Source organism: Furipterus horrens, unplaced genomic scaffold (assembly GCF_987537825.1).
Source record: "Furipterus horrens unplaced genomic scaffold, mFurHor1.1.pri manual_scaffold_8, whole genome shotgun sequence".
NCBI lineage: Eukaryota > Metazoa > Chordata > Mammalia > Chiroptera > Furipteridae > Furipterus > Furipterus horrens.
Window position 1 is genome coordinate 37,511,331 of NW_028327178.1, and position 505,754 is coordinate 38,017,084.

A 505,754-nucleotide genomic window follows, 5' to 3' on the forward strand; every position below is an offset into this window, starting at 1 on the left:
CTTGGGCCGGCTGTCCGGGGCAGTGCCTGTGTACGCGTCATAATTCAGCGACCGGCGCCTGTCCGCGACCTATTTCGCAGCCCTGTGGTGCTTTCTTTGGGGGCGGGGGTCCAAGGTGGATTCACACAGTTATTCAGCTAGGAGACCGGGATCCGTCCTCCCGCCCCCCTGGGCCTCACTGTTCAAGGCGATGCGGTGGCTGCTTTCCCCAGTGCTGGGGTCGCGCACTGCCAGGGGCTTGACTGCAGCCGGGATTTTTCGCCGCCCCGCTGCTGACCGCAAACAGCACTGCCCTCTTTAACTCTTACCTGCCCAAATGGCACCGCTGGTTTATAACTTCATATGTTGGGCTTCCGTGTAGTTTTATTTTCTGGAATTTCTAGTTATCCTTTGTTTTGAAGTAGTTGTATTCCTCTCTAGTTGTAGAGGGAGACCTAGCGTGTCCGTCTAAGCCTCCATCTTGGCCGGAAGTCCTTCTCAATCACATTTTATAGATGAGAAAATGAAGGCCCAGAGAAGTTTTAGTAACTCATTCCAGGTCACAAGGCTTAGATAGCTGAGCTAGAATTTGAATGTAAGCTGTTCAGTTCTAAGACAGTGATCTTAACTATACAATGTGCTGTTTCTAGATTTACAATTACATTTGCATATATATATATATATATATATATATATATATATATATATATATATCTTCATCTATAATCACCCAAAAGACTCCTCCTTGAAGAGAATTTCAGAGGATGAGAACAGTATGTAAACTGGCAGGTCATATGTCATTAACCCTGGCCTGGGAAATACATGCCAAACCTTGGAGATTTCCAAGCACAGACTCAAACAATTTATGACAGACTGTTTGATATCCTTTCCAAACTGACTGTTTATTTAAGTCCTTAGTTCAAGGAATAGAGTTTCTATTGTAGAATTTCAGGCAGCATCCAATATACAGGAAAATCTAAGTGGGGAGAGGGATGTTCCAGCCAAGGAAGCTTTACTGGTATCCCAGATTGCTCTGGATAAGCAGCTATCTTTGTTCTGAATGCATTGAGCTGGCCCTACCTGAGATCTCCCCACACTCAAAGCCCCTTTTTCCAGTTATTTTAAAGGGTTTTTTTCTTAAATCAGTTTTATATTTGCCACTTTGTGCCTCAATTTTCTTATCTGTAAAATGGGCTAATTTAAATTACCTACACCATAGGATCATTGTGAGACTTAAATAAGGTAACACATATAAAATTCTTAGAATGGCTGGAATAGAATGTTTGTTGTTATTGTCGCTATTAGCCTTACTGAAGATCTTTTTTCCATTGTTTTGCATTTTATGTGATGGTTCCCTTCCTGTGGACTGTTCTACCCACCTCATGACATTATCATAGATGATTTCGGTTACTGAATGTTTTGGATTGAATTGTGTTTCCCAAAAAGACATGTTGAAGTCCTAACCCTTAGAACCTATGAATGCAGCCTTATTGAAAACAGGGTCTATGCAGGTGTGGTCAAGTTAAGATGAGGTAATACTGGATTACAGTGGACCCTAAACCAATATGACTATTCTTTATAAGAAGAGAACACACACAGAGACAGAGAAAAAGAGAGGAAGACATCACCATGGAGGCAGAGGTTGGAGTGATGTGTCTACAAGCAAAGGAATGCCAGCAACCACCAGAAACTGGGAAAAAGCAAGGAAGGATCCTCCCCTAGAGCCTTCAGAAAGAGCGAGGCCCTGTGAACATCTTGATTTCAGACTTGTAGCCTCCAGAACTGTGAGAGAATAAATTTCTGTTGTTTCAAGCCACTCAATTTGCCTTTCACATTTACTCTATGGGTTTTTCTTCTCAAACCATCCTCACAAAATAGTGTCTCTCGTTCATGTTTTTGTGTATAAACTTCTCTCGTCTTAGGGAATATCTGAGGAAATGTTTACTCACAGTGGTCTGTGTCAGAAATTGCCCTGTTCTCTTGGGTTGTTGGGTTTCTTTTTTTAATTCACTGTTCATTAATTATTTCCCTACCACTAACTAGGATAGTGCAGCAAATTGATATGACACAGAACACTGAATTTCTTTTATTTAATTCTATCATTGTTAGGACGCAATTTGTTATCATTGGAATCAGAAGCCAATCTTGTCCTGCCAGGTTATCGTGAATCCTCATTTGTCTCTGGCAATTCATAACCTTGATGTTCTAATATTCTTTCAACTGAGAGATTGACAAAGAAACCACTCTCATTTTGCTGACTTATTATTCAATTCCATATTCCTAAATCTCATTTTTTCCAGCTTCTCTGAGTTAAACATTACATTTTATTTCAGCTAAATCACCCCTGTAATAAGCTAAATCTTATTCTGTTACAGATTTTGATGACTTCTCCATTGACGGAACATAAAACAGTGTCTAGCATATATACATTTTTACAGTTTAATTCCGTGCTCCCAAAAGATAAATTGTGAACCAAATGGGGAAAGAGACATGAATAAGTAATACCAGCTGAACAGACTAAAATAAGTAGGAAAAGTTAAGCCCCTCTCAGTAAATGTCAAGTATGAAATTGTTTTATATAATTTTATTCATTGGACCTAACCTACTCCCACAAGATTTCATTTGATTTTCAGAGATTGATACTATCACGTTCTGCATTCCAAGTACGAGATCAAAACATTTCCAGTGCCAGAGTATTGCTTATTGCACTGCAATGCAGAACTTGCTCTAACAATGGTGCATCCCCAGAACAGACTGAAGTCAGTAGTTCAGCTAGACCCTACCCAAGCCTACTCACTGGACAGATATGTATGGGTCATCACTGAGTGAAGACAGGGTTGAGTCTCCATTACTACAGCTGATCAGAGCAAGAACGCTTAGCACAAGGGCTGAGGAATCACTCCTAATTTTCAACAGCTTTTGCCAAAGCTGACTGCACATGTAGGCAGATGTGGCAGACTGTTGCCTTTCCTATTAGACACACAGCTAACTATGATACATATCTTGTCCTCCCTTGTGATGAAATGTGGCCAGGTGACTGAGTTCATGGATCCATTGGAATGTGGAGCAAAGTGGTGTACTCTACTTTCAGAACAGGCTACAAAACCTCCTCTGCAGTCCTCCCTGTTTTCTCTTTTTCTTTATCTGCCAGCTAGATTTAGAGGTTACATGGGAAACCTCCAAGGCCCTGGGGCAAAAGCCAACAAGCTTTTTCTGTTAAGAGCCAGAGAGTAAATATTCAACATTTTAGACTTTGAGGGATATAGTCTTGAGTGACTACTCAACTCTACAATTGTAGCAGAAAAGCAGTCATCAACAACATGTAAATGAATGAATGTGCCTGTGTTTCAATAAAACCTTATTTAAAAAAGCAGGTTGGATTTGGCCCTCAGGCCATGGTTTTCCAAACCCTGCCCAGAATGACCACAGGTGGTATTTTTGGGTACCTAAATAATTGTGTATACTAGACCATCCCTTCCCATGTGTTGACCTTAATAGCTAGGACATGACTAATGGATCGGCATGGGGCTCTGCTTATTATAGTCACACAGGAATCCAGGCCAACAGAGGCATCACCCTAGCACACACCTCACAATCACCCGTACTGTTGAAAGGGAGTGAGTACTTGAAATTTTACCTTCTCAAATCTTCCTCCTGGAAGAAGCATGTGTTATTGCCATCCACATTTTATTGGCTAAGTCAAGGCATTTGACTACAACTAACTTCAAAAGGAGAGCAAAAAAGAAAAAAATGGAAAGGTGACCAACAGGAGAAGAGAATTTGATTTATTGTGAATGGCACTAATGATACTGCAGAATGTTAAACAAATCTATCAGTCATTCACATCCTAAGAGAAGAAAAGTTTAATCAGACTGCTATTCTCCCAAGGCTGAAAACTGACCTACCAAGGAGAGGTGAAAGGTGATATCAGAACTCAGGTGTCTATGGGTAGAGCAAGTTTGGATTAGTTGACCAGGTCAGGGTTTTCAGAAAGCAACATTATGGCATAAGGGAAATGGGAACTGGGGGGAGCTATGGATAAAGGAAGGGGACCTAGATTAGCATCATAGATAAAATTTTGCTTCCAATCCATCCTGTTCTTTTCCCTTACAGGAATGGCAGAATTAAACTGGTCCACTTGCAAATGATTCTCTCTTAAGTTGAGACTGTTTTTAAGCTACAAAAACAGTTTTACATGGTCAAACCTAGTATCTTATATTTTAAATATCACTAACATTTACTTTAAAAATAGAATAGCATAAGACAGTTACATTATATTCATATTGGAGGGTCCTATCCAAAAATGTGCTCAGATAATAAAATATTCCCCAAATGGTGTTAGCAGATCTAGTCCTTGAACATACAAATAAAAAGAGCAAGATTGATTTTATTCTTGTCTTGACACTATCTCTTGTAAAGTGGCAATCTCCTCTCCACTAAACCTAAGGAAAACAGGATTAATATACCTTGAGCTCCAACTAATTAAGGGGCTTTCAGTCAAGGTCACAGTTGAGCTGAAGTGGGGAATTAAGTGTCTGGCTGACCCCTAAGCAGCCCCAGGGATCTTTTTGTTTACAGGGATCTTTTGGTGCCTGTAGCCAAGCAGAGGTGGAGAGATGTTTGAGTTAGGGTCAGCTCTGAGCTCAGCCTACAGCACCATGTTTGAGCCCTCACCAAGAAGCTGGGGGCAGAAGTTGGAAGTGATATTTTCATGAGGGACTTTGTGAGATATAAGACTTAAGTGGTGACCCTTCAGGGCCACTGGGGTTTTGTGCCTTCTGGGTAACAAGAACCAGACAAGAGCACCTGCAGCAGGGTCTTGGTTTGCAACAAGTGGGGAGCTGGGAGAAGACCGTTCATAAGCACAGGTGAGATAATCCCACAAGAAGCTCAGAAATAAGGAAGGAAGCCTGAAGAAAAAGGGAAACTGATGTCCTAGAACTATGTAGATGAGGGCAACTGTCTGCAGCACATGGGCATTTCTTACAAAGTGTGTTAATCAGGGTTTTCCACACAAACAGAACCAGAAAGGTGTGTGTGTGTGTGTGCGTGTGTGTGTTTGTGTCTCTGTGTGTGTTCACGTGCACAGAGGTTTATAATAAGGAATTCGTTCATGCTATTATGGAGGCTGGCAAGTCGCAAGATCTTCAGAGTGAGTCAGCAAGTTCAAGACCCAGGAAGATCAGCGGTATAGTTCCAGTCCAAAGGCTGGCAGGCTCAAGACCCAGGAAGAGTCAATGTTTCATTTCAGGTGCAAAGGCATCAAGTAAACAATATCCTAGTTTGTAGGCCATCAGGTAGAAAGAACTCTCTCTTACTCAGGGAAGTTAGCCTTTTTGTTGTATTCAGGCCTTCAACTGATTGGATGAGGCCCACCCACACTAGGGAAGGCAATCTGCTTTACTCAGTCTACTGATTTAAATGTTAATCTCATCCAGAAGCATCCTCTCAGAAATACCTAGAAAAACATTTGACATAATATTTTGGTACTCGGTGGCCCAAACAAGTTGACACATAAAATTAACCATCATACAAAGTAACCTCATTTACTCACATAAAGTATTTTCCATTTTATGGAATCTCCCCAGTAAACTTCTGAATTAGATATTACTGAAGCAAGTGAAGAGGCTAAGTAGACTGTCAGAAGTCACAGCTAGTGGAGGAGCCAGGATTTGATGCCATGACTTCCTGCATTAGTTTTTTTTAACAGGTTCCAGCACAAAGGTTTCTTTTTAATAGCAATAAGATACCAAAACTTTATTTATGTCTTGTGTCAAGAAGATATACTGTTAAGAAAAGATTTTTAAATAAGGGAAAACTGGATATGATCTGGGTTTTAGATGATTTTAAGAAATTATTATAAACATTTTTAAGAGTAAAATGGCAAAGTTATTTAACAATTAAAATCATAGGTAGATCATGACACAACAGTATTTTTGTTCAAGTAAAGCTTTTTTTTTTCCTTTTAAGCTATGAGTTTCTCCACTAAGAGCCCCAGTGTAGCGTACTAGCTGTTGTTCATTCTGACGGGTTAGCTTTTATGGCCCCACTACCAAATATTGAATATTGACCCTGCCTCAATGTGTTTACTTTATTCTGAGCTAGACTCTCCCTACATGATGACAGAATGGCTGCAGAAGCCCCACCCCTCACATTTTCTTAACTTTAACTTCCTTAACTGTTTCCCCAAAGCCCTGGGCCTTGCTCTCATTGACCCTAACTGGTCACTTGTCTTTATCTGAACCAATTAGCTATAACTAGAAGGTTTAAACCTAGAGCTAAAAAATACAGCCAATGCCATGCTATATTACATAGGTTTATATTGGGGAAGATGCATTTGCCTAAATAAATGTGGGGTGCTCTTAGGAGAGTAAAATAGATGAGGAATGGCCAAAACCCAACAATTTTCCCTTCCACATCCTTTCAAATAAGATTGACTCTGGGTATGCTAGTCTTGAATTTTCTGGTGACAAGTACAGTTAGCCCTTCAAGGGGTGTTTCTTAAGGATATGGAGTCCTAGAAACTGGAGCAATATTATATTCCACTACTCTCTTATTCTAGACAAATTAATTTATTGTTCCTTTTACAATCCTAAGACATTCTTGTCTTTGCTCATGTCAACCCATCCATCCAAAATGCCCTCCTGCTTACTTTGGAGGTCCAGCTCAGCTGCCATTTTCTTTACAGTTTTTCTGAGCTCCTCCCATCACAGCACCCGATACAATACAACTCACCTTTTTCTGAACCTCAACAGCACTCATACCTCTCTCATGACACCTCTATCTTCGTGCAAATTCAGGGGATGTAGAGCTAATTGTGTTATCGTTTTATTCTCCCTTCCAAACTCTAAACTCTCTGAGGCAAGCCTGTTTTTATTCATCTTTACAAGGCCTGGCACCAACTCATTGTCAGCACTCAACATTTATTAAATTTCATTCAGCTCAGCAGCCAGAGATTTGTCAACTCCCACAGTGATTTCAAGCACTATTAACACAGATCAATATGTCCTATTTTTAAAATCTGGGTGGTGGCTTCAAGAGCATCATTTTAATAATAATGATTATTGTTATTAATCTGTAATGTGTGATACAACATTTTTTGTAAGCAAACAGGAAAAATGGAGCCTGAGTTCTCATGGATTCTCCATCATCTACATATTGCTTTCATACATGGCAGGCTGTTTAAACTGTAGAGGGCTCTAGCTAGACCATACCCTGGCTCTAATTCTGCTCTGGATCCCTCCTAACTTTTTAGAGCTCAGTCACTGCTACCTTAAGAAAGCACTAGTTGAAACTTGATGCCTATAATTCTTAATTACAATTGCATTGCTGGCTTTATGTGCATCTCTGCTCATTTAAACTCAGTGCTGACTGACAAATTGTGCTCATCTGCCTAGTCGACAGTAATTTAGTCAGGCAACCTGCCGCTTGCACCAGACTGACGAGCAGCTGTTTGATCTGTTTGGGGATGTATTGTTGTTTTCTTGCTGCAGGCAGCTTTGTGCTGCTGCTGAATAGAGAGACGATGTTGTCTCCTCCAGTGACATTGTGGACAGTCTGAATGGCTTCTCCTATAACTCCAAATGCACATTTCAAAAAATTCGATCACCTTCCATCCCAGGCATGGCATCACACAAAAGAGCAGGACAAAATGGTTCATCAGACTCAACTCAAAGTTAAATTTCTGCTGTTCAGGCCAGCCAAAGTCTAGTCTGATACCCCAAAAGTGGCTACCCTTAAATTGCAAACCAAAACCAATTTAATAATTACACATGGTGACTTTTCTCTAAAGAATTTTATGCTAGTAAAGTCGCCTTTCAGTAGTATTACCCTACTCATAACAAGACAAAACACAACGTAATACAGAATAGGATTCGGAACCACCCACTCTTCCTCTCCCGTGCCCATGGTCTTCAGCCTGGTAAGCATGGCAAGTTTCCGAGCTAATTGTCTGAATTTCTTCCAGCTGTGACGTGATCACCCTTCCCCATGACTCATACTTGATTTTTTTTCCAGTTCAGGTTTTTCATGGTCCCTTTGGCCTGAATGCAGAGTTATGGAAAAGTGTCCCTGAGGGACCAGCAACTACTTTATGGAGACATAATTCACATATGATGCAAGTCATCCATATGAAGTGTATGATTTAATGGTTTCTAGTATATGACAGTATTCATTTTTTTAAGTTGTGTTATAATATATAACACAAACTCTGTAACCATTAAGGAACACCCCATCCCCCTCCACCAGCCCCTGGTTACCTCTATTGTACTTTCTGCTTCTATGAATTTGCCCATTCTAGGTACTTCATATAAGTGGAATCATACAATGTCTGTCTTGTGCAACTGGCTTATTTCACTTAACATCATGTTTTCAAGTTTTACCCATATTGTAGCATGTATCAGAATTTCTGAGGCTTAATAGAAATATTCAGCCTTAGACAGGTTATGTATATACCACATTTTACTTATCCGTTCATCTGTTGGTGGACATTTGAGTTGTTCTCATTTTTTGATCCTTGAATAACGCTGCAATGAATATGAGTGTACAAGTATGTATTCGAGTCCCTGCTTTTAATTCCTCCAGATACATACCTAGGAATGAAATTGCTGGGTCATATGTTAATTCTACATTTAGCTTTTTAAGGAACTAAACTGCCAAACTGCTTTCCCTAGCGTCTCTGCACCACTTTTCATTTCTACTATCAATGCACTAGGGCTCCAGTTTCTCCACATCCTCACCAACATTTATTCCCCATTTTTGTTTCTATAGCCATCCTAGTAAGTGTGCCCAGCACCATTTTATTTTTTTAAGTAAGTTTTATTGATTATGTTGTTACAGTAGTTCCAGTTTTTTTCACCTTTGCTCCCCTCTGCCCAGTATCCCCTTTCCCTCCAGCAGTCCCACCTCCCTTAGTTCATGTCCATGGGTCGTGCATATAAGTTCTTTGGTTTCACCCATTCCTATATTATTCTTTTTTTTAAAGTATATTTTATTGATTATATTGTTACAATAGTTCCAGTTTTTTCCCCTTTGCTCCCCTCTGCCCAGCACCCCCCTTCCCCAACAACCCCCCGCCCCCGCCCAGCACCATTTTAATACTTAGAGTCTGGGGTAGCAATTTTTACACGTAGCAGTAGAGGGGAAGAAGGAGATTGCCCAGTGTGGCGCTGGAAGTATATTGACACCACCACATTTTAAGGAACTTAATCTAGGTCAGCTTTAATCACAGAGGTTTTCTGGAGGTCTCATTTTATCTCCTTTCTGTGACATTGAGGGAGGGCACTGGGGACCCTAAGGTCACACAGATCTTCCCCACTTGCAAACATGCTACTTGGTTCCTGTTAAGGGACAACACCAAGCAAACCGGTGAGTCACTCATGGGTGACAATAAATATAGGCACATAACAGTAATGTATTTTATTTTCCACATGTAAGGAAGTCTCCAAAAGTTGAAGACAAATATCGGCAGGGGGGCAGGGGCAGGGCGGATTTCAACTTCTGAAACTGGAGCCAGTAAGAACCAAATATACATGCACTTTTTTCAAACTCTCAACCTGCATATGAACCCATTATCATAGCCAACAAGGCCAATTCCCTCTTCCCTGAGAAAATAAAAGCAATTAATGTGGGATCCTCAAATCTGCTTTCTCCATCGATATGACTTTATCTTCACTTACTATCTCTGAATCCTTTCCTATTGTCTCTTCTTCAAGACTATTTCCCCTCACCACTGACCTCCCTTGCCTATCAGTTTTGCTAGGGTCTTTCCTGATGATGCCCCCATCAGCTTCTTTTTTTCTTTTCTCCCTGTCTCATCCCTCTGAAGTCACAAACATATTTCAGTTCCTTTACTTGGTTTTTCTCCCTCACCCTTCCATCCCACGTCTTCACCACACAACTCCTTGGCCAAGTAGTTTAAATTCACCCTTTTCGATTGCTCATCCCATACAGACCCAGTAAACCCTTGCAGTCCCCTGTTCCACCAGCCACCTCCTGACACAGTGAACAGGAAGCTCAGGGCTGAGTGACATCTAGGATCCAAGAAGGAAGGCCAGTGAAGCAGTAAATTCAGAGCGGGAGGCATAATGACAATGATAGAATTGGAGCCAAAGATGTAACAAAAGGAGAAAGAAATTTTCGTGGGAATACAGAAAACAGAACCTGGAGCTTTGTTCATAATAGAGCCAGGCCCCTTTTGTAGGGCTCTGTCATCCTGCCCATAAGTAAAAAGGGGGCTAAGAGAACTGAGCTCAATGGGACACAAGTCATTCTCAGGTTGTTAAAGTTAGCAAAAAAAGATACAAGATGCCCAGTTAAGTTTAATTTCAGTTAAATGATTTTTATTCAGTATTCTATTTTATTTGTAAGTACTGTGTCCAATGTAATATTTGGATATCCTCAATATAAGTATGTTGAACATTGAACATTCAATGTTCTGAATATTGCATGGAAAACCAAATACAATGTTTTTTATTGTTTACCCGGCACCCCGTATTTTACTGGAAATCCTCAGCATATTTCATCTCTATGGAGGATTTTAACCTACCTCCTCCTGAAACTTCCCCCTCATTTGAGTTCCAGAACATTACTCCCTCTCTGTTTCTGGCAATGGCTTCTCTTCTTCAACTTGACTCTTGAATTTAGAGATTCCCCATGGTTTGAGCTTCAGGACAGTTTCTGCCTCACTCTGGATCTCCCCACAATTAATCTACTCCTCTCCTAGTTGCTTCTCATACTGAATTTATGGATGACAAGTGCCCAATCTACATCTCCAGCCCTCATGCCTCAGAACTCTCTGAATTATTTTTATCTTTCTTTAAACTTCTTCACTTAGAATTTCCATCTATTATCTAAAACTCCATGTGTGTAAAACTGAACTCACCATCTATTTCCAAAACCTGTCGCCAGTTTCGTCATCCAACCGAATGGTGCCAACGTTCTCCCAATCATTTATTCAAGAAACATCAGACCTAAATTTGATGCTTCCTATTCTGTTGCTTATATCCAGTCACTCAATCCTTTCCACCTTTCGATATCTGTCACCATAGCCTCAACTTTGGTGAACAATTACTTTCTTGAACAATTATAATGCCCTCCCAGACACCCATCCCTCATCTCTCTAGCTCTTTCTTCAAACTATTGCCACACAGCCTCCAGGAATACCTTCCAATCACATCATTCCCTTTCTTGAAGGGCTACATGCTTCCCACTGACCAAAAATAAACTTTGTTTAGGCCTTAGATCAACTCCTGAAGAAGCCTTCTCTAGTTTTATGAATGAAGGTCTAAGGACACTATGAGAATCTGCCTTTGTTCAATTACACTGGAAACATACATTTTTCTCTGTATGTGTACATGTGTATGTGAATTGCAGATTATTTGAAAATACAGAAAAGCATAAGAATAGAATTAAACCTTATTTTTAAAAGAATAAACTGTTAACCCCTTAGCAATCTGTTGCAAGTTTCAATGATCTGACCCAAATAATAGCTATACGTCCATCTGAAACTTAGCCTTGGGGGTTAACCATTATTTCTCAAATAATGACATTTACATCATACCCTTTGTTCCTTTTTCCAGCTTGAAATCCCCTTTTGCCCATTCCCCACCTACTCATCTTCCAAAAGCAACTCTTCTCTGAGGCCATCTCCAACTCTTCTCCCTTCCTCCAATCAGAATTCATTTCTTTCTTCTAAATTCTCACAACATTTTACATTTTTATTCAGCAACTATTTGTTCATTTTTCCACTAATCTTCTGAACAAGCATGAATCAATTGGGTCAGTTACTGTGACAAACATGGGAAAGGCAAGATACGGTAAAGAGAGCAAGACAAAGTAGACTTGGAGTGTGTGGTGTGGGTTCAGGAAGTGAGTAACAAAGTCAGAATGCCTGGGCTTATATGGAGCTCCCCACTAACTGACTGAAAGGTGCCCCACCCAGATCCCCTTGGTAAGGGCCCCCACCTGTGGCCTTCCCTGGCTGACTGCTGCTGCCTTGGCCGAAGAGCCTGGATGGTGACACCACCCACTACCCATGGCCCATACCCCTTTGCTAGTGACTAATTCTGGAGTAAAAAGCTCAACTGCCTTGCCTCAGTGGGACAACTTTTCAGTCAGATTTAGGCCCCAGAGGATCTCTCCCAACCCTCCCCCCTCAGCAAGCCAAAGCTAGATTTGACCTGAGACCACACATTGCTCAGCTTCTCCTTTCTCGTTCCTGCTTCACTCACTCCCTTGGGCTTCCCTAAAGAGCACGCCCACATATAATGAGGCACACCTGAAGTCCTGGCTCATAATCAGGCCTTGCACCAAGGATGTGTTCTCTCAAGGAAATCCTCCTCTTTGAAATGCGGATGTGAGGGAGGACCCAGGGCAACACTTAGTGGGCTGTCAGTGAATGAACAGGCACCCATTAACTGTTGCTGCAATCAGAACCTTAGCCCTTAAGGAATGTAGTCCTCAGGGGTGGTCTGCAAACAATCACTGTGCTGAATTCTCTGGTGGAGGGGAGGGCAAGGAGCTCTGCCTGGAAGGGTAGAGAGAGCTCCACAGTGATTGAAATTCAATCTCAGACACCCCTGGGGTCTAATTTCAATAATTATTTCTTGTTATTGCTATGTGACCCCCAAGGACCTAGGACTGCTAAGCACCCCGTGGTTGGTCAGTAAACACTGAAAACCGCCAGTGAGGAAAACACCACCTAGTTTCACCATGCATAATCAAGAGGACAATAAACAGGGTTCAGTCTGACAAAATGGATGCAGGGCAAAGGAGATGGGGTGCTATCCTGGACATTTAGGGTCCAGGAAGAAAGCCAGGAGATGTGTCACCTAAGGCTGGAACACATTTTCCCATTTGTCTCATTCTGTACTAACTGTTCTCCAGCCCCATACATGCAGTGGCAACTGAGGGACCCACCCAGCCTTTGTCTACGTTATACTTTGGTCCTCAAGCACTAAAAATTCCGCTTACTTAGAATTACAAGTCCTGCCCAGAATGTTTCCATTTTCGAGGAGATAAAAGATCTTACAGATCAACCAAGAACATTTCAATATCTTTCTTTCCTATGACTTCCATCCCAAAGTATACAACACAATTCAAGAAACAGACATAAGAGCAGTGAAGTCAAACATAACCAGATGGTTTTCCAGTCCTGGCTATCTAAAGACCATGTCATCTGTGTTACATAATTCTTTCAGAAAACACGCTGCTTTAATTGCACAGCACAGATCATGACAGATTGCTGTTTTTTTGACATTATTTTTTTGGTGTTTTCTCTACTCTGAGCTCAGGGAAACTAATTATGTCCAGGTGGGGTCCAGGTGCAGGTATGTGTGCTAAATCCAGAGGGCCTGCTTATATATAAAACGCTTTTGTTGGAGTGTTCTAGCTTTGAAAACTTGCTCTCTTGGCCTTTTTTAATAAGTGCTCATTTCTCTCTAAATATTCCCCCACCCCCATGCTGACTAATGACTAATTGAAGTTCTGCAGGAATGGGATGGGCTCTGAGAAGAATAAGAGCATTCTCAGGCTCCACTGCAAAGAGTGGGCTGCCATTCCCAACCGTCTCTCCAGAAACCTATCTTTACAGCATGGGGACTCGTTCCTTAAATTATCATCATCACGTACAGTGCTGAGATGATTTAGCTTCACTTCAAATTTAGAATAAAAATTTATACTTGTTCAGAAGATATATTTCCTGTTATCAAAAGTAACTGGAGCTCTGAAGATGGATGGATGGATGGTTGCACCACACTGTGAATGTACTAATGTCACTGAACTGTATACTTTAAAATGGTTAAAATGGTAATTTATGTTATATATATTTTACCACAATGAACAAAAAGTACCTGTTTTTTGTTTCACCTTTGAGAGGTGGGGTCAGTAAAAATTGGAGTAATATGCCAGTAATATTTATAGAATCCTTCCATCCTATTGGTTACTTCAGACTATCACCTTACATTGGCAAAGATTGCTTTATACATTGAAAGCACTTTTATATACCTTATCCTGTCTGTCTCTCTCTGTGTATATGGGTCAAGTAGGTTTATCACCATATTGCAAATGAGGATTGCTGCAATTATTTTTGCTGGTTAACAAAGTACTCCAAAACCTGGTGTCTTAAGAAGAACACACACTTATTTTGCTCACTGATGTGCAGTTATGGGCAGTGGTGGCCAAGATGGCCACCTCTGCTCTATGCAGCATTAATTGGGGTGGATCAGTGAGGACTCGAGGATCCAGTTTCAAGAATGGTTCTCTCATGTGGTGGCAGTTTGGTGCTGGCTGTAAGATGGGAGCTCAATGGGGCATGTCAGTAAAGGGTTCTCCACATGGGCCTCTCCTCAGGGCTGCTTGGGCTTCCTGCAGCATGGTAGCTGCATTTCAAAAGTAGGTGTTCCTGTCCCAAAAGACGGGAAGTGGAAGCTCCCAGTCTGTCAAGGCTTGAATGCAGAAACTTCATCATCACTTCAGCCATATTCTATTAGTCAAAGCAGTCACAGAATCCACAAATATTCCAGGGGAGCAGACATGGACCCAACTTCTTAAAAGGAGAAACATTAACCAATTTGTGGCAATCTTTAATCTGCCATAAGAAGTCAAGGCTTAGAGTGGGTTGGCCATGGTTACTGAACCAATAAGTAAAATTTGACTCTTGGTTTTCTCCACCAAACTATTCTGAATTGATGTGATGATTTTTTTCACCAAAATTGACCTAAGTCACTTGAAATTATTTCTGTCCTTTGAAGCCAGTGGATATTCATGCTTAAAACATTTTTCCTACTCTATGTTAGAATTCAAAAGTGAGTTCTAAAGGGTAATTTTTTAAATTGTTTTTCTATTACAGTTGTTCCACTTTTTCCCCCATTGCTCTCCCTCTCATTCCACAGTCAGTCCCTACCCCGCTGTCCATGTCCATGGGTCATTTATACTAGTTCCTTGACTAGACCCTTCCCCTTCTTTCCCCCCATCTCCCCTCACCCCCACACCCAGTCACTGTCAGTCTGTTCCTTGTTTACATGCCTCTGGTTCTATTTTGCTGATTTGTTTGTGTTGTTCATTAGTTTTCTGCATTAGATGATATCATATGGTATTTTTCTTTTACTGTCTGGCTTATTTTGCTAAGCATAATTCTCTAGTTCCATCCATGTTATCGCAAATGGTAGGAGTTCTTTCTTTCTTTCTGCTGCCTAATATTCCATTGTGTAAATGTACCACAGTTTTTTGATCCACTCATCTACAGATGGGCACTTAGGCTGTTTCCAGCACTTGGCTATTATAAATAGCACTGCTATGAACATGGGGGTGCATAAGTTCTTTTGAATTGGTGTTTTAGGATTCTTCAGGTATAATCCTAGCAATGGAATTGCTGGATCAAAAGGCAGTTCCATTTTTAGTTCTTTGAGGTAATTCCATACTGTTTTCCACAGCAGCTGTACCAGTCTGCATTCCCACCAACAGTGCACTGGGTTCCCTTTTCTTCACATCCTTGCCAGCACTTGTTGTTTGTTGATTTGTTGATTATGGCCATTCTGATAAATTTTTTTTAATTACTAAATACTTTGAAACTTCTGGGCCTGACTAGGATCTAAGTACAGTTGAACCTTGAACAACACAAGGCTTAGGGAAGCCCATCCCCAATGCACTTGAAAATTCACATAAATCTTTGACTCCACAGTGGAAAGACAAAAGGGCTAACTGAACTTATTAGAGAAAAAAAAAATACACATGTAAGTGGGTCCATGCATTTCCAACCTGTGTTGTACAAGAGTTAACTATGTAAACATGAAATTCTTAATTTAGTTTCTGCCAATGAATTAAACACAACCTCCTAAAATATTTATCATCACCAAAATGCATATGAATGCAATATGACATGTCTTGAGTTTAAGCAATTTTAATATTCAAAATTTCATGTTTATCAAATTTCCTCAAGTGGGAAGGGAACTCATTTTGTTACCTAAAAATCTTGAAGATTAGAGTGTTCTATTACAATTAAGAATATTTTTCATGGTATGAAGCTCCCATTTTAGCGAGAAGCTCTATAAGTGAAATAACCATTTTGTTTTGAACAATTTTACCTTGCAGCCAAATTTGCTGGAAAGAAATTATTTCATCAGGTGGGAGATACTGACCTTTGAGTGCTTTGTGTTGACAAACGAGGTTGTTAAGCCATGGAGATGTGGGAAAATGTTCTTTACAATGGAGAGATCTGGCTGTCACCACCTAACAAAGTAATCAAACTCCACATCCACATCACTAATGGTGGAACAACCTGATGTTAAACGCCTCTCCGTGTGATAGAGCAGGAAGTACACAGGACCACCTGTAAAATATTCTTGCCAAAAATGTTTAACTTGACTCTAGTAGGACTTAAAACCTAAGTTTCAGTAATCCTTTCTCAACTGGGGTTCCTTAACTAAACCACAAATCACAGAAAATGAGTTGAGTGATGATTTACTCAATTCTCCCAAGAATGGAACATGACTAATACCATTCTAGATGCACAAGATAAAATTATATTAAATGGGTGCCTTAGGACAATACAGCTCAATTTTTTCACGGATCCCCAGTAGTGAAGGATCAAGTTAAAAGAGGAATTGATCAAACAAATCCAGAATGTGAGAGATTCTGCAAAACAACTCATCTTGTCTTCTCAAAAGAAAATGTCATGTTAAAAATGGAGGTAATTGATAATTAAAGAAGACTAATGACTACTCTTATAATAGCTGGTTTTTGCCTGTTTCTGATCTTCATCAACAAGGATTCACATAGGATGTATTCTCTTTGTCTCTGGCTTGTTTTGTTCAACATAATATCTAAGTTTCTCCTAAGCTATTGCATGAATCAGTATCTATCTCCTTCTTATTGCTGTGTAGTTGTTTTTTTGTATAAGTATTCCACAATTTATTTACCTATTTTATTATAGATGGACATATGAGATAGTTCCAGTTCAGAAAAATTATGAATAAAACTGCTATGAGCATTCTTTCACAGGTCTTTTAGTGGCATATGCAATTATTTCTCTTGAGTATATACTGAAGAATGGAATTGCTGGGTCATAGAGTCAGTATATGTTAAATTTTTTAGATACTGGGAAACAATTTTCCTAAGTAGTTAAACCAATTTTCACTTCTAACCAAAATATCTAGGAGTTCCAATTGTTTCACATCCTTGAGGAGGAGGAAATATTGGGAGGGAATGGGCATAAAGAAACCTGATGAGTGATGCAAATATTCTATTTATCAACTTGCTAAGTTACATAGGGGTGTACTTATATTAAAAAGTCAATAAAGTCTAAAAGTATTATAAAAAATTAAGTCAACAGATTATAAGGGAAATGCAAATCAAAACCACAATGAAATATCTCCTCATGCCTGTTAGAATGGCTATTATCAATAAGACAAGAAACAACAAGTGTTAAAGAGGATGTGGAGAAAAAGAAACCCTCATTCACTGCTGAGGGGAATGTAAATTGGTACAGCTACTTTGGAAAAAAGTAGAGGTACCTCAAAAAATTAAGAATAGAGCTACCATATGACCTAGCTATTTCTCCTGGCATCATCTACCTGAAATTTTTGAAAATGTTTATTCATAAGGATATATGTACCACTGTGTTCATCACAGCATTAAACACAGTAGCCAAGACATGGAAACAATATGTGTCCTTCAGTGAATGATTGAATAAAGAATATGTGGCACATACATACAATGGAATACTACTCAACCATAAGAAAAGATGAAATACTGCTATTTATGACAACATGGGTGGATCTTGAGAGTATCATGCTAAGCGAAATAAGTCAGATGGAAAGGGACAAGAGCCATATGACTTTAGTTATATGTGGGATATAAAACAGAAAGTAACAAATGAATGAACAAAGTCATAGACACAGTAACACAAGGGTGGTTACCAGAGGGAAAAGGGGATAGGGGGAGGATGAAGAGGGTAAAGGGAGGAATATATATGGTGACAGAGGGAGACTAGATTTTAAGTGGTGAGCACACAATGCAATATTCAGAGGATATACTAAAGAATTGTATACTTGAAACTTATATAGTGTTACCAATGTCACCCAATAAGCTGAATAAAAATAAAGACTATAAGTTTTAAATTTTTTTAAATCAATTCCAGTTTTCAAAAATTAATCAAATATACATTTAAGATTTGTACACTTTGAATGTAGGTTCTATCTCAATGAGAGAAGAGACAGCAGGAAGCTAAAAAGACTTAACCAGGAGTTTCAGCAAAGATGGAGGCATAAGTAGACACACTTCACCTCCTTGCACAACCATAAAAAGGATTATATCTACTTCAAAACAAAAAACAATGTGAACTGCCAGAAAATTGAACTGCATGGAAGTCCAACAAACAGAGATTTAAAAAAGTAATATTCATCCAGATGGAAAGGAAGGGAGACAATGGGAACCAGAGGCAGAGAGGATGCAGTGTGATGGCAGGGCAGTGGTGGTAAAGCAGTGGCTGCAGAGGGACACTTGGAGAACAATCTCTGCCCCAGGCCAGACCACACAGCTCACAGTTTCAGTGCCAGGAAAATAAAGCCTCATTGCTTCTGTCTGTGAAAACCAGTGGGAGTTGGGGTAGTGGAAGAAACATCCAGCCTCTCAGGAGAGTCCATTCAGAGGGCCTCCACAGTCCTAGAACATACACAAACCCATCCACTCTGGAAACCATCACCAGGGCAAAAGCTAGAGGGGCGCCATTTGCATACAGGAAGCAGATGAAGTGACTGGAAATGGGGCGAATGCCAAGCAAGTGGCATTGATCCCTTTCTGACCCCTCCCCCACATACAGTGCCACAAGGTGGTGAAACCAGTGACCCAGAACTGACGAATACCTAAGGTTCTGCCCCTTACAATGTAACAGGTGTGATAGCTCTACCTAAGACACAGAGGCAAACACAGAAGGCATCAAGTTGAGGAGACAGAGAAGTATGGCCCAAAATAAGCAGTAGATCAAGGCTCCAGAGAGAGAACTAACTGAGGAGGTAATAGCCAACCTATCAGATGCAGACTTCAAAACACTGGTGATAATGACGTTCAGAGAAATGATTAAATACAGCAAATGCCTAAGGGAAGAAGTGAAGGCTACACTAAGTGAAATTTAAAAATCCACATGAAACCAATAGTGAAGGGAAGGAAACCAGGGTTCAAATCAATGGTTTGGAACATAAAGAAGAAATAAACAGTCAACCAGTAGTACAGAATAAAGAAAAAAACTTCAAAAAAAATGAGGAGAGGCTTAGGAATCTCTGTAACAACTTTAAAAATATAGCAATACCTGAATCCTGGGGGTGCCAGAAGGAGAAGAGGAAGAGCAAGAAATTAAAAACTTATTTGAAAAAATAATGAAGAAAAACTTCCCTAATTTGTCAAAGTAAATAGACATACAAGTCCAGGAAGCACAGAGTCCCAAACAAGCTGGACCCAAAGAGGACCACATCAAGATACATCATAATTAAAATGCTAAAGGTTAAAAATTGAGAGAATTTTAAAGGCAGCAAAAGAAAAGCAGAGAATTACCTACAAAGGAGTTTCCCATATGATTTTCAGTTCTTTTCTCAAAAGAAACTTTACAGGCAAGAAGGGACTGGCAAGAAGTATTCAAAGTGATGAAAAGCAAGGATCTATAACCAAGATTACTCTGTCCAACAAAGCTAGCATTTACAATGGAAGGGCAGATGAAGTGCTTCCCAGACAAGGTAAAGCTAAAGGAGATCACCATCGTCGTCGTCGTCGTCGTCGGCAGCCGTCCGTCTCGAGAGACGATGGTGTAGCTTCTTAAGTGTCTATCTGCACCGCCGAGAATGGCTGTGCAGTCCGACTCGGGAGTGACACGGTATCTGTCTCCTCCCGTGTTGAATAGACATCTTACGATGACGCTGGAGTGTCCTCTCCAGTGAAGCTGAAGCTACAGAGCCTGGGCAGGGTGATATGGAGGGTCTGCTGTTGCCCATGCAGCAGACCCCCCCCTCTCTTCGCAGCTGAAGGGTCCAAGGGAAAGACGGAGTCAATACAGCTTGGCTTCAGGTGCGCCGCAGGAGTTGCCGGTGTTGACTACAACGTCAAACCGCCTTAGGGACTCCGGCTCCGGATTTTCTGTCGGGGTTTACTCCCTTAGCCTTTCCCCTGAAGAGGTATGCCGCAAGGCAGCGGAGGTTTTTTGGAGTCAGAGTTTTCCTTCTCTGATGTGCCCTGACTGGAAGATCGAACCAGCGACACTTAGCTCGCAGGCCGACGCTCAATCCACTGAGCCAAACCAGCCAGATCACCATCACCAAGTCCTTATTATATGAAATGTTAAAGGGACATATTTAAGAAAAATAAGGTCAAAACTATGAACAGTAAAATGACAACAAACTCACAACTATCAACAAATGAATCTAAAAAAAACAAAAACGAATTAAGCAAACAACTAGAACAGGAACAGAACCATAGATATGGGATTATATGGAGGAATATCAGTGGGGAGAATGAAGGGGAAGAATGGGAGAAAAGGTGCAGGGATCAAGAAGCAAAACTGGCAGATATAAAACAGACAGGGGGATGTTAAGAATAGTAAAGTAAATGGAGAAGCCACATAACTTATATGCGTGACCCATGGACATGAATCAAGGAAGGGAGGTTTGCTGGAGGGAAGGGAAGTACTGGGTGGAGAGGGGCAAGGGGGAAAAAAAGAAAATTGGGACAATGGTAATAGTATAATCAATAAAATATACTTAGAGCCCTGGCTGGTGTGGCTCAGTGGATTGAGCACCAACCTGCAAACCAAAGGGTCACCAGTTCGACTCCCAATCAGGGCACATGCCTGGGTTGCAGGCCAGGTCCCCAGGTGCAGGCATACGAGAGGCAACCACACATTCATGTTTCTCTTCCTCTCTTTCTCCCTTACATCCCCTCTCTCTAAAAATAAATAAATAAAATCTTTAATAAGTAAAATAAAATATACTTAAAAAAATATTTAACCAAATTTATGGGTGATTCTTGATTGGTTTCAGGTTCAAAATGAAAACCAGTTATAAAAGATAATTTGAAGTCAATCAGAGAAGCTTTAATATGAACTGAGTGATAAATGTTATGAGGTAATTATTGTCAGTGTTCTTGGTTGTAATGATTGTATTGTAATCATGCAAAGAATGTTCTTATTAGGAAATGCATGCTGGAGTATTTAGGGGTGAAGTGTAATGGTGTCTATAATTTACTTTCAAATAGTTCAGCAAAAATGTGTGTGTGTGTAAATGTATATACATAGAGATAGAACTAAAGATCAAACAAATATGAAAAAATGTTAACCATTGTTGAATCTAGATAATGAATATAAAGGTGTTTTCATATTATTTTTTCAACTTTTCTGAATATTTAAAAACTTCTATAGTAAAAAATTTGTGAGGATGTGGAGGTCAGGGGAGGGTATAGAGAACTGAAGTAATCATCTTGAAATGACAAAGTAACTAAAGAGAAGACCCTAGGAATACATCTAGAATCTTGACTCCTAACTCAGTGCCATCCTCTGTGTTGCTGCTTTCTGTGCTAAAATATGATTGTTAAATTCACTTATGCTTTTTAAAATTAATTTCCCTCTGCAAAGTACCCCCAATAGTCTAATCAGTCAGCACAAAGACACCCCCATATTTCTCTTATAAATAAACTAAACGTGCATTCTGCCTGTAAACTTACACCTCCTTCTCCCCACTCCCCACCCCCCACCCCCCGTTTGCTATCTCGTCACAATCCATCTCTTTCACAGATTACACAGGCACTTTTCAAAATCTCTCCGCAGCCACTTTTCCCATTTCCACATACCCTTTTTCTAATGCAAAAGCTAAGTTGAAAGCTGAGTGGCCCTGGCTGCCCACCAAGCCCCACGATCCCCCTCCCCGGCCCCAGGGTAGGAGGGAGCACAGTAAAAGCAGCACTCCTGTTTGAGGCCTTCTAGCCCAGCTGCAGTGCTCAGTGGAGCTTCTCAGGTGGCAGAGCCGCTTTGAAGGTTTACTTTCAATTAAAAAAAAAAAAAGAAAGAAGCCAAATCAGCAGCTGTCAGGGATGGGATTCAGGGAAGATTTATTCAGGGTGGTCAAAGGGGAGCGTGGCCAGCAATAAAGGCCTGAAGGTAGACAGGAAGGAAATTCAAGCTGGAAAAAGAAATTTCTCCTGGCAAGGTCAGGCCAGCACCGGGCTAGTCCTTCTGAGCAGGGCTGCTGGGAATCCTATTGCTGGGCTCAGTCCCAAGGGGAAAGAAGCCCTGTTTGCAGACACTTGGAGGGTGGTGTAGAGGAAGGGGGCTCCCTAGGGGGAGGAAACAGCTAGAGCCTTGAAAGCATAGCTTATTAATCAGACAAAACCAGGCCCACTGGATCAAAACATGACTGATTTTAAAATTGCTTTCTGATTCAAAAGCTGGTGTTGCTCACCTCCAAATGTGATGAGGGGTGAGGAGGCCGGGTCTGGGGCAGTTCCACAGGCCCAGAGCTTCCCTTGAAGTAGGCCTGCATGCAGAGGCCGCACAGATGTGCAGAGAATAAGCAGCCAGAGTCTGTGGTTTTATCACCTTTTATTTCCAGCCTCTGTTCTTCAGTGGCTTTAGACATTTGACATGCTATTGTGAAAACTAATGTGTGCTTTTCAAAAAGAATGAGCCAAGTCGCCCGTTCACCCTGATCAATGCCCAGGTAACTTCTGGAAGTAGACAGTTAAGCTACAGGCCTAAGTTTGAAAACATTCTCCTCAGCCTCTCTCCCCATGTTTCTACACCTCTTCTCCATCCCACACAACCTTCGGTGAAGTTGGAACACAGAAGCTAGAGTGAGTGCCATGCTCTGCCCCTTCCTGCAGAGGTGGGAATTATCCAGACTGCACCCATTCCACTAGTACTGTGGGTAACAAGGGTTAGTAATAAAGCTGCTGGTTACGCTAGTGGATGTTGCCCAAATATCCCAGACTCATTAGCATGTGACTATTTTAAACACATGTACATATATATCAGTAAACATAGATGCATGTATGTATACACATATATACATATAACCATAATTTTATCATAATACAGTGTGGAAAAAGTGGGTGTACAGTTGTTGGTATAGAAAATAATACAATAATTAATAAATAATAATACAAGAATAGACTGTTTTGAGTACTCATAACTGTCAACCTACTTTTGCCCTACCCTGTATATACAGACAGATTTAATATTTTTTAAACAATCTTGTGATAGATTAAGCCCACATTTTTCTGATTTCCAGACATTGGCCTTTTTGTACCTGTCCTGTCACTGACGTCCCCAAAGAGATGCCTTTGCCCAAGCACACACGCCAATCTCTCACCTACAGGCAGCATGAGGCAATCACCCTCTTTTCCACTTCTAGTTCAACTTTGTCCTTGTCACCACACACAAAGCCCCCTGGATGAGGGAGGCCCAGTGCTGCCTGCACCCATCAGAAGAATCCCATGGACTCCAGACGATGTGCTGTCTCAGGTGAGTCCTGAATGACAGACCTGTAGTCAGAACAATGCAAGGTCCTCACAGTGGGGTACAGAATGGCTTCCTTCCTAGGTCTGTGTCACATTTTGACATCTGGTCACCAAAGCAGCTCTGTTATGCCAAGAGAATCACAAAGTTTCTCTTGAAATGTTTTATCAACTTCTGGGCTCTCCCCTTGCCCAGAAGCTCCAGAGTCCCTTCAGTAAAATAGTCTGTCAGCTCTTGGTCCTCATTCTGCTCTCCAGAGGAGCTCAAATATCAGCCAGGAAAATAAATCTATGTTATTATCCACTTCTTTCTTTTTCTTCCTTTATTTCTAGCTTTTCCTGCCCAAATAAATTTCTATCTCTTCTGCAAGTTGCAAAACAAAACCTCACAGGATTTAAGTAAATAAAACAGATATTGATTGATAGAGATGGGATGACAGTATTATCTGCATCAACAGTGCTGGCGCTCCTTTTTGTTTCAAATTTTTGAATAAATCTACAATTCCCATCATCACTGACAACATTTAGCATTTTTTAACAGCTGAAATTTTCAGAAATAGGTTTATCTTGTGAATCATAAGGCCAACATGAAATTGATTTATCCCTGAAAAGATGATCATAGAGCAATTTCTACCAAAACATACATTATTTCCCCCATTAACAGCCATTAGAATACCAAAGGCAGTCTCAGAGGAGGAAAAAGTTTGGGAATGAAGGATGCCCCATTTAAATGATGTGGAAAATTGGGGGAAGATAAAGATTTTAAATGTGGCCGAACTCCTGGAACATGGTGTAATGTGAAGTTAGAAATTATTTTTTGATTAAAATAATTACCCTTTTACATCCTGATCATGTATTAATATTAATAATTACAAAAGGAGCTCTAATGTTTCTTTGGGGACTGCGCATTAACTAAAACTGAGCTGCAATACAAATTTTAGCCAGTTGGTGGTGCTTTCTTAAACTGAGAAATACTGGAAGATTTGGTTTTTATAAAGATATTTGAAATTAGAGGGTCACGAGTTCACCGATGCCTTTGTTACAAGTTTTGGCTACTTTGGGGCACAACTCCTACAATGATAGACAGCTACTCTGGAGATAACCAATAAATGTAAAGAGTGATGTAAGAAATGCTGGTAAAATAATGGTTTAGAGAAGATGGGCATAGGTTTATGTATGTGTAATATAAATAAAGAATTGCTTCTTTTAATAAATTTTTGGGGATGCAAGTTTTTATAAGCTTTGGAGATTCTGAAATACAATGATTTTTAAGGCAATAATTTGTAATATTTTTACAATGAAAAAATAAGCAAACGACACTAATTAAATAGGCACAGAAAAACTGTTATACTTTCCTTGTAGTTTTAAGAGATTTTAAGGGATTCCTTAAGAAGAGATTCCACATCTTGGAATGTGTGTGTGTGTCTATGTGTATGTGTATGTCTGTGCTTGTGTGTGGCTGTGGGGTAGTAAATGTGTGCAGGGTATGGACATATGTGGGTTGGTGTGAGTGCAGAGATAGGGATGTGTGTAGTGGATTGTGGGAAGATGTGTGTGAAGAGGTGAATTGCATGGGGGGGTGCCCATGTGTGCCCTTATGTGAGCACCTTTAGGCAGCTTTACCTTCTAGAAGGGGAAAAGAAGTCATGTCTTATAGAGCTAATGTAACCTAAACTAATTTTATGAGTTTAATTCAGTATAAAATATTGACAAGTGAGAGGGTTGTTATCAGATTTCTTTAAATGGTAATACAAGACCAATACCAATTTTTTTCAGGGGCTGCTCAAACAAAAATGCGATAAAAACTATGTGGAATCACTGCCACCTGGTGGAGGAAACAGAAACTGCTTTCATGGATAGAAATAAAAGACCCTTAGATTTGGGTTTTGTTGATGTGTATGTTTTGTATAGATTTGATTTGCTCTGGGGGTTTGTTTAGTCCACTTACATTCACCTCCTGACTCTCTAACTTCCCATGTGGAAGAAGTGAGCAGAGATCTCCTAAGTGCTGGGAGGTAGTGTGGGATGGGGCTTAAGTACGTGGGCTCTAGTTTTAGAATCCCCGAGTGCCAAGTTCCAGCTTCATTTCCTGCTGATTGTACCATACGGCACAAGTTACCTACTCTCTTAGATGCTTTAGTTTCCCAATCTGTGGAATGGAATAACAACAGTATCTGTTTTGCACGGGTGTTCTAAAGAATAATGTGAGTAATCCTGTCAGGCACAGGGGAATCCCCATACATAAGTTCCTGCATATAATTATCCATGCAAATCTTATTCAGCCTTCTCCAGTCAAAGCCTTGTCTATACTAGTCTGGGAGGACAGCCACGCAGCTTTGCCATGGAAGGACCACGCTGATTGGAAAGACATAGGGCCAAACAGGGTAGTTCTTGCAGCAGTACTGGTGGAGGAATACTGCCCTCTCTTGTATCCCTACAAGTATTACTATGAAAGAAACAATTCATTAAGCTATGTCACTTCACTGCAGTACACATTTGCGTGTGTGTCCCTGTTGATTCCAAGACAGTTAGTATATAACCTTTTACAGGCAAGGACTCTGCCTAATTTGTCCCCCAGAACTCACTGCATGATAATGAACCCTGTTAGCGCTATTATCTCTAATCAGCAGACATTTTCCTCAATCCCAAGAATAGTGTGTTGGAGGACAGCCTTCAGACTCCAGGCCATCCTTTTCTTGGTCCTCAGGAATGTCTAGAGGGTGAAGAATACTGAGGAGTAGACTATGGTGTCCAATTCCATACCAGAGGAAGGGATTGCAGCCCCTTGGAAGCTATTTTTAGCTCAGTAACAATTAGGACCTTTAGCTCAGCCTGAGGCACATGTAGCGGGAGGAACAAAACCTGAAGACAAGTTAAGTATTGAACTCAAAACAGTTGGATTACAGAAATGGGAAGCCAGAAAAGGAAGAACGTCAAACCCTTTGCCTAACCACCACCTTGGCCATGACCTAGATGTCCTAGATAGGGGCAAGGGCACAGGAAGTGTGGCATAATAATTTTAAAACCATTTGTTTTCCAGTTTCTAAGAAGGAACTGATAAGTGTCTTTCTATGGAATGATAAAGAACAACTGAAACTTTAAGCAATCATAATTAGTTGGGAGGGTCTATGGGAGAAGCTCGGGCTTATGGGAGGATTACATAGTCTACATATTTACAAGAACCCTACAGGAAAAGCTCTATGTTTATAACAAAACTCTAAGATTCTAACTTCCTTTTCCAGTCTACAAATACTCCTCCATCTTGGCAGAGTGGCCAGAGTATGCACGTGGATTGCCACATCTGCATGTCCTAGATTGCAACCCTTTCTTTTTCTCAAATAGATCTTTTTTGGTGACAAAACACTTAATATTATTTTTTCAGTCAACAGGAAGAAAAAAAGACATTTTTATCTTGACTATTAGAAATTTTAGGTAAGAGTGAAAATCAGAAAAATATCTCAACAGGTACCTAAATTTTTCTTAGAATTGCCATCTTTCTTTTAACATGGCCCATCTGTTCTTGCATGCTGCCTACTTTATCCACTTAGAGGCCTTAGCATATTTATCTAAGTTGTTTTAAATTCCAGTTTTGATAATTCCAACATCCCTGCCATGTCTAGTTATGACGCTGACTCTGTCTCTTCAAATTGTGCTGTTGTTTTTGTTGTTTGTTTGTTTGCCTTTTGGTGTGCCTTGTAACTTTTTCTTGATAGCCAGACATGATGTGTTTTATAACAGTAACTGCTGTAAATAAGTCTTTAGTGATGTGGTGGTGAGGTATGAGGGAGAGGGTTGGGTGTTACCTTTCCCCTGGTTAATTAGGATCTGATAAAAAAAAAAAAAAAAACCCCAAGCCCAGTTAACTAACAGTACTCAGTATATCCTGCAGGGTGTTACTGCAGAGATACTTATCATTAATCAAATTGGCTGGTTCTATTCAAGATCCTCTCTCCTCTCTTTTTATTTCATAATAGAAGTTTAAGCATGTAAGGAAATATCTACAGGCAAAGAGAAGAGCATCAGGGAAAAAAGAGAGAGCAAGAGAGACTATTTAATACAAAGTGCATAACCCATCTTAAGGTTGCAGTATCTGAATTAAAAATGGAAACTAGAGAAACCGAAAGAGGCAGATAAAGGAGTGTGCACATAGCTAAGAACAGCTTGTTGCAACCCATGATGCCATTTCTCTTCTATCCCCATGTTGCAACTTTCCACTCATGGGTGCATCTCTCTTACTCTTTTTATGTTGTGTAGTTTATAATAATTCAAAATCAGTTATCTTTGCTATTAAATCATTTTGTTCCTCTAGAGTGGTAGCCATGACCTTTTAAAAAGAGCCTGTCCTATTTCATGATAATGCCTATATCTTCTGTCTCAGCTCCTACAAAAGAACAAATAATGTCAATATCTACATCACTCTTGTACTCAACTTTCAGATGTTATGCTTAATACGCCACTTAGCGATTGCTGAATAACAAAACACCCCCCAAAGGCAGTGTCTTATCATTGCTCTGGAGTCTGTGGGTCTGCTGAGTGGTTCTTCTGGACTGGGCCATGCTAGACTTCTTTCACCTGGCCCTTTTTAGCCTGTGTTTGCCATGCATCTTCAATCAGCTGCTGAGTCAGCTAGAGGTGGGCTGCTCTAAGATGGGCTTAGTTTCCGTGGCTTGATTCTGTTCCATGTGGTCTCTCAGCGTCCAATATACTAGCATGAATGTGCTCACCTTAGCAGCTAAGCAAGGTTCTAAGAGATGGAACAGATGTGCACAATCCTCTTGAGACCTAGGCTTGCCCTGATATGATGTTACTTTCACTGCCTGTTGGTAGCTGTTTATTGGCCCAAGCAAAAAGTTACAAAGCGACATTGCAAAGAGTGAGGATTGTGGCCATTTAGGTAGTCTTACACAATATATGTGGAAGATAATCAGATGTTCATGATGTTCCCAATTTTTGAATACCCCTTGAAGTAGATAGTTATTATCCCTACCCCTTTCTTCTGGTTACCATATCTTCTTTCATTTGAAGAAACCATTCTTCCCTCTTCCGGTCACGTGGTTTGAATGGGGCTGACCCTACCTCCCCTCCACAGACACTAGTTTGCAGTGCATGTGTCCACTCTCCCCTATAGGGATCAATCCTGGGATATCCATCCACACAAGATGCCCACTGGACACTCCGTTTATCTTTTTTATCATTTTTTTCTCATTACTACTAGGAGAAGCTTTTTTTCCCTATCTGCTCAAGAAGGACAAGAGCATTCATTGTGGATTAACCACAATATAAAAAAAGTTGTCACAGAGTCTCTGTTTTAGTCACCCTTGGGGTGCCTCCGACCGTTGTCTTATGGACTTTGGGGTTGGAAACCAATCCGCTCACTTTTGCCCAGGTGGTTCAAATTGTTTCTGTCACTTGTAACCAACTCATCATCATCATCGGCAGCCGTCCGTCTTGAGAGACGATGGCGTAGCTTCCTGAGAGTCTATCTGCACCGCCGAGAATGGCTGTGCAGTCCGACTCGGGAGTGACAATCCCTGCCACACTTGTTACAGGTGAAGGCAGATGGCTGTTGTTGCTGCTGTTGACGCTGCTTCCGCCTCGATCTTTTCTGGACCGCCTCCTCGTTGCGCGCAGCCTCTGCGCGTCACGTACCTTGCCTGACCGCGAGCCTCCAGGCTAGGCGGTCGTCTGCTTGAACTTCCCATGTGTTGAGATTGATGGAGCATTGTGTCATGTCCTTTTTGCAGATGTCCTTGAACCGCAGTTTTGGGCGCCCTGTCATCCTCTGGCCTTCTGCTAGCTCGCCGTAGAGGAGGTCTTTGGGAATATGGCCTGCATCCATTCTTTTGACATGGCCAAGCCACCTGAGGCGTCTCTCACTAAGAACTGCATGCAAACTGCTCATGTTGGCTCGCTTCAGCACCTCGGTGTTGGGGACCTTATCCTGCCAGGCGACATGCAGGACGCGTCGCAGGCACCTCATGTGGAAGCTGTTGAGTTTCCTTTCGTGCCTTGCGTAGGTGGTCCACGTCTCGCTGCCATAGAGGAGAGTGCTGAGTACGCAGGCTTGGTAGATGCGCAGTCTGGTTTTCTCAGTGAGGCTGGAATTGTTCCACGCTCGCCGGTTCAGTTTGGCCATAACTGTGGCTGCCCTGGCGATTCTCTGGTTGACCTCCAAGTCAACTGACAGAGAGCTCAAGATGGTGGACCCGAGGTAAGTGAAGTCGTTGACAACCTCCAGGGTGTATCCGTCGATGGTGATGCATGGGGGAGTCCCCGTGCCTTGAGCCATAACGTTCGTCTTCGTCAGGCTGATGGCTAGTCCGAACTCCTTGCATGCGTGGGAAAGGCAAGTGACTAGCTGCTGGAGTCCCTCTTCGGAGTGTGATGTCAAGGCTATGTCATCGGCGAAGAGCATCTCACGGATGAGCACCTCTTTGACTTTGGTCTTGGCTCGTAGACGGGCCAGGTTGTAGAGCTTGCCATCGGATCTGGTGTGAATGAAGACACCCTCGCTGCAGTCCTTAAAGGAGTATTGGAGGAGCATGGAGAAGAAGATTCCGAACAGCATAGGCGCGAGGACGCAGCCCTGCTTTACTCCGCTGCTGACTGGGAAGGCCTCAGAGGTTGCGCCGTTGTAGGACACCGTGCTGTGCATGTTGTCGTGAAAGGACATGACCACAGCAAGCAGATGTGGTGGACAGCCAATCTTCCGTAGCAAGCTGAAGAGTCCGCTTCGACTGACTAGATCAAACGCCTTCGTGAGGTCGATAAAGGCGAGGTAGAGTGGTTTATGCTGCTCGTGACACTTCTCCTGCAGCTGGCGTAGGGAGAAGATCATGTCCACTGTTGATCGGCCAGCTCTGAAGCCACACTGGGACTCTGGGTAGACGCGGGAAGCAAGGGTCTGCAGGCGGGCAAGAGCGACCCGGGCGAATACTTTGCCGACGACGCTGAGGAGAGAGATGCCCCAGTAGTTGTTGCAGTCGCTGCGGTCTCCTTTGTTCTTGTACATGGTGATAATGTTGGCGTCTCTCATATCCTGGGGGATGTACCCCTCCTTCCAGCAGAGACAGAGTAGATGGTGGAGCGGCTGTAGCAGGACTGGTTTCCCGCTCTTTAGGATTTCTGGAGGGATTCCGTCGCTTCCTGGTGCTTTCCCGCAAGTGAGGCGGTCGATGGCTTTGCCGAGCTCTGCCGCAGTAGGTGGGGTGTCTAGCTCCTCCATGACTGGTAGGTCTGGGATGGCGTTAAGAGCAGTGTCTGTTACGGTGTTCTTCGTTGCGTACAGCTCGAGGTAGTGCTCGGTCCACCACCGCATTTGCTGTTCCTGGTCAGTGATGACCTCACCTGTCTTGGACTTAAGGGGGGCGATCTTGGAGGGGATTGGGCCTGTTGCCTTCTTGATACCCTCATACATTCCTTGTGCGTTGCCTATATCGGCGGCTTCCTGGATGGTTCTGCACAGGTTTAGCCAATAGGTGTTGGCACAGTGGCGGGCGGTCTTCTGGACTTTGTTCCTGGCAGCCTGTAGAGCTTGAAGTGTACTGGGAGTGGGCGTGGCCTTGTAAGCCAGTAGGGCCTTCCTCTTAGCCTCGATCACGGGTTCCATTTCTTCCCAGTGAGCCTCGTACCAGTCAGCGTTCTTCCGCTCTTTCTTCCCGTAAGCAATAATGGCGGAGTTGTATATGGCGTCGCGGGGACGTGGCCAATTGGATTCGATAATGTCATCTGCCGCCATTCCCTCGCCGAGTGCATCTTCCATCCTGTTGATGAATTGCTGGGTCTTAACTGGGTTGCTGGCACAACTGGTGTTGATGCGTGGGCGACCCTTCATCTTGGAGGGTGCAACCTCTTCGGCATTATGCGCACCTTGCTTACCACGAGGGCATGGTCCGTGTCGCAGTCTGCACTGTGGTAGCTGCGGGTGAGGAGGGTGCTGCCAATATCCGTTCTTCTGGTGATGACGAGGTCAAGCTGGTGCCAGTGGCGGGAGCGGGGGTGCCTCCATGACACCTGGTGGATCTCTTTGCACTTGAAGAATGTGTTTGTCACGCACAGGCCGTGGTGACACAAAAGCTCAAGCAGTCGCTGACCATTCTCATTGATCTTTCCTCTCCCAAAGTTTCCGAGGCAGGTGGGCCAGGCCATGTGGTCGGCTCCTACTCTTGCGTTGAAGTCTCCAAGGAGATAAAGAGCGTTACTTCTGGGGATCTTGGATAACGCTTCGTCCAGTGCATGGTAGAACTGTTCTTTCTCTTCGGTGGTGGGGCAGAGGGTTGGAGCGTACGCGCTAAGAATGCAGACTGGGCCGAAAGTTGTTGACAATCGGAGGGTAAGTAATCTCTCTGTGCCTCCTGTGGGTGGCTCTATGGAGTTAACAAGCCTGTTCTTCACAGCGAACCCAACACCGTGCTGTCTTGGTTGGTCCGGAGACTTCCCTTGCCAGTAGAAGGTGTAGTTGGTTTCTCTGATAGTTCCGTTGTCGGCCAACCGGGTCTCCTGTAGAGCCGCAATGTCGATGTTTAGTCATGCCAGTTCCCTGTCGATGACGGCGGTTTTCCTGGCACCATTGATCCACGGAAGGTCTGCAGTAAGTCCGGGACACATGGTCCTGATGTTCCAGCTAGCGAGGCGAAGAGCTGGAGGCTTCTTTCTTGTTGTTTGCTTGGAATTGCCTGGTGCGAGTGTTTTGTGGCCCACTTTTCAAGAGACGCCTCTCTGATCCCCACGCACCCAGTGGGGCAGGTGAGCCATGGCGAGACGGCACCTAATTGGCTGGGGGCTGCCCAGCTTGAGGCGGGCGGTAGCTGTCCAGTGAGGTGCGATGACCTCTCCCACCGTCAGAGGAGACCCCTGGCGCTCGTTTCCTTCGCCAATCGGATGAGCTTATAACCGGTAACTGTCTCCTCCCGTGTTAAGTCGACATCTTGCGATGACGCTGGAGTGTCCTCTCCAGTGAAGCTACAAAGCCTGGGCAGGGTGATATGGAGGGCCAGCTGTTGCCCATGCAGCAGACCCCCCCACTCTTCGCAGCTGAAGGATCCAAGGGGAAAGACAGAGTCAATACAGCTTGGCTTCAGGTGCGCCGCAGGAGTTGCCGACGTCAAACCGCCTTAGGGACTCCGGCTCCGGATTTTCTGTCGGGGTTTACTCCCTTAGCCTTTCCCCTGAGGAGGTATGCCTCGAGGCAGAGGAGGTTTTTTGGAATCAACTAAAGCATTCTAAATGACAGAGTCAAAAGGTAACATTTACAACAGAAAAGGCAATGTTTGTACTTTCTGGGGTATTCACTTTAATCATTTTATGAAACACTTTTTTTTACATATGGAAGAGGGGTTGTAATTCATATGCCTAAAGGGAATAGAAAGGTAAATGAAAGTGACGGAGTGATGGAGAGTGGAAATGAGAAGGACTGAAGGGTATCTCCCTGTCTAAAAGAGGCAGCCACTACTCAGAGTTGGCAAATTATTTTCTTGAGAGAACATGGGCCCCCTATTGCTTGATCTTGCAATTTCTCAAAAAAACCTGAAAGAAAAATCTCAACTTAATGTTAAAGTCCACGAAGTTTAAACAACAACAACAAAATTAACTCACCTTATAGACCAGATACTCCCAGGAACCACCAGCTCAGAATCTCTGGTTTGAGATTATAATGAAACCATCACCTATAGGGCTGATCCACTGATGAGTTCCGTACTTTCTTGGACTTGCTCATTCCTCCTTCAATTCCATCACCAACACAAAGATGTTAAACACTCCATAAGCACTGCAGTACATGTGATCAGTAAGAATAGAGGTCAAGAATGAGATTGCTGGGCTTAGCATCCAAATTACTCAGCATACTAGCCTCAGGGTACATGATTTGAATTTCTGCCTTGAGAAAATTACAAATTACGACATTATGGACCAGCGGGCTGCTTGTATACTGTTAAAACTGGGGATGTTTAAGTCCTTAAAGACAAATCTCTATTTTATTATGCTTAAATATAGGCTAGGATGTGCCAATTATCTGTTGCTTATTAGCTTATTAGCTTCAAGCCTACCTTTTTCTACATGACTCTAAGCTGGGGCTAGGAGTCATATATTTCCCAGACTCCCTTGACAACTGGCTTTCAATTAGGTTCCACTAATGGTAGACACTGGCAAGAGATTGGAAGGCAGAAGGTCCTGAGAAGAAACCCCACTTAGCACTTCTAGGCTGGCTAGGCATCCTTCCAGCATCATTTCCTAATAAGGCTTCTGCATTGTTGTGCCCCATTGGAAGTACCAGCAGCCACTGGGCCTGCACTGACCCACCTCCCAGCACCAGCTGGTCTCACCCCTTTGCTTGCCCAAACCCGAGTAGGGCATCACACATCAATCAGAGCTCCAAGCAGCAGTTCTCCAGGGACTGCCTCAGGATTCCAGATTCTCTTTTACTTCTCTCTATTACTACATATAGGAAGCGCTTTCTTTAGTTAGTAATGTCTGGGTTATGTCAACATCCATTCTTGCTCTCTTAGCTTCTCAATATCCTGTATTATCCCATTCCCTGTGTTAAATTCTTTCCATTTTAAATGATAAACATGGTTTTCTTGACTCAACCCTGACTGCTAACAATTATTAGAACAAAAAATTTACTTTGTATAATAGAATTTCTCTTTTTCCAAAATAATAATGTGAAAAGAATAGTTTCTTCAAATGCCAAGATCCTTGCTTCAAGAAAGTTGTGGTTACCAAAATCCACAAAAGGCACCTCTGTAAAATAGTGATGATTGTACTGTCACTATTATTTAAAGCCCTCAAGACTCATAAAAAGCCTAATCCTAAAGAATGTGTCATAATTGGCATTTATATTCCTAAATCTGTTTTTATTCTCCTTGAATCTATTTCTGTACAGACCAACTGAAGCCAACACTTTCAGAACCAACATTTTAAGGAATTTTCTGCCAATTATGCCAGGGACTTGGGTCTGGATTTTAAATGAGTTAGTAAATATTTTTAAGTATTTATTGAAAATTAAATATTATGTATTAAAGTATTTTAAATCAATTTAAATTCAAGTATTTTTAATATAAAATTGAAAAAGTATTATAAACCAGCTCTGTTTGGGGAAGAGGGTGGTAATTTCTTATACTAAAATAGCAGCCTTCATTTTATGAAAGCATTCACCTGAAGATATCATGAAAAGTTTAGGTAGAAGTTTAGATATACAAACATGTGTTTCTAAAATACAGGATTATATTTTCTTTCCTCTAGAAACATCTATACTGAACTGATAATTATGGTTGTTTCTTGGGTATAGGAATTGTCTTATTGTTGTCTTCTCTTTTTCTAATATGTACATATTACTTTTGTTATAATGAAAAACATTTCAAAGTTCTTCTAGTACAAATTTAAAATATTTGCATTTAAAAACTAGGATTGACATTTCATTTTTAAGAAAAATGCTTTCCGACAGCTATCTACAGAGTACCTATAGTATGCCTAGCACTGTATTAAGAGAACCCCAAAGTCAAATTCCTACCTCAAGGAATCTCAATCATATTGGCAAGGTTCATAGATATGTTTGCAGTAAGTAGTTAACACAAGATAGATTCTTTACAAACATTTATGTAATGACTACATGAATGTACTATCAAAGGCATTTATTTATTAAAACTCTCATTTCATAGAGGATTACCCCTATTCTGTACATTAATTGTACATATATCCTATTTCACTACTTCTAAGATACACATCACACATTTTTCAACAACTCTGAAATCAGAATGGGACTTACTATCAACGTAATTTTTTAAAGTTTTATTTTAGAGACCATTTCACATTTTCTCTTTCATAGTGGTAAATAAAATAACAGTATGTTTTACATTGATGACATCTTACATTGAGCAAAGTACAATATATATTATATTCTCTATATATTAGAAAATACATATAAATATTTAGGCATGTTTCCCCAAGGTTCAACTGTCAAAGGTTTTCAGAGGGCCATTCTATTCGGTAGACATTCAAGTCTCCAATGATTATATGAAATTCATACCTGCTAGTTTATAAATGTTAAAACCAGCAGCTGACAAGTAACAACTTTATCAAAAGTTGTGCATTTACTTTTATTTCTCAAATTTCTAAAATCACTATTGAATTTTAAACATATATCTCCAGTTTTTAACCTACTCAAGTAAGAATGTACTTTAAAATTATGTACATTTCTAAGCAGTTATGTACTTAAAAGATTTTCATAATATAGTGTTTGAAATTAATCAAAAGTTTAAAATATCTGAGAAACATCAAAATGGCTAAACTATATAAGAACTCTGAGAAGTTATAGAAACAACACTGATAAAACCTTTTAGGAGAGATGAAATTAACTACAAAATCAAAAGGACACTGAAAAAATCTTATAGTGACAAGAAGAACAAAATGTTACCAGAATAATTTTGTTCACCAGAATAAAATGTGACTCATCAGTAAGGTATAACCTTCCTTAACTACATAATAAATAAACCAGTCTGAGCACTGCAATGTAAAACAGTAGGCACATGAGTTAAAGACATCAAACAAATACAGAAAGCTATTCTATTAGTAATAATTGACACCTACAAGTTCTGTGCAAATACATCAGGTTTAATCATATAGTCCTTTCATTGTCTCTTAGCATTACTCTTTCTTTCATATTTCCTTACAGGGAAGTTTAACTGATGTGGATGTTTGGAAAAGAGGTCAGGAAAAAATAGGGAAACCCATCCTTTCAATCCATCGGTGACCACTGCCTGCCCCTCACCCTCTCACCCTGATTGCCAGCTTGATTCTTCCAAGATAACTTCACTGAGGACCTCACTGCTTTTCTGGGATTAGGAATATTGAGTTTGGAAGTGCAGGTGCCCCTCGCTCCTCCATCTGGGCCCTCTCTCACTTCCTGCTCCTGCCAACTCAACCCCCAACTCACCTGCCCACTGATCATAACAGAGTAGCCCATCCAGTGGAAAGAACAATACAGCTCCTTTTTCTATTATGTACTTCAGCAAATAGTTTTAAAACTTGACAAATTTTTATCACTATAAAATAAAAAGAGAAATTGCTTAGGACTGTAGCAAACACTGAAAATAGAAAAAAACTCTTGACTTTTACCACCAATGTTACACCAAGATCTAAAAGACAAGAAAGAGGTGATGACTAAGAAAAATACAGTGCCTTTGTGGCTATGTGCTTACAAAAAGATTACTGTCCATTTCTAATTACACTGTTATTGTTCATCTGAATAATTTTCCCTTGACTTCTAGATTATAGTTTTTTTAAAAATTTTCAAGTGTTATAATTATATGACCATTTTTGGTAGAGTGGACAGGGCAAGATAAAAGCCAGATAAAATTCATTTAGGTGCTATTAAGACTCAAATGTAAATAAGCAATAAAATTGTCTTTAAGTGGACACTGTCTAATTGTGTGGTGTTATGGGTTGCTTTTTTGGACAAAATATTTTCAAGAAAGCCTTCTGAAAATGCTTGTGACACAATGGGTACAAAAGAGGATTGACAAAGGAATTACACCACTGAAGCCAGAATGCAATATCATACATAATTGTTTTAGGATGCTGATATGGGCTGTACATTGAATAAACAAATGTGAACAGAGAATAAGGAGCCCAGCAAATGATGAAAACTCCTAAGAGCATGGCCAATAATTTGGCTACTTTATTGGCTCTCAGCAGTTCAAGATGTTCTTTTTGGTGAAGAGTTAGGTTATCTGAGTGAGAGAGGGAATCCATTGTGGAAGCAATTATGTCTCTATTCTTCTGGGCTCTTATAGAAAACAAAAGACTGCTTTTTCTTCGTTGTCTCTCTAAATGATGGGGTGCTGCTGCTTCCTTTGGTTCAGCAAGAGATGGTCTTGAAAACAGTCCACACTTGAATGAGTGTCCAGAGTTACATGAGGAGGCAGAATTGAGTTCAGGAGGGCTTGGCTCCCTATCGAGACAACCACGCTTCTGTAGTCTCCAGTAAATATACATGTTGAAATAAGCCACTAAGAAGATTGGGGCCAGGAAGTCCAGGAATAATGTGATGGCAAGGACATACCATTTTGAAATGAATCCAGGATGACACTGACCCTCTCCTGTCTTCCAAGACTCTGAAATTATAATGATTGGCCCATGCACTAAGAAGGCCAGAACCCAGACGGCCACCATCAGAGCCACGATCTTCCAGATCCCAGTGCGTTGAGCTCGGTAAGAGACCTAAAAGAGGCCAAATAAATTATTTTCAGTATTATGAAGCATAAGTTGATTGCATAAAGCATACCATAGGCCCTTAGGAGTTTCAGGGATGTGCTAGAGGGGAGGACATTAACTAGGCCTGGGTAACACGATGGGGACCAGGACACATGGTTCAATTTCAGGGGAGCCTGCACTAAGATGCAGACTTTCTTAGTGATTTTAAGGAGGAAGAGTGTAACCCTCAAAGTTGAACATCTTGACACTGTAGAACATGTCACAATCTGAACTGAAACTGGGTACATCTTTTCATAGTGCTTCACAATCTGTCAGCCAGGTCATGACCAGGTTTTTGTTGTTTGTTTGTTTTTAATGAAATAGGATTTTTCCACATCAGAATGCATCACACATTGTAAGGGTATTGTTTGACTAAACTTTTGCTTTGGCAATATAAGATATAGGTATGTAGAGAGAAATGCGCATACTGAACCACAGTATAAAATGCATTTCTCACTGTAGTCACAGTCAAAAATGTTTGAAAGCACTGGCTTTCTTGATTCTAATAAAGGAAAAATCTACTGTGCAGTTCATGCTGATTCTTTAAGGTGGGATCAAAAAGAGAAAGAAAAACATCACTTCCAGGAAGGTGACACACAAAAAGAAAGCTGTTTACACCTGCTGTGGGGAGTTACTATGGAGTTATTGAGCATTACCTAATCATTTCGTTCCTTAAAGACTTCCACCTGACAAAAATGGTGCCAAAGCTATGGCTAGCCACATGAATGTGGTGTGTGGCACTGTCTTTTTTAAGGTTGAAGAATGTTCTAGATCTACTTATTCACAACAACGGACTTCTATAGGGGAAAATGAGGTTCTCTGAGTAAGGATTGCTCTTGGATCACAGGCCCCCCTAATCTTTGATAGATCCTGAAATTTTCAAAAATATCTTCTGTAAGATGTCTAAAGATACCCAAGATCAACCACTACTAAACCTAAGGAAGAAAGCATGAACCAAGAATTTTGTGAGGGGACTTGTATTAGATTAGTTAAGATTTTTTTCTAGCTAAAATATTCCACATTTCTCTGATTTCCTCACTTGAAGGGAAATGAAATGACAGCATGCCTCCCTTTCCACCGGCTTTCTTCTACTATTTTACCTGTATATTTTTACGTCTCATCCTACCGTGGTCCCTCATTTGTATTATATAAAAGGGTGCAACACTGCTCAGCACTGGCTTTCTTTGACAGATTGTGCATTCTGGAAAGGGCTCAATGATGACTAGAAATAAGATAAAACTGGTTTGTTTCTTTTTTAAACTGAACTATTTTTAAAAACTGCAGGGAAGTGTTTTTGGAGTGTTTTTTCTAACCAGATTATTGGTATTTCTGAGGCTAAGCTAAAACGCACATGGTGCTGAAAACAAGCTCCCATGTATGACAGGCTTTTTGCCTTCTGCTTCTCAATCACTAATTAATACATCTCTTGCACTAAATATAATGATTATGAAGATGGTAACAATACCCAGATGGTCATAAAACTGCATTTAGTTTTTTAATTGCTCTGTTCAGCCTTTGTAATAATATAATGCAGAATGGTGGAAAGTGATCTCCTTTCTATTATGCACAAGGTCAAATGGGATAATGGACTTCTAAGGGATTTGAGAGCACGGTCCCAATCTCTTTGTCTCTGCGGAGCACTTTTGAGAGATGGACAGCTCAAGCGTTGCTTGAACGCAGACTCGGGACAAGTGAAGTGGCCTCCCTGAAATCAGTCAGAGGCCCACCTCTCACCCACTCCAGAATATGTTCATTACTCAGAATATTGCCTCTTACGCTACATTTTCCATGTTCTTGATTTTACCATCAGGAATCTTTTTTCATTGGCAGATAAAGAAATACTCTCCTCTTACTGTCTTAATCCTGTATGAATTTTAATTTCCGTTCTTCCCAGCTATCCTGTCTACATTCCCCGACCCACTCTTGCTTCCGCCCTGGAATCTGCCCTTCTGGAAAACTTGTCTGGGCACTGGAATCATGCACTTGCCGTCTTCATGGAGCCTTCCTTTTTCAAGTGATTGTCAGATTTCCACTTCCCAGGCTCAGCACAGAGCACTGCCTTATCAGGCTGTCTCCTCTACTTTTGTTTCCCACAAGAGCCCAGCTTTCCCATGACCACTTCCTACCAGCTTCGGTCGGCTTTGAAGGATTGCTTCTAGTTTCACACAGCTGTGTTGAGTTGCAGCCCCATTTCCCCAGCCAAGGGTTCCAGTGCCAGTAAGAGAAATCCCCATAACTTCTAACTGTGAAAACTAGCAGGGACTGTAGCGAAGTAAGACAGAGGATTACTGGAGCTCCAGGTGTTCCTCTCAAAGGCCCACATGGATGCAGTCAAACTCAGCTGAGCTCCAGCACGGGGGCAGCAGCTCAAAAGTCACCTTGGACATATGGGAAGAAACTGAATTGTCTGGCATCAGGGCAGGGGGTGAAGGGATAGCTTTCTCCCCACAGAAGTGCTGGCAAAGATTATTGTTCCTATTCTGAGCAGTACTGGCAGTGGGGCATCATATGTGAGTCTCCATCAACCTGGCTAACACTGTTCACGCTGCCCTGGTGATTCCCTGAAACCCCACCCCATTCAACTAGCAGGCCCACCCAAGCCCTTTGCAGGGGCTTTTGCATACAAATGGCCTGTCTTGGCTCATGCTACTGACCGTCCTAAAATCTCTCAAGCAAGTAGCATCTTGGGATTGTTGTGCCCTGAACCTGTTCCTAAGTGGCCCCAGGACTAGTACTAGCAGAGCAGCCAGCCTTGGTTCACAGGTTGGCCTTTCCCAGGTACCTCCAAGCCCAGCACAAATAGCAGCCATCTGAAGATGGCTTTGTAGTTCATGCCAGGTGGTCCCAGGCAGGGCACAGGTGGTGGCTGACCTTGACCTGCACCTTCCAGGGGGATCCAGAACTAATGCACCCAGTGGACAACTTCAGACCACACCAAAGCACCACCCAACCTCTTCTATAAGCAATACACTAAAAGGATGGACTCACCAGGTATCTGAACCCTGCTGAAGTGAATTGCACTCCCTGGGGTCTGTCCCTACTTAGCAGATCCTCTATGGTAGCTACAGCCCTTTCTCAAAGCTGATCAGCCTGGGGGTAAATCCCTCCTATTCATGTGCCAACAGCAATCAAGTCTCACCTACAATAAGATGGTGCACAGTTGTAACACCAGGTTCAGGTGACTTGAAAGGCTGTGCTACTGGGCCCTACAGGACATCTACTACACAAAGCCACTCTAACCAAAACCATGAGATGTAGCAGCTCTACCTAATGCACAGAAACAAACACATAGAGGCAGCCAAATTGAGAAGACAAATAAAGATGTCCCAAATGACAAAACAAAACTCCAGAAAAAGAACTAAGCAAAATGGAAATGAGCAATTTACCAGTTACAGAGTTCAAAACTCTAGTTATAAAAGTGCTCAATGAATTTAGGGGAAGAGTAGATGAACTTAGTGAGAACTTCAACAAAGAGATAGGACACATAAAAATGGAGATAGAAACATTAAAAAGAAATAGCCATAAATGAAGAATACACTAACTAAAATAAAGAATACATTACAGGGAATAAGCAGTAGAGCAGATTAAGCAGAGGATCAAATCAGCAGTTTAGAAGACAAGGAAGCAGAAAACAAACAATCAGAAGAGTGAAAAGAAAAAAAAGAATCCAAAAATATGATGATAGTGTAAGGAGCCTTTGGGGCTACTTCAAGTGTGCCAACATTCACATCATGGGAGTTGTTGAAAGGAGGAGAGACAGAGCAAGAAACTGAAAACCTAGTTGAAAAAATAGTGACAGAAAACTTTCCTAACCTGGTGAAGGAAATAGACATACAAGTGGAGGAAGCACAGAGAGTCCCGAACAAGATGAACCCAAATAAGTCTACACTAAGATACATCATAATTAAAATGCCAAAAGTTGAAGACCAAAAAAAAAAAAATCTTAAAAGCAACAGAAAAAAGCAGTTAGTTACAAGGGATCTCCCATAAGACTACCAGCTGACTCCTCAACAGAAATATACAGGCCAGAAGTGATTGGCACAAAATATTCAAAATGATATAAAGTCAGTATCTACAACTAAGATTATTCTATCCAGCAAAGCTATCATTTAGAATCAAAGGACAGATGAAGAGCTTCCCAGATAAAAAAAAAAAAAAGCTATAGTTGTCACCACCAAACAAGTATTACAAGAAATGTTGAAGAGTTTTCTTTAAGAAGAAGAAAAAGAAGATAAATAATATGAATAATAAAATGCCAATATCTACATACCAATCAATAATCACTTTAAATTCAGATGGATTAAATGTTCCAATAAAAAGACATATGGTGGCTGAATGGATAATAAAACAAGAGCCTTATACATGCTGTCCACAGGAGACTCACTCAAGATCAAAAGACACACACAGAATGAAAGTAAAGGAATGGAAAAAAATACATCATAAACATTGAAACAAACAAACAAAAGCTAGAGTAGCGATACTCATGCCAGACAAAAGAAACTTTAAAACCAAGGCTATAACAACAGACAAAGAAGGACCCAACAATTCCATTTCTAGGTATTTATCTGAAGAAACCCAACACTAAATTGAAAAGACATATACATCCATATGTTCATTGCAGCATTATTTACAATAGCCAACATAGGTAAGTAACCTAAGTGTCTGAAATAGATGAATGAAAAAGAAGAAATGGTGCGTATATACAATGGAATATGTTTCAGCCATAAAAAGGAATGAAATCTTGCCCTCTGTAACAACATGGATAGATCTAGAGGATATTGTGCCAAGTGAGTTAAGTCAGAAGGAGAAGACAAATGCCAGATGATTTTACTTATATGTAGAATCTAAAAACAAAATAAATGAACAAGCAAAACAGAAACAGACTCATAGATACAAAGAACATTTTGACAGTTGCCAGATGGGAGGAAGTTGGGGGAGTAGGTGTAAAAGGCAAAGGAATTAAGAAGTACAAATTGGTAGTTACAGAATAGTCATGGGGATGTAAAGTACAGTAGCAAATATAGACAATAATATTGTGATAGCTATGTATGGTGTCAGATGGGTACCAGATTCATCAGGGTGATCACTTGGTAAATTATATAAATGCTAATCATATGGTGGTACACCTGAAACTAATATTATATTGTAGGTTCACTGTAATTAAAAAATAAAAATTATTGTCTTTATTGGGTGTTTAAGTTGATTGGAATATCATTCCATACACCAGAAGGTTATGGGTTTCATTCCTGGTCAGGCACATGCCTAGGTTTCAGGTTTGATCCCCAGTCAGAGCAAGTACAGGAGGCAACTTATCAATATTTCCCTCTCACATTAATTTCTCTCTCTCTCTCTCTCTCTCTTTCTCTCTCTCTCTCTCTCTGTCTCTCTCTCTCTCTCCCGCCCCCTCTCTAAAATCAATAAATATATCCTCAGGTGAGGATTTAAACAAACAAACAAACAAATGTTGTTTTTTAAAGACCTGGAACAAACCCACCCATTTCCCCTCTAGACATCACCCACCATCTTTCTAACTTTTAAGCACTTTTTTCTAACTGAGCAAGCTGTCTTTTACTTTCTCATAAATCTAAGGTAGACCCAAGAGTTTGAGAATTCAGTGAAGCAAGTCCTAGAAACACCCAATGATGATTAAAAAGAAATATTAACCCAGAAAGAAAGGAAATAGGAGAAGGTTTTTTGAAACTGTTTTTTAAATGTTTTGACTGTCACTTAAAGTAAGAAATACATTTTATGTCATAACCAAATACACAGATAAAAATATTCATAATATAATATGCTTATAATGTGCAAGGTACTCTGATATTCTATATTCTCAGTTTTATCATACCCTATTCAGCTTCTTTCCATATTTTTCCATTCAAAATAAAGAAACTGGTTTCAACCCACTGAACTGATTTTATGACCTACCATTTGAAAGACGTAAGATTACAGACATCTGAATTGCTTATCCAAACTGCTCTGCACTTCTTCCAGTCTGTCCAGTACGAACCGCAGTGGACTCTTGTGCCAATGAGGTACCCAATGCAAAATATCTGGCTGTCCCGCTGTTCTGTCCTGCCTTTCTTCCTGGCCACATGGCAGCTCAGCTACACTTAGTCCACTGTACTGAACCCATTTGTTTATGAGTCTGTCTCCATGTTAAGATATTATGAGTCTCAAAAATAGAAACTCTGCTGGTTTCATTTCTTCTTTTAAAGTATATTTTATTGATTATGCTATTACAGGTGTCCCAATTATTGCCCTTTGCCCCCACCACCCTGGTACCTCCCTTCCCTCCAGCAATCACCCCCTTTAGTTCATATCCATGGGACATGCATATAAATTATTCAGCTTCTCCATTTCCTATACTATTTTTAACATTCCCTGCCTATTTTGTATCTACCAATTATGCTTCTTGCACCTTTTCCCTATTTCCCCCCTTCCCCTTCCCTGCTGAAAACCCTCCTTATGATCTCCATATCTATGAGTCTGTTGCTGTTGTTTGCTTAGTTTGTTTTTGTTTTTGTTTTTTGATATATTTGTTGATAGCTTTGAGTTTGGTGTCATTTTACTGTTTATAGTTTTGATCTGCTTCTTTTTCTTAAATAAGTCCCTTTAACATTTCATATAATAATAGCTTGGTGATGATGAACTCATTTAGCTTTACCTTGTCTGGGAAGCACTTCAACTGCCCTTCCATTCTAAATGATAGCTTTGTTGCATAGAGTAATCTTGGTTGTAGGTCCTTGCTTTTCATCACTTTGAATACTTCTTGCCAGTCCCTTCTTGCCTGCAAAATTTCTTTGGAGAAACCAGCTGATAGTCTCATGGGAATTCCTTTGTAGGTAACTCTCTGCTTTTGTTTTGCTGCTTTCAAGATTATCTCTTTATCTTTAACCTTTAGTAATTTAATTATGATATATATTGGTGTGGTCCTCTTTGGGGCCAACTTGTTTGGGACTCTGTGCTTCCTGGACTTTTATGTCTATTTCCTTCACCAAATTAGGGAGGGTTTTTTTCATTGTTTTTTCAAATAAGTTTTCAATTTCTTGCTTGCTCTTCCTCTTCTGCTTCTGGTATCCCTATGATTTGGAAGTTGGCACTTTGGGAAATGTTCAAGGGTCTTCTTATTCTCTCCTTTTTTTTTTTTTTTTTTTAATTCTTGTTTCTTCATTGTGTTCTTATCAAATGTTTATTTCTTCCTTATGTTCCAAATCATTGATTTGGACCCCAACTTTCTTCCCTTCACGGTTGGTTCCCTGTGGATTTTTCTTTATTTCACTCAGTGTAGCCTTCATTTCTTCCCTTATGGTTTTGCCATACTCAGTGAGTTCTCTGAGCATTCTTACCACCAGTGTTGTGAACTCTGCATCTGATAGGTTGGCGATCTCTATTTCATTTATTTCTTTTTCTGGGTTTTTTTTTTTTCCTGTCTTTTATTTGAGCCATATTTTTTTATCTCTTCAATTTGGCAGTCTCCTTGTGTTTGTTTCTGTGTATTAGGTAGAGCTGCTTTGACTCCCTGTCTTGGCACACCTGTTTGGATGAATATGGCTTCTTTAAATCCTTGGTTGTCAGACTTCCATACCGTTTAATTTTCTGGCAATTTTAGGTGTTTTTTGCTTTGAGGTTAGTTGTGATTCTTCTTATGGTTGTGCAAGGAAGCAAAGCGTGTCTATCTACACCTCCATCTTGACCAGAAGTTCTGACTTCATTTCCTTAGCCCAGCACTTAGCAAAATCTTTGTCACAGAATAGTGCCCCAAAGACTTGGGTCGCTGGGACTCAAGGGTGCAGGAAGTTTCTCATCTTGGTTTCAAAGATTTCAGATCACTGCTCAATATTTCTATGGCCCCCTCTAACCACTTGTCCTTTATTGTATCAGGTATGAGTTTTCTCCCTTGTTCTATTGTTAACATTGTTCTTTAGCTTTTTAAGACTTATCGCTAACTTGTTAAATGAGACTATTCCAAATCTCAGGTAAGTTCAGGTTTTCTTGGGATGTGTCCTAAACTGGCACCAGGACTTTACCTTTATGATTGGTTCTACTTTATAAACTATAGCTTCTTGTATACTGTCTTTCTTTTGGCCATTAAAAGTTGGTTTTCTCATGACATTCAAAAGTCTGGGAGTCTTTCTACTTGCCCACCAAGTTCCATCCTGAGGAAAATATTCAGGTCTCAATTTTTCTAAGAGCAGAACTGATAAATCCACTGTGAAGCTCATGTATATCTGACTAACTACGGACTCAGTATACCACTTCTGACAACTTGCCTTGGATTTTCTTTGAAGCCTTCCCATTTTAATAGCAGGAAAGGGATTGGCTTAACCAAATCACCTGCAGAAGATGTTCACTAGAGGACAATGAAAACTTATTGCCAGATTACAAAAGGATAATCAGGTTCCTTTAAGTGTGTCAATTAAAGAAAATATTAGATTTTAAAACTTTTTGCTCAGTGTGTAGGCATTGTCCCGCAAATCAAAAGGTCACTGGTTTGATTCCAAGTCAGGGCATATGCCTGGGTTGTGGGCTAGGTCCCTTGTTGGGGGTGCGTGAAAGGCAACCAACCAATGTTTTTCTCACACATCAACGTTTTTCTCCCTCTCTTTCTCCCTCCCTTCTCCTCTCTCCAAAAATAAATACGTAAAAAAAATTTTTTTAATTTTTGCTAGGGACCCAAAATTTACCAGTACATATTCCTCTAAGGAAAACAAATTAATGGTTTCACTTACAGCATTGGAGATTGACTGGTATCGATCATAGCTGATGAGTACGATGTTATACACAGAGGCTGTACATAAAAGATAGTCAACAATGAGCCAAAATGCACAGATTTTATTTTCAGAGTTCCAATTGGACAGCTTCTGAGACATGTACAAAGGAATGGAGATCACACCTATACAGGGAAAAAATAGGGTAAAAAATAGCATATATCTATTTTAACAAAGAGACATTGTACACAACACATTGATGTATCTGAATTGATCAAAAATGGCTTGATTATAGTTTAGAAAGCAATGGTATTTCATCGACAAACTCAGGATTGGTTTCCTACACATTTTTTAATTACCAGTTTTATAATAGCTGTCATAAGCCTCATACTTTCAATGGCTCCTTTTTACTTTCCAAGTTAAGTTTAGGTACCAACCTGTATTTTCAGCCACATGTAACATGAGTCATCTTTATGTTCATGATGCAACCCAAACAGGACAGGCCACTCATCCCTCAAACACATCTCACATTTTCACATCACTTTACCTTTCCCAAAGCATTCTTTCTTCCTAGAATGTCCTCTTCTCTTCTACTGAAAAGTATATTTACTTCCTTTTTGTTCTTCACCGAGTTAAAGAAATGACTTTCGCCTTACCATTTTTCTTGGAACTTCCTTGGCAGAAGTAACTTCTCTGTCACCTGCACTTTCCTAGAACTTTACTTATGACTCCCTCCTTATGTACAAAAATATACTACTTTATATTGTTGTCAGTTTTTAACTTGTTTCTGCTGATGCCTGGGACCATGTTGTAAATCAGTCTTTGTATTTTTCACATTTATAAGACTGATCAAAATGACTTAAATAAATTAATAATACCTAACATCTGTTGTGCAATTGCCATATGCCAGACATTGTGCTATGTGTGTTACACATATCATCTCATTTAACCTTCATGGGAGCTCTGTGAGGTAGGGACTGTGCTAAGCCAACAAATAAAGAACATGAAGTCAAAAAAGGAGACATATTAACCCAAGGTCTACTTAGCTAGTAAGTGAAAGATGGATTTGAAACCAGTCAATGTGACTTTAGAACCGCTAATTTAAGCACTACCCTTCACTGAATGAGCAAATATATAAATGATATGGCTCAGCACCAAACCAGCTGAACTGTGAAAAATGACTAAACTGGGCTCCATTTCCTTTAGCTTTGCAGGGATTTTTAATTGCACTGACATTTCAGACAGGTGGCACTACTCACTAAAAACATAATCTTTTAGGTGGAAGCTCAGTTGAAATCTTATTTTGTTGAGCATCTTTATATTTTATCAGGCATGTCACAGGAATTGTCATTTTTTATATCAGAACCAAGTTAGACTATTATAAAGAACAATAGTAAAGGTAAAAGAAAGAAAAAGGAAAGGGAAGCATGAAGGAAACCTGCAGTTCTCCCCAAACAAGGTGCTGTTGTAACAATGAAACACTCAGTCTCTCTGACTCCATTTGGATCAAGTCCAGTTGTCCCTATGGCCTTTAAACTAATAGTTCCCGCTTTAATCATTAGAGGAATTCCGCTTCAGGCTTGAGTTTTTACTAAAACAGCTCCTCCCATTTTCCCTTCCCTTGACATAAAAGTCTGAACTCTTTACTTTCTAAAGATGAATTTGAAGAACTACTAGGGTTCCCATCTTCTCAGCCAGAGCCTTCTCGGTCAATAAACCTGCCCTTACTCCAAGCTTGGATGCTTTAAGTTTTGGCCTTCTGAAGCATCGGGCACACAGACTTTTGGTCAGTAATGCCACAAGAATATAGTGGTGTGTGTGGTTTCTGAACCAGAGAAAGGAACTACAGAGCTTAGCATTATGTACGTAGGTTCATATACATATACAAGAAACTAGATCCCATGGAGATAAAGAGTTGTGTGTCCAGTTCTTATATGTAGTTCAAGTTGCCTGTTTGTTTGTATTTCAATTACGTTTTTTATGATAACTAAATTTTCTTATGGTGTCTTCCACCTCAGATGTGTGTGTGAGAGTGTGTGTATGCACACATGCACACCTATGGTATAAAATAAGTCACCAGGTTCACCTGAGATAAATTCAAGTATCTTCAAAACAGAGACATGTATTATATTTCAGCCCAGAGTTGTAGCTTCTAATCTTCCACAGACAAGTATTTTTCATACACACACTCATTTCTCCCACAGAGTGAGACAGAAGAGTGCAATCCCAAGAATCATTTGCATCACAGACACCCATTGTCTGATTAAAAGGTTCAAAAAAAGGTGGGAGTTAAATAATCTTTTTCACACTTTGTGATTTACACAAAAGAGGAAGAGTGTTTCTGCAACCTTAGAAGTTATTGGAAATAACAGCTTAAAGCAGGCTCTAGTTTGTCCTTTTGGTTTTAATAAAATCCTGATGCCACCTTGGGTTCTATGTAATGTTTTAGTACAAACATTATGCTCAGTTCTTCTATCTTGTTGAATGATGGAGATATTTGTGACTCATTCCAAAAGTTTCAAAAACTGTGAATCAGAAATATTTCTATGATATATTTTTCCCACAATTCGTACACTGAATTCATGCATCTGGGTCAAATGGACTTGTTAGGTAGAACTAAGAGCCATTTCCTTTAAAAGAACAATAAGCCTTTGGTGGGACAAATTAAGGAAGTGGGGGCAGTTAGAGAAAACAAACTATATTAAAAGATGATGGTAAAGTGATAGGGCAGGCAGGTAGGCATAAGCTGAGCAGGAATGATAGGCCAGGTATGGGATGTCACCAGGGCAGAAAGTCCCAGGTGCCTAGCAACAGGCAAAACTAGAGAAAACAGCTATTATAGGTTAGGGCCTCCCCACAGGGTGACCTTTCTTCCTCTAGCATGTTGTTAGTCATGCAGTTTAGACTCCCTGATCTTTTATATTACAAGTGGTTTAGACCTCCTTGGAGGAGGAACAAGGTGGGGCAGGAGAATAGCCCCATAAGACTCCCACGCAAGCCCTTGCATGACCACTCCCTTAAGCATAAAGGCCTCAGGACAATGAGGTTTTGACCCACCTCAAACATCTTAGAATAGAACCTCAAGTGTGCTGACCACAGAGAGTTTTGGTCAAACTAGAGATAACAATCTAGGCCTCAGTTATATTTCAGCTCCAGGCCCAGAAAAGCAGCAAAACCAGACAAGTGGCACCATATCCGACATCAGGACCAGATGCAATGACTAATGACTGCCTACCCTAGCACCAACCAATCAGTAAAGACCAAGACCCTGAAAGGCCACACCTGCAACGCTGATGAATATTCTATTGAGAACCTCCCCTGAGACCTCCTGGAATCCTCACCTATAGAAAACAGATAAAAACTTTAAGACAAAGGACCGAGCGCACACTCACTCTCTTTCTAGAGCACACCCACACCTTCCCCCACTGCTTTCCTTAGGCATGTATCTTTTGCTTTCTTTCTCCTAAGCAATAGGGCCCTCTTTTTGTTCCTGCAACTTGTTTCCTGGGTCCGCACAGCCCAGCTGGCTCACTTATCCTGCCTCTGTGATTTTCTTTCTAAAAGGGTAAATACACTTCTTGCACTAGTCCTTGACTCTGAATTCTTTCTTTGCCGAACTCAAGAACCAAGGTATAGCACCACCACTAGCAAAGGGTGGGGGTGGGGTGGAGGTGAAGAAAACAGGAGGAGGAGAGATGGAAGGGGAAGAAAGAAAAGAAGAGAAGCCCTGTAAGACCCTAGATGACTTACCCATCCTAGCTGTCCCCGATCTCTTTGGTCTCACCTCCCCCTAATCCCTTCACACACACCCCCCCACACACACACACACTGCCATCATTCCACTCCAGCCCTTCTGGCCTCAGATACACCACACATACACTGCCTCAGATCCTTGCACTTTCTTGGGCATAAAATGCTCTTCCCCCAGAATGCGTCTTCTGTTTGCTCAAATGTTTCTTGATCCGAGAACCCAACTCTGGAAGTTTAAATTGCAACCTCCACCTCAAACACACACTCTCTCTCTCATTCCTGCTGTTTTTCTCAACAGCAATGATCACTCTCTCAAATGCTATGCAATTTTATTTACTTGTTTATATTGTTTATTGTCTATCTCCCCACCTTTGCCCACAGTAGAAATAGAAGCACCATGAGGGAAGCAATTTTTGTCTGTATTTTCACTGCTATATCTCCAGCAGCTCAAAGAGTTCCTGGTTCCCAATAAATGGATACTAGATGAATGAACAGATGAGGTAAGCAAGGCCAGTTTGCTTGAAATTTGCCACCGGTCCAATCTGGTATTGCCCCTTCTTTCTGAAGCCTTCCCAGATACTACATCTTCCATGAAAAAAAATAACAATCAAAAGGTGGCAGGAGCTAAAAGCCCCAGTGAATTCTCTAGGCCAACAGAAGACTGTGGATAACATCGAGTGCATATAGGGTGTTATGACTGAATATTTGTGTCAGCCCCAAATTCATTCACACGTTGAAGCCTTAACCCCCAGGGTGGCTGTATTTGAGACAGAGCCTATACCTAAGTCATTAAAAAGTTAAATGAGGTTGTAAGGGTGAAGCCCTAATCCAACAAAATTAGTGTCCTTATAAGAAGAAACACAAGAGAACTTGCTTGCTCTCTCTCTCTCTTTGTATACTAAGGGGAAAGGCTATATGATGATACATCAAGAAGGCATATACAAAGCAGAATGAGTGCTCCAACCAGGAACCGAATCAGCCGGCACCTTGATCTGGGACTTTCCAGCCTCCAGAAAGTAAATCACTGATGTTTAAGCCCAGACTGTGGTATTTTGTTACAGCAGTCCAAGCTGACTAACTCAGAAGTTTAGAGAACAGAAGAATCCTGAACTCAGGCATGAAGGTACTAAAGATAAACTTTGCCATCCTGAAAATGTGGTTCAGACTCTGTCAGCAGCAAACACCTTTTGCCCTTGAATATCCTGCCTGGGTCATCCAGCACATGGTCATGTAGGCCATAAGTGCCACACGATTGTAGAAGTGAAGAAGTTACCCATAGATGGAAGCATCAGTCATGAAATACCAACTTTACAGATATTGATCTAGATGCAGATAGTATATTATTTCCTAGACTAGTGTACAGGTGGTATATATTTATATCAATGTAGCTGCTACTGAAATTTTCCCTCAACAAATCTTTGCTTCCCAACACTAATTTCAGCCTGGGAAGCTACTCAGGTGCCACAAATTTAGATTCTCTACAGGACACCAGTTCTGCAACAGGTGAGAAGTGAGCATTCAGCCAGAAAGCCTACAATACTGAGCACATGTAATGCTCTCATCTGCCCTCCTGTTACTGCATGGTTTCTGGAGCTCTAGGTCCCATGACCCCAAATAGTAAGATTTGCTGGTTTACAGCTACAGAAAACTTCTCACGGGCTCGCCTCTGGCCCACTACCACCACTACGAGGCTCAGAGCTGAGAGGCACACCTCTAAGCATGGCAAATGAGTAAGAAGAGCATTGACACAAACCCAAACCTGGTTACCAAAAGGTCTCAGAGACTTTCCTAATTCTGGTGTTGTGTGAATACAGGCATACCTTGTTTTATGGCGCTTCGCAGATACCTCAGTTTCATCAACATTGAGGCAAGACCCTCCACCAGCAAAAAAGATTATGACTCACTGAAGGCTCAGATAATTGTTAGCACTTTTTAGCAATAAAGTAATTTTTTAAAGGTTTATTTTATTCTCACTTGAGAGAGCAGGGAAGGGAGAGGGAGAAACATTGATGCAACAGAGAAACACCAATCAGCCACCTCCTGCATGCTCTCCAACCAAGGACTGAGCCTACAACACAGGCATGTGCCCTGACTGGAAATTGAACTAGCAACCCAATGGAGCCATGCAGATCAGGGCAATAAAATAATTCTTAATTAAGGTATATACCTTGTTTTTCATACATAATACTATTACACACTTAATAGATTATCATATAGTAGAAACAAAACTTTCATAGGCACTACGAAATGAAAAAGTTCATGTGCCTCGCTTTACTGCTATATTCACTTTATGGCAGTGATCTGGAATTGAACCCACAGTACCTCTGAGGTGCTGTGTTAAATAAGTGGACCTCTGGAGGAAGCTGGCAGGGTCAGGGACTATGTGAGGGATGAGACCAGTAGATTAAAAGAGACTCTGATCTGTGTCAAACTGCTCTTGTCAAGAGCAAAGCCATCTCTTCTCCCACCCACCTGCTGAATAGAGGGGAACCAACAGGACTAGTGTATCACTACAGCTGCAGGGACATTTCTCAATCAAAGACAGACCACATCTTTGTGTTGCAGTGCTCCAGCCCGTGACGCTGACATTGCACCATACACAGAGACATTCCATTTTTATCTGCACCCATCTTTGCGCAAAAGCTTTAGGCCCCAGGCTCTGTCAGTGAGTATAGTTTATCCTGTTCCTCCCTCCTATCAGGTTCGTAGGTCCTCACTCCTTTTGACTTGGTCAAAATACAGAACTGACTTCAAGTGCTTGGTGTCCTCTAAAAGTTCTACAGCTCTATGAAGAAAGAGGAGAGGCCTATGTATGTTTACAGCAGGATACTCTTTACGTTTACATAAATACACTTTTTACATAAACATACCAACTTGTGTATGTTTGTGCAAGCATGAAGAATGAATGATAACCAAGTTCTTAACACTGGTTACCTGCAGCGGTAGAACTGAGGAGAGAAATGGCAAAATTGCTGCATTCTTTAATTCTTCTATATTGGTTAGCCACTTTATCTGTGACCCTGTCCTTTTTATATCATGGCACCTAAATCAATCTCTCCAGCTAGAAATTTTTTTCAGGAGTTTTATCAATGCAACACCGGAAGCATAAGCATCCCTCCCAAAATGTTCTCTCTTTCTATTAAGAGTTGTATACTTCTCTTAGTCCCCAGAACCCAATCTCTCACGTATCTTTCTCTTTCTCCTGCCTGAGCCCACCCTTGCAGCTCTGTATCTCACGCTTCTTTTCCACCCTCATCCTAGCTCAGAGCCTTACCTACCACATGACTTCTACCTAGATTGCTGCAGGGTCATCTCTGAAACAAAGCTTCCCCCTGCTCCAGCTTCTCCCACCTACACTACATCTCTTCTGATGCCTTCAAGGTAAAGCTTCCATCCATCCAATCACTCATCTGTTTTAAAGTTTTTTGATCTCCACATTGCCTGCTGAATAAACTCCAATCCCAAATCATACTAGTAGTCAAGGGCCTTCACTATATAGATTCTGACCACTCCGCCTTCCTCCCCTGCTGCTCCCACACAGCCATCGCACACCATCCAGTTTGGAGCTCCCACTTGGGAAGATTCACATTGTGTTCGAGGCAATAAACTATGCTATGGGTTTTATTCTTATAAGTGCAAGCATTTGTGCTGCTATAGACAATGATATATTAAATTATGCTAGAAGCTCCTATAAAGCAATATCATCAGCTGATAACTATTGCACATTTACTTTCTATAAGCATTGTTAAAGATTGATGGTCATCAGGAAGAGAAAAATTACAAAGTGCATGTTTTCAAAAAAAGATTGATCTAATTACTACGATCCCTTATAATACTATTTGATATGGTAGGTAGTTTAGTGCCAGGTGTAATTTATGATACTCTATACCATATCATAAAATAATATTAGCCATACTATTTAATTGACCTGAATATCCCATTTCCTGATTGTGCTGGTTACCAGCATATACATTATTTTCTATTACTCCAGCACTCTGATACTAAGGACATTATGCTTAAAGCAAAATAATTATAAACCTAAACATACAAGGAAAATAGATTCAGAAACAAATAGCTCTTAGATTCAATAATTCTTGAAATATTCTGAACTTATTTTATTCTACAAAAAGAAAATAAAAAGTTTTCAGATGAAAATTTCCCTACAAACCTGATTTTCATATATACAATATTCCCCTAAAGTACCATATAGCTTCCTCTGAACTTGAATCCTTAAACTTTGTGTTTTTAATCATTCCCAATTTCATACAGTCCCTTGAAATAGCAAAAACTTATTTTAAGGTTTTAGAAATAAGTTATACAGAAACAATTATCTTAAATAAAGAGATGTAACTTACCAACAAAGAAGTCAGAAATGGCCAAGTTAAGGAAAAAGTAATTACTTCGATGTCTAAGGTTTTTGTCCACCACAAAGGCTAAAATGACAATACTATTTCCTAGCATTATAGCAAAGGCTAGTAAGCCCATTAAAAATACTAAAGCAACGTGTGGTGGTGAAGTGATAGTACTATTAGTAGCTAACATCATATCAAATGATGAAGCTCAATATAGTAAGACGATTCTGACAAGTATGTGTTTAATTGTAAAATTAATATATATAGTCTTCTGCTCATGATGCGCTTTTCAAGATTTAAATACTGATAGCAGTACTTATTTCCTGATTCTTGAAAAGGGAACTTGTGGTAACAGTTCCCCTTTGATACTGAAAAAAAATGTACTTCCAAACATAGTAACATTTTATCTTAAACATTTTAATGTGATTCATCTATCTCCCATGAATGGAGGATAATATTATATATTTAATACATTATATAGGTAATAAATTGGGCTCAAATGAGATGCATGTTTAAAATTAATAAAGATCCAAATAAACAGTCTCATCTGGTCATGATGAAATTAACAGGGGCTAAATTGACCATCCCATCTGACACAGTTAAAAAACTAGACAACGAATATGAAATGATGGTTTTCAAAGCATTGCACATCAGCTGTTGTCCAGATGAGAGAAGGGAAGAAAATTCAGTGAGACCTGCCGTTGCCCCAGCTTACTGTCTTGAGTTTCCAGGGCCCAGAGCTGGAGTGTTACAGGAGAATGAGTAGCAGAGGGGAAATAAAGGCAGGACCCTCACCATTGCAATCTAACAACTTAATAGAGGAGGCTAGAAGCCAAGGGAGACATGTCTCACCAGCTAACTCAGTAGTCCTGGGCCTGGTCTGACAATATTGCCAGGTGTTTCAAAATCACAAGAAAATACCATGTAACACAGGAGGAGGGCTATCCTTGAAATTCTATGTATCCTTTCCACTATCTGAGAAAGAAAGCCTTTGAAACTGTGCTTTCATCCCAAGGCCAGAAAGGCAGGACAGAGTCCACAGTGCCCAAAGAAAAATAGCCCATAAAACAACTTTGGTTAATTGCCTACCTCTGGTCACTGTTTTACAGAGAGTCCCTTATGCTAACAGAAAGAGTCCATAAATGACTTTGGGTAACTGCCCCAACTTTAATGAACTGCCTCCCTTCACTTATGTGTTTTACAACACGATGAACAAATGGAGTCTGGAGCAAGATAAGGATTCAGGCTAACAGACCCCCACACATACCTAAGTTTGAGTAGTTCTGTCCCCCCGAGAAAAGCTGGCTCCACCTTTATCTGTCAATCAATATGCAACTTCTTCATCTCCATCCAGACAACTGTATGGCATTCTTGGCCCTCTGGGCCTCTGGCCACCCTAGGGTGAGCTTGCCACCCCGGCCTTTGGCCACCACTGCGTTTGCTCTCCCATTCACTAATAAGCTTTGTGTGCATGCTAATAGGCTCGCTGAACTGTGATCTTTACTGCATCAACAAGAAGAACCAGGGTTTCTCTGATAACAGGAGGAGCCCAGCAGGCTCCCTGAGATGGGGAGATGGGGCTAAGTGGCTGGGATACCGACAGGACTCAGTGCTGCAGAGGAAGACTAAAAGTGAATTTCCACTAGAGAGACAATTACACTTTTGTGGTAGAAGTAGAGGGAAAGTGATAAGGGATGTAATATACATACAAGTCTTCCTTTACCATAATTTTCTTCTTCAAGCATAGATTCATAGACCCTAAAACCAGAGCTATTATTAGGATTTCAGAATCTAATATTATTCTGAAACAAAGTAATATGTACATTAATTTGAACCTAAATGCAAAAAATGCCAAAGAGCTGATGAAATTAATTATCTATTTCCTTTTACAAATGTTTTTGCCTTGTTGAAGAGATAATCCCATTGGTTAAAACTAGACCAAACTAGGACCCTGGAATATCTCAAATTGCTACCAGCAATATGGACCAGCCCAGTGACTTAACCAGGAGAACCTACGTTAGTGAGAAAGGTTTGAATTTAAATTAATGATAAATGGAACAAAGGTGAAATTATTGCAGGGGGTAGCTAATCAATGGGCGTTACAAAATGGAAAATATAATTTTGGTGCCTGAAGAGAAGCAGAGAGCAGGAGAATATTATTCTCTCTTAGCTTTGACTCAGATGCCTCTTGGATGAAGAACTCTGGTCGCCAAAATCATCTCTTTTGAATAGCCAAGAAGTACACAGGACAACAGTCAGCCAAATGAATATACACATACTCCTAAGAGTGGCCTATTTTCCTAAAATGGGTGAAGAGATGGAAGCTCTGACTATAACTCTACAGAATAAAACTAATGTGACTATGTCTTTTGATTTCAATTTCACAGGATAGAGCTATTTTTAACACCTGTATTAGGAAGAAAACTATGGGAATATACTGTATATACAGTTGAGTCTGGAGAACACTGATTAATAATCTAAATGAACCATTTCAGGCGCTGGCAGGTAGGAGGTCAGTAGGCATGAGTTACGACAATAAGGTCAAAGGAGATTAACCCCTTATTAGAAATATAGTTTATAACTATTTTCTCATATTACATAGGTTGCCTTTTAACTGTTAAGACTGAGTCCTTTGGTGGAAAGAAGTTTTTATTTTATAGTCAAATTTACCTATATTTACTTTCCTTGCCTGTGCTTTTGGTGTCCTATCCAATGAGTCCCGTTAGTTTTTAAACATTCTATTCCTAGAATCAGGATAAAAGAAAAAATTGGAAAGGAATATGGGGTTTAAAGAAGAAAAACGTCCCCCAAAAGAATCAATCAACATTGATGCCTAATTTACCCATACTACGGTCTTATTTTTCTTGGAGTTCTACGCCCTTTCTGTTTCCTTCTCCATGACTGTTTATATATGCAGACCCAGGGAAAAGCTCCAGGACTGAAAATCTACCTCCATATGCAGAAGGCAGGGAAAGACCAAAGAAAGAGGCAGGCCACTCCAGTCTGGCAAATAACAGCATTTAGTAAGGGGAACTTACAAATGAGGTGCATCTCGGGTGTCAGCAAGACACAGTGGCTACCTTTTGCACGTCTGGGCAGGTGCTAAACAATTACAGGAAACAGGGCAAGACGGATTGGGGTACAGGTGCTTAACCTGCCCCAGATAAGGGGGAATGTCTTACATGCTTGCCCAGAGCAGGGCAATGGCCCACCCTAGGAACCAGCATGCTGAGAGGCACAGGGGAGAAGGTGACCAGATATAGCCTCTGAGGGGATTATGGAAAGCAATTTCTGTTCTAGCCCGGACCAAGGTCATGAGTCTGGCAGCAGTGATGTCATAGAACAGTCTCTCTCCTCCAGAACGATGCAATTTAAACATCTAGTCAAAATCTCTAGGCATTTCTCTTTGCTCTAAAGTTAACCTCGGACAAATGATTCAGTTCTGCCAGCATCCTTTCTTTCACTTCTGAAATTACCACTTGGCCTCAAGGTGCGCTGCCGTACTTGACAATACAGTGGGGTTTCTGGCTGAAAGGAGAGAAGGCTCCTCTGAGACTTCGCTTCCCACCCTCCCTTGCCTCCTGAGAATCACAGCCTTGCACAAGCCCATTCTCCCTTCCTGCATTCCACTGCTGCTTTCTTGATATACTTTCCTGTCTGGGCTCCAAAGAGCAGCTGCATCTACTTGGTCACTGCCTTGTTTTTTTCAAGGACGTTTCTGTGGGTTCTTTCCTCAGGAAATTCAATTTCTCTGATATCTGACTTCTCCAAGCTCATGCACCTGGGCCAGTCAGGAGCATAGTATTCTATCCATGTAAATGAAGGCACCATGTAAATGGGTGAGACAGCAGAGCCAAAGAGCAATGAGGGGGCCCAGGGCATCTAAGTGGCAGTGAAACGGCTTCCCAACTAGGAAACTACGTTTGCCTAAAATGGCACCATCGCCTACCAAATTTCTCAGACTGCTCACATCCAATCGTGAAGTTTTCTCAATCTTACCTCCTCACTACATCTTAGATCCACCCACTTCCATCCATTCCTACTATCAGTAACTCAGTTCAGGCCACCATTATTTCTCATTTGGCTTTTCTTTTGACACCTTTTTGTACTGAAAGGGAGGTAAAATAATTTCCCTCTGCCTTTTGAATTCTTGGCTAAGGATCCTAGTACTTTAAAAAAACAAACAACAGATTAACCAAGAGAAAAACAGAAGTTTATTAACATGTATGCCTCATGCACACATGGGAGCTACCCAGGAAAAGTGAGTAAAACTCCAAGCCGCTACCTTAAATACTCTATCTTCAGCTAAAGACAAAAGAGAGCTGCTGGGGTGAGAGAGTGGGAGGAGAGGCAACTGTTTGGTGAGCACAGTTGCCCAGCCTTGTCTAGGGTGAAAAGTTCTATGTGATAATAGCTCTTTCCGTACAGGTCCCCTTTCTAATGTAAATTTCATTTATGAATGTAGATGTCCCTTTCTAAAGGGTAACTTCTACTCTGTTCTCAGAGCTTCCTCTGTGTCTGGAGTTTCTTGAAATAATCACCTCAAAATAATCCTTATGCCAAGAGGCATATTTTATGGTGGTATATTCAGCTACTCTTCAACACCAAGTTTGACCAATCTGATTTCACTTCTGTTACAATGAGAAACATACTAACCATCATCTATTGAGTTCCCATTTTGTGTGAAACTTTAGACTAGTGACATTTCACACATTATCTCTTTCATTCAACCCTCCAAATATTCTATGAGGAAGGATTATTAGCCCCATATTACAGATGAGGAAAATAAGGCTCAAAGCAGGAACTTGTCCAAAATGACTTCCATGTCCAAGGCATGGAATCAAAATTTAAATCCAACTCTGACTTCCAAACACACTTTTCCTTGATTATACATACTTGTGATTTGTTTATCAAATGACACACACACACACACACACACACACACACACAAATACAGTTTGATAATGAGTTTAATGTCCTTTATTCAAGTGAAAACAATCCATGGGTTGGAGGAGTACAGTGCCTCACAAGTAGGGGAGCACTTTTGCCAGGGGATTTTGGACAAGAGTGAGTTTTACAGAATGTTAGAAGAGGCAAGGTGGAAATGAGGCATGACTGGCTAGGAGGTCGGGGATTTCCTTAGCTGGCTAGCAGGTCTTATTTTCTAGGGTAACGTAAGCTAGCAAAAGCTGAGTTGGAAGATTGTGATTGGTGCCAGTTAGATTTCCTTGATAAGTATTTCCCACTGAGTGCAGGCTGATTTAGGTTTAGATTTTTTACGTGGGCCAGACCACTAGAGCAGCCTCCCTTTTGTGGATCCAGGTATACAAATTAACTTTATCATTCCCCTAACAGAATACAACTTAAAACCTGGGCTAAATTGGGAAAAATAAAATAAAAAATAAAAAAACACTTCTTCCCTACGCTTAGAAACCAAAATCCTATGTACTAGCATTACACTTTTTAACTTGCCTCTTTGTACCTGGTCTCTACCAGGGGTTGGCCAACTATGGTTTTCAAACCATAATTGGGTCCCTGAGCTAAGAATGGTTTCTATATGTTGTATTATTGTGATTTATAATTGTAAATAGATATTTGGTCTCTGCCCCCATTTCCAGAACAGAACTCCAAGAACCCTATTAATGTCCTAAGTGATAAGAACACTGGAAGCATTTTTTGTTATAATGTTTGGTCTTTGGTCATTGGATCCTGAAATAGCTACAAGGCCATACAGGTAAAAGGGGTGTCTTGTTCTTCATTACAAGCCTCTTTCAACCACACCTTAGTTTAAGCTAATGAGGTGACTTTTGGAAATGCCCTAAGGATGGCGGCTAGTTGCCAAGGGAACCAAATATGTGATTATTAGATTGAAATTTTCATTCCCACTCCACCTCAGAGGAAGAGAAGGGAGGGGCTGGGGGTTGACTCAATCACCAGTGGCCAACGATTTAAACCATTATGCCTACATATTGTAATAAAGCCTCCACAAAAACCCAAAAGAATGGGGCTTGGAGAGCTTCTGGGTTGGTGAGCACATGAAGACGCAGGGAGGGTGGCAATCCGAGAGCGTGGAAGCTCCATGTCCCTCCCAGTCCTTGTCCTCTGCATCTCTTCTATCAGGCTGTTTCCTTTCATAATAAACCAGTGATCTAGAAAGATGTTTCCCTGAGTTCTTTGAGCCACTATAGCAAATCAATCAACTGGAGGGCAGTCCTGGGCACCTCCAATCTATGACCAGTTGGTCTGTAGCAGGGACAAGAACTGGACTCGCCACTGACATCTGAAACAGGGGCAAGGGGCATTCTTGTAGGACTGAGACCTCAACCTGCGCGTTCAAATGTTATCTCCAAGTGGACAGTGTCAGAACTGAATTGAATTATAAGACACCAAGCTGGTTTCATAAAAATTGCTTGGTGTGTGGAAAACCTACACACCTAGTGTCAGAACTCACATATTCTGTGAGTAGAGTGTTTGAAAGTAGAGATACACAGGAAGAGTGTTTTCACACTACAATGACGTAGCTGTGACAGAGATGGCTCACAAATATAAAATATGTATTATTTGGCTGTTTACAGAAAAAAAGTTTGCCAGCCCTTACTCCATACTTCTTGACTAGATTCAGAGTTCTCTATTGCTAAGCAGTCTTTCCATATTAAGCAACAGACTGCTTAGCTCTTCATAAACTTTTCAAAGCTAAAAACAGAGAAACTAGATAACTTGCCCCAGCTTGCAAAAAGCACACAGAATTCAAACCTGACAGACCTGAAACCCAGCTCTAAGCTGCCAGGCTATTCCATCTCCCTAGAGCCTAAGAACCTGGTAACCTCAATGTCAATGTAAAATTGTAGAGTCTGTTAAAATCCTCAGAAATAGCCTATCTTCAATGAGAGGTGCGAAAGTTCTCCCACACAAGTAAGGAAAAATATTTGATGGCTTTACTGAATGCTTATCACATGGAAGGCACCTCACTTAACCCCTATAACATCTCAGAGAGGGAGAAATTATCCACATTTTTTAGGAAACAAAGAGCGAAGAGCAAAAAAGATTTTTTCCTATAAATTCACATATTAGTATCCAGTGGAGTGGTAATGAAGTGCTGAAATTTACAGAGTAGGTGCTCAGATATGTAAAATTGCAACCTTATTTTTGTGTTTGAATCAAAATCGATCCTGATAAGAAACTTCCTTATTTCCATTCCTGGAAGCAGAGATGGGGGTTAGGGGGGGATGTGTCATTACAAGATTATTCAGACACTTTAGGTATAAAATGTAGTAACCGAACGTGTTCAATTTCATCAGTCACCAGGAAAATGCACCTTGAAACCTCTAAGTGATCCCACTACAAACCACATGGCACCGGTAAAGGAGAGTCAAGTAATACCAAATGTGGACATGCAGCCATGGAACCCTCACTCATTAGGTAGGACTGTAAGTAGTTGTTAACTAGTTTGAAAAACGGCTTGGCAGTAGGACTGATGGGTACTGGAGCACACAAGAAGCACCGTTAAATCTTAAGAAATTTTGTGAGCCAGCTGATTTCACACTGGTAACCTGAAATTGGACAGAATGGGAGTATTTAGACCACAAGAGCTGGAAAATGTTATGTATCAACACACACCCCAGAGCCAGCTGTTTAAAATTTATCAGCACACCACTGGGCAGCATACACTAAAGCTTTACATATACATATCCTGTGACTTAACAAATCCATTTCTAGGTATGTACATGTTAGAGATGTGTGTCTGTTGACCAAAAGCCATATATAAGAATACTCATAGCAGTTCTAATTGTAATAGCCTCAAACTGGAAATCCAAATATTCATGAACAGAATTGATAAACTGTCATGTTTGTTCACCAGAATACGCAGTGATAAGAGAACTGCTACATGCAACAAACCAAATAGATCCCACAAAATGTTGGAACAAAACCCCAAATAAGGATACATACTGTGTTTTTGCATTTATATAAAAGTCAAAACAGACCAAATTAATTCTGGTGTGAGAAATCGGGGAGAGAGAACAGCTAAGAGACTGGGTGAGGCACAAGGGCTGACTGTGGGGTGCTGGTACTGTCTTTTTCTTTTTTTTTCAAACTAAGTGCTGGTTATACAACTATTTCATGAAAATTCATAATAAAAAGTTTGACTGAAAACATCCATATGAAAAAAATGAAGTTCAAATTAAATCTCACACATACAAAAATTAACTGCAAGTAGAGAATAGATCTAAAATAAAAACATAAAGCTCTAAAACTTTAAAAAGAGAAACGGACAAAAATCTTCATGACCTGGTGTTAGGCAGAATCCTTAGACATTACACTAAAAACACGATCCCTCTTCTCCCAAAAAAAGATTAATTACATCTCAACAAAATTAAATACTTCTACTCTGCAAAAAATAAAATAAAAAAGACAATCTACAAACTGGGAGAAAATAATGCAAATCCCAAACCTATTAAGAGACTTTGCATCCAGAATGCATTTCTTGGTTTTGATAAATATGTAAGATGTTACTATTAGGAAAAGCTGAGTATTTCTGTAACATTTGTGAGTCTATAATTAGTTAAAAACAAAAAATGTCAATTAAAGAAATTATTGTTACTCTTACCTACCAGATTGCTCCTTATTTTTCCACATCTTTGATTGGTAGTCTAAGCATATTCTAACACAATTCTAATAGGAGTATAGCTGATAAAACTGTTCTACAGAGTAATCCCATTTCTAGGAATTTTTCCTAAAAAAGTAACTAGAGATAATATATAAACATCTGCACACAATGACTTTTCACAGTTCTTTATAATAGTGAAAAATGGGAAAACACTTAAAAATTGGAGACAAGTAACGATTATTTCATACATTATGATATACCTAGAAGATAGAATATGATGTAGTCATAAGAAATTAAGCCACAGAATAATATTTATTGACATGGGAAAATGTTAACAATATACTTCTATATGAAATATCAAGATACAAAACAGTATATACAGTTTAATACCATTTTATGGAAAGAAAAATAGCATATGTACAAAATCATGCACAGGAAAAAAATAGAAGGATGTACATACCAAATGTTACTAATGGTTATCACTAGGTAGTGGAATTTGAGGCAATTCTACAATTTTCCCGATAAATTTCACCTTCCCTACAAACACTATCTGCTTCATACTGTTCTTTCTCAGCCATGATTAGTTTGATACAATTCTCTTCAAATAAGCTGTTTCATGATATATACCTCCAAATCATACTGCTATTCCCATTTAAAAAGTAGATGCAACCTGCTCTTATACTCTGGCATATGGAGAGTATGTTTAACACAATATACTATAAAATGTGCCACCACATAGATTTGGCTATAAAAAATTATATGGAGAATTTGAAAATCCTCTCATTGAGATAAATTTTAAATAGAGAAAAAAGAGACAACTATTATTAGTTAGGGTCTATATAAATAGAGTGTGAAATAACTCAGGTTCCAGAATTAGAGACTTTTAGACTCTACTTATTAACTGACTGACTTTGGGTGAAGGAGATTAGGTTTTTTTAGTCAGGAAAATGTGGTTAATAATTTTGTAGAAAGAAGCAAAAATAAGGTTTTTAAATAAAGAAAAATGAGATCCCAGGTATAAAGGTTTTCTATAAAAACTTAAATAAATACTAGATAAAACAGCAAGAAAGAAATGCAAATTTGGTGATGCAGAAAAATAAACTCATTTATTTTTCTGCATCACCAAATTCTTACTGTTTTATACCTTCTATCACAGGTTTGATATGCCAAAATTGTACAATTATTTTAATTTTAATTAATAGTTTTTAACTTCAGTTATTTTAAGTTAATACAGGACATAATTTTTCATGGAATCTGAAGTAAGTGTCCTAGATACACATATGCCATCCCTTGATGACATGTAGCAACTGGCAACATTAAACACACTCACAATAAATATAATTTAGATTTCTCAGAATCCATCCTAGTGTAAAAGTACTTACTAGAGTCTTATTAAAAATACCAAGTAACTTTTTTATGGTAAGACATCAGAGAATAGGAAAAGCACACGTGTCTATGGCCACTTTTCTCTGATGCTGCCCATGGACAGCCACACTGCAAGCTGCCTCCTAATTTCTGTTCCCTCTCTTTGGAAGGGAAACCCAGGTAAATCTGTGATCAATTAACTTTTAATAACTGTTTTATATCGCAAAGGTAAATTCACTACCTAGATGCCTAGAGGTAAATCACACAACTTGCAGATGCAAGAAGGAACATAGAACACTCATGGAAAAGTACGTTCAGCAATAACGGGGGAAAGAGGAATTGTCTTTGTTTTTCCAATCTGCACAGTCAGGGAACTAAGGAAGGGCCGGAATGCAGATGGGAAACGTGCACTGCATTGCTAGAACAGCACAACATACCCGTGCCCTACACCACTGCCGCTCTGCCCTCCTCATCCCACTTGTCTCCTCAACCACAGCACAGCTTCTAGCACAGTTCTAATTCCTCAATGAAGATCACCAGAAAGGTACTTCTGGGTTGTTACAAGAAACCAGAACATTACACCAACACATGTCAGGGGAGGGAGGAGACTGCTAACACTCCACATTTACTGCTTTACATTACAAGCATGGAACAAAAAAGGTAGAGGCTGGAAAATCACTGTTTGAAATTTCACAATCACCAATATGCGACAGAAACTGAGGCTAACACTTACGCTAACAAATATGTTAGATGAATTACTTCAGCACAGAGCTACAGATGGATACTCCTGAAACTTCACTCAACCCTTTACTCAATGATGAACACTACAAAATGAAAGGTGACATACTTATGAACTAAAACCACAAGAAACTCCCCAAGATCAATCTTCAGTGAGATCCTATTCCAATAAGCCATAAAGAGCAGTAAAAGGCAATATTCATTTAACAAAATGAGAATCCGATGACAAGAAATCAGAAATTTATATTCCTCCAGAGACATTTCTTCCCCACCTAACAAAGGCACTTGACATGTACTGAAATGGACAGTTAATTCAGGTACTGCCCTGGGCAACTGTTACCTTCCTAAAATTAGGTGAAGTGGTGATTAAGTTCAAATTAAGTCTTCCAAGTCAGCCTGAAACACACATGAATATATCACAAGTTCTCTATTTTTGGCAGATGCTATAACCAAAGAAGAGAAGATAATGTTGGTGTCCATGATGAATTGGCTAACTTCAACAGTCCAGGATCTCCTCTCTGCACAATATATTCTTTGATGAGTGTGGAATATTTATATAATTATAGGCAAATTAACCTTTCATATAGTTTCGTGTATTAATGTTCACTCCTCTTCTTGTCCTTTCTTGCTTTTTTGTTCTTTCCCAAAGCCTTAGATGATTCCACCTGAAAAAAGACAAAAATCAGTGTAGTATTTCCCCATTTATATGAAGATACTAGCTTAAGTACAAACATATAGAATATATATAATAGTGAAAGTATAATTACTTCCATATATACAAGCTTTCTGTTTTATAGGATACTTTCATTTACTGTCTGTCTATATGTTTACAACACAGGCAAGGATAATCCAGGATAACGCTCATTTATCTCATTGATTTATGTTCAAATATTATTATTTAATCTACTGTCCACTTCCTAAAGGCATCAAGGTTTAAATACAATAGAAATGAACATAGTTATAAGTATGAAACAAAAATATCCCTCAAGATATAAAGAAAGAAGGCATCTAGAGGCATGCCAGGGAAAAAGGAGCTGCTTTGACAGTAACAGAAGATGACAGAATTTTATAGCTGTTTAAAGAATATCTAGTTCACTGTAGCATCGGCTGCAACCTCTCTGGGCCTCAATTTCAGGGAATACATAGAAACTAATTGGTCTTTAAGGTTCTTATGGAACTCTATGAATCTCTGAAATTAAGGTTTGAGAAGATAAAGTCATCTGCCCAACGTCACACAACTGGCCAGTCACATGGTTTTGACCAGGACCTGTTTTCTAGTCCAAAGGTTTTTCTAATGCACCACATAAATTCTGATTCAATCTTAATGTTTTTCATTTTCTAATTTCACAGGCAGTGGTGAGAAACTCTCTAAAAACAGTATCAATAACTACTTACCGGTGGATTTGTGTAGTTCTTCTCCACCAGTATGTTTCTGGCACAGTTGTTGATATGTTTAAAGCGATCTGGTCCTAGCAGAATCCCTCCATACCAGCGTGAAACTACCACCATGACATTTCTCACATTCAGAATCTGTTATTTTCAGAAGCATAATCAGATATACATACAGACACGACAAATGTGAGTTTTAAAGGCAAATGAAATAGCTCATATATAAAACTGCACATACAATTTCCTTGTGATCTTATTGGCAGAACCACATGAGTGAGTAGAGTGAGGTTACTAACAGCTCAGGGAACAGAATGTTATAAATGAGAAGGGAATTTGGAAAACAAACACTATGCTCCACAGTGTCCTCAAATTCCAAACTCTGGGGCAACAAGGCAGACTGAAGGGGAGATCATGCAGCTAGGGTTCCAATTCTTGGTGACTTCAACCAGAAAAGCTGTTTAGGTAGCCTTTAACCCTGGACAAACAACAACACAAACCCTGCATCTAGACAAACTACTACAGAGAATTGGGGCTGCTTGAGTAATCGCTACTGCCTACCAGCACGGTCTTTCTCAGTTTGACATTTGTCAAATGTGAAGCCCACCAGTCTACAGACCTGACCTACACAGAATCCCTATCAAGGTTAGCAAACAAACCTCCAAATACAGTAGCAGAAAAAACTACAGCAACTACCTTAGGGGGGAAAAAAAAATCCATTCTTAAAATTAATGGACAACCAATGATCACCAGAGAGATGAAGAAAATCCAGCAGCATGAAAGAGAAAGGACAAGATAAACATAAAATGGATCAGAAAAAAATTTGAGAGAATATCTTAAAAACAAAACACTAATTAGTATATTCAGAAAATCTTAGGAGATATTGCATCCATAAAACCAGAGTAGCCTACTATGAAAAAGAAAAAATAGAAAACAAAACAGAATTCTTGACAATTAAATACATGCTTGTTAAAAAAATTTTTTTAATTCAATAGAAATTTTAGGAGACTCAAGAAAATGTCTCAGAACACAAGGCAATGAAATGGAACACTTAATAAGAAAAGAAACATTCTGAATCTATCCAGAAGGTCCGATATCCAACTAATAGGAATTTCACAAAGCTAGAACGGAGAAAATAAAGGGGAGAAACTTGTCAAAAAAGAAAAAAAAAAAAAAAACCAAAAAGAAGTTTTCCAAAGCAATAGACAATCTTCTATAGTCTATGACTGAAAGAGCTTGAAAGTACATTTGCTTTCTGCCCCATATCCAGTTAAAATTTTCTGTCAGTGTTTAAAAATTTGCTACAAATTAAACCAAATATATCCCATGTTATAGAGTCTAATTGACTTACTTATTCCCAAATGGAGCCCTGTTTTGCTGCAAAATGTTATGGCTCACAGAACAGGATTAACAGGATTTCAGTTACATTTACCTCCATGAGATGGAGAAGACGTCCACCAGCTGCTGTTTCCCCATCATCTTCATAGTCCTGTAAGAAGGTCTGCTTATCCTCACAATATATTCTAGAAATACATATAACAGTGTTACACTTTGAAACCTGAAAATACGGTAATAAAAGTTACTCCTTCATACTAGTTGCAAACAATTTACTTCCAAAATCAGCATTATCTGTTTTGTAAAAATCCTTCTTGAACTATATATTTATTTTACATATTTTCACTGATAATGTACTATCTAGTATGTTTCACTTTTTATATTTGGGAAAGCTAGGAATCAAGGGTGTCACCCTTAAATCAGAAATGGTGTAATTATGGGAAGTTGAGTTCGCACATCCTTGAAGCTTTGAGATTATAGAGAGAAGTCAGTGAAAAACATTTATTGAGATTAAATCATACAGAAGCATTATATATAATAAGCACTATGAAATAATATAAAAGAAATAAGTGGCATACTCCTGTCTTCAAAGACCCTAAGATCTAGTGAAAGAGACAAAATGTATATAAAAAAGATGGAGGTGATAAAACCAGCAAAAATTAACATTTTATACTTTCCTCACATTTTATCCTAGCCATCAAGTATTTTTCTATCTTCCCCATTTTGAGTAAGAATTATAAGTTTGTTTTTCTCCGTAATTTACCCTGGATCAGAGAAGTCATGATACTTTTACCCATTTAAATTACTGAGAAAGTTAGCATTTGGAATAATAATGTAGGGCTACACTATAGTAAAATAAGCTTGACAAATAAATGCAAGTATAAAAAGAAAACAGTGCCAGTTAAGGTATGCCATATAGTGGATTTCTTAGGCCTCTACAAATGGTACCACCTACTAGGACTAGGCAAATGTAACAAAGCTATCTTTATGGCTATGGCCATAAAAAGCCAGATACTACCTTATCTATATAGCTAGTCAATTATATTAATTTTACTATAGCAATCATATTCACGCATTCATTCATTCATCTTTCTATCCAGTAATCCACATATTCATTGACTCACTCAATAAATATTTACCACCCACTTACTATGACCAGAGTCTATTATTGTTTAACGTTTACTTCATTTGAAGAAAATTTATGTGGCAAATAGGAATCAGTGGCTGGTTTATATTAGGCTTTATATAATTTATAAATATATAATTTATATATAAATAATTTACATTATTTATATTATTAAGTATTTATATATAAATAATTGACATTTTTCCTAGAGAATTTTGCTAGATCTTTGTTACTCAAGATATCATCTACTTTATAATTGATACCCATTGAGGATCATTTTTCTAATACTTTTACTATAATGTGGTACCAGTCCTAACCCTGGCTGGTTTGGCTCAGTGGATTGAGCGTCGGCCTGCGAGCTAAGTGTCACTGGTTCGATCTTCCAGTCAGGGCACATCAGAGAAGGAAAACTCTGATTCCAAAAAACCTCCGCTGCCTTGCGGCATACCTCTTCAGGGGAAAGGCTAAGGGAGTAAACCCCGACAGAAAATCCGGAGCCGGAGTCCCTAAGGCGGTTTGACGTTGTAGTCAACACCGGCAACTCCTGCGGCGCACCTGAAGCCAAGCTGTATTGACTCCGTCTTTCCCTTGGACCCTTCAGCTGCGAAGAGAGGGGGGGGTCTGCTGCATGGGCAACAGCAGACCCTCCATATCACCCTGCCCAGGCTCTGTAGCTTCAGCTCCACTGGAGAGGACACTCCAGCGTCATCGCAAGATGTCGATTCAACACGGGAGGAGACATATACTGTGTCACTCCCGAGTCGGACTGCACAACCATTCTTGGCGGTGCAGATAGACTCTTAAGAAGCTACACCATCGTCTCTCGAGACGGACGGCTGCCGACGATATATAATTATAATTTAACACCATAATTCTATGGAACAAGAAAACTTTACTATATAAATCTGTACTGGGTTTTTTTTTTTAAAGAATGAAACACCACAGACGTTTTCACACATGCCAGAAAGATGTGTGAAAAGATGTGCACTGGCACCTGTGTGTACAAGTAGCCTGAAGACGGCCCCAGAACTCTAAAGCAGGAACACTGCCCCCAAACCAGGAAGTAACCTTAAAAGGACCCTAAGCATTCAAAATATATACACAACACAAAATCCATGTACCAAATGAAGGTCATTTACTTAACTCCCAATGGGGTCTTTCAAGCCTCCATTTAGTGCCTTTTTAGTCTTATCTGATACAATTCTGACAAGGTCATCTTTCATTCCCAAGTATCAATCATATAAGCAGTGAGGTGGAGGGACTGCTACACGTAGTCATGCTGACATGTGTGAGGAGTGACAAGGGGTCATCTATTAGTATGCAAGAGGGCAAAAATACTCACAAGAACTTAAAGACCCAAAAATCTTGGGCTTGAAATAGAATATCCGGCACATTATTTAATTTTTTGATAATTTAAAATCGATATTATATACAGCAATTGTTGAAGGTGCAGACTCACAGCCATGTAGGAATAAAATAGAGATAAATGAAATTAGATTATCAAATTCAGCTCTACCACTTAACAACTATGTGATCTTGAAAAAGCTAACCTTTCTATAGTGGCAGAATTGCTGAAATAATGAGAATTAACTTTTATAAAGTGCTTGTCAACTGAGTAGGCACTCAGTAAATCTGTGGGATGAACGGAATGGTAACTATTAATACTTTTACAGCACATTCTAATCACTGACAGCAAGCACAATCTAATTCCTCATTTTTATACTGATGACCCAAACTCATAAGAAAACACCAAAATTCTGTCCAGTGATACTCTGGAATTATATAACAAATTGTTTTGTTTTGTTTTTTAAGTTGTAGCCCTAAAGAGAATGACTTAGTAATTTTAAAAACTCACTTATCCAAAGTGATATTTTTTTTTTAGTTTTCTGTGTTGCAGACAACTTTCAATCACATTTTAAATTTACACAAAATTTCCTGTCTATATTCTGATTTATTTCAGTCTTAAACTATGTTCTTTTAAGTCTATTACTTTGCACATCTAAAAATAGACCCTTTATCTCTTTACTAACAAATCAGCAAAAATTTGTATAAGACCTTAGTACTCAAAAGTAAAAGGCACGTAGTAAAGAAGCACCTTTAGTTAATTGCTAATGGAAGTATAAATTGGTTTAAAAGAATAAATGGAAAAAAATTGGCAATATACATATCAGTTTCAGAAATGTTCATACTTTTTGATAATTTTACTTCTAGGAATCAATTCTTTCTTTGTTTTTAATTATAGCCCCGTTTCATTTCAAATAAGGCTCTGACACAACCAGAACCTATCCTGAGAAAATGATCTAAAAAATAAAGATGTTCACAGAACTATTCTTTATAATAGTGAAAAATTTAAAAAAAACTAAAACAAATAGGAAATGGTTAAAGATGAGTGGATCAAAGAACTGTGGTACATTTACACAATGGAATACTATGTAGCAGAAAGAAAGAAGGAACTCCTGCCATTTGCAACAACATGGATGGAACTAGAGAGAATTATGCTTAGTGAAATAAGCCAGGCAAAGAAAGAAAAATACCATATGATATCACCTAATACAGGAAACTAAAGAACAACACAAACAAAGGAACTAAATAGAACAAAGAGCAGAATAGCAGTCAAAAGGGTGGAGGGGAGAGGGAGAGAAGGGGGATAAGTAAGGGAAGGGTTTAATTAAAGAGCCTGTATGAAAGACTCATGGACATGGACAACGGGGAGGGATATGATTGCGGGAGAGGGGGTGGGTTGGGTGGGGGAGAGAAATTGGGGGAAAAGGGGACAACTGTAATTGAAAAACCAAAAAAAAAAAATTAAAAAAAAAAATTATAGTTTGGAGCCTCAAATATTATACAACCATTAAAATAATCTCTACAAAGTAATTATAGTAACATGGAAAAATGCTTTTTAGTAAATTAAGAAAAAATAGTATACTAGGATAAAGCACTGAAAAGATAAACTTTGCATAGAAAAGACAGAAAATATATCAAAATATTACTGGTTACATTTACAGGTAGAAAATGGCTGGTTTTCCCTCTGATTTTTTTCTCTTTTCTGCAGTTTCCAAATATTTTATAGATAATTACGTTTATAATGGGAAAATACTTGTTATTATTTTTTTAATCATGCATCAGTTTCTCCCATTTTTTTACAAATTGTACATTCCTAAAATTATGATGATCACTCACCGGTACGCATAGATGTTGTGGGTGGCACTAGCTATTTTCTTATTCTCATACAATTTGGCAAGAACCGTTTTCACCTTAAAAACAGCAGTAATATAAATAAATAAATGTATACTTTTTATTTCTCCAAAAATAAATACTAGAAAAATATTTTAAAAGCATAATGATTTAAGTACTGTGGCACTGAAAGGTATTTAAAAACTCTTCTACACTCTGAAAAAGCCATTTCCAAAGTTTTCTCATTTCAGGGGCAAAAACTGATACTCAACAATTGGTATAAAACTAACAAATCTGGTTTTGAAACACCAATTATTAACAAATATTTTAGCACTAACCATGCCTAGAGTACTTGAACATAAGAATTTTTCCCCATGTAGGGAATTTTAAATGTAAATATGAGATTTTCTAAAAATAAGAATTTACCAGATCTATGTATCCAGTATGATAGGTGCACAATAATGCTATATTCTAAGTGTTATAAAATTAAAACTCTCTTTGGGAGTCATGTAAGGTTCACAGAAGAAGTAACATGAGCCAAATCTCGAAAGAGAAGTGGCAATTTTTCTGCATCAAACAGGAAGGGGGTGGGGCAGGAAGAAGCTATTACATTCAGAGGAAAGAGCAGGTACAGATGTACCAGATGTAGCAAATAAAAATAAATGTTTAGTTAAATTGAAATTTCAAACAAATCACAAATAATTTTTCATCATAAGTATGTCCCATGTAATAATGTTCAGCTGAAATTCAATTTAACTAGGTATCTTGTATTTTATCTAGCAACTCTAGCAAGGGCATAAAAGAGAAAGCTTCAGGAAGTGACCATCGAATGAGAAAGCTAGGGTCATATCACAAAGGACTTTGTATAACAAGGTTAGATTTTTTCCTTGTAGACGATGGAAACCTATAAGGATTATGTGAGGGAGACATGGAAGACACATGGTCAGATAATTTAGAAAGGTAATTGGCAAGGAGTATGAAAAATACTGGAGGCAGAGAACACTGAGTTGGAGTCAGGGAGACCAATTTTGATCATAAATTATGAAATTTTATGTTCATCATTTTTTAACCTTTCAGGTGCTCAGATTTCCGATCAATAAAATAGACATTGACCTCTACGATTTATTTCAGCTCTCATGGATTATGATCCTATAAGCCTAAGTAACTATAATTAGAGACAGAAAGAGGATCCAGGCTGAACAGATTCAGAACAGAATGCCTAAGGAGAATCCTGACAACAAGATCATGAGCAAGGGCCAAGAGCAAATAAAGTTCCTGAGAAAAAAGCCCAGAAGTCTGCACCAAAAGTTGGTATCCTGACCACAAGTCAATGAAGAAAAGAAATGCCTCTTCCAGAGACTAGAAGAGTCAGTGAAAGGGAAGCCTGGCACAAAAAACTGTAACTCTATAGAGCAAGGTTTTCAAATAACTTAGAAGATAGAGTAGCTGTAAGACCAAAGGGAAGAGACTAATGCTTAAGGTCTATGTTAAGTTAGTGAAACTTTGTATTTTTGTTAATTTAACTTTATAGGTAGTATTGAAATTGGCCCTTATACCAATGAAGTTTAAACTAGGCTAGACTATAGCAGCAAGAGTGAAGAAAATAATTCCATTCAAAAGAGAGTAAGAAAGACAAAGACCGAAGAATACAGTTTTTAAATGAAAAGTCTCCCATTTGATATCCTTTGGTGGAAGTCAAGTCATGTAAGACCATGAAGCAGAAAGGAAAAGGAATTCAGGTGGGGATGAATGGGCTCAGTCAGTCTGTCCACCATCCCCTTAATTGGGCAACCGTGGAACACACTTGATTTTCTAGAACTCCTGTATGACAGGACAAATAATTCTTTTGAACAACCTATTAAACTATATAATTTTCTGGTCTGAAAATCCATTAGAAGGTTAAGCCCTAATCAGAATTTAGATACAATTTTAAAAGCAGTGGACAGGCAGAAGCAAATCTTCCATGATTCACAGTAATTTGGTGGTAGTAAAATGAGCAAATAGTTTTTATCTTAAATAAAAATTAAACTATTAATAACAGTAAAAACATGTGGATAGTATTGCAAAAACCATTCATTTGAATTACTTCGGTAAAACAACATCAAAGCGAGCTGGACGTAATAAGTTTACCTGTTTGGGACAAACTACTGGAGCCAAATGTGCCTGAAAAGTACTTCGTCGGTCCGTAATAGGAATGCCATGATCAATCGGAGGTAATTCTTCTACTTCTGTAAATTTAAAGAGTTATATTACTTTTATTTTTAAAATTCATACATTCAAATACTAAAACAACTGGCAGTGGTATGTATGGAGGAGGACATTTGGGAAAGAAATGCAAATTATATGGCAAATCAACGCAAATAGCAATTAATAGTTGTCTACTGAAACTGAATTATAATTTTAAGTAAAAATTTCCAAATATATTACACATAAATCTACTTGACTTATAAATGATTTTCACCTGCCAAGGTCACCCAGTGAAAGCGGTGGGCTGCGATTCAAATCTGGGATTGTTGCAGTAGTATAAGTTGGTATGACTAATTTTTAAGAGTATAAAGGGGTCCTGAGACCAAAAAGATTGGCATCTCCTAATATATCATAATTTATTTATCCATTCTATTACTGATGGACCTCAGGGTTGGGAAACCTATGTCTTTATTTTATATAGCCATAATATAATGGATTTTGCTAATAAAACTGTTCCTACTTCATAGGATGCAATTAAATATATCAATAATACACAAAATTGGTATTCCATAGGGCATCATGATTTCCAGTTATTCTGCCTCTTAAGTAAGTTTAAGAACCACTAATTTACCCTTAACTCTAATGAGAAACCTGCCAACCATAAGAAGGTTGGGGGAGGTAGAAGAGGGTAAAAGGGGATAAATAGTGATAGACTTGACTTGGGGTGGTGAACATACAATACAATATACAGATGATATATTATAGGACTGTACACCTGAAACCTATATAATATTAACTAATGTCACCCCAATAAATTCAATAAAAAAAAAAGAAAGAAACTTACCAACAACCATCTTGGCTGCTGCATCTACATCATTTAGGATGAAAAGTTATTCAGGAAAAAAGAACTTAAATTTTTACCTATTTCTATTCAGTGAACTGTTGAATTTTACCAAGTCAGCTTGCCTTACAATTGATGAAATACATCAACTAACACATGAAAAAATATTTCTGGAGAGCTTTAAACAACTTGCCAAAAATCACTGCACTGGTTTGTGGCAGGACTAGCACAAAAACCAGGTTTATGCAGAATGTTTTACCTCCCCCCTGAGAGTGTCCTCTTCTAGAACAGGCTGTGACTACTGTACTAGTACAGTACTAAGGTCACTATGAAGTAGATGCTACTTATTTTGACTGTGATCTTCACTCTTTTAATAGTGGATCCTGTTGCCCAAAAGAAATCTTATGCATAATCTACAAAGATATAAATGAATAAAACGGAAGCCACTTAGATTGAAGCAGGGGTAGGAGCCCTGGATCCTCTCCCTCACTCTTCCACTTCCTCTTCATCCTCTTCCACCAGTTCTGAGACACCATGCCAGAACTTTAAACCTTCATAGTACTGGTTAAAAACTACCATATAATGGCCTAAGAAACTCCTTACCTTCAAAGAGAAAGAACGTTCCCTCTGGCCTATCTTATTTTTGTAACAGACTTGAGGAAACTGATGATATCATTCAAAATTGTAAAATACTAAAATGGAACATATTTTCTGATATTAAATAGAGCTGGTTCACCTTTCATAAGTTAAATACTACTATATTATAAAACAAATTTGCTTAAGCAAAAACTAAAATCTTAAAGGCATTTTATTAGCCTTAATGTAGTGGTTATACTTTCAATTATGGTATTTATTTGGTTAGTATAGACTAAAATTTAACTCTGAGAAATCAAGAGACAGCTGAGAATTTCAAAACATAAATATATGTAAATTAAAATGTGAATTGGAGAGAGAGCTTTTCTTAGTTTCAATTTCTCCCCTCACTAATTCAAAACTCTAGAAAGTAGCAAAAAAACCCTAAAAATAAAAATAAATTTCTATTTTGTCCTCACCATTCTGACAGACCAAGCAAACACCAAAATGGCCAGCAGGGAGAAAAAAAATAACTCAATTTTCTACAAATAACTATTTCCTAACATGTAGGAGTTTACTAAATTGCTAAACCACTCCAAAAACTATTTATAATGCTACCATCCCACTTTCCTCAAAAGAAACTAGTTAGTAACATTATACCTTTTTTCTTTTTACTGACATTCAAATTCAATGCTTTAACTGGCTTCTGTGGTTTACGTGCTAAAAGGATATCATTTTCACATTGAACATCTTCCTCTTCAGTTTTCTTCTTTACATCTGGGCCTATGTAGATATGAGACATTATGAGTGATCTACAAAGAGTAAGAAATTATACTTAAAAATTGTTAATATTGGTCTCTAAATGTCATTCTTCAATAGAAGGAACCAGGACTTCTACAAAAAGTGGTTGATTTCAGCGCTGGAGCAAGGATAATACAAAACAATCCTGGAATATTTGAAATTTCGGATATTTTTTAAAATGTTCAAAAAAAAAGTTTATCAAAAGAATACAGGAGCCTACCTGAAGGAGCTCCTAAAGTCCACACCTAGAACAATTTGAGCAACAAAATAACGATAGTATGAAATTTTAATCCACAGAATAAAATAATACATGAGCTCACTCTGATATAAATAAATAATCAAAAACATACGTTGGGAGAAGAGACATCTCTTCCTCACAAGAGAATTCCAATTAATGAATGTAGAAAGAAAGAAGGAAAATGGGAATCAACATTTAGCAAACATCTAAATACTGTAATAAATATTGTTGACAAGATGCACTAATGAATACTAAAATTAGTGAGTGAAAGCTCAAGAAAGAATAGAATACTAGCACATCCTCAAAGTATCTCTCCCAAGATACTTATGAACTACAAAGGGAAAGATAGTAACTTTGATAATAGATTTTATATGTCAATTTGCCTAGGCCACCGTACCCACATATTTGGTCAAGTATTATTCTATATCTTTCTGTAGAGGTATTTCTTGTATGGAATTCACATTCAAATCATTTGACTTTGAGTAAAGCAGATTGCCCTCCATAATGTGAGTAAGCTTCATCCAGTTAAGGTCTTAATAGAAAAAGGACTGACCTACCCAGAGAAAAAGGAATTCTGCCAGCAGGCAGCCTTCAAACTTGAGCTGCAACATCATTTCTTACCTAGGTCTTCAGCCTGTCCTGCAGATTTTGAACTTGCCAGACTCTATAATCTGATGAGCCAATTCCTTAAAATAAATCAATCTCTCCCTCCTTTCTTCTCTCTCGCTCTATAGCTCTCTCTTTAAACACACACACACACACACACACACACACAAACACACACAAACACTAATGAACACACCCCTATTCTCTGGAAAACCTTGACTACTAGTGACTTGGCAGTGCTGACATCAGACACATACAACATTAATCAAGGGATAAAGGGATCACCAAAAATAAAGCATACTGATTATCATGAGCTCCTTGATATAATGTACTGTGAGGAACACAATATCATTTTTGTAGTATTCTTGCCAAAATGCCTTATCTTATTCCAATCATGAGAAAAGAATGGGCAAATCCAAATTGAAGCCCATTCCACAAAATATTGGATCACTCTCTTCAAAAGTGTCAAGTCATAAAAGGTCACAAAAGTCAAAAAAAGACTGAGGAACTAACTAAGAGACTAGAAGAGAGTAAGAAGAAATAAAAACTAATTGCACCATAGGATCCTATGAAAGTTGAAAGAACATTAATGTAAAAACTCGTGAAATTTGAATAAGCTCTTTAATTAATAACATAGTCCTGATCTTGACAATTACACCATGGTTATGTAAGATGTTATTGGAGAAGCAGGGTGAGATATATAAGCTCTCTGCACCATTTCTGCAACTTTTCTTTAAGTCTAAAATTAGTTCGGAATGTTTATAAGTTGTTATAGTTGTATACAATTATTTCAAAATTTAATGTTTTTAAAGCAGAAAAATATGAAATAACAAAGAATAGATTTCTACTGAAGGTTAACATTATAATCAAAATAAATTACTTATCAACTGGGTGCCCCAGGGAGGAAAATTTTCGTGAGATATCCTGATCACCAGCTTGTATTAGTTCTTTAGAATTACTAATCCTCCTTTTTAATATAAAGTCTACAAAAACAATTTTTTATAAAACATTTCAAACAAAATTTCTAAAAATTATAAATTGTACAAAACAAATCAATAACTCTAAAATTTGATGAATGACTAAACTAAATTATGGATATAGGTGGAAAAGGGAAAATATTTTTAAGATCAGTAATTTTTTAAGTTTCCTAAGAGTTGAGTGATTCCAAAGTTTTTTGGAGACCTAAATTTTTACTGGTATACATTCCATTTTTTCAATTATCTCACACTCTATAATATTGGACTGCTAAAATTCAATTTTGTTTTGAGACTACTTTTCTCATAGATACCCTGAAATACTGTAAAATCATTGATGTATCACAAAAAGTTAAGGAAAATACTTCAAAAAAGATTGTCGCATGGACAAAATATATTAATACCATTTACTCTTTGATTTCAATGGAAGCAGTGAAAACATCTGCTTCTACAGAAAATTGGTAAAATGCTCTGAAAAATTATATATCAATTTTAAATGTATACTGACTTTGCTAAGGGAGTCCTAAATAACTGGCTCTCTAATAACTTTCTAAAACATTTATAAATAAACAAATGGTTTTTTTTAATCCTCGCCTTTTCAAATTGAAAACCATTCTATCAATGATAACAATAAAACTCTTTGGAATAGAGGCCTAGCCAAGACACGCTGCATCTCCCTCCACAACTAAGAAGGAATACAACTACCTCAAAACTAGAGACAACCAGAAGTTCCAGAAAATCGAGCTGCATGGAAGTCCAACAAACAAAGATATAAAGAAGAAATACTCATCCAGACAGGTAGGAGGGGCGGAGCCAGGGCAGAAAGGACACAGTAGCGGCAGGCAGGCCAACGGAAAGTGCAGTAAAACATTTTAAAAAGTCGAGAGGAACACCTGGGGAGCACTCCCAGCACCAGACCAGACCACGCAACTCACGGTTCCAGAGCCTCATTGCTTCTGACTATGCAAACAAGTGGGAGTTGGGGCAGAGGCAGAAACTGCACATCTTTCAGCAGAGTCCGCTTGTTTAAAGTCCCCCATGGTGCTAGGAAGTCCGCAGACCCACCCACTCTGGGAATGATGGCCAGGGCAGCAGCTAGAGGGGCGCCAGTCCAGTGCAGAAGTGGGAGAGGTGCCTGGAAGAGGGGCAAGTGCTGAGGAAGCAGCACTGTTCCCTCTCAGACCCCTCCCACACACACAGCACCACAACATGATGAGATGGGTCGCCCTGTACTGATGAATACCTAAGGCCCCACCCCTTACAATGTAACAGGTATGACAGCTCTACCTAAGACACAGAGGCAAACAAATACAGGAGCCTGTAAAGATGAGGAGACAGAGAAGTATGGCCCAAAAGAGGGAACGGATCAAGGTTCCAGTGGGAGAACTAAGTGACGAGGAGATGGTCAACCTAATAAACGAGGAGATAGCCAACCAACAGATGCAGAGTTCAAAACACTGGTGATAAAGATGCTCACAGACTTGACAGATATGCTTAAGTATAGCAAACACAAAAGGTAAGAAGTGAAGACTATGCTAAATGAAATGAAGGAAAATCGACACAAAACCAATGGTGAAGAGAAGGAAACCAGGGTTCAAATCAATGATTTGGACTATAAGGAAGAAAAAATAGTCAACCAGTACAAAATAAGGAAACAAGAATTGAAAAAAATGAGGAGAGGCTTAGGAACCTCTGGGACAACTTTAAACACTCCAACATCCGAATCATAGGGGTGCCAGAAGGAAAAGAGGAAAAGCAGGAAATTGAAAGCTTATGTGAAAAAATAATGAAGGAAAACTTCCCAAATTTGGCAAAGGAAATAGACATACAAGTCCAGGAAGCACAGAGAGGCCCAAACAAGCTAGACCCAAAGAGGACCACACCAAGACACATCATAATTAAAATGCCAAAGGTGAAAGATAAAGAGAGAATCTTAAAAGCAGCAAGAGAAAAGCAGAGTTACCTACAAAGGGGTGCCTATAAGACTATCAGCTGATTTCTCAAAAGAAACTTTGCAGGCAAGAAGGGACTGGCAAGAAGTAGTCAATGTGATGAAAAGCAAGGACCTACAACCAAGACTACTCTATCCAGCAAAGCTATCATTTAGAATGGAAGGGCAAACCAAGTGCTTCCCAGACAAGGTAAAGCTAAAGGAGTTCATCATCACCAAACCATTTTTACAAGAAATGTTAAAGGGACTTGTTTAAGAAAAAGAGGATCAACACTATGAACATTAAAATGATAACAAACTCACAACTCTCAACACTGAATCTAAAAAATAAAAACAAAAACAAACTAAGGAAACAATAAGAACAGAAACAGAATCATATGTGTGGGCATCATTTGGAGGGTTATCAGCTGGGAGGGGGAAGGGGGAGAAATGGGGAAACGGTACAGGGATTAAGAAGCATAATTGCTTGGTACGAAGTAGACAGGGGAAAGTTAAGAATAATATAGGAAAAGGTGAGGCCAAAGAACATATATGCATAACCCATGGACATGAACTAAGCGGGCATGGGATTGCTGGAGGGAAGAGGGGAGCAAAGGGAAAAGAAATTGGGACTACTATAACAACATAATCAATAAAATATACTTAAAAAAGAACTCTTTGGAAATAAAATTAGTTTATATAGAGTTACTTTCCTCTCTAAAGGGTCTTTGTGGTAAATAAAACAAAAGACTAGCAAAGTAAATAGGAAACATCAGAAATTTCCATGTTGTCATATACTTAATGATTCAATAAAAAAAAAATCATAGAGCAAAACATCAACTTTCAAATGTCCTGAAATTAGATAGTGGTCATGGCTGCACAACTTTGAAATATACTAAAACCACTCAATTATACATTTTTCTGGGCAAATAATTATGGTATGTGAATTATATCTCAATTTTAAAAATAAATTTTCATATCCTGAATATCACTATGTTTTTCAAAGTTCTTTTTTTAAAAGCACTACACTCATTTGAATCTAATTTCTACTTATACAGTCTAGTAATTCATGAAGAATGTTACATGGTACCTATTACCTTAACAATAGTCAAAGAAAGCAGAAATTTTTTGATCTGAGTTCTATAATCTTAAAATTCTATTTCTTACAGAAATATTAAATATTAAAGCAAAGAAGCTAAACCTTATACAAAGAATCATGATTATATGAGTAAATGAACTTTCAAAAACACTTATATTTCATCATATGTAAACCATAAAACAGAACACAGATTTTCCTTAAATATTTCAATTAAAATATCCATGTGAAAATTTAATTATTGTAAGTTAAAATGGCACTGATAATATTTTTCAGTCCTACCTGGTTCTGGCATCTGAGCCTTCTGTATCAGAACATCTCTTATTTTCTCCACCCACAGGTAAAGAATACTTTCACCAACATTCTGTCTAAACAAAATGGAGATAAAATGTTATTTTTAAAAATTTCCTTCTCAAATTCAAAAAAAGATATGTTTACAATAAATTATATGCATCTAGCCATGCCTTTTAAAAAAGGATTTATAAAAATGTGAGATTTACTAACATTTGTGGATGAGTGTTTAATATAGTTTATATCAACATTAAAAATTCTAACTGGCTCTGAAATTAACATTGATTACTTAAAATAAGCAGAAGTATTACAACCAAAGAAGAGAAAAAAAATTTATGAACTTGAAGTGGATGAATTAGATAAATGTAAATAAGATTTAGTTTCTCAGTGTTAATGTCCAATATTGCTTGCTTTCCTAATTTTTTGGACAATTTCAAACCTCTTATTTGGTACACTTATTATTTGGTTTGCTTATTTCAACAAAGAATTCAAAGCATTTGAGGGACTCCCTCAGGGAGCAAATTTACAAGGCAATCAATGCAACAACTTTATATTCTTTTTTTTTTTTTTTTTTTTGACAAAATATTACATTGCCCAAATTGATTCATTTTGGTTCCAAATAATGTCTGGCTGCCTCAGATAATTAAATCCATCTCAAAGGCTCACTGAGAAAAAGAACGCGTCATGGTTCATGTCCACAGAGTTATGTTAGATAATGGCAACAGCAATAAAATAAAGGCCCGAGTATCTACTCTTTAGGGAGTGACACTAACTTTAAATAAGCTGTAAAGGAATCACCACACCACTTCATAACACGTTACCAACTTCCTCTAAAAGCTACCCTTGAAATCATTATTTCTCTTTATCACCACTCATCAGAACCCTCCAAAGGAAACTTTCAAAACACACATATAGAAGAAAACAATACTTTTCAAATCATTCAAATACTCCCTAATACCCATAGCTCCTTACCACTAAAACAGTCCTCGTGTTCTTTGGTTACCTCTTTTTAGAGGAAGGAAAAGTCAATTGGAAATGTTTTTAAAAACTTGAGAACGTTGGCTGAGTTTTTTAAACAATTCCTACTCCCATCCTCTCTTCTCATTAAGATTTAAGAGGGATAGAGACAAGGAAAGGTAAAATGAATTGGGTATGTACTAAGCCCAAAGTACATGATATATATCAACACACTTACCACTCATAACTGTCTAATAAAGGAAGTATTATTTCCCCATTGTACAAATGAGAAAACAGACCTAGAGGGATCGGTTAACTTGCCTAAGACAGTCTTATAAGCAAGAAGAAGCTCATAGCTAGAATGAATACAGACTTACTCCAAAGCTCAGGCTGCCCACTACAGTTAGCTCTCCCATCAGGCAAGTAAGCCACCTGAACTGAGACTCAGTTTCATCATCTAGCTGGGTGGTTTATTTCTATATTTGTTATTTCTGCTATTTTTGAGTTTTCTCTTGTGACAACAGTTTGTTCTTACCTTTTGACTATCCACTAGGATTTCGTTTTCAAATTTTTGCCACTGCTGTAATGAAACCTCTGATAGAATTAGAAACAAATTACAACACACAAAAGCTGGGAGGCCTTCCTCCTAGACAGTTCCTCCACTCCTCCAACAGTCCTAGAGGAAGTCAGCTAAAGCCTAAAGACTCACAGAGTAAAAAGTCTGAGAACTACTCATAATAGAATGAGATGCTATGTTTTTATTGATGAAGTTCAATTATGGTCAAGTAGCTAAATAAAAAAACCTGCTTCAAACTGTTTCAAACTGGATAAAAAACCAAGTTGGATTAAAGACTGATATGTAGTTGAGATATTTTGTAAATAACTATACTGAAAATAACTACTATCCAACTCAGAATGATCAAAACAAAGTTATCTTTGACTCCTTTACATGTGGCCATGGTTTTTGTACCTTTAATTCTCTAATATTTATATTTGCTGATATAAGGGTAAAATGCACTAAGTTGTATGATCTTAAGTAAATGACTCAATATCACTGAGTTTCCATCATCTCATTTTTAAAATGACAAAATTAGAGGAGACAACTCTTTTAATAAGAACAAAAACTAGAGCTGTTATTATATAGTGCTGAAGTACATTACATGAATTATGTCATTTAATCCTCACAATATTATTCTATTGTCTTCATTTTAAAGATGAGAAAACAATCAAAGATATCACACTACTTCAAAGACAAAAACTTCAACTTGACTAAACTTCAGATAGGCAGAACCTGAGTCTAGGCCATGATCTCCCTTTCTTTAGACCATTGCTTTAGAAAACTTGTTATCAATTCTTTGCTCCTTTGGGATATATGTGTATCTTTTTAGAAGACTCTTGTCAGTTTTACAACCTAGGAGTATCTTTCTAAAGGACCTGGGAGCCATCCTTTTGAAATGTAATCAATCATCAAGGAATATCGAGCCCCTATCTCCCAGTCTCTGACAGGATAGAAGCCTAACTTCTGATGAGCAATAATTAGCAAACACAGATGGCCTAATAACAGAAAAACTCATTTGCAAACCCAGAAAATAACCATGTGCTAGACACATCTCACTGATTAAGCTCCTCCCCAATACCTTCCAGTACTTTCCTACTAGCTCATCCCAGTCCTTAAAAATCTTTCTCCCTTTTGTTGCAAGAAGTTCAATTCAGACTAAGTTCTGGCCACTCTCCCCTTCTCCCCTATTAAAATAGTCCTGAAGGGTCTTCTTTGCCTGTTGAACTTTGGTGCAATTTTTGCTTTGACAAGCCTCACTCTGTAACTTTTAAATTTAAGACTCCATGATACATCAAAAGGTGAAGAGCTGTGAGAATTTAAAATAATCATTTTCTTGGATTTTAATTTAAATGTTGTTGAAATGTACCATCATAAATGCAAATACTACAAACAATTCTAATCCCTTTCATTTTCTCTTAACACCAATTGTTCTAAGTATTTTGAAATGTTATTTACCTTTGGTTGTATTAAATTATTTTCATCTATTCAAAATATCCACATGCAAAATATTTAAGCAAAAATAAGATATAAGCAAATTAATCTATACCTAATCAATCACCAAAACCTAGTTTATATTCTTAAATATTTCTTTAACTGACCTTTTTTCTCCATCAGAATTCTTATTGCCTTATTAAGGTCTTCATCATCTCCTGAATTACTGACTGCTCTTCCTATGCTGTTCCTTCCTTCAAACTCTTCACAGCCCATCCTCCACAATGCAATGTAAACCTAACTAAATCATTCCTTTGCCTAATCTCCCAGAGCCAACAAGATAATGCCCAAACTCCTCACTCCAGCTTACAGGTTTTCTTCTTATACCTACCTCAATTTATATACCTGGCATCTTAAACTACTTGCAGAACTCTGAAGATGCTAGGTTGCTTCCCATCTACATGATTTTGCTCATGCAGTTCCTATCAGAAAACCTTTTCCTCTTTGATAAGCTGGCAAACACTATGCTCAACAGTCACCTTCATAAATGAACCCCCCCTTTACAAACTCACCCACATGCCCAGGGAATATTAGTTGCTAAAACCTCTAGAAAAAAGCTATTACAGCACTTGGTCCAAACTTCTCAGTAATTATGTCACAATATTGTATTGGTAGACATATTTCTTTTTTTTTAATTCCAAAGACCTAATAGAGTGTTAGCATATAGGAGATAATCAATAAATATCTATGAAGATACTGAAAAACTGCTCATTTTCTGACTTTTTACCTCCTTACATAAGAACAAACTATAATTCATCTTCCTATCTAGGCAAAAATCAAATTTAGCAGTCAAAATGATACTAAATTAATATTAAAATCTAGATGGTTACACTAATTAGAATATAATTAAAATATAAACATTAAAGAACTATATTCATACATTTATCTTATGTTTAATTTTCCAAGACCAGTATTTTTCACTTGCTGCCCCCTGCTGGAATTTTATGGAAAAATATGATTAAACCTTGTCACAAAATTTAAAAACAGAATATTTATTTCTATTTAGACCACATATGTGAAAATAGTACCACTGGACTTGGGTTATTCAAGCACTTTTAGTAAAGAAGACAGTATGAACCATATTCTATCTTTAGAACAAACTACTTTGTAATTTTCTGATGCTTCCTAATTCTTAAATAACGCAACTGAACTAGATAAGGAGAACAGTAAGTTGTGTTGTATGGGAGCATCTCTCTTAGCAAAGGGGGGACTTTTTGGATAGAGAAAATAGAGAGTGCATGAAATTGTGCATAGGTAACAGAAAAATGTAATTGATGACTATGACTAACATGACAGAAGCCAAGTGTCGGAACAATTTTCAAAAAAGAGGAAGTGTTCAACCCTACCAATTTACAGAGGCCAAGTAAGTACTAAAAAGTGAAAAACAATTACATCCCCGGTGAACAAATTTGCAATACAGCTACCTTACTCTACTTTAATAGGGGAGATAAATTGGTAAATAATCATAAAGGATTACAGAAAGAAGTTTGTCGGGGGCACCAAAGTTGGACTGCCAATAAGGCTAGACACAGGCATCAGGAAACATTTAATTCAGGAAATAAATAATATTTATATGGTGACAATACTGGAAACACTAAAAGGTGGTATCCCCTATTGGGATGCCCAGTTCTTGATTACCTCCAGAGTCAAGTGTAAACCTGGGAACTCCAGGAAGATCACATTTCCTCTAGGAAGATACAAAGAGTATCACATCATTTTTTAATCAAATATTTTGGGAGGAAAAGAAATGTGACCTAGATCCCAGGCATACAATAAAGGTACTTTCAGTGTACCAAAACAGGATAGCCACCTAGAACATACATGACAATCCTTACCAATTTGTGGATTACAATAAAACGGGAATTCCAGAGCATTATTTGTCTTACTAACTTAATATATCTTATTAACATTAATCCAAAATCACAGTCATATCTTCTCTGGACTACTGCATCAGCCTAATTGATGTTTCACATCTATTCTTACTCTCTTTCAATCAATCTCCACACAGAAACAAGTATTTTCAAAATGAAAACCTTATCATGGCATCACACCACTTAAAACCCTTCTCTGTTTTCCTGGGTATTAGGATAAAGACAAAAATCTTCCACATGGCCTACAATACTCCTCTGCATCACATCACTGCCTCCTTTGCCAGGTCATTTCCCCACCATGCTCTTCTCTCCCCTTCCTCCTCTTTCGTCCACTTCATGCGACCATTACTTTGTTTCTTGAAATGTGTCAAGCTCCTTCACATAGAGCCTTTGCACATGCTGTGGCCTTTCACTGGAGTTACCATCACCTAAGTAACTCAGCTGTTAAGTCAAATTAGCTGTCCCTGACTTCCTACAATACGTCAGGTCTTGTTTCAAACTTAATTAGTACTACACATTAATATCCTTCTTTTAGAGAACTTATCACAGCTGCAGTTTTACATTCGTTTTTATAATATTATAAATACTCTCTCTCCTACCAGTAATTCTAAATGCCATAAAAACAGGGACTATTTCTGTCTTTGCTAACTATGTGTATCCAGGATCTACTACAGTGCATGTCATATACTATTTGTTGAATTAAAGGAACAGTAAAAAAAGAGTACATTTAATAGACTCTAAGTATTAAAAGTACATAGTATTTTAATAAATTATGCTTAAGATTCTGGTGTTACCAGTTTCATTCAACATAGCCCCAAATAGCAAAGGTCTATATAAAATTATATAAGTCATCTTTCAAGTACTCTTCAAGTGTATCTTTTTGTTAATGGAAAGGCGGCTTAAAATTTTTTTTAGGAAAGGCACCTACATATAACAGTTCCAACAAAAGCCTAAAACAGAATCACTAATAAAATTTTTTAACCACTTGTCACTTACATATATATTTCCTCAAGGCTATTAGTTAAATCTGTACGTTCTTGTCCTTTAAGCCAAGGAGCACTAAATTTAAAAAAGACAATAAAGAAGATTATTTGAGAATTTGCTTCTATCCCAAATATAAAGTATGGATTACATCACAAATTAGCTTTATTTAACTTTTAAAAATTATCTATTTTCATTAAAATGTTATCTTATAAAATGTTATCTTAAGTCAATTCAGTTCGAAAATGCTTTCATTGGCATTAACCCATTTAGTTCTCCCAGGAAACCACGATGAAGCCAACATCAATATTAGTCAATTAAAATATGGTTTAAAAAAACAGGGGTGAGTTCATAGGATATCACAAAACTGCCCAAGTTTACAGAAGTGGCAGGACAGGTTCCAGAGTCTGAATTTCCAGACTCGCTGTATTTGCCACACTATCAGGAATTCCCAATGTATTCTAACTGGTGTCTCAAAAACAGCTCTAACAAATAAGCTGGTCGCCACAGGACTGTAAAAGTTTTTAACTTTTTCTAAAAAGGATATTTATGCTTACAAGCATTCTATAATCACATCATTTTTAATAAATAAAAATTTTAAATACAGGCCCATTATTAACACCAAATTTTATTGCTATGGTTTTAAAACACTCATATTGAAAACAATCCCGCTGGTAAGTAAAACTTTATTAATTGAGATTCAATGCAATTCTGTTAACACAGGTTTATACATCTTAGTACACTAGGTCAAGCAGGCAATGTAATCAAAGATAACTTGTAATCAACAGGTCATGACTCATTAAGATTAAGCTTTGGCTGCTGAGAAGATGGTTCCTCAACAAGAGTGGGCAGAAAGAAGCACCAGAAGCACCATGGTGATTCCTGGAAGGCAGGCAATCTTAGGCAGAGGCATGCCAGGGAACTGTGGAGACCTGCGGCAGACTGTGGAGACCTGTGGCAGAACCAGGTTAGGAGAAATTCTACAGGCCAGGGTTTCTAGATTACTAGGTTGTCTAAACTTCCTTCCCCATCTCTATAGACAAATACTAAGTGACATATTTCTCTGTGTTTTTATATAATTTAAATTTTCATTTAAATGCTCTATACCAAGTCCAAAAGGTATTTTTAATGTCGACACACATTTTGACAAGAAAGGTATTTTATAAACACAATATACAATAAAGAGAAACAATCCTTGAGAAGTATAACTTTTATAAAAATATACATGTAGAAATCAGAGCTTACATCAGCTTATAAACAGGTGGAGCTGTACCTGGATATTCATTTGGTAGCATCACCTACAAAGCAGTTCAAAAACAAATGTTTACATTTCATGACTCAAAATGATACTATTTATAAATACTAGTCACTGGACAAATTTCTAACCTGCCAAACCAAAAACCAAAACCATTGTTTTATTAAATCTTGAGAGAGAATTCCTCTTAATATTTATGCTTCTATTTTAAATATGTTGCTAATGATGATGCCAAATTTTTAAGAAGGAGCTCATTATTTGCAGAGAAAATATAAAGGCAACAGAAGTTAGAAAATAAGGTTGAGGAAGACAAAGATGAAAGGAAAAGGAAAACTGAAATAGGGTCATTATATTCTAACCCTAAATGAATGGAGTGGCATTATAACATGTTCCAAGGATTTTTCTGAATACTTAAAAAAAAATCCTATTACATACATTATCAGCCAACACTTAGGTAGAGAACCATATAGCTTCTTTTCAAAACAGTACCGTAAAAACAAATACTGACAAAAATTCAATTTAGCATCTCTTATGTTGCAAGTATAGGCAATAATAAAAAAATGAGCATTAAAACAGAAAGTATATTGGTCTTTTCATTTACTTAATCCTAACTACAACCAATTCGCAATTAATAAAGAAATGAGTGTCTACTCTCTGAACCGTCTTAAGTTACTAGCCTATTCTTCCTCTTAAATGTTAGCTATCTTCCAGGTTTAGATCCTCTCCTATTAAATGGACAAGATTATGAAAGGAAGTAAAAGTCAAGCCTGTCAATGGTACATTAATACTTCAATAATTAAAATTGAGAGGAAAAATTGAGACTACCAATTATAGCATGACTTGAAAATTATCTGAGCTTTAATTACTTGTATGTTTAGATAATCAATAGTTAACAAAAGCTAACAAGAACAAAAAAGACAATTTAGAAAAGTCACACAAGAATAGTCATTAGGGAAATACACTAGCAGTCAATCATATAAAGTCAGTGTTGTAACTGGTAAATGACTGTAAAAAAGGGGGAAAAAATACCTGCAAGCAAACTGTCCACTTAGGGTCATCTATATCGTCGCTAATTCTAATACAAAATATTTTGGCGCATTCATCAATGACACACCATTCCTCACCATATATAGCTGCCATTGCTTCAATTTCCTCATTCTGTAAGAAGTTGATAAGGAAGAAAAGTCAGTAAATGTATATATGCTAAAAACCTGAGTTTTATTAATTCTTTATAAGGTATCTGCCTTTAACATTAATAGTCTGGATGAAGGATCCCTGAATGAACACGACCAAACGTTCTTGGCAGCTGGTCACCATGTTCTAGCGGCTGCCAGACACTATTGCAAGGACTGGAACCAGCCTTGCTACTATGCTGTGCTTCTGACCACACCCAGGCAAAATACGTATGTACTCCACTCCTGTGGAACAAGAGTCACAAGAGAAAGGATCAACGTTATCTTTTCTGCTCAGCCTTCTCATTTTAGCAGGTAATCGACACCCCCACTCTAGCCCTATATTTCTACTGGCTATTTCCCTCGATTTTTGTTTTGGATTTGGGCACAAGAGTGGGTAGCTGGTTGGTTTTTTTTTTTTTTTTGGTAATCGAAAGACTTCAGAAATTATTCTTTTGGTTTGGAATTAGAAAAGAAAACTAACCTGACCTGAGGGTGAACTGGAAAGCAAAACATGCATTCAATTTTGTGTCCTCAGTTCCTCCTCATAGCTCAGTAGGAAGAGCTTTAAGGACGCCCACGTGACCCACACACGGGAAAGCTCAATACCAAGAGAAAATGAGTCAGCAGACCCTCGGGGAATGCCAGGATTTGTGTTATTATTGCCCGTTTTGCAAAGGCAAAAATCGGGGTTCTTAACTGGCTTGTCCAAGGTAACCCGACAGCGACAGGGCAGGGAGCACAACCCGGGTTTCTGACTCAGTCGCATGCTGATGGATGACGATGATATCGTCCAGGGCAGGCCTAGCCCGCCAACTAACCGGAGCAGCTGGCATGACCATTTGGCCGATAACAAGAGCCGAAAGAAATGGAACGCGATGCGGCAAACAGCGCAGCTAGCGGCCGAGCAGTGTAGGGGTGACCGCGGACCGCCCTGGGCATAAGGCCCTTCGACTGACGAAACCCGGGACGGAGAGGCGAGGCCAAGCCAAGCCAAGCCAAGCCTGGAGGTCGGTGCCCCGCCGGGGCCTCACCTGCCTTTGGTCGCTCCCAGAATCCCCCTCAGCCATGTGGCCCAGGGAGCAGCCGACCGGCCACCACCTGCCTAGGTCCGGAGCGCAGGGGCGGGGCGCTGCGGCAAGGAGCCGAGAGCTGGCTGCGGCACAGACTGACCCGGAACTGCAACATAGGCCACGATGCGCAGCCCACATCTGCTTCCGGGTCGCGGGCCAGGTGGTGAGAGGGTTTATGGTGGGTTGGGACTACGGGTCCCGGTCTGTCCGCCGCTCTACTCTTCCCTCTTGGTGGGCCGCGGGGAAACTGTTCTTCCCAAGGGGCGGATGGAGGTTTCGGCTCATACTCCTGGAAACTTGCTGGATCTGGGGGCTTCTGCTTGCCCCCTGCAACCTCGGCAGCACCGAACCCCGCAGGAAACGTTGGGGAGTCGGGTTTACCACCACTTTTCTGGAACGGACTCGACCGCAGTCCACTGTACGAGACTCATCTTTGGTCTTAAAGGCAGGAATTTTAAAATGTTTTGTCCGATTTGAACAAAAATAGGCTTGATTTACCAAAACAGGACGGCAGGAGAGGGCAGGTAGTACTTTTGAAAAAGTGTGCGGAGAAGCACAACGTTTGTACAAGACAAAAGTTATTTATACCAATCAACACAGGGACCATTGTTTCGTTATACAAAAAACTTGAATCATTTTGTGTCGTTTTCCCCCGCTCACAATACGTACATTGCAATACATTAGTTGTGAATTATATCAGTCACCTTATAATCAAGCCACTTAATCTCTTACTGGAGAGGTATTCCAACTCCTCTTGTCTCACTCTTCACGGAAACGAATCTCAAAATATTGCATCTTTCCCCTCCCCCGTATTCCTTAATCATGGACATGTTTTCGTTTCTTTTTAAAACTATTCTCTGGGCCAAGGGTGCACGAAGTACCTGTAAAGGATTCCGCCTGCACTATACTGAGGGAATCCAATACCAGCCTTGTGGGTTAATTAATTCATTCAGCAGACATTCATTAGGCTCTTATTGAGCTAAGCTTTGAAGATGCAGGATCGGATGCCATGCATGTCCTTTAAGGAGCTAAGATGTGGGGGAACAAAAGTAAATCAACATTGAAATGGACTAGAATTATGTCATCCATCCAAATTTTATTGGGCTTGTTCAAGGGAATGCTTGAGTTGTTACAGAAGAACAGAGGTTAGCTAATTGAAGAAGGGGAGGGAAGTTGTTCCAGATGTAGAGAAAAATATTGGCAGAAAAATTATGGCCCATTTAAGAAACTGTGCAATTCATTGCCTCTGACATCACAGCTGTCAACTTCCTCTTATCGCATGGCATAACCCCTTCGTAATTATCTCCATAAATCTGCACGTGTGCATTCATTTTGGTTCTAGGAGAGGGTTTGGAGGGCCTTCACTCTCTGTGATGTCAGTCGCATCCCCTCCCTTCCCAACCAAGCTTCCAGCCATGGCATTTCTCCTCCCAGGTGAGGAATTTGGTTGGAAATGCTGAGGAGTTTGGCTACCATGCATCTTCAGGTTGCCTGAAAGCTTCCTCAGTTATCACCCTACTACCTAGATGGCCATCAATTGTTAAACAACTTTCTTTCCTTCCTTCACTCTGACCTTGTCACTGATTTCTTTATATGTCTTACAGCTTCTGTTGCACAACACAGTGGTTGTCACACTTTAAAAAAGCCATGAACCCTTCAATGAAAATTTATGTAAAACAGATTAGGTTGCTCCAGATGAAATAATGATGATGGGCCTTAAGTCCCAACTACTCAGCAATCCTCTTTCCCAGTGGCCTCTCAAAGAGTTCAAACCCATTTTAGTATATAGCTGGAGGATGGGAGAAAGTGAAATTTTTGTGCAGGTTTTTAAAAATTACCTAGTTTTTTCTTTAGCCTACTAGTGAAGTATGAAATGTGAAGGCCTTAGTTTTGTACAATAAACTTACTTGTATTCTATGCATAACACTTCATTTATTGACCCACTCTCCTATCGTCAAATACTTGGTCTAGAACACATGTTAAACTAAATAAAACTGTAATAGGAAAAAGAAAGTTTAAACCCAAATCAAATACTTAGTCTAGAACACATGTTAAAGTAAATAAAACTGTAATGGGGGGAAGGGGGTGTTTAAATCCAAATTTGAAAACTACTCCATTGAAATATAACAGAAAACAACACACAGCACAGCTTAACCTTCCAAACAAAGCACAATATATCCAGTTTACCACACATAGCACCTCTTCTCTTGCCACAAATTCAACCAAGTAAATTTGAAGAATTAATTGACTTTATTAAGTGATTCATGAATTGAGCAGCATCCTAACAACTAGAAGGGTGCTCCAAGGCATTGTACAAAATGGAAAGGTTCTATAGATAGAAAGAGTTAAAAGTGGATTATTTCAGGAAGGCAAGGGGGTCTTATCAGGCAGGTTTTCTCACTAGTGTTGATCAGGAAATTTCTGACTGATTGTGGAAGAGGCTGAAATAGCAATTAGATTAGTTATTAACTTTGTTTTGGTACCATAGCTTAGCGAGAGTGATTCCATTTTGGGCCTGTTACTTTTTTTAAGAATAGCAACCAAGTCTTTTGCAGATTGCACCCATGGTTTTCTATTAATTCCTATTTCCTTTAGCTAGAGCCTCTCAATCTTTTGAGCTCAGATTCTAAACAGAAATGACTCTGCCAAAGGGAACTGAACAACCCGCCCCCCTTTTTTGAGTGCTTAAGCATGTGGCCAATACCCAGAACCCTGAATAAGACCCAAAGCTCAGATATGCAAGAGCACTTTAGAAAGAGAAGGAGAGCATTAATTACTAAAGTAGCAAGTGTAGCAGGCAATCTTCATTTTGCAGAATATATTGGAAGAAAGTAAGACAGACAATTCAGTTGGAAAAGACCATACTTAATACAAACTTTGAGCAGTTGCCTAAACAGATCATGAGAGTGGTCTGTAAATAGTAAGACAGACTTGGAAACATAAGGTGTCTCTAAACCAAACTGGCAATTTCCACATTCGTTTACCCAGATAGTTCTTGGATGTCTCCCTCAAACTCACTATTTCAAAACTGAACTCATTACATTTCTCCCAAAACCTGTTTATCCGCCTGTCTTTCACATTTCAGTATTTGGCAACCCCTGCATTCCTGCATCAATAATTGCCCAAGCTTAAAACCTGGAAGAAGCACTGGTCTTTTTTAATCCCACCATATCCATACAGCAAGTTCTGATGATTCTGATTCCTTATGTCTATGTAAGAAACACCGAAACCTGCGGAGAATTTTTTAAGTTTATTTGAGCCAAACTGACGACATTGCCAGGAACCAAGATCTCAGATGCTTCAGAGAATGTCAGTTTTGCAGTTTCTTTTATACATTTGGAATTATGGAAGGATATTCTCCCTTGGGGTGGTTATGAGGGGATTGGAAAAGAGGATTATTTCCGGCATTTCAAAGGTGTGTTAGCCTAGATGCACAAGAACAATGAACAGGGCTTGCTTAAAAGATTTACTGAAAATGTTATTGGCCTGGGATGTGACTACCCATCATGACATGCCCAGTTAGGAATTTATGATCAGATCACTGTGTAAAGTTACTTTCAGTTCGGTTTATTATAATGCTCCTTTCTTCATCTACCTTTAATATGCCTATATTCCTCATATCTTCTGTCCTAGTCTTTATGATTCCATCTGGGCCCTCTTAGGCTATCTTCCTGTAGGGGAGGGCAATTTTCCCTTCTACCTTCTAGGTTTTTCTGGCTGGTCTAAGAATTAAACTGAAAAGAGACAGCTTAATAGGAGAAAATCAAATTTAATTTCATACATATGGGAGCTCCATAAGAATATGTGACCCACAGGCAGTCAGGCAATTATATGCCATCCTGAGCTAAGGAGAAAGGGGTAGGGATCTGGGACATCAAAGGGAAGGAAGGCAATTCACATAAACAAATGTTTGCCATTCCATGCAGAGACAATGGGGCACAGATAAGACTTTGATCTCTAAACCAGCCCATACCTAGCCAATGTTCTTTGTAGATATATCTGGTGATAGTGTTCTTCCAGGACCAGGCCCTTTATCTAAATTCTTTTAGGCAGTTAAGGGAGAGGTAAAAACTTTTCCCGCTGTTTTGTCTCTTAAAAGTAATCAACCCAAAATCATCCTTATGTTAAAGAGACATCATTTGAGGTGGCAAAATCCTGCTTCCTACATTATTCACCTCTACCAGAGTAATCATTCTAAATGTATAAATCTGTTTGTGTCTTTTCTTCCTCGAAATCCTCACTTGCTCCCCAATGCTTAAACATGGTAAAACACAAGGGATTTTCCTGGCCACTTCTCTAGTCTTATCTCCCACTGTTTCAACCATACCAGCCTAATTTATTTTACTTAAGCTTTCTTTCTGATAAAAGAATTCCATGGCTTTAGGGGGGAAAAGTATGAAAACTACTATTAGGCCCTGTCTGAGTAGCTCAGGGCGTTAGAGCATCATCCTGGTACACCCAGGTTTTGGGCACATACAAGAAGCAACCAATGAATGCTTAAATAAGTAGAATAAATTGATCTCTGTCTGTCCTCACTCTCTCTCTTTCTCATCAATAAATGAAAATAAATAATTTTTTTTAAAGAAACTAGTTATACAATAGATACTGATACTTCCAGCCATGATGGAAGCATAGGTAGACACACTTTGCCTCCTTCCACCACCATAAGAAGGATTATATCTACCTCAAAACTACAAGCAAACACAACTACCAGAAAATTGAATTGCATGAAAGTCCAGCAAACAAAAATATAAAGAAGTAGTACTCACCCAGACAGGTAGGAGGGGTGGAGCAGGGGTGGAGAGGACACGATGTGACAGGGGTGCTGTTGGCAGTGGCGGTGGTGGCAGCAGCAAGGCAGTGTCTGTGGCCAGCCAGTGGAAAGAGCAGTCACACATTATGAAAGTCAGGAGGGACACCTGGGGAGTGATCCCAGCCCCTGACCAGACTGCGCAGCTCATGGTTCCAGTGCCAGGGAAAATAAAGCCTCATTGCTTCTGACTGTGAAAACCAGGGGGTGTTGGGGCAGCAGAAGAAATTGCTGGTCTCTCAGCAGAGTCCATTTGTTTAGAGGGGAAACTCCTGGTCTCTCAGCAGAGTCCATTTGTTTTAGAAGCTCCCATCGTTCTAGAGCATCTACAAACCCACCACCCACTCTGGGAACCACAACCAGGGCAATAGCTAGAGGGGTGACAGTCCCATATGGGAAGCGGGAGAAGTGCCTGTGAAAGGGGCTAGTGCTGAGTAAGCAGCATGGTTCCCTTTCTGACTCCTCCCCCAAATACAGCACCACACGTGATGATATGGGTCACCCTGCACTGATGAACACCTAAGGCTCCACCCCTTACAAGATAACAGGTGCAACAGCTCTACCTAAGACACAGAGGCAAACACTGGAAGCTTTCAAGTTGAGGAGACAGAGAAGTATGGCCCAAAAGAGGGAGCAGATCAAGGTTCCAGAGAGAGAACAAGTGATGAGGAGATAGCCAACCTAACAGACACAGAATTCAAAATACTGGTGATAATGATGCTCACAGACTTGGCAGACATGATTGAGTATGGCAAACACATAAGGGAAGAAGTGAAGGCCATGCTAAGTGAAATGAAGAAAAATTCACATGAAACCAATAGTGAAGGAAAGGAAGCCAGGGTTCAAATCAATGATTTGGAACATAAGGAAGAAATAAACAGTCAACTAGTACAGTATGAAGAAACAAGAATTTTTTAAAACGAGGAGAGGCTTAGGAACCTCTGTGACAACTTTAAACGTACCAACACCTGAATCATAGGGGTGCCAGAAGGAAAAGAAGAGCACAAAATTGAAAATTTATTTGAAAAAACAATGAGAGAAAACTTCCAAATTTGGCAAAGGCAATAGACATAAAAGTCCAGGAAGCACAGAGAGGCCCAAACAAGCTAGACCCAAAGAGTACCACACCAAGACACATCATAATTAAAATGCCAAAGGTTAAAGATGGAGAATCTTAAAAAGAGCAAGAGAAAGAAGAAAGTTACCTACAAAGGGGTGCCTATAAGACTATCAATTGCTTTCTCAAAAAAAACTTTGCAGGCAAGAAGGGCTGGCAAGAAGCATTCAAAGTGATGAAAAGCAAGGACATACAACCAAGATTACTTTATCCAGCAAAGCTATCATTTAGAATGAAAGGGCAGATAAAGTGCTTCCCAGACATGAAAAAGCTAAAGGAGTTCATCATCACCAAGCCATTATTATATGAAATGTTAAAGGGACTTATTTACCAAAAAAAAAAAAGATCAAAACTATGAACACTAAAATGACAACAAACTCACAACTATCAACAACTGAATCTAAAAAATAAAAACAAAAACAAACTAAGCAAGCAACCAGAATAGGAACAGAATCATATGTGTGGGGATCATTTGGAGGGTTATCAGCTGGGAGAGGGAAGGGGGAAAATGGGGGAAAAGGTGTGGGGATTAAGAAGCATAATTGGTAGGAACAAAGTAGACAGAGTGATGTTAAGATTAGTTGAGGAAATGGTGAGTTCAAAGAACTTACATGCATGACCTATGGACATGATTTAAGGCGGGGGGTGTGGGGGAGTTGGTGCTGGATTGCTGGAGGGAAGGGAGGTACTGGGCAGAGAGGAACAAAGGGAAAAAATTGGGACAACTGTAACAGCATAATCAATGAAATATACTTTAAAAATAGATACTGTGTAGAGAATTACATTAAAATATACAAAAATGTCAGTGACTGGAGTGAAGGAAGAGAACAGATCTGTTTAATGATAGATAGATAGCCACATGGTATTAGAATGATGACTACAGAAGTCTTCTGGTAACCTGGAGGAGGTGCAGATGCCTCAGAGCTCTCACATAAAAGAGAATTATGGTAACTGATTACACCAGAATTTCTATGTAGAATGAACTTGAGATGATTGGAAGAAGGCTTTTTAAAACTTTTTGCTTAGGATTTAGAAAAATAAACTGTCCAAACCAAATAATTGGAGAGGAGAACTGATATGTGATTAGATCACAACTGGCCAAAGCCCTCTCTTGTTACTAAAGATGAATGCATATGTTTGTATAGAAAGATGATCATTAAGGCATTGTGTAAGCACTGTGACAAGAGGGGGTTGACAGCTGTGATAGTAGAGGAAAAGGGAATGAAGTATTTGAATGGGGTAAAAAACAAACAAACAAAAAAAAACTATTGTTGTATTAAATGTGGTCGAGGGTGCGGAAGTAATTCCAGCAAGGAGAATGAGTCGGTTGGAGGGCTGCTGCACACTCTGGCAGGTCAGCAGCGAGCGGCCCAAAGACCTCTCCTTTTATTGAGTTTTACAAGTATAGAAATCAATAGGGAGGGTAAGGAATGAGCTCACAGGCACATTCCAATATTGATTACAATATACAATTACTTACTGGGGATTATAACAAAAGGAGGTTAATATATAAACTATAAAGGATGATTCCTATCAAAAACAAAAAACAGGAATTCAATCATCTATTATTTCAAGACTATGGGAACAGCCACACTGTTCCTTAAACATTAACAGAAAGCATGCAGGGTTAAGCACTGCTAGCACTACCTGTGCTTGGCTTTGTTTGGTTTCCTTGTCAACATCAGGGAAGATGGAGTACTCAGCAAGATTCCTTTTAAGTCACAGAATGTCTTGAAACCCTGAGGCCTGATCAGTCAAAGACTGTCGGCGCTAGTGAGTCCAGCTCGCCAGCTCGGGTCATAGAACACCTGGACTGAGAGGCATGAGAACACGCCTCAGTTTAGGAACCTTGATTTCCAGCATCAAACTATCCTGGAAGTGTATACATCTGACTGCAACCAAGGTGGCTCTGCATTAAGGGTGAGGTATTAAGCTTGTGAAGGGTTCTCCATAAATCTACATAGATGGCTTGAATAGGGCTTTTCCAAATACTCTCTAGGACCTTGTTACTCAAAGTGGGGTCTGTGAGCCAGCAGCATCATATTATCTGAGAGCTTGTTAGGAGTACAGAAACTTGGACCCACCCCAGACCCTCTGAATCTGCATTTTAATAAGATGCCTGGGTGATTTGTATGTACATTAAATTTTGAGAATCTTGTAGATGACCATGAGAAGGTGCCTCAAAGATCTTAGAGAACAGGGAGAGTGATTGACTAAGGGCTTTAGTGACTGTGCTCTGATTTCTATTATTCCATTTGCGCTAAGACTATGCTTTCCCTTGAGCTGCTCTTAGCCAGAAGCTATGCAGAGCTACCCAACAGGCCATTCGTAAGAGACAAGACACGCCTCTGCGGGGGGACTTGGGCTCTAGGGCTCCCAAAGTCCTTGCCTAACTTTCCTTAGAACTGCACACAGTCTTTTTTTAGTCCTTTCTTCCTCTCGGCATTCTTTCAGGGTCACAGCATTAGTCTGATGGCTTTCTGAGCCCCTTTGGGCTCCTTTCCTATTTCTGTTGCAAGTATTTGCACCAATAAATTTCTTGTACATGTAACCTCATTTTGGCATGCTTTTCAGAACCCAGACCAGCACAAGCTGCTTTAGGATATCAATGAATTCTGCCTATACAGTGTAGACTTGTTGTAATAGTATCTGTTTCTGAAATATTTTTCTTAGGGAAATGCACTTAAAATACTTAAGAAACAAATCACCTAAGCACGCTATTAATAGTGAGTCTTTCCCCTGTTCTCTGTGTTTATCTTATGCACCCAGCTATTAAAACCCAATTAATGCTGAGGCTATAATTTCTTTTTGTGCCATTTATTGTGTTGTAGCCAATAGTTTGACCGATTCTGGGCAAGAAAAACGATAGAGGTACAAAGGAAGATTAAAATTCCAGATATGAAACTCTAAGTTTTACGGAGAAACTCTGTCAATGACATAGTCCAGGAAACAGAGTCAAGATTAACAAGCAATTTGGGAAAGGAGGAAATCCTTGACTATTATGTCACCATAAATAACATGCAGCCAAGGAAGATTAGCTGGAAGTTGTATAAACAATAGTCAAAAAAAAAAAATGATGGTGTCAGGCATTACCTGACTTGAGGAGATTTGAAGGAAATGAAAGGATGATGTCTAAGGCATAATGCCAGAGCCCACCTACAGCAGAACTGTGCAGTAAGGACCCTGTTACAGCACTGATCCGGCAGAACTAGCCTCCCCCCGACTCCCGCCCCAATCTGCTAGCAAAATGTGCAGCCATGTCAATGACCCCTGGGGCAGTGTTTGATTTCCCAGCACAGTGTCCAAATGTGTATTCCACGGAAATTAATCCCTCAGAGTATAAAGTGACTAAGGGGAGAAGGTGGTTGACCTAGGTTATCATCACTGTGTTAAACACACCTTGTCTGATCATTTTATGCTAAAATTTTAGAGCCCTTAATATAATGTGCACTATAAATCTCCAAGAGAGGACAATAGTGTGTAGCTTTTCATAAAGTATTTGACCAAAGAATTTTCCCCCTTTCCTCCAACTTCCTAAAATCTTGGAGCAGTAGAATTACTATAATACTTTTTGATAAGTATTACCCCGTTTAGTATCATTATACCTCATGTTCCCCTGATGATAGTAGTTCAAGGTCACTATTATATCTATTTCTAGTCTAATATTTAGAAGGACCAGGGTCCCCACTTGCCAAAAGTATCAACTTTGATTTTTTGATTTTCAAGAAGCCTCTTTTTAACATATTTCTAGAAGGGATGGTTACCAGCTTTATTGCTAAAACCTTAGGAATGACTGAGTTCTAGCCAACAGAGAGCAGGATCCTAGATGAGAACAGGAGAAGGATAAGCCTTCCTCAGTGATGCGCACACTTACTCTGCCTTAGAGCAAGTATCATCCACACTCTACTTCCTTACCTCTTTACACGACAACTCAAGTTTGTTTTGCTCTGAAAACCTTTGATTAAAAGTAGATATTAGAATAGGATTAGTTTTCCCCTTACCCCTAAATCAGTGTTCAAAGTAGCTGGTGTATGCGAAATAAAAAAATGTTGGACAGAACATACAAGTTATTTACTTTTTTTTTTTCTGATGGGAATGTTCTCTTGATCTTCAAATGGCTGTCTCCTTCTCAGTTCTCAGCACAATGACATCTCCTCATCAAAGACTTCCCTGACCACCCTGACTAAAGAAGTTCCCCTTCTCCCTCTTGTTTTTTTTTTTAATGTATTTATTGTTTTTCTATTACAGTTGTACCACTTTTTCCCTCATTGCTCTGCCCCCATTCTGCCCACCCCTTTTCCCACTGTCAATCCCCACCCTGTTGTCCATGTGCATAGGTCATTTATACTAGGTCCCTTCCTCTTGTTGATGCCTAATACTCAAAGACCACCAGGAACACACTAATTTAACAGCATTGGGCTTGTCAATGCTCCCAGCAGCAAGTGAAACTGCACACCTTGGTAACACGTGGGATATCTCTTTGAAAAAGTCTTACAAGGGTCTTTTTAAGGGTTTGTGCTTGTGTTCAAGGAAATAGGGTTTACTATGAATTGGGACTGCCAGAAAATGGGAGTAACTCTGTGACTGGGTATCCGTGAATCTTTTTCTGGGAGGCAAGGGGAACAAAGTGGGATTACAGCTGCAGTTGGTGAAGAAGCAGCATTCATTTCATGTTAGCTAGGAATGGGGGCTGTCTGGTCATTTTAGTGGTTTGTGCAGTTTACTTGGTTGTGTCTGTGATCAGACATGGTTATAGAGTAGTCATTTTTCCCTCCATCACTGTCATAGAGTGACCTTATCTCATGGTGGTGTGCCATGAAATTAAGTTTCACAGGAGAATACTTCAGCCTAGCTGTGAGAGCCATGCTACCTCCTAGCAAACAAAGGAAATTTTTTTTTCCACTTTACCCCATTATCCTTTTTAATTTTCATCACAGTTTGGAACAGTATCCAACAATTATCTTACTTATGTATGTTTAATGTGTGTGGCCTACACACACACACACACACACACATGCACACACACTTCCATGAGGGCATGATATTTTCTTTTGTTCACCACTGTGTCTCCAGCATAAAAGCAGCCTCAGCACATGGTAAATACTCAATAAAAATTAGGTTAATGGATGCATCAATAAGATGCTTGGGGAAGGGGCTCATGTGGAGTTGAGAGGTTCACGAAGGTGAGGAAGTGCCTAAACATATGCCTGAGAGTGCAGCCATTTCAAATGATCTCTGAGGTTGCCACGTCATCCTGTGATAGGATGTCTGATCTGGGAAGCTAGGGAACTACTAACACTAGAATGAGGGCCTTTTGAATTCTAACTAGAGAGTCCTGTGAAACTATAAAATGTTAAAATCTGATTTTTTCTGTTTAGGTAGATGCAGAAGATATTCTAGTCTTTGCCAATTTGGATTGTTTTTAACTTCAGGAAATAGAACATGAATAAACAAGGTTTTTCAATCACGTTTATACAATGGCCATCATAAAGTGTCTTCTCAGAGCTTTGTTTTAATGTCCAAGACTAAGAGTCCCCTGAACATGAAAAAAATGTCAAGAATATAGCTCTTTTCCTCTCATTATAATACTATTGTATTTTTGGAAATCATTCTGAAGTTTTGAAAGAAAGTATTTTAGGTAAAAATGTTTTTAACTGTATTCAAAAACTATTAGAGACCATTTTAACCACTGTTCTTAAAATATTCATTGAGCCATTCTCCCAAAGATAGCAAAAAATTGTATCTAGGAGGTAATAATGATGAGTTGTGTTTATATTTTCTATTTGTGTATTTTACTACAACTGTTTTTAATGCCTTCTGATACTTTTCTTACAAAGCTACTAAAAAGTTACTAATTTGGTTGAACTCAATAAATATTTATCAATTCTTATTTTGTGTTACATATTAGGCACTTACACAATTCATTTCAAAGAAGACTAAAGAAAGAAAGAAAAAAAAGAAAGAAAAAAAAAGCCATAACTGCCATTTTCAATGAGACCTATTTTCAATTGTGTAACACACTGAATTAGCCTAACTAATTTGTGATGAAGAGATTGAAAATGGTTAGCCTTACTTAGCCAAGCATTATTTAACATCACCTTGTGAGGCTGACATGGTATACATTTAAGCTGCACTAAATATATAGTCTTTTCACATACTTTGGAAGAACTCCAGAACCAGGATACTTACGTACAAATATTGACTAGCGTGTGACTGAATAGCTCTGCATCTCAGTTCCTTGTCTATAAATGTGAATGATAATAATAGCATCTATTTTCAGAAGGACAGAGAATGGATTGAGAAGGAAATGGATAGTCCAGAGAAACGATCAATCTGGGGTTTTAAGCCAACGAAAGAACAAAAACAGATAGGTAGAGTGATAGCAGCCATTTACAGGCCCATCTGTAAAACCCCTGGTACAATCCTCTACACACTCTATCCTCCCACAGTGCCTCTGGAAGCCGTGCATCAACAGTGGTGATGTTCACAGTGGAAGGACCTGGAGCTCTGAATGACTATGGAGGGCAGAATGTCCATCCTGACCACAGTGCACTATAGTATGAAGCCACTGAGTATACTGCGGTGTTTTTTTCAGATGTCAGACGGTGGTAAAGGGGTGGGAAGGGTGGTGATTAACACTGAGGACTCCCTCATGTGCCTCTCTTCAGGTTGTTCCTCTTACCTGAGCTTCTGAGCACTTCCTCTCTCTGTAAGCATCTATAAGACATTTACAAGTATGTATTTTAGATGTCATCTTAAACTCAACATTTCACAGCCAAATTCAGAAATCTTCCCCAAACTATCTTGTTTCCATATATACTCTGCCCTTCTGACTCATTTATTCATGAAATTGGTCATTTCAGAATGTTCAGTGAGACTTGGTCTATGCCATAATCTAGGCATAGGTATAAAAATAAATAGGACATGGTTTCTGATTTCAAGAAGCCCATAGATTGATAGAGATAAACATATAAACAAAGACAGTCATTTATCACTTAACAGGGATGAGAAGTGCATTGTTGTGTGATTTCTTCACTGTGTGAACATCATAGAGTTCATAGATGGTATAGCCTAGTACACCCCTAGTCTATGTAGTATACCCCAATGCTCTTAGGCTAAAAATCTCTATAGCATGTTACCATACAAAACAACACAAGATTAAATCAAGCACAAGAGAAAATGATGCAATCACGATATGTATAATGCTACTGCCGGCATAACACAGCATGCTGTTTTACAGCAAACATTTTTTTAATAAGTAGAAATGATACACTCTACTTATATAGTACAAAGTATAGTATAGTAAATACATAAACCAGTAACATAGTGGTTTAATATCATTATCAAGTAGTATCTACTATATGTAATTGTATTGCTGTACTTTATATGACGGGCAGTGCAGTAGGTTTGTTTACACCAGCATCACCACAAACCCAAGAGTAATGTTTGTACCATGATGCTATGATGGCTATGATGTCATTAGGTGATAGGAATTTTTAAGCTACATTATAACCCTATGGGACAACTGTTGTATATGTTAATTGAAACCTTGTTATGCATTGCATGACTGTAATTACTAAAAATGTGCTATGTGCCATGGTGTATGTCACTTGCTTCCTCTCCTTTACACCTCAAAGTAAATGAGTCACAAGTGTCTTAAATTCTTCCTCAGTGATACCCCCTTCCTCATGTTGTGTTTGAATGATAACCAGTCTCCTTGCTGCCTCCATTCTTTCCTCACTCTAGTCCTTATTCTATTTCTAGTGTACCATTGTACACTGTTATTAGACTAATATTTTTTAAATGCTGCTTTGTTCATAATATTTTAAAGTTTTATCGTTTCTGACTGAATCAAGTTTCAATTCTGCTGTCTTTCAGAGACCTTTAGATAAGTTCCCTGAATGCACCTATTTAATACTATCCTGCAGGACTCTAGTGTTAATTACCATGCCCTGTGTTATTCACCCTCCCTTCTATTTCCACTGCTCACCTTAGTTCTGGCCCTCTCATGTCACCCTTAGACTACAAGACTACTAGAACTTACTAGAAGTTAGGAGAAATACTAGACTACTTAGACTACTGCAAGTTCTCAGCTCATATTCCTGACTTCAGACATTTCCCTTTCACCCATCCTGCTTCTTGTCAACAGAACTCTCTCATGAAAGCATCATTTTGATAATGTCAGTTCTTTGTTCAAAACCCTTTTCATCTTCTGTACTTCCTATCTCAGTAAAGGCTCCTCTGTAAAGGCCTACACCAGAAACTTGGGTGCCTTCTTTATTCTTCCTTGCCCCTCACTCCACTCATGCAATCAGTCCCTAAGTTTTCTTTTTATTAAAGATTTTATTTATTTTTTATTTTTTAGAGATGGAGGGGAAAGGAGGAAGACAGAGAGGGAGAGAAACACGAATGTGTAAGAAATCTTGATCGGTTGACTCTTTCACGCCACCAACCCAGGACCTGGCCTACCACCTAGGCATGTCCCCTGATGGGAAATCGAACTGGTGACCTTTCCATTTGCAGAACAATGCCCAACCTGCTAAGCCACACCATTCAGGTTCCCAAGTTCTTTCTGTTCTGTCACCTAAATATTTCTTGAATCAGTTTACTACTACTTTTCTCCATCTTCAAAGTTCTTGCTGAAGTTCAGGCCACAACTATCTCCTGAAACAGCCTCTTAACTGGTGTTCTTGACTTTGACATCACCGTCTTTCTGCCCATTCTCTACCTAGTCACCAGACTTGACCTCTTTCTATGATAGAAACCTAGTATCATGACTCTCTTGCTTCAAACTCTGGGGTTTTAACTCCATGGCTTTGAGGATGAATCTCAAACTCTACAACACATTGTAAAGGACCCCTCACGATGTGGTTGCTATTCAGTCTCCCCTCTTGATCCCAGCTCTCCCCAGCTGTGTGTTCTGCAACCTTACTGAACTGTGTTCACTTTCCCCAGTGAGGCACAGGATCGCTCACCTGCACTCCCTCTCCCTTGTTACTCCCTCTACTCTGAATGTCCTTTCCTTCTCCTCCCTCATACTGCACATTGTTTTGGACTCTGCTTCTCTGATGGCAGTTACTCTGTCTTTCTTTATCCTTGCATTGCCAGCACTCAATACAGTGCCTGGCATCTGGTGGGCTCTCTATTCAGAGAAGTTAACATAAATCACTTATGGGAAGACAGCTGATTCGGGGGAAGAGAGCTGGGATAAAATCCAGATTTCTGATTCTAAATGTTGTGTACATTCCTCTTCACCATACTGCCTCTCACCTTGGGTAAAAAATCTTAGACATAATTTAAAGTCCCAGTTCATTCATTAATTCAACAAATATTTATTGGTTTCTGTGGAGGAGAGACTGCTCCATGAAGTGAGTGCTGTCTGTTCTGCAAGCAGGGCCAGAAGGAGGATATTTCTACCGAAAACTCCCCTTAGAAGCTGATCATAATTGATGTTCATTCCAACATAAATCAGCACCCCTCCCATGCCTCTAGCTATGTGCTGACGCCTGAAACAGACTTGTACTGACCTGTTCAAGAATGTAAAGTAATTTCGATACCTGCTAGCATTCACGTACTAGTACCTGTGACTACTCCCCCCCCCATTTTATTCTGTATAATTATCTGACACCTATGAAGTTGCATAGTAGATATCCACTTTGTAGTGTAGCCATTCAAGATGCACTTCTTACCTAAGTTTCCTTTAATAAACTCTGTTAATTGCCATACTGAAGTGGCCTGATTCTTTGTTTGGTCTTTTCCTGCCTGGGGTCTGTTTGTACTACTAACAATTTCCTAATATGTGCCATGCACTGTTAGATAAAGGGAATAAACTGGTGAACAAGGCATTCCCTGCCTCCAGTACACTTCTAATCTATGAAATAAACAGGCATTTGTAGCACAGTGTGGTAAATGTTAGCATAGCAGTCAGTAAAAGGTAAACTGGAAAGTCTATAAGAGGGACACATAACCCAGTCATAGTGGGTCAAGGATGGGCTTTCGAGAGAAATGATTACCAATCTCAGACTGCATGCAGCATAAGCCTCAGCAGGATGAGGAAACCAGGGAAGAAAGTTCGAGACACAAAAGAGCAACACGAGCAAGGTCATGAAGTATCAGAGACTGCGACAATACAGGGTCGATACAGGGAACTGAAAGTTGTCTATAATTGCTGAAGTGTGAACTACTATGGTGATAAGGATGAGAGATGAGTCAAGACATCATGAGGCTTTATGATGCTAAGGAGTTTAGACTACATCCCAAAGCAGTTAAAAGGCAGAGTAGAATTTTAAGCAAGAGAATTATTTGATCAGATTTAAAATTTGGAACCATCCCCTGACTACAAAGTATAGGGGTGGGTGTGGGAGAAGAGTAGGGAAATGGCAGCCTGGGAGAATGGAGGAAAAGAAAGCAGTGCTTGCCACTGAGAACAAGGATAGAAGGAGGGAAGCAGATCACTGGCAGAGGGGGCAGAGACAGCGGGCAGAGGGGAAATCGCCTTTTCAGTTGTATTGAGTTTGATTTATTGGTGTGAGTCAGAAGCTCAGGAGTGATGTTGGGATCCGAGTTACAGATTTGTGAGACATGAGCATACAGAGGGGTAGTAAGCCATGGGAGCACATGACCTTACCCAAAAATGGCATGAGGAGACGGAGAGTCAAAGACAGAACTTGCAGCATGTAAGGCAGTGGCTCTCAACCTTCTTAATGCTGCGACCCTTTGATACAGTTCCTCATGTTGTGGTGACCCCCAACCATAACTAAAGCATAGTGATTAATCACAAATCAATATGTAATTACATATGTGTTTTCCAATGGTCTTAGGCGATCCTATGAAAGGGTCGTTTGACCTCCAAAGGGGTCGTGACCCACAGTTTGAGAACCGCTGATTTAAGGGAAGGCCCAAGGACAAGGAGTTCAGGGACTTAAGGGAAGAGACTATTCCCAGAAGGAGGGAAGAGGTCACTGGCGTTGAATAGAGCCAGAAAGTCAAATCAATTTAGGACTTGGAAGGGTCTGTTAGATTTTGCAATCAGGAGCCCTTTGGTGTCCTCAGCAGGGTTAGTTTTAGTGGAATAGTGGGAGCAGAAGCCCGAGACAGAGTGCAGGAGAGAGTGGAGAGGAAATGGGGAGAGGCGGTGTAGACCATTCTCTCACATAGTTTAATTCTGAAGGCAGAATGAGAGAAAAGGGCACTACTCTATGACAGGAGGGTTTTAAAAACATGGCAGAGATTAGAGAACACTTGTGCAGCAGGTACAGTGAGAGAGCACTGGAAGACCAAGCAGGGAGAGAGTTGGCGGGGCGAGGTGAAGAGGGATCATAAATATGGTTGGAGGCTCTGGCCCTGGATGAGAGGGGTACCTCTTCTATCTTAACAGAAAGGAAAAGTAGGAAAGGGTATGGATACAAGTAAGTCTGTCAGTTTGGTGGTAAGAAGTCGGCGGGCTTCTCATTTAATGGCTTTTGATTTCTGGTAACGTAGGAGGTGAAGTCCTGTGTCGAGAGTGTGCAGGGCAGCTGGTGGGGCTAGGGATTTGAGAAGAGTGAAGGAAGTGCTGTGAAGGGCAGGAATCAAAGCTCAGTCCTAGCCCCTTTTACTCTCGCACTATTCTCTCTCTAGACCACCTCCTGCAAGGCTCATGGCTTCAAATCACCTCTACACAGATGATCACGCATTTATAGCTTGAGTCCCCCCTCACCTCTGAGCTCTCGGCCATCTACCTGGCACCTACACTTGAGTGTCTGAAAGACTCCTTCAACCACCCACCCCTCCAGCTCCAGCTCAGAACTGACACGGAAGGATATGGGCAGTGCTGGGAATTCAGCCGATGTTTGGTTGCATGCATTTGCAGTGTGGTCTACTCTGTGCAAGACCCTATGCTAGCTTTTATGTTCACACCCCGCCCCCATCAGTTTTTCTCATACATTTTCATCTTCTTGACATGTCATTTCTCCAATCATTTCCACATGTTCAAATCCTATCCATTTTAATGCCTTAACTTTAAAAGCCATGTTTTCTGTAAAGCTGGAAAATAAAACAAAACTTTCTTCCTTTTACTCTTTCTTTATATGATCTTTTCTTATGATTCTTATTAGTTTCCATTTCTTAGTATACCTGCAGATTTACAAGTTTTATATTGTCATATCTTCACTACTAGGCTGTTAAGTTCTTGAAGGCAAGGCTGTTATCAGATTCATCCTTTATCTTTCAGCCTAAAACAGCACCTTGAACATGGTTTCCACTAGTAAAATCATGCCATTTACTAAGTTAATACGTATTTACTGACTAAGGAATAAGTTATTAATGATAAATGTAAAATTCTCTGCTCTGGTAAGTCATTATTCCATTCTTTCCACCGGTACTCCTATACAATGAATGCCATAGATATTTTGGAGTGATTCGTGAATCTGTTTCTAGCCCAAAGTTCTTGCCCAGAGTATTCTCCCACATTTTCCTTTTCTTGCTGCATCTTGCAAGTTTACTCTGTTGAAGGTACTCATTTCCAATTTACTGCTGTTTTCTCTCTAAAGCTGAGGCTCAGTGTAAGCACCACCACTTCTAAATGTTTTCTCTATTCTAGCCCTCACTAATCTAGAATCCCCAGGTCCTTTAGAATTTACTTTACCTATCACTCATTATGGCTTGTCTTTGTTGTTAGTTTTTATCATATGCTTTGCCTCACAGTTAGATTATAAACTTCATGGAGCCAAGAATTTGCATATAAACATATCATTTTTTTGCTGCCCTTCCTCTCTCCTTTCTCCAAGCTTTTTGCCTTTTCTTTTAGTTGAAAAATATAGCTACCACTAGAGGGCAGTGGAGAAGTCAGATAATAGGATGGTAAAAAAGCCGTAGGTTAGCAAAATTGATATAATAGGAGTCACATAGATTTTTTCTACTCTCTTTAGCTTCACAGAACGAATGTGATTTGCTTAATTCTGGATGCTGCATTTCAAGAGAGAAAAGTGCACATTGTGTATCAGAATGACATGACCATGAGGACAGGTTGGAGCATCAGGGAATGTAAGCCTAGAAAACAAAAATCAAGGCAGTTCATGTTGGTTGTCTTTAACTTTAGAAGAATGGCCTGTGAAAGGTTAACCAGACTTACTAAGTTTGGCTTCACATTGAGACTTACAGATAAGAGCTGTGTGGAGCCAGCATTTGCCTCAGTTTGAGGAAATTCTAACAGTAATGATGTTGGGGGGAAAGTGGTTTAGTGGTTTGAGTTTATAAGGGCAGAGAACTTTTCCTTTCTTCCCTTCTAGATTCTTTGGCTGATTTAGAAGTTAAATTGACATCAGACAAATTAACAAGAAAAAAACAAATTTTGTACATACTAGAGCCCCATAAAAATATGAGATAATTGAATCTTATATACCACCATGAGCTAAGGAAAAGAGGGTAGGGATCTGGGGCCTCAAAAGAGAGGAAGGTAATTCCCAGGAAAATGAGAGGAGCAAATGTTTACAAATGGTAAACAATTGTCTGCCAGGCCATGCAGATAATAAGTCTTTCTGATATTAAAAAAGTTATCTTTAATTATAGCTTTCTTTTCAGTAGAGGCCCTCTATCTAAATTCTTTTAGGTAGTGAGAGGGGACATAAAAAGCTCTTCCTGAGTCTGCTAGGCACTGATTGTCTCCAACTCAAAATAATTTACCTGCCAAAGTGGCACCGCTCTGGGGTGGATGTACTCTGCTCTCCCTCAAGTTGCACTGTGAAGCAGCAGTCTGCCCGTCTAGGAATTTCCCAGCTCTCAAAAGGAAGCTCTTATAAGGGTGCTGTGGGCAGAGCAGACTTTCTGAGGCTTCCAAGAAAGGGTAGTGTAATTGTCAGGCCCACTGCTTGACCAGATAATTATGGATGGAAAACAGGGAATATTTCATGAATAGAGCTAAGGGCTAAAGGTGGACCTGAAGATATTGCCCAAGATGCTCATTCCTTATGGGAAAAGCTATGAAAGAGAAGAGCTTGACTGAGAAACAAAACGAGAGGCTGTAATGGGCATTTTTGTGATTGTGGCTGCTCATTATTCATTGCCCCTTCTTCTAGCAATATCACTGCAGCAGGATTGTGTGTGTGTGTGTGCGTGTGTGTGTGTGAGTAGGTGCAGAGCTACCTCTCCTATGGAAGGTAGTCTTGTGGGATTATTAGTCAAGCTACCCTGCCCTAGAAGCCAAAATTTTCTTCCGTTCTCCATCCTTCCTTCCTTCCTTCCTTCTTTCCTCTCTCCCTTCCTCCTTTCCTTCCTCCCTCCCTCCCTCCCTTCCTCTCTCTCTCTTTCCTCTTCTCTTTTACCTCTTCTGAAGAAAGACAAAAGAACAGGAAAACAAAAATAACTGGAACTTATTTTTTCCCAGTGCTAGTACCCTGGAAAAACTGTAGACTGCTCCTTCTACCCAGATCCCTGGAAGTGCCCTAGTCCTGCCAGTCAGATTTTCAGCTGTTTCTCTGCTCCTGTGCATTACAGTCCCCGTCTCCTTTGGTGAGCCAGGGTCAGTGCCTGTTGCTTGCAACCCGGAAACTACAGACATAGACCTTTCTAAACATTTTGTGTGGGTACCCGGCATAGTTAGTCATTGGTGGAAGGCTGTTGCTTAGACATCTGTGCATCATACATACCCCTAGTAAAAGAGGGACTGGCACAGAATTAAGTATAGATAAAAATAATTTAATATCTGAAAATACATCAATTCACTTATTTCAGTTATTAAACAAACTGAATTAATGATACAAATGACAAAAATAATTTATACAGCTTTTATGAAAGAAAAAGCCCTGATGACCTCATAGCCTTAATATGGAGTTAATAATAACTACCAAGTTATTATTAACCATATGTAGGTGTAGGGGATGGTTAATTTCCCCCAACTCAACAATTTATCTGGATTTGCCGGGTGACATCTGACCTACTTTTCAGCATTCCAGGCAGTAATTATCCAAAGCCCTCCCCAAAGTCTCAGTCCATAAAATCCTCCTTTTAATAAGATTTAACAAGCCTTTAGTGTGTTCCTGAAGCACTTCAAAGTCACACAGGCACCAGGGGAGTGTTTTTAAAACATGCAACACACAAAATGCATTCTGGGGTGTTGCAGGCTTAATACAAAACAACAGGAACACAAACAGCAGGTACTGTAATCTGGAGGGAATCGTATTCTGGAGATAATTGTTGGGATATGGGGAAAAGAATAGTAGTAGAGAGCTGTGGGCTCCCAAGTTTCCTGAAACAAGCAAATGAAGAGAGAATCAGAGGCGGATCCAGTCTGAACTAGGCAATGGGCAAGTCTGATGAAGTGCCTTGTGGTCTAAAGTTAATTAGACCACAGTTTATTTTTCCAATGGGTTAGTCAGGCATGGGAATGGTGGGGCAAAGGGCTAGTTATCCCCAAATCCCTTTTCCATTCATCCAGAGCTTCCATTTACATTACTACTTACCTGCGTTGTAGATAGGGGTGACATAGTTACTGGAATATGCACCATCTGGAAAGTTAAAATGTCTACTTGCTGATAAGCTCAGAGAAGAGTTTGGGAAAAGTAGAGTATGACATGATTGGGGATAGGTAGCTGTTATCCACTTGTGGCTGTTTTAATTAAAATTAAATAAAATGAAAATTCAAATCTTTAGTCACACTAGCCAAATTTCAAGAGCTCCGTAGGTGCACGTATTGGACAAGACAGAATTGAAGAACATTTTCATCATGGCGGAAAGTTTAATTGGAAAGCAGTGTTCTGCAATATCTGTACTAGTTGTCAATAAAAATGCCAAAGAAATATATTTTCCTAAAGATTGAATATATAAGTACTAAAGAGATTCCTATAAAAATACAGTACACTTGGTTGTTAACCTAAAAACAGAAGGGCCTTTCAAAGTGAAAGGCAGACAAGTGTTTATTTGAGATCAATAAGAATAGTTATTCAGGAATCATTATTTCAGGCAGAAGCCTAAATAATGTTCAGATTAGGAGACAAAGGAAATGGGTATTTATGAGAAAGAGGAGGGGAACAATTACATCAACAGAAGGAAGGCATTTCTACTGGTGCAGATAACATAACATAATGATGTTAATTCTAAACAATGTTTTAACTTTTCAATCCAGTAGCATAAATATCTGCTTTCTTGTTATGTTTGCAACAGCTCTTTAGGACTCAATGTTGCCCTAGGCCCAGTCCAAATGTTATTCCCCCTGCCCCTTTTTAAAAATTAAATAGATGATTGGATGAAAAAGATGTGGTATTTTGCTGTTTTTAACACACCAAGGTTTGAGACACATGATGTGCAAGGCCGTTCCTCTGGCATGACAGCTCCAGCTCCATTTTCAAGTAGCTCTGTTTATCTCATTGTTTACATAGTTGACTGTATAAAGACTGAAATGTCACTCGCTCGTAATCATAATGATTACCTTCTATTACCTTCATCCTCCTGTTGGCTAGGACGTTGTTGTTGTTGTTTTAAAGATTCAAGAGAGAAAACTGAAATATTATAGCAGCGAATTTAGTCAATTAAACCATCATATTCGGAATGAAGGCTTTTGTGGCATCATATGAAAAATTATTTCAATAGTCAATTTTTTCTTTTTGCTGTAAAGATAACTCAGTATCATCAGAAAATACACCCTTAGGTTTCTTCTTTGCAAGGCAAAAATGACTGCTTTAATTACCACACATTTTGCAGTTGAAGCATTGTGCTGGTCAAGTGCCTTTTTATTAATAAAAGATGATGCTGGCCTAGCATATAAAAGTAGGGCTGCTTGAAGACGTTGAAAGACGTCCACAGAGATCTGCCACATGGCCTATCACATGTAATGCAATGACCAACTGGCCTATATGTTCTCAGTATGCTTCTAGACTTAAATTGACTATAAAACGACAGTCCCTTAAAAATGATCCCTATTTATTTTTTCATTACGAAAGAACGTGTTCATTAAAAAACACGAAAATTGTTTATATGCTCAAATTTCCTTTCTTTTCTAGTTATGCATATTTTTTAAAAGTTGTAATTATACTAGAGTTTAAACCGCACATTATAGACTGCGTTAACTCTTTTAGCTAGACCTCTTGTGCATTGAGTCTGAAGAGGTGGACACTTTATGAAAGATTATTTGATGGGGGGAGGAAGCTAAGAAAATTTTGTAAATACATATCTCTTTAAGCATCCCTCACTCATATCTATCTTAAAACGAGGAGAGCTCTATGGCGCTTTAAGTCCATCCTTTGTTGTGTGAGAAGAAAAAGGGGTGTAGCTAATTTACACTGTAATTAAATTCCCATGAGTAAAGTCGCAACCAAAGCAGAAAAGAAAAAATCTGGGCACCTGTGTGATGTATCTGTTTAATAACAAATTTCCAAAGCATTAACCCAGTATTTATATTTACTTCGGCTTGGGGCTTCCTCTCCCTGCTACAGATCCTCCTTGTCCTCAGGGTAGGGTCGGTCTCTTCTTTAGGGTTGGAGTGTGGTGGGAGGAGCGCGAAGTCCTTCCCCTGCCTCTCAGCCTTTAGCAAAGCCTGGAAACGGCCTTTGTGGTCCAGGAGGGACTGGAGCGAACGGGGGGCGGGGTGTGCCGTGTCGGGGGCGGGGCCGTGGGAGCCGAGCGCGCGCCGCGAGGCCCGCGAGCCGGTCACGTGCCGCACAAGCCCGGCGCAAATAACACGGACGCGGTCGCGCGCGCGCTCGTGGAGCTGGCGGCGCGGAGGGGCGGAGCCACTACCTCGCGGAACGATGTTCGGCTACCTCTCGCTCCGCCCGGTGCCCTGCGCCGGGACCCGGGAGAGTGTGTTTCCGCGGGGCCGCGAATCCTAGAGAGTGCGAGCCAGTTGACCTCTGCTTCATAGACGTGCGGCGAGCAAACAGGAAACCTGTGGTCCTGGCTCCCAAACCCGGAGCTCGGAGTCCGGGTGACCGCTTAGGTCAGTTTCCGAGGCCGGTTCCCATGCGGGCGGGTTCCACCGTACCTGGTGCTCCGGGGAGGTCTGTCCGCGCCTAGCGGAGGGTGCGTGCTGGTCTCCCGCGAGTCTCGGAGGATGGTCAGAGCCGTGGCGTAAAGATGCTCGGCTCCAACACAGGATTCGGTTTCCTGGCGGCCGCTGGCTGCTTCAGAGCAGCTAGGAAGTTAGTTGGTAAAAAGTAGTAAGATGTTGGCATTTGTTGCATTTCCACTCGCTGTGCGAAGACTTGGCGCCGGCGCCACATGCGTTCGCTCTCAAGTCATCAGCTGCTTGCTTTTTCTGGCCTAGAATACAAAAGTATGGCTGTGTGCACAGTAACTTTTAGTGTCTTATTAACGTGAGGAGGACTGATACACAGTGGAAGTCACGAGCTGTTCATGTGACCATTCTCACAGTGTACAGCGTGGTTAATTCGACAAGCATGAAAGACTCAAAGGGATTGAGAAACAATATGAAAGATTGCAGACGCACAATAGAAAAGGAGACGTCATTAACTTGGTGGCCCTATTGATTGGCAGGGTTCTGATTTTGTTAGTTTTCAGTTGTCAATATCATCGCTTTATGCAGACTGTATTGTGAAGTGGAACTGTTGGTATTATGATACTAATTTAACTTAAGGCTGATTGAATGTTGTGAATTTAGCTACTAGGCTTTTGTGGATAGTTGGTGATATAATTAAGTCAGCTTTAAAATCAATGATGGGTTTTCCCTGAAAACTTAAGCCTTAGCATTGTACGATAGTTGATGCATTATGAATAGAGTTCGGAATAGCCTCACCTCTTAAGCCATCATTTGGAAAATACTTTGTTGATTTGTTTTGAGGGCTAGCAGTGTTTGCGTTCTAACCATGATACAATAAGTTTTTTTGCAGCCATTGTGGTAGGTTTATTTTCTGAATTTCCCAGTTGAAAATTTAAAGCTCTCCTTATTAATTACAGAATAGTTACAGAATAGCTACAAAATCCACCCTCTTTGCATCTCCTAGTTCTAAATTATGGACTGTATCTATAAGTTACAGGGAAAATGGGAGATAAATATTAGTAACACTCTTTTTTAAAAGTTAACTCATTTTTCATTTTTGTCTTTTCCCAGGCAGAGCAACTCTCTGGCAGCATAGAGCCACTGATAATAAAATTAAGAGTTAACTGCTGCAGCAAGTTGAGTAAATTTGCCTGAAGCGGTTGTTCTATCTTGCTCAGTATAGAGTTTTGCCAAGGTCTGTTGATCAGATGACACTTACTAAATATCTCATTGTTCATCAGCAGAAATTTGTGGTGGTGGCTAATCCTCATCTCTGGAGGCAGCTGTCTTGCAGGTATTATTATTCCAGTAGTATTTACATCTGTAAGTCAGAGCAGGTAAATGTTACTTCTGTAAAAACATTGCTCCCTACTCTTCTCCCTAAAACAATGGGAAATGATAACTTGTTTAGAACCAACAATTAAGTAGTTAGACGAATACAGCCAGTTTCTTTGGTTGATGACTTGGTACAGTGTCTATCAGATTAAATAATTTCTCCTTGTGTCTTTATTTGACTTAGAGATACATCTATGTCAGGGTTATAAGTTGGAACTCTGTTGTGATAATTTCTTACCTCTTGACATTGATAGAAGGTGAGTTTTAAACATTATATGTATTCACTGAGAAAAGTGTTCAGTAGAAAGTAGAAATCAGCTTAACTAATAACACATGGAGGAGAGAGACTAAGGTATCAAGTAAATGTGAGAAATATGAAGTGGCTGGGAACCTTGTCAGTTTTTTCAGGCCAAGCCTGATGGTAATCAGAAATTTATTGATGACTAGTAAATTCTTTCCAGTTCTAGAAAGAGGTCAAGTGTTAGCAGAGTAGGCACCAGCTTATATCAACTCTCCAAAATTCATTAATGAGGTGTCAAAAAAGATACTGTTATGTATTCTGTATGGCATATATTGATGATCATAATGCCATATAACTATAGGATGTTTTTGATTTCTAGAAATGTTGGATTTTTCCTTACTTTACCTGACCTCACCCACTAATAAAGTGGACAAATATAAGAAATAGTTTTAACAACAACAACAAAAAGATAGTTTCAATGCTTTTAGTAAGAGGTTATACTAGGTCACTTACTGTATATGAGTTTTTGGTTTCATCAGCTGGCAAATAGGAAATTACTATATAGTGAAAGCAATCTTTACCTGGACATTTTCATATCATGTGACAGTGGAAAGTAACCACATATTTTTACTTTGCTGTTTAAAGTTTTCCTTTAAAGAGAAACTTCTGGATATATGGTGTGTAACTGGTCAGTATTAGACATTAGTTTGGAAGACAGTTTTCAAATGTGAAATCAAAATGGGAAACATTTAAATACATATTGTCTAAAATTTAGGGAATTTTATCATTAAAATGTAACATTTAACTTTCTTAGTATTTTTATTATTCAACACTGGATTTATGTAATTTGTGGACTTCTCTGCCCTTTGCTTTTATGGATACAACCTGTTTTGAAATAGTAGTTAATGGCTTTCAGAATCAGATTGAAATTCAAATCAGGAGTATATCTAAAGGTTAGTTCTTGGTTGTTGAAGCAGATAAAATGTATAGCAATCTAAGGTTAAAGCATTTCATAAAGCAAAGCCATGAAACTTATTAATTTTCACTAATTTTGATGAATACTAAAATTTTCAACTGAAAAAAGGTAAAAGATAAATGTCTAGCAAGTAGGATTGTTCTTTTATTATGTCTGTATGGCATCCAAGTCAGTGTGGGTGTGTACTGAATATGAATGAGAAGATAATGTAAATATGTCAAATATAAAGTGAATAATAACTTGGTATAAACATTTTACCTTGACTTCAGTGGTTTACAAACTGCAGTATGGAATATTACAATTATAGCCAGTTGGAGATGATGTTCTTTATCTGGGCACAAAGTCTCTTCGAGGAAGCTAGAGTAAAAGTTTCACTGAATTAGAAATTAAATGATTTTTAATTTAATTTTTTTATTTTTAAAAGAAAGAATGAGAGTTTCAGAAAATGGAGTTTATAATTTGGTGTTGTTTTCCTTAAATTGCCGTGTTTTGGATACCTCAGTAAATAAAGCTTCTTAATATGAGTTTGTCATAATTCAGAGTCAACTTCCTCAATGCTCACACATGAACAATAATTAGGATTGGGGCATTTTAGAGGCTGATTTGAGTTTTATGAAATACATAGTATTAATATTTCACCTCGTGATTAAAAGTTCTAGATTCTGGTTGTGGCTTTCCTGTCATACAACACTCAGCAAGTAACTTTACCTTTGTACTTCTCAGTTTCTTCATTTCTAAAATCAGTGTTAAATATGAATCTGTCTACTAATGTAGAATTTCTAAAACAAAAACGCATTAAATTGTGTTATCATAAATGTCCTAGTTTTTTAAGTATATATATACACATATGTGATGTGTGTGTATACACACACATGTATCTATTAGAGAATTTACTGATTGTTTTTTAGGAATGGATATGATTGAGAACAAAATTTATTTTCTTGCTGTTGCCATGTTTTTACATTGTTACTTTAATTTTTAATATTTCTCTCATATTAACAGAATATAATATTAGAAACACCCTACCCAACTGAGCATCTAGGTGCTTTGGAATGCAGCGCTAACCAAACACACTAGAGATTTTTAAAAATGTTTTCAAGTTTAATTTGTAAAATACATGTATTTGTTTATAAACGCATTTCATTTTTCTCGCTATTCAAATTCCCAGTATACAGTGTGTTTTAAATATTATTTTAAAGTAATACCAAGCATAATCCGTATCTGAGAATTAAAAAAATAATCACAACATATAATTGTAACAATTTTTGAATAATTAGGTTCCCTTTGGCTTTGCTAACAGTGCAAAGCTATTTGGCAGTCGTGAGAGCTGTGTTTCCAATGCTTTCTGACTTTTTATTGTGGTAAAATACACATGACATCAAATTACCTTCTCAACCATTTTTAAGTGTTATTCAGCAGCATTAAGTACATTCACATTGTGGTGCAACCATCACCACTGTCCACCTTTTGAACTTTTCATCATGCCAAACAGAAACTCTGCCTCCATGAAACACTTAATTCCCCATCCTGTCCTCCTCCAATTTTTTCTAATAACCATCATCTTTTTTATATGAAGTTTTCTTCTCTACATACCTCATATAAATGGAATAATATGTCCATCTTTTTGGATATGGCTCATTTTACTTAGCAAAATGTGTGTACAAGGTTTATCCATGTTGTAGCATATATCAGAATTTTATTCCTTTTATGGCTGAATAATATTCCATTGTATATATATAGCACATGTTGTTTCTCTCCTCATCCATCACTGGACACTTGGGTTCCTTCTACCTCTTGCCACTTGTGAACAATGCTGCTGTGAACATGGGAGTGTAAATGTCTGAGTCCCTGCTTTCAGTTCTTTGGGTATATACCTAGGGGTGGAATTGTGGGTCATATTTTAATTCTGTTTAATTTTTGAGAAATTGCTATATTTTCCTGATGTTGTATGAAGTCCAGTTAAAAGTAATATGTATTATTTAATAAAGCTAGCCTGAATTTCCTTAAATTTTAACTTTTCAAATTCCTTTAAAAAAATTAATAGAACACATTTAATGTTTTGAATTTAAGGTGCTTTGGTGAAATAGCTCTGATTGTTGAACTTTATTATTGATTTCTGTAGGAATTTTCTAGTTTTGTTCTATAGAAATTAGACTTGAATAGTAAAGAAAAGTAGCGGTTCAAATTATAAATTAATAGACCGCTAACCAAATTTCACAAGTTATGATTGCCCTTTATGGTTTTTCTTTAAAGATTTTATTTATTTATATTTAGAGAGAAGGGAAGGGATGGAGAGAGAAAGAGAGAGAAACATCAATGTGTAGTTGCATCTTGCGCGCCAACTGGGGACTTGGCTAGCATCCCAGGCATGTGCCCTCACTGAGAATCAAGCTGGTGACCATTTGATTCGCAGTCCAGCACTTCATCCGCACCAGCCAGGGCTATACTGTAATTGCCCTTTAAACTTCAAATTTTAGAGTCTGCCAGGATCTCAGAGTTGTTAGGGCCACAGAATTTATCCACTCTGTTGAATAGAGATTTAGTGGCATGCACTATCAAATATGGGTACTACTTCAATTAGGTGAGCTGCAGTATTTGTGAAATAACAAAATATGAATTTGCTTTCCACACAATTTAAAATTAGGAGTCTAGCTTCCTTAGTGGACCTTGGAGGAGAAGAAACACAAGGCAAAATGGTCTCTAGTTTCCCCGTTTTTGAAGCTCAAAATGTTTTTTGCTTAGTTATTTCCTTGGAAACATTCTCTTGGCCATTGAAATCTTATTAATTAATCTAAAAACAGCTTGAAATTGCATGAATGTGAAAAGAGCAGTTAAAAAAATACATAAAGTGATCATGAAAAATACTGTGTGTACTGATAGGGTTTGGCTCAGATCCATTCTGATCAGCAGCATTAAGGAATTGTTTGTCTTTTTCTTTTGGCTTAAACATCAGAGACAAAAGCACTTTTCTGAAATAAGTTCTCATCATTTCAAATAACGTTTTTAAAAATATGTTCAACATGTGAATTTGGATTCTTTTGCATTTTTTTTCTAAGAGTAACTTGTTTAAAGACATTACATAGTTTATTTATAAATTAGGGATACACCAAATTAAAGAAGTGGTGATAATGCTAAATACTCCTCGAGTGTGTATTTATAAAATTTCTCATTTTTTGGTATTTCTTGTGGCATATAAAATTTTTTTTTTTTTTTTTTTTGTCACTAGATAAAGGTTTATCACTCATAACAGATGTGTTGCCTTTAGGCCTTCCTGTAGGGAAGCTTGATTGCTTTGTTCTCGAGGAACTATTGGGTTGGCCAAAAAGTCCATGTAGTTTTTTTCTGTAAAATAAGACACATTTTTCATTTTCACGAGTAACTTTACTGATTTGAATATTTTGAGTATGTTGGCTATCTCCCGCTACTGGCTTCTAGTGGGTAGAGGCCAGGGTGCTGCTAAACATCTTCCAATGCATGACAGCCCCACAGCAAAGAATTATTTGGCCAAGATGTCAATAGAACCAACAAACTTCACAAAACATTTGTGACACGTTCTATCAGTCACAGTAACTTCTAGTCACAGCACCTTCATATGCTCCACAAATCTTTTTTTTTGCATTCAATTGCATTTTTACCTTTCTTGAAATGATGAAGCATAATACACCAAAAATGTTGCGTATTTTCTTTCATTTTCAATATTAAAATGGCTGCATAAAAATTCACCAAATTTGATAAGCGTTATAATGCATGCTGATATGATGGCTGTCATGACACAATCTTAACAAAATTGTTTTGAATGAAGTTAAAGACAACTAAGCCATCGATGGAAAAAACTAAATGAACTTTTTGGCCAACTGAATAAGTCCATTTGTCCATCTGTCCATTTAATATTTGATTTCTTACTGTGTTTTAAGCAGCTTGCTATGTACTAGGAAGGGAGTGAACATAATGGACATGGGACCCATTTTTGAACCCAATTTACAATGTAGTGTAGGCAGAGCCAAAGAAATGACCACATGAATACCTACGGACATGGCAAAAAAAAAAAAAAAAAAAAAAAAAAATGTGGTGAGGTTTATAAAAGGGATCTAATTGAGGGTGGTGGTAAAGAGGGCAAGTCAGACCTTTAGAGAAATGTGGATGGTGATTTATTTGTGCACTTATCTTCCTTACATTGTAAGTTCTCCTAGTGGAAAGGCCTGGTTTTATTTATTAATGTGTTATCAAAGTTTAGGGCAATACCTGGAATGTGGTAAGCACTCAAGTGTTTACGTATTGATTTATCTCCTTGCATGATAGTAGAGATAGGAAGGCAATACAGCAGGTTCTTAAATAACATTTCATTTTAACAATGAGATACCTAGGAACTTAACTCTTGTTTATATCAGTTGTCTTATGGTAAAATTGGTTTTCTTTATATGGCATTTCATTTAAAGTCACAGAACCTATCCATGACGTTGACCTGGTGGTGATGTGGGTACTGCAGCTTCTTGTGGCTTCTTGTGGCTGTCACATTGGAAACCTTCCCAGCTCCTGCTGGTTTCCTAGATGCTCACTGAGGAATAAGGTGCTAGATACTAGTGTATATTCTGAGTATTCAGGTCTGCACAGATAGTAGGGGAACTTTAGTTATGATGGTTCTTGGATAAAGAAAAAAATTATGATGAATGTTCTTATGCCTTGGTTTGGAACACTTTCTTAGTAATTTCTTTGTAGCATAGCTGAAAGGAACATAAAGATCATTTTATCCTACAGGCATCATTTTGGGATATTTACTTGGTTTTTAAATTAAAGGTACTTTTGGAGTTGTGTTATTTTGATGGTGTTTGAGCCACTGGGAAATTAGCTTGCTATAAAAATTATTTTTACTGCTTCTGTTTCAAAAAGATCAGTGTATACATTTAAAACTTAGTTCTTTAATAAACTTGTTGCTAAGCAGAGATGGGAGAAAGTGTCAGTCCCCTTGCACCCCTGTCACTCCTTTCTAAAGTAATAGAAGTTGATAAAGAACAAGAATTGAAAATGCCTGGTTGCGTTTTGAAATTTATTTTCAAGGTATTGCTTGTTTGAATAAGTCCCAAGTTTTATAGTTGGCAAACCTTTAGGGTTGGCTCAGTCTGCAGATAGACTTAGTTGGATAAGGTGTGAAATTGCTTTGAAAAGGAGAGGATATCCAAATTGCTTTAAGAGATTTTGTAATCAAACAGGTATCTGTGTTAAAATGGATACATGTGGGATTTAGGCATAGAACAACAGAAGTTTTATTTTTCTGTCTTGATGAAACTTTTTTTTTAATCCTCAAGGGCATATTTTTCATTGTTTTTTAGAGAGAAGAAAGAGAGAGAAACATCAGTCAGTTGCCACCATACGTGCCCTGACTGGGGATCGAACCCACAACCTAGGTATGTGCCCTGACTGGAAATCGAATCAGCAACCAACCTTTCATGTATGAAACAATGCTCCAACCAACCAAGCCACACTGGCCAGGGCTGTCCTGGTGAAATGTAACTGTGTACCTGGCCTGTTCCTCTCTTAATTTTAAAATAAAAATAGTATTTTATTTCTGTTACTCACACCCCACCCCCCAACCCCCCCAGTCCTGTCTTGTAGTACAGGTCTTCTCTCCTGTAAAGGTACCTAAGAATCTGTTTCTTTTCTTAGGAAGACGGTAGCCATCTTGGGCTTTTCATCCACATACTTAAGTCTCCTCTGGGACCTTGTTTAATCCCTCCCTTATCCATCCTTCCTTTTGTATTTCAAGTGTTTCCTCTCTTTTGGCTCTTGTTCCACAAACTATAAACATGGCCAATTATCTAATTTCCAAAAGTGAAACTATCGCCAGCTCTTCAGAACCAAGTTGCATTAAAGGAGTCTGGTGTATTCTCTGCCTGTTATCCACTTTCACGCCTCAATTTACCCAAATCTTTTTTGTCTCTCTCATATTCACTGGAAGAATTCTGGAGTACCTCAATGGCTTTCTACCTGCCATAGCACTAGGCATTTGCAGATCTTGCTTGTTCCTGCCCATTCCTTGGTATTTCACAGCTCTCTGACCCCCTTGAAACAGTCTCCTCTCTGGGTTACCGTGCTGCTACCCTCTTGTGTTCCACCCTCTACTCTCAGTACTTTCTGCCAGATCTTAAATCACTGGCCTTCCCCTTAAATGTCAGTCTTCTTCTAAGGAGGGGCGATCTGATGGACAACTGATATGCTGATAACTCTCACCTGTTGTGTTCTAGCCCAGATAGGCTTCTGCTGCTCCAGCTGGTATTAGCTAAACATTTACTGGACAGCTCCCAGTGCTTTTGTTGTGTAGCGAAGGAGGGAGCCCTGGTGTTCCCTGTACTGCCACCTTCCTAGACTTTTCCTTCAGTGCTTGTGTATGTATTGTGAAATTTAAAAAATATTCTCAAATAGTTGCCTCTTCCCCTGCAACATAAGAAAAATTGTGTGCATTTACATTTATATGAGCAGTTTATCAGAGTATCAGAGTGCACGTTTCCTGTCCATGCAAGCACTGTGTGCGTTTACTACTTCTTTTCTTTTTTTCTAATCTGGTAGGCAAAAAACATCATTTTTGTTTGATTTACTTCTATTTATTTGACTATTAGAATGAATTAGTATTTCTTTTGGGAATTGCTACTCATAATATTTTGCTATAAATGCTTTATACTTCTTTGTAGTCCTCTATACTTATTTTGGACTTTGTAAGAAAATATGAAGGAGAAAAACCTATTTGTAATGACCATGTCAAAGTGCTTATCAAAATTTATTTTTTCTATTCAGAATTTTTGTGTGTGTGTGCAGGTGTTGAATGTGTTAATTTACATTTCAATCTTTAATATTCTTATTTGGCCATATTTTTATTTTATGTCTAGTAATTGTTGTAATAACAACTATTGTAAAATACCTGTATTTGACAGAATGCTTTTATATACATACTCTTATGACAGCTCATGAAATTGGTTGTATTTTGCAGATGAGGAAACAGGCTTTGAAAGATGAAGAAACTTGCCCAAATGTCTAGTGCACTTCTTCAGTAATAATACAAGAGGGCAAGCTGTCTGTCAAGGTCAGGTTGTGGTCTTGCAACTGATTTATTTAATTAGTTGTTGTGTCTATCTACAAAACAAAGATGGCTCTTTTCCCTTTTTGTTTTAGCATATAATATTTAAAAGTAATTATGTTCTTAGATAAGAGCAATTTTGTTTTGTTTTCTTTTAACGTAGAAATGAGTACAGAAGCAGAACAGCAGCTTCTCCATCATGCCAGAAATGGCAATGCTGAAGAAGTACGACAGCTATTAGAAACCATGAAAAAGAATGAAGTAATTGCTGACATTAATTGCAAAGGTAAGCTTCGAATTGATTTTTAAAAAACATTTATTTATTTTTAGAGAGGGGAAAAGGGAGGGAGAGAGGGAGAGAAACATCGATGTGAGAGAGAAAAACTGCCCCTACTGGGGACCTCTTGCACATATCCTGACTGTGGATCCAACCTGCAACCTGGGTACGTACCCAGACCTGGAATCAAACTGGTGACTTTTCACTTTGCAGGATGATGCCCAACCAACTTAGCCACACTGGTCAGGGCTGAGTGAATTTCTTTCACTTTCTCTTTTACTAGTTATGCACCCTCTCATGTACTTATTCTATCATGTATTTAGCATTAATTTTTCTGATCTTGCCTGCAATAAATTTCCATCTCTTAATCTTAGAAAGCGAAGTACCTTGGAGATGGTGTCAGTCAGCATCCCTTCCCTCACTGAGACTAGTCTAGTAGAGTAATAGATTGTTTGATGTCTACATTGCACACATGTACCAGAATATGGAAGTATAAGGCGTCGTGTGACCTCATAGGCAAGGTATGTGACTGGAACTTGAAGGATTAGTTTTTTGGAGGAAGTGATTCTAAGGTGATATACAAGGGGGGGGGGGGGCAAAAGAACCTGGAATTTATTTATAAAAAATTGTGTCTTTATTCTTACATGTTTAAACTTCAGTCACCTTCAAAGTACTCTCCATTTGATGCAATACACCTATTGAGACGTATTTTCCACTGCTCAGAACAGTTTTTGAACTTGTCAATTTTGATGGCTTTTACTGCTTCTGCCATTTTTTGTTTCACCTCTTCCACATCAGCAAAATGTTTCCCTTTGAGGACTTTTTTTATCTGGGGAAACAAGCAAACAAAAGTCACTTGGGGTGAAATTGGGTGAATAGGGAGAGTGGGTCATGGGGGTCATGCTGTGGGCAGGTGTCCTTATAAATTACCCATCATGAAATGGGCAAATGTGTTGAAAGAGTCTTGAAAAAAAATTCACTGAAGCTGAAAGCAGCCTCTCACACCAGTTAGCACACTGATACAGATGGGTTCTTAGAACACTCACCTAGTGGGGGAAGCCTGTACTACAAGGAGCCTACCCTCCGGAAGATAATTCTGTTTAATTCTGCCCCTCCTCATATTAAGAGTGTGTAGGACTTAACCAGATGAATTTAAGAACAGGGTTCAAGGTGGAACACACAGCATGTGTCAAGGTCCTGAAGTGAAAGGCAGCCTAAATGGCAAAAACCTCAAAGCAGGAGTGGGTGAGGGGTAAGGCTAGGTAAGTTTGTAGCAGCTGAATCATAATGTGCCTTGTGTAGCAAGGTTGCACATATATTTCACTCAAGTATGAAGAGCAATAGAATTTATTTTCTGAAATGGCTCTGATATTTCATCAAGCACCTTCTCATTCCGGGAGTATGGAAACCAAATGTTAGTCTTTGGAAACCTCAGTCTCAGGAGCTTTTCTGGTTAATGATTGGTCTTCCAGAGCCTCTCACCTCTCTCCTCCCCCGAATCTCCCCTGAGATGGCCTTTAGATGTAAAGGTGAGCCTTGCTGTGTGTTTGTATAACCTTTGGTTTCTCAGTGACCCTTGTCTTCCTAGTGCTCCTTAAGCATTTGTAGCTAAAGTAGAACTTGGGGACAAAGTCAAAATCAAGTCTCTCAGTTTATCCTATGATACAGGCTGTCTCAGGAGACTCACCTTGGCTTTTGTTGGCTGTGTGTCACTCTGTGCCTCTGTTATGTCTTTTATCTGGCACATGACTGAGGCCTGCTGATTCAGCTCCAGCCATACAGGAGTGTAGCTGGGCATGGCATGTAGGAATTTAGTGACACATGCGAGCAAAGAACAGGAATGGTTAGCCAAAATTTAACCTTCCCTCTGCCTGTACTACAGAGTTTACCTTTATGTGGCCACCTTGCAGGTGGGTACTGGGATAGGTGGTCAGCTCTGGGGGTCTTTTCCTAGCATCTCAGATGCCACTTGCCTGTGCTCAGTATTCCCCCAATTGATCCTGCCCTGTGGCCTTACAATCAGGAGCCACATGTCTCATGTCATCTCCCACACTCTGTCCTCTGCTGTGTCACATTTTCCTCCTGTCCTGGAGCAGCAAACCTCATGGCCTAGCCCTCAGTGTGGAAGGAATATTATCTTTGCAGTAAGGAAGAAACTATGGTCTTGAGTTGTTTAAAAAGTTCAGTATGAAATGGTTTTTGGTGCTGGAAGAATTCTAAAAATCCTCCTGTCCTTCCGGAAAGACTAATTCTTAATCTTTACCATTCTGAATACCAAAAGATTTCTGATTTGATAATGCTAAGTGACCCTTTTCTTATTATCTTCCCCATTCCCACCTATGGTTGCCTCAGGCCAATTAGTGGAAAGTCATCTACTTGGAAATGTAAAACAAAGAAACAAAAGTTAACACTTTTTTGAAATTTCACCCTCATTCTGGTCAGTCAGACTTTGTCTTAAGGGCTGTTGGATGTGGGTTTATGCAGATGAATGGCACAATCAGGTAATGAGCCGTTCACCCAGTGTAAGTAAGCAGGGAGGGGTGGGACTGGCTGTGAGGAGTGTTTCCAAATGGAAATCACCCTTTCTGGCATTTCTTGGTTTTCTTTTCTGTCTTGTCTTTCCAAATTCTGAGAACTAGAGAAAATGGTAAAATGTGCTGTAATTCTTCTGCAAGAATTAAAGCCGAGCAGTTGTTAACCTAAAAATAAAAGGCCAATGTGAGAGTCAACAGGTGTTTGAGATTCAGAAGAATATCTAATCTGGAAGCTCTGCTTCACCCAGAAACCCAAATAGTGTTTTAATTAGGAAAGGAAGGCAAAGGGATTTAGGAGAAAGGGAAAGGGAATAATTACATGAATTGAAGGAAGGACTTTCTATGGGTGTTAATAAGCTAAGGAATTTCTGTAGGTGCAGATAACCTAACATAGCGATGCTCATTCTAAAGAACGTCTTTAATTTTCATTCCTAGTCATAATGTTACAGAACCCCTGGGCCACTCCAGTTGAAAACAAACCCACGGGCTCTTTAGTTAGGGGCCCGATTGCCCGCCGCCAAAATTATAACTCTCAATACCAGAGTTTAGTGAAAAGAAAAAGAATTGTTTATTTAACAGTTATATAGATTTAGTTATTTGCGGATTTCGGTTGTTAAGTCTTATGTTCTTTAAAACACCCTTAAACACATATCCTTGCCTCCCCCCCTACCAAACCAGGCTAGTTTTAGAAAAGTTAGAGAAACCGCTTCCCTACTTTCCAAACACAGTTCAGCTTTACCAGCAGCTGCCAATCACTCAATTCTGATTGGGGAGGTCCTTTCTGTGCTGTGGTGCCCTCCAGCTCTCAATGCAGGACCGCCTGGATTCTCAGCCTCCTTGTAAACTGCCTTCTTCCTGCAAACCGCATGGATCTCCTCTCCTTCTTAAAACCGCATGGCGAGAGCCTCTTAAAGCAGCCCGGAGACCCCTTCTCCGAGTCACATGGAGAAGGCCTCTTTACCAAGCCACGTGGAGGGAGCACACAAGAGAGCGAGAGAGCGAGAGCCCCAGACCGAGCGCGTGAGCGTGAAAAGAGAGCTAAAATGTCCACAGCTGCTTATATATCCCTGACTGCGTCATCTGACGCAGTGGGCGTTGCAAACCGTTCCGACCATTCACAGACCCTTACGTAGGCTCTGTGTGCTTTCCATACCGTCCCCCGGTTCAAGACTCCTCCCATCTACCTGAGGCTTTGGATGCATTAAAGCCATTTTGCATAAAAAAGACACTAGCCACTGGCCTCAGGCATGTGGAGGCATTCTGAAAAGCTGCTTCCTTCTCCCCATCCCCCAGCTGCAAACTCTGGGGTTTTTTGGAACACCCCTGTTTCTGTAACAGTTTCCCCCCTCTCAGACTTAGACCCTTTATAATCTTATAAAGGACAATGGGCGAAGGTCTCATGCTCCTCTAACTGCTTCCTGCTGGACGTGGTCGTTGTCCTGCCTACCCTTGGGTCTAGAAATCCCTAATAAGAGTGGGGATGTAGGGGAGGGTGGCCTTCCCACATGGGGAAGGATCTTGCAGAGTCCAGGTCAGTTGGCTGTTCCTGGGTAGCAGCATGCTCAGTTTCCAAGGGCTGGCACTGCTGGACAAGCTGGCATCCTTGTCGTATTCTGAGGGCAACAGATTTGGCAACAGGGTTAAAAACACAATTCAACCTACAACCACTATATACAAAAGACAGGAGTTAATTTTTCAATGTCCCACATTAGAAAAAAGAAATGGCTTCTTTGGAGGAAGGTGTGCAGGGCATGTCACACCTGTCCAAAGCCCTTTTGCCCAATTCACTTAGCTTGGGCTGAGGGGTATAAATTTTGGATTTCCCCCCTCTCAGACCTCTGGGCCCTTTCTGTCCAAGCCATTAGGACAGAAAAGAAAGACCAGTTTTAAAGTGAAGCCCGCAGACCACCCCATACTTCACCAACTCAACCACTTAGTTCAGCCAAACCGTTGAGTCTCAGGAGGTGGCGATGCAGATGGGCTTCTTAGGTGAGGCCTATATGTACAGATAATCACTCAGGTAGAGATCATAGGCTTACGCCCTATGAAAACAGAAAGAACATGCATGTTAAATCACACAACACAATTGACAAACCAGTCTTCAAACCTGAGAGACTGTCTTATTGTTAAGACATCCACTTGCAAGGCGCCTGACATTCTTCTTGCCTGTAAATTAAGCATCCTTGATAATGTCACAGACTTGGTTTAACTTTCAAATGAAAAACAAACTTTATAGACAGTTAGCTGCACTGAGCATTGTGATTTTCCTTGAGTCACAATTTTTCTCCTTAAGATCACCCTCCTTGTCAGTAAAGGGACTGCATTAAGTCCAGTTTTTAATTTAGCCTGTTCATTTGCATAAACACAACAAGAGCAGTGATTGATCACATATGATCCTTAAGTCTACTTTGCTGGAACTTATACAAGGAAACTTCATGTTGACTTTAGTCTGCCCATCAGGGCACAGAAGCTGAGCCACACACCTGCCATTCAGCCTTGCCTGCAAACACCTGCTTTCCCAAGTCCTTTGGGTTTTCCATTGTGCCTTAGGTTCTTTCTAGCCATCCTTCAGGAAAGCAACCTTCGTTCCTTCCCTGGAAAGACTGCCATGAACCACACAACCAACCAAGGTGTCAGGCCTTTTTCCTTCTGGGCTTTCCTTAGCTTCAAAAGTCAAGTCCAGTTCCTCAGGGCTTTCTGGTATCAACCAGAGCCTAAGCATGCCACCTTCAGGCATGTCATTCCAGTCAAAGTCTTGGTTAACAATACCTTTATTAACAACTGGTCTTTTTAGTTTTATGCAAAGAAACCTAATGTAATTACTTACTCCTTTAAATTGCCAAATTCTGGAGGGGTCAGGTAGAGAGAAAAATATACAGTGTGAAGGAAAATCCTTGTCTTTCTAATATTCCCTAAAATTGCATTTCCATGCCTTATACTTTCTTTTGTTCATTTTCCTACATGTGAAGTTTTAACTTTCTCTGGGAAACCTTAATTTTCCTTTCAGATTATATGGCCAGTACCAATACAGAGAATTCCAGACCTTCCATAGGTCCCCAAGAATTCTAGACCTTACATAGGTCTCCAATGGCTAATGCCAAACCAACACAGGGAATTCCAAATGACCTTTCATAGGTCCCCAAAGGCTAAATGCCAATCCAGGGAATTCCAGACGACCTTTCCTAGGTCCCAAGGCTAAATGCCAATACAGGGAATTCCAGACGACCTTTCCTAGGTCACCAATGGCTAATGCCAATCCCAACACAGGGAATTCCAAATGACCTTTCATAGGTCCCAAGGCTAAATGCCAACACAGGGAATTCCAGACGACCTTTCCTAGGTCACCAATGGCTACATGCCAATACAGAGGTACAGTAACCATACAATTAGACCACAAGTAGTTGAGGTTTCCCTTTTCCCAGGTTTAAAAAACTTTCACAACCTTTCTACATTTTTTATGACTTTCCACAGACATTCTGCAACATTCACAAACTTTCCATATATTTACCCATTCAGATTTAACCATAACCCATTTCCAATTCTTTTCCACACTGTAAAGGACTCTACCCAAACTCAGTATTTAGCAGCTAAAATTTCCCTAGATTTGTAGATATTCTGCAGTTTTCTGAAGCTTAGACCTTGCAAATACCTCTCATGCAACAATGACTTGAATGTTTAGACATATACCATTTTGCAAACAAAGCACATCACCTTAAGAGCATACCTAACCCACCATTTTGCCCACTTCAAAGATGGTGGCAGCATTACATCCAGCATCTTTAAAGACGGTGGCACCCATAAGTACCACCCACAAGATGGTGGCAAACCCACGTGACTTGTCCACCATGGTGGAGCACTCACGTGGCTTACCCTAAATGGCAGTATACCTATGAGGCTTAGTGTCCAAATCACAACCTTCATGCGGGCTCTGGAGGGAGAGACCCATTTCTCCTCCTGAAGAGGTGGAGTCATTGGCTTTGTAGTCACTTCAGAGGCCATAACCAAAAGGCGTGCTGAGAGGGAAGTCCCTTGAATCTGCAGATGGGTGGGCACTGCAGAAGCCATGCCCACCTGCAGAGAGGGCTGCGCCCCAGGAGCCCTGGATGCTGCCTCGGGAGCTGCCCCTACCTGTGGAAGGGGTGGTGCCATGGGAGGCGCCTTTACCTGGGCGCAGTTTGGCGCCAAAACAGTTCCTTTGTCTCCCGGATTTAGAGAGTTAAAGAGGGCTACTTCTTCATTTTCCTCCTTCTCCGGCGTTTGACTTTCAGGAAAAGGCTTTTTGGCCTCTTCTTCCCTCTGCACCATTATTTGGCCCTCTACCTTCACCAAGGCTTCATTATACAACTTTACAGATGCATCTAGATAATAAACATCTTCCCAATTTCCCGATTGCAAACAGTACTTCTTTAATTGATTAATCATAAGGTAATTCAGAGAACCATTCACAGGCCACCTTTTCTTACCATCCAGAATGTACTCAGGCCAAACAGTGTTACAATAATAAATTAACATTTTCTTAGTCATAGGATAACGACAGTACATATCCCAATTTTCCAAAATTCTCTTCAGTGGGCTGCCATCAGGGACTTGCCCAGAACTGCTTTTATTGACCCAGACATACATGACAATGGCTATAACCAGAAAAACCCCAAAGACCAGAAAGCATATATACCACTCAGGCATCCATAGTTCTATTACTTCCAGGAATTCTCCTAATCGGACAAACAAATCTAGTATCCATGATGCCATTATTTCAGAAATACTTCAGAAATAAGTTTTAGCAAACAATCTTACTTCTCTAATCCCTTCTCAGTTCTATTTTCTTTTCACCACACTGGCGTGCTTAGGCGGTCGGCGTCCTCAGAGGGTGTCTCTCAAGGGGGTCGACCTGCCACGGGCAATTATTAACGTCCCGTCTGCGTCGCCAAATTGTTACAGAACCCCTGGGCCACTCCAGTTGAAAACAAACCCACGGGCTCTTTAGTTAGGGGCCCGATTGCCCGCCGCCAAAATTATAACTCTCAATACCAGAGTTTAGTGAAAAGAAAAAGAATTGTTTATTTAACAGTTATATAGATTTAGTTATTTGCGGATTTCGGTTGTTAAGTCTTATGTTCTTTAAAACACCCTTAAACACATATCCTTGCCTCCCCCCCTACCAAACCAGGCTAGTTTTAGAAAAGTTAGAGAAACCGCTTCCCTACTTTCCAAACACAGTTCAGCTTTACCAGCAGCTGCCAATCACTCAATTCTGATTGGGGAGGTCCTTTCTGTGCTGTGGTGCCCTCCAGCTCTCAATGCAGGACCGCCTGGATTCTCAGCCTCCTTGTAAACTGCCTTCTTCCTGCAAACCGCATGGATCTCCTCTCCTTCTTAAAACCGCATGGCGAGAGCCTCTTAAAGCAGCCCGGAGACCCCTTCTCCGAGTCACATGGAGAAGGCCTCTTTACCAAGCCACGTGGAGGGAGCACACAAGAGAGCGAGAGAGCGAGAGCCCCAGACCGAGCGCGTGAGCGTGAAAAGAGAGCTAAAATGTCCACAGCTGCTTATATATCCCTGACTGCGTCATCTGACGCAGTGGGCGTTGCAAACCGTTCCGACCATTCACAGACCCTTACGTAGGCTCTGTGTGCTTTCCATACCGTCCCCCGGTTCAAGACTCCTCCCATCTACCTGAGGCTTTGGATGCATTAAAGCCATTTTGCATAAAAAAGACACTAGCCACTGGCCTCAGGCATGTGGAGGCATTCTGAAAAGCTGCTTCCTTCTCCCCATCCCCCAGCTGCAAACTCTGGGGCTTTTTGGAACACCCCTGTTTCTGTAACAATAACAAGCATTTGGAATACAGTGCTGTTGTAGGCCCAGTCTAAAAGTTATTTAGCCCAATTTTAACCTTCCAAAGCTTTGAAAGTAAGATGTGCTTCCCAGTTCCTCTGGGATCGAAACTTCAGCTCCATTTTAAAGAGACTCTGTGTGTATTATTTTTTTACATTTCCCCTTTTGATTGAGATCTTTCCTTGAAACTAATCATCAGAACGCAACACTGATGATTGGTTATTAAAAGCATTGGTGGTCCCTTGTCACCAGGGAAGTTCTTTCTGGGTATGTCATGTCTCACCTAGGACTAAAAGTATATATATTTTTGAGCCTTAGGCTGCATTTGAGTAACAAGGATGCCAGAACACAGAAAAGCTTCACTGTCATGTTCCTTTAAAGGTATACATTTTCTATGGTCTCTTGGAGTTACTCATATCAGGTCTCCTAGGCCTTAGTGACTGTCTTACAATGCTGAGTGCCATTATCCTAGGGGTTTCTTTGTAACACTGAGCTATGCAAAATGAAGTTTTAGAATAGAAAAAATTCTTAAAATAACAAACAAAATGTTAAATCCTATTTTAAGAATCAATCAGAATCAGGAGGCAATACCTGAGGAGGGCAGCCAGCTGTAGACACCAAAGAGCCGTGAGGTGTTAGTGGCACTGTATTTAACCATTTGATTTGTACCTGGATTTTATCTAGTTCTGTGTCTACTTCACCAGAGATGTTTTTCCCAAGTACAGTAAGAGGTATTAACAACAGCGCAAACCCTACCTTGTTTAGCTAGGATATGCTCAGGAGCAATTCTATTACCTGACACAACTCATACAAGGGTATTTAAACATTTTTTCTGACTGGTTATTGCTTTGGTAGTAGCTCCCTCGATTTCCCTTAAGATTTTTGATAAGTTTCTAATTATGTATTCATTCATTGCAACACCTGCCCAAGGAAAAAGTATTCTTCGAAATCTGGAACCTTTGTTGGGGTGACATCACCAGGCATTTGATGATTTTGCTTGCAACCAGTTGCACATTTTGACCCATGAAGTAGGTTTAAAGCTGATGTTTTCAATGCTGAATTATCTTTCTAGGCAGAACTCAGGTGGGAAAGGAAACAATAGCTATTATAGTGAGTTGATGGCCTTTCATATTATCTGTGAGGTAGGAAGGAACTAAAGAAAGGAACAAAAGGAAAAATGAGGATGTAGATTATTCAGCCCGGCCGCAGGCTGTCCTAGGGCTTAGCTCACTACAACAGATGCTGTCTGCTTCACTTCCTAGTAATTTTTAACTTCAAATTTTCTGTTACTACACACCTGTTAGTTAAAAGTACGTGATATGGTCCTTTCCATCTTGTTGTAAAGAGTCCTTTCGGTGGTGTCTTTTCCAGTATACATCATGTCCTGGCTGTTAATTAAAGGTGTTTAATTTTTTTCATTTTCTTGAATTAATTGCATAGCAAAAGCAGAGGAATCTAAATGCACAGCTCGTCCCTGTAAGGTGCTGGGAACGCTGTAAACAGCATACCGGACAAGGTTTCCTAAGGAGGCTCCGTATGTTAATCTTTGTTCCTTGAAGCTGTCTGGTCATTCTGAGACTATGCATGTCTTTCTCAAACATGACGTTGTACTCAAGGCCTTGGTAATATAACCATTGTTTCCAACTGAGTTCTATTATAATGGCAAAAGATTCTTATTGAACTTATATGAATAATTATATGGCCATGAGAATAGGAATATTCACTGATTGTTTCCAAATTCTGAAAGGATCAGGTAGGGTGGAAAAGGTAAAATGCTTGAATCTTGCTTTCAAATGTAATTTATTGGACTTCCGGCCAAGATGGAGGCCTAGGCTGACATGCTCCATCTCCCTCCACAACTAAGAAGGAATACAACTACCGCAAAACCAGAAATAACCAGAAATTCCAAAAAATAAAGCTACATGGCAGTCCAACATATGAAGTTATAAAGAAGTGGTGCTCGTCTGGACGGGTAGGAGGGGCGAAGCTGGGGTGGAGAGACCAAGCTGTGCTGGCGGCAGCAGCTGTGGCGAAGGGTGGCAGAACTGCGATAAGCACAGACACCCATATTTAAGGGGAGGTGAGAAATGCCTGAGGAGCATCCCCAGCTGCAGACCAAATCCATCAGCTCATGATTCCAACGCCAGGGAAGGCAGACCTCCATTGCCTTGGACTGTGAGGCCTGGAGGGCATGGAGACAGAGGAAGAGGCTCCTGGTCTCTCACCAGAGAGTAAACAGCAAGAATCCATCTTGGACCCCTGCCCCCACACAAAGTGCCACAGTGGGTGGGAAGGGTCACCCGGTAGTGACGATTGCATGGGGCTCTGCCCTCTATAGCATAGGAGGTGTGACAGCCCTGCCCAGGAAGCAAAGATAAACACAAAACTGTCAGGATGGCACAGATCACGATAGAGATCCCGGTGACGAAACTGACCAGCCAGCAAATATCTAATCTAACGAAGCAGCAGATAGGAAATCTTTCTGAGGCACAGTTCAGAGCTTTGGTTATATGAATGCTAACAGATTTAATAGCAGATCTTAAACATGACAGGGAAGGAATGAAGGCCAGTCCTGTTGAAATGAATGAAAACACATACAAAACTAGTGGTGAGGGTAAGAAAACCAAGGATCAAATCAACAAATCGGAACATAGGGAAGGAACAAACAGTCAACCAATGCAGAAAGAGGTAACAAAAAGTGAAGAAAATGAGGAGGCTCAGAAACCTATGGGACAGCTATAAGCGGGCCAACATCCGAATCATAGGGTTGCCAGAAGGTGAAGAAGAAGAACTAGAAATGGAAAAATTATTTGAAAAAATAATGAAGCAGAACTTCCCTAACTTGGGGAAGGAAATAGACTTATATGTCCAGGAAGCACAGAGTTCCAAAAAACTGCACCCAGGGAGAACCACACCAAGACACATGATAATCAAAATGTCAAAAGTTAAGGATAGAGAGAGAATCTTAAAAGCAGCAAGAGAGAAGAAGAGAATAATGTACAAAGGGGTCCCAATAAGACTGTCAGCTGATGTCTCAAAAGAAACTCTGCAGGCAAGAAGGGACTGGCAAGAAATATTGAAAGTAATGAAAAGCAAAAACCTACAACCACGAATACTCTATCCAGTGAAGCTGTCATTCAGAATAGAAGGGCAGAGAAAGTGCTTCTAGGACAAAGGAAAACTGAAGGAGTTCATCAGATCCAAACCACTGTTATATGAAATGTTAAAGGGACTTATTTAGGAGAAAGAAGATCAAAACTATGAACATTAAAATGAAAACTGTATCACAACAATCAACAACAGAAGCTAGGGAATTGAAACAAAGGCAAACTAAGTAGGCATCGAGAATGGGAAAAGACTTATAGGTATGGGGAACATTTTGAGGGGAGGTCAGCTGCGAGGGTGAAGGGGGGAAAGGGAGGGAGATGATCCAGGAATTAAGAAGCATAGTAGGAGGGAGTGGAGTAGATAGAAAGATGTTGAGAAGAACTATATGCACAACCAATGGGCATAGACTAAGGGAAGGGGACAACTGGAGGGAGGAGGGGTCACCGGGTGGAGGGGAACAAAGGGAAAAGAAATTGGGACAACTTAACAGTATGATCAATAAAACATATTTTTTTAAAAGTATTAATTTGCTGTAGATCATAGCGTCGGAGACAAAAATTTCCTTATATCTGAAAACCAAAGATTAAAAAATGTAATATTTCAAATAAAAAGTCATAAAAATTATAACCACCCTTATCAGTTCATTTATTCCCCTGTTATGGATTTTTGTTGAACTTGATTTATCAGAAACCTGTGTTTTAGAGTAAGTATCAGAAGTCCTTTTTATGAATTTCCCTGAAAATGAAACATATTTGCAAAAAGTATGAGAGTAAGACAGGGACTCTCTGTAAATGACAGACTTAAAATGACATGGTTAAAGATCTGATTACAATGTAATTTCTCTGCAACACTATTTTAACATAGCTAGAATTACAAATTACAAAGAAAACAAAATATCAAGACATTTTAGATTTTCAGAAGTTTTAATAAAACTTTAGCCCTGACTGGTATAGCTCAGTGGCTTGAGCACTGGACTGTGAATCAAAATATCCCCGGTTTGATTCCTGGTTAGGGCACATGCCTGCGATGCGGGCCAGGTCGATAGTTAGGGGCATGTGACAGGCAACTGATTGATACATCTCTCACACATTCATGTTTCTTTCTCCCTTTCTTTCTCTCTCCCTTCCCATCTTGAAAAATAAAATTAAAAAAAAAATTTAGAACATTTTAATAATATATGCATACAAATACAATACAATTATTATTTCTTATTTGCCTACAGGGTTTCCCATGTAATTTTAGCATCTCAAATCGGCCTAATTAGTTTAATTTCCCTCTTTTATAAAGAGAGAGATAGAGATTCCTTGAAATGTTTCTGGGATCCTTCTTAAAAATCTTAGTTCTTTTCAGGTTAAGAAAAGACTATTTTTGGAATTTGTGGAAGCTTGTCAAACATATTTGAACTTTTAAAATCCTTGGTCAATAGGATCACAGGTCACTATGAAACAATACTTAGTTATCCATTTAATCATGGTGACAAAGACTAGGCAGGCAAATAAAGAAAGTTAAATAGTTGTAAGCAAAATTTAACTTAAAACTCAGCTTTCCTAAGCAATCAAAGGCCTCATCTTAAAGAGCACAGAAAATCACAAAATCTTTGTTTTCTCTTTATAATCTCTAATTTAGAGGATACAAATTGTACAGAAAAAGTTCGCCCTTTCAGCAGATGAAAGAACATTGTTTTATTTTTATATAAGTACACTGTTGATATCAAAGTTTATAATAAATTTGTCATTCTCATCCAGCTTGACCATACAGTTTCTTTTCTCAGGATTCCTTTTCACAAACCTTTTACAACTTCCATGCCTTATGCCTTCTTTTACTGAAAACGCATATTCAACTTCCCATGATTCAAAGTTGTTTTCCTTTTTGTTCCTACTCGTTTTAATTGCATATATTTAAAATTTTAACTCTAAACTTAGTAATTCTGAACACTGACATTAGTATTATTTTAGACTGGCAAGTTTATGCATTTTGTAATTTCCAGGAATGTGTTCCCCTTTTAGTAATACAGTCTTTCAATATGACATGAGATGTTTATTAATAAACCCACATTTATCTTTTAGTTCCTCTGCAATAAGTCAAAAGTAGGTAAACTTAGGCATATTTAGCAATTAATGTTTCAATATTTTATCTTATTTGGGAATGATCTAAATATTCAGCAAATTTCCATCATTTCATTTTTCTAGCATAAATTTAAATTTCAAGATACCAAAGATATTAGGAAGTTATTTTAAGTACATAGACGGTATCACATAATTATTGCTAAAAAGTTTCACTGAAAAATCTTTTATTCTATTTATGTCTATTTATTTCTTAACAACTCTTTAGATTTTTAAAATTTTAATGTACCAAATTATTTTTCTTGTTGACAGATTTGTATGCTTAGGTAGAATGAAGGTGTCAAACTTTATTCCGATAACTCTAAAGATACGTCTGTTTTAATTAAACCAACAAACTTAAATTAGCCCTAATACCAGGTATTTTTTCAGAACCTGAAGAATATTTGGGTTAGTTAATATTTAATTAGTGTAAGTGCTTAATTCCTTTAAGACAATTAAACAGAGCTCTTTATTTTTTTAATTTTAAGATTTTTTAATTATGATTCTATTTCAGGTGTACCAGTTTCTCACCCTTTGCCTCTCTCTGCCCATGTTTTCCTCTAGGACTTTTATGATATCATTACTTATGTTTAAATCTTTTATCCATTTCGAGTTTATTCTGGTGTATGGTGTAAGCCGATGGTCTAGTTTCATTTTTTTGCATGTACCAGTCCAGCTCTCCCAACACCATTTATTGAAGAGGCTATTTTTTCTCCATTGTATGCTTCTGTCCCCTTTGTCAAATATTATTTGACCATAGAGACATGGGCTTCTGGGTTCCCTATTCTGTTCCATTAATCTGTGTGTCTGTTCTTATGCCAGTATCAGACTATTTTAATTACAGTGGCCTTGTAGTATAGTTTGATATCAGGTATTGTGATCCCTCCTATTTTGTTCGTCTTTTTCAAGATTGCTGATGCTGTTTGGACTCTTTTTCAGTTCCATATAAATTTCTGAAGTACTCATTCTAGATCTGTGAAATATGTCATTGGCATTTTAATTGGAATTGCATTGAATCTATAGATTGCTTTAGGTAGTATGGCCATTTTAATGATGTTAATTCTTCCAGTCTGGGAACAGGGTATATACTTAACATTTATTTGTATCCTCCTTAATTTCATTCTTCAGTGTTCTATAGTTTTCTGAGTATAGGTCTTTTACCTCCCTTTTTAAATATTACTAGGTACTTTATTCTTCTTGTTGCTACAGTAAATGGGACTTTTTCCTAGTTTCTCTCATATTTAATTGTTGGTACAATAATGCCATTGATTTCTGAATATTGACTTTGTATCCCGCTATTTGGCTGACTTCACTTATTAGGTTGAGTAGTTTTTTGGTGGAGATTACGGTTTTCTATGTACACTCTCATGTTGTTTGTGAATGACAGTTTTACTTCCTCCTTTCCAATTTGGATACTATTTATTTCTTTTTTTGGCTCATTGCTGTGGCTGGAACTTCCAGTACTATGTTGAATAATAGTGGTGTAAGCCTTGTCTTGTTCCTGTTCTTAAGGGGAAAGCTTTTAGTTTTTGCGCAATGAGTATAATGTTGACTATAGGTTTCTTGTATATGGCCTTCATTATATTGAGGTATGCTCCCTCTATACCCAATTTGATGATTGTTTTTATATCATAAATGGGTGCTGGATTTTATCAAATGCTTTATCTGCACTGTTGATATTATCACGTGATTTTTGTCCATTTTGTTTAATATGGTGTATTATGTTTATTGATTTGAAAATATTGTATAATCCTTGGATTCCTGGGATGAATCTCACTTGATCATGGTGTATGATCTTTTTAATGTATTGCATAATCCAGATGCCCAATGTCTTGTTCAGGATTTTAGCATCTATGTTCATCAGAGGTATTGGCCTGTAGTTTTCTTTCTTTCCTGTGTCTTTACCTGGTTTTGGAATTAGGATAATACTGGCCTCGTAAAAAGAATTTCAGAGTCTTCCTTCTTGAGTTTTTTTGGAGTAGATTGAGAAAGATAGGAGTTAGTTCTTCTTGAAATGTTTGGTAAAATTCACCTATGAAGCTGTCTGGTCCAGGGCTTTTGTGTGTTGTGCGTTTTTTTTTTTTTATTACTGCTTCAATTTCAGTAGTTGTTATCAGTCTATTCAGGCTTTCTGCTTCTTCTTGATTCAGTTTTGGAAGACTGTATATTCCTAGGAATTTATTTATTTTTCCCAGGCTGTCCAGTTTCTTAGCATATAGTTGTTCATAGTAATTTCTTACAGTCCTTTGTATTTCTTTGTATTGGTTGTAACTTTTCTTTAATTTCTGATTTTATTTATTTGGGTCCTCTCTCATTTTTTCTTGATAAGTCTTGGTCAATGGTTTGTCAATTTTGTTTATCTTTTCAAAGAACCAGCTCCTGGATTTATCGATCCTTTGAATTTTTTTTTCTTTTAGTCTCCATGTCATTTAATTCTCCTTTGATCTTATTTTCTTTCTTCTACTTGTTCTTGGCTTTGTTTGTTGTTGTTCCTCTAGTTCTTGTAGATGTAGGGTTAGGTTGTTTATTTGAGATTTTTCTATCTTCTTTAGGTAGGCCTATATTGCTATGAACTTCCCTCTCAGGACTGCCTTCGCTGTGTCCCATGGATGTTGGGCTGTTGTGTGTTCACATTTGTTTGTTTCCAGATACTTTTTGATTTCTTCCTTGATCTCATTGTTAACCCATTCATTATTTAGTAATCTGTTATTCTGCCTCTATGTATTTGAATGTTTTTGAGATTTTTTTTTCCCCTTGCGGGTGGTTTCTATGATAGTTTCAAGCCATTGTGATCCAAGAAGATGCTTGATATGATTTCAATTCTCTTGACTTCATTGAGGCTTGTTTTGTGTCCTATCATGTGGCCTGTTTTTGAAAATGTTCCATGTGTGTTTGAAAAGAATATATATTTTGCTTCTCTGGAATGAAAGGTTCTGTATACATCAATTAAGTCCATTTGATCTAGAGTGTTGTTCAGTGCCACAATATACTTGTCAATTCTTCGTTTGGAAGATCTATCCATTGTTGACAGTGGGGTGTTAAAATCCCCTATGATGACTGTGTTTCTGTCAATATCTTTCTTGAAGTCCTCCAAGATTTTCCTTATACATTTAAGTGCTCCTATGTTGGGTACATACATGTTTACATGGGTTATATCCTCTTGATGGATTACTCCCTTAAGTATTATGTAGTGACCTTCTTTGTCTCTTTTTCTGGCCTTTGTTTTGAAGTCTATTTTATCTGATATATATATTACTACCCCTGCTTTTTTTCATGTCCATTCGCATGGGATATTTTTTCCATCCCTTCACTTTCAGCCTGTGTAGGTCTTTTGTTCTGAAATGGGCCTCTTATAGACAGCATATATGCAGGTTTTCTTATCCATTCAGCTACCTTATGTCTTTTGATAGGAGCATTAATCAATTTACACTTAAGGTTATTATTGATAGGTACTTATTCATTGCCATTTATTCCATACCTGTGTGCCTCTCTCTATTTCTTCTTCTTACAGCAGTCCCTTTAGAATCTCTTTTTTTTTTCAGATTTAATGTGTTTTATTGATTAAAATATTACATTTGTGCCAATTTCCCTTCCCTCTGCTCCCCTCCACCCGGTGGCCCCCCTCCCTCCAGTTGTCCCCCCCTTTTAGATTATGTCCATTAGTTGTGCATACAGTTCCTCCCAACCTCTCTCCGTCTATTCCATTCCCTCCTACCATGATCCCCAATTCCTATATCATCTCCCTCCCTCTCCCCACTCCCCCTCCCTGTTGACCTCCCCCCAATATGCTTCCCGTACCCACAGTTCCTTTTCCACTCTCGTTGCCTGTTTAGTTTGCCTTTGTTTCATCTCCCTAGCTTCTGTTTTTTAAACCAGTCACTTTAACATCTCATATAACAGTGGTTTGGATCTAATGAACTCTTTCAGTTTTATTTTGTCCTAGAAACACTTTCTCTGTCCTTCTATTCTGAATGACAATTTCGCTGGATAGAGTATTCATGGTTGTAGGTTTTGGATTTTCATTACTTTGAATATTTCTTGCCAGTCCCTTCTTGCCTGTAGGGTCTCCCTTGAGAAGTCAGCTGATAGTCTAATTGGGACCCCTTTGTACATAATTCTTTTCTTCTCTCTTGCTGCTTTTAAGATTCTCTCTTTATCTTTAATTTTTGACATTTTGATTATAATGTGTCTTGGAGTGGTTCTCCCTGGGTCCAGTTTTTTTGGAATTCTCTGTGCTTCCTGGACCTGCAAGTCTATTCCCTTCCCCAAGTCTGGGAAGTTCTCCTTTATTATATTTTCACTCAATTTTTCAAGTTCTAGTTCATCTTCCTCACTCTCTGGCAAACCAATGATTCTTATGTTGGGCTTTTTATAGCTGTCCCAGAGGTTTCTGATCCTCTCATTGTTGCTTCCCATTTCCTCTCTCTGCATTGGTTGACTGCTTGTTCCTTCTCCATATTCCAGTTTGTTGAAATGAACTCTGGATTTTTTTTCCTCACCATCTATCTCGTATGCGGTTTTGTTCCTTTCGTTATGAATGTTTTTCGCTTCTTTCTTATCTTTTTCCTGCTCTTTTGTGAATTCTGTAAGCCACCTGATAACAATGGCCCTGAACTGAGCCTCTGACAGGTTTCTTATCTGTTCATCTGTCAGGTTCTCTATCTGTTGCCTGGTGAGCTGTGCCACCGGGATTTCTATAGTTGTCTGCCTCATTTTGACAGATGCGTTTTGTTTTCTTGGGCCGGCTGTAGGGGGCAGTGTCTGTGTACGCGTCACACTTCAGCGACCGGCGCCTGTCTGCGACCTATTTCGCAGCCCTGTGGTGCTTTCTTTGGCGGCGGGGGTCCAAGATGGATTCACACAGTTATTCAGCTAGGAGACTGGGACCCGTCCTCCCGCCCCCCTGGGCCTCACTGTTCAAGGCGATGCGGTGGCTGCTTTCCCCAGCGCTGGGGTCGCGCACTGCCAGGGGCTTGACTGCAGCCGGGATTTTTCGCCGCCCCGCCTCTGTCCCAGGTGCAACCGCAAACAGCGCTGCCCTCTTTAACTCTTACCTGCCCAAATGGCACCGCTGGTTTATAACTTCATATGTTGGGCTTCCGTGTAGTTTTATTTTCTGGAATTTCTAGTTGTCCTTTGTTTTGAAGTAGTTGTATTCCTCTCTAGTTGTAGAGGGAGACCTAGCGTGTCCGTCTAAGCCTCCATCTTGGCCGGAAGTCTAAAATCTCTTGCAGTGCTTATTTGGTGTAGATGTACTCTTTCAGCCTTCTTTTGTCTGGAAAGCTCTTTGTGTCACCTTCCATTTTAAATGAGAGCCTTGCTGTTTAGTGTAGTCTTATTGTATGTCTGTGCTTTTCATTACTTGGATTATCCCATGCCAGTCTTTTCTGGATTGTAGTGTTTCTGTTGAAAAAATCAGCCGATAGTCTTATAGAGTTCTTTTGTATATTACTATTTCTCCCTTGCTGCTTCTAAGAGTCTCTCTTTGTCTTTAAATTTTGCCATTTTAATTATGATGTGTCCTGGAGTGGGCCTCTTTTGGTTCATCTTTATTGGGACCCTCCATGCTTCCTGAACTTACTTGACTTTTTCCCTCACCAAGTTAGTGAAGTTTTCTGTCATCCTTTTTTTCAAACAGGTTTTCTATTGCTTGCTTCTTTTCTTTTCCTTCTAATAGTCCTGTGATGCGAATGTAATGTTTCATGTTGTCCTGAAGCTCCCTTAAACTATTCTCATTCTTTTTGTGTCTTTTTTCATTTTGTTGCTCTGACTTGGTTTTTTCTGTTTCTTTTTTTTTTTTTTTTTTTTTTACCTCATCTTCCAGCTTTCTGATTCGGTCCTCTGCTTCATCTAGTCTGCTTATGATTCCTTCTAGTATATTATTCTTTTCAGATGCTGTAATTTTTCTATCGTCCTGGTTTTTATTCACAGTTTCTATGTCCTTTTTCATGCTGCTGTAGTTCCCACTAATTTCCCTGGAGCTCCCATAAAGTTCCTTTTAGTTGTTACCTTATTCCTTGAGCATCCTTATAACCATTATTATGAATTCTATGTCTGAATTCTATGTCTGATAGATTGCTTCCCTCCATTTCATTTAGCTCCTTTTCTGGGGATTCCTTCTTCACTTTAGATTCGGGGTTCTTTGTCTCCCCATTTTAGGTTAATTTTTTTGTTTCTGTGCCTCAGATTGCTCTGCTTTGACTGCCTGTCTTCGTGGGTTAGCCTTCTGTGGTAGTTCTGTGTGACTCAGTGGTGTAGTGTCTTTGATCTCCTTATACGGATGACCTTTATTCAATTTATGTGGGTGCTCTTGTTGTATTTGAGCTTTGATTATTGATGGCTCATTCCTTGGTAGGTTCTCCCCTTCAACTGGCTGACTGGGAGTCACAACCCCTGCCATGTCTTGTATGCGACTGTTGTGAAGCATCTTCTCTACTCCTTGGCTCAAAACTTCATATCAGCTAAGATTCCATTGATTGTTCAGGTTTTTTGTTGGGAGATCAGCCGAGAATCTGACTTGGGTACTAGAGCAAGTGGATTCTGCTTCTGGCTACTTGGCTGCCATCTTCTTCTCTAAAGAGAGCTCTTTAAAAACCAATTTTATTTATATCTTCCTATCTCCAAGAGGTAGATATATATTCACACATATAGACAGATGCAACCAGAGACACGATAGTTTTGGTTTTAAAATTTCACCTGTGAGACAGGTACACCAAGGCAAAAATCCACTTATTTATAACAGTTGAAATTTTTTTTGTTTTGTTTAAATGGCTAAGGCTTTTCCTAGTTTTAGAAAAGACTTTTAAGATGTGTATTTCTTTGACAAACAATTTGGAGGGAGATTGTGTGTGTGTATGTATGTGTATGTGTGTAAACTGCTTACGTAAGGAAACCTTTTCAGCCACTTGTGCTCTTTAAAAGGTTCTCCTTTCCCATATTTACCCCTTAGGTTTGTTTAATCTCAGATATCTGTGGACTCTTTACATTCCTGATTATCCACAGGAAGGCCTGAGGAGTTACTGAGAAAGCTTTTAAAAATTTTTTATCAGGCTTTTAGATTCTGTCAAATCTCTGATCATAATAACTAAATTCTTCAAAATATCTTGCCAGGTTTGAGGCAGGGCAAACAGTAAGACATTTTAAAGCATCTGTTCATATGGCTGAGTCTTTTCAAATCCCTTTAGATTTTTCTTTTTTTTTTGTCTTTTGGAAGTTTCTGCATATCAATCAAAGAATGTATTCCATTGATTCTAAGAAGTTTGAAATCCTTTCTTTTAAAGGGGGAATAGGCTTGAGGTGGACTTTAAAGAAAGCTTCCTCTGAATGGCTAAATTATTTTGACTAAACTGGTCCATTTCCTTAAAAAGGCACAAGAAGAAGAACCAAAATGTTTGTATATACAGTAACTTGAATTCCCAAAGGAGGAACTTTTAATGGGTGAAGTTCTCATGTTAAAGAAAGATTCCCTTGAGAGTTCTCATGGCTGAACAAAAAGACAAAAAATGATATTAATCTAAATCCCCAGATAGTTGGGCTGTCAAATGCCCATTGACACATGCACTTTTGAATGGCAGTGATCAAAAAGCCAACACTCTCAAGATGTGAGAAAAACTTCAGTATTTTAATACATGCACATTAATGGCTTTAGTTAATCCTGAGCCAAACTAATGCCTAAGGGGATGTGCCATCTAACCTGTTCCTTGACCAACTTATCCATGACCACCTTCTTTTTTTAAGGTGGTAAATGTCTTAATGCCTTTTAAATGCTTGGCCTCTGTCCACCAATTTGCAGCATGGTCTTCCAAGATTCTTTTCACAATAGCTTTTACTGCACGTGCATGTAACCCACAGTTAAGTTTGTTTAAGTGATGCCTGTCTGGTGATATCTGTGAAATGTCAGTTTGTGGGGGCCAGCCCGGAGAACAGGTTTATAGGATTTATGCTTGTGTCTTTCCCTATGAGATTCCTTTCTTATGATAACAATACAGTATTCCCTCACTTATGGTGGGTATTACGTTCTAGACCACCCCCTCCCCCGCGACAGATGAAAATCCGCGAAGTAGGAACCTTACATTTATTTTAGTATTTATATATATTTTAAGGCTTTATAAACCATTCCCACACACTTATAAACCATTCCTAGTCCCTTATTAACCTTTCCCACTCTCTTATTAACCTTTTCCACATTTTCATAAACACTATGTTCTTAAACATATTCTACACTCTTAAACCTATGTGACTTTAACAACATACGTATACAGTACTGCAAAATCCCATGATATAGTGAAAAATCTGCGATAAGTAATTAAATATATTTTTAAAAATCCCACAATACAGTGAGGCCGTGATAAGTGAACCGCGATATAGAGAGGGACTGCTGTACAACAGACACTGAGAAGGAAAGGAGAACAGCATTCCAAAGGTTTGAAGGGTAAGATGTGCGAGGCATTTCCTCTGGGATGGCAGCTTCCACTCCATTTTAAGATGGCTCTGTTTATATTACTTCCACACAATCAACATAGAATGTTACTGGTTGGAAGATATCCACTGATGTCAAGTCAAAAGTGAGAAGGGGAAGCACTTGAGCAGTTGAAGCATTAAGGTCGTCATTTCTGAGGACTTCCGGCCAAGATGGAGGCTTAGACGGACTCGCTCGGTCTCCCTCTACAACTAGAGAGGAATACAACTACTTCAAAACAAAAGATAACTAGAAATTCCAGAAAATAAAACTGCACGGAAGCCCAACGTACAAAGTTATAAACCAGCGGCGCTCTTTGGGCAGGTAAGAGCGAAAGGGGGTGGTGCTGTTTGCGGTAGCACCAGGGACAGCGGCAGGGAGAGCAATCCCAGCTGCAGTTGAACCCCAGCAGCTCCCGACCCCAACGCTGGGAAAGCAGCCACCACATCACCGAACGGCGAGGCCCAGAGGGTGGGAGGATGGATCCCGGTCTCCTAGCAGAATAACTGCAGGAATCCATCTTGGACCCCCGCCCCCACACAAAGCGCCACAGCGCTGCGAAATAGGTTGCGGATCACCACTGGTCACTGGGCAGTGACGACAAAGCGCCACAGCGTGGCAAAAAAGGTTGCCGGTCTGCCGCCGGTTACCGGGTAGTGACCACAAAGGGCCGCAGCACAGCGAAAAAGGTTGCGGATCGCCGCCGGTCACTGGGCAGTGACGACAAAGCGCCACAGTGCAGCGAAAAAGGTTGCGGATTGCCGCCGGTTGCTGGGTTGTGACGAGTACACAGGCACTGCCCCCTATAGCCGGCCCAAGAAAACAAAACGCATCTGTCAAAATGAGGCAGACAACTATAGAAATCCCGGTGGTGCAGCTCACCAGGCAACAGATGAAGAACCTGACAGATGAGCAAATAAGAAACCTGTCAGAGGCTCAGTTCAGGGCCATTGTTATCAGGTGGCTTACAGAATTAACAAAAGATCTGGAAAAAGATGAGAAAGAATCGAAAAACACTCATACTGAAAGGAACAAAACCACATACGAGACAGATGGTGAGGAAATAAAATCCAGAGTTCAAATCAACAAACCAGAACATAGAGAAGGAATAAGCAGTCAACCAGTGCAGAGAGAAAAAACGGGAAGCAAGGAAAATGATGAAAGGATCAGAAACCTCTGGGACAGCTATAAAAGACCAAACATAAGAATAATTGGTTTGCCAGAGGGCGAAGAAGAAGAACTAGAAATTGAAAAATTAAGTGAAAATATAATAAAGCAGAACTTCCCAAACTTGGGGAAGGAAATAGACTTACAGGTCCAGGAAGCACAGAGAATTCCAAAAAAACTGGACCCAGGGAGAACCACTCCAAGACACATTATAATCAAAATGTCAAAAGTTAAAGATAAAGAGAAAATCTTAAAAGCAGCAAGAGAGAAGAAAAGATCATGTACAAAGGGGTCCCAATTAGACTATCAGCTGACTTCTCAAGGGAGACACTGCAGGCAAGAAGGGACTGGCAAGAAATATTCAAAGTAATGAAAATCCAAAACCTACAACCACGAATACTTTATCCAGCGAAGCTGTCATTCAGAATAGAAGGGCAGAGAAAGTGTTTACAGGACAAAATAAAACTGAAAGAGTTCATTAGATCCAAACCACTGTTATATGAGATGTTAAAAGGACTGGTTTAGAAAAAGGAGGATCAAAACTATGAAATCTAAAATGAAAACTGCATCACCAGAAACAACAACAGAAGCTAGGGAATTGAAGCAAAGGCAAACTAAATAGGCAATGAGAGTGGAAAAAGAACTATAGATATGGGAAACATATTGGGGGGGAAGTCAGCAGGGAAGGGGAAGGGGGAAAGGGAGGGAGATGGTATAGGAATTAAGAAACATCGTAGGAGGGAATGGAATAGACAGAGAGAGGTTGAGAAGAACTATATGTACAACCAATGGACATGGACTAAAAGGGGGGGACAAGTGGAGGGAGGGGGGCCACCGGGTGGAGGGGAGCAGAGGGAAGGGAAATTGGAACAAATTGGAACAAATGTAACACTGTAATCAATAAAACACATTAAAAAAAAAATGTTGTCATTTCTTGGTGGATCTAATTAGTTAGCTTTGCTTGTAGGTGTTACCCTGGCTGGTTTGGCTCAGTGGATTGAGCGTCGGCCTGCGAGCTAAGTGTCGCTGGTTCGATCTTCCAGTCAGGGCACATCAGAGAAGGAAAACTCTGATTCCAAAAAACCTCCTCTGCCTTGCGGCATACCTCTTCAGGGGAAAGGCTAAGGGAGTAAACCCCGACAGAAAATCCGGAGCCGGAGTCCCTAAGGCGGTTTGACGTTGTAGTCAACACCGGCAACTCCTGCGGCGCACTTGAAGCCAAGCTGTATTGACTCCGTCTTTCCCTTGGACCCTTCAGCTGCGAAGAGAGGGGGGGTCTGCTGCATGGGCAACAGCAGACCCTCCATATCACCCTGCCCAGGCTCTGTAGCTTAAGCTTCACTGGAGAGGACACTCCAGCGTTATCGCAAGATGTCGATTCAACACGGGAGGAGACAGATACCGTGTCACTCCCGAGTCGGACTGCACAACCATTCTCGGCAGTGCAGATAGACTCTTAAGAAGCTACACCATCGTCTCTCGAGACGGACGGCTGCCAAACAAAAACAAACAAACAAAAACCAGAGAAAGGGGAGCTTCCAGAGAACACTGAGAAGAAGTGCCGAGGCAGTGAGAGAAACCCCAGAGAATGCAGGGCTGTGGGTGCCAGAGAGGTTTGCGGCCGAGTTATCCAATCTTGAATATTGTCACAATACAGTGGCAGCTGGAAAGTGCCCCGGGATTTGGTGACAGCATTTATTGGTAAAAATTGAGGACAGTTCTACTGATGTGGCGGGAGGTGAACCGGGTGGCAGCTGACTGGAAGGAAGGAGGTGGGAAGTGTAAGTGAAGACTGGGAGTGGGATGGGAGAGTGAGGAGGGCAGTAGCTGGTAGAGAGCGCAGGATCTGAGAGGGGTTTGTGGCTTTTGCTGGTTGAACTGAACAGATAAGAGTGCCTACTTGTTCCTTTCTGTTTGCAATTGAAGAGAGAGAGGTTGAAGATAAAAGGAGAAAAAGGAGTGCCTGAACAGCAGGAAGGGTGGGGTCCAGGAAACAGGGAGAGTGACTAGTCTTAGACATCCGGAGGAAAGGACCGAAGAATGCCCGACTTAGGAAAGGGGCACCAGAATCTGGGTCTTGCTAGTACAGTACAGCGGTCGATTTGGTGCCCGGGGAGTTCTGTGAAAGCTGCTGCTTATGTGAAGCTAAGAGATGAGATCATTTGTTGAGGGGGAAGTGTTTGGGCTGGAGGCTTGAGGAGAATAGTAAAGGACTGAAATATCTCTTGTGGGATATAGGAGAGACACCTGAATAGGGCATTATAAAAAGAATTGCCAAGCACTGTTGAAGGTACGAGATCCTGAATTTTTGGTGCCACACTCCGCAGGGTTCTGTTATTATTATTATTTTTTTTTTGCCACTGTTTAGCAACCCAGGTGTGGTTATAGAAAAATTGAACTAGTGTATTTATCAGGCATTGGGGTTTTTCTGGGTTGCTGTGACAAAGACAGTGAAGCAATGATATTGCAGATACTGGCAAAGAAATGCTAATATGAGGGATCAAGAAATATGTGCTGGTTTATTGAAGGAGGTGAAGATGTGGGTATTTACATACCTGAAAAGTAGTTGAGAACTGAAAGGCTGATGAAGTTGAGGAACCAAGTCTGGGAATATACCTGTGTGACAAGCTGGAAAGTGGGAAGTTTGGGGAAAAGTAGGCTTTCTGTTCATGAGTTCAGAGATGGTAATGACACCCAGGTTCTGGGACTGGGTACCCAACAGTGAATAGAGCAAAGTTTGTGGGAAGTGACGGAGGCTGAAAAATAGACACCAGGGAACTGAATAGTAGTAGACACCCCTAGGATGGCGGCAGGATTTGCCAGGGGAGTTGGGGAGAAAGACTATGTTGCTCGGTTAGTTGCTGAGGGTTAAACCACTGGGAGTCTGCTAGATGGCAGCAGAGAAGGCGTTCGAGGGAGGTATAGCCAGGGCTTGTTGGCAGAAGTTATAAAGGAGTTGTAATGTGAGTGAAGTCACTGACCAAAGGCAGCGTTGTGTTTGATGGGAGGTTCACGTGACTTCCATTCTGTGAAGACCAGTGCTTGTGCAAATGGGAGAAGGATCTACCTGAGGAGTAAAGGAGAATCACTGTCAGTACAAGCTAGGTTTCAGTTAAAATCAGAAGTTAAAAGCAATGTTCCATGAAATAGACTGAGGCTCCTGGATTTATTTTCTCTGGTTCCAGAGGGCACATATTTAAGAGACAACAGTTGTGCGAATTCGGGTAAAAGGCAAACTATCACAGGGGCAGTTGTTAGAGGCCTGTTTTGGGTCCACTGAGGTTGGTGGCTGAGGTTGGCTCAAATCCAAGAATGAGGGCAGGCATTAAAGCTCCAACTCCTTTTGAGGAGTGCCCCCTGAGACTTTCATAGAGCCTCCAGGTTGGTGGACCTTGGGCATTTGATGGGCTCTATTCTCTCAAGTTTGATTTGGGATTCTGGTTAGCCTTTGGAGCTATCTTGAACTCAAAGCTATAGTGCCCCTCCACCCCATTCTTTTTTTATTTTTTCCCTAAATTGAATTAGTTTTAGTTTTTGTAACATTCGATTGTTTTATACTTTTCTCAGCTCTGCTACTAGGATCTCATGTTTCATTGCCTTTGACTTTGGTTCTTGTTATCTAGTTGGACTCTGGTAACCCAGTATCCTCATTACCTGAGATTTTATCTGAAGTCAAGACTCCATTTTTAGTCACTGTTTTCAGAGCTAACAGCTTTCCAAATGCTGCCCAAAAAATTCTTCATAAGTTTAACACTCTCATGTTACAGGTTTCCAAAGAGAGGTTCTTTTCATGAAAATACTGTGCCAAGAACACTACATCTTGCTAGGTGACAGCAAGATGGTTAGAGACTCAGAACCTTAGAGTCAACAGCCACTTGCGATCATCTGCTTTTACAGTAACCCTTCACGTTGTCTTCCACCCTTTTAGAAATGAGGACATTGACTTAGGAAAGGGGCACCAGAATCTGGGTCTTGCAAGTTCTAATCAATTACATTCATTACCTTTTTACTCAGTCATGTCTCTTGTCTGTCACTCATCAGCAGTGCAGTGCGAAAGAGAGCCATTGTCCAATATATTGAAGTAGACTGTTACAGAGAAGTTAATTTTATTGTAAAGTTACCTAAATTACAGTATTCCCTCACTTATTGAGGGTATTACGTTCTAGATCCCCCCACCCCGCGATAGGTGAAAATCCGCGAAGTAGGAACCTTACATTTATTTTAGTGTTTATATATATTTTAAGGCTTTATAAACCCTTCCCACATACTTATAAACCGTTCCCAGTCCCTTATTAACCTTTCCCATTCCCTTATTAACCTTTCCACACTTTTATAAACACTGCTTATGTTCTTAAACATATTCTACACTCTTAAACCTATGTAACTTTAACAACATACGTGTACAGTACCACAAAATCCCATGATACAGTGGAAAATCCACGATAAATAATTAGATATAATATTTTTAAAAATTGCGGGATATAGCGAGGCCATGATAAGTGAACTGTGATATAGAGAGGGACTACTGTATATCTAAAAATACTTTTTTTTTCTATTTTCAGGAAGAAGTAAATCTAATTTGGGCTGGGCACCTCTTCATCTGGCATGCTATTTTGGACATAGAGAAGTGGTTCAGGATCTCTTAAAGGTATATTTATAAGTTTAATTTTTAAGTGAACATAATATTGTTATGGAAATTACAGAGATATTAGGGTAGTCAACTAAGCCATAATGGGTTTTTTTTAAAGTAATAGTTCACCACTGAAGACACTAATTGTCTTTTTTTTACTAAATACATGGGTTAGGTTAACTTGATTAATTAAAATTATAATTTTTAGTTATTTGATTTGTACAGTATTGGCTTATTTTTTAATTAAGAAAATTATTATTGTTATTCTATTACAGTTGTCCCAGTTTTTCCCCCTTTGCCCTCCTCTGCCTAGCCCACCCCCTGCTCCCACAGTCAATCCCCACACTGTGATTTTTACAGTATTGGCTTTTTAACATTGCAAAACTGGACATGTGAATTATTGAACATATTGTGTATTTACAGTTCTTTTATCATAACGGTTACAAAAATAACTGAAACACATCCTAAGTAATTAAAAAATAATTACAGAATTTCTTAATGAGTACCATATAATTTAAGGCTTCATATTTCTCAATTCTTTGATTCATAATTTTTCACAGATTGATATTTCTGAAATTGGGTTGCCTCTTAAAATTGATGTGTACCTTTAAATGATGCCATTTTTTTCCTGAAAAGTTATTAATTTGGTGGCAAAAATATGGTATTTCACTCAGAGATGGTTTGCCTTTTTTAAAACATGATTATTTCTAAAGTTGCATGAAAGTGTATAGATTTTTAAAGAGAAGTAGATTTTTATTTTTTCTACCTATCAGGTAGATTTTTACCTTTCAGGAAGTTTATTATTTACTTTTATTATAAATGAGTTTATTTTTACTAGTGACAACCAATCAACATTAACAATGACAAGTGTTTTTGAAATATTTAACATTTTAAAGAAATTATTTTCCATATTTTTGTATTAATATGTGAAGGATGCTTACAGTTTTCATATTTACTAGGCTGGTGCAGCAGTGAATGTATTAAATGACATGGGAGACACACCGCTTCATCGAGCTGCTTTCACAGGACGAAAGGTGAAACATCCTGTGTTCTGTATTCAGTATTTGCAAGTGAAATGTTTGGAAGAACAGTCACAAGTGTTCTCTCTTTTATAACTGCATGAATTGCAACTGGGAAAAGGCACAAAAATGTATAAACCAGCACTCTGGGTCAAAAGGCCAGAGCTCTTAGAATCGTACAGTTAGGTCAGGTATGAAGGTCATGGAGACTTCCACGCCAGCATCCCTGCTAGGAGCTCATTCAGTCTCTGCTTGTGTACTGCAGGGCTGGGAAACCCCTAATTGTTCCTTTGTAAAAAAAATACCACTTCTTAGAGAAATAATTTATATTGCATAAAACTCCCCTGCTCTAGTATACATTTCAGTGATTTTTAGTACATTTACACATTTGTGCAACCATCACAACAGCCCACTTTTAGAAATTTCCATCTCCTCCTAAAAGTTTCCTCATGCCTGTTAGCATTCATTCCCTGCATCTAGTCCAGGCTTCAGGCTACCAGTGATTTGCTGTCTCTAGATATTTGCTACTTCTAGAAATTTCGTATAAATGGAATCATGCAAACTTGTATCTGGCTTCTTTTTAGCATAATATTGTTGAAGTTTATCCATGCTGTAACACATATCAGTAATTAGTTCCTCTTATGACCGTGAATATACCACGTTTTAAAAACCTAGTCACTGTTTATTGGAAAGGCTCTGCCCTGTGGATTGCCTTGGCACCTTTGTTGAAATGAATTGACCATAAATTCATTTTATTTTTAGACTTTTATTCTCTGTCTGCCTGTCCTTACACCAGTATCACACTATCTTTATTACAGTAGCATTATAATTAAGTTTTGATATTGAGTAGTAGAAATCCTCCAACTATGATCTTCTTTTAAAAAATTATTTTGGCTATTCTCAGTCAAAAGTTTGTATGTCCACATAAATTTTATGATCATCTTGTCAATTTCTCTCAAGACACCTATTAGAATTTTGATATAAATTGTGTTGTCTTGAATCTGTAGATCAATTTGGGAAGAAATGCCATGTTAAAAATATTGAATCTTTGAGTCCATGAGCATGAAATGCTTCTCCATCTATTTAATTCTTAAATTTCTCTCAGCAATGTTTTGAAGTTTTCAATGTAAGATCTTGTGCTCCTTTTGTTAAATCTTTTCCTGTGCTTTTTATTCATTTTTGATGCTGTTTTAGATGTAATTTTTCTCTTAATTTTCTTTTTTGCTACTATATAGGATGACAATTAATTTTTAATGTTGATCTTATATTCTCTGTCCTTGCTGAAATTATTACTTTTATTAGGTTTTGGTAGATTCTATAGCATTTTCTATATACTTGGTCATATCATCTACAAATAAAGACAAATGCATTTCTTTCATTCCAATCTGGATGTTTTTTCCCTTTTTATTTTACTAGCTAGTTCATTACAGTGTTGAAATATTGAATAAATATGGTAAGAGCAGAAATCTTTGCCTTGTTTTTTGATCTTAGGGGAATAGCATCTAGTCTTTTACCAGTAGGCATGATGTTAGTGATTAAGTTTCTTTTCGAATTTCTTTTATTAGGTTGAGGAAGTTTTCTTCTATTTCTAGTTTGTTGAAAATTTTTGTCACGAATAGGTGTCAAATGTTTTTCCTCTGTCTTTTGAGATGATCATGTGATTTTTGTTCATTAGTCTATTAATATAGTGTATTACATTAATTGATTTGGGGTGTTAAGCCAACCTTACATTCCTATATAAATCCCACTTTGTATTGGTTAATAGTTCTTTTAATATGCTAATGCAATCTGCTTGCTAATATTAAGTGTATTTCTGGTCTGTGTTGAGAAATGTTATTGCTGTGTAGTTTTTCTTGAGGTGTGTTTGTTTAGCTTCATAGAATGAACTGGGAAGTGTTCTTTCCTTCAGTATTTCCTGAAATAGGTCAGGAATAATTGGTATTATTTCTTTATATATTTGATAGAATTTACAAGTTAAGTCATTTATGCTTGGGCTTCCTGTGTAGGAAGATTTTAAATTACTAAATCAATTTAATTATTTTATATAGCTCTCTTCAGATTTTCTATTTTTTCCTGAGTTTTGGTTATTTTGTCTTTCTAGGTATTTTTCCATTTCATCTAAGTTGTCTAATTTGTTGGCATAAAGTTAATAATATTCTCCTATAATTCTTTCTATATCTGTAGGAGTGGTAATGTTTTATTCCTGTTTTTGGTAATTTGTGTATTTTCTTTTTGTCTTGGTTAGTTTGGCTAAAGATCTATCAATTTTATTGATCTTTTCAAAGAACCAACATTTGGTTTCGTTGACTTTCTGTATTGTTTTTGTTTACATCTTTTATTGATTTGTGCTGTAATCATTATTTTTCTCTTTACATTTTCTAGTCTTCCTCTTTTTTATTTAATGCAGATTATTGATTTAAGTTTCTTGTTCTTTTTCAGTAGAGGGATTTTTTAAAAAATAATTTTTCCTTTTAGCTGCATACAGTAAATTTGGACATATGTTTTTTGTTTTCATTCATTTTGAGATATTTTCTAATTCCTTTATGTAGTATAGCATTTGATCTCTCCTTGATAATGTTTCTTGAGTTCTTGAAAAGAATGTATATTCTGCTGTATCAAGGTGGGGTATTCTATAAATGTTCATTAGGTTAAGTTAGTTTATAAGGCTATTAACTGATTTTCAGTTTGGTGTTTTATCAAATATAGAGACTGTGGTATTTATGGGTATGTTAGGTTACATGGTAAGGCAAAACTAAAGTTTCAGGTGGGATTGAGGTTGGTAATCAGTTGACCTTAAAACAGGAAAGTTTATCTGGATTATCTGGGTGAGCCCACTGTAATCACAAAGTTCCTTAAAAGTGTAGGAGGGAGGAAGAAGAGTCAGAGTTGATAGGGAGATGTACCTCTGAGAGAATGGTCAGAGAGATGCAGCATTTCTGGCTTGGAAAAGGGAGGAAGAGCACCATGAGCCAAGGAATTGTGGGCAGCCTCTAGAAGCTGGAAAAAGCAAGGAGATGAATTTTCCTAAAGAGCTTCCAAGAGGAATGGAGCTCTGCTAACTGTTTGATTCTAGCCCAGTGAGACCCGTTTTGGACTTCTGAAATAGGGGACTGTAATATAATAGAGTTGTGATGCCTTAAGCTGCCAAATTTGTGCTAATTCATTACAGCAGCAATAGAAAACTAATACACTTTCATGGGAAAAGCAGCCTTATGCTACCAGACCGGTAGGTTTTCCTATTTCTTTCCTACTGAATTTGCTATTTTACTGACAATGCCTCTTGGCTTTTTGCTCCAAATCAAGTCAGTTCCCTCTGGTAGCAAAGCTACTGGTTTTCACTGTCAGCCCTGGCCTGGTCAAAGTGCTGTGGGGAAGGGTCAGAGGATGGGAATAGCCTGTGACTAGATGGCTAAAGATGCGTTATGCTCTTACCTGACATTCTTGTTTCTGTCAAGTGTGCCTCTCAATTTGTTTTTTGTCTTTAGTGGATATCCAGCACCATGAAATAAGGTTTTGTAATTTTGTCCAGTTTTAAAAATAATTTTTAAGGTGATAATTCTCTGATCTCTTCACCCACCATAGTGAAAAGTTGCTTCACCCCCTTTTTCCTGATAATTTAAAAAAAAATTATTTGTTTGTTTATTTATTTTTAGAGAGAGGGGAAAGGAGAAAGAGAGGGAGAGAAACATCACTGTGTGGTTGCCTCTCACTCATGCCCCCAACTGGGGACCTGATGTGTAACCTAGTCATGTGCCCTGACTGGGAATCGAACCAGCGACACTTGGCTCCCAGGCCAACGCTCAATCCACTGAGCCACAGCAGCCAGGGCTGATAATTTTTGATTATTTGAATTATTTGGTAAATTAACTATGTCATAGGGCATACGAGGTATGTCTGGAAAAGTCCAGCCATTGTTAATATAACGAGAATGGTTTGTGTGACATCGATGTAACCCAGGAGAGTGGACTGGAATACACATGTGTGAACAATGACAACTTCACTGTACTAGTCAGTCAGGGTAGTAGACACTGTTGAGTGAGCATGTGTACTGTGTGGCCATCACATTCAAAATGACTTAGCGAGTAGAGCAATTAATCTGCATTAAGCTTGAACATTCAAACTTGAACAAATTTTGCATTAAGCTTGAATATTCATTCCTCAATGGAAACTATTTGGATGATTCAGAAGGCCACAGCTATGGGCAGCTGGTGATTGGCAGCTTCGTCATGACAACGTGCCTGCTCATACATCACATCTCGTGCAGAGTTCCTTGGTGAAACATCAAATCACCCAGGTGACTCAGCTCCACTATGGCCCAGATTTGGTGCCCTGTGACTTCTGGCTTTTCCTAAAACTAAAATCACCTTTCAAAGGGAAGAGATTTCAGAAAATATGACAGGGCAGCTGATGGCGATTACAACTGTGTGAGGTGCCAAGGTGCGTACTTTGAAGGGGACTGAGGCGTCATTGTCCTGTGTACAATGTTTCTTGTATCTTCTTCAGTAAATGTCTCTCTTTTTCATAGTACATGGATGGATACTTTCCGGACACATCTCGTATTTCTTATGTATTCTGATTATTGACAATCTGATTATTGACCATATTCCAACATGATCCCTAAAGGTTATTTTATTTTATTTTTTATTGTTTATTCTGTTGCAGTTGTTCCACTTTTCCCACCTGTGCCTTCCTATGTCCAGCACCCCACTGCTCCCACAGTCCATCCCACACCATTATCCATGTCCATGAGTCGTTCATAAATGTTCTTTGATTAATCCCTACCCATTTTTTCCTCCATTCCCCCCTTCCCTGCATTCCTCTGGCAGCTCTTCCCTGTTTCCATGTCTCTGGTTCTGTTTTGCTCATTAATTTATTTTGTTCATTCAATTCCTCTTAAAAGTGAGATCATGTGGTATTTTTCTTTCACCGAATTCCTTATTTCACTTAGCATAATAATCTCCAGTGCCATCCATGCTATTGCAAAGGGTAGGAATTCCTTCTTCTTTCTTTGTGCTACATAATATTCCGTCATGTAAATGTAACAGATTTTTAACCCATTCATCTACTAATTGGCACTTAGGCTGTTTCCAGCACTTGGCTATTGTAAATAGCACCGCTATGACCATAGGGGTGCATAGTTCTTCTGAATTGGTGTTTCGGGATTCTTAGAATATATTACAGCAGTGGAATTGCTGGCTCAAAAGGCGGTTACATTTTAAATTTTTTGAGGAAATTTCATACTGTTTTCCATAGTGGCTGCACCAGTCTGCATTCCCACCAACAGTGCACTAGGGTCCCCCTTTCTCCACATCCTCGCCAGCATTTGTTTGTTGATTTATTGATGATGGCCATTCTGACTGATGTGAGGTAATAGCTCATTGTGGTTTTAATTTGCATTTCTCTGATGGCTAGTGATGCTGAGCATCCTTTCATATGTCTATGGGCCCTCTGTATGTCTTCTTTGGAGAAGTGTCTATTCAGGTCCTTTGCCCATTTTTTAAATTGGATTGTTTGTCTTCCTGGTGTTGAGTCATATGAGTTCTTTATATATTTTGGAGATTAAACCCTTGTTCAATGTAGCATTGGCAAATATGTTCTCCCATACAATTGGTTCCCTTTTCATTTTGGTAGTGGTTTCTTTAGCTGTGCAGAAGCTTTTTCATTTGATGTAGTCCCATTTGTTTAATTTTTCCTTTATTTCTCTTGCCCTAGGAGATATATAAGCAAAAATGCTGCTACTTGGGACATCTGAAATTTTACTGCCTGTGTTTTTCTCTAGGACTTTTATGATGTCACAATTTATGTTTAAGTCTTTTATCCATTTTGAGTATATTCTGATGTATGGTGTAAGCTGATGGTCTAGTTTCATTTGTTTTGCATGTACCAACCAGCCCAGCTCTCCCAACACCATTTATTGAAGGGGCTGTTTTTACTCCACTGTATTCTCATGCCCCTTTGTCAAATATTAATTGGCCATATAGATATGGGTTTGTTTCTGGGCTCTCTATTCTGTTCCATTGATCTCTATGCCTGTTCTTATGCCAGTACCAGACTGTCTTGATTACAGTGGCCTTGTAGTATAGTTTGATATGAGGTATTGTGATCTCTCTAACTTTGTTCTTCTTTCTCATGATTGCTGTGGCTATTCAAGGTCTTTTTTGTTTCCATAGAAATTTTTGAAGTATTTTTTCTAGACCTGTGAAATATGCCATTGGTATTTTAATAGGAATTGCATTGAATCTCTAGGTTGCTTTGGGTATTATGAACATTTTAATGACGTTAATTCTTCCAGTCCATGAACACAGTATATGCTTCCATTTATTTGTATACTGTCATGTCATCTGCATATAATGATAGTTTTACTTCTTCTTTCCCAATTTGGATGCCTTTTATTTCTTTTTCTTGTCTGATTGCTGTGGCTAGGACTTCCAACACTATGTTGAATAGGAGTGGAGAGAGTGGACATCCTTGTCTTGTTCCTGATTTCAGGGGGAATGCTTTCAGTTTTTGTCCGTTAAGTATGATGTTGGCTTCAGGTTTCTCATATATATCCTTAATTATGTTAAGATATGCGCCCTCTATTCCCATTTTGCTGAGTGTTTTCATCATAAATGGGCATTGTACTTTATTAAATGCTTTTTCTGCATCTATTGATGTGATCATGTGATTTTTGTCTTTCATTTTGTTTATGTGATGTATCACATATACTGATTTGCAATTATGTACCATCCTTGCATCCTACTTGATCATTGTGAATGATCTTTTTAATGTATTGTTGGATCTGTTTTTTTAGTTTTTTTTAGCATCTATGCTCATCAGAGATATTGGCCTGTAATTTTCTTTCTTTGTTGTGTCTTGACCTGGTTTTGGGGTTAGGATAATACTGGCCTCATAAAAAAACTTTGGGAGTCTTTCCTCTTCCTGAATTTTTTGGAATAATTTTAGAAGTATAGGTGTTAGTTCTTTGAATATTTGGTGAAATTTTCCTGTGACGCCCTGGTCTAGGGATTTTGTGGATAGTTTTTTGATTACTGCCTCAATTTCACTAGCTGTTACTGGTCTATTCAGGTTTTCCACTTATTCTTGATACAGTTTTGGATGATTGTATGTTTCTAGAAATGTGTCCATTTTGCCCAGTTTGTCCAGTTTCTTGGTATGTAGTGGTTCATAGTAATTTCTTACAATCCTTTGTATTTCTGTGGTATGTCATTCCTTCTCCTCTTTCATTTCTGATTTTTTACTAGGATCGTCAGTTTTTTTCTTAATGAGTCTGGTTAAAGGTTTGTCAATTTTGTCTATCTTTTCAAAGACCAGCTCCTGGATTTACTGATCCATTGAATTGTTTTTTTAGTCTCTATGTCATTTAATTCTGCTCTGATATTGATTATTTCCTTCCTTCTGCTTCTCTAGTGTTTGACTGTTGTTGTTCCTCTAGTTCTTCTAGATATAGGGTTAGATGGTTTATTTGAGATTTTTCTGTCTTCTTTAGGTAGACCTGTATTGCTATTAACTTCCCTTTCAGAACTGCCTTCACTGTGTCCTGTAGGTTTTGAGTTGTTATGTGTTCATTTTCATTTGTTTTCAGGTACTTTTTGATTTCTCCCTTGATCTCATTGTTAACCCATTCATTATTTAATAACCTATTACTCAGCTTCCATGTATTTGAATGTTTTTGAGTTTGTTTCTTGTGGTTGGTTTCTAGTTTCAAGCCATTGTAATCCAAGAAGATGCTTTAAGTGATTTCAATTTTCTTGAATATGTTAAGGCTTGTTTTGTGTCCTACCATGTGGTCTGTCCTTGAGAATGATCCATGTGTGTTGGAGAGAATGTGTATTTTGTTTCTTTGGGGTGAAATGTCCTTTAAATATCAGTTGAGTACATTTGATCTAGAGTGTTCAATTCTTCATTATTTTTGTTGATTTTTTTTTTTGGAAGATCTATTCATTGTTGACAATGAAGTGTTAAAATCCCCTACATTGATTGTATCGCTGTCTTCTCTTTTTTAAAGTCCTCCAATATTTTCTTTATATGTTTAGGTGTACCTATATTGGGCTCATATATGTTTACAAGAGTTATATCCTCTTGTTGGGCCTTTTTTTTAAGTATTATGTAGTGACCATCTTTGTCTCTTGTTATGGCCTTTGTTTTGAAATCTTTTTTTTTTCTGGTAAGTGTTGCTACCCTTGCTTTTTTCATGTCTATTTGCATGGAATATTTTCTTCCATCCCTTCACTTTCTGCCTGTGTATATCTTTTGTTCTGAGATGTGTCTCTTGTAGGCAGCATATATGTGGGCTATGTTTTGTTATCCGTTCAGCTACCCTATGTCTTTTGATTGGAGCATTTAATCCATTTGTGTTTAAGGCTATTATTGGTAGGTATTCTTCATAGCCACTTACTCCATGCCTGTGTTCCTTTCTCTCTCTCTCGTTCTCTCTGTTGTTCTTTCTCTCTCTGTTGTTCTTTCTCTCTCTCTCTCTCTCTTTTTCTTCTCCTTCTTATAGCAGTTTCTTTAGCATTTATTGCAATTATAACTTGGTGGAGATGTACTCTTTTAGCCTTCTTTTGTCTGGAAAACTCCTTATTTCGTCTTCCATTTTAATGAGAGCCATGCTGGGTAGAGTAGTCTTGGCTGTAGGTCCGTGCTTTTCATTACTTGGATTATTTCATGCCAGTCCTTTCTGGCTTGTAGTATTTCTGTTGAGAAATCAGCTGATAGCCTTATCAGAGCTCCCTTGTATGTTACTAGCTGCTTCTCACTTGCTCTCTTTAAGATCTCTCTTTATTTAAAATTTTGCCATTTTGATTATACTGTGTCTTGGAGTGGGCCTCTTTGGGTTGATCTTGACTGGGACCCTCTGTGCTTTTTGAACTTCTGTGACTTTTTCCTTCACCAAATTAGAAAAGTTTTCCATCATTTTTTCAAACAAGTTTTCTATCCCTTGCTCCTTTTCTTCTCCTTCTGATATTCCTAGGATGAGAACATTATTATGTTTCATGTTGTCCCAAAGCTCCCTTAGACTATCCTCATTCTTTTTGAGTCTTTTTTCATTTTGTTGCTCTGACTGTGTGTTTTTTCCTACCTTGTCTTCCAGCTTGCTGATTTGACCCACTGCTTAATCTAGCCTGCTCTTAATTCCTTCTAGTGTGTTCTTCATTTCAGATAGGGCATTCTTCGTTTCCATCTGGTTCTTGTTCAAGGTTTCTATGTCCTTTTTCATGCAGATGTAGGTCCCACTAAGTTCCTTGTAGTTCTTACTGTGTTCCTTGAGCATCCTTATAACCGTTACTTTGAACTCTTATGTTTGATAAGTTGCTTGCCTTGATTTTGCTTAGCTCTTTTTATGGATATTCCTTCTTCTTTCATTTGGGGGTTGTTTCTATGTCTCCCCATTTTAGTTGTCTCTTTGTGTTTGTTTCTATGTATTATATTTGCTTTGACTCTTGTGGAATAGCCTTGTGTGTTATGAGTCCTGTGGGACCCAGTGGTGCAGACTCCTGATCTCCTGATCTGGATGCTCTAGAAATGACCTCTGTGTGGGTTGGGTCGATTCTCCTGTTGTTTTTGGGTCCTGATAATTATTGGCCCATTTGTTGTTGGAAACTCCCCTCCATCTGGCTGGCTAAGGGGCTCAGCCTCCACCATGTGTTGTAACTCTGTTGTATAGGTGCTGGCAGACAAAGCAAAATAACAGAAAATAACACCAAAACAAGCCCCTCCCACCCACCCACCCACCTACCACAGCAATATCAACCACAAGAGTACAAGTGGACAGAGCTTCCACCTACTCTGCAGCCATCTGGGAACCCTAGTGAAGAAAATCTGACTCTGTAAGGCTCTACATTGGGCCCAGTGGTGACCCAGCTTTAGAACACAATTCCCCTCATGTGCTAGGCCTGCAGCAGCCTCCCGCCCACCTGTGCCTGCACCTAAGGGTTATTTTATAATCCCATAATTGGAAGGCTTGTATATTTATCATGAGTTGAATACATTTATTACATTTTACACTTTTCCTTATTCTAATGACTAGATTTAACTCATTTTTATATGAATTATCATAAATAAGCCCTTTAAGTATGTGTTAATAAGCATGTGTGAATTAGGACATTTTATATCATTCCAGTTTATTTGTTAATGTGTTGATACTTGTGAGCTAGATATGGAGTCTTATTGATGCTGAGAATAAAGTACCTTTTCTAGTAAAACAGTAAAAAAATAAAGGTAGTGGGTTAATCGCCATGCTGGACTTATGTGGGGTTTCAGACAGTTTAATTTTCCATTAATAAACTGCGTGTTGTTTTCCCTTTGTAGATTCACTTCCCATTCGTTTCTACGTACTTAAGTTCTTTGTTGTCTATTTCTTCATGGCCCAAGTCTACCCATTCTTGAAAGTGCAACTCAAATGCTGTCTCCATAAATTCTTTCCTGACTTTCTGCAGCTGGAAGGAAGCTTTTCTTTTCTAGATTTCCCAAGCGCATTGTTGCGCTTTCACTAGTCTTCTACCTTGTGTTATAGCGATTGTTGTATATGCCTTAGTGCTGCTCCTAGACTGCAGTAATCTTGCTTTCATGGAATTAACAACTCATTTGTTACACCATCCATTAGTACCACCCAAGCCTTACTGCCCATCTCTGTAATCACCTGGATCAAGTCAGTTCACTTATCTATGCTTGATTCTTTCCATGTTTGACACTTCTTCTGTCTTCTTGAGCTCGGAGCATGAGATTGCTAAATTGGGCCTTAGTTTGATTTTAACATTAGCATATATTACGTTATCTCTTGTATTAGAAAATAAAATTTAGCTGAAGCTAACTGATTACATTATATAGGAAACATTAAAAATTTATCTGCTCAATATCCAAGCATGAATGAATTTTGCATAAGGTTTCTAATTGTACTCATGAAAGGAATTAAATTCTTATTTCGATGTAATCTTTTACCATGAAGATAAATTATCTTATGATAATAAGATTCTGTGATTTAATAAATAGCATGATGAGTTGAACAGGGATTTGGTTTATTATAGAGCATTTAAAATTCTTGTCCTTTGGAATATATAAAATACAGCTCCCCAAATTTATGAGAGACCACTAGACTTTTCTTGGTACATTAGCGACCCCTAGTGTTCCTTAATAAAATTAATATACCAGAATTTCAAGGTGTATTTAACAGTTGTTCCTTTATTTTTTTTAATGTAATTTGAGTTCTGAAGTTTTACATCTTTGGTAATCAGTTAAAAATGGTGATACAATCAATATGGTAAATAATTGGATTGTAGTGCTGACCTTTGGTTTGACTTACTATTTTCTAACAGCTGAGAATACATTTAAAACAAGTGCTTCCTATATTCTGTGGCTCAGGAATTGTGTATCTCTCATCTCATATTCAAAATAGATATAATCCTGGGCTTTATATAAGCTTATCTATCTTGTTCCTAGGATACCATTTCTCATGCTTATGCATTAAATACTTACTATGTGTCTGGCACTGTCCAAACAACTGGTCACATTTCATTTAACGGAAAATGACAACCCTGAAATAAAGGTATAAAAATATTTCTTGTAGGCTGGTCTTTCCGTCGTGCTGACAAGATGGAGCTTATTGTGCAGTAGGTGTATCAGAGAGCCATGAGGTCACACCTGGAAGGAGTGGAAGGCAGGGGATGAAGCAGGAGTGGGCATATGCTGGAGTCAAGCTGTGATGTCCTCTCAGAAAATGCCTCCACAGGGAGCTTTGCAGAAGATGCGACCCTTTAAAGCTGTCCTGATTTGGGGTGGGAGGGCTTGACCACTGGGACGGTCTGTCAGTGGATAGAGGCTGCCTGTGAGGGGTGTGACCTTGCAGGGGGCAGCTGTTTTCAGCTGACATCTGAAGTGGTTGACAGCTGACATTATCTGAAGTGGTTCCCAGGCACTCCCAGTGTTTGGGATAGTAACCCCTTTATTCCTCAAGGGGGACCTGGGTGGAGCATCACAGCTTTCATCACAGGCCACACTTTGTTCCATTCAGCTTCACTTTTTCATACATTTCTGGAAGCAGATCCTTCAGGGTTCCAGTGGGTCCCTCCTCTGGGAGAAACTTAAAGGAAGATTGGTGGGACAGACTACAGCCCCTGTTCCCATAATTTGTCTTGGGCAAGGTGGAGATTCACACCGAATCATCTTCACTCTCCTCTACTATCTATTCCAGATTCCTCCTCCCTTGGCTAGCACCTCTGGTCTGCGTGGCTCACCTGGTGGTAGGACTCAGGCCCTCAATCCTGGAGGTCTGAGCCCTTGGTTGCCATGCCCTTCTTAGGCTGGGCTTGCTACACTTGTCCACTTTCTGGCAAAATAGGACAAGGGGATACCAAGAGACACCTAAGTGAATCATCTGTATGCCAAACATATTCCTCCACATCCCCACTGTGATTAGTCCTACTTTCTTCCGATGTTCAAGTTCAGTTACTTCTGCCGAGATGGTGACTTTTCTTGCCTGCTGGTCCTTTGACACATGAGCCCAGTGTTCAGGCAACCTTTTTCATCTCCTTTCAAAAGGACCAGAGGATTATGGAATATGCTGCCCCCGAACCCAAAGAAGCCAGCCAAGCATTGTGCTTCCCTCTCTGTGTTGGGAAGTGCAAGCTGGAATAATTTGTTCTTTACTTTGGAGGCAGTGTCTTAGCATTACCCAGACTACTGAATCCCTAAAAATTTACTGACATGACAAAGCCCCTGAATTTTTCCTAATATCTGTCTTCCACCTTCTGGACCATATGTGTCTTACACCTGCATTCTTAGGTTTCAAAGGGTGGCATTAATTTCTGCCATTCCTCCCCATGGGACATTTTGATTTACCTTGACCAGGGGGTTGGGGAGAGCAATTTTAGAGCCTTCTATTGGCCCTAATTGTGTAGACCAAGGAAGCAACGTAAGAGTTTGCCAACAACTAAATATATCTATTCCAATTACACATTCAGGGACTGGGGGAATGACCACTAAATGTATCTGTGGACCCAGTGCATGCACCATGAGCCAGACCTGGGCCAAGATTTCATTTATTATCTCTATACCCCTTCCCCGCATGCCCCCTTTTTAATGGACTAGATAACAGTTAGGGTCTTTTGGCATCAGTACCAACTCAGACCTTTTACCTAACAATTGGTGAAATATTCCGGTATCTCCCTTTCCCCAGTACAGGTTACTTGAGCAAATGGTCACTGATCCCTTTGGGAATGGTCTGGGACATTCATGCTATGTATACTTGCTTTGCTGTTGCATTATCTTTCCTTCCAGGATCTGGCCTCTCCTTCCGTAAATAGCTCTTAAGTCCAAAATTGACTCAGGTCCAAAAACTGGACATGGTATCATGACTTTTATTGGGGTGACTTGTCTTCAGCTTCTGACCAGTCATCACTGATTTCTTTTGCTGGTACCAACTGAGATGTACTTGCAGCATGGTTTCTAGCAGCATGGACAAAGCAATGGCCCCCATTGTAGATGTCAAAATGCCATAAATGCCATTGCAGGTAGTAGAAGAAGGTTTTAAAAAGCAGGTGTGCTAGACTGAATGTAAGGGCATACTAGATAATTTTGTGCCACAGAGGGCTTAGAGGATATATTGTTTACTGAAGCAGGAAGAAATGGCTGGTGAAAAAGGCAGCAGCATCACCAAGGAACTTGTTAATGATTGTCCTCTGAGGTCTGGTGTTGCCAGTAGGAAAATGCCATGGCAGACCTATACAATGTGGGGACGTGTCAGAACACCTTGAAACACTCATGGCCTAGGAGAGGCATGTAAACATTAGAAGCCGGATGGGTGCAATTAGAGTAATGAGCAGTGAGCACTGACCTACAGAGAGTTATGGAAGTGGTTAGCAGAACACGGCATTCCTAGGGGCTTATTACATGGGTGAATGGTAGCCAATATTGTTTTCATCTTTTTTTCCCGCTTTTCTGTTAGATTGAGAAACCACTGCCTCATATAAATTCTTCAATTACATATCCCACAGCCAGTGACGCTCAGTTCTGTTTTTCTTCATTCGCCACTCCCCTTCTCATCCCGCTCCCTTTTTTATTTTAGTGTTTGGCTAATTTCTATTGTCCTGTCTTCAAGTTCACTGACTCTTTCCTCAGCAGTGCTTTGATGTCTACTGATGAGACCATTGAAGGCATTCTTTATCTCTGTTACTATGATTTTATTTCTAGCATTCTCCTTTGACTCCTTACAGTTTCCACTTCTCCATCTCATCATGTATGTTGTCTACCTTTTCCACTAGACCTTTTTATTTTTTAGACCTTTTTAACATAATAATCAGCTATTTTAAATTCTCTGATTACTTTAACATCTGGGTCATTTCTCTTTCATTCTATAAATCAATTTGTTGACAGTGGGTTGTTTTTCCTGCTTTTTGTGTGTTGAGTAATCATTTATGTTAAACATTGCAAGACAGTGGACACAGAGGTATATAGTATTGGGGCCTGGAAATGGACATACTTCTTAGTGTGGGAGGCGGAGTCAGTCTGGTCTGGAGTAGAGCTGAGGCCGGGTTCTGTTGTTGCTTTAGTAGCTTCAGTGCTACACTGGCTTCAAATTCCTTCTTTCCAAATTCACTATTGCTTCTGCCTAAGGTGCAGGCTGATTTGCTGGAGGATTTTTCTCAATGTTCCTCCTTCACCCTCAGCTTTAGGCCTTCCTTATGTGCCTTGGCCTCAGAGTTTCTCTCCATGCATTTGCTCCTCCCCCATTAATAATCTGCTATTACTTGTTCTCAGTACTTGCTGGTCTTGGGGTGGGACTAGAGGACAAGGGGGATTCTCTGTTGTCTGGGTCCAGTCTTCATCTTAGAGAGGCCTTATGTCCCTGTATAAGGGACAGGGGTCTGGGGGTCCATGAGACGGTTCTTTGTCAGTGTTCTCATAATAGCAGGAGAGCTTGAATGGTATGGGCCCCTGTTTGTTTCCAGTCTTGCTTTGCTGAGAGAATCTTCACTGTGTCCTGTGGATGAAAGGGTTTGCTTCTCATTCCTTAGGGCAGAAAGCCTCAAAGGCAATTCCTCTCCTCCACGCCAGCACCTGCACCGGTGCTGCAGAGGGCTTTCTGTGGTCACCTGCTGTAACCCCAGCCCATTGTGTCAGCACCAGGGGGAGGTTAGTGGCAAAGAGCCTGCAAGTGATCCGGGTACCTAAGTCTCTCAGAGCTTCCATATCGTCGTGCTGCCCAACTTCCAGCCTGTACAATTTGTTTAAAATTTTATCTGCGTGTTTGATAGACCCAGTCTTTTTTTTTTCTTTTAATTTTATTGAGATATAATTGATATACAATACTGTATCGGTTTAAGGTGTACAGCATAATAACTTGACTTACATATATTGTGAAGTGATTGCCACGATAATCCATTATATAGATCCATCTCATATAGATATCCCCCCCAAAAAAGTTTTTCTTTTTGTAATTTTTTCTTTTATCCTCACCTGAGGACATTCCTTCATTGTTTTTAGGGAGAGAGGAGGAGAGAGGGAAACATTGTATTGGAAGCATCGATTGGTTGCCTCCCATACACGCCTGAACTGGGGGATCATATGCTCCCCAGACCAGGGATCGGACACACAACCTAGGCTTATGCCCTCATCGGGGATCAAACCTGCAACCTTTTGATTATGGATGATGCTCCGACCAACTGAGCCACACTGGCCAGGGCAAAAGGTTTTTCTTTTTGATGATAGCTTAGCAATTTTCAGATTTACCATACAGCAATGTTAATTATAGTCATCATGTTGTACATTACATCCCCTAGTACTTATTTACAACTGGAAGTTTATACGCTTTGACCAGCTTCTTCTAATTCTCCGAGCCCCTGGTGACCACAAATCTGGTCTTTTATTCCATGAGTTTGATTCTTCTGTTTTTTTGTTTGTTTGTTTGTTTTAGATTCCACATGGAGTATTTCTTCCTATCTTGTTACACTTAGTATAGTGCCCTCAAGTTCTATCCATGTTGTAAGTTCTATCCATGTTGTTGCAAATGGCAGGATTCCCTTATATTTTTTATGGCCAATTAGTAGTCGTGAGTGCACGTGCGTGTATGCTTGTGTGTGTGACATTTTCTTCATCTGTTTGTCCATTGATAGACACTAAAATTGTTTCCATGCCTTGGCTGTTACAAATAATGTTGTGATGAACATGGAGGTGCAGATATATTTAAGTGTTTTTGTTTCCTTTGGATATATACCCAGAAATGGAATTGCAGGACCATGTAGTAATTATATTGTATTTTTAGTTTTTTGAGGAAACTCCATATTGTTTTGCATAGAGGCTGTAACCAATTTACAATCCCAACAGTGCACAAGCGTTCTCTTTTCTCCACATTTTCACCAGCATTTATTATGTGGTTTCTTTTGTTGTTGTTGTTTGTTTGTTTGTTTTTGTGATAGACATTCTAATAGGCCTGAGGTGATACCTCATTCTGGTTTTGATTTGCAGTTCCCTAATGATTAGTGATGTTGGATACCTTTTCATGTATCTGTTGGCCATTTAAATATCTTCTTTGGAAAAATGTCTATTAGGTTCTTTGCCTGTTTTTATAAATTGGATTGCTTGTTTTTGCTGTTTAGTTGTATGAATTTTGTATATTTTGGATATTAACTCCTTATCAGACACATGCTTTGCAAATATTTCCCCCATTCTCTGGATTGCCTTTTCACTCTCTTCATAATGCCCTTTAATGTACAAAGTTTTTAATTTTGATGTAGTCCAGTTTATTTATTTTGCTTCTGCTTTTGGTGTCCGAAGAAATCACTGCTAAATCTAATGCCATGATGCTTTCTATGTTTTCTTCTGAGATTTTATTGTTTTAGGTCTTACATTTAGGTCTTTTATCCATTTTAGGGTTTTTCTTTTCTTATATGGTGTAAGGTATGGCTTTAGCTTAATTTTTTTTTTTTTCTTAATTATTTTGCATGTGGATATCCAGTTGTCTTGGCATCATCTGTTGAAAAGACTATTTTTTTTAAATGGTCTTGGCAGCCTTGTCAAACATCATTTGATCATATATGTGAGAGTTTATTTCTGGCTTCTCTATTTTATTCTCCTTGTTTATTTTATGCCGTTACCACACTGTTTTGATTACTGTAGCTTTGAGGTACGTTTTGAAATCAGGAAGTTGAAATCTCCAGCTTTGTTCCACTTTTTCAATACCGTTTTGGTTATTCCAGGTCCCTTGAGAATACATATGAATTTAAGGATGAGATTATCTATTTCTGGGGGAAAAAAGTCATTGGTATTTGATAGGGATTGTTCATATCTTAATATTAAGTCTTCCCATCTATAAACACTCGATGCGTTCCCATTTATTTACGCCTTCATTAAATTTTTTAAACTATGTTTGTAATTTTAGTGTACTAATCTTTTGCCTCCATGGTTAGGGTTATTCCTAAGCATTTTATTCTTTTTGATACTTTTGTAAGTGGAGTTATTTTTCTTAATTTTTTTATGATTAGTTCTTCTTTATCTTTGCCTATTTTTAAATTGGGATATTTGTCTTTTTATTATTGAGTTGTAAAAGTTATTTTATATATTCTGGATATAATTTTCTTATATCAGATATATGATTTGTAAGTATTTTCTATCATTCTGTGGGTTGTCCTACTTTTCTTACTAATATGAAGTCTTTATATAAAGTATGAAAATACTTCACCCAAAATGCTACCTTTAAAATGATAGGAAATGCTAAGATATTTTATAGGAATGTACTTTATTAAAATATTAGACTTTTAACCATTTCTTTATAAAAAGTGGTAATTCATTTTAGAGAATAATATTGAGCCATGAAAAGTCTGTTTATAGACCCTATCTAATATCCTGGAAAACATGGTATATTAGATGGAAGGAGTATAGGATACGCAACTATATCATATAAATGAAATTGTTTTTAAAAATCTCAAACTTATGTATAGGAAAAATGATTAGAAAGAAATACACCAAACTGTTTATAGTGATCATAGAATGACAAGGACAATGAGTTTTGTTTTCTGTATTCTGTCTGTATGTTTTAGATTGTATTTAAACACTTTTACTATAATTTTTAAAAAGAATATAGGAAATTTCATGACCCAAAGGAAAAATGAAACTCATGGGAAAATATAACATGTAACGTCATAGGATATACTTCCTATGTATCATTGCACCATCATCGTAGAAGTTAGAATAGCACTGTATTTCATCCTGCCTTAGTGTAGAACTAAAGAGCATGTGTTACCACCATGCTGTCCCAGGGTGCTGCACATCCAGGTGAAACTAAACATCAGATCTCTACTGTTCTGCAAATTACCTGCATTCTTCTCCATTTCTGCTGTCTTGTTAAGTTGTATGACTGAACTGGACCAGGTATATTGGTCTTCTATATAGTATTACCAATATATTTGACATTTCTAGAAGGACACTTACCACTTAGAGTAAATATAAGTTATGTCGCTTTTCCCCATCATTTAATAGTGACTTTAGGAGATCATTTGCTTTATTATAAACCATTGCTTCAATAGTAGTATATCCTATCAGTCTATATCACTTTAGAAAATAATGTTCTATTTCTTATAAGCCTCAAAATTATATTGAAAAAATCTATGTCTGTTGGGGAAATTATTTTTTTCAACAGGCTTTGGAAGGATAACATTAAATGAGTATACTATTTACTGTGATTTAAATACTATCTTTGTTAACATACATTAGTTTTGTCACATGAATCAATTTGGTTATAAAAACATAATTTACTTAAAAATCGGACATTGTCTTTGTTAATTGTGGATTGGCAATTGTTTAGGCAATCAGTTATTACTACAATTAGTTGAATTGCAGTGTTCAGTTTATTGTAGTTACTTACTATTCACTTACTGTAGTCAAAACTGGTATGTTATAAAAATTCCTACATAGAACTTTTGCTATTATAGAAACTCAGCAGTAATTAGTAATTTGTAAAAGAGCTATAATACAATTAAGCCTTGGTTTAATAATAGCTAAAAATAATTTCTCTCTTTTAGGAGTTGGTAATGCTTCTTTTAGAATATAACGCTGATCCTACCGTTGTTAATGGGAGTGGACAGACAGCAAAAGAAGTCACTCATGACAAAGAAATTAGAAACATGCTAGAAGGTAAATATTATGGATCTTAATATAAACACCATTTACTTTAATTATAGTCAAGGTTCAGAATATAAGTAGAAATGCTTCTAACGTGCCAAGACAGATGACACCAAGCTTATGCTCTAAAGATAATGTAATTTGGGAATCAGTGCCTAGACACGAAATTATCTATATGAACGTTTTCTCAAAGTTGTCAAACTCTTAACTTGGTACGACATCATGGCAAGTTTTAAAATCTGTATATCAAATCTCCAACAAAGTTAAAAGTAGACAATTAGAGACAGAAAGGGGTATGGCTGGTAGACTGCAGAAGCATGATAGTGGAAGAGTGCAGGGCAGAGAAACTGAGAGGAGGCATAGCTGTTTTGAGTCATTTAATACTTGGGAAGATAGCTATGGCCATTTCCATTAGCCAGCTACTAGTAAATTCTTGATGGATCAACTTCATTGTTATGAATTTCAAAGATTAAACTGCACTTAAGACATGGCTCTGCAGTAACTAAGAGGAATTTCTCTAATAGTTCGACACAAAAATATTTTGAACCTTACATCGGGAAGCCTTCATGCATTAGGATTATCCTCTGACTGGCCAGGGCTTTGCTATAATTACTTTTTGGTGGTATTTCTGTGGTGGAGAAGACTACCTAATTACTACTTTATGAATAAAGATATTGAATTAGAGTTGCAATTTCTCACACATCCTGTGTTTCTTTCCTTTGCAATTCAGAGAAGGGCAAGAGAATATTATATTTTAAAGGGGACTGATTTCTTAGTTATGAGTATTTTTAGCTATGTAAAAACCAAGCTCTGCTTTTTATTACTTTCCATTTGTCCTTGAGAACTAAAATCTTACTTATCCTCTAGTTGACACAAACAGCTTCTATAAGGCTCTGTATTATGTGATTTTGGGGAGAGGGAACATATTAGATGTGAACCCTGTCCTTTAATAAATTGTGATCTAATTGGGAGGGTGAGGTAATATCTTTGATCTTGTTCTAGCCTTTAATTGTAACAAGATGTGAGCCTAGAACTGAGGTTCTTTCTAACAGTTTAGCCTGACAAGTTGACATTTAATGTGGCCAGTTTTAAAACATGCCCTGAGACCTCCCCAGGGCTTAGCTGACTTCACGGGTACTTTGATTTATCAGCAAATATGGTTCTAGCCTGGAAAACAGAAGTAGAAACTTAATCAAGTGATTCTGCTGATGAGATCATCTTAGCCAGATATAGTATCATTTGTGGATAGCATTTTAAATGGGTCAGACTGCAGGAGTACATCTACACCCCCCTGCTCCAGATCATAGGTAGACCAGAAACCATATCATAGAAGAATGCACGCAGCGCCAAGAAATGTTTCACCCCAGAAATACAGACTTCAGTAAACACAATACAATCATACTCAAGTATCTGAAGAACTGTTTGGAGGAGAGATAGTTTTATAACCTGTGGGAAAATTTTAAGAATAGTACAATGAACACTTGTACGTCCTTCACTTAGATTCACCAATTATTAACATTTTGCCACATCTGGCTTATCCTTTTATATATTAGTTAATGTTGTTTATTTACTTTAGATTTTTTTTGCTGAAATGGGAGTAATTTGCAGACATAGTGATACTTTAGCCCTAAATATGTCAGTATTTAGCTCTTAAGAAAATATTTTCTCACATAATTACAATATAATGATCAATTTCAGGGAATTTAACATTAATATGATGCCATTATATAATATACAGTTTATATTCAGATTTTGCTAGTTGTCCAAATAATATCCTTTGTAGAGTTTTTTTCCCTCAATCCAGGATCCAGTCTAGAATCCCACAATGCATTTAATTTTCACATCACTCCAGTCCCCTTTTATCTGGATTAATTCCTTAGACTTTGTCTTTTATGATCTTGACCTTTTTGAAGAGGAAAGCAATTGTAGAATTGTTTTTAGAATGCCCCTCAATTTGAGTTTTATTCTTTTCATATAATTAAATTCAGGAGCCCTGCCTGGTGTGGCTCAGTGGATGGAGTGCCAGCCTGTGAACTGAAAGGTCACCGGTTTGATTCCCACTCAGGGCACATGCCTGGGTTGCGGGCTAGGTCCCCGGTTGAGGGCATGTAAGAGGCAATCAATGTATCTCTCATACATCAATGTTTCTCTCCCTCTTTTTCTCCCTCCTTTCCCCTCTCTCTAAAAATAAATAAAATCTTTAAGAAAAAAGAAATAAATTCAGGATATGCATTTTTGGGCAGGAATATTACAGAGGTGAGGTTGTGACCTTTACGAGTGCATCACATAGGTGTTACATGATGTTATTTTTGTTCCATTACTGGTACTGTTAACTTTGATCCCTTGGCGGTCTACTGTAAAGGTACCATTCCCCTTTTGTAATAAATAATCTGTTGGGATAAAAATTGAGACCATGTACATATCCTGTACACCAAATAAACTTTTAATCAACTGATTTTAGCATTCATTGACAATTCTTGCCTGAATCATTTATTGCAACAGAGAGAGCAGATGGTGATTTGCTCTTGTCAATGAAGCACAAGCACATTTGCCCAGTTCTCACCTGCATTTTAAGTGCACCACTAATTTAACCTACCCTGTGCGTGTATATAAGTGTCTTGTCGGAGTGACTTAGACCATGATTTCCGCAGTCCCTACTAACTTTGGATTCTGGTTGAAAAGAAAGATAAGGAGTTTATAGTCATTACATTTAAAATTTATAGAGCAAATGATTTTTGGATGGAGTATTTGCTTTTAAAACATTCTGGTATAAAATGTATAAATAAAAATATAACTCTTTAATGTGCAGCTCACTGTTTTCACAAATGGAACACACCCATGTGAACAGCACTTGCATCAAGGAACAGCCGAGCACTCTGGAAGCCTTGCCTCCCACCGCTGAAATTGGAATATTTGCTTTTTATTGGCTGGATCAACAGTCTCGCTGCAGTGTCCTTAGTCAAGAAATGTCCAGGAACACAAGACAGAAGCATATGTAGGGTTTCCAACTCCACATCTCTGTTTTTCTTAATTTATGAGCTTAGACAATCTAGAGAGAAACATTATGGTAGGGTGCCTTTTACTTCCCTTCCCTAAAGTCTAGAATCAGTATTTTAAAGCACTATTTGAATTATTCAGTAAATAGCTGGCAAATATGCATTGTGCCAGATACTATCATAAATGCCTCGAATCCACAGAAGAGTAAGAACAGGTACATGACCTCGAGAGGGACTGAGGGGAAATGTGACAGTCTGGGAAATACATGCAATAGTAGCGGTATGCACTAGAGGGGTAGGGGCGTAACTGTTCTCAAGGAGTTCACAGTCCAGTAGCCATAGAGCCAGCGAGAGGAAAGAGTGAAGAGCTTGAATCGTAGCAAAAGAAGGCGGCGTGGAGAGACTATGTAGAGACTTGGCTGCCTTCCTCTGAGGTAGAGGGGAGTGAGCTGGGTGTGGAAATAAACACACGAGAATGAAAGATGATGGTATGTAGTAATGCTAGTAATTTCTATAGATGAACCTAAACCAGTTCCAGCTATTTCTGTACTCAAGAGATGTGTTCCCTGTAGTTGAAATGCCATGGCATGCATGGTGTCTCATATAACAGCACATAGTAATTAATAATTATTAACAAGTATTCATTATTTCTCAGGAAGACCTGAGAAACCTTTTATAGTTCCTCCTTTCAGCATTTGCATGGGACATTGTACACATTTTATTTTTTATTTATTTTTATTTATTTTTAAAGATTTCATTTACTTTTATAGAGGAAGGAAGGAAGAGAAACATCAATGTGCAAAAGAAACATTGATTGGTTGCCTCTTGCACACCTTGAACCAGGGACCCAGCCCACAACCAGGCACATGCCCTGACCTGGAATGGGTCTGGTTTGCAGGATGATGCCAACCCACTGAGCCATGGAGCAGAGCACCATTGTACGCATTTTAAATGGGATTACTAAGCCTTTCTTTGAAATTGCCTCTTTTCTGTAAACCAGAGCAATTCAAATCTAGCAGAAATGAGACCTTATTACATATTACAGTCTCTTAAATCAGATTGCCGATTGCTCTGATTCCATGCAAGTATAATTTGGGAAGCAGCGTAGGGTAGTGATAAGAGCATAGACTCTGGAACCAGCCTGCCCAAGTTCAAATCCTAGCTGTTCTACTTCTTGGCTGTGTGACTTTGGTTAAGTTCCTTAACCTCTTGGTGCCTCAGTAAGTGCTGTAGTATTTATTAAAGAAATGACTTTGTATTTTTATGTGGGACGATAAATCTAAACACATTTATATGGTTTGTACATTTGCCTACCAATGCTATTTCTTATTATTATTGGGTTGGTGAAAAAGTTCATTTGGTTTTTTTCCATAAGATGACTAACAGCACTTAGTTGTCTTTAACTTCATTCAAAATGATTTTGTTAGATTGTAATTTGACATCTGTCATATTGGCAACATTCTTGGCATATTATGTTTTATTATTTCAAGAAAGGTAAACATTCAACTGAAACACACACAAAAATAATTGTGCAGGAGATAGCTGACATACTCAAAATATTTAAATCAATAAAGTTATTGGTGAAAATGAAAACTGTCTTTTATTTTATGGAAAAACCACATATGGACTCTTGCCAACCCAATACTTTTCACATTATAAGGTTCTGGAAGCTATGAATCCCTCTCCCCACTTATCTACACTTCCAAGGCAGATATGTAATAGTATTTCAGCATAGAAAAGTAATTCATAATTAATTGTGGTAGGTATTGTAGTGAGTAATATACTTAAAGACTTCTGAATTGAAAACAAATTCATTTGAACCTGAAAGAAGTTGAAATCTGAATTTGAAATGTAAGGCAATAAGAATAACAATAAAGTCTAACTGCATTTGAATTTCAGTTCAAAACTTACTTTTCTCATGTGGTCACTTCATTATTTATACATTTTTGTAATGAATTTGCTAATAGGATTCTGACTAGCAGTAGAGTAATACACATAAATATTTATTTTTTCCTTTTGCAGCTGTAGAAAGGACTCAGCAAAGAAAACTTGAGGAATTACTTTTAGCAGCAGCAAGAGAAGGCAAAACAGCAGAACTCATAGCTCTGGTAAAAAAAAAAAATGGCATTATTTCTTTACCCTTCAGGAAAACTTTTACTTAATGTTAACTTTTATAATTTAGGAGAATTGTGGGACCAAAATACTCAAGATCATAATAATAGAACAAAAGTCTTTAAATATCTAAAAACAGCATGGTAATAGTTTACGCAGGCTACATCTTAAATGTTGATGTTTTTCTCTGAATTTCTGATATGTATCCCCACCCCCAACTGAAAACATGATGGATTATGAATCTGATTTTTCAAGGCAAGTGCTTAATGAAAGGACAATTTAAAATTGAAGCATAATGTATAGGATTCTATAAAGGAAGAAAATTCTCTACTTTTGCAATATCTGAAAGGTATGCTATACTTCTAGAAAGTAACACACAAAGAAGGGACAGTAGTTTGGAATATTTATATCATGTTAGAACAGACTGAAAGCTTTACCCATTTTCTTTCCTCTTAAGGAAAGAGACCTACTTTCCAGTTTCCATTTCCTGCATAGTCTCATTAAACATGAAACTCTAAATTGGCTCCAAATTCAAGACTGAAGCGTTGACATTTGCTTTAAAGTTATTTCAGCTCATTTGAAAGTCCTCTTTGGTTTCCAAACATAGGGCCTAAAACACTTTTTAACTTTGCGAAATGGAGACAAAAGAAGTTTTTAAAGCAGTGAGCTGGGAATAAAAAATTCAGTTGAACTTCCAACATTTACACATTTAACATTTATAGTTTTAACTCTTCTCAGTGACTGTCTGCGAGACTGATTTATAATTTTGCTGTCACAGGGCAAATTGCAAGACTGGCGGAAACAAACAATCTTAGTGAAATCTTAATGTGGGTTGGGTGACACTGGTGTGGTGTGTGGTGTCTTGTCAGGGTAGTGTGGGACCTGAGATTTCATGGCACCTTGAGGACAGGCGTGGGGAATGACATGCATCAGCTGGGTTAGTGAGCAAGAAGCCGCTGACAGTTTAGAGCCAAGGAGCCCGCTCTGTGTCCGACTCTGGGGTTTGAGGGCTCACCTGAACAGCATTATGCCTTCATGTGTCTTATGGGAGAAAGTTACCTTTGATGTATAATTCTGCACTGCATTCTTTAATTGTTAGCTCAACAGACCCAATCCTCCTGATGTTAACTGTTCGGATCAGTTAGGAAATACACCCTTGCATTGTGCAGCTTACCGGGCTCATAAGCAGTGTGCCTTGAAGCTTCTAAAAAGTGGAGCAGACCCTAATCTGAAGAACCAAAATGGTAAGCATGCTGATGAAAGCCACTGTTGGTCATTTTGAAGCTGTAGAAAGAAGCCAGTGCCTTATAAAATTAAGTGTTTTGTTTTAGTATCCAGCCTTTGTTACACTGTATGGTTCCTACTTTATTTTGAAGTCATGGCATTCACACAAAAGAAAAAGTAGCCTTACTAATTTACTTCCCAGTTAAGACTTAAATGTTTAATAATGCCTACTTCATAGGAAGCACTGATAATGACCAAGATAGATTTCCACCCTCAAGGAACGGATAAGTACAATTTAGTCTCATTACTTGTACTACTTATGTTCTGTAAAGTCTGAACACTGGAAAAATGAATACTGAACTATTATTTCTAGGGTAGTGTAGAGTTAGGTTCCTGCAAGCCACTGGTCACAATATTTTTGTCTACTGATTAATGCATACCTTGTTTTATGTTTGTTTCTGCTTAAAAACTCCTTATTTCATCTATATTATTGATTCATTACCATTGAACTCACAGCCAACAGCACTGGAACGCATGCTTGAACAGAGTTTATCTAACACGTACATATTTTCCATAAGGCACATCCCAGCCTTCTTGTGCTTAGGAACACTGGACAATACTTCAGTACCTTGCTTGCCAGCTAGTTTCAACAGCAAAATCACTGACAAAAAGCCAAGAATGTGAAAAATGTGGCAGGTGATGGACCCTGATGAGGACTCTTGTTTATACTATGAGGACCGAAATAAGAAAACACAGATCACCTTTTCTGCCTCAGCTGGGAACATGTGCATCAGAAGACAAATTTTTCACCACTTTGAACATGCCTGTGAATGACTGAGAAATTGCCATGAGTATTAATTTTGGGATTACAAAAATTTTTAGCAGTAGGTGAATTTGCAAGTATGGAATCTACAAATAAAGAGTATCAACTGTATATGCATGACAATATGTCGTACATGAATTGGATTATCAGAAGAGAAGGTCCAGAAGGTGTCTCGGGCATTCAAAGGGAGAACATTCCATTAGGGCTTGTACACATCATTTATTAGGATGCTTCCTTCTGTTTATCACCAGCCTGGATTAGGTCTTGTCAGTGGTACTTCAGGACCCTGTGTTTACCTCCATTGTAGCCTAAATCGTACTCCATGGTAATTGTTGGTGAATATAGCCATCTCCCATTAGACTGAACTCTTAAGGGCAGGGCTAGTATTTTACTATTTTACCCAGCACCTAGAGCAATGTACAGCACATGATAACCTTCTACATGTTGCACATTTATTGAAGGTTTGGGTAATTAGAAATAGCTTTACAAGGAATAGATATTTGAAATAGATCCTGAAGTCCTAGTAGGATTTAAAAAAAAAAAAAAATCATCGCTGGTTCAATTCCCAGTCAGGGCACATGTCTAGGTTGCACATCAGGTCCCCAGTTGGGGGCGAGAGTGAGAGGCAACCACACAGTGATGTTTCTCTCCCTCTCTTTCTCCTTTTCCCTCTCTCTAAAAATAAATAAATAAACAAATAAGTAAATAAATAAATTAAAAAATAAAAATAAAATCTAAAAAAAATTTAAAAAGAATCATCTCTGAATACTTCTGTTTGTATCTCTAACCAAAGCCCCCCACTCATGTTTTTTATTTTTTAATATAAGCAATACCATTATAATCTAGTAAAATTTTGATAAGCTGGGAGAGGTTATTGTAGACAGAGGGGAGATTATAAGAAAGGCATTAAGGTGAAAAATGTAAGTCAAATTTAGGTGACATCCTCTGATGGCACATCCAAGTGTATGAAGGGGAGCAGTAGCACAGGTAATCCTATAAATGCAGATTAGGCTTGTACTGGGGTAAGCCTTGAAATGCCAGACTACCCTTTAATTTAAAGGTCAGAGGGACCCTGAAGAAGAAATAGGTGAGCAGTGGGGGGATGAGGTGCTTTAAAAATATGAATATGGTTTCAGTATCTAGGATAGATGGAGACAGGTCCAGGACTATAGGGAGGGTCAGTAGAACCATTGCAGTGGTCTGAGATGAGAGGAGTTAGGACCTGAACTTTACTGACATCAATGAGAGCAGAAGGAGAAAGAAAATTATAGAATTCTCTGCTTCTCCTCTCTTCCTTGACTGGCCCTTATCCTCTGGACTGGCACTATCCAATAGATATATAGTGGGAACCACATATGTAATTTAAAATTTTCTAGTAGTCATAGTAATAAAGTAAAAAAACAGATGAAAGACATTATAATAATGTATTTTATTTAAAGCAGTATATCTAAAATACCATGTTAACATGTAACCGATGGGAAAAAATTATTAGTGAAACATTTCTTTCTTGGTACTGTGTCTTTGAAATCTGTTGTGTATTTTACACTGAACAGTACATCTCAGTTTGGACAAGCCACATTCCAGGTACTGTCACGCAGCTGTTTGAGGCACTTTGGTTACCTGTACTGCCCCAGCCCCGCATGTACTCGTCTCTCTGTCAGAAGTGCCCCTTTCCTGCTTGTCCATCTGGTAAAACCCTAGTCTCACTTTGAGTTAACTCAGACCCTCTTCCCCAAAGAGGCTTTCCTTGTATCTCTTAGACATAGGTTCTTACTGGAATAAAAGTTGGAAGAAAAATTGGAAGATGGAAAAGGGGAAGCACTAAGGAGACACGAGGGAAATACCAGCTCCACAGAAGCCAAAGGAAGAGAGAAATTGCAGAGTAAAGGAATAGGATGGTTTTGTTGTCATGTTCAGCTTAGACTGAAGAAGAGGAACACTGAGCAAAGGCTGTGGGATCCAGTGTGTGACTCGGTGCCCAGTGGTCTTATCTGAAAGAGCAGTTTCCATAGAGTAGTTGAGCAAAAGCTAGGTTAGGGGTTAAGGACTGAATAGGAAATTAAGAGGCTGAGGCAGCACTACTTTCTTCTACTTTGCATATTTAAAAACAGAAGGAATGGCTTCTTGGCCAAGTGGGAGATTTTTTTAGGTAAAGAAAAACTCAAGCAGGTTTGAAGTTAAGGAGGATCAAGGCAATAGAGAAACACCTTGCCCTGTCTGGTGTGGCTCAGTGGATTGAGTGCCGGCCTGTAAACTGAAAGGTTGCTGGTTCAATTCCTGGTTAGGGCACATGCGTAGGTTGTGGGCCAGGTTCCTGGTTGGAGGCATGCAAGAGGCAACTGATCTATGTATTTCTTGCCCATTGATGTTCCTCCCCTCTCTTTCTCCCTCTTTTCCCCCCATCTCTAAAAATAAGTAACTCTTCTTTTAAAAAGAAAAAGAGTTTGATGATTTAATTGTGACAGAAAATGTAATTTTTAAAAAGGTAATGCTTCGATAATAACAAAAAATGTAGAAACATTTAATAAAAGATGCTTCATTTTTAATGGAGACAATTTTAAATGCAACTGAAGGACAAAAAAGAAAACCTGCAAAATGGAGAGACCTACCATGTTGTTGGTGGGAAAAACTCAGCATTGAAAGGCTAACAGTTCTCCCCAAATTAATTTATAAATTCAAAGTAATTCCAGCCAGAATCCTCAAAGGGTTTTCAGAGAACTTGACTCACTGATTCTATATTTATAGGGAAGAGCCCCAGGCAGAGAATTTTAAAGGGAAAGTGAAGCAGCAGGGGCTTGCCCTGCTGGATAAATTAACTAATTATGAACCTATAGTAAGTAAAACATTTATTCAACAAATATTTATTGAGTGTTTATGTGCCAGATACCATTCCAGGAGGGGATCTAGTGCAGCGAAGAAAAAACAGGCAAGTTCCTGCTTTCATGGAGCTTATATCCTAATAGGAGAGGACCAGTTAAAAGCAAATATTTAATATGTCAGATATAATAAGTGCTGTGAGGGGAAAAGAGCTGGGCAAGGGGGTCAGGAGTGTGTTGCTGTATAGAGGGGCCGCTACTTTGTAAAGGGGGACAGGAAAAGCCTGGTAGGATGGTGTTTACAACTTGGAGGGAGGGAGCATGGTGCCAGGCAGGGGAAACCAGTGAGAGTGTGTGGGTGTCGGGAGAAACGAGGAGACCAGTCTGTCCAGAGCAGAGTGAGAGAGGGGGAGAGTGGTTGGAGGAGTGATGGGAGCTGAATCATGAGAGGCTTTTTGGGTTATTGTAAGGATTTTTGGCTTTGACTCTGTGTGAGATGGGAAGACGTAGGAGGGTTTAGAACGGAGTAGTGATATGACCTGACTTACGTAATAAAAATGATCACTCTAGTTGTTATGAGAATAGATTCTAGGAGGGCAAGGAGTAAAAAGGGGTAGCAGCTAAGAGGCTAATGGAGTAATCAGGGTGAAAGATGAATTGGTTTGGATCAGGATATTGGCAAAGTCCCTCTAAACATGAAAAACTTGTTGGTGCTCAAATATACTTTTTACTTTGTAGTTTAATTAGTAACTGGAGTTGAACAGTTAAAAGAGTTCTTGATAAAAGTCTGAAAAACTGTGTGTGTATAAATATTTTATTTTTAAAAAGATGTTATTTAATAATTTTATAGAGAAGGTGGAAGGGAGGGAGAGAAACATTGATATATGAGAGAAACATTGATTGTTGCCTCTTTCTTGCCTGCAACCCAGGCATTGTGCCCCAACTGGGAATTGAACCAGTGGCCTTTTGGTTTGCAGGATGACGCCCAGTTCACTGAGCCATACCAGTCAAGGCAATATATATATTTTTTTAAGTCATAGGAGTAACATCAGCATTATAGAAAGTTTTAAAAATAGGGAAAAAATTATTAAAATACAACCTTTATTACTGACATATGGTATATTCTTCTAATCTATTTTCATACCTATTATAGAGCATTTTTAAGTTGCAGAAGTAATGTTTATTTATGGATGAAGTAAGGAAAATGAATGAACCAAAAAATTGTAATCACCTATGACCCAAACATCCAGAGATTTAGTTTTTAGTTGTTAGTTAACTTTTAAAACCTAGTAGACTAGATTTTTTAAAAAATGGATCTTTCCAGGGCATCTTTTAATTTCTCATTTCTTTTTTTAAAATTGAGGTATAATTGACAAAACGTTAGATTAGTTTCAGTTGTACAGCATAATGATTTGATATTTGTATGTACTGCAAACTGATCATCACAGTAAGCCTACTTAATCTGTCACCATACATAGTTACAGTTTTTTTCTTATAAGAACTTTTAATATTTACTATCCTAGAAGCTTTCAAATATAGTGCAGTATTAACTATAGTCACCATGCTGTACATTATCTCACCAGGACTTATTTTATAACTGGACGATTGTTTTGACCCCCTTCACCCATTTTGCCCATGTAGCCCACTCCCTGCCTCTGGCAACCACCAATCTGTTCTTTGTTAGATTTTTAAGAAAACGTTTGAAATAGTAGATACCAACTCAAGAGTAGAAGCAAAAGAAAGGTCATGTATTATTAATATAAGAATGCAAAGGTATCTCATGGTATTCCAAGGCAGGTCATGCTGTTAGGCATCAGAAGGGACGGAATAGGAACCAGGTGGCTGTTAGGAGCCAAGAAGGTGCCACTCACAAACTGTGCAGCTGTCTCTCATTCTGACGTGCCTGTCAGGTTGGTCTTGCAGCAGATCAGCTCTGCTTGTTTTTCAGTGTACGTGAGGAGGATGGCTGCCCTGTAACGCCATAGATCAGGATCTCCTAGCCTCTGTTTTAAATTTCAGTGGGAGATAATTTGATGGTACCCACTTGTGCTAGGTGTCTGCCTTGGGTGCAGTTTTTTTAAAGACAAGGATGTTTTAAATTTTTAATCAGATTTGTTGACCCTCTTTGTTATTTCTTCTAACCCTTCTGAGCTTAGGAGGAGAGTTGGTAAATATTCCTAGTTTTTCTGTAATCGCATCCATTCTCTCAGCAAACGTTGAGCTCTGCTGTGTGCCAGGAACTGTTGTACGCACTGGAGCTCCAATAGCGAACAGTCTCCATGCTCCTGGAGCTTATATTCTGGTGGGAGGAGATAGACAAAAACGAAAATTTGCACGTAATGCCAGGCAATAAGGTGCAGAAAAATAAAACAGGACCAAGGGGAGGAGCTGTTGTTTTGGAAAGGGGGTTGGGGAAGGCCTCCCTGAGGTGACTAAGCAAAGAGCTGAATTGACGAAGGGATCACTTGAAGCCCAGAGGGCATCTGGCAGAAGAGTGTTGAAAGCGAAGAGCAAGCAAGTGTGAAAGCTCCGGGGTAGGCTCTCCGCCTATTTGAAGAAGAAAGCTGCCAGGTGCCTAGAGCAGGGCGGGTGGCAGGGGAAGGCAGCCTTCGAAAGGGAGCTAGAGGCCCACCTCTGCGGCTGGGCTTGGAGGGTTTTCAGCAGGAAAAGTGACGTGAAAGTGTATGTTAGGATGTGACACATTTGCTAATCACTTTCCCTTTGTTGCACAGTCTTTTCCTTTCTCTCGTTTTGTTAGGCCTTCCTCATACATTTAAAGAATTTACTTTCTTTTTATGTTTTCTGTTCATTCATGGTCACATCTGTTTCTTCCTTTGCTGGTATTGCACTTTTTTTTTTTTTTTAATTCTTATATTATTATTTATTAATTATTGTAGTCTTTTTTTTTATTTTGGTTTTTCAATTACAGTTGTCCCCTTTTCCCCTAATTTCTCTCCCCCACCCAACCCACCCCCTCTCCCGCAATCATATCCCTCCCCGTTGTCCATGTCCATGAGTCTTTTATACGGGTTCTTTGACTAATCCCTTCCCTTACTTATCCCCCTTCTCTCCCTCTCCCCTCCCCGCTATTGACTGCTATTCTGCTCTTTGTTCTATTTAGTTCCTTTGTTTGTGTTGTTCTTTAGTTTCCTGTATTAGGTGATATCATATGGTATTTTTCTGGTATTGCACTTTTAATGATTACTTTTGTAATGTTTTAACATCAGATAAGGTTTCACCCCTTACCACTCTTCTTTTTTGAGGATTTTCTTGGACATTTTTATCTGTTTATTTTTCCAAATGGCATTTAAAACAATTTGCATGGGTTCTTAGTAAAAATACTGTTGGCATTTAATTAAAATTGCATTCTATGTAAATTAATTTGAGGAGGGTTGATATTTTTACTTAGTCTTCCCATTAAGGGAAAAATCTGTCATGCAAAATTTAACTGTAGGATCATTCCTGTTTTTTACTTAATGTTGTTGTGGTGCAATTTTGAAATGACTGATATGGTGCCCATCCATGTAGGGAGGCTATTTCATTCAGTTCAAAGGCATTTTGCTGAATTCTTACTGTATGCCAGGCACTTTTGACATTGCATGCAGAAATGAGGGCTCTCTACTGGGAATTCAGCTTGTTGGCAGGAGCTCAGAGCTCTTTTTTTTTTTTTGGTATTAGGACAGAATTCTATGAAAGAAATCACACTGTTGTCCTCTCTGCCTGAAGGAATAATTTCTCAGATGCCCTGTAGACAGAATGAAAATAACAGAATTGGAAGGCCTTTTTATAAGACATCTTCCTATGTGCTAGCTATTTCTCAGTTACCATTACAAAAAGTTTTTTCCCCACTAAAGAATATATGGTCAGCCCCGGCTTTCCCCATCAGTAGTTCTATAACTCTATCTTAAAAATAAACCTTAAACTCATGAACTTCTCCCCCTTTTAACTTCTGTCTCCATTTTTTTTACTAACTTTCTAGTCCAGACCACCAGTTTCTTTCACCTAGACTGTTATTATTGCATCGTGACTGTTATCCTTGCTTTTCTCTTGCCCACATTTGCAAGCCATTTCCCACACAGCAGCCAGTGATAGTTTTTAAAAAATTATAACAATTATCAAACCCTAAAAAGGAGTGTAATTAATTGATGTACTCATTACCCTCTTTCAGGAATTATCAGTAATGATCACTCTCCTAATGTTATTTTATCTATACATATTTTATATTTATAAAAGATAAGGTCTCCTTTAAAAAGAATGACCATATAATAGGTGCTCAACTCTATGAATATACTAAAAAGTATTGAATGATACACTTCAAATAGGGGGATTGTATGGTATGTGAATTGCATCTTGATAGAGGTATTAAAAAACAGCCATAATAGCATTATCCTATTAGGAATATAATACTTTCTAAGCATCATCAAATGGTGAAAGTTCAAATTTCCCCAGTTACCTTTACAAGTTTTATTTTTTTTTTTTTTTTAAACAATGACAGAGTTTTAAACATAAGTCAGATCACGTCACTCTTATACTTAAAACCCTTCAGTGGCTTTACATTCCATATAGAATAGAACTAAACTCTTTACACTGGCTCACAAAGGCCTGACCTACGAAGCCCTGACATGATGTGGCTCTGTCTGCCTCTCTGACTGTATCTCTTGCCCACTAAATAGTTCCGACCCCAGGGACTTTGCATTAGCTGTTCCCTCTGCTGGAATGCCTTTACCCTGTATTTTCACAAAGCTTGATTCTTCCTTCCAATTTAAACATCCCTTCTTCAGAGGTCTTCCCTGATTAGTCCCCCAATCTCCAATCTAAGCTGGTATCCCAGTCATTCTCTGTTAAATCATTCACTTAAAAAATATTGGCATAGTATGTTTATTATCTGCTATATATATCCTTTTAATTTATTGTCTTTTTTTTTTCCTTTTCCATACCCCACCCCCCATTTTTTCTGTCATGTTCACTGCTAAATACCCAGTGCATAAAGTATTAATCGGTGCATAATAGACTCTTATTAGGAGATATTTATACAGAAAATTGCCCAACACATACCAAGTGTTTGGTACTTATAAAAAAGATTTTGTACATTGAGGCCTGCGCAGGTCCCAACCTATCTGTGGTTTGGGGTTGCTATCTGCCTCATAAAGCAAAGTAGAGGGTTATCTTCTGGGGAGACAAAGTCGTCTTCTCCTATGAGAAAGCCTCCTACATAGATGGCCTTGGCATCTTCCAGGAAAAGAAGGGCAGGGATTGAGGCCTCACGAGTCTGGGTCTTTAGTTGAAGTAGAGAGGAAGGCAGTGGTTATAACCAGAAAGTCTGGGGCATAGTTACCTTCCAAAAATGTCACTGTTAGCCCAGCCTGGGCTCCATGATAGTCAGAGGAGTGGATTCCTTAATAAGAAAATAATAATACAGTTTTTTAAAAAAGGTTATTTGTAGCATAAATCACCTTCCTGCCTAAACAGAATTTGTCTGATATGCTATTTAGGAAGGGCTAGTTCCTGTTTTAAATTGTTATGTTTAGCCTTTGTTTCTCTAGCAGAAGCTCTGAGCTTATGAGAGGATTTGTTTCAGTATGTGTTCTTCATGTAGTGCCCTGCTCACTTCAAAGTGCAGTAAATAACTTTGACAAACAAATTGTTATTTTTGTTGTTTGGCAAAACATAGAGTGCTTGCATGTGTGAGATCGAGAAACCTTAATCTCTTGCTGGTTTCCTTCTCCATTATCATGGTTTCCTTTTGTCCTCAGTTGTGGACCATCACAGCCTTAGCTTGTCAGTTGTCTCTGCTGCCTGTCCCCAGTGAGGTAGCTTTAGAGTGGCTGTGGCAGACTGAATAATGGCCCCACAAAGATGTCATTAGTTAAGTAACTTGAGATAGGGAGAGAATTTGGAATTACTCAGGTGTGCCCAATGTAATCACACAGGTTCTTAAAGGGAGGAGGTAGCAGGATCAGAATATCAAGAGAGAAAAACGTGAGGATAGAAGCAGAGATTAAAATGATGCACTTTGCAGGAGGGCGGGGCCATGAGTCAAGGGGTATGTGTAGATGGCCTTTAGAAGCTGGAGAAGGCAAGGGAACAGATTCTCCCCTAGAGCCTTCAGAAGGCATGCAGCCCTGCCCATGCCTTGATTTTAGCTCGGTGGAATAATTTTGGACTCTGACCTCTTGAACTGTACGAGAGTTAATGTGTGCTGTCTTTAGCCACTAAGGTTGTGGTAATTTGTTACAGCAGCCAGAGGAAAATTAGTACAGTGATTTAAGGCAAGAAAGATTGAATGATCACAGAACTTGTACAGTGTTCTGAGGTTAATCTGATTTGCGGGCTTAATATTAGCGACGAAAAGGAGGCCATGAAGAATTGAGATGGCAACCTCGGGTAGGTAATTTTGAGGGAGAAGAAAAAGATGGAGTTGATGGACAAAGGAAAGAATATTATTATGTGCTGCAATTTCAGCATCAAGTTAGAGTGCAATTAAGCTCTTGACAGCCTTTTTTCTTCTTATATTTAACACAGATCAGAAACCCCTTGACCTTGCCCAGGGTGCTGAAGTGAAACACATTCTTGTTGGTAATAAGGTATGTAATAATGGATTACATTTATACAATGATTTTTTATTAAAAACTTTTGAATTCTTAAAATATATAGGTACATTTTTAATGGAAATATGTTTTGCAATAGGTCCTCTACAAAGCACTGAAACAATATGAAGGCCCTCTCTGGAAGGTAGGTTGGGATGCCTTTTTCACTATAACACTAGAAAGATGAAGAATTCTCAGGTGTTCTGTTTTTGTAAAAAAAAAATTTCAATTATTTCTGAAGGATATGTGATTGAATCATTCTTGGATTTTTATAATGCAGCCATTTTTGTGCTGCTGGACTGCAGTAGGCATTCGTTTGTAGCAATCATTGTCTTTTGTGTTCATGACCTGACACTTCCAGGTGACCAAGTTTGCATGGAACAGAGTGGGGGGAAATACCTTTTTCTTCATCAGATTTATATAGTAGTATTTTTATTATGAACATTGAGCCTTGGAGGACTTAGGAAGAATTTAGTATTTGAACTGTCACAGAGCACACATACAAAATCTTTCTGGTTCTAAAAATTTCTATGCCTTTTAGTAGAGTTCGGTTATTTCCTATAATTAACTGTTTTAGAGCACGTACTTTCTTTGGCACTTGCAAACTCTCCCTCTCTATATTTAAGTACCTGTATCCTTTTATTGCATAAAATAAATTTAGGATAATCTTTTTATTTAGAAGTTCATTATGACTTTGAGGAAATTGTCTTTGAAGCACCCAACTGATGTATGTCCTATAAATATCCCTGAACAGTATCATCAGACTGTAGATTTTGTTCATCATTGATCTTATCACAAGGGCATTTCTACTGTTTCTGTCACCCTGTAGTGGTGGTATGTTTTCATTACTGCACATAGTACCTAAGTTTGTGTTTGGTCACTTCTTAATGTTCAGTAGTGCTTTTTAGTTCAAAGACTCAGATGGAACTTTCATAACTAGCTTACTGTTTAACAGTCAGCTATTTGAATCTAGATGTGTCAGCTTGGAAAATCTTTGTCGTTTTCCCTTAGAGTTCAAGATTTTTTGGCTGGAGATTATTCTGGGTGGTGTTAGAACATGGCGTCCTTTCATGGTATAGGAAGCAGTAAGTATTATGATCATTTTACTTACTAAATTTCAGCATGTACATTTTGAAAGATTCAAAGTTTTCACTTATCTCTTTTCCTTTTACCTTGAATATTTAATATTTATTTTGAAGGCCTGATGCGGTCCGTAAGATTTATCGCCAGGGGTGCAAACACCTAACTCAAGCAGTGTGCACGGTAGGATGACACATACATCTTTTGCTCAAACCATGAAGTCAGTTCTGCAAGTGATCGCCCTGAATCATTTGTATAAGCTGCTTTGTTTAATTTTGGGGTAGAAAGTACTTGAGAACAAGTATTGGGGGGAATCTTCATTTGAAACAAGTCAACTTTTGTGTATCCTCACATATTGTGGGATGAGAGATGAGTGATTCAAAACATTTGTAAGAAATAGATGTGTATGTACAGGGTGGGGCAAAAGTAGGTTTACAGTTGTTCATATGGAAAATAGTATATTAATAAATAATAAGAATAAACTTTCATGTACTTAACAACTGTAAACCTACTTTTGCCTCACCCTCTGTGTGGTCATACATATATATGCATGTACATATGTGTATATATGTATTTGTATGTGGGTAAATCAGGACAATGGGAGATTTTCTGGTGTTAAAATTTAAAGCCTATGTCAAAATCAGGATTCTCCATATTTCCTTCTGTCTGTTTTCCTTTTACCAAGTCAGTGAAAAAGCAAGCTTTTCTTCTTTGGATATTAGTCTAAGACTGGAACCTAGACATAGTCTGTATTTTCATTATCATTTAGTTCAAAATATTCTCTAATCTCTGTTGTGATATCTTCTTTCAACCAATGACTATTTAGATGTATGTTGTTTAATTTCCAAATAACTGGAGTTTTCATTATCTTGTTTTTTATTTATAATTTAATTTCATTTCAGTCATTGAACATACCTTAAATGATTTCTATCTTGTCAAATTTATCGACACTTGCTTGATGGCTCAACTTTTAAACTACCCTAGTAAATGCACTTGAAAATAATGTGTGTTTTGCTATTGTTGATTGTATCGTCCTATAAATATTTGGTTGTAGTGGCTGATAGTATTCAGTCTTCTATGACAGCTGATTTTGGCCAGTTGCTGAGAGAGGGTTGTTAAAATTCTAACCATGATTGTGAGATTGCTTACTTCTTGCTCTGTTATATTGATCACATACTTATGTATGATTATTAACCCATTTATCATTATATGGTACCTCTCTATTTCCTGTAATACATTTTGTTTTGAATTCTATTTTGCCTGATATTACTATAACCACTCAGGCCTTGTTATGCTTACTGTTGACATAGTGTTGCTTTTTTTACTTAATGTACTTTCAACCTAACATTTTTTATTTTCTGTCTTTTGTAAATAGTATGTATTTGAGTCCTTAGTATGCATTTTGACAGTTTTTTGCCTTTTAATTAGATTTCATTTGAGAATGTTTTCCACTTTCTTATTAATGTGTCAGGTAATTTTAGATTGTATCTTTAATATTATGAATGTTAAGTTCTGGAGATTCTGGATTCTTTTGTTTTTCTCCATTAAATTTTAATATTTTTTGTTTTAGCAGGTCATTTTCTTGGATGGGTTTGGATTTTAAAGTGTTTCTTGGACAGCAGCTGTAGTCTGTATTTAGATAGGTTGTATTTAAATGACTGCTTTGGATTTCCTCTGTGTATCACAGATCTGAATAGACAGAGTTAGGGGATCCCTCCTGTCTCTTTCCTTTGGGGATTCTCCTACACTCTTGTATTTGTGGCTCCCAGCTTTGCTTTTCTAATTCCCCAAAACAGAAAAACTGTGGGTTTTCCCACATGTGCCCTTGCTGTTGTTTCACCGTTGGACTGTACTGAGTCGGAGGTGAAAAACCTTGAGGGTGCGAACTTACTTACAAAGCTCCTTGTTTCCTTTCTTCCAAAAAAAATGTGCACTCCTCCCCCTTCGTCCCACCCCCGTCAGTCTGTCAGCTTCTGTTCACTCTCCAGTTCCTTCAGGGAGTTGCTGTTGTTTTGTGTCTAGGTCTTTACAGTTTTCTGCAAAGAGGTGAAGGGGCCCTCTGAGAGGGTCTTGAAGCGGAAGTCTATCTCTTTTCCATTCCTAAATCCCCTCATTTTCCAAATCTATATTTTAAAAAGAAATAATTATTTCTTCTTTTCCTTTTTCCCATCTTTATCAATCTTATCTACTTCTCGTTCTTTTATACTCAGTTAAAGAACTCCTTGTTATAAGAAGTAATGAGCAGGTGTTATTTTAAATGTTACTCTGTTGGGTATAATTAAGTCATGTTCATAATTTAAGATTTATATATAAATAATTTTAAGGTTCTGTTTTATGTGCATGAGTGGTGTAGTCTTACTGATTTCTTTATATTCAAGGTAAAATCCAGTGATAGCTGCCTCTTCTTTATTAAATGCTTTGATGACACTATTCATGGCTTCAAGGTTCCTAAGAATAGTCTTCAGCAGTCAAGAGAGGTAATTTTATGGATTCATTTATCTTTCATAAAACTTAAAGAACATTTAGAAACATAAAGAATTTAAGTTCAATATTAACATCCAAAAATCTTGTTGGTTGTACCTTTTTAATGGGGGCAAGCTTTTTGAAATTTGGCCTATGAATTCTTTATCAACATGTACCTGCAGGTATTTTCTGTACACATATATATATGTTTTTTTCATTTTGATTCTATTAATGTAAGTGAACCTTACTGGTTGTGGAAGAAAGCCTAAATGATTATTTAGTTTGCCCCTAACTTTGTAGGTGAGGAAACAGAACAATACAATTGTTGCAATCTCCCAAGCTCTCCAAGGTCACACAGCTTGTAAAGGACAGAATCTGGACTCCAGTCCAGCTGTTCTGATTTATAACAGTATAAAGTCAGTCTTCTTTTTGATAAATTGAACAATAGCAGCAAGCAAGAAAATTAGGATTCATGGAACAGAAATTCACAGTGCAATTATTTACTGGAGAGTCCATAGTCTTTTAGATCAAAGCAGTATTTGTAGACCTTTTTTGTTTCTTGTAAATTATGCAAGGGGTTGAAAGATGTATCTTCCACAGTGGTTAACTTTGGCCCTGGAAGAACCCTAAACAATTCAAATCATGACTGTCCCAACATTTCATAAAATGGTAAGATTTGACCCTGAGTAAATACTGTAAGAAATGAGGAATAAGTAAGACAGGTATTTTTAGGTCAAATAATTTTTTTCTGAGGTCACTGGTTTTTTAAAAACAGAGTAAAAGTTAAAACATGAAGGCAATTGTTGGCTCTCTTAAAATGATCTGAGCTTCTTATGCTTATAATTTGATTGCAAGTTAGTAAAATTGTTTATGGATACATTATTATTCAATAATTTATTCAACAATTTTTATAACCTAGAATTTTAAGTGAAAAAATCTCCACCTAGTACTTAGTTTTTAAAAAATTAATCATTTTAATCCTCACCCAAGGATGTTTATTGATTTTAGAGAGAGTGGAAGGGGAAGAGAGAGAGAGATAAACATCGATGTGAGAGAGAAGCATCAATTGGTTGCCTCCCATAGGTGCCCCGACTGGGGATTGAGCCTGCAACCTAGGTTTGTGCCCTGACCAGGAATTGAATCCGCAGCCTTTTGGTGTACATACAGGATGATGTGCCAATCAACTGAGCAACCCAGCTATGGCACTCCATTACTTAGTTTTTATAATGTGTTTGAGTATTAATATCAATGAATATATAAACTTACAAATTATATATTTTTAAAGTACTGAGAAATTTTTTAAAAATGTAGACATGTTATGGATAAGAGATGTGTATCATTATTTAATTTTTTTTTTTTAGGCTATATATTTTTTTTCTCAATGTGAACTTTATGCTTTCTAGATTGTTCTCATATTACCTCTTTTGAGTAAAAATGCATTCATTTTAATTTAAATCTTTGGATATTTCAGGACTGGCTAGAAGCAATAGAAGAGCATTCTGCTTATAGCACTCACTACTGTTCCCAGGACCAGTTGACTGATGATGAAGAGGAAGATGCTGTGTCTGCTGTAGACTTAAAGGAATCCTTAGAGGTAAATAGGAAAACTTTACCTGACCTTTATAGCTAACTCTGTCATTCAGGTTTTACCATGAAATTTGAAATTCTTTTTAATGTGAGATTTTGAAATTGATTTCTGACAATGGAAATAATATTGCTCTTTGTCTGGTAATATTCTGTTTCTAATTATAAAGTCTGTTATCGTAATGCTGTCAAATGTTACGTGCTCTAAAGATGTGGGCATGTGCCTATATGTATCTTTTCTTCTTAAAATTTTTCCATTGCTGTAATCAGATGGTGATTCTATTTGAGAACTGCTGCTAGTAGGAAGAGCATCTATAACTTGACTTGCTGCCCTTTATGACTTCACTGCATATTTCAGAGTTTAAGTAATGCAACCATAGTGATACATTTCCTGGTCAATAGTTTTATTTAAACCTCCTTGTAATCTGTAAACTTTGTTGATTAGAGATAAGGTAAAATGTCAGTAATGAATGGAGAAGTCCTCATCTGGAGTGACATCAGTGTCTGATCCACAAAGAAATATCAACAGATGTATTGTAATTGAAATGAAGTAGGTATTTTCTTCTGGGCATAAATTTTTTGGCTGTACCTTTTAAGTGGGAATTGGGTTGGAAGAGTTACAACTAAGAAAGGATGATGAGTTTCAATCCAAATACTTGTTTCAGAATTTGCCTACTAAACTTAATCCTTTAAAAAAAAAAAGAAATGAAATGCTTGTAGGATTTGAGTGTTTTTAAGTCAACAACTTTAATTAAATTGTTTGATAATACTGCCTATAAATTTAAATAAGAAGGAGATTTTGAGTCTTTTGATCCCTAGTCTTAATTTATGATGGAACATTAAAGAATTTGAGCTCTTTCATGTTGTACTGAAGACATTCCCCAGCAGTCCTTAGAAGGACTACTTCTGTTTCAAAGCCTAATGTGATGACCATAAACATAATTTTCAGATCAGTGAACTTTTCAAAAGTTACATCTACCAGAGCACCTAAATTGCTTTGAAACTGTTTTGGTAAATAAAAGAGGCTTAAGTATCTATGGCCAAAATAATGCTTAACAAGTAAAAAGACTTTGCTACATATTTTAACTTTTTGTCGGTATTCCCTAAGTGAGAAGACATCCTTCCCTTTTCATCTATCCTTAATATAAGGTAAATGATAAAACCTGGAAGGACTTACAGAGCATACCAATATCTTTCCGGGATTATGGTACTTTTAAGACCTTTTTAGTAGAACCTACAGATAAAGGAAAAGTATACTAATTTGCATACTAATGTTTCTTCTTTAATGTAGTTTTCAAATATTCATATTCTCAGCCTCAGTTATACCTTTCATTTTACTCATTTGAATATTGTGTTTCTGTGTAACTTTTAAAACCATGAGGTGTTTGCTTTCTGGGTTTTATAACACTTGAAGCCAATGAGAATTTTAGCCAGTATTTCAGGTTTTGCAGGTTATAGACCTATTTCTGAAAAACAGAATTAAAATGCTAATTCTGTGACTCTTGACTCTATCTCAACTTCTGAAGGTTGGTCCAAAATAGGTAAAATCTGAAAGGAACTTTGACGTATGTTGAATTGTAGCTTGTGGGAGCCTGTCTCCAGAATACCCTTGATCTTTGAGTCTTAAGTTCAAGGAAAATCTGGGACCAGTTTTTGAAACAGATCTGTTCTAAATGTCAATAGGCTTATTCTAAAGGAAATTAGGAACTCTAGGACTGGAATTCTCTAAAACCATCTGAGTTAACATAAACTAACTTCAACATACTTTGGACTAGTAAGCAGATCTCTAAGAAATTAGGGGAGAAATATGTTTACAATGAAAAACCTGACCATGCTGTTATATGCTGCTTTTGGTCTCAGTTTACTTCCACCCAAAATCCTCCAAAAACTTAAAACATTTTCTCTTAGCTGCCTGTCTGTCACTGCCTTGAGGTTAGGCCTCCAGGGAGAGAAGTATAAGACAAGTCATAGAAATACTGACCTCATGGCAACTTAAAAATATTTTGGAAATAAAAATTGGAGGAGAAATTCAAACACAGTACTAGTATAGAACTATATAATAGCTACTATGGCCCTGGCTGGTTTGGCTCAGTGGATTGAGCGTCGGCCTGCGAGCTAAGTGTCGCTGGTTCGATCTTCCAGTCAGGGCACATCAGAGAAGGAAAACTCTGACTCCAAAAAACCTCCGCTGCCTTGCGGCATACCTCTTCAGGGGAAAGGCTAAGGGAGTAAACCCCGACAGAAAATCCGGAGCCGGAGTCCCTAAGGCGGTTTGACGTTGTAGTCAACACCGGCAACTCCTGCGGCGCACCTGAAGCCAAGCTGTATTGACTCCGTCTTTCCCTTGGACCCTTCAGCTGCGAAGAGAGGGGGGGTCTGCTGCATGGGCAACAGCAGACCCTCCATATCACCCTGCCCAGTAGCTTCAGCTTCACTGGAGAGGACACTCCAGCGTCATCGCAAGATGTCGATTCAACACGGGAGGAGACAGATACCGTGTCACTCCCGAGTTGGACTGCACAGCCATTCTCGGCGGTGCAGATAGACTCTTAAGAAGCTACACCATCATCTCTCAAGACGGACGGCTGCCGCCGCCGACGAATAGCTACTAGACATGTGTGGCTATTTACATTTAAATAAATTAGAATCAAATTAGAAATTCAGTTTCTCATTTTAACTAGCCATGTTGAAGTGCTCAATTGTCACATGTGGCTTTCACCTTGGTCACTGCAGATATGGAATATTTCCACCATCATAGAAATTTCTGTTGAACACAGCTGGGCTATGCTCTTAGATTTGGGCTGGTTCTAGCAAAGTGGGGTTTTGTTTGTTGAAGATGTCTTTATTCTGAAGGATCTGAACTGCTTGTTATAAGAAGTAATGAGCAGATAATGCTAACCTTTAACCAAATGAGAAAATAATATCAAACTTTCCTGATTTAAGAATAAGTGATGCATTGAAATGAATGTGCAGAAAGATGAATATACATCTAAATAGGGCTGGTAAATTAAGATTGGTGTATCCATACAAGAATGAAGCAGATTTTTATATATTGATATATTTAAGACTTATTGTTAAATGAAAAAGGCAAGGTGTAAAACACTATATCTAAAATGCTGTTACCTGGGAGAAGAAAAGTATGAATTACACACACAAATTTGTGTAGGTTTAGATCATCCCTAGAAAAATGAGAAGTTATTGGCAGTTTTTGCTTTAAGGGTGGGAAAGGGCTGATAGGTATGTGAGGAAAGTTGCCTTTCTTTATATATTCTTTCTTTTACTTTATGTAAATATTTATTCCAAGATAAAACATGAAGAAGATTACAGAGCAGGACCACAATAATCACCAAATACCAGAAAGAATAAGTGTATTATGGATAGATTTAGAATGAGGGAAGATGTATGTACTGTGGGGTTATCCTTGAAGTGGATTTGGCTAAGAAGTTAGGAAGACTTAAGAGATGAGTATGGGGTACCAGTACTTGCAATACTGGCTATTTTCTACAAAAAGGAAAGTTATTAAGGTTCTACAATCTATTTAGTTAAAAGTTTAAATTAATATATCGAGGTACAGTTTTTATACAATCAACTAAATGCATCACCTGTCTTCAGTTTGATGTGTTTTGACAAATGTATATACCCTGCCTAACAACCACCCCTGCCAAGATGTAGTAGAACATTTTTATCACCTTACAGAGTTCCCCTGTGCCGGTTCTCAGATAATGCCCCCCATGAAGGGTGTGCTTTCTGTTTTTATAGGCAAAGTTGACAATGCCTATAAGAATTTCAAGTAAGTGGAATCATGCTGTATGTGCTCTTTGGTGCCTATTTTCTTTCACTCACTAAATGTCAGTAGTTTATTGTTTTTGATTGCTGAGTAGAAGGCAGTCTGCTTCTGTTAATTAACCAAATGTGGATTGGCTGCAGCAAATAGCCTGAAATTAAAGACCTCTCGTCTACTCTGCCCATTCCTCTCTAGATGCTCACTTCCTTGATAAACACTTTTAAGGTGTCCTGCAGGACAGGATTGATAAAGTAGTTTAACATCAACTTAAACAAAACTGACAGCTGACATCTGGGTGGGCAGAGGTAGGAGCAGGAGATCTGGGTTGTGAGTGGTTCAGCTACTCACCTGGGGGCCACTGGGCCCTGGGTCTATGGGCATGATCCTGTTCTTGTGTTCTGTACCGGGAAAATGTGGGTTCAAAATCTGCCACACTTTGGCTATTAGAACATCGCTGATAGTGGGAACCCATTTATGTAGAATAAATAAAAATTAAAACCTAAAAAATGTCCCTTATTCACCATTAGGTTAATGGCATAGAAGTCAAGAATGAGATTCCATGCTGAACTCTGCAAAGCACTCATAAGCATTAACCGTCATAAATAGACTTTTTGGTTTTCATGATATAACCAAAAGCTAAGAGAAAATTACAGCAAATTGGAATGTGTTATATTGTACCCCCTTCTGTTCTTTTTAGTATCAATTAAATACCACTAATTGTTTATAACATTAGACATATCTTGTACCCAACCAAAATAGTATGTGGAAAGTGAACTTCTCCAAGTGACCTATTATGTACCTTTTAAAACTAGTAAATCATTAATTAAGGAAACTTTCTTTAGTAACTGTTGGATAGATAGACTAAGGGAATGTGAATGTGATTCAGGTATTTGAGGATGGTGCTGTGGAGAATGTATCTTCAATTATAACCTCAGGAACTATCATGTTTATTAGAGATTTACCGTCTACAGATGAAGCCAGTTCTTACTTGTATGCATCTAGCTATCACCACAAAAAGGAAAACGGTAGTGTTGACTTGAACATGGGCAGGAGTATTAAATATGAATAGAGAGAAAATGACGATTTTGCATTAATAAGTTATGAGTCTTACATTTGGTTGCAGTGCATGTATTCAGTGCCCCCAGATGGGCTTTTTTCCTGCCTTTAATCAGTACTCAACACTGTGTCTGAAAAAATTATCCAGCACACCATTTTATTCTCTTAAGGGGTTTTAAATGGCATAGTGTAGGTATTCTGTCTCTCAAAAAAAAAAAAATATATATATATGTATATATATATATTTTTTATTGTTAGAGCTCTCAAAACAGTAATGGAGACTCTAAGAGAACATTGCTTGTCACTAATGTGGTACCATGACTAATTCTGCTGTGGCTGAGCTGAGCTTTATAAGCACTAAAATTTTTATAAGGTGAAAAAGGAGAAAATGGTGCTTACCTATGTCACCTGGGCACATAGATCTGATGGGGGGACGGGGATCAAAAATGTTTAGTGATTGGCTAGCTGAGAGTAGGAATACAAAATAGGGAAGATTCATAAAGCTAATATATTATTCTAACTACAAGAGTGTGATTCCAATACTAATAAGGTCAGGTTTCTCAGAATAAATATCTTTTTATGCCATCAACTTTAACCATTTTCTTGCTTATTCTTCCACCTCTTTAAAGGGAAATTATAAGAAAAAGTTAACTCTTAAAAGTTACATTGTTAATATAATAAATGGATTGTCTGATTTTTCATTTTGGACTTCCAAATATGTACTAAGATGGGATACATCTTATATCATGAAACTGTTTTACTTTTAGGGATTTAAGAATGGAGAAATTTCAAATTACAAGAAGGATGCTTCCTGTAATTGATTTTACATTATTTTTATAAGCTTTTTCTTACTAAGAAAATATCCTTATTGTGGTCGCTTTGTGTAGTCAGATTGCTGAATGAAAATCAGCTTGTGATTTCTACATGTAGTACCATCTTAATTTTTAAAATAGTTTTTAAAATACATTAAGGAATGTATTTTATAATTTCTTGATGAATTTAATCAAGCCCATTAAAATGTTAATAAATCAGAGAAATCTAACTCCTAAGATATATATGGTGTATTGAATTATGAGGAGTAATTAATGCAGTTGTATGGTGTCTACACCACAGATGTTGAATGTATTTAGAATTTAGAAATAATGATTTTTAATAATCTGTTGGTGATTAACTAAATGTTATTGGGTTGGCCAAAAAGTCCATCACGTTTTTCCGTAGGATGGCTCTAGTAGCACTTAATTGTCTTTAACTGCATTTGAAACAATTTTGTTAGATTGTGTTGTGGAAGTCGTCATATCGGTGTGCATTTAAAAAAACATTAAAATTGGGGAATTTTTGTGCAGCCATTTTAATATTGAAGATGGGAGAAAATATGCAACAAATGCAGTGTATTATGCTTTTATTATTTTAAGAAAGGTAAAAACACAGCTGAAATTCAAAAATAAGATTTGTGCGGTGTGTGGAGAAGGTGCTGTGACTGACTGAATGTGTCAGAATTGATTTGTGAAGTTTTGTGCTGGAGGTTTCTTGCTGGATGATGCTCGAAGGTCACGTAGACCAGTTGAGGTTGATAGCAATCAATTCGAGACATTAATTGAGAACAATCAGTGTTTATACCAAGCAGGAGATAGTTGACATACTCAAAATATCCAAATCAATAAAGTTACTGGTGAAAATGAAAAATGTCTTGCATATTATGGAATAAACTAAATGGACCTTTTGACCAATCCAATATATTCATTTTTTAAGGAAATCTTTTATCATTTTCTTTCTGTTAGGAATATGTCTCAGTTATTACAGTGTATCCACCTATGAACTAAAAGTTTTGATAGAAACATTAAAGCATGTGTGAAATAAAAATCTTTTATTGTTTTTTTTTAACTTTGTCTTCTTTTTGTTTTTTTCTTTTCCAGAAAGCACAAACATGCCAACAGAGATTAGATAGGGAAATTTCCAGCTTTCTCAAAATGATCAAGGAGTGTGACATGGCTAAAGGTAAAAAAAAAGACAAACACTCCCCCCCAAAACCCCCCAACCCATTATTATAGATGTTTTGTTTGACTATCTGTACATTTTATATAATTCTTGGTTTTGAATTAAGCACTTCATTTGATAAAAGTATTTTGAAATTTTTAAAGGGCTATTTAAAATTTCTACTTATGGAGGAGGCTTGCTTTATAGATTACAATGTTTTTATTCTTTTAAGAAAAAGAAAAATAAAGTCTGAAAGTTAACATTTTGGGGCTGTAAATTCGTGTTGGCTCTGTAATAAGAATTCTGCTTATAAATCACAGAGACTTGGAATTTGGAATCAAACTGTCTTGAATTTGAATCTTTGTTCTGCCATTTAGCAATAGTTTCACTTCTGAGCCTCAGTTTCCTCATCTATAAATGAAAGGGTTAGTTGTTTCCAGGTCTTGACATTTTACGATTCTATCAATATATACATGAACTTGTCTAGCTAATGATTACTCTGCTGTTCAACTGTTTATGTCTTCACTCTCCATTAGTTATAAATTATTATGAGTTGACTATAAATAATTAAAAAATCAAAATACAATCCAATATAAAATCCAATACAAAAATTAAGTATTGAAAAAATTATTACTTTGTAAATTAAAAAGTTGTTTTCTTAGACTAATTGTGATGTCTTTATAAATAACTCTACTAAAATATAATTGATTTAGTTGTCTATTAGTTTATTAACTATCAATTTTGTCATGAACTAGTTACACAGTGAATTCCTAGTTTCAGTTTATATGTGCCCAGAGAATGTGAAGAAATGTAACATTAGAGTAATTGAGCATAAACGTTATGTATCTGTCCAGATGTACCTCACGCATTCCTTTACTTCAGTTTAACAAACATAACAACAATGATAGCTTTGGGAAGGACAGCAGTTAGGTCACTTTGACTATTAATTGTAGGCTGCAATATTGTGTTGGCACTGTTCATCCTCAATGGGCTCTTACAATAATAACAGCTTTATTAGCTATAATTCACATAGACTTATGTGATGTGTACCATACAGTGGTTTTTATTATATATACAGTTATGCAACTAAGACCATTAAAGGACTTTTAAAACACTGTCTTTACCAAGAACCATCAAAGTAAGAAGAGAGATAACATTTAAAAGATGTAGAACCAGAGTGAAATGAAACATAAAAATTTTCTTAACTTGCACCAAAGAAAACAATTATAACTACAATTAAATTAAGTTGTTTTTTTTTTTTAAACCTTGAATCACATCTCTTGGTTCAGATTACCTGTATGCCATGTCACTCATAATGATGGCGTGCTTCATTTTTGCCCTTAGAGATCTGCATAACATTCAGGACCACAAAAGAGATATGTTATTTTGTTAATTTTTTTTTTAGAGAGGGATGAAGGGAGGGAGAAAGAGAGAAACATTAATGTGTTATGGTGAGAGAAACATCATTGCGCCCCAACCAGGGACCAGGCCTGCAACCTAGGCATGTGTCCCCATCAGGAATTGAACCAGTGACCTTTCAGTTCCAGGCCGGTGCTCAACCCACTGAGCAACACCAGCCAGGGCAAGAGATATGTTATTTTGGACAGTGCTATCTGAAAATTTTGAAATGTTTGACTATTTGGCAACCCTGTTTCATATATCTACAATAAAACTCAATCGATTTATACACCAACATTTATAAACATTATTTTTGAAAGACAGGTGTATATAGATAAAACTACATCTTATATAAATAGTAAATAAATAGGGTTAAGATGATTTCATGAATGGAATTGGGGAGTTGAAGTAACAGAGTCACTCTGAATGTCAAGAGATTGTACAGAATAATCTCGTACCATGTGTTTTATTAAAGGAAGCTGATAGATACACATCCTGCTCCAGACTGTGTACATAGTTTGCCAATGATGTCTCAAGATGAAAAACTAAATGTTTGTGGACAGAGTCCAGATCTTGTGGTTGAAATTGTCATACATTTTAGTACAGAATTTGAACTTTAGGACGCAGTTCCCTTCTTTGTCATTCAGACTTCTACCATTATAGTTCAGCTCTTATCACCTCAAATCCTGGTTACGGCAGCAGCTGCCCTTTACTCTCCCTGCCTTTCATCCTTAAAGGGAATGGAATCAGAAGACTTTCAGGAACTTTTCCAGCTCACAATCTGTGAAATACTGCATTATTGCTTGCCAAATTAATTTTAGAAAGGTGCTTTTTAGATCATACATTTTCTGTTGAAAAAATCCTTTATGGGTTCCTGAGATGATAGAATAAAATATAAACTCTTTATGCTGGCATTTAAGAACTTTTATAGCCCAATCACAACCTGATTTTTCAGCTTTATTTGTAATTATTCTCTCCTAAATACCATGTCCTCTACTGAAATATTTCTGTCATTTGCATGAGTAGACCTTAAACCTAATTTCTCTCTGGATGAATGCCAGAATTTATCTATCAGGCAACACATTATTCAAGGTCCGAAGAATGCAATATTGAAATCTCTACTATTTTATCTTTACCAAAAGCCTGGTTGCAAAATCAGTTAAAATTATCCAAACTAATAAAAGTTTTGGAAGACTTCATAAAGACTAGTTAATCTGTTCTTCCATACAACCCTAAATTCACCATTAGGCAGTAACCAGTTTTGGCTGTTATACATAATACTGTATTGTGCCTTTAAATGTGATCACACCACTTCATTTCCATAGGGTTTTTGGAAGTGGGATTTATGGGTGAAAGTGTATTAACATTTTTGAACCTATTACTACATGTTGCTAAATTACTTTCCAGAAAAGATATTTTACTTCACATGCCATCTTTAATGCATATACTTTATTGCATGTTACTAAATGTATATAAGTGAATCCCTGGTTAAAGAAATGAGAATTATTTCAGTTATCTAAAAAAAACAACAACAACAAAAAAAAACCTTAAAGAAAAAGCACTTCAATCTACTTAAAACTCACCAAAATCCTAGGCTTCAAGTAAACACACTTATCACCACTTTCATGTAGATACTATCATCCATATGGACTATTAAAACAACCCCCTAGACTGGCCTTAAAATTCTGCCCTTGCCCCTGCAGTTTCTGCCCAGGCAGCCTTCTACAATGTCAGTGGAGGACGTCCTTTGCTTAAAAAAACCATTAGCTTACAGGTCGGCTCACTTAGAATGAAAGATAGTTATTCTAATGACCTACAAACCCTGCCAGTTCCTTTCCCTCGGTCTGGTCCTCATCTCCTAGTTTTCTCTGCTTGCTCCTCCAGCCTCAATGGCCACCTACTTGTCTCAGGGAATCTGGCAGACTCCTGCCTCAGGCCTGAGTTGTGCTGGTCCCTCTGTATGGAAGGCTTTTGTCTAGCATACTCACTTCGTTACCTTACCAGGTCCTTCCTCAGACAGAATCTTCTGACTTCTCTTCCCACCAGTTATGCTTTGGCGCTTCCGTTTCTATTTTCTGCCCTGCTTGGTGCCCTTGAGCCTCCGATCACTACAGACTTCATTACTGGGGTTTTCTTGGCCTCTGACTGACTTCATAGAGCATTCAGCAAATGGGAGCTCCTATCAGGGGATTGGTGGGAGGGGGTGTGGACAGGGCAGTAGGTCGGGGGACATCCGTGCTCCCTCCAGCTGGACTGTGGTCTTCCTCAGGCTTCCTCCACATGGCCCACAGCTCATTCTAATGATGCCAACTCCTACGGGCTTAGCCACACTGTCCCCTTAATTTGCTCCTTTATCCAGGGTGGTAACTGTCCTGCATGCCAGTCTCTTAGTTCCCTTGCTATCCTTGCCTTTGTGCATAATCTCTTTAAAAATTTTTTCAGGTCCCCTTGGAACTTGCCAGCTCTTCCCCATCAGGAGCCTATGGATAACTTCATTCTGTCTAAACTTTAAGTTCCCCTCAACACTTGCTATCCCCCTACCTTGCTTTATTTTTCTCTTTGTCATTTACTAAATTTCTTATATATGTATGTGCAGTTGATTGTCTGCCTCTCCTATTAGGATAGAAACTCCATGAGGGCAGGAAATTTTTCTGTTTTATTCTCTGATTAACAGTGCCAGCACCCTAAGACTGTATGGCACATATGGGCACGGGTGTGTATGTGTGTGTGTGTTTGCATTTGTGTGTGTGTGTATGTTTTGAGTAAATGAAATGAATGATCTACTTACCTAGTGTATAAATTTATAACTTATTTCCCTCAACTTAGGGAGAAATCGGTACCAAATTTGTTCTGGCAAGTTAGTAGGTATAAAGATCGTACAAGTCAATGAAGCTTTATGGAAAGAAGCAAAACAGGGAAGAAGCCACCAGACAGGGGTGTTCTGCATTCTTTCACCACTAGGGTTCTGCAGTTAGTGCCATTGGTTTTATAGCCTACTCTTCCTCTGGATTCAGTTTATTTTCTGAGGGAAATCTTTGAGTAACTCCCTGAGGGTCTGTGAGGGGTGAAATCTCTGTCTTACAGAAATCTTTATTTCACTCTCACAAGGTTATAGTTTTCTGTTAGCACTTTGCAGATATGATTCCAGCCTCTCTGGCTCCTGATATACTAATAATGATTCTTTGGTAGACAGTCTTGTCTTTTTTTTTTTAAAACTTCTATTGCGTCAGAGATCTTCACTTTGTCTTTGGTGTTTTTGCAGTTTTATCAGTTTTATTCTGTCTCTAGGTTTGACTTTTGTTGTTATGTATATATGCTGCTTGAGAGTCTGTTTTTAATTTAAAGACTGATTCCTTATCTCTTTTAGTCTAGCAAAGTTCTTACCATTACCGTCTCTTCAAATTTTGCTTTCTCATTCTTTCTGCTCTCTTCTGCCAGAACACGTGTTGACTCTTCTTTGACCTGTCACCTCTTAGTTTCTCATTTCTATTTTTTTCTGTGTTAAATACTAATTTATTATATCTGTTTTCTAGTTTTAGTTTTTTTCTCAATTGGGTCTATTTTTCTGTTTACTCTTTTGACTTTCTAATTTCTGTGACTGTATTTTATAATTCTAGAAATTCTGGGTGGTGTTTTTTAAAGTTTTTACTTTTCCTATAGGGACATGGTGTGTTTCGTTTGTTTTTGTTTTTCATATAACACGTATTTCTAACTTTACCGTGAAATTTTAAACATTAATTTAAAGCCTCTTTTGGAATGTTTTTTATGTCTCAAGTAGTCATGGAGCTAATTCTGTTGTTTTGTCTGCTAACTGTCCCTGGGGATGGATTGTGCTCCTCAAAATGGATTATATAACTTTTTAGTGTGAGCTCATCTTCAGGGGGGCTTGTTTTTTCCTCCTCCTGGATTTTGGAAATGTCCCTACGCAATAGTTTTGTGCCTGTTTCTGTTAGGGCTATAAAGGTATTTCTGGCTCTGGGCTAATAGTTTTCAAATTGGATTCCATACATAGGTGGGGCATAAGCTAGGAATTTTTACTTCTCATGATTCCCACCCAGAGCAATAGGCAGCAAGTGCCCTTTTCCACTGCTTCCCTGAGCCCGGGGGCAGTTTTTTCATTCTTGCGTACACTGGGGGTCTGGTCCTACACAAGGCCTTGCCCCTTTGCTCTGTGAGAGCGGAGCCAGTCTCCTGGGTTTGTGTTCTTGTGTGCATCCACCTTTGTTCGGCCTTCCCCACCCGGGCGTCACTTTCAGGTGCTTGTTTTATCAGACTTGACTTTTCTTTTTGTGTCTAGCATTTCTGGGGCTTTGTTCTTTCAAACTCTGCTGTGCATTATTTTATTCAGCATCTTTATGGTCTGGGGTTGAAGGGATGGCTCCCTATCAACTTAGTCTGGTAGATACCACAGGTGTCCCGTTCTCCTTTTAATACAAAACTATCAATAATGCACCAATTGTATTATATAAAATAATAGCAAACACATATAGCCTTTGGTGCATTGTTCTGTGTACTTTATATATATTAACTCATTTATTTCTTCTAACTACCCTGTGCAGCACATATAACTATTGTGTCCATTTTACAGAGAAGCTAAGCAAGGCATAGAGAGTTAGGTAAATTGCTTAAGGTCACACAGCTAGTAAAAACTCAAGTTAGGGTTTGATTCTAGGCAGCCTGGCTCCAGAGTCTGCTCTTAACCAGTAGTCTAGAATAAATCGAGAATTTTGTATTTACCCTAAACATTTGGTCTATGAACGAAAAAAGAGTACAGGTTTATACCTAGGTTGACAGTGAAAGGTATAATTTGTTGAGCATGATCACATTACCTTGGCTCCTGTAGTTGAGGTGTTGTTCAAACCTCCCTAGACTCCTTCTTTTCAGAAGTTCAAAGGTAGGGTGGGATTGATGTAGAGCAGAAGTTTCTAACTCAAAATAAAGAAATATTCTTTTTAATTCCTGTCATTGTTTTTTCTTTTTCCAGTGTTCTTTCTGGTGTTCATCTTAAAGATTGCAGTGCTAATTCACACAATTTCCGAAGCCCAAACCTTGGAGTCATCTTAAATTTTCTTTCTGCTGTACCTATTCTGTCTCTGATGTATCTCTACGTTGTTCTTGTCTATCTCCCTACTAGTATGCTAAAATAGGGCACAGCCATTTTTCCTGTAAGTTACAGCAACAACTTGTCTGGACACACTGCCTCCAGCTTTATGTTCCTCTCTTTCTCTCCGTGGAATGTTCCAGGGTGTAGTTGGAAAGATGTAGTTCAGTGGAGAAACTTCTTAAAATGAATAATTATTATTTCCAATATTCAGGGAAGAAAAAACATCTTGAACAAAGGTTTGGAGGCAGTAAAATCTAAGAATATTTCTAGGGAAAACAAGTATTTCCAGGAAAACAGTATGACTTGAAATTGATTGCGTTTATGAAGTGCCTTAAATGTTAGGCTGTGAGTGGACTTTTTCTATATTAGAAGAACAGTGGAAGCCATCTGTATTAGGGCTTAGTTTGTTAACATAAGACACAAGTATTTCCTTAATAGTCTAAGAACTTACCCAAGTAAAAATTGTAGTGTATCATGAAAACAGATTGTGGAGCTTTTTATACATCTCTAAAGATAAACTTTTCACATATGATCTTCTAGCATCTTTCCTGAGTTCAAAAATAATTTTAGTATAAAAAGGAACATTTTTTTCTTAGAATTAAGTGTCCAGCTTTTGTAGTAGGCCAAATGTGATAACATACTGGCCATTTTGCACTTATTCATCACAGTTTATTAATTGAATAAAGCATATAAATATTTGCAGTGATTCCCAATTGGTAACTTTTCTAGAAGCTTAGCGGTTTCCTTTCTTTTTATACAGCCATATGCAAACATCATTATGTAAGGAACATGCCAGTGTGGTCTACTTCAGCCCCGATGCACTGTGAAGTCTCTTAGTTCTTATGCCATGCAACTGCGCCAGTTAAGATTAATTACAGAATCTTTTCTAAACACTATAGATTCTAAGATAAATTAGATAATTTTTAAATTCTGTTTTGGATAGAAGAATTTGACACTCTCTCACTAATGGATTCTTATAAAAACTTACCTTGATATATTTTCTTGGAGTGTCTTTTGAAAGCTTGCAGAATCATTTTTGTTTAAAAACTTCTATTTCTAAAAAATTATTTTGATATTTAATGTTTGTTATATGCTAATCAATATGTGTTGAGAGTGTGAAATATCTAAAACAAAGACAGAATTGGAGATGATTAAGCATGTGTTGGTATTTAATAAAAAAAATAACATCCATGAATGACTATGCTTCCATCATCCTATCATGTGTACCATGAAAGTGGAAAATTACTAGATTTCCCAGAAGGCAGAGGCTGTGTCTTGTTTTTTCTTGTACATCCCTTCTTAGTACCCAGTCCACAGCTCTGTCAGAGACATCTGTTGAAGTACTATTTAAGTCATATGGCATCAAGCATATGGTATTCTCATTTGCTATTTAGCAACTAAGTACAGAAGAAATCTTCACATTGTGTATCAAAGATGCAAAATGAAAAATAAAGTATGTAAAGTCAAATTTATTTTAGAATATAGTTTTCAGTTGGGTGCTGTTACAAATAGCCAATACTTGGAAACTGTATTCCATAAGATGAAGAATATGATACAATGTCATTTGGTCTTTATATGCGGATATTACGAAAGGTTGCTTATACCTTCATTCACTCTGACCTTTCCTTTTGTTGCCCACTTCAGCCTTAGGAGTTTTGAGAAATAGTTTTTCCAAGAAGAGGACTTTCTTTTGCCAAAATAAATTACATTTATATAGAAAATTTGGAAAATTAAAAATTAAAAAAGAATGCTATTCATAATTTTATCACCCAGAAAATATGTCCAAAAATAATTTGTTATGTGTTCTTATAGATTCTTTTTACTGTATTTCTTATGTGAAATTTTTTGTTTCTTGATGAGACCCACTGCTTTATGACCTAATTGATTGCAAATTGATTGCTTTTATTGGCCTTGTTTACCATGTTTTCAGAACAGTGTTTTAAGTAAGGCTATTTGAAATAAAAAGGATGCTTCTGATTTAATTGTCTTTCTCCTTTTAAGTTATTTTTTGATGAAAAAATTTCTTAACGTTGTGATTTTATTTCATAGAAGAGACACATTTAAAGGATCTTAATGTATGATTAACATAAATTCCAGAACTATTTTAACTAAGTACATTCCCCTTGTATTAATCTGGGCAGGATATGACATTTTATTGTTTTTGTTTTTGTTTTTAAGTAATTTTACATGCATTTTGTAACTTTCTCTTGCCAACTTTTTTTTTTTTCTTTAAATGGTTAAATGGATTAAGGTTTTCTTTGGGGCACCTGGGAAGAAACTAATATAGTAGTCTTTCTATATCTTTGGGGTCCTGATTCCAGGACCACCTTGCATACCAAAATCTGCAGAGGCTCAAGTCCCTTCTATAAAATGGGGTAAAATTTCATATAACCTACACTCATCCATCTGTATACTTTCATCTCTAGATTACTTATGTACCTATTACAATATAAATGCTCTGTAAATAGTTGTTATACTGTATTGTTTAGGGACTAATGAGAAGAAAAAACTCTGTATACATAGGCTTAACTACTTAGTACATGCCAGCAACAATTCCTTTTCTGGATATTTTCTATCTGCAGTTGCTTGACTTCTTGGGTGTGGAACCTGTGACTATGGAGGGCCAACTGTATTACCATTTCTTTGTTCCCAACGTAATCATGTACTAAAGGATACTGAAACTCTACAGGGACAGACATACACTAAGAGATACTGAAACTCTACAGGGACACCTTTTTGAGAGTGAAAAGGCCTATTTATGTAAAACATTTATCCAAATAAGAACTAGAGGAAGTTGAGTTAATGACACCTTCAGAATTATTTTTGTCTTTTTAGCAGTTTTCTTTTGAGTAAAATTACTCATTTGGCATAGAATATCATGAAAGGAAATGTTAATGTTTTATGGCTACTGCTGTCAGTCCTTGTTAGCTTCTTCTTTTAAACATTATATTATTATTTATTCTATAAACTTGTTTTTAGTCTTGGCTCTTCTGCTTGTAGGTATAGGCCTTCCTAGTGTTACAGAGTGAAAGGGGGTTCTTTCACGTGGTGCCTTGGTGTAAAACCCAACGACTAGTGTTGAGGAAAACAGGTCTTTATTTACAGTATTCCAACCTGGGGAGGGCAGTGAGCACTTCAGCTCAGAGCCCTGTTCTCCCACAGGACCCAGCACTTCCCTTGCTCCCCAAAAGGCTAGAAGCTAAAAACATGCCCAGAAGTTCCCCATCCCTTATCTGTCAGCTCTCTCATTCAGGATTTGGGGTACGATGTCATCAGCCTCCATGTAACAGTCTAGGAAAACATGTGCTGTGTTGTACTGGATCACACATAGTTTTCTTTGCCCTTTCAAAGCCACGTGGAGTTCCTCCTCTGCCCTCCTTGCAAACCGCATGGTACACCCTACTCTCTCCAAACCGTGTGGATCTCCTCTCCTTCCTCTAAAATGGTTGCCGCCTTATTTTTAAATCCCTGACCATGGCCTGTGACGCAGTGAACAGGGTAATTAGTTCTGACCATTCACAGAACCTTGTGCAGGCCCTGTGTGTTCTTTCCTCACTATTCCCTGGTCAAAATTCCTCCCATCTCCTTGGGGCCTTGGAAGAACCAAATAATTTGCACAACTAAGACACTAGCTACCAGCCATAGTTATGCAAAGGCATCTTAAAAGCTGTTCCCTTCTCTCCATCCTCCAACCCATGGGCTCTGGGGATTTTTGGGGACCCCCACTCTGTAACACAAGGACAAGGCTTCATCCTTTTCTTTTTTTGTCCCAATTTATATGCTCTGCATGTAGTAGGTGCTTAAAGATGCCCCAGGAGCGTACTGTATGCTTCATTTAGGTGGTTGGAAGAAAAGGTGAAGTTAGTAGCTATAAAAATGTGTTTGTGGTCATAATTTACTCTGATTACTTAAAATCTCACTCATTTGATTTTTTTTTTTTTAATTTCTAGAGATGCTTCCATCATTTCTTCAGAAAGTTGACGTTGTCTCTGAAGCTTCTAGAGAAACTTGTGTAGCTTTGAGCGATTGCCTTAATCTCTTCACTAAACAAGAAGGGGTAGGTAGTGCGGAATTGAAATCTTTAACAGTTGTTTGGGGTCACATACAATGTTCCAATGAGTCACTGCTTTCAAAACGTCCAAAGATAGGAGAAAATAGTGGTAACAAAGGAAATGAAGGCTTCATTCTTCACCAAAACTTAGAACTTATTTATTTGAATTTGTATAATACCTTATTTTAGCCAAACTGATGACATATGCTGAGGAGCAAGATCTCAAATGCTCCTAGACCTTATTTTTTCTTGATTAACAGGTTTATTCTGAAATAATCATATAATTCATTTCTGTAGCCACATTGAACAAGTATGTTTTAAAATTCTACTTATAATGAAATGTTTCAATAAGAGGGTTATCAAAATATCTAGAAACCAAAGGTTTTTATATGAAAACTATATAATACTTTCATTTAGAAAATTGAGTGCTGTTATACTTTCCTATGTGAACTGAACTCAGTGGGTTAAATATTTTTTGTGCTCTTTTTTTACCGCTCTTTTCTGTGCAAAGATTTGCCATTTGCTTTTCAAAAGATGAGTATGAGTAGTATGCTTATTCATTAGTAATTCTTTTCCTAAGAACTCCAAAGTTGTAAAGATGTGTTCTGGTTGCCTGAATGAGATTTTTTCTCATTTTGTTTTTCCCTCATATTTATGATGTTAATGCAAGGCAAGGAGCAGTAGACTTTCTTTTCCATTTTGTTAATTTCTACATATATGTAAAATCTTCAACTTTTTATATCGACACCGGATTTCTTATTCTCATTACAATTTATTTGTACTATTTGATTAGAGTTAGGTTTTGTAAAACAGGATAGATGAGTATGGTTTTATTATGTTCCTCTTCTATGTAAAACTCTAAAATTATATTTTGTCTTGGTGAAAATAGAAGCCTTGTGAATTCATATAAAATTTTTAAATGCTATGTTTGTTAGCCGCAGATTCCATATATTTGGGGAATAAGAAAAAACTATGTAAATAATCAAACCTCAAACTTACAGAAAGTCAATAGAATTCTATTAATGCAGGAAAACACATAATTGTTTAAATATTTTAGAAGGTCGATTCTTCTAATGTTGTTTGAAGACATTCCTTCTTAGCATTGTGTTTTGATGGTTTGCAGACTGCATATTCTAGCTTATTTAAAGGAGGACTGATTAGTCATCTGAATAATCTAAATAGGATGAGAGCATTGTGGTACATCTTCAAAGTGCACAAATTATGATGTCATGGGATTCAGGTACTATTTAGTACATTGTAAAACCAAATTGCATTCACATCTTGTATGTGGTACCTGAACGATGTATTGATAACTTTCTTTTTGTTTTAGAGATGTATAGTTTTAAGGTGAACACTGAATTAGAAATAATTTAATTTCTGGGGAGGCCAACCTATGCTAATTTTTAAACTATTTGTTTAAAAAAGTAGCCTAGAGTAATCATCTCTCTGAAAATTTCTATGTATAAGGATATTAGCCTAACGTTTAGACTGATTAACTTCATTAGCCTTTTAAATTTGTCATGAGGGTTAAAAAGAGATTATAAGTAAAATGTTTAGCACAGTCCTGGCACATAGTCAGCCTGAGTGAAAGTCAGGAGTCTGTCGTAGGATGCTAAGCAACTCTTGTGACCCCTTCTTCTGATGGTATGTTGGAGCTTGTCTTTAACACTGGAGATACATCTTTTGGGGAGGAGGTGGTGGTATCTTAAGAAAACCTGACTATTTATGGAGTGATTGCATTGTTTCTATACTTACTATTTAAGTGATGATGGACTACTTCAAGTCCTTTGAACTTTGACATCTTTTTCTTTCAGCTAAGGGAGACGATATAGAAAGTCAAGAACACTGGTGTGAAAGTCTAATAGACCTCTTTTAAGTGTCGCGCTTTTACCTCTAACCAATTGTGGGACCCTGGGAAAGTTTCTGTAAAATGCAAATATGTAAATACCCTAGAGTTTGTGTGGGAATCAAATGTATATAAATGAATAATATGTCTATAGAGCATATTAGCATATTGCATGGCATGTATTATCATTTTGTAAACGCCATTTATTGCGCCAAACTTTTACAGTATCTTTAAGATTCCTTCTTAGTAATTCTGTGAAATATCAACTCTGTGAGACCCTCAGTGGAATTCGTAGATTTTCCTTTGAGAAATATGAATATAGACAATGAGAAGGTCTTACAAATATTTGAAAGATAAATGGCATCTTTAAAGCTACTCTTTCAAATGACTGAGAATTGCAGCCAAGGAATGTAATAGCTTAATTGAGACCATAGCGAAATAATTATGTACTGTAATCTCTTATTTTCTAGCATCATAAATTGTATTTTTATTATCTGAAAATTTTATTAAAAGAGCAGTCAAACATTTTAAACTCATATAGACCTGGATCTAATTCTTGGTTCTGCTATTTAATCTCTCTTTACCTCAGTCTTTTTTTTTTTTTTTGCACTTGTGAAAATTTAATGAACTCCCCTCCATGTGGCTTCAAGCTACCAGCACACAGGCCCCACCAACACTTTTAATCTTCTCTTCGGCTCTTCTGCTGAAGAATTTGGCCTTCACAATGACAGGCTGCTTTGGGAGCTTTCCCTTCCCCAGAACTTTGTAGTAGCCCGATCGCACCACATCAATGATGGGAGCGACTCCGGTCTTGCTTTTCGCAGCATTTACCCGTGTCTGCTCACTGACCAAGGTCCACAGTTTGTCAAGGTTGACAGTGGGGCAGAAGCTCTGGTTCCTCTTTAAGTGGAAATGCCTCATACCAACTTTCCCAAAGTAGCCTGGGTGATATTTGTCGAAGTTGATCCTGTGATGATGCAAGCCACCAGCATTACCTCGGCCTCCCGGGTGCTTCCTGTGCTTGCTGATAAGGCCATGGCCGTGGCTCACGTGGCCCCTAAGTTTCCGGGTCTTCCTCAGTCTGGATGGCATGTTGATGGCCGAAATGCCTACCTCAGTCTTTAAATACAATCTCCTTTTTAAAGTAATGATCAACCAAAAACAGTGCTTTGTAGAGTAAATAAGATCACATTGGCAAAACACCTTGTGTAGTACCTGGCATAAAGTAGGGACCAATAGGTGTAAATGATCCCAGGCCCCAGGACAGCATAACTGTTTCTATTCTAATCTGTTCTTGATGACAGTTATTCTAAATGTTTCACATTTATTTCTTAAGTTAATTTTTAAAAAACACAGAAATGCCTTCAGAGGATAATGTTTATAGGACTCTGTGTTTTTCGACTAAATGGTCCAGTCTTCCTCATGCTTTTTGAATTCTCTTTTGTTCCTTACAGGTTTTTTTATATGCCAAATTTTTATTATTCTTGAGTTCAAAATATCTCATAGCTATTACTGTGATTTCCTTTTAAAGTTTTTTATTGAATTGTATTTAACATATATTAGTTTCAGGTATACAACATATTAATTCAACATTTATATAACTTATGGTGTGATCATCACAATAAACCATCTGTCACAATACAAAATTAATTATGATATTATTGACTGTTTTCTCTATGGCTCCTTATGGACTTAAAAAAAATTCTCTCTGATTTTTAGATTGACTGTGTGCCTGCCTCTAGCCATGGAATACTGATCCCTTCTGATTTACCCTTTAACTCTCCTGTTTATTAAAACAAAAACTAGCTAAACAAACTTGGGAAAACAGTGTCCACAGTAAGATATTATGGCTCTGTCTGAGAAACTTAAGCATTTACAACAGGCACAGGCCTTCGTGCCTGGACTTGAGACTTTCTATTTCTGTGGCATGTGGGTATTCTTTGCTTATTTGGGAATGCTCTGATATGACCAAGATACTTGAGGTTTTCATATGACTGCTATGTAAATGAGGCATTATGTGGGCATATATTACTTGTAAATAACATGTGTTGAAATAAAGAACTGCAATAAAGTAAGCTGTAAAGTTTGTGACTGATGCACTAAAGGGAAACCTGGATTGTTTTTTTAGGGTGATATACTTGGAAAACATAATATGATACAATGTAAATGCTGTGATTTTTCTGTAACCTTTTTTGAGCGTTCTATTCAAAAGGCTAGAAACTGGTTTCATGACTTATTTTTGTTTCTGTAGTTTTCCTCACCAGAAGGTGGTATCAAAATGGTTAAAATGTCACATGGAAGCCATCATTGGTGCCCTTAGTGTTGTGTGAACTATCAAGCTCCTTTTGATATTAGTCAAACCTGTTTTCCAAGGTAGAAACTTGGCCTACTCAAAGTTAGTGTAGGCTCATTTATAAAATACTTATACTTCTATGTTAAATCTCCTGACTGCTGAAGAGCTGTAACCCAGATGTGTGATCAGAATGCTCGCTCATAATGCTAAATTTGTGATGTAATGGAAAGATTCAGACTCTAAATTGGAGCCAACCAAAAGGTACTGCTACTCTGGACCAGGTGCTAATGTCGTTGGAGATAAATCATGTCCTCATGTGGACTTGTAGCTCTCTAAGATTGTGGTCTGTAATATTAATTTTGCTTCCTGTGCTGTTCAGCGTCTGCTAGTCATTTTATGTCCCCAGTATCTTTTTCATTTCCTAATGTTTATACCTTTCGGGCCTTCAGTTCTCTGTCTCATTTCTATAATTTTGTCATCCCCTTCTACTCTGAGCGAAATTCTTTGTTAAATATTAGGTAATCATTGTACATGCCTGCACCTCAATTTTTATCTTTCTCCTTTTCTTTTATTGGAGGCATCTCTTTTCCTTCCATTCTGCTTCAAAATAACACCTCTCTTCTTCTGAATTTGCTACTCCCTTAGAGTTTTTATTTCTCTGTAACCCTTTTCAATTCCATTTTTGAAAATGTGATACTTTCTGTTCTTACTTTTTTATTCCTCAACTAGTCCACTGAAACCATTTTTGCCAGTATCTCCTTATTGGGAGTCAGAGAACACCCTTAAACTCTCTTGCTTGACCTTGGAAGGATTTGGCATTTGACTCCTGATTGCTTGTTAGAATTCTTCTCTCTGACTTCCATAGTGCCTCCCTCTTAGGATGTCCCTTTTGTTCATAGAAGCTCCTTTTCAATTTTCTTCTCAAGCATCTTTTCTTCTGCCTGAGGCCTCAGTGTTGGTATTCCTTAGTTTCTGTGGGTGGCCTTCACAGCATTCTTCCTAGATGACCTCACCCACCAGAAATCCATGATGGCTCTGATATCTCCATCTTAGATCTCTCCTGAGTGATAAACTGGACTGGTATGGCCGGCTGCCTTTTGAACATTTACGTATAGTATTTCAAAACCAATGTATCTAAAATCAGATAGCTCAAGGAATTTCCAGCTATTTGGTAACTCAAGCCAGTATCATGTGAGTTGTCTTTGGTTTATCCTTCTTTCTCATCCCCACCTTTGATCACGTCCTGTCATTTTTACTGCCTGTACCTCAGGAGTTGTCTGTCTCCCTTTATTCCCTTTACCCTTCCTTGCCCAGCACACAAATTCCTCATTGCCACTCTGTTAGATGAAGTTCTCAGGATGGCTCTGTTGGATGGCTGTCCCCATTTTTTAAACCCAGGTTCCACCCTTCAAAATTGGGTTACATGTCCCTTCTATTCAATAAGTTCCTTGCTATTGTAGCACAGTCACGTCGTATCATTATATATGTACTTTATATATTCACTAAACTGGTGTTCCTCCAGTGAGCAACTGTGTCTAAGTTATTCTTTTTTTTTTTTTTTTTTAAATATATTTTATTGATTATGCTGTTACAGTAGTTCCAATTTTTTCCCCTTTACTCCCCTCCACCCAGTATCTCCCTCCCCCAGCATCCCCCCCCAAGTCCATACCCATGGTTCGTAAAAAATAACTATCCCTCCCTCTCAGATATTAAGACCCTTTGTAATCTTGTAAAGGACAATGGGCGAAGGTCTCAAGCTCCTCTAGCTGCTTCAAGCTGGACATGGTCGTCGTCCTACCTACCCTTGGGTCCAGAAATCCCTAATAAGAGTGGGGGTGTGGAGGGGAGGGTGGCCTTCCCACATGGGTAAGGATCATGCAGACTCCAGGTCAGTTGGCTGTCTCCGGACAACGGCGTGCTTGGTTTAGCAGGCTGGCATCCTTGTTGTGTTCTGGGGGCAACGGATTTGGCAAAAAGAGTTAAAAAGCCCACCCTCCCCTCCACACCCCCACTGTTATTAGGGATTTCTGGACCCAAGGGTAGGTAGGACGACGACCATGTCCAGCTTGAAGCAGCTAGAGGAGCTTGAGACCTTCGCCCATTGTCCTTTACAAGATTACAAAGGGTCTTAATATCTGAGAGGGAGGGATAGTTATTTTTTACGAACCATGGGTATGGACTTGGGGGGGGGATGCTGGGGGAGGGAGATACTGGGTGGAGGGGAGTAAAGGGGAAAAAATTGGAACTACTGTAACAACATAATCAATAAAATATACTTTAAAAAAAAAAAAAAAAAAAAAAAAAAAAAAAAGCACCACCAAAAAAAAAAAAAAAAGAGTTAAAAAGCATCATTCAATCCATAACTACTAGGTGGCAAAAGGCAGGGATTAATTTTTCAATGTTCCACATTAGGAGAAAAAAAAAAAAAAAAAAAGGGCTTCTTTGGAGGAAGGTGTGCTAGGCACATCTCTCCTGTCCAAAACCCTTCTAAGTTATTCTTGTAGCATTTCTGTCTAGCATAGTACTTGGCATGTAGTAGACAGTTAATAAATATTTGGATGATTGAATAATGAATGTACAAAGGAAAGAACAGAAGGTTTTGCGTCAGCGCAGTCAACTCTGCTTCCTTGACCTTGAACAAATTAATAGTTCGGGAATTCTATTTCCAAATCTGAAATTCCATTTCCAGAATACAAATGAGTTCCTCAGCACAGTGCCTGGCACATTTTAGGTGCTCTGTAAAATACCTTCTAAAACAAATCATCCTGTGTTATTTATTGTTTTGTTTTTGCTGCCTAGCACTACATTATAAACTGAATTCATTCTCTAATTTTCAAGGTCTAGGGAATCTCTGTAGCAAGGGCTCCTTTTAGTGCCAAATAAGAATTTTTGAAATATAATACTATTTAGTATTAAAACAAAAAGAAAGCAAACCGGCTTTCCAAAGACACCCATGAAGGCTCACTGACATTAATTCCAAATATTCTAAGTATGGTATTGTATCCATTTTCCATCTGCATTGCAAATATAGCCACCATGTTGGAACAGTGAATTTACCCTAGAAGCTTGTCAAATAAATAATCAGTTTTGTTCAGTGTTACTCTGTTCCCTAAAGTTTGAGGACAGATTTACACACATCAGAAAGATTTAAAACTACTGTTGGAACCTAAAGTCCTGCCCCCCCCCCCCCCCAAGCCTCATAGTTAACCGGGATTTTCACCAGCTTGAACATCCCACTTAAGTGTAGTATTTATGGGGTGGGTTTTCCTGTTCTTTGGGCCTTTGTCTCCGCTTCAAGCCTTGCTGGAATCAGAAACCGTCTATTTCCTATATGTAGGTTTCACATTTAATAGGATTAATACTGCTGTTTTTTCTCATTGTTCAAATGGTAGCCAGAAAAATATATTTTTAAAAATGTGAGGATCAGCTCGGTCTTCGTTTTGGGATTGGAAACATTAACTCCTCAGTGTAAGACTAGGTGCCGGTTATCTTTGAGGCGGAAGACTCCAAAAAAAGAGGATTTCTCTGCTTTTCGCCAGGATCCGGCTGGCCATTTAAAAGTTGTCAGGGCCGGCGTCTCCAGCAGAGGGCTCGAGCACACAGCCCACTCCGGGGCCTCGCAGGAGCCTCCGCGGGATGCACGCAGAGCAAGAGTAGCAGTTTCTTTATTTCCTTCCCCGAAAATTCCCGGGGAGCAGTGTGCTGGCTTGCTCGGAAGGCCAGAGTGCAGGCTCTCGCCGCCCCCTAGCAGGTCGCTTACCTGTGCCTCCAGGCAACGCGGTGGGGGGGAAGGGGGCGGAGGTAGGGCCAGGGAGGAGGGACTGGAGGACGGCAGCAGCAGCGCTGCCTCCCGCCGCAGGCCGTCCCCGCGCCGCCTGCTCGTCTGTCCCCAGCGAGCCCTGGAGGACGGCTCTGCGGCCCAGTGGCACGGCGCGGACCTCCGGCGACCCAGGAGTTCAGGGCCCAGGGCAGGCGGGCCGCGCCTCTGCTCGACCTCGCTGGAGACTGGGGCGGGCTACGCTGCACGAAGGTGACTTAAGGAGACCTTGCGGTGCCACCCTGGGTTGCGCCTCCTGGCTCCGCTGGAAGGGAGGTGGAGGAACCGGCCGAGTGCATTTGTGCTGGAGCTGGCCGAGGAGCACAGGGTGGAGCACGAGCCAGGATCCCCAGATCTGGCCCAGGTGGGTGGGTATGTGTGCCTCCTGGGGGCTTTGCCCAGTCAGCCTACGGACCACAGGGGACAGTGGGGAGGGAAGGGGGAAGGGCGGCCAGACGAGATCGAGGGATGTGAGCAGATCCAAGAATAGTTGGACTGTGTGCTCCTAGCGAAGTGCGGCCGCGGGCGTGTGGGGAGGGGTGCGGGACGCTGGGAGACCCTGCCCAGCATGGGTCTTCCTGCAGGTTCTATGTTTGCAGTGGGTTCCCACAGGAGGAGCCCTGTGGACTAATAATATATATGTTTTTTCAGCTTAATATCGATAGTAGGTCAAGTGGGGCTGGAGTGGGAGGAGTAAGGCAGTGAAAGACATTATTGTCCTAAATAACCTTCCAAGTTAGTGATTTTTTGCTTGTCTCTGCCCTGGCTGACATTGAGATGAACTTAGCATTCACTGTGCGGGAGCCACTGAAATTCCAAGAAAATTAAGGAAAATGCATGAGTGATTGTCGAAAGGGCAGTTTTACTGAGGTTGGAGTGTGGGGAAGTGGCTTTCAACTTTGTTTTGATTAAGAATTTTCGATTACTCATAGGCATTCTTTGTAGCCTAAACCCGAGGAGAATCACGTTCCCGAGCATTTAGACCATGTGGCTAGTTGTTTTGTGTTTTCTGTTGTGCTGGTGTTTTTCTGGATTTGGAGGGAGGGTGGGTGGAAGGAGGGAAGAACTTAGTACAGTTTTGAATTATTAAAGCTATTAAAAGTTTCTTAACTTGAAATATGTTAAGAGACAGAATGAAGGCATTTCATTTTGAAGACATAGCATTACTTAACAGGAATCTTTTTCAAAAGAGAAAAATGCTTGAAATGCATGTTGGTGGAGTAATGTGTCAGCTAGAATATGGAAATCTAAATGGTATGTCCTCAGACTGAAAAGAAAATTTACGAAGTTAATCTCTGGTCTAAATAATGTTTGATTTCAGTCCTGAAGCTGATGACTTTGGCAAGTTAACTCAGTTTTAATTGAGTACATATTTAATCTGAACATGAAGACGAGAGCTATTTTGGCCTTTGTCCCAATACTACTTTTACTAGACTCTGAGATATTAAAGGAATTTGTATGACTTTGAATGTAATTGCAGGACTCTAGTGTCCCCTTAAAAGCTCTTTAAAGGTTAATTTTAGGGGGTTTCATTGGTGGAGAAAGTGACGCACATAATATCTCTACTCTCAGTTGTGCACCTTGCAGAATGGGGGAAATTAAAAAGCTTATTAGAGTTTCCATATTAAAAGCAAATGCATGTAGTAATATTCAAGGTAGTATATAAATGTACTTCAAGTACATGTTAAATATTATACACAAAATAATTGAAAAATGATCATGCAACACTATACTCTTAACTCTATGTACAGTTTGACATTTACCATTTACAGTCTTTTAAAAAGCTTTTATAAACTTATTAGTATTTCTGCCACTCAGATATATAAGAAGATTATAAAAAACTATTCCTTTAAAATTAGAAATTTAGAATTTTTATATTCTAAATTCAACATATATTCCTAAGTTTTTAGCTTGCTATATATGTAATCCAGAACTATACTGCTACAGATTAATTTTTGAAGCAGTTAGGATATAATTTAAACATAAAGATTATGTAAAATGAAACTGGTTTTCATTTTGATAACTTTTCTAGAGTTTTGAACAAAAATACATAAGGTTTTAAGTAGTAGCATGAGTGTGTGCGTGTGTGTGTTAGACTTATCATGCTTGATATAACCCAAGATCTATCCCAGTAAGTTTCTGTATCTCACAATGGTACCAAGACTGTAGTCTGCATGTAATTGTGTTTGTCTTGTTCCCTACCATATCCTTATTAGAGACCATAGTGCCTGACTTAGACTCATCTCTCTGATGAATTGTGAATGAGTTATAGGCAGATACAATTTTTCTCTCATTTTAACTGCAGAGTGGTGGTAAGGATATAAGTCCTATACACGTTTATAATAGTCCACCATAGATGTGGTATCTATTACTTTATGGAATATTTTATATAGCATACTTTATGTAATATTTGAGTATATTTTTTCCTTAATTCAGTAAGTATTCACATAATGTTTACTTTGTCAGATACTACTATGCCAAGCTGACTTCATAGAACTTAAGAGTTTACTGTAGGAGCTAAAAAGTTTCTTAGAGAAGGCGCAACATACCCAGAGGGAAGAGAAAAGGATGAACTCTAGCAAATGGTTCATTAAGACTGGAGCAGAGGGAGCAAAATATCAAGGCTAGATGAATAGAAGCAGGATCTTCTTGAAAGACTTTGTAAAATAAGCCTAAAGAGTTGGAATCTTAATTTAGGCAGTTAGAATCACTGAAAGATTTTAATCAAGGGAGAGATTTAATCGTATTTGCTTCTTAGGAGAAGGATTAGAGGACAGGCCTTCAAAGCAGAGTAGCCAGGTAAAGGAATTCAAGAGAGAAATAATAAAGAGTCTGAACCAAGCTGGTGACTGTAGAAAGGAAAGGAAGATACAGAGGGCAGAAAGACTTCAAAAATAAACGACTTAAATAAGAGCTGATAATAGATTGAATATGAGGAATGAGGGAGAAAGAAGGTGGAGTCATAGATGACCCCCAGATTTAGGGTATAATTCACTGCATAGAAGGTGACTAAAGTAGGTAAAAAAGGGGGAAGGGGAGAACGAGTTCCCCTTTGGACATGATGGCATACATCCAAGTAAGGTTGTCCTTACTTGTCCAATAAAAATTTGGTCATCATTAGCATTGGGGGTCACCTGAGCAAACATGGTGATGGAGGCGAAAGGAGTAAATAATAACATTTAGGAGAAATGTAGCTTGAAAGAGTTAGAAATAGAAGGATTGAATACTGACATTAAAAGGCAGGTGAAAGAGAGGGAACCAGTGGAGAGCACTGAGGAAGAGCAACCTCAGAGGCAGGAAAGGGGTAGAAGAGGAGAGACGAGGAGAGATCGTGGTCCGAGAAGTTGAGATAACAGCTGAAGCGTATTTATTAGATTTGGTAGTCGAGTGGTCACTGCGGTCCTTGGGGGAGGCTTTAGCTGCCTGAGAGATGAAGAAGCCAGATTGCAGCAAGCAGAGGAGTAAAGGCGAAGTGAGAAAGTAGAAATAATGAAGCTAGACTGATTTTATTTCTGTAGACAGTCATAATCTGTGAAAAATTGCAATCTTGTTCCTTTCCTTCAGTCCTTCTACCTCTTACTTTTCTTGTTCTCAATGAAAGAAGGGCAACTAGATCAGGATTTATAGAACAATGCTGACTAAAAGCTGAGATGATGGGAATCCATGCTCATCCCTGATTTTCAGGAAAGGCATGCTTCTAACTTCTAACAATTCACTGTTAAGAATGATATTTAGTAAATACCATTTATCAGATAACAAAGTTTCCTTTTGTTCTTACCTTGTTGAAACATTTTTTATCGTGAAAGGGGTATTGATTTTATCAAATATTCTTTCTGCTTCTATTAAGAGACTCATAAGCTTATTAAGAAGTTAGGGTGGCAAATTACATTTTTAGGCTCTTTCTCATGATAAGCCATCCTTGTACATCCTATGTACCTGAAGTAAACTTAATTTTGTCATGATGACTTATTTGTATCATTCTCCTCAATTTGGTTTCTTTTGGATTTTAACATCTGTTTATGAATGAGATTGGCTTGAAAAAAAATTTTTTCTTTTTTTTTGTTCTGTCCTCTTCAGAATTTAGTATTAGGGTTATACTGGCCTCATAAAAGCAGTTTGGGAGTATTCCCTTTCCTACTCTTCTCTGGAAGAGCTTGTATAACATTGATATGGTCTGTTCCTTGAACATTCAGTGGAACTCTCTTGTAAATCCATCTTTTTGTGAGATTTTTAAAACTTGCTAATTACATGTATTTAATAATTATAGGGCTATTTTAGTTTTCAGTTTTTTTGGTGTCAGTTTTGACAAGATATATATTTCTAGGAATTTATTCATTTCATTTAAGTTTTGAAATTTATTGTAAAGATATTCAGAGTATTTTAAAAATTGCCTTTTTAACTTATGTTGGATCTGTAATTATGTATTTCTTATCTTAATATTTTTCCATTTTTCCCCAATATTTGGATGTTTCCAGATAAATTTCTCTCTTTTAAAAGTCAGCCTTATTAAGGCTTTGTTTGATACTTTTTAAGAACTGTCTTTATCTTTTTCTTTTAAATTAATTTTATTGTTATCTCTATCACTTTTTTTGAGTATGTTTCCCCCTAGGTTCTGTACATTTCTTATTATTTTTCTCTTAAAATAGAATAATTCGTTCAAAATTTGTTCTTTTCCAGATTTCTAATTGTATATTTCTTAGTTTTAGTTTTTTTGTAATTTAGGGAAAAGTCACTACTAGCTTTATCCCTGACTTTGTATTACAGACTTTAATAATGTACTTCCTAGACTTCATCTTTCCAGACCGAGGACTGCTACTGTATGTACTATAGAGTAGTGCCCTCCTAATATTTAAAACACCTAAAACCTTAGGAAGGTTTTGACTAGTTATATATTGTTTTCTCTTAGCCACCTCCATCTTGTTGTCATTGCTTGGCCTTTTTATCTCCCTTTTTCCCATCTTGCTGGTCACCTTCTTTTTCCCTCACCCCACAGAACTTCTTTTCTGTCCCTTGATATTTGGGTGGTAGCAGAAGAATGGTTATCATTCTCTTGCCTCTTTCCCCACTTTTTTCTTCTAACTTTTTTCTTCTATCTCCCCAGTTTTCTGCCCCCCTCACCGCCCCCCCCCCCCAAAATACTTGGAGGATTTTTTCATTATCTACTCAACCCATTCTGTCTTGTTCTTTCCTCCTCAGAACCTTGGCTCCGGCACCAAAGAGGAAAACGTGGATAAGCTGTATCTAATTTTCTTCAGGTGCTCAAAGGTTCAGCATTATTTACCACAGGATCTTTGTTAATCCAAATGATGACAAAGTCAGGGAGACTTTGAGGAACGCTTAGGAAGAAAGCCTAGGTGGCAGGATATTTGGAGTGCTGAGGTCTGGGCTCCAGTGTTAGTGAGCCTTTTCCTGCTAAATGACTTTGGGCAACCTAGTTCCAGGCCTCACATTCCTCCTGTGTGACACAGGATTATTAACATAAACCTCTCTACTTCATGAGTTGCTCTGGGACCCCAATGAGGTAAGGATAAACTGACAGTTTATATAAGATCGTTTTCCCGTGCTTTATTTTCAGAGAAGTACCTTGAAAGGATTTTGTGCTCAATTCAGGGACAGAGAAGTGGAGTAAAAATGGTTTGTGGCCCAGGGTGTTGAATCAAACAAACGCTGATGGAAAAGCAGTAGGTGGTGACAGGAATGACAAGAAGCCCAGGAGCGCTGCTGGTGGGTGAGCCTGGGGAAGGCGTCTGTCCCGTGGTAGATGGGAGCGAGGTTGCAGCCTCCGGGGCTGGAAACATGGACAAGTTGTAACATCTATTCCTTCACCTACTATTTGCTACATTCAGGACACTGTGCCTGTTTGAGAACTTGAGAAATCAGCCTTCACTTTTAATAATATTTCTATGAGAGATTTTCTTCTTGTTCTGGATTCTAAACAACTAATTTAAAAATTAAGCTTGTGAATTTATTCTCAGTAAAATTTCTTCCTTGTGATAGAAATGATTTAATTTTGAGTATTTTCTTTATTCTTATTTATTTTACTTTGTATTATAGATCAGTTGTTTAAGATCCTGAAATCATAGAATTAATCTTAGATTGTAGAAGACCTAGTTTGGTCATTTTTATTTGGGGACTTGGGTGGATGCTAGTACCTAAGACAGATAAAAGGAAAAGCAACCCACTCCCCGCCCCCATATCAAGGGCACTTTCATAAAACACAGTCTGAAATGATTGATATAATATATCTGACCTCCTTTATTTTATAGAGGAGGAAAGAAGGACCTGGGTAGAGGGTCAGCTACTTCAAGTTTTTGTAGCTAGGAGGGAACTATACTTAGAGCTAAGTTCAACATTCTGCCTTCAAACTCAGTGCTGAAGAACAGCCCCACTATACCACACATGGCTTGATTGGGAAAATTAATCCATTCCAGAAGATAAACCATCTAATTTCAAAGCTGATACAGCGTATATAAGCTAATTTCTCAATTTGACAAAAGGATACCAACTTTAGAAATAAGTAGATGGCCTAGAATATTGGTGTCTGCAGCTTTTGCACAGAATACCTGTATTCCAGGTTCTTGACAGGAAATGCTGTCTATCTTTGGAAAATTTTGCTTGGTAGAGGTCACATTTTTGGATGATATAGAATTTATCCATTTCTCTAGATCTTTTTAATTTAATCCTAAAATTAAACTCAGAATGCTACAGCCTGGACTATATTTTCTTGATTTTTCTGAAAAGTGGCCTCTCAGTTGTAAATTTGAGTTGGCTTTAATGACATTACTGATTATTTTGCTGTAAAAACTGCTCTTATGCTGTTATGTATTACTGTGAGAGATTAGAGCTAAGGGCAAAGAGGGAGTTTGTTTTCCCTGAAGAACTGATATATTTTTTTCCTTGTGGACAATTAAAAGGGCATAATTACATTTCTCACTCTGTTTTGGCTTTTAGAGAATTCAAAGCCAGATTTTGTGGCTTGTCCACCATATCTGTGTAGGCTCTACTACTTACAGGTCCTATCCTCATACCTTCAGAAATTGTTCTGTATTTTCATAACCATTTTTCCAGTTTGAAAATCACTGGATTACAGCATTCTCTTATAGTTAGTTGAATCTGGTTCTGCCCCAGAGTCCATTCGGGTATGATAATTCTGTTTGGGAAATTTTCTGCAAATAGCAAGTATTAAGTATATGTTATAATGTTAGAAATAGATTTTTACCTTCTACTATGGTTTTATTTTATGTCAAGAATAATGCATTTTGATATTGACTTAGTAATAGATAATTTGAAGGACCCAAGTTAGAACATGTGACAAATGTTACAATGGGAGCCTTTTTTTTTTTTTTCATGCTTAAGTTATATATTTTAGACCAATATTTGGAGAAAAAAATTATTTTTATTTGTGGTAAATAACACATAGCATAAAATTTACCATCTTAATTATTTGTAAGTGTATAGTTCAGTGGCATTAAGTATATTTCCATTGTTGTGCAACCATCACTACCAGCCAGCTCCAGAACTCTTTGTTTTCCTAAACCAAAACTCTGTACCCATTAAACAACTCCCCATTTCCATCTCCCCCAAGCCTCTGGCATCCACTTTCTAAGACTTTCTCTCTCTCTGAATTTGGCTGCATTAGGAACCTCATATAAGTGGAGTCATACAATAAAATTTTTTTGTGACTCTCATCTCACTTAATATAATGCCTTCATGGTTCACTCATGTAGCATGTGTCAGAATTTCTTTCCTTTTTAAGGCTGAATAATATATTTCATTATATGTATACACAGTCTTTTGTTTATCCATTCATTCATCAATGGTACACTCAGGTTGATTTCACCTTTTGCTGTTGTTGAATAATTCTGCTATGAACATGAGTGTACGAATATCTCTTTGTGTCTCTGCTTCCAGTTCTTTGGACTATATACTCAGAAGTGGGATTGCTGAATCATATGGTAATTCTATTTTTAATTTTTTGAGGACTCACCATACTGTTTTCACAGTGGCTATACCATTTTACATTTTTTTACATTTCTACCAGCAATGCACAGGTGTTCCAATTTCTATATGTCCTGGCCAACACTTGTTATTTTCTGTTTTTTCTTCTTCTTCTTTTTTTTATTTAATAGTAGGCATCCTGATGGTATGAGGTACGGAGAAAAAGTTTTTATAAGTAGAGTTAATCACTTTTTCAATCCAAATGTTACCCTATGGTTGACAGACTGCTTGTTTTTACATTGGCCCCTCATTGCCCTACAGAGCAGTGATTTTCTGTTATTTTTCTAGCCATTCAGAAGTTGATTTGGTTGAAGTGTGGTAGAGGGTGCACAGCTCTGGCTTGCCTTAGTCCCCTCTTTTCCCTCCAGTGGGCAAAAAAATTACTCACAGAGCAGCTATGAATCTTGAAGTTTCCATGGACTTAAGTCTTAGTTCAAATCTATATATCTGTATTCTACTTTAATATTTACTATCTTTCTGTACTTTAGATACCAAATGTTGATTTACTGTTGTATTCTTTAAAAGATTTTATTTATTTATTATTAGAGGGGAAGGGAGGGAGAAAGAGAGGGAGAGAAACTCCGTGTGCGAGACATACATCAGTTGGTTGTCTCTCGCATGCCCCCAACTGGAAACCTGGCCCACAACCCAGGCATGTGCCATAACTGGGAATTGAACCGGTGACCTTTTGGTTTTCAGGCTGGCACTCAGTCCACTGAGCCACACCAGCCAGGCCCATTGTTGTATTTTTGAAAGATAATGGTGTAGCAGAGAATAAATTTTTCTGGTTTGCAGAATTAGCATAGGAAAATGAAGATGTGTTTGAATGACCACAGATATAAAATATGAGATAAGGAAATTTAATATGCTTGAGAAAAGTCAAAACAGTACATGGGAACTAATATAGGAAAATAGAGAATCATTAACCTGGGTATTAAAATTGAATAGGAAATTTAACATATTCTGTAATGAAATTATTTGATACTTAGCCGTATTTAAGAGTTCAAAATTTCTATAAGAAGTGACATCAAAGGGAAATTTTAACAGTAAGATGGAAACTTGGGGAAAATATAATCACAAAATTATAAAAGGAATATTAGAAGTCATCTCCAACTCCCTTCCTGCTTGGTGATCATTTTATGAACTGTGTAAACATATAGGCAATGTAAGCATGTAGGTTACGGGCCTGGAGCATGAGTCAAACGGACCTGGCCTTTGAGTACTGGCTCTGTCACTAGTTATGTGATCCTAGGCAGGTCATGGAATCTGCATAAGCTTGAATCTCCTCATCATTAATAATACTATGTCACAGGATTGTGGAAGGATGATATGAGATAGAGATAGTATTCCAAGTATTTACCGTAGCATCTGGCATATACACCTAAGTATTAAGTCCTGCTCTTCCTGCTACTGTTACGATTTTTAAAAATTTACTATTACAAATTTTTTTTCCAAAAGTTTTTAAAAGATTTTTATTTCTTTCTTTTTAGAGAGGTGGAAAGAGAGGGAAAGAAACAATGATTGGCTGCCTCTGCCATGTGCACTGACTGGGACTGAACCTGCAACCCAGGCATGTGCCCTGACCGGTACCGAACCGGTGACTTTTTGCTTTGAGAGACTACACCCAACCAACAACTGAGCCACACTGGTCCGGGCTGTTGCAATAATTTGATGATGCAAACATCAGTTCCTAAATAGACATATCTAAGATATTTTTCCAGTTTTAAAATTATGAGTTTCATGGAAGATATATAGGAAGATACAGAAAACTGTTTTCTATGAGGTATAAAGATTATAAAAACCAGAACCCAGCAACCTCTGGCAGGATTTTGATGTCTCAGTTTATTCATATTGACAAACATACAAATGCAGTATACATTACTATTTAATATCCTACATTGTTTTTATCTGTATCAGAGTATTTTCTTGTCATACATATTTTTTGAACATATTTGTATAAGAAACATATTACCATTTTAACTCCCATTGTCAGTATATGGGCAGTCTTTTCACTGTGCCCTTAGTATTGCTAAATATTATCATTTTTAGAGCTTTACTGAGGTATAATTGATGTACAATAAACTATACGTACTTAAACTGTAATTTGGTGAGTTTTGATGTATGTTTACACCGGTGAAACCACCACTGCAATTAAGATAAGCAATACGTACTATTACTTCTGAAAGTTTTTTTCAGGCCTTTGGGAATATCTCCTTCCCTTTTTTCCCTACACCTGTCCACAGGCAACTATTGATCAGGTTTCTATCACTAGTGATTGGTAAGCATGTTCTAGAATTTTACATCAAAGGAATCATGTAGTTTGTGCTTTTGGGAGGGATGGAGGAGACTTGGCTTCTTTAACTCAGCATAATCATTTTGGGATTTATCCATGCTGTTGCATGGATCAGTAGTTCATTCCTTTTATTGCTGAATAGCATTCCATTTTATGGCTATACAACATTTATCTGTTTACCTGTGGATAGACATTTGGGTTGTTTCCGATTTTGATTATTACAAATAAAGCTACGCATGTTCTGTACAACACTGTGTGTGGACATAATCTTTCATTTCTCCTAGGTGAATACCTAGAAGTAAGTAGAAGGGCAGTGTTATATGGGAAATGCATATTTTGGGGCTTTTGGGGGATTTTAACTTTTTAAAAATTGAGGTAGAATCACAAAACATAAATCGACTTTTTTCAGCTTACAATTCAGTGGCATTTAGTAATTCACAGTGTTATGCAACCACTACCTCTGTCCACTTCCGAAACATTTTCATCTTCCCAAAAGGGAACCCATACCCATTGAGTAGACTCTCTCTATTCTTTCCTCTGCTTCCACCCCTGAAAAGGACTAATCTGTTCTGTCTATGGATTTGCCTGTTTTGTACATTTCAGGGTAATATGATCATACAGGTAGGCTTTAGTTGTCTGGTATTGATAGATTTTTACCTTATATTCCTGGATTAAATACCCAGCTTAGTTGTGATGTGTTTTCTTTTAAGCATAATTCATTATGGCAATATTTTGCTTATCATTTTTATTTATGTTGCTGATTAAGGTTGGCCTGTAATTTCCCTTTCTTAGTTTTTCTAATCACATTTTGGTATCAAATTTATCAAAATTTCTTCAGTTTTGGCCAAACAACTACATCATTGTATTACATTTTATACATATATACTCTGTTTTTAATAAAACATTTTAAATTAGTTACTTATATGGAGAATTTATTTTCTTTGGTACGTTTTCTCTTTAGAATTTCAAAACACACACACACACACACACACAAAAACCTCATTGTTTTAGTTCATTATTCAAACATGGTTTAGCTGAGACACAACGTATCTGTAATTTTTTATGTGGTAAAAATATCCCACACTAAATTCTTTTTTCCTGTCTTCAGCAGTTCGTCTGTGTATCTTACAGCAATATATTCTAATGAAGTAATTTAGCTTAGTTTTTCATTACACTATTTTCTGACTACTACTTCAGATATTTTTTGTAGTTTGAGAATAAGTATTTCCCCAAGTGATTTGTAGCTTTTTGTCTTTTTTTATTAAAAATACTTTAAAGAAACTTCTAAATGCTTTTATTACATTTAGTGAAGAAATTTAAAGGTAAAGCTCTGGACTGAATGCTGTGTAACTAAAATTCACTAGAAAATATTTTGGAAGATTTATACCTTTACCCTCTAGAAGCTTAGACTTTAAATGTTTGGCCAAATGTTATGGCTTCGTATCTCATTAGCTTATATCTTAAGGCATAATAATAACATAAATAACAGGTGGCCAACATTATAAACATATATGTGTATTTGATATGGCTTTCTGGAGAACTAGCTTTTTGTCATCTGATTACACATCTGTTTTTACCAGGGTAGCTAACACAGAACTCATACTAGCAGTAGAATCCTTTGCCATTTTCTCTTTGCTCATGTTCCATTATTAGTAGTATCCAATCTGGAGGTCTTTTGCAGTGGTTTTTGTGATATGGGTGTATTTTGTGAGTTAACTAAAACTAGATAATATAGTCTATAAATCTTCATAACCAAGCTCTCAGACTGTAGTACCTGACAATACCCTGAAAGCAGGTGCTTCTGTCGGTCTCTGAACGCTAATTGCCATTCTCCCTTGAAGTTACTGTGCATTCTGCCCCTGTCCTTTGATCATGTGAAATGTGAGTCATGTGACGGTACCATTGTCAATCTGTATATATAATGTTTTGTATAATATTTTTGGAAAAAATAAATATAAAAGACTTCCAGATATTTCAATTTCTCATAGGTACACTTCACTTTGAGAGTGCAGCTAAAGGCAATAAGGAACCATTGTTGTTCTTCAAATATGGAAGTAATGCTAGGTTTGCATTTTTTTATATATATATATATAATTTTTGCCTTTTATTTTAAAAATATTTTATTTATTGATTTTTAGAGAGAGGGGAAGGGAGGGAGAAAGAGAGGGAGAGAAACATCAGTGTGTGGTTGCCTCTTGTGCGCCCCCAAGTGCGGACCTGGCCTGCAACCCAGGCATGTGCCCTGACTGGGAATCAAACAGGTGACCCTTTGGTTCGCAGGCCGGCACTCAATCCACTGAGCCACACCAGCCAGAGCGCTAGGTTTGCATTTTTAATAGATGAGTTGGGTAGGGATGTGAAGGGTCTTTTTCTCCTACTAGATTGTAATCTCTCCAATGAGTTACCAATCTTTTATTCTACTTTGTATTTCTAGCACTTAAAATAGTAGTAGGTATTTAGTAAATATTTTTAAACTACACTAAACTTCTTCTAAATCGGTAGTTTTTATCCAGGAACCATATCAGAATAATATGTGGTGCTTTTCAAAAACAGTACATTTATTAGTGTTAGTATTAGCATTGAACAAACAAGAAAATCCCAAACCAAATGACATTAGCTTAAATTGTTAGAGATTTTTTTTCCACCTTAAAGAAGACGGGAGGTGGGCAGTCTGGTTCTTGGATAGCAGGTTCAGATGTTAGGAGCTGTTTCAAATATCAAATTCTAGTTTGCAAGAAGGAGCAAAAATAGGAGTGTGCCTACCCCTTTAAAGAGATCTGATGAATTCCTCACAGTACTTCTATCCTTTTTGCACAGAACTTAGTCATATGGCCACAGCTGCCAGAGAGACTGAGAAATAAACACTCTTAGGAGGGCAAGGTAGCTAGTTAACAGGCTGGGGCTCTGGCTAAGGAAGGAGAGAACAGGCAGTGTGAGAAATGAGCAATCTCTGTCACAATACACAGGCCTAGTTCACTCTTAGAAGTCCTGCTTCAATAGGTCTGGGCTAAAACTGGGCCTTCTAATGAAAAAAAAAAAAAAAAGCAAAGCCAAACAAATCCTATACCTGATTCAGGTATATTCTTCCTTATGGGAAACCCTGGCACTAAGCCAGGTTTCGAACTGGACAGATCTACTAATTCTTGGGATGAGGAACTGTCTTACTGGACGGCATGGATTCAGCCACTTTCCGATCTACCTAATTTGCCATTTTACAGTGATGTAATCCTTGACAGGGGCCCAAGGGATGGTTTTAACAAATGCCTTTCTGTAGTCCAGGTTACTCTGCCCCTCACCTCTCCCCTTCTGCTTCTAGGATACATGTATTTCCATCAACAATGTTATCGGGCCATGTAGTTATTGACATCACTGTGGGTTGAAAAGCTTCTGGGATCTGGAGTTAAAAGATCTTGGTTTCAGTTCTTACTCATCTGCTATTCTTTGGCAAGTAAAAACTTTATGATACTAATTTGTTTGTACAAATATACATTCTTATTGGGCTGTTAGGAGGATTCACTGACCTAAAAGCATGTGAAAGTGCCTTTTAAACTCTAAAATAGTATGCATATACTTTAATAGTAATAGATACAGAAATAGCTCTGTGTACACACAACCATTTTTATACAAATATTTATGAACTTAAGTCCATTTTTTTGCAGTAATAAACTCATACTGAGGTTAAGAATAATGAGCTTTTAGAGGCATTTTTGCGTAGGGTTCTACACTTAAATTATTACTGTTCTTGGTAAACTTTGAAATTCTTATTAATACTGCTTAATGGGAGCTTATCAAAGAGTTATTTTGCATTGCTTCTGTGCCCTCTCTACCTCTCCTGTTACTCTAACCTTGATATTTATTCATTTAAAAATATTCCATCAGTACTTACTTTTGAGCATGACCCAGGCACATTCCTGGCAGTAGGGAATATGCTCATGAATGACTATTCAATGGAGAGTTAAAGAGTGATGATGAAAAATTGACCTTTTAAGAATTTCAGAATCTTTATTAAATAGGTTAGTGTAGAATTTTACCATTTAAAATACATTTTATTGATTATGCTATTACAGTTGTCCCCATTTTTTCCCCTTTGCCTCCCCTCAGCCCAGTACCCTCATTCCCTTCAGCAATCTGACCCCTTAGTCTATGTCCATGGGTCATGCATGTAAGTTCTTTGGCTTCTCCATTTTTTATACTTTTCTTAACATCCTCCTGTCTATTTTGTACCAACCAGTTATGCTTCTTAGTCCCTGTGCCTTTTCCCTTATTTTCCCTTTCCCCCCTCTCAGCTGATAACCCTCCAAATGATCTCTGTATCTATGATTCTGTTCCTGTTCTGCTTGTTTGCTTAGTTTTTTAGATTCAGTTGTTGATAATTGTGAGTTTGTTGTCATTTTACTCTTCATAGTTTTGATCTTCTTGTTCTTATATAGTTCCCTTTAACATTTCATGTAATAATGAATTAGTGATGATGAACTCCTTTAGTTTTACCTTGTCTGGGAAGCGCTTCATCTGCCCTCCCATTCTAAATGATAGCTTTGCTGGATAGAGTAATCTAGGTTGTAGGTCCTTGCTTTTCATCACTTTGAATACTTCTTGCCAGTTCCTTCTAGCCTACAAAGTTTCTTTTGAAAAATCAGCTGATAGTCTTATGGGAACTCCTTTGTAGGTAACTTTCTTCTTTTCTCTTGCTGCTTTTAAGAGTCTCTCTTTATCTTTAACATTTGACATTTTAATTGGATGTGTCTTGGTGTGGTTCTCTTCAAGTCCATCTTGTTTGGGACTCTGTGCTTCCTGGACTTCTCTGTCTATTTCCTTCATCAAATGAGGAAAATTTTCTTTTTTCTTTTCTCAAATAAGTTTTCAATTTCTTGCTCTTCCTCTTCTCCTGGCACCCCTATGATTCAGATGTTGGTATATTTGGAGATGTCCCAGAGTCTCCTTAGTCTGTCCTCATTTTTTGGATTCTTTTTTTTGCGGTTCTGATTGAATGGTTTTTCTTCCTTATGTTCCAAATCATTGATTTGATTCTTGGCTTCATTTCCTTCACTGTTGGTTCCCTGTAGATTTTTCTTCATTTCACTTAATGTAACCTTCTTTTCTGCCTGGGTCTTTTTTATGCTGTTGCAGTACCCAATGAGTTCTTTGAGCTTCCTGATAACCAGTGTTTTGAACTCTGCATCTCATATGTTGCTTATCTCCATTTCGTTTAGTTCTTTTTCTGGAGTTTTGCTGGCAGCCTCCCTGTGTTTGTTTCTGTGTATTAGGTAGAACTGCTTTAACTCCTTGTCTTAGTAGTGTGGCCTGTTGTAGAAAAGCACACCTGTAAGTTATATGGCATGGAGACTTAGGTAATCACCAGGATGGTGCACCTGGTGTTACTACTGTGTGGCTTTGTGTGGGGGAGGACATGGAGAGGGGACAGTGCCGCTGCCTGGAGTCTGTTTTGCTTGGGAGGAAGCTGCCTTCCTACACTCACCCTGTTGCCAGTCGCTTCACTTTCTCCCCATATGCCACTGGTGCTTTTCCAGCTGTTGCCCTAGTCCTGAATCCCAGAGGATGTGGGTCTATATAAGTCCTAAGACTGTTGTGGGCCCTTGAAGAGGAGTCACCTGAGAATCCTGCAGTTTCTTCTACCACCTCAACCTCCACTGCTTTTATCAGCCTGTAGTTACGGAGACTTATCTTCCTGGTGCTGGAACCCTGGGCTGGGTGATGGTCTAGGGCTGGGACTCCTAGATCCTGAGGTATCTCTCCCGATTTTTACCCAATACATGTGCATGTGGGACCACACATTTCTTATCTCTGTACCTCTCTGCATCTCCGTGCCTCTCTACCTCTCTCAATGTGTCCATGTCTCTGCCCCTTCTACCCATCGGGATGAGTGTGGCTTCTTTAAATCCTTGGTTGTTGGACTTCCATACAGGTCGATTTTCTTACTGATCTTGGTGATATTTGTTTTGTAGTCTAGTCGTAAATTTTGCTGTAGTTGTGTGAGGAGGTGAAATGTGTTTATCTAAATCTCCATCTTGACCAGAAATTCTAGTTTTACCATTTTTATGTAGCAAAAATTGATTTATTACATTACACTGAAAGTTGTTTGCCGTGTATTTAATATATACCATTGCATGGCAATTTAACATTCTGTTCTATAATTTACATTTTGAAACTTTTGATACATTATACTATAATCTAGAATCTTATACATTGGAAATTGTACATTGAAATGCATAATGCTTTTAGGAATATAACCCTGTAAGTGCTATTTCTGGAATATATAATAAAATGTCCATAGTTATAAAAATTTAATTTATTTTAGATATTCCTTATGTGAGTGTTCTAATTGGTATCAAGTGATTCAACTTTGCAACTGAAAGAAAATTTTTATGAGATCTTGCTCTTACCAAATTATTTTAAATGACAGAGCCGCTGAACAAGGCAGTGGAGCAAATGTGTATTGAATAGACTGTTAGCAGCATACTGTGGAATTGAACAGTACTTTTGTTCCAGAAAACACATTTCTCTTCTCTGCTTTTTAAAAAAGAAATGTAAAACCTAAACTTACTTATTATATTGTTTTATCTAGTACTAGTCTCCAGTTGAATTCATTTTTATTAGTCTATTTTAAAATCAGTCTAACAAAAATAAGCATCAGATATTCTGGGTTTGTATTGAATCTCCCAAATATCATTATTACCGTCTTTTAACACCCCCACCCCTTTAATTTCCAAATATTAGGCACCTGCTTATTGAGCTCTATCCTAGGTACAGGCGTATGCACTTATCCCCCAAATTCTTACTTGGTTTGAATGTCTAAAGATAAACTTGGAAGTAATTAACAGATTATTAGAAATTTCAGTTTAACAAGCTCCCTGGTGGTCCTTAGAGCATGTCAGTAAATGAACAATCGGATATAAGCCCACATCTTTCTTACGGCTGAGGATCGAAGGGCAGGGAGGCACATCGGTGTTTCCCAATGGAATTTCCTTTTCCCTTGGCTTGAGTCAGATTGAGGATGTTGGCAATGCCAATAAGAAAGGAGCTTTTTTAATGGTGTCAGGAACCAGTCACAGTCAGCTAATGCTCAACTAGCTGCCCTGTTTTGGGCTGACCAGATTAGTGTGAGGGAGATTTTGGACAGCCTTGGAAATGATCTCATTTTTAATCTCAGGGCAAACTTTTTATGTTGTGTATAACATAAAGAGACTGGAAGCTTCTTATTATATCACATGTAGGGACCTACAGGTTGATGACTTCTTTGTCTCCTATTCTCTATATTTCTCATATGCACTAAGGCAAAAGGAACAATTAAAAGAAAACTTCACGAGTTGTCCTGATACACCAAGATTGGGGGTTGATCCCTGATCGGGGCACATACAAGAATCATCAACCAATGAACCTACAAATAAGTGGAACAACAAATCAATGCATCTCTCTCTCCCTGCCTTTCTCTCTCTAAAAATCAGTAAATACGTATTTTTTTTTAAAGAAGAAAACTGCACTGCACATACCTGCCTCTCTGAATGTGCCCATATGTGCTTGCTTTTCCCCTGCAACTAACCACGTACTTTCTGTGCCCTTAGCAAAGGCTAGCTGTACGATTATGGATTAGACCTCAAGAAATCACTGCAGCAGTTCTCTCCCTTCTCGCCTACATTTTTAATCCTCCCCCTCCCCCCAATGGGAAACTCTTTCCCAGCAATGTAGAAACAGGGCTTGGTTATTTTCCATAACAAAGCCTTATTGGCTCTCACGTCCCCTTCCAGGAGTTGCCTCAATTTTCTCCTTTCCTTTTAAACAAAACTTCTTTAAATGGGCAATACTCACTCCAAGTTTTCTTATTTTCTTGACCCACTCCAGTCAGATCATTGCCCTTGACATCTGCTCAATACGCCACTGAAACTGCTGCTGTCAAACTCACCATTGACCTCTTCCTCACCAAATCTAGAGGTCTTTTCTTAGTTCTCATATTATTTGATCTGTCATTAGTCTTTGACATACTACTTTTTCCTCCTTGAGACCTCCTTGAGATTCCATCCTTTAGCCTTTCCAGGGACCACACATATGTGGTTTTCCGTCTATCTTTCTGCCTTCTCTTTTTTTGTTTCCTTTGCTGGTTCTTTCTCATCTTCTCCTATCAGAAGGAAATCTCAGTTCTTGGATTTCTTCCTATGTTTATCTCCTTTCCCCTTAGTGATTCTGTCTAGTCTTATGGCCGAAAATATAATCTGTTTGCAGATGACTCGCAGCGTTACACTTTCAGCCTGGATCTCTTCCCTGAACACTTGATATGCTACCTATTTGCCAACCTGACATCTGCACTTGGATGTCTGATAGCATCTCACACCATTTATGAAACTGTGTTCCAGGTTGTCCCTGTTGCTTCTGCAGTCTTCACCATGTTAGGTAATGAATGATGACTTGTCTTTAGTGGCTCAGGCCAAAACCCTGGAGTCATCCTTGATTCCTCAGTTCTCTCACATTCCACAATTAATCTGTCAGCAAATCATTTAGGCCTACCCTCAAAATATATCCACAATCTAACTACATCTCAGCATCTCCACTGCTATTACCTGTCTCTTATCTGGATTGTTGCAGTATCCTCCTAAGTGATTTTTTTTTTAAGATTTTATTTATTTAATTTTAGAGAGAGGGGAAAGGAGGAAGGGAAGAAGAGAGGGAGAAAACATCTGTGTGAGAGAGAAACATCAGTTGGTTGCCTCTGAATGTGCCCTGACTGAGACCAAACCTGCAACCCAGGCATGTGCCCTGACTGAGAATCAAACTGGTGACTTTTTGATTTGTAGGACGATGTTCCAACCAACTAAGCCATGTCGGTCAGGGTTTAAGGAATCTTTTTTATTCTACTCCTGACTTCCCCCTAGGTTTCTTCTTTAACACAGCAGCCAGAAAGACCATATTAAAATGTAAATCAAATACTATTACTTCTCTGCTCAGAACCCTCCAGCTGCTTCCCCTCTCACTCAGAGTCAAAGCCCGAGTTCTTACAGAGATCTGTATGCTCTGTGCAATTCCCTCCCCACCTAGCCTCCTTGCACTCCTGCCTCTCCATTTTCTCCTTTCAGATAAATAAACCTGCTGTGATTACTGAGGAATGTTTATTTTTTAAAAGTATCTCTTTTAGTGTAGGAAGGACTAAAAAAAATAAAAAGGCTTCAAGAACACAGGGAATTTCATTATATTTGAAAAGGCAGTGGGGGGATGGCATGGAAGGGCATTAGAGTTCATGAAAATCCTAAAATTCAGTGTGTGCAAAGGTGCTTTGTAAATTTATAAGACAAACCAAGTGTTTACTATGTGCTCATGAGAGTGTATTTCCATACTAGATCATGCCTTAGACCTGAGATCAATTTTTAATTTTCCTGGACCCTGGAGGTGAGGGTGTGATTCAGCCTGGCTTCAGGTGATTCCAGCCTGCTATGCTTTCACGTGAGAGCTGCATCTTCCTCCTCCACCAAAACAATGACATAATCTTTCCAAGCAGAAGACTCCTTACCAACTATATATGACCAGACCCACTTTTTAACAGCTGTGTGGCAATAGCAAGGAGGCACTGAACGCACCTGTCTTTAAAGAAGTTTCAAAGTCAGTGTATTGGTCATACAACCACAGAAATAAGTGTCAGTGTAGTTCCTTATCTGAAAGATAAAATTAGATGTTTTTAAATTCAAGATCTAGTATTTCAGTCTTAAGTTAATACAGTCTTTGTTATTATAGCCATATATCCAAAAGCAAAGAAGAAACGAGTAAGGCTAATGCTGTTCAGCTGACCAGAGTATGGCCAGTTGAGAGCTTCACCAGACCTATCATCAAGTCCAGAATTTCACCTATGATATAATTGGATAACTGAACACAGTGTCCTGTGAATCCTAATCACTTACTCCCCAGGTAGTGGTGTGTTTGCTAGGTTTAGTTATTATCTCTGCCTAACTTAACCTATATGAGACATAGGTAAGTAAATGGGGTACTTGATAGAACGAGAGAGCAAATAAAATAGGTATATGCTGGCTAGCACATGACTTTTTATAATTCTGGATTCTTTTGCTGGCCTCCATTCACTGTTAGTGTGAAGAACATTATGGAAATATTCACTGGGAATTTCAGCTGCCAGAATGGAATGGAGTAAGATAAGAGATTTTCCTCTTGGAGTGGTTTCAATAGATTACCAGAAAGGCTTGAATTTGCATTAGTTTGAAGGAGCTACAGACACGGAGCAATGTATATGTTTATTAAATGTGTGGTGTTCAGTCCTTAAATTTTTCCTAATAAAAAGTTTGACTTATATGTTCACTTGGTTATATGTTCATTTTTTGTTGTTGTTGTGGGAAAAGTCATAGGGCTGAAGGTGTAAGTTTTCTGTGTCAATTTGAAAAATAAAATACCAGTCATTCTAGAAATGTCCTAATGTACATATGTTGTATGGCACTAATTTTGTAAAGGAAGTGCTTTATTCCTTTTATGACTAGGGTAATTATTATCGTTTGAGAATTAAAAAGAGCTTCATTAGTATGTATGTATTGGTACATAATGTAAGTGAAGCCCTGTGCACAGAATTGTGAAGAGGTGTTGCATAAAAGGTCCTGTTTCTACTACAGCATAGTTTCTAAGTTAGCAAATAAAAATTTGGAAACAGTCCAAAAGTAAGATGAAGATTGTATAAACTTGCACTCTGTATAACTTTTATCAGGAGTTCTACACTAATTTAAATGGCAGGGTATCCTCTAGGTGTTTGTGGAATATTGAGATTCTAGAGGATTTGGGATTACATTGTTCCAGAGAACTTTCCAATTGACTAAAAAGAATCAGTGGCAGGTTAAGTACATTTTTAGGTGCTTCTCTAAAGTAGTAGAGAACTCTTTACTAGTATAGCTGCTGTGATATATACACATCCTCTGTCGGATACATCAGTGTACATGATGGGAGAAATTGCCCTTCTGTGGGTAGTTTTAGAGTAAAGTATCTTTAGTGCAGAAGATACTGTTATGCTTGAAGCAAATGTCCCCTCACAGCAGCTGACAGTAAAAACACGGTAAGAACTAGAACAGTGGCTGGAGCTGCTTCTCTGCGCTCTGCGTCCCGTGCACTTCACTGCTTCTCCGAAGAACAAGTGAGAACAGATGTCGAGGTGGCAGAGATGGTGATGCTTATTTTAGATTTAAGAAGGATAAATTGGATTTTGAAAAATATTTTGTTCAGGGAATGTGATAATTTGGGGCCTGAATCATTTATTTTGCCACTTTTATGAAATCTGCTAGACTAGGTATTGAAAGTTCTGTATTTGTTACGTGGAAGAGATACTTTAGTTGGTTCTTATATTGAAAGGTACAGTTTTAACAGCACATTTTCATTTTGCTATTTGAAAAGCTGAAAACATAAAGTTAAAAGGTGACCAGGGGTAGTTTGGCTCTTCCTACAGTGGTTTTTGTGGAATCTGCAAATATAATAGTGCTGATAGCTCTTGTTCCTTTCAAAGAAGGATCATTTTGGATATTGTTCTCAATTTTGTAGTTTGTTTATAGATATTTGAATTGTATGACCCATCAAATGGAGAAAGGGTAGCTTTTTTTTTTTTTTAAGTTGACTTCAGCTATAGTAAAAGCATTGATGTTCTGGAGATAACAATTATGTTATAGGAATATTTTCAAGTCTTTTGTAATTTCTTAAAAATTGTAATTATGTAAGTATTCACTATTCAAGTTTTGCATCTCTTTTCTGTTCATTGTTATCATTTATTGCTATTTTTTTCTAATAATCTCATTGCTAAAATGATGAACACTAAGGTGCCTGAGAACTGGAACTATTCCCAACATAATAAAGGTTTAATCTTATTTCTGTTATGAACTTAGCATTTTAATAAAGCTGTATTTTAAGTTATTTCCAGGACTCTGGGAGTGTTGTACCTAACGTGCCTTTCAAGAACTCAGGGCTATAAAGGGCTCTGGAGCGATTTCACTGCCTCCTTGGAGGTCAAAGGGAGGAGCCCGTGAGAGAGGGAGCATCAGGAAGTGAAAGGGTGAGATTCAGCAGAGAGTAATTCGGAGAGCAGCTCTGGGAGAGTTCTGGAGCTCCCAAGACCCAGAGAACAAACTTAACCTGGAGGAGGATGCAGAGGTCACTCATTCAGGGCTTTTCAAGCTGTTGGAACAGCCCGCCTGGCTTCGAGCCCTGAGGAGACTTAAGGGAAGAATTTGGGGCTCTAGTGCTACCCAGCCCAGTACTGCTCTCTAAAACATCTGCTTTAGAGGTGGGGGTTACATTGGAGAAATAGGTTCTGCTGCTAAAATTAAAAAATGAAAATTGAAGGCTGCTGAGTTGAAGACTACGGATTAGGTTACTTGATGATAGTAGAATCCTCTTTATTTTCTAAGTGAGGAAAGGATCAGAGGCTTCTGAGATTACACAGTGGGTAACAGTAAATCCCATCTTTTTTGGCTCCTGTCTCTAAAGTGCCAGGTGGACTCGAGAAATGGACACAGATTATGGAATAACAATTTCCAGAGTTCTGATACAGAAATATGTACTGATAAAACTGTCCCTGTCAAATTCAGTACCTGCTATTTTCTATGAGGATTAGATTATTTAAGTTTTAGAAGGTTTTATTTAATTGCAAAGGTTCAGATGCTCTTGAATCAATTTGGAAGAATAAATTTTATCTTTAGGGTATGGAAAATGAAAGCAGACTTGGCCGTTTTTTATAAGTTATCTTTTATTTATTTATTTTAGTGTACTAAATTCAAGGTAAAATAAGGAATCAATATCAGACTATGGAATTCTAAAATTAAAAATTTTATTACCTGGCAATGTATTTTCCTTAATTTGATATGCCAGCTATTTTGGAAGTAAATTGGAGGATTATATCTTATGCTTTGATGTGTTGTACATTTTAATATTTGGAATGGTTTTAATTCTTTATTTTGTTCAAAAACTTGCTGATGGTTTTAATTTTTTGTTCAAAAACTGGCTCTTAATTTCATGATTAATATTGAGAGAGGTACTCTATTTTTTAAAAGTTTCATGATTTCTGAATTGGCTAATTATACTAGGATCCCAATTGTTTGAGCTGGATTTGTTTGGTAGTTCTTAATCTTTTCATTAGCTAGAGCTGTTGTGAGAAATGGCCCCACGGGAAGACCAGAATTAGCTTAGTAATTTTGCTCATTCATCCATGAGTATATAGCACGACTGTTTTTATTTCTTTCAGTACTATTGAACTGGATCAAAAGCAAGTAATTTTCACATTCTTCTGAGTAAGTCCGTGTCTCCTATCTTTCTGAAGTCTTTTTTTTGTACATCTGCTTTCTTTCAGGTGAGGAACTTTAAATTGGAGCAGGAGCAAGAAAAAAACAAAATTTTGTCAGAAGCACTGGAGACTCTAGCCACTGAGCATCATGAATTAGAGCAGTCTCTAGTGAAAGGCTCACCGCCTCTCAGCATCCTTAGTGAGGAGGAATTCTATGATGCGCTGTCAGGTAATTCTGGAATCCTGCCATCATTATTGGTGATTTAAGGTTCACCACCTCAGTGCCGTCTTAGAGTGGATGTCACCTTGAGTCTTCCGGATTGAACAATAGACCTGTGTCACTACAGCTCTCCAAACTACCTGTGTTTTATGTTGCGTTATTAAGGCAGGAGCCCGAAAGCTTAGAATGAAAATCGTCACTGAGTCTGCCTCTGTTGACGGTGTGTGCTGTGCTGGGGATGGAGTGCCGTTAAAACTGCATGAATCTAGTATTTCTTTATTCAGTGACCATTAAATACCTTCTAGTTCCAGGTACTACTACATATTTAAGGATAGAGAGATGGACAATTTATGTCCTCAAAGAGTACTCTGTATCCTTCGAGTAAAAGGTAACAGTTGGTAACAGTACATTATGCTAAGTGCCGAAATAGAGGTGCGACCATGGTGTAGCTGGAGCAGAGGAATTCTTAACTTCTACTCAGAAATACATGCCAAGCACAGTGTAGCATACTGGGATTCCTGCCTCAGTTGGCAGCCAGCTTTGTGACCTTCAGCAAGTTCCTGGACCTCTGGTTCTCAGTTTACACATATTTAAAATGGAGATAATTATCAGGATTAACTGAGTTCAGATGTTTAAATAATGTTTAGGACAGAGCCTGACGTGCATTAGGCACGCAGAAAATGGGAGATGTATGTGGAGACTCAAGAGTGAGAGGAGGTGCTGCTAAGTAATTTTCACCTTTTAGGAATTCACATTTTTTGAGGTAGGTGTTGGGGGTGTGTGTGGAAGGAACATGGGATTAGTTGACAATCAATGAGATTGAGAACAACTAATTCCTGTGTGTGAGGAAATTTAAGTGCTTGTATCCTAGATCAGTGATTTTCAACCAGGGCGCCACAAGAATTTTTAAAGCGTGCGGTACCTGACTCACTGTCCTAGATGAACATACAATTCCTAAGTCTCACAAAAGTTGATCATGGAATTAGGAGTCCTAGGTGGGTAAGGAATGAAACGATCAAATTTATAATGGTAAATTAAAGGATGCACAGTGGGAGGTAATATTGGGTTGGCCAAAAAGTCCATTTACTTTTTTCTGTAAAATAAAAGACACATTTTTCATTTTTACCCATAACTTCATTGACTTGGATATTTTGAGTATGTTTGCTATCTCTTACATGGTATAAAGTTGGTTGTTATCAATTCATGCCTCCATTTGATCGCTATCGGCTTCAACTGGTCTACCCAACCATGGAGCATTGCCAATGAGAAATCTCCACGAAACTTTGCAAACCACTTTTGACATGTGATCTATCACAGCACCTTCTCCATACACTCCACAAATCTTTTTTGCGTCTCAGCTGAGTTTTTATCTTTCTTCAAATAATGAAGCATAACACACCAAAAATGTGGCATACTTTCTTCCATCTTCAATATTAAAATGGCTACGCAAAAATTCACTAATTTTGATAATTTTTTTCTAATGCACACTGATATGACAGTTATCACAATACAATCTAACAAAATTGTTTCAAATAAAATTAAAGAAAACTGAATGCTACTAGACTCATTTTTCGGAAAAAAAACCAAACAAATTTTTTGGCCAACCCAGTAGATATGAGAACTAAGATTAGGTTAAGGAAGTTAAAAGAAAATGATGTGATAATATAGGACAAGGAAAGTGACATTGATGGAAAGAGATTCATTATGTAATATAAACAGAGCAAATAGGAATATCATTGTTAGAACTGTGTTCTAATCAAAAGCGAGAAAAGTAATTTTCATAGCCATATTTTGGAATAGAGTAAAGATGGTAATTATAATGTCAGATAGGGTATTTGTGAAGAGTGACTCATTTTGGGAAGAGAAAATAAAGGTAGGTTATTTTTTTGTTGTTTTTTTTTTTTTTATTTTGGTTTTTCAATTACAGTTGTCCCCTTTTCCCCTAATTTCTCTCCCCCACCCAACCCACCCCCTCTCCCACAATCATATCCCTCCCCGTTGTCCATGTCCATGAGTCTTTTATACTGGTTCTTTGACTAATCCCTTCCCTTACTTATCCCCATTCTCTCCCTCTCCCCTTCCCCCTATTGACTGCTATTCTGCTCTTTGTTCTATTTAGTTCCTTTGTTTGTGTTGTTCTTTAGTTTCCTGTATTAGGTGATATCATATGGTATTTTTCTTTCTTTGCCTGGCTTATTTCACTAAGCATAATTCTCTCTAGTTCCATCCATGTTGTTGCAAATGGCAGGAGTTCCTTCTTTCTTTCTGCTACTTAGTATTCCATTGTGTAAATGTACCACAGTTCTTTGATCCACTCATCTACTGATGGGCACTTAGGCTGTTTCCAGCACTTAGCTATTGTAAACAGTGCTGCAATGAACATAGGGGTGCATAGGTTCTTTTGAATTTGTGTTTCAAGATTCTTCGGGTATAATCCTAGTAGTGGAGTCGCTGGTTCAAAAGGCAGTTCCATTTTTAATCTTTTGAGGTAATTCCATACTGTTCTCCACAGTGGCTGCACCAGTCTGCATTCCCACCAACAGTGCAGTAGGGTTCCCGTTTCTCCACACCCTCGCCAGCACTTGTTGTTTGTTGATTTGTTGATGATGGCCATTCTGACTGGTGTAAAATGGTATCTCATTGTGGTTTTTATTTGCATCTCCCTGATGGCTAATGATGTTGAGCATTTTTTCATGTGTCTATGGACCTTCTGTATGTCCTCTTCGGAGAAGTGTTTGTTCAGGTCCTTTGCCCATTTTTTAATTGGGTTGTTTGTTTTCTTGATGTTGAGTCGTATCAGCTCTTTATATATTTTGGAAATCAGTCCCTTGTCTGTGATGTCATTGGCAAATATGTTTTCCCATATGGTTGGTTTCCTTTTCATGTAAAGGTAGGTTTTGAAAGCAGTGCAATGAGTGATGGAAATGTGTGATGTGAATGACATTTATTCACACCTACCCCATGCTGTGTCCAGTAGTAGTATTACCTCCTGTATTCCTTCTGTTTGGGGCATCCGTAAAGGAGGGTACCTAGAGGGATCATAGGATTAAATGCAAAGAGGTCTGAGTGTAAAAGACCCTAGACACTTGAGCTGCTCGTTGTTTATGTCCTTTAAAAAAAAGAAACTAATATTCATTAAAAAAAACAACACATTTGTTATACACAATTCAATATAAAAATATATACAATATGCAGTGAAATTTTCCCTTCATCCCGTATTGTAATTGTGCACTCTTCCTCAGAGGTTCTTAACAGCCTGACATACTCTCTTGCAGACTTTTAAAATCTTTCCACCCATTTCGGTTAGGGTAGAGAAGTGGCCCTTTACCTCAGAGCTTCTTTTTTGTTTTTTGTTTTTTAAATTATTTGTTTGTTTGTGTATTTATTTTTAGGTAGAGAGGAAAGGAGAAAGGGAGGGAGAGAAACATCATTGTGTGGTTGCCTCTCACTAGTGCCCCCTCCTGGGGACCTGACATGCAACCTAGTCATGTGCCCTGACTGGGAATTGAACCAGCGACACTTGGCTCGCAGGCTGACGCTCAATCCACTGAGTTTTTTTTTTTTTGTTTTTTTTTTTTTAAGTATATTTTATTGTTCATGTTGTTACAGTATTGCATTTTTTTCCCCTTTGCTCCCCTCTGTCCAGTACCCCCCTTCCCTCCAGCAATCCCACCCTTCTTAGTTCATGTCCATGGGTTCTACATATAAGTTCTTTGGTTTCACCTTTTCCTATATTATTCTTAACTTTCCCCTGTCTATTTTGTATCAACCGATTATGCTTCTTAATCCCTGCACCATTTCCCCAATTCTCTCCCTCCACCCTTCCAGCTGATAACCCTCCAAATGATCCCCTTACCTATGATTCTGTTCCTATTCTGGTTTGCTTAGTTAGATTTTGTTTTTATTTTTTAGATTCAGTTGTTGATAGTTGTGAGTTTGTTGTCATTTTAATGTTCATAATTTTGATCTTCTTTTTCTTAAGTAAGTCCCTTTGACATTTCATATAATAATAGTTTGGTGATGAGGAGTTCCTTAAGCTTTACCTTGTCTGGGAAGCACTTCATCTGCCCTTCCATTCCAAATGATAGCTTTGCTGGATAGAGTAATCTTTGTTGTAAGTACTTGCTTTTCATCACCGTGAATATTTCTTACCAGTCACTTCTTGCCTGCAAAGTTGCTTTTGAGAAATCATCTGAAAGTCTTACAGGCATCCCTTTGTTGGTCACTCTCTGCTTTTCTCTTGCTGCTTTTAAGATTCTCTGTTTACCTTGAACCTTTTGCATTTTAATTATGATGTGTGTTGGTGTGGTTCTTTTGGGTCTAGCTTGTTTGGGACTCTGTGCTTCCTGGACTTCTATGTCTGTGTCCTTTGCCAAACTTGGGGAGTTTTCCTCCATTATTTTCTCACATAAGTTTTCAATTTCTTGCTCTTCCTCTTCTCCTTCTGGCACCCCTATGGTTTGGATGTTGGCGTGTTTAAAGTTGTCCCCGAGGTTCCTAAGCCTCTCCTCATTTTTTTCAATTCTTGTTTCTTCATTCTGTACTGGTTGACTGTTTTTGTCTTCCTTATGTTCCAAATCATTGATTTCAACCCCGGTTTCCTTCCCTTCACCATTGGTTTTGTGTGGATTTTCCTTCGTTTCATTTACCATAACTTTCATTTCTTCTCTTATGCATTTGCCATACTTAAGGATATCTGTCAAGTCTGTGAATATCTTTATCACCAGTGTTTTGAACTCAGTGTCTGTTAGGTTGGTATCTCCTCGTTTGTCAGGTTGGCTATCTCCTCATCGCTTAGTTTTCCCGCTGGAACCTTGATCTGTTCCCCCTTTTGGGCCATACCTTTCTGTTTCCTCAAGTTGACAGGCTCCTGTGTTTGTTTGCCTCTGTGTCTTAGGTAGAGCTGTCGCTCCTGTTACGTTGTGAGGAGTGGAGCCTTAGGTATTTGTCAGTATGGGGTGACCCGTTTCACGACGTTGTAGTGCTGTATGTGGGGAAGAGGTCTGAGAGTGAACAATGCCGCTTGCTCAGCACTCACCCTTTTTCCAAGCACTTCCGTATGGGACTGGTGCCTCTCTAGCTGTTGCTCTGGCCATTGTTCCAAGAGTGGGTGAGTCTGTGGACGTTCTAGGACCATGGGGGGGGGGGGGCGCCTTGAAATAAGTGTACTCTGCTGAGAGACCAGCAGTTTCTGCCTCCGCCCCAACCCCCACTGGTTTTCACAGTCAGAAGCAATGAGGCTTTATTATCCCCAGCACTGGAGCCATGAGCTGTGTGGTCTGGTCTGGTGCTGGGAACTCTCCCCTGGTGTCCCTCCTGACTTTTTAAAACATGTGACTGCACTTTCCACTGGCCTGCCACTGCCGCCACTGCTGCTGTCACCACACCGCATCCTCTCCACCCTGGCTCTGCCCCTCCTACCTGTCTGGGTGAGTATTTCTTCTTTATATCTTTGTTGGACTTCCATGAGGCTCGATTTTCTGGAACTTCTGGTTGTCTCTAGTTTTGAGGAAATTGTATTCCTTCTTAGTTGTGGAGGGAGACACAGCGTGTCTGTCTACGCCTCCATCTTGGCCAGAAGTCCCAGAACTTCGGAAGTATTCAAATGTATATGTGCATGGGTTACATACAGGTTTAAAAAATACAGTGAATTGGGTTAGCTGCATAATTGTTCTGGATCTGCTTTTCCATGTAACAACATATCTTGGAAACCTTTCCCATCAATGTGACAACTCTAGCTCATTCTTGTAAAAGGTTGCATAAAGGTCCATGATATGATTTACCAGTTTTCTTCATCATTCTCTTCTTGATAGACCTTTGGCAGCGACTGTCATCTTTCTGCTTCTTAGTCATATTTTAACACTTATCTCTGCAACTGTCTCATTTGGAATGGGGAGATAAAAAGAACTGTACTCCCTAAGTCAGTATTGGCAAATAAATGTTACCTTAAGTGTCCATTCAGGTTGACTTATACTGCCTGCTGCTTTAGAAGGATCCTGAGATGGGGCCCAGGTACCTTGGTTAATCAGCATATTCTGTTCTGGCCGAAGGAAATGATGCAAAGGGACAGGTGCCATGCATTTGCTCTTCCCTGCCCTAAATGACTCCTCCTGAGTTTTGTTATATTTGCATGAACATAACAGCTTTTCTGTGGCCACTCCTACAATTACTGCAAATCTTGGAAGTCATTTGGGACAATGTAGAACTGCATTAAAATTAAGAGTCTAGCCCTGACAGGTGTGGCTCAGTTGGTTGGGCATCATCCTGCAAAGGGAAAGGTTCCTGGTTTGATTCTGGGCACATGCCTGGGTTGCAGGCCTGGTCTCTGGTTGGGGCACATGCAAGAGGCAGCCAATCTATGTTTCTCTCGCACATCGATGTTTCTCACCCTTTCTTTCTCCCTTCCTCTCCTCTCTAAAAATAAATAAATAAAGTCTTTAAAATAAATAAAAGGATAGTTTTATTTATTTAGATTTGAAGTCCTGTGACACTTCGGTTTGCTCTTACCATGTCCCTTTAAGTTTTTCAGATAATCAGGATCAGTGGAAATCTAACATCATGGGTGAGGCAAACCTTGTTGCAAGCATACAGTGTAGTATAATTTTTCCAGCACCATGGGATCTCTTGATTATTTAAAAATTATTATTTTAGTGTGTTCAGTGACTAAAGATTGCATAAAATTCCATAAAGCAAACAGATTTCTTTCTCAATATGGTATAATTTCATTGTGTAAAAGGATTTAAAAGGAGGTTAATCTAATAAAGCCTCAAATTTTGTCCCCATTTGGGTGGGTATGTGTTTTAAAATGGTTATGTTGAGTGAAGTGAAATTTCTGATATTACTATCACTGAACACTTAGAAAAAGACTAAACATTCATGCATATTGAAGCACAAAGATTTAGTGAGAAACTAACTAGTTCTGTGGAAAGATTCCATTCTGCCCACAAATAAAGTGTAGAAATATGTAGAAGGAAACACTTTAGGGAAAAAAAAAAAAGATTTCTTCTACATATTCCAGCCATATTTCTTCTCTTTCAGCTTCGGCTTTATAGTATGCTCCCCTCTTCTCCTACTAGAGCTTTCAAGGATCTCTCAATTGCCTCCTCTTCCAGGTAGTCTCTCCTCCATGTACCCCCCCTCCTCGCCTGCCCCCTGGCAGAATTAACCATTTATTCTCTTATGTTCCCTTCGTATGCACCTTTTTCATAGCTCCTTCACTATACTGTGCTTGTCTCTTTGTGGTAGCGACCATATCTATTTATATTCCTGAAGTACTTAGCCTTGAATCACAGTTGCTCTCTAAATGTTTGTTGCACAGGTTGTTGAACAAATGTCATTGATATTTCTGTCTTCCTTGAAAATATATTGGTATTTAATAAAGAACACAGGAGAATCTCTAATACTTGCTGATTTCATGCAATCTGCATATAACACTTTAGATGCCAGGTGGGAGAGAAGGGAGTTGACAAACGAGTGAGTAGGGGTGGTAGTATTGAAGATAAAGTTTGTTCTCAGGAACTTACAATAGAATTGGAGCTATGTGACCTCACAGAGCATTGTCAGTGAAGAAGTAGCTGATGGGGAGAAATGAAAGGGGCATGACTTGGTGAGTCTCTAATAATCTAAGGCAGCGATTTCAACCTTTTTCATCTCATGCCACACATAAACTAATTATACTAAAATGCTGTGACACACCAAAAAATAAATATATTTTTGTCAATCTGACAAAAAATAGATATAATTTTGATTCATTCATGTCAGATGGCTATTGTTGTGTTGGCTGTTGTCATTTTTTTATCTGACAATCTAAGGGAAAAGAGGTCATTGCCCCTAACTAAATAGTCAGGTATTGCATGTTTTTAAAATTCTTAATGGCACACTGGTTGAAAATCACTGTTCTAAGGAATTTTTTTTTGAAACACTTACTACCAGTTAAATAATTTCATGGCTGTTATTCTTTAGTACTGGTCTGACATAGCAGATTCACGAAAATATCTGCCTTTTCAATATTAAAGCTTCAAAATGCATTGTTTTTCTGTCCGTTTTCTTTTTTAGAAACTTGTTGAGATTAGTTGCTCAAGGAAATCTGTCTTGCTAGATTTTCCTCTTAATGCTATTTTGGTCAAAATGTACATGAATAATGCATAGAATCCAATAGTGTGTATTGGCAAAACCGATAGAGTTATGTCATGAAATTGAAGCCAGTTTTAGCATTTCTCAGCAGATGCAAGAGTTGGTGCTTGTGTCTTTTCAAATCAAAACTTTCAAAAGGGAAGGTGGTGTTATAACAACTTTGACTTCTTCTGGAGAAGAGTAGCACAGGAACAGTTATGACCTATGTCTAATAAAGTTTAAACCAGTAACTACATCTATTAGTAGTTGAGAGAAGTACTAACTTCTCTGCGGACATTTTACATATAGAACACAGAGAATTTGACCCCAGTGGTTACTGTTGTTGGGAAGAAGGCAGCAGTGCATCTTGGCCATTTAATTAGACACTGCATGCTGTCCTTTACGTGCCCAAGCCCAATGTTTTCACTTCTACTTTTTGTTTTTGAAATAGCTGTATATTTCTTATCTGGGTCTTTTCTGTGTGTCTTTTCTATAGTGTGGGCCTGCCTAGTACTTGGCGATTTCAGTCACTTTTGTGTTTCCGGCACTTATTTCTCTCTTGCCCCCAGCCCCCCCTTTTCAGCCATACTACCTTGTTCTTGCCCTTTTTCTTGTTATATAACTTTCTGTGTGTTTCCTCATTTCCCCCAACAACACTGCATGTCCCATAAGGGCAGAGCGTTTGTCATATTAACTTCTGTACTTTCTTTATTTCCCTGCACAAAATGTGTTAATCGATTGAGGTGATGAACAGCCAATTAAGCACTGTAGAATATGACTTACTGAACACCTTCTATGTATAATATATGGTACAACATTTTCAAGAAAATCTAGGCAGTGGCGGGGATTCTTAATCTCAATAAACATGCCTGTGTTTATAGAATTAAAATATTACTCAGCAGATGACTCATGTGTATGTTATAGGTAAACACTGATGAGTGTAATTTTTCCTTTAGGGCTTGGGTTGACTACCTGGGCCTATCATCCTTTTCTGAAATGATTTTATTGATTAAATTAATGTCTCCATTAAATTTATTTCAAAGCCAAGTGCATTTTGTCCTGTCCTTAGCATTGAGAGGATTTCATTAACCAAGCATGTTTATTGAGTGCCCACTGTATGCCAGGTGCTTTGTTATGTGTGCTGATACTAACATAAATGAGCCCAGAGTTTCTTAGTCAAGGGGAAGAGACCAACTCACAGAACGATGGTTACAATGGAGTGTGAAGGGGACCTACTCACTCCCAAGCTTAGACCCTAGGGTTTGTCTCCGATTCATACATCTCACAATGCGCCTGACCACTGGCTCCTGTCTTCTGACACACTCTCCCTGGAACCCTGATCCAAACATTTCTTTGACCGCACTACGGCATCTCCCTCTTTTCCCTGTCTCTCACTCCACTCCTGTTTTCACTTCCTCCTTTCCAGGCTTAGATTGCCTGGAGTGTCGTATAATCACTCCCCTGCCTTTCTCTCCCTTTATTGTACTCACCCAGCAAAACTCCATTTCATGCTCCACACCCCTCTGTACCCGTCCTCAGGAGACTAGGTGAGCTGGAGACAAATACAAGGCCAGCCACACTGGCAGGTGTTGCTTTAAATCCATGGCTGTAAACGTCTGTTGTGCCCTTTTGCTGCTCAGCAATCATACTACATTTTCTACAAATGCTCATTTAATACTTATCTCACCTAAAATTTCTAATACCTTCTCCTCTGTTCTACTCCATCAGAGGACATTATGTCACTGAGCAACTCCTCATGTTTCCATTTGAATCAAAGCCACCCACACACCTGAATGTGAACCCATATATTCCCCCTTCTCTGCTTTATGGTCATGGATGTTATGTTCCTACCTGAAGCCAACTCCACCATTTGTGCCTGAGATCCCATGACGTCTGACCTACATAAGAACATGAAGGTAGCTGCAGCTCCTTTTCTCTCCTAGGTAATCAATCATTCTTTGTTCCCATCAGCTTTCTTATCTTTTAAAAAATGATGTATCTTATAAAAATACCTTTGAGCCCTGGCCTGGTGGCACAGTGGGTTGGAGCATCATCCTGTGCACCATAAAGTTTGCGGGTTCCACCCCTGGTTGGGAGTGTGTACGGAGACAGCTGACCAGTGTTTCAGACTGTTGTTGCTCTCTCCCCCTTTTTCTAAAATCGGTAAATATATCCTCGGGTGAGAATTTTAAAAAAGTAGCTTTGATTCCACCTCACTTCCCTTTCTTATTTTTTTTCTTGAACACCCTGTATTTCTATGTGTATTCTTGCCATTCCACTGCAGTAGTCCTTGACTAGGTCACTATTGTAATATTCTCTGTTGTCTAGTTGAGTGGTCCTTTCTCATCTGTCTTGATCTTTCACCAGAACCTAAAATTGCTGACTACTTCCTCCTACATAAAACACTTTCTTTATTTGGCTTGCACTCTCCTTTGATTTTATTTCTGTTTCCTGTGCTGGATTTTATTTTCTGTTTCCTTCCACCTTTAGATATTAAGAGTATCTCAGGATGCAGACATTGAACTACTTCTCTTTTCTTCTTACACTTACTCCCTGAATTCTCTGTACTCAGAGTGAAGTCTAAGGAACAGCAGCATTAGCATCACCTGGGAGCATGTCAGAAATGCAGAGCCCAAGGCCCCATTTAGAACCTAACCACAGACCTGGTGCATTTGAATCTGCATTTTTTTTCAGTGATTTATATGGACATTAAAGCTTGAGCAACTTTGCCTTTCATGACCCCATCTAGTCCCATGCTTTTAAGTATTTTCTGTATCCTGATAAACCCATAATTTTGTGTGTCCAGCCTAGTCTTCTCCCTGAATCTCAGACTCATGTCTATCTACTTGGCATATTCACTTAAATGTCTAAGGTGATCTCCTTAATGTCTTAAACTGTCCAGAAGAAAACTCTTGATTTCTACTCACAATTCTGCCTCTTCTGCATTCTTCCATATTGTCATAGATGGAAGATGCATCTTTCCAGATGATTCTTCCAAGGCTGAGAACCTCTGAATTACCCATCACAGACTTTCTTTTTTTCTTTCATTTATTTATTTACTTATTTAATTTTTGTCTCACATCCACATTTATTCTGTCGGCAAATTCTGTCAGATCTACCTTCAGAATACAACAGAATTGGACCCTTCTTAAAGTTCTACCCCTGTCACTCAGACCCAAGTCCCCATCATCTCAAACCTGGATTATTACAGTAGCTTTCTAACTGGTCTCTCTGCTTGCACCCTTATTTCAGGCAACATTTCTTTAAATTTTCACCCCAAGATATGTTTATCGATTTTTTTTTTTTTAAGAAGGGGAGGAGGGGAGAGAGAGAAACATTGATGTGAGAGGGAAGCATTGATTGGTTGCCTCCCATACACACCCTGACTTGGGATCAAACCCGCAACCTAGGTATGTGCCCTTACTGGGATTCGAACCCACAACCTTTTGGTTTATGGGATGATGTTCTAACTAACTGAGCCACCTGGCCAGGGCTATTTCCAGCAACATTTTGAACACAGCTTTCTGAGTGGTCATTTTGAAATATGAATCAGTTTGTATCAGTTCTCTGGACAGAACCCTCCAAAGGCTTTTCTTCTTGGCTGGAATAAAAGCCAAAGGCCTAGGTGACCTGGCCTTCTGCCACTTTTCTGACGTGCCACCTTTCTGAAGTCTGCCTGTGTCCTCCTCTCTCACTTTCTTCTGTCACTCTCGCCTCAATGTTAGTTCTTCAACTTGCCAAGCATGTTCCTCAGGCTTTTGCTTTTCAGTATTTCCTGTGTCTGCAACTCTCTTACCCCAAATATCCACAGTGCTCACTCTCTCACTTCCTTCATTTTTCTGCTCGGAGAGACCTTCACTGTGCCATTTTCTATCCCTTTTTCTTGCCTTAAAAAAAGCCACTTTCACATAATGTATTCATTTATTTGTTGATCTCGCACAGTTAAAATGATGTAAGCTCCTGAATAAGGGGTGGGATGTTATTCCCAGCCCTACAAATAGTACTAGACCAAGAAAGAGGTGCTGAACAAATATTTGTTGGACAAGTTAATGAGTAAGTACTACCAAATGGTACACAAAGAGTATTACAGAAATTCAGAGGAAAGGCAGCTGCTCCGGGAAGCTGCAAAAAGGATCACAAAATAAATGACATTGAGGCATTTTTGGAAGAGTCAGTAAAAATGTTCTCCTGGCAGGTAAGATGAAGGAAGAATATTCTTTGTGGAAGAAAGCAACACATACAAAGGCAGAGAACAATGGTTTTCAAAAACATCATGAAATGTGCTGTGCCTGAAGCAGGGGTGAACGTTTGGGATGTGGAGAGGCTGGCGATGAGACGAAGCCAAGAAGGGAGTCAAGACCAGCTTGTAACTCGTCCTCTGACAAGATTCTGCTAATGAATTTGCCTTTTTGCATATAGACAGTAGGGAGAAAATAGACACAAATATATGGAGTGATAAGATTAGTATTTTTAAAATTCACTTTTTTGGTTATCATTGTGGAATTTTTATAATATGCTTCCATTATACTGAGAATTAAGAATTCAAAGAAAATAACACATGGTCCCTACTCAGGAGTTCACAGTGTAGTAGAATATTAGTGTTTTAGGAGTAAAGGTTGATTTGAGGTGCTTGTTTCTTAGATGACAGATGACAAGAGTTTGAATAAAAGCAATTGGAGTGACAATGGGAAATTTCAGTTCTTTCCCTTTTTAGCTTTGGTGAGCACGTATCCTTCTGACTATATCTCAAAGGTCAGAGGCTTCTTTATGAAAGCCTGGTTGGAATTTTGTATTTGTGTGTGTGTGATTATTTGGTTCTTGTTGGCCTTGACACTCAATCAGTCCGTAAATTCCATAAGGAGCTCTGCATCACTAGCAACTAGCATAGATTCTGGCACATACTAATTCAGATATTTGCGTGAATGAATTATTGAGATACACTTTTAAAGGTAAATTGACTGAACTTGAGAACCAGCTGGTTATGGAGGATAATAATATCCTTAGGCTTCCCATCTTTTTATTTAAAATTCCCACTTTGGTCCAAAGCATCTCACACTGAATGGTGGAAACTAGACTTGTCGTCCTGTTCAATCCCTTTCTACATTCTGTCTTGGCAAATGGTATCATTAGCCACCCACTGTGAAACTGTAAATGTGGAAATCATCTTTTATTTCTTTTGTTAACTCCCCCAGTACTTAGGTATCTAGTCTCCCCTCCACCCCCATTTTCTCCTACCAATATTCACTGCCAGTGCTTTAATTAAACTTTCTCCTCCTTGTGACCCCACAGACCATTACAGTCCCTTTCTGAGAGGTTTTCCTGCTTCCAGTCTTTGTCCTTGCCAGTCCATTTCCCATGTAGCATATTGTCAGGTGTAGGAGGCTGGAAAATGGCCCCCAAATTATATGTCTACCTTCTAATCCTAGGAACCTATTACTTTTTTTTTTTTTTTGGAAGAAAAGATCTCTGCAGATGTTATTAAAGAATTTGAGACGAGGTCATCATTGATTATATCGGTGGGACCTACATACACTTACATGTATGCTTATAAGAGAAAGGTAGAGAGAAATTAAACAGACACAGGGGAGAAGGCTATGTGAGGTTGGAGGCAGAGATTAGAGTGATGTGGCCATAAGTGCAGGAATGCTGGCAGCCACCAGAGCTGGATGAGATAAGGAATGTTTTCTGCCCTAGAGCCCCCAGAGGGATGGTGGTCCTACCAACACATTGATTTTGGTCCAGTGAAACTGATTTTGGACATCTGTCCTCTGGAATTATGAAAGATTTCTCTTTTTGTTCTTTTAAGCCACCAAGTTCATGGTAATCATTATAGTGGCCATTGGCACTAGTATATCAGAGATATCTATAAAATATAAAACAGATTTCTTATTCCCTAGAAAAACATCCACCTACTCCCCATTACTACAGATTAAGTCCAAACTCTGATCTAACCCACTGTGTTTTTTTTTAATGTATGAGGGAGGACCTGAAAAAACCCAGAATTTAGTTGTAAAAAACTGTGTCTATTCTTTCATGTTTAAACTTCAGTCACCTTCAAAGTACTCTCCATTTGATGCAATACACCTATTGAGATGTTTTGTCCACTGCTCAAACCAATTTTTGAACTCCTTGGTTTTGATGCCTTTTAGTGCTTCTGCCATTTTGTTTCACCTCTTCCATGTCAACAAAACATTTCCCTTTGAGGACTTCTTTCATCTGGGGAAACAAAAAAAAGTTTCTCAGGGAAGATCTGGTGAATAGGGAGGGTGGGGCATGGAGGTCATGCCATTTTTGCTCAAAAACTGCTGGTGGTGAGGGCAGGTGTACTCGTAAGTCACCCATCATAAAATGGGCAAATGTGTTGAAAGAATCTTAAAAAGAAATTCACCGAAGCCAAGCACAGCCTCTCACAACAACACCAGCTGGTGCACTGACGCAGATGGGTTCCCAGAACACTCACCTTGTGGGGGAAGCCTGTACTACAGGGGGCCTCCAGAAGACAATTCCAGTTTTTTGGGTCCTCCCTCATATATCTAATTTTTATTTTGTATTTGTTTCAGGTGTAGAGCATAGTGGCTAGACAGTTATATAATTTATGACAGGGGTCCTAACCCCTAGACCATGGACCAGTAACAATCCGTGGCCTGTTAGGAACCAGGCTACATAGCAGCGGTGAGCAGTGAGCCAGTGAAGCTTCATTTGTATTTCCAGCCGCTCCCCATCGCTCGCATTACCACCTGAGCTCTGCCTCCCGTCAGATCTGTGGTGGCATTAGATTCTCACAGGAGTGTGAACCCTGCTGCGAACTGCACATGTGAGGGATCTAGGCCGCATGCTCCTTATGTGAATCTAATGTCTGATGATCTCAGCTGGAGCTGAGGCGGTGATGCTAGCGCTGGGAAGCAGCTGCGAACACAGATTATCATTAGCAGAGAAGTCTGACTGCACAGAGACCATAATAAACCAGTTGCTTGCAGACTCATATCAAAATCCTGTCAGTGAGTGGCAAGTGACAATTAAGCTGCATCTGGTGGCAGGCTTTAAGTCAGAATCTGACTAATTCAGCATTATGGTGAGTTGTATGATTATTTCATTATATATTACAATGTAATAATAGAAATAAAGTGCACAATAAATGTAATGCATTCGAGTCATTCCCAAACTACCCATCCCTCACCCTGGACTGTAGAAAAATTGCCTTCCATGAAACCGGTCCCTGGTGCCAAAAAGGTTGGGGACCGCTGATTTACAAAGTGTTCCCCCTGATAATTCTAGTACCTGCCTGGCACTATACATAGTTATTACAATATTATTGACTGTATTTCATACACTGTTCTTTACATTCCATTACTGTTTTGGGATTTCTTAACTCCATCTTTTTAATCTTCCTCACCCATCTCTCCTCTGGCAACCATCAGTCTGTTCTCTGTGTCTGTTTCTGTTTTGTTTGTGTGTTTATTTTGTTCTTTAGATTCCACATACAAGAGCAAGATATGGTATTTCTCTTTCTCTGACTTACTTCATTTAGTGTAATACCCTCTGGGCCCATCCATGTTGTCACAAATGGTAAGATTCCATTCTTTTTTATAGCCAAGTAATATTTCATTGTGTATATGTACCACATCTTCTTTATCCAGTTGTTATCTGACTGACTTTAAAGCTTTTTCTCTGACAACCACATCTTTTTCACCTGGCCACCCTTCTCTCTAGCCATGCCAGCTATTCTTGGATAGATAGATACCTTGTTCTTTCAGGCCTTAGAGCTGCTTACTCTTCCACTCATGCCTGTGGTTCTTTTTTCTTGCCTTCATCTCTTTTTCATCATTGATTGCTGTTCAAATGTCATCTTTCCTTGGAGACTTATTTTAAGACCTGTAAGAGCGACCTCTTCCATTGTTCCCACGAACACTTGGTATAAACAAATGTTTACTTGTATATCTTGCACTGAATTGGATTTTGAGTACTTGGAGAACACCAGCCATATCTCATTGATCTTTCTAAACTGTTTCAGCAACTACTTGTTACCTGGTATTTGGTATGTGTTAATTTATTAAATTAAATCACATGAATATACTTTGTTTTTATAACTGTGGATTAGTCTGTAACTGGTCTTTAGTTCTAAAGTGTTTTTCTTTGTAGAGTGAATGCATAGGTGAACTTCTTAAAAATAATTTTAAGGATATCAACAAGACAAATGAGAAAGCTCTGTGGATTTAGTAGTCAAAAATAGTTACACATAAGATTTCCAGTAGTCCACACACTGGTCTGCATTAATTCTTCATCCTCAATTACATGTGCAGATTTTTCAGGTTGTGGAAAACAGTAGTAGATTTAGTTACTGGGGGGACAGCCAATACTTTTAAGAAACTCTGTCACAAGCAACAGTGTATCATTTGGCTGATTTTGACCTTGGACATCATTCAGAGAAGATATGTCTAGAATATCTCTGGCTCTTATTGCTTGCTGCCAAGATTTTGTTTCAAGTTTTTTTCATTTCCTTAGTAGATTATTGTAGCAGTTTCTTGGCAGCGCCTTCTGGACTCATCCTGGTTTTCAGTTTATAATTTTTTTTAAAATGTGGTAGGTTTTATTTATTTTCTTTGTGTTCTTCATATTTATTATGTTGTTTTTGGGTTTATGCAATAGTACCTTAAAGCTAAATAAAAATTTAGCACTGATATTTTAAGCTTGGGTTACCTTGGGTTACTCTGGACATTTTTAGAACATGCCTAGTTTGTGGGAAACTGTAAACAGTAAAGGTATTAAATCGAGTGTGTGTGCCTGGCCATTTCCTGTTACCTTCAGTAATGGGGGGAGGGGTTATTGGACACGATCCACAGTTCTTCCACATGTGGCTCCTTTGTACTGTTTGTTCTCAAGCTAGTTTTCAAAGGTCATGTTAAAAAAGTGTTTATCAAGATAACTTATAAGAATTGTTGACATGTTTATATCATTAACTTTTATGAAGTCTTCTTTCAACCTTTTAAAAGGAGGAAAAACTCAAAAAAAAATAGAATAGAGGTAATGATCCTCTTAATTCCAAAGATTTTAAAACTACTTTATTGAGATATAATTGACATACAGAAAGCTGTACCTATTTAATGTATATAACTTGACAAGTTAATTTTTAATCATGTTAACTTACAGCCATTGTCTTTTATGCTTTTTGGATGAGAGAGGTGTTTGTGTTCAATCTGAAATGTCTTCAGAATAAAGATCTGGGCGACTGGAGATTTAGGACATTAGGACATTCAAACAAACTTTTTATTAATACGAGTGTTTTATTTATTTTTTGTATGTTCACATTTTTAATTTTTTTAATTACAGCTTACATTCAATATTATTTTGCATTAGTTTCAGGTGTATAGCACAGTGGTTAGACAATCATATACTTACCAAAGTGTTCTCCTCCCCCACCAGTATTTCTAATACTTACCTGGCACTATACACAGTTATTACAATACTATTGATTACATTTCCTGTGCTGTACTTTACATCTCTGTGCCTGTTTTATAACTACCAATTTGTACTATACTGTTTTAATTGAGAAAATAATCAGGCAGATTCTGTCAACCTTAAATGCTTGTCAATAGTCTAGAGCATTTATCTTGTAAAATGCATTTGGTTTTTCAGTGTTATTCTGACACTTTATCTATAAAAATATAGGTGTCAGTTAAGCCACCTGAATCATTTTAGAACTGGATGGACATAAACAGACCCCCAAATAGTATGTACTAAGTAAGCCTCCAGAGTAGCTACAGCCTCCGTGTGTGACTAATTAGTGTGACTAATGCTATGAAGGCATAGAATTTAAGAATGGCTTCTAAACTATTTCACACTATATATATATTAGACATCTCTGTTCATAGCATTAGAAATATCCAAGCTTTTGTTCTTAAGAGACTAGGGAGCTTTTATCTCACGGACACTGTAAGTCAGGTAATTGATCATGTTTCCTTCTTTGCCTCTGAAGCTAAAGGATGCTCAGAGGTAAGTTTGTGGCATAACCTCTAGCGAGTATACAGAACCTCATGGCATTTTGGGGTTACCTGCTCATTCCCAGCCTCTCTTTGTGTTTTCTCTGCACTGCCTGCCCTTGATGTTTGTTTATCCTGTCTAGTCAGCTTCATGACTGACTCACAGCTTCCCTTCCGTCCAGCTGCCTCAGCCACCACTCCTTTCTTGTGTCTTCCACCCCCATCTTACTGAGTACTTTAATCCTCCCATGTTGGGTCATACTGTTCCCTTTGCTGGGAGCAGTTCCTCTATTGCAACTCTCTTGACCATTTCCACTCTTACTCCTTGTCAATTTAGCTCAATCATCAGTCACAGTCCTTTCTGGACACCCTGTCCTTCACTCTGTAAAGTTGGCTGATCCCACCTTTGTGGCCCCTACCCCTATTTAGGCTTCTGTTATTGCACTGAGAAAAATTTACTGACCTCACATGTTCGCAAAACTGTCCACCTCTGCTAGACCATGGACAGGGACCAGTTGTTACCATTCTTTGAATCCATCATGCCTTCCACATGATAAAGGAGGAGACAGTTGTGTTAAACCATGTCAGAGGTGATCAATGAGTCATGATAAGAATTGAAAAATGACCATTGGACTTTGCAGTGTGGAGGTAATTGGTGACCTTTGTAAGAAACTTTTAGGGGGCTGGGTAGGGTGGGGTTAGCCTGATTGTATTAAAGAGGGAAGGAGGTTAGGAGCAAAGGGTAAGGTTTGGGGAACGAGAGGAAGCGGAGGAACAGGGAGAAAGAAGAGTAGAAGAGAGAAGGACTGGGAAAGACGACAGACAATCAAGTCCTACCACCCCCAGAAGAACAAGGGTCAGTATGCCATCTGATGGTGTATTCCTGTGTAAGCACACTGGTCCCATGATACAGATGAAGGGTGCAGGTCTTTGGTTTGTATTCACTGAGTTCAAATTGTTTTGAGAAAAGTTTGTCTTTGCTTCATAGAAGCTCATACTGCCTTACCTGTTGTTTGGTATGTACTGTGTATCTGCTTTTGGTTAAGAATTTTCTTTGTAAATGGATAAGTTCCTATCTTATGATTTATATCTCTTAAATAGCAAACACAGTATCCTATACATAGTGGTGTTTAATAAATGCTTGATGTTTTTGCTTTTTGGTTTTCAACATGTGGGGGGAGGAAGAAATTTTAACCTACCCTTCTAGGTTCTAATAATCAAATCAATATGAGATAAATTAACCAAATTTAATTACATATGTATGAATGAGAACTCACATACATGAGAGGTTGAGAGACGGAAAGGAAAAATGAAGTATATGTGGTATCCTGAGCCAAGGAATGAGGTAAGGGACCTGGGGCTACAGAAGAAAACAGGATCATAAAAGGAGCAGATGTTCAGTAATTAGATGTTAGGCCATAAAAAAGTTATCTTTGGTAATAGTTCTTATTATGGGCAAGGCCCCCAATTTAGATTCTTCTAGGTAGTTAAGGGAGGGGCAGAAGCTTCTCCTGGGCATGTGGGGTCTCAATTGACTTAGGCTCAAAATAATCCACATACCATAGTAGCACATCTTAGCGAGGCCTGGTCAGAATCCCTTCATTGATATCTAAATTATACAGTAATAATGCATCTTAAATAATACTGACCAATACAGACAAGATTATATTGATTCATATTTTTTCATAAGAAACAAATTTGACAGGGTAGAAACGAGAAAACCACCCAACCCACTGCCCCAAGGCCCCTGTCATCATCTTCAGGTTTTGCTCCTGCGGATCCCTCTGAACAGCTCTTCTCTCACCTCCACCCAGGGCACCATTTTCATTTTTTAAGGACTTGTCTGTAGTTGAACCTCTCCTAGGTAGCCTTTCCTGATACCCATTTGCCTACCCCAGAAAGCGGACTCATCCCCTTTACCTCACTATGCTCTATCTAGTCAGACCTCTGTCACCTAACTCCTCTCGTTTGTACGATTATGTCTTTACCTGAACCAGACTGGTCTTTCTTTGAGGCAGAGTAAAATTATTATTTTGCTTGTATTTTAGATTTGTAAAATGATGTCCTGATTTTTTTTTTTTTAGCATTATGTTAAAAGCATTTTTTCTATTTTATGAAATTGTTTTATTTTAACAACTGCTTATTTTATCTAATGGGTAGACAGTCCCCTTGTTACTGGCCATACAGCTTGCCAAAACTGACAATGAAAAATACTTCTTTAAATTGATTATTAAAAGACCTATTTGTTATAAGGTACATGACAGAACAAAGCTTTTTTTTTTAAATTCTTGTAGTGTTATATTTACAGAAAATAACAATAACATCAGCATTGAAAGTCTTTCTAATTACTGTAGTTTGCATCATTCAGAGGTCCAGCATTCAGAGCTAAAGTCATGTTGTCCAACCTGCAGTTGTGCTCGGCTAACAGTTGTTACTAATCAGCCTAATGTGATAAAAAACAAAGTTTCGTGACTTTGGTTGAATTATAGAATGCAGTGCAGAGGAAAAGGAAGTAGTAACAATTTTTATTTCCTGAACTTTTTGGCTATATGACATATTAAGCACATGATTGAAAATTTATTGCTTGACTGTGTCTAGGAGTGCTTGTCTAGAGCCGAGGACAGTAGAGTGTATAGTCATTTGCTTAAGGGAAGTTAGATGTTACCTTGAATTTATATTTTAATAAAAACTTAGGAACCATTCAGTGTTTCCTGGAGATTGAGTGCCTGCTACTTGGAGCTGAAACATAGAGAGCATTAAACAAGGAATCAGGAAACCTAGGTTCACATCCTGTTTTGCCCAGCTCACAAACCATGAGACCATTAGCATTCTTTTTAACCCCATAGTCCTGCCTCCTGGTCCCCAGAGCACCCAGGAGAAGTTAAAAGGATATGAAGAATGTGAGCATGCCTGAAAACTCCATTCCCTAACAGGCAGATGGCTCCACTCTGAATACAGCCAATTGGGAACACGGCATTTTCATCCTAAAAATGCCTGCCCAATATTTAGGGTTTATATGGACACTTCTGGCTTTAGGTCTTGAGGATTTAGGTACGTAATATACCAGAAGGAGTACTTTTTAAAGTATTTTAAAATTATCTTTGCTTTTGTGTCTGTAGTATCGGATGTGATTTATACTTCTCACAAGCACAGCTACTCTAGCTTCTTCTTTATAATGAGTTTAAAAAATTGAATACTTTTTTAAAAGTTATGCTTGGGATCTTAGCTTTGAAAGGGAAGACAAAATAGAAATTTGGGAGTGGGGAGCTACTGAATATGATTTCTTAAAGAATTAGGTACTCTTTGGAAATCTTTTAATATATAAAATCTGTTTAATTGTAAGTTGGTATAAACCTCTATCTGTTTCATAAGTCTACTTTGGCCTTTTTGGGTGCAGGTTCTCTGAAATCCCTGAGGAGGTAGTTAACGGATTGATTGTCTACAGACAAAGTCGCCTGCTTAAGTTTCAAAGCCTGATGCATTAAGGGAGATACACATTGTTACCGAAGCCAAGTTCAGTTCACTGACTATGAACCTGCTCTGCCACAGATTCCGAGTCCGAACGGTCCCTGAGTAGACTGGAAGCAGTGACGGCGCGCTCCTTTGAAGAGGAAGGGGAGCATTTGAGTAGAAAATACAGAATGTCCGAAGGAAAAGATTGCGGTGGGGGAGATGCTCTCTCCAATGGCATCAAAAAACACAGGTAGGAGAGCCATGGACAATAATCATTGCTGACATTCTATTTTCAAGTCCATTTGAGTTCTTAAGAGAGTGCCTTCTCTTTCTTTTCCTCTCTCTGTTGGATATTTATATTGCTATATCACCTCAAAGAAATGCTTAGTTTAAGTACTTTGTTCATTTAAGAGAATAACATCATCTGTAAATGTAGGAACAAAGTGCAAAACTTGGTTTTAGCAACATGATTTTACGGGAACATAAATCTTTTAGTTGGCAATTTAGAAAGAATACTCAGAACTCCCTATTGAAATTGATGCTGGGTTGCTTTTTTCATCATACATCTTTTATAACTGCCTCCCAATGCTATTTTAGTTTCTAGTCATTTGATCTTCATGTTGGTTTTATTAAGTAAGAATGGATGGTAATATTGCCTGCCTGTTGATTCAATTTAGTTACATTTTAACAAAGACTTTTATTAAGATCCAGGGTTTGTTGAACATATCTGTTTTATACTGTCTACTAACAGTAGTATCTTATTGGTGATTTAGTCTTAGAGATTGTCCGAAATTAATGAGACGTAACAGACACTAGAGTTCTCCAGTTTCTGCACAAGTGTACGGACACAGGGGCATATGTGCCTGCTGGCATTCATAGCGTAAAATATTTATCAAATTATCAGTAAAGGATATATGCTGTTGTCATTACAAAAGCATTTTGGGGGGGTAAGAAGTTATTAACGGTTGATTTTTACAAGGTAGATTTTGTTTAATATTTGTAGATTGTGTGACTTTAACCCCTTTTCTGTGCCATGATTCTGGCCACAGGTGATCTCAATTATTGTTCTAGTTGAAAAAACAACACACACATCACTTCTCATTTATGTGTATTTGCTCCTTGTTAACAAAATATCTCACTTTGTACTGATTTTGACAAGATCAGGAAGTTTTAGGTAGCAAACTAGATAAAACCAGAGTTTTTCTTCTGTTTAATAAGAGGCTATCCTCTAAACATGGTTACTAATGGTTGTCTTTTAATGGCATTGACCATTGCACATTACATGGCTAGCGATATGTCCTTCCTGATTTTCTCTGCAGTTACAGTCAGCTCATATGGGGGTCCTGGGCTAGGTTCGGAGCAGGTCATGAAAACTTAGTGGAAAACCTGGCAGGCCTATCTATGTCTAAAGAGAAGACAGCCTTTGACTGTTTAACACATACATTATGACAGCACAGTGAGAACACAGGGAAGACTTTGGAATGCTCAAAGAAGCATACAAATGGCCACATAGCTGGAAAGTATCAGAAAGAGTACTGTGCTCAGATGCTTGCTATCATCTCCTATGACTGAAGGGGTGGTCCTCTGCTCTTTCGGGCTTGCCAGCCCTTCTGTATGTGTGCTATAATCATAACAGTAGTTCTTTTGCATCTGATAGAGATTTATTACACTATATTCGTATATTCTGTGTTCGTCAAATCCACGTGGTACGGATATATACAGATAGTATAGAAAGTTAAAATGAAATTGTTCTAAAAATGAAATTAGAACAGATCACTAAGAAAAACTACAAAGAAATGCAACTAGATAGTGACCTAGCCAGGAATGTTAAACTGATAAACAGGATGCAGCTTATTAGTAAACCTATAAATGTAATAAAACATTCCTCAGTATTTTAAAGGGAAAGAGGTCACTTTAGGAAATTGTGAGCAGTCAAATATGTGAAAAACATAATTTCTTATTTTAAAAGGTAGCGATAATAGTAGTTTGTTTTTTTTAAGCTGGTCTTTTCTAACCAAGTAAATAGCATATGCCACACATAATTTAACAGATTTTTTTTAGAATAGGAAAATAAGACCCTGCAAACCGAAAGGTCACTATTCGATTTCCCGGCCAGGGCACATGCCTGGGTTGTGGGCCAGTTCCCTAGTTGGAGATGTGTGAGAGGCAACCAGTCAATGTTTCTTTCACTTGTCATGTTTCTTTCCCTCTCTTCCTCCCTCCCTTCTCTCTGAAAATAAATAAATAAAATATTGAAAAAAGAAAAAAAGAATAGGAAAATAGGTGGAGTATTCAGTGTCAGTCAAATCCCTTTTGCCTGCTCCTTAAATTGCATTATAAGTAATCTGTGTTTATAATGGGCAGTTATTAATAGTAAGTGTAATTTGAATTAATAGTAATTTTGATGATGTTTTAGAAAAGCAGATGTGTGTTGCTGTTGGGAGATTGGCCTTACATAACTGTGAAATATATTTGAAGTTTTCTGTTATATCTTTAAATAATATGAAATTTGTATTTGACCTTGTCATATATTTCTATTTTCTTCAATACTGAAAAATAATTTATTTACCATTTACTTAACATTCCCATAGAACCCTTACACTTCCTTCTCACCTCATATGGTCACTTACCTCTGGGATATGTGCATTTAAATTAGGGAGGGAGGTGTGGGAAGGATATGGATCACAAAATTTAACAGAGAAATGCATATTTTAAAATGGGAAAGAGAAGACTTACAAGTTATAGTTCACATGGGAAGTGTTAAAGCAAGGCTCTACTGATGTGCTGATAAATAGAACAAAGGCTTTCAACTGCTTTTGGTTTTTTTTTAAGCCAAGGAACCGTTTGTACAATAGAAATTTAGTGTGTTAACTATTAAAATCTCAGCTCCCTTCAAAGATTGATGAGATTCCGCATAGAGGAGTCTTCTCCTCTCCCCTCTCCAGCTCCTGCTTCAGTGGGAATCACCATCTACTTCATGTCCTATCCAACAAAAACACCTGAGCTTTACTCTCTGTAGTGTGTAGCATTGAAACAACAGATTTGCCCCCAAATATGGCATAATAACGCGTTCCAGACTATGTTGCTGCATCTATTTAATGTATACGCATACACGGTGTACCTAGGAGAGTGCCTGCCACATGGGAAACACTCAGTTTGAATGACTTCTTTTAACTGTTTATTCTCTCTCTCCTCAAAGATAGTGATTTGCTTTAATCTGAAGAACCTCTGCTCTCTTTTTTTTCTTTTTCACCCAGTTGCCATAGGATGACATCATATGGTGCAGTCTGAAAACCTCTGTGACCGTAAGAAACATAAGCTGTAGGGAATGCTATGTTATATTAATTTAATATGAAATGAGGCACACTGCACTAACTGAGTTTATTTCTATAATGATAAAACTATAGGTATTATGGACTTTTAGTTCATCCCATATGATAATTACCAGCAAAATGATTCTTCCGATAACTAGGTAGGTAATCTAAGTCATCTCTCTTTTAAAATTTTTTAAAAATCCTCACCTGAGGACATTTTCTCATAACTTTTAGAGAGGAAGGGCAAGAGATAAGCATTGACTCATTGCCTCCTGTATGCACCCGGACCGGGGATTGTACATGCCTGGGCTGGGGATCAAACCCACAACCCAGGATGCTCCCTGACGGGGATTCTGACCTGCAACCTCACCGTTACGGGACAATGCTCCAACCAACTGAGCCACACTGGCCAGGGCCTTTTTTTTTTTTCTAAAATCCTCACCTGGGGATAGGTTCACTGATTCTAGAGAAAGAAGAATGGGGCAGGGAGGAGAAACATCTATGTGAGAGAAACATTAATTGATTGCCTCCCCTACACTCCCTAACCAGGGATCAAACCCACAACCTAGGTATGTGTCCTGACCGGGGATCAAACCTGCAGCTTTTTGGTGTGTGGGACAGTGCTCCAAACAGCTGAGCCGCCTGGCCAGGGCTTAAGTCATTTCTTAAATAAGAGTTTGGGTTCAATAAACTGTGAGTTCTTTCATCAATCTAAAAATTCTGTGATTGCAAATTGAAATCTTGATAAATGGTTTTTCTATCATACTGATTTTAGACAACTGATAAAATGTCTCTTAGTATTATTAAGCCGGGGGGAAAAGTACCGTAGTTTGATTTTTCATTCACCCTGAATTACTGATATGCTATGTACTCTCCCAGCCAATGACCTTTACTATAGAGTTGTACATGTCATTGGGCTTTTAGATTAGTTCTAGAGATATAGCAACAGAAAGAATTAAGATTTTAGTTAAGACCTAGAACCAAAAGTACTGCAGAGCTAGAGAATATACAAAATAAATGCTCCATTTCAATGATATCCCCCCCCCCCCCGAAAATACATTGAGTTGCTTTGTGGAAAATTAGCCTACACCACACTGTAGTCAGGTGTATATTCACAGGGCTCCTTGTCATCTTGGCTGTGTTCCACAGGCTCAGTTCTCTACTCTTGGTCCTAATTTATTAAATTTATTCTGAGCTCTAATCAAACTTGTTAGCATTTGACCCACGCTGTTATATTTGGTAAAGCTCTTGATATTTATATCATTGTGCCATTGGATAGAGTATAAAAGAACTTGTTAGTCAGAATTTGAAATGCTGGATTCATGTTATGATTGTATAAATGATATTCAAATTCATTCACTGTATTAATAGCACTAATAGATTAATGGAGAAAATCATGATTATCCTAGTAGATAAAGAAAAAACATTCAGTAAGATTAAATAGTCATTTACGATTAATATCTTAGCAAACCACAAATAGAAGAGAACCTCTTTGATCTGGTTAAAAGTTACCACAACAAATTACTTGATAATGAGATATTAAAAAACAGTTCTTATAATACAGGAATAAGACAATGATTCTTGCTGTCATCTCTTCTACTCTGCCTCATCTGGAGGTCATAGCCAGAGACAACACATCCACAAAATTTAGAGATAAATATTAACATTAGTAAGAAAGTTTGGCAAAGTTGCTTTTATGCATAATCAGCTAATTATATTTCTGTGCACCATCAATAGACAGAATCTGCAGTTAAAATGGGAGGGATATTTGGAGTTATTAAAGTCACTTACCAAGGAATAAGTCTTAGCAAAAATGTATTAGCCCTGGCTGGTGTGGCTCAATGGATGGAGCACTGGCCTGTGAACCAAAACGTCACTGGTTTGATTCCCAGTCAGGGCACATTCCTGGGTTGCATGCCAGGTCCCCAGTTGGGGGCATGTGAGAGGCAACCAATCTCTCTCTCACACTCAATGTTTCTCTGCCTCTCCTTCTTCCTCTCTTTCCCTTTCTCTAAAAATAAATTTAAAAAATCTTTTAAAAAATGTATTATAATAAACTTATGGAAAAACATAAAACTTAATGAGAAGGAAATTCATTGTCTTAAAGATGTTTTTGTCAAAAGTGATCTATAGACTCAATGTAATTTTAATTAAAATCGCAATGTCCTTTTCTTTGGAAGTTGAAAAATGGGTTCTGAAAAATATATTTAAGCACAGACGGCTTTGAAGAGCTAAGATATAGTGCTCAACAACCAGACTGGAGGAAAGAAAGAAGGCTTTTACCCTACCAGTGACAATTAAGTACAAATCTTGAGGGCAGAGAGTTGTCCAGGAGGCAGGTTGACATACAGAATGGAAGTCAAGGGTCTGAAGGCCCACATGTATAAGGACACCTTGGGTATGTAACAAAGTTAGCCTAACTGGCAGTGAGGGAGAGAAAGGGCTATTAGGTAAATAGTCCTGGGATAGCCGTTTGATATGAAAATAAAAAGATAAATAAAGGAAAGAGATCCCTATTTCATATACACAAATATAAATTCTAGAAGAATCAAACACTTAAATATGAAAGGAATAAACTTTTAGAAGACAAACTATCTTTGCAATTTTGAAATATGGAAGGATTTCTTGCAACAAATATGATAGAGACTACGTTTTTATCTGATGCTAATCAATGTACTTGTACTTGATGAATTTACTTGAATAAAAGCCTTCAGTAATAAATGTGGCTAAGAATCTCAAAGGTTTATTTTGCTGAAATGGTAGAATGATAGATTTGGACTCTAGACGATTGCTTAGTTTACCCTTTATTTATTCTGCACGACTGCTTTAGAAATGAATTACTAGGTAGCCAAATAACAGCTGTCTTCTGTGTGTGGGGAATTCATACAAGGAACATACTGACAAATTGAAGTCAAAGAGGTGGAAAATAAAAGCCAAGGCAATAGCTTTCTAAGATTACATTGAGAAAATGTTGTTAATTGTAAATAACAATTATTCCTCCAATCTCTGTACAGTTATGGGACAGATTTTCTGGTTGCAGACTCAATTTGGTCAGGGCATAGGGTTAGTAACAAGTCACCCCACCCAGACGTCCTCTGGTGCTCTGGGCAGAAAACACCCTTGTCTGTCAGGAAATAAATGGAGTAAATTTGTATTGTCATATTATCACTAGGATCACTTAAGCAGGAATCCAGATACATCTCTGATTTTCAAAAATCCAGGTGTCATGGGAGAAAGCAAGAACCCTACCCAGCATTATCCAGACTGATGGTTGGGCGTGCGGACTGGAGGGAACTGGGGTTCCAAGGACATACTCCCTCTGCACTCTCACCCTACTCCCTGCCCTAGAGTACTTACTTGCTTTGGAGAGTAAAGGGCTGTTATTTTTTTTAATGATTATTGCTAGAAGCTCACACAGTTGTGTTGTTGGGCCTGCTTCTTTAATAGGCTGGACACAAGCCAGTCAGTAGCCTGAGACAGAACAGCAGTAAAGATAGAGTAACAGTCAGCAGCTCGAGGAGGAACAGTAGAGAAAGAAGATGCTGGATAACGTTAAGGAATGTTGTAGAGATTGGGCAAGGGTAACGCTGACTGCAGTGTAGGCAGACTGACGGCAGTCCCAAAATTGTAGACGTCTATTGTCAGAGGGCAGTGGAGACTGGACACCTGAAACAGATTGTCAGGTTGGATGGCAGTAGCTAAAGCAGAGGAATAAACGCCAGCTTATTATGATTACATGACACATCCATCTCTCCTACAAAAACAGTTTTGGAGCTATCGCAACCAATAAGAGGGAGTGGCAACTTTGCAGGCAGGGTCTAGACTTCAGCAAAAAAGGGTTCAGATGCAAAAACCTTATCTAGAACTCACAAGCCAGTAGGCTGTGGGGTTACTTGGTGGTATGTTAGGACGAATAAAAAAGGCAGTATGAGTCTAGATTCATGTTAATTAGTTCTGCAAAACTAGGTTGTCTTGCCAAACTTATTGGCAATAATTAAGAAAAACTATTAGACATTTTCCCATAGAATTTGCCTCTTCCTGTCCTAGTTTAAAAAGCAGATAGACAAGGAGTTGCTCTTTCCAAAGCAGGAGCTGAGGCTCAGAGGGCCCACAGGCTCAGCTCATGATCCTGCCGTTGACCGCTAAGACACCTCTGTGGGCTTGGAGCTCTGGAAAGAACACAGAATCACTCCAGTTTTAGTATTCTGTACAAATGATGGTGAGATAACACTTTCACCTAACTCTAAGGACTCATTCTAATGTATTCTAGATCAATGATTGTTGTGGGAAAATGAGAAAAATTTTCTTCCATCTGTAAAACTATACTGGAGAGAACAAAATAACAAATAGCTAATGAATTTATGTTGTTTACCTAGAGAATGAAGAAAAATAAATAATATACTTTTAGACATATAATTCAATTTTTAAAACTTTGTTATGGAAATTATAAGCATACAACTGGAAAGAAGAATATAATGAGCCCGTCTTACCCATCATTCATCTTCAGCATTATCATGCACCCAACTTTGTTTCACCTACGGACCTTCTCCCTCTCCAACTCCCCTATAAAATTATAATGTATCAAATCTAAGGTATGTTTTTCATCTGTAATTACTTCAGTATGTATCTGTAAAACATTGGGACTCTTATTTTCTAAAACCACAGTATCATCATCACACCTAAAATAGAGTGTCGTAATTGTCATCACATATTTATTAGTATTTAAATTCCTCAAATTGTCTCATAAATGTCACTTAATAATTGGATCTAAAATGTCATTTAATAAAAAAATTAGAGGGTCTACATAGTACATTTGGTTTATGTCTATTTAATCTATTTTAATCTCTAGATTTCCTCCCCTCTTCCCCATTTTGTTCCCTGCCATTTGTTTGTGAAAGCAATCTGGTCATTTGTCCTGTCGAATAATTCATTCTGGATAATGTTTGTTGAATTCCTATCGTATCATGTACATGTAACATATTCTTTCACTACTGAATTTCTGTAAAGTGATAGCACTATGTATATTCAACCAGATTTAGGTTTGAATTGTTTGGGACAAAATACTTCTTAGGTACACATACCATCCTATTACATCCATTGAAGGCATATTCTCTCTGGTTCTTCTTCATTTTGTAATGTTGCGGTTGATTCCTGGGTCCAGTTATTATCAGTCTAACACATCCATGGTTCAAGTTGCCAACAACTTTGAACCTAATGATTTTAGCAGCCATTGTTGATCAGTGTCTACATCCTCACTTTATTAGGGGCTGCTGGTCACATTATGTTTCTGTCATTCCATACACTTTTGTTAGCTAGAATTCTTCTGTAAAGAAAACTTCCCATTACCTCTTTTCAGATTATGTTTGTTTCCTTACATTCTCTAAAGGTGATGTATGAACACATGGAGTGGATTGTTTATCTGTCATAGTTAACTTTTTTCCGTCTTCCGTCAGAGGGAGGCCCAGGCCTCTGTGTTGCCTTCAGTGTTCTTTAGGTAGGACCGTGGCTTTTTGTTGTTATTTTCTTTTTTTTAGGTATAATTTACATACAGTAATTGAGTTGTCTTTGATAGCTGCCTTGCTTTCTCATACAAAGAGGTGTTTCAGCCCTATCTGGTGTATTTCCTGCCCCACACTGAGAGTCAGCTTAGTTCTCTAAAGAACCGCATTTCATTTTAGTGGGAAATAATACTTGGATATAACAGTCTGAGTAGTGAGAATGTTCCATCCTACTGGGCTGGCCAAGTTTTCAGTTCTTTTCATTGGAGACAGATGGAACCCCCTCCCCACCTTTTCTAAAGGAAAAATGCTTCATGAGTTTGGCCCAATGTATTTGCAGTTTGAATTTTGGTTTATAGGGTCTTCCCCATTTGCTTTATTCTAATATATGTTCATATCACACACATATACTCACAAAAACATACAAATACTGTTATTAGCAATATGTTTGTTGAAAAGAGTTCTAGATTTCTTCTGAGTTCCTTTTACCCTTATATTCCATCTGGGACATAGAGTCAGTATTGTGTTTGAAGGCCAATTGCAATGGTTCCTTTCTGTGTAGTTAAACTATTAACTTGATACACAGATAGGTTCGTCTGTTTTATTTGCATTCAAGTCTTAGGAATTGCCTTTTGAATTAATACTTTATAGTTATGTAAAATACGTGATTTCAAAGACAAAAGTACAAAACAAGATATATTTTGAAAAATCTTACTTTCCATTCTTGTTTTGCCAAAACTGTTTACCTCCAGTCCCTAAAGATAAGCATTTTTTATAATTTTTAGTTATTTTGTTTTTAATATAAACAATACAGAAATATATTAATAGTCCATATTTTCTTATAAAAAGCATTGCAAAATTTTTGAGTTTTTTTCAATTAATATATGCTAATTCTAATTCTTCTGGTCTCATGTTTTTGATATTAATCAACCCTTAAAAAGTGTGTGTGTTTAGTGTAGAGATGATTCTCTTTAAATATTTTAGTTGTTATAATTCAGAAGTGTAGTAGGATCTATTTTGCAAATTTTTTAACTCACTTTTTAAGCTAGCCACTCTCCATTTTTTCCCCAATCGGCAACAATCATTATTACATATAATATTGTTTTTTGACACAAATAATAGAAAATGCATCTATACAGTTCTTAGCCTTTTAAAAATTACATATTTTGGACTATTTATTCAACAAATATACAACGTGGGGCAAAAGTAGGTTTACAGTTGTATGCATGGAAAACACGATAATTAATAATAATTATAAACTCTGTGTTTTGCATACTCACAACTGTAAACCTACTTTTTCCTCATCTGTAATTTGAGCCCCTGTTATGCCAGATTCTATTCAAGGTGCTTCTGAACACAGCCCATGTGGTTATGGAGTGTCCATTTCTGAAGTCAGAGACATTGAGCATCTGTTTGTGCATTTAAGATCTGTTTGTATTTCTTTTTCTGTGAATTGCTCAAAGTCTACGCCCATTTTTCTGTGGAAATTTTGCACTTATCAATTTTCAGTTGCTCTATAATATCATTAAGGAAACTAGCTTTTTGTATTTGATATAGGTGGGGAAAATATTTTTACAGATTTGTCCAAAGGAAAGATAATTCTTAGAATTTCTAATTCTTACCACATATTGAGAAATATAGTTACTAAAAAGCTTTAATAAACAACACTATTAAATAGAAAATCCTGTTTTTGTTTCTGGATTTTTGCACACCTTTGTATGTGCTTATTGAGAAAAAAATATAGTGGAGTTATTAAAAGCTACCTGGGTTTGAATCCCAGGTTTACCACTTTCCAGACCTTAAACAAGCTGTAATTTCTTTGAAACTCAATTTCTTCATCTGTAAACTAGGTATAAAAAAACCTTGTTGGCTTTTTATGATAATTAAGTGAGATAATCTATGCAAAGCACTTACAATGATTTTAGCTAATTAAATGTTAGGTGCTGTCATAAGTAGAAAATTGATAAAACCCTAAGCAAAAGTGAGTTATAGGAATTATTGTCTCTCTTTTAATTTATAAGAAAATGTCTTTGGATGTGTTTTATATTGTCTTCTCAGACTGAAATTTGGGCAAGAGTTAGCTGAAGTGGAAGTGTTGATTTTTGAATAACATTGTTTTTGTCTGGTAAATGTGAAATTTAATGTCTCCTCCTATGGTTGATTTTTCTTACAGTTAAATTTTAACATGGCTCTTTTTTTTTTCTTTTCTATTGAAAGTACAAAGGTGTGGCTGGCCTACACAAAGCCAGCTGTAAACTTACATTGTCAGCAGTGTAAACAAGAGGTGACTAGAGACTTGAAGCTCTGTTACTCATTCCTTGGTCCCTTGACAGCACTTTCCCCTTACAGAGGTCTCATTACTTCTCCCTTGGATCCCTAAGCTTTTTGAATCTCTTAGGTAAATACCAATTTCTATTTTAAGTTTGCTTTATATACACTTACAATCCTCAGAATGTCAAAAGAAAAAATTCAATACTTAATAAAATGTATGTTCTTGTTCGGCATCTTGCTTTATTTGAAGAGACACCCTCCACCCTCCACACAAACAGACACAGACACAGACACAGGTTTTTAGTGCCTCCGAAATACCTTTCAATGTAACTTGGTCTTTTAATGGTCTGCTTTATTCTGTTTACCCACTTCTTAATTACAATAATTCATAGATTGGGTATCTTGATTTCTGATGACTTATGGGATTTGTTCTTTACAAACGCATTGAAGTGTCCCTTTTCCATTGGAGCTGTGCCAATCTAAATTTCACCTAAAGGAGAAAATTATCTCAGGGAACACAGAGTTTCTTCGTATTGCTTGCTTTGCTTGTAAGGAGAAATTTACTCTTTTCAGAAAACATCATGTATAGTGGTAAGGATTTATGAGGTAAAAAATTAGGGAAGTGATTGTTTTTAAAAACATAGAGTTCCTTTAAATATTTGTTTGTCTTGTACCTTTAAAATCTTAAGAAAAAAATAGTTTATTTTTAAATAACTCACCAGAAACACATTCATTACATAAAATGTGACACATACCAATCATGGGATGTAACTTGCTGTTGAGTCAGGTTGATAGAGTACCATGTTGAGTCAGCATTTGAGACCTGAGTATCAACTTCCATTTTTTTTTTTTTTTTTTTTTTTTTTTTTTTTAGAATAAAATTTTTATATTTAGAATTAGCCAGCTGGACTCAGTTTAGATGATCCCAATTTTGTTGGTAACGTCCAAAGCATCATAGTCTGGAGCCAGTCGAACATATGCCTTCTTCTCTCCATCAGGCCTAATCAGGGTGTTGACCTTGGCCACATCAATGTCATAGAGCTTCTTCACAGCCTGTTTGATCTGGTGCTTGTTGGCCTTGACATCCACAATGAACACGAGTGTATTGTTGTCTTCTATCTTCTTCATGGCTGACTCAGTAGTCAGGGGGAACTTGATGATAGCATAGTGGTCAAGCTTGTTTCTCCTCGGAGCACTCTTGCGAGGATATTTAGGCTGCCTTCGGAGCCGCAGTGTCTTAGGCCTCCGGAAGGTAGGTGACGTGCGGATCTTCTTTTTTTTGTGGCTGTGGACGCCTTTTAGCACTGCTTTCTTTGCCTTCAAAGCCTTTGCCTTGGCTTCGGCTTTGGAAGGGGCAGGAGCTTCCTTCTTCACTTTGGGCGCCATCTTCGTGGAAAGGGTCCATTTTTCTTTAGTAAGTATTCTCAATGCCAGTTCATTGTTAATGTGGCAGTGACTCATTAATTACATATCCTGGTTCTTAGCCAGGAAGCATTGTCACTGTCTCTGACAAGTCTAGAAAACATAAGTGACTATAACTAAGACTGTGTGCTGTTATGCTGGGTGGTGAGACATTGATCTGAGCAGATATTGTGATTTGTGGTAAAGCAAGGTAGGGCCAGCTTTTGGGACAGGTAAGAAACGGAGCATAATGCCGTACCAGTGCTCAAGTACATTAGTGTGTTTTCTGGAATATTAAGAGAGCCCTGTTGGAGCCATTAACAGTTTTCAGCAAAACCAGTTTCTGTGGGTGAACTAAGTAGATAGTTTATAACATAGATTCTTCACAATATTGTTTTACTTTTGTGACATTGGTGTTTTAAGTTTTTTAATACCTTAAATCTATTACCAAGAATGTCTCTTAGGTGAAGGTGTACCACGATTGTAAGATGACTGAGAACCATCAGCTTAATGTGCTTTCTCTTCTGGGTTTGGTTTCAGCACTATGACTTAATATAGCTATAAACCTTTGGTCAGCATTTAACCTGTTCATGCTTCAGCTGCTTCATCTCTAACATGGGCAGTGCCCCCACAAAAACACAATCTAACAGCAAGACGGCTAGAACCTAGGTCTGTCTGGTTCCTAAAGCTGTTGTCTTCTGACTATACTTGTCAACTTCAGATCCAGAGCCATTTACAATTTGTGCATAGTATAATGGCTACAACTTTCATTTGGATTTTAAATTGGTGTATATAAAGTACTTTAAAAAACTTCGTAGCTTTTGATTCTCCAAATACCTGAGCTACAGGTAAGGCAAATATTATTATATACTCAATTTTACAGATGAAGAAACTGAAGTGCAGAAAGTTTGACTTCCCCAAGATCACTTAGCCAGTAAGTGATAGAACCTGCGTTCAAACCAGGTTTTCTGACACTAGAGCCTCTATTTTTTTCTTAAAATTTATAATCTTTATAGACGTTTAGAGTAACAAAGATTGTGGAAAGGAGGGGAAGGGACTAGTCAAGGAACGTGTATGAGTGACCCATGGGCATGGACAACGGGGTAGGGATTGACTGTGGGAGTGGGGGTGGGAGGAGGCTGGATGGAGGAGAGTGAAGGAGGAAAAATTGGGACAACTGTAATAGAACAATAAAATATTTAATAAAAACAACGATTTACATACCTAGACAGAAAGTTTCTTATTCTGAAATCTAAGACAGTTTGTCCCAGCCTTTAATTAATGCAGTTATTTTTTAGTTTTATGAGAAAACTTATAGAGAATTAACAACATAGTCCCAGAGCTTTTGTTAGGCAGTCATCTGCTGTTGGCTCAATGCTGGGCACTGTTAAGAAATTCATGGGGACATGGAACTTGTTCTCTGGGCCTTTATAAATTTTTACTTTTATTGACCTGAGCATAAAAAAATAAATAAATGAATACTTTATAAGTTCTGCTAGTTTTAAACAGATCTGGAATTTTTTTTTTAAGTTCAATTTACACAATTCTAAAAATACAATTTTCTCTTCCTATACTCTCCATTATCCACCAACTCTCTACCAAAGCAGAATACTCTATAAAGGATGCAGAAATAATTAAAGGTGTAAATTTTTAATGGAAATTTTTTCTCTTATTAGTGAAAACCAAGCTTTGTGTCTAGTTTCCTTCAGGGTATGAGTGATATAAACTATTTTATCAGAAAGAACAAGAATAATATCTCAGAAGACCAGGTACACTACTTGGATCTGATTGTATTCTAGGGGCATTCTATAATCTTTCTTAGCAGAAGCAGTCTTTCTAGGAAAGTGGAAGAATGCTGTTCTTTGCAGTGCAGATATTTCACTATGCTCAGCAGGCAATCAGAAAGGAAACAGAGGGAAACTAACATATACATTAGATAACAGCCCTGGAGGTATCATGTGTCACAGAGCAGGAAGGAACCAGAAATTCAGCTCTTCTTAGAAATTCTATCCCTCTGATGGTAAGCAGTGAAAAACAGCTCAGATCATTTAAAAAGGAAGTGAAATCAGGCAGTTTAACTGGCTAAAACAGATCACAAACAGTTATATTCATTCTGAAAAAGTAGGTGTGGCTTAAAAGTCTCAGAAGTTCAGAGCCACAGAAACAGAGTGAAAGACGCAGAGTATTTGCAGAAGGACACTGCTCTTATTCAGTCCATAGCTGCTTCTATTTGTGTCTTCTCGTATTGTTAACTCTTTGTTGCATAGTTCCCAGACTCTTGATTCAGGGATCTGAAGCCCTTGTCTATGGTGTTCCAGGAAACATACAGCCTGTTGAGCACACTTTTGCTCCAGAGTTACCAGCAAGACTCACATCTCCTCTACTGTCTTGGCAATACCTTGCATTGCCCCGCTGCCAGATGCCTCATCCAGCTGAGCACATTCAAGTTACCAGATGGTATATTTCTTAGTAGAGTCCAAAAAATCTCTATTATAGTTAGGAAAGCCTTTTCCCTTCTCACCCTCCAACAAAGTTATTAGCAATAAAACAATCTCAGATCACTGCTGGAATGTGGGGAGGCATTAGTGGAACATCTGAGCTCACCATCTTGATGCCTCTCTGCTCCTTAGCTGTCCACTCTGCAAGAGGCTTCGGTAAGCCTCCGTGTGAGACAGGGAGGAAAATAGCTGTGTTCTGTCATTAAGCCCTTACTGTCAACTGCTCTCCTCACTTCATTTCACTTACTTCACTTCTGTTCCAGCACCATTTGCGTGAAATTTCAGTGATTCTTCCAGAGAGAAGAGTAAGCAAATAATATGCACCTTGTCCCAAGGTTAAGATCTGTCCTTCTTGTGTCCTGCCTTTCTCCTGTGTTGAACACCGTGAAATAGGCCTGAAGTGAGGAGATCCAGCTGCCCAAGGGACAATTTCTTTACAAACTGAAGGATTGGTCCATAGGTGTGCTCTCCTCAGTCCGTTTAGGCTTGGAAATGTGACAGCTCTGTAGGCTTTCCTGTTACTCTAGTAGTAGTGATAAACTAACAGGAGTAGGAAGTTAATTTACTATGTTACTGAAGGAGAACAATGAATGGTAAATTTTAGGAAGTCAGTATGAAGATGAATTTCAAATTTTGAATATACAATTTTAATTTATTAAAATCAAAACAAGTATGATCACCTATGTAGAGCCAGATTTATTAAGTGGTAATCAGACTTTTTATAATTTCAAAGAGATTTCAAAAATGTAAAATGATGCCACCCTTCCTAAGTTATTTTTGTTTTGGAAAATAGTTATTATTTCATAAAAATCTTATTTATTAACACTGGTTTTACTGTGATTAATAAGTAAAACAATTTTTAAAGTTTTTTTCTAATAAAGTTAATAGTGATAGATATAACCCACAGTAGAAGAAAAGCAACTCTTTGAGATCCTAATAATTTTTAAGAATTAAATTGATCTTAACATCAAAAAGTTTGAGAAATGCTGATCTCTGCTGACAGTTGATAACATAGTTTTTTTCTTTGTCGAAGTAAAATTTTTATACAGTGAAATTCATAGATTTTAAATATGTAAGTTGATGAGTCTTGACAAATGTGCTTACCCATGTAACTACCACCACAATCAAGATGTAGAACCTTTCCATTTCTCCAGAAAGTTCCCTCTAACTGCATTCCAGTCTATCCCCACCCCCTGAGAAAGACACTGTTCTGGCTACTGTCACTGTAGATCAGTCACGTCTGTTCCTGAACAACATTATAGATGGAATCATGCAGTGTGTACTCTCTTTGAGTCTGACTTGAATCACTCAACATGACGTTTTTGAGATTCATTCTTATTGTGTATATCAACATTCATTGCTTTTTTATTGCAGAGTGGTATGACATTATGTGAATATGCCACATTTTCTCTGTACCCCTCCCTATTGATGGACATTTGGGTTGATTCTCTTCTTTTTACTGATGCTTTTATGTCCTTTGTGACATAGTAGAATTTTTGGGTCCTAGAGAGCTTGATAAGATATTACTATGCTGTTTTCCAAAGTCATTGTATCATTTCTCAGTAATATATGAGAATTTCAGATGTTCCATATCCTAATCAACATTTGGTGTTTTATGGGTATGACATGGTATCTCATTGTGGTTTTAACCTATATTTCCTAAATGATTATAAGTACTTGTTCAAGTGTTCACTAGCCATTGTTGAATCTTCCTTTATGAAGTGTCTGAGAGTTTTGCACATTTAAAATTGGGCTGTATGTATTATTGATTTGTAGGCATTCTTTGTATATTCTAGATATAATCTTTTATCAAATACATATATCATGTATATTTTTTCTTAGTTTGGATCTTGCTTTTCTGTTTCATTAATAATGAAAAGATGTCTTAAATATCTTCTTTGAACAGAATTTTTTAATTTTGGTGAAGTCCACTTTATAATTTTTCTCATTTATGTTAGGGTGTTACTGTGTCCTAAAAAATCTTTGCCTACCCCAAGTTTTTAACCATTACCTTTGTCTCTCTCTACTATCACTGATGATGTGTTAACTTCATCAGGATATTTTGATCACAGTGACATGACATTTTAATATCTCAGAGCAAGGAAATAGCCTTTTTTGGTTGTCGCTATGGAAAAGTTAGTTGACATTATAAATGAATTGTAATTCATTATAAAGTTAGTTGACATTATAAATAAATTCCTAATTAATAGAAACCAACTGGCATAGTTTATCTCAGCAACATTTACTGCGTACTTACTGTGTTCCAGTTGCAGGTTCAATAAAGTTTAGAATCTATGAGTATACAAATTTAAGTAAATCGGGAACAACAGCCTTGTATGTTCTTAAGAAATTAATGGAGGGTGAATAGGGCTGTTGCATTCTCCTTGGTTCTTTGTCCTAACCAGGAGGAAGAAGGGATAGAGAGGAGTGGTCAGTTTCCCAAAACAGAACTTGATACTTTTCACATGACTTAAAAATATGTTTACCCATCAGTGGTAAGATTACTAGGCTTCTCTGCACATCACTTCCTTTTCAACCTTTTTTTAAAGAGTAGATTTACAAACTGTATTCCTGATGAACTATGTAAAGATTGTTTCAAGTAAGATTATGCATAATTTGTGAGAATGAAATAAGACTTATTACTACAATAAGTGAGTATAATTTTATAGTTATTTCTAATGGCTTCCTAACCAGGAAGAGTAGTTCAATTTTGGTGTTTATTTAACATCAATAGTGCAATCAAAATTAAAGATGATTAGATTCAAATATAAACTATGTTCATTAGGATTATGTTTAAACTGGGGCTTGTGGAAGAAAAGATTTGGTGGAGACGGGAAGAAGAATTCTTTCTGATAGTTGAGAAGAGAGGTGCTAAGTATCTAATAACTGCAAATATATGCACATAAGTACAAAACATTAAGTACGCATGTACACATTATAAAGTTCAATATTATAGTTATAGGTGTATTGAAGTCTGCCTCTATGAAATTATTTGCTTATATTTTTAGTTGATTTTGTAAAATCTTGAATAAGAGGATAAAATTAGGTTGTTTTCTGATTTTTTTTTTGAAATATACAAATGAATATCTTGCTACTTAAAATTATGGTTTCTTCGGAATATTTAATAACGAACAAATGTTTAAGTATGAAGTGCAAGTGAAAATGGATATTGAAGAATTTGGTTTTGAAAATATTTTCTTAAGTGACTTACAGAAAATTTGATTCTTTGTGTTCTTCATGTCATATTTGCTACTTATCCATATTTCCCATTTTTTCACTCGTTTTCTTTCTTTGGCTTATTTTAACTCAAAGAGACATTAAGTAAAACCATATATTTTAAAACATTGAGTACCTGCTAAATGTGAAGTATTTTGCACTGGGGGAGGGGGGGTGCAGAGGAGAATAGACATAATCCCTAACCTTGAGGGGAATTACTGCCTAGTGAGTGGCAGTTGTGTACAATAACAGAAGGGTAAAGACAGGCAAAATAAAGAATTGTGAAATTACTGGCCCACATCATTGTTTTAAATCTGAGCATTGGAGTTGCTTTTAAAATCCCATTGCTGACAGACAGCATCTTTTAGTTGGAGATCATTCTAGTAGGTGCCTGAATGGAGGAGCCATTCAGAATGTATTTGTTGAAAAGAAGTACCTTCGAGTCAGTTTTAATACTATTTAATAATGTTAGTGGAATGCTTAAAGCACAATAATATTAAATTTGGGATTTATTACTATTCTCTGTCATCATTTCAATTAAATGAAAAATGTTATTTGGACAGAATTGTTAATAGCACTTTCACCCAGGTCATATGACATTAAAAGAAAGAATAATAAGAACTACTAAATGACAAGAAAGAAAGGGACTTTACCAAGTTGGAGCCCCTACCAAATTGCTTCATGTGTCTTAACCACAATCTGTTTGAAGAATCTTTGTTTAAGATTCCTGGTCTCCTAACCAGAGGTGCTGGGGCCAGGTCTGAAGTTGGAAAAAGAACGTCAGGCTTTGCTGGTATCTGATTGCAAGTGAGACCACAGGCTTAACTGTTCGTCATCCTGTGTAAAGCCTTACCAGGTGAAGTAGCACAAGTATCGAAACATTTTATTGTCTGCTTTTCTGTAGGGAGATAGAAGTAATTCTTACCGATTTCTCTGCAAACCTTTATATAGGTATGAGTATATTGTTCAATAAATGGCTATTTTTTCTGGATCATCTTTTGAAAATATAATTAGTAATTATTCCTGTAGAAAGTAATATGACTTTTAAATCTTTAACAACTCAGAAAAATGAGATGTATTTTCCCTAAAATAATTAATAACATTATCAATATCCACTTTATGTTGAGAGTTTCTGCCTGTCAGGCACTGAGCTGAATGTTCTTATCTCACTGACTAAGTCATTTGTACTATTGGATTGGCCAAAAAGTTTGTTTGGTTTTTTTCTGTAAGATGGCTCTAGTAGTGCCCAGGTGTCTAACTTCATTTGAAACAGTTTTGTTAGATTGTATTGTGACAGCTGTCATATCAGCATGCATTTAAAGAAAACTTATCAAAATTGGTGAATTTTTGTGTAGCCATTTTAATATTGAAGATGGAAGAAAATAAGCAACATTTTCAGCATATTAATGCTTCATTATTTCAAGAAAGGTAAAAACACGGCTGATACGCAAAAAAGGATCTGTGTAGTGCATGGAGAAGGTGCTGTGACTGATTGAAACTTTTGTGAAGTTTTGTGCTGGAGATTTCTCACTGGACAATGCTCCCATGGTAAGGTAGAACAGTTGAAGTTGATAGCGTCAAATTGAGAAATTAATTGAGAACAATGAACATTATACCATGCAGGAGATAGCTGACATACTCAAAATATCCAAATCAATAGTTACTGGTGAAAATAAAAAATGTGTATTTTATTTTACAGAAAAACTAAATGGACCTTTTGGCCAACCTAGTAAAAATCTATATTTTTATATTTTACCACGTAATGTACACATATATGTAAAGGTGTGTGTGTGTGTTATCGGAACAAAATTTTCATTTACAAGACCTGTCTTTACTAGATGTATTTTATTTCATTTTTTAAAATGCTGGTTATATGAACCATTAAGTTGAGTTTGCAGACCACCAAAGAATAGGACCCAAAGTTTTAAAAACACTACTCTGTATGCATTGTCTCATTGGAACCTCACTGACCATATGAAATAGTATTGTCATTCTCTAAGTAGAAACACTGAGGCTTGGAAGTTTATACAAATTGGTGATCAGAGCTCTGAAACCCAGAAACTCAGGATCTGGATTAAAGAATCGCAGTCTGCCACTCATTAAATTTGTGACCATAGACTAGTTACTTAATGAGTGCTTAACTTACAGGATTATTTTGAGAATTAAATGAGGTGATGCATTTTAAGGTTCCAAAGCGATCTAAACACTAAATATTAGCTATTAGTATTCAGACATTTCATCTTAGTAGAACTCATTTAAAAGCTAGTACAGAGATAGTGTGATGTCACAGCATTTGTGAAGAACGTTGCTTTTAAAATCATTGAACTTTTCCTGTCCTTCCTGAAGCACACAGATTAACGATGAAGGGTCCTTTTAAAGGAGGTAGAAGCTGGAATGAACCTAAGTGAAAACATAGACTATTGAGATTCCTGGAAGCGTGAGAAAGAGAAATGTTGGTTAGAGAGCTCCTCTCTGTGTCTTGTACGAGGGAACTGAGAGACTTCACAGGCCCCTTGGTGAAAGGCATAGCGGCGAGAGAGCACAGGAATCTTACACTGTCGTCACAAGTGGTCCACAATGAACAAGCAAGGACAAACGTCTGCGAGATTTCTAGCTATTCTCATGTAGAGATAGGGTCTCGAGATATACATATATGTTGTGATCACTTAAGGAATTAGATTGGAACCTAAATAAAAGATTGATAAAAGATTAATATCTATTATTTACAACAAGTTCTTATAAATGGACTGAATATTATCTAGTGGTTATAAATTATATAAATAGACAATTTACAGATGTTTAAATCCAAATGGTCATTAAACATATGAAAAGATGTTCTAACTCACTAGTTGTCAAGGAAAAGTAAAATAAAATAGCAATGTATTATCATTTTCTAGTAGTTAAGCTGACAAAACTTGGATAAGAATACCTGTTGACACCAATTGCTGCTGATGGGGATTGGGGATATAGCAAAAAGTACTCCCATAGATTATTAGTGAAGTATGAAATTGTTAAAACCTTTTCAGAAAGCAATCTGGCAACATCTGTGGATATGTAAAATAGAGATACTTTTTGACCTGGCAATCTTACCCCTGGTAATCTATGCCATAAAAAGAAAAGCATCAGATTTAAATAGGAATATAATGTATTAACATGTTTTGCTGGCTTGGTTTGGCAAAAGAATGATGAAAACAGTGAATGCCTTTAATGGAAAATGGCAAAATGTATTTTGATATATAGTATACTTGTCATGGAATATTATTCACTCATTAAGAGAATTAGTTTACTATTTGACTTGAACAACTTTCCAGAAGTATTGGAAGAGAAAAACTAAACACATAGAGAAGTGTGTATCAGGGGGAACCCCCCCAAAACTGGAATTATCTTCTGTAGGGCGGATTCCTTGTAGTATAGGCTTCCCCCACTAGGTGAGTGTTCTAGGAACCCATCTGTGTCAGTGTACCAGCTGGCGTTGTTGTGAGAGTCTGTGTTAGGCTTCAGTGAATGTTTTAAGACTCAGTGCGTTTGCCCATTTCATGACGGGTGATTTACAAGCACACCTGCCCACACCGCTCTGAGGTTCGGCAATTTTTGACCAAGAAAATGGCATGATCCCTGTGCCCCACTCTCCCTATTCACCCGGTTTCGCCCCAAGCAACTTTTTTTTTTGTTTCCCTGAATTAAAAAAGTCCTCAAGGGAAACGTTTTGCCCATGTGGAAGAGGTGAAACAAAAAATGGCAGAAGCACTGAATGGCATCAAAATTGAGAAGTTCAAAAACTGTTTTGAAGAGTGGAGAAAAATCTCATCAGATGGCGAGTACTTTGAAGGTGACTGAAGTTTAAACATGTAAAAATAAATATACAATCTTTTTAGAAATAAATGCCAGTTTTTCTTGGGTCCCCCTTCATAGATGAATTGTTTCATTTATTATATAATGTATTATTTTGTAATTTGAAAAACGAACCCCATCTTTTCCTTTCTCCTTTAATTGTTTAGTTCCATGTGGTAAATGTTTGAGAAGATTATTTTTGTTGCTGTATTTTGTCCTCATTTTGATATAGAACTTGAATTTCTAAAAATTTAAGAATGAGATTACAAAACTTTAAGACTTAAGAGATTTATGTTTTATTTCTGGAGTGACTATTAATAGAATGGCAGAGTATTTTTATTTTGTCTGTAGAGAAAATTCTGAAAGGTAACTGTTCTTTAAAGTTTCATATATAGATTTTGCTCTTATTACATATTGTCTTCCCAGGTAGATAGATTTGGTTTGACAGATGATGGTACAAACAGAATCAGAAGACCCATGTTAGACTTGACAAAAGTTATCTGCAGTGTAGGTGATGAATAAAATATACAAAGAGCTCCTAACAAACTGAGAAGCTAAGTCAGTGGGCAGATGTTATCACCAATGACTATGAATGTTTTTATGGTAATAGTTTGTACTTTATAAAAATAACAAGGAGTTTTAAAAATTCTTTAAAACTAATGTACAGGTAAGAAACTGAAACCTCATCTCCAGTGAACTGTAATTGTCCCGAGCATTACTTTTCTTAGTACCTGTCAAGCTGCCAAATAAGGTAACTTGACAGCTGTGTAGCCAACCTTTGAGGTTTGCCCAGGTTGTGCAGATAGGCTGTGGCAAGAGCATGTGCTGATGCCCTGGTTCCCATTCCATGGTTCTTTGATATTCTCTGTGAAAAAGACCCCCAACCCAAGAATAATGGTACTTCAGTGCAGTATATACATGCCTATGCATATGCAAGACCCAGTAGAGCTCATGTGGCCTCATGAAAATTAAGAAACAAACCTGAAAAGCATGCAACATCTGGTAGCTAATTCTGGCTGAAGCTTAATTGCGCATGCCTTTGTTGGATAATCTTTTCCAGCTCGTTTTCCAAAAAGCATCCTGAGCAAACAGTGTTCTGTGTTTATCCTACTAATGCACGAAGCAAGAGCCGGAAGGCCATGGCGGGGTCCAGGAGGTGGACTGAGAGGATCTATCTGCGCAGTTCATGGGAATTTGGCAGGCTCTGTCAAGATGAGCCTCACATGCGGTTTCTGCCACCCAAAAACATCTAAAAGATTTGGGGATTAGTGATGTCCAGAACTTGCACAGCTTTTGTTCAGAATAAGGGAGATTCTAGCATAGCGTTTGTTAAGCACACTTCATACATTAATTTGGTTCAATTGGGGTCTGTCCACAACACTGTGGGGCAGGGAATAAAGGTGAGATAACGTGCAGAGCCTTTCAGCACATAGGGAAAACAAATGTGATGGGGCTTTTCATGAAAAAACTAGTTATTGTGTTGTGGTATGGATGGTCCTAGTGTCATCTGTATGGTTGAAAACAGAACCAGGACATATCACTCTCAGTCCCTGGTACAGGGTGTTTTTTCCTCTGTGTGGAGAAAAAAAGGAAGCATAGAATTCAGGATAATGACTCTCAGATAAACTCCAAGGGAAGAGAATAATTTATCTTCAGTTTCAGCCTGAAAAGTCTAGTCTGATTGCTGCTCTCCCCGTTCTTATTTCTGCTGCGAATGATACTTCCTTCATCCAGATTCTGTAGGGGATTTTCTTCCTCCTGGTGAGGGGAGTAAAATTATACAATATAGAAATACATCTGTTTCAGTATAAATAATTCTTAAAAATTTTAATCTACCTAATTTTTAAAAAATATACTCCCTTTGCCTCTTTAAAATAATACTGCAGAAGATTTGGCATCTGCTTGGTGATTAGGTTATGACTTTATTTTGGCAGGGTATTTTTTTAAATTCTTATTTTTTTACTTTTATTTTTAATCACAGTTTACATTCAGTATTATATTAGGTTCAGGTATAGAGCGCAGTGGTTAGATAATCTATCCTTTACAAAGTGATCCCCTCAATATTTCCAGTACCCACCTGGCACCACACATGGTTATTGCAATATGACTATGTTCCCTATGCTGTACTTTACATCCCCATGATCATTTTGTAACCAATTACTACTTAATCTCTTTACCTTTTTCACCCAGCCCCATCCACAACTATCTCTCCTCTGGCAACTATCAGTCTGTTCTCTGTGTCTATTTCACTTTTATTTGTACATTTATTATTTTTAAGATCCCATCCACATATAAGTGAAATCACATGATATTTGTCTCTCTGTCTAACTTATTTCACTTAGCGTAATACCATCTGGGTCCATCCAAATTGTTGCAAATGGTAAGGTTTTATTTTTTGTGGCTGAGTAATATTCCAGTGTGTGTGTGTGTGTGTGTGTGTGTGTGTGTGTGTATCATGACTTTTTTATCTACTCATCTGTTGATGGGCACTTGGATTGCTTCCATGTCTTCACTATTGTAAATAACTCTGCAATGACCATAGAATGGCATATATTTTTGAAAAAAAATTTTTTTTTAATATTCCCAGAAGTGGAATTGCTGGGTCATAAGGCAATTTTATTTTAAACTTTTTTGGGGGTAACTCTGTACTGCTTTCCACAGTGGCTGCACCAGTCTGCCTTCCCAGCAACAGTGCACTAGGGTTCCCTTTCTCCACATCCTCACCAGCACTTCTTGTTTTTTGATTTATTGATGATGGCCTTTCTGACCAGTGTGAGGTGGTATCTCATTGTGGTTTTAATTTGCATTTCTCTAATACTCTTTGACTTTAGACTCCTATATTTGAGCAATTTTTTGTTCTTCCCCCACAATCGTAAAGCAGTTTTAATCTTTTGTTTTCAGAACTAACCACAGAAATCCAGTGTCTAATACTAGTCGCTAGCCACCTGTGGTTTTTGAGTACTTGAAACATGGTTAGTGTGACTGAGAAACTGAATATTTAGTCTTAATTTTAACTAATGTAAGTTTAAATTATAAAAATAAATTAGTATAAGATATTTTTCATTAAACATAACTAATTTACTTTGACTCTTAAAAGCGTAGCTAAATTGAGATGTGTTCTAAGAGTAAAATATACACTTGGTTTTGAAGACTTAGTATGGGAAAATATCTCAATATTTTTATACTGATTACATGTTGATGTGCTAATATTTTGGATATATTGGATTAAATGAAGTATATTATTAAAGTTTATCTTTTTCTTTTTTACTTTTTTTAATGTAGCCACTACAGAATTTACGATTATCTGTAAAGCTCTTATTTTATTTTTATGGCAGGTTTCTCAACTTTGGCACTACCAACTTTGAGGGGCTGGATAATTCTTTGTTGTGAGGGGCTAGATAATTCTTTGTTGTGAGGGGCTATCTTGCTCTTTATAGGATGCTTAGCAAGATCCCTGGCCTTCACTGATCTAGACCAACTTCCCGTCCAGTACAGGAATGCTCTTCTGGGTCATGACTAAAAGGGATCCTTCTGTAATAAGAATTTCTTGCTTCTCATTTTTGGAATTAATTATAGGACAGGTCTTTATGTTAATTGTCCTGTAACTTCCACCAGTGGTCATAGTCCTAATCTCTTGAGCAGCACAGAATGAAGCAAAATCTTTATGAAAGAATTGTGTGTGCTTAAAGGCCTAATAAATTCCAAAGTCCATTCAGCAAATAATTAACTCCTCCTTGGTGTTAGGCATTGTTCTGGACAACAGGGATACTGCAGTAGATGAGACATGAGTTCTCAGGGGGCTTGCATACCATTTGGGGGCATCCTCAGCAGATACTCAACAGTCCCTACAGCATGTCACATGTTAATTGGCACTATGGAGAGAAACAAAGCAGGCAAAGACACACAGTGAATGGTGCTGGTGAGGGTGGAGTGGGGCGTTTTGGGGATGCTATTACTCCAACACTCCTGGCCCCATCCTCTTAATACCCAGACGTCTCTCATGCCCACTGTTCCCCAGACCTTTAGTTTCTTTAGTTTTTTCTAGACTACACATTTCCTTCAGCCATTGCTTGAGTCGTTTTCCAGACACCTTTGCCTAGCCTCTGAAAGGTGTCCCCGAGTGGGGGTGTTAAGGTTCCTTTTTAAAGTAGCATGTGGATCTGCATCCTGTCCCTGCTCTGACCACTGCGGAGTTGCCCTTGGGAATGTTCTGGCTGTTCTCCGTTTGGCAGCCTGAAATTGCACCTGCCTTTTTGGCAGCCTCATCATGCTATTGACTTAGATTGCGGTCAGCAACCCTGATGTCATTTACTGTGCCACAGCTTCTGCACTGTGTACTTGTTCCCTTTGCTGGCATTTCTCTTGCTGCTTCTGGTCAGTTTATTGCACACGACGAGGGTTTGAGTTTGGCTCTGCATGTCCTACACAAGAAAACCGCGTGGGCTGTGTGATGGCCCTTCCCTTTCACAGTCCCGTTCACTTTTGCTTTCTAGTTGTGTTCCAGAATAGATACTTAAAGTTGCACATAACCTGGCCTCCTCGCAAATGAGTAATTACCACATTTTCATAAAACACCGCAAAGAGTTACGGGCATAAAAATAAGTGTAGGGTATTCTTGGCTGGCAATCCTGTGATGATTTCTAAATTGAGAATGAAAAGAAAGCTTAGATGTCTCTTCTGCTTTCTTGCTTCCATAATATTTCTTGCTTTTCTTGCCCTTCTGCTGTTCTTGCCTTTAATCAGAAGAGTAATATACATTTAATGTAAGCACTTCTTGGGGGGGAATTACAGCTCCACATTTAATCTTCACAAATCTTATTCGGACTCACAACTTCCCAGGTGTAAGTTATATTTCTGACTGACTTTCATAGACAGGAGATGAAAAATTCAGTTTATATACATCTCTAAAATTGCATTACACATGCAAATGGTAGATAATGGCAGGGGTTCTGTCCCCGAATGCCATTGTTCATGTCATGGAGATTTGATAGTCCTGGATTGGAAAAATGTGATTTAAATACCATCTGTGGCCACTTATCCAGCAGATTGCTTAGATGACAAATCTGCCAAATGAGCAGTGTGTGTTCCTAAAAAAGAAAAAGCAATCAGAAGAATTTTACTGTGGAGGATTTAAAAATATTATTTATTTAAAACCTTAAAGATGTATTAACTTCTATAACTCAAATTCATTCATTTAGTTTATAGAATTTCTTTAGAAGATACTTTTGGTTTAATATTTTCTGTAATATTTTAGTTATGTGGGTATATTTCAAATGGCAGCTGGAACCAGCATCCCTTGCCATAACCCAAGGTCCAATAAAGAACGTATTATTATAATGGAGTTTCAGAAAGTCGGTCTGGGTACCTCTCACGGCTCCCCTTGGTTGTGCTGCTTTGTGGTCTGTGGAGGGCGGTTGGCTTCCCTCTGGCCATATCTGGCCTCCGGACGCCTGAGCCCAGCTGTGCTGCTCATTCAGGCTGTAAGGCCCTCTGCCTCTGACTGTCCCCGTCCTTCTGTCTGCCCCCAGCCTTCTGTCTGCCTCCAAACTCCTGCAAAGGCTTTGAAAATGCTCCTTCTGCAGAGATGAATTCTTGAAGGGGTTTTCCGCTATACCTAGAGTTGCTAAATTTTGTTCAATGTCAGTGTCTCTTGGAAAGTCCTAATGTTGTGTGGGATACAGGGCCTAAATTTTATTTTGACTTTTATAGTTTGTTTGCATTTTCCTGTTTAATTTTTTAAAAACATTAAACTAGGCTCTGTGATGATATTTTTTAAAACTTAATAAGACAGTTTATTAAGTATCAGAATATGATAGGTGTGTCTTGAACCAAACAACAGGGTCAGATGTGTCAGCACATGAAAGGACAGTGTGTCTCTGCAGTGGTCCAAACAGCAGGACACCAGCTGGGGAGAACTGGGAGAATTCAGATCATAGCATTACTAAAAGCACAGGGCCAAATGACCCGCTGTGAAACGTCTCAGGGGTCAAAGTAGCAGTGGACAGGACAGATTGGCCCTGTCCTACGCTATCTGTGACGTACATTTTTAAGGTACATGCCTGTCTGCCTGTGGTTTTCATATTAATTACAATACCTTTTCCTTCCCAATGTCAATGGCATTAAATTAATTACTTATTTTTCTTTCCTTTCTTTTTTTTTTAGAACAAGCCTGCCCTCTCCTATGTTTTCCAGAAATGACTTCAGTATCTGGAGCATCCTCAGAAAATGTATTGGAATGGTAAATCAACTATAAATTTTACATATAATATTAAGCAGATATGTGTTGCATTCTGTATGCTTTGGAAGAGAATCTTAATGTTGGCATAAAAATGATGCACATCAACGTCTATGGAAACTTTTGAGAATCAGAAATTGGGAAAAGTCTTATATTATGTTTTCCTGACAGAATGTGAACCACTCTTTATTCCATTTAATATGACTTTAATTGGACTTTTCATTATAAGAAAATAGGAAAAGAAAATGATCTTTTCCTTTTGTCACACCACACTTGTATTTCCCCATCAAATTCCCAGGAATTCGCTCAGAGAGAACAGACTCCGCACAGTGTAGAATATAATTTCACTTTGACTTCTGCACACAGAGCAAGTTTCTGCACTTTGAATTTGTAAATGTGGTAAATTACCCAACAGATCCCTGGAATACATTTCCGCTTAGTTAGCTTTTTTTTTTTTTTTTTAATTTTTTTATTTTGGTTTTTCAATTACAGTTGTCCCCTTTTCCCCCAATTTCTCTCTCCCACCCAACCCACCCCCTCTCCCACAATCATATCCCTCCCCGTTGTCCATGTCCATGAGTCTTTCATACAGGCTCTTTAATTAAACCCTTCCCTTACTTATCCCCCTTCTCTCCCTCTTCCCTCCCCCCTATTAACTGCTATTCTGCTCTTTGTTCTATTTAGTTCCTTTGTTTGTGTTGTTCTTTAGTTTCCTGTATTAGGTGATATCATATGGTATTTTTCTTTCTTTGCCTGGCTTATTTCACTAAGCATAATTCTCTCTAGTTCCATCCATGTTGTTGCAAATGGCAGGAGTTCCTTCTTTCTTTCTGCTACATAGTATTCCATTGTGTAAATGTACCACAGTTCTTTGATCCACTCATCTACAGATGGGCACTTAGGTTGTTTCCAGCACTTAGCTATTGTAAACAGTGCTGCAATGAACATAGGGGTGCATAAGTTCTTTTGAATTGGGGTTTCAAGATTCTTCGGGTATAATCCTAGTAGTGGAGTCGCTGGTTCAAAAGGCAGTTCCATTTTTAATCTTTTGAGGTAATTCCATACTGTTCTCCATAGTGGCTGCACCAGTCTGCATTCCCACCAACAGTGCAGTAGGGTTCCCATTTCTCCACATCCTCGCCAGCACTTGTTGCTTGTTGATTTGTTGTCCGCTTAGTTAGCTTTGCAGGTGGAGCTGATTTTGGGGGCAGGGCAGCAGATGGCAAGATTTACTATTATGTAAATCCCTGGATTCCCTTTAAAATAGCATTCCACATTCAGTCAATCAGGCTAGAATTCTGAGTCAAGTTCTCTTTATTCTTCCAGCATGACCTTTGACCAACTAGAATGATGACAATTTAAAAAGATACGTGTCCTGAGCTGTTAAAAATTCTGCCTGCATGTTATCTACCTTTTTAGATTTCACAATTTAGTGTGTAGCCCAGGATACTCCCAAGAGCTTTCCTGCACTGAGAAGTATAGTCACTCTATAAACATTTTCATTCTGATACTAGAAATCCTTTCAACCTGTGTTGTGCCCACTTTGGCATTTTTCTAATGTCCGTGTTCTCTGCTTGGGGTAATGTCATGTGAGACTTCCTAAATGGAATTTCCAAGGAGTTAATCCCAGAAACGTTCATTTTTAAAAAGTATTTTTTGATCGTACTGCACAGAGAGTAATTCAACTAACCTCTGTAGCTGAATGACAGGGCCACTTCCGTCTGTAAGACCCTGCTCCAGCTGCCACACCTCCCCGAGTGGCGTTTCCCCCAGTCTATACTTAGGAGACTAATCAGTATCTTATAGGTATATTGAGAGATTAATAAAATAATTTATGTGAAATGTCTAGGATAGTCCCTGGTTTAAAGAATGCTCAGTATTATTATCAATAGTAAGCACACCTGAGAATTAGAAGACTTAGGGCTCCAGTCCTGTTTCGACTGTATGAAGATGCATCACGACAAACCAAATGTGTATGTTCTTAAATAAGATGTTAATTATACATTCTAGTCTCTCTTGAACTGAAAATCTCAGGACAAAAATTAATATTTATTTATATTCCTCAAAGTCAGTATTCTCAAAACCTTAGTAAACATATTCGCTGTTGTGATCCAGGATCCAAATACATATGTGCGCTTAAATTAAAACCAGTTTCGCAAAAGAATACTCATTGTTATAACAAATGATATTTTCTATTGCATTGAATGAACAGTGATTCCGATTCATTTAATTGATTTCACAACCTGCTAAGGGACGAAACCCAGAGTTACTGTAGAATTGGTACCGCATCTAAGTCTATTTTGCCCACGGAGTTTGTGTGAAAACCTCAGGTGTGGTTTAGTCGTTTTGGCCGTTGTGAGAAGTACTTGCTTGAGTCTTGTCTCCTATCAGTTCTTGTTTCATTGAGTGTCAGATTTAATGGAGGTGTTCTGAATTTGTTCCGACTAATAACCAATGGTCAGTCTGGTTCATGTCTAATGCAAGCATCTGTCTAAATGGAGACTACCCATTCTTTTTAATAGATGGGAAATTGTTATGTTGGTTTGTTTGTACCTGTTATACTTTGAAAGGTACTCTATTTTTCTAGAAGAATGGTTTTACTTTTATTTTTAGGTGCAGAACTATTTGTACAAATAAACGTTTATGCTGAGTCATAAAATAAAGCTAATAAGAGCAAGCTGTTAGGGTTGGAAGGGTACCACGGGATATTTTGAAACTTATCTGTAGAACTGACTGAATAAAATCACAGAGAATGAGCTGCAGGGGAAATTATATTTTGGGAAAGTATTCTCTGCTGAGGTTTTATACGAGAGTAATGTTCTAGAAGAATATTTATTAATGTGGATTTAAAGGAAGTCGTCTAGCTTTTGGGAGCATTGTTCTTTGGACACTGTCTGTCAAAGATCTTTTCTCGTAGGCCACAGAAACAGTCAAAGGTGTAAGTGCCGGCACAGAAGAGATTTAAAGTAGAGTATCTTGAAAGTGAATGCCAATTAGAGTAAATTTTTTAAAGTAATTTTTTAACATTGACTGTTCCAATATCTCCCTCCTTTCATCCCTCAAAAGGAAATAGGTCAAACTGAGAAAATAATAGTACTCAAAGTTTTAATTGCACTTAAATTAGAAGGGAAGGCACTTTGAGAAATCCCTCATTGCCTGTCTTATTAGAGTCAACAACCCAAACACTCCACTTCAGGTCTTGTCTGTGTGGGTGAATCTTAGTTACAAAGGTGAAGTATGCCTTTCAGCTAGCTCTTTCTCTATCTTCATATCCCTAGTGTCTTAATTTCGTAATAAGTCTGAAAAGTAGTGGAGGAAACTGGATATGAACCTGTAGCTTTTCATGACACCTCTGTTGATGGGAGGATCATGCCAGAGCAGATTGTGAGGGAGCAATTTTGCAGGTGGAAACCTCAGTTCTGCATGGATCTGGAATTTGGTCCCAACTTTTTCTAAAATTAGTACTTTTCCTTTATGATGATATAGGGTGATGGTTTAGTATCATTACTCAAAATACATGGCTTTTAAGAAATCATGGGAAATGGTTATCTTGCCAGGTGTGTTTTAGGTATAATTTTGTTTCAATCAGAGTGTTTGTTCTCCCTCCCTCCCTCTCTCTTTCCCTCTCCCTCCCTCCCTTTCTAAAAGCAAAGAAAAAAATGTCTTCCTGTGAGGATTTTTTTTAATTGATTTTTTTAATTGGGTTTAGATATCTGAGAACGAATATCACCTGTTGCTAAAATAAGACAGGATTTTCAGTGACTGTTATGTTCTTATTTAATAGATTGAGGGATTAAAAAAGCTTGTGTTTTTATCTAGAAATATTCAGTTCCTTGACTCTTTTCCAACTATATGCCAAAAATCAGATAATATATTATCAAATATAATTTTTTATGATCCATAAGCTGACAACTTAATTAGGACTCCCTCAATGTTATTGAAAACAAAAATTTGGAAAACCCTTGTTAGCTTCCATTGGAGTTACAGGCATCTCAGTCTTTAGGAAATGTACCGAAGAAGCTTTACCAGGACTCCCAATTCGATTCATTCATTGCTTCCTCTGACTCAGATGTACCGTGCAATGTTGAGAAGGGGCTGAGAAAATTGAAATATCTTTCAGTGAAAAACACCTTTGCCAATATAATATTTTTAATGAAATGCTTTTATCTTAGCATTAGCTTTAAAATTTTTCCCTCAAAATTGCAGATGTAGCTCATCTACTTGATGCAAAATGCCTGCCACATAACCACAGGGTCAGACAACACCCAGAGGTAACCCAGGTCCACTGACTGTCAGGAGTGTGATGGTATTTATGCATTCAGATAAACATGTCAGCATGCGTCACTGTGACAGCTGCCACATTCTTGAATCCTAACTTTAAGGTAGTAAAGATCTAGATAAGATTTGGAGCTTTGTCAATTTTGGTACATTATAAATACTGACGAGTGATGAGGGAAAACAGAAGCAAAAAGTGGTTTAAAAAGTTTTAGCATTTCTCCCACATCACTCTGCAGTGATCTGAAATTGGAGTATCACAGTGTGGGAGAGATGGCCGTGAGACCCTGTTTTTAATGTCAAGTCTTTCCCTCAACTGGAATGGGGGAATCCACAGAGCCCTCATAGGTTGTTGACAGTGCCTTGGTTAAGAGAGGCTTCACTGGTGCTGGTACTATATTTCTGAATTTCTGTTCATTTGGTGCCCTGAAGATTTTTACACTTCAGGGCATGAATACTATACTATGATTCAGGATGGTGCAAGGTATGTTTTTTTTCAGTGGTAGAGTCTGGGCATCTGTAAAAGAAGACGTGGGAAAGAGGAGCACTGTGACAGCTTCAGTGCCAAGTGCACTTCTGGGCTGGTCAGTTCCTCAGTAAGCATGTTGTCAAACAGAAGTTGGGGTCCCGCTGCCTGCCCCCGCCCTCTAGGCAAAATTTCAGAGGCAAAGTTTTGGTGATAAAAGAGGGGAGTCTATTCCAAAACTTCACAATTTTGGAATAACAGCTTTCCACATGTATTAGTCACATAGGCCTATCAATTAAGGCCAAACTCTTTAACTCTTTAGTTACAGCTTTAACCACTTAATTCTATCAATTAAGGCTAGACTCTTTAACACTGGAGTTCTCCTATCATTCCCCCCCACCTTAGTTTTTAATTATTTTACTTCTGTAGGGTTGGTCTACAAACTAAGACAACATAAGATACAAATGCTGCACAATTTTGGAAGAATGGTAGGCTTCTGCCTCAGAGCCTTTTCCTTCTAGAACACTCAAAGAATAAATCTGCCTCCCTCTTCCAGGCCAGCCCAATCCTAGGCTGTGCCCGGAGTTCTTTCCCATCCAAAATACTATCCACTGGGAAATACAGGCAGCTCCAGTGGATCACCCAGGCATCCTTGAGGAAGAGAGCCTGAGAATGCTGCTTTTATTTCAGATCTTCTCACCCATAATTCCATACACTCTGAAGGTATTCAGCTTCTCAGCCAGTCCTCCCCTGGACTATTTACCATTGCCTCAGCAAACTCCTATGTCCCCTCCCTACTTCTCCTGTGTGATCTGATCAGATCTCCCTGTATCAAGGGCAGTATGGAGGATGAGCTTCTGAATATCTGTTACTTGCAGCATCTCTGCTCAGGAATCTGCCGGAAAGTGTTTGTGCACCTTGAGTGAATACAGTGAAAACTGTGATCTGGCAAGATTCCAGCCAGTGCTGCTATTGTCCTTCCACATTCTCAGCTAGCCGATGGCCAGGCTTGGGTTCAATGCCTCCAGCAAGAGGGCCAGCTCTGCCTTCCAGTAGCTGACAGTACTCAGCTACTAGACGGGAAGAATGAAAGGAATACCTTTTTGTTTACCTTCGTTCTCATAGTTGCTGATTTTTTTTTTGTCTTTTCTTCCCTGTTTCTGTCACTGGCTGCACCGAGGTGTCCAAAGTGTGGTTCATTTCACACACAAACACACACACCTTTTCTGCGCAATAGTTCCTTCATTTCTGGGTCTGTATCTTCCAGCTGAGAGAGCTGTGGTGTGACCAACAGCAGAAGGTGTGAGAGCCTCTTCAAACTGCTCATCCAGAGTGGTCCCAGGAGAGCTATCCTGTGATGTCTTAGTGTGACTGCTTTAGACAGAATCAGTGGTATTCAGATGGCAAGAACCTCTTATGCCATGGACATTTTGTGAAAAGGGAGCAGACTGAGTAGCACAAGGTAGGAAAGAGACCTTTGACCTTCTGAGGCCCTTAAATGTAAGAAGGATGACTTTTTACATCCTTGCTAGCTGTGGCACGTAGGGGAGTCATGGAGAAAGGATTCTTTGCCAACTCACATCCAAGGAACAGAGCCAGCATTTGACCGTCAGTGGCAAGCCTAGAAGCCTACTTAGTGCTTAGGTCACTCACCTGGATGAAGACACTACCCACAAAGCAGACAGACTTAGCCTAAAAGTTAAGCTGAGTTTCTGTCATAAATTCGTGCACATTTGGGCATTGCATTGCTAGACTTTACATATACAAAATATTTTCCATTTCTGTTGAGATCAAACTTGGCTTTGCTTTTGGATTGTTTATATAGTGCTCAAGCGATGAAGCAGCCCTCTTTTTGTCTTCTCAGTTTATCAGCTGATGAGCAGTTACAATTAAGAGTTTCTTCAGTTTCATCATTGGTTGCTATTCGTCGTCGGCAGCCGTCCGTCTCGAGAGACGATGGTGTAGCTTCTTAAGAGTCTATCTGCACCACCGAGAATAGGCTGTGCAGTCCGACTCGGGAGTGACACGGTATCTGTCTCCTCCCGTGTTGAATCGACATCTTGCATGAAGCTACAGAGCCTGGGCAGGGTGATATGGAGGGTCTGCTGTTGCCCATGCAGCAGACCCCCCCTCTCTTCGCAGCTGAAGGATCCAAGGGAAAGACGGAGTCAATACAGCTTGGCTTCAGGTGCGCCGCAGGAGTTGCCGGTGTTGACTACAACGTCAAACCGCCTTAGGGACTCCGGCTCCGGATTTTCTGTCGGGGTTTACTCCCTTAGCCTTTCCCCTGAAGAGGTATGCCGCAAGGCAGCGGAGGTTTTTTGGAGTCAGAGTTGGTTGCTATTAATTTGTGTGAATAGATTTAAACTTTGCTTTTAGTTAGGTCCCAAGGTAGAATTGCTTCGTATCAATATTTAATTTTCCAGTTGCCTTAGCTCTCAGTGATCTAAGTATTCTAGCTAATGTTTCTTCCTGAAACTTGATCTTAATAATGTGCATTGTTGCTTTTCCTATTGAAATATACACAATACTAATTAGTTGTGTGCAACATCTAGTAAATGCAATACCAAAGTTCATTGTATTAGAAGTAAAGAAAAAAAGGTATCTCCATGAATCCAAGAGGCAACAAAATATAGTTGGTGCCACTGAGTTTTTCATTACTTATCCAGGGAACTATAGTTTTTCTTTAATTAAAATAATTGTAAGATTATTTAAAAATAATTACAGACTAATAGAAGAAATAATATTGCAAGTCCATTGCTATTTTTTTAAATAGCACGTTATATTCTTCTGTGAGGTCGAGGTGGTTTTCCTGGCAATCTGGATTTATGTGCATACGCTCTCTCAGGTCTTTTTCTTTCCCTTCCATCCCTTCTTTGTTATTTTGCCCAGGTGTGTACTGCTACCTTCCCCTGAAGGCTTACATTCTGAGTTACCAAAAGAAATAGGAAGGTGTTTAAACTATTGTAGATTTCAAAATTGCATTTAAGAAACCTTTTAGAATTTTGGCAGCTTTGCAAACGATTAAAAACTAATCTACCCATTGAAGTGGTGATCAAACCCTGTTCTCCAGAGTTTATACTGCACTCTTCATTGCCTTGCTTACTCATGTAACGTCTAGCCAGATGGCTAGTAGACACTTCCCTGTCCCGTTCTGCTTATGTCATATATTTTCCCAGCAAAAAATGTGTGAAGAAATAGCAACATACACAGAGTTGCTTTAGAGGTGCAAGATTAAGTCCTTAGGCCATGAGTCTCATCTAGTCCTCCATAATTAGGGAAGGGATAAAATGCCATGTCATCCCCAATGTATTTCTTATTCCTTCAGTGAGCATTTTATGGTCTTTGTAATATTTTTTTAGGGAAAAAGAAACCAGAATCAAATTTATAGGTAAAGTTCTGCATTTCTTTAATGAATAAGTCCTTTAAATTTCTTTAAAATAATCTCACCCTGTTATTGTGCTCCACAAGGCGAAATGCAGAATACAAGAGAGCTGAGCCAAAAGCAACAGAGTTTGTGCCTTATCCTACTCAAGGGATAGGCTCCTGTCACCACTCTGTGATCTTAGTAATTGGATGGGACAGCCAGCCAGCCAGCAGGGAGAACTTGCTGGCAGGAACTGCAGCGACCCCTCCTGGCTGGGGCTCCAAGAGGAGCAGACGACCTTTCCATCAATCCCTTACCCATACTAAGGAGTCAGAACTCGAAAGCCAGGCTGCTCTAAGTAGTTTCTTCATAGCTCAGCTGTGCAGGCGACAGGGAGAAGCACCTCAGCCTTTGAAGCTGCTTTGCCTCTATGCAGTTTGGAGAACTTGGCACTCTTCCTGTGTTGTTAATAATAACCATGAGGATAGCTAACTTTTATTGCTCACTTAACATGTGCTGACACTATTCTAAGTGTTTTTACATGAATTAATCTAATATTTACAAGTCCATTTTGGGGGAAGGCAAGAGACTTATTCATGACTACACAAGCAGTCAGCAGTGAGGGGCATTTGATCTCAGAGCCTATTCATTTTCTTTTTTTAAAAAAATGTGGTAAATTACATAAGACATTAACTTGACTATCTTACCTATTTTTTAAGTATATTTTATTGATTATGTTGTTACAGTAGTTCCAATTTTTTTCCCCTTTGCTCCCCTCTGCCCAGTACCCCCCTTCTCTCTAGCAATCCCAACCCTCTTAGTTCATGTGCATGGGTCGTGCATATAAGTTCTTTGGCTTTACCCTTTCCTATATTATTCTTAACTTCCCCCTGTCTATTTTGTATCAACTGATTATGATTCTTAGTCCCTGCACCCTTTCCGCATTTTTCCTCCTCCTCCCTCCCAGCTGAAAACCCTCCAAATGATCCCCTTACTTATGATTCTGTTCCTATTCTGGTTTGCTTAGATGGATTTTGTTTTTATTTTTTAGATTCAGTTGTTGATAGTTGTGAGTTTGTTGTCATTTTAGTGTTCATAGTTTTGATCTTCTTTTTCTTAAATGAGTCCCTTTGACATTTCATATAATAATGGCTTGATGATGATCGACTCTTTTATCTTTACCTTGTCTGGGAAGCACTTCATCTGCCCTTTGATTCTAAATGATACCTTTGCTGGATAGAGTAATCTTGGTTGTTGGTCCTTGCTTTTCATCACATTGAATACTTCTTGCCAGTCCCTTCTTGCCTGCAAAGTTTCTTTTGAGAAATCAGCTGATAGTCTTATAGGCACCCCATTTGGAGGCAACTCTCCGCTTTTCCCTTGCTGCTCTTAAGATTCTCTCTTTATCTTCATCTTTGGCATCTTAATTATGATGTGTGTTGGTGTGGTCCTCTTTCGGTCTAGCTTGTTTGGGACTCTCTGTGCTTCCTGGACTTGTACGTCTATTTCCTTCACCAAATTTGGGAGGTTTTCCTCCATTATCTTTTCACATAAGTTTTCAATTTCTTGCTCTTCGTCTTCTCCTTCTGGCATCCCTATGATTCGGATATTGGCACATTTAAAGTTGACCCAGAGGTTCCTAAGCCTCTCCTCATTTTTTTCAATTCTTGTTTCTTCATTCTCTACTGGTTGACTGTTTTTTTCTTCCTTATGTTCCAAATCATTGAGATGAACCCCAGTTTCCTTCCCTTCACCATTGATTTTGTGTGGATTTTCCTTCGTTTCACTTAGCATAGCCTTCACTTCTTCCCCTATGCATTTGCTGTACTCAGGCATATCTGTCAAGCCTGTGAGCATCTTTATCACCAGTGTTTTGAACTCTGTGTCTCTTAAGTTGGCTATCTCCTCATCGCTTAGTTCTCCCACTGGAACTTTGATCCGTTCCCTCTTTTGGGCCATACTTCTCTGTCTCCTCATCTTGACAGGCTTCTGTGTTTGTTTGCCTCTGTGACTTAGGTAGAGCTATCGCTCCTGTTACGTTGTAAGGGGCGGAGCCTTACGTATTTGTCAGTATAGGGCGACCTGTTTTTACCACGTTGTAGCACTGTATGTGGGGGAGGGGTCTGAGAGGGAACAATGCCTCTTGCTCAGCACTCACCCCTTTTCCAGGCACTTCCTTCACTTCTGTATGGGACTGGTGCCTCTCTAGCTGTTGCTCTGGCCGTTGTTCCCAGAGTGGGTGAGTCTGTGGATGTTCTAGGACTAGGGGGGCCCTTGAAACAAGTGGACTCTGCTGAGAGACCGGCAGTTTCTTCCTCCGCCCCAGCCCCCACTGGTTTGCACAGTCAGAAGCAATGAGGCTTGATTTTCCCCGGCACTGGGACTGTGACCTGTATGGTCTGGTGAGGAGCTGGGAACACTCCCCAGGTGTCCCTCCTGACTTTTTAAAACATGTAACTGCACTTTCTCCTGGCCTGCTGCTGCCACCACACTGCATCCTCTCCACCCTGGCTCCGCCAGCCTGCTGCTGCCACCGCTGCTGCCGCCACCACACCCCATCCTCTCTGCCCAGGCTCCGCCCCTCCTACCTGTCCGAATGAGTATTTCTTCTTTATATCTTTGTTCGTTGGACTTCCATGCAGCTTGACTTTATGGAACTTCTGGTGTTCTCTAGTTTTGAGGTAGTTGTATTTTTTTTAGTTGTGGAGGGAGACCCAGCGTGGCTATCTAGGCCTCCATCTTGGCTGGAAGTCCACCTATTTTTCAATATACAGTTCAGTGGCATCAAATATATTAACATTGTTGTGCTGCTATCACCACCATCCACCCACAGAAGTTCTTCCATCTTGCAGAACTGAGTCTGTGCCCACTAACCACTAACTCCCCATTCCCCCCACCCCTGGCGCCACACCATTCCCCTTTCTGTTCACAACTTACTCTTTTAACCAAATGCTTTACTATCCTTGGAACATAAATCTAGACTAGCCTGAGCGTATTTTGTTGATCCGCTTTTTCTATCATGCCACTTACACTTTCTCTTGTATGTTTTATGATTAGCATAATGTAAATGTGTGGGTATTGTCATCCCATTTCTGTGGTGCAAGGTTAGCTTTCCCATCCTTTTCTTTTACTGATTGAAAGTGTTAGGTTTTGAGTCCTGGCTGCTCTGGCTCAGTGGATTGAGCCTCGGCCTGCGAGCCAAGTGTCGCTGGTTCGATTCCCAGTCAGGGCACATGATTAGGTTGCATGTCAGGTCCCCAGTTGGGGGCACGAGTGAGAGGCAACCACACAGTGATGTTTCTCTCCCTCTCTTTCTCCTTTTCCCTCTCTCTAAAAATTAAATAAATAAATAAATAAATTGTTTAAAAAAAAGTGTTAGGTTTTGAAATAATATCTCTAACCACTGATTGGAATTCTGATCAATAAATGTTCACTTTAGGAAATTTGGAAAATACAGAAAAACATAAAGAAGATAGTTAGGATTACCTGTACTGCTAATTGCTAGAGACAACAACTGTTAACTTTTTGGTGCTATCAACTTCTAATATTTATGTCTATAAATAATACTTTTTCATATTTTGCTATGTGAACTATTCTGAGTCATTAAACAAGCGGGTTTTTCCTTTAAGGAGCTTGTGTTCCAGCAAAGGAGATAGGAAAGTGCAGTGCATTGTGGGAAGTGCTTGATAGAAATAAACTCTGTGGGCATTGGCAATACATAGGAGCATGTGGGGTGGTGGGGGGCACTTGGATGTGCTCTTCTCTCCTTGAGTGATGAGGACACAGGCAGATAATGCAGGGACTATGTTCCTGCCTTCAGGAATTGTAGTACTGTATAGCTAGCAAGATAAGCTGGTCATGGCACAGTAGCAGGTAATATAACCTAATGTATGATCAGACGCTAAGTTGTGAGATGTAGATTCTGGTACTCCAGGAGCTGGAAGAGGCAAGATACCAGTGGAATAATGCTACAGTAAACATGGGAGTTACTGCTATTTCTTTGAGATAAAGGTTTCATATCCTTTGGGTATATATCCAAAAGTGTGATTGCTGGATCATATGGTAGTTTTATTTTTAATTTTTTGAGGAACCTCCAAATTGTCCTCCGTAGCAGCTGTATCAGTTTACAGTCCCACCTGTAGTGCACAAGGGTTTCCTTTTCTCCACCTTCTTGCCAGCATTTATCTCTTGTCTTCGATAATAGCTATCCTTAACAAGTGTGAGGGGATATCTCACTGTGGTTTGCATTTCCCTGATAATTTGTGATATTGAGTTTTTTTATGTACCTCTGTATGACGGTAGAAAAACATTCAATTTCTCTGCCAATTTTTTAATCGAGTTGTTTGTTTTTTCTGCTACTGAGTTGTGTGAGTTCTTTATATTTTTTAGATATTAATCCTTTATCAGATGCAGGGATTCCTGAACCCGCAATCCTCTGATCGCAGATGAAGAAATTGACCCAGAGACGAATGACCTGGGGAGAGAAGAGAGTGCCCCTAGAGTGGGGTTACTCCCAATATTCTTCTCAACAGAGCATTTATTGAGTTAGCTGGGCACAGAAATGCTTGGCTTGTGAAGCAGCCCTCCACCCAACCATAAAGAGGATTATCAAAGAGGAACATAGATCAATACATTGTTACAATCGGTTAGACTTTCTGGTGGCAAAGCACATTGCAAAAGATTAGATTGTACTCCTGGAGTTAAGCATTCTGTTGATAGTAAACATCCTGCTGATATAGATCTAAAACTGGATAAAGCAGGACAGGCCTCAAAAGATACATCGCATTCCTGTTCCTTCCCCCTACTGTGTGACCAGTGGTGTGGTATTTGGAGCATGCCACCAGCTGAGCTGCTTCCCGTTTTCAGTCAGGTCCCGTTTTCAGGCCTGCCTTGCACAGTGGTTACAATTCCCTATAGCACACAAAATGGTCTCCTGCAATCAGATATATAATTTACATAGTTTTTCCCATTCAGTAGATTGCCTTTTCATTTTGTTGATGATTTTCTTTGCTGTGCACAAGCTTTTTGTTTGATGTCGTCCCACTAGTTTATTTTTTGTTGCCTTCATTTTTTATATCAAATCCAAAAAATTATCAGCAAGACCAATGTGTTTTCTTCTTGGAGTTTTAGGGTTTCAGTTATTATGTTAAAGACTTTAAATCCATTTTGAGTTGCTTTTTGTGTGTGTTGTAAAATAGAGATACTCCTTCCTTCCTTCCTTCCTTCCTTCCTTTCTTTCTTTCTTTGTTTTTCTTTCTTTCTTTCTTTCTTTCTTTCTTTCTTTCTTTCTTTCTTTCTTTCTTTCTGTCTTTCTTTCCTTCCTTCCTTCCTTCCTTCCTTCCTTCCTTCCTTCCTTCCTTCCTTCCTTCTTTCCTTCCTTCCTTTCCATGTATCTGTCCAGTTTTTTCAATACCATTTACCAGACTCTTCTTTCCCCCATTGTATATTTTCTTGGCTTCTTTGTCCAAAACTAATTGACCATACTCCATGGACTTATTTCTGTGCTCTCTATTCTATCCCACTCATTATTGTATCTGTTTTATGCCAATATCATACTGTTTTTATTACTATTGCTTTGTAATATAGTTTGAAATCAGGAAATGTGATACCTTCAGCTTTGTTCTTTTTCCTCAAGATTGCTTTGGCTATTCAGGGTCTTTTGTGATTCCATACGAATTTTAGTGTTCTTTTTTCTATTTCTTTGAAAAATTGAAATTTAGATAGGAATTCGATTGTATCTGTAAATCACTTTGGATAGTACAAACATTTTAACAATATTAATTTTTCCAATCCATGGGCACATAATATCTTTCCACATATTTGTGTCTTCTGCAATTTCTTTTATTAATGTCTTCCAGTTTTCAGTGCTTAGATCTTTGGCCTCCTTAGGTAAATTTATTCAGAAGTATTTTATTTTTGATACTGTTGTAATTAGGATTATTTTCTTTATTTTGCTTTCTGGTAGTTTGTTATTCATGTATGCAGATGCATCAGATATTTGCATATTGATTTTTGTACTTGCAACTTAATTTGTTTCTTAGTTCTAACAGTTGTTTGTTTGTTTCTTTTTTTATGGACTCTTTAGAGTTCTCTCTATATATTATGTCATCTGCAAACAGTGACAGTTTTATTTCTTCCTTTCCAACTTGGATATCTTTGATTTGTTTTTCATGCCTAATCTGACTAGAACTTTTAGTATTATGATGACTAAACATGGTGAGAGTGGACAACTTTGTCTTGTTTCTGATCTTAGAGGAAGAACTTTCAGTTTTTCACCATTGTGTGTGATGTTAGCTGTGGGCTTGTCATATATGGCTTTTATTATGTTGGGGTATGTGCCCCCTCTACCTGATTTTTTGAAAGTTTTTATTATGAAAATGTGTTGAATTTTATCAGGTGCCTTTTGTGTGTGTCTACTTAAATGATTATATTGTTTTAATTCTGCATCTTGTTAATGTGGTGTGTCATATTGATTGATTTGCAGGTTGAACCATCCTTGCATCCCTGGAATAAATCCCACTTGATCATGGTGCATGATCCTTTTAATGTACTGCTGAATTCAGTTTACTAATATTTTGTTGAGGATTTTTGCATGAATGTTGATCAGGGATATTGGTCTATAATTCTCTTTTCTTGTAGTATTCTTATCCAGTTTTGGTGTTAGGGTAATACCTCATATTCCCTCCTTTTATATTTTCTGGGAGAATTTTAGAAGGATAGGTATTAATTCTTCTTTATATGTCTGGCAGAAGTCACCAGTAAGGCCATCCGGTCCTGGACTTTTGTTTGTTGGGAAGTTTTTGATTATGGCTTCAATTTTCATCATAGTTATTGGTCTGTTCAGAATTTCTGTTTCTTCATGATTCAGTCTTGGGAGGTTGTATATTTCTAGAAATTTATTAATCTTCTCCAAATTGTCCAATTTGTTGTCCTAGAGTTATTCATACTAGTCTCTTATCCTTATTTGTGTGATATCGTTTGTAATGTCTTCTCTTTAATTGGTAAGTTTATTTGAGTCCCCTTATTTCTTATGAGTCTAGCTAAAGGTTTGTCTATCTTTATTTTTTCAAACAGCCAGTTCTCAGTTTCATTGATCTTTTTTATTGTCTTTTTAGTCTCATTTATTTCCACTCTGATCTTTGTTATTTCCTTCTTTCTACCAACTTTGAGTTTAGTTTGTTCTTTTTTTCTAGTTCCTTGAGGCGTAAAGTTAGGCTATTTGAGATCTTTTTTGGTTCTTAATGTAGGTATTTATTGCTATGAACTTTGCTCTTAGAACCATTTTTGTTGTATCCCAGAAGTTTTGCTATGTCGTATTTCCATTTCTATTTGTCTCAAGATATTTTTAAAATTCTCTTTGGATTTTTCCTTTGACCCAGTGGTTGTTCAGGAGCATATTGTTTAATCTTCACATATTTGTGAATTTCCGAGTTTTCTTCTTGTAAATTAATTCTAATGTCATACCATTGTGATCAGAAAAGATGCTTGATATGATATCAGTCTTCTTACATTTAATAAGACTGGTTTTGTGACCTAATATGTGACCTATTCTGGAGAATGTCTTCATCTGCATTTGAGAAGGATGTATATTCTGCTGCTTTTGGATGAGATCTTCTATATTAGTCTATTAGGGCCATCTGTTCTAAGGTGTCATTTCAGGTCAGTAAGTCCTTACTGATTTTCTGTCTGGATGATCTATCCATTGTTGAAAATAGGGTATTAAAGTTTTTTTGCTACTATTGCTGTCTGTTTCTTCCTTTAGATCTGTTAATATTTGTTTTACATATTTAGATGTTCCTATGTTGGGTGCATAAATATTTATAATTGTTATATCTTCTTGCTGAATTGACCCCTTTAGCATTATATAATGACCTTCTTTATGTTTTGTTTCAGTTTTTGGCTTAAAATCTGTTTTGTCTGATATAAGCATAGCTACCCCTTCTTGCTTTTAGTTTCCATTTATATAAAGTGCTTTTCCCGTCTCTTTAGTTTCAGTCTTTGTGTGTCCTTATAAAGCTGAAGTGAGTCTCTGACAGGCAACATATTGTTAGGGCTTGTTCTATTTTATCCATTCAGCCACTCTATATCTTTTGATTGGAGGATTTAGTCCATTTAATTATTTAGTTGATATTTTTAGTTGCGTTTTTTTTTTTTTTTATTCCCCCTGTATCCTCTTCCACCTTCCCCCCTTCCCCCCATAATAGTCCATGTGTATTTAAAGTAATAACTGATAGGTATGGACTTACTATTGACATTTTAAAATTATTTTCTGGTGTTTAAGCTTGGATTCTTTGTTTCCCGCTTGCTTTCTTTTTCTGTGATTTATTATTTTCTGTGGTGGTATGCTTTGATTCCTTTGTCTTTATCTTTTATATATCTACCACAGATTTTTTATTTCTGCTTGTGCTTTATGAGGCTTATGTAAAACATCTTACATTTGTAACAGGCTATTTATAGCTGATAACTTCAAATGCACACAAGGGTTCTGTATTTTCACACCCCCCGTTTTGTTTTTCATGTCACAACTTATATCTTTTTACATTGTGTATCCATTAACAAAGTATTGTTGTGGTTATTTTTAATACTTTCTCTTTTATATTCATACTACAATTGTAAGTGATTCAGCCACCACCATTACAGTATTAGAGTATTTAATTAAATATTTCTGTGAAGAAAGGGTGAACATGATCACATGAACCGATTGGAAGTAGTGCCCCTCCCTTGAGGTTAAAAGATCTTACTCTTGCAGCATTGGTTGGAGTAAAACTTAGTAAATCCTTTTTGGAAGACATTTAACTTGGTGTAGTAGCTGTTAAATTTTTACATGAACAGACTTTAACCCAGAAACTCCACTTAGAGAAATCTACTTTAAAGCCATATTTAGCCATGTTCTAAAAGATATATGATTAAATAGTTCATGGTATATCTATACATAGACTTTTTAAAACTTAACAAAGACATACAGCATTTACTAATATGCCCAAGTGTTTTGTAAGTACTGTTCTTACAACAATTCATTGTGGTTGGTACTGTTATATTAGTGCCATGTTACTGATGAGGAAACAGGCACAGAGTTTAACTTGGTCATAGTCACACAGCTAGTAAATGAGAAAGCCAGCAGTGAAACTCAGCTGGCTCTGTGGTCTTACCATTACCCCATCCCAGCGATTACGCAGAATTTGACAGACTCAGTGAAGTACCTTACATGTGTGTAAGAACTCCACAACACAGGAAAAGTGAAAAGAGCAAGGCGTGGGTCAATACATACAGAGCAGATCCCATGCATTATAAAAACCAATACTATGTGTATATACGTGTGTAAACACACAGCAATATATCCCAAAATGTTGATGGTGCTTTGCCTCCAGGGAGAGGAACATTTTCATGTTTTCTCTTTTGTATTATTAAATTTTGCACTGAGATTTATGTGTTGCTCTATTGATTTAAAAAAAAAAAAAAAAAAGTCCCAGTTTTCTTGACTTGGCCCCAGCAGTGAATTTCTGGATTTAATGAGATCTTGGGGTATATATAGTTGAGCTTTCTCTTCTTTATCTCTTTATAGATTCCTATTCTCCCTTGTCTTCTCAGTGAGAGAAGAGTAAACCTACCATTTCTCTTAATTAGGTTCAGTTACTACATGTCTGTCTATGTTCTGGGATATTTTATAATAATGAATGAGCTTTTTTTTCTTTTATGTGCTCCAGTTGTAGATTTGTGAAGGTTGCATTATTTTTAATTGTGTGGCTCAGTAAGAATGTGGACGTTTAAGGGGAAAACGCTTTGTCAGAGCTTAGACAGTGGCACCTTGTAGGATTCACCTGACCATTTGTCTTTAGTCAGCAGGCCTCATGAAAGACCTAATTCCCAAGGGAAAGGTAAATAGTGATTCATGGAAGGTTGGGGAGATACCAGAAAATTCCAGAGAATGCCAAGATAAGTGTGTTACTTAGTAAAATTTTTGAAAGTGACCTCATGGTGCTTGCTGGTAACATACAGTAAATAGGTTGTAATTCAGGTCAGAGAACCCCACCCCAATTATTTAACTATTTTTTGGAAGTCTACTGTGATTGTGTGATTCTGGCAGACAGAAATTTAAACCTATTACCTATTCTGTGAAATACCCAGTAGCCTTCTAGTACCACAATTTACAGTAGATGGGTGTACTCAGAAAAACCTCACGATGTATTATCAGTCAGATATTAGTCTGAAACTTATTTTGGAAAATTATTCACTCCAAAATGGTGTGTGTAATTATTCCTTAGTTCCTAAGAAGATCTTTGCTTTTATGTCTTTCCCCTTTGTAGCCCATTTTCTAGTCCTGATCTAAAGCAGACTTATTAGTAGTCATCATCTCATCTCACCGCTGGATTGTGAGCTCCTTGGGTAGTCTTTGTATTTCCTTCAAGGCCTAGAACAATATACTCCATACTGTTAGGTGCTCTGGAAACATTTGTAAAATTGCACTTACAGTAAATTTCATGAGTTGCTACTTTCTGTTACTTCCTTTTCAGAATTATGTTATGTAAAGATATCAGCAGTTAAATTTGCTGTGTGTAGAGGACATAACTATTTCCTTTTGTTAAATAGGAACTATCCAAGATTACGATGCCAGTCATCTTTAATGAGCCTTTGAGCTTCCTACAGAGGCTCACTGAGTATATGGAGCATACATACCTCATCCACAAGGCCAGTTCGCTTTCTGATCCTGTGGAGAGGATGCAGGTACGTGTAAAGGGTTACATCTTAGAGACTTCTCTCCCACTCCCGCACTCCCAGTCCCCTACCTCAGACACACTGATACAGAATTGGTGTTTAGTTCAATAGGAGGTTGGGAGACGTTACTAAAACACAGGTGGCCTGTTTAGAGTGTCCTCTGCGTCCCTCCCTCCTCCGTCCCCTAGTCAGTACCCCTGTAGTGGAAGGGCAGAGAGATCTGCAGTAAGAGCAGAAGGTGGTCCATAGCCAAACCTGGATGTTGGTGAGCTATTTCTGAGTCTTCATTTTAGAAAGAAGCATTGTGATGGGGAGAAATTCATTCTTTCTTCCTTCAGACTTTATCAGTGTTTTCAAGAAGGTATGAATGCACACACACGCACACGCAAATATGGACATGTATGCTTATGTGTATGTAAACATGCACATACTGCTATAGGTTAAAACAAAAGGCAACAAGGAATTGCACTTTTTAATTTTCATTTGAATAGAAGATGTTTATGTGATGTATGTGGATGGACTAGATAGAGGAGAGTATAATAGATACATTGCTCTGCTTCATACAAAGCGAGAACATTCTAAATGGAATCTCTGTTCTTTCATTTAATATAAATCAACTTTTTCCAACCTCATTGGGCTTGACACCAATTTGTTTACTTTTATTTGTTCTCTCCTATCCTAAAAGTATTGTACTTTTTAGAAACATTGAAGGAATTAAAAGTAATCTAGGATTTGAGCCCTGGCTGGTATGGCTCAGTGGATTGATCACCAGCCTGTGAACCTAAGAGTTGTTGATTTGTGGTTTGATGGTTTGAATCCCTGTCAGGGCACAAGCCTAGGTTGCAGGTCAGGTCCCCAGTTGGGGACGTGCGCAAGGCAACCGATCCCCCATCAATGCCCCCCCCCGCCCACTCTCTAAAAATAAATAAAATCTTTTTTAAAAAGTAATTTGGGGTTTGAGAGTTCTTTAAACATCCTTGAGGGAATTTGTAGCACCTTTAGGGTGTTCTAAAAGCATGGTTGGGAATGACACTCCAGGAAGAGACCGAGCAATTTTCATTCCGAATATCCACGTTGCTAGAGCCATATAAAAATGCAAAGTAATTAAAATCCTCAAAATAATTTTATAAATCCCTATCTTAAGCAGCATTTCAGTTTCTGAGAGGAGGAGGAGGAGCAGGCTAGGCCGTTTCTCACTTCTGCCAATGCTTCATCCACAGTGTGTGGCTGCGTTTGCCGTATCTGCCGTCGCTTCTCAGTGGGAGCGCACTGGGAAGCCTTTCAACCCGCTTCTGGGAGAGACTTACGAGCTCATTCGGTAAGATCTTCCACCCAATTGCAGTTGAATGGTTTGAATTTGCATAATTTACTTAGCTTTTAAAATGAAAGAGAAAAAAGTATATTTTAAACATCATCAACAACAATTTTGTATGACTGGAGCAAGTTAACAATTTTGATGTTTGAGTCTATGATACTTATTCTTTTAGAGACTGTCAAAAATATTAAAACATGCAAAATGTACCATTATAAAAAGTTACTACAAGCATATCATTATTCCTGATCATGTGGGATTATCGTCCTGTTCTTATGTATATCATCAGACGTGATTGGTTTTTTTTTTACAATCATATAAAATATATTAGTATAAATTTATACTGTTTGCATAAAGGCAATGAATGCATCTGCATCCATAGTTCTGTCGGCTTTCTGGAGCCTGTTCCTTGTTTACACACAATTTGGGAGTTAAGTTGGCTTTATTTTTTCTGAATATTCCATTCTATGCACAAGTTCTGATCTCATTTATTCCCTGGATATTTGAAAGTGGAAACACACTGGATTCCTCTTTCTTAATAAAAATGGAATGATAAGTTTTAAAATTACTTTACTAATATTATCAATTTGTGCAGCTCACCCAAATTCATGTGTGTGTTCTTTATTTTAATATGTTAAAATAGCTGGAGTTGTAACATTGGATTTAGTAGTTTAGGTTGCATTTGTATAGTTTCTAATATACTAAGTTCTTTCATCAGGATAACAAAGACTTGTTTACTTTGTCAAACCTGTTTAATACTTTTTAAATACTTTTGACTGAAATGACAATAATATACACATTCCATGATAAGAATTAATTACAATGTGTGTGTGTGTTGTTCTTTTTTTTTTTTTTTTTTTTTTTTTTTTAATCTTAAGAGAAGACCTCGGTTTCAGACTCATCTCGGAGCAAGTCAGCCATCACCCACCCATTAGTGCATTCCATGCCGAAGGATTAAACAATGATTTCATCTTTCATGGCTCAATCTATCCCAAACTGAAGTTCTGGGGGAAGAGTGTAGAAGCAGAACCCAAAGGAACCATCACCTTGGAGCTACTTGAGTAAGTTGGAATCAAGCCATTTGTATACATATGTACACATAAGTATATGCATTTGCACCCAGGCCTGATCTTGTTCAAAAGCTGCTCATAAAGAAACAGCTCTTATGAAGCATCAGTTATCTACCTGCATGTAAAAGAATTTAAGAAACATAGTGATAGCCATTGTTAATCAGTCTGAGTGTTTTAAGTTAAACTTTATGTTTGACTGGTGTTTGGATCTATTTTAAGGGGGATGGAGTTGATCACTTAATGGCAGCTCTCATGAAACAAGCTATCTGTATTCAATGGCAATAATGTTTTGTTTAACCATCTTTCAAAATGAATTCACTTTGTGAATTGTTGAAATAGCAATTATGTGTCATGTCTTAGACATTAGGTAAGTTGGAAGTTCTCTTCTTTCCAACAGATAAAAAGATTTTCTTTAAATTTCAAAGGTAGTTCCAGTTCTGGTTAAGCTACACTAAGCACACTTTCACCTGTCTTTCCTACTGATTACTAAAGACCTGGACAGAAGATATAAAGCAACTGTCCAAAGACTCTGATAAGGAAATGATAGCAGGTTGGCTACAGAGAGAAAAATACCCCAAGGCCAATAGGGCAGTGAGTTTCTTGGTTTTATCCCCACATCTGGCTTGGAGTCAGAGCCCAAATCCCAAAACTGGGCAATGGAGGCAGGTAGAAAAGTTCCAGGGGAAATCCTATCTTTTTGGTCAGAAGGCCTGGGAAAATATCTTTGTAAAACGTAGAGAATGGAGAACATGCTTTTTTTCTCTCCCTGCCTTGCCCCAAAGCAAACTCAAGGGCCCACAAGTATCACATATCCCGTATTGGTAGCAGCAGCAGCACCCAGAGACATAAAACTCAGAAAAAGTTTCTCCTTGGCCAGATGGACTGGATAAAGGGGCCTCTGTGGTTCAGGAGTAAGCAGAGAATCTCTTTTCCTTTTTCCTCTCTCTTTTTTCTCACCTCTTTGTCCCAGAAGAGGACCCAGTTGTGGAAAGTGCAGGACAGCACAGAGGGGCTGAAGCCCCATTTTGCTAGCAACAGGCCAGAGGACAAACCTCTCTGGTGTCTGAGGGTGTGGGGAAAATTGCAGAGAGGAGCAAGCTCAAGAACGGCATCGCATGAAGCTGTGTTTGAATTTGTAAGGTCATCCTTATTCTCCTGCATCGAAATGATCTGAAATGGGACACCAAGGCCTTGAGATCTGAACTACCGTGTGGACCAATGTTCAGGTCCCCAAATGACTGTTGCGGGTTGGATCTGAATAGCACTTAAAAGGCTTTGAAACTTAAACTGACACTGGAATCAGAGGCCGCAGAAAGTGGGTCAGGACTTACGGTCTGAAACGATATTAAATGCCTACTAAAACAAAACTCAATATTCTCCAGAAGATTTTAAGAGGATCCAGAGTATTGTAATATTCATATGTTCAGAGTACTAACCAAAATTACTCATGCAAGGAAACCATAAAATGTCAACAACTCACAATGGAAAAACGATCAGTAGACACTAACCCCAAGGTGACTCAGATATTGAAACTTGTATCAAAGACTTCAAAGCAGCTACTATAACTGTGTTCCATGAAATAAAAATGAATCCTCTTAAAATGAATAGAAGAATATTCTTGCAAAGAAATGGAAGTATTTCTGGAAATTTTAGTATTGAAAAATACAGCGACAAATACAATAACTAGGATAGGCTCAATAGCAGAATCTGAGTAATGGAGAGACATACTCTGTCTCAATATATTGGCAAGCCTGAATGTACATAGTTAAGATGTTCTCCCGTAATTGATTTATAAGCAGTCTATATTAATACAATCCAAATAAAAGTCCCAGAATGATTTTTTATAGATATGGAGATGTTGATTTTAAAATTTATATGGAAAGCCAAATGAAATAGAACAGTTAAAATAATTTTAAAAAGAACAGAACTGACAGACTCCCACTTCCTAATTTTAAGACTTAACTTAAAGCTGTTGTAATCAAGACAGTGTGATATTGGCAAAAAGGACAGGTATATTTGTCTATGGAACAGTGAAGAGAGTCTAGAAATTAGCCCACAGAAATAAGGTCAATTGATTTTTGACAAAGGTGCAAAAGCAGGTCAGTGAAGGATAGTCCTTTCCACAAATGGGGTGGGAGCAGTTAGACATCCATATGTTCAAAAATGAACCTCAACTTATGTCTCATTCCTTCTATAAAAGTCAACTCAAAATAGGTCATAGGCTAAAATAAAGAGTACAACTATAAAGCTTTTGGAAGAAAACATAGAAGGAAATCTTCATGACCCTATATTTGGCAAAAACATGTCATACATACATACCAAAAGCACAATCCAGAAAAGACAAAATTGATAAATTAGTTTTTATGACTATGCAAAACTTGTTCTGTGAAAGACACTGTTTAGAGAATGAAGAGACAAACTATATGTAGATGGGCAAAAATTATTTGCAAGTAATATGTCTAACAAAAGACTTCTAAACAGAATAAAGAACCCTCAAAAGTCAACAAGAAGAAAACAAACAACAGAATAAAAACTTGAGAAAAAAAGATGCGAACAGATAATTCACCAAAAGAGATACATGGATGACAGATAAATGTACGAAAGGATGCTCAACAGCATTAATCATTAGAGAAAGACAAGAACTCACAAGGAAATACACTTACTAGAATGGCTAAAATCAAAATAATTTTTTAATGACAATATGAAATGTTGGCAAGGATGCAGAGCAACTAGAAATCTTATATTGTTGGTGGGAATATAAAATGATTTGAGTCACTCTGGAGAACAGTTGGAAGGTTCTTACAAAGTTATAACCATATGTTTACCATATGACTCACCAATCCCACTCTAGAGAAATGAAAACTTACAGTCTCACAAAAACCTGTACACAAATATTTATAGGATTATTATTTATAGTCACCAAAAACGGAAAGCACCCCAAAAGTCCTTTGATGAGTGAATGATTAAAACAAAGTGGAATACTACTCAGAAATAAAAAAGAAGTTATTAATACATAGAATTTAAAATGCATTGTACAAAATGAAGAAGTCACTCTCAGGTTACTCACTATATAATCCTACTTACATGATGTCCTGGACATATGTAAAATTGGAACTCATTCACATACGTGAGCTTTTCCCTTTGATGAGCCAGAGGGTCCGTTCTCTGGAAGGTGATAAATAATAGGTGTTTGTTTTTATTTTCTACCTCTAATTTTATTTATTTTTTTTAGTATGTTTTCACCTAACTTTGGACTGCCTTAGATGATTATAAACATAGTTTATTTGGAGTTTGGTGGAAGTATAGAGTTTTTTCCTCAAGGTTTTGCATCCTTTTAAATAATAAAAGTAGTCAAATGATACCTGTTTTACTGTGAGTTAACACCAGAAGACCTGAGGTCTCTCCAGTACGGTGATTTGTTGTCCTAAGCTAATGGCATTTGAGACAAATCGCTCTTTAAATAAAATAACACTTGCTTATTTTTCTGGGTATTGGTTTTATTTTTGTTTTTTAGACACAATGAAGCATATACGTGGACCAATCCTACTTGCTGTGTACATAATATCATTGTGGGTAAACTCTGGATTGAACAGTACGGCAATGTGGAAATCACAAACCACAAGTAAGACACTTTAGGGTAGTTATTTGTCCCTTCAGTTGTCATCATCCAGTATCAGTGGACTTCATGTAAAAAAAAAAAAGAAGTTCTATGTAAAATCAGAACAGGCCATATGACTATTAAGTGAATATAGAAGCCAATTCATTTAATAAGCAGAGTTCATTAAAGTTTCTGATTAGTGAAGACTAGGTGGACTCTAAGCTTCTCCAGCCTCTGTGAATCTTAATTCCAACCTCAGCTCATTTTGCTTATATTGTTTGTATTATTCACACAGTGAGAGTGGGGCTGGGGGAACATAAAATGTTAAAAAGAGTTGGGTTCAAAACCTACTTTGTGACCTCTGACAAGTGTCTTGGTCAACTTGGGCTGCTATAACAGAATACCGCAAACTGGATTAAACAACTGGAATTGATTTCTCACAGTTATGGAGGCTAGGAAGTCCTAGATCAGTGGGCTAGCAGATTTGATGTCTGATGAAGCCCTCTTCCTGATTTACAGATGGCTGCCTTTTTGTATCCTCACATGGCAGAGAGAGAGAGAGAGGGGGGTGGGGTGGGGAGTTCATCTTTTGTGTCTCTTCTTTCAAGGGCAGTAATCTTATTCATGTGGGCTCCACCCTCATGACCTAATAACCTCCAAATACCATCACATTGGGGATTAGGGCTTCAACATATGACTTTGTGAGGGACACAAATATTCCATAGCAACACATCACCTATTCTTTATGAACCTTGCTTACCTTTGTTATGGTGGTCCCAATAGCAAAATGCTGCTAGAAAGGTTATCATAATCATTTCTCTACTGCTTCTTCCACAATGAATGGTAATCTGAGCTTCTTATCTTCCTCTTAGGACTGGGGACAAATGTGTGTTGAATTTCAAGCCATGTGGCCTTTTTGTTAAGGAATTACACAAAGTTGAAGGCTACATTCAAGATAAAAGGTAAAGTGTTCATTTTAAATGTTGACTAGTACTGGTCAGCATTTATTTATTTATAAATAAAATGTCACTATTAAAGTCTACTATAACCTAGGAAACAAGAATTTCAGTAAGTTAAAAAATCTCTCTTCTACATGGAAATATCTATTTCTCTAAAGAATCTGATTCATAAGCATCTTTAATATTCAGTTATAGCAAAACACTGGTTTAATTGTTAGCTAAACATCAGTTTCTCTTGACAGCAAAAAGAAGCTCTGTGCCCTCTATGGGAAGTGGACTGAATGTTTATATAGTGTCGACCCTGCCACTTTTGATGCTTTCAAAAAAAATGACAAGAAAAGTACTGAAGAGAAGAACAGCAAACAGGTGAACATCCCATAAGGTGGTATCAAAGGAATCACTGGACTCTTAAATTTGGACTAATTCTTTTGGAGGTGGCATATTACTGGATCACCACTGACCTTTTTTTTCTTCTTGCTAAAGCATGTAATTTTCCTCCATGAATCTTTTTTAATTGAGGTATAATTGTCATACATCCTTGAATGTTTGAGTCTTCATAGAGATGGGTGTGCGCCACATCTGTAACTGCAGTTGCTCATGGGCTTTGATTGAATTCACATAGCTTTGGAAAGTTGGAGTCCATCTCAGCTGGACAAATTTTTTTTTCTTTCTGTTCATGGACATTAGAAGTTGAGATCCATTGAATATTTTAAAATATTTAAAATATATCTCCTACATTTTCATGCTTATTAGCATTTTGGTTGCCCTCTCCCTCATCTCTAAATCACTTAAGTTAAGACATTAAGGGATTCATTCCTGGGTGGCTGTCCTTCTGTTATTAAACTTTCTTCCTATAGGACAGGTAATGTCCAAGGGAATTTCCTGCGTGTGAGGCACAAGGCTTCCTGTTGCAGGGCCTGAGGAGGCGCTAAGGTCTGGCAGACTGCTTCCCCTTTCCTCCAGGCAGGAGAGAGCTGAGAGCTACAGGAAGATTGCACTTGTTGGGACAGGAAATACTTGAGGACTGATCACTTTCAAGTGGCCAGAGTCATGGTTCAGAGCACAGCCTCTGGGTTAGAATCCTGTCTTCACATTTATGAGTGGTACCACCTCTCTGCCGCTGTGCTTTTGTTTGTAAAATGGCAAATGAATTGATAAATGTAGAGAGCTCCGAATAGTATCTGCTCCTAATAAAGATGACTGAAGTCCTTCCTACTCAAAGCATGACTGGGGACTGGCGACCTGAGCATCGCGTGAGAGCCTGTAGGCTCCCAGGCTCGCCTCAGACCTCCCGGATCCCAGTCCCCTGGGATCTGCTGGCAATTTTTCTGCATGTGCAAGTTTAAGAAACTGTAATCTTCCTCAAAAACAGGCGTATTTATGAGTCACCTCCTTTGTAAATCAAGTTAACCATGGTCCTGAGGTGAAAGTTTTATTAAATGACCAGAGCATGCTGCTTTCCCGCTGCTTTGGCCTTTTTCTTGCTCCCCCCGCCCCCTTCATCTCCCTGTGCACAGTTCTGCTTTCCGCCTCGCATCCGTGTTTCCCGCCTGCTTTTCCTTCCTTCTGGGAGGCGCACTGACACGTCCCTGCAGCTATTCAAACCAATGGCGCTGGGGAAGAACATGTTCCAGGTCCTGGGAGCCCTGACGGGAACTCCTTGGCCGCAGCACCAGCCAGTAACAGGCAACTTGGCAGATACAACCTCACCAGCACACGGGTTTCCCCTTCTGTAGAGGTGGGGTGGGGACAGCAATGGGCAATGGTGAAATGCCACAAAATTTCCCCCACGTCCCATAAATCTTTGTGGAAGAGCGCCCTTACCCTCTGGGAAAGAGAAATTATTCTCACACATTCTCTCCTTGTTGCGTCTCCTTCCTGTGTGCGTCTAGCTACTGTGGATTTCTTATGTTCCTGAGCATAATCAGACGCTGTAGGAAAATCGTTAGCATCAGTGCTGTCACCTCCTTGCTGCTGATTTTAAACTATATTCACTGAACATTCTAGATTTGGTAACTCTGACATCGGGAATATTAACCTTCCAAAGGTTTAAATTCTGTATCAAGTCTTATTAAACTGTGGTAATAATATATCCTCATAGGTTTATTAGGTTAAGACTAAATATAGAGGCCTCCTAGCATAGTTCTGGCATCGGGGGGTGGGGGACGGTGACCAATAACAATGGTGGCTTCCTTTTTAGCCTAACATATTTTTAAGTTCTTTTTTTATCACATGCTTTCAGGATCCCTGCTAGATTTGTGTAATTGGATCATTTTGCTAACTGCCCCAAGAATTTAACTTTTTCTTGAATTCTCACAATGTTTCAGTAAATCCTCAAATGAGTTGTTCCCTCTTTTAAAAACGCTTTAAAAACATTAAAACATTAGTAAAAAGTAATGATGATGATGCCTCAAATGCAAATACCACAACACATCAGCTCGCGAGACGCATGACACTGAAGCCATTCTGGCTCCGTTGACTCTGGCAGGCACTGTGTTCCGAGGTAGGGGGTGAGAACGAGGAAGCCCTGGCGCCCCTGCCCCGTGCTGTATGCACCCTAGTGCTGTGCAGGAAATAAACGGTGATTCTCCGTTTTGTAAAAAGATTCTTTTTCAAACATTTTAATTTTGTTCATCTGTGGGTTCTTCCAGATGAACACATCTGAGGAGTCGGATGAAATGCCGATGCCGGATTCTGAAAGTGTGTGTGTTATCCCCGGAAGTGTGCTCCTGTGGCGGATAGCCCCGCGGCCTTCCAATTCTGCTCAGGTGAGACCGGGCTTGCTGAACGTGGTCTCACTCTTTGTGTTCAGCTCTGGTGGTGCTCTTTCCCTGGCCTGTGCAGGGCCAGTCCTGGCCGGATGTCACCGAAATGCCTTCAGCTGTTCCTCTGCTCGCTCCTGGGCGCAGCTTCCCTTCTGGCTCTGAGACCCAGTGCATTTGTGCCTGGCTGGAGAGGATGTGTCGGGATGGGACTTCTGGGGCTTATTTAGCTATTAGGAATAATACTGGCTCTCAATACAGAACGATGCAGCCTCTTCAGTATAAGCCTCCCAGATACAGCAAGTAATGATTTTAATGAAAAAAATAGAATGTTGATTTTGCTTAGAGTTCTACTTCAAGTTGACAGAGACATGGAATATGCATTCTGTGAGGCCCGCGTCAAGATTTGTGAGACTGACAGCCATAGGCAGTATAGACATCAGTGCGAACATGTAGGTACATCGTCTGAGAAAGGCTGACAGCTGTTGCCATAAAGGGGAGGGTTCATTGTCAGATCCAACCTATCCTCCCTTCAGGGTTTTCATTTTGCTCTATGCCTTGGTATATGTTAATTTGAACATTTCGCTTCTTTTTCAGATGTACAATTTTACTAGCTTCGCAATGGTTTTGAATGAAATAGACAAGGAAATGGAGAGTGTGATTCCTAAGACAGACTGCAGGTTACGGCCTGACATTCGAGCCATGGAAAATGGAGAAATTGGTAACTAGCATTTGATAGTACTGTGGTGAAGAGTCATTCTGGGCGGCTGTTGGTTTGTTTTATCCTGGTGCTTGTTAGCAGCATTAGAGTACAAGCATTTTAGTATCTTCTAGAATTTGTGTTCTAAGAATGGCGAGTGGCAGCTGAAGAAACCAGCTGCCCTGTGCTGTCTGCCCCTCCAGTTGGCTCCGCGTGCAGCTGGAGATCCCATGGCCGCAGCCAGGCACAGCCCTTGGAGTCATGCTGGCTTAGAGAATTTTTTCATTAAAATTTGATTTAAATCTGGTAACTTCTATTTTAAATTTGGAAATCTGAGATAGGCTTTATTAGCTTCTATTCATTATTTCAGTGATACTCCCTGATAATTGAATATACTGTATAACCAGTTATATTTTTGTCCTTTTTAAAAAATTACAATTGACATTCAATATTGTTAGTTTCTGGTGTACGGCATAGTGATTAGACATTTATATAACTCAAAGTGGTCCCTCCAATAAGTCTAGTACCCATCTGACAACATAAGTAGTTATTAGAATATTACTGACTGTATTCACTGTGATGGACTTCACATCCCCATGACTACTCTGTAACCACCAATCTGTAATTTTTAATCCCTTCACCCTTTTCACCTGTCCCCCAATCCTCCTCCCCTCTGGCAGCCATTGGTCTGTTCTAACCAAAAGCTTATCTTAAATGTCAGAGACAAAGTTGAGAAAAACATAATATCTTTATTAACTTTGAAGTATATTCTCATCATTTTACTATATATTTTACAATTAAATATCAAGGAGCTTGGCCTCCTCTTGATCCATTAACACTTTTTTATCTCGCAGTGTTAAATTTCTTCTAATTCAGGGGTTCTTAAAAGGGGGGCGGTTTTCCCCCAGGGGATACGTGGCAATGTCTGGAGACTCTGGTTGTCACACCTGGGAACCACTACTGGCATAGTGGGGTGGAGGCCTAATGTCCCACAGTGCACAGGACAGCCCCCACAGAGAGTCATCCGGTCAGGATGTCAACAGTGCTGGCGCTGAGAAACCCTGTTCTAACTAAACACGCTGATGCGCTCTTTGAATTGTCAGTGAGACAGTGCAACAGTATTTTGGAAAAATGTTTGAATTTCTCATGAATGGAATCTGAAGCTCTGTGGGGTCTCAGGAAGAATTTAGAAAAATTCACATTTACTCAGTTTTCTGCCCAGTTTTTCACTGAATCATTTTAAGCACATAATTTTTTTGGCCTTAAGAATAAGCAGGTTCTTTTTGGTAAATGCAAATGTTATTAAGGCCATAGGCTGTAGAAAGAGATGACTGGGTCTTGAACGCCAGCTCTGCCTCCTACTAATTTAAGTGTGTGTTAAAATTTCAACTTGGTGTTTGACTATGGTGTTTGCCTTCTGATACAGTGGAGATCATGTTCATACATTTGGATGGCACTGCTCCACAAAGTTACGCGCAGTACTGTGCCTGTGTTCTCTACTTGTACAATAACGGTAACTGTTTTCCATTGGTGTTCTTGTTTTAGATCAAGCTAGTGAAGAAAAAAAACGACTTGAGGAAAAACAAAGAGCAGCTCGCAAAAACAGGTCCAAGTCGGAAGAGGACTGGAAGACAAGGTGCGTGGTTTTCAGCCCCGACAGCTGAGCTCTTGGGCGCTGCATGGGCAGGGCTGTCAGATCAGACATGTGAACTGCCACGGGGTTCCTGGGCCTGAGAGAAAAGTTCTTTCTACTAAGTATTCAGGCTGAGAGTTGCATGTGTGACAGAGAAAAAGGAGTATTTGGAAATTAAGGTTAAAATATTTCCACACAACTATCACAGGTAAATGCCAATTAAGAAAACTATCTTGCTTCCTTATCCAGCAAAGCCCTGTCCTTCCCACATGCCAGAGGAAAAGTAAAATCCAGAACTATAGATTTTGGCATGAAAGTAGGTTCAGAGCCTTCTGTTTATACATATATGTAAGTAAATTACAAGGCTGTCTGCTTATGCACGTATCATGTATCAAGGATATTTAGACAACGTCTTTACTCTTCCAAATACAAGGGATTTGACGTGTAATGGAAATAGGATTTGTATAAAGGAACATTCTGGACTCCATTCAGAAACATAAAGTGGACAATAAAATTTCTGAGTTTTGAAGTTGTTCTTTTTTTAAGATTCAGGAGTTACTTAGTAGCCAATTGAAGTTACATACTCTCTTGTAAATAATAGAATAAAAACATTTTCTACATTTATATCACATAATAGAAACCATTGTTTTATAATTTACTTTTTAAAAAATTCTTACCCAAGGATATGCTTATTGATTTAGAGAGCGGAGAAGGGAGAGTGGGGAGGAGAAACATCTATGTGCCTCTTACACGTTCCCTTAAATTTTTAAATTATTTTTGGTTACCCTGATTTTGATTTGCCAGCTTTTCTGAAGTGCTTGACTTTCCTAGGTCTGATGACAAAGTGCTTCTACTGCTGAGATTTTTGAGACCCAGGAGAGTAGAGTCCTATACTTCCTATTAGACACACATTCTGTAATTTTGATCAAATAATGGTTCCTTATTTCTAGTTTGATTACCAGAGTCTAAATAAATATATATCTTGATCATCTATACATTTTATAACTAGGGAAAAGTCTAAAAGCTAAATAATTTATGTAATAATATTCCTGAAAATCTGGTCTAATGGCATTTACTATATAATCCTTAAAGGAATTAGCCTAGTCTGAAGCATGTCTCTCTCTCTCTCTCTCTCTCTCTCTCTCTCTCTCAGGGTTTTTAGAGCTTCTGTAGTGATAATAGTAACATTCAAAACTTACAAAACAAATCTAACCTCACTCTTAATTGTTAAATATTTTTAGAAGCAATTTATTTGGAAAGAATGGCAAAGACATTTAAGACTTTCCATAAATGCTACTCTGAAAATGAAACCATATTTAGAAAATTGTGAACGTTTTGGGCAAGTAGGTTTGCATTCTCATTACCTCAAGAAAGCTGGAACTCTGGGAAATGGGTCACATGTTTTTTTTAAAGGACAAGAAAATAGTTAAGAGCAGCTCTTTCTAGAATTAGGTAAGACAGGATATTAAAAGCTAGGATGTAACCTAAGAATCCATATTAGCATGGAGAAAATTGAGACCCAGGAAGATCTGGACTAATTTCAGTGGATTATCAATTATTACCTTAGATAATTCAACTTCTCTTTTATAGAATGGAACTTTAAGGGTGGGGGCGGCATTTACTCTGAACCGGGCACCTTACACATTACTGTAGTATGTTGTAAAAGTTAATTTTATCCCAATTCCTTATTTTTACCTGCCTTTAAAAGAATGACTTCTAGTGGAAGAAATGGGGCTAGAGGATGGGCAATTAGACAAAAATACTGGTTCTAGCAACCCTACATGACAGAAGATCCGAATTCTGTTAAGTAACATTTCTAAATGCCATGGAAAACCTATAAACCTTTTGCATGGTATCATTATACATGTTTTGGAACATTATTCTACCTGCATGCTCTCTAAGGAAAAACTGTAGCTTCCCACTCTGTGGAAACCCCAAACTCACACACGAGGGTCATACCGCAGGCTAGCAAAGCAGCAGGTGCCCCGTGATTCCAGTCTCCCTGGTGAACCTTGTCTTCTCTCTGAACAGGTGGTTCCACCAAGGCCCTAACCCCCACAGCGGAGCCCAGGACTGGCTGTACTCGGGCAACTACTGGGACAGAAACTACTTCAATTTGCCCGACATTTATTAAAGTGCGGACACATCAGGGCGTGTGGCTGATCTACAAATAAGTCCGTAAACTTGTGTTAACTTTTTTTTCCTTTGGTTTCTACTCATTTTTTAAAAAAGGAAAAACCTGCTCATAACTTGCATTTCACCCAACAAAAGCAGGGCATAAGGTGATATTGTTGGTGAAAGACTTACAGAAATGGGTAATTTTGCTATCCAAACATACTTATTTGGAGTACTATTTTATATAGAGGCAAGAGAACTGCTGGAGAGTATGCTTTTTTTATGGTTGCTTATGCCATATTTACTGAAGGTTTATACCTAAACATAACTTTAGCTTTATGAAATTATATAGTAATCCCAAATCAAGTTATTTTGAATATTTATGCTGTCATGCTTGAATGTTTTAGATGTAACTTTGAAATATTTAGAATTCTCCTGTACAATGTTTATGTGCTCAAATGCAGAGAAGGTTACGTCATTTTGTAAAGACTACATTGATAAGATGGCTTTTCTTCCAATCCTTTCAATTTTCCCCCTTCCCACCTCCAAAAAGAGAAAATGCCTAAATAGTCAGAACAGGTATTCCTGATTTGAAAATTCTAAAGAATTAAACTGAAAAAGTATTTCATTTCCTTATTTTAGTGCTCTGAATTTACTTTTACAATTTTATAATCAGTCATTAGAATAAGAGGTGTTTAATTGTTCATGTTCAAATTGAAAATATGTATAAAATCTAGCAATTCACAAAAATCCCCTAGAAATATTTTAATCACCATTATCATTACATAATGACAAACCTTTTCAAATGCTTCACCTTCCAGTGGCTAGTGCCGCCAGAGAAATTAAGTTGCACTCATGTATTATAAGTATCAAACTGTGTAACAGGAGGTCTTGTGTATTTCAAGTTTGCAAGGCCCCTGTGTACTACACTATGTATGGAGACCTACTGTACAGTAGCTTTGCCCCTTTAATTGGGGTGCATTAATCTTATGGTATTTATCCACCCAACCCCAGAGATATTGCTCCAAGGGGTCTTAGGTAGCTGCCAGTAAATTATTTTCATTGCTGTCTTAAAGTTAACAAGTGTTATAATGAAATAATCTATCTGATGCTAAATAAAGGCTTTAGAATGTTCAAAAAGTGTGATTTCTTTTAAACTTTCAAATGTACTAACGTTGCCATTTCATACTATCCTAAATTATGAAGAGCGTCCTCACAAAGAAGCCCTTGAGATGTTCAGCTGCCCGCATGTACAGTGGCAAGTAGGCAGTTAGCAGTTAGCAAGTGTTCTCTGGGGGAATCAGTATCAGAGCAGGGCGCTACTCTGCTTGGTGTGAGTGCCAAATGCAAAATACAGAATTATCAAATGGGAATGCCTGGCTAGAAAAGCTAGAGTGAGAATATTTTTTTTGAACAATGTGTACATAAGTTGGAAAATACTATGATGTCATAAACCTGAAAAAATTTAAGGGTTGTTGGATTGTTGTGCTCAGTTGTTTGTATACCTCCTGAGTTACAAAATAAACAAGAATGCAAGGTTTTTTACTTGCATGCAGTTTATTGACCGATTACGCTTGGTGGCAGACTCGATCTTGAATGTTGACTCAGACAGCCTCATTTTCAGCATCTGTTAGAAATAATAAGTAGCAAATTGTTTAAATTTAATCATGAAACTGAGCATGTGAAATGAGATGATCAGAAATGCAAGGTATACCTTCCTGTTGTTACTAAGCTCTTAACCTAATCAGTTACCTGTGCATTTGCACTAAAATACCCTAGCATTTCATGCGTTTTTTTGAAAACAGCCATTTTGACAATTCCACTAGAAGTCTAAAAAGGGGATAAATAAGAAATAGCCTTAACATACTTTGATAACTGAGAGTGATCACGTGAAACATAGTAACTGTAGTACATAACCCGTCTATGAATGAGATCTAGTTTTTGTCCATCAGATGTTCAGCTTGAAATTCACAGAACTCACTGGTGTGTAGTTACAACAGCTGTGTTATATACTCTCAATTAGTCTACCTGCTACTAAGGCCCTCCTGATTTGTAATCCTTTCCACATAGCAGCCAGCAGGATCTGTCATTCTTCTGGTTTCTCCTTCAGTCCAAATCGCCTTTCTTGGAAGGCAGGGTCCCTGAATTACGGTCCCTCTTCACATCTCCAGCTTCTGCTAATGTACCGCGCTCCCCTTTTGTCCTCCTTGCAGCATCTCAGCTCCCGTGCCCTTTCCTGCCCTAGGACTCTGCGGGCTCTGCAAGGCTGGCTCCTCTCATTCTCAGGTATCAGTTTATATCTGAGCCTAATAGAGAAGGGCTTGTATCTGTATCCTGTTTTGTTTTTTCATAATACTCGACACATTGTAATTTTTTTTTTGTCCCCTTCCTCCACTAAGGCGTAGGTTCCATGGTTTGTTCACTTCACAGTACACATGGGGCGGAGGGCCTGGCACTGCCATTAAGTACTGGTTGAATGGAAAAATTTTAAATGACAGTGAAAACTGTCTTATCTACATTTAATTGCACTTTGTCTCTTTAGCTCTTTAATGTGTTTCCAATCTATCCATTCTACTGCAAATATTCACTCTGAAGAGGGAACAAACTCTTACTACATTGACTGGGTATTCTATATAATCATTTATTTCGTACCTTGCTGCAGTTGTTCCCAGCTCTGATGGCTTGTCTCTGCTCCTCCCTACCCCTTAAACATGCCAGATTGTAAATTCCCATATAAGACTGTCCCCTAAAAAAAAAATCCATCCCCTTTTAGCATCTTCCATGGGGGCTAAACACAGAAGCAGGGATTCAAAGGTGATTGATTGGGTTGATCAGTTCTTGTATCAGGCACCAGGCCCTTGGTGTGCGTCACTAGGTGTAGTCACTTGTGTGCATTTATTATTAGTGATGGGTGGTAAGGAAGCTGGAGACAATCTCACCAAATCAGAGGAGACTCCAACTCACTGCATGTCTCAAGTCAATTTTAACTTTTTAAAAAATCTCAGTCTCCAGGTCAACATATCAATATACTGAAAACACAAAGTATGTTAAGGCCCACATACGGTAGGAAAATTTACCTGCCAGTTTTAAGTTTCTGCTCTGCGAACATTGGCAGAAGTCACAGTTATTTCTCCAGCAATACCATAACTTCCAAAGGGAGTACGTTTGTCACCAGATCCTGAACCTTTTTGGCCTACATCTTCTACTGGGAAAGCAACAGAGAAAAAAACTGGGCTTTGTGGCCTGGGGCCATCTTGTCCACTTGGAGGAGGACTGACATTCTGGGGGTTTGGGAGGTGCTTCTGGAATTGCTGGTCTGCAGGAACAGCAATGGGCACTTGGACTGTTGCGTATCTCTTCACGGGGTCTGACCGGGGAACAGCGGCATGGCCAGGAAGAGCTTTCCAGTCCTGTGCCTCCTGGACTTTTGAGCCCACTAAAATAAAAGGCGGGGCCCTGGCCGCCTTGCTGTCATCCATCATCACATAAGTTGGAGGAGTAACTTTCGGTGAATTCTGTAGATCCTTAGGATTAGATAAATAGAGGGTTGCTTGGGGGAAAGGCCCAGGTGCAGGTGGCGGTGATGGGCGACTTTGTTGATTCATATCAGTTAGACAGTAAAGGGTCCACATGTTAGAATATGGTGGTGGTTGTCCTGCTTCGCTCGTTGCTATTGCTATAAAAAAAAGAAATTTGCAGGTGTTAAAGGTTTGGTCTCTGTATCAGGTGCTATGCACAGAAATACCTTCATAAATTTGTTTTATACATGAACAAGCAGTTGTCGTAATATGTGCCATAAAGCATGCTATAGAGAGGGCTAAATAAATTGTTTGGTAACGTGAAAGGAGAGATTCTCTACAGCTGGAAAATGAGAACAGTGCTGTGATAGCACTTGGCAGGGGCACGAGTTGTGGCTAAAGACACATCATTCTAAGTTGCTGTTTCCAGAAACCTGTACTGTGTGCTAAGCCATTGAAAAAGGATTTACGATACATCTGCATACTGGTTTTTTTTTCTTCCCTAAAGAAGTCTGCACTAAGTGTCATCTTTTGGTCACATAACAAATATCTTTGGCTTTTACAGGCACCATTATCTCCCATTAGTTTGTTACCACCCAATCTAGGACTCAGAAGCCCAGAGCACCTCTTTTAGGCAAGGCTTCAAACCCTAGGTCCTAGGTGGCAGGCAGTAAGAGCCTGGCTGGTCCCACAGGGTTAAGGAAAGAAAGGACTAGGCGTGCCATCCCTACTTCCACCCAGGACTCTAAAACGTCCGGTTTGGTTTGCCTAATGAAGACAGTACTGTCTTGGAGCGCTGAGTCCTAGAAGGTGGGACGGAGGAGAAAGGTTCCCGATGGAAGAGCCACGCCCTGGTGTGCGGGCGCCTCCTGAACGCTGGGCCATCTTTCCCGGAGCAGCCTCTGCCCCAGAAGAGAAAGGACCACCAGTATGCACAAGATTCAAGCTGGCGTTTTCAATAGCTTCAGATACCTTTAACTGGTATTTCTTGAAGCTAATTAAATATGCATAAGCCATGTCTTCAGTGTTCACACGAGAAACAGTTCAGCAGCTGATAACAGTAACCGGCTAGGGAAGTGCTGCTAAAGCCACAAGTGTGACGCCAGTGCCACGCGCACCCTCCCAGCACTGGCCCTGCCTCTGCAGCTGTGCAGAATCCCTGTCACACTGCCGGACCGAACTTCATCTCTAAACACCTGCTTTGCAAACATTTCTTTTATCATTCTGGCTCTGGTAAGAGTCAAAGTGGAGAGATCCTGCAAGAAGAAAGAGGGAGGTTGGCTCATGCATGTCCCATCTACCCCTAGAGGGGGGGCGGGAGGGTGGGCACCCACATGCCATCATTAGGTAGAGATGGGGGTCAAATCTTGTCTATGTAACAGGAAAGCAGCGGCAATGGCACACAGCGTCAAGAAAGCAGCCAGATGCGGACACTTGTGAGGAAACTGCTAGAAGGAAGCCAGTCATTTTAGCTGTGTCCATATCGCTCAGGTGCCTGCTTGTCCTTCCTGCTGCCGCTGCCTCCCTGCTCCCCTGTGTGACAGAACTTCAGCCTGACCTGTCTTCTCTCCGTCCGGCTCTGAGGCTGCTCCCTCCACTGCAGGAAGCTCCCGGGCAAGAAATCAGTGCTGATCCAGCTCCCCAGACCCGGTTGCAGAGCGCTCCTGACTCCATGCGAAAGCAGAGTCAAACACGCCACCATTTCTTTCACGCTTTAAATGCCACAGCCTATGTAAATGCACTGCTGTAGTTTGACTTTACATTCACAAGTGACATTTCTCATTAACAGTCCTAAATGACAGTTTTGCAACATGACCATATTTGTACCTGACAACAAACAGGCTCTGATGTTTTTATCTACATAATATGTTTAAAAGAATAACAATAAAGTGCTGGATGACCAAACTTTGAGGCCAAGTTTTGATGTCACTTTAAAATCACTCATAAGAGTAAACTCTCAAATACAACAAAGCCTTTAAATAAGTTTGGCATTTTAAAAACTATTAAAAGTAAAGACTTTTGACCAATCTGCAGGGAGCCTACCTACATTGTTACCTAAAATACAGATGTCACCTGAAATGTAATTTTTAATTTTGTAAGTATCTAATTTCCTTACCTGGCTCCATCAAACCTGTTCAGGTGCTGCTTCCCATTCTGGTTCGATTTCTGGCACAGGCTTGGGGGGGCCACTAGATGATCTTAGATGTACCTGAGTGCACAGCTTGTGCAGCTTCCCCAGAGACTACAGCTTTGATCTCCATCTCCTGGGATGCAGGGTTTTCCTCCTGCCCAGGGACTAGCGCAGTGATCTCCACTTCAAGGTGCAGAGATTTTTCAGAGCCTACTGCTTTGGTAGAGCCCTCCACATCCAGGGATTGCGCAAGCAGACCTTTCATAGAGGTGTCAGAGATCAGAATGGTTGCTTCTGCCTCCATATGTATTGAGGAATCATATTTTGTATCCTCCAACTGTGCAAATTTTGCAGAACCTACAGATTTTTCAGACATGCCTGAGGCTGTCTTGCTTACAAGTAAGGGACTAACTGATGGTGACATCCCAGTCTCTTTAGGACTAGCAACGTGATCAGTGAAAGGGGTAACTATTTGTTCTGGTGTTTGCTGGACATAAGCAATTCCTTCAATCACAAGCTCATCGTTATAGATAGATGATACATGAACGGCTGATGTAACCCCAGTACCAGCCTGCAAAGGGACCTTAGGAGCTTGGTCATAAGCAGGAGGTTCTTGTTCATCCTGCAAGGGGAGTGAGGAAGCCGTTGATGGTTCAGCCTTATTGTCTTTAGGTTTAGAGCCCAAATCTACATGGACAGAGGTGTGGCTCACAACCTGCATTGCTACTCCCTCTCCAGAACACACAACAGAAGCAGCCAACGCGTTATCTTCAGCAGCCTCTGCACTCAGCACCTTGTTGGAGAAAACGGGCATACTTGTTGCAACGTCCACCATTAAAATGTCAGACTGATCAGAATGAATAGATGAAACTTTACCTAACATCTGAGCGGCAAACTGAGCTGGGTCAGCTGGGACATAGGCAAACTCTGGTGAGACAGCTGCTGGACATGGCGTTGAGGGCGGGGTAGCAATATCAGGGGTGGGTGGTGTTGAAGGACCACAAGCTGCTTTAGTTGTCTCCTCAGGCTCAGCAGAAACCGATGGGAACTGCGTGGTTTTGTTGCTAAAGAGTGGTCCAGTGACACTGTGTTCATCTGTGTTCGTCGACTTTTCCATCCGTGTAGGTTCTTGGGAAACTGTGGATGGTCCTCTTGTTTCTGTTGCACATTCTGGTTTCTTCTCTTGTGTCGTTCCTTCAGACCACTTCTCAACTAAAGTAAGAGCCACATGATTAATAGGCATATATTCCCCAAATGAAGAATTTTAAAGAAAGCAGCAATAGGCTAAACAGTCAAATGTCAATATGATATCCATAAGCACAGAAAAGTTTTGCTTTATTTTCCAACATCTGTGATTTAATGTGGGTAATGAAACTTTCTCGTCCTTTCCACTTAAAAGATACTGCCCTCAGTTCACCTCCTTAAAAATAAGTGACTCCAAGTAGTACAGTGACAAAACTAACCAGACACCACTCTCAGCCGGCCAACATCAAAGGAGAGACTAACTGCCTAGAAATAAGGAAGCTGAAAACATCCATGGAAAAAGCTGCTGATTCAAACTTCCACCCATAACTAATGAAGGGGGGTGCGGTGTGTGTGCAGATTTCAACCTGGCCAATAAACATCTCATCTTCAGCTGGCATCATAGTAATGAGGCAAATGCTGTCATATTAATAAAGGCATTCCTCAACTTAAGTAAACTGGTATATAAAGTTTAACTTAATGACTTGGAAAACTATGACTATGGGATATTTTTATACAGTGATATCTTGGCTAACGAGTGACCCTGTTAACGAATTATTCAGCTAATGAAGGTTTTTTTGCTGTTTTTTGGACTCAGCTAATGCATATTTTACTGGATGTGCGCACTAACATAAAGCAGCAAACATGAACGGTCGGGCCATTCCTGGAGCTTATCTTTTCCGTCTGTACGTGTGTGACAAAGAAATGAGCTGACCACGTCACCTAGGGGAGACAGTTGTTTACATTCAAGACAGTGAGAAGTGAGATGCCTGATAACATAAGCTGCTTCGGGTTTGATGACGATATACTATAATAGTGTAAAGATTGTCAGTTTTTCATTCTACTTTCCATTCTCCTTCATCCATTGGGTAGCTGTTCATCTCAACCTTTGGTGAGTTTTTGCCCTTTTATAGTGTGCTTTTTACTGTTTTATAAAACTTATCTTTAAATAGTGGGCAGCATCCAGAATGAATTAAATTATCTTCTGTAGGAACCTACAGGAAATAACATTTCGGCTAACGAAGATTTCAGCTAACGAATGTGATTCCGGAACGAATTATCTTCAATAGCCAAATTATGACTGTATTAGGAAACATCATATATTCCAACCTAAAGGTGGCAGCACCTGCTGGTAAGGTGGAATAATGCAGCCAAAGTCCTACTGAGCCAGGCAGAAAGCAGAAACAAGATTTCTGGGTCCGGGTGTGGACTCAGTGACTCCTCGGGCATGAGGAAAATCCCGTGGATGGTCAAGGCAGTTGATGATGCGGAAACTCCTACAGCTGGAAAAGTGTAAAATCACTTTCTGCTCATCACCCACACAACTTACGGTGTAACCACCCTAGTTGTAACTCATCAAACATTTCCATATCTGCTTATTTACTGAGGATTTTCTCTTGGGAAAGCACTTCCCTAATATTTTAATGAAATCTCCAGGAAGAGTAGAATTTGCTTCACAGAATGTGTTTACTTCAAGTCAAAACTTTGGAGACATTTTCTTAGGTTCCACTGCTTCCCAAAGAACAACAGGGCCTACAGTGTCTCCTTCCACAAAAGCTGCTGATTTCTCGTAAACTCAAGTCAGACATCTTAATTCTGGACATGGACACCACACCAAATGCTCACGCACAGAACAAGAAAAGCTGCATCTACTCTGACCTCCCCCTCTGCTTAGCGCAGGAACCTCACTTCCCTAACCATTCACATAATAATGGTCCTAATAAGTATCTATGGACATTCAGAGGAGGAAAAGAACTCTGTCCCGAGGAATAAGGGAAATTTTATTTAAGTCTGGTCTTGCACTTAAGATATACATAGAAAGCTGCAGAAACATGGTAACGAGGAAAAGCCAGATAAATCACACAATAATTTTTCTTGAGTCCAACAGAGAGGATAGTGAAAAACCAATCACCTGATTTCCAAAGAACCAGCCCCTCTGTTAGGTGGCAGCTAGGAGGGAGCAACCAGAGGGGAAATGGGGAGATAAAGCAGGGCCCCCGCCATTACAGTCCAACAGAGAATACAGGAGGCTAGGAGCAAAAAGGAGACATGTCTCACCCATTGACTCAGCGGTCCTGAGCCTGGTTTGATAGGATTTCCAGGTGTTCCGAACATCACAAGCAAAAATAGCCAGGAGACAGGGAGTCCCTGAGACTGCGCTGAAAAAAGGGGCTTCTGCAACAACCTTAACTAAGTTGCCGGGTGTTCTGAACATCACAAGTGGGACTTACACAGGAGGAAGAGGGGCGCCTATGGGACAATTTCACTAAGAGCTTTTACTGATAAGGAAAGCCTTAGTAGCTGTACATTGTTCCCAAAACTTAGAAGGGGGAGAAGGGGAAACCTAGAAGCTGACTAAGGTATATAATCCCTGAATCCCAACAGTCAATGTACTTAGATTAGCTAAGTACCCACTCGTTGTGTCAGCTCATGTGTATGGAACAAACTTACTAATAAACTTACCAACAACTTTATTTCCTCCTTATATGGGGCATTCAGACTAGCCAGGTGCCTGCTTGCAGCTTTGTGCCCGTATGTGTTTCATAAGCAAACATGCTGTCTCATTTTCACTGTACCTGTTGTCTCTCATTTGAATTCATTTCTTGCAAGCAAGACAAGAACCAAGGTGGGGGAGGGGGGCCTCCTGACTCAGGTCTCTCCCCCAACACCCCTCGCCCCCCGTAACACCTCCAAGGAAAGAAGGGCCACAAGAAAGACTTGTGTCTGTGGCAGGGCCCGGGAAGGCGGGGCCACCACCATACCAGCTGGTAAGGCATCATCAGCTAGAGCAGTGGTTCTCAACCTGTGGGTCGTGACCCCTTTGGGAGTCGAATGACCCTCTCATAGGGGTCGCCTAAGACTGTCAGAAAACACATATATAATTACATGTTGTTTTTGTGATTAATCACTATGCTTTAGTTATGGTTGGGGGTCACCACAACATGAGGAACTGTATTAAAGCGTCATGGCATTAGGAAGGTTGAGAACCACTGAGCTAGAAGCCTTTATGTACTGGTCAAGGCCAAATGTGGGCTGTCAGTCTGGAACAGCCTGGGGCTCCACCCCAGGAGAGTGCTACTCAGGAGCACCTTTCCATGGGCCTCATGTAAGAGACAGGGATCTAGACCAATGCCAAACAGAGGACTCCTACCACCGGGGCAGAGGCAAGGTAGGAAACACTTGCTCAAGACTGACCTCAGATACAAGGCAGAGTTGGGCTGCCACGAGGACAACCAGCTGGAACACTGAGAAAGCCCCACACCAAGGCCTAGACCCCGATTCCAGACTACCAGCCCAGCACCAAGCAACAAAGAGCAGGCTGCCCCTGGATGAGGAGCAAGAGTGTGGGGAGAGAGCCCTCTGTGGTGCAGGGTAGTGGTGAAATCCAGACTCACAAACTCCCTGGCACCCCAGCCCAGTCCTCAGCATAGGGCAATAGCAGTGCACTGTTCAAGGAATTGAGGCCCGTGGTACCATGAAGCTAATGATCACACCACAGACCCATGCCCAACTTCTGACCAGATTGATCTCCTCACCCTGACACCAATTCAGGGCCTCCCTCTGTGACTTCAGCTTCCCCAGGTCTTCAGTTCCCCAACAGTTTACATACCGTGAGTTTTCCAGAACGCAACCAAGCTAGGGACTGAATTACTGCAGTTCCCACATTGCCAGTATGGGACTTCTCTGATACATCCGTTACATGAGATGGCTTCAGCAGCAACTCTGGAAAGGCCCTCCTGCCCTTTTAAAAGTGCCTACCTTGCAGACTTGTGGTAGCTATAATTATATCTAGGAGATCAATACTCAGCTTACTACTTTGCCCCTGTAGGTTCCCTATTAAACAACGATAATTCTGGAAAGGCAAAGTGTTATGTAATTATCAATCATTAACAACTCTTTGGGGAATTTATGATACTGGTTTCTTCACTGCAATGTTTTCGTAACAAAATGTATATAAGACCTGGGTATCAGTCCTAGCTGCAATGACCCTGGCCAAGTCAGTAGTTCAGAGCTTCAGCCTCTGAAAAATGGTGATTATAATCCTGACCTCACTGAGTTTTTGTAGAGATTAAGTGGAACCACTAATCTCAAAGTATTCTACAGACTGTAAATCAGATAACTAGAGTTGATCAATCTAGATAAAAAGTAAAACGTTTTAAAATGTGATATCAAATTAAAAATTATAAACCTCATCTCTTTAATTCATCTTTAATTAAAATTAAATTGGCTATTTCCTAAACTGGGTGATAAAATGCAGGGTGTTTTTCCTCATTTATAATATATATGTGTGTATACATATATATGCACGTCATATACTATTTTGAAAATATATTACTTCATAATTTTAAAAAATTAAGTTGAGATCAGATGCCTTATTATACCTTAAGTCTTAACAGTGGTTTTGAAAATGCAAAGCACTATTAACCATGGCTTTGTTTAGAATACATGAGAGAATGTTAGCAAGTATAAGAATACTAGTTACCACACATATAACTTAAATCGATATCGAGTTCCTATCACTATCTGTTTGTTAAGAAAGGTAAAGAGCTTTTCTCTACTGATTTAGGATCTGTTTTAAAAATTCCAAAGATTGCTGACTCGTAACCTTGAGATTATGTTTATGCAGAAAACTGTTTCTTACAAGTTGTCAACTAGATTTGCTATCTGTTGATCTTATCAGCCTCATGAAGATAAACCCAATATGACTTCAATGATCTGGTTCTACTTTAACAACAACAGAAACCAGACACTCAGAAGAAAGAATATAACTAAAGGCACTACCCCTATAAAAAGCATAAGTATTCTTTTTAAGTGTAATAAAGTGACTGATTAAAACTCATTGTAGAATCCTGATACTGATAGTCCAGGGAACCAATAAGAGAAGTTACAAGCATGCAGTATTTCCTGGAATAGGCAGAACTCATGTGAAGACGTGGGGTGCTGGAGCACTTAACTGTCCAGGGAAAATAAGGAAAAAGGCATATTCTGGGACTAAAAGAAAATCTGAAAAGTGTCAAAGATAAGAGAAAAGAAGCAGGACATAAGAGGAGACAGGAGAGGGGACAGGAAATAAAGACTGGAGGAGGAAAACTCAACAGTAGAGTGCTTGAAGTTGAGAATTTGGAATACGAGGTCTGTCCGTAAAAAGTCCAACCATTATTAACATAATGAAAATGGTTTGCAAAACACTGATGTAACCTGGCAGCCAAGGAGAGTGGACTGGAATACGCATTTGTGAACAATGATGACTTCACTGTACTAGTCAGTGGGAGCGGTAGATGCCGCTGAGTGAGCATGTGTACTGTGTGGCTGTTGCATTCTAAATGAGCCAGTAAAGCAATGAATCTGCAACAAATTTTGCGTTAAGCTTGAACATTCCTCCATGGAAACTATTCAGATGATTCAGAAGGCTGCAGCTATGGGCAACTGGTGATTGGCAGCTTCATCACAACAACATGCCTGCTCACTTATCATGTCTCATGCATTTTTTTGACAAAATATCAATTCACCGAGGTGACTCAGCCCCCCTACAGCCCAGATTTGGTGCCCTTCAACTTCTGGCTTTTCCCAAAGCTAAAATCACCTCTGAAAGGGAAGAGATTTCAGACTGTCAATGAGATTCAGGAAAATACCACAGGGAAGCTGATAGCGATTCCAACAAAGGATTCTGCAGTGTTTTAAACAGTGGAAGAGATGCTGGGAGAACTGTGTGAAGTCCCATGATGCCTAATTTGAAGGGGACTGAGGCATCATTGTCATATGTATTATGTTTCTTCTATCTTGTATCTTCTTCAATAAATGTCTATTTTCCATAATAGATGGCTAGATACATTCTAAGACAGACCTCATGTGTATGGTATGTATAATTTTTAAGAGCTTAAAACAAAAGAGGATTCCAACTATTGTGTTGAACCAATTGAAATGAGGCATACCAGAGATTATACAAAGTAGGCACTCCTTTTCTTTTACTTTTTTTCCTCCTTTTGTTTCTGTTTGCCTTATTGCATTGACTAGAACCTACAATGTTGAACAGAAATGGTGATATTAGACATTTCTGTCCTGATTTCAATCTCAAGGTAAAAGTATTCAATATTCACCACTGAGTACATTAGCTGTAAGTTTTCTATGTGTACACATCACATGTAGGAAGCTCCCTTTTATTCCTTGTTTGCTTATGAACTTTTAAAAAAGTATTTCTTATAAAGCAGATCTGATGGCACTGGATTCTCTCAGCTTTTGGTTGCCTAAGAATGTCTTTATTTTGCTTTTACTTTTTAAAGAATATATTCACTGGGTCAGGTTGGCAGTTTTTCGCTCTCAGTACTTTAGAGATGTCATTCTATTGTCTTTCAGCTTCTATGGTTTCTGTTAAGAAATCAGTCTGGTGCATAAGTTCTATGAAGATATGAGATGAGATAAAGTATATGAAGATGTGAGATGAGAGATGATGACAAAGGAAGAATAAATTCAGATCATAGTAAGCTTTGCATGCCATGGTCTTGTAAAGGGATCAAACTTTACATACTGTGACTCAGACATGTCACTTTATCTTCTCTAGCTAATCTCAACTTGAATTAAAAACGCATTTCCCAATGTCAGAGTTGATCTTAAAAATATTTGTCTCTTCCAGTTTAAAAATCTCTTTTGGTCAATTGTTTATAGTCTTTTATGGTACTGCTCTCTTATTAAAGATTCTCCCACTTCCACAGAGGGAATCTGGATGGCAGAGTAAGGTCTTGTCCTTTCCCACTGGCTCTCGGTTACCTCTGGTAGAGGCATAACTTGCGTTGCCAGGGCTCTGGGTATTGGTTTCTGACTCAGCTGTATTTACTACTCAACTTTTTCTACTCTGTTTGCTTATTTCGGTTAAGGACTGGAAGTTCTCCTTCTTTATTTGGTCCTCTTTAGCATCTGAGGCCAACTTTTACTTTATTCCCAGGGTAGACACTATGTGCTATAGCTCTCTGCTAGCAGGTTGAATAACTTCACTTTCTCCCATCCTTATTCCTTGCTAGTCAGCACTCTGGGACAATCTGAACACATCTAGACTCACTAAAAGCCACACACAGATCATAGGATACCAGAAATATTTCAGGCATACTGAGAAAGACTGTATTATTTCTGATCCATGTCTTCAAATGTAATTCATTTATTCAACAAATATTTACTGAATGTCTGATCATGACAATTATAGTGTAGGAGCTGAATACAACATATGTCACGTCGCAGTGTCATGCTAACCACAGCTGCTCTGACACACGTGCACTGTTCTAGACAGTACCCAGGAAATAACAAGCCTTCTGCTCAGGATGTATGAAGTTTATCAGAGATTCCACCTACCTTCCTATCCCCAGTTTCAGTTTCAGCCAACACTCTGCACGCACTACCCACACCCAGCACCACAATCCCATTGCCAAAAAGGACCTTCTCCCTTTCCTCTGCAGCAGGAAATGACCTCGTCTCCTGCCTTCCTTCCCCCTCCACTATGGCTTATATGAAATAAAAACTTGGTTCTACTAGCTTTAGCTCTTAATTCAAAACTCAGTTCTGAAAATCCCAAGAAAATATTCTCTTAATAAAAACAAGCTCCTGCAAAACTCCAAAGTTTTAGTTTCCTTACTATGAACTTTGGAAACTCAATACTTGCTCCAGGCTGTATTTGCCTTTCCCCTAAAGCAAATGATGGTTTCAATGGATGGAGATCAACAAAATAAGCAGAAGTTAGCTGAAATTAATACACACTAGTGTATCTCTAGAACACTGAAGACCTTGAATGTTGTGAACAATAGAGAGCTACTAAAGTTTCTAGATAGCTGAGCCAGTGATAACTTCCTTCCTTCATGTATTGACTCTTGTCTCTTAGTGTTCCTGACCTCATCCCAAGCTTTCCTGGTTGTCCTATATGCTCCCCACCCCAGTACCCCCTCCTCTCTTTTTAATCCTCACCCAAGGACATGCTTTATGTGAGAGAAGCATCAATCGGCTGCCTCTCATATGCGTCCTGACTGGGTATCAAACCCACAACCTAGGTATGTGCCCTGACTGGGAGTTGAAACCGCAATCTTTTGGTGTACAGACAGTGCTCTAACCAGCTGAGCCACCTGGCCAGGGCCACCCCCTCTTTCTTATTCCTAACCCTGTGTTTCTGTCCCTAGTCTGACCCCAGTTCTTGGCTATACCATTGTTTACTTGGCGCCTTTAATATGGACAATTCCCCAACTGGTTAATCTTACCACAATGAAAAAGCATGAAAGACCTAAGCCCCCCTCCCAACAACATTACCAAATATTCAAACCTTTATTAAACTTAATGAAATTACTACCTTGGTAATGAAATTCTCGACTACCTTGCATAGGCAAATGAAAGACTTCAAGAAAAAGAAGGGTCATTTTGGCACAATACCCATCCCTGTTTAAGGAATCGGTATATTCTCACCTGAAGAAAATGCCTGTTAAGTACAGAGTAGCACCACAAATTTTAGTATTGTTAGCCCAAAAATAGATACACTCTTTGTTTGTTTAAAAGGTATGGATAGCCACAAATGTGTAACAAACCAAAAATAACGTGTAAAAATAGAATTCTGCATAAGAAACTAAAAACATTATGAATATGTAATATGAATAAATAATTCAACAATATTTAATGATATGCATAACTCCTATGATGCTGCAAAGGAATTAAAATTGGGCCTAATGATCAGCAGCAGTTCATGACTATTATATGGCCCCACTAATGTTCAAGATCAGTTACCAGGGTAACTCAGGGATTTAGGTGGGCTAGGCCCTCCTGATTCTTCAAAAGAGGTGGTCATTTCCTATCTTTGTTGGGAGCCAAGACAAGGCTGACTCTGGAAACTGGACTAATTTAGGCTTAGGAGAGCGGAAGGTGATAGCGATGTGGAGATCTTGCTTGCCACTCTGAAGGAGAAGCCACTGCCCTCTTTACTGAGTGGTGAAAAGATCAGAACTGGTCCAACCTGGGATTCAGGTTCTGAGTAAGAAGGTGACAGGAGGAGGGAGTGAAACAGGGAGGTGGTGTGGGAAAAGGAAGCTGAAATTCCTCTCCCTGCACTCTTTTAGTTCAAGAATTTAAGGTTTTTCCAGGGGGGGTGGTCCTAAAATGTTCCTCTATTGTGGAAAGAGCATGAGCCATGCTACTCGAAGATCTAAGTTTAGATTCTAACTCTACTAATTAATATTGAGAAGCTTACAACTTATTTAATGACTCCTAAGCATCATATTTCTCTTGAGTAAAATTGCAATCATGTCACCTACCTTATAAAGTTGTCTTAAGTGACTAAATTATTCTAAGTGCCTAGGACAAAACAAGTACTCAATTCCATTGCCTTCTTTCTTCTTTTCCTAGAATATACTAAGTAATGGAACTTAACATATTTCCTGACTTTACAAAAACCCCTCAATTCATGATTCATTTTTATTAGAAACTCTCCTGAGAAGACTGAGCAACAGGGGAGCTTTCATTGATTCATATGGTAGTACAATCTCTTTAATCAAATTGCAGGAAAACAAGAGGAGGATCTAAGAAAGTGTTTTGCAGCATGAGCTGCTTTGGAAATGGGCATATGTGGGTGCAATGCCACAGCAAAGGCGTGGATAGAGCCACAGCCCATTGTAAAGATCCTAGGCTCTGGAAAATGGGGGAAAAGATGAGAGACAACAGAGAAGTGAGAAAAATTTGTTCCCATGTCTGTTTCTTTTCCTCCTCCCTCACCTGAGTCTATGTAAAATTTTTGATGGATGAACAATGGAAAGATGGCCTCCTGCGGTGAGGTCACCCCCAAAATGGGACTCCTTCTAAGAAAAATCCCAGGATGAAGTGTTCAAATAAAACAAATGATATGTACTTATCTCCATGCTTTCCAGTGCACTATCCAGCTTGGGAATAACTTTGGATACATATCTTTCATGCTTATGTCTGATATCTGAGAGATGAGTGGGGATCGATGCACTAGGGATGGTAGTTAGCTCTTGCTCACATCACCAATTCCCAATACCTGGTCTTGTCTTTAGGCTGATCCAGCCTCACTCATGCTGAAGAGACTGAAAGACCAGGAAAAAGATCCCTTGACTTTATTTAGTCCTCAAAGAATGGTTAATTTCCCCATATTGCAAATCATTGAAAGCCTGAGAGAGACACACTCTTTGGGACCAGTAGAACATGTAGGGTATTCTAAGTACCACCCTCCGTATTTAAAACTGGGAATCCATGTAAGGGAAGTTTTATTAAGATGCCCCCTGTTGTTCCCAGCATTTGTATTGTGGAGAACTGAACAATCATGCAGCCAAATTTACCCAGAGCTCCCACAGGAGTAGCAGTTGGAAAATTAAACCAGTCAGAAGGTAGGAATGTTGTTACTCATGGGAGGAAATGCCCATACCAAGTGGGAACCTAATGGTGCCTGTATATCCCCAGATAGTCCCTCTTTGGCCCACAGTGATGCTTTTCTGGATGTAGATAGACTCATGTTGTTTCTGTGATAGCACCTGAGTTAATGGATATTGTTTGTCCATTTGGGATGACAATGAAAAGCAAAGAGACAAATGAGCCAAACTGACATCAGAAAGTAACACTAAACTCTGTATTTTCTGGTCATACCTCCATGTTTCCTTCCCATTTCCCTGGACAACTAGAACAAGCAATATTCATTTCTACTCTACTAACTTTTAAAGAGAAATTTATTTCTACAGCCATACTGTGAGCTTCCTTTTAGGATTATCTGTACACTATATTCATTTCCTTGATATTTATAGTTACTAGAGGAGAAAAGCAGCAGACTCTACTACCCCTTACCTCCATCGAAAATAGGGCTACTCTGTTAGTTGAGTATGTTAATTTTGAACCCTGAGATTCAAAGACATTAACCTAGCTGAACCAAAATCCACATTTAGTCTACTAGCTAAGTTGAATGGTGGATAAATTCTTTAGTAAACAAATTAGCCTCAAAGACTACCATTTGCTACCATGACTGGTGTGGCTCAGTGGATTGGGTGTCATCCTGCAAGCCAAAAGGTCACCAGTTAGATTTCTGGTTAGGGCAACATGCCTGGGTTGTAGGCCAGGTTTCCAGTTAGGAGTGTGCAAGAGGCAACCAATCAATGTTTCTCTCTCAATCAATGTTTCCCTTTTATCCTCCCTTTCCCTCTAAAAAATAAATAAATAAAATCCTTTTTTTAAGCTACCGGTTACTTAGGTTCCACCATCAGGGTTCACTGACCTCATCATCATTCTCAGACATAATAATTGGGCGCACTCCCAGAGCTCTCACACACAGCTGCAGGTATAGAGGATACTAGTACAAAGGCAATAATAGCCTTTACTTCCTAGGAAACCAGGCTCATGAGGAGGGGGATAGGGTCTATATTCTAGCTCTTGTCTGGATATCCTGCTGATGGTGATCAAATCCCAGACCTGTTTCCCATGGCAAGCTGAGAATGCCATCAGGAACCTTCAAAACTCCTGCTAATCTCAATCTTGCTTTCTGTTTTGGATGTCTCTTGCACTGCAGGTCCAAACCAACACGATTTTCACATTTTTCCTAGGTCTTATTCCTTATTTCTCCCCATCTTGTCAATTAGCATCACCAAAGTGGCAGAGCATAAAAGTGGCTCAAACACAGGGATCCCACCTTTTCTTTCCCTGTGATCATTCCAAAATGTTGGTCAGCCAGTATAGCATGAAGTATTTAGTTTATTTTCTACTCTGACCACGAATCTCCATTTTCTCCACAAAATTCTACTAAAAGCTTTCATTTTTAACCATTCTTTTAGACATGTGTGCCTGTCCTTGGGATTTGACCAATACATATGCTCTTTTCCTTATAGTGATCTTCCCAAATTTTCATCATGTAAACTTTGCCATTCTCATTTCTACCCCTTTTTCATTGCTCCTCTGTCCATTTGGTTTCACATTCACATAAGAAAGACATTTACATATATACACATAAAACAACTTTTTCCAAAGCATATATACAGCCTCATGTCAGAGGCTGGAGGAGGCCACTTCTAATGGAAAACTCTCTACATAGAGGGACATACAGAAAAGACGGTCAGTGATAACTAATTGATTTCTTGTCTTCCAACCTGGACTGCAGTTAAATCATCTTGCAGGGTAGGGGCAGGGGATTGGTTAAACTTTTCTTTATAAAGAAATCTTCCAAAGAGAGTGCTTATACAACTCTCCTACGTAATATATTTCATTATAATTTGAGTCTTTATTACTACAAAACCCAATTCTCTTCAAGTTCATGTACTTCCCCAAAACAGGCCGCCGTATTGGAAAGGGTTTGAGTCATAGTTTATACACTGTTTTAAGTCTCCTTGTATCAAATGGTTTGTAAAAGATGTTTCCTATTTTTGCCTTTTTAAGGTTTAGAATCTTCTAAAATGTCAGTTCCAGGTTTTTATAAAAACCTGATTCAATAATAAAAAAATAAAGCTTCAGTTTATTTAAACAGTATGATTATGCAAACAAAATATTTGTGGGCATTTTTCTTAAGTTTGAGTGTGTGCTATTACTAATGCAATAATTTATAACTAGTGTTACTAAACTATTACCACTTGTGGCACTTACCTTTAATCTGATGAAATTGTTTAACCAGATCTTTTATATCCAGAGAAGCATTCCCTGAAGATAAATACAGGAAAAATCAGATACAAAAATTTCCCAACTTAAAATGCTTTTTCACAGAAACAAATATATAATCTAAAGCAATAACAAACCTTCTCTAAACACAATAAGTTCTTTAAAATAAAGTGCTGCAAACTGCGTGATGTTCGGCGGACTGGTTTTGAGAACAGCTCTACTCACTCCCTCAAGCAGAGTCTTGAGGCCATACGGTACAACAAGTCTGGGCTTTGAAAACATTTTGGCAAGATGTCTGTAATCTCAACTATAATGAAGAAAAAACAAAGTATTATAAATTAGTTTTTTTCTTAAAATATTTCTTATGAGTTAACTATAGCTTCAAAGAACAAATCTCTCCCCTATTAAGATCATTACCTTTATTTCTAATCTATCAATATTTATCCTAGCAAACTGGGCTAATTCTTGATGGTAGTTTTTTAAAAAATCATGTTACCAGTAGTTTTTTATTTGTAGGTAAGCAGTCTAGTACTATTTACAGAAATCCATTGGAAAAGCTCTGCCAGGAACTCCAGAATATTACAAAGAGCAAAAAAGCAACCAAACAAAACCTGTTTCTATAAAATTCAGTGAATATTTTGTGCAAGAAAATGTCAAGAAAAATATATCAAGCTCATTTATCTGTGTCCAAACAACAGAATTCCAAACCACATGGGAACTGGCTTTTCTGTATATTCATGAAGTAGTTACAAAGCAGGGTTTCTACAAGAAAATGTCTCCTCCTGCTTTATTTTTCTAAATATGTCCCCGAGCACATTGATCATATTTAAATATAATTTTTAAATTCTTGAAAACAATTAAATAGCTTTCGTACATGTAGTATTATACCACTCACCACTATGTGCACCTCTCTTTTTTCTACCCTCCCTTAACCTTTGCCCTAGTTTTCTCCCCTTTCCCCCTTCTGCCACCTTTCTGGGTCTGAAGTGGTACCAAGGGTATTGCATCATATAACCTATAGTTCTCAAGAGTTGCAGATGTTGCCACTCTGAACTGGGTCAGTGTGTGGACATTCTGTTTCATTCTAAAAAATTATGTAAGAAGGTTTACAAATACACACAAAAAAACAAAAGTAAAAAGGAAATCAGTCTAGATAAAGAAAAATTATGGTAAGAAAAACAGGATTCATCAGCTATAGGTAAGGTTAGTATTCCAATACAAGCTGTAGGTCAGCGGTGTCAAATCAGTCCCTGAGCTACCAAGCAGCCATCACAAAACAGAAAATCTCTGGTTAAACAACTCAGGTTTCCTGAGATTTAAAAAAAAAAAAAAATCAGTTGCTTAGGAGAATCACAGCTATTCTGGATACTGAGACCCAGGAGAAATTTCTCCTGTGGGTCCTCATACAGAGAATAGTGTATGATATAATGAATCCTATCCTCAACAACATCCCGAAAGTAAGTTAGAGTAATGAGTTTCATGGGGTTAAGTGGCAGTTTAGGTACAGCAATTATACAGGGGTCAATCTCTAATAAATAATAAAAAGCAACTAACATATCACAGTATTTTGAAAGCACATTTATTTTGTGCTTTTTTACATTTAAAAAGTACATTTCATCTTTCCTAAGGTCAGGGAAAAAAAAAATCTGGATTGGCAAAAGCAAACCCTTTGATAATATAATTAAGTGCATTGACTACCTAAATGAAAACTTACTATCAGAATATCATCTAACAGGAGCTTTACTGAATTACACTATTTTTAAAAACCAGTAGTGCATCTTTGGCCGGACCAATGCTAAATGTTAAGGGACACAGACAGTAATTATATGTATGACACATATACATATTAATGTGCGTGTGTATAATTTTTTTAAAGGACATCCTTTATAAAAGGATGTGAGTAGATAGGCCATGTTTTCAAAGTGGCTTACCAGTAGGCATGATGACCCTAACAGAAGACCCTCTCTGTAGGCATTTAGCAGTTGGGGCTACCAACTGTCGGGCAACCGGCAACGCAGTGATCCTACCATTTCTCAACCCAGGCGGCACGCAGCGTCCTCACCCCACTCCTTGTCAATGTGAGGGGCCATTTAGTGCCCCAGGAACAGGAATCTAAGCATTTTACACAGCAATCCCATACAAAGAATTGTCCAGAGCAAGCTGATACTGTGACACCAAGCGTAACTACATTAGCAGGTGAAATCACAAAAACAGACGTCGAAGGTTAATGTGACAGATTAATTCTCCCTCTACCTCTCCTTTAATGAGTATTTGTCAAAACCTAACAGATTTTAAACCTCCAGCACCCGCGCCAAACTGTGAACTTTCCCTTCCCCACTACCGTACGGCTTATGCAGGTACAAGTGCCTTTGGCTGATGCCAGAGTAGAAATTCAGAGTCACGGAAAACACAACCAGCACACAGCACTCACACCCCAAAAACCTACGCAGGCGTCTGGGCTCATTTTCTTTTCTTTTTTTTTTTTTTTTTTACTGTGTGATTGCCTCTCACTCGCGCCCCCAACTGGGGACCTGACCTGCAACCTGGTCATGTGCCCTGACTGGGGATTGAACCAGCGACACTTGGCTCGCAGGCCGACGCTCAATCCACTGAGCCACAGCAGCCAGGGCCCCTGGGCTCATTTTCTCATTTACTTTGAAGGCAGTGAGATGTAGGTATCCTGAGTTCTGGTCAATTAGTTCGGGAAAGGCAGGTGGCAGGTGCACCGGCCCCTCCAGACGACGGGCTGCCCACTCCGGTAGCCCTCCACCTTCCCCGACATTTGAGGACTCCACCGTTCAACTCCTGACAAAGTGAGGGCCTAACCGTCATCAACTGCCTCCAGGGCGCAGAAGGGCGCAGGGACACTCCCCACCTTCTCCTTTCCGGCTGAGTTCTAATGTGCTTCCTCCTTGCCTCCTTGCAGGCGGCTCCTAGAGGCAACAGAGCCCCTGCGGCCTTTTATACCCCTGGGGGACGTCAGGGCGTGCGTCACAAAGCCCCGCCCCCACACCGCAGCTTGAGGCTGCTGTGGAAGAAAATGAGCGCCCGCAGTCTCAGCCAACGGGGCGCCGAAAGGGACTGAGGCCGGGAGCCTGCGGGCCAGGGGGAGGCATTCTGCCGTGAGGAAACTGGTTTCCAAACTGCCAGGAGTCCAGGAGCAGATCAAGGCGACAGTCTCTCCGCTTTCGGTCACTCAGCCTAAAATAAGCGCTGAGTCGGAAGAGAAGAGAAATTAATTTAAGGCAGTGTTAGCCCTCCGCTACCTCCTGGCCACCACACACGAGCCCCCGCCCCATAATGTTACTCTCCGGTCACCTTTTGGAAAAATAATTTCTGACTTGGTGTACCCAAGAAACACTAGTATAAAGAGAATAATTATTACCAAGTGCCCACTGTTTGGCAGACAAGCTTCCTCTTGTCATGCAGATTACATTTGGAAAGTAAAGGAAAAATGCTTTTAGACTTTGTTGTGATGATAGGTTTCAAAATAGTACTTCATCACTGTCCCCAGCATCACTTTGGTAGTGTAAGTAAAAGTGAAGTGAAAGAGGCTATCGTGATTTCTGATGGTTTGGTTTATGTCTAACTATCAAAGGTGGAAAGAAACTGAGCTACGAAACACCCAGAAGTGCAAACATTAAACACTCCATTTATGGTCTTTTGGAATTAGACATTTAGGCTTGTGTGGCCCAACTTGGTTGGTCATTTTTAATACCTACTAGCTGTTAGGTACTGTGCAAAATACCTGTAACTCAGAAGGCAGGCCTCTACTCTTTCCACATTTCTTCACAGTTGGTTTTGTGCAAGTTCCTCTGAAATTCAAATTGTTAGTGAAACATTTAACCAGATTTTTTCAAACCACTATTTGTTGCTTTGATTTCTAGAACTCCTAATGACTTAAGGTGGCTTTACAATCTTCTTGCCCTTGTGTTCATCTCCCTTTCATTCACTAGGCATCTAAAGTGTGAATATACGAAACCACTGTTATCCACTGCTCCGCACCCCACCCCCAATCCTTACTTTATAGCAGTCTAAGGTTTGTGTTGTAACTTCGAGTAATTCCCATCTCATCTCACCATCTGCTTCCCATTTGCCTCTCTAGAGATTGGTCCTGAACACACATATCATCTCTATGCCTTTGCTCACCAGGTCCAAAGCCTGAGACATCCTTTTAGTCATCATCTCCACTTTACTGACTCCTTCTTCTCTTTTAAAACTCAGCTCAGGAATCTCCTGGTTTAGAAAGCCAATGGGTTAGAAGAATTTCCTCAGCGGCCCTATGTCATACACTCTATGTCTAAGCATAACCTGGCTACATGATTCTGTTTATGTTTAACTCTTCTCTCAGATTCACCAAATATTTACCAAAAGATGGTAACATAGAGTGATTCTTCTCTAATTAGGCCACCTGAATTAAAATTATCCTAGAAGCTTGTTAAAAGCTCTCAAAAGCCCTACCCAGAACCTACTGAATCAGAATCTCAGAAAGGAGCACTGTAAAACTAAAATTTGAGAACCACCGGCCTGTGGGAGAAAGTATAACCCAGAGCTCATCTGGGTTACAAGTGTGTTGCTTCTATTTCATACCCCAGTCAATGAGGAGCTAGGGCTCAGGCCCCTTACTAGTTTTCCCAAGGAGGCCAATTTTACACTGTACTGGGGAATTTTGGCACGTTAGTCTTTTATGGACCAACTTGCCATTCTCTTCTTGCTCCCCTTACTTTTTTTCTCTATTTCTTCTTCCTATCTTCCAATTCTCCTCCCTCAACATTATCTTCTTGGGATGGTTTGGGCTCAGTGACACTTTTTCTAGAAAATATAGCACCAACAGGATGTAAATAAATAAACAAATAAGAAAGACCAAATGGTACATATCACAACCTGTGTGAATGTGTATATTCCTAGCTACATAACCATATTTGAATATTTGCCACCACAATCTGCTGAAAGAAGCAATAAACCATTTAAGTTTACACAGAAAAGGAATGAACACACACCTGTTTGTGTGTATATTTTTAAAATAAGGTATGCACTGTCCTTTCGTTTTAGTTGGCAGAAATATAAAAGTACAAATTCTGTAAATAATTTACCTATACAATATGCAACAATAAATATTCTAATTTTCTGTGACATCTGAAATAATTCTTTACTCAAATACTTAATTATATGTGCTAAAATAAAGATACCTAACCCAATAAAAGGAAACGTTTAACTATATTAATCACAAAGGTGCATATTATTAGACCATGCCTCCATGCCTCCAAGTGTGTCAGATTACAAATGGGTCCAGAGTACATAAAATATACATTACAGATAGCTCTCATCATAGGCACAATGTATTACAAAAATATATTTGTAAATTAAAAGATCCATTTGAGAGCTTCCAAAATAGGAAAGGGGAAGGAGTGATGCCAAGATTAAAGAAGCACACATAGATACAAATAGTTTTGCTTATATTGTTATTTTCTTCATCAGCAAGGGGTAAAGAGCAATTTATACCAAACTAAGTTTCCAGGCAGATCACAGTAGTTCACAGATTGGGTAAGTCATGGTACACAGGCCAGATAACTGTTGTAACTACTCAGCTTAAAACACATACTCAGTAATCTAATGGTATAGTGTACTAGCACTGTGCTTTTATAAGTCTTCAGAATCACCATCTCTTCACCTTCTTCATGCTGTACCACCATGTTAAGACAGAAAAACCACAGGGGCTATTCTGCACCAAACCTAGGAGATACAGTTTATAAACAGACCTGTTCTTTTACTACTAAAGAAAAACTTACTGGATGGTGCTGTAAAGTCGTCTATTCTTTTAAGTGAACTGAACACAAATTTATGTGAAATACTGAAGTCTCTCTAGAGAAATAAACATTTTTAAAAGCAGTTAATGCAGGAACAATTTTTTTTAAATTATGAAGTACAGGTCTTTATGTAATCTTCTGAATAATAGTTCAAACAATATTTGAACTGAAAATTCAAGGGAACTCTGAAGCAAAAAATTCATGATTCATAAATGCTGCACAACCCTGAGAAGTTTGCCTCATATCCTACAGCCAAGAAGACAACAAAATGACAAAAGACGTATTTTAATGATTCATAATGTTCTTCCCTTCAGATTACACAAAACTAGGCACCCAGTCTTTTTAGACAACTCATTATTCTCTTCAGAAAGCATCTACTTGGCTTCTGAGTCTACTCTCTTTCTGAATGCAGGATAGCAGGCTTTTCTCTCTGGCTAATAAGTAAAATCCATGCAGGATTCACACCAGAAAGTCAAGTGAATAAACACTTGGGAAATGAGGAAACATGAAAATAGTTTAGACAAAGTCAGTGAAGAATAATAATTTCTTTCAAAGAAATTATTGTCCCCTCAAAAGCAGATTAAGTAGGTTAAACCTGCCAACATTCTAAATTGCTCCACTCATGTTTTATTTTGAAAAGTATTAAAGTGTTAACATTGCCTAAGATCATGCTTCAGCTAAAGGCTATGTAAATAAATGCCACCCCAAGAGGATACACTTCAGCTCAATATAAATTTTTTACAAATCTGACCTTAAGAGTGAACAAAGTTAGTCACCTAGTTATAGCAGAAACTCTTAAGTGACTGAGGTATTTTCATTCTTCAAAACCACAGGCGTGCAGTACTGGACAAAGATGTAAATTAAATGACAATTAAAATTAGCAACGAAGGATAAAAATAACTTTGAACCCCTTTTATAATATCAAGTAACCTGAGCTAAGGGGAAAATTATGAAATCCTGGCAAAAGATGGCCCAGCAAATCCTTCACCAGCAAATATTTGAGGCTAAAAAAAAAAACAAAAAACCCTATATTAATTCAAGAATAACCTTTTCAAGTAATATGTTAAAAGATTTTCAAAAGTTGGTAATTACACAATTTATCACAAAGAAAGGAAAACTCCTAAAATGTAGGCATTATTCACCTAGTTGTAGACTGGGCTTTCTAATAAATGAGCAAAAACAGTTACACCTTTGGTTATAAAACTATCCTCCATTTGCTTCTACTTGGTTGACTTTCAAAGGAAAAAAATCATTACTTCGAAACATTTTGTAAACAACTTGGAGATAAGTATTTTGAAGACACAACTCCAACTGAAGAACAATTGTTTTTTAATAAGGAAAACATGGAATTCTGGGTTATTAACATATATTTTTTACAATAAAAGAATATTTGCTTCATGGTCCAGAGACCTGCATTCTCTTCATTGCTCCACTGATAACAGGAATTAATCGGGATACGTCAATTAGCCTTCTGGTGCCTGAGTTTCATAGTCTGGACAATGGGGATAAAAATATCTGTGCCACATTATTCACAGGGGTAGTTTGAGGGCAAAGTAAAACACTAGAAGCACTTTTTATTTGTTTCAAAACACAATATAAATGCTATGTCATGATACTGTTAGTAATTTTACAGGTACCTCTTAGTGTTACCCTGTCAGATGTGTGCTTAAGGTAGGTGTTCCTACAAGATCATAGGTTGAATATTTAGCTTGATTTTATTTTAAAAATAATAAATCACAAAACTAAAATGTTTGAACAAGGTCACTTAACCCTCTCCCCAGGTTGTTAGTTATAATTACTATTATCATCATTATTATTACTTTTTAGCTAGATCTTTACTATGTCAGCGTAACTGGGAAATGTGTCCCTGGCACAGGTGGTTTTCAAAAGAAAAGCCGATCTTCACATGAGCTGTGTCCTCTGCTTTGATTTTAAAGTGCAGAACCCAGGTGGGAAGAGACAGAGCGGGAACTCCGGGTCTGTCACTGAGGAACCAACTCCCTCAGAGAGGCCAGAGCGGCATGGATGCGGACATGCAATCTGTTTTCAAAGTCGTAGCCAGAGAAATCCTCCTGTAAGACCAAAGAAAGATACTTATGCACTCTCTGAGCTTAGCTTTCTGAAATACTGCAGTTTGAAGCACACTAAGTTCTGTACCTCCCAAAGGATATCCCTCACGTTCCCATTAATGGCTTTACATCCAATTGATATTTTCCTTTCTTCTCAAACATTAAACTCTGTGTTCATTTTTTAAATGTCAACTGAATGTTGTTAATGCTGTCTTTGTAAAATTTCCCTCATGTGACTCCTGGCACAGTAGTCTTTGTTTGTGCTTAATGTAAGTTGCTTTTAGAAATTTTTAATTCAAGAACGCAGTTATGAAATAAAAAAAGTTATTTCCTACTCACATAAGAAGAGTGTTTATAAGATAGAATGAACAATTTCACAGGAGTGCTTAATGATATCTGTAATTTCTCTTAAAACTCAAGTGCTCGCTGAGTCAATTACTATCACTTTTCCTTTTCAGAAATATCCATCAGAACAATCATTTCACAAAAATTTCTTGAATTTGGACTCAAGAGCATGCTACAGAGGATAAGGGCCCCTGGGTAGAGGGAGATTCAGTATTTTTACCTTTGCTTGAAGAAGTAAAGTTCTGCCTCTTGCTACAGTCTATGAAGGTAAAAACAAAAACAAAAAAACCTCTTTATTACCTATATTTATACTCAAGCAAAAAACATTATAATAGGATATGTTAATTAAAACAATTCATAGTAGTCACAGAAGTGAGTCAACTGCTCATTAAAGACTCAATTTTTCTTTAATATAATAAGTTTACATCAAGAAATTACAATAAATATTTTTCAGAATCATCACTATAATTCTATAAATGACAACAACTTATAAGAGCTATAATAGTGCAGGTTAAGATATCACTAAATGGCCTAAAATTGGCGATAATTAAAAGGTTTATTTGAAGTTGGTAAGCTATCTCCTTACATATTTAAGGGTTATACTACAATCCATTGATTTAGCTTAACTTTTACAAAGTCCACGTATTTGAAAACTGAGTTGAATTTACTAAAAATTAGAATTTTACAAAGCCAATATTATGTAATTGAGCTTCCCAAAGAAGGTACCAAGCAAATCCAGCACACTTATTGAAATCCTATTTTTTTCTAAAACCTGCCCCATTATGTATACATCTTTTTTTTATTATGTATATCGTCGTCGGCAGCCGTCCGTCTCGAGAGACGATGGTGTAGCTTCTTAAGAGTCCATCTGCACCGCCGAGAATGGCTGTGCAGTCCGACTCGGGAGTGACATGGTATCTGTCTCCTCCCGTGCGATGACGCTGAAGCTACAGAGCCTGAGCAGGGTGATATGGAGGGTCTGCTGTTGCCCATGCAGCAGACCCCCCCCCCTCTTCGCAGCTGAAGGGTCCAAGGGAAAGACGGAGTCAATACAGCTTGGCTTCAGGTGCGCCGCAGGAGTTGCCGGTGTTGACTACAACGTCAAACCGCCTTAGGGACTCCCGCTCCGGATTTTCTGTCGGGGTTTACTCCCTTAGCCTTTCCCCTGAAGAGGTATGCCGCAAGGCAGCGGAGGTTTTTTGGAGTCAGAGTTTTCCTTCTCTGATTATGTATAGATCTTTATAGTAATTATCAACTTAAACGTATTAAGATATTCTAAAATTTTTTAAGTAATCATATACATCATCCTCATTTATTCTCACTACCGTCTTTATTAAATTGGCAAGTAAGTGTTTTTTATCCTGTTTACAGATCATGAAGAAGGCAGGTGGCTAAGTAACCTCGCCAGTGTCACACACTAAAGTCAACAGCAGAGCTAGGATCATGATGAAGTTCTTAGGAATAAACCACACTACATCATATCATTCCATTCTAAAAATGGCAGTATTTTCCCTCAAACAATATTTTGTCCAAAAATGTAATTCTAGAGAAGAAATTATCTCCTAAACAGGTAAGATTAGTAGCTTCTCAGATTTATCCTATATGAAATAAAAAAATTTAAAAACAACACTGTTTAATCAATTTATTTTAAAAGAAGGCTGCTTTGTGACCACTCATGAGCACATTTTGGGTGACGAACTTTATTTAAGGAAATACGTAACATCTTACCTCTGGTTTGTCTAATAGAAGACAGCCAAGTTCATAGCAAGCATATGGCTGAATATATAAATTATGCTGACGACACAACTCGTCTTTAACAGCTCGCTGAAAGAACTGAAAGTGAGACAAATGGCATTGGAGTTAACGGATTTCCCTAATTAGGCTCATTTTCCTACTTAAGGCTCATCGCATCTTCAGGACGCAAGATCCCTCATCTAATTTCTGTATCTATATCAGATTTCCTCCTCATCCTGCATCTTTATTCCTTCCCCTCCATCCTCACCCATATTTTAGAAGTTATTTGCAAGCTTGTCTGGTGAGCTTCCCCCAGAAAATGTTACCCACCAACTAGCCCCATCTGTCCTGCTTATTTTCCAGTTGACACACTAGCCTCTACAGGTTTTATGGCTGAGAACATCTATCTGTCTCTAAGTCAGAACATCCCACATTATTATTTAAAACAGAAAGCATACAAGCCAAAAACCATCTCTTTTTTAAAACTTTTAAAAATTTTATTTACTTTAGAGAGAGGAAGAGAGATAAAGATATATATATTTAGAGAGAGAGAAATATATATGGAGAGAGAGAGTGAGAGAGAGATCATTTTGTTGTTCTACTTATTTATGCATTCACTGGCCAATTCTTGTATGTACTCTGACTGGGGATCGAACCTGCAACCTTGGTGTATTGGGAAAAATACTCTAACCAACTGAGTAGCTAGCCAGGGCCCAAGAACCATCTACTGACATATGTCTTGACTGTATCTAGCTGATATTTAAGCATATGATAAAAAAACAAGTTATTTAAAGCTATGTAATAACTATTATACCCCACACTGAAATATTATTTATATAAATTTAAAATTATAATACAAGTACATCAACACTCCAGGATTTAAAAGCCAATGACTCTTATTATTGTACATGAACTCTCAAAGAGTATTCAACATAACACTGGGATATACTTCAGAAAAACCAACTTAAAAAAAAGAAAGAAAAAGAAAATCTCAGAAAAGTCCCTCTAATTCTATTTGAAAATAATGAATGGCTCTTTTTCATAGAATATACTAAAAAAACAATTTTCAGTCACACATCAGTAATCTGTAGTTAGAGACAGGAAAAGTGAACACACACCGACACATGAAAAATACACTGTAGTATTTATCCAACTGCGAGATGTCACTCTGCTCACTCAAAACTGTTTTCATATTTCCTCCTCCTCCAACGGTGACTGTCACCATTGGTAAAAAGCTAGTACCAGACAAATGAAGGCTGTATGTAAAGAAGTACTGGGGAGCCTGAAGTTACATTAAAAACTGGTATTCACCATCATCAACTTCTAACATAAAGTAGGTAAAGCTCACATTGCTGTGGGAGGCTTGGTTTTGTTTAGTGCCCATTAATTTCTCTTATTCACAAGCACATCTATAGGTTTTCAGTTTACTTTTCTGAGCCATGACCACATTAACAGTTTACCTGAACAGCATCTTCTGAGTTCCCCAGACATTTGTGTATGGCACCGAGAAGCAAATACTTTAATCCAACGACAGATGAGTCATCTACTTCATGGCAAGCTTAAAGGGAAGTGAAAAGAGCATGAAGGAAATACACTCACTTAAAGCATATTTCATTGTTTACACTTATTCAGCTCAAAATTATTCCCCCTGAAAATCAAAAGGTTCTCCTTCCTCAACTGTTAGTGAATACCCTTGGTCAAAGAAAGGCAAAGATATAAACTTCAGAGGGCCAAGACGACTCAAAAATTGCATAACATGATTACCATGTGAAAGAAGACAATCTGAAAAGGCTACATTCTATATGGATGCAACTATGTGACATTCTGGGAAAGGCAAAACTGTGGAGAGAGTAAAAAGATCTGCGGTTGCCAGAGGTTGGGAGGGAGGGAGGGAGGGAGGGAGAAAGAGGTGGAACTCAGGATTTTTTGAGCAGTGCAACTATTCTGTACGATATGCCATTACACATTTGTCAAATCTCATAGAATGCACAACACAAAGAGTGAATCCAATGTAAAATTATTAATTGTGGGTGATAATGATGAATCAGTATTGGTTCATCAGTTATAACTGGTGGGGAATTACTGATGGTTGGGAGGCAGTATGTATGGGGGAGGGGAAGCTTATGTGAGTATCTGCACAATTTTGCTGTAAATCTAAAACTGCCCTAAAATAAAGTCTATTGATAATTTTTAAATTGCATCATATTAATTTCATAAACCATGCAATGGGCACCTTTACAGGTTTGTATGGGTGCTGCCTTAGTCACTGAGTAGGGAATCTTGCCATCTACTGTGGAGGATGCAAACATGCGTGGATAAGAATAGGGAAGTTTTCCAAGAAAATGAGAAAAGTAGAAATTGAAAACATAGTGGAGAAAAGGAAACATAAAGGAGGAAATTAATTGTATTTCTATGAACCAATAAGTATACCGAAATTTGGTAATATTTTATAAATATATACATACATACAATATACATACATACACATACATGGGTGAGTGCTTATATGTCTGTGTACATATATGCATTGCCCTGGCTGGTTTAGCTCAGTGGATTGAGCGTCGGCCTGCGAGCTAAGTGTCGCTGGTTCGATCTTCCAGTCAGGGTACATCAGAGAAGGAAAACTCTGACTCCAAAAAACCTCCGCTGCCTTGCGGCATACCTCTTCAGGGGAAAGGCTAAGGGAGTAAACCCCGACAGAAAATCCGGAGCCGGAGTCCCTAAGGCGGTTTGACGTTGTAGTCAACACCGGCAACTCCTGCGGCGCACCTGAAGCCAAGCTGTATTGAATCCGTCTTTCCCTTGGACCCTTCAGCTGCGAAGAGAGGGGGGGTCTACTGCATGGGCAACAGCAGACCCTCCATATTACCCTGCCCAGGCTCTGTAGCTTCAGCGTCATCGCAAGATGTCGATTCAACACGGGAGGAGACAGATACCGTGTCACTCCCGAGTCGGACTGCACAACCATTCTCGGCGGTGCAGATAGACTCTTAAGAAGCTACACCATCGTCTCTCGAGACGGACGGCTGCCGACGACGACATATATGCATACATACAATTAACTGGAAGGCATTAGAAGAGTTGGATAGAGTAGCAGGAAGCAAATGTTAACAATAGAATCTGACCCTATAGAAGCAGGAGCTGCCTCGAAAGACTGGGCTAGGAATACCTCCATATAAAAAGTACTCAAATGTCCTTACCACAGTCATATTAAAGAAAGTGGAATGCAATTCATGCACTCATTCACTGAATATTTATTGAGCACCTACAATGTGCTAGAAAGTTCTAGATGCTTGAAATGCAAAAGTAACAAAACAGAAAAAATTCCTGCCCTTAAGAAACAAACCTTTTGTGGAGAAGATAGACAATATAAAAAAAATAGGTAAAATATATATGTTAAAGAAGTGTTAGTGCTAAGGTAAAAAATAAAGCGAGGAAGAGAGATGAGGGTATGCATGCGTGTCAGAAAGGCAATGCATGCATGTCAGAAAGGCACAGTTCAAGCCTCACTGAAAAGGTAACATTTGCATAAAGACCTAAAGGAAATGAGTAAAGGAGCCATGTGGACATTTGAAAGAGCATTTGCAGGCAGGAAAAAGAGACAGTGCAAAGGCACCGAGGCCAGCTTGTGCCTGTTGTGTTCAAGAACAGTAAGGAGTATGACTGGAGCCTGGTAAGCAAGAAAGCTGAGCAGTGAGAGGCAATGGAATTGGAGGTGATGTGTGTGTACAGACTGCTGGGCATTGTAGACCACTGAATGAACTTGGGCTTTTACACGTGGTTCTAAAACTGTGAAATTATGTGAGATGACTTAGTTTAATAGGATCACTCTGCATGCTAAGAACACACAGGCACATCTTTAAAGTGGAAGTATGCAGTGGAATGGTGGGGGGGGGGGCCCATAAATGGAACCAAAAGACAGAGACTTAAGAATCCAACTAGCTCTGCTGATGAGGAGGTTACAGACAGGGACTTGGAAGCAATGAATGCACCTGTGTGGGCTTGGTGAAAAGAGCTTAATAAAGGCATACACTACCAGTTTTTTTCTGAAACTTAGCTTTTCCCTACAAAGATCTTCACTGTCCTCTATATGGTGGAATCAATTTTGAATCATTACTGCTTAACACTGGGGAATGGCATAATCTAATCAACAGATCTTAAAAGTAGGCAAACTTTTAATAAAGATATTAAAGCACTATCTCAATTTTGCTCTCTCTCCATGACCACATCTTTGTTATTTATTTGATATTCAGAGAATATTCAGTCACATTAAGTGATCATCGTTCTTGTGCCTGCCAATCACTGCCCATTTTATATTTGCAGTTTGTTTGAATTATTAAATACACGATCCTGCACTTATTTAACATTCTTTATTGTTCCTTTGAGTTAGATATCGGTAGATATTCTAGACTTGCATCAAGAACTAGGGATCGGTTTAAAGTTATGCATATCTTCTTAAATGGACACAACAGAGCTTGTACACCTGAGAAATTTTTGTTTCCTTTCAGAGTCCCTGAGGAAGGTTATAAGCCTACTATAATTTCAGGACTTCTGCAAACAACTTCTTTTGGAGTTGCATTATTTTGATCTCCGGAATATCAACACTGAGAAAAGTTTTGAGCTTTGAGGGTGGCATCTACTGGGAAGTCTGATGAAAAAGTATGTCATACAATGGATAATGCTGTATCTGATCAAAAACAAGTATGAGTGTAGAGAAAGTTGACAAATTTTCTATAGTGACTAAAAACTATGTATTTTTGAATATGTTTAAAATATTAATACTAAATCTCTCTTGAAAAAGGGCTGTGGGAGACAGGCAGGTGTGGTTTGAAAGACTTTGATGACTGTTGTGTGGAACCCCACCCAAAAATGGGAACTTGGGTCTTAACCAGCAGGTTTCTTATCTTTCATGCTTGCTATGAATCCCACCCTCTGGGAGATTTTAAAGATAGAATAGAAATACAAAGAGGCTTTTAAGGAAAAGGGAACCCACTCTGCTTTTCTCTGTATAGCCTCAAATCCTTGTCAGTCTTCGGCAGCCGTCCCTCTCGAGAGACGATGGTGTAGCTTCTTAAGAGTCTATCTGCACCGCCGAGAATGGCTGTGCAGTCCGACTCGGGAGTGACACGGTATCTGTCTCCTCCCGTGTTGAATCGACATCTTGCGATGACGCTGGAGTGTCCTCTCCAGTGAAGCTGAAGCTACAGAGCCTGGGCAGGGTGATATGGAGGGTCTGCTGTTGCCCATGCAGCAGACCCCCCCTCTCTTCGCAGCTGAAGGGTCCAAGGGAAAGACGGAGTCAATACAGCTTGGCTTCAGGTGCACTGAAGGAGTTGCCGGTGTTGACTACAACGTCAAACCGCCTTAGGGACTCCGGCTCCGGATTTTCTGTCGGGGTTTACTCCCTTAGCCTTTCCCCTGAAGAGGTATGCCGCAAGGCAGCGGAGGTTTTTTTGGAGTCAGAGTTTTCCTTCTCTGATGTGCCCTGACTGGAAGATCGAACCAGCGACACTTAGCTCGCAGGCCGACGCTCAATCCACTGAGCCAAACCAGCCAGGGTTAATCCTTGTCAGTAGAATGTGAAAAACAGAACGATTAAGTAAGAGGAAATGTTTTTGACCTTGTGTAAAATACCTGGGTGTTTCAACCCTGTATTGATCTGCATTTCCCTTTCACTCCCTACCATTTGGGGAAGGGCTGCATGATTTTCTTATGCATTTCTGGGTGTGGAAAGTAGATAAAAACTTGGCTAATAAAGAAACGGGGCAAGTTCCCTCAGAGAAAACACCTCCCTTCCATCCTCAGATGGAGTGTCTGAGTAGTTTCTTCATCCACTCCAAGGGACCCAGAGTCTCTCTCAAAGGCCAGCATATATGTGAATAAGAACACATTTCCAAAGATAATTACTCTGTGAAACCATCTTTTTGGATGCTAAGTGTCTGTATCTTAACACAGCAGTCTCATCTTGTAACCATCCTTCCAGCTGCAGGATGTAGCACCTTCCCGCTCCCGGGGGGGGATGGGGGAGGCAGCTGTGTGGGGGAAGCTGGAAGCCTTGCTGCTCCCTGTGCAGTCCTCAGAGCAGCAGCATCTACACTTGGTCCTGCGGGAGCTGGCAAGTCCTCTTGACTGCTCGGAAGTTTGGGTCACTTATCATAAAATGGGCATGACAATACTGTCTGCCTTTCCCACTGCCTCGGGCTGCAGTGTGAAACAAACTATGTAATTTGCCAAGCTTGTAATATCATTCAAATGTCTGCATTAAACCTTCAGGAGAAATGTCACAGGAGTTCTTTAATAACCAATAATGCATTATTTTACTTAAGGATTTAGTTTATTCTGTGAACTTTTCCTACAACTATAATAAAAATGATTTTATGAAGGTTATATTACCATAATCTATGAACTTGGGTTTTTTACTCTATGTATCAAAAATGTAGGCTTCTAATTATATTCTTAGGTTATTTACTCAAGAGAAATGAGCATGTAATGTCCAAACAAAAAACTAGTTCAGTTATGCTGGTAGCAGTATCACTTACGATAGCTAAAAAGCCAGAGGCAAACCGAGTGTCCGTGAAGAGGAGGAGAATCAGTAGACAAACTGTGGTATAAGCAGAGCCATATAATGGAGCATGACTCGGCAAGCAAGAGGTACGAACTGCTGACACAGGCTACACCCTGGATCAAGCTTATGGGTTATAACAAGCAAAGCCAAGCACTAAAACGTACAGCTGTCTGGCCCCACCTATGAGAAGTTTAAGGACAGGCGAAAGGAACCTGTGGAGAGAGAACTCAGAGCAGCGGTTGGCCAGGGCGGAGACCAGCTGGGAGGGGCACAAGGGAGATCTCAGGGGTGGCAGAAATGTTCTGTATTTTGATTGTGCTGGTGGATGCTGCGGTATATGTGTTTGTTAAAACTCACTGAACCGTACAGTTAAAACCCATGCAAATTAATGAATGTGAATCAAACCTGTAAGAAACTGAGGGCCTTTGTTGAGAAAAACATGCTTCCAGCCACCCCCACGGCTGCAACATGAATACAATCAGTGTGCGCACACATGCTGCCAACGACACAGGCACTTCTGAACACCCGAGCGCCACCCATGCCTGCCACCAGAGTGACTGAGTGCTCTCCATCACTGCGCCATTTAGCCAAGAATGACATATTTGTACTCTGAATCAATCGTATCAATGAGAAACTGAAGAAAGCAGCGTTGAAAACACAAGCTGATGTGTACAGTTTTGTGGGGTTTTTTTACCTTGACTCATTCTCTGCAGGTTGGGGAAGGAGCAGTTGGGAAGGGCTTTCCACAAGTACAAGACTTCCAGGGACGCCAGCACGCACAGCGCTTTGGTCGGCGCTTGTTTCCGAAATCTCTCTGCCTGCAAGTAGGTAGCATGATTAGGCTACATTTTTCTTAAAAAAACAAATTCAAACAAGAAATATGCTTTGGAGATGTTTAACAGTACACAATTCATATTTAACATGAACAACCCCCTCCCACAGAGCTAAAAATGAAACATTTTCTATAAAAAATACTTTCACATTTTTAATAGACTGGTGCATATGCCTTTCACACTCATTATTCAACTCAATCTATTATCATGACTCAGGATTAATTCTGAAAACTTTGGGGTAAAACTAGACTCATTTCAGTTTAAACCAAAGGGATTTATAAAAGCTGGGTGACAACAGCTCAATGGCTCTTTAATTTTCTACCAACCTGCAGTTTTCTCAGTGGCTTTCCACATTACAATCTCATTTATACTCAAACTAAGTCACTAACTGCTCATTCAATAAAAATTTGTAACATTAAAATCATAGAATATTTAGGATACGTCAAGTTGTTGTGTAACCTATGGTAATTCAGCTAAATTTTATTCTTAAAAGTATAGGATAAATTAGGGAGATTGTCCCTACAGCCCTGGGACTCTCCGTTGGTAAATTTGATGCATTCTCTATATTGAGAAGCAACAGTCTGTATAGGGCCTGCCAATCTGTACTCTTCTGAAACTACCTCACTCTTTGCATGGGTGCTTTCCCTCTTCAGATACGCTCATCAGCTCTGTAGGGCCTGTAATATATCTATTCATGCAAATAAATAAATAAAACCCAAAAAACCAAAAACCCACCACCACCTGTTTTAATTATCTGCAGCAAAACAAGCACTTTCCATTCAGAGCAGAAGTACAACCAAGGGGGTCAATTCTCTGCAGTGGTGAACTGTATTTTGCACAGCAAGTAAGTTGCTACCTTTAAATATGATTTCCTGAAAGCTGCCTACGGTGGTGCTGGTTCCAATGCCCAGTATAAATAATACCCCAGATCCACAGGCCCCAACGTACCTTTTTCACTGAGAACTGTTCAATCTGATTGTTTTTCCTTTTGAAGAGTTTCTGCACTTCTTTAAAGACAATCTGTGCCCCCTGCACATCACCAGTGGCCCCCTGACAAACTAAGAAACCATCATTATATTCCTTATGTATTTGAGGGAAACGCCACTAAAGGTTCCCTAGCTTGGTGATAGTTGGAAATGTTACCAACGAAAAAATGGGAGCACCATGCCCATCATTCTTCCACCGATTGAACAACTGTTTTCCAGGCGCTCAGTGCCCAGAGCTTCATGGGACATGTGGGCAGGCCACGGTCTTAGTCCTTTTGCTGGGGAGATGTCTTGTACACAACAAAATCACAGTGTGCATTTCAGGGGCAGTTCATATGCTCAGAAACTAGAATAAAAAGGAAACTAAGAAAAAGCAAGGAGCCAACAGGATCATCAGATCTTCATGGGAGAAGAAGACCTCTGTGCCTGGAAAGGAAGTCATGAAAACCTTACATATGTTCATCAGCACCTACCACTTGCAAGCCACCAGCGTGACATGCAGGTGTTAGCAGCCTGAAGAAATGTAAATTTCAGTACCAGAGATAAGATGCACCCACAGCCTCACAGCTACAAGTTATAAAGTGATAAGAGTCTTTAGAGTACGAGAACCAAAGTGATTTTGGGAAAGCTCAGAAAGAGAAGGGATCATTTCTCTTTGGAGTGATCAGCAAAGCTTTGAGGACCTAATTGTCAAGCTCAGCCTCAGAGATGATAAGATTTTGAAAGTCTGCACACTATCCGCATCCCACCCCAAGCCCCAGGCAAAGCCTTAAAAAATGAATGAAATTCTGATACATGTTACAGCATAGATGAACTCTAACAACCTGCTAAGTGAAATAAGCCAGACACAAAACACAAATACTGTGATTCCACTTATAAGAGGTACATAAGAACAGTCAAATTCAGAGACAGAAAGTGGAATGGTGGTTGCCGGGGGCTGGAAAGAAAGGAGAATGGAGAGTTATTGTTGAATGGGTATAGAGTTTCAGTTTGGGATGATAACAAAGTTCTGTAGGTACACAGTGGTGATGGTTGCATAAAAAAACATGGATGTACTTAAGGTCACTGCACTGTACACTGAAAAAATGTCAAAAATGGTTAAATAGATTTTATGTTTACATATATTTTACCACGATTAAAAAAAAAAACAAAAAACAGCACAGGTGATGAAGCCCATGGTGGCAGTTTTTCTGGTCCCTGAATGGCCATCCTCTCTAGCCCTACCTGTCGGTATGTACCTGATGACAGCCAGCTCAAATGGCAGCTCCCGCAATATGCCTTCTCTGATTGCTTGACAGTGATCATTTCCTTCCCCACGCACTGTAATGGAACTATTCACACGTATCTTATCATCGGCACACAATCCCCTTGTAGAGGCAGAGACTAGAGTCCTCCATACTTTATCATCTCCTACAACTGGTAAAACCCTGGGATTTTCAACCTTTGGAGAATAAATGCTTCTCTTTATAGCCACAATGGACATTTTTTTTTTTTTTCATGTTCCATGCTCAACAAGATTAAAATAAAACTGCTGCCCAAAATTGATGACATGACCCAGTTACACCTTAATAAGTGCTGGGTTGTTGTGCAGGCCTTGCTTACTTGGCTCATCTACTCCTCAACGTGCTGGGCCCATGGAAGCCACTCAATAAATAGCTGCTACTTTCATCTGTGATGCATGAAAATTCTATAAAACAACCCTTAAAATGTGAGGCACAGTATACTATCCAGCGTATTGAAAATAGTCTTATTCAAATATAAGCTTCAGAGCTATATGAAAACGCATGTCCTGCTGGACTGCAGTAAGGACTTTGGGTATGAGGGGAATTCATCCTGATTGCTAATGAACTTCAGCTTTAGAATATCCAGTATATACAATTGGCCACTGCTAGTTGTACCTTATTTTAATAATCAGTTAAGGGGATGGAATCAAAGGAGATGTTTTGCTAAATCCAAATATTCAGAGAAATAAAAAGATATTTTACATGTTTGGAGTAATCTTGAATTTTAAGTAAAAGAATCACTTATATGGCTGTATATGGAGAATTCATTGTCAGAGGCAGAAAATGGACAACTACCACATGGGTTTCTTTAATTCCCACCTCTGTAATTCTATACTTCACAATGGCACTTATGCATCTCAGGGTGCAGACAACCCTTTTGTCCACCAGGTGGCAGCACATCTTTAACTATCTCACAGAATGGCAAAAAGCTAAGAATCCTCACATCCATAATCAGAAATTACAGCTGTTTCTGCTATAAGGATGTGCAGTGCTGAAATACCTTGTGTTCTGCAAAATCACACTGTAAATACAACAGAGTGAACAGGTAAAACAAGACTGGAGCAGACTACTCGAAATTTATGCGACTTGGTAAGTAAAGATACCTAACAGTCTTAACAAAGATATAAACACAATTAAAAAGACATGTTAAAAACATACTTTAGAAAATAAAGCAGAGGGGTAAGGATAGGTTGAGGCTGCTTAGGGCAAAATGCACAAAAGCAGGGAAAACCTTCCAATGAGCATTTCCAATACAGAGCATGTGACCTAACCAGCCCAGAGAGGGACTGAGGGGAAGGGTGTATTTGCTGAAATGGTCAGTGCACACTGTATTGTGCTGCTATTTACTTGGTAGCACAAAACATTAAAGTGCTGGGCAGAACAGAGGAAGAACACAGGTTCTGCCTCCTCCCGCCATTATTTTCCCATCTGCTGACACGTGCGAGCTAACTCACAACAGAAGCAGTCTACTTACCTGCAGTTAAATAGGCATAATAGCACTGGGACCACCTGGACTCGTTTTTTAGCCTCTCAAAGGAATCAAATGCATCCTTGAAATTAAGCTCTATCATGCTGCACCAACCTACGAAAGAAATATTTTCAGTGTACAACCTTCAAGGAATGCGGTGAGCTTCATTGCCCACCTCTAAGCTACAAATCTCTAATCCTGTTCTCTTCTCCTGTGAGCGTTGTAGTACGCTACATGAAAACTTTAAAAAAAATTATTTTCTGTTAAATATTTTTAATGTGCCATTTTGATTAAGATGAGGCACTTCTAATTTCACAATTTCTCAGTATAAAATAAAGTGATGTAAAAATTTCTATTAAAACACTCCCAGTGTTGCCTACAGTTGTAAAATTAAACCAAGCACAGTAGTACTTGTCCAAGAGTAGGCAGAGGCACAGAAAAAGCAATGCCATTAGCTTATACAGAGAGTGACTACCTCAAAAAGTCTCCAAGCACTCACTTGCTCATTAGTGATTACTATTAATTCTCAAACCGTTGTGAGAAGCAGAGAGCAAGTAGTCTGCAAGTTGGTAGTGGAGCTGAGAAAAGACCCCATCTTTTCCAGATCTAAACACCATTGAACTGGCATTCTGGTAAGGAATAGTGGCAAGGAAAATGTAAGGAATTTTATCCCCATTGTTTTAACAGCATTGCCCACTGAGCCCCTTCCTGTAGCCAAGCCCTGTGTCAGGCACTGATGCAATTCTCTTTAATCCTACTATAGCCTTGCAAAGATGGCTGATGGTGTGCTCACTTTACCAAGGAGAAAACCTAAGGCATGGAGTTCCTTGTTCAATGCCATACAGCTACCAAGAGGGAAGATGTGAGGACTGAAGGCCAACCCTCTTTCTTGTCCACATTATTGGCCTCCATACAAAAAAAAATTCTGGTATCGGGCACATCAGGAAGCAGTTGTGCCATCCTGGACCTGCCATGTGTACTATGGGGAAGAGGCAGACCAAAATTCAGTGCCAAATTCTATGGGATAGGATATTTTAGAGTAAAAAGTGGGGCTGATTATTTCATCTTGTAATGGAAATCAGAGTAAGATTTGAATTAAATACCAACTAGACGCTAAAGATAGCACTGAACATGAAGAAGCAACCTGAGTTCTGATTTTGCTACTTTTCTCCAGTGTGTTAAGCTTCTGAAGTTGGATTCAATGATCTCTAAGTTTCCTTCAGCTCTGCCACAGGCCTTCAAATGGTGCATGAAAAAGGCCACCAAAATAGGTCTTATCATTCAAGTTCTTTGAAACACATTCCAGCCTATGTAACGGCTCCCAGCAGAGTTTGGATTGCATAAATATACATTTTGCGCTTTATTATACTTCATCTCCACTCTCAAAATACACAAGGCATTTAAAATATAATATCGCTTACTGGGAAACTCCGAATCTTTTAGTTTGACTTTTCTTTAGAAAGATTGAGGAAGACAAGTATGTCTACAGAAGGCAAGTGGCAGGCATCACAGGGTCCTGACCTGACAGGTGTCAGTTCGGTGCTCTCCATTTCTTCTTCCATCTCTCTGCAGATGGCTCTTTGAATCCTAATTTCCTCTGTAATTCCCATCACTACCTCAACTTTTCTTCATTCCCTGTCTATGAGATATAGGATGTGACCTGGTAGTAATGCTCCAAAATTCTAAAAAGTATGAACCCTTTATTAAACATTTAAAGTTGTATTTATGCTTCTTAGCAACTGCTACATAAAAGGATACGGAATTACTAATGTAACAGGACAGCAGAATTTCAGTTCAGTCAACAAAATAATCAGAGCAACAACTTTGGGGAAGGAGGAGGAAATCTTAAGCAAATAAATATTTCCAAGTCTGTTTATAAATTCATCTCCAGGATGGGAGAAGCCAAAGGAAGCAGCTAACATGTATGGAGGGCCTTCTGCATGCCAGGCACCCTGACTGATACTCATCCATGTTATTTAATGTAAACCTCAATTGCTACGAGTCAAGCCACCTTAACTCCAGTGACCGTTACCAGGGTGTACTAAGCTTGTCCAAGTCCCCGAGCTAGCTGGTAGAGAGCTGGGACTGGAATCCACATGCCAAGCTCTCTCCTATGCTACATTTTTCTTCTCAGGTAAACATTGGTGGGACGGAGAAGAAAATAGTTTTGAATTCTCATGTGCAGTTGAATAAGGTATTTATAAATGGTTTCAGACAACTAATTTAACACTGAATAACACTGATAACACCTATTATCCTAAATCCAAAATGTTATAAATTATAAATAATGAAGTCACCGAGATAAACGTTACTTGTACTATGATAACAAAGTCCTATTCTTACAAAAAGGCAGCGAGCATTTTACAGATACAAACGAAATAGCATTAATGATGGAAAAGTGCACAAGAATGCATGAATACTTGCATGACAAGAAGCTGGACATAAGCTGAATGCATTAACACTTGCATTCATACAGTTGTATGACAAGAACCTGGACAGACATTTCATACTTACCAATTTCATACAGACAGACATGCTGGATTTCCCTCTGATCTACTGCAAGTTCCAAAGCAGTATGGAAGGAAGTCAAGGCACTGTTGATTTGACACTGAGGAAAGAATGAAAATAAAGTTACTGGCTAACGTCTGACACTAACATTATAATTTCATAATTCAAAGCCTCCTTTTTCTTAATAGTCATTTAAAACCGACTGAGCAGTATAGAAGAGAGTAATTTAAAGATTCCTGGGAAAACCCTGCCATTTGCCCCACACAGTTATGAGCACAGAATCCTTCTGTTCAGTCAGGAAATCCAACCAGTGAGGACTCAGCTCAGGCCCGCCTTCTCCGACAGCCCTCCCTGCGGCTTGTGCAACGATCCTGCTGTACTGTAACATTTGCTAATCTAGCTCCTTGTGACCAGATAAGCTGTACAGGCACAGGGACCATATTTCCTCTTCCTGTGTGCACCCACCGGGACTGGGAAGACTCCTGGTCAGTACTGAGTGACTCCCCAAGGCCACTCCCTCAGTCCAGCTGTCCGCACTCTCCCCCTCTGAAACCCGCTCGCTCTCAGCCAGACAACTGGTATTATAGTTTGGTTCTACCCCTTAGAATGCTGTTCTCCGGTGGCTTCTGGCTCTCACATCTCTCCCAAGGCTTAAGAAATTCTCTGAGGGTCCAGATTATACTTCTGACTTTTGCATTTATCTAGCACTGTCTAGAACCCAAGACACTTTTCAATGTCTGTTCTACTTATTCCTGATTAAATACATTGTGTTTCCACTAAAGATCTCTTTCAACATCTGTCAACCTGATGCCACCAGCACCTGATCAGAGCACCTACAAGACATCGCCAGGATAAAAGGGGTTAGATTAAATCCTAAACACAGTGATGACAGGTGTTAAGTGCCATGCCTCAATCATAAATATAAATCCTAAATGCCGAGAGCTGACACAGCCTGCTCTCCATAACACATGCCGAGGAGCATGACCTTCCTGCTCTGCTGGTGCCTGCACGGCTCCCCCTTCCTGGCACACCCCTTCTCTCCGCACCTCCCTCTGCTGCCCTCCCTGACTCCTTTTCCAAAGCCCCACCACCCATCCTCCCCAAAAGCAGCCAGGCAGGAACATGGAGGGTCTTGGAAAAGGGGCTGCCAGCTTCCCTTGGAACCAGCTCCTACCACATTCCTCCTTTAGTGACGCATGGTTGCTGCAGGAGGCCTCTTGAACACAATACACCTCAGGGATGAGTCAGCCAGCAGATCTGCAGGACAGTCTGTGACTCAGGAACACTGTAAGCCAAGTGACTCATTAGCCAAGGCCATGGCTGGCGCACTAACTGTCCATGCTCCATAGGAACACTTGGCGCCATTGTCAGGAAGATTCTGACGGTAGCATTCAACTCTTTCCAACCAGCCATGAATGCTGACAGGAGACACAAGTTGCTGCATCACTAATTCCTGTTCTCAAGTAGCTTAACATACAGTGGAAGGGAATGCACAGGAATGTAAGAGGCCCACAACTCTGAAGTCAGACATGCATGCAGGTTGTAAGCACAAGGCTAAGATACCAGAGAGGTGAAAAATCAGTCTTTTATGAAGAGCATATGTGTGTAGAGAGAAAGAGCTGGACTCATCACAGTCATCTCTAATTTTCCCCTTTCTGGATCAACAATTCTTTTTCTGTATCATACATGCAGTAAATTTAGTATATTTACAAAGAACAACAGTGTTAGCGATGGTCCATTTCATGTATTTCCCCAGTTCACTAACATAATGACATTCAACTATCACACACAGGATATTTCTGAATGGGCCATCACTGCCAAGCTGTCCACAGCTAGGGTTTATTGTATGACTGTAAAATGACACAATACCCATCAGAAGACAGGTAACAAATTACTCAGGTGAACATTTATTTTGGGGGCAACTGCTATGTGCTTAGGATGGTACTAAGCTCTGGAGAGTCAAAGAAAGACTAGTCAAAACAATATTTCAATGCAAGTCAAGTAAAAAGAAACAAAGTAATACTTGTATCAATATCCTTTCTCTTCTCTTAAAAATTGTCAGACAGACATGTATCAGATCCGTTTTCAGATGAAGAAACTGAAGTTCAAAAAGGGTTAAGGTCAACAAGCTAACAATTGACTAGTATTCAAACTCTCTGATTTCCCCCAGAGTGTGCTTTTTTTTCCTTAGGGAGAGTGTATGGAGGTGTGATTAAGGATCTTGAAATGAGCATAGTATTCTGGATTACCCAGGTGGGCCTTGTATTCAATCACAAGTGTCCTTATAAAAAGGGAGGCAGAGAGAGTCGACACACATAGAAGAGGAAGCAATGTGACTACAGAGGCACAGATTGGAGTGATGTGGCCACAAGCCCAGGAATGCAGGCAGCCACCAGTGGTTTCCAAAGGCAAGGAAAAGAGTCTCCCTAGAGCCTCCAGAGGGAGTACTGCTCTGCCAACACCTTGATTTCAACACTGTGCAACTGATTTTGGACTTCTGGCCTCCAGACCTATGAGAAAGTAAAGTCCTATTGTTTAAGCCACCAAATTTGTGGTAATTTGTTACATAGCCTTAGAAAATTAATATGGTATATTTCTTTAAAATTAAGAAGAAATTAGCATGCTTTATCTGTTATAAGCACTCTAATAGAAATAGAAAGTACTGAGATTTTTTTTTTTTTTTTTTTGGTTTTTCAATTACAGTTGTCCCCTTTTCCCCTAATTTCTCTCCCCCACCCAACCCACCCCCTCTCCCGCAATCATATCCCTCCCCGTTGTCCATGTCCATGAGTCTTTTATATGACTGAGACTATTTTTGAATCTTAATGACATTATCCCCAGAACAAACATAATTCCAAAATTAATTCTAGTTCTATTCTGATCACTCATTGAGGAATCAAAATGAACAATTATTAAAACAGTGGAAACGTTTTCCCTTATTTTTCACCAACATAATTAAAAATAAAAATGATCGTGGGAGTTTTTAAAAAAAATACTCACGACCCAGCAGAGAAAGGGGAATTATCCTCAATTTGATACTCATTTCCAGTTTAATTTTTTAAAGAACTATATATACCCTGGCCCGCTGATAATACAGAAAACAGGCTAGTATGAAAAAGCCATGAAGCCAAGCATTAGGCAGTAAGTACCATATAATATATACTTGTGTCTTGTGAATTACACACTGACACACTGTGTCACAAAAACTACCTAAGGCTTCAGTTTCCTAACTGGTAAAACGAGAACATGCTGGCTAGTTTTATCTGCTTCCAGAGTAAACCATAAAGAACAAAAGCACAAATTGTTGCCAAATTCAGTGGAGCATATTTACTGACAAATTAAAATCAGCATAACTGATAGCTACTGCATTGTTACTATAGAGATGAAGCACATTTCTGTCTTGATAGGTGTCCTCTTAGGCATTTTATACACTTGTGGCAACTGTAAAGGGATTTGCTTCTGCTGTTACTTTCTAAGTGGATGCTGCTGGTGTGTAAGAAAACTTTGGGTTTTTGCTAATTGATTTTGCATATGTCATATTATTACACTCTTATGAATTCTTATAATTGATTTAGTTTTTGTCTTGCATTTTCCAGGGAGATAGTAAAATCATTTGTAAATAACAGCAGCTATTTTATATTTTTAAAGTAATTTACGAGAGACAACTAATTGGCTAGGACCACCAGTTAAAATATGGAATATTAGCCAGCACAGCATGCAACCTTGCTTCATTCCTACCTTTAATGAGAATGTTCTAAAGTTGCACCATTAAATAGTTTCTTACACATTTTTAGTAAATGCCATTTTTACTAAGTTGAAAGAGTTCCTTTCTATTTCTAATAAGCTAATAGTTGGTCTAGTGTTTTAAAGCACATTCTACAAAATGCTACTTGGACATCCATTGATAGAAATGTATGGCTTTTTATCCATTGCTTCCTCTATGTAGCGAATAATAGAAATACATTTCCTGAGTCTGAACCATGCTTACCTTTTTGGAATTAGTGCTACTAAGTCATAATACAACCTTCAAAAATAATTATTGGATTTAATTTGCTAATATTTATAATTTCTATATTTAGAATGAAGTAGACATATACTTTTTCCTTTAGTACCCACTTCTATGAGTATAGTATCAGGTAATGTCAGAATTTGCTGACTTGTAGAAAACATTCCCATATTTCCTATGCTCTAGAATTATGTAAATAACTAGTTCACTATAAAGCCATATGATTCAATGGAATAATTCATTAAAAATGTTTAAATGACAGTACTTTTTCTTTTAACAGCACATACTATAACAAAGAATATTAAATTTTAGTCAACAGTACCAGATTTCAGCACCAGACTCCATAAGCAACACAATTGTGAACTTTCAGAAATAATTTGATGTTTATACCCTTAAGGGATGTTGACTGAAATTTGGGCACATGAGCAGGAAGCAGCAAGAGATGGACAAGGAATGGCCCATGAGCCTGGAGGAAAACAGGTAGCGCAAGATCTCCCCAGGAGAGAGACAAGGAAATGAGCCACACTGAACAGAAATCCACACAGAAGCAAATTAGTCTCCTTAGAAATACAGTTGAGGTGGACAGTGTATTTAAAGAGAATGTTGGGTAAATGCAAAAAGAATATAAGAAAAGGACTCTGAAACTTCTAATAAATAAAATTCCATATATAAGAAAGGAACTACCCAATGTGAATAACATGAGGCTGGATCACAATGAATACTGTGTTACTGCTGATTACACATGCAAATTGCAGATTAGTAAATTACACAGAGATTTCTATGTGGGATGTTTTATGAATCTCCGTTTGTCTTTTCATGTTCTGTACAAATTTCTGACATAAGAACTGCCCTTGAGCCTGTTGTGAGTGACTAGAAGATATAGATCTTCAACTGGTGAGTATAGTCAGTACTCTACTCTAGCAATAGGTAAACAGTAGTTATTTCTGGAATACAAAAGTTTTATCTGTCCGTTGATGTACTTACAGTATTTTACCATGTTCCCAACTGAAAATACAATATTCAGACATAACACGGTAGTTGAAAATGTATGTTCTGATGATGAGCCTTTTAAGAATGCTGCCTTAACAAGTCTGTTCTGGTCTCATCATCATCATCATAAAACCAGACATGTGGTTCTCTTATCACGTGGCATGTAAGATGAGAAAAATCTTGGTGGCTCCATCGGACAACCCATGTGCTTTGCTGAGGGCCATATGACTGTTAGAGATGGCGGTGCTGAAATTGTACCTGTTTGTTCCGACACCGCAGCCAACACTCCTCGCCGCCCAGCTCCTCTGCCTCTCCATTCTACAGCGGCCCCCCTCCCTCAGGTCTGGCCTCCCCAGGCAGGCCCACCCATAATGACCACCCATGACCACCCATTCATTTGGCACTTGCTTTTTATTGCCTTGCCATGCATTCACATTGCTATCTTCACAATTCAATTTTTAATTTCTTTTGTGGCAGGGCCTTTTTATATTTCCCTTGGCGTCCCCCAGAAGGCCTTTTACATCATAGGCAACAACTCTCTGATTATATACAAATAATGGAATACAGTAGTTATGCTTTCAGCACCTCCATATGAATGAACAGTAATCCCCTTGAAAAATGAGTTATGTAACCAAAAGCATCACTAATGGTAGAGGAGCTAAATAATTCACCGGTTACAAGAGTTTCTTTGTCTCTCAACAGTTATGCACATTATTTTGACAAAATATGTGATGAAAAGTGCTTCCTACTGGATTTATAACACAAATACAATTCTGTCTAAATAAGAAAAATCCTGACCAAGCACCATGTGCTTAGTGCTTTATCATATCCATGTTACATTGCTTAAGGCTGACATGGAAGTGACTGCTCTATTTTTTTTTTCAGACAGGACACAGACTAACAAACGTCAGACAGCCAGTATGTGGAAAAGCCCATTTCAGCTGAGCTGACACTTTCTCAAGCTGCACCATACTGCTTTTTAAAAGTACAGAAAAGAAATTTATATGAAAAACAGCAGTAAATTTAAAATAAATGTGCTTATGCTAAAGATGTTGTCAAACACTGAGGAAGATAATGCAAAGAATTAACTCAGAAAAACAAAGACCACAGAAATATAGAATACACTAATGTACAAACGTCACACTACTCAAAAGACGACAGCAATTCAAGACAAACGGAAAAACCTAGAAAATAGATGGAGATGCTCTAACATGCATAGAGACTTGTGTGAGAGAAACAAATAGAAGCCATAATCAGAAAAGTGACTTTGAAAAGTTCCCCTAGAATTGAATGGCATTCTCAACAAATGACGTCAAATGGGCAAGCTGCTATGTGGGTTTTTTCAAAGAGGAACTAAAGATAAACTGTAAAAAGCAGAAATAATCCCAGGTAATCAGTTTTGAAGAGTAAAAAGCCATAAAAATTTGTGGGGAACCGCTCCTTGTGGTTTCGGAAATTGTAGCCCAAGCCGTGAGCCAGCCCCCACTCCCTCCCGGGGGGAGGCCTTTAAGTCTCAGTGAAAACCCGAAAGGCTCTGTGGCAGACAGGACGGAAGGCCACTCAGAGGGTTCCCATGGGAATTGGATTTAAAGAATGCATATTATGCTTTAGAGCTTGCTCCACTTTTCTTATCTCTTAGTTAACTAGAAACAATCTGAGCTAAAAATGAATGAAGCCTTGCACCTGATGTCAGCATGGCATCAGGATGTTCAGCACACCCTGACACAGACTGGCCACTGTGTCCTCTATATTGATAACTGGAATCACTGACTATCAACTCTAACCCAAGTGTCTGAAAGCTTATTGGTGATTCATAAGTCTTGACCGTTTATCTCCCAAATCCCCTCCTTAATAAAAGGCGCTGGGAATGGGAATCTTGCACTTTCTCCACTAGAGGGAATAGCCACCTCCCATTTCCCCCAGACTAAATACAGTGTCCTGGATAAATTTGTTCCGCCGTGGTCCTGAAACCCCTCTGCTGGACAGAGAGTTTCCAGCCGAGCTGGGGTGTTGGAGGCAGCTCAGCCTCAAAAATTTTCTGACACTTTTGTTGAGGTATGTTCCACATACAGGCATATCTTGGAAATATTGTAGGTTTGGTTCCACACCATTGCAATAAAGTGAATATCCCAATAAAATGAGACACATGAAATTTTTGGTTTTCCAATACATGTAAGTTATGTTTACACCATACTGTAGTCTACTAAGTGTTTAGTAGCATGTCTAAAAAAATGTATATACCTGAATTTAAAATATCTTAGTGCTAAAAATGCTAACCATCACCTGAGATGTTACAACAGCAGCATCAAAGATCACTGACCCACAGGTCACCGTAACAAATATAATAATGAAAAAGTTTAAAATCCTGCAATGATTACCAAACTATGACACAGAGACATGAAGTGTGCAAATGCTGTTGGGAAAACGGCACTGACTTGCTAGACCCAGTGTTGCCTCAAACCTTCAATCTGTAGAAAACACACTGTCTGCAAAGCACAGTACAGAGAAGTGCAGTAAAACAAAGTATGCCTGTGTCAGACATTGAAGTACCTTTTAGTACGTTCACAGAACCACGAAGTGTGAAAGCTGGAAGAAATATTTAAAATTATGGAGCCTAGTGTTTCTCCAAGTGTGTTATATTGAACCCTCTAACTTCAGAGTATGTACGAAAATAATTTTCCTGGTCAAATAAACTGGGTCAACCTGGCACGCATACCAGCATACTCCATCTTCGCAACTTTATGTTGCAAAATAAAGTCTCCGAGGAACCCCAGAATGTTCCAATTGATCTGACATGGAACCTCTTCTCACGGAACATGTAAAAACTAGTCATCAAAACAGGGCTCCAGGGCAAATGCTCCAGAAAACACCATGTATTGCAACCCCCTAATTTGTCAGGTAAAGATGGGGTGCCATGGCAGGCTGACTGGCTTGATCGGGGTCTCGCAGCTCTACTCAACTGTCGGATGTGTGAGCAAGCATGTGGAAGCCGTGTTTTTACTGTTTACGGCAGAGCTGAAACCAGATCTCCGGACTTCAAGTCCATGTTCCTTCTGTAATGCCACACACTCAAGCCGGAGGTTCTGAGCAATATGCCAACAGCTCCGAGGGCTAACAGGTCCTCCACAAGGAAGCACAGAGGAACGAGTACTACACTAAATACAGACTTAAGAAACCAGTTCACCCAAACATCATGAGCCTAAAATCATGAAAACAGAAAAATTCGATATGATACTATGAGAAAATATGAGATTTCATAGAAGGGTTCTGGACAAGGGGTAGGCAAAAACAAGAAACACTACTTCCTAAAGCTCAGCTCTGCGTGACCCCTCCAGGGGAGTCCACCGTACACTTACCAGCATCAGAAGAGTCCGGAACACAGAAGAATCAGAACCCTGACTGCATGAGTGTGTGAACCCATGTTTAAAACAAGAGAAAAAAAAAAAAAAAAAAAAAAGAGTAAAATACTGTGATCATCTTTTCAATCTGATATTAAGGAAAAAGCTACCCAAAGCAGGTAAGCAGAAAAGGAAACAAAAAAGGACAATAAACACAACCTGAAGGCGAAACAAAAGCAATACGCACGCACCCTGTACCCCATTAACTACGAGCAAGAACTTCCTCTATGAGAAAGGTGATTGCATTGAGAACCAGATCAAATGCTCTGTTGCTTCCTGGGTCAGCCTACGCCACCGGCCTCTCTGCACCAAGTGCTCCATCTCTACTGAGGTCAGATCTCTCTTGTTGGCCTCTTCTTGGACCTGGTGGGCTTTAATCAGGTTACCCTCCATGCTGTCACCTCTACAGCAAACTCCCACTGACTCCAAATAGCCCTACTTCTGGGCCATCTTTCCCAGCTGTGAGGGTTGCACCATGGGTGAGTCCTACCATGTTTCATCCTCTCAGAGACGTGGTTCTGTTTCTCAAAGCCAGGCCCGGCCTGCACTGACTTATCTGCTATTTGGTCCCGATCTCCTGTGCACAAACTCTGTCACTGTCACCATCAGCACTGCAGCCCTAACAGCAGCCACAGCAGTACCAGCATCATTACAGCCAACACCCTGCACAGAGGCCTACAAGATTACCACCTCACTGGATCCTAACAGCAGACTGTGCCTTAGGTACCACTAAGGTTCCCATTCACTCAGAAGGAAAGTAAGGTTTCAAGAGATCAAGGGTATTGTCAAAAGTCACTTGGCCAAAGTAAGGAGCCAGGACTCAGCTCAGAAAGGTAGCCTCCAGAGCTGAGCCCTTAAGCACAGGCTACGGCCAGGCAGAGGAGGGCCATACACAGACTCAAACACGGGACCAGAGCAGGCCCCGTCACACAATTTACCAAGTGACAAAAATGAGATTAATCACAACGAAAGACACATGGCAATAAATATTTAATAACACTGAACCTTTAGGCAGCTGATGGGGTTCAAGGCAGGCCACCCCAAAACGTGCCACTTTGGCATGTTGGTTATTTTGAATTAAAGTTACTTGAAAAATAGCTGATGCAAGAAGGACACCCAAACCCTCTTCCCTGACCCCCTGAAAGCAGAAAATAAGTCTTCACATGAAAGGTACTCTCTGTGCCAGGATGTGGAGGCACATCCTCATGACCAGAGATAGGAAATTCAGAACTGAGAGGTCCATGTAAACAAGCTCTGCTTAGTTTCTTAACTAATTAGTCCCCTAGCCTAAGTTTCTCTGTCTTGTGAGTTCTTCACACATGTACTGTTTCTTTGCCTAAAAGGGTAAACAGCCTGCTCTGGTCATTTCTTAGGTTGATATTTATAGAACCTCCATACATATGAAAGCAATAATGTATATATTACATATATAATAGATATTATGCATACAACTTATTAGCAAATAAAACTAAATATATATAACAGTGGAATTGCTGGACCATGTGGTATATCTAGGTTTCAGGTTTTGAGGAATTGTCACACTGCTTTCCAAAGTGGCTGCACTACTGTACATTTGCACCAGCAACAAATGAGGATTTCAATTTCTCCACATGCATGCCTACACTTGTTACTGGCTGGGGTTTTTGTTTTTGTTTTTTTCTTTTATTGATCCTAGAGAGGGGAAGGGAGGGAGAAACAGAAGGAGGGAAACATCAATGTGAAAGGGAAACATCGATTGGTTGCCTCCTGCATGCACTTGGGACTGGGGACTGAACCCCAATCCAGGCATGTGCACTGACTGGGAATTGAACCTGTGACCTTTCAGTTTCCAGGACAACAACCAACCAACTGACCCATACTGGCCAGGACTTTCTTGTCCTTTTCATAATAGCTAGTCTGGTGAAGGTGAAATAGCATCTTGCTTGGTTTTGATTTGCATTTCTTCATGACTTATGATGTTGAGCATCTTTTCATGTGCTTATTGGTCATTTACATATCTTCTTTGAAGAAATGTCTCTTCATATCCTTTGCCTATTTTTTAAATTGGTTGTCTTTTAATAACCGAGTTGTTAGAGTTCTTTTCATATTCTGGATATAAGCCCCTTATCAGATCTGTAACTTGCAAATATTTTCTCCCATTCTGTATGTCACTTTCTTGATGGTACCCTTTGCAACACAACATTTTTCACTTTGATGTATTGTAGTTCAATTTACTTCGCTGTTGTGCTTTTGATGTGTCTGAGAAACCAGTGCCTAACCCAAGAGTTTTATAGTTTTAGCTCTTACACTTACGTTTATGATCCATTCTTGTGTGTGGTATGAGGTAGTGGATCCAACTTCATTCTTTCCATGGGACACTCACTTGTCCTAGCACCATTTGTTGAAAAGACTATTCTTTTCCCATTGAATCTGTAGCTCAATTAAGTTCTATTGTCATCTTAATAATATTGAGCCTTCTGATACATGAACATGAGATGGCTTATTGGTAACATTTTAAAAACTATCTTTAAACTGCTTTAATTTTCATCATTATGAAAATAAAAACAAATAAAAGAACTATGCAGCAGAAAACTGCTGCTAAAACTGCTGCTGACACCATGCACAAAATCATGAATTATTATATTCTGGCCCACTATTTCTTGGGTATAATCACTCATCATTCAGCAAGAGCTACAGAGCTCTTTATACTCTTTTATCTTACTAATGACTCCACTAATGCTATAACCCAAGGAAATAACTCAAGGGAAAATATGCAAAGATATTTACTGCAGTACTTGCTATCACAGTGAAATATTGCAAAGTATATGGAAAAAGCAACAGCCCATTATCCCAACAACAATTTCCCCAGCAGGGAAATATCAAATTATTAACACAATGAAAATCTAAATAGTCTTCATATCAGTAATTATAAAAACTGTGTTAAAACGTATAAACATTAGACTGGTTAAAAAAACTAAATGAAGTCTCATGTGTGTATTAAAAGATCACAAAATAATTTAAAGTAAAACAGAATTTAATGATCACTGGCTTATTTTTATGAAGTTGCTTGATGTCTTAAAATAAACTATTACATATGCGTTTTAAAAAGAGAGGCCCTTGTTGTCACCTGTAGCACACAGGACATGTGACAACCCACTTACTTACATGTGATTCAGCATTAATGCTGCTGAGTAGCAGAATCTGTTTAGCAACATTGCTACTCAAGGACACCTAACAATAGAGTATGCATTTAATTCTACCCTTAGGACTGGGGCTAATACAGGTATGGGCAGGTTCATCCTTTCAGGCATATTTAGTGAGCTCACGGACATGAATCAATATTAGCCTTCTACTTGCTTTTCAACCCAACAGCCCATGAAGATAGGGTTTAAATCTAGCTATAGTAAATGTATTTAACCTATTAGCAATTCTACTATCATCTCATTTCAGTGAACAGTCATTAAACCACACTATACGAATTCACCTTACTGGAAAGTAAAGACAGAAAAACAGCCTCCATCTCTCCTCCACCAGAATAAATCAATCTCTTATTTTGTGTAGTTCTAAGAATAAACAGCAACTTGAGATTTCGGTGCCTGAAGTAATAAAAGATAGCCACGTAGGACAGAGGGAAGGAAGACTACAATTAACAGAACTTCAGGGAGTTATCTTCCTTCATTGCCTTCTTCCTGATCCTATAAATAACAACATTACGTCATGCTGGCAAGGCATGCTGTTCTAATATAAGAGGAAGGCTTGCCTGTCCACAGATGCAAAGAAATGCGGCTATGAAACAGCTCTGATGATGGTGAAATGCCCCAGAGTTAGGGAGCACAGGCCGTGCCCCGCTCCGGGTCTGGCACTTCTGCCCTGGCCCCTATGCTCCACGACTCCCGAGGATCTTCTGCCTCCTTTCACTACCTGATAATTTAATCACTAGTAGGATCAAACTCCACTTTTCCTGCCACAATCATGAGCTCAAGCGCTGTAAAGCAACACAGACCTCCCACTTATTCTAAGGAGCACCAATGAAAATGTAATTTTATTGTTAAAAGCAGCCTGCAGAGAAAGCACTACAGCCAGTTTTCAAAAGATAACCTCAGACAACTGAAGATACTGACAGTCAAGGTGGAAAGAGTTCCAGAGACAGGACTATACTGTCTGGGGCAGTGTGAACGCCTTCCCCACAGAACTCCATTGATGGGGAAAACAGGGCAGGAAACCCCTACCCGCTGGCAAGGAAATGGGACATGAATGTGGTGAAGTAAAGGTCAGCTGTCAAAGCGGTCCCTGTAGACGCTGCTCATGAAGAAGAGAAACCACATCCCACCATACACCTTTCTCAGCAGAAAGGGGGTGGGGTACAAAGCAGAGAGCAGACAGCAGTGAGGAGGCTGCTTCTCAGAAAGGACAAGGAAGGCAGCCTCAACAAGACAGATCAGGCGATAAGCTTACACACACACACATCACACATAAAAGGTGAAGTTCATTATCACCCCTCTCCGTGTGGCCTCCAGGCTTTGGGCAAACTTCCATTTTTGTCCTCAGGAAGTGGCACTGTAGTTGCTGTAATTGTTTGAGAGGCAGTGACAGTCAAGTGCCTGCCAGGCTGAGCCTGTGGCGTTCAGGGCCTCTGGTCTTCTCAGCTCCCAGCAAGGAGCAGATTCATTTAAATCCAATTGCTATTCACTTCATTTAAATGTATTTAATTCATTTATTTAGAGTCACACTTCTTTAGCCAGCCCAACAGAATTTAAAAAGCTGACTTGGTACCCTCCTTACAGGCCATCCTCTTCTTCTCACTGTTCAAGACATTTCTGTACCTTCCTCAGAACTGGCATTAGAAAAAGCTGTAGGTGCCACACAGAGAAGATAGGCCTTGATAATCAACCTCCTTTCTTGACAAAGAAATGATGTCACTCACATTAATCAATGGATTTCCTGCCAAGAGACTCATCTAGTCATTCAACATATACTGATGGCCTGTCTTGTGTTAGACCCAGAATTCTGTTCCCAAAAACCAAACCCAAGGTTTAAAATGCCAGCATGCAGGATATTCAAAAAGTATGGGCCCAAGCTCAGAAGACAGCTTCAAAATTAGAGTCCTCAAAAATACGTAATAATAACTTCATTAGAATGTTTATCAAATTTCATTCATGCAAATATTTAAGCATTTATAGTAGATGAACAGACTAATGTTAAAATTAGTTTTATTACTAAATAGCTGTACTACAAAAACTGTACGAAATTACGTATACATACAAAACCAAACATGTCTGTATATTACATACTAAGCAAGTAGATTGTTAAAACTGGAGGAGAGGGAAGTGGTACAAATCTGTATTGTTTAGAGAAAAAAATAGGTCTAGAGAGAAATAAAAAAATTATTAAAATATAGACTTGTTTCTAATACTTTTAGATTTGTCCCTAATACTTTTAAAATAATCAAGAAAAATAATCACTTGTATATTAATGGACTTATCACTACCATAGGCTTACCTGAATGAAAATGAACAAAAAATACAAAAATTCAAAACTATCAATTCACATTTTAAAATTGAGATTACTATATAAGCCATGATTAACTTCCAAATAGCTGTTTCCATTGTGGAAATTCAGGGAAAAGTAAATACAATATCTTAACGGTATAGAATCTATAGCCCCTATAGCTACATGCATAACCCAGTTTTTCTAATCACCAGCCTAGCTTTGCAGAAAGCTCTCAACACCAGAAAAAGTTATTTTTCCTAAGAGAAAAAGAGAGAAAATTTGGTAACCTTACTTCCCAGGCTTAAGTACTCAGTAAGAATAATAACCACCATCACACCACTACTTACACAGCATTTGTCACACACTAAGTACTGCATAAGCCAATTTATTCCTCACAGCAATCTGAGAGTCACAAGGGGGAAGTCAACAGAGACAGGAGAGGCAGTAAGACGGGTAGAAAGGCAATGCAGGAGGAGGGAGAAGACTGTGTAGGTGGAGCATGTAGACACACAGTGGAGAGAAGTGAAGGCAGAGAAGAATCCTTTCTGCAGCCTGGCTGACAGGTGTATGCTACTGCTGTCCCCAAGAGCAGAGGTCCTGCCATCCTGACATGCAGAAGGACCCCAAAGGTGTCGGACTTCATTGCTACATCAAGTTAGGCCATAACAACAGAAAATAATGAAGCCACTCCCATAAGGACCACGGAGTGGCAGGATATGTTAAATACCATCTTCCTTTATGAACTACAAATTGTCCCAAAGTACATAAAAAAACTGTTCATGATTAAGAAAAGAAAGTGCACATAATTTGAAAATAGTAAGTTCAGGAAAATGTAAACTAACCAGCACACATTGAGCTTGTCACCCTGTATGACAGCCAGCTTAGAGAAAAGCAGCTGTGCAAATAATTGTGCAATTCTGAGTCCCTGAAGAAACTAAGCCAGTGTCATATGATGCACCTGCTTAAATCTGAGCCCTCAGACCGTGTACTGTGTTTGCTGATAAGAAGATCTCAAGGGGGCCTATCTCTAACCTAACTGCTCACTGAGAAGATAAAGATGCTTTGCAAGCAAATTCGGCAACTGAGCTGCGTGTGTTTTCATAAACCGAGTAGGGACTTTACAGGCCTCACAACGCCTTTGACAAGAGCCCTATCACAGCCACTCTGGGCTGAGCTCATCTGCATGAAGGACGTCACCATCTGACAGCTTCCTACAGGGCTACCTAGGCCAACTAACAAAGCACTGGTGTCTGGGCACCGGGAGGGTAGTATCAGTAAGATTTCAAGTTAGCACTAAAATCCTTTCATCCTCTGAGCCTTGGGGAAGGGCCAACAGAAACACTCATCACTCTTCACTCAACCCTCAGGCTACAGCTTACTAAACAAGCAGTAATAGATCTTCCAGTCCTCTTTTCTTAAAACCAAATATCAGTTGGGTAAGGAAGCTGCTCGCAGTGAAAAAGTTCTAACACCCACTATCGCACTCAGATCACAGTTATTTCCCTTAAAAAGAGACTGAATGCCTGGTAGGAGCTATAATTATAATGTTGACTGAGTATCTCCCCAAATCATACTTCTAAGAACCTTTTGATGGCACTGTGGCTTCCTTGTTGCTAGAACCATCCCAACGACAATGAACGACTGACTGCTCACTTGTAGCATTCGCTGGGCCCCTGACAGGAATCAACTGTGGCACAAACTAAAACTATGTCAAATTAAGTTCTGGGAGGGAAAGCCTATTTAAGTTTAGCTAAAAGTTAAGCATTTTTAAATAAAACATTAAGTAAAATGGCAAGCTTAACGAAATATAAACCCTTTTACATTTCTATTTACCAGCTTTAAAACCCAGTTCAGAGCACTCATCCATCAGTGGCAGAAAGAGCTCTAACAAGTGCCTGGTGACATGGTGCCGCTGCTGTGCTGCATGCAGGCTCTCGCCCCAGTCAGCATCTCCGCCGAACACTGGACCTAGTGTCATGTTCAGAGCTATTCAAAATTTATAATGCTTATCCTTTAAGAAATTTACATCTAGGAAAGCACTTACCCTATACCCAACTTTTATTTCAGAAATGATCACTGAAGTGAGATGGCTTAGTCAATTTAAAATTTCCTTTTACAGTGTTATTTCCTCCTGCACAAACCCAAGGGAGTAGAGAAACTTTAACAGCCTGATCATCCTTTCCTACTTGTAAGACCTTAACCTTGACCTTGAAAGAAAAGAACAGTAACATATAAACCGAACTGCTCAGAAGATTGATAAAATCTATGACAGTATGATAGTGTAATTGCATGGAAACTTCATTTCTTTAATATGACCTTTCTTCTTCCTTTCCTTTGGATTCAAATTGGCCTCATCCAGCCCCCCTAAATTACCTGCCACCTTCTCCCCTTACACGACCACTCCCTTAATCATTAAGCCCTCAGGACAATGAGGTTCTGATCAGCATCAAATAATCTTTTTTTAATTGAATTTATTTGGGCTGACCATGGTTAATAAAATTATATAGATTTCAGGTGTACAGTTCTATAATACATGATCTGTATATTGTATTGTGTTCACCACCCAAGTCAAGGCTCCTTCTATCACCCTTTATTGCCCCTTGACCCTCTCCTACCTCCCCCTTCCCCCATTTCCCTCTGGCAATCACCATGCTGTTGTCTATCTGAGGGTCTTTTACTTACTTATTTTTTTGCTTAATCCCTTCACCTTTCCCACCTAGCTCCCCAATCCCCTCCCTCTGGTGGTTGTCAGTCTGTTCTCTTTATCTATGAGTCTGTTTCTATTTTGTTCGGTATCAAATAATCTTAGGAAAAGCCTTGGATCTGCTGACCACAAAGACAGAGTTTCAAACTAGAGATAACATTTACGCCTCAGTTCTGTTTCAGCTCCAGGCTGAGAAGTGGGGAAACCAGATGAAGTAATCCCATGGAAGACATCAGGGTCAGATGCACTGATCAACCATCCCCTACCCTAGCACCAATCAATCAGTAGAGACCACGACCTGACCATGATTCTAACTCCCTCAGTCACCATGGTTAATAATTTTTCCAGCCCTGGCCTGGTATCTCAGTTGATTAGAGCATTATCCCCACCCACCAAGGTTGTGGGTCTGGTCCTCAGTCAGGGCACATACAAGAAGCAACCAATGAATACATAACTAAGTGGGACAACAAATCAATGTTTCTCTGTTTCTCTCCCTCCCCTCCCTTCCTCCCTGCCCCTTCCTCTGTCTCTAAAATCAATAAACAAAATTTAAAAAATAATTTTCCCCCTACATAACCCATTCCTAGAAGCCATTGGGAGGCCGGGTCTTTGAGCATTAGCTCACCTGTGACTGCAGGCATGGGCCACTTCCTAAAAATAAACCCTTACTTTCTTGGCTGCAAGCTCCTGTTCATATCTTACTTGGCTTTGATGCATGCAGGCAAATAGGCTCCTTTAGTTTGGCAACACCAGTAAGAGAAAAAAAGGGAGCAATATAACTGAAGGCTCATGAGCCTAAATACAAAGAAAACCAGTTTCCAGATAACAAGAAGAAAAATAACTTGGACATGGATTTAAATAATTCACATCCTGGTGAACTTTCTATACTGTGCTTCAATGATAAAATTATTACTATGATCCCTAAAATGCAACTTCCATATATGAAAGTGAGGAGTCCTCAGATTTAAGGAGGTACCTCATGAAGGAAAACAAATTATTGGGGAAATAATATACACTCTATTGCCCACACACACACACACACACACACACTGAACAAAACCTTCCTGTGCTCATGACAACATTCCTAGGCAGAACTCTTCCAAAGCACTCCTGGAGTTTGCTGGGGGCCGACTTGCAGAGCGCCTGGTCACCTGGAGGGCAGAGAGTGTTCTAACCTCCCTGACTCATTACTAACTGTTGGTGAGAATATGGGTGGTTCATCTAGCACAGAGCCGCCTTCTTTCATAAGTATAATTTATTTCTTACAAACATTTTCACTTTTGTTGAAACCCTCATGTCCTCAGGCAAGCAGACAGACAAAGAGGTGCAAAGGAGAAGTAGAACAACCCGCCCCCCACAAGGGCAGGGTATGTTTTGCTTCTGGAATTAGCCTGGCCTCCCTTGCTGGGTGACCTCGGGAAGTCACTTGAAACCCTCTAGGATCCCCTTTCTTCCTGTCTATAAAATGTTGATGACAATTTTATATCTATGTCATACAGCTGTTCTGAGGATTAAATGGGACAGCACACGTAACAGCCTGGGCCCAGTACCTAGCCACATGAAGCACACAAAAAATAAAAGCTACTGTGATTTCAAAGCTGATGCTGTCCTTGACATTTAAGGCAATAACTTGTGTTTAAATCAACTGTTAACCAATATGAAATTTGAGAAGAGCAGTAACTCCAAAAAAGAAAAATACTGTATTTTGTGTTCTTCAACTAAGAGACTTCCTAATGCTCCTCGGCCTTCAGCTTAAAGTTCACCAGTCTCATCTCATCACTGACATGGAATCTCACCCCTGGCTTCACCCACCTCCTGATCAGAAGAAACTTACTAACAGCCTAGGTTCCTGAAAGTCTTTCGTAGCAATGACACAATGAAAGGCACAGAACAAACTGTTCCTCAACCCTCTGACATCTGGACTCATTGTGACACTAGTTCCCAAGCGAGAATTATAAATGTGATCAACAGAGGCTTTATTTTTTAAAATTGGGAAAGCACAGTACCTCTAATCGTTGTATGCGTCCTTTGAAAAACATAAAGAGGGAAGAATTTGGATAAGCAGCTTCTTTCTTGAGAAGGATTTCCTTCGCTTCATCCAGGCCTGCTTTGTTATCACTGCCATCCAAGGCAAAAAACGGGCGGACTACAGTGTGATACCAGAGTAGAGCTAATCTGAAGGGAGAAGGAGAGAAACGTTGAACAAGACTTTTCTCATAGTGCTTCTACTTTAAAAAAATCAGTATGTGTTCATCCAATGCACACTTCTTCCAAAAGCTTACTATGCAGTCTCTGAAGTAGAAATCAGAGTATCATTCCCCATTTTAATTTTATCGATATTTAGAAACTGCTTTAGCACAACATATAATTCAGCATACTCCCTTCCATCAGGTGATAAGAGAATAAGATAACAGAAGCATTTAGCTCCTCTGAGGCTTCTAGTTGAATCTCTACACTGTAGTCATCAATGTACAAATTAGAAACACTACCTGGTTACCGTGAATTTACGACTACCGTGTAAGGAAAGCACTACTTATGTTGTTTTCTCCTGTATTCACAAAAGTTAGGGTGTAGGTCTCAGAATCTGAATATAAATACCACAATCACAGGCAAAACAATACTTAATTAGGTTAAAATAAATGAGAGGAACAGAAAAAATGTCCTTTCTCTGGCCTTTGCAGATGCTCAGTTTAAAAAGCAAGTAAATACTTAAAATGCAAGTCACTTCAAATTCATTCCTTTCACGAAAAACACCATCTTAAACTAATTAAACAATATAGATTCATTGGAATCTTCTTTATTGAACAAAAATATTTAACCAACACAATAAATGTTTTTATGTGAATGTGTGTTTCTAGCATGTTCATAGATTTGGTTCTCTTTTGTTGATCAGGCTAATTTACACTATTAATTCATTCCTTTATCAGAAAATAATATTAAGATATAAACGGACAAGTCATCACAAGTTACAAATCCAGTAAGTAAAATTAATAAAGGACCACCTTCTACTTTAATGAGTCTGATGAGGCACAGATATTTTTGAAATGAACAATTAATTATCTCTTTAATAGTTACCACTGATTAAGAGTTAACATCCAAATTCCTCAATGCTGACATGAGTGGAAACAGAGCTCACTAGGGTTCTCCATGATAACATTTTTTGGAAAAAATTTTGGTAAGTGGTATAATGTCAAAGTACATGTATTATCAGGTAAAATTACTCAAATTGCAAATACTTACCAAATTGGAAAAAAAATTCACATCATTTTTAACTGATGGAGTAATGAATGGATCCTTGCTCTGGACAGTATGCTTTCATGTTTAAATAACTGTCATTTAAGCCTAAATTACGACTGAATGTCATGGAATAGCACAAAATATCCAAAGCCATGTATAAGAGACCAATGGACCAACCAGGATCACCAAGGAAAATTATCCAATAAAAGGACATAAGAATAAAAATTTTCAGAATCACAGAAAAGTCTTATTAGATTCGTATCCTTTAAGTGCAAAACTCAGAATTGTAGATCTTAGTGACTATGGTCAAGGTCACAAAAAATTGCTTACAAAATCATTAAAGGTTGAAAAATAGTACCGTATTACCTGTTTAAATACAGGACTCATGTATGATACTTAAGACTAGTGCCCTGTTCTCTGAAGACAGCGTCTACAAACTCCTCCAAAACCACGATCCTTGGCATTGCATTGAAAGACATTAAGCATGGCATCATGTCAACCAACCCAGCATTTTACCTGAAGTTTCCTTCAAAGGTTTTGATTGTTGTTCACTTACTTTCAACACTATATTATCTACCAAAGCATTTCAATATAGCTACTCACGTAGCTAAAGGGGCCTTCATGTCCTTACTTTCGCTTGCATACATCAATGAAGAAAGGCCCTGTAGGCGGTCTCCAGGAAAACCCAGCAGGTTGATGATTTTGAGCAGGTTTGGGGGCACCATGGATATGCAAAGGTGAAAAAGGCCATATCCAAAGCTAACAGCACCTTTCAGTCTGTTTAGAGACTCCTCAGACACCCCTTCAGTTACAATATGATTATCATTTGCAGCATCAGGAGTCAAGGGCTCTTCAGTTAGCTTCTTCTGATACAGTTCCTGGAGGGCATTGATGTCCAGATAGCATTTATTGTAAATCTTCCAGGCTTTCCTAAGGATCCACCCACCTTTTATATATGCTGTAAAGAGAAGGGGAGAAAAGCATGAAAAAATAAGCAGTCAAAATAATTTACCTCTATTAATAAAGGATATTGAAGGGCAGCTTGAAACGAGCCAAATTGTGAAAAAACAAACAAAAAATTATCATCTATCATTGCACCTTGCTTTCTTTATAGGGCTTAGACTTAAATTCTTTTTTTTTCCTTAGGGGAGAGCATGAATGCAGTTCCCCGCTACCACAAATTATGCCACCGAGTTTCCCACAGGTGGGGAAATTGCAGTGGTCAGTACATCCAGAGTGCAATAGTTAAGCCTCGCCCTGGGAAAACACCTTCGTGATCATGGTACCTCCACTGCCAGGTAGGAAAGTATGGGCTTAAATTCTTTATTTGTTGTCTGATTCCCTTTACTACTCTGGATGACCCCTTGGCCAGAATGCAGTACTGTTTTGTTCACTGTTGTATCCAGCCCCTCGCACATTAGCTAGGACGTATTCTGTAATATACACTGTATGAAAGAATGAATGAATGGCGGCAAGCAAGCGTCCCTTGAATCTGACTTTTCTTCACGCGTTCTGTGAAACATAAACCTCTCCCGCATCTCTGAGTTACCCAGGCGTTTCCTGATAAACCTCTTTTTTAACTCTTGCATTTGTCTAACCTGTGTTTCATTCCTCCTCAAGATCAAATTCTAAGTCTAGTTCATTGCTAAATTCATACCTAAGCACCAAGTGTGGAGACTTGCCAAAAAACAAAATGAGCAACAGCAAGGATTACTATTTATTGGGTAAACAAATGGCCAGTTTATTAACAAAAAAGTCATTAGTGTTAAATGCAGAAATGCAAAGAATCCACAGTTCAACCCTATTGAATGCATATGAGTGGCTCGCCCACACCTTAGGATGACTTTATCTGGTCTGTGCAATGGCGCTCATCCACTGTCTCAGCCTAGAGAGGCCCAGTCAAGAAGGCTGGCCAAGAAGCTGCTTCACACCAGAGGGTGAAAATCTGTTCTTTTTAAAATTGCTTCCATCAGGGCAATTTTTCTTTACAGCGCCCTCTTGAGAATGTGTCACAAAGATGACATCAGGGCGCCTGGGCTTCTCCTCGCCCCATGTACCACCGGCCCCTCCCAGACAAGCCCTGGGGTCCTGCCTTAGCCTCTCCCCCTTGCACACTCCTCCCTTCTGATGAGGAAAGGAAGAGGGAGTTGATTTATTTGAGCATATCCAAGTGTGTCATGAACACATTTTTTTAGGAAAAGAAGTCTTCCATAGGGAATTTCTATAAAATAGTTCTTTCATAAGTGCAGAAGGGGCTTATTGACTTGGCACTGTTACCCCAAAGTATAAACAGAAGGCAACATGAACTATCCTGGGCAGAAAAATAAGTTTTTAAAAAGTTCTTTAGCCATAAAATCTGATTTATAAAGGTCCAATCCCTGAACTGAGAATGATCTAAGAATAAGTGGCATGTGTAGAAAAGGGTTAATACAGCAGGCTTACTGCTGTTCTTTAAAAGCCTTGCTTACATTGTTGGCCTTTGGCTGATAATCTGGGAACGTGAATTTGGGAGGGTTCCCACCATTTCCAGAACTGGTAAGAGTGGCTCACTGTGTTGACATAGTTTGTATAAACAATGTATTTTATGTTGAGCACCTGCTTTCCTTCTGGGAGTATGGGTTTTAGGTATGTGTGAGGCAGGGGGTGCGTACAGGGTAGTGACCCACAAAAACTCTAACGAGATTCTCTAGTGGGCAGCATTTCACCTGCACTGTCACACACCTTGCCTGGGAGACTGAGCACAGCCTGCGCAGCTCCATCGGGGAGAACTGAGAGCCTTTCCTGGCCTTCACACATTCACCCTTTTCTTTGCTGATTTTGCTTTGTAACCTTCGCTGTAATAAATCAAAGCCATGAGCATGATTACAGGCTGAGTCCTCCAAGCAAATCATTGAACCTGAAAGTCTTGGAGACCCTTTATCTATGGACTCAAGCTATTATTTTACTTAAATGCACCAATTTTCTGACAAATAATGAACACATCTCCTATTGGACCACAATTCAAAACCATTCCACAAGTTATAGATAATTAATGTTCTATAGCCTAAGGCCACTGAACAGAATGCTGCAAGACAGGAGGAACAAGCACACAAATTAGTCTATCAACGTTTTTTTTTTTTTTTAAGGAAACTATCTTTATGACTTTATAATTATAAAAGTAATACATGTTTGAAACAATTTATTTTCATTCAGTTTAAATAAAAATATTTGAGCAAATATTACATTTCCGGCATCACATAAGAAATAAGACATGGATCCTGTTTTCCAGAGACTCAGTGACTTCTTCCGTCTTAAACAGAAGTATTGTGGGAGAAGAAGTGTTTGAGAAAACCCTGGAACTTCTTTGTGTGCTAATAATATGCCCACAAATGTGAAAGATGACTCAGTTATGATCCAAAAGGCCAAAACAGAACAGAAAAACAGAATAAGAAATAGCAAACTAAGATATATATTCTTGAGAACACAAAACCAATTGGGATCTAAATGAAGAGAAATAAACACTGGCTATGGGTAAAAAAGTAAAGAAAAAGAAAACTTGCAAAACCTTAAAACATTAATCAGCTATTGTTCTTGGGCCCTGAGGGACACAAAAGAACTGTAAGACAATAAATCTCAGCCCTCCAAATGTCACAATCAAATTTAAAAATAAAACAAATGAGAAAAATAATTTGGTAACTTAAGACCATATAGAGGGTTGGGCAAAAGTAGGTTTATAGTACTACAAGAATAAACTATTTCACATACTCACAACTATAGATCTACTTTTGCTCACCCCTGTATGTCTATCTTTTCTTATGCTCCATTGGGTCATACATAGAAATTAAAACAAAGAATGTCCAGATTATGGGTGCATTGCTTTTTCTTTTAATTTTTTTTTTTGTCATTAGACTTTCCTATGTAATAAATTCATACATAAATTAGAAAGTCCAAAATAAGTATCACAGGATTTTAGCAGAAAACTTTATTCCCTCCTAACTCCATGCCTAACTGGAAATTTAGAGGGAAAAATTTGACTCCATTTTATCCTGTATTTTCCAGGCTATTGCAGGGTGAAGCTTCTATTTAGGGAAAGGCAGTGCTGCGGGGGCAAGAAACAGGAGTGTGCTCATCAAGGCACAGAGGGACAAGCAGAATAAGGGCACTGGGACGAAAGGGTAGAGGGATGATGTGCTCAGGTGACGGGGGCCCCTGAGGTCCAGCTGAGAAACAGAGACTAGAACAGGGGAAGCAAAGAATTGCTAAGATTTGGGGTTGAAGGAACTAGAGGTAGGAGAATGAATTGTAGTAATCCAGATCTCAAGTGAAGTTCCAGAAAAGGATGGTAGCAATGGAAACAAAACATAAAAATCTTTCCATGCTAACTACACAGAACTCAGTGAATAAAACAAATTCAACGTGGTAAACATCTATTTTTATAGAATAAAAATGAAATTAATTCAACATGTCTTTAATTCCTTGCCTAAGATAGAAGTCAGGTGCCAGTGTTCAAAAGCACACGTTAAAGTCGACAGTAACTGAGAGTGAAAGCAGAAACAAGAGAACAGGCCATGAGTTTAAAAAGATTTACTTGGCCAGCTATGGCAGACAGGTTGAGACCCTGAGGTGTCAGCAGCAAACAAAAGAAAGGCAGAGGTTTTTAAAGGGGTAAGGGGGGAGGGAATTGAAAGGACACTCTGTAGATGGCTTTGGAGAGTGGACTCCGAGAACAGAGAGGCTTACTAAAGCAGAGAAGTTACTACAAAACATCTTTGAAGGACACAGGCCTTGCCAGCAGGCTAAGATATCTTTGAAGGACAGAAGCCTTGACAGCAGGCTAAGATATCTTAGAATGACACAGGCAGTTACTAACATCAGCAGTTACTGAGTGGGTAGCAGATCTAATGGGGCTTGCTAAAACTATACCAGAATTCTCGGAACCCAGGTGCTAGGCCTAAGAGTAACAAGTTTCAAAGTACCTAATTTGAGCCAGATAAACAGAGCCCAAAGTTTTGACTAAGTCAAAGATTATAAGCTGAAAAATATGTGCAAAACAAAGTTAATACACATAAAGAGATTTTGTTTTCACTACTTTCTTAGTTCAACTTGTTAACTTTCCCAGGACTCGCCCTACTCCCAGTCCCAAGTACTGTGATTAAACCATCTGAGCACAGACAGACCCCAGTGGAGGAGCCCAAGGCCAAGTGAGCATCAATCAGGCAGAGTGGTGGCTTGCTCCAGGCAGACACCAGGCAGACAGCCCCTCAGCTCCTGCAGGAGGGAGTCTCAGCTCAATGGAGCAGCTGTGTGGCCAGTGAGCACACATCTTCCCCCAAAACAGAGGAACTGTATGCAAGAGCCCTATACTCCACATGGCCTTCCATATGGCTCTTCTGAAAGGTCAAGTATAAATCATCAGTCATGATTACTGTGCCTGTAGAGGAAGTCACAGAGAATGGAAAACGAAGGCTACTTACCCTCCCCTACAGGGACCAGCCTCAATCAGCTGGTAGGTGTAAGGGAGAGAGGAAACCCTGTCTCCATAATGAGTAGGGCTAGGTGGGAAAGCCCTTCCTGGGAAAGGGCTATAGTTGTCTGGAAAATGAAAATATCAAGTTATACCAATTTAATCTTGGAAAAAAAACTGTAGATGTTTCTGTGGGGACTGTGTCTGCTAGGTAAGAGGTTCTACTATACTACTACATTGTCTGTTAACTTGTCCTGGATAAGGCTGGTTAACCCTATAAAAGAAGTAAGTCCAGGCTTGCCTTTCTTGTGACTCACTGAACAGACTTTGGAAGGGAGAACCGATGATTTAGTTTTTATTGACTCATCATTATTATGTTTACCCCAATCAACAGACTTCCTACAGACTCACTTCTCCAATTCCATTATTCTTGGGGCTTCTTGGGGCTCCATATCATGCATCTCCTTCCTGAATGGCATCACCTTTCCTAGAATTCACATATTACACACCCATCGCGTGCTAGGAAAAGCTACCGTATCAGGTGCCAGGGACACAGAGAAAAAAATGGACTTTTCATTCTTCAGAATCTGCTTAGGGACAGGATCAGGGGTCCCTGATATTCCCAGGCAGAGATTAGGAACTACTCATTCCCTGTGCAACCTCTATGACTAACTTCTATGTCTACTGGTTAAAGTATCACCCTGAATTATAATTTATTTACTCCTCTTCCTCCCCTGCTAAGTCATCAGTTTCCACAGGGCAAGAATGACATTTTATTCATCTCTAGACCATTAACATCCATTACCTCACAGTGCGTGGCATGTAGTAAGTACTCAATAAATGTGGGGGGAAGGACAGCAAGTAGACACAAGTCCCTGACTTCAAGGAGTTTGTAGTCTAATACTGTATCCAGACAGTAAAGAAAAATTTGTATTGCTGTGTGATTAATTTTCTGGCTGACTATGTATAGGGTACACATAGAGCGACAAAGCCAGGTGATGAAGTCAACAAGAAAGGAGTCCAGGAAGGAAGTTCGCCTGGGCCGCACCTGGATAGGCAAGGGAGAAACAAAAAGGGGTAGAGGTGTCGCAGGCTGAGAAGGCAGTGTGCAAAAAGGCATGAGGCAGCAAAGGGCATTCAGGGAACTGCGAGCTCTGCTTAGCTAGGTGCGGTGGTGGGAAAGCAGGAAGGCTGGGAAGGGGGCCAGGTTCTCACATGCCACCTGAGGAAAGAATTTGGACTTTTCCTTTGTAGGTGAGGCAGAACAGATAGTAATTTAAAGTACAGGTATAACAAGTTCTAGAAAAATGGTTCCAAACAAAAGAAAACAATAAACAAATGAGACAACATCCAACTAAAATGTTTTGTACAGCAAAAGAAACCATCGACAAAATTAAGACAATTCAATGCATGGGAGAACATATTCACCAATGATATATCTGATAAGAGGTTAATATCCAAAATTTATAGAGAACTTATACAACTCAACACCAATAACTCCCAAACAATACAATTAAAAAATGGGCAAAGGACCTGAATAGACACTTCTCCAAAGAGGACATACAGATAGCTAATAGATAAGAAAAGATGCTCAATGTCACTAATCATCAGAAAAATGTAAACTACAATGAGATACCACCTCACACCTGTCAGAATGGCTGTCATCAATAAATTAGCCAACAAGTGCTGGCGAGGATGTGGAGAAAAGGGAACCCTCATGCACTGTTGGTGGGAATGCAGACTGGTGCAGCCACTGTGGAAAACAGTATGAAGTTACCTCAAAAATTAAAAATGGAATTGTCTTATGACCCAGAGTTCACACTTCTGGGAATACATCTGAAGAAACCTAAAACACTAATTAGAAAAAATATATGCACCCCTATGCTCACTGCAGCATTATTTACAATAGCCAAGATTTGGAAGCAGCTCAAGTGTTCATCAGTAGATGAGTGGATAAAAAAGCTGTGGTACATTTACACAATGTAATGCTATTTTGCTGTAAAAAAGAAGAAGAAAATTTTACCCACTGTGACAGCATGGATGAACCTGGAGAACATTACGCTAAGTGAAATAAGCTAGTCAGAGAAAGACAAGTACCATATGATTTCACTCAAACTGAACTAACAGGCAAAATATAGACAGACTCAGAGAGAACAAACTGACCACTAAGTCTGGGGCCAGGTTGCAGGTTAGAGGGTAGGTGGATCAAGCAAAAAGGAACAAAGACTAATGGACATGGGCAACAGTGTGGTGATTGTGGAGGTAGAAGAGGATATGGGAAGAATAAATGGTAATGGAACAAAATACAATAACAAATGAACTATAAAAAAAAGAAAAGAAAGTTGGTTCCAATGGTCACATAGAGAATGTGGCCTAGAGAAGTGTGTGAGTCAACAGCAGGCTGTTGCAGTATTCCCTCACTTATCATGGGTATTACATTCTAGACCCTCCCACGATAGGTGAAAGTCTGCAAAGTAGGAACCTTATATTTTTTTTAGTATTTATATATATTTTAAGGCTTTATAAATCCTTCCCACACACTTACAAACGGTTCCCAGTTCCTTATTAATCTCTCCCACTCCCTTATTAACCTTTTCCACACTTTTATAAACACTACTTATGTTCTTAAACATATTCTACACTCTTAAACCTACGTAACTTTAACAACGTACATATACAGTACTGCAAAATCCCGAGATATAGCAAAAAATCCGCAATAAATAATTAAATATAATATTTTAAAAAATCCCGTGATACAATGAGGCCGCGGTAAGTGAACTGCAATATAGAGAGGGACTACTGTATATTATTTCAGGGGCTAGCTCCTCGAGATGTAGGGAGAGAATGGGCATGGGCGGTGAGGGAGGCCTAAGACACCCAGGTTTCTGGGCCACATGGAAGATGGTGGGTGGCTCAAGGAACCAAACTAAGGAGATGAGACAATGGAGAGAACACTAGGGATTCGGGTATGAAAAGAGAAACCTGTGGCTCAGGTGCTGATTCTGTCATTACTAACACACTGTGTAAATTGTTCAACTTCAACAAAATCATTCAGCCTCAACTGCCTCACCTGTAAAATAAAAAAAACAATCTCATTTGAGGAAAACTTGTTGAACACATATTATGCCAAAAAGAGCGAGACATGGAGCCTATCTTAAAGTCCAAGAGGGAATAACAGAAACATCAAACAAGGTGGCAGGTGCCATAAAATAGGTTTTAAAAATAAATTTATTATAAAAGTAATTAATATATGTTCACTGAAAAAAATAAAGCCCTTGGATAACAAATTTAGAAGATACCTATAGGCAGTATGGGAAAATGAAGTGAGATAGAACGATTGATTATAAAGAAGTTCAAATGAGGTAAAGGACAAGAACTCTTTTAAAAGTATGAAGCATTAAAAAACTCACACAGACTCACATCTACCTGGAACTCAGGTGAGCGTGTGCACCCCCCCCCCCCACTCACTTCTGTGCCAACCACTCAAGGGGTGGGGGGAGCACCTAGAACAAAAGACCCAAGGAGGAGTTTCCCCCCTAAGAAAATAATCCATCAAAAATTTTTTCTGGCAGAAACGTGATCAAAGACATTCAGTGACTTCTGGCCAAGATGGAGGAGTAGACAGACATGCTGCATCTCCCTCTACAACTAAGAAGGAATACAACTACCTCAAAACTAGAAACAACCAGGAGTTACAGAAAATCAAAATGCATGGAAGTCCAGCAAACAAAGATAAAAAGAAGAAATACTCATCCAGACAGGTAGGAGGGGCAGACCGGGGAGGAGAGGACGCAATGTGGTGGTGGCAGTAACGGCAGGCTCGCAGAAACCGCAGTTAAACTTTTTAAAAAGTCAGGAGGGATGCCTGGGGAGCATTCCCAGCTCCCCACTGAACCTCACAGCCCACAGTCCCAGCACCGGGGAAAATCAAGCCTCATTGCTTCTGACTGTACAGACCATTTGGGGTTGGAGTGGTGGCAGAAACTGCCGGTCTCTCAGCAGAGTCCACTTGTTTAAAGGGCCCCCACGGACCTAGAACATCCGCAGACACACCCACTCTGGAACGACAGCCAGGGCAGCAGCTAAAGGGGCGCCAGTCCGGTTCAGAAGTGGAAGAGGTGCCTGGAAAAGGGGTGAGTGCTGGGTAGGCAGAATTGTTCCCTCTCGGATCCCTCCCCTACATACAGCACAATGTGGTGAAACAGGTCGCCCTGTACTGATGAATCCCTAAGGCTCCACCCCTCACAACATAACAGGAGCAACAGCTCTACCTGGGACTCGGAGGCAAACAAACACAGGAGCCTGTCAGAATGAGGAGACAGAGAAGTATGGCCCACAAGGGGAAACAGATTGAGGTTCCAGTGGGAAAACTAAGCAACAAAGAGGTAGCTAACCTAACAGATGAGGAGATAGACAACCTAACAGATGCAGAACTCAAAACACTGGTGATAAAGATGTTCACAGGCTTGACAGATATGCTTCATTATGGCAAACACATAAGAGAAGAAGTGAAGGCTATGCTAAGTGAAACAAAGGAAAATCCACACAAAACCAATGGTGAAGGGAAGGAAACCGGAGTTCAAATCAATGATTTGGGACATAAGGAAGAAAAAAACAGTCAACCAGTGTAGAATGAGGAAGCAAAAATTGAAAAAAATAAGGAAAACTTCCCAAATTTTGCGAAGGAGATGGACATACAGGTTCGGGAAGCACGGAGGGTCCCAGGCGAGCTGGACCCAGAGGAGACCACACCAGGACGCATCATGACTGAGATGCCAAAGGTAAAGGATAGAGAGTCCTGGGGGCAGCAAGACAGAGGCAGAGAGTTGCCTACAGGGGAGTGCCTATAGGACTATCAGCTGATTTCTCAGAGGACACTTTGCAGGCAGGAAGGGACTGGCAAGCAGTGTTCAATGTGATGAAAGGCAACCTGCAATCCGGATTACTCTATCCAGCAAAACTATCATTTGGAATGGAAGGGCAGATGAAGTACTTCTCAGACAAGGTAAAGCTAAAGGAGTTCATCATCATCAAGCCATTATTATATGAAATGTCAAAGGGACTTACCTATGAAAAAGAAGATCAAAACTATGAACAACTAAAATGAAAACTCACAACTATCAACAATTGAATCTAAAAAATAAAAACAAAATCCAACTAAGCAAACCAGAATAAGAACAGAATCATAGGTATGGGGATCATTTGGAGGTTTATCAGCTGGAAGGGGGGAGGGAGAGAATTGGGGAAATGGTGCAGGGATTAAGAAGCATAATCGTTGATACAAAATAGACAGGGGAAAGTTAAGAATAATATAGGAAAAGGTGAAACCAAAGAACGTATATGCATGACACAGGGACATGAACTAAGGGGGGTGGGGTTGCTGGAAGGAAGGGGGTTACTGGGTGGAGGGGAGCAAAGGGGGACAAGAAAGGGGAACTACTGTAACAACATGATCAATAAAATATATTTAAAAAAAATGTTTTCTAAGAAATGAATACCAAAAAGAAGTAAATAAGTATTCTGCAGTTTAATAATCCAATGTGTTTCTAAAAGACAAGTAAAGCCCACTTTTGATTATATTTGTTTGTTTGAAACAAACAGTGGGCTATTCATAAAGCAAATGACCCCTACATACATTTATTATTCATGTATTTCAGAATGTCATTTCAATATTATTACTATATTTAATAAATTATATGGCTTCAGGAAGAACCAAGAGCACTGTTTAAAATCTACAATAAACAAGATTAAATAATTAATATCAACCTATTGGGGAAATGATTAAAGGCCATTTCACAAGGTAATTTGTGAAAAAAATAAAGTATATGGATAAAACATAAAAAAAGTTTCAGCTTCACTAATAACCAAAAAATAAAGAACACACCTGAATGTCCAAGAGGAATTGTTTAAATTATAGAATGTTCATGATAAATTAATATGCTCTTATTTAAAAATTATACTTTTAACTAAGTTACAGGGGGAGTATGTAATATAGAATGTAGGAGAAAAAAGTGAGATACAAAATACTACAGAGTCAATTTTGAAAAAGAAATATACAAAAATGTAAAATAGATTATTAGCAATAAAGAGTGATTTTTTCTCCAAATGGTGAGACTAGTGATGACTTGCTTTGTTTCTTACTTTCATTTTCCACAACATTTAATTATTTTATAATCATAATAATTTAAAAATACTACTAACTAGTGATTCTAAATTCAATGAGGGCAGGGACTGCAGCCTGGTTTGCTCATGTAACACAGTGCCTAACACACTGTATATGTGCTCAATAATTATCTGTTGAATGGACCAATGAATAAACAAATGAAAGACAGATATACTTACTTTTTAATTTTTTATATATTTTCAGACTTAATACAAAGAATTTCCAGATACCATTTATTCTTCTTCCCCAAACATTTTACATTTGATTTATCCTTCTCTCTCAACAGATACTTTCTTAATGGCTAAAATTAGCTCCTTAAAAATATCCTTGAGTATTGAGAAAAAGTTGTACCAGATCATAGGAAACACTAAAGCTCCTGTCTTGACCCCCAAGAGGTTCACGTAGTTCTGCTGTTCTTCCACATACACATCAGTATGGAGCTCCAAATGGGGATTTTACATTATTGCATTACAGAAAATTGAGGAACCATGAGCCCTCGAACATATGTCAGTCAGTTATTGGGAGAATCCAGGGATGAGGATATTAAAGAGAAAAAATAATTGAAACAAAGCAAAAGACCAAAGTACAATAATAAAACATATTTAAAGAGAAGGAGAAATTCTAGGAAGTCTAACCTCAAGTATGAGATAGAAGAGAATTGAAGAAATGAGAACTACTTTCTGATAGTCTAATATGAAAAGTATGTATTATAACTTAGCAGCAACATATACTTCTTCATTTAAGGTTTGGAAGAAAATGCTTTTCTGATTGCAAATTTTAATTGATTTTCTTTTTTCCCCCAAGTAAATTCTATCTACCAGTGGCTGATTTCTGCTGTCAGTATCAGAGAGACACACTACCACATAAGCAAAAGAATTAGCATCAATGTTGGGCGCAGTCTTACAGCAAGCTTTCAGAAACTCAATTCGAGTCTATACCACTCAAGATATTAATGCTACAAAATTGGAGAAAACATTTCTCTTGAACTAATTAAGAAATTAAGCTAATTAAGAAATTAGTTTATATCCCTCTCTAAAGGTTAAAATGTAGGTCATTCAAGTATATTAGAAAGTCTTTATTATATGCTCAGGCTTTCAATAACAATTTCTTGGAAAATCTTAAATTTAAACCAGTCACATTTCACTGTAAACGTTATTATCAAAACTTGATTCCCACCAAGAAAATATCTGTCTGCCTGTCTGCCTATGGCACTGGTAATTTCTCTAAGTGTGACAACTTCTTGAAACAAGAGGATAAACAAAGACTTTGGTTCTAAAAGTAATCCACCAAGCACATCTTAAGCAACTACAGTTTCAATTTCCCAAGTAATCAGTATCATGCCCCAAAGAGGTACTACATACTTTCAAAACCTGAAATATGAGGTGTTTTAAAAAATAAGAGTGCTACCAACTGTATACACTGGATAGTGAAAGCCATTAAAAATAATGCTTCAGAATACCTGACAATTCTTGTTTTACAAACGAGAGCACAGCCAGGTAAACTTGACAGTCAGCTATGATTATCTGCCTCTGAAGCCGATCAACCATAGAGGGGGTGGTTTTTCGGACATCAACCTGTTTGGTGCAAAGAGAGTACAAAACGATAAATCACACACAAGAACAATACTCGTTCTAAACAACTATTAATTTATTGTGCAAAATAATTTCACCGAAACACTTCAATTACTAAAAGCCAAGACCAAATTTATACTATGAGCCTGGTGGTTCTATATTGCCATTAGGTCTAGCTTAATTTTCTTACCAATACAATGCTAAAGATTAGAACTCAAAGACCAATATTCTAAATGAAAAAAACTGAGTTCATAGGAAACAGGAAAGCCAACACAGAACTAAGGTTTTACCTTTTCAAAAACAATGTAAGTTCTTACTAATCCAAAATAAAAATCACAAAAGGTACAAAAAATTCCCCAAAGGAGATAACCTGAAAAGTCACTTTGTAGTCATGTACCTTCAGGTAGGACTGGCACTAGGGTTCATTTCTTGGGCACACCCAACTGAGCTGTGAGGGCCAGAAACTATTTACTTGTGTTATGGGGAGAATAACCTAGAATTAAATATGAGCTATGACTGAATCACAAATTGAACTTGAAATTTAAGTCATATTGTAAGGTGACTATCTTTATAAAATAATAGTTTATATCTTTTGCTAAAGGTTGTTAAATTGCAGGTCATTTAACTATAGCAGGAAATTTGTGCTCAGGAGTTCAAATAATAATTTTAGGCCTTCAAAAACAAATAAGCAAAAAGTAAAACAAAAACCTCAACTTTTTATAAGATATTGGTCTTTATTGTAAAGATGTTTCTAAATGAAAGAAAATCATTCTGAAATACAATACTGTATTCCTAATACAAAGTAAACTTGAACAAAATAAGCGAAATAGCTTTCATATGCTTTCACAATGATATAAGAAGTGATAGAATTTTTGCATATGACCATAGTATACATAGTATACATGACAGAAGGACCCTTTTTTTCTGGATTAGCATAATTCATCATTGTCACAGTTGTTCCTGATCTAGTCCCGGCACTCATTACTTTGTTTGCTTTGGCAAAAGTCAATCTATTAGTTCTTCTGTTTCTTTGCTTTTAACAGCATCTACTCTGCAGTGTTGTTGGAAGGTCTAATGAGGGACTGTATGTGAAAATGCTTTTTAAATTATAAGGATTTGTTACAAATGTTAATTATTAACATATGTGCTAGGCATGGTACTAGATACCATGTAAATAAGACAGACATGTAAGTAAGATACAGTTGACATGTAAATAAGCTTACAGTCTAGTGAAGGAATGCTGACCTTTTTACTCTGTAAGGTAGTTAGTACTCTGAAGGATAAAGTACAAGGAACTATGGCAACCTGAGGACGACACATCCAACAGGACTTGGGGGCTCAGACAAGAGTTCTTGGAGAAAATTACATCTAGGAAGAAGAATGAGTCCAAACCAGGTCTAAAGGGAGGAGAATGTTCTAGGCAGAGGAAAAGTAAATGCCAAGTCAGCCACATTAAGGAGCTTGGACTTTATTGTCATGGCAATGATGGGGGATAGGAACACCAAAAACGAAGCCAGCAACATGTTATTTGCATGTTAGTGACCGCATTATGGAGACTGAATTAGAGAACAGTAAGAGCAGAAGCAGAAATTCCAGTGGGCTGTCTTAGGGAAGTAAAGATAGAGGCTGGCCTTGAGAAATGGCAGGAAGATGGGGAGAAGCAGATGAATTTAGAAGGATTTAGGAAAGAGTCAGCAGGACTTGGTCACTAGTTAGATGTAGAGTTTAGAGAGCAGGGAATCAAGGAAAACTCTAGAGCATAAGGGGACAATAGGAAATAATCCTCTTGGTCCATCAGTGGCTTCCTCATGGTGGACATCGTAAGCAAGAGCAAAGATGAAGCAATCTGAACTAACATGAAGAAGAAAACATGGGTGTTTTTAAAAATATATCTATTTATTAATTTTAGAGAGAGGAAGGTTGGGGTGGGGAGATACATCGATGCGAGAGAAATATAAATCGGTCGCCTCCCATACACACCCTGAACCCACAATCTAGGTATGTGCCCTGACTGGGAATCGAGCCTGCAACCTTTTGGTGTGTGGGACGTTCCTCCAACCAACTGAGCAACACCAGCCAGGGCAGATGGGTGGTTTTTGTTGACTATAACCGACAGCCTGATTTGTCAGCTAAATATGTGACATATGTGAGAACCCTGGGCACTCCAGAAATATCAGGGGTAGGTGGATGCCTCTCCAAAGCCTAGGACTTCTGCACTGGAAGGTGAAAGATAAATCAGAAAAAGTGGATTATGATGTTATTGTGACTTTAATTGTAAGCAAAGGCTGATGAGGCCTAGCGAAAAGTAGGTAAACATCCCAATTCCCAGATTATGCCAAAGTGCAATGCATCTGAATTACATATATGAAAGTCTCATACAAAAGCCTTTGCCACATGGCTTGTTACGGAAGAAGACAATTTTAAGATACCATAGGAACATGCACTGAATGGCTCTAATGACTGAAAGGGGCTTCTCTTGTTTTAAAAAATACATTTTACATAACCAAAAGCCTGAAGAAAGATATAGTGCTTTCACTCATATTCTAAATACCAAGACCAAATAAATGAGCAATGTCCTAAATGAGTGGCACACAGTTCATAACCTAAAGACACAGTACTTACATTCTTCTTAATTTTATTCTTGATTGTTTCAATCACTCCAGCCTCCTCACTTTCACACAGCTTTTCGGTAGTTTTTAAGTCATCACATGCCAACTGCATTTTTTCTTCCTCAAATGTCATCATGGCATTCTTCCAAGAAAAAAATGAGAAAAGAATGAATGAATGAGTCAGTGTGTAAAAATTTATGCCAATATATTACAACAAAACTCCAAACTATAAAAAAAAGAACATGTAAATTATTTGTTGCAAGTAAAAGAATCAGAATGTTTCATCATAACCTATTCATTAAAAAAAACAACAACCCCATAATCGCAGTATCAAATAAGAATATACCTCTTATTACATCAGCATGAAAAAATACATGGTAATAAATGCCTTTGCACTTACTGTTCTACAATTTTTTTTAGTTATAAACACAGTAACTAAAACCCTGTATAATTTCTGATTTGTCCACTTAGGTCAGTTTTTATAAGAGTCTCATTGAAGAGTACATTCTAACCACGCATGGATCGCTGACTCCATCAAGCTTGGCACAAAAACACTTATGAAACATCAGCTAGTGGGTGTTATTTGAAAAATCAGTCTTTTCAGGGACAGCAATTCCAGTAAGTACACCTATAAGGAACTCATATTGTCCACAGTGAAAAATTCCACTGACCGCTTGTTTCCAAGAACCTGATCCTGGTAGATTGTTTTTCAGGCCGCATTTGACTGGGTAGGGACAATCTCTTCTCTTCTGAAAACCTGCTATTTTCACCCAGTAGAACTGAGGTTTCTGAGATGAATGAGCCACAGGGGCAGAGCCAGAACACCAGGTTCTTGGAAGGACCTAATGAACTCACTGTACTGATATGCAGATCTCCATGCCCTGTCATGCTCAGACAGCTCCAGCTTGCCATTCCAGGCCTCCTCAGTACGCCTCTAACCCACTTTTCCAATCTAGCCAAACCAGACTGCAGTTTCCTTTGCCCAAGTCTCCCCACCACATTCTTTTTCCCACCCAAATCTCGACATGGCTATAGCCTCCATCCCTACCCAGCTCCTCTACTCAGCCAATGTTTCGGTTATGTCTCCATCAGGTTAGAATCCCCAATCCACGCAGTACCATTTTTCTTAAGGTAGGGAGCTCTATTTTCTTGCAAAAGGTAGACTTTAAAAACTTTGTTGTGCTACATGGCATTAATAGAAAATAAATAGCTTGAATGAAAACCCACATCACCGGAAGCTGGCTTGGTTGGACACTGCCAGGCTGCGCACAATACACCCATTTGCTGATCTCTCCCTAAATCTGCAATTTAAATGCTTCTTCTATTTTACTTCTCCTGGTCTCTACTCATATATTCTGTTTTTGTTTTTTTTTTTGCTGCCGTGCAATTCTATGATGGTTTTTTTTTAATGTATGTTTGAAAATAGTTTATGTGATGTTTCTGAAAAATTAAAAGCATCCAATTTTTTACATTACCCAATTTACTTTAAAATCTAACTGCAACCTATTCCCTCAAATTCCTAAATATTAAACTACATATGAAAATGCAATAGTAAGTGACAAACTTTAGCTATGCTAATTTAACTTGTCTCCCAGTCCACATTTATTCAATAATTTTAAAGCAAACCTTTATTTTTCAAAGTCTGATTTTTTTTTAACTCTAATGCAATTATAATTTTTGGAAAGATCTTTCAACAACATTTTTATTAAAAATAGATATTGGTTGTGAAAAATAGAGTACAAGGTATAAGCATTTTATTTTTAAAATTAGAAATAAAACAGGCAAAAACTACTCCAGTTTTCAACTCTAAAAGATCTTTCACAGTGGTCTATCTATATAGGTAGTAGCCACTAAAAAACATACTTTATACATTCATTTCCTTCACGCCAGTACTTCTCCCCATATCAACTTACCAAAAAACTGACAAAGCTGGCTCCAAAACTCATTAATGGACTATGATTTCTGTTAAGGAAACAACAACAAAAATTATTTGTATTGTAAGTTTTTATTTTAAAGACATTTGATATATAGGGGTCATGATATATTCCTAATAATTAGAGAGAAGTGAAGGCCTTCAAGCAGATCAAATTACCCTAAGAAAAAAAGTTAAAGACCCAAGAGGTTTATAGGTCTGTCTGCCAAGACGGAATCTGCCTCTGCTTCTTAAGTCAGGCAAACAATGAAGTCAAATTATAGTAGAGGCTGCCTTAGTGAACCAATCCAACATCCACCAAGTGCATGGCCAAATAAAGATGGTTAATATTCATTTTAAAAATGCAAAAAGTATTTAAAACCTTAAACACAGAAAACCCGTATCATTTCTAGAGTAGATCAAAGGTTTTTACCACTCATCCAGACCAGGCAAATTCACTTACCTCATCCAAAGACCTTTAAGAATGCCCCCGTCCCTGGAGTCAGTCACCCCCCCCCCCACTGTAATACAGTCATTATCCAATTTTGTATGTAAGCCAAATAGGAAGCCAAATCAAGCTATTACCAATTCAATTAAGAGAATATAAACTTTCTGTTTCAAATTCACAACCCAATTTTTATAAAGGGTACTAAAAGGGAAAGCAAGTTTCCACTGCCTTCTTAAAGGAAAATAATTTTATCTATTTTTTATTATGTAAACTACATATGGTCATTATATTCTTTTAAAAAGGTAAAAACGGTATACTTAATCAATCCCCTATTAGAAATTCAGTTTGTGTCCAAAGTGAGTGTGAGCTGGGGGGTGGTGGTGAGTATGGAAGATGGGAGGGGGAGCATACTCATTTACATATATACATGTATATGTACACACACACACCGAGTGCTCAGATGAACATCTTTATACATATACCTTTGCAAGCAAGTCCAAATATATTCTTGGAATAAACTGGTACAGGTAGCATTGCTGAGTCAGATGTTATGCATATTTATTTTCCTCTTGGAGTGTGGTGTGGGAAAGTGGGGAGGAAAAGGGTAAGGGGAGGGGAGATCAGGAGCTCGATTTATTTTGGTGCCTACTCAAATTCTACTGTGAAAAATAGCCTGTTTACCCCCACTTGACAAGATATTTAAAGCTACAAGAAAAAAATTAGGAAGGTCAACTGGTGCAGAATCCCCCACCAGCACTCACAGCCATAAATCTCTCTCCAACAGCACATATAACATCACACAGGAGGTCTCTGCCATCCCCACACTCTGCACCAGAACAGCTGTTAGCCTTCCCATTCCACTGCTCTGCACAGACACAGCATTGAGGCTCCCACCCCACTATCTTATCATTTGTCCTGCATATCAGGGTCCTCTCTAGAAGGCTGTTTTCTGCCTCACCCCTCATCGTCATGCCTTACACATAGCAGGCATTCAAAACATGGATCAGTGAAGGAATGAAGGCTATGCTCTGCCTTTCAGGAACAATCAAGTGCTGATTAGTATGGTTTTCCCCTTCTTGTCCCTTTCCTTGCTCACATGTTATCACTTTGCCATTTAAGAAATGAAAGCAGCTTAAACTGCAGCCTAGTGTTGCTACATGTGCTTCTTGTTCTTGACTAAAATTAGATTTCTGAGAGCCATGGCTATTAATCGTTCATGGTATCCTATCCTAGTCCTTAGTATTTTGCGTAGCATATCATCTTTTTTATTTTTATATTGCCCAATGCTCATTTTATTTTTTAATTATAGTTTAGGTTCAATACTATTCTGTATTAGTTTCAGATGTATAGCATAGTGGTTAGACAATCATATACTTTACAGAGTGGTCCCCCCAATATTTTAAGTACCCACCTGGACCCATACATGGCTATTACAATAATATTTACTGTATTCTCTAATATGCCTATGATTATTCTGTAACTACCAACTTGTACTTTTTTCACACAGCCCCCCACATACCATCTTATCATTTAAGTGTTAAACCAGCCCAGTGGAATGGAAACATTTTTTTTCCTCCTTGAAGCCCCCAGGTACATTAGACACTCAATAATGACCTGATCAATAAGCTGGTGTCCACTCATATGCTGCACTACCTGGTCTTATAAGAGCTTTCTCTAACAAGACTCACTTGTTTCATTTACTTGGTTTTTTTTTTTTAACATACATACTTCAAGTGACCTTATGTTAATTTACCTTATCTTAATCAATTCTGGCCACATATTTTTGTTTTCTATAGAAAACTTATTCATTTTGGAGATTTGGATATATTCCCAAAGGGTACAAGGATCATTATTCAGAAAAGAAAGAGGCTCCTAACTCATTTCAGTGCATTCATATTAGGAACCAATAAACAATGACCGAAACAGGAGGGGGGAGAGTATTATGTAAAGGTTGAGCACAAAGGTAAACTTTAGAGCCAAATACAAACCTTTCAAAATATCAGATGATAGACAAAAAAAGGAAGTAGAGCAAGTGAAAAGAGCCACATAGTGAAAACCTCACTTATTTAAAAGAAGGAGATATATACATATTTCTTGATATTGAAAAATACAATGGTAGGATAATCCCTAATTGTTTTAAATGGATACCTACAAGGTGAGGGACTGACCAGGAAAACAGCAAGAATGGAAACAAAGCTTCTTTACATATACTTTGTTTTGTAGGTTTCACTTTGGAACCATGTAAATATTGCGTATCAGAATAATACCAAATTCAATTTTAATAAAGCAATCCCTAAAAATATAAAGTAAAAATGAATTAAACGTATCCAAGTACAGATCCAATTGATAAAATAACTACTACACAGGGGAACTATTCTAAGAGATTTCTGAAAGACAGTAATCTGACAGCACATCTCTATTACGAAATACTCTTTAACAGATCCCGAAAGATGGCCAATATTTTTTAAATTTGTTATTGGTAATTCTATTCTTACCAGCCAAGTTGAACTGCTTGAGTTTTGAAAGGTTGATTCTAAAATTTACGTAGAAAAATAAAGATACTTCAAACGGCCAAATCAAAATTGAAGAACAACAAAACTGAAGACCTACATTACCTGATATCAAAACTTAATTAAAATTAAGAATTTTTCATTCACTCATAAGATACTGCAAAAAGTAAATCACAGACTGGGAGAAGATATTTGCAATCAACATCCAACAAAGGGCTCATTTTCAAAATACTTATACAGAACTCTCATGACTCAGTTAAAAATAAAATGACAATCCAGTTTAAAAAAAAAAAAAAAGGCAAAAGTCTTGAATAGGCACGTCACAAAGAGGATACCTGAAAGTCAATAAACATATCAGAAAGTGTTGAAAAGCATGCATTATCAGGGAAATACAAATTAAAACCAAAATGAGATACCACTATAATCTCATCAGATGGGCCATATTACTTATAAGGATTGACAATGCCAAGTGTTAGTGAGGAGGATGTGGAGCAACCAGAACTCTCATCCACTGCCTAGTAGCATCTACTAAAGCTAAACATGCCTACGCTATGATCCAGTAAGTTCATTTCTGAGTATATATACACAACAGAAGGGAATTATTATGTTCCCAAAAGACATGTATGATATGTTAATAGCAGTATTATTCATAGCAGCCTCAAACTGGTAACAATCCAAATGTCTTATCAACAATAATACGGATCAAAAAACTGTAGTATAGTCACTCAATGGAATAGTTCACAGCTATGAAAAAGAACCATCTAATGCTAAATGAAAAACATGAAGAATTAATCTCATGGATTTAATGTTGAGTGAAAGAAGCCAGACACAGAAGAGTACATACTGAATTTTTCAATTTATTTGAAGTTTAAAACCACTATTTTAATGACAGAGGTTAAAACAGTGGTACCTTTGGGGAAATATCAACTGAGAAAAAGCCCAAGGGAGGATACTAGAAATATCCTATAACTTTATTTTGATGTAAGTAGTTATACTGTGATGTTTACATAATTATATATTCTTTACTATACGTAAGTTTTTCCTTATAAAAGTTAAAGAGCAAAAAATAAATCAAATAAATGATCATTGGCAGTCATTTGATTATATTAGTGAATTACAATTAATTTTTTAAGGTATGGCAATGTTATTATACTTACATTTTAAGGAATCTTTTTCTAGAGTTGTGTATGAAGTATATACAGATGAAATAACATGCTAACTGGGATTTGTTTCAAAAAAGAATTTGAGGTGCCTGGCAGTGTGGCCCAATTGGTTGGAATGTCATCTGCACACCAAAAGGCTGTGGTTTTGATTTCTGGTCAGGGCACAGACCTAGGCTGTAGTTTTGAGCCCTGGTCAGGGCACGTACAAGCGAAAATAGATTGTAGTTTCTCTCTCTTTCTTCTTTCTTCTTTCTCTCTCTCTCTCCCTCCTCCCCCTCTCTCTAAAATCAATAAACATATCCTCAGGTGAGGATTAAAAAATAAAAAATAATTTTTCGATTCCCAGTCAGGGCACATTACTAGGTTGCACGTCAGGTTCCCAGTTAGGGGTGCAAGGGAGAGGCAACCACACAGTGATGTTTCTCTCCCTCTCTTTCTCCTTTCCCCTCTCTCTAAAAATAAAATAAACAAACAAACAAATTATTTTTAAAAATTTTGATGTAAAAGAGAACAGAAATATAGATAAAACAAGGTTGGCCATGACTTGATAATTACTGAAGCTGGCTAATTGCAAAATAGGAATTGATTAAACTATTTTATGTACTTTGGGAGATGTAGGCTAGTTTTCAAAATAAAAAGTTAAAAAGAAACACATAAATAAGCTCCCCAAAAGATGTCTTTCGGAATCCTCTGTTGAGAAGGCTTCTTTCTAATGGTCACTGACATAATTTTCTTTTTGAATAGGAACCATCAGCAATAAAATGGCTCTAATTTTTCTCTCTGTGTAATGAGTTTCTCAAAGGCAGAAAAACTACTGAGAAAACAGAAGCAACTGACTTTCTATTTCTAAATTTATTGATAGTGACATGGAAATTTTAAAAACAAAGTTTCCCCAGTATATTAAAAATTAAGACTGATGAAAATACTGTTACCTGAAATATGGTGGAAGGGAATGTATACATTTGATTCTAAAAGACTATTTTTCCATTAAATCATTATTATAAGAGAGTTCCTACCTGAAAATGCTTCTTCAAATGTAATTTTATTCCCCATAGTGGCAAATGCCTAGAATTTTTTAAGCCTTCCTTTGATTTTTCTAAAAATGTGCTATGTTTATATAAGACTGAGTTCTTAGAAGAATTCTCCGAAGTGACTTTTCTCCCCCTTAGATGTGTGGGCAGACTGGACTTCATGCATCACACAGAAAACCCAGGGCCACCTAAACCTAATCAGCCCGTGACAGCCATCCTGGTCTTTCACTGCAGCCCTGAGATCCTGAGGCTGAGAAGTAACTGTAAAAACTCCACACACCTCCAATGCTGCTCTTAAAGAGGCTGTGCCTTTCCTTTCCTAGATGCTGTTTTAAAACATCACAGGCCCAAAGGACCACGGGAGTTAACTCCATACCATCACCAATCAAGGTGTTACTGAATGCTTCTCTACACGCCTCTCACCTTGCCTTCAGGAACATGACTTTGCTAACAGAACAAGTACTATCTTTGCTCTGCCCGGTATCTCAAAAAAATGGACTTTAAGGGGACAAAACTGGTTCAGTGTTTCGTTATTCTTTCTGAAAGGAAATAAAGCCAACAGAAGGGAAAAAAACGATAAGTGCATGAAGCCATTCACTGCAACATTATCCAGAACAGGGAAAACTGAGTTTTAAAAAGCTGTCCACAGAGAAGAAAAGCTTCATGTTATTAGATTTAGCAATGATTTCTTTGAAAGGACACCAAAAACACAGGGAACAAAAGTAAAAACAGACAAATTTCACATCGCAATAAAAAACTTTGGCCCATCAAAGGACACAGTCAACAGTGAAAAGGCGTTCCCCTAATGCGAGAAAATGTTTGCAAATCACCCATCTGACATGGGCTTAATATCCAGGCTATATAAAGGACTACAACTCAACAACACGAAAAGAAACAATTTAAAAATGGACAAAGGACATGAATAGACTTTTCTCCAAAGAGAATATACAAATGGACAATAAGCATAAATACCACTAATCATTAGGGAAATGCAAATCAAAACCACACACACATTAGGATGGCTACTACCAGAATAACAGAAAATAACAAGTGTCGACAAGGATGCAAAGAAAAGAAGGGAACCCTTGCATACTATTGGTAGGAAGGTAAAATGGTGTAGCCACTATGGAAAAGAGTATGCTGGTTCCTCAAAAATTAGAAATAGAATTACAATTGTCCCTTGGTTTCTGCAGTGAATTGGTTACAGGATCCCTTGAAGATACCAAAATACAAGATGCTCAAGTTTCTTGTATAAAATGGCACAGCATTTGCATATAACCTACGCACATTCTCTCACATATTTTAAATAATATCTGGATTACTTATAATATGTAATACAATGTAAGTGCTATGCAAATAGTTGTTATACTGAACACAGAAATAATGACAAGAAAAAAGTCTATATATGTTCAATACAGATGTAACCATCATAGGCCAAACTACATAGTACACACACATCAGCAACAACATAACTTTTTTTCCAAATATTGTCTATGTGCAGATCGCTGATTCCATGGATGTGGAATGCTTGGATATGGAGGACCAACTATGCCGTATGATCCTACAGTTTCACCTACGGGTAAATACCAAAAGAACTGAAATCAGGAACTCAACCAGATGTTTGTACATCCATATTCTAGTGGCACTATTCACAATAACCAAAAGGTGGAAACAACCCAAGTGTCTATAGATAGATGAATGGATAAACTATGTTATATACATATAATGGAATATTATAGAGCCTTTAAAAGGAAATTCTGACATATGCTGTAACATGGGTGAACTTTGAGGATATTATGCTAAGTAAAATAAGTAGTCACAAAAAGAAAAGTCCACGTATCTGATATACCAGTAGTTAAATTTAGAGAGTCAGGAAGTAGAATGGTGGTTGCCAAGGGCTGGGCAACAGGGAGGGCAATGAGGAGTTATTGTTTAATGGGTATAGAGTTTTAGTTTTGCAAGATGTTGACAGTTCTGGAGATTGCCTGCACAACACTGTGAATGTACTTAACACTACTGAACTGTATTCTGAAAAATGGTTAATTAATGGTAAACTCTAAAATTTAAATTAAAAATTTTTGAAAATGGAAAAAAGTCTACAATGGAATAAATGCCTCATAAATTCATTGGGTGGAACATTAGGACCTAGCAAAATGCCTGACCAAATTTAATGCAAAAGCAATAATTCTGTGTATACTATGTTCCAATACATATGAACTGTAAAAAAATGAATGTGTGAGAAGCAGTAACATTAAAGATGATTTTTTTCAGTAACAAATGTGTGCATGTGGGGAGATAAACAGTCACGAGTAAAACTGCATCGGCCATCTCTGTCTCAATGCCACCAGAGACATTCTCCCTACACTTAAGACATGTAATTTTGAGGGGAAAAAAAGTGCATCACTTAAATCAATTTACTTATTCTAAATACTCCCTGTGGTTTATTTGTTGCTTTGATACAATTTCTCAACAGAATATATCATCCAGTCAACGGAACAGAATAATGGGGCCATTCAATAGCAAAAGAGCCAAAGCTGGCGATGCAAGAGTAATTCTCTTAGTGACGAGCTGCAGCCTGGCTGTGCCCAGCTGTGGCCCAGGGTATCCACAACACAAGCCCAATAAAGAAACTGCCCCAATAGAAGTAAAGAGAGTCACTTCTATGAGGTTACTCCTTGAAACAGTCTTTGTTTTTTTAACAAACAAACAAAAAAAAAGCAAGTGATTTGGGCATTACTTTTTACATTATCTATATAAATAGTATAAACAAGATTTTAAATGCATCCCTTTCAAAAAAGAAAAAAGAAAGAAAGAAAAGAAGGGCAGTAGGGCATCAAATAGAACCAAACATTGTCTTGCTATTTGAACTGATTATCTTAAATTTTTTTCATTTTTAATGGTGCAATCTTCTATGTAGCTGATTCCTCTCCACCCTAAGAAAAATAAAAAGCTTTATCACAAGGAATTTAATAAAAGCTGAGCTAAAAACTCAAACATGTCAAAATCAATACTAAATAGATAAAGCCTTGAAATGTTTAAATTTCACAGTACACTGGCCCCTGAATGTAGCCTTCCCTTAACTTGGACTTGTGGTTCCTGGGTGATGACTCAATTTTTTACTGCCCTCTGTTTCAAGTTCTCTAACTTTTAGTACACTGTGTTATCAATCAAGAGATTAATCTTTTCAAATTAACCTTTTGAGTATTCTGCAGTAAACCGTTTTCCAAATATATTGACCTTACTTTTCAACACCACTCAGAAGTGGGAAAATGTTATGGTGAGCTACTTGGAGTCCTCAATCTTAATTCGAAGATTTTGCAGCAATAATAACAGAAAGAATGTCTGGCCTGCCAGTGTCAAAGAGCATAAAAGCTTTTCCCACTCACCAACCAAAAAGACTGGAAGATTTATCTCTGGTCAAACTGTGAAAGTAAGGAAGAATATAAATGTTTTCAGCACCTTGATTTTGCAGCATTCATTCAACAAACATTTTTTATTTTTATTTATTTTTTAATCCTCACTTGAGGATGTTTTTGATTTTAGAGAGAGAAGAATAGAGAAACATCAATGTGAGAGGGAAGCATCAATCAGTTGCCTCCCATATGCACCACCAACAGGAGCTCGAACCCACAATCTAGGTATGTGCCCTGACTGGGAATCAAACCTGTAACATTTTGGTGTACAGGATGACACCCCAACCAACTGAGCCACCCAGCCAAGGCCTCACTCAACAAACACTTGTTTTAAAGAGAGCATCTGCCATATACAGAGAAGGAAGTTTCCTCCAAATTGCTGAAGGAAAAAGTCTAGACCAGGAGTACAGAAAGAAAGGTGCCCTACATACCTCAGGCGGTGGCCGAGGAAAATAAAACATGGAAGGGGTTCATTGAAAGGGTTTTTCTTGACATGATTTATAATAATTATTTAAAATATTTTTCAAAAGGAAAAATCTGGTTATTCTGAAACATTGTAGTGAAAAAGTACTACAAACACTTCCTTTATGTATTACTTATGGTATCCCTAGAGATCTCATATATAATTGGAGAGCATTGGTAGAGTACTCCCTTTTGAAACTTGTTACGAATCAGATTATAATATAGAATTCATCATCTGTGGTCTTTCTACAAAGTTAAATCACTTCCATAGGAATCCCACTGGATGTATCCCATTCACTAAGTAGCATCCTCACTGTAGGCTGGGAGTTATTTACCTCGGTCTATTCACCTCACTTCTCCACATTTACTAGTTCTCCATGATAAATCTCCAATTTTAAAGTAGTTCCCCATGGTGCACAGCCAACTCTGAGCCTGCTCAGTGAAGGTTTAAGGTGTTGACCTGATCCAAGCTAAATGATTAGGAGAGTGCTTAAGAAATCAGGCCCAACAAAGGCAATACAATTTACCACCCAAGTCAAAGAAATCATGGTTTTTCCCGGTTGCCCTATGCCTCCATCAACAGAGTTATCTATATATTTTTAATAATAAAAAAGATATTTAATTTTAAAATCACACACACACACACAAGTCATAACCTGATAATGTTCTGCACTCTAAAGAAAGTAAATGAGCCCTGACCATGTGGTTCACCTGACTGGAGCATCATCCTGTACACCAAAAGGTTCAGGGTTCCATCCCCAGCCAGGGAATATACCTGGGTTGCGGGTTCAGTCCCCAGTCGGGGCGCATACAGGCGGCAACCAATTAATGTTTCTCTCTCACATTGATGTTTCTCTCTTGTCTCTCTCTCTCTCTTTCCCCCTTCCTATCTACAGTCAATTTTTTTTAAAAACCCTCCATCTCCTCGGATGAGGACTAAAAAAAAAAAAAATAAGTAAATGAAAAGTGACCTCTTCTATACATGGGGTTCTAGGAAAAACTGTAATAAATCTAGTTTTGTTTCATTCCCCCATTTGAAATACATTCACTGAACATGAAGTACACAGCAGGCACTGTGCTACGCACACGCAGGAGATACAAAGATGAACGAGAACACTGTGCTCCTCACAGAGCCTACACCGTCCAGTTTGGCTGCTAGAAACATTCCAACAGTAATACATGGTGATGGAAAGTGGGTAGACGGCTGTTAATTTTACTCAAGAGGTTATCTTCTAACATCATATTTTATGAAATCTAAAAAAGACTACTTGCCAACTTTGATTTTCCATTTTTTTTGAGAATATATTAATAATCCTCTAATCACTCTCTATCGCATCCCTATATTTAAATTTTTCTGAAGAACCTTTACTACTATTTATTTCCTTATTTTTCTGAATAAATGGAAGCTGCCTGAGAGTGGGAACCGCACTTCTGCCATGCGCCGCTGTCCTGACCACAGAGGGCACAACCTGACATGGAACAGGCCACCAATACATATCTGTTTAATAAACCAACCAACCATCTCCTATAAAATTCATACATCATATTTCATCTGATAGATCTTTCTCCACAGGTTCAAAAAAACTGATATAATAAAATTGTCAGCAACACGCACCCATAAAAACTGCTTTCACTAAATAAATAAATGTGCCTGTTTCCTTTATCAGAAGATAGCAGTGGGGACCTTCATAGAAAGACTCCTACTATTACTTCTCAAACACAAGACAAAGCGTAGTTCTTCGGGAACTTTTTATCTGAAGCACAGCATGTCTCTAAAAATGCTGATGATCCCAGTCATTTAGTTTATGACTGTTTGGAATTGATCCCACCTTCTGCTCCAAATTGTGTTTTCATGAGGCCACCCTTAGGGATATTTGGGAGTCTATTACGGACCACCAGCTGGCCACAGAGGTGCCCCCCTCAGGGTCAGGCGCACAGCCTGGCCTGGGGGGATGTGGGTCCCCGGGGAGCTCTCCCGTGTGTGCAGCAATGTTTGCACTCACAGCCACTGGAGTGTCTTACCCTTTACTTCAACTGCTTGTGATGTTGTTACAGAGCTGGGTCCCAAGGAGATGGGAGGGGCTGTGACCGCAGAATGGTGACGAAAAGCTTACAGGGCCTGCGTAAAATTGTACAAGTGGCTGTGACTGGTCACCATACCCACTGTGTCACAGGCCCCAGTCAGGCATTTAAAAATAAGGCTGCAACTATTAACCGGGGGACCTGCAAACAGTTTACTAGTAGGAAGAAGGGAAGAACCACATGGTTCAGGATTAAAAGCTGAAAAACACTGCGACACAGGCAAAACCTCCCCAGTCAGGCACGAATGATTGGGAGCTGCCGGTAAAGCTGAACTGTGTCTGGGAAATCCACGGACTTCTAGTTTCCGAGAGGGAAATGGTACCTCTGATCTTTCTGTTCTAAAACTAGCCTGGTTTGGCAGGGGGAGGAAAAACTATGTGTTTGTGGGTGTTTTAAAGAAAGTAAGACCCAATGGCAGAAATCTGCTATTAATCTAAATCTGTATAACCTTTAAATAAACAATATCTTTTCTTTTCATCAAACTCCGGTATCGAGAGTTATGCTCTTTGGCAGCAACAACTGAGCCCCTCATAACTGAACTGCCCGTGGGTTCTGTTCCAATGTGGCCTTGCATCTTATGAGAAAATGGCCTTGTCATTGACCATCTGGAGCCAAGAAGCCATGGAAGACTCTCCCTGGAAGCAGTGAAGCCATCAGCTAGCCAGGGGTAATACATGGGAGGACTTCTGGGAGCAGGTTGAGAATCTGGGTTTCTCCCCACATAGAGATGGAATAAGCAGGAGCCTCGATGGTCTGTCTCCTACTACAGCTTGAGGTCCTAATTATCTACAGGTAGATAATTAATTAGCTACTCTATGCAGCACTCCAGAAAAAAAAAAAGACTAGGTCCTTGGTCCTTACTTCCTAAGGACAATTGCCCTGAATGATGCATTTCTAGGATGCACAGACATTACGTATGTATCCCCTGAATATGGTAAATACACCCTTCCCGCAACGCCAGTGAGGTTCTACAATGGCCTGGCAAAAACAGAACTTCACTTTTTAGGCTTGTCTCTGCAATCCTGCAAAGAAAAGGCTTGCAGATCCAGGGTTATGCCTTAGAACGTGGGTTGCAGGGAGCTTTGGAGAGCAAGTACAGATGAGGAATGGAGAACAGGATGGAGGACACAGGGCCTTGGCTGGGAAGCTGGCAGCCCAGGAGGAATGGGCGCTACACCTTACAGTGGCCCGAATGGTGGCCCAGCACCCAGCTGGCCAGGCCTGTGAGGAAGGAGAGGTGAAAAGACAGAGCAAAATGAAAGCCAGGAGACATTTCAGATCGAGCCCCATCCTTTAACTTCCAAATGACTTCACTTATGTGGAAGACAAGGGGCCACATGCAAAACCTGACTGTCAGGACAGCCCTGCTCTGAGAAATCGCCCAGAGACTGCTGTGGGAACAAAGGAAGGGGGTGGAAGGGGAGAGGCAGCTCCCGGACCAACTCAAGGGCCCGTAGGAGCAAGGGGAATGGGGACTCCCAGTCCTCCTCGTGGGCCCGTAGGAGTCCCACCTGCACTTCTGCAGGCACCTTTTTTATATTTGTAAACTACACATTTTGGTGAGGGTGAGTTTGCTTATCAACATATTCGGTAGATCATTTACATCTGATTGCTCGCCCCCCCCCCCCCCCCCACCATACCAGGTTAGTTAACACATTGGGCTAGGTTCATTACCATTTCCCCTGGGAATGGTTTCGGTCCATCAACACATCTTTTGGGAACTCCTAAGACCATCAGCATATCTTTGGGAAAGGCTAAGTCCAGGGCCAGGTTGATTAGCATATACCAGAAGTCCAGGTGTGCATTCTAGCTGCGTCCATGTTCTGACACTGACCAGCTCAGGGGAGGCCTGTGTGGCAGCCTTACAACTCAGAGAACTCAAGTAACCACACAGGATGGTCTGAAGTTAAAACTTTCTAACTAAATGCAGTTCATGGCAGGTAGTGATGTCCTAGACCAATGTTTTCCCCTAACAAAGGTCAATCTTTACCTTAACAGAGCCTGTCTGCTGCCTTTTTGCATCTATGATAACATATCTTCGGGAAGTCAAATTTCCTTCTTCCGGCCCCTCAAAGCACAGGCACTACACCAGGAGGAGACCACAAATCCCCTAATTGTTACTGTTATCATGTTAATTGACTGTTAACTATCCTGTAACCACCTGTAGAAAACTGTCTTCATTTTACTTTTTATCCAATCCCAAGGGTTCTCCCCCACCCTTTGCTTTCTCCCTCCTCCCTAATCTATCACCAATGGATTCTTTCGCCTTGGAATTGTAATGTACAATATAAAATAAGATGCTATACTGCCATTCTCCCGAACATTTTCTCAACTCAAGGTTTTGCTTCCCGGCAATTGACATCAGTTTGGCTCAAATAAACTCAAAAATTCTTACAGATTTGGATGTTTCTTACATTGACATTTATAACTAACTTGTCTAATTTACATGACAGAATGTTCAGGAAACTGATATTTAGGAAATAAAAAATCTTATCTACATAAAAATTCTGTTTGTCTTGAGACAAAAAGACAAAACAGGAAAAACATAAAATGTTTCCATTGTATTTTCTTTTCCATTATCACTTTATCCTGTAAAATTTCCAAATCAAGATAAAAACAATTCGAAGGCATTACCAAGCTCTCTTGCCTTTGGCTTTGGCACACCGGTTCCCCAGCCTGCGACACTGACCTTCCACCCCTTACCTCACTAGCTCTTGCTCATCCTCCAGGTCTCAGTCCAGAAGGTGCTGGTTCTAAACCACCCTCCCTGGTCTCTTGGGGCAGGCTGGAGCCCTCCTCTGGGCTTGCACTGCTCCTCATCCTTGGCCCTTCAGAGCGCTACTCACATACTAGCACTGCTTCTCCCAGCAGAACGGTGCCTAGCACAGTGCCTGGAGCGTAGACCGCCCTCAGTGAGTACTTCAATGAGTGAGTGAATGAGTGTTTGACAAATGAGCAAAAGAATAATTAACAGAAGGCAGAGAAAGTGACATCGATATGTTATCAAATGTGGTATGTGATAGGTGAAATTATTTATATCTGGTCAAGCTGCAAAACTGTTTTACTGAGTGAAGAAATCATTAAATACTGCCCAGCATATAGGAGGTAAAATACAAGCATTTATTTACTGAAGATAGGAAATAATGAATTGGTCTAAATACAGAAAAACATCTTTTCAACGCCTAAGCTATTTCTGAACACAGAATTAATATTCACATTGTAACAGGGAAGGCTGGAGCAGAGGTCCCCTGAAAACAGGGGAAGCCCCCCCCCCAAATCCTGCAAAAAGGAGGGGGTTGCCCAACGGAGCCTCAGCACAATGTTTGAGGCACACTGTATAACAAAGGCAGATTAACAGTTGTGCCTTCCTGAAGGGAGGAGCTAAGGAAGAAGGCCTTTGCCTGACTATGAGAACTAACTTGTGCCAGCAGTCACTGTGACAGAGCCAGAGGGGGAAGAGGGGACGGAGCTCATACAGCACCTGCTGTAATCTGTGAGGGCTGGATGCCCCACCCAGGACAGACAGATGCTTATACACCTGTGAGTGGCTGGGAAACTCTTGCCCTTACTAAAAATGGCAGCTGAAAGGGGTCAAAGACACTGGGGAGGTGACAAAAATGACAGACACTAACACACCCTAAGAAGAGCTGTATGTTTGGTCATGCAGGAATTTATGAGCTGAGCATTTAAATTTCAGTGTGCCGAGAAACAGGAGGTCAGTCTGTAGGTCCATTGGAAACATCCTCAGCGCCCTCCTGTGCAGAAGACGGCAGCAGAGCCGGGGGCACAGCAGGCAACCTGCCTGGTCAAGCACCAGACACTGGTCACCTGACGGCTGGACAAGGCATCTCCTGAGGATAAAAACTGACGCTGTGAGGACTCAGAACGATGCACACAGACTCATGAGAGAAGCGTGGAGCTGAACTGTGACTGGCAATGCTGAGCTGCAGACTTCTGCATTTCTGAAGGGGGGTATTTTTGAGTGGCATATACTGAAACTGGTCTGGCTTGGCAGAGGGAAGCAAGTGATTCATTTTTGGATGGTTTTAAAAAGAGCGGGACTTAACGGCAGAAAGGCTCGCTCAACTCTTGTGTCTCTCTCGCAGGGGCACTTGGTACGGAGAAGTGACTTTTGCTTTGGAGTTTGGTACAAACCTCTCTCTGGGCTTTTGGACATTCTGGGCATCTGGCCCGGCCCCCCCACATGGACAGGAGCACCCATGGGACCAGGAGAGGCTGGGATCCCCAGAGTCTTATCCCCTACATGGATGGAAGCCCATTCCAGGAGGCTGGGTTCCGCACTGGGACATGCGCCTCGCTGGGCTCCAGCCCCAGGGACACCATGATCCAGTGTGACATGGCCCATGGTTCTGGGACTGCTATGTGGAGGCTGAGAGCAGCGCACCCCAGATCCTGAAGGAGAGAGCTGCTGCGAGAGGATGGCGGCTCTGAAATCCATGAGTGCACCTTCCGGAGATGGAGATCTGTTTGCATGACTGGCTTAAGGACAGATAAGGAAATGGAAAACTTCTGGGCATGGTTTTGGCTTGTACCCTTTTGGGGAGCAAGAGAGGTTCTGGGTCTCAGGAGAAAAGGGCTCTGAGTGGAAGTGCTCTCAGTCACCCCCCTCCCCAAGGTTGGAACCCTGTTGATAAAAAGCTTTCTCCTTCAAGGCATGAAGCAGCCAAAACCCAGTTTGCACAGTTACAACGTAGCCTCTAGAGCACACAAAATACTTAAAATAATTTCCTGCTCTATTGTTAGCTCTCCTTAAGACATAATTCTACAAGTTTATTTCTTGAATTGTTCCCCTGTAGGAGTCTGAAAAATATTTATGATGACATTATAAAGTCAGCTTCTTAAACTAGGGCTTATTTATAATGTAATTATAAAATTTTCTTGAGTTGCCAAACATATCTTAAGAATTACATAATTATGTATTGGTACATACATCTTGTAACTTATTTTAAAATTTTAACAATTTAAAATTTAAATAATTATACATGGTTTTGTTATCAGAGAAACCCTATTCTTCTCAAGGATTCAGTAAAGAATTACAGGTCAGTGAGCCTATTAGCATGCACACCAAGTTTATTAGTGAATGGGAGAGCAAAGCAAGGGTGGCCAAAGGCTGGGGTGGCAAGCTCACTCTAGGGCGGCCAGAGGCCCTGAAGCCAGAAGGCCAAGAGCATTAAGGACCAAGGACCAAGAACCAAGAGAGTGAGTCCTTTGTTCTAAGGACATATATAGTTGGTGAGATGGGGATGAAGAAATTACAGTTTGATTGACAGAAGTGGAACCAGTTTCTCACTGGGGAGGCATGACCACCTAAACTTAGGTATGTGTGGGGGTCGTTAGCCCAAATCCTTATCTTGCTCCAGACTTCATTTGTTCATCTTGTTGTAAAACATGTAAGTGAAGAGCGGCAGTAAATTAAAGTTGGGGCAGTTACCCAAAATTTTTAATGGACTTTTTTTCCCTCTGGGCACTGTGGACCTTCTCCTGCCTTTCTGGCCTTGGGATGAAAGCACAGTTTCAAAGGTTTTTCTTCCCAGATAGTGGAAAGGATACATAGAATTTCCAGGACTGCCCTCCTCCTGTATTAGCATGGTGTTTTCTTGTGATGTTGTGACACCTGGCAATATTATCAGACCAGGCCCAGGCCTGTTGAGTTAGCAGGTAAGACATGTCTCTCTTTGCTTTTAGCCTTCTATATTAAGTTCTTTGTTGGACTGCACTGATGAGGGCCCTGACTTTGTTTCCCCTCCAGTACTCATTCAACTGTAACAGTTTCCACAAAGAACATATTCTACAACAGAAAATAAAGCTGCTTTTTACCTAGATTTATAATCAACCCCAGTCTCAAAAGAACTCCCTGCATTTGAAAAGTTCACCGAAAAACAAACCTCAAAACCGCAATAATTAATACTTCCCATATAACTGGTATATTAAAAGATAAATACTATTATGATTGTTAATAAACATAATGATAATGCACAAATAGCAATCAATACCTACTTAAACAGCTACACTAAAACTAACTGGTATTCCAGAAAAATTGGAAAGAAGTTATCTCCTAAAAAGCTCACATTTAATTCAAATGTTTATCACATCATTTTCTTTTAAATAACAAGTAATTCAGATTCAAAGTGATAATGTTCCTGCATTCAGGCTGTGGGTAGCCTTGCATAAATGGAAGGGGCAGCAAGTAAAACACTTCATTTATTTAAGGAAGTCAAAATTTAACAAAATCAATTCACTCTCACAAGCCCTTAACAACTTATACAGCTATCTATTAGTGTTTGATGTTAGGTGATCAAGTATTTTGAAACTGCAAAACTTTGTAACATATTTTGAAAAGGACATGTACGTATTCGTTTTCCAAATTCACTGGTTTATTCGTCTCATGCAAATTATTAAACTACAATGATACATTTTAATTTCTATAATATAGAAGAGACATTTATCAGATCACAAAATCATACATATAAGTAACAGATAAAACCTATCTACAAAAAGACTTGTTCAAAAACAGAATGAAATTTTCCTCTGCCGGATTAAAGACGCTGTGCTGAAATTTTGGAAAGCTACACTACTGATAAAAATAAACAGGTTTCAAATAAACATGGCTAAATGAGTAAGACGGTTCTGCTTTCACGTAGTTTCATTCTCCCTCTGTACTGGTCCTGGCTCTTGTATAAGTCTGTTATATTTAATAATCATCTGTATGATTCCAAATTTGACCTCTAGGAGGTATTTCCTGCTTCGATAGTTTTATTGAAGTATCAAAGAAAGCTACATATAAGTAAAGGTTTGTTTGGTTGGTTTTACTGTTGTAAGATGTGTCGTCTCTGTAAACCATCTATCTTCCTGCTATGAAAAGAAGCAGGGAGGGAAGAAGAAAGAAAAAGAGAGAGGGACAAAGGGGAAAAAAAGAAATACTAGACAAGATGGTAGAGTAGGTAGGCACTGTTCTCCCCTCCCATGACCACATCAAAATTACAACTAAATGACAGAAAAACCATCATTGAGATTCACCTGAAGATTAGCTAAACAGAAGTCCTATAACTAAGGATATAAATAATAAGCCAAATCAAGACTGGTTGGAGGAGCAGAGACATTAGTGTGGTGATTAAGAATCTGGAGGGACAGCCCTGGCTGCTGTGGCTCAGTGGATTGAGCATCGGCCTGCGAGCCGAGTGTCACTGGTTCGATTCCCAGTCAGGGCACATGACTAGGTTGCACGTCAGGTCCCCAAAGATCCCCAGTTGGGGGCACGAGTGAGAGGCAACCACACAGTGATGTTTCTCTTCCTCTCTTTCTCCTTTCCCCTCTCTCTATAAATAAATAAACAAATAAGTTATAAAAAAAGAATCTGGAGGGACATCTGAGCTGCAGAGGTCCTCCCTGAGGAGCAAGGGGTCCCAGTCCTAAAAGCTCAAAAAGAACCAGAGGCATACAGGGAGAAAATGAAGTGACTAGCTTCAGGACAAGGGTAGAGAAGCTGAGATTTGGGACAGCTCTCTCCTGAGATGAGAGTACTAGCAGTGCCACTATTCCTTTGTTAAGCCCTCCTCTTACCTAGCTGGCAGACACAGGCAGGCACCAAATGTGTGCTTTCCATTAACCTAGCTAAAACCATTTGCCCTACCTTGGAGATTCCCTGAGGCCCCATCCCACCCAACTTGTGCTCCTGGCCCCAGCAGCCTGCCTCAGCTTGCACTGTGGACTTCTCTAAATTCTCCCAAAGGTCTACAAACCCCAAACAAGCAACAGCTGGCCTCAGTGTGCCCTGTACCTCATGCTAAGAGGCCCCAAGCCCAGCACAAGTGGTGACTGGTCTCAACTTGCATTGTGTAACTGCCACCCAGATGCCCCAAGCCTGGCATAAACTGCAGTAGCCACAAGCCCAACACAAGTGGTGGCTGGCCTAAGCTCATACAACGGTGCCCATAAAAAAGTTCCCAAGCCTGGCGCTAGTGACAGCTGGCCTCAGTTTGCAGTAGTCTCTCCAAAGTGTCTCCAAGCTCGGCACAGGCAGCAACCAACCACAGATCACTTTGTAGCTCCCACAGGGAGCCCCAAGCCAGACAGAAATGCCAGCTGACTTTGGCCTTCCCCAGATGGAGAAGAGAAAAAGTAAGGAATTTAAATCCTATTTGAAGAAATTATGCCAGAAAACTTTCTTATCCTGGCAAAGGAAATAAACATACAAGTCCAGAAAGCACAGAGAGACCTAAACAAGATGAACCCAAAGAGGCCCATATCAAGTCACATAATAATTAAAATGCTAAAGGTTAAAAACAAAGAAAGAGTCCTAAAATACTAAGAGAAAAGAGGTTTTTACCTATTAAGAAGCTCCCATAAGATTGGCAGCTGATTTCTAAACAGAAACTTTGCATGCCAGGAGGGACTGGCATAAAATATTCAAAGTGATGAAAAACAAAGACATACAACTGATATTACTCTACCCAGCAAGGCTATCCTTTAGAATCAAAGATCAGTTTCCCAGACAAGAAAAAGATAAAGGAGTTCAACACCACCAAACCAATATTACAAGAAATGTTAAAGAGACTTCTTTAAGAAGAAAAGATTTTTTAAATATAAATAAGAAAATATAACAAAGAAAAAAATTCTCACTGACAAAGGCAAACAGTAAAAAGTAGTTGATCAACCAACTATACAGTTAGGACAAAAGTTAAAATAAAAGGCAAAAATAGACCTTTTGTCTTTACAATAATTAAGTGATACACAAACTTACAAGAAGTAAAAAATAAGACAAAAAAAAACATGTGAAGAGGTTGAGTAAAAATTGTTATGACTTTAGAATGTGTTTCAATTTAAGTGACCACCAACTTACAATAGACTACTATAAACATGGCTTGGTATATCTGAAGTACATTGTAAACATAAACCAAAAAGCCTACAAGATATATACAAGAAATAAAGAGAAACGAATTCAAACCCAACACTATAGAAAATAATCAACATTCAAAACAGCAAGAGAATTAAAAAAGGAATAGATAAGAATTACAAAAACAATCAGAAAACCACAAAATGGCAATAACTACACACCTACCAATAACTACTTAAAATGTAAATGGACTTAAATGCTCCAATCAAAAGACATAGGTTGCTGAATGTATAAAAAAACAAGACCCATGCTTTTGCTGCCTACAGAAGATCCACTTCAGATAAAAAGACATAGACTGGAAGCAAAGGGATAGAAAACAATATCATGCATATGAGAACCAAAAAAGACTGGAGTAACAATGCCTATATTGGACAAAATAGACTTTAAAACAAAGGCTATACCAAGAGACAAAGAAGGATATTACATAATGATAAAGGGATCAATCCAAAAAGGGGATATAATACTTATAAACATTTACACACCCAATGCAGGATCACCTAAATATATAAAGCTAATATTGACAGATATACAGTCATAGTATGAATTTTAACACCCCATTGATATCAATGAATAAATCATCCAGACAAAAACGCAACAAGGAAACAGTGGACTTAATGACACAGCAGATCAGATAGACTTAATTGATATTCTTAGGACATTTCACCCCAAGGCAGCAGAATCCACATTCTTTTCAAGTGCATATGGAACATTTTTCAGGATAGACTCCATGTTAGGCCAAAAACCAAATCTCAACAAACTTAAGAAGATTGAAATCATAGCAAGCATCTTCTCCAATCACAATGGTTTGAAATTAGAAATCAATTACCAGAAGAAAACTAAAAAAACCACATACGCATGGTGGCCAAATAACATGTTACAAAACAATGGGTTAACAAGATCGCGAAAAGAAATCAAAAGATACCTTGAAACAATTAATAATAAAATGACCCAAAAATCTATGGGACACAGACAAAGCAGTTCTAGAAGGAAATTTGTAGCAACACAGGCCTATGTCGAGAAACAAGAATAAAATTTCAAATAAACACTCTAACCTTACAACTAAAGGAACTATCTGTCTATCTATCTATCTATTTATTTATGAATGACATAGATCAGTTGCCTATTGCACACGCCCCAGCTGCGGACCAAGCACACAACCCAGGAATGTGCCCTGACCAGGAATCGAACTGGCCACCTTTTGCTTTGCAGGATGATGTCCAACCAAGTCACACTGGCCAGGGCAATTTTACTAAACATCTAAAGAAGAATAACACCCTTCCTTCCCAAACTATTCCAAAAAATTCAAGAGGAGAGAAGATTCTCAAGCTCATCTTATGAAGCCAGCATTACCCTGATTCCAAATCCAAACAAAGACATTACCAAAGAAAGAGAATTTACAGGTCAATATCCCTGATGAACACAGATGCAAATATCCTCAACAAAATATTAACAAACCAAATTCAGCAATACATTAAAAAGATCATACACCATGACCAAGAGGAATTTATTCCTGGGATACAAGTTTCAATATCTGCAAATCAATTAATGTGATAGACCACATAAATAAAATGGCTAAAAACCATATGATTATATCAACAGATGCAGAAAAAGCATTTGACAAAATTCAATATCCATTTATGATAAAAACTCTCAGTAAAGTGGGGATGGAGGGAACATACCTAAACATAATAAAGTCCATATATGACAAACTCACATAGAACACCATATTCAATGGTGAAAAGCTGAAAGCTTTGTCTTTAAATCCAGAAACAAAAGAAGGTTGTTCACTTTCACCACTTTTATTAAATATAAAATTGGAAGTCCCAGCCACAGCAATCAGACAAGAAAAAGAAATAAAAGGCATCCAAATTAAAAGGGAGAAGTAAAATTGTCATTTGCAGATGACAAAACTATCAGAAAGATAAATTAAGAAAACAATTCCACTTAAAAGTTGCATAAAAAAATAAAATAAAATAACCTAGAAATAAATTTAACCAAGCATGTAAAATATTCTTCTCAGAAAACTATATGATATTGAAGAAGATACAAATAAATGGAAGGATATACCATGCTCACGGATAGGAAGAATTAACATCATTAAAATGTCCATACCACCCAAAGCAATCTATTATCAAATTACATGATAGGAATTCAGTGGCAATCTCTATCAAACGATCAATGGCATTTTTCATAGAACTAAAGAAAATAATCCTAAAATTTCCTAGAGCAAAAGCAATCCTGATAAAGAAGAAAGAAGAACAAAGCTGGAGGTATCATGCTACATGATATCAAACTATACTACAAAGCTATAGCAATCGAAACAGCATGGTTACTGGCATAAAAACAGACACATAGATTAAAAGAAAAGAATAGAGAACCCAGAAATAAACCCAGGCCTATATGTTCAATTAATATATGAGAAAGAAGGCAAGCATATATGATGATGTAAAGATAATCCCTTCAATAAATGGCATTGGGAAAACTGGACAGATACATGCAAAAGAATGAAACTGGCTCACTTTCTTACACCATATACAAAAATAATCTGAAATGGATTCGAGTCTTAACCGTAAGACCTGAAACCATAAAACTCCTAGAAGAAAACTTAGGCAGTAAATTACCCAACATCACTCTTAGCAATATCTTTGTTAGATATACCTCCTCAGGAGAAGGGAAACAAAAGGGAAAACACACAAATGTAACTACATGAAACTAAAGAGTTTTTTGCACAGCAAAGGAAACCATCAAGAAAATGAAAAGACAACATACTAATGGGAGAAGATATTCACAAATGATGCATCCAATAAGGAGTCAATATCCAAAAGAGATAAGAAATTCATACAACTTAACACCAAAAGAACAAACAATCTGATTAAAGAAAGGGCAGAGGACCTAAACAGATATTTCTCCAAAGAGGACATACGGATGGCCACCACATCTAAAAAGATGTTCACCATTATTAATCATAGGGAAATGCAAATCAAAACCACAATGAGATATCAGGTCACACCTGTCAGAATGGCTATCATCAATAAATGAACAAATGATAAGTGCTGGTAAAAATGTAGGAAAAAAAAGGGAACCCTTGAGCACTGTTGGTGGGAATACAGATTGGTGCAGGCACTGTGGAAAACAGTACAAACATTCCTCAAAAAAACTTAAAAATAAAACTACTGTAAGACACAGTCATTTTACATCTGGGTATTTATCAGAAGAAATCCAAAACACTAACTCAAAAAATATATATGCATCCCTATGTTCCTTGCAGCATTATTTACAACAGCCAAGATATGGAAGCAAACTAAGTGTCCATTGACAGAGGAATGGATAAAGATGTGGTACATATATATGGACTATTAGCCATAAAAAGAATGAAATTATTGATTTCACAACAATTTAAATGGACCTAGAAGGTATCAAGCCATGTGAAATATATCAAAGACAAAGACAAATACCATACAATTTCACTTATGTGTGTAATCTAAAAAACAAAATAAACAAACAAATCAGAAACAAACTCACAGATACAGAGAACACTTTGATAGGTGCCAGATGGGAAGGGGTTAGGGGATAGGTGAAAAAGGTAAAGGGATTACGTAGTACAAACTGCCAGTTATAAAAGCCATCACAGGGATGTAAAGTACAGCATAGGAAACATAGTCAATAACATTGTAACATTACGTATGGGGTCAGATTTATTAGGGCAATTACTTTGTGAGGTATATAAATGTCTCGTCACTAAGTTGTACACCTGAAACTAACATTTTATGTCAGCTGTAATTAAAAGATAAAAGTAAATAAAATTTCTAAAAATTCACAAAAGGAAAAATCCTAAAATGTTATCTATAAGTAATAGGAGTAAAAAGTGATTTTTCTCTTTTCTATTTTCTTTCCCAAATTACCAATAATTGCATGTGTTCTTCACAATCTGAAAAGTTTTTAATTTAATCATCGTAAGGAATATTTCTTAATGTGCACATGAAAATAATTTTAAATACCAATATTTAATTAATATTAATCTATTTACTTATTCAAAATATCACAACTATCTTTTGAGCACCTATGTGCCAAGCACGGGCCAGGCACTGAAATAAGATCCCTTCGCTTGAAACTAATGTTCTAGGTTGGAAAGACTGACAATGAACAAATACATATTTATTACCAAACTATCAATTCTATAACTGACAACCCTATAAGCACTTTTTAAATGGTGCTCTTGGCATTTATTAGCCTTGCAGAAAAACAAAAAAAATTTAATATATCATAAAAAATATTTTAAGTTATAAAAATTTTTTTGAAGTTGCAAGAAGACAATATGCTGGAGCACAGCTTCTCATACTTGACTGTGCATTCAAACTCCACCTTGTTAAAATGCAGGTAGGTTCTCGTTCAGGTGGTCTGGGGTGAGGTCTGAGATTCTCCATTCTAACTAGCCCACTGATGATGCTCATGCTGCTGGTCCCCAAAACATACTCAAGAGTAGCAACATCTTAGAGGCACTGTCAGGACTTTCGTTGCAAAAAAGTAGTAAGTTAATAAAGTTGGAAGACAGAATTTTGCTAACTAAAATACTCTATATTGTAATATAAACCCTTTGGAAATAAAAACATAAACATTGCTATTTTCCTACCTGAAATAAAGAATTGTGTTTATAAATGCCTGCTTTGTTGAATCAAATTTAAGATCCCACTTCCAAAAGCAGTTCTCAGTCTGTATATGATGACTAGCACTTCATCCTCTCACAGGCTTTTGAGTGCCAAGGGTGTCTGTCTTATCCTTATACTTCCCATTTCCTGTACCCTTCACACCAGCCTCCACTTGGGCCTCACCTCTGTGGACTGGCCTCCCCACACTCCAGTGCACACCAAACAGCCACAAAAGCAGTGTTCACTGGGGACACTTTTCAGTTGCCTACTTCCATTATGCATCACAACAACCTACTTTACTTCTCATTTCTTCTTCCAAGTAGGCTGTCTGTTCCAGTTCTGCAAACTGCAAACTGCAAGCTCTGGAAAAGAGATTTGCCAATATATACTAACACTGATCCTTCAACCAAAGAGTTCCAAATCTAGACACATGCCCTGATGATGTTCTGCATGTGTGTGTGTGTAAGGCATGTACAAAGATATTCATTAAAGCACTGTTGGAAATCCTAAGGAAATGGAACTTCCCAAACCAAATAGTTATTGGTAGAGTCATGAATAAGTACATGATCTATGTACATGGTGCAACACCATGCTGATTACATTTGATTTATATATATCAAATGGGTAGACTCCAAAAACTTTTAAAACTAGGTGAAAAAATGCAAACTACAAAGAACACTCAAGATGTACATATAAAAACACAAACCTCTAAGTTGTTTATGGAGAGGAACGTGAATAAAGGTGTAAATATGGATGGGAAACACACATACCAACTTGAGGACAGTGGCTGCCTCTGAAGAGGGAAAGAAAGGAAAACTGGAATTGCATTGCAATAGAAAGGGGGACATAACTGTATTTGTAATGTCTTCTTTAAAAAATCAGATGTATATATGGCAAATGTTAACATTTGTTAATTCTGAGTATGAAGGACACCTGCATTTTATAATACACTGTACTTTTATGCATGTTTAAAATATTTATTAATTTTTAAAAAACTGATAGCACACGCCCATTAAAATTATTAAGAGATTCAATCTCTCCTTTGGTAAACTAACTACGGTGAATCAGGGAAAGAGACAAGAGGGAACAGGTCACTAAGGTATTTCATGATTATTCGCTAGTCCTAACCTAATGACAAAGGCCAATACTCCACGTCACGTACCAGAGAACTTGTTGTTTCTTAACATTTGCTTGGTCTCTTTTGAGCTGGCAGATAGCACTCCTGGGCCTTATCCTGTGTTGTTAACACACCCCTGAGTCACTGGCTGGGTGCATTCTACTCCTGTCCTAGCTAATCAATCCCAATCTAATCATCAAGAGAAAACAGCCGAGTTTCTGTTACAATGAACTACATGTGAGGCTGTTTTAGAAGCTACAATGGGCTGTGCTTTTAGCATTGCTAGAAAATAGGTGGGCTCATTTTGAGGCAATGACCATTTTAAATGATGGCATTAGGAATCTAAGAATTTATATATGATGAAATGACAAACCTGACTCTCAAAAGGAAATCCTTCTACTCAGCTTTCCCTCTAGTCATTTCAACAATCCCTCATACCCATCTTTTCTTGAATTCAATCCATTACTATATCTCGAGAAATTCCATAAACAAGTTATAAACTGTCATTGTGTAATGCTTCCTACAATCTACATTTCCTTTTTGTAATTGCTCCAAGCATAATTAGAAATTTAGACTGTAGCTCAGAAAGATACAGTACTACCATTTCAAACTGATGTTTACAACTGTCTTTGTTTTATATACATACACAAACACATGAAATACGCACAGAGTAGAGAAACTCAACCAATATCCACTCACCTACACCTCCAGATTAATCAATATGAGAGAAGGAGAAATGATGCCCTTTCCCTATTGAACACTGAAGCCAGTAGGCTCTTCTGTGTTGACTGCGAGTTCCTGGTGACTGTTCCCAAACATGTTTGTACCTGTGGACTTACCGTTGCAATTATATATTTTCTTTATTACACAGATGAAATAAGGGCATGAAGTACTATATAAATGAAAAATAAATGCTTCAAAAGGACTGATGAAGGGCTATGACAATCAGTGAGAGTGAGATAACTGTAAAATACTTATAAACCAAGGAGCTTCCACCCAGAGTGCTTTGCAAATGACTTCGGTCTCTGCCTTCAATTTAAAGACTGATACTGAAAATCACTGGAATGCATTACAGGTGTGGTTTAAGCAAGAAAACCAATTTGAAAATCCATCAGCAAACTCACTAAGAAAAAGGCCTTGGTCCTATATTAAAAATCAAAACCAATGTTTACTACATGTTCTTTCATTTTTATAATCCCAAGTTAAATCATCACTACTGGTCCAATCATGGCAATTAAGAGCCCATCAACATACTCAACAAGCTACTTTTAGTCCTTTTTCAACATTCAATACCATATACATTTCTTTCCCGAGAGAGTTAAAACAATTTGGTGGAATATTCCCAAATGATGACAAATTGGCATAAGAACTTGCTGCATTACTTAATTCTTTAAATGTGTTCCTCTTTCTGTATTTCTCTCTCTGAATGGCAGCACCATCTAGCTAGTGACCCAGATCATCCTCAATTTCTCCTCCCAACAACCAAAAAATAAATCAGAACTGAACAATCCTGTTTTTTCTACCTCCTAAAACCTTTCACATGTATCGCCCCTGCTACCTCCTCTGACACTACCCTAATTCCAAGGGCCCCAGATTCAAGTCCTCACTCAGCCGTGTGAGTGGGCTTGAAAAACAAACTACTTTGGGCTTCCATTTCCTCATCTGAAAAATAGGGGGAAATGGTAGTACCTACCTGTCAGGGTCATATGGAGGATGAATGAGAAGACACAGCACAATGCCTGGCACACTGTAAGTCCTCAAAAGGTCTGGTGTGTCCTTGTTGCTATGGACTGAATTGTGTCCCCCCAGATTCAGGAGATAGTTAAGGTTAAATGAGGTCATGAAGGTGAAGACCTACTCTGAAAGGACTGGTGGCTTTATAATAAGAGAAAGAGAGAGATCTATCTTTCTCCACTTGTACTTGACCATGCAAGTACATAAGAAGGTGACCCTCTGTAAGCCAGCAAGGGAGCCCTGACCAGAGCCTGACCATTTGGCACCCTGATCTCAGAATTCCAGCCTCTGGCACTGGGAGAAGTTAAATTTCTGTTGTCTAAGCCACCCAGTACATTTTGTTATGGCAGCCTGAGCAGACTAATACACCTACCTGTTCTTGTTTCTATTCTCATGATGTGACTCCATTTAAATTAGATGCCTGTGTGGATCTTCCTCACCAGACTGGTTCCTCTTTCAGGGCAGAGAATGAGTATGTTTCACTTTTGCCTCCTCTCAGTATTTACGTGTAGATTTGAACACAGCAACAGTCAATATATGTTTAATTTATTAATAAGAACAATGAGATTTTATTTTAAGCATATATTACCCTGTATTAGAACTTGGTGCTGAATCCTAAGAGCTAAATGTCATCACTACACAGAGAACACTACACCACTATTCAGAGAACACGGATGTACAGTATGGTAAGTGTCACTTTTCTCTGGTATTTATTACTGACCCCAACTTGCAGGGGAGTCTCAATATGTAACTGGAAAAATGAAAATAAGTAAAATGTCTTTTCTCTTGACCTGATCTTGCCTTCCAGAGCCACATAGCAATACAAAATGCCACAGTCCCTTTATGATCTCCACGGAGCACTCTGAGTTCACAAGAGCAATCTTGCCAACACCTACACTTTGCTATCATCAAACATCTGTACTGAATTCTGTAGTGCAAAAGGGATCATAGCACATACAGATTCTAGGCACTAAAGGGATGGTACCAAAGTGTTACAGTAACAAATACTTACAAAGAATGTCTAATACATATATGCAAGACTTAAAACAAGTGAGAGACATCAAATCATAGTCTTATCTAATCCTAGTGAAACAGTTTATGTGAGACTCTGCAACACTATTTTCCAATACCTCAGACAAATCTATCACAAGGGACCCACACACTCAAAGGACAGAAAATGCATGGCACATACAGTGGGAACCCAGTAAAACACATGTTTGAAAGCAAGGATCATTCATGCATTACTTACTGACTGCACACATGCTACAAGCCAGACATTAGGCTATGTACTGGGGACACCACAGTAAGCAAATCAGACAATGTTCTTAATCTCAAGAAGCATAACCTGGTGGGGCGAGGGGAAGTATTATGTTAGGGAATAAATACAGGCAGTATCTGCTTTACATGCTAGTGCAGGATCTCAGAAAGGCCATGCAAGCTGAAACCATGCAAAGTGACCTTAATAATCAATAGGAAAAACTACAATTGTCCTGTCACTTTTAAATTTTTTATCAAAACATTAAATTCACTGTGAACGTCATACTCAATTGAAAGACTACACGCTTTTCCTCTAAGATCATGAACAAGACAAGGGTGCCTGCTCTCATTACTTCTGTTCAACACAGTACTGGAAGGCATCCAAAATAGAATAAAAATATCTTTATTCACAGATGGCATGATCTTATATGTAGAAAACCCTAAAAATATCACAAATTTAGAATAAACAAGTTCAGCCAAGTTGCAAGATAGAAAATCAACACATAAAAATCAGTTGCATGTCTATACACTAACAATGAACACTCTGAAAAGGAAATTATGATAATAAAATAATTCTACTTACAAAGCATCATAAAGAATAAAATATTTAGAAATAAACTTAGCCAAGGAGGTAAAAACTTGTAGTACGTTGAAAATCACAAAACAATGCTGCAAGAAATTAAAGAAAATACCAATTAATGGAAAGGCATCCTGTGTTCATGGATTGGAATACTTAATATTGTTACGATGTCAATTTTACCCAAAGCCATCTACAGATTTAATGCAATCTCTATCAAAATTCCAACAACTTTTTTTGAAGAAAAATCCATCATAAATTTAATATAGAATCTCAATGTGCCCCCCAAAACTAAAATAATGTTGAAAAAAGAGGAACAAAATTGGAGGTTTCACACTTCTTGATTTCAAAAGTTACTACAAGGCTTGGTAGTCAAAACAGTGTGATTGATAGTGGCACAAATGACATTGGAATAAAATGGAATGATGTGGGACAGAAAAGAAGGCCCAGAAATAAACCTTTGCATATATGGCCAAACGATTTTCAACAAGGATGCAAAGCAAAGACTCTTCAGTCCAAAAAAGACAGTCTTTTCAACAAATCATACTCGGAAAAATTGGGTATCCACATGCAAAAGAATGAAGTTGAGTACTAACCTACACCATATACAAAAATTAACTCAAAATGGGCCAAGGACCTAAATGTAAGCGCTTAAACTCTTAGGAGAAAACAGGGAGAAGACTTCATGTCAGACAAATTGCACTATCACAATTAAAAGCTCTTCTGCATCAAAGAAACTATCAACAAAGTGAAAAGGCAGCTGCAACCCACTGAATGGGTGAAAACATTTGCAAGTCACATATATGATAAGGGGTAAAATCCAGAACATATAAAGAACTGCTACAACTCAACAACAACAAAAAATAAAAAATGGGCAAAGGACATGAACAGACATTTCTCCAAAGAAGATATACAAGTGACCAACAAGCACATGAAAAGATGCTCAACATCACTAATCGTTAGAGAAATACAAACCAAAGCTACCATGAGATACCACCTCACATCCTTTTCTGGTTATTACCAAAAACAAAGAGGGTGCGGAGAACAAGTGCTGGTGAGGATACAGAAAACTGGAACCCTTGTGCACTGGTGGTGGGAATGTAAAATGGCGTAACCACTATGGAAAACAGTATGAAGGTTCCACAAAAGATATATAATTATCATATGATCCAGCAATTTACTTCTGGGTATATACACAAAAGAACAAACTGGGAACTAAAACAGATGTTTGTATACTGTATTCCAGCAGCATTATTCAAAATAGTCAAAGGCAGAAGCAACCCAAATGTCCATCGACAGATGGATGCTAAGTGAAATGAGGACAAATACTGTATGATTCCACTTACATGAGGTGCCTTGCGTAGTCAAATTCAGGGAGACAAGAAGGAGAATGATGGCTGCCAGGGTCCTGGAGGGGCAGGGAGGGAGCGCGGGGAGTTAGTGTTTAATAGGTACAAAGTTCCAGTCTGGAAGATGAAAAAGGCTCTGGAGATGGATGGTGGGGACAGTTGCACAACAATGTAATTGTACTTACTGCCACTGAACTGTGCACTTACAATGCGAAAATGGTAAATAATTATACGATTAAAAATAATTTTAAAACAGTAAAAACTTACTGTCAGTTATAAATATATCAAGAAATGAAAAAAGTAAACTAATATTTATTTAGTAGCCTATAATTGAAACTGCTAGAAACATTAACATTCAAGTGCTTTACTTCCTGGTAAGAAACTTTCCAAGAATATTTGAACAGTGCTTGCCGGATGCAGAATGAGCATCTTTGCTGTGACTTGGTGACTTGTCATACTTCCCACGGAGTCTGGATCAGCTTCCAGCATTTTAGCCTCTGTGCTTTCACTGTTCTGAAATATCTGAGAGTTTCTTCAGTGTGAAGTCTTTTGCCTGCATTACCAACTCTAGGACATATTCATCTTTCTTTCTCACAGCCCCTTTCCTCTTTTGGGTCAATAAGCTCAGGTTCACTGGGGGGCCTGTGACTGCACGTTTGAAGTCTCATAGGGGGGCAAGAACAACATTCCCAGGTCAGCTGTTCCTTCCATAACTCCATTTACGTTTGATGAAACAATCACTTCCGGTATTGTCCCTTTATAGTTGCTGCACTTCCGTCTTGGTTGGCCAATTCCCTCTTTCAATTATCCATTTTTGTAAAATGTTATGTGGGTCTATCACTATAAGGCAACACAAGAACACACTTTGCCATCTGTGTGGGAAAAGATGTGCAGTGACCAATTACAGGCAGGCTCTGAAAGAAGTGATGTGATTGGTGCTGACCATGAAGTGCATCTGTTAAATCGGTAGTGATATGAGGGCTGAAAAGCTAGCAGCTTGTGTATACACAATCCATACACAGGGGTAATTGAAATTTGAACCACGTTATTGGGTTATTTAATTAAACTCTGGTAACTGAAATCCATGCATATTAGAACGAAGCAAGGTAAGTGCTGCGTATAATTATAAACTGAGGTAAGAAGCCCAGAGGAAAGGAAAGGAACATGATTCCTAAAGAATCTTCAAGAATCTGAAAGAGGTCCACAGTGGCTAGAGGTTGAAGAGTAAGGGAAGAACACAGTGATGCAAGATAAGGCTCCTTGGTCACCTAACTGGCCAAACTGATGATATTTTACATGAAGGTTACTATAGATTCTAAAGCTTATTTAAAACCAAAATCATCATAAACTTAAAGCCAGCTTTACTTTTCCATTTTTATATAGACTATCAGGTAAAAAGAGAAGCTATAGGCCTACTTTATAGCATGAACTTACTTGGTTTTGTACAGCCACAGCCTAGAAGAAACACAATGAAATTATTTTAAAACACAAGTAAACATAAGAGATAAAGCAGTCCCTGGTCAAGAGGCAAACCAAGCAGGGCCAAGCCACACCACAGAGATCCTGTCAGGTTCTGGCCCTAATTCTGAGAGTGGGGGCAGATGGGTGGGGGAGACTGTCTTAAGTTTCCTGTGGCTGCTGGAAACTACCAAAATTACAAAAATCTTGGTGGCTTTGAACAAAGATGTATTTCCTCCCAGTTCTGGAGGCAAGAGGCTGAAAGCAGTTGCACTAGGCTGAAACCAATGTGTGGACAAGGTCAGGCTCCCGGCTCCCTGCTCCCTCTGGAGGCTCTAAGGGGACATCCACTCCCTGACTACTACAGCTCCCAGGGGCTTCCTGCATTCCTGGGCTTGCGGCAGCCGTCACTCCAACCTTCAAGGCCAATGTCTCCAATCTCATTCACTACTCCATTTTCATACCGACCTTCTTTTCTGTGTGTAAAGTCTCCCTCTGACCGCCACTTATAAGGATAAGTGTGATTGCATCTATCTAATCTGAGTGGATTAGATATCCACCCAGATAATCTTTCCATCTTAAAATCTTTAACTTCATCACAATTGCAAAAACCCTGTTTTTTTTTTTTTTTTCTATTTGTTTTGTTTTACATATACGGTAACAATCGAGGTTCCAGAGTGAGATGTGGGTATCTTTTGCGGGACTGTTTTTCTACCACAGGGGCCATGAAAGACTTCTCAGCAGAGGTAATATAATCAGACTAACACGCTGGACAGATCACTGCGGTGAGGGTAGAGGGGGACAGAGGAGAGGAGGAAGCCTGCAGGGCCACCGCAACTGTCTAAAGTGAGAGGTGACAGGCTAGGTGCTGGTGATGAAGAGAAGTCCATGGAGATACTCAGGAGGTAAGACAGGTAACAGATGGTAAGAGGGACCTTCTAGACTTCTGTGTATCACTTTGTTTCAAGTGGTGCTCCCCACTGAGCTTGGGAGCACTGAAAGAAGACCCCATGTGCTGAAGAAGATTAGGCTAAACAAGTGATGTGTGATAATTAAACAACAGGGTTCTTTTGGAGGAAGCAGAGGAAATGGTATACACACTCTAGGGCTGGGTCCAGATACTCCACTCACAACCTTTCTTAAATTGAGTTCAGTAAGCCTCCCTTTTTTCACATGCAGTGATAATAAGTAATACTTAACCTCAGGGCTGAAGAGAAAATCAGGATTAAGGATAAAATGCACATGACACAGTGAGCATTAAGAGTAAGCACGGAATTCCCACTTGACTATCACTCCCTGTCATTCTTTGCCTGTGCAGTAATACAAGCAAAGACCAAGACTGCTGTATAATTACAAGACTGTAATACTTCTAAATCCTGACTGGTTTGGCTCAGTGGATTGAGCGTCAGCCTGCGAGCTAAGTGTCGCTGGTTCGATCTTCCAGTCAGGGCACATCAGAGAAGGAAAACTCTGACTCCAAAAAACCTCCGCTGCCTTGTGGCATACCTTTTCAGGGGAAAGGCTAAGGGAGTAAACCCCGACAGAAAATCCGGAGCCGGAGTCCCTAAGGTGGTTTGACGTTGTAGTCAACACCGGCAACTCCTGCAGCGCACCTGAAGCCAAGCTGTATTGACTCCGTCTTTCCCTTGGGCCCTTCAGCTGCGAAGAGAGGGGGGGTCTGCTGCATGGGCAACAGCAGACCCTCCATATCACCGTGCCCAGGCTCTGTCGCTTCAGCTTCACTGGAGAAGACACTCCAGCGTCATCACAAGATGTCGATTCAACACGGGAGGAGACAGATACCGTGTCACTCCCGAGTCGGACTGCACAGCCATTTTCGGCGGTGCAGATAGACTCTTAAGAAGCTACACCATCGTCTCTCGAGACGGACGGCTGCCGACGACGACGAATACTTCTAACTTTATTCCAATTCCTCTCTAGCTTTGCTAATTCAGATTCATTTATTGCTAAGGCCTGATGCTCACTTAGAGTTACTAATATATTCCAAAATTAGCTCTTGAAGCTAAATAGTCATTTTTAACAGTTTTTCTAATTCTCTCATTAATGTGTATCAAATATCTCCCTCAGTTCCTTTTCTATCTTAAGTCATACAAATACAGAATTGACTCTATCATCTCCTTTATATATATGCCAATAACAGATGGAGACAGCACTGATAAGCAACTTACAAAGAGATCATCCAAGCCACATTTTATCAACTACCTAAAAAGCTTTTCCAACCAATCCTTTAACAAGGGTTATTTTAAAAGTAACTAAGTGAATCAACATGTTTTCATTATTTTCTAAACAAGTTATAGTAGGGTTCCCTTATTATGTATGGCAATAACCCACAAATTGCATGAATACTTTGAGGATTAAACACACTCAGCTGTTTATACAAGCAGTTCAAACACTAATTTATTTTTGAAAATCATTTAGAAATTTTGAGATTTCTCTGTTACTTGGTTAAAAGGCATTTCAAAGTGAAACCAGAGACTCATTCTCCATAGTAAAATTTTACTAAACTACTTCTTAGAAAACAACTCTGAACTTCATACGTAAGTGTGTCTCTTACCAAAGCACCTGAATTTTCCTTTACTGTAGTTTTCAGTAGAGCGTAAGTCAGGAAAATTTCATTTGTGTTTACTTCATTATTCATGCACTTCTTTCACTATAAATTTAGAACAGAATGACCTGAGGCTTTTACTTTGAGATAAAACTCAACATTCTCCTATCAAAGAAAAGCTCACCATTTCAAGGTAGCCTCAACCACTCTCACTTATAAATAAGCCAAGCCTAGATCTGAGATGCCACAGAAAACATCCAAACCATTTTATCATTGCTTGCCATTTTTACATTGGCAATTTCTCCAAAAGAAAAATCTCTAAGAATTCTACCACAGCAGGTCCGGACTCCTGGCTAAACTACTCTAGACAGGCATTTTAACCTCTCCCGTGGCCCTTCCCCACCTTTTCTCTGTGCTCTTTCAAAAGGCATAATTTCTAACTCGAATTCTAATTTTGATAATTCCAAGCAATGAAGGTCTCACAGTCATCAATACAGAAATAACCAAAAAACATTCAGATCCACATACTTGACAGCTGAAACAAATAGCATTCCAAGTATAAATAAGACTTTTCTAAGCAATCAAAGTGATGTAAACCTTGCTATAATGTGGAGGAAAGAGAGAAGCCCAATTACTCTCACAACTGCAGGCCTACAAAAGCAGCCCTGTTCTTGCCTTGGATAGTACAAGAGCCACAAATCAGACAGGTTTGCAGCTGATGAATTCAATGTGCTTCTTTTAGACATGTTTTACGAGACACAAAGATATCACGTTTTCTTGCTCCAGAGATCAGTTGGCAACACATAAAACTTGAGATTTTGCAAGTCACTATTCAAAATGTATGGGAAAAGCACTTGAAGCCTTGACAGTGACTCATTATACTGGGAACAATGCTAAAGAAGCCACGAAGTATGGATTTTAGTTTAATTCAAATGCTTCTCCAACCCAGATCTCCATCATTTAGCAAATTCTACAAAGTGTCATCTTCTCTCATTTTCTGTCCTGTTAGAATAGCACCAAAAATGTTACTTGTGATAAAGATAAAAATATTTTAAAATTTCTTAATCTGGTGATGGTACTTAATGGCTGTATCATTTACATGAAGTAAATGTAAATGCAGAGACGAGGCAAAGAACTGCAGTCCCAAGGCAAACGGATCTCTCGGGATGGTAAGATGGCCAAGGTGGGAAGGGCAGCAAATAATGCTCATTAACCACAGGAACTCGGAGTTCCATCCTGCCCAGACTCTTGTCTTCCTAAAAAATCCCCACCAGGCAAGGAACAGGACAATGCGATCAAGCATGTAAGAACAGGTGGGGTTAACCAGTATTATTGGATGCAGCAGATGTCTCGGTTGAGGATGGGATGAGGTAAGGCTCTATGTATTTGTGTATGGAGACACCCTATCAGAGATTGGGTGTGTGTGCGCGCGTGGTATGTCCAACCAGCTGCTTCTAAGTATAACGGAACAATCATCATGAAGGATTCTGTCCTATTTCCTCCCATTTCAAAGAATCACTTTTGTGGTCCCCTTGGCTATGTAACTTTGGGGCAACTGTGTCCTTATTCCTGAAGATTTAGCTGCTTTTGTGTGTGAGTAACCTATCTGGCAAAAAAATCCTTGCTTACTTCTTGGGAAGGATGTTGTTGGCCAGTTTATACCCTGAGAGTCAAAGTTAGAAAAACCCAGGTGGTGACAGAGTAGGGAGACCAGGTTTCTGAAATAAAGTCCCCTGAGGAAGAAAGACAGGTCCTGCAAGCTGGCTCCCCACTGAGAAGAAGGGAAGGGCCACCCCCATGCGCCATCCACATGAGGGCAGAACCCACCCTCGTAGCCCTTCCTGGAGCTGCTTGGGCCCTGGACACCATGGGTGTGACCCAGAAAAGCTGGTGTTCAGAAGCAGAAGCAATGGGGCCCAAGCCTGGAGGAGCCCTACCCCAGGGCTCTGTCTGCCCTGGCACCCGTGGTCACAGATGTAACGGAGGAGCTGCCTTCTTCCGGCTGCTCCTTCAGCAGCAGCTGCGCCAACATGGACAGACTCCCCCATTCCTGTCGGCAGGAAGCCGCCACCCCATGCTGCTCCCAGCCACCCCAGGATTTCACCTGAAGGCACCAAACCTTGTCTTGAGCCTCAGGCCCTGTCCCTTGTCCTCTCAATGGAGGTGCTCTTGAAATAGATGGGGCTGTTTCGGGCTGACACAATGACAGTAGTGGGATGGGCCAATGACACAATACGTACATCCTGCACAGCTTTCGAACATCTAGAAATTCACACAGATGAAAACCTGTTTACCATTATTTAGTTCTAACACCTAATTCCTTTGACACAGAAGCGCAAAATCCTTCTGGCACTGCTGAAATACACCCTTTATCAAGATCTGTCCACAATTTTAGAAAATCATGTCACCAACAGCAACGCTGCTTGTGGCATTTGAGTTGCCAACACACCACAGCTACACAAGCCTGCATTTGTAGCTTACCCATGCCAATTTTACAGGGATATCGAAAGCTCCTTTAAATATATGTAAAGCCAAATAAATTATTGAAGACCCATGAAATACTGGATACCAATGATCTTCATTAACATACATATTTTATTTTTGCCATCCAATATTAAGAATGTGTAATATATTGAAGAGTTTATATCATGAAAATTACATAAAGAAATTATTTTGAGGTTTTTGTTTGTTTGTTTACCTTATTCTGATATGGTCCTCAAGGGTCACACACCACCCGCCTCCACTCCAACTTCCCTGCAACCTTTTCTTTTTCTTCAATTCATCCTCAAATCCTAGACATCCATGAAAGGTTGTGGTTTCCAAAGGACATAGTTTTGGGAGAGATTTAAAGAGAGGAGACCTGTGTTCTGAGATACTTTGTCAGCATACATCCCATGTCTAATGCAGGGAATTAATTATTCTGACATATCCTGACATAAGCGGCCTGGCTCATTGTGAAAATGTCATGCTTTCTCAATTTCTCCACTTCAACAAGTCCGTGTTTTGCCCTGGCATATTATCCCTAGTTCATTAAAGGTTATTTCCCTGTTTTCTCTTATATACAGATAAGTCTGGTCTGTTACTTTATTTTAAAAAGCACTTGCTCTCAGTTCTCTCCCGTGGAATGGCTTCTGACCTTCTCTTTTATTCAGTTATTCACTGTACACAGGGGCAAGCATCTAACTACTTCATATTCTGATGAAGGTTGTGCTGAGCATTTACACTTGACACATATGTTTTTTCATGAATTTTTTTACCTCTCTATAATACTGTTTGAGCTTTCTATTGCTGTTTGAACACTGTGTGTATGGGCGGGTCATTTCATCTATCAATTTCATTTTAGGATCATAAAAGGGGGAATTACAAAATATTTGAGAAAGAAAGAGGGCATGAGACCTGATAGAGTCAAGACCCACTGCTCTAGAAAGCGTCCCCTCCCAGCCACCAAGTTCTTCCAGAGACCAGTTCTTCCTGAAATTCTGGGCCGGGATTTTGGAGTCAGGGAGCTAGGTTTCTACCTTGTGCTGCAAAGGCAAATAATTTTAAGATCATGTCATACCACCGCCACCCAGGGGCAGCCCAGGGTCCCATGCTCAGTGGCAGCTCTGCTCCCCATCGCCCACAATAAGCACTGGCCTGGATGCCCCAAAGGGAAGATAAGATGTCAATGGGCCAGACAGGAGTTGTGTTACCTATTTAGAACAGCAGTGTCGATCCAGGGGACTCTCTGTAGTACCTACACTGGGGTCTAGAGACCTGCCCACTACTCAGTACAGGGGAGGGGTGAGGAATGGAGGCTTTCAGAGCTGCTAAAGGGCACTGCCCTCAGGCAAATCCAGAAGAGCAGATATGCCTGTGAAAGCGCCTGGACCCCACATCACTCCAGCAACCTCAGAAAGGCTAGAACACCTGACAAGGAAGTCCTCCCATCTCTGTTATCTCAGCCCGCTCGTTCCAACAGGTAACCTGGTAGACCACACCACACCCACCAGTGGTGGATAAAGGGGCAGAAAGATGCTGCAGGTGCAGTGAGGGCTCACACCACCTTTTCAAGGCAAGCTGGGCTGCACCTGGAATGGCAAGTCACAACTAGTTAAATGATGCAAAATACTCCAGCACAGTTGAGGAACAGGGACAAGGGAAGACAGGAGAGAGGCAGGCAAGCAGAGAGGCCAAATCACAGGACATCCAACGTCAAGCCAGGACCTCGGACCTTATCCTGTAGAAGACTAGGAGCCACCATGAATCTCAAGCTTGAGCTGACACATTCCCTGGGGAACTGGGTAGTGTCTGAGTGCAAGGGTATGGTTTGCATATTGCTGGGGGAACTCACCCCAAAATGGTTTAGCAGCACACAGGTAAACCTCTCCTACCATAGAAGTTATGGAACCAAGGTAGTATAGTGGTTAAACACACACACCGTGGAGCTGGAGAGCCTGGATTCAAACCCACTCTCCCCGCTTACTGTGAAACCCTGGGCATGTCACTGAATGCCACTGTGCTCCTCCCCCACCCCATACAGAGGAAGGTAACAAGAGTGCCCCTCACAAAGCTGTGGGGGGATCAAATGAGGATTAATATACGGGGAGCGCTGGTGTGTGGCCTGACACACAGTAAGCACCATTATGTGTTTGTTTTGGTATGTGTTAAGGGAAAAAACCCACCTAAAGACAGCACAAGCTTTGGACAAGACTAAGGGTTAATGTAGCATTTTCTGAAGTAGGTCTAAGTAAGTCACATCTCCTTGGAGGACCTGCTTCTCAACTTTGTGCCCCACACATGGCAGATGCTCTCTAAGGGCTTCCTCTGTAATAACGAACTGTTTTCCTGTAAGACAGGAGTAACTACCTGTTGTATATGCCTCTTGTGTTCTGAAATTCTTGAGCAACAAGGAAGAGATGGGGAAAGCAGCCCAAGCTGGGGAAAGGGCTGAGATGGCAGACTAGCAACAACCTCACACGTGAAGGAAGGCCCCTCTCTGCACATCCAACGTCAGGAAGTTGTGATTTTCTCTTTTTCACAGAGCAAATTTACAAGGGTTTCATATAAAAATATGCTTTTGCAACTGTGTGGGGTGATGGATGTTAACAAGACTTATGATTGTTTTGCAATGTATACAAATATTGAACCATTTATGTTGTGCAAACCCTGGCTGGTTTGGCTCAGTGGATTGAGCGTCGGCCTGCGAGCTAAGTGTCGCTGGTTCAATCTTCCAGTCAGGGCACATCAGAGAAGGAAAACTCTGACTCCAAAAAACCTCCGCTGCCTTGCGGCATACCTCTTCAGGGGAAAGGCTAAGGGAGTAAACCCCGACAGAAAATCCGGAGCCGGAGTCCCTAAGGCGGTTTGACGTTGTAGTCAACACCGGCAACTCCTGCGGCGCACCTGAAGCCAAGCTGTATTGACTCCGTCTTTCCCTTGGACCCTTCAGCTGCGAAGAGAGGGGGGAGTCTGCTGCATGGGCAACAGCAGACCCTCCATATCACCCTGCCCAGGCTCTGTAGCTTCAGCTTCACTGGAGAGGACACTCCAGCGTCATCGCAAGATGTCGATTCAACACGGGAGGAGACAGATACCGTGTCACTCCCGAGTCGGACTGCACAACCATTCTCGGCGGTGCAGATAGACTCTTAAGAAGCTACACCATCGTCTCTCGAGACGGACGGCTGCCGACGACTATGTTGTGCATCTGACACTTGTTCAGAACTTGGAATGAACTGCCCCCCATAACAAAAAGGCTTTATTTAAGTGGTGATTAGATCAATTAGATCACTCTTGCCCGCCTGCAGACCCTTGCTTCCCGCGTCTACCCAGAGTCCCAGTGTGGCTTCAGAGCTGGCCGATCAACAGTGGACATGATCTTCTCCCTACGCCAGCTGCAGGAGAAGTGTCACGAGCAGCATAAACCACTCTACCTCGCCTTTATCGACCTCACGAAGGTGTTTGATCTGGTCAGTCGAAGCGGACTCTTCAGCTTGCTACGGAAGATTGGCTGTCCGCCACATCTGCTTGCTGTGGTCATGTCCTTTCACGACAACATGCACAGCACGGTGTCCTACAACGGCGCAACCTCTGAGGCCTTCCCAGTCAGCAGCGGAGTAAAGCAGGGCTGCGTCCTCACGCCTACGCTGTTCGGAATCTTCTTCTCCATGCTCCTCCAATACTCCTTTAAGGACTGCAGCGAGGGTGTCTTCATTCACACCAGATCCGATGGCAAGCTCTACAACCTTGCCCGTCTACGAGCCAAGACCAAAGTCAAAGAGGTGCTCATCCGTGAGATGCTCTTCGCCGACGACGCAGCTTTGACATCACACTCCGAAGAGGGACTCCAGCAGCTAGTCACTTGCCTTTCCCACGCATGCAAGGAGTTCGGACTAGCCATCAGCCTGACGAAGACGAATGTTATGGCTCAAGGCACGGGGACTCCCCCATGCATCACCATCGACGGATACACCCTGGAGGTTGTCAACGACTTCACTTACCTCGGGTCCACCATCTCGAGCTCTCTGTCAGTCGACTTGGAGGTCAACCGGAGAATCGCCAGGGCAGCCACAGTTATGGCCAGACTGAACCGGCGAGCGTGGAACAATTCCAGCCTCACTGAGAAAACCAGACTGCGCATCTACCAAGCCTGCGTACTCAGCACTCTCCTCTATGGCAGCGAGACATGGACCACCTACGCAAGGCACAAAAGGAAACTCAACAGCTTCCACATGAGGTGCCTGCAACGCGTCCTGCATGTCGCCTGGCAGGATAAGGTCCCCAACACCGAGGTGCTGAAGCGAGCCAATATGAGCAGTTTGCATGCAGTTCTTAGCGAGAGACGCCTCAGGTGGCTCGGCCATGTCAAAAGAATGGATGCAGGCCGTATCCCCAAAGACCTCCTCTACGGCGAGCTAGCAGAAGGCAAGAGGATGACAGGGCGCCCAAAACTGCGGTTCAAAGACATCTGCAAAAAGGACATGACACAATGCTCCATCAATCTCAACACATGGGAAGTTCAAGCAGACGACCGCCTAGCCTGGAGGCTCGCGGTCAGGCAAGGTACGTCACGCGCGGAGGCTGCGCGCAACGAGGAGGCGGCCCAGAAAAGATGGAGGCGGAAGCAGCGTCAACAGCAGCAACAACAGCCATCTGCCTTCACCTGTACCAAGTGCGGCAGGGATTGTCACTCCCGAGTCGGACTGCACAGCCATTCTCGGCGGTGCAGATAGACTCTCAAGAAGCTACGCCATCGTCTCTCGAGACGGACGGCTGCCGACGACGACGACGACGACGACGACGACGACGATTAGATCAATCCCCAGGTTAACCCGCAAAGACTTTACTCCAGTGGTTCTCAATCTTCCTAATGCCACGACCCTTTAATACAGTTCCTCACGTTGTGGTGACCCCCAACCATAAAATTTTTGTTGCTACTTCAAAACTGTAATTTTGCTATTGTTATGAATCGTAATGTAAATATCTGATATGCAGGATGTATTTTCATTGTTTCAAATTGAACATAATTAAAGCATAGTGATTAATCACAAAAACAATATGTAATTTATATATGTGTTTTCTGATGGTCTTAGGTGACCCCTGTGAAAGGGTCGTTCAACCCCCAAAGGGGTCGTGACACACAGGTTGAGAACCGCTGCTTTACTCGATCCCCGGTTGGACCGATGCTGGTTGAATAATATGCTATGAATTTAGAAAACAGAGTAAGAGGTGGAAGAGGCAGAAGAGATGAGTTCCTCCCCAGCCAACCCCAACCCCTTTCATGGGGAGAGCTGGCACCGGGCAAAGTTTTGAAATGACAGAGAAATTCAGCTTTGCAACACATTCATCTATTTTCTGTATTCCTTTTATACTCTCCTCCTGGAGGCCTTCTCATTATTAGACCCCTCAAAGTCCCCCTGCTGTTGCTATGAAGGAAGGTTACCCCGGCAAAGGAGACTGGGTGAGAAAAATGTTATTTTATGACCTAAAACAGTCAGTGCAAAAGGTTTAGACCCCTGAAATATGATGTGTTTGAGGATCTGTAAGTGGTTTTGTGTAACTAGAACAGAAAGTGATCCGTGCTTCAATATTACTTCTTCCCCTTTTTTTCTTACCTGCATCAAAATACCATTTCGCTCAGTACAACTCCTCTCAACTAGAGTAGGAATATATGGTAATCTCATCCAACTGCTTATTAATGTACCATGTGTGACTCAGAGCACACAGGTTCTTTTAATTTTGTGTTTCTACACATACATGCCCCTCACGACAGGTATTCACTTTTTTCTGATAATTTCCTATATATACTCACCCACTATTCTATGGCAGTTGCATTTTTAAAAGAATCTCAATTAAATCGAATGAATCTTTCATGAATATTTCATTGGGACCTTTTCAGACAGTGCACTATTTAAAAAAAAAAAAAAAGAGCCCTTTCCAAACACACTACTGAGTTGAAAAGAGAATGGAAAAAGCAACAAATGAGTTCCCTGTCTCCCCTGCCAGTTCCTTTACACCATTTCTGTTTCTTGTAGCTTCTCCTTTTCTTGCATTTCTGCATCTATGGGCTCTGCATAGACTCTAGCAGTGAGAGTGGCCAAATCATGGAGAAATCATGGGCAGCCTGCAAGCTTTTCCTGTCCTCCAAAGGATGTGACACTATTTTGGAAGAGGTTCAGATGCCTACTGGCCCAGGTCTCTTCCACATGCCTTTTGAGTTTTTCAGACTCCTTTGTGAAGCAGGAGTTCACAAACTTTTTCAGAGTAAATATTTCAGGCTTTGCAATCCATGTTCATCTCTGCCGTTGTACTGCACAAGCAGCCACAGAATATACAGAACCAAATGTGTGGCTGTATCCCACTAAAACTTTACAAAAATGGCAGGCTGGATTTGGCCCACCGCCCATAGTTTGCAATTCCGATTATTCTGAGCCATCTCTATGTAAGCCTGGCTCCATAATCAACTCGCTCACAGATAAAGGCACATATCATATGGCTTTGTTGTATGGGCCAGAAACTCAGCTAAACAAGTTAGGAACCATATATTTATTTTAAATGTACACATATTATTTACCATGAATTTCTTGTTTTTAATAATCTCGCCGTTTTGTAATTTAAAATAAAACAGAAAAGAAAAACATCACAATTCCTAATACCAACTATGTACCAATTCTGTATCATATTCATGCCATTTCTCCTTAATGAACATACATTATAACCACTACATGATCCTTGTTTTAGCTGACAATGACAAAATATGACTTTATTAATAATATCTACAGGCAGAAATTGGTGGTAATGTTGGCAGGGGTAAGAATTCTAGATATTTTAAGCTCTGCAAGAATGCCTGGAGTTAAAGCAGGAGAAGGGGACGGTGGCCTCTAGGGGCAGAGGGAGAGTCAATGTCAAGTCCGTGGAAACAGGAACTACACAGATCATTTTGGCCAGAAGCTCCAAATATCCCATCTTCCTCAAGGCTCAGTATACATCACTTCTACTGCTAGTCCTCTGACTATAAAACAAAGGAGTATTTCAAACCAAAATGAGAAAAAGAGGGTCATATTAGGACCCTGAGGCCCCAAGGAGCCCAGAGTTCATTATGGATGTGAAGGCCACACTGTGAGGGACAATGGTCATTCATCATAAAGAGTGAATTTAGCAAAACCCAGCAGCAAAATGACCGTGAAAGGCAGCACTGACTCACAGCACCAGCCACTGGATTTCAGAATGTAAGTGGAGAATGAGTCATCGAACGTGACAACCTAATAGACTGATCAACTTATCAATTCGCATCCCTCTTCTCCAGATTCCATTCTACATTTCCATGTAGGTTCTTCACTGCTTCCTCTCCTAGGTTTCATTTCCACCTCACCACCTCTCATATTTTCCTCCTCCTCTTCCCCTTCCCTCCATACTCCTACTTAAACTCCCTTTCACCCCACTAGGATGCTCAGCCGGGCTACAAGTTGCTTCTCTCCACTGCTATAGGTTACAGGCCATGGATATGTCTCCCAGCCTCCCTACACTGTGACACCCAAAAATTGAGTGCCTGTCTGTGCACATAACCACAGCCTGCCTTATCCTGGGCTTGAGCACCTGAAGGTCTGAAAGTGTGTCACACACCAGTTAAGGGTTCAAGTGAATGTGTGCAGGAGGACGGTGAACATTGCTGGATTAGAGCACTGAGCTCTAAGACCAAGATCAGGAATTTGATTTTAGGTGGTCAGTTTTATGAACTCATAAAGATATGCTCTTAGGCCCTAAAGCAGCACCAATCTGTCTCAGCGTCTGGGAACATATTGCCAAAGTGCAAAATGGTAGTTAGCATCAACAACCTGTCACATTATTTATTGGGTTGGCCAAAAAGTTCGTTAGGATTTTTTGTAAGATAGTTCTAGCAGCGCTTGTCTTTTCCATTTGAAACAATTTTGTTAAGATCATATGGTAACAGTTGTCATATCAGCATGCATTTAAAAAAAAAAAATCATAATGACCCATGGACATGGACAATAGTGTGGGGACTGACTATGGGAGCGGGGGCTGGGCTGGGCAGAGGAGGGCAAAAGGGGAAAAATTGGGACAACTGTAATAGAATAAACAAGGATAATTTTTTTTTAAAGAACTTATCGATATTGGTGAATTTTTGTGTAGTCCTTTTAATATTGAAGATGGAAGAAAATACTCAATGTTTTCAGCATATTATGCTTTATTATTTCAAGAAAGATAAAAACACAACTGAATGCAAAAAATGTGTGCAATGTATGGAGAAGGTGCTGTTACTGACTGAACATTTCAAAGTGGTTTGCAAAGTTTTGTGCTGGAGATTTCTCACTGGAAGATGTACAACAGCCGGGTAGACCAGTGACATTAATTGAGAACAATCAACATTATACCATGCGGGAGACAGCCTACATACTCAAAATACACAAGTCATTCAAGTTACTGGTGAAAATGAAAAATGTGTCTTTTATTTTACAGAAAAAACCATATGGCATTTTGGCCAAGCAGATACTATAGTTACAATGAAAGTGACGGCTACGTTTTTTAATCCCAACTACTGCATGTTTTATATCTCAAAAGGAAGTCTCCATTATGCATATATTTCCAATTCCTATATATATGATATCTCAATTATACAATACAGACTTTCTACTATTCAGAATGGCCTTCATGATAATCTGTTTCTATGAAATAACCATTTCCCATTAGGTAGCTGTTGATGAAACTTTTATCACCGTAGCAATGTGGCATGAAAAGAATGAACCTCTTCCTTTAATAAAAATGTTATTGCTACTCTCGGTACAAAATGTTTCTATTGTTAAACAACAAGATCTGGAAAGATTTACTAGTATGAGAAGGGCGGTTGTCTGTGACAAAGCAATCCCTAAGAAGGGAGATAACCAATGGCTCTCTCCTCTGTAAACTGAGCTAGAGGTGTTCCCCAGACACTTCAGATTAAGTCCCCTGCTGAGTTTTGCAGCAGGCCATTCAACTTTGGAACAGGAAGAGAAGTTTCTAATGCATAACAGGATGTAAATCTTTCCAAAGCAACAAGTAAGGCTAACTTTAAATATAAAAGCAACCTTCACACTGGACGTTTTATCTTTTACTCAAACTGTATCACCAAGAAGAAAGCATAATAATTACAGGGAAGGCATCAAGTACAATACAAAGCTGGCTAGTGTTGACTGAGTTCTTACATTGTGAGAGCTACCATGAATTATTTCTTTTCATTGTAACAACCACACTATGATGTGTGCTATTACATTCTATAAGCAAGGAAGCAAATAGAGAAACCCAAGTCAGTCCTTACAAGAGTAACAAAACTAGGAGTGCAAGCCTAATTATGGGAAAGCCAACAAGATATTGCTACCATTGTCTACCCCTTAAAAAGTTTAAGTTGCTGGAAAACAAGGTCGCAGAGCAAATTACAAAATCTAATCAATTCAGTGGGTCAGGTGGAATGGTATACTGAAAAGAGCCATGATTTAGAACCACAGTGCTTGTGTCCTGGTCTGTGCTAAATATGGAAACTCAAGTCCCTTGTTATAAAATTGTCACGATAAAATACACCTCACTAGAATACCAAGACTATAAGGAAATATGCCTAGTACTGTGCTTGACAGAGAACAGGTACTGGAATTATTTTGTTTCCTTCTTTATCTTCAGTTTTCATTTCAAAATATAAGCAGACAAGTACAACTTAGGGAACACAATAATACTGTAATAACTATGAACAGTGTCAGAAGGGCAGTAGACTTATCAGATGATCGCTTTAAAGTACATAATTGTCTAATCTCTATGTTGTACACCTAATATGTTAACTGTAATTGAAAAATAAAATACAAGCAGACAGCTCCCATCTCTAAAATGTAAATTATCCTTGGAGACCTTCCCCCTCCCTCACTCACAGAGAAACACCTTTCAAGGTGCACCTCTCTGCTGTTGCTGTAAAAAAAAAATTGGGGCCCTGGCTGCTGTGGCTCAGTGGATTGAGTGTCGGCCTGTGAACCAAGTGTCGCTGGTTCAATTCCCAGTCAGGGCACATGCCTGAGTTGCAGGCCAGGTCCCCAGCTGGGGGTGCGTGAGAGACAACCACACATTGATGTTTCCCTCTCTTTCTCTCTCCCTTCCTCTTGCTCTGAAAGTAAATAAATAAAATCTAAAAAATAATAATAAAATATAACAATAAAAAAATTTTGTTTAAATTTGCCTCTAACTCACAATCTGTCCTTTATTACCATTGCATAAAATTGTCTAGGTAAAATATAACAGCAAAAAATGTTATTTCATACTTTCAGTATACACGAATATGGAAGTAGTAATTAACTGCTATATTAAAGCAACTTAGAAAAAATATTATCATTAAAAATAAGTTACAGAACATTTCAAAGCCAAGTGGTATCAAGACATGTAAACACAGTATCTTGATCAGCAACTAAAGAGTAAATTTGACTCTAAGACTCTTTCCAGCTCTATCTCATACAACACAAATTGGTAGTCTAAAAAACAACCCAGAGCACATTATATGAAACAGTCAGATGTTATTCTTTTTTTCATGACATATATTCTCAGAGGACTAAAAAACTATACATGAGAGACTCAGGGATACGTCTTTTAGATTTGTTCTCCATGAACCACCTAGATAAAACTCTGACTTAAAATGAGACTACATATTTTAAAAATAAAATGTTCTGGGTAAATCTGAGGAGTTCTCATTTTCAGGTTAAAAAAACTCTTAATTTAAAAGTATAATGCCTTTAGTGAAAATTTTTAAGACTGTGAGGCTTTGCCATTACGACTGCGGAAGCTCCAACCAGTAAAAACCACCATTCTACCAGGTCTGAAAACTGCAGGCGTCTGTATCTCATCCTCTCTCTTCTATTTTCTTTCTTTTTTTTTTTTTTTATTTAATTTATTTTTTTAGAGACGGGAAGGGAGAAAGAGAGAGAAACATCAGTGTGGTTGCCTCTTGCGCGCCCCCAACTGGGGGCCTGGCCCGCAACCCAGGTTGGGAGTACAACCAGCGACTCTGGTTCGCAGGCCCGCGCTCAATCCACTGAGCCACACCAGCCAGGGCTCTCCTCTGTTTTCTTGCAGACTGGCTCACAAGGACAGCTGCACATCTTTCCTTTCCTTCCTACCACACCACCGGGTCTAAAAAAGTGTGAAGCACATGACACTTAAACATTTACAGGGGAGCAGCAAATCAACATCCCAGAGACTTGTCAACATTCAGAGGGCAAATCACAAACTTGCTTCTTCCTAAACCTGAAAGCAGAGGCTTCTCGTCCCCAATTAAAGTGAAGGCTCCTCCCATACCCAAGAGAAAGCTACCAGGTTTCAGTTCTTTCCTTCATTTTTTTAAAAAGAAGAATGAAAATTAACTCAACACACGTGTTCTTCCTTCCACTCTTACACAGAAGGCATTAGGAACTCATACGGAGGCTGACGTTTAGAAGACTGGCAGAGACACGGGAGCGAGGAGAGTTCAGTTGAGTTTTTAAATTCCTGCTTGGCAAGGCAATTATGCATATGTTTGCAAACAATAAAAGCGTTTGGAATGCACAACGATGCAAAGTGACGCGAAGCACGAGAAACAGGCATCATGCAGCTGGTGTGCTCCGTGCCACAAAGGCTGCTCGGGCAGCACGCGAGCCGGAGTCACAACACTGCCAGTCCAAGGCTCACGGCAGCCTCAGATCGCATCCGGTCGCAGGTCCCAACACCAATGGGCTCCGGCGGCGGGAGGGCAACCCGCGAGAGAAGCGGGTAAGCAGTGGGCGCCCCTCTCGGAGGGGATAAAGTGAGGGGAGACTGTTGGAGCGCGGGGAGGAAGCGCGGCGGGTCCCGGAGACAGAAAGGACAACGGAGTGGGGGCAGAAAGGGGCGATGTGGCAAAGGCGCAGAAGCCAGCTGCAGCTCAAGCGAGGGAGAGGACGCGGGGACCGGGGCCAGGGAATAGTGACCAACGGGAGAGGGAGGGCCAGCCGCAGTTAGCAGCTCGCTCGTAAGGCCGACCCGAGGGGCGCGTGGCCTGGGTAGGGGAGCAGAGCGCGTCGGTCACCTGTATTGTTTGAAAAGCTGGTCCGACTCTCTAAAGCCGTTGTTCAGCAGCATGTTGATGCCGGCCAGGGCCAGCTCTGCGTCCTGCAGGGGCGCCGCGGCCGCTGCAGCCGAGTCTCCGTCGTCCCGCCGCCGCGGCCGCTGCTGCTCGGAGCCGGCCATGGGCGTGCGAGGCTCTGCGTAGCACCGAGGCGAGGTGGGGCGGCTGCTGCGGCCCCAGCGCGCGCCCAGAGCCCGGCTGGCTCTACCTGCCGGGAGCTCGGCGGAGCCGGGCGGCCGGGGCGGGGCAGAGCGCAGCGCGGCGGGGAGGGCGGAGCCGCCTCCCGCCGCCGCAGGGGATTACTCAGCAGCAGCCCGCCTGCGCCTCCCGCTTGCTGCCAGACGCCCTCCTCGCGCGGGCACCCAGGCCGAATCCGTTTCCGGGTGTCTCTAACCCTGCAGAGCCGGGCCCCAGCGGTCGCCGCCCCCGCTCCCTGCAGCCCCCGTGCTCGGGCGCCCCCACCCACTCCGCGCCCCTAGCCCAGCCCTCCGGGTCTAACGCGCCGAGCCGCTGGGACACCCACGAGGCCCAGAGGCCTGGGCTTTGACCCCCCTCTTCCGAAAGGGCCCGACCCCGGGATCTTGGTGAAGCCTGAGAGGACAACGAGGTTTGTAAAGGGCACGGGGAACTCCGCCTGAGTAGTCGCAGCGAGAGTGCGTGGTTGGAGACACGCAGGCGGCAGCTGGCGAGCAGCGTTTTGGACCCGAGACCCTTCTACATCCCGTTCCTGTGGCCGCCCACCAGCCTGTGGCAGCCAATCCCCGTGCAGGTGGGCGGTGGGGACCGGGTCCTCCCAACACACCTGCCCGACCACTGCCTGGAGCCCAGTGCTGTGGAACTGAACTCCCGTATCCCAGCATCCACCCTCTGGCCCGACACTAACATTTGTGCGATGGAACAAGACGACTAAATGGTGGCCCAGATGGCATATACCTAAATATTTAAAAGTTATAAAATAAGCTGAGTGCATTCTCCTCTTACCCTGACAATCATACTATCCTACTAATGAAACTAAGTGTAAAACAATGGTTTTCACAGGATCAAATGTCAAAGATGACTGAATTTAGTCATTATTGCATGTTTGACTGTTCTGATGATGGGCTGGTGATGTCTTCTGGGTGGGTAATATGGAGACGAAAAATAAATTGTTTTCATATTTTCCCCTAAGTTTATTTTTCTCATCTTTTTTTAAAGTAATATCGCTAAAGTGTTATTACAATCAAGATGATGGTCTTAATGTCAAATTAAACCACCTTTCTTGAATCATTGTAGTTCTCATAGCGTAGTTTACTTATTTCGATTTGGAGTAAAATTGTTCCACTGAAGCATTTACCACTGAAATTGTTCTTTAAAATTAAAGCTTTCCCTAGCCAAGGTGGCTCAGTTGTTTGGATCATTGTCCAGTAAACCAAAAGACTGCAGGTTAGATTCATGGTCAGGGCACATGCCTGGGTTGCAGGTTCTGTACCCAGTCGTGCATTCAAGGCAACCAATCAATGTTTCTCTTTCACATAGATGGGAGTCCCTAAGGCGGTTTGACGTTGTAGTCAACACCGGCAACTCCTGCGGCGCACCTGAAGCCAAGCTGTATTGACTCCGTCTTTCCCTTGGACCCTTCAGCTGCGAAGAGGGGGGGGGGTCTGCTGCATGGGCAACAGCAGACCCTCCATATCACCCTGCCCAGGCTCTGTAGCTTCAGCTTCACTGGAGAGGACACTCCAGCGTCATCGCAAGATGTCGATTCAACACGGGAGGAGACACTGTCACTCCCGAGTCGGACTGCACAGCCATTCTCGGCGGTGCAGATAAGACTCTTAAGAAGCTACACCATCGTCTCTCGAGACGGACGGCTGCCGACGAAAGATGTTTCTCTCTCCCTCCCTCCCTTCCCCTTTCTCTCTAAAATCAATAAACATGTCCTCGGGTGAGGATAAAAAAAAAAAATTAAAGCAATATTCAGGTTTCAAGATAATGCATGAATTTTAAATACTATGTTCAGCATTATTATAGGATCAATATAATAAATTACCACAGAAAATATTATAAATTAATATAATTTTATCATATAAGTTGCTATTATTGATTTTGTGATTTGTGTCATCTTTCCCACCAATATCTAAATCCACATAGTATTCCCAACACCCATAGATACAAATTTAAAAGTAATGTGGATACAAAACCATGCTAATTCCTGTGTACATCTGGAGTCACATATTGGAACACCAAAAGAAGCAAGAAAATGGATGATTCTTACTCCTGGGAAAACCACTTTGTAATGCCAGACTCATTGCATTCATGCAATCTGAGACGGATTTGACAAGCTGACCAATTTTTTTTTTTTAGCCAAGCACTCGTGAATTTAAAATAGTGTTAGTCCCAAATAGCAACAGTGCCACAGATCTTCGTGGCATTCAAAGGCTGTGATTTTTGTTTTTGGGACATTGAGCTTGAGATGAGTGTTGGGGTTTGAGCAATGTAATCATGACAATGGATGTTGAGTGTTTTGGGTTCCACCAAGACAGCATTGAGTGCCAGATCCCGAGTGACAGAGGTGCCCATGTGTTCTTTAATAAATTTATGTATCTGTATGTTTTCATGGGCAAGGCCCTCTAATGCAGGTACTAGACTGGCCATGTGGCTCACAAGGGACTCTGATCAGAGAGGGAGCCCTGGCCACACGTTGCCTTTGGTGATGAGAGCTGACAACATGCCCAATGCTTACAAGCTGCCTGAACTTTGGATCTGTGGAGTCATTCACCCCCAAATCACTGAAACAATCTAGTTTTCAAGGGAGGGAGGCCAATAGAGCAATACGTACCAAACTTAGCAGATAAGCCTGTAGTCCCCAACTAGAAAATGTGGCCAAGCAGTTTTTTTCTGTTCCTATTACTGTAAAGGGGGGGGCGGGTGTCAAGACATTGATGGCACCATGGGGACTGTTACACCATGTTGTATCTGGGGCCTTGTAGCTAACAATGGCAGGACAAATGAGCAAAACCAAAGCAATCTTTGTGGGGCTAGTTCTGTCTCAAGAACAGAGCACAGGAAGTTATGGTTATACAGATTTATTGAAATCTAACTGTTGAATGATTGGGGCAGGGTCCAGTGCAACTGCCCAACACCTATATAAGGGTGGGGTGGGTAGCAGTGATGTGGATGAAGTATAATTTTGCCATGTACTATACACCAGAGATGTGTCAAATTGGATTTAGCCAGATACAAAACAGTTACATTAGGAACAGTATCATGGACAGTTTCAAATATTTGCCCTGTGATACAAGATACAAAGGACTTAAAATGGGCCTCACAATCCTGAAGAGAGGTAACACATGAACCAGTAATTATACTTGTGACAGCTGTATTTGGCACTGACATTTGTCCAAGGTTCACCTAGCAGGTGGGGAATTCAGGCTGATTGTGTTTTCTTCACTAGATAATGATAACAGATAATAGTGGATATTTAAGAGGCCTACAAAAGGAAGGGAAATCTAATTACTAACACCTTAGGGCACCATACATTTTACATTGTGAGATTCTTAGCACCCTCTTTACAGAACTAATACAGTCTTCAGTGCACTTGGCTTTAGTTTAATAGTTACCCAAGTGTTTCCTTTGGAAGAAAAGAGGAGAAAGGGGAGAGAAAAGAAGAAAGAGGAAAAAGAGAGAGAAGCCCTCCAGTGAAGGAAAGAACCTATTTTCTTTCTGCATACCTCTTGTGGATATTATCAGCATTTTGTGGTTCTTCAGGAGATTTCATTATGAAAAGAAAACTCCAAGTCTAAATGATCAGTGAAAAGTTTTAGACATGTGTGTGACTCTCTACACAGTAGATTTTTTAAATTAAAATGTCTTGGTTACAAGTAACAGACAAATCTGACCCCAATTGTCTCAGAATCACAAAATTTTTGATTCATGAAGGGGGTTTTTCAAAAATGAGACTGTACCAGGGCTACAGCTGTGACTAGGACCTAGCTTCTCTACCTCTCCACTTCTCAGCTCTTCACTCTTGTCTTCCTAAACAGATTTTTAGTTCTTGGAATTACAATTTCAATGCAGTTAGAGGACATATTATCTGAAGAAAATCTGGTGGTGTGTGCTTAGGTTTATTAAGTTTTTTTAGTAATGCTAATAGTCATGCCTTAATGCATCTTTTTGTAAATCTGCACTATCAGTTAAAATAAATACAGGTTCCCAGAATGTCTGAAATTCTAAAAAGGAGGATAGCGGGGAAATTAATGTCACTACATTTTCATGTTACACAAGCTATACTATCAACTCAGCCCTTTTACCCTACTGAAGGTGAGGGAACATTTAGTTAACTGCTTTTAATAGAAGGCAAATCAGGTCAAAGGTTGTTATGTAAAACTGTGTGGCTGGTTCCTTCCTGTTCTGCTCACAGGTGATTCTCTAGCTGGCCTCTGCAGTAGGGAGCATGTGGCAGACCACTGCAATTTCACCGGGCTAGTTCTCCAGCAGGGTAGATGGCTCTGACGGGGAAACTCACACTGACCTAGTGCTGATGACGGAGGGGGAGACCATCTTCTTTAGGTTGGGTGCCTCCACATCTGCCTTCACCAAACCAAATACCCAGTGGGATGAAGCATGACTTTACACCATTGTTTGGCTGCTGTATAGATTCAAGGGCGATATGGGAAAGAAGTCATGATGTCCCTCCTCTGGTTATTTTCCTCCCACTGGGTAGTTCAAGCAGTGAAGCCCTCTGCCCAGTCCTTGAGTAGGATGTGTCTTTGAATAGGAATACTGGCCCTCTCTTTGTCTTCACAGGGTTTCTCTCTCTCTCTCTCTCTCTCTCTCTCTCTCTCTCTCTCTCTCTCTCTCTCTCTCTCTTTCTCTCTCTCCTCTCTCTCTCCCTTCCTATTCCTTTAGCCTTTCTTCCTGCATCCCTTCCCTTTAACCTGTCTCCTTGCTTTTCACTGATATCTGCTGTCCCCCAGATCTACCATCCCTTTTCCTTCTTACAGAAATAATAAAGTCTCCCTTTGCCTTGATTTCATGATGTTCACATTTTGCAGCCTCTGGAAAATGCCCATGACTCCTCTGTCCACTGTTTGCTTCTCTGCAGAGGGAGAGGCTGTCTCCGGTGTCAAGGTCTGAGTCTGCTGAGTCCCTGGGGAGGGAAGCGGAGCTCTGGTCCTGTGGATTAGGGGTGAGGAGAGGTGTCAAAGGTATGGAAAGTTCCATCCAGTACACTAGTGGCTTTTCTCCTGGCGCGTCTAAAACCAAATATATCTTGCCAGTATGATTAATTTCTATCTTGAATCCGCATTTTTATTAATACCTAAATAAGAAAATTATTTTCCTTCTATTATGTCACTTTGCCTTACTTCTCACTAACAATGCTGGTCTTATTATGCTAAGATACTATTAATCCTTCCCAACATTAACTAAGAGCAAATGGCACAGTCCAGTTCTCTTTAACCACTAGGCTCTCTCCTGACTGCAGGAAGAGGGAAGATTCCTTTCATGTCCATCTAACCACCTATGGAAATCTATTTTGGGTAGAAGTAGTAACAGCCTTCCAATTGGCTTCTTAGAATGGATTTGTTTCCAAATCTTAAAGTGTAATCAGATTCCCTAGGACTGTCTAGAATAACGATTTTGAACCTTTTTCATCTCATGGCACACATAAACTAAATACTAAAATTCTGTGGCACATCAGAAAATACTTTTTTTTTTTTTGCTGCTCTGACAAAAAAGTAGGTATAATTTTGATTCATTCACACGGCATGGCTATCATTATGTTGGCTGTTGTCCTTTTTTAATTTGACAATCTAAGGAAAATGAGGTCAGTGCTCCTGACTAGTCAGGTATTACATGGTTTAAAATTTCTCATGGCACACTTGTTGAAAATTGCTGGTCTAGAGCATGCAGTAGGGTGCTCAATATCTGTTTGTAAGTTGGATGGTAAGGGTGAGTTACCAATGGAGTGAGTTGCAAGTGTGGGGGGAGGGAGATTGGGCCAGAAGTCTAAATCATAGATTATGATGCTGGTTCTACAATGCGTTAACTTTGTGACCAGGAGTAATTCTTTTTAACCTCTTTCAGCCTCAGTTTCCCCATTTATAATATGAAGACAACCACTACCTCAAGGCAAGTACATGAAATAGTGGGCATGTGGAAGTGCTTCATAAGCTGTTAATAGCAAGATGTTATCTAAATTTATACAATTATTTTTCTAATATTAACTAAAGCCAGTGGATCCTTCTGTTCATATACTTACTTGTCAACAGCATGATCTTGAAGTATCCAGCTACAAGAAAATCTGTTCAATGAAATAACCAGATGCATCATATGGAAATGATTAATGTAAACCATTTCTAATATAAACTATGTATGTTTGCTATTATCATTTCAGCCTAAGGAAGAAGTGAAGATTTTCTTCAGAATATATTTAAAAATAGAGAGTAAAAAAAAATCTAAGTTTTAGAATTCTTCATTTGGTTCTAAATTGTTTCTGCTTCAATAATCCACTAGTATGTTTTCAACATTTTCTGAAGGGTTGGACAAGAAAATCGATAACATTTGCTATGAAGATTTTAAAAATGAATCCTCTGTGTTCTGTGTGTATAACATGTTTTGCAGTCAGCTCTTTTTTATCTTTGCAAGGAGAAATGTATTACTAATATAAAATAATGCCTTATTCAGAAATCAGTTGTGGTTTGCTCTAGGTTTAAGTTAACAATCCACATGTTCTAACCCAGAACTGAGACCACCGAATTTCCCACAGTAACTTAAGGAACTAGTTGAAGGAAAAGTTTTCTGTCAATGCAGGTAATCCACACAGGTCTCACCTGTGCAAATGCATAGATATCCTGGATCTGAGTGTCTTGACACTCTGGTTTTTCATGGGGTACTGAGTGTTTCCACTGTGTCAAAACTGGGGTGAATACTGGCAATATTTAGACAAATATTATCGGCCTTCTCATTACTATGGATGAGACAGGTAGCCAGATACACACTCACAGTACAATATGGTAAATATTGAGGCCACGTGACCTTGATTCAAAGTTTTTCAGAATCCATGTAATCCTTGGATTTACTCCTTAAATTATTATAATAAATACTATATATACCTTATGACCTGATATTCACTGAATTTCTATTAACTTGTTGATTTTTACACCTTCAAAGTTAATATACGGGCCACACCAGGACACTTGTTTTACTGATTTATAGCCAGTCCTTGGTTTTTTGAGCCCCAAATAATATTAACCAGTTTGAGCTCCCCCATTAGTCATTGAAGGGAGCTAATCACTATTTTTATTACTTTCCTATTTATCTTCAAAAGATGATCCATTATAACTGAAAATATTTAAAATAATGTGAATAAAAATTTGAAGACAATTCCAGAAGAGAATTTTAAAAAATGAAAAAAATATTAAAAAGAAAGCATTTGTAATCTCCCAAGGTATGTAGAGGAGGAAATATCCACTAGCGTGAATAATGTTGTATATCTCTTTTAAGAAATTATTAAGCAATCTCACTTCCTAAAAGAGGGCACACACACACACATTAAAAACTCATCTTGACAATGTTCTAAAATTAAATAGCGGTGATGGTTGCATAACGTAAATATACTAAAAACCATTGGCTTCTATATTTTAAACAGTGAATTTTTCAACATGTACATTATACTTCGATAAAGCTGTTAGTTTACAAAAAGAAATAATTTTAAACCACAGGTGCAGAACAGTGGAAGCAGGGGAGTTCATGGTTTGATTTCTTTTTTTTTTTAATTTCTTATATCCAGAGTAGAAAGAAAAATAGTTTATTATGAAAAAATAATCTGATCTTGAAGAGTGCCCCTAAGTCAGAAATGCCTGGTACAGAGTTAAGACTTTGCACAGGTTGTTCCATTTCATCCTCAAAGTAACCCCTTGGGGTGCGCTTTATCCCAAGTTTACAGATGTGAAAATAAATACAAAGAGGTTGGACAATTTTCCCAAGGCCATGCAACCAGTAAGGGTCTCATTGGCTATAGTGAGCACTTACCAGGTGTTAAAGTAAACCCTAGTACCTTCTGGAGGCATGACTAGGGGAGTACACACAGAGACACACACACACACACACACGTTTTATGTGATCATCATCTTTTCCTGAAAAGTAATATCACATTTAAAATGTATTTTGAAGACAGGCAAACATACAATCTTACATACGATCTGATTCAGTAAAACTGAGGTGGAGCCCCAGCATCTGCATTTTACCCCAGATTAGTCTAATTAATGTCAGCCAACCTCAGACAGCCCCGTGAGAAAGAGTTGTCTCTGTGGCAACTCCTGGAAAGCAGAGTGGCTATTGTTCATCTTTGTGTACCTCCATGTCTAATTTTTCACTCCTAGTGCTGTTTATGTTTCAGAACTATTGTCTGAATTAAATGAGTGAAAGCAAAATGTAATGTATGATTTTGATGGTAAAGCATTTTTATATCCTTGGATATGAACATCTGTGTTATTAAATTGATGATAAAGGTGTACATTGGACCTTTAAGTCAAAGGCTTTTCACGTAATATCTTCAGAAATTGGATGCATTCCATCAGCTAAGGATGTATATATCCATCTTTGAAAGAAACACTATACAGAGGGGAACCAGTCAGAAGAAGACAGGCCCTCATTAAGGAGGGAAGAGAATGCAGATACTAAGAAATCACTTAAATCCTAACTCTTGACGTTTATTTTTAAATGTGATTGTAAAAGAAGATTCAGAACATTCAGCTGTGTCATGGCTAAAAATACATATCTCTTCACTTCTCCTCACCCTTTCCTCCCTGCCATTTCCTCTGAGACAAAATCAGTGAAAACAAGGGGATACTGTGAAATGCTTAAGGGAAAATGAGAGTGGGGTGTATAACCACAGATAGGAAGCTGGATCTCCAGATCCCACAGGGACTAGTTTCTTCAGTCCCTAAAGCAGGCCCAAGAATAACAGATTCCTGGGATTGGGAGCAATCTTATTGTTTACCTTCTGTAGAGGAAACGGCCTCTAGTGGGTGAGCCCCTCACCTCTGCCCTCAAGCAAGGCTACTGTCTGGGTCCCCCTCTCTCACCATAATTGCCTGGGAAACAAAAATGGCCTTGTGTAGCCCTGACCCATGTGGCTCAGTGAGTTGGGTGTCGCTCGTTAAGTGAAAGGTGGTCAGTTCGATTCCCAGTCAGGGCACATGTCTGGGTTGTGGGATGGTCCCTCGTTGGGCGCATGTGAGAGGCAGCTGGTTGAAGTTGCTCTCTCTCTCTTTCCTTCCCTTCCCTTCTCTCTAAAAATAAATAAAATCTTTAAATAGAAAAAAAAATGCCCTTGTGTAAATAAAAAATGCCTTTGTTCCTCTAGACTTAGGATAGCAATTCTATTGTTTGCCTTTGTTCCATTAAGTAATTCAAGCAAATTTTGAAATTATTTACCTGTGAAGAGGTCTTTCTCATACAAGTGTCACAACAAATTATCATAGGTGCACTCGTGGTTCGCGCAGGAATGATACATTATATAAACTGCAGGTCATCTCAGATTACTAAGGTGACTTCATTACCAGATACATCAGAAAGAATATTTTACCTATAATAAGGGCCAATTCAATTCAACAGTATCTTCTTCAAGGATGTACTATGTGCCAACCACTGTATACCAGCTGCTGTGGAAGACAAAGTAGAAGACACAGCCCCTGAATCTGAGACTATTCTAGTCTAATGGTTGAGACAGACACAGACCAACAGATAATCTAATATACTGTAAAATGGTCATAAGACAGAGGTATATGCTGTGTGCTGGGGGAGCACAGAGGAGGGGCATTAGGCCACGGGGTGTGGGGGGGTTCATGGAAAGCTTCCTGACTTGAAAACTGAGCTGAGTCTGGAAGAAAAAGGGAAAGAAAAGTATCGCTGGTAGAGTGATCAGCATGAGCAATGGCTTGGACATACGTAACAGCAGAAATCGTCAGACCGTGCAGTTGTTCTAGGAGGTAGATAGAGCATGAGGCAGGAAGTGGCAAGGGGTGAGGCTGGGGAGCGGGGAGGAGTCGGGGCTCGAGGATTTCTCATGCCTTGCTAAGGAGTGGATGGGTAATGAGGAGCCAGTCAGGAATTTAGGCACGGGAATCATACGGTCAGATTTGTGGTAGATGGGCATGATTTAACATAGAAGATTAATTTAACGTGAAGAAGATTAGAGACTTATGAGAGGCAATTGTAGAAAATCAGAGCACTTGTTACTCCCTAATGTGTGAAATTGTCATTCTCTTTCTGTTGCAAGTGACCAAACCCAAGTTAAATGGGCTTAAATGGAAAAACTACAGCCTGAGGGTGGATCACAGGTATCCATCTGCTGGGCTGGATACCTGTGTTCACTAAGGGACACCAGGATTCTGCTTCTCTTTTACAGGTGAGCCTTTCTCTCTGCTGCGGTGGGAGAGCAGGTAACAGGACAATTCATTTTGCAGGACTACTCTGCACATTGCAACAATGCAAAAAGCATCTCCCAAGCTTTATAACAATACAGAAATCCTCATAGGTTAAAAAAAAAAAGTCCTGAAAGTGATACTATCCCCCATCTTGAACTATCACTCTAGGGTATGAGCCATTCAAGGTTCTTCTTTGCCAGATTGGAGTTTTCATTACCACCAGCAGTTATAACTGTAAATGGCTTCTGGTCAACTCAGTCTCTATTGACTCTGAGCTAGTAACCCAAATTAAAGATTTTCTCAAATTGTAGTCTCTAACTCTAGATCCCACTCTCCACTTTCAGTTTTCTGTGAGCATTGGTCTCCATGCTTACCCATTTCTAGAGCAAGGGAGACCTTCTCTCTCCAGGTTCTATATACCCAATGTCAGGGATGATTCTGCTTGGTGCCCTTTGAGTCACATGGCAATGCCAAAAAAAAAAAAAAAAAAAAAAAAAAAAAAAAAATTCACTGGAGGACAGAATACTCTGATTGTCCAGCCTCAGTCATATTGGGAGGCAGTGAGGAGGGTGAGCACCCTGGCTAATAGCCCCACCAGACTCACACAGAATGGGGAAGAAGTTGTTTCCAAAGAGAGGAATGTAGGCACACAACTTAATGTCTACCTCAGGGGATTAATATGCAACAAACAAAATATAATTACCATACATACACCTCACCCTCCAATGTTCCATTCTGTAGTAATGAAAAGTTAAAAAATTTCAAAACCTCCTCTTACCTCTTCCCAAAATATTAGTGGATTTGGAAAATGATCTTTTTGAGAGGAACCCAAGAATAAACTAAGCACAACTTTATTAAATGTTTCTTTAGGACACTGATGATGTAACTGACTTGAAAATCTCTAGAGTATGTTGATGCTGGGAGCAGAACTATGAAGAACTGAGAAACTATAAGAAAGCTGTGGTGGAGCAGGGGCTGAGAAAAAAGTTAGGAAAAATCAAAGGAGAGTCAAGGTACCAGGACCATTGGCCTGATGGAAGAGCGTCAGTAAAACAAGGACAGAAGAGAGACAAAGAGAGAAGAGAAGTGGGGTGGGGGATAGACTGGCAGAGATGGTGAAACTCCACAATACACAGATTTGAAGAGTTGGTTTATCCCAGGAAAGCCAAGAGGCTGTATATCTAGAACGAAGAAATTGGTTAAATAAGTGATTTCTGGTGATCTGTTCCCATGACCAAGGGAACAGATCCAGTGGCCTGAGGTCAGCAGTTTCTACCTGAACCCAAGCCAGGTGGACCTGGGGCCCATGCAGGCAAGAACTCTGCTTCTCCAGAGAGGTGGTGCCTGGTAGAAACACAGATAAAAGTAGAATAGAGAGGACCAAACCAAAGGATGCTCTCACCAGTTAAGGCTGGTGGAGGAATTTCTTAATCCGAAGGCCAGGGACATCAAGGGTCATCCAGAAGATACTGAGCCTGGCTTCACAGGTTAAACTTTAGTCAATAAAACTGAGTGGAGACAAGGCAACTGTGCAAGGTTTAACTCCAAATTCTCTCACTTTTTGGATGAGTTCTAGAGTTGCAGAATCTCAAAATTGGATGCAATACAGAGATCATTGCACAAGAAACCTCGGTTCTTGATTCAACTCTGGATAGTACTATTGACCTTGATCTAAGTTGCTTAACCTCTTCCAGCTTCAGTTTCATCATCAATAAACACAAATAATGATAAAATTTCTATGGGCCTCACAGGCTTGCTATGATAACCAGGTGAGAGGAGCAGCTACATATTCTGTGGGGTCTCTGAGAAATGAAAATGCAGGGCTCCTTGTTTAAAAAGTATCAAGACTTCCAGGACAGTAACAGCAGAGCATTACACCAAGCGCCCGGTGCTCCCGAGAGCAGGGCCCTGTGTAACTGCATGGGTCTGCTGCCACGGCGCCAGCCCTGCCAGGTGAGGTAATGCACATCAAAGTGCTTGAGCAATCTACAGAAAGCTCAACAAACTCTTTGTTTTTCTTCCTGGCTCTCTGGCATTATATTAGTTTGCTAGGGCTGCCATAAAAAAGGACAACAAACTGGGTCCTTTGTTGCACAACAGAAATTTATTATCTGCCAGTGGGGTTGTTTTCTTCTGAGGGCTATGAGGGGAGGATCTGTTCCAGGCCCCTCTCCTTGGCATGTCTCCTCCTTACGTCTCTTCATGTTGTCTTCCCTCAATGCATATCTCTGTGCCCAACATTTCCCTTCTTACAAGGACACCAGTGATACTGTATTAGGGCCCACCCTAATGACCTCCTTTTAGCTTGATTATCTCTGCAGAGACCCTATCTCCAGATAAGGTCATATTTTGAAGTATTGGGGGGTTAGGACTTCAGCATAGGAACTTAGCAGAGTGGGGGACACAAGTCAAGCCATAATGAACATCAACTCCCTCTGCCATTTTGAAGGCATGTCAATGGTGTGTAGTCTCATGGGGAGGCGGTGATGTTAGGATGGGTAAGAAGGAGGGTTCTGCCACCATGACAGGGGTGTGTGAGCCAGTGTTTCTGCTGCCCAGTGATACAGTCTCATTGCTTGCTCTGTAAGACCTGTTCTTCAGTCTCTGAAAGCTCTTAAATGTACACACAATAAATTCCTTTCTGGTTTAGGAAAGCTAGAGATTGTCCATGGCTTGTGACCAAGAAGCCTGACTGACACTCAACTATTGCATTAGAATTGGACCCGAGTTCTGTGCCTATTCAGATTTGCTTGATCTCATCTGCCTGCGGCCTTATCTCTGCCACCATCTGCAGACACAGCCCTCCCCCCAGCGACAGGGCTGGGGGCCAGTTCAGGCACAGCTGCTAGCATGCCCACCGAATGGGAGCCGCAGCAGCTTTGAGACACAGGTGCAGGTCTCTGAGGGGACTGCAGAGGCACAGGCCCCTCCCACCACTGGTGGACCCACGCGAAGCACCATTTGCTGTGGGCTCATAGCAAACGGCTGCCCCGCAGCTCCTCTGAGGGGCCAGGTGACAACTTGAACTGAGGGAGAGCTAAATCCCCGTGGGCCTAGATTTGAGAGATGAGAGTCAAGAGATGGAGAGAACCAGCAGATAAACTCCTCTCCCTTCCTCCCCGTGACCACCAATTCCAGGGAAGGGTGTTTCCGTCCGGCCTACGCAGAGAGCGCTGTGGGCTGAGCACCAGGTGTGGTGTCTGTGGCGCCCGGCCCCACAGTCAGACAGCAACCCGCACTGCTCCCACGCTTTCCTTGGCCACTTCTCTTTCGCCCCACTCTTCCCTCTGGGACAGAGCCTTCCACCTGAAGCTTTGCCTCAGGTTCTGTTTTCTATTTGTTTTGATCCCCAGAGGCAGGAGCCTTGGAAGAAGCCTTCTGTTTAGAACCTGGGAAGGCAAAGGAGGAAACCATCTCATCATACCTGCAAGTTCACAGCTCAGCTTCCCTGAGGCTCTAAGACATAAAATGGCAGGCAACCAGGAATTATGAACAAAGAGACTGGGTATGCTACAAAAACACCAATTATTTCAAAGCTACACAGATAACTGAGGCAATCGTCCAAGATGATTCAGGACGTCAGCTGGGAAACAAAAGGGCTTTCACCTGAACCAGCCGGGTTATAGGTGGCTGTGTAAATGGAGGCTGAGGCTGCAAGTGTGTATTTAAAAGGTGGGGCGTCTTCTCCCATAATTACAGATACCTGAGTAGCAGGATGGAAATAATTTCTAACACTGTACAGTAGTTTACCACTTCAGTGCTCCTGAGAGATTCAGTCCATTTAGTACCAGCTTGACCTTTACAGTTCACATTGCAGTACTAGACCAGAGGAAAAATGGGAAATGCAACTTCAGCATAGCATTTTTCCAGGGCACAAGTGGTGATGTAAATATATTTATGAATTGTAATGGCTCTTTCAAAAACAAAAACAAAAACGAGTTTCAAGTAGGTCTTTTGAAAATAATAATAGCAGGAGTTGGGGTGCACCAAACACAAAAAAAAGGAGAAATTCCAAAAGGAAAACAGTTCAATTGTTTTCTACTCACTTTATGACTTCAGGCAAATGACCAGACTATGCTCTGAACCTCAGTTTCTTCTTCTACAAAGTGGAGAATATAACAACCTCTTACTAAGTTTTTATCAGGATTAAGGGAGCTAGTGTGTGGAAGAAGCCTGGCCCATAATTAGTACTCTATAAATGTTAATGATTATTATTACCATTATTGAATACTATAAATGATTACTCCTCTACACAGAGGTGTGATTATATATAAGAATTGCTTCTGGAAACACTTGGAAAGTGGGCAAACACACTATTCTCGTTCTCTCTGTCCTCCGTGTCTCTGAAGGAGAACACAAGTTTCAGTGCCCCAAACTCAGTCAAAAGGATTCCTCTTAAAACCAATTTCTTGATAGAAGGACAGCCACTTGTGCCCTGAAGACACTCTCCAGCAGTGGAGAGTTGGGCCCCCAGCCTTCCTTTGGTAAGGTCGGTTTCAAAGTTTTGAGAACATGGGAACCACCTGATCTATGTGTGCAGAGTTCTAGGCCCCATCTTCAAAAGTTCTGACTCTGTAGGTCTGAGGCTTGGGACCTTGGAATTCCCATTTTACACACATGTGCATACATACATGCATAATGATTCTGAGGCAAAAGCTATCTGGTCCCTGTTTCCAGCATTATCCTCTGGAGGTCTCAGACACTCTTCCAGCCCTGTGGTGAGTACTTGCAGACAACCTGAGCTCCAGGAAATCACTTTCAGGTCCCTCCCTTGGACTGCAGGCATTTTTTATTGGCCTGGCCTCCCCACACTGGCTTTATTTTAAGGTTAACACAGGTCAATAGCTTAAGTTTAGAGTGTACCACATAGTGAGGTTATAAGAAGGCAGTGCTTCCCAAACTTGGCTGTATATTAGCAACACACAGGAAACTTGCCCCCCCGTCCCCAAATCCAATTAGAAAATGGGTAAATGACAAAAGAGACATTTCATTGAAGAGGATATACAGATGGCAAATGCATTCACAAAAAGATATTCAATATCACTAGCCATGAAGGAAACAAAAATTAAACCACAATGAGATGTCACTATACAACTATTGGAATGGCTGAAATAAAACAGTGGTAATACCAAATGCTGACAAGAATGTAGCAAAATTAGATCTGATCTCTTATACATTACTGGTGGGAATGTAAAATGGGACAGTTACTCTAGAAAACAGTTTGGCAGTTTCTTAAAAAGCTAAACGTGTACTTAACATATTGCCTCACAATTGTGTTCCTGTCATTTATCCCAGGGAAATGAAAAACTCATGTTCAGACAAAAACCTTTGTATAGATGTTCATGGCAGCTTTATTTACAATAGCCTCAAACTGTAAACAACTAAAATGTCCTCCAACAGGTGAATGTTAAACAAACTGTCATGGAACACCACTTAGCAATGGGAAGGAACGAACTATTGATTCACACAACAATTTGAATGACTTCCAAGAATATTATGCTGAGTGAAAAAGCCAATCTCAAAAGGTTACATACTGAATAATTCCATTAACATAACATTCTTGAAATGACAAAATTATAGAGACAGAGAACAGATGAATGTTTGTTAGAATGCTAGGGAGAAGGAGGTTGGGTGATAAGTTCAAGAGTACAAGGACGATTTCACAATGATGGAATAGTTCTATGTTTTCATTGCAGTAGTAGTTGTATACATGTGATAAAATGGCATAGAATGATGCACACACATTGTATCAATGTCTATTTCTTGCTTTTAATATAGTAACTATAGTTATATAAGATGTAACCATTAGGGAAAAAATCATAACTTCCAGTGCATGTATAATTATTTTAAAAAAGGGAAAACAATCTTGATGCCCAAGCTGCTCCTTAGACCAATAAAATCAAAACAGGGCTAAGAGAGAGGTCAATCCAGGTGTCAGCATGTTGCAAGGCTCCCAGGTGATGACTCAGTACAGTCAAGGTTGAGGTCTACGGTAATAAAGCATTTTATAGCTTCTGCTGCCCCTATGTTTTCATCTGCTGAACATCATACACAGTAGAAACAGTCATCCAATGCACAGCAGGGCAATGAGTGCCAATATTGGGTGCATTGTAATGAGGCTTTTAAATTTTTAATTGATTTTAAAGAGCGGGAAGAAAAGAGAGAGGGAGGGGGAGAGAGAGAGAGATTGATTTGTTGTTCCACTTATTTACACATTGACTGGTTGAGTCTTGTATGTGCCCTGACCCGGGATTGAACTCACAACCTTAGCATATCAGGATGATGCTCTAGCCTACTGAGCTACCCAGCATAATGAGACTTTTTTTAAAGTCTTGAAACTGGGCTGACAAATGGTATTTCCTGAGAAATGTGAGTACTGTTAAATCAGTGTGTGGGGACAAGCCCCGCAATGTGGAGTGCACTGCGGTGTTAGACCAGGCTAAGGAAAACCCCAGGTCTCATTTTCATTTGTTTCTCCAGGTTCCTGGACATACACAAAATGCTCTCCTGGGTTTTTGTTTGAAGTTCATAACCGAAGTTCCTAAGTGTTTGCAAGTCATCTGCTGATCACACTGATGGGCTGGTTTTCTTCGGTGACTACGATTGGTTTCATCTCCATAATTATTACAAACAAATGAAAACCATTGCACAAAATAAAATGATATTTCTTGAGGAAGACACATGTCTTTATTTTTCTTCTGTTTCTTCAGCCTAAATATCTAAGGACTGATCATGAAAACACTAGAACACTTCTTGCCCTGGCTGTTTCCCTCTTTTTTGCTTTCATTTACTTCCTGCTATTTTATTGCCATATTGTTTCAGAGCTTCATGTTCCTGGTAATTTTAAGTGTTTTCCAAAATGAATTTCTTCAGGTGCATTGCAGATGTGAAAGCTTTGTTAATTGTAACAGTTCATTCAAGATTAATATCAAGTCTGATTGATTGTTGGTGATGTCATAAGAACTACCAAACCCTCTATTGTCAAACTGGGTCCTTCTCAGTATTTTCCTTTATTTTTGCCTTTTTCTTCTTTCTTCTCATTATACTTCCTGAGATAAACTGGTGTATCATTTTTTTTAAATGGACATTTGGCTTATAATATGGCATGCCTTTCAGTAATTATCCAAAGCGGTATTGCTAAGTGTGACATTACTTAAATATTTATGAAAAGTGAATTTTGATTTGCCATTTCACTCAAAGGCAGTGGAAGACAAGAGGCCAAAGCGCACAGCTGGAGGGCTGACTTTTGCTCTTTATAAAAGCTTGAACCAAAACTTACAGTGATTTTTGGGTTATTTTCACATATTCTCAACCAAGTAGAAGTACAAGAACTGTAGGTGAGGGTCTACGAAATTATTTCATGTCAAAAAGGGGTCTCATACTTTGTAACAGAGTCATATCCAATGCAGTGGATATTTATGGATAAATATAATACACCTCTAATATGTGTAGACGTTATAGCATTGTAGATATTCTCTGCTAACTTGACTACCGTAGAAATGCTGGTATTGTATTAGCAGGAATGTTTTAAAATGGCACTGAGAAAGTCTCATCTTATAAATTCATTCTCGAAACATTTCTTTCAATTATACTTCTTTTCCATTTCATACTGAAAGGTCTTTTTTATATCCTTAATTTGCAGCAGTATTTTAACATCAGAGATGAATTTAACCAGTGCAATGAGATGCATGATAAAAACATAAAATGATGTAACAGTTTCATTCTTCTTATCATTCCTGCTGTCTCATTAAGCAGTTATCATAAAAGAAACTTGGCATTTCTTAGGAGCAAGAGAGGAGAGTTCTTAGGACCTGGCCTTTGTAAGCTAGTGGCAGGATACAGCCCCAGGGGGGGGTTAAGTATTCAGGAGAGACAAGAAAGGAACCAGAAAATAATTCAGACTTCTGTCACTGTTATAGCAAAACTCTTCCCTCTCTTCCCCAATTCTGCTCAGAACCTATATATGCAATTGTGGGTCACCTATATGTGTAAATGGGATTAAAAGACTGATGCAGCTCGGGGAGTCTTCTCTGTACTGCATTCCCAGGAGCACAGGCTTTCTGCTTGAAGTGGTTGGCTGAGGCTCCCGCTCTGCGTGTGGCACGTCAGTCTGGACTGCCTGCCAATTATTCAATAGCTATGCTGTGGGAGAAGCAGGCCATGCTTGTTAAACAGGCTGCTGCACTCCAAGCACAGAAATGTCAAATGCACATAATTACTACTAATTCGAAAACATAGAAAAGCTGCTACAATTAGAAAGCAGTGTAGCAATGCCTTTGTTGTTTCTGGAGAGAACCAACATTACATGCAGGCAGTATGTTGAGCTTTCTCTGCCACCTCGTATATACACGCATCTTTTGATTTATTGCAATGCATCATTATGTACTTATTTTTTGGTCTGCCCTCGCCCTATAGGCTTCATTAGGTCAGAGAACATATGTCTGTTTTGTTTACCACTGCACACACCAAGGACAATGGGGGAACTCAGTAACTATTTGTTTAATGAATGGTGACCATGATATTTCATTTGTAGGGAAAAACTTCCAAATACATTTTCCCCGATTCATTGTGACCTTACTCTATCAAGTTAACTGAATGGTTGACCTAACCTCTAGGTTGTTCATGTTGAATTACAGGGCCAGACATTGGAGAAATGCTATAGTGGCTTCGGAATGTTTTATGTGAGACGTGATGGTCATGAAGACTTGATTATAAGTCATAGACAAGGAGGCACTTTAGCTGGTCATCTTTTCCATTTCTTTGGTTTTTGAAAGGTCTACATGTATCTCATTCTGTATAGACATATTCTGCATCCAAATGATAAAGACTTGTTGGAAAGAAGATTTCATTTCCTCCTATAATTTATTCCAATGCTTAACAGCATTAAAGATGACTACCATACTGGTGACACATAACAGATGTTAAATAAATATTATTATTGTTTTTGTGAATTGAACTCAGCAGTACAAATGAAAATTGCAGCTACTAAGTATTTGCTGTGAGTTATAGCAACTCTTGTTAATCTCTTTTTAGTTCAGTTGTGTTTGCATGAATTAAACTGATTTCCTTCTGGTATCCAACTTCCATGCAGAGGCGAGCATTTTGAGAGCCATTTTGATTTTACCCTGCTCAGCATTTCCAGGTAGATGGCTCCTGGCATAAGTCAGATCCTGAGTCACTGGCTGAGTCATTGCTCTCAGGACCCTGTGCAGGGTAGGCCCTGCACAGATGTTCCTAGGTTGTTTTCAGTGCATTTGAAAGAAATACATGCTCTTGCCACATGCAGTGTGCTTCACAGACATCACCTCTTAATTAAAACTTACTGGAAAATCACATTTTTACAGTTTTTTAATGTTTAGATCTATATTACTACTAAGCCCAGAGTATTATTGTGACACACACATTAAGTACTTCCTATGAGCCAGGAGCTAGAACTGCAGCTATTATTATGATTAAAGCATTTGCTCACTTCTTGGCTTACCACCAAAAATGAAGGAGATGTTGCCTCCTCTGCAAAGAATTATGTGTGAGAAGTCATCTCGGCCAAGGTTAAGAGCTAAAGATTAGGAGCATTATTTGTGATAAGTTTTATCGTAAACATTTTTTAAAAGCTTGCTTGTGGTATAATTGACATATAACATACATACTGCACATATTAAAAATGTACTATTTGACTAAATTTCACATATGTATAAACCAGTGAAAATACCACCACAAATTAAGATAATGAACATATCCATAACCATGAAAAGTTTCTTCCCATTCCTTTGTCATTCCTGTCCCCCACCTCTCCATGCTCCAACCCATCCCTGGCCACCAGTTTTTTGTTTTTGTTTTTGTTTTTCCTGTCATTATAGTTTACATTTTCTAGATTTTCATATAAATGGAATCTTATAGTATATACCATTTGTCTGGCTTCTTTCACTGAGCATACCTGAGTTGGGATTCATCCAAGTTGGAGCATATATTAATAGTTCCTTCCTTTTTGTTGCTGAGTAGTATCCCATTAATGAATATAGTACAGTTAATCAACTCATCTGTGGATGAAAAACTTGGGTTCTTTCTAGTTTTTATTTGATACACAAAGCTGCTATGATGAGCTTTCATGTGTATGTCTTTATATGGACAACTATTTCCTTTCCTCTTGGTGAAACACCTAGAAGCAGAATGGCAGGATAATATGACACGTATATGTTTCACTTTTTAAAAAATCTGTCAATTGTCTTCCAGAATGTCTGCATCATTTTTCATTTCCAACAGCAGTGTGTGAGAATTCCAGTTCTTCACATCCTCACCTGCGCGTGGCATGGTCATCTCATTGTGGTTTTAATTTGAATTTCCCTAATGGAAAATGAAGTTGAGTATCTTTTAATGTACTTATTTGTTATCAGTCTGTATTCTTTGGTGAGGGGTCTGTTTAAATCTTTTCCCCAAGTTTCTATTGGGTTTTTTTTCTTATAATATAGTTTGAAAGTTCTTTACATATTCTGGGTACGATTCCTTCATTAGATATATGATTAAAAAAATTTTTTTCTCTGTATGTGGCCTATCTGTTCATCCTATGGAAGACCAGAGGTTTTTAATTTTGTTGAAGTCCAACTTAACAATTTATTCTTTTGAGGATTAGACTTTTGGTGTTATATATATGAAATCATTGTCTAACAAAAGGTCAAAAGTTTTTTTTTTTATATTTTCTTATAGAAGTTGTACAGTTTTAGGTTTTATATTTTGGTCTATGGCCCATTTTGAGTTAACTTTTGTATGTAGTACAAGATATGAATGAAGTCCATTTTATTTTGCATATGAATATCCAGTTGTTCGAGCACTGCTTGTTAAAAGAGACTGTTTTTGATTCACTGCATTGCTTTTGTACCTTTGTCAAAAATCACTTTCTCAGATAAATGTAGGCTTATTTCTGGACTCTATTTTATCCACCTATCTTTATGCCAATACTACCTATCTTGATTATTAAAACTTTATAATACATATTGAAATCAGGTAGTGTTACTACTCCAAATTTGCTCTTTTTTAAAGAGTTGTTTAGACAATTCTAAGTGCCTTACATTTTGGAATCAGGTTGTCAATTTCTACAAAAACATTGCCTTGATTGGCAGTGAGTTGTATCTGCAGATCCACGTGGGGAGAATGAATATCTTAGTAATTGTGATTCTTCTGACATATGTACATACCATATCTCTTCATTTATTTAGGACTTATATGATTCCTACTGACAATATTTTGTAGTTGTTTGTGTACAAGACCTTCACATGTTGTGGCAAATTTATCTCTAAGTATTCCATGTATTTGATGCTATTAAAAATGGTATTTAAATTTTTTTAAACTTACAATTGCTCATTGCTAGTACATTGAAATAGTTAATTTTTTTTCATATTTAGCCTGAATCCCATAACATTGCTAAACTCATTTATTAGTTCTAGTTATTTTTTGTAGATACCATCACATTGACTACATAAACAATCACTGTCTCTGAATAAACAGAGCAAATGTAATGAGCAATATTGGTATTTCCTTAAAATTTCTTTGTAAGATTCTGGTATCAGGGTAATACTTGCCCTATCAATACTTTTCATTATCTTTTCACTTACATTGTTTCCAACAAAAAAGCTTTTGTCATCCTTATCTTTGTTCCACTGTTTGTAATGTGTGTTTTTTCTATCTGTCTGCTATTAAGGTTTTTCGCATCATTATTTAATCACGATGTGCCTTGATGTTGCCTTATTTATGTTTATTGCATATGAAGCTCTCTGAGCTTATTGGATTTGTGGGTTTATGGTTTTCACCAAATTTGAAATTTTTTCCATTATTTCTTTGTGTACTTTTCTTTACCTCACCTTTATTCACCTTTATATGTTTTATTGGTTGATTTTTAGAGAGAGAGTGGAAGGAAGAGAAAGGGGAAGAGAGAGAGGAAAGGGGGAGGGGGGAGGGAAGAGAGGAAGGGGAAGAGAGAAAGAGAGAGAGAGAGAGAGAGAGAGAGAGAGAGAGATTCATTTGTTGTTCCACGTATCCATGCATTCTTTGCTTGCTTCCTATATGTTTTCTGACTGGGCACTGAACCTGCAACGTTGGCTCATTGGGATGATGCTCCAACCACCTGAACTACCCGGCCAGGACAAAGCTCTGTTTATTTATTTTAAAAAATCTCCTTCCTTTCTTTGTTTCATGTTCAATAGCTTCTATTTCTATGCTTCCTATTTCTATGCTTTCAATGTTTTCATGTACAATATCTAATCTACCATTAATACCATCCAGTGTACTGTACACCTCACACACTGTAGTTTTCAACTCTAGAAGATTGATTTGAATCTTTTTTATCTTCCACACATCTAATTCTTTTTTGAACATACAGACTATAGTTATAACTACAGTAGTCCCTCTCTATATTGTGGTTCACTTATCATAGCCTCACTGTATTACGGGATTTTAAAAAATATTGTATTTATTTATCGTGGATTTTTCGCTATATCGCAGGATTTTGTGGTACTGTATACGTATGTTGTTAAAGTTATGTAGGTTTAAGTGTGTAGAATAAATGTAAGGTTCCTACTTCGTGGAGGTTGGGGAGGTCTAGAACATAATACCCACGATAAGTGAGGGAATACTGTATTTTAATGTCCTTGTCTGCTAATTCTAACATTGGTGCCAGTTTTGAGCCAACTTCAATGAACTAATTTTCCTTCTCATCATGAGCCTCTTTTTCTGCTTCATTTCATGCCTAGTAATTCTTTATTGGATTCCAAACATTATGAATTTTATCTTGTTGGGTGCTGGATATTTCGTATCCCTTTTAATATTATTGAGCTTTGTTCTGGAATACAAAGAAGTTACTTGAAACAAATTGGTCCTTTCAGGTCTTGCTATGATTTGTTAGGTGGGTCTGGAGCTGTGCTCAGCCCAAAGCTAGTAATTATTCTTCACTATTCAGTCAACTTCTTATACATTGCCAGTAGCCTGGGAATTGGAAGATTTTCTGGTTGGTGAGAATGGAGGCTACTCCTGGACCTGTATGAGCACTGGACACTATTCCCACTCATCCTTCTGAGTACTCTTCCCCTGCCTTGGCTAGCTGCCTCACATGCCTGCAGTGATTGCTGCTCAGTTGAATACTTGAGGGGGGATTCTCTTCAGATCATTGGATTTTGTCTTTCTGGGTTTCATTCCCCTCACTGTGCATTACTCAAAAGACATGAAAACAACTCAAGTGTCCTTTGATGAATCTTTGGATAAAGTACATAGGACACATACATACAATGGAATACTACTCAGCTATAAAAAGATGAAATATTGCCATTTTGACGACATGGATGGACCATGAAAGTATTTTGCTAAGTGAAATAAGTTAGGTGGAAAAAGACAAGAACTCATGTGTGGAATATAAAACTAAAAGCAACAACTGAACAACTTCCCCCAAAGAAAATAAATTTATAGATACAGACAGCAGAATGGTGATTAACAGAGGAGAAGGGGAGTAGGAGGAAGAAGAACATAAAAGGGGTCAAATATATGGTGATGTAAGGAGACTAGACTTTGGGTGGTGGACATACAATTGAGTATTCAGATGTCGTATTATAAAAGTATACACCCAAAACATATATAATATTATTAACCAATAGCCATCTTTTTAGTAAATATTTCCTGAGCTCCTACTATAAGCTAGGCATTCTGCTAGGCTGAAGATTCAATAATGAATAACATCATCCCTGCATGCAAGGAGCTGATGCTCTAATTAGGAAGCAGATGGGTAAACCAGGTGACCAGCAGGAGCAAAGGCCCTGCGCTGAGAGAAAGCCCAGCACCTTTGGAAAAGAGTGACAGGTTCTTCATCATTCACAGTCTAGAAGAGAAAGACACTCATGTAAAACAACATTCCCAAATAGCATGAGCCCAGAGTGGTAGGATTTGATGAAGATTATAACAGCTAAGGTTTATTGAGCTGTCGTAACATGTCAGTCACTGCTCCTTTTCTCATTGAGTCATCAAACAACTCTATGTGGGGTAAGCATTGTCATTACCTCCTTTTCATAGGTAAGGAAACTGAGAGAGAACAGTTAAGTAATAAGCCCAAGGCCATAGTCATTGCTCTGGTTAAAGGCCAGACTCATTTAAACTCTTTCTTTGACTGCACATTTAATAACCATATTTCTTTTTATGGCAGTCAGGAGGATATTCATTGACAACAGACCATTCCTTTTGCAAAAATTTGCCACATAATAGAGAGCAAATGAAATAATCTGTACCTGAAAACTCAGTTTGCAATCTTTTTTCTTCCTAGAACATCTGGCAAAAGATAAATTCTCATAGATATTTCTATTTTTATTTCAGTTCTCTTTCTCTGTGTTAAAGCAAAGGCTACCTTTTACTTTCACTGAGCAGTTGGTCATCTAATCTCCTCCTCCATCATGCTAGAATCACCACTGGCCTCTCTTTTCTTCTCAGAATTTTCCCTTTGGTACCATGCCTCTGTTCTGGAAAATGCTAGTCAAAGTTTTAGCGAATGGTGTGTTTTGCCAGTCAACAATATGTTAACAATGGCTGGACTTTTCCAGACAGACCTTGTATAAGTAAAGAGAACTTGCCCGTAGCTCACTTTACCTCCAGTAAAGTTTTGCCTATATCTGATGAATCACTTGAATAGTATTAATTTTCAAGTAGTAATTCAGTTGAGGGTAGCCAAATATTTAAGTATGTTCTCTCCTTAAAGATTAAGATCAAGACTAGACAAATAAAAGGGTTATAAACATGAATTGTGTTTAACTATCCACTTTGTCTACTCAAAGACTAAAGCTTCTTGGATAAAGGGAGTAGGTAACTTGAGTAGTTGTCTAAAGAAATTCAGCGAAAATTCCACTGATATTTGTACAGTTTTAGAAAATGACATAAAGAACCAAGTATTCACTATGGGGCAGAGGAGGGAAACTGGAAGTAGAGTCAGTGATTGGTAGAGTTTGTCTTTGGTACCCTCCTCCTCGTCTCTCTCCCCCTCCATGCCCAGGGCTACTGTCTACACACATAAAATTAGTGGGCCTCTGTGGTATGACTATAGGTGAAAGGAGGGTGCATAACTGTACCTCAGCCATTAGTGACTGGTGCTCAAATGCCCATTTATTGAATCTCTGCTAATACATAGTTACTACAAATTCAAGTAATAAAAACGCTGATAGCTAATACATGGTACATGGTAGGTACCAGTCTGGGCACTTTATGTTAACTTTTTAAATCATCACCACACCCTATAAGGTAGAAGGAGAAAACTGAAGCACATTGAGCTACTGGTGGGTGGAATCTGGATTTTCACCCAGGCAGTCCAGTTGCAGAGTCCTACCTCAGCTAGGCTATATGGCCTTTCAACCTGAAAGGTAAATAAGACACAACTTCCGCCCTTCAGGTGCTCTAATCTAGTCCAGTAGGAGGAACCTGCAGTCATTCACTCAGTTGTTCCTTCCTTTACTCAATGTCTATTAAGCACCTGCTCTGCATTGAGAACTATGTATTTTGGAGCTTGGCCTACTTATTGTCCCTGTGGAAGGTAAGGCACACACTCTATTAAATACTGTGGCATGTGCAAGATAGAGGCATTATGGAGCATGAGGGGGGCCCCAACTAGAAGCAATTAGCATAGTCATTGAGGAAGAGCTTGCTAATGGTGATATTTGAGCTTCATTTCTAAGGTTGGATTTTACATCTCCTTTTTTAATTGCAGCTCTTGAGCGACTTACTATTTTGAAGTTGGATCAGTCATTTTACAACTGCTTGGATTAATTCTTCTTTCCTGATGAGCAGAGGATGGATAAAGTGGGTGTGCAACAGGTGAGAAAAGGAAAATTGGCAGTGCCACCTGAGAGGGCTCCCACCAGATGGAGGAGGGAGGCAGAAACTTCTGAAAGACTTCTGCTCCTCAATTTCCCATTTCTAATTCCTTTTCTAGTATGTCCTTCCCCGAGAATGGATGGAGGTCCAGAATGACTACATTCTTTGTTGTTGTTCTTGGTCAAATTCTCAGATCTTGATAGAGAAACCCACTCTTCTGAATCTGTATGTTTGTTTAAAAGTGATCTTTAATACTGTGTCTTCAGAGTAGAGTCATTGCTTTGAAATCAAGATTTTTTCCCCCCAGATCTAACTGTAAAATGGCAGAATTACTAAAACAAAACAAAACAAAACAGTTGTATGTAACTGCAAGCTGTCCATGGGTTGGGAACTTAGGTTGCCAGGAAAATTCTTACTTTCTGATGAGTGGGACACAACATGGGGAGTCATCTGCCGGCATAATGTATGTGGTCTCTCTTCTAAAAGAGGGCAGGAGAGCTGCTTTTCTCTCTTATACAAAGAGACCATGTGGATTGTGTTATGGAGCTGATATCCTTATATGCTAGGGATACAAACAGACCTTTACAGCATATGAGTATTTGATATAAAGGTAGGTAGTTACTAAGTAACAGGAAGGAAAGCATATTAGTAACTTTTACAATAAATAACATCCTTATCAATTAAGAGCGAGAGAGTGAAGACAGGTAGAGTGCAATTTTAGGAGCAGTAGGCAGAAAAGGCACTTTCTGAGGAGGGACTTTTAAGCAGAGCCCGCTGTGATGTCAGAGAGCAGAGCCTCTGCGAAGTGAAGACGTGAGAGGAGAGGGGAGAGCCAGGCCAGGCTGGGGCAGAGCCAGGCATGGGGTGGGCCCTTTGCTGCACAGACTCTGGGAAGAGTATTAGAATAAGGCACATTGTGTGTAGCTTTGCCTGAACAGAGAAACCGTCTCCTCTAAGAGACTTAGCATCTCGGCTGCTTGTCATTGTCTTCTCTGTCACTGCTCTGCTGTCAGCAGGCAGACATCCCGACATGGAGAACAGGTCCTGGGATACGGCACGACCTGATTTGGATAAAGAGGAAAGGTTGAAAGTGTGACCTGACTCAAGGTTGCCACCGTTACAGACCCTGGGAGGGTTCCAAACACGTACAGAGAGATGGAACGGCAGCAAACATGAACTTCACATCTTTCAAAATTTTTATTCTATGTTCTGGAGCAAAGCCTCCTCCCTTTCCTTCCTGCTCCCTACGTTCACTTCTCCTCCCCGTCTTTCCCTTAGGCACACACAGTGGTGTAAACTCTAAGCTAAGCCTCCTTCAAGGCGCTCTCTCAGCACTGGTGTCTGCAGTGTCTCAGAGCAGACCATTTTAATGCTTGGCTTTTTCCCTGCTCCTGGACTTGCTCTTGAACCTGCAGCCAGCTTTAATCCTTCAGTAACTGGAAGCCAACAGTGAGGCAAGGACGCTAGCTGCCTGTACCCTGCCTGGGATGATGGATAGGTGTGCAGGGGTGAGGTGTTTATTTGCTTGCTTACTTATCCTCTAATTCCATGCAGGCCTAAAGTCTTCTTTGAACAACCTTTTGCTTTTAGAGCCCATGCTTCCCAAAGACGCAATGTGTGAGCCGTGGGGGAAGTACTGGGCCTCTGCAGTGAACAGCTTTGACCACGTGCGAGGAGTCCCTGCAGCAGCTTTTTCCATGCCTCATGCTGAGCAGCTGGAAGCCAGAGGGAGCCCCGCACACAGCTGTGCACCCACCACCCGCCCGGTACTTAGCTGCAGAAATCCTGCGTCACAGAAGCATTAGAGCGGAGCCCTGAGAGCTATTTATAGAAATCGTTCTCCTACTGCGGATACATGTACACAAGAGACTTTCTGAGCCAGAACTAGGTTTCTTGTCACTTACAGCTTCCAGTAGCCCGTTGTTATTAACCCCCACCCCCAAGCATCGACCTGCACTCTTCAGACTTCAGCAAGGCTCAGTTATGGAGTGGAAGGCTCTTGCATCATCTCCACCACCAGATCTGCCACAACCTCTGAAAATTCACACTGCCTTGTAAATTACCGTACAATCCCCTCACAGGGGTTAGAATACCTTTACAGATACAGTAACATGTTCTTGAGGATTTGAAAACAGGAGGAAGGTAAATAATTGAACAACTGTGTATTGCATAGACATACATACTATAGTGGAACCTGCAAAGCTCTCTGTACGAAAGGCTTTTGATAACGCTGGGGAACACTATTTTCGTTGAGTTAGATCTGACACTTGTTTTTGACTAACTTTTGGCACCTGAATCCAAATATGATGTCAGTTTTTCTCTATCACATCAACTTTTTAAGGTACAGGATACCATCCTTTTGTCCTCAAAATCATACAAAGTGTACATACAAAGGAAAATGAAGAAAAAAATACCTGAATATACTATTTATTTAAAGTTATTTTATTCATATAAAGGCTATATATTGTTACTGTAAGTCAAATTGTGTACAAGTAGTCAAGTTCTACTACCAGACATGCATATTAAGGTATTTTATCTTTTCAAACAACAGGCTAGGAAATGCCAAAATGAGATACTTGAAACATTCTTCTTCAGTTGGCAAAGCTTTAACAAATTGCTTCATGAGACCCAGTTTTATGTGCAGAGGTGGGAATATAATGTTCTTTCTGTCAACAAGTGGCTCATGTAGAATGTTCGGATCACTTGGTTTGAGGTCAGATCTTGGAGGTCAATTTGACTCCACCCAACGCTTCTCACGAGCTCTGCTGTCCCACATACACAGAAAACAGGGATACTTGGTGTATCTGCATTGCTGATCAAGAAGGAAGCAGACCATTTGAAGGTCAACACAGATGATCCAATTGTGCTTGTGATATTGCAACAGATCAATGATTCTCTTTATGTCTTCATATTCTTCATGAAAACAAACTGAATGGCCAATTGGGACTGCACCAAATAAATTGCTTTTGCGGAGGAAGACAAACTTCAAGCTCTGCTTTGAACTATCGATGAACAGTTGCCGTTCAGTTGTGTTCTAGATTGGAATTTCCAATTCCTCCATTAAACCATGTATGTTATGGCAATACACAAACCCACCATCACTTTGAAAGTACTGCAGAAATGCACTTTCTCTTGATCAAAAGTAGGATATCTTTGCTCCTTTTTCAAGCAAGTTTTTCTTGTGTAGTCTTGATACTAGGAGTTCTGAAGCCCTTTGGGACAGTCCCAAATCTCATGCCAAATCATTCAACTCATGCTGATCAAATCCCTTCCAAACTGAGTCATCTTCAGTTTCAAAATCTTCATCGTTGCTGTTGCTTAGTTCTTCACCATACTCCTGTTTTTCGAAAGAGGGTAGTTCAGTGAAAACTGGCACTGGGATTTCAGCTTCATGAGGCAATGGGTGTATAGCTGATGTCAGACTAGGATACTCTACTTTGCATTTATTTCTCTTGTTATATCCTGATGTTTTCACTACCCAAAAGTAACAGTCACTTGAATAATCTCTGGGCTCTCGCCAAACCATAGGTATACCAAATGGCAATTTATTACATGTTACCTTCATCCACATCTGTAAACTCTCGACACACTGCTTGCACACCTTGTGAGGGGCCCAAGACTTAGCTTGATCACCAAGTTTTACTTTAAAATATGCAAAATAGGTTTGCCTGACAAATGTGCTGATGTTCGTCCTTTGACTGGGAATGGTGAAACTGCCACAGATGTAACAAAACGAATCAGGGTTGTTTAGGCACTTACAATGAGAAATAGCAGAGGTAGACATGATCTGAAGGAAAGGAAATAAGTATGTATGTAAATAAAAAAATAAATTCTGCTAACTCCTTGTATACAGACAAGAACTTGGACTACACTTCAGAACACGATTCACTACATGGAGCGGCACACAACCTCTCACCACACTGTATGAGCCTGTTGCTGGTCTCCAAGGTCATCCCCCACCCCTCCCCACTCGAGGGAGGTTTGCTCTCAGCCAATAGGAGAGCACTAGTGCTTTCCTCAATCCAGGCTCTATCCAGCCTAGAGTGGTCTCATTAAGATAAGTTGTACAGAAATACTTGATGTGATAGAAGAAAGCTAACTGCAGTTTTAAAATCAGCATGCCTATTTAAGTCTAAAATGGCTGAAAAGTCAAACTCAAGAGGAATTATGTTAAAAATTGTTCCCCTGTGAATAGTTCTAATATAGGTGATATTATAGGTGATATTACAGGTGATATTATTTCTTGAACAGTATCAGTTTAATAAATGTAGTAATATTGTACTAATACTAGTTAATATTAGTACTACTAATAAAACTGGCTGGTTTGGCTCAGTGGATTGAGCGTCGGCCTGCGAGCTAAGTGTCGCTGGTTCGATCTTCCAGTCAGGGCACATCAGAGAAGGAAAACTCTGATTCCAAAAAACCTCCGCTGCCTTGCGGCATACCTCTTCAGGGGAAAGGCTAAGGGAGTAAACCCCGACAGAAAATCCGGAGCCGGAGTCCCTAAGGCGGTTTGATGTTGTAGTCAACACCGGCAACTCCTGCGGCGCACCTGAAGCCAAGCTGTATTGACTCCGTCTTTCCCTTGGACCCTTCAGCTGCGAAGAGAGGGGGGAGTCTGCTGCATGGGCAACAGCAGACCCTCCATATCACCCTGCCCAGGCTCTGTAGCTTCAGCTTCACTGGAGAGGACACTCCAGCGTCATCGCAAGATGTCGATTCAACACGGGAGGAGACAGATACCGTGTCACTCCCGAGTTGGACTGCACAGCCATTCTCGGCGGTGCAGATAGACTTTTAAGAAGCTACACCATCGTCTCTCGAGACGGACGGCTGCCGACCCCCCCAATAAAACTAGTAATGCTAGATAATAATATTACAGATAATATTATTTCATTAACAGTATCAATTTCATCATTAGGCAATATAGATGAGTATATTTTCAAAAGATCTTAGTTCATTAAAATAACTGAGTTCCATTTAATTTTAATAATATTTCTTTAAGACATTGAATTCCTTTCAAAGAGCATAAATCATGGTGACAACTTTTTGAAATAATCGATCAAATATGTAATTTAAAATGATCACATAATTCTTAAATTGCCAGAAGTCATGAGCATGTTAGTTATTCATCTGAGAAAGGTATAGATTTTTACAACTTACAAATTTACCTAGAACCCTGGAGCTTCAGAAATCTTACCTGACTCTTGAACTGATTGCAGAACCACAGAAGACTAGGTATAGGGGTACAGTGGAGTGGGGAATATGAGAACTACAAAGGTCAGTAGAAAGTGTATCCATTACCCTAACATGAGTGCCCTACTAAACTACTCCTGGGACAGGACTTGGCTGTAGGTAATTACTATCCTGGGAAGTAGGAGTTAGGGAGTGGGGAGAAACTGGGAAGAAATAAATATGTAAATACTTAAGGCAAAAGAGTGTTTTTGTTATCAGTTGTAGTTTGTGGTTAATTGTAAATTAACACAAACACAGAGGCTTTACACAACAAACAACAGCACAATGTAACTCTATTATCTCACAGTTCTGTGCAGCAGAAGTCCAAATCGGGTCTCACTGAGCTAAACCAAGGTCTCAGAAAGGCTGCATTCCCCTCTGCTGGCTCTCTGGATGCTTCTTGTCCCTCCACTTTTGTTGCTAGAGGCTGCCTGCATTCTTCGGCCCATGGCCCTTTTCTGCATCTTCAAAGCTGGCAACACCACATCTCTCTGACCTTTTCCTGTCATCATAGTGCTTCCTGACCACAGCTGGGAAGAAGTCTCTGCTTTTAAAACCCCACGAGATTAGATTTGGTCCACCTGGGAAATCTAGGCTATTCTCCGCAACTCAAGGGCCTTCAATTAATCCCACTTGCAAATTCCCTTTTGCCGGGAAAGGTAACATGCACAGATTCTGGGGTTAGGACGTGGACGTGGTCTTTGGGGGCCATTATTCTGTCCATGGGAGGGGGTAATGGACAGTAGGCAGTAGCAAGGGAGGCTCTTTTCTGCTGGTATGCTGGGAGCTCACAGACCACCTCCACTGCCTACCTGGAGTAAAGAAGCCGCAGAATTGATCGACCAGCTCCCGTGCCCATTGGTTGAGAGTTTCTCCTGAAGAAATCTCACCTGGACCTCCAGGTTGTACCTGTATGTGACAAGTGGGCTCTGGTGGGTTGAGGGCACAAAGCACATTGGACCCTGTCAGCACAAAGCAAGAAGGGCTTGCAAGGAAGGGTCTCCCACAGCTGCTCTGAAAAAAGAGTTGGCTGAGCAGATGCAAAACAGCAGCAGGGAGCTGCTACATCCATGAAATGATGGCCCCGGTGACCTGAGAATCACCTGAATAATGGAGCTCAAACCAAGCTCCACCACTTGCTGGGAAGCCTTCCCAAGCTCAGTTTTTCCATTTGTTAGAGGAACCTAGTGCATTCAGGTGGCATACCGGAATTCATCGATTGTGAGAGAGTGTCCACGACCCCAATCCCAGGGGTCAATCTGACAGGTCTAAATCAGTTTTGGTCATCTTATTCCCCTTGGTTAGCAACTGGCACAAAAGTAGACACTAGATCCAATGAGATCCAAAAAGCAATCTGCTTCCTGGTAAGGAGTAAGCAGTTTGTCTTTCCCCCCATTTTTCCTGCTTCAAACAACATGAACGAGCCATCTGGAATGTCAATGGCCTTTTTGAGATGATAAAATGGCAAGCATGAAGATAAAAGTTTGACTGAGCAAAAGCTCTGAAGGCCCGAGTCCTCCATGATGTCATGAAGCAGCTGAACCAAACTTTCACAGAAGAAAAATGAACCTTTGCTTTTTTAATGCTATGACTAGTCTAGTTTTCTGCTGCTCGTAGCTGAATGGGTTCTTAGCTGATATAGGCAGTCCAGAAGTGACATTTAGCATGAGGCCTGAAGGATCACATTATGAAAAGAGCCAGGGCAAAGCATTTAGGAAGAAGTGGATTATGTGAGGGGAAAGGAGGGCTGGTGGCTGGAGGGTAGGCTGGGTGAGGGGACAGGGGCCTGGCAAGGTGGCCAGAGGGCCCCCTCCCAGGGCCTTGACTTCAGGATGAGGAGTTTTAGAAAAACAGTGAAACTACACAATATCTATAAGCAGGGGGCTCACATGTGGTCACAGGTTCTTGGGGAGACAAGCTCTCAGCTCTAAACCTTTTACAGCTAGTTGTTAATAAGAGAGGTAAGCAATATTTATAGGCCAGTGGGCTTAGAGATCCTTAGAATATAAATCCTAATTCCTGTTGGGTGAAGGACCCATTGTGTCAAATTGACTTGTTCTGTATTTGGTATTGTGAAAATGTCCTAGCTAGTTTATAAAAACAATTCTAGAGATATATGGGCTCTGAAAGTGTAATACCACCCCCTTTAGAATGAAACCATCAATCCTAAAGCAACATATTAATTGAAAGTAGAAAATTACACTCAGCCCACTACTTATAATTCCTAAGGGACTTGTATTCTTTTTATTTTTTTCTAAGAAAATATTGGGTTGGCCCAAAAGTCTGTTTAGTTTTTTCCATAAAATAAAGGACACATTTTTCATTTTCACCAATAACTTTATTGATTTGGATATTTTGAGTATGTTTGCCATCTCCTGCTATTTGTTTCTAGTGGGTAGAGGTCAGGGTGCTGCTAAACATCTTCCAATGCATAAGACAGCCACACAGCAAAGAATTATGTGGCCAAACATCAGTAGTACCAAGAAACTTCGCAAACCACTTTTGACACATTTGATCAAGTCATAGCACCTTCTCCATACACTGCACAAAATTTTTTTGCATTTCAGTTCTCTTTTTACTTTTCTTGAAATAATAAAATATAATACACCAAAAATGTTGCATATTTTCTTCCATCTTCAATATTAAAATGGCTGCACAAAAATTCACCAGTTTTGATCAGTTTTTTTTTTTTAATGCACACTAATATGACAGCTGTCACAATGCAATCTAACACAATTGTTTCGAATGAAGTTAGAAAACTAAGCTCTACTAGAACCATCATATGAAAAAACTAAACAAATTTTTTGGTCAACCCAACATCAAGCCTTTGGCTTTCACATTTCAGGCCTTATTGAAATAAATGACTTTAACACATTCATCATAATAAGTGTCTCTAACATTTATTTCTTAATAAAGAATTTTCTTAACAGAAGTGATCTGTCTGATGCACTTAAAAAAAAAAATCACTCTAACTGCAATGTGGTAATTTGTCAGGTAGTCAGAGCTGATACAGAGAGCATAGTTAGGAGCCCAGAGGGAAGATTGACAGCCTGATATGGAGGAGGTCTGGGAAGGGCAGTGAAGTCAAAAGCATGTGGAGAGACTTGAGATGCATGTAGGAGGCAAATCTGGAAGGACTGGCTGGAGGAACCAAAGATGATACATCTGGTTTTGGCCTAAGCAACAAGCTAGACAGTGATACAATTTACTGAAATTGAAATTCAGGAGATAAAGAGCTTTACATGAATAAATGATTTAGATTTGGGCATATTTGATCCAAGTGGAACTACGATGTAGACAGCTGGGTATACTTAAGTCTGGGGTTCAGCACAGAAGAAAGCATGTGCACAGTGGATGGAGCTCAGGTGGGGCCCTGGGGCACTCTAATATTTACAGAAGTAATACCACCCCCATTCACAGGTAAGGATAGTGTGATAACGAAAAGAATAATGGCAACCAATTTTTCTGGCCTGCTATACTGTATCCTCTTTTTGAAACCCTACAAATGCAACATTTCACTTAAATGAACCCTACTCTAGAAACTGTCACTCTGTAATTCTCAAAAGATACTCCATCAATTATGTAGGTTCAAATAATAGCAGCTCCTGCTGACAGTGACTGCCAGGTGTCTACCATGGACAATAGTCAAGCCTTATTAACTGTGTGACTCAGATTGTTAAAAGCAGGCTCTATCTGGGTGACTAAGACTCCTTTGAAAAGCATGCCTTTGAAGGCCGATGTGGGGTTGGGTGGGGCTTTCAGGGCCCTGTTATTTGGCATTTTTCTATTCACGAGCAGAAGTCACTTGAAGGAAGAGAGGATGAGTAGGCTCAGGGCTGTGCTGAAGAGCTGAGCTCACTTGTGTGCCGGCTGATTTTGGCAGATGTGGTGTTGGGGTAAGAATGCCTTGAGGAAACGCACAGTCCTTTGTGTGTCAGCCCAGAGCAGCATGAGTGAGGTTATTTTGGAGATGAATTACTATTTTCAACTGAAGTCTTTGGCTTAATTATCTGTTATAAGTATGCTAATTTGGTCAGCTGTCTCTAGGTAGATAACTTGACCCCTAATTTCAAAGCTTCCATCTGTGATGGAAGAATACTTTGTGGAGGAAGTAAGAATGCCCACTCACCAGAGGGAAAGTATGACTTTGTTTTAATTTGGTATTTACAGCTTTCCTAACCCCCTTTTGATGAATGTGCAAATCAAGGTCCTCCAGATGCGGTAGGCAGTTAGACAGACAAACAAAGAAGACAGGCTGGGTGAGCCCCGGGTGCTTACAAAGGACAAAACTGAGAAAATGAGAATCTAACCCCCAGGGTGACTGTGCTTCCCCTAGTATATTGCTGATCATGGGGTTTGGATCCTCCCCTGACCTTACCTCCCCTCCCTTGACACGTTGCTAGTCAAGCAGGTTAGACCCCCTTAGAGGGGGAATGAACAAGGGGGCTTGGCCAGAGAATAACCCTTAAACAGTAAGCCCCAGTACAGGGAGGTTCTGACCTGCATCATATACATCAAGACCTCAGTTGTGTTTCAGCTCCAGGCCCAGAAAAGCAGCCAAACCAGACAAGAATGCCACCAGGACCAGTTGCCTTGACTAATGACCCGACCCCTTGCCCTGGCACAGACCAATCAGTGGAGACTATGATCCTATAAAGCCCACCTGGAAAGTTAATAAATATTCTATTGAAATCCTCCCCTGGGACCTCCCCTAAAATGTCCATCCTTAAAAGCTCTTAGGTCAGAGGACCCAGAGCTCCGGCCTTTCCCCTCTTCTTACCTCAGGTGCATTATCTTTACTTGCCTCTCTCCTAAGCCCCAAGGACCTTCTTTTCCTCTGTAACTTGTTTCCTGGGCCCATTTCTTCTGCCACACAGATCTTCTACCTCTGTGACTTTCTAAATAAAATTTATCTTACAGTTTGAGTCTCAACTCTGAACTCTTTCCTAGCCAGAACACAAGTACCGAGGTTGCTGAACCAAGGTCCAGTCTGACTACACGGGTCTCCTAACTGGTGCTATTCTCACTGCAGCCAACACAGACACCCTGACACTCTCCTTCCTGTCACCACAATGCCATCAAAACCAAGTGAGAAATGGGTGGCCAACAGGGTGTCAGAGAGCATTAGTGGATTAGACTAGTAGTCCTTCTTCATGCCCTTGGAATATACTCTCGAGACCTTAATTTGTCTTTGAGCACACCAATACTAATAATAAGTAAAATATGATGTTTCCCTCTTGAAGTTGAGCTTTCTTGACTCAGGTTAATGCAGGGGGTGACCCTGGATGTTTGTGTTAAAATGTAGGTCTTATAATTATTCATGTATGGTGAGATCAGTAGATCCAGAGACAATTGCCATTGCAAAGACAGCTTGTTACACTCATAGATTCCAGGTTGTGGGGGACATATAAAGGAGAATCAGACTTGGTCAGGGGTCAGAAGGAGGTGGAAAATGAGGACAAGATCCTTTCACTGTGGTTTTGGTAGAAGGAATGGGTGAGGCAGAGTAAGCAGAGTTAGGGTTGGCTAATTTGAATCCTTTCAGTGGATTCTGGGGTGTTGGGGTGGTCCCTAGTTGTCTGGTACCTGGCACCACAGTGATTAGGACAGAAGAATATCAACTCTGAGTGTGAGAACCAAAGACAAAATAGTGGAGGTGTGGGCTCTGGATTGGTTAGTTAGCATGAAAAAGGCACCTGCTCACAAGTGAATCTTTCACTACCTCCAGCAATCAATGCTGGGAGGGGCTGTCCCTCCAGGATCAGTAAGCCTCCTCCTCTCCCATATCAAAGCTTCAGAAACACAAGGTTAATACAATATGGGTCATAGTTCTGTGAGGACTGGATACATAACCTTGGGAATTACTCTCGAGTCTGAGTTTACTCTTCTACATGAAGTAATAATACCTTGAACTCAAGGTAATTGTGGATATTAAATGAGATTATAGACAAAGGTTTGGCGCAGTGTCTGACACCTGCCAGGTGCTTAATCAATGGTACACATGTTTATTTAGTAGTGGCCAGACCATGAATTCTGGTTGCAGAAGTTTGCATTGTTCTGGTTATAAGAGTTTGAGGACTGTTTTACACCACTGAATGAGGAAGGACAGCTGTGCTTCTTCAAAACCATTCTTTTGGTTGGAAAGGAGTTCCCATCTGTGTCCAGAGGTTCCTTTTATTTATTTTTTAATTATTTTAAATACCCGATGAGGTGCTTTGCACATAGGTGATTGTGTCACTTTTATGAATCCATAGGTTGAACTGAATCCTTTTATCTTGGGGATACTTTGGACCTGAAAGAGAAAGTGGTTTCCTTAGTTTTCACCAACTAGAGTAGCCAAGCCTTTTCTGAAAGTCTTCCATTGATTGATTAATGGATCAATTTCCCATTAACCTTTAGTAATAAAGGACATGGTGCTAGTGAGGGTGAGGTTTAGAAATCTTTCCATTTTAGTTCATCTCCCTCTTGTGCCATTTGTTTCCTTCCTTTAATGAATATTTATTATGCCCGAGGCCCAGGGAGGAGGCAATTTACATACAAGAATTTAATGGAAGGAAGCGGAACAAATGAAGCTCAGGGAGCCTCACATTTTCTTGCGATGGGACCAGTGTTTTGCTTTTATTTTAGATTTCTCCCCACTTTTGTGAGTGTGCAAATGAAAATACCAAAAGAGGAAAATGATGTCTGAGACCAGAGAAAGGCTGCCCTGGAGAATAATTAGTTGTCTTTTTTAATTTCCCTTTCCTTTGACCTGAGGGTTTTATGCAGCTCATAATTATTCTGCAGTGTTTTCAGACCAAAGGGATGTAAAGTCTCGGATTTGTGGAACAATTCACAGCACAACAACAGTGTGGATAATTAGGACTTACAATATTCCCCTATCAGCTGACCCTATCCCTCAGCTGTCATCTTTCTCCGCAGTCCCAGCTTCTTCTGTTTCAAGGTCAGAAACAGGTCAGTTTCAGGACTAGAGAGTTGTTCTTTTAAAAAGACCATGATTTTCCCAAACCTAGTCCCTACTACTTCTCTTCACATACCCTCCAGCCTGGCTTTTCCTGGTTTTGTCCCAGTTCCATAACCCAATGGCCAACATGGTGTAGAGGAAACACAGGTGTTGTGAAGTCAGAGGACCTGGCTTTGGACTTGTGCAAACTGCTTAAGCTCTCTGAGCCTGAGCTTCTTGGTCTGTAAGATGGGGTTCATGGCACCCACAGTTAGGTGTGTTTCTGAAGGAGAAGAGGTCAGAGTGCGAGCCCTGACTCTCCCAAGTCTCCTCTGGGGCTGTCGTGGCTTCCCTTGGTATATGGAGCACAGAGGACATCCCAGGCAAATGCATCCTCTTTCATACTAGGCACAGCCTGGACTCAAATCCCCGAACAACTTCTACACTGGTCAAGTGGGCTGGATCCTGTGTGTCTCAAAGAGTTTTTTGCCCTTTTTATCTTAGGGCTAGAGGTGGGCCAGGGTATATGATATGCATGTGTGTGTGTGTGTGTGTGTGTGTGCGCGAATATATATGACAGGTTAGCAAACCTGCCCAAGATTATAGCGCCAATCTGTAACAGGGCCAGGCCTCCAGTTCATGGGCTGAGTCCAAAACTTACATTTTTTCTTTTATACCAGACGTGTGAAACCCAAAGGACCCACGTTAATAGCTGAGAGATTAGTGAGAACTCAACAACAAACAAACATAAACAGCAACAACAATGAAATAAAAAGGCTCCAGCTGACTCTGGAGAAGGTGCTTGAAGGGCTTTTGGCTTCTGGGCCCTTCACTGCAGATCATCAGGGTGAAGGGTCCACCCCAACCCACATCCTGGGACTTTGTTGGATCCTCAATTCTTGTAGCACCCACTGCACCTCTGATCTGTGGTCCCTTACAAAAGCCTAACCTCTTGTGGCAACAATGAGTGACCCAGGGTGTCAAACAGGGCAGCATCCAGCATGTACCTGTCTGCTATGCGGGGGCTCCGGAAGCACTCAGGATGGAACCAGCGAAGGCGTGGCTTAATGACGCCCGCCGAGTGCCTCCTATCAACACGCGTGGGAAGGCAGTTTCAGGGATGAAAAACCTGACAAGTTGGTTTGCTCCGCCTCCATGCTGCTCGGCCACCTCCTCCTCAACTATCTCCATCCCATATCCAACCTCCTGTGCTCCAGCTCTCAGGGTCATGCAGCGGGGACAGCACCCATAAGCTATCTGGTCATAGGCATTCAGTGTCCCTAAGGTAAAAACAGAGCTTTTTGACGTGTGACAGCTTCTAGCAACTGGGCAAATACTTTGCAAAAACTGCCTGCAGCAGGCAGCAAAGCATGGTTTAGGTCAGAGGAAGGCGTGGGGTCAGCTTCCTCTTCCTTGAGCCAGAGTAAGGGTCAGCCTGTCGTAGAGTCAAAGGCGAGAGGAGACTCAAAATGGTGGTAGACTCCTAGACAAACAGAACCTAGGAGTTGTTTTTGCAAAAGCTTCAACCACATTCCATGCGAGGCAACCAGGAGTGGAGGTGACTGAACAAGGTCAAAAGCAGCTGATGGTTTTCAGAGGGCTGCAGGTTCCTGGACGCATCCCTCATCTGAGGCAAGGAGACAATTGAGTGGCCCTCTGCCTCCCACGATTGCAACAGAACTGGGGAGGGCACATTCAGCGCATACACTCTCCTTGTCACGTACCTCCTGTTTCCATTCGCCCGCCACCCTTAGCTGGAATGCTCGCTCTGTGTGGCCGGTTGGTACTCTGTGTGTGTGCAGGTGTGTAGTTTTTAGGACTCACTAGGCACTCCATGAGAGCCAGTAAAATCTTCCTTGTTCCTGGTGCCTTTTCCTGCTCTTGTTCCCTGCTAGTGCAATGGGCAGCACCCATATTTCAATCAGGCTGAAGGGCCTACCACCCCACAAGGTAAGAGAGACTCAGGACTCTTCTGATCAGATATGATTGTCTGAGTCCAGATATCCATGTATCTACCTGTGATCTATGTGCCCATCCACTCCTCCCTGTCTACCTAAGACAATATTAGAGTTCTTTAACCTCAAGACTTCATAGAAATTCAAAAGATTTTGTTGAAAAGGACACTTTAAAATGAAAGCTACGTATGTTGACCGTTGTTAAGGAAATATATATAAAACAAAGGCACAAGTGTTTCAGAGGACATCTCTTATGCATTTCCAGTTGTTTCTCACCAAGGGACTAGAAAGGACTCTTCCCTGAGCATGGCTAAGATCAGGGCTTCTCTGTTCTGGATGCACATTAGAATCAGCTGGCTGCTTTAAACAGGACCAATGCCTGACTCTGCCATACATCAGATCTCTGGGGGTGAGGGACAGATTCCTGTGTCGAAAAGAACTGCCCAGATGCTTCTGCTGCACAGCACAGGCTGAGAACCACTGGCTGAGACAAGCCAACCAGGCTTTAAACTGGAAAGGATAAATGACTTAAGGCTTGGCACCTACAACATGGAAAATGAAAATAGAAGAAAAAAGAAAAGAATCCACAAGCTTTATTCTTTATTTCTCCACTCAGATCTAAGTGTTCATTTTGTGAGTCATTGTCGTTGAAAACCTACCTGGTTGTGAAATGATTACCACAATAAGTTTAGTTAACATCCATCATCTCATATAAACACATGCATACATAAAGAAAAAACATTTTTTCCCTTATGATGAGGACTTAGGATCTACTCTTTCAACAACTCTCAAAAGTCATTTCATAATATATATAAGTCAAACCATTAGGCTGTACACCTTAAACTTATACAGTGCTGCATGTCAATTATAACTTAATAAACTGGGGGAAAAGGTAATTAAAAAACCTGCCTAAAATGTACCCCATAATAAACCCCAAGTTCTCCTCAGTAACCGTTGTACATGTACTTGGCAAATTGATCCCCATCGGACCACAATGCTCACTGACAATTTCCTTGTTCTCCTCAAGCCGCTTCCTCTGTAAACCCTCATGGGGGGGAAATAGAGACTCTAAGTTCCCCACCCAACAATGGTCTCTCTCTCCACCTACCCTCACCTCCCTCCTCTAGGCTCAGGGGACAAGGGCTCTTTCTTTTGCCAAAGCTAATCCCTTCAAGAGTCCTCTGAGCCCATTCCCTATCCCTGTACCTCTTCAGTGACACTGGTTATCCTCCCTCTGCCCCTCATCTTTAACCTTTCCCTGTAAATCAACTCTTTCCCAGTATACGAAACACTCCTTTCTACCTCTTAAATCAAAACAAAACAAAGCAATCCACTTCAACCTCATATCCTCCAAGTTCTTTTTCCTTTTCATCATAATCAAGTTTTTGAAAGAGTAATTTCCACAAACTGCTGACATTTCCTCACTCCCATTCAACCCTCCTTGGTCTACTGTAAAGTAACTTCTGGCCCTATCACTTCCATGAAATTCCCCTCACTTGAGATACCAACTGCCTCTTGCTTGCTGAATCCAATGCCTCACAGCAGCTAGCAGAGATGACCATGCCCCCAGCACATGGCTCCTGCCCAGTCCCCAGCACCTCTGTACTTGCACTTGCCTCCTGTGGTCTTGCTCTCTGCGCATGCTGCCCAGGGTTCTCACCAGTTCTCTAAGCCATTCTTGCTCTCTTCTCTGTGCCTTTGCACATTTACTGTAGTTAAGGAAACATGTATGAACAAAGTCTGCCTGTGGTGCCTGTTTCTACATTCTTCATTTCTGAGTTACATAAAACTTAGCTCTCAGGTGCCTCCCCAATCTTTTTTGATGGGCAGAGTTATTTCCTAATTGAGATGCAAGCCAAAAAATGGCTTCTACCCTGGGCATCACTATGGTGACACTTCCTGTGTAACACTAGATGTCCCTAGCTGTAGCAGCACAGCTGAGCTTTGTCCTGCTCAGCATTCTACTGTAAGGCTACATTAGATCCTTACTGAAATGCAGATTCTCTAGTCCTGGCTGGTGTTGCTCAGTGGTTGGAGTGTTGTCCTGTAGACTGAAATGAAAGGTCACGGATTTGATTCCCAGTCAGGGTACATACCCAGGTTTTCCAGGTTCGATTTCCGGTCAGGATGGGTAGGAGAAGGCAACCAATGGATCTCTCTCTCTCTCTCTCTCTCTCTCTCTCTCTCTCTCTCTCTCTCTCTCTCTCTCTCTCTCTCTCTCCCCACCCCTTCATCCTCTCCTCTCCCCAATTCCTCTCTTCCTAAAAGCAATGAAAAAAATTCCTTAGTGGGGATAATAAATAAATAAATAAATAAATAAATAAATAAATGCAGATTCTCTATAAGAAACATAACTGGTTTTTATGCTAGTAATAGGATAATTTTCTAAGCAACCCTACCTAAAGTGAAATGAAATGTGAAGTCCTATTTAATGCAAATACTTATTCTATAATACTATATTCCCCACATTTGCCTGATTTTTGAGAATCATCTATTGTGCTAATTAAAAATACAGATTCCTGGATTCCTCTGCTACCTACGGAATCAGAATCTTCAGGTCAGAGATTCATCCTGACTTACGTGTGTTTTAGAATCTCATTATCTCCTGGAAGAGAGGTCAGACTAACAAAGCCAATTACCTGCCAATTACCTATTGAAAGCACAACACTGTGCTGGCTGAATTGGAGAAACTGGAATATTTGAGCAACATCTGAGATCAAGGCAAAACTAAACACTTGTTAAACCTTCTTCTCATGGGTGAGGTCTTAGCTGATCCCCTTCATTTTGCCCAGGATTGGACTTCTTTGAATGCATTATCATTTTTGCACAAGGCATGCAAGGGAGGAGAGAGATGGGTTTTGTGGATCCAGGTAACATTTTTCCATCTTAGTGCTGCCATGGAATTGCCACAACTGTGATTCAAGTTTCAGAGAATCTGGTTTAGTGGGTCATTAGCCATCAAAGAGAAGTTAAGTACAGTCAGAAAACTGTCTCCAGTTCACTGAATGTTTATGATGTGACCTTGAATATACCCCTCATTGCTCCATTATCAGGTAGGGACCTGTCTTGCCAAAAAGGTGAGATTTTAAATAGGTAGTTTCTCTTGTCCCTACCCAGTGAAATCATGTGGGCCTCAGGCAACAGGAGCAGAATATGTATTGGAGGTTGTTACGGACTAAGTATTTGTGTCCCCCCCAAATCCATATATTGAAGCTCTAACCTCCAACATGACCTACTTAGAAATGGAGACTTCATGAAAGAAATTAAGGTTAAATGAGGTCACAAGAGTAGAATTTTGATCTGATAGGATCAGTATTCTTACAAGAGACACCAAACAGCTCTCTCTCTCTCTCTCTCTCTCTCTCTCTCTCTCTCTCTCTCTCCCCCCTGCTCCTATGCACACACAGAAACCATGTGAGGAAAGACTAGGTGAGGACACAGCAACAAGGCTGTTGCCTACAAGCCAGAAACATATCTCTCACCACAAACTGAGTTGGTCAGAACCTCGGCCTTGGACTTGCAGCTTCCAGAATTGTGGGAGAATATATTTCTCTTGATTCAGCCACCTCATCTGTGGTGTTTTGTTATGAAAACTCTAGCTGAATAAGATAGAGGTTAAAGCAGGAAACACTTGTCCAAGTTTTGCGCCAAGAAATGGAGCTGGAGTAAAGCTGGTGGCCTGTTTTTAGGGAGGTCTGGACACAATGAAGTACCACCATTAAAGCACCAACCTTATCCTGGTCCCCCAGGGTCCCAGGCCTTCAAACTTTCTCTCTCTATCCCTGATATTCAGTCAGGTTTCTGACTCAGGAGTGCATTTTATTTCCAGCTTATAAGAACCCTACATGTATTCATGATACACAAATAATTCACAATATACATAGCAAAACACAGCTATATGAACATCCGTATGGTAAAATTGTTAACCATATCTTTATTAATTAATTAGGCAGATTCCTAAGGGAATGCACATTTAAAAATATTGTTATCTGTTGCCAAGTTGCCACATTCTTCCCCCCAAAAGATAGCAATATGCAATCCTATTACTTAGTTATTATTTATTTAAACAACCTTTGTCAATACTGTTTACAAAAAGAATATATTTCATATTTTACATTTAATTGTTAATTAGATTGAAGATAATTATATTCTTAGGGGCAATTTATATTTCATATTTTGTAAATTATTCTGTTCTCTGGCCATTTTACTATTGGGGTATTTATACTTTTTATTAATTGGTAAGAATTTTTAATTTGCAAGACTATTAAAGCTTTCTCTATGTTACAAATATTTCCCCAGTGTTTTTATTTTAGTTAAGTTCATTGCATTTCTTGCCATACAGAAATGTAATATTCTTATGTGATCACATCTATCAATATTTTCTCTATAGTTTCTTTATTTGGTGTACTGTTTAGAAAACTGCTACTCACCCTAAGAGTATGTGAATACTTCTAACATTCTCTTCTAGTATTTTTATTTTTATTTCATGTGAATCTTTAATCCATATGAAATTAATTTTGGTAGAAGATGTAAGGATCTATCTTTATCTAATTTTTCCAGTGGTTAGCCAGTTACCCTACTTCAAGGGGATATATTATTAACTTAGGTAAACAATGGTGATGGCTTCAATCTGCCCCCTCCTAGATAAAAAGGCAAAAGAGGAGCGTCACTGGAAAAGCAAGGAAAGGAGAAGGCTAAAGCCAAAAAATGAAAGATAAAGTTCTTGGAAGTTAGCCGCTGCTCGTTCCCAAGGGCTTCAACTCCTCTTTCCCCAACTGCAGTTGGAAAGGGATGTGGCTGTCTTCACTTAGGTCTAAGCTTTACCAGGCAGTGAAAACACTGGAATTAGGAGACCTGATTTCCGGTAATGACTTTGACACTTAGGAGCTGCATGATGCTACCTTAGAATTTAGATAATTTCCCTTCTCTTTGTCACTCATTGATTAAATGAGAATATATATTTACTTTATTTCTGTAAAGTGCTCTTCAAATATAAGGTATCATGAGTACAAAGGAACATTTTTATCCAGAAGATAGTCCCATTAGTAAACAAGTCAAAATTTACATCACAACCTGATTATTTAATTCTAGTCAAAATGCACCCTCAAAGATCAGATAATTTCTTGACATTGGTAGGCACAATGGGCATCTAAGATAATTTTTATTGGTTTTTTTTTGTGACAAACAAGAACTAACTATGTCACAGATATGGTATTGTCAAACCTAGGACAAAATTTCTCTTCACTCCTCAGAGGGAGTCTAAGTTTGGGGTCACCTGAAGCAGACCCTGATCAAGGATTTGAGTGCAGATAGTTTATTTGGGAGGCAAAGAAAATGGGGGAAGGAGGGGTAGAGTGAGACACAAAAGAAAAGGCAGCAAGTGAATCAAGTGTTTGGATCCAGCCTCCATTGCGGGTAGCCTGCAAGTAATCCTACTGGACAAACTCAGGGAGCAAGACACCGGTTCTCAAGAGTCCAGTTGGGCTGTGACACAAGCAGACACAGCTGACTTTAGCAATCTGAGGCCTCAAAGAAATGCCAGCGTTGGCCCTTTGGAAGTTAGGGCGGTAGGCCCTGCATCAGTGAGAGGTGAAAGGAGAGGGGCTGGCAGTTCGCAGCGTCTACAACGAAGGTTTTTTTTTCTTCATTTGAAATACATCTTGTGTACACAGCAACAGTCTAAAGGACAAATTTACTTTCTCCATTGTTTCCTTAGAATGGCAAACCAGGAAAAGTGATAAACACAGTCACTAGTAGAATAGGAAACTTTATTAGAGCCTTAGCTTTCATACTTTTGGACATTTGAATTCCTTTCCTAGAAATAACTAAAGTCATGAGGATATCCAACTTCTTATACTTCTGCTCCATGTCTTATAGTGTTGTCAACAGTAATATCAACAATGATATAACATTTTTATAGTCATCATCTCATTTAACTTTGAGAGAAGCCTTGAGAAGGGGACATAAGTTTTTGTTCCTCAAACTTCTAGAATATCCTAAACCGCATGATGGAAAGCTTGCCTGTTTGAAACTCATCTGAGATTATAGGTCCAAGGGAGCAAGCAGTGTCTTAGATTCAAATGATTTCAAAGAGTAAAAGTTTTTCCAGAAGGGGGTGGCTTTCTTGAGGATCATTCCTCTTTTCTCAGAAAAGTGGGAAGAGATGGGTTATTGGAAACAGTGGAGCAGGAGACAAAACCCACTGGGATCTGAGTTTTTAAGGGGCTGTCATGGCAGCAGCTGGACTTCGGGTTCAGGCAGTAACCCAGGAAGAAGTCCCATGAGGCACATCAGCCCCTGGCAGAGGCCTGCCCCTCATCATGGACATGATATTGACACTATCATTGCAAAAACATGATATTGACAATCTTATTCTCTGTTGACAGCACTACAGTTGAATGCTAGGTATGTTCAGTCACTTATTTTCCAGAGCATAGACTTCACTTCTTACAGAAAGAGTATTTCCTGTAGGAAGAGTAATTACCCACTGAGAGTTGCCTTTTGAATGGATAACATGCCAAGCTACATCACCGGATACCTAGGTCCATTATCACTTTCCAGGAATGCATGCTGCTTGACTGTGAAATGATTAGTTACTGATTAATTCGCAAAAGCTTTTGGAGCTAGGAATGGTTTAATCAGTAAGTGTGTGTGCTCTGCCATCTGTGTGCATTCATGAAGACTGAAGTGCTGCAGAAAATTCTAGTTCTTTACCCTCTGAAACTCCCAATTCTCATTTACTCTCATTTTGTCAAGGGCTCAATGGAGAGTACAATAAACCACACATTCAAAATTTATGGGGAATAAAACCTTTGGTGATAGAAAGGTACACTTTACATTCTGGTGTCACAGAAGTCTTTATGAACAATGGAGAAGACAACATTTTCAGTAAATAGTATTCATCATCTCAGGACCAGGCCCTCTACTCTGAGAGAATAATTGCCCCCACCCGCAACATGATTAGCAGGGATAATCCAATTTTATCTCTGTTTTCCACACTCAAGCATGCAAACCTCATGCTAGAATTTCTATGCTGGGGAATTAAGTTATATTGTTTGGCAAATTAAAAAACTGGAAATATGACACATCTGTCATCTACTACTACCACTATTACCATTATTACTGATGTTAAGAAAAAAAAGAGTTCTGTTTCTCTGTCGCTGGGGAGCAGGGCACTGAGAAGGACTTCAGCTTTTACCTATTTAAACCACAAAGACCCCAAATAGCCAAAGAAATCTTTAAAAAGAACAAAGTGTGAGGTGTCACACTCCCTGGCATCAAACTATACTACAAAGCTACAATAATAAAAAAAGTATGGTACTGGAATTAAAAACAGATATATTGACCAATGAAATAGAATAGAAAGCCCAGAAGTAAATCCTCATATATATGGCCTATTAATATATGACAAAGGAGGGAAGGGCACACAATGAGGTAAAGACAGTCTCTTCAATAAGCAGTGTTGCAAAAAGAATAAAATTGGACCTCTTTCCCATATCATATACAAAAATAAACTCAAAATGAATTAAAGACTCAAATGTTATACCTGAAACCATAAAGCTCCCAGAAGAAAACACAGGCAGTAAACTCTTTGATATAGCTCTCAGTAATACCTTTTTTGATATATCTCCTTGACCAAGGGAAAAAAAAGAAAAAATAAACAAGTGGGACTACATCAAACTAAAATGATTTTGCACAATGAGGCAAACCATCAACAGAACAAAAAGACAACCTACTAAATGGAGAAGATATTTGCTAATGATACATATAATAAGGGGTTAATATCTGAAGTTTATGAGAAACTCATACAACTTAACACCAATCACCAAACAACCCAGTTAAAAATGGGCAGAGGACCTGAATACACGTCTCCAAATAGGACATACAGATGGTCAACAGACATGTAAAGATACTCAATATTATTAACCATCAGGAAAATGTAAATTGAAACCACATGAGATACCACCTCACACCTGTCAGAATGACTATTATCAATAAATCAGCAAATAATAAGCGCTGATGAAAAGGTGGAGAAAAGGGAGCCCTCACTCACTGCTGATGGGAATGCAGACTGGTGCAGCCGCTGTGGAAAACAGTATGGCGATTCCTCAAAAAAGTAAAAATATATCTGCCATGTGATTCAGCAACTCCACTTATGAGTATCCAAAGAAAAAACCCAACTAATTTGAAAAATTATATTCACCTTTATGTTCACTGAAGCATTACTAGTGATAGCCAAGATGTGGAAACAATCTGTGTCCATCAATAGATAAATGGATAAAGACGATATGATACACCCCCCACCCACACAATGGAATATTATTCAGCAATAAAAGAGACTGAATTCTTGCATTTGTGATAACATAATGGACCTAGAGGGTTATTATGCTAAGTGATAACTCAGAGGAAGACAAATATTGTGCAATTTCACTTATGTGTGCAATCTAAAAAATGAATAAACAAAACAAAACAAAAACTTATTCATAGATATAGAGAACGAGCTGATGGTTGCCAAACAGGAGGGGGTGGGGAAGATGGGAATTTAAAATAAATAGATAGATAGACAGATAGATGGATAACTGCACTACAGCACACACACACACACACACACAGACACACACACACACACACTAAACCCTGGGAATTCTACCTGAGCAAATCCTTATAAAAGTTTCAGTCACAAGAAAAGCAAACTTACAGGGCAGAAGAGGATGAAGCCACTGGCCAGAGCTATGGCTGAGGTTCAGAGACTGCTCTGAGTGCTTAGTGTAGCCTCCAAACCCTCAGAGGAGGGCCTTGCTTCTTTCTGAAAGCACATCCCAGGCCTGGCATTGTTTGGAACTCTCTTAAGAGTGACATGTTTTGCAAATCTGTCTGTGGCTCCATGTTGGTTCTTAAGGACGAATGATAAAAATGCATACTCTCTAGAAGCGTTTTTGGGAATCGCCCATCTGGGCCCACCGGCTGACCATGCACTTCCGGGTGATGTTATTCTGGCTGAGGCGTGCCTGGAGCA

General features: G+C 39.2%; 6 protein-coding genes, 2 non-coding genes and 2 pseudogenes across 23 annotated transcripts; 2 read left to right on the plus strand and 8 right to left on the minus strand.

Moving 5' to 3' along the window:
• Window positions 1–36,832: 36,832 nt before the first annotated feature.
• Window positions 36,833–54,713, minus strand: HRH4 (histamine receptor H4). The gene is made up of 3 exons (XM_090285126.1): window positions 54,527–54,713; window positions 46,443–46,606; window positions 36,833–37,680 (listed from the first exon to the last, which is right to left on the minus strand). The coding sequence occupies exons 1-3, from the start codon at window positions 54,711–54,713 to the stop codon at window positions 36,883–36,885; spliced, it is 1,149 nt and encodes a 382-aa protein (XP_090141252.1). The 3' UTR covers window positions 36,833–36,882.
• Window positions 54,714–65,817: 11,104 nt separating this feature from the next.
• On the minus strand, window positions 65,818–91,265 carry IMPACT (impact RWD domain protein). 6 transcript variants are annotated; one of them, XM_090285698.1, is made up of 12 exons: window positions 91,114–91,264; window positions 90,028–90,061; window positions 88,894–88,946; window positions 87,664–87,726; window positions 81,781–81,866; window positions 76,514–76,636; window positions 75,284–75,307; window positions 74,383–74,480; window positions 72,259–72,332; window positions 68,050–68,140; window positions 66,627–66,761; window positions 65,818–65,896 (listed from the first exon to the last, which is right to left on the minus strand). In XM_090285698.1, the coding sequence occupies exons 1-12, from the start codon at window positions 91,143–91,145 to the stop codon at window positions 65,828–65,830; spliced, it is 882 nt and encodes a 293-aa protein (XP_090141824.1). In that variant the 5' UTR covers window positions 91,146–91,264; the 3' UTR covers window positions 65,818–65,827. The 6 variants fall into 6 exon arrangements, with proteins under 6 accessions (XP_090141824.1, XP_090141823.1, XP_090141826.1 ...); XM_090285697.1 differs by having other exon boundaries at window positions 89,933–90,061; XM_090285700.1 differs by having other exon boundaries at window positions 91,110–91,264.
• A 23,484-nt stretch (window positions 91,266–114,749) lies between these two features.
• Window positions 114,750–327,597, plus strand: OSBPL1A (oxysterol binding protein like 1A). 10 transcript variants are annotated; one of them, XM_090285702.1, is made up of 30 exons: window positions 114,750–114,983; window positions 122,923–122,997; window positions 124,575–124,667; window positions 124,825–124,947; window positions 152,705–152,790; window positions 153,732–153,806; window positions 172,805–172,916; window positions 177,923–178,008; window positions 179,112–179,256; window positions 189,398–189,459; window positions 189,563–189,607; window positions 190,474–190,547; window positions 190,662–190,725; window positions 192,921–193,019; window positions 194,477–194,599; window positions 201,343–201,424; window positions 211,856–211,962; window positions 243,528–243,690; window positions 265,320–265,473; window positions 293,415–293,490; window positions 312,183–312,317; window positions 313,529–313,626; window positions 314,499–314,681; window positions 318,205–318,312; window positions 319,161–319,250; window positions 319,490–319,613; window positions 321,899–322,015; window positions 322,607–322,730; window positions 324,255–324,345; window positions 326,374–327,597. In XM_090285702.1, exons 4-30 carry the CDS (start codon window positions 124,827–124,829, stop codon window positions 326,474–326,476), a joined length of 2,847 nt encoding a protein of 948 aa, XP_090141828.1. In that variant the 5' UTR covers window positions 114,750–114,983; window positions 122,923–122,997; window positions 124,575–124,667; window positions 124,825–124,826; the 3' UTR covers window positions 326,477–327,597. The 10 variants fall into 10 exon arrangements, with proteins under 10 accessions (XP_090141828.1, XP_090141830.1, XP_090141831.1 ...); XM_090285703.1 differs by lacking the exon at window positions 114,750–114,983 and adding an exon at window positions 116,288–116,337; XM_090285704.1 differs by lacking the exon at window positions 124,575–124,667.
• LOC150002745 (large ribosomal subunit protein uL15 pseudogene) lies at window positions 214,403–214,905 on the minus strand (annotated as a pseudogene).
• On the minus strand, window positions 277,207–277,692 carry LOC150002746 (large ribosomal subunit protein uL23 pseudogene; annotated as a pseudogene).
• On the minus strand, window positions 322,850–322,976 carry LOC150002747 (small nucleolar RNA SNORA44). The gene has a single exon (XR_016512872.1). It is a non-coding gene; the product is annotated as a small nucleolar RNA SNORA44 (small nucleolar RNA).
• A 410-nt stretch (window positions 327,598–328,007) lies between the features above and the next one.
• On the minus strand, window positions 328,008–348,971 carry CABYR (calcium binding tyrosine phosphorylation regulated). Its single transcript, XM_090285712.1, is given in 8 exon segments — window positions 328,008–328,084; window positions 329,535–330,133; window positions 332,092–332,109; window positions 332,112–332,175; window positions 332,177–333,318; window positions 345,940–345,993; window positions 346,089–346,258; window positions 348,827–348,971. Coding segments are annotated over 6 exon segments (2,013 nt in total). The 5' UTR covers window positions 346,234–346,258; window positions 348,827–348,971; the 3' UTR covers window positions 328,008–328,084; window positions 329,535–329,543.
• A 4,099-nt stretch (window positions 348,972–353,070) lies between these two features.
• TTC39C (tetratricopeptide repeat domain 39C) lies at window positions 353,071–456,608 on the minus strand. Its single transcript, XM_090285713.1, has 14 exons — window positions 456,327–456,608; window positions 407,053–407,101; window positions 405,153–405,281; window positions 402,419–402,533; window positions 389,957–390,311; window positions 388,123–388,291; window positions 369,556–369,649; window positions 367,048–367,155; window positions 364,253–364,362; window positions 363,166–363,289; window positions 357,367–357,464; window positions 355,901–356,005; window positions 354,393–354,431; window positions 353,071–353,830 (listed from the first exon to the last, which is right to left on the minus strand). Exons 1-14 carry the CDS (start codon window positions 456,485–456,487, stop codon window positions 353,741–353,743), a joined length of 1,746 nt encoding a protein of 581 aa, XP_090141839.1. The 5' UTR covers window positions 456,488–456,608; the 3' UTR covers window positions 353,071–353,740.
• Window positions 390,497–390,659, minus strand: LOC150002750 (U1 spliceosomal RNA). The gene has a single exon (XR_016512897.1). It is a non-coding gene; the product is annotated as a U1 spliceosomal RNA (small nuclear RNA).
• On the plus strand, window positions 455,734–473,455 carry LOC150002751 (uncharacterized). 2 transcript variants are annotated; one of them, XM_090285714.1, is made up of 3 exons: window positions 455,734–456,031; window positions 461,449–461,551; window positions 473,258–473,455. In XM_090285714.1, exons 1-3 carry the CDS (start codon window positions 455,789–455,791, stop codon window positions 473,320–473,322), a joined length of 411 nt encoding a protein of 136 aa, XP_090141840.1. In that variant the 5' UTR covers window positions 455,734–455,788; the 3' UTR covers window positions 473,323–473,455. The 2 variants fall into 2 exon arrangements, with proteins under 2 accessions (XP_090141840.1, XP_090141841.1); XM_090285715.1 differs by lacking the exon at window positions 473,258–473,455 and adding an exon at window positions 462,432–462,477.
• Window positions 473,456–505,754: the final 32,299 nt, after the last annotated feature.

Bases quoted from the DNA above. Each gene is read 5' to 3' on its own strand.
- TTC39C (XM_090285713.1), bottom strand. From the start codon at position 456,487: ATGGCCGGCTCCGAGCAGCAGCGGCCGCGGCGGCGGGACGACGGAGAC. The intron at 405,282-407,052 runs GTAAGTTGATAT...TTTTCTTGGAAG, and splicing joins CCAGCTTTGTCAGTTTTTTG to AATGCCATGATGACATTTGA. The intron at 363,290-364,252 runs GTACGTTGGGGC...ACCTACTTGCAG, and splicing joins AACAGTTCTCAGTGAAAAAG to GCAGAGAGATTTCGGAAACA.
- HRH4 (XM_090285126.1), bottom strand. From the start codon at position 54,713: ATGTTAGCTACTAATAGTACTATCACTTCACCACCACACGTTGCTTTA. The intron at 46,607-54,526 runs GTAAGTTACATC...TTCCCTGTATAG, and splicing joins CATTTCTGACTTCTTTGTTG to GTGTGATCTCCATTCCTTTG. The intron at 37,681-46,442 runs GTAAGTGAAACC...GGCCTCTTTTAG, and splicing joins ACCAGTCAATCTCCAATGCT to GTCTCTTACCGAGCTCAACG.
- LOC150002751 (XM_090285714.1), top strand. From the start codon at position 455,789: ATGCATATGTTTGCAAACAATAAAAGCGTTTGGAATGCACAACGATGC. The intron at 456,032-461,448 runs GTAAGCAGTGGG...GCTTCTCTGCAG, and splicing joins GCAACCCGCGAGAGAAGCGG to AGGGAGAGGCTGTCTCCGGT. The intron at 461,552-473,257 runs GTATGGAAAGTT...TTGTTTCTCCAG, and splicing joins GGTGAGGAGAGGTGTCAAAG to GTTCCTGGACATACACAAAA.
- OSBPL1A (XM_090285702.1), top strand. From the start codon at position 124,827: ATGAGTACAGAAGCAGAACAGCAGCTTCTCCATCATGCCAGAAATGGC. The intron at 189,460-189,562 runs GTATGTAATAAT...GTTTTGCAATAG, and splicing joins ACATTCTTGTTGGTAATAAG to GTCCTCTACAAAGCACTGAA. The intron at 265,474-293,414 runs GTAGGAGAGCCA...TTTTTTTTTTAG, and splicing joins AATGGCATCAAAAAACACAG to AACAAGCCTGCCCTCTCCTA.
- IMPACT (XM_090285696.1), bottom strand. From the start codon at position 91,145: ATGGCTGAGGGGGATTCTGGGAGCGACCAAAGGCAG. The intron at 81,867-87,663 runs GTAAGTGACAAG...CATTTTGTTTAG, and splicing joins AGCCTTGAGGAAATATATAT to ACAGAATGTTGGTGAAAGTA. The intron at 76,637-81,780 runs GTAGGACTGAAA...ATATCTACATAG, and splicing joins GGCTCAGATGCCAGAACCAG to GCCCAGATGTAAAGAAGAAA.